A 490,697-nucleotide genomic window follows, 5' to 3' on the forward strand; every position below is an offset into this window, starting at 1 on the left:
CTTCCCTCCACCTGCCCTCACTAGCACAACCCCCTCGTGGTCTCACGGGGACCAGCCATCTCCTTCCTTCCTTTCCTGATCCTAAAACTTAGCAACACCTCAAGGCCCCTCCTTGTGTGCTGGGAGCATGCTCTGCTGCAGCACATTACAGCACCTGCCCAAGACACTGACACTTGGCTGCATTATTTGAGATGGTGTCAGAAGGTAAAAAAAAAAAACAGCTGGATGTGAGTAAAATCTACAAAGAAAAGGTGTGAGAAGAAACCTGCATACTTTTCCCTGATCTATGTGCTCCTGGACATCTTTGTCTCGAGCTGTTTCTTATTGCTTTGATTACTGTCCAGAAAATGCTTCTGTCATGCTGTTTGTGCAGCCAGCTGAGCAGCAGCAGCAGTACCTGTCAGGTCATGGGATCCACTGGGAAAATGCTTTCCCATGTGCAAAAGGGAACAAACAGAAACCTGTGACAAGACTTACTGAAATGGAAATGAGCTGCAGAAGATAACCCAGGAGATGAGGCTAACCTGCACACAAACCTAGAGTTACAAGAGTAGAACATGGACAGGATGACAGCTGCACCATGAGAATGAGCTGTAAGCTGTTGTCCTGCTGTCTTGAGAATGTCCAGGCCAGGGGAGCTGAGGATGTGAGGCTCTCAGGTTGTTGTCCTCTTGGTCAGTGCAGTGAGAGCAGTGTGCAAGAGGAGGCAGTGCTGTGCCTGAAGTGATGTGTACCAAAGGTATGTCCCTGACAATGGATTTCCCAAGGGCTTGGCAAACCCATTGGTCATGTTGCGTGGGGTAAATTTGTGTGGTAAGATGTGACTTCCCCAAAGCATCAACAGGGAAAAAGGAGAGTCAGATATTTCCTGGTTATGAAACAGATGAGGTGGAAATCAAATGTGGTTCTGTGCCATCATGCGTGCAGATACCCTCACCTGGGAGTGCTTATCAGAAGGATGTTGCTTGCTTTTCCTTGTCATGCACAACCTTTGGATTGTATTTTGCCTTTGAATTCAGTGATATAATGTATGAAATGTCTCCCTGGTGCAGTCAGCTTCCCTTGATGTGTCTGAGGATTTCCTGCTGGCTGAGACTGCATTTCCCTGTTTTGTTTGTTCTGTATATGCATGTGCTTTTGCAGTGAAGGGTTATTTCAGGCTGAACAAGACATCATCTCTAGAGGATGGCATTTGTGGCTGTCATTTGTGAAGACTGGTGTGATTGTTCATTGGGGCTCATAACACGCTTTAAAGCCAAGACAGGATAGCATATCAGTTATTGCTTCTCCTGGATATTCTTCTCCCTTTCCCACACTGGTCCCTGCCTCATGTTCACATAAAGTTTGTACAAACTGTATTCCCATCTGCTCATCTTTGTGGACATGGATCTGATTCCTTTCTCATGTTGGGTTACAGCAACTCTCCTCTGAGCCTGTACCCACATCCTACCCTTTCCTTCTCCATAAGCTGGCTGAATAACAGAGGGTTTTGATTTGTTGTCACTCCTATAAATATTTTATAGTTTTGCTTGGAAACAATTCCCTGCAATTTCCAAATGCTTTCAGTGAATCCAAAAGTCCCCGCACAAATATCTCTATGTAGAAGTAATATAATAACATCAAATAAGAGTATATCTGATATTCCCAGATCAGGATATTGCATGATGGATAATTCAGCTTCTCTCTGTACTCTGCAGTTTACAAGTGGTGAGAGCCTGAAGATGTTTACTCTCTCTTAGTTTGTAGCTAATTAACTTAGCTCTGCTTCTCTGCTCCTTCCTTGGGAGCTGCCCTGCAAAGTGCTGAGAAAGCTCATCTGTTCCAGTGGTCCAGACATCCCTGCTGGCAGGACACCCATCTCCCAGCAAAGCTATTCAATCAAAGAAAAATCACCATGCAAAGCAAATGACCTCTGGGTTTCTACTGAGGGATGGATGGAGAAGGTGTTAAAACTGGAGTGCTGTGTTTTGTGAGAGCAAAGCCATATAGGGAGCTAAACAGTACATCCAGAGTTACTTCTCCTTCCACATTTGACCCAAAAAAGCCCAGTGCTGATGTCAGGGTATTAGTTTTGTGCATAGATGCACTATGAGTTTACCATATGAAGTATGAAGCCAATCTCTTGCTCTGTGAATGAAATCATTAAAACAAGGAGGTGAAGGGAGAGCAAAAGTGCATTTCCTGCCAAGATAGCCTTGCCTCTCTTTCAGGCTGTGGCTAATAAGATGCTGCATGACAGGCATATGTTCCCCTGAGGCTGCCTTGGGGGTGATTCCCTACGTGGGCAGGGTGTCCCCAGCTCCCCACTCTGCTCTGGGACAAGGCCTCCTCCAGGGAAATGCCCAAGTCTTGACCCCACTATCCACCCCCCATCCTCCTCACTGTCCCTGCTCCTACTCTCCTGATGTGATCAGAGGGCATTAAGGTATTCCCTTCCCAGTCCCAACAGTGTGCGATATGGGGGATGCTGAAGACTTGCAAGGCTTCAATTAGCTCTATACTGCTGTCCCACAGTATGGCATGGTCTTAATGCACTGTCCCCTTCCTGCACTGACTGCCACCACAGCAGTGCTGCCCTAATGTGATCTGGAGCCCTGGGGTCTGGCTGGCTGGCGTGGGAATTGACTGGTAAGAAAAGGCCACAGTGGGTTTTTCCATTGTCAGCCTAAGTGGAAAATATTCAAATGCAAAGAAAACCCCAAACCACAATGAAGACTGAAAGGAAACAACACAAATAATAGAGTGGTTTTTTTTCTTTTAAGAAGTCAAAAACTGCTCCAGTATAAGAGTGCTGCACTCATATGGACTTATTTTTCCTGTCTAAGCTGGTTACAGCAGCTGTCTTGGACGTGAGTTCTGTTTTCCTGCCTTTTTCTACTAGACCAGGCCGCATCCAAATGCCAATGGCATGCAACAGCTCTCATTTGGTGGGATGGAAAATGACACCATGATTTTGTTTCAGTGGGATCTCAACTTGTGCAGCGGGTAGCTTCCTGGTTGCTTCCCTGTTATGTCTCACTTCCAAGAGACCAGAGAGCACTCAGACAGGAGAGCCAGTGGGAAGCTCCCTGATGGGTACGTGTTTCCTCAACCCAATACTTCAGCCAGGACTGTGGTGACAAGAGATTGTGACCTGTTCAGGGCTTGGCAGAGGACAATTGTGCATCACAGCTGTTACCATTTTGACCTTAGGAGATTGCCTACTGATTCCCTATGATTTGAGATTTTGATCTCTTATTGGTTGAAAATATTTTGTAGGTAGACGGTGCTGTTTTAACAGCTTGTTTGTCTAATTAGACTCAAGTAATATGGCAACAATAGCATCAGCAATCCCAGTTTTTGCTCCAGACCAGAAATGTCAAAACCCCTTGAGGCTCACAGTTCACCAGTTGGCACAGAACAGATGTTGGTGTCTGGACCAATAGGCAGGGGCCACAACTCGTCACAGCAGCAGAGAAGTCCACTTTTTGTGCTGGTTTTCTTCCCATCTTCATCTTTCTGGCCAAGGCATTGACACTGTCAGCTCAGTTTAAGTTCAAACCACCTCCCTGCTTCCTTCCACTGAGGACCAAGTGTGCTACAGGATGCCAAACTGAAAATAATAGCATGAGCCTTTAAAGCAGCCTGGGCAGGAAAAGATGGAGGAGAGGAACTGTGAAGGAGTCTGTCAAAGTGACAGAGACTTCCTGGGTGCCTCCATCTCCTGCAAAGAGCAGGAGTCCAAAAGGAGCAGGAGGAATAAGCAGATGAGCCAGTGAGAACATGGACCCCTGAAATTGAGGGTGGTAAAAGCACAGTGCAAATTAATGGTGTCTTGCTTATCTTCATCCCCCAGTCTCTGTCTCTAACAGGTAGAGGCAACTTGGTATTTTCTTCTCCTGTATCATTAGAGATATTGAAGCCTATGGGTGGCCAATCATTTCCTTCAGTTGTCATTGGGGCTTCTATCTGGGTAACATTTTTCTCGTCAGGTCTGCTCTGTGGACAGTTATCACACAGCTGACACCTGTGTCAGTTATCATCAGTTTCCTCTTCTGTCAGAGAAGTGGCACCGTCACTTGTATGTCAGCTGGGAAGGTGGAGATATAAGGAACAATAGCAGTTTGTTTCTCATCAAGTGTATGAAGTCATGAACTGAAATATGAAAGTTTCTCCCAGGTAGAAACCTTCCTCAGAAAGAGAAATGGTGGCAAATACTGTTGTTCCCAGCCTGGCAAGTCAAACATGTTCAGACTGGGGTGTGATCTGGAAGTGAATGAATGAACAACCGAATGAATGAACACATCAAAGCAGGGTGAGCAATGTACCAAGTTGGCAGGGCATGAACTATGGTTGTAGGGTTCCTGTGTGCTAAATTTCTCAGGTGAAGCTATGAATATGAATGAGTGAACCTCATAGACCTTTCCTTTAATGGAAAAAGCCACGTGTAACCTTGCTGCCAGGAAGGACAGAGTGTCCTGACTGCAATTCTGGTGTCTGCTCTTCTGGTGTGAAGCACAGGCTGCTGGAAAGCTGGCAAAAGCATTCCCACGTGACTTCTCCCTTACTCTCTCTCAAATTCAGGAAGCTTGGAATAAAGATGATAATACGTGCTCTCTGTACTGACAAGGATCAAAGTCTAACGTGTTCCAACAAGCTTCTCTAATCTTCATACATCTGTGGTATCAAAGATGCTTGCCTAAACAAAACTTCTGAACAGTGTGTAGTGCTACCTGAGACCTGATGGGGAAAAGGGAGGAAATGCACCTTATTAATTCTCTTTCTAATTTACATGGCATTTTATGGGCAAGTGGAACTCATTTTCTCCAAAGATATTAGATCTGGGAAATACAGCTGCCAATTTAAGCTGGTAGGAAAACAAAATTGGTGCATTAGAGGCAAGCTAGGGAGGTTTTGATGAAGTGATGTCCTTATCAGATAGGGCAGCAGCCGAGATACATAACTCTACAAACCATGAGTCTGATCTTGTGGGTAGATATTTCCTTTTAAGACACTTTGTAGTTTTAGTTTACTACTCCTTCAAGATAGTATATTGCAGCCCAAAGAGGTAGTTAAAAATCCATGGTATGTCCTAAAGTATGCTGCTTAGAGCTAACTGCCTGCAGTTCTGTCCTTTCCCACCTGTTTTACAAATATCTTGCAAGTTCTGTCATTCGTTAAACGCATTATTTCACCTCTACACCAGTGCAGTGTACTCCTGCTGCAGTGTACCATATACTACATGTATATGTACCCTACATATTCCAAAACAGGGAATCTCTGTGGCCCACATATGATTCTTTTCACTACAGTAAGTGTCAGTGACACGTTGTTTAAGATCTGTCAGCTACACTATATTTAGCTTTTTTTTTTTTAAATCAAGACTTGTCACAGAAGAACAAATTGTGTCATTCACTAGAATAATCTCTCCCACAAGGAGACACTTTGAACAATGGGAATACCATGAGTGCTGTAATTATGTAAATCGCAAACAATCGAATTCCATCACATCGTTAGTTAAAACAATGCATGCTAAATGACAAAGAGTTAGCTATGGGTGCACGTGCTTCAGCATATACTGAAAATATGCTGTCTGGGGTTGTCAGAGGTGTATGCTTCTTGCCTCATGCACTGTTATTTTTTGTTGCTTTGACCCCAGAGTCAGCCCTAAATTAACCCTGCAAGGACTGCCCAGTATGAGGACCAACACAAGCTGTCTGCATGGAGATTTTGTTGCTGCTGGGAATTTGGAGTGAACACTGCAGTGCTATTATTTGGATCCAATTACATAATTTCAGTTGAACTATATTTCAGTTGAATTATTATTTCAAGCTGGAGGAGGTGCTTCAGTATGTGCCATCTCTACTCCTTGACTATGCATTTTAGCATTATGCTAAAAAGTACACTCTTTCAAGGAACTTTCATCCCTGTCAGCCCCAGATGTGTCACCATGCCTCTGTCAGCCATGGGGATCTCCTTAGCCCTCACATACATGTTTGTTTCCCCAAGAAGTCTGATAAATTCTAAGAAGCAAGCAACAGAAGTTCTAGTCTATTTAGAGATGCTAAATTTGATGGTACCCATCTGCTTGCTGGGAAGCAGCAGGTTTTATGGGCTATTTACAGCCTGCGGGGAGGAAAGACTTACTGAGATCTACCCACCTGGGACAGGTGTTATTTTTACCTGAAAATGACAAAACTGTGTCAGGCAGAGTCCCACCAGCAGACCTGGAGGACTCAGTGGTCCTCTTGTCAGGACCAGGGGGTGCAGCAAGCCCCAGTTTTGGAAATAAGCTCAGCAGAAATCCTGATGGAGAGTACTCAGGGGAGATTTCATGCTGCACAACCAGAGCTTTAGGGAGGGCAAGGAACTGGAAAAAGCTTGGCACAGGATTAGGACTCATCTTTTGCAACAAAAAGACTTTATTCAGAGGATTTTCAGTTTGAGTAACTAAGTGAGGTGCAGAAGTGCCTTGCAGGGAGACTTGAGTCAGAGGAGCCTGTCTCTAAAACGCCAAAAATTTCATTAGGTCACATATTGCAGTAAAGTCAATGTGATTTTTCCACTAAATGCCTGTCCATTGCTACGAGTGATTTAAGGAACTGGAAAACCATCATCTTACCTTTCTGCTGGGAGCGATAGGCTCAGATGGGGTAATACTGCACACACTATGCAAGATAGGAAAGCCTCAGCAGGCTGCAGACTGCTTTCCTGCTATCAGCGAGACCACATTTAGAGGCTGAAATTAGAGAAAGAATGTGGATTTGATAGAGTCCTCTCCCAATGGGGAGTAGGAGTTTAGGTTAGGATTAGAGCTTGGTTTAGGGAGTCCACAATGGCCCTACCCCTACAGCTGCAATCAGTGCAGTGGCAGGTGTCGGGCAGAAGCTGGGTTTCCTCAGAAGGGTTAGCATTCAGGCCATGAACAAGGATTTTGAACGTCTGGATCTGATTTCCTGCACAACCATGAACTTCCTAGGAGATGTAGGGTAAATCCTGCAGCTTCCCTGCAGCCTCTTCACCACCAGTGAAACGGTGCTTTTGAACCTTAAAGCAATGTGAGGGCAACTATAAAAAGAGGTCAAAGTGTGGCCATGTACTGCTGTAAGGAAGGGACACAACAATAAACATGATTGAGGGTTCACTAATCATAATTACTTGATTGTGTAGTAGAAAAAAAAAGCGCATTTCAGGAAACACAAAAATACCTAAGGAAAGATAATTCAGATATACGTAATCAAGGACTGGAGAAGGTTGAGATGGAGATTTACAAAGAAGGGTGCTATAGAAAAACAATGGAAATAGGCTGGAATGAAACGGCTATCATCAATGATGCAATACCACTGTGCAGCTTTGTGCTCCCAAAATGCATAAAACTCATGGTAAGGTCATCTTCAAACATCTCTGGACTGTAAAGTAAGCAGTTTCCAGTACAGGGGATGATCAAGTTGTCTCCTAGAACCCCAGGGTACTCTCTGGGATTGCTACCCCCTTAGAGCATCTCTGGGGTTTTAATGCATCCTTCATTCTTATGCGCAAATATGACAGCTGTTTTCAGGCTTTCTTCCTCTCCTTTGTCCATGTGAAATTATCATTCTCCCTGAAGATTTGCATGAGGAAGAAAATGGCAAATTTACGCTTCTTTCATTCTTTTTAGCCTCTACATAAAAATAGCTTCCATCACTGCTGCCATACAGTAAGTGCTTCTCCTTAATGTGCATCTTCAAAGGTGCGTTGGTTCTTTTGGAAAGGAGACAGGGCCACCTTAAATGGGAAAAGCAGCATAGCAATGACCTTCAGATAGAGTAGATTTATTTGCATGAGCATATCATCACAAAAATGTTATACGTAAGATATAAATGCATAAGCATACCACCAGTGGGACAGATTACTTTCTCCACAGTTCTTAAAGCTACTTAAAACACCTCCTGCCTTGAGGAAAACATTTCAAAGCAGGAGGGCAGGTCCTGCCCTCTCTCACAAGACCACTTTGCAATGCCTGTGTTGTTCTGACAAAACAGCAGGTGCCTGCAGTGCAAGTGGGTCCAGTCAGGTCCAGCTGCTGGTAACAGATTGCTCTTACGCAGGCTCAAATGTGGGTCTCCAATGCAGTAATTTATTGCTGCTGTTTATCCTGGGTTGATTTTGAATGAAACCTATCCAGATAAAAAAAACAGAGAAGCTTTGTATTGGGGCCTCTCTACTTCTGTTGTTTAATACCTAACCAGGAAATACACTAGAGCGAGCAGAGCTCAATCCTGCTTTAACTTTGTCTTAAGAAACAAACCTATTAAAGCTATGGCTAGAAAAAACAAAAACAGGGTTTCCCAGTATTCAAGCCTCCTTCTCTCTCTCTCTTGCCATCTGGACAGCATTTACCTCTTCCCTGGTCATGGATATCCTAGTCCAGGGCATTTTTTCTTGTCAGTTCACATATTTTGCATTTGACTCAAAGCTGAGTATGCTCAACATGCTACTGGGTACATTCCCGGATCCCTCTGGTATGAATCCTCTCCTTCTTTACTCAGCATGAGCCCAGAGCAGAACTGTGAGTTTCATACAGCCTAAGGCCCAACAGGGGAATCATCAAGGAAGAGAACATGAGTACCTACAGACTGTTAGTGCTCACTGCTTTAAAATACCATGTTTCAGGAAGGAAGTGTGCTTGGTTGTTTTTTCTTTCCTCATCTAAATACCAGACATGTTTAAAAGTTAATTCCAATGTTTTTATCAGCCCCATCAAAAATATCCTTCACAGTGGACAGAAGGCCACCACCAGCTCATTTGAAGAGCACCTTCTACTCCTCCTTCTGCACTGTCCTCACCAGGTCATCAGGACATCCACAGTGGGGATATAGGGTTTCTTTATTTCACCTCTCAGTGACACTAGAAAGAGGGTGATGATGAAAACACTGAATGAGGAAGGGTAGGTGTCCCCAAAATATCCTAAATAATTCTGTTTGAACATATCAGAATGGATGGAGACTGTCAAAAATTAGTGGAGGAAATGAATATTTGTTCTCCAAGTAGACCCTGCCTGCAGAAGAAAGGCAGACAGGGTGCCTATGATGTGCTAGCCTTGTGCATAAGCTGGCAGCTGGCACCCATCTGCTTGATACCCACTTCCCAACACTTTGGCATTCACCTTTTTCCTCTGATACATCCCAGGGACCCTTTTCTGTTCTCCTGGCACCTCCTGGCATATAGTTAAGTTCACCTCCTTAATAGGATAATTTAGAGAAGATGGTTTCATAAATCCACTGCGTGGGCAAATGAGACCAGTGGAAGCTGAAACCACCACACTGCCTGACTGCACCATGCTGTGCTGCTGCAGCAGGAAATTATAGAGCCCGTCACTTACTCAAATTTTTAAAACCATTAATTTTTTTTTTTTTTTTTTGTATGGATGGGATTTGCATGTGAAATGATACTTATTAGGAAATAATTGCAAGATAAGGCTATCACAGTGTTTCCAGGCAAGGCTGATTTCCATCTGCATCAGGAAGAATGCCTTCCATCTCCTGGAAACACTGCTGACAAAGCTGTGCATTTGCTGCTGGTCACTGAGTCACGGAAGGGTCTGAGCCAGCAGGACCCTTCACTTGCCTTAAAATCATAGAATGACTTAGGTTGAAAGGGACCTCAAAGATCGTCCGGTTCTAACCAGCCCCGGGGTCTGCATCCTATCAGCACACATTTGGAAATGATGGAGAAACAGAGTGAATATAATGTCCTATTCAACAGCACTTTGAGCAGCATTACGGGCAGTGTACAGGCCTCAGGGCAGAGACATGGAGGGGTTGTAGATTCCCCTGCTCTTCTCCTGCAAAAGTGTTCTGTGCCTTTTCAGCAAGGTGCAGTTTAGGTGTAAAATGTTTTGCCTCTCCTGCGGGCAGTAATGAGAGAAGCAAACTGATAGGGAATTTGGCCCAGAGAATTCATTCAGTAATAAATAATGGATCACTTTTCATTTGAAGTAGACACATTACCATGACAATGCAGCAACAGAGAGGGGTGCAGAAGGAGCTTGCCAATGCAGAAATGTTCTGTCTCTCTAGAGCAGAGCAGTGTGGATGTGCAATGAACATGCAGCCACGTAAGAGCCATGGTTACTCAGCACCAGCAGCATTAGCAGTGCCTCCTCTAGGTATCATCCTTCCTTTCCTTACCACCTCCTACAGATGAGCCGCACCTGAGCATGGGGAACTCCTCATGCCTAGCAAGAAGTGCTTATGGGCAGCAGCTAGGAGACAAATGGAATGAGGTCAGAGAGAACTAAGCTGCCCTGTAAGGAGTTGATCAGAGCCTGGAGCTTATGTCCTGATAATGTACTTTGCTGAGGATGAGGAACCATGTGTGACTTTTGCTCATATCTGAGATTTTCCTGTTGGTGGAACTTTGCCAACAGCCTAAGGAAAAGTAAAATGGATAGAGCATCTCTGAGAGAAAAGCAGATCATAACTTGGCACAAAGCTACTTCTGGCAGTGCATAATTGATGTGAAATATATTACAAGAAAAAAAAAAAAAAAATCAGCTTCTTCAGGGCACTACCACTAATGGGGGTTGAACACTTTCTATTTCTGGCTGAATTATTCTGAGTGTGAAGCGTGACGGATTGAATTGCTGCCCAGCATTTTATTAGGTTTACTTACTTAAAGAAAAAAGCATGGGAAGTCAAGACAATGATATCCAAAGTCTTCCTCCCCTCCCCACTGTCACCCTCACCTGACAGTGCAGCAGCATACCATTCATTTCATTAGGGATTCTGCACAACACAGGCAGCAATCAGAAGCAGGGGCCCTCATACATCAGGATGTGCCCCTGCAGTATCCCTGACAGCTGCCCTACTGCTATCCCCAAGGCTGGGGCTTCCCACAGAGATGCTTTCCACGGGAAGCAGTTCCTACCCTGGAGGGGGGTGATGCAGGAGGGTGCAGCCAGGATGCTGATGCTCTGCCTCATTCACTGAAGCCCATGCAGTTACCCTGGGGGGATCAGTCACCTTGAGTGGGAAGGGAGCTCAGACATGGCCACCTTTTCTACTCTTTCTCATCTCTGAGAGTGAATTCAGAGTGAATCCCTGCCAATGGGAAAATGCTCTGCTCTGTTCTCAGCCAGAAAGTCCCCAGGAGCTTTGTATGCATCCTCACAGCCTCACTCTGGAAAAAATTACATCTGTACACAAACCCAGCGCTCCTGAAATGAGTAGATTATTAAAAATATATTTATTACATTGTAATTTAAAAGAGTCCTCAAGCAGCATTATTATTCACCTGTAATATTGCTGTTTGCTCCCCATTGCCCGTAGTGCTCTTTCAGAAGTCTGAAAAGAACATTTTTTTTCCCCATCAATCTTCTCCTCTGGCTTTGCTGAACACTGACGGTTTGTAGCAGTGCTGTTCACGTCCGTGTTAATTTTGAGGAATCTGGCACTGTGACAGGAATGGCACTTGTACAAGTCCTCTGGAGATGCTTTTGCAGAGTTTTGTTCCAGGCTGTCCGTAGGTGAGGTTCCCAGCCTGCACAGAGGGAAAGGCGTTCTCCTGACACAGCCTCACACATTGCCAGCAGGAAGGTCCATGGCAGGCTGCCCGGCCACACTGCAGTCCGCAGCTGAATTGCACAGGATGTGACACGTGGGAGTGAGCTGCCCCACATCGCATCTGTCTCCAGCAGAGATGGGCACAAAGCAGGGCCTGTGCATCCTCGCGACCCGAAGGAGGGGGAAGGGAAATGGAGGGCAAAACTGTGGCCCAAAGGAAAAACTGAGGGCTGTCGCTGCAAATACCAAACTACGCTTGAAATGTTTCATTTCTACTTCAGACTTGCACCCCTGTGCTGATTCCCAATTTTGCGTAGCTAATGAAATTCTGTCTGTAAGCATGAGCTCATTTTGGGAGACAAACGCATTACCAGCATAACCAAGTTTTGTAGAGTTCTCTGGCTTATGGGCTCAGATCTGTCATTTCATTTGGGATTCAAGTGAGTGTGCTTTTGGGTGAAGGATACAAAATAAAACTGGCTTTTTCTTCCAGGCATCCTTCAGATTCTGATCCTGGAACAGAAATCTCAGGTTTCACTCAGCCTCTTCTGTATCAAATGTAAGTAACATTGCCCATCTAATGAATCAGCAAGAGCAAAGATCCTAACTCTGGCTCGCCCCATGCCTGGGATGAATGCTGTAAGCAATGGACTGCTGGATATTTCTCCAGGATTTACAATTCCTGCCTATGGGTCGTGTGTAAGCAGGAGAGGCTGCTGTTATGAGATTTCTTTCTTTCTTTTTTTTTTTTTTTTTTTTTAAGTCTTTAAACCACTCTGTGCTTTATCCTGTGTGAGTTGAATAGATTTCAAAATGACAAAAGTATTTTTTTTGTGCAAAAGCAGGTCTAGTGAGTAAATTAGATTTCTTCACTATTATGTTACAGGAAAACAAAAAAAAAAAAGGAATGAATCAAAGGAAAGGCAAAGTGAGCAGTGATGCTTTTAAAAGAGAAAACAGATCACTTACGTCAGTGACTGGGAAGTTCAGTGACTTTTATTTGCCTGAAGGTTAGGAACCTAACTTCAAGTGCCCATGTTCAAGCATTTTGCCCAGTGTGCTTTGGGAATATTCATGGCTCTTTTGGCTCAGTGTGGTGTCAGAGGACTAAGTTAGGTTGGATAGCACCTCCGGAGATCACCCAGAGCTTAGGTCCAGTTTTTGACCTTTGTCAGCCTAACATCTCTGAAGAGCACAATCTGTTTGGGAACAGAAAGTAATCCTTGACTTTTTTTTCTCTGCTTTAAACTTCCATGGGTTTCTAAACTGAGTGTACTCTCCAGCTAGAAGTATACGAATCCATAAAGGTAGTCTAGCAGACGTATATATCAGTGTATACTTCCCAAATTGATGGAACAGAGTGTCCAAAGAGGTATTTAGGCAACAGGTTGGAACTGGGTTAATTTAATGTTCTTTCCAATCCAAGCCATTCTATGATTCCATGATTCTATGACTTTGGAGCATCCAAGTGTCCTCTGTTAATGAAGAGAAAAATGCAACCACTTCTGAATGTGCAGTTATTGCAATACAGCCTCGTGTGTGAGATTTGGAGAGGCAAATCTGGAATCATTTTTAAAAGATTTTTGGTTTTGCCTTAAAATTACATTTCTATTACACTTTAGTCTACCTATATGGTGTGTGATGTGTCTTGAGGCTTTTTTGCATGCTGCCACAGGTAGGCTTTGGAATGCTTTCCAAGCCTAAAAAATGGCTGAGAGGTTGTGTAGAAGTAGCCAATGATATTTCTGCAGGCAGGATATGCAGTGGATTTTCCTGAGCTATTTGTGAGCCTGGATGATTGCCCTCCTCCCAGAACAGCTGTAATTTCATATGGTGGGAAATATTTCTTAGTAATTTAACTCAGTAAATACAGCTTTTATAATAATTGAAAGCTATGGAGTAGATATCTACCTGAAAATTATGTTCACCGTGGGTCCACCATTATATAGGCCAATTCCTCATTAAAAGAAGGAACTAAAGGAAAGCAAGCATCAGTGGTTGTTGGTGATTGTAAGCAGTCAGAGCATAGTGTAAGAAAGCAATGTTTGTAATTAAGGTATCAGCCCACACAGCTGGGGAAAAACTGCTGCCACTGCAGACAAATAGCATTAGTAAAATCTCATTTCACACAACGCAGAGAAAACTGCTAGAGGTGGAGAAGAAAATACAGTTGAAGCCTATGCTCACTTTGTCCTTTTCAAGCTATCAATAACACAGGTCCTAACTGGGTCAGTGTAACTTACACTGGGTATATTGACCACCTCAGGGAACCAGATTTACCCCTGGCTAAAATTAACAATTTGGATCCACTCGGTTCATGGAGTGAACCTGGCTTTGGAAGTGACCAAGATTTCACACCACATCTCTAAATCCTTCATACGCATCCCTGTATATGCTCATTGCAGTGGATCTGCCTTTCAGAAACTTCAGTGATTCAGTTCTTCCAGTCGTCTTGCAAGACCAAAATACCTTAACCTGTTGGACATGCAGGGGGGAATGCAAAGCCTGTAGTAAATTTAATGGCAGTAAGTGAAAGGCAGCTGTGCCACAGCCTCTGCTTCCTCCGGTCTCCATCCTACAGAAAAGCGTAAGATTGTAATCAATCTTAGAATCATCTCATGAGATGACAGTTTGCTGAGCAGTTCGTTAGTCAGCAGTCCTGAAAATAGCTGTAACAAGCCCTTGGTTAGGACAATGGTGGAAATTAAAACTTGTGGGAACAGTCACCAGTCAGGGAAAATCTGAATTCTTTCAAACCCAGAAAGGCCCAGAGTCTGTTGACAACTTGAAAATGCTTCCATCTGCACCTGAATGTTGGTAGAGATTTTGCAACAGGCTCTGAGGACACGAAGGAAAGAAATCAGAGGCACTGGATTTCAAATACATGTTTGCTGATTGGAAGCTGAAACTGTTGGCCAAGACAGTCTGGTCAGCCTACTTAAGCAGGTGGCCAGGCTGAATTGCCGTGTGCCTTCTGGCTTTAAAATCTTGGAGTCTGTAAATATGGAAGAGAAAATGGTGTATGAATTATTTCAAAAACACATCATAAAATTAATTATCCTTGAAGCAGAGCAATACTCTGCATATCTTATCTGCCACAGTCTAATTAGATTACTCACATAAGAAACTGAGCAGTAAAATGGCACAGGCAAGCAGGGCCTAGCATTTTGCAGAACTGCATTCAGAAGGATGCTAGAGCTAGAGCCAAGCACCCAATTATAATGCTGGTGTAACTTTTGCTGAGTTTAAGAACAGCTCTGGCTCCAAGAAAATCAGGCACATTGGGGTTTGTTTGCACCAAGGTAAGAGACTGCTTTGAGCTCCACTGGTCCATTTTCTGTAACAAGTGCCAGCTGGCTCCAGTCAGATTTCTCTTGTCTGGGATTGGTTGTCTTCTCTGATTACCTTCACACCCTTAGAGAAATCACCCTGGGGAGGTATTTTCTGATTTGTCCCCCAAAGCAACTTCTTATGTTGTAGTTCTCCCTTCACCCCTTGTGCCCCTCTGGTTAGCATGCTCTCCCTCCTCCTTCCTTGCATTCTGTGAACTTGTTACAGCATATTCCTCCCTCTTCTGTTCTCAAAGTCCATTAGTCCAAGTCAAAGTATTATGTTGATTTCCTTCCTCTTTCTTTCGGCTTGCCCACTGTTCTCTGATGTGTTGTTATGAGCTGCTGTGAGGTTTGTTCTCCTTTTAAAACTAAGAAATAATTTTCCTGATGAAAAATGTTTGATTTAAGAGACTTCCAAAATCTAGAGTCAGGCACAACATTTCCTGGGCAAGTTTCAAGGTAAAGATTAGATATTAAATCTTAATCTAAATCTTGACATCTCTAAGATTAGATGAGCAGTTTCTATACTTGCAGAAAAGAACAGTTTCTTGACCAGTAACTGCCTTTTTTATGGCTTTTAATAACCACAGGAGTAGGTTTTCCCAAATGTATAGCCCCAAAACTTGGTACTGAAGAAACCTTCAATTTGCAACAAAATGGATCTTTTTTCTTTCTTCTTCTGCCAATGTTTGTACTCAAAAGCTCTCACACACTGTGGTGATAGGGAGAGGAAAATAACACTAAGAAAACACTGCTCCTTAGTGGTAACATGGGGGAAAAGTGCAGGAAGTCCTTCCTGTCTAACTTCTGCAAATGCAATACATCTAATTATTTTATTCACAATAAATACAGCACTTGCTGAGCATTGAGCCTATCTACAGACTGCAGTGATTGTCCAGCCCTGAGCCCTGCTGAGCTCCCCAGCTGAAGCAAAACCAGTGTTGTGGTCCTCCAGGTCAATGGACTCCTGCCCAGCCACATCTCCAGCACGAGTGGCAGTCAGCCATAAAGACCCCAAAAACCATGCATGTGCAAGGAAGGGGGTGAACCAGGAGCAGCCACTGCTGGCATTTTCTGAAACAGAGCAGGAGGATGATTGCCTGGGTATTTTGGTGCCACCATTCTCCTGGGGCACGTCCCACACTATTCCAAAACCACAAGAACGGGGCACTCTGCCTGCTCACGGCTCATGCTCTGCTCTGCATAGATGAAGTATGCCTTCAGTGCTTCTAAAATCTCCTGGGTCCAAGCCAGACAGTGTCAAGGACTTCCACCATGCAAGATGTAAAAAGCAACACCGAGCCACTCCAATAAATTGCCCCTGAGAGGACACATGCCATAAAACATGGTTAACTTCTTTCTTTTCAAGGAGGTACTGGCTAAAATTTTCATTGGGAAAGCAGCCTCTCAAAGCCCAGCTGGGTGGTTTCCCTTTTCTGCAGATTTCTTTAGCACATGGGGATTTTTTAACCACTATCATCAGTGTTGAGCAAATGACAGATCTGCTGGAGTACTTTGCAGACGGCTTTGATTCACTCAAGTCCTAGCTCTGTTTCCCTGAATCATAGTTGCTGGGGACAGAAAACACCATTTCCTCCATCTGTCAAGCACAGAAATATCCTTTTTCACTCAAGGATGTATTTTTCCAACATTTGATTCCCCTGTTTTAAAAGCCCTAAGTGAGGAGGCTATCCCTGTTCTGCTGTGCTGTGCTACCAGCACTTCAGCCACGTTTGGCTTGGACCAACCCTAAAATTTTGTTCTTGGGAGAAGTTCCTCAGCCACATGTACCCCTTCAGCCAGTGCTGCCCTCACCAGCTGCAGTTCTAGCACCTCTAAGTGGTATCTCATCAATTCTTTTACACCAAGTACAACTTCAATGTATAAAGAGGCCAGTATCCTTCATCTCTTCCTGAAAAATTTTCTTCTCAGTGTCCCATATCTATTCCAAGGAAGATAAGGATTAACAGCCTTATCCTGTAGGTGAGAAAGCTGATGCGTAAGGACAGACAGCAGAATAATTTTTGTGAAACCACACAGCTGTGCCCAAAAGCAGACCAGGAACTGGAGTTCTTTGGCTGTGCTCTGTCCCTCCAGTCCCTTCCCAGTCCTCATGGACCTGTTCATCCCTTGTGCTAGGCCACAGTACTCTTCTGTTAGCTTGGTCTGTGATGAATGGTGCTGATCTCTGGTGCTACCTTTGCCCATGTTACACACAAATTTGTCCCAGTACCAAGACTGCTGTTTGCACAGGCCATTCATTAGGGATAAGTAGAGCAGGGAGCAATGAATGCGACTAATTGCATATAATTATAGATCCCAATTCTCTTCTTATGCTGTATGAGTGTGTCTGTTTATAGGGCAATTACGCAGTAAATAGGATGCAATTAGAGTGATCTATGCTGAAGGGCTGCACTTGTGTCTCTGAGTGCAGAACTGGATGGTCTCCAAATGGGAATGCCATTGCCCTTCACTGGATTTTCTCCAGCATCAAGATCTTGTCATGTTCTTCAGCTTCAGCCTGGACCTTTCAGGGTGATTTTCCCAACTTTTTGTTGTTTTACCACCCCTGCCCAAACAGGTGTATCAGTAAAGCACTGTCTTCACTATCTTTTCTCATCTCTTAGTTTTACTTTTCCTGGTGTTCCTTTTTTTAGGTTTAGTATACATTCTGCTTGGAAACGTGTCATGGCTTGAGGTCAGGGTCCTGCTAATACAGGATTATGATGTAAGCCTACCTAGGTGTTGAGTGACTTCCTGATGCCAGGTGTTCACACTCTTTCCTGTGCAAAATGACTTTGCAGGTCTTGGTGTGGGCAGAAAAATCCATTGCATGTAGCTGCAATTACAGTGGGACTATGAGAAGATTAGAAAATGCTTTGCTCTCCTGTTCCTGCTTGCTAGAATGGAAGAGGTCATCTATTTTTAAAGCACTTGGCAGAGGGTACGTAAACTGGTTGGATCTCCTGAACTTTGCTATGAATGCCAGGTAATAAGCATAGAGCTGGCAGAGAGTACTGGGGAGGAAGCATTCCCTGTGCTGTGTTTTGTCTCTGCTCAGTGGAAAAACAAACCTTCAGTTCCCTTAGTTGTCAATCCAGAACTTTTTACCAGAACTAATATCTGAACTAGTACAGTTGATGGTAGGACAACAGTCTCTGCTAATAATAGCTGTAAAAACATTGCTTCAGGCTTTCTACATCATTTACCTATGGGTTTCTCACATGCTATCTACAGAGGTTACTCAGACAGGCATGATGTTTAATACAACCTTATCTTTGTCTAGGCAAAAATGGAAAACCTGAATTCAGGCTGGACCTTGAATGCATCAGAAAAATTTGTCAAGTGAAGCCAGTGAAGACACCCTGGCTGTGGATGCGGTTGGAGCAGTCTGATGCATTTTTGTTTTCTACTTTGAGGTTTTAATGTACAAATCAGTACCTTCATCTTAATTTCTACCACAGAAGAAAAACTGCTGACAAATGAGTGACATTGAGATTTGGAAAACCACCCAGAAGAGAAAATTTTTAGAGATCAGATTTCAGTATTTCTCTGCCACAGGTCACTTGTTTCACAGAGAGGTTTTGGAATTGTTCAGTGCCTTGTCTGCTTGGCACAGACAGTTATTTCATAGCCCACAGGCGGTGAATCTGGAGGAAGAGTCCCCTGTTCACAAGAACCCTTGAATCCAAAGGAGCCCAGAAGGTTGCTCAAAGGAAAAATCAGAGGCTAAAAGGCCTTTGGGCAGGCCAATTCCTCACCTCCTAGCAATGGTTCTCAGTGAAAGTGGAATTCACACCAACACAGGCCAGAGCATAGGGGAGATGAAGGATTTGCTGCTTTTCATGTGCATTCACACTCATCAGATCAAATGAGTTTTTATTTTCAGGCTCAGCTTCCTGTCCTTAAAAGTTGGACAAAGAAATCCATACAGTCTTGAGCTTCTCACCATGCACAAAAGTTCTTTTTGCAAGCAGCTCTCATGTCTTGTCACTGGAATTGGCAGTGGGGCTGTGCCATGCACACCTCTCCATGTTGAACTTGTGAAGACTTCCATCTTTACATCTCTCCCTTCTGGAACTTGGGAAGAAGAGAAGCCCCCTGGTTGCTTGCCCTGGCAATGCTGTTAGACTGGTCTGCTTTTGCTCTGGTGATAAAATAAAATGAAAATGCTTAGTGGGTCACCCACAGTCACAGGAAAATTCAGGACTGAGAGAAAAGAGTTTTTCTGTGGGATGTGTGAGTAATCTCCATGTCCACTGGAAAAAATACCTGAAAGATGGAGCCCTGTCCAAGCCCACTTAAAACTCAGAGATCAGCTTCTAATTTAGGTCACAGCTGGGGACATCAGCTACTTCACCCCTGGAAACGGGCTGCAATGATGCATAACACCCAGCAGGCAAAAATTCAGCATTTGATCATGTATGTGTAGGAGCTCGAGTTGGACAAGACTAGCACCCATGTACTTCAATTGGCTCGAGCAATTTCACTCAGCTTCTGGGAATGAAAAATAGAGTTTTTCTTTCAGTAGGCTGCAGCTCTGTGTGTAAATAATTGCTTAACAGTAATGTGCCCTGTTTAGGGATGCTTCTCTGCCTCCCCAGTGATTGCTTTCTGATGGAGTAGTAAAAGCCTAGCTTAGATAGGCAGCTGATGTATTAGGAAAATCACAGCAGCCTGAGATACCCTGTAGCCCTGCCACAGAGCCCACAGGGGGGAAGACTTGATTTGCTTACTGTGGGGGAAAAAACAGAACAAAAGGATGTGAAATTAAGAGGGCACTAGGGCATCAGAATGGTACTTCTTGTCAGGCTATCTAGAGATCGAAGTGTTAAAAACAAACTGTAACTCATACTAAACTGCATAGCCTCTGCATTAAACACCCCAAATCTCTTTGACTTCAGAGAGGTCAGAATGTTACTCTTCATATGTCAGCAATGATTTTTTTGGAATTGCTTCAGAACAACTCCTGAAATGAAAGTATTACACAATCAGAGGCTTTACAGTAGCTGTACATACTTGTGCAGAATCCTTCACGGGTTTGTTTCTACCAGATTCACAGCCACGATACAGGCTGCTCCCTACATACCTGTCATTTCTAAGTTGAGGGAATCAAAAGGCACTAGTGACTCTGGGTGCGCTGTAAGCCTGATATTTGAACATTTGAAAACCCTGCACCATTTTGAAACTCTATGAGCTCTGAACAACCTGTGCTGTAGTGACCTTGAGATGTACACGAGCCCAACCTGAGTCAAGTCTGGCACAGCAGATTGTCATCTTAATTGATGACCTTCTCAGCCTGTTCTGTCCTGTTCTGTTCCCCTTTGAGACAGGCTTGTTGATATCTATCCACCTACTCTAGATGGCTCAGCACGTCTGGAAACTGCTACAGCAAAACCTGCCATCTCAATCGGAACTGCCTGACATAAAGGCAGATTACCTGTGAAACTGCTTTTTTGGCAACTAAATGGCAAACCACTTCTTGTCTGACTGAAAGATGACACCTCACTTGTCTTGGGGAAGATTTCTTTCCATTATAAGCTCTCGATAATTCTTCGAAAATTTGCATAGCTGGAGAGGGGAAGAAAGATCATGAAATACTGTCTTAGTCAAGAAACTGAGAAAACCTTATGAAAGAGAACATGAGAGTATTCAAAGAAGGACTTTAATGGGAGGTCCTCTGCAACTTTTGTCAATGTGTGTTCAAGAATAGAGAATGGATTACTGCCACAAGTTATAGCATTTTTTTCCTTGAAGCTCTCTTTACTGGAAGTTTTCTATCCCCAGTTTCATAGAACTTTTTCATCTACAAGGAATTTTTTCAACCATCATAAAGGGACCCTGAAGAAAACACCCTCCTTGTCCCACCTGTTGTGCCCATGCTGTCACAATTTTAGTGTTCCAAGCACCCATCCTCTATTGCAGTGATGCCTTCTCTCTTGCTTCAGAGACAGCAAACCATTATCTGATCAAAACAAATGTCACATCTCATCAAGAAACTGTGAACAGCAACCTAGAAACGAAAGAATTTATTGCTTGTGCCTGGCAGCACTACTTCCAGTCCTGGTGTGTATTTCAACAGTGCCCAGATACGTAAGTGAGCAGGGCAGGCCACAGCAGAGAAGAGCAGTGAAGAGCTGCAGTATCTCTGAGATGACTTTTTCCTCTGAGTGAATTCCCTGCCCTGACTTTCCAGATCACTTTTATTTCCCATGAATATTTGAAGAAAGCACATAAAGAAAAGCATCCATAGAGAAAAATGTCAAGCCTTGATTTGTGCATGGCACATTCTCACAGCTATCCCCAAAAATACGGGAGCGTAAAGGGGACAAAGGCGTGCTGAGGGATGTGGGTATCATGCTTTCCTGGGAAGAAAAACAGTTGTACACCCACATTCCCACAATGCAAGTATTTAAAAGTCATGAGTCAGCACAGTTAGAGGCTGTCTGTGATGAGATTGTCTATGCTGATGTGTTCACAGGGCCCATTTGGTGAGCATTTCAAATAAAGAAAAAATTAATATATGATCTTTGGTGCTTCATAGGTTCAAAAGGAAATAAAATCTTGCCAATAAATGGGTCTTAGAGATGAGCTTGGGTTTTTTGTGCTAAGAGGTCAGAAAAATACATACAAATATCTCAATTTTGGATAAATCTTTCAGTCAGCCAATTAACAGCAGACTGTAGCCTCATATTATAGAGGAAAATGTTTATAAGCACAAGACACAGAAGAATATTGCACAAATCAAATGAGTAGCCTAGCGTGAATGAGGAACAGCAACAAGCATTTTATGTCACCTATGTCACCTTTACTTTGTTAAGCTAAGTGGAATGTAGGTGATGGACAAACACTGGAGGTGAGAGACAGAGATGAGTCAGGACTTTACATGAGAAAAAGGTCAAACAAGCCAGCTTGCTGGCAAGTATCTGTAGACATACTTTTTACATTACTTAGGCTAAGGAAAGACAGGAACGTTTTCAGCTCATCTGAGGTTCAGTATTTTATATTATTGATTAAGATTATAAAAACTGGATCTTGCACCAAGACTGAGTTCCTCTGATATTACACCTGCCTTCCTGAACAGGTCCTCATCTGTAGTAGCTGAACCCTTCCTGAAACCTAACCTCTGATCTAAAAAGTGAGGGAAGGCTTTCTTCTTAGCAAGCAATCCATACTACTCCCCTGAATTTACATTTACTTTTGATTACTTTTACATTTCTTTCTTGTTTTCATTCTATAGCCATACCATCTCCATTTGTGACAATCCCAGCAGACCAGCATATGCTCTGCAGATGTGATACATGGAGTTCATCACTGTCTGCTCCTCCTGGCACAGCCAGATCATCAGGTTATCTTCTACTTGGCTATTTCCATGAAAGTCGGCTCTCTCTGGGACGGCTTATTTCAGCTTCATCAGCTTTCCAGACCACAGCTGGGGGTTAACACACCACTTCCATTGAGTGTCACCTTCTTGGAGGTAGGAGTTTCTAAATCCTGGAGTCTGCGATGAGTGAATCTATGATTGTGAAAATGTGGCTGCCTGTCAGATACGGATAATGAGATATTTATTCCTATGTCTGCATGAAGAATCATAGGAAGCGTGTACATATCCTGCATCTCGTGGGCTAGCTTGTGTTCCTACTCCCTTTAAAATGTTTCTGGTAGCTTCCCATAGGGTGATTCTGTACCCAGAGCAGTTATGTCTGCAGATTAGAGCTAAAAGTTAATTATGCATAATGAAGTTGTTGAAGGGAAGAACTCTGCACTCTGTCCTTTTAGCATTAGGCAATTACCACCCAGCTCATTTCAGAGCCTTATGTTTTTTTCATTTAGCACTGCCTGGCTGATTTCTCCCTGCATGGAGCATCACATACTACCAGCACTCACCTTTAGCTCCTTCTGATACCCACCTTCAATAAATATTTAGATTCTGGGAGAACTTTATACTCTGTGCACTTAATCTTTTAAAATCATGTCGCTGTCAGAATGCCCCTCCCATGAAGTGCTGGTGGCAAAGTGCCTTATCTCCTCTGAAAGCTTTTTTGACTCCCAGCTGTACTCTCTCTTGTGTTTTTAGCCAGGCTTTCAAAATGAAATACAAACAACCAGCTGCTGGATATTTATGTGGAACATTAGCCTTGCAATTAAAGGGAGAGAAAAGAAAGCTCTACTTCGGGGTCCTTCACAGTTTCATTATAGTCTGTTCTGCTCCATTACTGCATTTCTTTGGAAAGTGAACTGCATTAGGGGGCCCAGCTGCAAGCAGATCCCATTGATCACCATCTGCCTAAGGAATTATCCACACTCAGCCGAAAGAATAAAATCACACTGAAGGTTACGAGTGACACCCCAGCCCCATCTTCCCTCTGGTTAAATGAGCATGGTAAAAAGTGGTCCCTGGCTGGAGGTGCAGCACATCAAGTATCTTGCGATAAGTGTATTTGCTGTGGTGCTACAGCAGCAGCTGAGGGATCAGGAGTGAACACGTCTCCAGCAGTGGTGTGTATTCTGATTTCAGAGAGAGCTACTGGGACAGAGAGCCACTGCCTTGCTGTATACCTTATCAGGGAAAGCTGGGCAGGGAAGTGGGTTAGCAGAAAGGCCCAGCCCAGTGCTCTGCGTCTGGCGTGCAGAAGGGATTCTCCCATCTCTCATCAAAGGATGCTTGGGCAGCCCTGTGCCTGGCAGGAGTTCCTGGCACCCAGTAAGTCAGAAATGAAAACAACATGCTTCCTTGGGACAAGAGATCTGAGAGTCTGTTGTCAGTGGAGAAGAGGAGCCAATGCAAAGCTGAGCGTGAAGAGGGAAATGTTTTCCTTGTGACCTTTCAAAGCATTCCATCACCAAAAACCCATCTTGCTCCTGTAGTAGTTTTTATTATTCCCATTTCACAGAGAAGGAAAATCATAGAATCATTAAGATTGGAAAAAGACCTCTAAAATAACCTAGTACAACCATACACCTACTATCAATACTGTCCTCTAAACCCTATCCCTTAGTACCACATGTACACATTTCTTGAATACCTCCAGGGACAATGACTCCACCACCTTCCAGGGCAGCCCATTCCAATGCTTTTCCACTCTTTCTGAGAAGAAAATTTCCTAAAATCCAACCCGAACCTCCCCTTATGCAACTTGAGGCCATTACCTCTTGCCCTATTAAACCGAATGACAAAATGAATGGCATAGAAGCAGGCAGAGTGAAAAAGAAGTTTCCTGGTTTCTATTTCAAGTGCTACTTCTAGCCATTTGTGTGACCTCCAGACTAGACACTTATACTAATCAATAGCACTTCTCTCCAAAATAGAAGCAAAGAAAGAGCTGTACTTGAAGGGAAATTGTGAATATTCCCTTCACTCTGTTTAAAGCATTACTTTTTTAGCTTTGTACAGCTCTGTATATATGAAAATAATTTGATTATTACAAATTCATGCTTTGTAAGCAGAGTTCACCTGGCAAATCAGTGCAGCTGGCAGTCCCTCACCTGCTGTCAGGGGCTGAGATCCTGAATGGGCTGCTATCCGCCTACACCACAACATGGAGGGTGTCAGGATTCCAAGAGCTTTGCTACCTGCCAGGTTTAATTAAAATCAGCTTCCACACATTGTGATGCTTCCATGCCTGTAGTCTACCAGCCACTTAGCTGGGGCACAAGTGCACAGGCTCCAAAGCAGACTTGAGGGAAAAGATGAACAAGTTTTTAGCAAGTGTGTTTTTCAGGGCAGAAATTGTTCGGTTTGGATTCCTTTTGCTTTCTTTCAGAGTCATTATCTCCAATTTGTGTGTGGAAGGCAAGGCTTCTAATTATACACTGCAGCAAGTGCATTTTTTATAAATAGCACCAATTGTTCTGCAGGGACATTTGAATCTGAATCAGCTCCTCTTCATTTTTGCAGTCTCTGTTTCCCATGTGCGAGGATATTTTTTTACTGAGGAAACTCAAGTGGATCATGTGTGTCACAAAGGCTGAGGCACTAGAATTGATTTGGAAGTCTGGAATCTGATGCAGGATATGGTGGTTTCATCTGCTGTGTGAGCAGAGGCCACCTTGCTTCCCTGTCATCCCTGAGTCCCTGGTGCAAAGCTCTCTGGATGAGGGTTATTCTTGCTACGGCAACCAGTCTCACTATACGTGGAAACATCACTGTAATTAGGGGTAGAAGGATAAGAGGTAGAAGGATAAGGGAAAGCAAATCTAGCCAGAACTAATCTGTGAGATATTTCAAGGTTGGATGACAGAAGTTTTCAAACTTATATTTTGTGTTAGCATCCTTCCTGACTGCTATCTTCATCTGTTTTGATCCTCACAGTTTCCTTCCAACTCGGGATATTCTACGATTCTATGTCAGAGGGCACTCCTCTGGGCAGGGTCCATGCCACTTCACTCCAGAAAGTCCCCTGCCATGGCTCTCCAGAGCCTTGTCCTTGCCATAAAGCCAACCCATCCCTGGTGCAGCACAGATATAATTGTATTGGAGGCTGTGTATGTGGCAGTAAATATGTCAAGGAGATGAAATCTCAAGCATGCTCAGGGTGAGTGATTCACAGGCTGCTCAGTTTATACACAGCTCAGCCAGGAGCATGTGTTTAACTGCTTGCTGTACTGTAACACCCAGGGCTTCCTGCATTATCCACTTGCCCCAGCACTAGAGCTGCCACCTTCTCAAAACACTCATCTCATGAAGTGAATTTCCTTTCTATGTTTATCTTTTTATGCAATTAATATTTTCTCAGCCAATCACATATCAGTCTGCCTCCTCAATATCTGAAGCAATTAATGAGCCCCAGCTGGCAGCCATGGCTGAATGAGTCACTCTGCTGGAGGAAAAGATATTGCTGTTGCATATTGTCTCCTGTCATCTGCTGATTAAAGGTACTTGTCTCTTGTTCCCAGGTCAGAGCTGGATCTCCAGACCTGGCTGACCCTATGTCTCTTGATTTGTATGTCACAGGTGTGTTTCAATGTATTACTCTATCCCTCTCTTCTTGTGCCCTGCCACAGCCAGCTTTTCTGAATGAGGTCAAAAAGTCCTTTTTTGAACTGTCTGCAATGATGCCTTGCTATTTTCCCTAGCTGACAGAGGTAACATGTAGGTTTTTATACTGTACGAACAGCTGAAGAGCCTTTCTGCATCAAGCTTTTAAAAAATTAATAAAAAGACATTGAATTTCTTTTGTTGCCATTTACCAGTTGGATCCTACATGAAGTTGCTTTGAATTTCCTTTGATCTTTCTAACTTAAAGAGACAGCTTTGTCATCAGCCTATTGTTTGGTCTTTCTGTTCATTTACTGTCTTTCCAAACAGCAGGAATATGATTTGTAATGGGACATCTGAAGGAACTGAAGGCTTCTGGTTTATCTCAGGAAAAGCAGTTGTGTATATAATTCAGGAGATCTGCAAGAAGCAGACCAGCAAAGTTTAGGCTGGCATCAAGAGCAAGGAGGGCAGACAGCCCAATACATTATGGCTGCTGATGAGTGAGACAGACAGGAGTCCTGGAGGTAAGGATGGAATTAGGAACTTTAAATGACACAAAAGGAGTCTACAGCAGGGAGTGTGCAGCATGGTGAGGGCAGGAGAGGGGACTGAGCACGGCTGGAGAGCTTGTTGGGAAACACTGTGTAGGTGTTAGGAAAGCTGGGAGAAGGAAAGCCATACAAAAGAACAGATTTATTGGATGACAATTTAGCTGGGAAACAGGAATATCCAGACCTAGAGAATTTAACAAGGAAGTAACAAAAATAATCTGAAATCCTGACTGTTTAGATTCCATTCCATACTCAGTTTCATCTGATTTTTCCACCTAAGATTGTAGTGTCACCTCTCCAAAGTAAAAATGGAAGAAGAAATGCACATAAGAAGAGTAAGAAGAGGTAGCAGTGAGCAGGTGTAGTGGAAATGCTAAGTCAGGGCCTGATTGAGCACCTGGTAGGAAGGCAGGGCCAACCCAGGGGAGCTCAGCTGCATGCAATACACCTGAGTGGCTGGAAGGGGTAGAGACAGGATCCACCCCTTCCCAGACTTCATTTAATGGTTGGCAGTGGAGGTGGGATATCTTGCTGAAGGTCCCTGCATAACTGAGGTCTTCTAAGTGTAAGTAGTTGGTTTTTTTTCCCCTTTGTTTCTGTGTTTGTGGCTGCTGCTTTTGGGCTTATTCTCATTTGGTGCAACCCAGGACTTTGCTGCCCTGCTGTTATTGCTGTGCTTTCTATTGCATTATAGCGTTACAGCAAGGGTATCCTCATAGGCTTCTGAGTTAAACCATTACCAGCTGGAGCTTTGATTTCAGTCATGGGAAAATCCAAGTCTACCCAATATTTGTGTTGCTTTTAGTCTGAAGCTGTTAGCCATGCTTTTAGGCAGCAAGTGAAAAAAATTCCTCTGGATAGTTTGTAGATTATTCCACTATATGGAATTAGTGGTGAACCTGGTGATATTATGGTTTCTTTCACTGTGGAAATTCTGCAAGTCATCTCTTTCACTATACAAAGTGGGGCTCATGAGGCCTTGTAGTGCCATTCCCCAGCTGCATTTATGGATGCATTTATGTTGGAGAGACTCACACTATGCGTTAGTTTCCTGCTTTCCTTAGCTTTGAAGAAAATCCAGCAGAATAATACAGACTTCTTCTTCCTATGTGGCCCTTCCAGTTAATGTTTCTTCTGGGAGGGGTGGGTCAGCCCACTGTTATTATTTATTAACATCTTCTTCATGCTAGATCTGCATTTCTGACCTACATTTTGCTTGAGCAAAACCTTTATTGAAGGAGAACTTTGCCTGGAGTAAGGACTTTAAGTTTAGTCTATTAATTATTAATTGCTGTATTTATTTATTAAAAGCCACTGGTGAAATGGGAATATGGGAATATCCTTCCTCATGAACTCATTCTCTCTTCTGGTCTCATCTGGCTTTGCACATGTTCTTCCTCAAAGAAACAAGTCAAGAAATGTGTGCATTTGTGGAAGGAGAGGGTCAGATTTTTTGGCAGGCAGGTCAGGATACAGTCACATTTATTTTCTCACATGCTGCTTTGTAGAACAACAAGTTGGCAGATAAAATGAAATATTAGCTTCATTTCCTGCAGATCTGAGTGGGGAAAAAAACAGTGAGGGATGGAAGAGGGTGAATTTAGAACAACAAAGACCAAAGCTACAGAGGCTCTGCCAAGGAAAACCTTTCATTGCAGTGATTTAATCGTTTGGAAGATGCTGTAGGAGACAGCTTTCCATTGAGTGCTCACTCCTATGTTCATTTGATTATTCAAGGTTTGGAGGACAGCTGTGCCAATCAGTGATATTCTTGGGGCTTACCAGCAGCTGCTGCCTCCAGGGTGCTTTCAGCTTCCTGTTAACCCAGAAGCGTGGGAGGTGAGACCTTGGTGTCCTGATACAGGTCTGTGACACTATGCCTTAACTCAGGGGCAGATAGTTAAAACATGGTTGTTGCATGATGCAGTTCTCATCTTTGAGAATAACAGCACTCTGACTGACTGTTAGGCTGAACGATTTTCAGCCTTTTTTCTTTTTTTCAGTTTGTTTTGCCTCCATGCATCACAGTTTGTGCTTGTGGATATCTAGCTGGTCAATACATGTTGTTTCTTTCTCTGATTGTAGTCTTGAAATTTTTAAACTGGAATAATAGCTACCAGAAAGTAAATACTGTATCTTATGTCTCTGGTAACTTCCAGGTGAATAACTCATCCTTGGTACAGTGGATCTCCAAGAGCTTTTGAATACTTTCACCACATTATGCTTGAAGATAGAACTGCTTGTGTTTGCAAGGTTTTTTCTTGTTTAGTTGCTTTTGCTTCTCTTTTCTCTCTTGGTCCCCAGGGACCAGAAAGAAGACACAAGGCTGTCAATGCATATGAGGTAAGTGCCCTGTTCCCTAGCCTGCCCTTAAGAGAGGCTGATTGCTGGGTTAAGGGCCAGCACCTATTATATTGCAAATGTTGGCAAGAATGGAAAAACTATCTATCTGCCCCAGGGGAAGCCTGCTGTATCGGTGTACAATCTTCCTGTTTTAGGGAGTAAGAATTAAACATCCCTAGTAGGTCCCTTCTGGGCCATTGCCCTGAGAAATGCCTGAGAGAAATTCTAGGTTTTTTTTTGTTGTGTTTATTTTTTTTGATACTTTTTCAATCTTACTGAAATTTGGCTTCCCACTTTATCCCTGTCATTGTATCTCACAGCACTCGCTCAGAGTCCATATGCTGCTTCCTAAATCTTCCTTGACTGTAATTCTCAGCTGGAGTGCTGCTACTGTCAGCCAGAGATTCCTTGGACCTGCTTTCTTCAGCCACCTGGGTAGACAGGTAGCATCACATAACTTAGGCAGAGCCTTGGCTCAGTTTTCCTTTTCTTCCTTTCCTTGGTCCCATGAAAGCAGCCTGTGGACTTCTCTGGGCCTGTAAACCAGAGGCAAAATGCTAAGCCAGCAGATGCTGCTCTGATCCAGTTTTAGCAAAGCTTTTTAAAAAGCTTCTCCAAGCCTCTGTTCCTCGGAGAGCAGAGAACTATAAAGGCCAAAACTTGTTTCCATTTTAATCAGATCATAATTCCAGTAGGTGCCTGTGAAGCAGAAAAGAGCGGCTCTCTTCCTATTTTAGAGAGCTGAATAATTCAGATACCTTCTCTAGGCCTCCTCCTCTCTTCCAAGATAATAATCGTCCCACATTTTAATGCTGCAACAAAACCAGCCACCCAGGACTTCACTGTGCTCACTAGGCTTTGTACTGACAGGAGGAGAAAATGCAGAAAAGAATTTTTTTAAATTTAATTGCTGGAACATGAGTCCTGGGACATCACTGCATGTCTCTGGTTCCCTCAGAGGCTGGGCAGTGCAGGTCCCACATGTATGGCTATGTGCTCACATGGGAGCATGGGGGAGGATGTTTATGCAGCCCAAGACTGGGGACTTGGCCTAAATGGGAGAAATCTTGCTGCAGTTTCCCTGTGGTTTTTGCCATATTGCTTTTTCAGTGATATGGCTGTGACTTGTTCCTCTACATTCCCAGTTCGTGCTGATGGGCATGGTTGGGTTCAGCCAAGCAAGCAGAAGTTCCTGTGCTATCAGATTGTACCATTATATATTAAATAAGAGCAGAACCAGAGTAAATCTGTAGTGGGCATACACACTGCAGTCCTTACCTGACAATGTAAATGTAATGAGGAAAGCCGTCCACAAACAAACCTTCCTTATATATTATGAAAGTTACCATAGTTCTTCAGTATCTAAAAATATTTATCCTTTGAAAAATATCCAAATTGAGGAGAGCTCTGCAGACATACAGTTAGAATAGTGAGTGTACAGACTGTCTGTGAGTGCTCCTGCAAATGAACCCCAAAGGGAAGAAGGAGGAGGGTGTACTGAGAGCTAGAAGGAGCACTGGCAGATCTGTGACTCAGCACTGTTGAGACGGATAATATGATAAAAATGTTCTGAGAACAAAGGAAATCCTGAAATGGTTATGGATTCTTTTATTACATGAAGTTATCTTCCAAAATATCTAATATTCCTCCAGTGGGGGGGGGAAAAGCCAACAGTACCCACTAAATCTCTATCCTCAGTTTTCTTACAGAAACTAGGTGGCATATTAGAATCCTATGAGATTAATGAATGATTCTATGTTATTTTATGTTAACAACCAAAGTTGCTGAATATCATTTTCTAGCATTAAATATTCCTAAGTCAGGACAACCAGGTAATGCACAAGAGGTTTCTAAAAGCTCCCTGAAGATTTCTCCAGAGAGTTAATGCCAATTTTGAATAAAATTTGAGAAAAACGGGCTGTAAACTTTCTGTTAGCACTTGTAAAGCATGAACAGGATGACAAAGACACCTGTCAATCTGCTAATCAAAAACAAATTCTATGCAAAGCAGTGAGTGATACAACACAGGATGTGGTGAGTGCAAAATTAACCAGTGGGAGTTTCAGAATGTGCACTTAGAATAATGCTGATACCAAAACAAGCATCGTCAAGGTGCGGGTGGCAGGGTGTATTTGCGCAGGTGAACTTTGTGACAGTGATAGAGAAAAGGCTGTAGTCAGGAAAACATTACTCTGAGCAGTATACTGTGGGAATACAGGCACAGACAGAGCAACAGCTATGGGCTGCCAAGTGTGGCTAAGGCCAGAGGGAAAATGTGGACTTTGATACACAGATGTGGTCCTGCTGAGCAGGTGCCCTGGCTGGATCATCCTACACACAGCTGTGTAAGATGCTGGCCAGACCTGCACTCAGTGGGCAATACAGACAAATAAAAAGTCAGCAATTTTTCTGCGAGAGCAGGTCTTCAGAAAAGCTCTCCTAGTTTTCTAGATGTACGTGGGTGCTGGATTTTGGTAAGGCAGATCTTACCAAATGCTGTATGACTGAGCAGAGGGAGGGCAGGATGCATCCCAGGAAGGACACGGGTATGGTGAGCGGCTGGGTCTTGTGTTCTCTGTCACCTGTTAGAGCTTGTGCATTGTGTCTCTGGATAATAGGGATTTTGGCACTGAGGTCATGCATAAACATGTGAGAAAGAAGATGACCTTTCCTTTATTTTTCCATGATTCTGGGAGCAGCTTTGGCTAATGGAGGAGGACCTGGGCACTTGAAAAGGCTGCACATAGAGGTACACAAATGCAGTTGTACAGAGGAGAGGAAACCCTAAGTTACTCAGGCACTGGGAATTGTGTGAGGAAGTAATCAGTGAACATTTGTGTGTGGTACTGGCGAAGACATTGCTCTCCTTCGGGTGTTTGAACACCTGCTATTTCTTTCAATACTTGCTCATTTAGAGCTTTTTCCCTTTGCCTGCAGTCTCCCTGCTTCCTCCTGGGCACGAAAGCTGACTTAGCTACTCACTGCATCAGTTTCTCTAGGCAGACAGGTAAACGCAGGCCCCAGGAAAAAGCTATGTCAGATTTGACAGGAAGATTAAATGCAGGCGGTTACCAAACCTAAAGCAGCACTGGTGCCCAACACACGAATCTCAGCAAACACCACAAATCCTTCCCTTTCAGGGGCTGTAGCAGAGCGAAAAATGCTTCCCACTTAGCTGTGATAGCTGATCTGAGTCCCAGGGCACGGCAGCTCAGTAAGCCACACTGCTCCTTATTCTCTTGTCCAATAAACCCGCTGCAGCAGCCGGAGCTCCTGACGGTGCAGTGGGGGCATACTGGGACAGACCCTGCAGTTCCTCCATCAACTCACAACTACAATCAGGCTTGTGATGAGCATGCATGTGAAGGGCTCTAAGAAGGGGAAAACATCACTTGGGGCTTTCATTGTGTTCATTGGTAGCCCTTAGGGTCGGATCATGTCTCCCTTGGGGCTGCAGAGGTCTGATGGTTGCTCAGGAAGTGAGGGCAAAAGGTATCACAACTGTAGTAGGAACACCTGTGAGACTGTGTCACAAGACACACTTACAGGATGTGACATGTTACCACAAATACCAGAAGTGATTTGATATATATCAACAGTAATGGGAAACAAATCACTATTTCCCTGTCTCCTCCAAATGAACCTGTCTCTGTATGTCCTCCTGACCCAAACCGGTATAAATGATACCACAGGGGTAGCATTAGAGCAGCCTGCATCTTGAGCATTTATTTGATTCAGCTCTCCTAGGTGGTCCAGGCATGCAGACACCTGTAGAACCCGGACTTCAAGAAGCAGCTTTGCAAGAAAGTCCTTACAGTAAAATAGTTTCAGGCTTCAGATGAAGATCTCCCCTGCCCCTTGCTGGAGAAACCGTGCAACAGCAGGACTCTGGACAAAGTCTGGTTGTGCAGAAATCAGAATCTTAGAAAGGCTTAGGTTGGAAGGGACCTCAAAGCCCCTCAGAGTTCCAACCCCCTGCTGTGAGCAGGGCTACCACCCACCTGATGAGTCTGCCCAGGGCCCCAGCTGACCTGGCATTGAATGCCTACAGGGATGGGACACCCACAGCTCTATGGGCAGTCCATGCCTCGCCACTCTCTCAGAGAAAAATTTTCGCCTACTCTAAATCTCTCCTCCTTTAGTTTAAAGAACGTCATGGATGGTAAATAATAATAATAGTAATAATAATCATAATACTAAAGCCAAGACCTTGATGGATCAATATCTCCATGTATAAAGGGACCTTCTGAAACTCATTTCCTGAAGTAAAAACTATCAGAGAAAACCATACAATTTAAAATGTAAGCTAGCACAGGCCTGCCCCATTTGGGCACTGCATCTGATGAAACACAATGCAGGTTCTCATATTTTTAAAATGAGAAGGAACACTTCAGAAACCTGTGGTACACAGGAAATCACAGAAAATGTTCATAAGAGTTTTGGCTCTTATTATGATTATGTTGTAATGTGGAAGTACTGTGTGTAAAAACTGAGGGCTCTCTGCGTGGCTGGTGGCTGGTCGTAGTGCTGTGATGTCAGCATGGGCACATCCATGCTGAGCCTGTAGTTCTGTCTGTACGCTCTTCAGGAAGCTTGAAGAAAGCTCAGTTTGCTCTGAAATATCCTAATATCCTTTAATATTCACCTTAAAAAAATTATTTAGCAAACATGATTGTGGCTGCTTGCTATTTAATGTGTTCCTAATGAAGCATAAAGTGAGTGGACTCATCTTTTAACATTTCATTTCCTCTTTCTGCTTTGCCTCTCGGTAGTGATAGTAACCAAGCAGCCCAGAGGGAATTGGTAATGAAATTGCTATAGCAGCCCTAAGCAAAATCATTTTTAATCTCAGTCTGTAAAAACAAATGCCTAATTTTCTGATGTCCTTTGTTTTAATTTTTAATCTTCCAAATTAAGAAATGTGTGTAGCTTCAAATTTCTGACAACTAAAAGGGAGGAAAAGAACTTTACTCTCAAAAGAAATCTCCGTGTTCCATGAGAAACTCTCATATTCTCTAGTTTTATCAAATAATAAAAACAATCAATAAAGAAATACAGAATGAAAAACTGTCTGGAAGCTGTCTGTCAAGCAGGAAACTGGAAAGGAGAAAACATGGTTGAAAACAGTGCTGCGAGCCAGCCAGAAACAAAGGAAATAAACAAGAAGGAAATGCTTAGGAATGGACAGAAATGTTTCTCACAGAGGTTGTTCTAAGCTCTGTATGTGAACCACAAGAGAGGGAGATACTTTTCCAAACCACAACATAACACACTGCAAAGCTTCTTCTGGCAGCACAGCATGACCAAATCTCACCTACAGAATCCGGGTTCTTCACCAGCAACATCCCAGGCATATAGCAATGGAAACTACAAGATGACTACATCTGCCTTTTGCAGAAGCAAAAACCAGGCTGGATGTTTTGATTTTAGATTCTCAAACCAGTCTTCCCAATACAGTTTGAAGTGCACCTTAAAGATGAAGCTCACACTCCAAGAAAAGGAGTGCAAAGAAAACAAGGAAAAATCTTCAAGTGGTTTTTGAAAGTCCTTGCAGTGCAACTCCTAGAGGTCTACAGAAACATGATTTTCAGCTCTGTGGGACATTAATGAAGCTCTTCCTCTTAAACAGGATCTGTTCTGTTAGTGCTCTTGCTTCAGAGAAACTCAGTTTTTGGCTTCAAAACACCATGCATCATAGTCATTCATATTACCGGTATTAATGTACAATTTAGAGACTGTAAGAAGCTCCCAGTGCTGCACCTGCAAATAACAAATAGAAGATGGTTCTTACCCCAAACTCACTGCAGGAGTCCTGGGAGCACGGAGGGATCAGACAAAACGCAGCCAAAAGCTACGCAGGCAGAATGAGCTTTAAATGACGGCATTTTAAGAAGTACAAAAAGGCGGTTGCCTTTTAGTTACTTCTGGCTTGGGAATCTTTAAATATTTTGTGTATCAGCTCGGGCATTCTGCCACCTCCCAGTCAGAGGACAAGAAAGCACTATTTTTAAAATGAAAGCTGAGAAAGCCATGTCATCAGAAGCTTTAAGGAAAATACCAAGTGTCATGCATGCAGGCAAAACCGTAGTTCTGTGCCACTGTTGTTTTTGTGGTTTTCAGATCCAGAATTTAATACAAAATCAAGGCTGTTTTCCCCTTACGTTCTTCAGTGCTATAGATAAGGGCAATGTGTTACCCTTTAAGCAAGAAGCAATTTGGTTATCTTCATTGTGCAATTATCAGCAGCTGAGATCAGCAAAAAATCAGAGGTTTATAATTATATCCAATTTTCTACTCATTACAGACAATAAGATCTGGACAGTCATTTTCCTTTTTGTTTATAATTAGTTTCCACTTACAATTATCTTCAGACTGTAATGCATTAGAACTACGTGAAATAGTTGGAAATTACTTGCTATAAAATTCCTATATTTTTTTTCCTCGAGGACTTCAAACCACACAGAAGGATTTATTTGACATAGACAAATGCTTCCTTTAAATAAAACTTTAATTCAAAGCTAAATTTGATCTACACATCTCCTGTTTGGACGAGAGAATCCTGAGGTTTATAGATCATGTTCTCATGATGTAGTGCTGGTAACATAATACACTTGGGCAGCAGTGAGCAGCAGAAACTCTGTCTGCAAAAGTCTGCTGGAACAATTTGTGTTAGTACTCCGGTCATCCAGTGAATTATTTCCTTTAATAAAGTAGCTCATTAGCGATAACATATAGCTAATAGATCACTGTGGCATAGACTGCCTATAATGTGCTGTCTTAAAACAGTGGAAGTGCAACAGTCTTGCCACATCCCAGTAAAACTTACCAATAAGTGATGTGTGCAGGAGGCACTGGGGTGGCTGCATGTCTGAACCTGTGAGAGCTTCCTGAGCAGTGCTGTCCTCTTCCAATACAGAGCAGAGCTGTCCCTCTCTATTATAAGGAGTGCATAGGGGATGCAGAGAAGTTGATGTGGAACAAAATGTGAGATGTATGGCAAGATTTGGGCTGGAGCAATGACAGCATCTCAAAAATTGTGCCCCTTAGTTAACAAACGTACCAGAAAGGTACTTCCTTTCTTTCTAAAGGTACTTGGTCAACAAAGGACAGATAGAATCCTGGTGATGAACTGCTAATCATCCAAAGGAGAGAATACAGCAATGCATGGCACAGAAGGTGCCATGGAGGTGAAAGCATTCGTAGCTCGCCTCTCAGTGGTGTGTTGGTTCCACAGCAGGAGCAGGGAGCACCACTTGATGTGCAGCTCAAGGGAAGCCAATGCAGATTCTGCACCAAGACATTCCCTGGAGCAGAAATAAACTGTGCATCACCATTACAGAAGCCTAGTAACAAAGCTCCAGTGACATTTTAATTTACCCAGAATAATACGATTTATATTGAAAATGCTCCCATTAGGTGGATGAAGAGCTGGTTTTCTTTCAGCTCTCAAAATGTAACTGCCAGAAGAGAACCTCCAGCAAACAAAGATGGGCTTTCAAAGGAGGGGTATTTGCATCTAACCTATTCAGCATATTAACCAGTGATCAGAAAGTTAAATATAAAATTACTGCTGATAAAATTCACAAGTGACACAGAGATTAGCAAGCTGGGAAGAGGCAGTGTTATGCTATCCGATCTGGGAGTGCTTGATTTAACAAGCATGGGTCCATTCACAAAAAGGGGTCTTGAGGGCATTGCAATGCCAGGGGTGCGGGCAGAGCCCATCCCCACAGAGTAGTGGACCATCCCTTGGGCAACAGGCTCTGAAGAGAATGAAAGGATAGACAGATCATTGGGAGCACGCAGAGTAATGACATAACAAAATGCTAAGCTGATCCTGAAAGCAAAAAATAAATAAGCCATTTGTACCCATATATATTTTGGGCTAGGTGGAACCTAGCTGTACTTTAAAGGGGAAGCTGGAAAACTGACCTATAAACCTGGAAAGCTATAAAGACTACTGAGAATGTCTTTCCAGTGGGAGGCGTAAAGAAATCAACTTACTCACCTACCCAGTAAGAGATTATGTCACCTAGATAGTATCTTCCAAAGAAAAAAAGTATCAAGACTGTACCAAAGTATACTGGAAAGAAAGCATGAAAAGAACCAGTTGCTAGAATGTAGATGCTGTCAAAGCCATACAAAGAATTAACACTGGTGTTCATAATGAGGAGGGGTGATGCAGAAGGAAAGAGAAATTCTTCCTCTCTTGATTTCTTCAGATCAGAACTCGATGCCTTTCCTAAAATTTCTTTTTCAGTTAAACATAAGTTCTTAGGTTCAGACTGGGTAGCTGCTTGTGATATACAAAAGTGCACATTCTTACGGACTGCTGAAATATGTGACAGATGCCCAGAAAAAAACCACCAAGTTTTTATGTGCTTGTGAGCAGACATTTCTCACTCCTCAGTGTTTGGGGTGCTGCAGAGAGAAAACTGCATATAGATTTTGATCATTCATTGAGAATATATCAGCACCAATTCTAAAAAAGGCACTATTTGTATGTACCTCACTTACTCTAAAGGTTCTAAAGGGACTGGCTGTGGGCAGGTCACCTCTTCTCCAGGATTCTGGTTATGGTTCTATTACTTGCTCCTGCTGTGATCCCTGAAGCCCTAAGACTGTGCTGTGAACACGACCCAGTGCTGATCTGAGTAAAAGCAATCTGCATGTACACACCAGTACTGTGCCCCATCCCTGGAGACTTTCAAGGTAAGACTGAATCAAGCCCTGGGCAACCTGATCTAGCTGTGCAAGTCCCTGTTCGTTGCCGGGGAGTTGGACTAGATGACCTTTAAAGGTCCCTTCCAACGCTAAGGATTCTACAATTCTATGATTCTATAGCTAAGCAGCTTTTAATGTGTGTGTTTGCAGCATTTTAACCCCATCCAGCTTGCTGCTCCAGCTCACAGCCTGCAAACAGCTCTGTCAGCATCATGGAGCAGAGCAGGAAGTCCTACAGCCAACACTGCCCATGGTGGGCATGCAGATGCTGAGGCTGATCTCAGGTTGCTGCTGTGTGGGAGAGATCCCGCTCCCCTGCACTCCTTGGACAGCAGGGCCCCACCACCTCAGCCCTGCTGTTGGTGGCACTCACTTGTCGCCTTCCCTTCCGTTATGCAGCCACCAGGTGAGCAGGCTCTGGTAAGCCCTTATGGCAGGCTCACAGATCCTGGCACATCTGCCAAGGACCAGAGAAGAGAAAAAATTGGATAGGTTGCACCCCCCAGCCTGGAATCTTGCCCACAAGCCTCTTGCTTTGCTATTGAACTCAGTGGTGTTCTGTGGCCTTCTTGTGGCCCGTTCATCAGGCTTAACACAGTGACTCCACACACCCTTGGAGAGCACTGCATTGCCAAAGCATCCATACTCTTCTGCCTGTAATGGTGAAAGGCTCGTACACCACGATGAGAAAAAGTACGGGGTTCCCTCAGCCCACAGCATCAGAAGCTCTGACAGCCGCTGGAGCACAGTTGTTGGCAAGCTGGATTGTGTTTCATCCACTTCTGTGCATGGTATTTTTAATGCCACTGGCCAAAAACCCAGTGTTGGTAAAGGACCCCTTTTGTCTCTCTGGGAGAGCATCCAGCAGTTCATGGAGGAACAGATCTGACAGTCTAACACTGGAAAATTGACACCTCATTACCTCATTCCTAACTGGCAGTGCCTTTTTTTAACGTTATTTTCTGTGAGTGCAGCAGCAGCTGGGGGGGAATGGCTGTGCTGGTGGAGTGAGGCTGAACACAAGCAACTGCAGCAAGAAGTGCCAATGCACCTGAAGGAAAAAATAATGCTACGGCTTCTTAACGAGGGAGGGGGTGATTTGCTGAAGAAGGGGTGCCTTTCTGAGCCAAAAGGGTGATACTTTTGTAAAGATACAGCAAGTTCATGCTGCGTTCCTTGTGTGATGAACTCCTCAACAGAAAAGACACAAAACCATCTCTGCTGGGTTTAATTGCCTGACTATTGAACTTATAGGGCATGCATTAAGGCAACAGGTCTCCCTCCCAATTGCCCATGTCTGCAAGGAGACGTAATAGGTGTTATTTATATTGTACTTAAATATTTAATTTTCTTTGTAAATAAAAGCTTCATGCCTCCCTTTGCGCCTGCTCTTACAGCCCCAGACTGCAGCAGCTAGGACAAAACTACTACTTCAAATTAACTTGGCGTTCAACACGCATTTGTATTACTTCCATGATTTTTATTGTGTTTTTAATTATTATTTTTTCTCACAGTTCATTCATCAATCATATTTACAAGCCCATTGTCGGACCGGCTGCCAGTGGAGCGTTCGCACACATTTCAGCACACAGAAACTGCAAACCAGGGCAGCTCTGCTCAGATCTCTAATATTTCTGAGGAGCTGGAAGGTGTTGACAGCTCATGGTACGCCTGTCCCAGGCAAGTGCAAGTGCCTCGACGTCCGTCTATCTGCGGTTACTGCTGAGGGGTACAATTACAGAGCACATTTACCCTCTGCGAAGGAATCCTCCCTGGAGAGGTTAGAAACGGGGAATAAACAGCGCGCTGCAGCTGGGGGTCTGGAAAACGAGCTTCAGAATAATCACCCAAGTGGACTTTTTAAATTGAGCTTCTGCCACCACTGAGCCTCTCGTGACAGCAGCAGGAGCAGCTCAGGGGTGGCAGACATGGGCCTTGGTTTTGCTTTGTGCTTCGTTGTTCCATACCCTCACTTATTTTTTCCTTAAAGCGTGCACCTCAGGATGGAGAACATTAGGAAAGAATGTTACTCCTTGGGATTTCAGAGGAGGGTGTTTCTCAGGGCTGCAGAAGGAAGCAGCTCCGAGCACCCGAGCCGGCACATTGTCAGCGCAGCCCTGCTTGCCTCCAAGCCCATTGTCAACCAAAGGAACTTGAAAATTACGGCCATTTATCTACCCCCTTCTTTACCCCCCACCATGCCTCTTTTGGCAGGGCAGCTAAGCAGTTTGCATTGTTTCAAGCTTAATGCTTGCAGATGGTTTTATTTAGAATTTATTTTATTGGTGAGACATGCTTCCTCTGTTTATTAAATTACGCCTACTTTTTGTCAGTCAGTACGCTGCCCTCGGCCTCATGGCAGAGTTGGGGGCAGAGCTCGGGCCGGGGCTCGTCGTGGCATCGCTGTCTGATGGGCCGCTTCACGGGGCGGTGGGCTGAAAGCGGCGAAGCTCTGCGAGCACAGAACCTCGCGTGAACCTCGCGTACCCCGCGGGACGAGAGACGACACCGGGGCGCGGGGGCACCCACCGCCCGCCGGGTGCCGCTCCGACTCGCGCCGGGGCCGGCGGAGCAGCCCGGGGCTCGGCTCCCCGCGGCTCCCGCAGCCCGGCCCGGCGGCAGGTGCTAGCGGTGGCCGCTGCGGGAGGGCGGCGCGGGGCCAGCGCGGGGCAGCCCCGCCGGGCCGGGCCGAGCCCATGAGCCGCGGGCTCCCCCCGCGCCCTGCCCGGGAGCCGCTTCAGTCCTTTAAAAGCCCCCCCGAGCCCCTGCCCGCCCGGGGCGGCCACAGATCGCCGCCGGTTCCGCGCGGGACTCGCAGGCTCCGGAGCAGGAGGTGGGAACCGGGGGCGGTTTGGATTTCGCTGGTGTTGTTTTTCTGCTTTGTGCGGGTTTTGTGGCGGATTTTTTTTTTCTTTTTTTTTTCTTTTTTTTTCCCCTCCCTCCTCCCGCTTCCCCGCGGGCGCCAGCACCGGGCGGGCAGCTGCAGGAAGGCGGGAGCGCGGCGGCCCCGGGGAGCCCCAGCGGGCCGGGCCGGGCGGGCCGGCGGCGCCTCCCCCCGGTTCGGGGGGTCCCCGGGCTCGGCCCCCGAACGCCCCTCTCTTCCGTTCTCCATGTCATTTCCTGTGCTAATAAGATGGTGGTCACGGCCGGGAGGGAGGGAGCCGCCGCCGCCTCCGCCGAGCCCGGCCCGGCCCCGGGACCCGTCCTCGCCTGCGACTAGCGAGCGGGGCCGGCGGGGCGGCGGGGAGGCAGCGCGCAGCCAGCCGGGCCCCCCGGGCGGAGCGGGTCCCCGGACGCCGAGGCGGGGCCCCCCGCGCCCGCAGCGCCGAGGTGAGTCAGCCCCGCTGGTAGCCAAGGTGGCCACGAAAATGGCTGCGGAGAGCGGGCGGGGGAGGGCGGGGGGGGGGAGGAGGGAGGCGGCGAGGGGGCCGGGCGGCACGAGGGCCCCGCCCGGGGGTCGCGCCGGAGGGCTGCGGGACGGGGGTGCCCGCGGCGCCCCGCGGTCGGGTGGCGCCCCTCTCCCTTTCGCCCTCCCCCGGCGGGAGGCGTCCGGCCCGGCCCCGCCGCTCCCCGCCGCGCCGCTCCCGCCCGCACCGCGGCGGCGGCTGCGCCCGCCCTCCCCCCGCGGCGGGCAGCGGGGCCCGGGAGTGACGGAGCCGGCGGCCAATGGACGGCGGGGGCGGGGCGGCGCGGGGCGCTCCCCGGGGGCGCGGGAGCCGGGGCCCGGCTGGGTCGGGCGGAGCGCCCCGCGGGTGGGGCTGGAACTTCTTCGCGGCCCGGCGCGGGACAGGGGCAGGGCTGGAAGTTTGAGGACCGTTTCCAGCCCCGCTCGTGTACATCGGGCGCGGAAGCGCTGCTTGCGGTCAGTTCCTTGCCGCACGCCCTTGCTGCGTTCAGTGTTTGTGGAAAATCCTTCTGCCCTGCCTTTAATGCTGCGCCTCTTTGCCTGGATCCTGCGCGGTGGGAAGTGGAAAAGTTGTCATTGCGCTGCCCGCCTCTACTAGTGTGTTTAGTCGCATGAAAAACTTCACCTGGTCTGAGCCGTGCCAGTGCTTCAGGCGCTGCTTCCTCTCCTTTTCAGTTGATACGTGTTTTTGGCTTCTCCACAAACACTCCGTAAGCACCCGATGTTTGGAGCCACAAGGAAATCCGTGTCTCCATTCACTGCGTGTCCCAGAGGGGATTCCAGCTCTGCTCCCCCTTGCAGATCCCCAGCTGTGTACACACAGCTTTGCTGGTGCCCGTGGGCAAAGCTGTTGGCTTGGCACTGCTTCCTCTTCCCCACAATTAATGTCTTTCTCTAGCACCAGGAAATGCAGAGCAGGCAAGGCCAGCCTGGGCATTGCTTTCTGTGCTGTAGGTAGCAAGCATAGCTCCGGGTGCTGTGTGCTGAGCAGCCCCTGTGTGCTGCCCCTGGGACTCAGCTCCCAGTGAGGCCACCTGGGCTGGGTTTCAAACCCCTGAATTTCCCCCTGTGCAATGGGAAGTTCTATAAGCAACAAAAGTGGAAAGGGAAATGACTATTTAAGCTTTCTGATGCATTGTGTATAAACCCGACAATAGAAGTGCATTCTTATTGTTAAGTGCAGATTGTAATCGGAGAGGGAAGTACTGGGATGGTGTGTGTCTGCTCCTTGCAGGGAATGCTGCAATCAGAGATACTGCATCAAGGCAGCCCGTCTCGTTGCAGAAGGGCTGTGCTGGCCAAGCAGGCTGGGGCTGGCTGGTCTCAGAGGCAGGGGATTTGAGGTAGCAGCAGGAGATGCTGGAGTTCAGCCTGGCGCACCAAGTGCAAAGCGTAGCACTTTGCTGAGCCAGCTTATGGGGAATTCCTTCTCATTGTGAGCTTTGCCAGTTGCTGGTAGGAATAACTTGCTCTTCAAATGCTTCCTTGGCCACCAGAACGTGCCTCCAGGTTCGTGGCATCAGAACTGCATCTTTGGAGCGGCTGTTGCTGATGTGGTGTTGGCGTTGGTGTGAAAGTTTGCATGAAGAAACTAAACGTTGTTCCAAAGACAAAATGATTGGGGTTTTTGGTTGATGACCAAGTAATAACACTGACATCCAGAGTGAAGAGAGAGCCTACTAGAGTTTGGCCTGGGGATTCAAGGCTGAATAACTGAGAGGCAATGACTTGTTCCCTATGGCATGAGGGCTGGTGGACATTTCTGACGCTTCCTTAGCCTTGAGAATGTGTATCTGTGACCTTCGAACAACAGGTTTTCATAAGAAAGCCAAAATCTGGCATTCTAAGAGATGTGGAGGCAGCTGGCTTCTTTTCAGCCCACGCCTGGGTAGGCTGGACGTGCATCCTTACTGCAGCGTGGAGCTCTCTGAGCATGGGTCCCTCTGGCCCCAGGTCTGCGGTGAGGCAGGGCCACACAGGTGGGAGGCAGCCAGCATGTGCTGAGTGAAGCCTGGGGCTTCTTGAGGAGTCCCTCCTGTCATTTCTCTGACGTGTGCAGTATTTCATGAAGTCAGATGACACATAAGCCTTTGCCATTATGTTTCCTGGTCAGTTCTGTGCTTGTGGGAGGGAAAGCCCACATCCCCAGGAGCTGTTGTTCAAAGGGCTCCTCTGTCCGCAGCACAGGGAGGCAGTGCTTCAACCTTTCATGCCCAGAACAGCTTCTCTGCAGTCAGAAGGTAAAAACATTACACATATAATTTAAGGTTTAAGCTGCAATCTGCAGGAACTGGCACCCTCCAGAGAGGGATCAGTAATGCATACTGCAGAGCAGCATTTCGGCACAGTCCCTCGGTCACAAACAGCCATCAGTAAGGGGCCCATCAGAAGGATATTATAAGCGAAGTCATCCCATTTGAGCACACTGACAGACAGTTTCATTTCTCTGCCCCCTTCCTTCTCTCCTCCGTAGGCTTTGGCTTTTCAGCCAGGGTAGTTTTACACCTATCATTTGCACTGAAAATCTAGTTTGTTAGTAGACAAAGCTCATCACGTCTCATGCATTGGTAGTTGTTTTGTGATTTTTGCATTACCCCTGAGAAATACATTTTAGGAACTTGCATGATAATTAGAGTTACTGGTGAAGGAATTCAGGCTGGTGCAATGTTAGCACAGAGGATCAATTTTAGAAAATACATAGGTGTCTTGGGCTGAGGCTGATGGAGAAAGAGGCACCGAAAATTGGAAATCCTGTCAGAAACCAGGTTCCATGGTGCTGCGGGAAGGGTTCACCAGTGGAGGGACAAAAGTAAGCATCAGTGACAAGGCTGAGCTCCTCTACACTGCCAGCAGCATCCTACCTTGCTCCAGGAGCCCATGTGCATGCAGGTCCCAGGTGAGCCCTGCCCAGCCTTCATGAGTGCGAGTTGGAGTGCTGTGGGCATGTGGTGTGAGCTGGCACCCAGTGACCTCTGTTTTAATATGTATCACGTTGAAGGCCGGTAATTGGAGCTGGCGTTAGTCAGGGACATTGGCTGTTTCCAGCTTGAAATGTTGTCCAGTGCATTCCCTTTCAGTACAATGAAGCTTTATTTTGAAAATGTGTTGTGTAAACTATATATTAATAAGCTGAGTGGATTTAAATGCAGTCCTACAACTAGAAAGCTGAGCAGATGGCTTGTATGTGCCATCATCCCTGAAAAGCATCCTGATTTTGCTTGGGGTTACCTTTTCTTTCCTAGCACAATGATCTTGACACCTTTCATTCAGATAACCCTTGGCATTCCCATATCACTGTACTTTCAGGGTCTATGGTAGTTTTTTGTTCCTGTGTTTTTTCCTTCCAAAACTGCTGGAGAGTACTTTATGTGATCTGCTGTTTTCCTTAAACTGGAGACATGTTGTTTGGGAAGACTAAAGCAGATGTTAAACATGCCACAGTTTGCAGAGTCCAGTCTTTTCATCTATTCAGTGGAAATTAATGAAACCACTTGGAAACCGTCTGAAGGAAAAATATGTACTGATGACAAACCTTTGTGAGTAGTAAAATACATTTGGAGTTGTCATGTACTCGTCTAGGCGTGCAGTGTTTGTTTTTGGGTTTTCTGAGCCCATAACAAAGTCAGTCAGTCAGCTTCTGAAGAATACAAACTTCTTGGTTACTGATTTTTATTATTTTTTTTTTAAATTCCCTTTATTATTGAACAGAAAAGTTTCATATGTACAGCATATGGATAAGTTGCTCTATTCTTCAACAAATATCCTCTAAGCCAAGTAGAGTAGGACTGGGTGATGGGTGCAGCAGAACCTTGCAGAACCTTGCCAGCCGGCACTGCATTGCCATTGCAATGACGGCACCTCCAGAAAGGTGGATCCGCTTACTGCATGCATCTCCTAGATGTGTTGAGAGCTAGCACCAACTAAATCAGAGGTTAACGTGCTCCTCGGATCTGATGGACTTAGCTGTCAGTTCTGTTTCTTTTTAACCAAGTCTCATTCTGCAGTCAGGTGTTGAAATGTTGCCCTTGAGCTCTTGGGATAGTCAATGAATTTTTGTCGTCTCCCTGACTTGCATGCACGAGGTCACTGCAGTGCGCTCCCTTTTCTTCTTGGCCTGCAACTGAATGAGTTCTTGTGTGCTTCCACTAAACCAGCGCTATAGAAATGCCCATAGTGTAAAGGATTAGCTGTTTCTGTGCAACCCAACACCTTTACGTAGAAGATGCACTTGATGAGGGGGTGTTGAAGGGATGGACCAGAGGTGCTTAGTCGCTGCTGGAAAGTTTTTTGCTGCATTAGGATATGTGGGGTCTGAACACCCCTCTCTGTATGGAAGGGAATGTGCGGATCAAGTGATGGTGGTGGTGAATTCAGCACACGGATATCTGATTTCTTGGCAGATCTGACACTGGGAGTATCTGGACTGCTGCCTATACCAAGGAAAGGGGTCGGGGTGACCCATGCTCGGCCAGTGCTCGTCCAAGCCGTGTAATATGAGCCCCTAACCTGCAGACAGATTTACCAGCCCTGAATAATGTCTGTTGTGCTGCAAGATCTTATCTCCCTAATAGCCTGCAAGAGGGTACAAATGAGAAGAAATAAATATGGCTCTTGCTTTTGCTTTCCCTGCCTTTGTAGGACAGTTGATTTGTTCTCATTCTGCCTGCTGTGTTCCTTAGTGCTTTTCAAGTCGGAATTTTAGGAACAGTTGAAAGTATGACTTACTCTTTCTTTCTCATTTTCCACCCACATAACTTGGGGGTATAGGAGGAGGAAGGTAGAACCTATTGGAAGAAAGGAGGCACTTGCTGTGTCCTGTAACTCAGGTGGTTTGAAATTCCTGTGACAAACACAGAGGAGCTATTGTGTAATGTCATTCAACAGAAATGAACAGGCACCAACTGGACAAACGATACCAAGTTTTTTGTGTTGATGTTGCATCTGTACCCATAGATCCCAGCGAATGGCCACTCTCATTGCAGTCAGGACCACTTGCGTGGAGGGGTCAATATGCTCTGCTGCAGAGGCTTTGATACCTGGTTCCTGAAACCTGGAGTTGGAATGCTGGGGAGGGGCCACCTGGAAGCCCTGGGGCCTGATGGAGAGCTGAGGGTGTCTCCCCTGCCTCCCGGGTAATGAACTGAGGGTGTATTTTGTAGGCAATGCCAGCCTCTCAAAAAACCCAGCGTCACGTGGCCGTATCAAGGATGGAATTGTGGTTTGTGCTTTCCTGTGACAAAATTTAGGAGCAATTCTCAAAAATCAGTAATGTGTATAAAGACAGAACTGTTCTTGGTATCGCTTCTGTGTCTGTTGCTGGCTTTGTGCAGGGAAAGGGCACTCTGGTGAAGCGCACTGAACTTTTGGACTTGGGCAGTTTGAATTTCGTGCACTGCTTAGCCATGTGCGTGCAAGCCTTTCTGTGTTGCCCTTCTGTCCCATCCAGCACCATAAAACATTCACCAGTAGGAGAAAAAAGAACAGAGTACCACAGGTAGCAGGGGAAAAATAAACCCTTGAGCTTCTCTAGAAGTGTTGAGTGAAAGTCTGTGTAATTGTAAGGTGCATACGCTCTACAGAGGGGATAATTTAGACACTAAGGAAATACATGTGAGGCTGATTGCTGGCCTGATGCCAGTCACTGAAGGGCACCGGAGGCTGAAATGCCAGGCAGCGCTGGTAGTGCTGGCACTTCAGCCCGTGACGGTTGGGTTGCACGAATTATCTCTCTGCCTTCCAGCTAATTTTATCCTGTTGATTTTTCATGAATCATTTCCCATCTCTGTGGGTTAGAAATTAAAGTGGAAGTATGCTAGCCAGAATAGCCACATCTGCTATTTAGAAAGCAGCGTCTGGGGTTTGCTTCCTGCCCGCCCCCACACCTTCCCTTCCCTTTCCCTTTTTACCTCCACCGATGTTAAATGCACTGAAGCACCAGTGTGGCCGGCCCATGTAGGGCATGGGCTGGCTGGAGCGGCTGGCCTCCAGCGGGGCCCCAGACTGGCAGGGCCTGGCAGAGTGGCTTAGGTTTCCTCTGCGTGCCTTGTGGAATGTTGATAGACCTCTTGTAAGGGTCTGTTCCCCTCCCCGCATAGAGCTGTGGCCTTGCTTCAGACTTTCCTTCTTTCCACCAATGAGAATAGTAGAGCATGTTCCTCTGAAGCAAAGAAAGCATTAGATTAATGAGAGAGTACCTGGAGCTTGTTGATGTTCATTTTTCATCTCTCTTCACATATCACAGGAAGTCCAAGAGGCTGGAAGGGTGGTCTTGGTGGGACCGTCCTGAAAATGGCTGTGCGGATGGGCAAGGAAATGATGGCTTGGATGGCATGGCATCTGGCCTGGGTAAATGTAGAGCGATTAGTGCTTGACACTCATTGTTATGGAAAGTGTCTTATGCTTCTCAAACAGTATTTTGTTCTTTGTGAAGCTTACAGTTGATTTAAAGAAAGTTATGTAGATGTGATATACTTAGATTTAAGACAGTTAAATCAGTGCATGAGAACACAATTAATATCTAATGTTGGAGTAAACCAGTGAAATACAAGTGGCTTAGGAGATAAAGGTAGTGACTGATACGGAGTCTGCATCCAATAGGTAAATTGAAGTGGTGGTATAAACAGTGAGGAGGGTGAAGGATACTCTGAGCTAAAGGACAGTGTTAGCGCACAAATAAATCAGCTGCGTGTGGATTAAGATGAGCGTAGAAAGTGGTTCTTCACCTCTGAAAGATCAAGTCTCTGGCATTGCCGTGTTAGATGAGGGGAGCATTTAATTGAGCTATTTTAAGCTAGAGCTTGATCATTACAGAAGAGTCTTTGCAATATGATATGCAGAGCCTGCATTTTTAAAGAAGTAGGCTTGATGACCCTTCCCTTCAAGTGAGGGCAAGAGAAAAACCAGTTCTGTTTGAACCTATTCTGTGATGTAGAAGAAAGTGTGACTCACCGTTGCTGAAATGTGTTTGGTGATCTGGAACTATTTACGGAAACAGAACAGCTATGCTATTAGTTTTTGTAGGTGGACCTGCTGAGCTAACTCCACTTGTCTGTATGAGAATGGTTTTATGAACTTGGAGGGGGGTGACCTGAACATAATCTGTGAAACTGTCACTTACAAGACCATACGGGTCAGAATGGGCAGGCAGCTCTCTGAGTCTTTCTGTACCAGGTTCTAGTAGAAAAAGACTGCCGTGAGTATGGACATGCTGACAGGGATGTAATAATGAGCGGGGTCAAGGAGAAAGTTTTATGTCTGCAGTCTTCATGTTTATTTCAGATTCAGCCTTACATCAGTGTGGCTTTCTGATGCCAGCATCTTAAAATAATGTAGGGCAAATTGGAACAGTGACGCAGAAGATCAATGTGCTGGAAAGCTGCAAAGGTACTGAATGGAGAGATATCCAGGGCTCAGTTCTGTATGTTTTTGTTCAACACCACTATCTCCATCCAAACATCTTTGAGTAGTGCCTTAAGGAACAACACTTACGACTGTCACTTGATGGAGTTCTTATTCTGCCCTTGGGGAGAAAAATGCTGGTGGAATGGCATCTTGTTTTAGTACTGGATTTTTGTTCCTGTTTAACTTCATGTATGTAGGTGTGTATTTTTGTTGAGGAAGCCAAAGGCAAAGGAGTGCAACTGGCAGTCCTGACCAAAGATGGTGAGGTTTCTTCCAGCCATTAACTCCAAAAGTAATTCTCTCCCTTTGCTTAAAGCAGCCCCTCCTTATTCTGAGTGCTTCAGTCAATTCCACGAGGTTGCAGGGCACTTTAAAATAACTGCTGACTGGTGCCCAAAACTAAAGAGATTCATGCATAACTTGTCAGCAGCAGCAATTAGCAATTGAAATGAAATTCTCTTGGCTTCTCTTCCCCTTCCTTGCTAGACTCGGAGATTTTGTATAGGCTTTATAGGCTAAAGGTAAAGGCATGTGACTTGCAAGGGATCAGTCAGGTTGACCTAATTCTCTCTTCTGCCCCTTAACTACGAATCTGGGAGATCTGTGCTGAGATTCAAATACCAAAAATGAGAAGTTTCCAGTTTAAGAGAATTGAAAACAATGTCTTTTAAAAACCACAAGTCTCTTGCAAATTCTTCCAGTTGCAGTGAGCAGCTGTCTTTGCTCCACAGCACGCTGCAGTGTTTCAGAGGCTTGGTGTGCATGGGAGCTTTACTGTGTCAGCATCGTGTTGTGCAAATATATCCTTACTCAATGCTTAAAGTATAGAAGTTGCACCAAATCATCCAGTTTGCAGAACCTTCTGTTGGTCCATAATGCTTCACACTCTTGGGTCAGCAAAGGGCAAATGCTCTGGGCTGGCTGGAATATAGAATTTGATGTCAAATCCTGTAAATTCAGCACTGTTTTCCACCTTGACTAGAAGTCACCATGATTTCATTAAGACAAACTAGTTTAGACTAATTCAGGGATTAGTTCAGAAGTTCTTTTCTGTCTTCTTCCTCTGAAGTAGGTCTGTCTTGAGGTAGATGGTGACAGGTTTTGATGGTGTGTTTTGTCAATAAACCATGGAAAGACAAGAGTGAGAAAGTGTCTTGCGTCTACTTGAAATGAAAGTAGGAGATAAGGAATTTTCGTGTCCCCTGGCTCCCGGCAGTGGGAATGACACTGGGAAATCAGTGTCACAGCACCCAAATGCTGTTATCTCAGTTGCTGGTCTTGAGCTGGTCATTGAAACTTGACAACTCTCTCCCTGCTGTGAAACAGGTTCAAGTCCTGGTTTTAAACGATGTTCTCAAAACTTCTTCAGAAAACTAATAAAATTGGTGGTGCTTCCATTTATCTTGTCCTGATCTTACTCAGTGTTTTGGCAATTCAAAACTGAAAGAAAATGTCTTATGCTTTACTGAGTTCGTGGCTACTGACTGTAGTGGTATAAGTGACAGCAGTTGAGCCATGTCCTGTTTGCAGGCCACACTGCTCAAATCCAGAGTCACTCGTGCCCTGTAATTTGTACTGGTGAAGTTTGAATTTGTGACTGCCCCAGCTTGCATCCCACCATACAAGGTTGCTTTCAGCCCCGCTTTGCAGCCGTTAGGGAAGAGCCCAGTGCTCATCAGCTGGCCTAGCAGCAGGCAGGGAGCAGGCCACCAGTGTGTAACTACGTTAGGATATGCTGGGGCACTGCTCTGCCATGCCACAGGGCAGCTTGACCCATAGGAGCATCGTCCTTTGGCAGAGGGACGTTAAGCCAAGGCATGGTAGTGCGGGGTCAGGCTCCCTGTGGAGGGTCTTCCTCAGAACAGTTCGCTTCTCACTCAGTGGGGTCTCTTGAGGTGTTGGTTGTGCTGCGGGCTGTGTGGCCAGCTGATGCTTTGTTAAGTGGCCTGTAATGGTTGGCCAAGGACCTTGCTAAGTGTGTACATCTTGAGGAAAACAGTCTCCCCAGGTTGTTGGTAGCTGTTGGGGGCAGCTCAGAGCCCTGAATGCAGTGCTTCATTCCCCGCCTTCGCTCGTCAGTAGCTGAATGTTTTGGATTACTATTTCTGGTAATAATATGCAACTGGAGAAAAAGAGTACGAATTAAAGTCCATCTTAATGCATGGGCCTGCGCTTTAAAATACTATACAAGCTGTGCAAGATCTTAAAAGAAGAGGCAGTGACCTCTAGAAGGCCAGCAGTAAGAAATAGAAGGAATGAGCTGAGTAGTGAGGAGGGGATGGATTCCTATATGGCTATTTCACATGCAAGAATGTCCAAATCTGGGAAACGTGCCAGTAAAATGTAAAATTAAAGCTCTGTTTTGGAGCCTGATCCAGGCAGATAAGAGTCTGTGGCTGTTAACTAATAACTGAAAGAGGGGCATTCTTGAGGACAGGAATTCACAGGTTTGTTCATGCCAGAACCCATTTGGATCTTTTTTTTCTCTCATTTAACATCTCAGATATGCTGGTGTTTTCTGTTTCCTTTATTGCTGGGGAGATGATAATGCCACAGGAGATCTTTAGGTGTGTTGTGTAATAACGTTACAGGTTCTTGCCTACTTTGTAATGAGAATGGAAGAGACTGTGTGGCACTGTCTGTGCCTGTTGGGATTTGCAGCAGCCGTGTTGGTGTCCTGGGTCTCCCAAGGGATGTTGTGCCTCCAACCATGACTGCCTTTCTTGTCCAGAGGAGCTGATGTTGTGTGCAAAGAGTACCTGGATCTTCACAGCATCCCTCTGAGCTAGGGACTGACCTCCCTAACGTGCTGCTGGGAGATTGCAATAGGCTGTGTGCATGCTGGCATCAGGAGGACTGAGTGTCTTGGTGGCCGCAGAGATATGTGTGTCCTGGGAATGCCTTCAGCAGCTAACTAAAGCAGCCAGGCCTACTTATTCTTACATGCTGCTTCTCTGTTATCTGAAGTCTCCGGAGGATCTTCATCTTTAGGTATAAAAACTCAGAGAGCTAAAAAAGCTGCTCAAATAATGAAGTGGAGGAAGAATGTGAAATGTGTGGAGTGTGACTTAGAATCTTGAAGTTGTGGAAAATGGCAAGCATGAAGAAACAGTGGGCAGTAAAATTAAGAGAAATTAACAACAGCTTTATATGCATCCGAAACTAGAAGAGTCCTAAGTGCAGGGTCATCTACAGGCACCTGGATCTGGAGAAGTGGGGAATATTTCTTCCCTCGAGGGCTAGTATTATCATCCAATTAACTCAGCCAGTTACGGCAGCAGTGCAGTGCTCTCTGTTGTAACAGTAGCTTGGGAAATAACTAAACAACAGCTACTAAAGCAGAACATTTTTAAGTTAGCTGTTTTGGCTAGCTTGAATTAAGGGATGTTAAAATGCTGGCTGAGCAGTTCTCTGTGGGCCATAAATACTAAAAACATTTTAAAAAATATGTTCATAATGAGTTAGACTGAAAAAAAATGTTCTGTGCTAGCAGTGAAGTCATAAATAAGTAAGCTAATAACAAGTTTACTCTGGCCAAACTGGGATATTAGGTTACCTTCTATCTGATGTAGGCTTCCTGTTGTTAGGGTGAGGCACCTGTAAAACAATATAATAATGGTAGGGATTTGGTTTGGTTAAAGGGGACATCAATTGTAATGACCTATCTGTACAGATTTTTGGAAAATAGGTATTTTCAAACATAGTGTGATTTTTGGTGACATTGCTGTGGTTTTGCTCAATAAAGGTAAACGTGTTGGTATGCCTTAAGTCTTTAGTGCATGGAAATTGTACCACAGGTTGTTGGAATAAGCAGCTAGGATGATCCAACATGTTACACTGGGTGAGTGAAAACCTGACCAAATGAAAGGTTGCAGGGTGGCAACAGGAAGAGAACCATGTTTGTCTAGATGTATCTCTATCAGTGTCTGCTGGGATTCATTTTTTTGACTCAGTGGTAATCAACAGGTTTATCAGTGTCCTGGAAAAAAGCATAAAGTTAATTTTTATGATCTTTGTGGTCAACACAGAGTCTGGGAGAATCACAAATGATGAAAACAAACAAGCTAACAACAGGCTTGGGATCTTACATTTACTGGGTAAGAAAACAGCAGGCTAAGTGAACCTGTGTTCACTTAGGTACCCAGGAAAGTGGGTAGTAGGGGTGGTCGCCTGGCAGCTTTGCAGGATCAAGGACTCTTAGAGCAGTGAGGTGTTTTGCCAGATATAAAATTCCAGCTGAGGATGGTGGTCAGAAAGTAAATGTGGGATTTGGACACAAAAGTGTAAATCTTGAGCAGGGAGGGTGGTGTCTCAGTGAAAGGCACTGCTTCAGCCTGTGCAGGAACATGGCTGTCAGGAATGTAGCTGATAAGTTGGAGTGAGTTCAGGCAGGACCATGAGAATGAAGGGCTGGGAAGTATGCTGTACAGTGGAATGGGAACCTCCATTTATAAAACCAACACTAGATTTTTAAATTATTTTTTTTTCCCCCTGCTCATCTTGGAGGTATGCTGTAATTGAACCAGGAATTGACTCCAGGAAGTGCCCCAGCCTGTGCTGCACAGGAGGTCAGCCTGCATAGCCCTGGCATGCCTCTTGCTTCATAAAGCAGGAATCCCTCGAGGAAGAGGAAGCCATTGTCTGTTCACAGGGACATATGTCTGCAGCTCTTCCTACTGAAGAGCCTTGGGCTTTGTGGGCATTTAAGTTCCAGATGCCCTGTCCTCCAAGCTTTTATTCCGACAGTATGCTCTGCAGATTGTCTGCACCACGGCCAGCGTCTGCCTCTTCTGTGTCAGCACAGGCCCCACAGCTACCAGCTATGGGGTAGGATCCATTTCTTCTTGTTCTTTAAGCAGCACCCCACACACATACACACAGTTGCTGCTTTTTTCCTCCTGAGCTACTTTTCTGCAGATGTCTCAGGAAGGCTGTTGCTTCTCCTAGAGGAAAGCCAGTAGCCTCTGCCTGTAGCTCCAGTAGAGACAGGACCAAAAAGCTTTATTCTTGCTCTGGAGAATGCAGATGAGGGGCTCACTTTGCTGAAATGCTGAGGCATCCCCACTACTTTTCTTCTGACTGTGTATAGTAATTTGAAAAGAAAATGTAGCTTGTGTTGGACGTCACGTAACATGGACTCTTCTTGAAAGCGTGCATGTTTGCATCTATCTGCTTGCACTTACCTTGAGGCATTGCTTTCAGAGTGCTGTATGAATGTTAACTGGCGCTTCCTTGATACACATGCAATAAAAGTCTTTCAAACTGCAGGCTGGCATGTGAGAAGTTGAGCTGGAAAAATTAATCATTTATTCCCCTAGTACAAAGAAGGGCTGCAAAGGCTGGGAGTAGACTTGCTACTTCTTGTAAACAGCGTGCAAGTGCAGACCGATTTCCATGGTGCTCAGTCCTCCACAAGCGTGTGCAGCATATAAGAGAATTCCTGTCTTCAAGGATTTGTGACCCATAAACACAACTTTTAAAGGTATCCGAAGTGAAGTCATAATGGAGATCGGCTCTTCCACTGGCTTTCTTGAAAGGAGCTGGCAGCTCAGCTGCCGCAGCCTCTCCTTTGGGTGCTGTGCACGTGCAGCAAAAGGGGAAAAGGGGGGTCACAGGCACTTCTGGGGAGCAGCTGCAAAGCTGTTCAGTTTGGTATCAGGCCTCAGAACCACCAGTTTATGTGCTTTGGAGAAGATCTTAAGATGAATGAATGAATGAAGAGACAAGTAGCTCTCACTCAGCCTTATTCCTTGTCTCAAGATGTGATGCTCTGTTTTGTACTAGCCCTGCAAAAAAATCTTAGCTAAACTAATTCTGAATTATTATCATTTTCTGCATCAATATTTTCTCTTCAGCAGCACCCTGTAGCAAGAAGTGTGGGAGGTTAACAGTTTGAAGCTTTCTGCCTTACGTAATTAAGAGGTTCCTGGCTCTTGCAGAGAGCTAAGGGAAAAGCATTTTCACTACAGCAGCCTGTGTTCTACAAGGGTAATGGTGATCACTCAGCTTTATTCATTGCAAGGGATGGGAAGGCTGAGAACATGACCTGTGCCGTCACTTTGGGGTCCTGTGGTAGGCTTCCTGTCTGTCAGAGATGTCCAGAGCACACAGAAGGCTCCATCTTCAGATGTGATAACTTGCTCTGCTCTCAAAAGAGGACTGACATGTGTTAGATTTATAGACAGAGCCTGGTTCACACCGCCATTTGTATTCCTCCTCTTGGCAGTCTGGCTGCAGAGACTTGCTCTGAAATAATCATGCTCAGTATTTCAGTAACACAACCTATCCATAAGTCTTAAATTCCATGTGTAACATTTTCTATAGAGCATACTTTGCATTCCCTGTGCCTCAGGTTCCTCTGCGGTGTTTCACGTTCTTCACCTGACCTGCAAGTGAACTGCTGCTTCCTTCTCACGGCAGGAAGGAGTTCACACCTATGCGTGTGTGAAGATGCCTCGGCATTGTCCTCATGGCTGTTCTTATTGCTGTGGGGAGGCCTGTTGGTTGGATCCTCGTCTGAAGGGGGAAGGTTGTAATTTCCTGGCCACTCACTTTTCTCCTCCCTTCCTTCCTTTTTTTCAGAACATGAGTGAAAACTTGAAGGACTGCTTGAACCAGACCCAGGCTTCCTTAGGAGAGATGGTGACAATAAAAACAGAGGCCTGCTCTCCGCACCAGGACCAGGAGTATGGACAGCCTTGGTAGGCAGCTGAGTTTTAGTCAGATGCACTCTCCCCTCTTCTTCGTTCTTCCCCGTGGGATATACTTGAACCTCACAAAGTTGTTAAAACTCTCACTAGTGAGATCTTCCTTGAGGTGTATGGCAGGAGTGGTCACCCCCTCATGTGCTAGGCACATATCTGCTGCATGGTCTAGTTCATGTCCAGTCTTGTGGTGCTGGCTTGTGTGGAGAGCCATGCCTTGCCTTTGGCCAACATGTTCTGGGGCTTTAGTAGAGCAAAGCAGCCTTTCTGCTGGTGTGAATCTCTTCTGCATATTATCTAATGGGTGAGTTGTCCAGCTGCATGTTATGCATGAAGATGTTCTAGCTGAAGCCACAAACTTCTGTTGGCTTTAGCCATAAGGCATGTCAAGTACTGTCTTTTGGCAGCTTGGGTTACAATTTGAATCATTTCTCTGCTGCAGGTATGAGGACTGAGTTGTTCAGCCCCCATGGCCTCGTTTTCTCTGTTTCTCTGTTTGGTTTCCCGGGTTTTAGTAGGTTAAAGTTGTCTTTCTGTTGTTTTTCTCCCCAGCTCTGGAAGGCCCGATCCACAGTCCATGGATGTGGAGCCCAAGAAACTGAAAGGGAAACGGGATTTGATCATGACCAAGAGTTTCCAGCAAGTGGATTTCTGGTGTAAGTGTACTGTTAGTGAGAAAGCAGTAGTACCTCTGTTTGTATAGAGTTCAGGCTTCCCTAACTGGCAGCTTGTTGTCTTGGGGTAGGAAGCAGGAAAGGAAAAAGCCAGGAACAAATGTGCCCGCTCTCTGAAGAAGACACATTTGATTAGGAATGCCATCTCCTATCTCCAAAACAGGATAAAGGACATAGCATGAGGGTATTTCTCTTCAGGGACATTGGTTTTCCTTCCCCTCTGGTGTGTGATCAGCAAGTCTCCCTGCTCTGACTTTGCAGACAGTGAGTGGGTTTCACTGTACGTGGAGCCATCAGTGGTAAATCGGCATTCGCCATTGGTGCTTGCCTGAGGAGAGAGAGAGACGTTTTTTTGTTAGAGCACGCAGGTTTGGGTTGGACAGGTTTGAGCTGGGGCAGAGCAATTGCGGAGAGGCATGTGATGAAACAAGTGGCAAGTCTATGTGGTGACGGGGATTACAGCTCTCCCTGTCACTGAGGCCTTGGCTGAGCTGGGGATAGAATGGGAAGGTGAGGTGAGCTGACCTCAGCACCACGTGTTGTACGAGCCTGAGTGGGTGTCAGATCTACTCGACCTAACCCCTGCTCCCCTCCCTCCCACAGTCTGCGAGTCCTGCCAGGAGTACTTTGTGGATGAGTGCCCCAACCACGGCCCCCCTGTGTTCGTCTCTGACACGCCAGTGCCTGTTGGCATCCCTGACCGGGCAGCACTGACCATCCCGCCTGGCATAGAGGTGGTGAAAGAGCCCAGTGGGGAGAACGACGTGCGCTGCATGAATGAGGTGATCCCCAAAGGTCATATCTTCGGGCCGTACGAGGGGCAGATCTCTAGCCAGGACAAGTCTGCAGGATTCTTCTCGTGGCTGGTGAGTGAGCTGTCTCCCTATAGAAATGACTTTCCAGCCCAGAACTGGCGCTTAGTGGCTCATGCAGCCTGAGCTTAGCAATCTCTTCCTCCTTCCCTGAAGTTCTTATGCTGACCCATGTGAGTAATAGGCAAAGATCAACCTGCCGTAATGATTATTGACTTCAGCATACAGATAAGCAAAAGGAAGTCAGATGTCATGACACCAGCTATAGAAAGCAGAGCTTGCTTCTTTCCCTCTTGCCATGTTCTTCCATCCCCACTCAGTCTCAAAGCTTCATCCAGTACAACCTCCACTCTGATCATCACTTTGAGAAGAAGGACTGTATCTAGAGATTGCAGAGCACTCCCTCGAGCCTCCAGCATCCCTCCCATTCAGCTTGAGCAAGGCCCAAGGGGCCAGGAAAAAATAGATGCAGCTCTCCCAATCCGTCAGGAACTGATCTAAATGCACCAAATATTGTCTTTTTGATGATACTAGTACTACAGACTTCAGTTAGCCTGTGAGGTTGAGATATCACAGATATCTCTAGGGACAGAGACATCAACAAGTACTAATTATTGTTGGAAATAAGATGTGGGACTTGAATTCTAGGTGGGGAAAAAAATGAGAGCTTCTAGTATGAGATGCTGCTCACACTCTTCTGTCTGTAAAATAAATGCATATGTCAGCTCTGCCCTGTAGGAGAGGTTAATCTTTTGTATCTGGGAACTTACCATTTTGTCAGCTGCATCCATAGTGCCGTGTTACAGATATTTGTAATGGGAAGAAATCTCTTAGTTCAGAGTAGCTTCCATGCAAATATCCAGTGCAGCAGTCTACAGGACTGGGCAAGTTTAGATTCATGGCATTGTTTCATGATCTGAATTGAGGCTGGAAGCGAAGCAGATCTGAAATTTGAAGACTTTTCTCCTGTCAGAACCAGCCAGTTTACATGCTGCATCTATTCTGTTCTGCAGATAGTTGATAAGAACAACCGCTACAAATCCATCGATGGGACAGATGAAACCAAAGCAAACTGGATGAGGTGAGTCCAGTTCTCTTCTGTCTATCCTTCTGGGGCTTTGTGTTCCGGAAAGAGGCCATAAAATACTCCTTGTTTTGTGTGACAGAAAAACAAACTGGAACAACACAGACACTCCCACAGAGATTTTGCTTATGCTCGTTCAGCATTTGCTGTGTTGAGAACCCCTTCCGAGTCAGTTTCAATGACAGGAACTAAAACAAGGATGTGTATAGAGGATGGCTATTTTCTGGAATGAGGACAAATGATAAAGAAAAAGCGTGTTTATCCACCCTTACAAATGCTGGCAGATCTCATTCCTCTTTTTTTTTTTTTCTCCTTACTTTATGTTCAGATATTTGAAAAATGCTTTGCGTAATCCCCAAAGTAATTTATTCTGTTTGGGGTTTTTGTCCTCTCCTATTCGACAGACATTGAAAGAGGTGCTTTTTTTCCCGATCTGAGTTTCACTTGAAAAGTTGTCTGTGGTGACTGTCATTGGTAGTGTCAGCTCTGCTGCGTTATGAGAAACATGGAGTGAGCTGCTGCAGCTCCTAGTGCAGGAATCATGAGTGTGTGCTTGCGCTCCCTCTGCTGGCCCAGGGACTCGAGAAAGCAGGACCCAAATAACAGTATTGAACCAGGAGTGCAGCTGGCTTTGGTTTGTTGACTGAAGCGGTAAGAGAAGACATCTGAAAAACAACGCAGTGCTTCAAATATCTGCATATGTAGGTCACTTCTGCAGCCTCTTGAGTGCTCTGAAGTGTCCTTGTACATGTGGTGAGTCACCGGACTGGGACAACATTGCATACTGTGGCCTGTCCCACATTTGGACCAATCCTGCTTTCAGGCATTGAATTTTGGAGGCAGCTGTTGTCAAGAAGGCATTTTTTTACAAGATGAAGTTTGTGTGGGAGTTAACTGGTTCGTTGGCCCAGATGCCTGAGAATTTCAATTGTCAGTCATTACGGGCACAAAATACAGGTAGATACAAGACCAGTGTAGCTGATGAAAGCTGGTTGCACCAACTCTTGCTCCATTTAAGTTTGTACATTGATAGCAGCTGTTCTAACAGACATGCCTGCGAGGTTTAGCAAATCTAATTTTTATTTAAGTATTCCAGCCATTACAGCAGTTTACTACTGAATAAGAGAAACCCTTAGTCCTATGCTGAGACTGGAGTTGTCACTCCAAAAAGAAGCAGCTGTGTGGGGGACAGTTAGGCAAAGGGAAATGTATCTTGAATTGAAGAATGAACTTCAGAAATCTGTGAGATTTTTCTGCTTTGATTATATCACTTCTTTATGTGGTCTGGATGACAGTGAAACTGGGGGAAAACAGTCTTGGAAAGCAAAAATTGTATAATTAACTGTTATTTCTAGTATCACCAACATCAGTTTGATGTCTGGACTTATATGGGCACTGCTCGTGGTCGCAGCGCCAAAGAACAGAATGTTCTCATTAAAAAATGCATTTGCCATCATCACATCTGAGATGAGTGTGATCTGGGCCATTTTTTACAGCCTTGAAAAGCAAGGAGGTTGAAATTGTGAAAAGAGTAGGGGAGTTAAGGGAGTGTTTGCAGCTCTTCCAGGGAAGTATGTCTCGGAGGCCATGTGCTGGCTATACCAACCTTACTGATCTTACTGGTTTTACTCTTGAAAAATGTTTCTAATAGCAGTATTACTTGGAGTTTGACTGGCAGTACATGTGAAGATACCAGTCCTCAAAACTCATTGCTTTTGTACATTACCAGCTTTCAAATAGAGATGCCCTCCATATCCTGTGCAAAGACGTTACGTGTCAGAGATTACCCACAGAAATCGTACTTGCAGGACGCTGTAGACAGCGCTCTTTTTGTTTTTCAGATGATGCTCTTTGCCATCACTCACAGATGGAGTGCTTTGCAAAGCAGATCTACTCACCCTCTGGGTAGGTGGGTATGGCACGGGAAGGGGAGCTTGGTCTGACTCCTCTCTCTTCTTGTAGATCTGGCTATTGTTTTTGTTGTTTGACTGCCACACCTGAGTCCATTTTCATGTTCCCTCTGAGAACAATTTGTACATCACAGCACTTGCTGTTTTAAGTTTACCCAGGGCAGTGGAAGGAAGGAAGGAGTACAAAGCATAGCGGATGGCGTGGCAATGATTACATCCTCTTGCCCTTTCCCTCTTTAGTCAGTCAAGAGGCTCCTGATGCTGAGAGCATGTTCTCCTAACCTGGCCACTGGCACTAGAATAATTCTTTGTCTAGCATAAAGCATTGCTGTTTTTGTGTACAAAACTCCTTTGGCTTTGAACGGTAGGGATGTGTGTAAACCTCTTCCTCTGTCATTTTGTTTCTGGGGACTCAATGACCAAATACCACAAATCGTGGTGAACAGACAAAATTGTTGCTTTCTTGGACACAAACCACCAGCTGTTGCTCCTGGTTGCTTCTGAGGAAGTTCTGTTACTTGGTTTATGGATATATTACTTAAAAAAAAAAAAAATCTGACCAGAAACTGAAAGACACTAAGAAAGAAAATCCAGGAAACACTCCCGTGTATTTGTATCACTTTGCCCAGACTGAGGTGCAGGATAGGAAGCGTCTGCCGACTGGTAGTGCCTAAACAAATTGTGGGAGTGCTGTTCCTCGTGTGGAGTTTCCAGGCTGATTTTGGTATATATAGTCTCTCCATTCTTACATGTGACTATCTCAGTTCTCAGGTTTCTGGCACAGCTCAAATTCATCCTATCCCTCAGCCCCTGTGAAAAGGTTAGTGCAAAACTTCTTCATCTCTTTGTCCTTTGCCTTCCTCTCGGTCTCCTCCTTCCTCCAAACACAGTGACAAAAAGGCCATACACATTGTTTTGTGTATCTTCCTATATTCTCCTTATAATGGAGACATTTGCATGTTGATCTACATTGAATAATAGAACTTGAAAGGGACCTCTGGAGATTAGCCTGCTCAAAACAGAACTGACTTGGGTCAATAGATTCTTAAGTAATGAACTGCTCTCTTGATTTTACAAGACCTCTTCAAAAATAAATATTTTATATACATATGCATACTTATATATATTAGGATTGCTGGCTGTCTGTGTGTTCGGGAGGAACAAAAGCCACTAGCCTATACATGAGTTATTTTGTTGAGCTTCATATACTGGTCTCTGTTAATTTTCTCTACTTGATAGAAGGTTCTTAGGTGTTAGAGACAGAAAGCTAGGTAGTACCAATGGATCCTGAGGTGCTGCAGGATATAATCACTGTAAATTTCTTTTCCCAGGGCTCTGAAGAGATTACGTGCTTGCTTCTTAGAAGCAAAAAGAAGTAGAGCTATTTAATGTTTTTGTAGAGTGATCAAGTGCCCACTGTTGACGTAGTTTACAACTTCACTTTTGGTCTGTTAGTCGTACAGTCTTGCACTTTCAGATTGACCTGGGCTGAGGTGTAAATTCATAGCCCTACTGCTGGGCCTCCTCTGGAGCCTGGTAAAACTCAGCATCCCCATAGATGCCTGCAGCTAACAGTAACTGCTTCTGGTGATAACTTTCATGCTAGGGGAAGTGCATGAAGGAACAAAGATCACTGAGAGAAAGCAGTAAAACTGTCTGCATTTTGAGGAGGAGGAGGAGGTTAATATTCCCATTAGGAAGGTAACATTAATTGAATTCATGATTAAAAGTGGCCAGAATTTTGTGTGGCTAATTTTCTATTGCAGTACTTGGATAGTCTTAAATAGTTTTGACCAAAGTCCTGCTGGAGCAAATGGGAGGAAGCCCTGAAATCTGAATAGCTGAGTCTATCCCAGGTTGTGCTGAATGTGCTTGATATCTGGGAAGAGCAAAAAGGGATGAAAATTCCCCATTGGTGCAGCTCTTTGGTGGCAACAGCCATGGATTCAGCAGGGTAGAGAGAGCATGGATTTCCTAATCTCATTAGAAGGGTCTGACCAACTCCAGAGTGAATTGTGTTCTGCAGGCTCTTCTCTACCAAGGGACACTTTTCACTTGAGCAGTTTGTCACTGGGGGGTTGTTTCTACTGCATGAAGTGTTAATGGTTCTGTGGGTACTTGCAGAGAGTACAGGTGAAGCCTAGTTTTACTGTTTGTGGCATAAATCGCACACTAAAAATACCTTTGCTCGATATTTCATGTAGTCCTTTACCCTTCTTACAGTATTCAGCTGGAAGAACTCTTTTCTTTTAAAATTTTTGTCTTAAGATCAGTGTACCAAGTGGTTTGCTGGCTTGCTAATGGTTAATTACCATCTACACTAAATGCTTCTTCTGTCCCTAAATAGAAGAAGTTCCACCAAAATGAAGCTCTGTCCTGAGCTTGGGCAGCATTTCGTACTACTGTTTCAGCTTTAACTGAGGTTAACAGCTTCTGAGACTCACCCTAATGGAGGACACAGCAGTGAGACTCATTAAACTGAAGTGTACCAGCATGAAGGAGAAACAAGGATGATGGCTGACAGGAGCTGCTTTGCCTTTCTCTAGTTTTTCTCAGTCTGCACTCCAGAAGTCCGCCTTTCACTTCTGCTGAGCCATGGCAGTGCTGAAAGGCAGGAGGTTCCAGCAGGGCCATCACTAGTGTGGAATGAGTGGGAAAACTGCAGAGGCCTTTGGCTTGTACCAACTTTTCAGAAAGTATTTTGGGGTTGCTAAAGTCTCTCTGTGAGAGAGGACATCCAGCCAGGATTTTAGGATTAAGTGTAATTTCTTGGAAGTCCTGAGCTATCCTAGTGGGAATTTTTTTCCCCAAGATGACAGTGATACTAACGACAGCATCATTGCTTTCATTTAATTTGGGACCATAAAGAGAAAACATATGGGGAAGCTGATAGATATTCTCTCTCATGGTGACGCTTCAGAGCAGTGCTAAGGTTGTTAGGTGTTCAAACTATTAGATGTTTTATTTCTACCATGTTACCTTTTGGTATCTTTTTTAAATGTCAATTTTCTAGGTTTGTAGTAACAACTTTTGGGAGTTATTTATGTTAACACCGAAGTGTTCTACCTCAAATTTGTTGTGTTCTCAACTAGAAGTCCGTGCTGCCACAGATAGCCTTTTAAAACTCTTCCTTTTAAAATTCCAAGAATTGTATCAAGTTAACACTGAAAAAGTTGACCTCACTTAAAAAAAAAAAAAAAAAAAAAAAAGTTTTACTTCCTTTTAACTGTTTGAAGACATGTAAAAGCAGTCCTTTTAAAGCACATTTTGACCTCTTATTTCACTCTGCTGATATTCAGACAAAGGCAGACATTGGGATTTCTCCATGGCCCAGCTTGTCCATGGCTGCCTGATCTCTTCAGAGCTGCATTGCGTACTTATACACAGGTTTTCATTGCCCAAGCAGTGGTTTACTCCTCTGTCCATAATCCCATTTTGTTTATGTATAGAACATAGCATATTCACACAGTCTGTATTTTCCTTCCATAGGGAGTAGATCTGCTCTTCCCCCTTTTCTGTCCCCAATGAAAAGCAATATATAGGACTAAAACTTTGTGTTGGGGTTGTTGTTGTTTGGTTGGTTTTTAAGTTTCCTATGGCTGTGGCTGGAAAAACTAACAGTGCCCAACCCCCCCCTGGCCAAAAAAAAAAAATTGTTTTAAATTGCTCATTCTCAGATTGGCTGCTTTTTCTTCTCAATGCTCTTATGCTACACATTGTTCTCTTAAAGCACCAGAAGTTAGGCACAGGCCTGTCAGCAGCAATGACAGCAAAGCCTGGCCAAGAAAAGCAAGTGGGTGGCCTCATTCCTTTTGAGAACAATAGGAAATGGCAACCATTTCTGTTAAAACAAAAGCTTGCTCTGAAGCAGACAAATGTTGGAAGCTCAATACCCGCTGCTGAAGAAGAAACTTTTCCTTAGGAAGAACAAATGACAGTAATTGCCCATGGTTCTGCTTAAGATCTCTCTATCCTGGAAAAAAAAAAAAAATCCAATTTAGTGTAGCCTCTGCATAAGATTCTGTGAGTTTTAATAGATAGGGTGATGTAAGTTTGCCTTGCATGTTCTGCCAGGCAGAACAGTAAGGTATGTTTCAAACCTTTACATTTCCTCAGGAACCTGTTTTCAAGCAATGTCACCTTAGAAGCTAATTCATGAATTCAATTGAAAGTCTTCTTGCTTTTTTTTTCCCTGTACACAATCTGCAGCAACTTATAATGAGGCAGTACTGAAATCCTCATATGTATGCTTCAGCATCAGGCTAAGTGTAAGATTTTGTTTTAACTGTAAAGCTAGGAAGGCTCTTTCATACTGGTCTCGCTTGGTATTTGTTTTTTGTTGTTTGTTTTTTTTTTTAAGCTTGAAAGTTGCTTCTTAAAAACAAAGTAGCTACCTTTTTGTGGTACAATTGAGAGAAAACTGAGGTTGTTGCAGGTGGGGGGAGCTCAATCCCACCAAATTCCTCTGCCCAAGTGCAACACTGGTCAAGTTGTTGGATGGAGGGGGGTGCTTTGTGCTGATTTCCTTTTACCCAATTGTGCTTTGTGGGATGTTCAACTCAAGGAACATGGCTGAACGAAAGAGGAAGCCCAAGTTTTCCAAGGAAGAACTGGACATTCTGGTCACTGAGGTGACCCGAAATGAAGCCATGCTGTTTGGGAGGCAGACAGTGCGTCTGTCTCATGCTGACAGGGACAAGATCTGGGAAGACATAGCCAGACAGATCACATCAGTCAGCCAGGTCCCCAGATCTGTTAAAGACATTAAACACAGATGGGACGACATGAAGAGAAGGACCAAGGACAAACTGGCATTCATGCAGAGATCCCTTTCTAGCCCCAGCAGCAAGGGGCGGCCCTCAGCCATCGTCCTGACCGCCCATGAGAGAGCTATCGAGTCAACGCTGCATTCATCACACCATGTGCACAGCTTCCGGAGAGCAGATCTGGATGTGGTTGACAGCCTGTCAACAAGCTGTAAGTATCATTGCCTTAACACCTCTTTGTCTTATGCTTGCCTATCTCAGTTTGACACTGGAAGAGCACTGTGTGTTTTGTGAGGTGCTGGGTTGCCCGTCAGTCCAGGTCGTGCTGTAGTGTTTTGTTTCAAGGCAGTCTTGCCTTCTCTGGTGATTATGGGATGATGAGATGGATTGAAAGAAAGTTGAGATCATCTTCTTTATCTGATTATCTAGTCCTTTTCCGTTCTGTCTTCTAAGGGTAGATATTGGATTCCACTTTCTTAACAGGTCATAAGCCTGAACTAATCCTACAAGTCAGAGAACAGCAGTAGTTGAAGAGCAACTGCCTCCAGTCTGTGAAAGAATATTTGTGAAGAATTAGGATTTCTTCATCTTGCAAGTTCCACATTAGAATAGCAATGCTCTCAAGCTGTGAGCCTTTGCCTATCACTAGTGGATCACTGTATGGTAACTATCTTCCAGGAGGGCTCTTTGCTCCTGGGGTTAGCTCACTGATCCTCAACACTTGTGCTATGAAGCTAGGCCAGTAATGATTTCTTACTAGTGGTCTGAAGTCTCAGTGCAAGTGCTGTTGGAAAAAGGAGATGATAATGGCTCCCTTCTCGACTCTTCTTTTAAGAAACTACTGACCCTGCTTTCTAAGTTAATCTTCTTACACTACAACTCTTGGACACCTTCCAGTGCTGAACCACAAGCTGATTTTTGAGTCTTTTCCCAGTTGCATATATGTTTTCCTTGTCTGGAAGTGCAGCTTCTTGGTCTGAGCTTTTTGGGATACCCAAGAGAGAAGGAGGGCATAACTTGCTGGAAGTAAGGAAACTAATACTTTATGGATGGCAGTGTCCTACCTTATTAGATATTAACTTAATCTGACATAACAATGTTAGTAGGAATGCAAGGACAAAAGCTTATATCTGACGTAACAATGTTAATAGGAATGCAAGGACAAAAGTTTATATCTGATGTAACAATGTTAGTAGGAATGCAGGGAGAAAAATCTTTGAAGTAGTGACAAGTGGTACTTGTCTTGGTACTTTATGTTTATCTTGGAAGCTGGTTGCTGTGTTTCGGAGGTAAAATTAATTCACCTTCAGCAAGCAGGGTAGAGTGCAGTTGCAACAAGAGAAATGTAATCTTTTCTTATGCTTGGCATGGTTGCTCACGCGAAGTGGCAAATCGCTAGACATTTATCAGTCTAATAAGAAATTTCCAGTGATGTTTTGCTTTGGTTTTCGTTTTTCATCAAGCACTTTCCTGGTTGCTTCTATGCCTGTCTGTCTGGTTACCTTGTTTGGTGATGGCAAGCCATGCAGTTGCCTTGCAGTACAGAGTTTGTGAGCAGTGAGTTCTACGTCAGTGTCTTACTTGGTGATGAGGATGTAAGAAATAGTATGGGTACAGCGATTCTGCATATGGCACAGAATGTGTCAGGGATGTTTTGGAGCTGGACTAATGGCCAGGAGCCTTTGTCTCTCCAAAATACTGGAGTGTGTTCTAGCGAGTTGTGGTTTTGGGGAAAGTGAGTCATTGCTACTGTCTGAAATTGACTTAGTTCTAGTAATGAGTAACGTTATTTACAGGATACCATGGCAGCTTGGATTCCTTCTCTGTTGGCTGAGTTCGCCTGTTCTTCAGGCCTCTTGTAACTAGGCTTGTCAAACGGCTCTTAACATTGCAGTAAACGCATTCTATGTTACTCACCATGAGCTACAGGCTGTGGGGATGGGGGAAGACTTTTTTCATGTGCTTTGTGACATCTTGAAACAGAAGTCAGAGTTGTGAGGGATTTCACGTTAATGATTCCTGCTTCCTCTTCTGTTTAAGCTGACGAAGATGAGGAGACACCAGGAACTTCTCAGGAACGCCATTCTTCATCGCTGCAGAGGGCCAGTGTAGAAATCAGCCATGTCTCTGGGCCCTCCTTCCTCCACACCTCTTCCTCGTCGGAGCACTCAGAAGCTATCAACCAAAGGCAGGAACTGCACCATCCTTCACCACGCACCTCCTCGTCCTGCAAATCCCCACATCCCCGGACAAGGAGCCCGCCTCTCTCCAGCTTTGATCGCCAGCTTCTTCATTCCCACCTGCAACAAACAGACCTGTTCAGGCAGTTCTGCCAGGAGCTGGTGGCTATTCACAGGGACATGGCAGAAAGCATGCATGTCATTGGTCAGAAGATGACCGACCTCACCAGTCAGGTTGGCCAAATGTGCCAGACCCTTTCGGAAATCCGTGATGGGGTCCAGAGTTTTCATAGGACACAGAGCCCTAGTGTCACATGGGAGCCTCTTCTGCAAGCAGCTTGCTCAAAACCACCCCCTGAGCCCAGTGCAGAGTCTAACCAACTGCCTCCAAAACAGACAGCTCCTGCATGGACTACCAGATCACGAAAGAGAAAACACCATATTTAGTCTGCTTCATATAAAGTAAAGAAGGTTGCCCTATCCAGAGCTGCTGCATGCTCACATGGCCTCTCCATGTATACTAGAACTATATGGGGAAGGTTAACAGCCAGCCCCAGCCCATCTGTCCCTCTGCTAATGTCTAACAAAGCACTGTGAATTACAACAGCTGAATTGTATGGCTGTCCCTCTGCACTGACAAAGAGGAATCTCAGATCTTACAGAGTTTGGGATGTAGGGCATCTTCCTATTCATAGAAACTTAGAAGATTTATCTATTTTCCCTGTGCTTTATATGCTTTGTAAGCTAGGAGATGCAGTAGGAATCATTATCTTGATCTCTTTTTGTGCCTGCAAAGCATTATTTACTGAGACTATGTCCTAGAGAACTCCCTTTGCTATCAACTCACAGATTGACCCTACTACTGCCTTCCCATCATCTTCCTGCAAATTATCATATGCACAGTGCGGAGTCTTAACTAATAGATGCATCCTTTGCAGCTCTAAAGTTTTCTTGCTCATTATTTTTATCTTGTGCTCAGCAATAATGGGCAATTCAGGGCTTACTGTGACTGTTAGGTATAGGTTTGGGAAAAGGTATGTAAAAGTAGAGCATATGCAGAGGGTAAGGAAGCAAGCACAATGCTGCGAGATCTTTCTGCCGTCAGAATGACAGGAGATCCGAGCTCTGTGTGGCATTAGACTGCTGAGAAGGGCTGATCTGGTATGTGCCTGCATGCTGTAGTACCACATGCATTTAAGTAAAAGAGTTTAATCTTTTTCTCCTCCAGTCTATGTGAAATTTCCATCTGCCTTTCACAACTGAAGTTAAAATACAATTATTTCGTAGCGTGATGGTTCTTAAACACAATTATATCATATTATTTTCTTTTGTGTTGTAATCTTCAGTTTTGAACCACCTCTCCTTTTAAAAAATCTAAGAGACTGCATAGAAATAAGGGAAGAGACAGGGCTTCTGCCCTCAAGAACAGTTTGTTTGTGTCACTGTAACTCTGCTTCAGTACAGTTGATTCAGACTTGCTCAGTTTTACTTGGGATGGAATCTGTGCTGTGGTCTCCTATTGTGAAAAGTTTACATCTAAATTCCAAGCTATATAGTTTAAGGTCTTGAACATGTTGGCTTTGTACTGCTTCCTACCCCCGTACATATGCTAGAAAGAACTGTTGAAACATCTTAGTTGCTTTAGTGCTGCATGATGTTTCCATGTACAATCCCAATTCTAGAATTAGGCTTTAATAATGTCGCCTCAGGTGGAGATAATGTATTTGGCAGCTCTTTTTACAGCATGACTGTTCTCTGCTTGATTTGCACATCTACACCTACTGTGCTGCCCCATGTCTGAATATATCTGGGCCATTATCATGTCATTCCCCAGTGGGGGAGAAGAGTCAAGGTGGTACCTACATGCAATTAGCACACCACTCTGGGCTGTCCCACTGTGGGTACAGATGGGTTGCAGAAAACTGTTCAAGTCAGTGTGACTGCCCATCGTTGTTCCACGTGTGAGCTATAGGCTTGACCAAAAAGCTGTATACATTTCAACAGGGACTGAACATAGGCAGCACAGAATAGCAAAAGGATGTCATATGTGTTCTTGGAGAATCTTCTTCATCAGTCTGTTCGGCCTGTCCTTTGAAAGTATAGTGCACTAGCTTCTCTGATGACTGTGTGTCTCCTGTGTCAGACATTCCTGATGTGCTTTTCCTTTTTTTTTTTTTCTTTTTAGTTGTTTTGTAGTTCTAAATCAAGTAATTTATTTTTAATGGTGTGGTAAAAGGCCCTTGTTCAAGGAAGTAGAGCTCTAGCAAAGAAAAAACCCTCCTTTCTTCTCAAGAATGGCCCACTTTGGTTTCATACAGAGGAAGCTCCTTGTAGTGCTGGTGCCAGAGCAGGACACTTACCTTCCTGTGAGGACATCCTTTTACTTTCCTTGTACTGTTTGTATTCTGCAAACATGGTCTCTTGAAGGCAATGTTGGGGAAAATGCTAGAAGTGGATCTAATAATATGAATCACAGAGAACTGAAAAATGGTGATATGTTTTAAAGGCTTTCTGAATCATTACAATGCTGCTGCTATATATCAGAAATAATATTTTATATTTTTATATTTGGTCCCTTCTGATGTTCTCCCATGAATATACTTGATACGATTAGCTCCTTTGATGTTTTCTGAGGGGGGAGAAGTTCCTTCCGTGCAGGAACCCTCAGGTCAGGAGAGAAGGAGGCTCCCTGCAGTGCTGAGCACTTGGGAGAGTTAGAAGTGCTGTTGGCATCATCACTGCCATCAGTTTGCCTGTGCAAATGGCTTTAGAGAGAGAACTTGTTGTCTTGGCACAGGAACTATGGTTGTCAGTACAGCCCCCGGAGGGGGGATTGTAGATTGTTCTCCCCTAGTTTCCTCTATGGACTGTTACAAATAGGCCCAGATCTGGGGATTTCTTGCCTGCCTTATGTAGACCCCTCGGTGGAGTGGCTTTTCTGTACTGGCTTGCAAAGGATACTTACACTTGCACACAGCATGTTAACTGGCTGTTGAAGTAAGTGCTTATGTCAAAGCAAATCTTTCCTCATGTCTTGTCCATGCAAAAAAAATTCTCAAAGTATTTTTGTTAAGATTACAATAAACATATAACACTTTTAACACAGCTGCTGTTGAGTCGTTTGTTTCTCTCAGCAAATTTTGGTTTGAACACACATCAAATTACTCTGGATCGTACCCGTCACAGGTGATGGATTTCCTCAGGAGTGCTCAGCATCAGAGAACCAAGGTGGGCGTGGTGTGGTGGTACTCCTTAGGCCTTAGCGTTTCTGCAGCATCTCCTTCTGCAGAAGTGCTCCCCACCTCCGTTTTGGAAAGGCCTGTGGCCTTTTCCTGGTGGTATTTTGCACTGGCAGGATGACAGCAGAGCATTGCTGGAGCTAGCCAAAGGATGAGCTAGTAGAGAAGGGGAAGGCATACTGCAAATCCTGGGGAGAGGGTTAGAGACCTGAGCTCCCAGCTTTGGGGGTCTCCCTTTGCTCTCACCATCTCTCCTGGCTGCTGAGGTTGGGAAGAAAACGTACCCTGTCAGCTAGAAAACACCTGGATGGGTTTTTTTTTTGAGTGTGCTCACTGGACTAACCCAAATTTTGACAAATCTGTTTCTTGAGAGAGCTGTGGCGTAGGAAAGAGTGATGAGCTAGAGGCTGTGGGAAGAGTGGTGCTGCAGAGTGAGGAACCATGGGGTTGGTCCAAGCCTTGCAGCAGCAAGCAGGAGCTTATAGCTGCTCTCCTTTGGTACTGGAACCGTCACATGGCCTGTCCTGAGCCGCCTGGGCAGAGTCTGTGTTGCTTTTGAGCCTTAAATGAGCTTGGTCTATCCCAGTACTGGGAGGTCTGTGCCTCGGGGCAGACAAAGTGACCTTGGCAGCTCTGGGTGACAGGACCTGCCACAGAAGTGGTCCCATCCCGGCTTCTGCAGGGGCTGAGGTCTCTCATGACACTCTCTTTCTTAGAGGTGCCACGCCTCTCTCGGATGTCAGATGTCTGAACCAAGGTGGCTTCTTGCCTCTGTGCTGTGAATGTTAGGCCAGAGCTCTCTTCAACAGGTAGCTCATGTCCCCGCTGAGCAGGCTCTGGGTTTTGGATGGGCTCCTTCTGTCCAAAAGAATGCTCCCACCTCAAACCCATGGTGTGCGGCAGCACTGTGCAGCATGTTAGCCTGACGAGTGGCATATAGATTTGTCACAATCCTTCCTAACCTGTGTAATTTGTGCCTGTAGGGTTAATGAGTCAGGGCTGGGCAGCGTTGGAGGGAAAGTTGTTCTTTTATGTGGATGATCTCATCCACATTCATGTTACCTCAGGAAAGCATTGCAGATATAAACCTTCCTTTGTCAAAACTAGTTCCTAGCTGCCAACAGCGCTGAAGAAACACAGTAAAGGCCAGATTATTCAGCAACTGTCAGCTAAGGGCTCTCTCCTGGTGAGGTTCCCAAATGCCAGTGGCCATCAGGCAGGAGGTTGGAGCACATGGCTGGGTGATGTGCTGCCAGCAGGCAGGGGGGACTGCAGGGCATGGGCTGCAGAGAGATGAAGAACAGCCGCAAAGTCTCTGTTTAGCTGTCACTAGAAAGCAACCTGGCATTTTGCTGGTACTGAGAGGAGCATCTTTGAGGATGACCTGTGTGGCGGAGCATCAGACTGACTGTGGCACATGGCTGCATCTTGAAGGTGCTGCAGTAGGGCCATCTGAACGCACAGCTTTAGCAGAGTAATGAATAACAGCAGAAGTGTTAGCCTGGCACAGCAGCTGAGCACTGTCACAGGACCTCCTTCCCAGCACACTGCTCCAGTTCCTTCTCAAATGCACAAACTGGTGGTCTAAAGGTTCTTTGGTTTTATGACTTAAAAAAAAAAAAGCATTCATAAAAATCAGTGTTTGACCTATTTTGGCAGTGTCTGAGCTGATTGCTTAAATAACTGCTGAAGATTGCAAACCATCCTGGTAACTAACATAGGAAAAACACAACTGATTGCAGGCACATGCACGGTTGCTTAGCATTAAATCTGGAACTTCTGGAGCCATGGACAGTATGAGACACTGCCAGTGTATTTTCTATATTCTGTGGGAAGTTTGACTGAGTTTGTGACCTTATGTGTGAGTTAGGGTGATCTCATGCACAAGAGCTCGTGCCTTTATCTGTGCATGCTTGTGGCCAGAAAAGGAGAGAGCATTGAGGAAGAAATTGACAGATTCCTTAAGCTAGAGAAATACTCATGAGCTAGAAGGGAATTTTGGGGCAAGAACTAGTAGCAGCATAGTGCTCACCTCCGTTAGTGTCACTGTAGCAGGAAGTGCTAAATAAATGAGGCAAGTGGCATAAGAGAGGAAGCGGTTTTCAGCTGTGAACCAGTGAGATCTGCTCTGAGGTCTTCTAGTCCCTGGCAGTTGTTATCAGCCTGTGCATGGCAGCAGCTGAAGCCATTATTACCAAGCCTTTTCATTTCCTCTAACAAGAAAACAAGGAGTGAAAGGGTGAATAATACGATCCTGCTTGTAGATGTTTGTCTTAACAAGGTGCACAGAAGAAAAGTTGGTTGGAGTGGCGAATTGTGTTTCTGTTGTGCTGAAACTTTGCTGATACAAATCAGGAAAACAAATCCCATGAGCAGAAAGAGATCTTTTTGTCAGCACTGCTGGGAGATCCCACAGTGCAGTGTTGTGTTTCAGGCAGTTAGGATTTCCCCAGACTTGCAGGGCTGAATGTCCTACCTTCCAGTACCGACACTTCCTTCATTTCCTTTTGGACTACCAGTGAATACCCCTGTGCACATTGGATGTGTATCTCTCTCCTGAGTTCTTAGTTTTGCTTGTCCAAGAGGAGGGAAGCAAGGAAATAGGGATTCTTCTAGAAAGGAAGACAATGCATGGGGAAGAGACTGGCAGAAAAATCCTGCCGTATTCAAGATGTCCCTAAGAACAAGGGAGGCCTGGGATGTGAAATGATGGTAGGGAATCCAGAAGTCCTTGCTTCCATCACTAGGCAAAGAAGCTTTGGCCACTGAGAGGCTGTACCTCTATGACTGGCAGAGGTACTCCTTCAGGTTGGATGTATGTTGTTGTAGTCCCTTTCCCAGCAGAAATGGACTCACTGGTTTGGTGTTCCCTGGGTGTCCATGCTCGTTGTCCTGTATCTGGCAATTTGCACACCATTACTTATAACTCCATGCTTTCCAGTCTGGCTGTGTCGATGGCTCTCTCTTCAGGTCATTCTGGTATCATTGTGGTTATCATCCTGGTGCAAGGGGGGCTGTAGGAGAGAAGTTTGTGCTTCATGCCTGCCTTGTCACCCTACCCTCAGGTACGTGATCATATCCCGGGAGGAGAGGGAGCAGAACCTGATGGCCTTCCAGCACAGTGAGAGGATTTACTTCCGTGCCTGTCGTGACATCCGGCCTGGGGAGAAGCTGCGGGTCTGGTACAGTGAGGATTACATGAAGCGGCTGCATAGTATGTCCCAGGAGACCATCAACAGAAATCTCACAACAGGTGAGACCGTCTCTTTCTGCCTTTCCCCGGTCCTGTTGCCCAACACCCTTGTTGGTACCACGTGTAGTGGGTGAAGTAGGTGATGCCCAGGCTGTGCAAGAAGACTTGCATTTCTACAAGCAACTTATGTCTTGGCAAAAGCCTCCAGTTGTGCAGTGAATGGGGGTACAAGAAGAATGATGTTAACACTGTCTTGAAGATCATAAAATAATTATTTGTGTTGTGTGGTGTTGTGTTGTGTGGTGTTGTGTTGTATCGTCCTTGTGCTAGAGCCTGATACAGTGCCCAGAGAGCACAGAGCTCCTCCATCACAAGACTCTGTGACCTGAGAATTGCCAAGCTGGTGGTCCCACAGTCTGGCACTGGATTTTTCTTTGACCATGCTGCTTTCTCTGGCTCTTGTGAGGGAATTCTGGCTGGTTTTGTGTGTATATTTAAGAGAGATTTCCTTGGTATGTTTGTATGTTCATTTTCCTGGCTTAATTTATCTCCTCTTTCTTCAGAAAGATAATGTGGGATCAGCGCGACATCAGCTAGAGACTCCTTAGTCTCACAACCTTAGAGTGCTTGTACGAAATACAGGAGGCTTTGTACTTGTCAGCTTGATTCTTCCCTGGATGAAAATTGTTATCTTAGCAATAGTCATGCTGGAGCAAACCCAGCGGTCCTTTAGGTCAGTGTAATGTGAGCAACACAGGAAGCTTTAGAGGAAGGCAAAAATTCTTAATGCATCTGTTCATCTGTGCAGTGCTGAGACCTGAAGTTAATTAAGGGCATTTCTTTCCAGGCCTAGCCACAGAACAGCAGAGCCTCAGAGGGGCAGCCACACTAAATATAACTTTCTAATCAAGATTCCCATGTATATTATTACACAGCTGCTGTTGCTGCCTTGACTTGGTAAAAGGTGTCTCCTCGTTAAGCATGGGGTGGATGAGTTGTCCTGAAAAAGCTGGTTGTCCTCCATCACCTTGGAGTTCTTATGCACTTTCAGTGTTACATCTTGATGGCTGTTCTTGGGCAATTCCCACATCTGAATTAACACTGGTATGAGTGTGTGTTTTCGTGTTAATGATCTTATAAGTCACTGAGTGGTTAGGTACACATCCCATGCAGATGCTAGCTGTCCAGATGACTTAATACTGTCTGAAAGTACTGCAGAAGACTGACTGCATCCTCAGAGCAGCTGTGTTGCAGCAGTAGTCTAGAGGGACACTGCGGCCAGAAGCAAGCATCCTGCCCTACCACACTTGCCTTTAGTCACAGTTTGTCATGGTGCTGTGGTTTGTGCAAACTGAATTATTAACTCAAAGTGTGCTCAGCTGCTATGAGTATGTAGAGATCTGCCTCTGGGCTCCTGAAGACCCAACATATCCTATCACATGTCACATGCTCAGGTGGAAGCCCAAGTGGCTGATGAGACCTCTTGGAAACCTCTGACATCTTTGTGAGCTTATCTTGCAGCCAGCTGAGCTCTGGGCTGCATTTGCTAAAGTAGCGCAGAGGTGTTCTTTAAAGCAAGCATGACGTGGGGCTGCTGCTAGGCTGGAGAAGCATTGCAGCCACAGACAGGCAGGCACTTGGAGGTGATCAGGGAAGGGCATAAAAATCTGTTTGTCTGCTTTCTGTTTAAAAGACTCTAAATTCCTGCAAGTTAGCCTGTCAAGTGAAGTGGCAAGCTTTACTAACTCAAAAAAAGTAACATGATCCCCAGGTTTTGTTTTTGTTGGTAGCTTCTGAGCCTCCTCATTAATGGAGTTGAGACCTTACAAGGGATTGTTGTGTGATTTTTAGCTTTCCTTTAGAGCCAAATCATTAGGTTGGCTAGGGGAAGAAATCACAGAAAAAGAAAAAGGATCCATTCTCTGAATCCCTTCCAATAGTTGTTACAGTCCATAACAGGGGAAATGTTAGGACAGAGACGCAAAGCTCTGCCCATAGAAAATCTCCACCAGGATGTGCTGCAAACCAGATCTGTTGTTACAAATTCACACAAGTGCCTGGGATTCCCAGCTTGTGTCAAAACCCGGTACAAGACCCCTGCCATCCAGGCCAGCCCTTTTTACAGTGCCTTACTCTAACTGTTTTGAGTCTTGCATCTTTTCTGCATTCTTAGAATTGCTCTTCTTAGAGGGGAGTGATAGCTTTTGCTCCGTAACTCTTATGAAAGCATGAATATTCTTTAAAAGCATACAAAAGCAAAAACAACATAAAGCAGCGTCTTGTTTGGGAAGCCATCAATGCTTGAAGTTATTTACAAGATAGAAGAATGATGGAAATTGAGCCAAACCTATCGTCTTTTGAATTCCCAGGTAAGGAAATATGGCTATTCCCTTTATTTTAAGCAATTAATAATTTGTGTGAGGTTGCTTTTATTATTTTTTTTTAATCACTGAATGGCCATGCTCTTAGAGTTTGCTGGCACAAGCTAGATGCCCCATCCTTGGAAGTCATACACCCATTATAGCTCAGTTGGCAATGTATACCTTGGGATTTAAACGTGCAAGTTATTTTTACTCCTTTGCTTTTGCATTTCTGGAGCAGCCTCCAAACTGAAGGAGAGTAATATGGTTTGCAATCTTTGTGCTGTGGCATGCACTGTGCCGGGGTTCTTGTGAAACAGTCTGAATCTCTTGCTGCACTGCTGTACATTCGATACCTTTTACCAAGTCAAAACAGGCACAGGTCTTCCAGACAGCTGAAATGGCACTGGGCTCTGGGTGATAGGTTCCACTGTGAGTAGTGATTACTGTCTAGGCTCCTTCCAGCACAGATTGGTTGTACCACTAGGTTAAACAAGCTGCCTGTAGTTTCTCTTCTCTTTAAAGTGTGTGGGTCCTACTCTGCTGTGGCTACCCAGGACTGTCTCTGTTTTTGCAGACATGCCCATTAGTAGAGCTCTTCCTCTTGCGAGCCTTGGTTTCCACTGAGTTGTTTCAATTCCCTGGCTTGTAACACAACCTACAGATCTGCAGGGATTCAGTCTACCTTTTTGTTCTTTTTTTTTTCAATTGAGTTTTAGATTGAAAGATGCTGGTCGGTTCCCGGTGATAATCCCCACCCCTCATTTTCCTTTCTAGGAGACAAAAAGTTACAGAAGGAAAAGTCAGAAAAGAATACAGATAATCAAGAGGAGACAAGGGGTCCACTCCACTTTGCCATGTTAAAGCAAGGGAAGAGCCCCTACAAGCGCAGCTATGACGAGGGGGAATCCCACCCCCAAACAAAGAAAAAAAAGATTGACCTCATCTTCAAAGATGTCCTGGAGGCTTCTTTGGAGTCTGCCAAATTTGAAGAGAAACAGTTAGCAACAAGTACACCACTTTCCACAAGAGCAGCGTCTAAATACCAGGCTGAAGAGATCTTTGAGAGGTGTAGCAGTGCCATGCAGCATGGCTCCCTAAACCTCAGCAGAAACCGAAGCGAAGAGGAGTGGAAGGCCCCTCATGGTTCCTCTTTGAGTTCTGCCAAAGAAGTGGGAGTCCTTGAAGACGAGGAAGAAGAACCTCTGTCTCTGAAAGCAGACAGCCCTACCGAGCTGTCACTGGCTTCTGCAGAAGGCAACTCCCATGAAATTCCTACCACCTCTTTCTGCCCCAATTGCATCCGGTTGAAGAAGAAAATCCGAGAGCTACAGGCTGAGTTAGACATGCTGAGATCTGGGAAGTTACCTGAGCCATCGGTGCTACCACCCCAGGTACCTGAGCTCCAAGAGTTCTCAGACCCCACAGGTAAGCCTTGCCAAGTATCAGCCGTCTCCAAACCCTGCCTAAGGAAAGTATTGAGAGGCCTGTGTGTGGTGTCCCCATCTAAAGCATTTTGCTCTGAGTATTCAGGTGAACAAGTGTTTCCATGGAAGGTTCATTGTCAGGTTTTGTGAACGAATGGGCAGCTGACGTTGTGGGCACTGTAGAAGACTGGGAAGTATGGGAAAGACTCTGTATGACAACTTGCTCTATTTGTTGCCGCTGTAATCAATCATGCACTGCCAATAAAGAAGACATTCCATTGCAGACAGTTTGTTTGCTGTATTTTTGATGCATTCTTTTTCAGCGGAATCCCATCTACAGTGTCTTACATGCTACCAGGAAACAGTGCTTGAAAGTCTGTATTGACTCAGTGGTTAACACTGGAATGTATGCTCTTTGTGTATGAAATTATGTCCTGCTGTGTTCCTCATTGGAAGGCACTCTGTTTTCTCCACTGCCTTAACACAAACATGTGTCCCTTTCTGAAGATGTTTCATTTCTTCCAGGAACATGCTGTTGAGCAGCAGGAGCCTTCACCAAAGGAACATTTGGGTCACACCATGCATTGTGCAAATAGTCAGGATGTAATATCATTTCTTTCTGTCTGTTGTGGCATGTTGGAGACTAAGTTTATAAGGAGAAACATCGATTTATGTTTTCTTCAAAGCTGTTATTCAAATTTTAGCCATTGTGATTGTGGGTAGGGTGTGGCCAGCTCGTCAGCCAGCATTCGACCATCACTTGTAGGATGCTTCTCTAACTCATAGTCTTGGTAAATGCCTTATTATACCTTTTCGTTTTTTTTTTCTTCTTCTCTTTTTTTTTTTCCAGCTTCAGAAAGTATCATCTCTGTTCCCACCATCATGGAGGATGATGACCAGGAGGTGGATTCTGCTGATGAATCTGTTTCCAATGAAATGATTGCTGCTACAGACGAGCCTTCCAAGATGTCTTCTGCGACGGGACGGAGGATACGGCGGTTTAAGCAAGAGTGGCTTAAGAAGTTTTGGTTTCTGCGGTACTCCCCAACATTGAATGAAATGTGGTGCCATGTCTGCAGGCAGTACACAGTGCAATCCTCTCGGACTTCAGCTTTCATCATTGGCTCAAAGCAGTTTAAGATACACACAATAAAACTTCATAGCCAGAGCAACCTCCACAAGAAGTGCCTGCAGCTTTACAAGCTCAGAATGCACCCAGAGAAGACAGAAGAGATGTGCCGAAATATGACTTTGCTCTTCAATACAGCCTACCACTTGGCACTGGAGGGCAGGCCCTACTATGACTTTCGGCCTCTGGCAGAACTATTGAGAAAGTGTGAACTCAAGGTGGTGGATCAATACATGAATGAAGGAGATTGCCAAATCTTAATCCACCATATTGCCCGGGCTCTTCGGGAGGATCTTGTCGAACGCATCCGACAGTCTCCCTTCCTCAGCATCATTCTGGATGGGCAGAGTGATGATGTGCTTGCTGACACAGTTGCAGTGTATGTACAGTACACAAGCAGTGATGGGCCTCCAGCAACCGAATTCCTGTCTCTTCAGGAGCTGGGCTTTTCTACAACAGACAGTTACCTCCAAGCATTAGACAGGGCCTTTTCCAGCCTGGGAATTCGACTGCAGGATGAGAAGCCAACTATTGGCTTGGGAGTTGATGGTGCTAATATTACCGCCAGCCTGAGAGCAAACTTGTACATGACAATCAGAAAGACTTTGCCATGGCTTCTCTGCTTGCCTTTTATGGTACACAGACCCCATTTGGAGATTTTGGATGCAATCAGTGGGAAAGAACTGCCATGCCTGGAGGAGCTGGAAAACAATCTGAAGCAGCTGCTCAGTTTCTATCGTTACTCTCCCCGACTCATGTGCGAGTTGAGGGTCACTGCTTCCACCCTGTGTGAGGAGACTGAGTTCTTGGGTGACATTCGAGCAGTGAAGTGGATCATTGGGGAGCAGAATGTGCTCAATGCTCTTATCAAGGATTATCTTGAGGTTGTGGCCCATCTCAAGGATGTCAGTGGCCAGACCCAAAGGGCAGACGCTTCTGCAATTGCCTTGGCCCTCCTGCAGTTCCTGATGGACTACCAGTCAATTAAACTTATCTACTTCCTGCTGGATGTGATTGCCGTACTTTCACGCCTTGCCTACGTCTTCCAAGGGGAGTACCTTCTTGTGTCGCAAGTGGATGATAAAATAGAGGAAGCTATTCAGGAGATAAGTCGGCTAGCAGACTCACCAGGAGAGTACCTGCAGGAATTTGAGGAAAACTTCCGTGAAAGCTTTAATGGCATTGCTGTGAAAAACCTGCGGGTGGCTGAAGCCAAATTCCAGTCAATCAGAGAAAAGATCTGCCAGAAGACCCAGGTGATCCTAGCCCAAAGGTTTGATTCCCGTAGCCGGACTTTTGTGAAAGCCTGTCAGGTATTTGACCTTGCAGCTTGGCCCAGAAGCACTGATGAGCTCATGAGCTATGGGAAGGAGGATATGGTACAAATATTTGAACACCTGGAGACGGTCCCATCATTTTCCAGAGAGGTTTGCAGAGAGGGAATGGACACCCAAGGGAGTTTGCTGATGGAGTGGCGAGAACTCAAGGTGGATTATTATACCAAAAATGGTTTTAAAGACTTACTCAGTCACATTTGTAAATACAAACAGAGATTCCCTCTCTTAAATAAAATAGTTCAGATCCTCAAAGTCCTTCCCACCTCATCGGCCTGCTGTGAGAAGGGGCGCAATGCCCTGCAGAGAGTGCGCAAAAATAACCGCTCTCGGCTCACACTGGAGCAACTCAGTGACCTGCTGACGATTGCTGTCAACGGGCCACCCATTGCCAACTTTGATTGCAAGCGGGCACTAGATAGCTGGTTCGAGGAAAAGTCAGGCAATAGTTACGCACTGTCAGCTGAAATGCTGAGCAGGATGTCATCTCTTGATCAGAAGCCGATGTTGCAGAGTGTGGACCATGGCTCTGAGTTTTACCCCGATATTTAGGAAGGAATGCCTCAGATCAGAAAGCTGTTGAATAATTTTTTTTTAATCTATACTCTAAACTTTGATATATTATATAAAGTATATATATATATATTATATATATTAAGAAAAAACCCACACTGAAAATTTTAAAACTAAGACGATGTGCGTCTGATAGAAGCTAAGCAGAATTTTAAAGATTGAGACAATGTTTAGAAATTTACTGGTATCTCCAACCATGGCAGCTGCAGTGTAGGTGGCAACATTTCATTCTTCAGAAGCATGTGCTGGGGCCATACTCTACATGTTCAAACCTAACAATCTATAAGCTAGATGACGGGTCTTTGTTGGCCTTCTTCTCCCGGCGGTTTCCTTTATATGTGTGTTGTCGGTTTGTTGGGCTGGGTTTTGTGTTGTTGTTATTGTTGTTGTTTTTTTAGTTTCAATCTCTGCCTCTCTTTTCGTAGTTCAGTTCAGTTATTGAGCCATTTGAATCTTTTGTTGACGACTGTCAGATTTCTGATTTTCGACAGAGCATCCTGTGTGTTTATGTTGTCCCTGGATCTTCCAGCTCCACCAGTTCTCTCTGTTGGAGTGGGAGCTTTCTGCACTCGCAGAGATTTCTGGGAGGAAGGAAAGGCTGGGGCCAGGATTTTGTTTCTTCTGATTCAGAAACACATGCCTCCACTAAACTGTGATACCCCTTTCTCAGTTCTCCCTACTGTTGAGCTGTAGAGTAATACTTGGCTTTCAGCTCCTTTTATGATAACTGTAGTACTAGTTTATCATACGTATATTATAACATGATGTCATGTGCAGATTATAAAATAGCAAAATAGAGAAGGCAGGGGGAAATTTTGCATTTATATTTTTATATTGTAGGAAATAAATATATATATATATATATATATATATATATATATACACACACACAACTATTCATTCAAAACCAGGGCTGCTGTGGAAGCTAAACAGCCAATGAGTCAAGAGCCATCTCTGGGCAGAGATTCAAAGGCTTAAAAAAATTATATTCTAATTTACATTATTTATACTATGTCTTTATAATCCTAGATTGTTGTGGGGTTTTTGTGTTGTTTTGTTTTGTTTGGAATAACTGAAAGAAAAACCTGCTGCAGTTTGGTGGCAGGGGCTATCAATGCAAGATTATCTTGGATTATAAACATGTGATGATGTCCTGTAAAGGTTCACGTATTCTCTTGTGACCAAGGTAACATGTTCCACAGCACAGCAGACTGATGACAGCAGGAGGAAGGGATGCTCTACTTCTTCCTGTGAAATATTTCTTCCTTTCTTGAAGGGATGCGGAGTCCAGCCAAAATGTGAATAGAGGACTTGCACCTTCTATCACAGAGGAGATTGTTCTGTGGGCTTGGGGTTCGTCATCATTTTATTCTTTTAAAGTAGATGAGCTCCACGTGTTCACACAATATCACTTCAGGTTAGAAAGGAAAAAAAAAAAAAAAAAGCAAAAAAAAAAAAAAAAAAAGCAAGAAACTAAAAAGGTGCAAAAAACTCCACAGATGCTAGTGCCTTGCCCCGCTGATGTGGCATGGACAGCACCAACCTGACCAGACCATTATGGGAGTGAGAAGCTGTTGTTCAGAAGGTCTCCAAGCTGACAAGTTCTCACTTCCCAGAAGGATGAGCTTTGTGCCAAGCTGTGTTGTTTGGAAACGTGATGGTGGTATCAGCAACACTGAACCTGTCCTTTCTCCTGTTACCCCCTGCCCTTGGTCTTGGTGCTAAGATATCTCTAGAACCATTGCTGCTAGTTGATAGCTTTTCATTTATATAAATATATATATATATATAATATTATTTTATTTTTAAAACTTTTTCATTTGTTTTCAATGGAAATGTAGCATGTTTGAAACCGATCTCTCTCGGAGTCACTTTCACTGCCAGGGTTCACACACTGTCTTCCCCAGGAAAACACGCACTTCTACCTAGATCTCACCTCCCACTAACCCGTTTGCCCTCAGTAGACATGCACAGTGGACACTGGTGTGCAGCAAAGCCACTGCCTACCATATCAGCCCTCAGACTCACGGACACGGCTCAGCTGGCGTTTGTCAGAGCTTTGGAAATGCTTCCCCTCTATCCCTGTGGTGAGGAGAGGTGGAGCCTGCTTAGAGCACTCGCAGGGCAATCCCTTCCATCCTCTGCCCTGGCTTGACTCGGCCCCATTGCAGTTGAAGAGGGCAGAACAGCCCCTGCCAGGCCGGTGGGCTGCAGTCTGTAGCACTTACTCACTTTCCCCCATGCCATACCTCAGATCACATGTGCCGCCCATCTCTGGCTCTGGCTGGGACAGTGGGAGCAAACATGCCAGGGCCCCTGGTTTGCCTCCTGTAGCCTTCAGGCATGTCGCAAGCTAGGCCAGGGCATTAAGCCTAGGTATCAATATGCAACACCAAGTGAGCAAAAAATGGTTTTATTTGCATAAACTGTTTTAATTACATTTTTTTTCCTGCCTTTCCCAATAAATTATGTGATCAAATTGACCCATATATCTAAAGGAGCAAGAGTTAAGCTGGAAACCCTCTGGCACAGTAAGCAAGGCAGCCCTTTATGTGGCCACAGCACAGGGGTCTCTGTGCACAAGATGTCTGTGGCTCTGCCCATTGTGCTGCCTCAAAGCTGTCAGAGCTGTTTCCTTCCAGGGAGCCGGCAGGTCCTCCCATTAGTTACGATTTGAGGAGATGTAAAAAGCAAAAAGTGAGTCCCTGCAGAAAAATTGCTGCTCCACGAGTCCCTGGCCCAGAGATGAGCGGGGTAAACTTAGATGTATAGAGACAGGCAGATGGGGAAAAGTACTCCTGTTCAAGTGTGCACAGATGCATGGGAAACTGGGGCAGCAGGAGTAAAAATAACAAAAAGAGACTTTCTGTAAGCTGCACTGGGTGCTAGGGAGGCTGGCAAGGCAATTTCCCTCCTCCCCTGTTTTTTTAATTTACTTCTTTGCTCAACTCTGTACCTCTTTGTGGGGGAGAAAAGGAAATGATCTGCCTTTCTGTTTGCGGCACTGAAAGCTCCTTGGCACATGGCATTTTTTCACAGAAGCCATCAAATGGCCTGGCCTACGTGAGGGAAGGGACATTGGGCAACAGTGTCCAGGCACCTCAGTAAGCAGGGACAATATCCCAGTGCTTGTGCTGAGCCGCCTGAACTGCCTGTGTGCAGCCTCCACTCTGAGCACCTCTGCTTTTTTGCCACTGGGGAGAAAATGGTGCCCTGCCTTGATTGGCAAGGTTAAAGCCACCAGAGATATGTTGAGAAATGATTCCTGTCATTTGTCACTCCTTCCTGTTGGTTGCTTTGCAATCCCATTCTCATCAGTGACATCTTTCACCCAGGTACTTATTCCCAATAGCAGTGGGTGGCTTTTTCTCCAGGCAGCTGGCTGAAAAAGGGAAAGCATTTGTTTCTTTTGTAATAACTCTGCATGCAATTGTGAGCAGCAGTGTCCATGGGAAGAGCATTTTCCCATGGCTGGACATTGCAGATAGCTGTGAGCAGGAAAGGTCAGTGATCCCTTGCATTGGTTACGGGGGGGGGGGGGGGGGGGGGGGGGGGGGAAATGAGTGCTCGGTGCAGCAGCAATAATGCAAACAACTCCCCATCATCCCCCATCAGAAAATAGACGCAGCCTTTGTACTAGACAAGCACAGGTGCTTTGCAAGCTTTCCCTCCAGGTTTATCCGCCTATCTCAGATCTGTAGCTATTACTCACATGGATAGTCCTGCGGATGGAAACGTGACTGCCGGCACGAGCAAGGCTGCGGGAGGGGGAGAGGAATAACAATGCAAAGCGCCCTCGGCTTTTCGGTGCCCTGCCTGGCCAGCCTTGCCTGAGAGCTGGTTGCCTTTTGGTGCTCGGTGTGCAGCCAGCTCCGGGCTGTGAGGCGGGGAGGGTACCGGGAGGGCAGGGAGAGGCCGACCCAAATGGGAGGTCTCGGTACTTCAGCTTTAATCAGTGCCTTCCTGCTGCTCTGAACAGAGGGGAAGCTGTTTTGTATGTGTCGCTTACAGTTTCATGAGCAGTTGCAGCAGCAGAGAGAAGGTTTTGTTTTTCTCAGATGAGCTCTTTATCTTCTCCTCCCCTCCCCTTCCTAGCTAGGGCATCTGACTGTGAATAATACGCATTTCCGCAGACCCCAGAGCTTTTATTTCTAGCCTTTGGGCTTTTGGGTTGCCAATTTCCCCTACCCACTTTTTGCTCAGGCTCCTTGACTCTTACCGCCTGCTGCAAAGCAGAACCCATGAAGCACATGCAGACGTGTCCTTCTGCAGGGCTCGTCGATGGCTGGAGCAGCCAGTGCCCTCCGGCCACAAGACTGAACTCAACAGGGATAATCCTTATGGAACAAGAGACCAAAGCTCTTCCCATACCAGCAGCAGCACGCGGGAGCCGTGGGATGAGCGGCAGAGGGCAGGGTGCCCACAGGTCTTCTCCACTGGGGCTTCTGCTGACTCTGGCTGTGTCCCCCGTGCTGGTTGAGCTTTTGCTGATAGGAATTCTCAGACATGATTCAGGCTCCATCTATCTCTTTCTCATAGCACAAACTCAACCAGGTGGCCCGCAGGGTCTTCGGTGTCCCCTTTCCTTCTTATCTTATCCGTATTGCTGTTTGTTTGACCGATGGGTAAAACAACCGAAACAGGCTTGCAAATAAGCAGCAACATGCTCTGCTTTTGCAGATTCCCCTCTCAGCCCTGTCGAAAGAGGTCTTAAAAGCAGAGAAATGGTACGTTGCTCCCCCAGCCATTGTATTCAATGCAGTAACGCCTATGCAATTCCTGTCTCCCTTGGAGACATGTATGATGTGTGTGCATGTAAGCTAGTGTATGTATACAGTACATATGCATACCGTCTATATATTGTATATACGCACATCCCAGTACATATACACACCATACAAAAGATAAAATCACATGCTTATATATCTATAAAAAAATCCTATATATTTATATATTTCTATGTTTTCAATAGATATAAAGATATAATATAGAGATGATAGAATCAACCACCCTTGTGTAAGGCTGGCCCTGTGTTCTGGCACAAGGCACGTAACACTGAAGACGTTGGACTTTGGGATGGTTTCAGCCATACACTGAGGCCTACATTTACAGGTATAGCACTCTGCAGAGAGAGGCTTTGCTGTGGTTAGGGCAGTGGGCTCCTTGCTGGCATGTTAACCAAGTGCTCGATAAGGTTTGTCTAACGGGAGTGTCTCAGTGTGGGAACACACTCGAGTATCCTTGTCTTCTGAGTAAGCCTTTGTGAAGTCCAGCATGCTCACGCCTGGACAGACACATATCCCACCCTCATATGCACTTTTCTGTCTCTGCACGGATGTGGTTGGCAGCTGAGCGTACCCATGTTGCAAAGATGTGGCTCTGCTTTTCCCATCTGCCATCGCTAGCACAGCACAGAACAACCGTGTGTTTGTGCCATGTTTCGCATGCGGCTGTTGGTCAGAAACGCAGCGATGGAGCTGGAATAGGGCAAGGAAAGCCAGTGCATTATGCAAGAGGGACGGTCACAGGATAAGAGCTGGCAGGGCGCTGTGCTGAGCCCAAGCAGCCAATGGCAGCCCCTCACTGCTCTCTCCGTTGTCATTTTCACCTTCTGCTGGGAGGAGGGTGGGCGTTATCCTGACCGTTGGTTACACTGGTATCGCACTGTGCGAGCTCCCCCAAACTCCACACCCCCAGGCTTCTCGCCTCCACACAACTGGTAATCCACCTCAGCCGTGTCCCGCCTCAGCCGCGGGCAGCTTCCTCACCAACCTCATGGAAGGTCTCCTCTCCCCAGCCCCCTCCTCCGGATGCCACTGACACTCGTGCAGGCCTGGTGAGCAGATGCACTGCCTCCAGGCCACGGACTCTGATGCACTGCACCTCACGTCAAATAAGCTCGCTGTGCCAGGTAGGGGAACGCGTCTCCTATGCTGTAATGTCCTAGATGCTATGGGAGGGCTGCAGAGCTTTCTGCCGATGTGGGGTCCTCACCCGACGGTTGGCGAGATGTGTTTCTCCTTCTCGCTTCCAGAAAGCAGAAAGTTTTGTCCCACACCTCTCTGTACCCCCACCCAAGCACAGCCCTGCTGAACTGTTTCAAGCTGTCTCTCACTCACTCACCATACACACACACACACAGTCAGAGAAAAATATCTAGAAGTCTATTACTACATATGTATTAATATGTTAATATCACTCTTTTGGAGAACATTAAAATGTTATTACTTTACAGACTATGCTTTATAGTACCTGTGTGAAAGGACCTAGGACACTGGATACGAATAGAGCTATGTTGATATATCATAGTATGTACACGAGAAACTTCCTTTTGTCATATTATCCTTGTAATGTAAAATGATTGTTAATAAAAAAAAAAAAAAAAAAAACATTTAAATTTATCTGGTTGGGTTGCTAATTCTTTATATTATGATTAGAGGTTAACTTAAAGATCTGGATGGTTTAGCAAATTTCCAGTTTATCTTGGAAATGGATACCTGTGGATAACCGGTGTTATGTGATATAGGCAAGTTATTTAGCCTGCTGGCAAACTTTTGATGAAGTCATAGAATCGTAGAAAGGCTTGGGTTGGAGGGGACCTTAAAGATGACCCAGTCCCAAACGCTTCCTGTGGGCTGATTGCCACTCACCACATGAGGCTGCCCTTCCAACCCGGCCTTAAACACCACCCAGGATGGGGCATCCACAGCTCTCTGGCAGCCTGTGCCAGTGCCTCACCACCCTCTGAGTAAAGAATTTCTTCCCAACATCTAACCTAAATCTTCCCTCTTTTAGTTCAAAGCCATTCCCCCTTGTCCTATCACTATCAGTCTGTCTGAAACGTCCATTCCCCTCCTGCTTCTAAGCTCCTTCTAATACTGGATGTCCAAAGTGAGGTCTCCAGCAGCTGTGTATGGTATAAAGGCTTGGTTCTGCTTTGAGGATTTATACTGGTGATTTGCTGTGCCCACTCATGTTTGCTCAGCTCACAACAAATTGGTGCTGGGCAATTTACTGATCCCAAATGAAAGTAAATGCAAATTCTGGCCTTTGAGGAGGTTTGGGCTTAGCGGGCTCACAAGCTGAGGAGAGAGGTGGGCCCTGGGAAAAAGCATGCATTCAGGAGTATAGATGGTTTTAGGAGGACAGTTGTGCATTGGTTTCAGAACTGAATTCCCCACAGTTTTAGCCAAAAATAATGAGAGCCATAGGGACTGGAAGCAAGAGGCAATTTTCAGACTCAGAAATGAAAATAGCCAAAAATTTGTGTAAAAGGTTTTTTTTGTTTTTGTTTTGTTTTGTTTTGTTTTGTTTTGTTTTTATTGACTGCTTTGAAGTCATGGAGCAATCCAAGTATCAGAAATAATGTGCCATTTTCTGGCAGCTTTCACTGCGGTGATTAAAGTCTGTTTCTGTGCAGTAAGTAAACCCAACAAAACCCAGCAGCAGCCATGGCTTAGCTCCAGCTCAGCAGGCACAGGTTTCGCTAGGTGCTCCATAGCCAGTGATGGAAAACTCATCCTTGGGGTTTTGTCTTTGCTCATCAATCGGTAGCACACAAAGCAGGGCAGTGTTTCACTTTCAGCAGGTCAACAGTGTGTGAAGAGTAGGAATAGCAATCAAAATTCATTGCTGATTTGTAATTAGCTTCTTAGAAGTGGTTTTGTGCTGCGGACACTTGACCACTGCTGTTGGCAGTGACTGTCTCCTTGCTGATAGCTTCAAACTGAGGACTTAAAAGCAAGAGTCCTTCACGCAAAGTGCACAATCTGAGTCACTGAGAAAGGGAAGCTTGTACAAATTTATCTGATCTAGGACTAAGTTTGCCCTTCATTTTTAGGACCACTGATTCACATGTCAGTATGAGTGAAAAGGAAATTGAAAAATTCCTCTGTGATGGTTGTCATAGCATTAACGCCTGGCACACTCTTCCCTAGCTCTGCTGGTGTCCTGGACATGCTCCATGGGGATGGCTGTGCTTAGCAGCTGGTACTCAGAACTTAATTTAGCAAAAAAAAAAAACAAAAAACAAAGGTATTGTCCCTTCCTGGAAACGGGAGGTCTGTGGGGAAAATGGGCCATGCTGTAGGTCTGGTCCCATGGCTGCACAGGGCAGAAGGCACAGGGAAACTTTGACGGCTGCGTGCAGAACTGATGCCACACAGATGCAGCCACAACTTATTTACAGGGGCTCTAAAAATATTCAGTAGTCAAAGGCTCCTGCAGAACAGCATCTGCGCTAACTAGGCTTCTCAGCTCTCTGAAGTCCCTCGTTTGAAGTTGTTTTGATCCAAGGGAAAAAACAAGTTTGTTGTCTTTGCTGCTGTCAGCCGTTGCTGTTTCTGGGGGGATGGTATGGGTAAGTAGTGTGGGGGACATGGTGGGCACGGGGGGTGCAGCCCTCTCTGTGGGGCTGTCAGCAGCCTGCAGCCCCCCAGATTCACTTTGTGGCTTCTCATTGTGCTTGTACACTGGCTGGTGAGTGACAGAGTGCCCCCAAACTGTCATTGAGATAAATATCTCCCACTCTTGCCCCCAAAATCTTTTATGTACAGCTTTTGATCTCTCTGCCTTGTTAGGAACCAGTGATGGTATTAGGTCAGCTAAGCAGGAATTTTCTTATAGGTACATGGTTTGCAAAGTATCATCAGAGTTCCCTTGAAAGTACAAAGATCAGCAACAACACTGAATCCAAAGTCACTTCTTAGCTTGTTTTCAGAGATGATGTCAGTGTCTGGGAGGAAGCTGATTGCCAGATCCAGATCCCATTCCCTAAACTCTTTGCAGCTGCAGGAAAGCCTTTATAGCTTTGCTTAGCTACCATCCTGCTGAAAGCCAACAGCTTTCCAGTGTCTGGCCAGAACAGGCCTCCCCTCCTGGCTGCTCCCTTCGCAATGAACACCCAGCCCGAGATGGGACCTCACACAGGACTTGCTGTTGCCTCATCGCAGTGTTTTGCCCCTCAGCTTGTGAGCTGCAGCACAGGGACCTTACCCTGCAGTAAACAAACAGACACAATGTGGACACAGTTTGGAATTATTTACTTGTGGTGATTTACATTTTGTGCTCTAACAGTAGACACAAAGGCTGAATCTCATGCTCTGTGTTAGTGCTTTGGACTGTGCGTACAATATCGTCTCGACAAACAATATCTGCTCTGTGCAATACACACATTTGGACACCGAAAGACTGAGTAAGCAGAAAAGCCTTCTCATGCTGGAAGGCCATGAAATGCTATTTCACTTTGCTACTATTGTGCAGTTTGATATTACCGACAGAAGAAACAATATAAAGTGTCAAGTATTAGTTTTTGCTCATCATGCTTATCATTCAGCAAATGAACCAAATTTATCTTGAGACTTAGATACACTTCAAAATACATAAAAGATGCTGCCAAAGTTCTGCCCTTCAATCCCATCAAACTTCAAAATGACCTCCTAAAGAATCAAAGATACATGGTCCAAGACACCTTGACTCCCAGATTTAACTAAATGTCATTGTGCTTAACTCAAGCCCTGATACTGATATCATTTTTAGACTATTTCCCACCACACTGCTGTTTGTGCATCATGTGCTTGCCAGGGATGAACAGTTGGACTATAATGCATAGTATGCAACTTGCACCCGTCATGTCTTCATGCTGCAGAGGTGGGAAATTACTGCACAATTTGCCTTTTCAGGTGGCCATCACAGGAATCAAGTAAATAACGTGACTGGCAGATTCCTGCACGCCATTTTGGCAGGGATTGTGTGCAGAATCTCAGATTCACAGACATCTGGAAAATGTAGACAAACCTTAGGCTGCATTTGTAAAGCTCAAATTACAAACTTTTCCATTCTGATAAAAAATTATGACAAATCCTTGCGGAGTTCAAAGTGCTTTTGTTCAGAATTTTGAAAGCCCAATAATGCCTGGGAGTTGAGCCTGAAAGTATTCCCAGCCTTATCCCAGACTTGTTGAAGTGAATTTTCCATTAACTTATGATGTATTTCCTCTTTGCGAAGTTCCCATCATCATTCAAGGATACTTGGGACAAGAACTGAGGGAAATACTTTGTCCATTTACAGGACACCAGCTGCAACCACTGCCCCTTGTAACTGGAGAAAGGTCCAAGGATAGTAATAACAATGGGTTGACTGCTGGACTAGATGACCTTAGTGGTCTTTTCCAACCTTAGTGATTCTCTGTTTCAGGGACTATCAATTATCTGTGGTTTTTTAATCTTTCCTACAGTAGCACAAATTCCCTAGGGTTTTTTTGTTGTTGTTTTTTGTTGCTGCTGTTTTATCTCCACAGCTTGTTTGCTTCCAGCCTTAATGTTTCTTCATGTTAATGGGTTAATAGTAGGTAGAAGGATCAGTGCAACCACTGATTTGCCCTTGGGAAATCTACTGACCTGGCTTCTTGGTCAAACACATTGCTTAAGAACATTAATTGTCATAACTTATTGTCACCTGATATAGAATCATAGAATCATTAAGGTTGGGTAAGACCACTAAGATCATTTAGTCCAACCATAAGTGATGACAGTGGGAATTTTCAGATACTTTTTGTTTATACATGTAATGCTACCATTTCCCACAATAGCTCTATAGTTCATTTGCTCAGACCAATTTAGTTCCTACAATCCATGGGGGGCTGGGGCTCAGGGCATGCAAGCACTGCCTGATACAGGCAGTTTCATGGCACAAAGGCAGGGCACTGCACAGGCACAGGAATTTGATGACAAACAGCTCCTATTAACAAAGTTCAAAAGGGCCAGGGTTGGGCGTCCCTGCCCCTCCAGTACCACACGTACGCAACATTCCTTCTGCTCATGAGAGCCAGCACCCTTAACTGCATTGCCTTTCCGTCCCCAGAACGGCTCCTGCCTCGTTAAATCAACACCTGGCAGCCTCTTAAGACTGGGCTGAATGCAAAAAGCATTCTTCCCAGGCTAAAATGCCAGACAATAAAAAAGATCCAGTCAGGAGAGATGCATACATTTGTTTCCCGTTTCAATTGCATACAGCAAAGGAAGGAAGAACACCAATGTTTAACTCTGATGACACCATTTTTTGCCTTAAGACTCTTCTGTGGTTAAGTGCCTACATATATCTTTCTCTGCTATAAAAGAGGACATCATTTTTTTCATAGGAAAATCAGATTTCAAGGGGCTATTTCTTAGGTTCTGTAGGATTGCTATCTAATTACAGGGTGTGCCAAAATCACCAGGGGCAGAGGCAGATAATGCTGTTTACAATCAGTCACCAAGATGTTATAAAAGGTTCATTAAAATAAGCAGGAGGCAGAACTAGAGAAGTCTCTTGGCAGCAAGACAAATATTTGGCCCTTCAGGCTCTTCATTGCCAGCCAAATAGCATCATACCATGAAGTTGTTCTTCTTATCATTATACTAAAAGGAAGGAAGAATTGCATTGATGCCAGGAACTATAGGAAGAACAGGCCAACGTGACAATGAATTTTGCACTTAAATGGAAATGATTATTCCAAACCTATAGGCATATCTACAGACAACAGAACACAGAAACTATTAAGAATTCACTATCAACCATTTTTCTGCTACATTTAGTTTAATCAAGCATCCTACGGCTCTTTCTTAATAAAACAAAAATCCATAGAACAAAACAAGAAGTCAATTTTTTTTTCTAATTAAATCTCCCCTAGCCAGTGGAGCAGTATCAGAGATTAAACTGTTAGGTATAAGATTCGGTGGCTTTTTTTGTTGTTTTTTTGTTTGTTTGTTTGGTCAAAGCTGTTTTTATCTCTTTCTTCAAAGTGACCATGCTACTCGCTGCTACACCACCTACAATGAGAGTAGCAATGTAAAGATAGCATTCTTCACTGCTCATTGACCTTGTTGATCTGTTCAGAGTCACAGCATCTCTGAGAGTGGAAGGGACCTCTGGAGATCATCTTGTCCAGTCCCAGCTCTGTTCAAAATAGCATAAACTACAGCAGATTGTCCAACACCATGTCCAATCAGGTTTTGAGTGTCTCCAAGGACCAACCTCTCTTGGAAACTCAATCCACTGTTTAATAATCTTCATGTGAAAAAAAAAAAAAAAAAAAAAAAAGACAGAGAGATTTCTCTCTCTTTCTCTCTCTCTCTCTCTCTTTCTTTCTTTCTTTCTTTCTTTTTTTCTTTCTTTCTTTCTTTCTTTCAGTATTTTTCTCTCTCACGTTCACTTACAATTACATGTATTGTGATTTGTGCCCATTGCCACTTATGCTGTCACTGTACACTACTGAGAAGAGTCTGTTTTCATCTTCTTTTCTCCTTTTCCAGATCAGGTACTTACACACATTGTTAAGATTCCCCTCAAGCCTTCTCTTCTCCCAGATAGACGATGTCAGGTCTCAGCTTCTTCTCATACAAAAGATGCTTATCTCCTGTAATCATCTTCATGGCCCTTTGCTGCACTTGCTCCATTAAATCGAAATCTTTCTTGCCTTGGAAGCCAAGAGCAGGACACATCACTCTAGATCTGCCCTCACTAGTGCTGAGTAGCATCACCCCCACTGACCTGCTGGCAGTGGTTTTCATAATGCAGCCCAAGGCACTGTTGTACTTCTTTGATGCGAAAGCCCACTGCTGGTTTATGTTTGACTCGGTTTCTATCAGGGCCCCAAGTTCTTTACAAAGCTGCTTTCCAGATGGTTGGCCCCAGCCCTGTGGTTGTTCCTCTTCAGTTGCAAGACTCTACATTTCATTTTATTGAGTATTCTTGTCAGTCCATGTCTCCAGCCTGTTCACATTCGTCTGGAAAGCAGTGCAAGCACTTTGTGTATCAACCACTACCAAGAGGATACTCAGTTTTGTATCCTCTGCAAACTTGCTTAAGGTATACTCTGTCCCGTCATCCAGGCCAATAATGAAGATCTCAAACAGAGATGGCCCAAATACCAGCCACAGTCATTACTAGTTAGTGGCTTCTAGCTGAACTTCTCTCCTCTGTTCACAAACTTCTGTGCCATGTCACTTCAGCCAATTTTCAGAGACTGGTTCTGGTTGTTTCCCCTTTCAGGGTGGTAGGTTGTTTCCTACCACCCTTTACAGGGTGGTAGCCTTCACCTGACAACTAACTAGACTTGTTTGGCTAAATCAGCAAAATGGGATGTATTCTAGATAAAGCCCAGTGTCATATGTTTAATATTTTGAATTAAACAGAGGATCAAACTGACCCTGCAAAAAAATGAAGTTCTCAGAGTTTTTCAGTGCTACAAAACATAGGATTCTGTTTTCAGACTTCTGGATGTCTTGTCCCCGTGCAAGTCCCTCAAAGCTGTGTCTACTACTTGAAATAAAGCAGTATAACAAGCAGTGTGCTTATGAGATCATAACATCATTGCTGGCAATGCCAGCTTTTCAGTCCATCCAGACACTAAAAGAACAGTAAACAGCAACATTTAAGCCACGTCAGATCTTGAAAGTGCACACAAAAAAAAAGCTCTAGAGAGTATGTCTGGTCAGTGAATTCCTTCTGTCTGGAAGTGATGAAATACATGGCTGTTTGGAAGGGTTTTCTTCAAGTAATGCAGGTATGAGTATTGGGTGTGAAAGTTAACTTCAAACCAAAACCATCAATCAAATGTTAATGTATGAAATGATCTCACTTCTTTTGTATAGATGCTGCCTGGAATACAATTACTGTATTTGAAACTTTTTCAGATCAGAAATTCCTAAACAGAAAAGAATGTCAATAAGCAGAAGGATTTGGTCCAAGTTTTTGGAGGTAATGTCAGTAATAACCTGTTGTCCATGTTTAGGGTTTTCATGGGTGATGTAGAAAGATAGAAGAGATAGGTCATTTCTTAAAGGATTCTGAAACTTCCATGCTTTCAACAGTTTTCATGAACCCTAAAGGTAAGGTATCAAACACTCTAATAAACAAAAGTGAAGAAAAATATTTGACTTCTTGTTTGGCAGTGTTTGCTTCAAAGACTACACTGGGTGGTATTATAACTGTCTCTCTTCTTCCTCTATTCCTTCTCTACTTCTAGATATCCATCTAATGCGTGTTCATCTATGTTTCCACCTTGCTTCTCTTTCTCTTCCATACTACTGCTTTGGGTTAGAAGACAGCATTTATTTTTTGATCTTCATTTCTCACAATCTTATAAAGCATTATGAAAAACAGTGACTGGCAAAATGACTGCTGCGTGTTATGGAGCCAGTCCCCACCAGGGAACTTGGGTGAACGTGCCGGATGCCAAGGAGCAGCTCAGATTTCTGTGATCTCTCTGATCCCTTCAGCTTCTCTGCAGAAACTGGGAACTCTAGGAAATGACAGTGGGCAGGCTGACAAAAGTAATTCAAATCACCCTGACAGCCAAACCCTTTATTTGAGAGAACCACTTGATTGGGTGAGTGATTGTCCTCTAAGTACATTTTCCAAACAGTTTCCTTTGGCAATCAGAGCAGGTGGCCTGAGAAGAATGCTGTACTGGGCCACTTGGTGGGATGGGAAAGTGGAAGGTGAAATGCAGCTTATTTCCCCATGCTCAGAGGCTTGGTGGAAATCTGGTTGGCAGTAGTCATAGCGTGCCTACTTGTGGAGCTGATGCCACATGGCAATCTGCCTTCTGGGGTTCCTCAGCATTTCTTCCCAGTGGTTCCTCTCTGTGCCTGTGACGTGCAAACCCAGGCTGCACTTGCCGAGCACTTGGCTTTGCCCAGCACCATCCTGGCTCAGAATTTCCAGCTCCACACTAGAGGCACGTAGCAGCTCGTGAGGCACCTCAAACATGATCATCTCATTCCAGACAGGGTTGATCTTGTGCTTTGCACGTTTGGTCTGCTTCTTCTTCAGCTTCAAGGACTGATGCCTCAGGGTTACCTTGACGGAAACGTCTACAAAGAAATCAGAGAGGCTGTATTAATGAACATTTAATAAAATGAATGCCAGAGAACTTTAACTATTGACAACAAGCTGAGTAAGAGAATATGAGAAACATTGATTTGGGGGTTTTTAGCTTTCCCTTTTTAAAAATTGTTCAAACGTCTTCAGCTTTCTAAGTCAACTGTTTGGGTTTTTTTTTCTAGCAAATACCATATTTACCACTTTCTTTCTATATTTACTTCATAGCAGAAAGAATAATCTCAGTTTTTCTTGCTATTCCACTCACCATTTCCAAGTAGATCTTTCAGCTGTTTGGAATGGAGATTTTTAGCCTTAATAATCACCACGAGCAGGCGGTTTGCAGCTGGCAGATAGCTGATAGAGAGCAGAACTTCCCCATGGCCTGTAGATGGCTCCTGGAAATTGAGATGTATAAAGAGTTAATTTTGTATGCAATCTAGGTCTAACATTAGGAAAACTAAATAACACAAGGAGATGAATTTAAGGTCATAGGCTGATCAAACTGTCTCCCCGTCTCAGTACAGGAGACTTTTCCAGTTAAACTGGATCAGATCAAACCAGGCAGCATAGTCAAGTGACCTTGTTCACTCACAGGGACCAGAACACAATGATTACTCCTTTCTTTTGCTACTGGAAAGCAATTGAGGGAAATTTAGGTTAGACGTTAGGATGAAATTCTTTATTCAAAGTGTGGTGAGGCACTGGTACAGACTGTCCAGTGAAGCTGTGGATGCCCCTTTCCTGGAGATGGATGGGGCCCTGGGCAGCCTAAGCTGGTGGGTGACAGCATTGCCCATGGCAAGGGGTTGGAACTGAGTGGGCTTTGAGGTCCTTTCCAACTGAAGCCTTTCTATGATTCCATGAACTGCATCCTAACAGCTATTTGGAATATTTAATCAGAAGAGAATTTGGGGCTGAACTCTGTGTAAGTATTCCGTCATTTTGTGAGAGACTATCTAGCTGTCCTTGATTTATATCCCCTACTTCCATTACTGCTCTTTTTAATTCACTCATCACTTCTGTGAGGGGTCTCTGACCAGACGTGGTCCCAGGTCTCCACTGCTTAACTGTCAGGCTGGCTGGGAAAGAGTAGGTGATGCCTTGGCTTGTGCCACCCAGCTACCCTGGAGCTAGTATTGAACCTTCTTTGTCAACCTTATCTGGTGGTAGAAAAAACAACAGCCAACCTAAAACCCTCATCAGCTCAGCACAGTGCTCTACTCTTCATCTGTCCTGGCTTCCCTGCAGTCTGTGTACAGCTATCCCTGTTGCCCCAGTGTGATTAACCTCGGGGCAAATGCTCTGAAAAATCAAGCATTCACTTCACCGGGCCATATGTATTTTGGTTTGGGGTTCTTTGATTCCTTTCTTCCCATTAGCAATTGTCCTCATATCCTCCTGACCTTTGTTCCGCTCTCTCACTTGCTCTGTACAAATATCCTTGAAGGCAGAAAAAGAGGAAAATGACCTCTCGTCAGCTGAGCTTGCCTTGGAAAGCAGCACCTCTGCCATGTGAGGAAGGAAAGGAATTGCCCGCCGTGCTTGCAGAGCTGCAAGCCTATGGCGAGAGAGAGAGGGATGTAGTTACTCTCCATAAGTGCAAGATTGTGACAGAAATCTGTTTTAGTGTGAGGTTAATGACCCAGAAGAGACACAGAAGCCAATGTCAATTCAATGGACTCCCTTTGGACTCCTTAGTGTGATCTACAAGCTTTAGGACAGACGGCCTTCCTCTAGGCCATTTCTGTGCTCTCCACTTGCAGTTCTAAGTGAGCCATAAATATTTCAAATTAAGTTTTCACCGGGTTACTTCCAACAGGCAAGGACAAGCCCTCTGTATGCTTCCCGTGAGGTGACTGACTCTCCAGAAAGCACGGCTGTCATCACTGTCTGGTTTGAATGACTTATTTGTCGTGCACAACTCAGGTGGGAGGCCATTAGCAAGGAAGCCTGAAATTCAATCCCAGATCAGTCCGAGTAAATCTTCCTTCATGCACTCAGGTAGCAACAAAGGGCTTGTGTATGTTTCATTTAAATAAATCCTGCCCTAAATGCAAGTACATCTTAAGAAAGAAACACAAAAAGAGGCAGATTTAAATGGCTGTGTGTCCCTGACAAATACAAATATCACTTTAATACAAAACCATAGTTTTGGCAAGCTGTGAACTGCTTTTGTTTACATATCCACCCTGTTTCTCACAAAGTCTCACTCTGTAGCTCTTGGCTAGAAGCTGGTTGCTCTAGCTTCATGCATAGGCAAATGTTGTAAAGGCTGAGAGGCTGGGTGCTGCAGTGGGCTGTAAATGCACATACACCCACGTGCACATGTACTCACTGTGCACACACGACACATGTTGTACTCATGGCTTTTTGGCCTCTAATATGGAGTTATTGACCACCCTGTATCCACATGAAACCAAAACTGTAATGGTTGGTTTCTGCTGGAGATTTGCATGAAGAGTCTGAGCCAAAGGTTCTTTTCCTTCTCCCTCTTTCTGTGCACTGAGGATAAGAGGCATCAGGGGGTCAGTGGCGAGTTACTGTGCAGAGCATCATGAAATCACAAAAGGAAAGGTGCTATGCAAGCAACCACTATCATCACTGTCATTAGCAAAGCAGTGGGAGGGAAGGAAGACAAGATAAGGACATCAGTCTGCAATATCTGTGATTTGCATTGCTCACAGCACTCTGTGAATTCCTGAATACTAATTACATTACCTGGTTAGCTGCAAGCTCCCCTCTGAGCTCTTTCCCTTGTGTGGGAGAATTACCAAGAGGATAGGAATGAAACTTCTGCGGCTCACAGCTTTTCAAGGAAATGTCAGACTTTAAACAAAGCCCACTAACTTTGTTCCTGGATGGATGCTGTCAAAAATATCTGCTCTTTTTTGATCAGCTCTTCCTCACTGCCTCCCGCTCTGGTTCTGAATGAATGATTCAGGATCTGTATATAAGATATCTGTGCAAGGGTTGGCTCTCTCAGGTCCCAGATGACGCAAATTCAGCTTTCACTGCACATCCTCAGCTCAAACTGGGGCAGTACAGTTCAGTTAACCTTGCACTGTCAGCCTGGAGTAGAAATAAGTGCTGTCCTGTTTCTGTGTGAACCAAGAGTACTCAGTATGCCAGCACTCTGCCAGGTGTACATGAGTGTAAACCAACCATTGCTGTGAACTGGTTGCTAATTGAGTATTGTTTATAGAGTGGATATTACAGTAGACTGGGGAGGATGGAGGGCTCTATTTATCATGGTTTAGGGATTTATGTAATTATGACTTACATGAGAATAATTTCTTTTGGACCTCCATTTTTTTTTCAGCAGCAAAGATTGCCAGATCTTCTGCCCTTCTCTCAGCCAGAGGTTTTTCTTTGGTGTAGAGTAGGTTGCTATCAAGTGCCCTACCCACACCCAGCTCTGCAGAGGAGACACAACCTAGCAGCTGAACTTTTGCTACCACAGTCCCTGCATTGTTTACACACAGAAACGCACGTAACTTCCAGACATAGGCTTTCAATTGCAGATATCAGTGTCAGATTATCATGTAATTGAGGGAGGAGGAAAGGGAGTTTTGACACAGCTTAAATTCCAGGAGCTGTAGATGAAGGGGCTGGGCTGATGGGCTTTTGATTGTTTTCTGAAATGGTTAGGTCAATACAGAGTTCTACTACATCACCTTTGTGATCACACATTGCCTTTCCAAACTGGGGTGCAGATGCACGGAGCCACCCACCCATGGATGTGCAGCTGTATTGGAAGAGGGCTTCTCTTGTCCAGACAATAACTAGAGCCTCTGACTAGCGACAAAGACTGAGCCCATACCTTCTCTGGGGTCTTCAGCCTTTCCCACTGGGCCATCCCGAAGTCCTCCATGTTAGCAAGGGTCAGTTTGAGTTCCCCCACAATGCTGTGTCTGGAGAACTTGTCGCAGTTTCTCAAGGTGAGAGTCAGTGTCCCCTCTTGCATCTCCTCCTCAGTTAATGGAAACCTCAGGGCCTCCTCCCAGAGGGTGTGAAGCACCTTCTTCTTCAGCTCTGTCTGGGCTTCAGTCATGCCAGATTTGCTCACCAGTGTGCCCAATACATAGCAATGGCAGCCAGCATCTTGGTCACTACTCATTTTGCCATACATAGCTAGAAAGGAAAGATTGACTGTAAATACCTTTCAAAAAAGGATAGTCCTGAAGAAATCCAAGTAGAGAACCATCAGTAGCAGATTTCCGCCTCTTACCTTCCAGAAGGGCCACACACAGCTCAGCTTTTTGTTGATCATACGTGAGGGAATAGCGCAGTTCAGGGACCTGGTTACAGCTGGCTGCCCGCTCGGGCTTCAAGTGCTCCGTGACACACACATCCTTTACCACACCTGGAACTGAAGTAACCCCATTAGCTAGGAAGTCTTTTCCTTCCAGGATAGACAAATCCACCTTGTCTTAACTCTTCTAAACGGCTTACTATTCTTGCAATTTGTACACAGGAATATCACTTCTGTTCCTTTTCCCCTCATCGTATCTCCTTCTTGCTGCCTTCTCACACACATTCAATTCCTTCTTGGACAAGCTTCCTGCTCCCTCCACCACCACGTGTTCTAAGGTGGTTCACACATTTGCTCTTTCACCTTGTGCCAAAGCCAAGGTGCCTAAACTATTTGCTTGTTACTATATTGTTTTATATACATTTTTTACACGTTTGTGTAAAAAACCCTTGTGATTTTTTTTAAATGAGAATTTGAGTCTGCTTCAGAGTTTCCATGCAACTCTGCATTAATTCAGGCCTCTATAACCTTTTTAAAATTTATTTTAACACTACAGTCTTTGTCATGCAGAAAGCCAATGTGACATCTATTCCCATAGCACTTGACCATATTGAGAATAGTGAGCTTGGGAAGGTGTGAGGCAGTTTCTTCACGTATGATTTTGCAGCTGAGTACACATTCCATACTGAAATAAAGTAAGAAGCAAGACTAAAAGAGAAGCCACATCTTTCTATCATCAAAATCTCTTATCTGCAAGGTCAGTTCTTACTCATATAGAAAATAATAGAGGGATATGCACATTTCCTCCAAAAAATCTCAGCCACAGTTCCAATCAGTTCAGTGTGTCACCAAAAGGAGAATGCAACAAGTCTTGCTTTATTTCAGCAATATGAAATCAGGCGTAGCAGAAAGCAGACTTGTGCCACTAGCAGTGCAGAGGGGCTCTTACACCAACACACTTATGTAGAGCTTTAGCCTACATGCTGCCAACATCTTTTAGGCTCTACACCCTATGACTGTCTTCCTGACATCCAGGGATATGTCTCAGACAGTTTTTTCCTCTAATGCAACTGCTTTCTATGTGTAGCAGAAATGCTAAGTCAGGGCCTGAACCAGTGATTGAGCACCTGGTGGGAAGGCAGGGCCAACCCAGGGGAGCTCAGGTGCATGCAGTGTGCCTGAGTGACTGGAAGGGCTGGAGCCAGGATCCACCCCTTCCCAGACCTCATTTAAGTGTTGGCAGTGGAAGAATGGGTGTCTTCCTGGAGATCCCTGCCTACCTGAGGTCTTCTAAAGGTAAGCAGGCTTTCTTCTTTCATTTCTGTATCTGCAGGTGTTATGTTTGGGTTTGTTCCCTTTTGCTGCAGTCTAAGATTTTGCTATCCTTCTATTGTTGTTGTACTTTTCATCGCAGTATAGCATTACACCGTGGTACTCCTTAGTTTTCTGTGCTTGCAGGTTTTAGGTGGAGGGGCTTTAAGTAATTTACGTGACACCTGTCGTCCCTTAAGGACAAAAATACAGTCAGAGGCAACATAAATAGAAAGAGCTCAAAAAAAAAAGTCATGATAGATGGTGCTGTGTCTCTGGCAAATCATCAGGAAGGCTTCATTAATATGGCAACATAGTAACCATAAGAGTCAATTATGGTGTTAAAATGACAGCTATGGAGGTAAAAATCATTATGGAAGTAACCCAGCTATGCTGCCAGATATATATAATTAATATTACATTTTTCTCTTAGGCTCCAAGAGCCTTATGTTCTAGGCTTTAGCTAGCTACCTTTTAGACTGACTGAAAAACAAGAATGCTGTTTAGCAAAAAAAAAAAAAAAAAAAAAAAAAAAAAGTCTTGAGGTGTCAGCCTTTAGTTTCACTTTACTTTTTTTTCACATTACAACAAACCAAGACCATCTCATGGAACTGGTGGAATAAAGAAGCAGGGAAAATAAAGTAGAAACTTGAACTCATTCCACTGATGTCCCTGATATAGGCTGTTGCTGGACAGCTAGCAGTCTTTCTGGAGGAGCAGTACTGCCTAGTTTTGACCAGGTATTCCACCCATATTGTGGCAACAGCTCTTGGTAGAACTTCACACTGAATACATGCTTTTCAACATAAAACCTGCTTCTCAAGAGCTAGATTCTTCATCAACAAAGTGTTTAGATTAAAAAAAAAAAAATACAACCAATTGCAATTATGGATTTGTGGATTTGTAATCTAAATTTCCTGATGTACTCCTTGATTACTTAATATTAAACACGTGCATTTTAAAAAAGAGTTCACAATAGTCATGATAGGAGAGTGAAAAGCACTCAGTGTCTTCATTTCCATGTTTATTACTTTAACTACCATCACATAATGTTCAAAAGTATTGAAGTTCTACACCCTGGAAAGAAATCTTTAGTCTGATAGTCTGAAGACCAAATGTTCCTACCGTTTTGAGGGAGAATGAACAACTCTTCATTTACTTGTATCTTCATCCTGTTCTCCTCCAAAACAGCGCGTTTTACAGTGGCTGGTTCTTCTGTTGTCTTCAAGGAGTATTGTGTGTAGTTAACAACTTCAGGTGAAGTTACAACAGGTTTGGGGCCATAAATGTTAGGAAACTTCAGGAGAGCTCGAGGCTGGACTGGCTCTGCAGTTTTCTTAACATTGAACTGAAAATTTAAGACAGTATTTATTATTTTTTCTTTTGAATCTCTCTATGTCAAATGAGCTGATACAAAGGGAGATAAGATGGTGTCCCTGGTCATTCTTGCTGCCATTGTTTCTTGAGTTAGAGAAACCACTGCTTTCCTATATGTCAAAAGATTTTCTTGCCAAATCTGTCTATTAGGTGTATGTCTTTTTGATTAAGAGTTTACCATTACCTCTGATTTATACAACATTTCAAGTAGACTTGTAGAAAGCATTAGGAAGGCAAAGGCATGGGACACACATAGCGTGTATAGCAGTCATGTAAAAAGACGAAGGAGAAATGGTTGAGCAGACCAGCCCTGCAACAGCATGCCAAGAATAGTAGAGTCAGTGGTCTATCAGTCTCTGGGATTATCTGTTGTCTCTGAGGACCAGAGTTCTGTCTAATCCTTAGAAACACATTACTCCTTTATTATATGGGGACTGACGTTTTGTTTGAGTTTGTTCTTACGAATTTCTCTGCTGGTTGCTGAACGTGGTATCAACAGAAGAATTTGAAAAATGGTGTAATGCCCTGGCAGGCTGGGCAGAGGTTGACACAGAATTATATTCTCTCCCAACAACGAAAAATATTTTAGTGGAATGTAACAGTCATCTTTTCTTCATATCTCAAGAAAGAATCCCATATGCTCACAACTGAAGTAATTTCTTATTCATTTATATTTGGATTCATCAACAGGAAAGAACAAAAGCTGACTAGGAAATGAGGCTCAGCCTCTCATTAGATTTTGTTGATATTTCCAAAGTATGTAAAAGAAAAAGCGGAAGTAAGACTGCTATTTTGTTTGATTATTGTGCATTGGGATTCTCTCCAACCCCACTGCCTGCCAACCTATTCTATGTTCAGTGTAGAATGAAGGTGAGCCAAAAAGTATTCATAACTGTAATTAAAGTTTTTCATTAGTGTCATTGTTTCCTATTAATAAAGAATGTAGATGATGCCCTGAAGCATTTGTCTGTGTTGGGACTGTGTGGTCCCAGTTTGTGTGTCCTGAGGGAGATTAGCTATTCCTCAATAAGTAGAGCTGAAGAAAGAGTAGTCTTGGTCTCTAGATATCTCTAGTCAATATTCTGTGTTTGGGTATCATAGCACTGCAGTTACGTGGATTTGGCAGTGATAAAGAGCTAATTAGGTCATTCACTCCATCTTATCAAGGCAACTGGTGCACTGATGTTTAGGAAGTCACTATATAACAGCATTTTCTCTTATCTAATTTTAAGGACACTGAAACAGGAGTGAGTTGAAAAAGAACCACATCACTGTGTGCAGATACCCACCCAGCATTCAGCTGAGTTTAGGTATTATGTAAATCATATAGTGCTGGTTTATGATAGTAATGTAGTGAGATCCCTCTGTCAGAGATGTGAGTCTCATCAGTCCTAAAATACATAGGAAGTTTGAAGTAACTTATCAAAGTTTTCCATTCTTCAGATCTAAGACCGATCAACCAAAATATGTTAGAAACTACTAGACAATAGCTTGAAGAAACAGGATATCTTTGTTCTGCAAGGACTTTAAACACTCATACCGCATGTGCAACAGCTACTGCCTGTTCTTTCTCTCTTGACCCCGCTGTATGAGGCTGCTGTTCTAGCCATCACACCACAGCAGCAAGCCTGGGTGCTATGTGCATCTCATGTATGAAGCACTCTGGAATCCTTTGGGATGAAAAATACTGGACTAACTTCAGGTATTGTTAGTACAATCTTCTCCTTCTCTTGCTAAAAGGAAGTCAGGAAATCCATCAGCACACTGCAACTAAGAGCTCCACTGGGTCTAAATATTCTAGTCTGTCTGCTCAGTAGAATTAGAGATAAGAGACATATGTGAGCACAGTGGGACCTGTGCCCACCCCCTCTTCCAACTGCATCTGCCTCTGTTTATTATTTTTGCTGCCAGCTCTGTTCCCAAGTGCTGTCTGTAAGCTTCTTGCAGAGCTGTGCCCTATGGAAGTTCTCTTTGCAGCAGCAGTACCTTAAATACAGAAGAATTCAGATAGTTCTGCATAAAATGTGTGAAAGCAAAGAAACCAAAATAAGCTGGGAGGCTTCAGCTGACCCTTCTTTGTCTGGCAATATTGACATTCAGACAACACACCAGATTGTTGCCACTGCTGGATGTGTTTAGGCATTTTAACCTGCACCCTTTGCTGACATTTTGCACATCTACAGCAGTTATTAATTGTTCTGTGGATGTATCTTTGTGTTTGAACTCTTCCTTCTCAAGTATGCAGGGCATGTCCATGGGGAGCCTCTGTCTATAACAAATACAAGCATCAGTGTCATGGGAGACATGCCAAGTAAATAAAATACAGACTTGCTTCATCTTTCTATTGTCATTTCTGTTTATCAGAATCAGTGGCCCTGACAAGCTTCAGTAATTAAGTATGCCAAACACTGACTAGGATATACAGTGCTTTAATGCAGTTGGAAAAGAGTCCCAACAGGGCAATTCACATAGATGCAGAGGATGTAACTAAGGCACAAGCTCAGAACTCAATTTGAGATTTATTCCTTCAAGGAAAGAAGGCTAATTCCGCTTCAGTGAAAGCACGGGAGAATGCATGTGCCTGGCAACCAAACTGTTTAAATTGGAAAGAATTGTTAAAGATAGAGAATATGCAAACTATGAACATTTTGCTCTTTCTGTCACAGAATGTTCATTTGGCTGCAATAGTTTGTCCAGATTTCTCAAAGAAAAGAAGAAAAGGTCTATAATGCTAAAAACATCATGTCATTTGGATAAGAGTGATACACTGAGGATAGGTTGAATAATTTGATGTATTAATCAAACATTGAATGATGTTGTGGCAAGACCTGATGTAGAAATGTTGTGAGGACTATAACCCATGAAATGCTGGGTACCAGGGTCTTAATTGTATCTGGGGCCATGGTTGGACTTCCTGGTGACTTACTGGTATTTCACTCATGCAAGAAGGATGACACCTTGAAGGACAAGCTCCAGAGTTTATTAATGCTTTCCCAAAATATTTCACGAAAGGCTGTGTAAAATAAAATACCCAATCCAAAAATGAAGTTCAAGTAATGATTTGAGAGGTTTTTGAGATTTAAAAAAAAAAAGGCAACAACAACAGATCTTTTGTACGAAGAGATTAGGAAAAAAATGCTATGCAAAGTGATGACCGTCAAAGATCCACACTTCTCATTCACTTTAACAGCAAATTTCAAAAATCTCAATGTTATTGCACATCCTCTTATACAGAAGTTGTATGGGTTAGACAAGAAAGGAGATTGGTGGAGACTTGACAGACTATCAAAGAAAGCAGATAGCAGCTGAAATTCATCTTAGGAAAATGCAAGCCAATACTAGAAGGTGTTGACCACACTTGTGGAAGAATGGTCAGAATTAGCAGGAATCTCTGGAGAAGTCCTAAGCTTGGTGCAGGTGTTCATTCACTCATAGTCAGTGGAGCCTCCTCCCATCCTCCAGCAACTAGAAGCCATTGTGATGCTATTCTGCATCATATGTTACAATACAACTCATAGATATGGTCATCCTTCCTCAGAATAATCTGTAACAGGAGAATGGGTGAAGCTCTTTACTGAGAGCTGAAGAGCAGTGCCCAGAGAGAGACTGAATATATAATTATACATATTAAGAGAAGTTCAGCCAGGACTCCTGCTACTCTCTTTAGTACAAAAATAATAGGCAGTTCAGATCATTAAAAGGCAAATGAAGACTCTTATACAGTGGATCACCAGCCTTTGGACTCTGTGCCATAACATTTGGCTGGACAGCCAGGTGGAAGTGACGTGGGCTTAGGCACATATAAGCCTCAAGAGCAACAGCCAACAGGTAATACTTCCAGAGACTGATGGGTTGCTATAGCTCATGCTGACGACTGTAATCAACAAAAGAAATCAGTCAAACACTTCCCTTTGGAGAAGAGCTTCCCATTAATAAGTGTACTAGAAGGGTCCTATAATTCCCATTGCGCTCTCTTGCACTGGTGTCAGGAATGAATTAAGGGATATTCTGGTTTCTAAAAAGAAAGAAGACTCATGCAAGGATGCCTGATGTTACCAGTAACAGAGGAATCCACAGCATGCTGCGATTGTTCAGTCATCACAACACAGACTCTCACTAGCATTTTCATTATCGCTTCAGTGCCTGGTTTTAACTTCACAAATATTAATCCTCCCTGCTCCCCCCTGCCCCATTAGAGGGGCAGAGGGAGGAAGAGGGATGATTTTCACAGGAAACCAGCTGTTGAGAGGGAACTATCCTGCAGGAACCATAAGACACTGTGAACAGAGCTAGATAAATAGCTGTTACAGGAGATCCCAGCAGGAGTCTTGTCTTTATAATGCTGTGTGCCACCTGGTAAAGTCCAGTCTCCTGTCCTCAGGAAATGATTTCACAGACAGCTGAGCAGCCTTTTCAGACCTCCTCCCCTATTTTTACCATTAGCAGCCTTTTCTTTGGCAGTGTGGCAGCTGTCTGCTGCTCTGGTAATTCTGTGGGTCGCCCAGCTCTCATCTCTGTTCTCCTCAGTTTTCCTCCCATTAACATGATGTTACATCCTGAACACAGTAAGCAGATAAATAGGCAGCATAAACCACATGCTGAACAGCTTAATAGAAAAGTTGCATTCCCCCCCTCAGCATTTAAAGAAAAATCATAGAGTGAGAGATGGTGTCTTACTTGCTGGGCTGGTTGAAGCACACTGGGCTTAGTATTTTCCGTGTCCTCATCTTGGTCCTTTTCTGAGAGTCCTTTCCCAGGTTGCTTGCATTTGCAGAGGCAGGTGAGACCACAGAGGGCAAGGATGCTAGTTGCAGTCCCTAAGGTAGCCCCAAGGGCAATAATTGGGGCAGACAAAACCATTGTCCTGAGCTGCACAGGAACAAAAAGCAATGAAAACCTGTGACTCCTTTTCCTCCCTGGGAGAGCAGCTGTTTTACATTCACTCCGTTTTCTAGCCTGGCTTCATTCTCCTTGGAAGTCTGAAAACAATTCTTTTGTGCAGCAAAGAAAAGGGACCAATCTAGAGACAGAGATAAATCATCCCACCTTTGCTAGGCAACAAGGTTCCCTTTCTATCCTGATAATGATGTTTCTGCTCCAGGTCAGGTAGAGAAAGTAGTGCTTGTGGTGGCTGTAATATCCATATAGCTGCAAACAGGCAGTTTTCATTGAAGCCTGTTCTCCAGCTCCGCTGGGAAAAGTCTGATGTGTGATAGAGAGGAAAGACGTCAGCAGAAGGGGCTGGGCCTTGTTAGCTAGCTCACAGAAAGAGCATCCAAATATTTGATCAGCTCTCCAGCTGTCTTTCTGAGGGCTAGCCTGCTCATTTGCTCAAGAGGTTGAGGCTTTTCTATTTTAACATAAAGATAGTGGTTGTCAGAAGTGCTGGCCTGAGTCCCCTGGTTATGATATGCATAAGAACACTACAGTCAGAACAAAGCCTGCGTCAGGCAAAACTTCACCTTTCTTCAAAGGGTGGGGAATGGATGTTTGCAAGGGTTAAACACCCACACCTCCCTTTCTTCCCCTCAGAGTGCAGGTCTGCACCTTTCAGAGCTGCTTTCTCCAGCATTAGTGCAGATCAGCATTCCTGTTCAAAAAGACAGCAGAAAATCTTATCAAACAAGGCACACTGATGCATATGCTTTTTCCTCTGGAGAGAATGAGAGAGCAAACAGCATATGCTGAGTATTATTCACACTGCTTACTACACCAGTGTCAGGCAGTGAGCCAATGAGCACAGTGAAAGAATCCACTTGAATAGACCTGAAGGGCCACACAGTTCTCTCAGACTTCCTTTGACTCATTTATTTTTGCCTTCTTTCTCAGAATGCTCAAGTTGGAGGAGAGGAAAATCAATTTCATTTCTCAATGTGTTTCTTGTGGCACAAGTAACTGTTTCCTGGGGCACTTCACAAGGAGTACCCAGTGGCCTGAAGATGGTTGTAATTCTGGGTCAGTATGTAACTGGGCCAGAGTGAAACTAGTAAGCAAGGTGCCAAATGTTCCTTATATGGATCTGGAAAAAGTAGCCAGATCTATTTCTTTTGTCCTTCTATTTTGGAATAAAGCTTCTGTCCGTGGATTGGGAAGAAGAGTAAACTCTATATATACAACTGTTCAGAAAAATATATATATATTTCTGTAGCTCAAGTTTTTACATGTTTTTTTTAACTTTTTTTAGTTCTTTTACTCATTTATCATGACCACTCACCTTTGTTCAATTGCAGATGACATGTTCACCTCCCTCCCACAAAGCTTCCCTCACACATCCAACTCACATTTTAATTGGTAAAGACTTCTCCTTAACACTGCACATTCTATCATCTTGCTGCCTGCTCACTCAACAAGGTTGTCCAGATGCAAGCCTCGACCCCTTCTTTTCAACTCCCTTAGTTCCTTTCAAGAAGAGGATTGTGATCTCTTATCCAGACACAATTCCTTGATATACTTCTGAGCCCATGGAAACAGACTTTTCCAGCTCTACACACAGAAGGAAAATCTAGGGTGTTGTCTTCTGCATATACAAGAACATAAAGGTGACCAAACCAGGCTGGGTCACTGACATATCTCAGTAGTGAGAAGAACACCGCATTCAAACAGTTTAATAAACACTTTCTTCCTGTGGCTCAGGAGCTTTTAGTGCCTTGAACACATCCTCGTGCTTTACTGATCTGATCTTTATATGACTCAGGCAGAATTTTGCAACATTTTCTTACTTAGCAAATACACGCAGGTACTTCATTCATCCCATAGTTGAAGTGGTAACATTGTAATCAGAGTGCCAGGAGGCCTTACCTTGAAGTGGAAGGTAATTTTTGGATATTAGGAAAATTTTCTTCTCAGAAGGAGAGGTGATGTGTTGGAACAGGCTGCCCAGGGAGGTGGTGGAGTTGTCATCCTTGGAGGTGTTCAAGAAACATGTAGATGTGGCACTGAGGGACATGGTCTAAAGCAGTAACAGGCATGGGCTGATCGTTGGACTGGATAATCTTACTGGTCTTTCCAACCTTAATGATTCTATGCTACTATGGTTCTGTGAATTTGCCATGTTGTCAGGGTCTTTCATTCTTTCATCACTGCTGAAAGGAGATAGGAGAGGGGAGAATCTGAAAGAGAACAAAAAGGACAGGATGCAGTGTTTATAATGCCTTTGATTTCCTCCACTGAAGAGGTGCTTTTTAAGGGTGCTAATGGAATCTGAGACAGCTAAACCAGAGGTCCCTGACATTTGGAAATCATAAAGAAAGGAAGAAGACATTGTTAAGAGTAGAACACGCTGACAGAGATCTGGAGCGGAGAAGGCATTCAGCCCATCCATGAGATGCAATTTTCATGTGTTTGCTACAAGCTGTTCTGAGAATTGCATAAAAACTGCTTACAACAGGCTGTGGAAAGAAGGGCAGATAAAAATCTGTCTGCAAAAAGTAGCTTAATAATACATATCTCCAAGATGTTTTCTAGTGGCTCATACATGAAGATTAGGTTTTCATTGCCAGAAATGTCATACACTGTGAAATGTAAAATGTACAGAAGATACTGTATTTTAATAATAACAGCAATGCAGCAACCTTTTGCTGCTATTGCTAGGAAAGCAGAACAACTCCTGCTAAACAGAGGATATTAGCAGTATGTGAGCTTCTACAAGCAGCAGGCTAAAGACTGCAGAATTTTCTGGGTGTACTGATGCATATAACTGGTACAGATACATAATTCAGTTAGCTTTGGCACACCCAGTCACTGCGTCTATCTATAAAGGTTGCTTATTTTCAGCACATCCTGTTCTAAAAAAAAAAGTGGGCCATCAACATATTTCAAAGTCAGGTTTGCACTTGCTACTTGTTTCAATACCAAATAATACAGTCTCTCCTTTTTCTTTAAGGCAGTCATAAGCTAAAGGGAGGCCAGCATAACAACCTTCCTTACTGGACAGTCACATTTCAGTTGTGCAGAATCACATGGATTTGTTGTTTTTTTTTGGTCTGTCATATCTACCTTTGGTAATAGACTTACTAATGTGGAAAGATGAAAGCCTGTATTTGCAAGCTAAACATTACGGGCAGGTTCAGGCCTGAAAACACATTTTACAGTCTTTCTAATTATGTATTTTCTGGTACAGGAATACACATAAGAATGACAAAAGCATATACATGATTATAAGATGAACTCCAGCATATGACACATTTCAACTATTAAGATTTGCTTTGGCTAGATTTATTAATACCGCCAAAGAGATGTAAGACAAGGAAAAAGAAGTTCAAGCCTTGAACAATGGCCAGTTGTCTATCTTTATAGACAAAGAAAAACGTGGCTTTTATTAATAGAGACATCATTCCATTTTACCTCCTTTGGGCACGGAAGGAATGCAGTAGGAGTGGTGGGTCCCACCTTCTACCCTGAGCACTACAGAATTTCCACTCTTCTCTTTGCTAGCAGTTGTTGGAGTCCTGTCAGCTCTGGGATCGTGCTGTGGGATTGATAGTTTTGTTGTTGATTTTTACAACCTCGTATAATTTCCAGAACCAAGTGAGAGGTAAAATGCCTAAGGCCAACATCAGTGCTGCAGATCTGCTCAAGAGTCTGAGTTTCTGTGCTGAAATTACATTAGAAGAAAACACAACTGATTTCCTCCAGCTGAAAATAATGCTCACATCAGAGAGAAAACGAAGCTGAGTGTACCTCATCCACTTCAGTTGTTAAATGCCTCCTTAGCATGATTTTTCAGCTTCTGATACCTTAGATATGAATATTCTGTGATGATAGAATGTAAGATACTGGCCAATCTGTGGTGCATATAGTTTCTCCATTTCTTCTTTGAGATTTTCCACTGATATTTTGGGGTTTTCTGTCCATCAGCTGTGTGAAAGAGGCCTTCTGTGAATGAAGAATTATTAGTACAAATCACATGGAGAATTAGAAGGGCTTTTGTACTGCCTGGAGGTAGTTCATGCCTTACCACAAAAAAGCTTCTTAATGCAATTGCCAACAATTAAAACAAGGAGGTCAACAGTTTGCAGCTTTTATTCTATCAATAGAAGACACAAAATAAACTCCCAGGATCCTTCCCTATCACAAGGGGAAGCCTGCATCTGAATGAAAGATGATTGTTGCAGACATTTTTACCTGAGTCAACCCACTCTGTCAGGGCTGGTATTTGGCAGAAATACTCTGACTGATTCTTACTGAGGCATTTCACCAGGCAAAAGTGTGAGTTAACAGAAAAAATGGGAAAGAGAAATGCTCAAGCCAGTCAGATTAGCCTGAAGGTGTAAGCTCATGTTTTCTCTTGTATTGACTTGTTATGAGAATCTGCGATCCCGTGCTACAGAAATGGGCAGTTTGAATAGGATGATGGTCTAAAATAGCTTACTAGATAATAGCAAGTTGTTTGTGCCATCCAACCTTAGGCACTGTAATTCCCATTTGGTGGCAGAGGACCATATACAACTATGATGCCTTTCTTCAGAAAATGAAGCACAGCAAAAACAAAAGAGAAGGTAAAAGACTTATGCTTAAGATGTCTATATCCCCTCCTCAAGCTTCTGTATGCTGTGGCATCAGGTTATAAGAGCTTTAAGGAAGGGATTTTGTCTTCCTTCGAGTGTAAATACTTCACCAGATGGTGAAATATTATAGACAACTGAAAGAATCTTTTGCAGTCCCATTAGGAAAAAGCAGTTGTCTCAAAATTATTATAAGCAAAAAAAAAAGACATTTGTGAGAAGAATGTGGGCATTGCCTATCCATCACTGTCACTGAAGCAAACCTATACATACAAATCAAGTAAATGAAAGTATTAAGACAAGAACAAAGAATTATTTTCTGAACAGGAGATGCACAGTACTTAGCCTCAGGAAAAGTGAGCTTCAAGCTGTGGTGCTTCAGCTGGTGGAAATGGGTACAGGGTTCTAAGTGGCTTCCATCATCAGTATCCACTGTAAATCTGGCTGTGGTACAGCACTTGTATCCCCTGTGGCATCGTAAGTTTCATATTTGGGAAGCAGAGTTTCAAACCCTGCAATACTGTCTTAATTATAGAACTAAATGATACCAGATAGCCTGGCACATGCTCTCTGTACTCTAAGCTAATGAAACGAGAAAGTTCAAAAACAAAACTGTAGGAGCAAACATCACCAAGTAGCATGATCCATAGGAGATAAAAAGGAGGGACTCTGAGCAGAATTTGGAAGGGCGTGAAATACCCAAGTTTGACAGTGGTGGGACTGCTGTGGAGCAGCACTGCACCCCACTCTGTAGGACAGCACAAACTCACTGGGCAGTATGGAAGGAGATCACGAAAGAGGTATGTGGATGATAGAGGCCTGGAAGGCAGTGAATTAGATTGTGACTCAAGGTCATTGAAAAGGCTAAGGATTTGCTCAGTCAGAATCCATAAATCTTTTATAATAGTGGTCTTCCTCTGTCAAGCAAAGTGTTAATGAGATCTAATGGCCAGAAGCTAGTGGCAGACAAACTCAGGCTAGAAGCATGCTGCAGATTTTTAAAAGTGGGCATAAATTCTGTGAGAAATGTTTCCAAGGGATTGTAGAGGGCTCTCCATGCTGGGCAGTTTTGAAATCAGGGCTGATGGTGTGCAGCTTGCTTTTAAAGGATCTATTTTCATGCAATCAGAAGTTAATGGCCAGCTTGGATGGGGCCTGGGGCAACCTGATCTAGTGCCCAATTTAGTGGTTTGCAGCCCTGCCCACAGCAGGGGGTTGAAACTAGATGATCTTTGAAGTCCCTTCCAACACAGGTTGTTCTATGATTAAACTGAAGAAGATGAGTGGTACATGAGTAGTATAGAGGGTCAGATCAGAGGACCACAGTGAGTCCTTATGGATTACAACTTTAAAATCTGTCCATCTGCTTTATATATCCTGAACAAGAACCTTCCTGTTTACAGCCATCTTATTCCTGCATTAAAATAGACTCAAGCTGGCTGTTGTACCAGCTCCCTGAAAAAATAACTGAAATAATTGTGAGGAACTCTTTATCTTAACTAGGTTATCATTCTGTACTGTGGGAGCAATTCACATTGCTGAGCTGATCAGAGAATAAATTAGAAAATAAAAATGTTTTATATCAAGCATAGAGACCCCTGAAGTCAAGGATGTAGCCAACTCACTGTCATGAAAGCTTCTTAGCTTCTGATGTGTCCAAAGGGCACAAGCCACAAACCAGTGTGGCCTTCTCTGTTGTTCCACACTCAAATAGGGCCACTTGGGATGTTATAAGATTATTAACATGTGAGGCAGATTTAAAAAAAAAATAATGCTTTTTTTTTGCACCAAGGGGCCATATGCAGAGAGAAAGGCAGCTGTACATCAGGAAGTCATGTCACAGCACAAAGCCCAGCACTAAAACAAGGTCTGCACTTCACCAGGTGTACTGCTTTAGCACGAGATCTTAGCATCTTAGTAATGGTGGTCCTGAAAGAAAATGCTATCTCCAGCTTGGATTAAAGCTGTGTGAATAAAAGAAAACCAAATCACTGCCAGTGCAGTTGAAGGGCACAGTTCAAGAAATTGGCACATGCAAGCTTATGTTTGTGCCCTGCTAGCAGCTGAGGTTTAAGCAAATGAGCAAATGTTTTCCTACACAGGGGAGGGTATCCTGCTGAGAACAGACAAACGAGCCAAATATTCAGCTTCTCTGTCAAATTCTTCTAGCTCGCTATTGAAAACCTAGGAGAACAGGAATGCAAGGAACACTTTTGAGCCCGACATTCTCTATTTCATCTAAGAATTGGATCTGTCTGGTTGGAGAAGCAGAGCACATACATCTCCATTGCAAGTGTAAATGTTTATTTCTTTTCTGCTATATAATTTTTAATAATCACAGGAGGTTTGAAAATTCTGAGGTGCCAAAACACTTAAAATATAATTTAGTGTATTTGCAATAAAATGCTGCCTCCTAGAGGCAACAATATTTTTCTTACACTTTCTTGTAAGAGTTGGTTTTTACAGTACAGTTTCAATTTTTACAGTGCCGTTCTGCCGTTCCTGTAAAGAATATTTCAAAGAGAGAAGCATTGGGTTTTCATACTGTTAGCTAAAACGAGGTCTTTAGCCATGTTAAGGTCATGAAGCCATGAAATTCAAGAACAGATGTTGGCTATAAACTGTCAGTTCAATCCGATTCTGTTTCAGGCTTGTCTTTAAATCTTTATGTACAGAATAATACGCTGTTTTATTTTCAAGTGATCTCTGGGTAATTTGCTGATTGAATTTTGTAAGTGAATCAGTGTTACGTACTGAAAGAAGTTGTCTTCCATGTTCCTTTGCGTCTCAGTGAAGAAATTGATAAAGAAAAATAGGATTCCAAATACAAGCTGATCTTACAGTTTATGCAGCTAAAAATATACACAGTCATTATGTACCTCATTCTCTTTTCCAGTATATGCAACTTGATACCTTGTGGTCTGACTTACTGAAGAGCTGAGCATTCACATCTGCAGCAAAACTCCATGGGAGCCATGCCTGAGGTTGCTGATTTTTTTTGGCAGTCTTTACACCTATTCTCAAATCCCTTTACCAAAACAGAAGGCAAGGCTGTTTGTATTTTGCTGTCCACAGGACTATGTTTAGCCTGTGTATCAAAATGCTCAGTTATTTGCCATCACTTGAGTCAGCAGTGCACTGCTCCCTCCCCGTGCCCTGGTTTCAACCCAGACAGTACCAATCACACATTGCTGTTTGGTTGTTGTGAGCAATGGATGCATGGCCAAGCCAAGCCATGCCACTTGGCAGGGCAGAGCTGCTGCCATGATGTTGCAGGCTAGGGAGTGGCTGCAGGATGGGCTGGGCCAGGCCATATGGTGCCCATTGGCAGCAGATTGGACATGCCTGTTCTAGAGATTAAGTTCCAAATTTCCTTGTAAGAATTACAGGGAAGATTCAGGTAGAATTCAGCTTCAAAATGGAGATCAAATATTGTATGTGCTTCCCTGTTCTTCTGTGTTTTTCTACGCACCTGCTCCCATCAGAGAGAGGACAATGAATCTGTGGTCTAATTCTGGGTGGTTATTATAGGAGGAACCACCCACTATACGAATCTATTTTTTTTATATATTTTGTAGGTACCTGAAAAAAAACAGGTTCTATTCTATGAATGTTTATTTGAATCAGTGACTCATGCAAAGTGACAGTTTGGCAGCAACTATTGACCTCTTATTCTATCTTTCCATATTTCCATTTTGGTCAAAATTTCATCTCGTTTCCACTGCCTGTCAGAAAGGCACTGGTAAGAAATCACACTGGACAGTCTGTGAGCCAGTCTCTTCCTGGTCATTCAGTGTACTGGGGTCTATTGCTTTGTATTCCCATCAGCAGAAGCTGCCAGTATATCAGATGTGGTTGTACTTATTTCCAAATTGTAAATCAGCTTGCAGTAATTTTTGTAGTATTCTTAATATCAAGAACACTGTGGGAACTGTTTTCCCTATGACAACGTTGCTTGATCCTGCTTGTTGACATAGAGACAGAAAGAAAACCAGGGAAATATTGCAGATAAGAGACTCTCAGTTTCTAGGTCTGGAGTTCAAAAATGATGTTTCTTTTCAAGTTCACCTTTAGAGATTGTGTGTGACCCACACGTTTTCTTCTGTTTTTGGAACACTTTCTATAACATTTCTGTTATATGAATTTCAGTCAACACTTCAATAAAAATAGTTGGTACACATGATCATGTACCCAGACATTCCAGTCAAGAGGAAACAGACCTTGCCAATGCTTTCTACAAAAATAGCTTTTTCAGAAAACAACCTCCAGCTGTCTGGATAGCTATCTTCTATCAAGATGATTGACAATGAGTTAAGTGTAAAGAGTGGTATGAGTCCATTTTTTTTATTATATCTTTCCTGTTCCACCGCTGGGACCCACCTGATCTCCATGTCTTCCTTTGAAATAGTTGCAAGTGGGAATTATTTGTGTTGTTTGCAGAAATATATGCTGTTTTGAAGTTTTCAAATTGAGATCACAGTGCAGATCTGTCATTGTCCCAGTCAAGTTTGACAGGTAATTGTTAGTCAGAATCAATGTTGTCCTGTGTGAAATAGAGCAATAAGTCTTTCACATTTCACATTCCAACCAGCACCATTATTGACCGCCTTGCGGACAGTTCTAATCCAAATGATCTTGAGATAGCTACCAGCTTCAGGATTTAGCCATTTCCACTGTGGTGGAAAGCACAAGAGCCTGCCTGTGGTTGTCCCAGAAGGCTGTACTTGTTCTGCACACAGTTTTCAATCTCCAGATTAGAAATGGCAGAACCTTCTAAAATGAGGCTGAAAAGTAACATTCAAATTTTAGAGTACGTCTGCCGTAAGTACTCCTTTCAGTTAGCTCTGGGCAATTGTTTCTTACATTTTCCCAGCTGTCCAGATTATCCTTCATAGAAGACTGTTCTTTCAGCAGTGGATTCCCTGACTTGCAGTCCTGTGTCCCTGACTGCCGACTACCCTCTCTGAAAACTCAGTTTTTCAGCTCCAACACTGCAAAGTTGGTCAGAGGCTTCTTGATAGATGAAGCAGGAGGAAATCTGATGGAGATATGGCAAAGAGTAAAACCCCTACTTCTCCACATTCTCTACTCCATTGCTTTGCTTGGTTTGCCATCTAACTCTATCCTTTCTTCTGGACACATTTGTGACACATTCTTACATTGTACAATCTCACACTGACATCGATGTCTTCTCCTCGTAGAGCTCATATGAGTTTAGGTTTAATACAGTCAAACCAAAACTCCTGGTTTTCCCATTCAAGTTTTTCATCATCCAGCTTCTATCACATCATCAGTTTCATACCAAGATCTCTCATCTCTGAAAGATCTCTCCCAACATGCCATATACATGTCATATCAGCAACAGTTTACATCTTCTTGGACAATGCCAGCCTCTTCTTACTGTCCATATAAGACTAACATCTGCAAGGTTCCAATTTCACTATGAACGTTTCATGAGATTCAGATTTAAATTTGGGACTAAAGTTATGTCTTAGGAGTGCAGAACTGATTGTTACAACAAAGCTAAGCTTTTGCCTTTCACCTAAATTGTGGCAAAATATGTGAATTCTGTGTCAAAATTTCTGCTCAAAGTTGAGACACAGTTGGTACCAGACAGTAAGAGGAAAAGGTCAGCACTTGTCTGTAGAACAGGAACAGTTGTGTAATCTTAAACAGTTGCATGGCCAGGTGGGTTGGAGAGACTTCTCCCTACAAATTCTCCCAGTTTGGCTAGCTCTGCACAGATCAAGGCACAGAAAGGACAAAACATATAAACCACACTATGATAAGATTCAGAGGCTACTTCTTTATTTAAAACAGCAGTGTAGATAGTCAAATAGCCCCAAAATCTTGTTAAGCCATGGTGAAATAAATAGTTTTCCTGGATAGTTCAGTTAACTGGGTAAAAAGATTGACTTGATCGTGTGATACACATTTTTTCCTATTTGCATTTTATTTATTTAATTAGTTATTTAGTTACTTCATCACAAAACCAAGCAACATAGCAGTGTGATGTTTCTTCCTCAAACCTCAAGTTATCAGTTTTGCAATGGTTCAAGGGTAGTAAAAGTTCATTTAATAGCAGGCAACAGAAGCTGCCTCTAAGGCCCTCATAAATTCTTGGAACACAGGTTTAAAGTTTATTGTCAACTGATGGTTCCAACGTTAATATTTAATTACTTACTCTTTTAAAAACAAGACAGGGATTGTGAAGGTTGAACTTTAACTTTCCCCAGAGTACATTTCTGGGGATCCAGATAAAGTCAGACACAGAGGAAGTGTTCAAACTCACCTGCCCAGAAGGCATGAGGGAAATGACAAATTGCCCTTCCAGGAGAGGAAGCAAAGCTATAAGTTTACCTGGTGAATGGGCGTGATTCCTGGGGAGGCTCACCTTACAAAAAGAATCTGCATTCAAAAAAGCACAGTAAGACTAAAAATGACATCTAAAGATTACCGCTGAAATATTCAAAAATCCTGGAGAGAGGATAGTCAGGAAGCCAGCAAGTAAAAATTGAGCAAAAGTAATGAGACAGATGGTACAAGCAGTCTTCCTGCTGAGGTAAAAAGCAAAACAAAATAAGTAAGGGAAGTGCAGCTAGTGATGCAGATGATCGTGTATAGGAGCGTATTTGTCCCTGAGTGAGAGATAATGAATAGGGTTACTCATGGATTCAGTCAGACATATCTATGCACTGTAAGGCAGAGATTTTTGCTTTTCACTGATGGCACACTTTGTCTGCTCCCGTGCATTCATCTGAGAAGCAGGCATGAGATGATGTCTCAATTCCAATATTTAAGACATCAAAGAAATGTTTATGATGGTAACTTTTGCAGCAGTTAGTGAGATTGAAAGCTATCAGCTTGTAAGAAAATTTCCTTTTTTAGAGGAGATGAACCTAAGCAAGGAAGCTGGCTGGCGTTGCACAACCCATCATAAGGAGACCCACGCAGGAGTCTTTCCCAGTGAGCAGCTTGGACAGCATGTGTGATGGCAGTGTGTCCCTGCAGAGGGCAGAGACCAAAGATAACCCCAGGCAATGCTCCAACAACTCTCACCTTACCCCATCACAAGGATTCCTTTGCAATCAGCCTGACATTGTTCTGCAGGCTGGAAACATTGTTCTGCAAAACCTTTGATCTGTCCATTCCTCACCTAAGGGCAGCAGACAAATCAGATCTCTTCTCCTGATAAAAGAAAAGAATTTTTTCCCCCCCAAGACAAACAGAAGTTCATTACTAGAGTGGTCCAAATTAAAGTTTCAGTTTCATCACCTCCGTTCCCCTCCCCCACCTTAAATAATCTTTAGATCATACATTAAGTGCTAGTTTAATTGATGAATTATGTTATGCTTGACCTTGAAATGTTATTTTGAAGTGAAAACCAATTTTACTCGTGCATTTATTCTAAAAGTTATGATGCTTTGATTTTTCAATTTGTTTCTTACAGATTTTTTTTCCTAACTGCCTATTTTTCCTTTGTAAAGAGCAATCTACAATCAAAATAGTGTTTTTCTCCATTATTTCTTGTTTTCTGGCTCATTGAATAGAGAACTGGCTAATCAATAGCAAGCAAAAGTTCATCACTTAAGTTCAAGCCTTGCCAGAGGAGCACTGCTAAGGCCAAGACTATGAATGGAGCTGGTCATTAATATTATGGAGGATGTGTAAGTATGTTGCTAAAGAACCTGCAGACAATGCACAAAGAAGAGCTTCTGCAGATAGTGTTAGCAAAGAACATGGAACTCCCTCAGAAACTGGAAGCGTGACAGAAAGTAGAGTAGGAAGTGAGTTGAAGAACTGCAGGTCCTCTCTGATAGTTAGGATCTGAGGAAGGAATATGGAGAGGGACATGAAGGACAGCTATATATTTTGATTCAACAAGTATGTTCTTGGGTGTGGGAAAACAGCTTCTAAGTGTACTTTGCCTTATCTAGAGTTGATTTTTATGACACTTGTCAGTCTTCTTCTGGACAAGGACTTGTTGTCTATGCTGGCTACCTATGAAAGCCTCAGGAACTTCAATACCAGCGAAGTTCTGTACTGGCAGATGTTAACTGAACCAAAATTGCATTACCAAAAGGGTCTAAGCAATTTGGAAGGAATTCAAAGACTATCAAATGTGACTGCAGAACAAGAAGATTTGAAAAAAGGTCAGAAAGTCCTTTAAGTGATCCTAGAAAAACCTTGTGTGAGAACTGATATATGGCTGAAAAGAATCATAGCTGAAAGGTAATAAAGATATCAAAGAAAAGGAAGCTAATTCTGTGTGATGAGTGTTACGATAGCTAGAAGTAGTGAGAAAGAAATTAAAAGGCATGAAGTAGAAGAACTGCACTGGAGCAGTCTTCCTGACCAGAGGATTTGGGTTCAGAACAAATGAACCCACAGCTGAGCTGAAACTGGAATTCCTGCTCTAAAAAATGAGTCAAAATACTGAAATATTCCACAACAGACATTCCTGAAAAATGATATTGAGCTGTTCTGTCTAAAATAGTATATTTTTCTGTTAAGACTTGTCACTAACCCTAAACAGTTACATGCTGTAAACCATAACATTGCTCTAGTGGTTGGTTTTGTTAAAGTCACGTGGTTTAAAATCTTTAAGACTTTCCAGTATTTTACCATGGATTGAGTAAGATAGCTACAATGTGACTTCCATAAGCTTTGAAACCATATATTTTTAAATCGACATAAATCCAACCTATATAAATGCAACAACTTTATTATTTTGTATTTTCCTGCATGTTACTATGTAGCATTTAGTAACTAGCAGTTATACTGCTTAGTAGTTAACAGTTATAGATGACTTATTTCTTTTTTTAACTAGTTCTTGGTGGTTTATATTATTTTCTGGGGGCTGTTTATGATGAAGCATACCACAGAGAATAACAATTGTGTAGGTCGAAAGGATATGTGACTGAGCAAAATCTGAAGGATGTCTACAGAAGAGCTGTAGCTTCTATGCACCTCCTGTTTTGATTTTGGCTAGTTTAGAGTTAACTCTCACATGCAACATAATTTTTTTCATTTCTGTATCTTCAAAGTCTTTTGTTGCTTATGCACACAGATTTCCGCAGGGCTGTATTTGTCCTCAGGAATAAATAACTCCAAGAGTTGTAGTGTTCTCTCAGGAGTAGTGCTCTTTTTTGCTGATGGATGTCTTGCAGATAATGATACTGCTCAAGTAACCCTTGGTATTTTACTGTTGGTTTTGAACACCTGCCGATCATTTTTATCAGGTACAAAGTATCATAGAAACATAGAATGGCTTAGATTGGAGCAAACCTTAAAGGTCATCTAGTCCCAAACCCCCGCTATGGGCAGGGCTGCCACCCACCTGCTCATGCTGCCCAGGGCCCCATCCATCCTGGCTTTGAACGCCTCCAGGGATGGGGCATTCTCAGCTCCCTGGACAGCCTGTACCAGTGCCCCAGCACCCTCTGAATAAAACATTTCCTTCTGACATCTGATCTAATTATCCTCTCTGTTAGTTTAAAGCCATTCCCCCCTTGTCCAGTCCCTACTGTCCACCAGAAATCGGGATATATGAACAGGAGAACTCAAGTCTGAACAAAATTTCCTATATGCAAGGTCTTGCTCCTCTTTGTTAAGTCCTACTTTGGCTCCTAAATGTTCAAAGATTATTTGGCATCTTTTCTGCCAGAAGTACTAGCTTTTCCAGACACAGTAAAACTATGTATTATTTTTTGCAATATCTTGACAGATTAATTTTTTTTTTTGTCTAGTGAAAACATGGATGTTGATAATTCCTTCCCCATGAATTCTACATTTATGAAAACACTGAAATATTGAATCCAAATACATGGACAAATGGAAGCTGGTAGGATCTCCAGGATGGGCAGCAGGCACAGTGTGTCAGTCAGCATTCCCCCTTGTTCTGTTGTGCGTGCTTTGCCAGTTGCAGTATTTACATCCACATTCTTTATGGTAACAGCTATCTCCCTCGTCATCACTGGTGTTAGCATATGGAAAAGGTGGCATGCAGCAATCCACCTTTCAAAGTGCTTGATATGTCAGTGTTAGCACATCCAGCACAGCACGTGCAGTATCCCTCTTGCCAGTTCCATTCTGTCACTCCCTCCTGAGCACAGCACGTGCAGTATCCCTCTTGCCAGTCCCATTCCCTCACTCCCTCCTGAGCACAGGCAGTTAATTAATCAGTCACTTGGGAGGCTGTTGCATTTTCCCAGCAACAAGCTACAAAGATGCTAAGTTTACTGATCTTCCCAAGTTTAACCCCTTGTTTTATTCCCTCAGTATCTCTGATCTCTCCTTTTGTTCTTGTACTGGTTTTCCCTGAGGGTAATCTGACCTTTACTTTTTTACTCTAAATTCTAATGCAAGTTAGCAGATTATACACAAGTCCCATTCTGTGGTGGTTTGGTTTTTTTAATACTTTTTGGCATACTAAGCCATCTGGAATCAAGGACATCCTCTTTGTCTTTGGATTGAGGGAGAAGCCTGGAAAACTACACCAGGATCACAGACCAGATCTGCACCACTTTGCCTCAGCGCAAAGAAGATTTTCATCACTGTCCTGCCCAAATACAAAGAAAGGTATTTAGCATTGCTTAGTGCAAATATTTATGCACAGAGAGAAACACAAAGGCTGCCCATGTCGGCACGATTAGCATGCTGACAGTGCCTACTTAATCTTTGTTCTTTCATGGAGACGAGGGACGTGCGCTGCCCTGCTTCAGGCATCTAGGGCATACTGTACTGCAGCAAGAGAGGCAACAAGCAGTATTCTGCTGTGCTGCCTCCCCATGGGGCAATGATAGTTTATCCCTGGGTTTTGTCAGCTCAGACTCTCCCAAAATAGACGATGGTGTGTGTGACTGTGAACTTTCATCAAGCACCTAATCCCTGACAATGCATTTCAGTTGATGTTTCCATGTGACTCCTACCCTCGACTGGGTTTCATCTTGTGAAAAACAGGTGGAAAGCTCTCTCCCACTGTGCTACTTCTTGGTTCTTTCTTGGTTCATTCACCAACAAGGGTAACTCCTTCTCCATGCATGGAAAATGTACACTGACACAAAACAAGGGTGTATTAGAGAGCAGATAATTGTCCAGGTATAGAACCTTCAGCAAATATTTCACCAAGCTTTGCTGCAATAAAGAGGCCATAGCAAGATACTCCTGTGACAAGAGACCTCCTCCAAGCATTTCTTGCCATTTTGATTCTTGCATGCAGTTCTGGAGAAGTAAACTCAGTAAGCGGTGATCTGTTGATCATTCTATAGGTGGGGGAATGGAAAACACTGCTTATGCCGCTCAGGATATCTGCTCAGGGATGCAGACATGACCTCACTGAATAGTGATTTTTCACATATTCCAAAGTAGCAGAATACTGTCACAGCCTTTGCATGAGATATAGAACAAGTCACCCACCATCTGAAATCCAATCAATACAGTACTCTGAAAAACTTTCCAGGCACAAGGTCTTCTCATGTGGTATCAGTCAAATTGAGTACTTAAGGAAATACCCTCCAGGAAACATAGAAAGTGCATGGTAGCAAAACATGAGGTTGATCCAGGTTCAGAGAGCAGTGTGAATGACAGTGTGGAGACAGGGGATGGCATAGATCACAGGGACAGCAGCCGTGCAGCACTGGGAGATGCCCTGGAGCTAAATAGGTTGTTGAAGCTACAAAAGAAATTTGCTTCCTGCTTGGATCCCCATTGGCTAGGGATGATATTTTGAGCCCTGTCAGGGCAGGCCCTGCTGGTATATCTAGCAGCAGCACTCCTGAACTGATAGAGATTAGGACAAGCACTGAAGATCTGTCAGGACTGGAGAATGGATCTGAAAATGCTCCTAATCTTCATTGCATTTCTGCTTCCCTCTGTACTGGGCTTCCCTATTCAGGTGAGAGAAGATCCAGGCAGCCCTGCTCTTTCCTCTACTTGACTTGCTTTTCCTGGAGTTAAGCTGTGGAAACACATTTTGATAAATTTCTGACAACTAAAATACCAGAAATATAATAAGATATGAAGTTAATCTATTTCTTTTATCCTACTTTTTTTTGATTTGATTTTGATGCTATTGTTGCTGTCCTCATGAGCTAAGGAATATTAACATCTTTTACTTATTGATTTTGCAGGACAACTATGAAAACAGCACAGCAAGTAAGTAGAATTTCTACTGATTTTAAAGACAAGTGTTAATTCCTGGCTTTGTATCAAATAAATTACATAACAGCAATTTGGGATTTTGGTCGTTATCTGATGCAAGTAATGTAGTTTTGGTGATAACTTCAGGTATACAATTTTTACAAGCTTGAAGTGTAACTACAGTCTTTATACTGTCAGGAATTACCAGCCCACTAATCTGCATGTATAAGGGATTTCGTGAGAGTAAGGTTTTCTTTTTGCCTGCTTACTAAGATACATATTTTAAAGAGAGTTATTATTACCAAGTGTATGGCTTCCCAGTGTTTTCATGAAATGAACAAACAAATAACAGCTGAAATAAGGAGAAATTAAGATATGTTTAAAGCAGAGCTTCCACAAGGTAGGAAAAGTTTAGGCTGTCACATCTCAACGGTTCTAGCAGTAGTGTTAGACAGAAGGATCTGTCTGCATGCAGCAGAACAAAAGATATGAAGGAAAATCTATGCTGCTCTTACTTAGTGAGGAACTCACCTAGAGAAAAGGAGGTGAGATCTGTGCTGTGGAGGGAACCACGTGTCCTGCAGGTGCCATTCTGTGCAGTGTAGTAGGTTCTGAAATGAATGACAGGCTGTGTTGTGGTGCTGCTGGTTTTGTGGTTACACATTATCGTACTAATGTGAACTGCTTGGCTGAAACATGGGGCTGGCAAAGAGGCCACAGGAAAGAGGGAAAAAAGACGCAGTGGTGAAAGTATCTGCATGTCATCAGTGATGTGCGTGTTGTGGTAGAAAAAACTGTTACATCGATTTTACTTATAGCAGAGAGAGTTGAAAGTTCTGAGTAAGTGAAGACTCAGAGCTGTGTGTGCCTCCTACTGTGTTCCTCAGCTGCAGAGGATTGAACAGTAACTTCGACTTTATGTGTCAAAACACATAAAAATGGAAAAAGAATCAGAAGGGTATAAAAGATATATAAGTTTAAATTTCATCAATGTGTGGTAAATACAGGTGAACATATAAGACAAATTTGCTGATGAGTGCTGGTGAGCTGTAGAGCACATAAAAGCACCAATTTTCTTTTTCCTGATTTACTTTTGGGCTGAATGCAGATGACTTCCAACAGATGTGCTTTACTTACTTTCTGGATGTGGTTTGTTAGGTTAATTTAGGTGTGAGTTTAAACACTTGAAAATTCAATTTTTATGTTGAATTTTGATATCTTTCCTTTAAACTGAGCACTTGGAAAAGACTTAGCTATTCATTCGCCTCCTTGTCTGCCTTGGTGCAGCAGTTAAAGAAAGGGACATCAGGTGTCAGAGAAAGCTTTGCATTGTACTGTGACAGAAAACAAATAGTACAGAACAGCTTTTGTCAATTTGCAAAATAGAATGGGATCATTGCAGATTTCCAGAAAAAGTCAATGGAAATAAGCCTGTAGGTAGACCTTAATAGCAGCAAGAAACTGTCAGGTGCAGGAGTGATATATAGCGAGAGGCAGACTTGCTTGACATGTTCAAAAGAAGTAAGTGGCTAATGAAAAGTGACCGGTGCTTCTTTTGAGATGTCACTTATGACATGGATGAAAAGGGATGCAAATTTACTGTTCAGCAGATTTGGAGCCAATGGAGAGACATGCTTGCTGGAACTCAAAGTCACAGGGTTACTGGGCCAAGTTTTAATTGACCATTGTTACTACTTTCTGTGCCTTTTGAGACATCTTTCAGTATTTATACTGCAGGGTAAACTTGAACTGTATCATTTCAAAATCCGTATCATATCAGATATTAATTTGATCAGACACATGGTAGAGGCCTTCTGTGTTGTTTCACTTCAGTTTTAGAAAGGTGTTGTGGACTTTATAAGCCTAGGAATCTGAAGCATAATTTCCACCGACTTCGACCACCTAGATCAATGGAAGCTGTGAAAAGGGAAAGGTGCTGCAAGATGTGATGGCTGTATCTTCTGTTGAAAACACATGTCAAAAAGTCAAGCAATACGGATGGGCTTAGAAATATGCAAATTGTTTGCATAACTGTGGGGTTAGGGGGAGATAAAAATAATGGTTTTAAATTTGGACAAAGAAGACTACAATTATTAGCAACATGGAAGAGGTACTAGAAAGATTTGTTGCATATCCATCATACTTAAGAACAGGTCAAGCAAACAGTGGTCAAGAGTAACATAGATAAAACCACTTATGCCTTAGGGAAACTAGACAAACTGGATGACCTTCAGAGAATCTTTCAATTTCTGTACTTTTACGATGCTGTAACATAGAAGTTTCTGCTCAGAAATCTATATATCAGATTTTCCTTTCCGTGTTGGTATCTAGAAACCAATTTTTAGCAGAATTCAAAAGATGCCACACTAAAAAAATATCTTAGAAATAAGGATGGTTCCAAGGTGCTGTCAGATACATCCTGAAGTCAGGATTATTTGTCTAGCACTAAATGATAGCCTTCATTCAATTTCATAATTTTATCCTTTAGCTCTCTGAAACCAGAGAAGACTGCTGGGCTGTTATCCTGCACCTTTTCCAGTTAAATCTGGGGACAAAGCATATTTGTTCCAAATTTCCTCTGTCATTTTTTGCTCTGAAGCTGACAAAATGCTTTGCTGATTTCTTAGATTATAAATAATCATGATTCTGTACTTCTAGGAGTTTTCACAGCTGTTTGTCTAAATCTTGATTTAATTTCTGTGCATATATTTATCAGTTAGTGCAACTAACTTCAAGTCCTTCAAGCAATGGCACCTGCCAAAGGCATTCTAACGGCTGAGGAGCCTATACTATTGAAGTTGCATTCAGAATCTAATTTGTCCCTTGTCTTTTTCTTCCTTTCTTTTAGCAGCAACAGAATCTACTCAGGTAAGGACAGCTAAATCAGCTCCTTTGTTCACTTTGGTATGCAGTATTGGCTTCAAGACTCATCTACTCCATCCATATTGCCATCTGAGCAGGAAAGTCTTCTCAGATAAAAAGTACCAGAGTGCTTGGTTTCCTTTCCTGTCCCATTCATTGCTTCGCAATACCCAAATACAGATACAATCCCAGGAAGACTTTGCCTCTTCTGGAGTCATAGGGAAAACTCAGATCTGCTTTTAATTTCTGCCAGGCAATGGAAGCATGGCAACTTGTTTTGCTACCAACATTACCTCCCCAAGCTAGGCGTCAGTGCACAGTCCCCTATAAGCAGTAGATGCTATGGCCTATCACCACAAATGTGGGATAATATTATGGGGATTTCATCAGAGAATTCACAAATTTTGCACTCTTACTAGCTGGGAGATGAATGAAGCTAGAAGCTCTGAAACATACTACATGCTTTAAAATGCATTTCATGAGTCTCCAGTTTTCTTCATGATATCTATAAATGCCAAAAGAAAAGAAAAGCAAAGAAAAATATCTACCACAACATGGTAGTACTTATCTTACCCATGATACAGTAAATAACTCAAAACTGCAGAGGTGCTTAAAATAGTAGCCCTTCTGTTCCTTTGCATCTTTTTTTTTTTTTTTTTTTTTTTTTAATAATTTATGTTATAATATCAGTTGTGAGATAAAACTAATGTATTGTCCTTGTAGGTTACTACTGAAGAGGACATATACGGTATGTATTATTGCATTGCTATGTAAGTACTTGCTAGAGTATACCAGCTGTTAACTACCCAGTTACTATAGAAAATAGCACATGCTTAACACAAGTTAATCTCAGGGAAGGAATTTTAAATGAATGCACTCACCAGAGTATTGCATGTAAAGCAGAGTCTTTTGATTGCGGTCGGTTTTTTGGCTTAGCTGAAAATCTGTTATTTTTTCTAAAAATGGCTCTGCGCAGATAATAACTAAGTAACTTCTGAAAGTAACAGCAATCACAGAGACCATCTGCCTGTGCTTTTTCTTGATGTCAAGGCTCAAAGAAAGGCACTCAGACTCAGCTGATTTTATTCACTGCAAAGTGCAGAAGTCCCTGATGTTGAGCTTATGAGGGGACAACAGTCTCATGAAATAGGAATTCAGTTCTGATTTCATTGTTTTCAAGGGTTTTTCAAGAAGAGTATACCCAGCAGTAAAGAGCAGGACTACTCTCCATCCATATTTATCCTAGTGTGTTAGTGGGTTGTGTGTGGAAAATGCATGCAGGACAGTTGTGTTTACTGAGTGCCAGGAAGAAGACGTGTAGACAAGAAGAATTGCCAGCTGGCCTCCTATACAGGATAAAACAGGGTTAAGAAGAACCAAAAAATAAGTATTTAAAATACAATGACTAAATAACAAAGGCAGAGAGAAGGATTGAAAGGAAATGGTTCTTGGTACTAGATGAATGCTGAAATAGCCACGGCTGCTGGGAGGTTCACAAGGTTGTGTCACTGAGCAAAGATACACATGATTGAACACCGTGCCAATGCATCAATAGGCTCAGTGAGTTTCAGTATGCCACTGTAATCAGGACCAGAGCAAGAGGAGCTCCTGGAAACTCATTAGGTTAAAAATGAGGATTCAGGTTTTCCTTGAGAATTAGAGAGTGATACTCTGTATTTTCTACACAGATTCTCCATCACCAACAGAGAGAGATTCTGAAGATGAAGTTATTTTTAACAGAATTTTGGAAGTTAACAAAGGTAATGCCGTCAGAGTTCTACTTATACATGGCCTTTCTGCTGATCTGGGGGAGGCAGCAGGGAAGGTACAATGTCTTAGCACAGTAAGTGCAATCATTTTTTCTGTCTTATACATACATAAGAAACCCTCAGAGACTGGCCACAGGGAACACCTTGTCTGTGTGTTCTGCTGAAGGCCTACGGCACCTCAAATGTCTTGTCAATATTGAAGATGATATCAGGTGTGAAGGCAACTGAGCTACACAAGCAGCTTCTTCAGCTTTAGTCCTCAACGTCTTGGTCTTTCTATGGACACAAAATGAGAAACTGGATAATTGGATGCTTTGTTATTTAACTGCCTGAGTGCAAGCGTTACTTGCATTCAGTCATCATATCACTTTGCAGTACAGACTCCTACATAAGCAACAGTCAGTTTCAAGCCCCCTGCCCTAGATATTCTGCACCTTCATTCTTATTATTCACCGCTTTCTATCAGCTTTGCTTTTTCACACTTTCAGGGAGGAGATAATGTCATTCTTGAAACTTTATTCCTGCCTGTAGAAACAGACCTTTCCTACAGTTTTCTACAAATATAATTCCTTTCAGTTTGTCCCTCCCCATCAGGCCTCTTAGCTAAGAACAGTGTAGGGAAGTGGAGAATGTCCATCTAGCTAAACAGTCCACTCACTTCCCATGCTGAACAGGAGCAGATATGAAGGAAAAATATGAAGGAGCACAAGTAGAATAATACTTTTCCAAATATGCCCTAGACAGCTCCCAGCAATCTATGGCTCAGGTATTTCCATCCCTTCTTTTTCACCACAGACAGCTCTCGGTACTTGCAAGAAGGTGACATAGTCCCTCGAAGGAGCCGCAGTGCCATCAACTGTCGCAATTGCTATTGGCCTCAGTCCAGGGATGGGATTGTTCGTATTCCCTATGTCTTGGATCCTACTTATGGTGGGTATAAATTCCCTTCCCTTCCCTTCCCTTCCCTTCCCTTCCCTTCCCTTCCCTTCCCTTCCCTTCCCTTCCCTTCCCTTCCCTTCCCTTCCCTTCCCTTCCCTTCCCTTCCCTTCCCTTCCCTTCCCTTCCCTTCCCTTCGGATTTTATCCAATAAACTTCAGATAGAAACCTACTTCTAGTGGCCACACAGTCAATGAAATCTATTCTAAGGATTTATTTCTGCTATGCAAGTACAGATCAACTGTAAATTACAAAAAATCAACAGATCAAATTTCTTTGAGCAGTTGGCATCCTTAATGTTTTGAGTAGATCTCTTAGAGAAAACATTAATCACATTCTCTAATAGCATCTCCAGAACACCTGCCTTTATAAGATTCGTGATATTTGCAATGCGGTTTGAATGGCCTAGTTTTTATTAGCAAAATATCTTCCTACATCTGCCTCCAAATGAACCATCAGAAGTTGTAGCAACAATTAACTTCTTGGTTTAAATTGTAGCAATAAGAATAAAATGTTCCCACTTGAATCCTTTTTGATCCTCCTGCAAAAGGAGAATCTCATGCCAGGCTAACACCTGAAATGAATTAAATTACTAAGCAAGAAGCAAGAAAGAGCCTAATCTAATGCCTGTGTCCCTCATTTACCCTGTTTTTGTGCACCCATGATATTTTAATGACACTTGTTATTGTTAAGTGACCCCCTCTCCTCTCCCCCCCCCCCCGCCATACTAACCTTTTCTTCTCCAGAGGAAAACCACGTGAAAGGGATTCATGAAGCCATGGCAGAATTTGAAACATTGACTTGTATTAATTTTGTGAAGCGCAAGACAGAACGTGACTACCTCATCATTAGATCTGCTGATGGGTGAGTAGAAAGATAAATGAGCAAGTTATTTCTACAAAGCTTTTTGATTCCTCACTATTCACATCTTGTGTGACCTTGAAGAGGAAGAAGGTGTGAATTTAGACAAGAATCTTTTTTTTTTTTTACAGTTTTTTTTTTTAACAGTGCAAGGTATCCTGCAAGTTCAAGGACACAGCTGTTATATCAGTGACTTAGAAGTGACTGATGATATTAAAAAGAAAGCCTTGAGGTGGAGAGTGTGTCTTATGTTGCATATATATATTACACCACACAGAAAACATCCACTTGAGCAAAGTATGTAACAGGTTATAACAGCAGTCCTTACTTGCACAGACAAGGTCAATTGTGACTTACAAAATAAAAAGTTATCTGAATCAGAGTTGATTGTTAGGGTTAGAATTTGATCCTGTGAGAGAACTGTTCAACATATGCCACCTTTAAAATGATATTCATAGCTTCAGTTCTAATACAGGATTCAATCATTTGGATAAAAATGTTTTTATCTAGGCAGTTAAAATCACTGTGTACAGAAAGCTAGCATGCAGGAGCCTCTTTGCTAATGAAAGTCTTCCAGGAGGCCTTAACGATGACCATAAATAGTTGACATTTTCTACATCATGGCCAGTTTTGCCTTTTTGTAGACACTATCCCAGGGGACAGAATGCAATCCTTCTGCTCCCACATCACATGAGGCAAGGTTCATGTGAAGCAAAGTTCTCCATACTGTCCCTTTGCCTGTCTGACAATAAAAATCCTGTAAGTCTTCTCCTGGTGTTCAATCTCAGATGCTGGTCCAACTATGGAAAAGTAGGAGGTGGACAGACAGTATCTGTGATGAAAGGAGGCTGCATGTGGAAAGGAATTATTCAGCACGAACTGGACCACGCTCTGGGGTTTTTGCATGAACATTCTCGAAGTGACAGGGACAGATATGTAAGAATCATGTGGGAGTACATCAGCCCAGGTAAGTGCTTTTGACTTCCTCTATGTAGGAGTAGATATATCCTGTTCCCAGCTCTTCCTTGTTCCCTAAAGTGAGTGAATAAGAAGCACACACTAATACATTACCTTATATTACAGCTGACAGACCAGACTTCAAGAAATTTGAAAACTCCAACAATCTAGGTCTTCCTTATGACTATTCTTCAGTAATGCACTATGGCCCGTAAGTAGCAATATGATGTTGTTTTTGTTGGAACTCAAATTTTGCATTAGAACGCTTATAGCAGTCTTCCAACCAGTAGAACATTGTGAGTCAATTCAGTTCTTCCATTCCTCAAGGTTAAATCATTATCCTTTAGTTTTCTTTATGGAGTCATTCACAGCCGAGCCTGGGGGAAAAGAAAGCCGTCAGCTTACTGATGGACATCTTAATCAAACCTAATTGGATAGCAGTTTAGAGCCACAGCAACAACCAAGGTAGAAGCATCAGAAGCTCCCTTTGCCATTTGGAAAAAAAAAAAAAGGGTTAGATAGCTAAGACTGCCTGCTAGCCATCAGTCACAGATAGGTGTGTAAGGAAGAACTGATTTTTTCCTCTGATTCATACAATTGCTATTTTCCCTCTAAAGGATATAGGATATTAAATCCTGAAAAATGCTGTTTTATTTGAAGAACAATTTTTTATTATTTATTTATTTTTATTTTTTCCAGACACACATTCACTAATACCACTGGAAAAGCAACAATTGTACCGGTTCCTGATGGATCAGTACATATTGGACAGAGGCTGGGGTTGAGCAATTTGGATGTGGCCAAAATCAATAGGCTTTACAATTGCAGTAAGTTCCTCAAAGCTGTCCTTTCACCTTATGGTACTCAGCTCCTTGGTGGAGGTGTATGAGCAATATGCAGTGGCAGCAGTTTATCATCAAATACTATGAGATTACTCTCTAAATTCATGGTGCCCATATGGTCTCTATGGGAGAGAATGCAAAGGTCAAGCTGGAGAAATGCTGTGATTAGTGAGATACTATTTTCTACCTCAAAAATAAATCAAACACATTCACTGTTACAATGTTGCAGCAATGACTTAACTGCATATCATGCTGTAAGCTTCATGGAGTCATTGGGTTTGTTAGGGCTCGAGGGACAGCTATAAACCCACAAAAAGTCAGACATTACTTTCGGCAAGTGTGGTACTGAGATAAATGCTTCTCCCTCAGGTCGCTGCAGCACTATTATTGATGCAGCGTTTGGATCACTAAAATCTGCCAACTACCCAAGAAACTATTCAGATAACACCAACTGTGTCTGGCTTATCCGAACCCGATCCAGAAAGGTAATCATAAGTTAATAATGGTCTTGGTATATGGCTGAACTTACGTCTTTCTTTGTAAGGCATTTTGCTTTTTTTCTGCATACCAGTTGCCATATAACATTTTTTTTCATAAGAGAGATTTCAAACTAGTCTCTACTTTTCATGTTCTTAAGCCAGGTATGGGAAAAACAACTGCAGAGTTGTGATTTTGGAAAACCTCCATGCATTGGGCTTCAGGTTTGCAAAATCAAGACAAAGCAGTCTGAGCATGGGAGCATTCAGTCACAGGCTCATTAGACTGAATCCTGCATCTTCAGGGGATGAGAGGCAAGTAGGGGCAATCAGTTTCAGTTTGGTTTTGGACACAGCTTGGATTCTGTCTCATTTAGAGGACATTCAAACAAAGAAGTCACATATGTGTGTATGAAAGGCTTGTTTTTGATTGCCTTCCAGATTTCTCTGCACTTTCGTGCCTTTCAGCTGAGGACAACCAGAGGCTGTCAGGGTGATTATGTTAAAGTTTATGATGGATCCAGCAAGTATTCTACAGTTTTAATGGACAAAACCTGTGGATCACGGATACCCACTGACATAGTTTCTTCTGGCAATCTTATGCTCATAGAGTTTGTCACAGATGGTGCTGATACAGCTTCTGGTTTCCAAGCCACCTTTACTTCTGGTAGGTTAGAGAACACGGAAAATGGCAGAGAAAAAACAAACAAACAAGCAAGCAAACAAACAAACAAAAAAAAAAAACACTGTCAAATCAATAGGGGTTCTATCTTCCTCTTTCTTCTCTTTTGGGAAAACAATGAGGAAATGATTTCTACAGGAACAATTATTTCCTTCCTTGCTTTTGACCTTATGGATCAGTACTACACTGATACCATTTATTCACTCAGGAAAATGGGGCCATACTTAGAGCAAATTTTCAGCCAAGTGATTTCCAGATTTCACAATTTGGCTTGTCTTTCAGATACACACTATTCCAAAGTATGCAACAATAAGGACAAGTTCACTTTAAAATTATTTATAGGGTTACTAGCACAGTAGAATGAGAATAAATCATAACATAGAATTTAATTACATTGCTCTTCTGAAAAAGATGCAGGTTTTTTTTGCAGTTCTAAGAGCAAGAAAGATTCATGGTGTACCAAGTCACTCAGCCCTGAAGCAAGAAGAGAGGAAGTATTTCCACAGCCAGGATCCATGGAATTTATCCACCTGAAATACATTCTTTTCAGTCCCATCTAATTAATAACTAGAGCCACAACTATACAATTCAGTTGCCACAGGCTGTCACATTAGTATGTGTCAGCTGGAATAAAGAAATGTCACTGTGCATTTCTATAGCCAACAGCAAACTATACATACAGTAATGCAGCTTGGCTTCATTAGTTGAAAGAAAGCTCAGCAAGCTCATGACCTTGCATTTGTCGTGGGCTAAGAACATCCATACAGAGAAATGCAGTAATTTAGATGTATATCCAAACCTGAACAGCAATATTGCTTGTATGGTATCTATCTCTGACAATTGTAGCTATAGAAGGAAAGAAAAACAAGAAAAATCTCCACACCACTTTTATGTGTCTTAGAGTAGAATAGAATCATAGAATGGCCTGGGTTGAAAAGGACCAGAATGATCATTTAGTTTCAACCCCCCCTGCCATGTGCAGCAGATCATCAGCTACAAAATGATCTGGTTTTGGATAAAATGTGATTTAACTTCTACATAATTCAGAGATTCTACTGTTTGTTCAGAGTGCTCTGAAAGCTAAATATTCTTTCATTTCACTTACAGCAAGGATCCAAAGAAGATTTAACATCTACAACTGATTTAATGGAGAAGAATCTATTCTGTGAATATTGAAATTATGGATTTCCAACTCTGCTCCTATCTTGGCTTGGATCAGTATGCAATTTAATTCTATTAAGAATCAAATTCTTCATCTTCTTGGGAAAGTTTTTCCCCAAGCCATATAAATGTATGAATTCTATACATCCTAGTGTATTATCCCTTTTGTCTGCACAATTAATTTATTACCTCTTTCTATTTAACAATTTAATTAAAACCTTCATAAAAAAAAAAAAAAAAAAAAAACCTGTTTCCATTTCTATTTTCAGATTGTCTCTCAAACCATGCACAATATCAATGTTATCTTATTTCTCAGACACCTTCATTCAGCCAAACTGTTGCACACTCTTAAATGCATCATTGATTTCATCATGAGTTTAGGCATTTGGCTGGAGAGAACATCTTCAACTTTACAAACACACGTTCTGTTCTCCACAATCTTCAGCATTAAAGAAGGTTTTAGTTACTGCCTTTTTTTCCTAGCTTGATATTCAAGCTTCCAAAAATGACACCTCTCTTAAATGATCCTGTTATATCCTTAAATCACAAGAAACATGGACATGACAAAGTTGTTGCCATAAAGGACTGGTACATCCTCTTGTACAGTTCTGCTAGGCAGGGGCCAGCTAAAGGGAGCTTGTTATTCATAACTCAGTTTTTAGTCCACAGACACATTTAAGCTCACAGGACGAGAGGTAGACAAGACAACACTGCCAGAGTTCACACACATCATCTATTCTTCAGCAAATAAATTTGTGAGGCAAGAAACTAAACTTCCCTTTTCTGATTACTCAAGGAAGACAGAGAACTGTAAGATTGGCTGAGCTCCTGGAAAGCTCATTTCTTAGAATTTGCTTGTAATCACACTTTCGAAATGGCATTCACTTGACTGAGAAATGCCTGTCTTTTCCTAGCAGATCTGAAAGCAAAATATACCAATATTTCACTCTCGTGTAATAGACAGACTTAAAATATGGCCAACCCTATTTAATACTTGTAAGTTTAGGTCTGGAAAAAAAAAAAAAAAAAAAAAGGGAAAAAAAAAAAAAGAATTACTTTTCCCTGTTCTTTCTTTGTAACATTGGGAATCTTGGATTTTTTTCTGCAGAAATACATTTCTAGAAGAGAAGGGTGGGAAATCAGTTTGAACCACAGAGTAAAGCTTATACTGCAAATTACTGACTTTTAAAAAAATTTGTTATAGGAAGCACCAAAAAGCCTGAATTTGCAAGAGTTTGCTCAAAGCTTGGTCAGTATAATATTCGATGAGGAATCAACCACTTCTTTAAAACTAGAGAAACATTCATTGCAGTGAACATTGCTTCCTCACCCACAGCTGTGTAAAAGGTTTGAAGACAGTAATTTTGAGTTTGCTTTAGAACAGGTGCTTCTTCAGTTTTGCAGAGATTGCAACACAAGTTCAGCTTCTAGTTGTTCCAGTTATTAGCATTCAAGTGTTGCTATCAACACATCAAATAAAGAGTAGTCCTTCTGAAATACTGTAAAAAATGTGGTTCCAGAGAAAAATACTTAACAGTGATGATCCCTGAGCCCCTGTGAAACAAAATGGAGGAAATGCTGCAAAACCTACAGCTGTGTTAGTGAGAACAAATTGTATTAATTTTTATGTAGATAATGAGGACTACCTATATGAATCTTCTAAGATATGGAATTGTTATGTATGGGAGTGTAGTCTTCTAAAAGTAGAAGTCATTGTCAAAATATTTACATGTTTATATCAATATATTATATGTATACAATATATTTATTCTGATTTTTCTGTATGAGTCTCTATAATGCTTTTTTTTTTTTTTTTTACAGTGGCATATTTATATATAGCTTTACAGACTTTTTTCATGGCTTGAATAGGATCTGGCAACAAACTTCTGAGAACAGAATGCCAGAAAAGAGAACATCTGCTTAAAGAAATCCTAGTACATGAAGGAGTTTGGAGAGTTTCCAAGTAAAAGTGCCCACTTACTCTTTTATTAGCTTTTATGCAAGCTTCATGGAGCAAAATCTCTTTCTCCTGTCGGGAATGACCTCTGCCTTCACTGAGCATGGACATTTATAACTTGTGTTGTGCTATTTACCCCTTCAGATTTAATGGTGGTGGAATTTCAATGGCTTTCAAAGAGGTCTGGCTTGTTTGTAGAGGTATTCAGCACAAGGAAGCAAAAATGTGTTCCTAAGTTTATGGATGCAACAATATACTCCCCAGAGTCCCTCATTTATTTGAGGAATTAAAACTTTTTTGCATTTTGTAGACTGCTGGAAGAGGTTCAGAATATTTGTCTCATACCTAACCCTAATTTGCAGATAGAAACCATCTTGTTCAGAAGAATAATTCCATCAATTACTACATAGCACAAGATGTACTGCATGACTCTCCTGATTTCTAGTTTTGGAGTGCTGATTCAGAGGAAGAAGTTGATGATAGCCACTAATCAAAGCTAATTTGGGCTATATAAGCCTCCACATACACAATACCCAGCAGGGATGGACAATATCTCTTTTAGGACACGAGTTCTCCCAAACTACATCCATAGCAATCCAGCCAGGCCAGTCTTTGCGTAGAGATTCTTAACAGAAATACGAAGATTGGTAGGAATGCTGTAGGGAAGGAAATGTGCACGTGTGAGAAAGCCTGAAAGAAGCAGCAGAACAAGGGTTACAAGAACAGCCTGTATTGATAACAAGGGACACCATTCCCATGACGCTATTCCCATGACATTGCACCCAGGAGGATCATGGAGGAATGCATTGTTTCTGGCATCACCACAGGGCCTGTCCTCAGACAACAGCACAGACTTGCCAGAGAAACATCCCACACCCTTATGCTAGCAGGCTTGCAGCTACTAAATGTACAATTCTTTTTCCTGTTGTCCCAGCAGGAAAAAAGGCAAATCCTTCCAGCAGTTATAAACAACATTATTTGGACAGTATTGAGTCTTCTGTACGGAGGTACAAGGCTGTAACTTCTGTGTTAATTTCAGTGGTCTGAACTCCTCTCCACTAGGGACTATGCAGACATGAGACAACTGTATTCTTACCTTGGAGGTCAGGATCCCCGTACTGGGGTCTTAGTGCACAGTCCTGGGACTCGTCAGGCTGGCTGGGCCATGCAGCAATATGTCACACCACCCATGCTGGCAGGGCTGATGCAGCGTGTTGGCTCCTTCACCTGCATCCTCTACTTCTTTCTGTCCTGGAATTCTTTCCCTATCCCTTTGCACATCCTCATTCCCCTCCCACTTATCTCACAGTCATTCCTAGAATGGCAGAAACAGAGAGGGAAAAGACATATTACCTGCATTTGTATGTTTTATACCTCTTTCTTGAAAGCTGTAAAACTAGTATCAGAAATAATACCCCTTTATTCTTTTTTTTCCCCTCTTGTTAATTATCATGTTTTCTTTGCTTGTACATAGATAAACCCCATAGATTTTATTCTTTTTATTTCTATATCTTTTAATCTTTGATAAATTAAATCTATTTCATTTGATTTAATATATTGCACATTTTATTTTAGTCGTATTTTTCATTGACTCTTGTCTCTGAAGTAAGGAACTTGGTAATTTAGCATCTAGAAATGATGACAGCAAACATTGTTTGACCAAGGAGGGCTCCAACCACAACAATCTACAAATTACAGCTGAAAAGTGTTGCATCAGGATAAATTTCTTATTTATATATAACTGCCTGGAGCAAGCGTGAGAAAAATCATGTGCTGCCCTATATTAACTATTATTGTATTTTAGTACATATTAAATTTACTATTTAATCCACACGCTGCAATTTTACATTATCTTGACTGAACTGCAGCTCAATTTTCAAAAATCAGTCAATCTCAGTGAAATAAAAAATGATGAATATCCCTCTCCTGTAAGCATAAAATGACCATTCTGCACAGAAAGATTGTTTTGGAGAACATTATTTCTTTTTCAATAAATTGAAAACTTGGTTTCTGGCTATTACCAGAACAATGGATACAATTTTAAATCCTTTTTTCTGTCTTTTTGGAGGGTATGCAGATGACAATAAAAGGGAATATGGAGTAATGCAAATATTGAAGATGTTGTCTTGAACTGTAAAACTGTATGAAGTGTTACTTATATAGAGTAACACTATATATAGATAAATATCTATTTTCCTAAAAAGATGCAAATGAATAAACCAGCTACAGACATTCAAATCAATACTCAAATGAGGCATTCACACTGATGACCATTTTTTGCATGTAAAACTGAAGTAAAAACAAGATCCATCCAGCTGTGTTTTAGGATAGACCTAAATATAGTCATCATCTCCTTGTTTCCATCACATCAGACTGATGCTATACTGGATGACACTTGCCCCACAGGTTTCTGCACCATAGAAATGTTCTCCTCCGTAGCCAAATGCTTTTTCCAACTGCAGCACTGCTTGGAAGCAGTTGAGGGCTCCACTTTCCCACTCACACTGTGGTTACAAGATAGCATCCACCTTCAGAGCAACACTTCTTTCACTTCTGACCACTTTCTGATCACCGCAAACTTCACATCAGCCCTCCTTCCCACAGCTGTCCATCAGCAAAGCCGAAACGGGGCGGGAAACAAAACCACATCCTGCAAATCAAAGCAGGTTTTAGCTGCCGTCGTCCCAGTTGGACAGGGAATAAAGGCAGCGCACTGCGCCTCCTCCCGCGCTTTTAATGACGCCCCGAGGATGCCTTGCCGGCTCGCGCCGACCGTTACATTGTCCTCCCTCACAGCGCCGCGTGGGGGCAGGAGGGAGCGCGGCTCTCACAGGGGAAAGGAGCCAGCCAAAGCTTCCAAGTAAAACGTCATTTTAAAAAAATTATTATTATTTTAAAAATTCATTTATTATTCCAGAGCGAACTTTTAAAACCGTTTTGGAAATCCTAGCTGAATAATGCTGGTTACAGCAGTATAGCAATCACGCTCCTCGTGCCCTGCAGGAGCTGTACCGCTCGTGCTTCTCCTCAGATCAGTTCTACTCCGCCCCGCTAAACTTCTTGTTGCTCTTGCTAATTTAGTCAGTAATCACAAAACGGGGGGGACTTCTTCTGGTGGATAATTTATTCAGCCCATTCTTCCTTTCCTCCATTCACAAAGTGTTCAGAAATCTTCCAAATTTAATGCCTGAGTTTGTGAATATTGTCTCTGCATGAATGCTTTATGAACATTTATTGTGTTTATTCATTATTCACATTTTAACATGAATTCAGTGTTGGTTATGTGCCTAAATAGTACAGTTTCTGCACCGTAACTGACTGACTCGTGTAACTCACCCACACATTTTCCATTTGAAATGTGAATAATCACATTCAACCATATATTTTGAGACTATTTAAGCTTTCACATCTAAATTTATTTTTGCAAGCTAACGTAAAGCTTGTTTTTTTATTTTTTTTTAATTTTTTATTTTCTTCTTTTTTTTTTTCTAATAATTCTAATTAATATTAGCAGACATTTTTTCATTGCTTACTCAGCTCTGATAATTGTGTTTTGTTGACCTCTGTTTTCCTTCAGTTTCAACTGAGTGAAGAAGTCTTTTTCTTCATCTTCTAGGCTATTTTTGAAGAGTTTCTGCATGCTGAGAAGTGTTTGTCACAGTACACTGCAGAGAATTCTGTTCATGGAGTGAAGCCTTTTGGGAGGATTCTTTGATGAAAGGTATCTCAAGCTGCAAGATTTTTTTTTTTTCCAAATTCTTTCTAAACAATGGAAAATTCATGTCTCTTAAGTAAAATATACTGCTTAAAATTATGCATTTATATATGTTTGAATAGAAACTATTTTTCAAAGCTAGAGATCAGTGAAAATCAGTTACAGATGCATATATATTATGGGCTTAATAAAATAAGTGAAAAATCAAATTGTGATATTTAGGCAGTGTGAGTAGTGCCTTTTTGTTCCCAAGTTGTAATTTTTGGATATCCTTCACTACTAGGAGTGGTAAGCAAATTCTGTAGAAATGAATAGAAGCTGTATTTTACAAAACAATACATTTTCACAGCTTTTTGATAAGCTTCAGTTAAATTTGCAGATTGCTAATATCTGAAAATACATACATTCTTGATGGTTACAGTTGGGACATAGAATATCACAGAAGGTTTTTCACTGAAGTTATGGCAGATCAATGAATTATGTCAGTGGAATTGCCAGGTCACAGCCTGAACAGTGGTAGAGCATCAGGTGAGCAGGCATGGCTAGCCCAGGGAGTTCAGGTGTAAGCAGTGTTCCCAAATGACTGGAAGGGTGGAGCCTGGATCCACCCCTCACCCTCATTTAAGGGTTAGCAGCAGAGAAAGCAGTGTTTCTCTGAGTCAGTACTACACTTGTCTCAAGCTATTGCTGGTTGTCAAAGGGGGTGAGTCAATTTTTTTTTTCTTTATTATCTGCATTTTTTCCATGAGTGCCTGCATCCCATTTGAAGGCGCTGTATTCACCTTCTATTACCATACAGGAGGGAAAAATGTAGTAACTTCATATGTAACTGAATTCTTTATTGTTGGTTAGCGTTGCTAGTTTAATCTGGCTCTGTGCAATGAAAAAACCTATGTCTTTAGTGTGGGAATGAGGTGTTATCAAGGACTTGCAATCCTAACTCAATTACAATAGCAGAGCACTGGTACAAGTTCTCTAAGAGGTTATGGAGTCTCCTTCGAAGGTGTCCAGAAACTGTCTGGATACAGTTCTGGGTGATAGGCTGTAGGTGATCCTGCTTGAGCAGGAGATTGGACTGTAATGACTTTCTGAGCCAACTATTCTGATTCTGTGGGTGTAGGGGTGGGAACAGCATGGTGAACTATGGAAAGAATCTGTTGGCTGTACTTTAAACAGAAGGTTATTGTTAAATGTAAGTGGGAGAGAATGGAGTTGAGGAGTTGAAAAAAGGCCTAATGTATCTCTGGACACGAAGCGGTGTTCTGGAACTGAAACTGAGGTTTTTTCCTGTCTATGTGATCTGCGATTATTGATTACTACTTATCTGGAACTTTGTCAGACAAAGCATGAGAGTATTATTAGCACTGTATTAGAATAGCCAAATGCTTTTTCTCATCTCTGATCAAAACCACTTCTTTTTCTGATATTCTCAATAGACATGTTCACGAGTATTACCATTTGAGGGGATTATGACATTTTGATGAAAGAACCGTTTGCAAATCTCACATATCTACAAGACAGCAGGGTGTATTGTCTCCACAGAAATGCACAGTTGCGCTTTGTATTGGCTAACTCTTTCATGACTGCGGGAGTGGTTTCTCTCTGTAATGTATTCTGTATGTACAAGAGATGTGTATTCTTTTGTATGTTTAGGAATATGATAGCTTTTTACTGATGAGATCTGCCTCTTCCTTTTTCAAGGACAGAATTATTCATATTGAAAGGGTGTTGTAATATATCAACTTTCTCAAACTTAGGTTAAACTTGAGGTGATGTTATCTGAAATAATTATTTTTTTCTTCTGTCCTGGTCCAAAAACCCAGGCTCTGAGATTATTTCACTCCACAACTCTGAAGAGTAGTAATACCTATCATTCATGTGACTATATCTCAGGTATTTTCTTCTCTGCCAGAGTACTGGCATACTGATGGAACTGCTGAGCTCATTTTAAAATATACAATGCAGAGCTTCAAGTAACAGAAGCAAAGCAGACAATGAAAGGTGTAAGGAGGAACCTAACAGAAAAGTGGAATTAACAAGGTATGGGTGCCGTGCCACTTTCCTCTTCTCATTTATGTTGTGTAACTTTTCTTGTGGTTTTGCATATAGAACACCAATCAATCTGGCAGAGTTGCGTCTTACTGACTGATGCAATATTAAAACAAAGAAAAAAAACAGATCCCGGATAGTCAGTGCTTTACAGATTTTTTAAGAAGATATTTTTTCTCTAGTTTAAACTCCTATTATTTTAACTGAAATACACATAGGTTATTTTACTATGTTTTATTGCTAGCTATTCTTTCTTAGATGACGGTTTGTACAGTTGCTGATGCTTGCTATGATTTGTATAGGATTCATAGGAACTGTACACATGGAACAGAATAATAGATCACCAACTGCTGGCATTGAAATAGAAGCAAAAAAGTTCTGTGTGGCTTATCTTTACAGACTACTCCAATTCATTAACACATCTTAATTCTATTCCCTGGGCCCATTGCATCCTATATACAGCAAAGGCAAAGCCATCTTTGTCCCACCCTCTGGAATTGAACAGCACTACAGAGATCAGTGCTGCATGGAAGGAGAAGTAAAGGCTATATATAGGTGTGACATCAGACATGCACAGATGCAGCACAGAGATACAGTAATGCTAATCAACCAAGTAAAGCAGCTGTACTGGGGACTAGGTGAGTCAGCAAATCTTCTGTGGAGAGAATAGCAGGCACAACAGTTGCTAAGATACCATGATTGCAACACAAAGAAAAAGTAATACAGAATGAATTTCCATATTAATAACTTGCTGCAGCTTGTATATTACAAAGTGGCATGTAGAGAAAAAAATATCATCCTACATATATAGCAAGTTCAGTTATGTGTTGGAGTAGAGTGGGGTCATGAGTGGAAGCTCATCCTGTTGGAGGACTTGAGTAGTAGCGTCCCAGTTAATAAAGAGCTGTTAATATGTTTGTTTTTTGCTATGAATATGGCTGATGGAATTAACTTGAATTCTGCTGAAAAAGTGCAAGTTGTATCAGGTACATTACCAGAATATTAATATCTATTTACTGAAAATTATCTTAAGCTCATTAATTCATGCCCTGCATAAATAATTAAGTTTACTGATGAGATGCTCTTTCTAGCTGACAGGAAAGTGACAAAAACTAATTTTTAGCTGCAGACATTGTCATTTGAAAATAACGTTGTAAATAATGCTACATTGAGACAGTTTGTGATATTATTCAAGCAATTGAAAAGTTGGGAAATTTGCCCAATATCTTCAATCTAGCTTGGAATAGGTTGGCAGTAGTTTTTGTGTAGTTTTCCCAGTTCCAGTGTTCAGACAGATTTAATCTTTCTGTTGATAGCTAGCACAGACTATATGCATGGTAAAAATGTGGTTTGCTTTTTATGAAGAAAATGATTAGTAAGTAATCTGAGATCTTAAAATACAGAGCTCTGATTCTCCAGATGTTTAGATTCTCTGACCTGACTTGCACTGTGCTTCTGTTGATTCTTTTATTAAGAATTACTGCCAAAGAGAACAAGTGTTTTTATCCAAACAGACCACTTAACATTTTGAGTTTTCTAGACTGTTGACTTGGAAAATGGATAATGCTGTAATTGCTTTACAATTCTTAAAGAATATAATGAAAGCCTTAAGCAAATTCTACAGAGTAGAAGTGAGATGCCCCATAGCATCTCTCAAAATTCTTGGAGAGCACTGAATGTATAGAATTGGGCAGAGAGCAGCATGGAATGCAGAAAAGAAAACAGAAAAAAAACAGGGTTATGGGAGAAGGAACATGGATATGGGAACAATCTGAGCATCCTTGGACTAGTAGTGCAGTTATTAATTATGTACAGGGAGTTGCAGATTAGCTATGCTTTGGATTCAGAGACACCACTGCAGGATCCTTGAGGAGCCTGCATAGGCCTTTGGAATTTGCTAGCTTAGATACATTGTGGTGCAAACATAGCTGTGGAATGGCCACGGTCAGCTCAGCAAGTGATGAAAATTTTGTGAAATCATATTTTTGCTGAAGTTCAATCTATAGAAGCTTGCTTGGCTTTGCTGCTGTTCCTTACAGTTACATTCAGCAAAACAAATCTTTTGGTATGCTTTTGGTAATATACTGTAAAGCTACAAAGGTTTGTCAGCCATCCGCTGCTATTAATGCTGTTTATGAAATTAGGCTTTTAGACTTTCTGAGAAGCAAAACCAAATTGAGAAGCAATTACCAAATAAATGAAATTGGAAGGTGAAAATGGCTTTCTAACTTCTCTTTCAGTTCATGCAGAGAGACATTATTTTGCCTGTCCTAAATAGGCAATTATATACTTTTTTGTTAAAGTGATCTCATGCTGAATGCAGGGTACAGTAAGAACCTGTTCTTAAGAACAATCTGTTAGATACAAAAGAAAAGTCAAAACTCTGAAGTCAGTCATTCATCTGCATCTCCAGTGCTATTGTTCAGGCTAGGAGAAGGAGGACTTCAGCAACAAGGACTTCTACATGAAAGAAAGGCAAGAGAAGAGTGTGCTTGCCCTAGCTATTTTACTTCTTAATTTTAAGATGTAGAGGAATGACATCAGAAATATGTACACATCCTGATATTTGAATTAAATATTTTTAAGAAAGAAATCCCTGGAGTATCTCTGACAACAGAACATACAGATCCAGGTAGTCACAAGGTGTGAAGAATCATGACACCTAATCTAGTGTGTCTAGCTCCCAGAGCTACGTTTATATTCCTGAGTTTTTTTTATTAACTGATTAGTCCTAATGGCCTGTGTGTTTGATGGTAGAACAAGTCTTTGTCCTGTAGTGTCCTAAGGATTTACATTTAACACAAAAATTTTACATGTATCATTAGCATTAAATAACCTCATTTACTCCCCTGTTGCTCAGCCCATCTGTCACTCTAGTTTTATCCATTTCTTTTCTTTCCCTCTTCATGTGATCACATCCTTAACTTTTTCCAGCCATGTTCACTTAACCTCTATCTGCACTAAATACTAAACCATCTTTCTGGGACTTTTTCTCTTCCACAACCCAGATTCTAGATAAGAATTACTACTTATTTTAAAGAAAGCACATTTGATAATATTTTTTCTCATAGACTTGCTTACTGCAAGTATTAAACTATTATCAAACTAAGGGCAGGGCTGTTTTTTGATTAAAAAGGCAATCAGAACTCTCTTTATGGAACAGAAGTTAAAGTATATTTTATCAGGTTTTCAAAATTTTATAATAGGCTAATAGTCAATTTTCTAGTCCCAGAAAATAAGCTAACAAGAAGGGCAGTAGTGAAATTGCCATATTTAGACACAGTTTACTTTTGAATAGTTTGTTTCACCTTATTTAGCCTTTTTTGGTCCAAGTGAGAGTGAAAAAGCAATTGTGATGACATGCAGCATACCAGCCCCACTGTGATGCTGGATGGAGAAGTTTCCAGAAAATATTTTCTGTAAGCTTTACCCAATTCAAAAAGATGCTTAGGATAAACCCCTGCAGATGGCAGCAATGCTTTATAGTTCGACACCACAGAGTGTAGTGTAGTATAGTACTTGGTGTAGTTTGAGCCAGAATATCATACTGAAGACTGATTTCCTAAGAAGAACACAGTTAGCATGTTTTATTTTTAGTCAGAGTGCTATCGAGTTTTTTTTTTTAAGATTAAACAGGAAATCTGTAATACTTGTCAATTATCAAAAGGATGTTTTTGTGCTTTATGGAATACCTCTGAGTTCCCAAAGAAAAATCTCCTACCCCTCTGTTTCTGATATTGTAGGTGTGAAGTGTGTGTGTGGCTTTTTTTTTTCCCAAAAACATTTTGCATCATTCAAGTTTGCAGCAGGAATTTGAGCTGGCTGACTTGGACTAGCACAGAATATTAATGTTGTTAATGTTCAGTTTTATTAAGCTAGAAAGAATTTTGGACATTCCTACTTTATTTACTGCATGTACAGCATAAGAGGACAGAAAGGGAGGAACTGCTGAAAGAAATCTGACACTGTAACTGAACTGCTTAGTAAATGGGATATTAGCCTTACATCTGCTTTGGATAACAATTAAAATATACAGCATGTAAAGCTGTGAAGTATATGTCATAGTCTCATTTTGTGTGATAGTCTGGATTGACACCTTGATTTCCTTTTAGGATGCCGAGGAGTGCAAACGGAAAGTAAAATGGTAGAAAGCAAGGAGCCATATTTGACCTCTTAGGAGGATTTTACAACTGGCTGCTAAAGCACAGTTCCCAGCTGAGAGTATAGTACAAGGGCTGATCAGAAAGTATCTCCTCCTGTTTTATGCTGACCCACAACATCAGGGTGGATATTGGTGGTATGGCAGTAGAGTTGAACTTCTCAGACAATCTGCTATGTGTAGTTGCCATGTGACAAATGACAGTAGAGGGGCAGTCTGAAATGGGAGTGCATATGAGGCAAAGTTGTGGAATTTAATTCCTCTGAGGAAAATAGTCATTGACATTCATCAATGCACGATGAACATTTCTGGAGACCAAACAAGACCAAAGTTGATGTGAACAGTGAGGGGATGCATTTCAGCAGGGAGTGACAGCAACAGTGGGCCACCACCACTGGTGTAAATTTTTACAAACTTGGCATGCGTGTTCTAGTTTGTTGCTGGTGAAAAATTCATAGCTAATAGTGGTGACTATATTGAAAGATAAGGATTTGTAGCTGAGAACTTGCTCTATCAAATAGTGTCTTTGTGTCTGCTGTAGTTTTCATGGAAATCAATAGGAGGCATCACTTTTTAGTGATCTATGCACTTTGGTCTTTGCCTGATCATTCAAGTGTGCAGAGATGCGGGTTAGTTCTCCCCCTTTCCATCTCCACTGAATGATCAAAAGAAACCAAAGCACAAGAACAAGGCAATTACAGCTCTAGATCCACACTTCTGGAGACTTTCTCTCTCTCTCTCTTTCTCTCTCTCTCTGTGTGTGTGTGTGCAAGTGTATGTATATAAATATTGTATCTTGCTCACTGTAGCTAATGTGGATTGTTTAGTGAAGGAGACTTTATTGAAGAGGTTCACATAAAATTTTTCTTCCCAAGAACAAGGCTTGAGAATTAGGCTTGCAGAAAACATGGATGTGCAACCTAGAATTGTTTGTCTCTTGTCTCATATCTGAAGAGGGTTTGACTATCCTGAATGCAGGTAATGTTTTTGTTTTCAATGTATAATTGCATTATGAAAGTTACTGGGTTGAAACATTGGACAAACTTGTCTGTTTCCTTGTTAACCCATTGATCTGACTGATACATTCTTACGGTTTTGCACTGGGGGTGCTGAGTTTTTAATGACTCCAGTAAGAAAGGCATTCATACTCTGTAAAGCATCTCTTAAAATGCTATTTATTCATGTTAATGCTAAAAAGAATGAGAAGAAAGTATAGATAACTTTACATAGCTTCAGATGCTGGGAACTCTGAGTTGCACAGCACTGAGCCAACCTTTGCTCAGGGTGTGGCACATTGGGCAGATACCATCCATGGAGAGGTTATCCAGCAATTTCACCACTGAGTTCTCACAGAATTTGCTTAAAATAAAGCAACTTTATTAATCGTTTCCATTATTAAAGAGAAGTTCCAATGGGAAATTGTTGTGTTGCTGCCTTTAAAGGCAAGGGCATGCTGGTGGCGTAGTCTCTGCTGCGAAGTGGGAGCTGTCTTTGGGCTCCTCTGTTACGTTTAGCTGCCTATTTTCCATGAGTCCCAGGAATATGCGCAACACTGTTCTGAAAGCAAATCTGTAAGTGTGGCTTAGCATAGCACAGGTTTGCTACCTATTTGGATTAATTGTGAAGTGTACCTTTAATGTGTGATGATCTGGTTCTGATTGTTACACTTAAGATAATTCAGAGAACAGCTAATTATATACTTCCATACGTCTCTAATAAATCTAATTTTCAAGGAGGAACACACACATTTCTTTTTCATTTGTTAAATAATGTTTTAGAGCAATTATAGTAGTCAGGATTGTGAAGAATTCCTGATTGTACAATGTATATGATATAAGTCTGGACAGAATGTTCAAAATTATAAACAGTTTAAGAAATATTTCAGTATGGATAGATTCTAAAGATGTAGTAGAATTATCTTCATGCTGAACAATAGTAATTAATCTACTCAAGAATATGATGTGGTTCCCTCAAACTAGTACCCAATACAGTTTCATGCAGCTGCTGTAGATATTTCTTCTAATAAATTGTCTGGATTTGCCCTACCTTATTTATATCATTTTTAAATGTGCCTATCTGGAAAGATTTCTCTCCATTTCTTGTTCCTCAATCATATCTAACAATGTAAATGCTGCCAAAGCAGAATATGAAAATATAAAACTTACAGTTCATTTCAGATGTGGGGATAAAAGACTGTATTAAAAACAAACTGGCATAGAAAAGATGACATTTTTCCTCATGTGGAATGCACAAATGCTTTCAGAGGTTCAGGCCTAAGGTGAGTTTTACTGCTCTCAAAATATATTTTGAATTACAATAGCTGCGCTTTTTTTTTCCCATCAAAATTACATGCATACAACAAAACTAACCTTTCAAAATAAAAGAACCATGAAAAAAATGCTCAGAAATTCCAGTTTTGTTTCCTCTCTTTTACCATTATTTTTCTTTAATTCTGAGTTCTTCAACCTTACATTGGTAAATCCTTTGTTCTCTTTTAACCATTCTTAAATATCCCTGTTTCTGACTTCAAAGTTTTGCATTTTTGATAGTTGTACCTACTTGTTTGACCACGTGATTTGATGAAAACTAAGTTGTTCACATTTAACACAGTTCCTTGGCATCTTCCTCCTTGTCAGATGGCAGAGGCTTTTAAGCCTTTTCATTGCCCAGATGCACTAGATAAACCCTTCATGCTGTTTTCCTATTTTGTTTTTTTGTCTTTTCATACAATAATTTTAGTCTGTTGGTCCTTTAAATCTTTCCAATAAACAGAGTGAGGAATTACTGTCCAAGTTTATACTGCTATCTCTCCCCTGTCAGCAACCTATGTTCTTAAATATTCAATTGTTCTAGTATTGTTCAGGCTGGAAAAGAGAATACTCAATGAGCATCCTATCAGCTTGTATAAACTCCTGATGGGAGGGTATAAAAAGGATAAAGCTAGATTCATATTGGTGCCCAGTGGCCAGATAAAGAATTAAAGAGCATAAGCTGAAAGACACTGGACATTGAAGTTGTTGTAGCATCTCCATCCTTGGAAATGTTCAGAACTCAACTAGATACACTCGTGGGCAATCTGGTTCAGCTGACTTCTCTTGTGCATGAGGATTAGACTAAACAATCTCTATAATTCTCTTCCAACTTCAATTTTTCTGTGATTCTGTGGAAAATAATCGTTATTGACCTCTTAAGAAAACAGCAGAGGTTCAGAAGCTTGAAAAAGTATTTGTAGATAGGATGGAAACAAACATAAACAGAATCAACTCTTTCAACAACACCTGTGGTTCATGAGGAGGCTTTATGTCTAGAAGATATATTCTTCTCAATTGTTCTTTTGCCCATTTCTGTACTGCTCACATCTTCAACTGGGAGAAAAAGATTCTGCACAACCTTTTAAATCTTAAAATCTTGAATAGCATGTTTGTTATCACTGTCTGTCAGCTTCAAGTATTCCCGAAACTCTTTCAAATAAACATTCTCAGCTAAACCCTGAGATCTGAACTTCCATTGTCCTACCTGACTTGTGTGTTGTATTGGGATTGCTTTTTGGTCTTTAATTTCAAAACATCACAATTCCAGGTAGACTTTGAACAGTATGATTAAAATAAATTTGTCCTAATAGGATAGGAACAAGAAGAGAAACTTCTGCTACTGAATTGGTAGGCAAGTTCTGAAAGGGAATACATGGAAGGTGGGAGTACAAAGGAAGGGCTTGACTTTGTTGTTCTTTAATGGTGCCAAGGTTATTCTTGAAAACAGTAGAATCATTATTGCTTATTCTTGTACAGTTGTGCATTTCCTGCTTGTTGCCAAAAAGATGTCTTTCAACTTGGGATAATCCTCCATTTATGAGGATTGCTTTGAAAGTAATGCCTTCTATTTTATGATGTTGGCTCACAATGTCAGAGGCAGATGTTGGTGATATGGCAGTAGGGGTTAAGCCTTCTCAACAGTGCTTACATTTTGTTGCTGTATGACAAGTGGCAGCAGGGGGCAGTCTGCCAAAATGGTGTCTGACACTAAAGAGCATATGAAGTGAAGTGTGGAACTGTACTTGTCCATGCAGGGAAATTTTCATCACCAGTGAAAGTGCACAGCTAATGGTGGGGATTGTGTTGAAAAATAGGGATTTGTAACCGAGAATTTGTTCTATCAAATGCATTTTCTGCGTTCTTTGTTATCATTTCTGTGAAATTAAATAGGTGGTGTCACATTTGGAGTGACCTACATAATGTCCAGCATATTGCCCAGGTGTTAGACAATGTGATTTCATACGAGCGGCTTCTGATTGGAAGTAATTTAGCCTCATGCAGGTTTTCTGTGACATTTTTTGTTTAACTGTCCTCTTAAAAGGATTCTGTTATAATTATAGTTTTTGTCATGTTTCAACTGTCTTTCCTATGGTGCATGGTGGGCTTTAGTAACAGTTTTTAGCGAAACAAGTCAGCTATGTTATTCTTGGCTCAGCAAGTAGTTCAGTATGTATTGGTGAAACACTTGTGGCCCTGTTACAAAGATGTTTCAGATCTCAATATCTGAAGGCTGAGAGCAGGAGACAGAGAGAGAACAGACTGTGAAAAGGAAAGAACAAGCTGAGGAAAGGTATTGGCCTTCCCTATCCAACATTCAAAGAGACAGTCACAGAATAACTTGCTTTAAGGCTATTCTGTACAGTAGGAAACCCTGTTGAGAGGAATCACTGAAGATACAAGAATAGTCAGAAGAACATAGACAAAAAAAACTATAAACTCCAAAAGAGAATGCAGTGTCTCTCTCCAGTTTCTGAGGGATGGCCTCCAATGGTTATTTATGAAGACATTCTGTCTTTAGAATTTGTTCACTATGATGTGTAAACTTTAACATAGAAACCAGGGAAAAGTGAGACTTAGTTAATGAACCAGTTCTTCCTTAATTAATGAACATCCTACATTTCCACTGCTTTTTTTGTTCACCATCCATTTTAATTTAAAAATTTTGAGGGAATATTCCATTCTCATAAGTTAAAGGTTGAAGGCATTTCTCTAAGATCTCATTTTTCCTGCTACTATTTTTATTTCAATACTGAGAAATACCAGGTACAAATTTTAGAACATAAAACTCAATCACTGCAGAATTCATTTATATAGATCCACATGTTTCTGGACATAGGTCAAGTAAATTCAAGGACAGATCTCCATAATCAAATAAAGAATTTGATTAGAAATATACTTTGCATTGCATTTATCATCTATATAAATACATTTTGTGAGCAATTCTTGCTTAATTGTGCTACAAAATTTTCAATCATCAATACAATTACTTCTATAGAAATTGTAAATGTGAAGTTTGAATATTCACAGTTGAGGAAGTGATATTCCTCCTTGATAAAGAATGCATTTAACCACAGGTAGTCTTCATGTTGACACATCACTTTGACACAAGAGGTATGGTTGTATCTTCTTTTACAATTGAATTACAAGGGGTGGAAATATAACATTTTTGTGGCAGCATAAAATCTGAAGTTGTTCATTAATGCTTGATCTGTATGAGACTGCCAAGCTATCTAGCAATATAAATTTGATCTTGGTTTGGCCAGAGAACACAATGCTGCTTGTGCCAGCTCTGTATCTTACGATGCCTTTATCTTTTTGTGCTACCTGGCCTGACCTGGCATACACTTACTGGAATAAAGTTGTTCCTATAAATAATAAGACCAAATCTAAACCAGCAGAATAAACTGAAAAAAAACTTAGCTGCAGTGAGACAAGGCAGGAGCCATAAGATCTGTTTACAGCTGAGGTTGTTGCAGCCTGCTTTGTTCAGTGCTAAATTCATCAGTTTACAATTGGATATTAGCATGAAACTGATGCATCTCACTGCAGCAAAGAGACCAAGCACCAGAAGGGGGGAAGAATGAAGTTTCTTCCTATCAGAGGTACAGCCAAGTCTGTTTTGGTGTGAGATTCAGCTTGCCAGGGAGCAGTAGGAGCAGTAAGAACAGTCTGCTCCAGAAGGAAAAGCAAGCCAGAACCTCTCAGTGACTATAAGGGAGGCAGAGCACAGGCTCACCATGCACAATCAAGAAGAGTATAGTATGTGTGGTCAGCTAATAATCCACTAATCGCCAGTCTGTAGTGTCAAGGCAGAAGTCTAAACCACAAGGTACAGCACACCTGCAAAGCTGCTTAGGCAAGGGCCAAGAGTAACTCCAGAGCTTAAATGCAGCTCCGAGGCCAATGGCAGAGTTTGCATGAACAGAAACCTCAGATGAGGTTGAAGACAATCAGAATCTTTGGTGTAATCAGGACTCTGTCAGCATCCTGGTTTCTGTGGATAGGAATTTGGGCATAAAAGCCCCAAAGGAGTATGTTCTAGCTCAATTCCTAATCAAGATAATCAAAGAACAATTAGATATAAGTCTCTCATGGTTCATATCCTTTCAGCATCTTGGATATGCTCACTGTTTTTTTATATATTCCTATTAAAAAATCTGGATATTGTTGCGGTACTGAACTTCACAGAGAAAAAATCAATGCAGTATTTAGAGGATTAAAATATTCAAGCACTTCTTTTACTGCTGGCTGTGGTTTTCACACAAAACTCTCTCAAATCCAGGTTACATCCTATCACAGAAAGAGAGTAACATAGAGAAAAGCTGGAAGCATACACTTCAGTTTTGAAGTGACAGACAGGTTGCTAGTTGCCTGAATTTCACAAAGTTCTCCTTCTGATTTTTTTCAAAAGTTATCTGTTTAATCTAAGAAGAGCACGCATGTGCATATACAACATTGGCTGTACACCAAATATTTACTGATGAAATACTTGGTATGGAGTGAAAAAATCCACTAAACTTATCTATGTAGTCTTAACTTGTTATTCAAAGATAATTTAATGATGGAAAAGAAATTTAGAATACTGTAAATGTCCTTTTTATGTTAGGATTTTAATAACCAAAACTTCTCCTTTGCTAAAATGTTGCAGCCCTTTGAAACTCACTTAATACATGCTGTGTGTTTGTAATCTCAGTGGAATCTGCTGCATCTTGTAGCCAAAACTGTCTTGCTCACTGTTTGGAGCAGCAGTGTGAACACCATTTTTCTTGGAGGTAGCTGCTCTTTAGTAGTGTTAAATGGGATATGCCAAAGCATTAAGATTAAATAGGAAAAAATAACTCCTTTTAAAATTCATCAATTCCCCTTTGGCTATGTGTTAGGGGAGAAGTTAAGATTTAAACACTTCTTTTTTCTTCTATTGCTACTGTTCACACCACTGATCTCATATCTTATTCTGCTAATTTAAGTAGTCCTTCCATATGAGTTGTATACAAGTGTGAAATGTATCAGGTAGCAGAATCTGTAAAACCTAATACTCAGTAGATTTGTACAACTTCAGCCTTTGGAACAATGATTGCCATGCTTTAAAGTATCTAAAAAAGAATGATGTGTGACACTATTTCAACAATTTTCACTTGAGCAATTACCAGCCTGTTTTACTTAATTTAAAACTCTAGATATCATCTATGAACTCATGAATTTATTACACTTTCAACTGGTTTATTTTACCAAGTAAGATGTTTTTGAGCTGAATTTTCTCTTACAGAGTATTTGGAAGATATTATTTATAATACACTAGTTGGCAATCTACCACAAATGAGGCAGGTCTGAGATAATCATGAAATATTACAATGGACTCTAAAAGTTTTAGTGTAAAGATTATCATGACATCACTGTGTTACCAGAAACTTTTTGTGATTAAATTGTATAGGGATTCAGGGCTATGACTGTATCATTGGAAGAAATTGCATGCAACATAACTATCTTAATATCTTCTTCAGTATTTTGCTTCCAAAAGCGGTAACAAAAGTTGCAGGGATATGATGGAGTAGGCATAAGACTGAGGAAGGTGTACTTCTGTTTCTTGGATGTAATAAGTGTCTTATTTGTAAGTCAGTGACCTTATTTCAGCTATTGAGTTTTAGAAAGCAAACTGGCTTTTGACAGCTTTTCTGCATCTGAGTGACCATTCAGAATGTTGGCTGAGAAACCTGAAGTGTCTTTGTCAGCAATGAAATAATCCAGAGCAGCAGTTCCTTGTTCAGCCCTTGTAGGGATCTATGTAGAGCAGACAGAATCCAAAATGCTTTTCTTCGGATTTGGTAGGCAGTTGCATTTTCCTAAAGAGCTAAGAACAATCACAGGAAAAATGTACTATAAACTTGCACACATGTTAACTTCCTCTTTGTTTTTAAATGCTTATATAACAGTTTCTCAAACTTTAAGATCAAAATGACATCATTTAAATGTTGATATGTGTTCCCAAAATTTCTGATCTGAATTGAAATATCAAATGCTAGGGTTCGTAGGATGGATATTGCTCTTGATGTATTTAAGTAGCCCAAGTCAGGTTCTGAATGTGTATTCAGTGGAATGAAGACTTTCAGTCCCGGTCTTCGGAAGCATAACATTTTGGGTGTAAACACGTTGCAGTGTGTTCTCTTTCCAGACCTGCTAATTGGCTCCAAAAACTGCGAATCTCTTGTTACTTATTTTGATGAGTGGTTTATATATACATAAAATACATCTATCTTTCTGACTCTTTAGCATTAATTTTTAAGAAGTCACTTAAAATAACCTTACAGTTTCAATGTCAAGTCCTCATATATTAGAAAACTTGACAGTTCAAGTTGGATATGAAAACTTGATTTATCTTCAGTGCATATACGTTATGATATAGACAATGTATGATGCGATTTATTTTTACAGCACTCTTGCCTCACTTAGCTGATGGAGAGTAACAGTAATAAAAAGAAAAAAAAGACAGGCAAAAGAGCACAATTGTAGAAGGCAAAAAAATGCAAAGGAATATAAGATGAAAAGAGATTTAAAAAAATGTTGAGCCTAAAGATAACATGTTTTTCTTTAATGCTGATTTACAATATGTTCAAGAACTGCTGCAGAGTTTTATTTGTATAAGAAAGTTAGGTTGATTCTTGCTCCTTGATTCTGAGTGAGACTGGAGAACATAATTTACTCTTGTAGGCTTCAACTTCCTTGATGATATCTGGCAATATTAAGGTTACCCTCTGGATTATATCCCTACTTTTGAGAGAGATAAATTCAGAAGAGGTCACTATCAAGAAGTATGTGAACTGTGATCTTCTGATCACTTATGTTAATGGGCTTCTAAAGCTACAAAGGCCTATTATGCTATCTATGTGGAAGAATCATTTCTTCTCTATTAGATGAGAATCCCTCTGCCCACCATTATTATTTTAAATGAGATGATAAATACACTATGTATCTACCCCAATTTTACAGCTGCATGTTGTAGTGTATGACCTTTGTTTGCGAAACTTAATTTTTTGATGTCACCAGTAGAAGTACTTGCAATAAAACATCAAAACACATTTTCTGTAACCTTGTGACAAGGGGCACATGCAGTGTTGTGTGCTTATGATTAAAATGATAGCAAATTGTATTGTCCAACAGGTTAAGCTAGGCAACAGTCCTTTGACCAAAGGAGCAGGACAAGAGAGAAAGAAAGGGAATAAACACTCTATTGAGCTTCATCACTTAATTTTTTTCCATTAATTCTATTCATGATTTTTATTCACTCTCATAAATTTCTTCATCTTCCTTACCCTGTGAATATTTCTTCTCCTCCTTATCTCTTTGCCTTTCATTTTTTTTTAAGTGAAAAAATGCAATATAATTACCTTGATGGTCAATGTTAATTTCTACCCTTCACTTCATTTGTTTTGAGTTAGGAATTATTGAATGACCAAGAATCTGTCTATAGGAGAATATTATTTAAAAAAGAAGGATGAAAAATTCTAGCTGTGACAGGTAAAGGCAACAAAAGTGATTGAAAATGGAAAAGTAAAATATCAGACATTCAAAATTACTTCACAAATTGTGAAATGTCAACTTGTGGTTATGTTAATATCATAGCTATAATTTATTCTAATCAGAAGAGTCACTATAAAGTTAAAGCCTGAACATTTTTTTGTAAAACTAGATTAGAGTGACTGACAGATTTAAAATGTAATTTTTTAATCAGAACCATGTTACAAAGACAAACAGTATTAGTTAAAAAGTTGAAAAACATTTTGGTTTATATTTTGATTAATACGAAAGAAACAATATTGTATATTCATTTTTAACCTAAATATTTGATGTTATTGCAGAGATATAAAGTAAATATTTATGTGAATTACAATTCTTCCAATGCTGAATTCCAGCTTCTTTGCAGCTGTTGATTTCCAGACTTTGTCACATATGCTTTGTAGACCCAGACACCACACAAGTTTTTTTTACAGCACATAAATACTTGATCTCATTAGTAAATTACTATTACATGTATTTTTTCATTTATCTTTTTCTTTTTTATTTAACGCTGAAGTTGTTGGGTACTTTCAGCCTTAAGACATAGTCACAAGCAGTTACAGTACTAGCTTAATTGTTTCTTTCAAACTGTGCATTGGACAAGTCCTATTGTCAGACAGCTGATGCGCTTGAAAACTTGGCAAGATTTTACATAATATTTGTATTGGCACTTGATGGTGAAATGGACCTTTTTCGTAATGATTTTTAGTGTTATGCACAATCTAAGTTTTCTGAAGTCATGTGTGACTCTTAGCAGAACAGAATGTATTTGTATATTTGTACTCTTCTAAAGGTACATCTAATATAGTGGCTTGGTAAGTGTGAACAGGCTCAGTAGCTGCAATTCTTATGCTAGAGTGCTTATGGAAACCTAGGGTTCAGATTGGCTTTATTGCTCAAATACTTACAGGGCAACTTTGTTTGTTTTATAGCCTCTGCTTAGAGGTATGATATCAGAACTAAACTGTTAGTAGCGCTCCAGTCAATTTAGTTAAGATTAAGTTGAGAGTATCTTCAATTTACAGTAGCAGCGATTGCAAATAAGCATTCTGTAAGACATTCTTGTTTTGTTTGTTTGGGTATCTTCCTTTTAATATCTTATAGTTTCTCATTGAGTGATACCTGCTCACACAACCAAAGAAATTTCCTGTTACATTGAAGAAACATAGCTGAACAGATCATGTAGCCTTGAATGAAGGAAGACTGTTCATTTACAAAACAACCAAACATGACAAACTATTAGACAACTTTTTTTTTTACCGAGTTGAAGACATGATAAAAAGAATTAACTTTGTGTTTTTATCTCTCCTTTATATTATGCTTTTTTCTGAGTGTTACTGAAGTGGACAGACATCATTATCTGTTATTGCAACAAGTAAAGGCTTGCTAGTAGATTTTGAGAGGTAAATTCAACAACTTCAGTAGATTAAAGTATGCCATCTATTGACTACCTTCTGCAGCTCCACTGTACTTAAGCATGCTTAGACCTTGAGAAATAGCCTTGAACAGAGATCTGCAAGGATTTGGCATGGTTTATTCTTAAGGAAATTGTTACGTATTTATATTTGATGTCTCCTTGATAAGCTTTAGTGAATAAATGATCTACTTTTACAAATTACCATGTGGTTTGAAAATCTTGAAGAGCACATAAGTAGAACTGTAACATCTTTTTATCTACAGCAGATCTTTGCTTCAAAAAGAAAATCTATAGAAACATTCTCCCTTAAATGTTAACTTGAGACTGTGTTGCTAATGCTGCTATTCTTTAATGTTTCTTGCTTTTGATCTTAGCTATAATGACTGCAGGGAAACCAACAGATGATTAGTCGTGTCCAGTAAGCATTAAGAGCACATTGCTCACAGAGGCTGTGTTCATCCTCTGAATGAAATGGTAGTGATGATCCTTACTGATTATTACTGGATTTCATAGACTACAGAAGATATTTTTAATGGTGAGATTATTCTCAGTAGAAATCTTAGGCAAAATGTTGAGGAGGATTTTAACAGAGAAACAATTGGCTATACTTATTTTGTCATAGGAAGTAAGAAAACTTGCAGTGATGAAAATTGAGCAGAGCAGCACCTTTTCTTGAACTCACTTATTCAAAACAGATCTAAACCTCTGAAACTTGGATGAACTCAAATACTGTAAGTTTTATTTCTCTGGTTAATTCTGTGCTTCCAAAACATGGAGGAACTGAATGTAACAAAATGTCAGTGCGAGGTGAAATCTGATGGTATTTCTGTGTGGACTGTGGGCAGAGGAGACCAAGGCTATTGGAAACTTGGCCTTTAGATGTTGGTGCTACCTTGTTCCCTAGAGTATGGTAAGAATGATTTAAAGTGAAGATTCTGTCCCTTTCTGTAGGAAATATTTCACAATCCAATAAATTTTGCTATTTTTTCTTGATGTTCAACTGAAAATTTCTGTCTTAATCTTTGTTCATTAATTCCAGTTCTTCTTTCTTAGCTTTGTTAAACTCCAAATGTTGTTTTAATTACTTGAATTTTCCTGTGTCAAATACTTGGAAGAAAGAAAAGTAGAGGGATGGAAATGTAAATTAAAAAAAAAAAAAGGAGGAAAACATGGAGAATGTGAAATACACAGAAACATGTTTGTTTGGTCTAGGTTTTCTTTAGAACTTGTTAATTAGGGCAGTATAAAGAATAGTAGAATGAACACCACATCAGTAGAATGTAGAGGAAAATAAGAGGAGTTGAATGTAAGGTGGAAACCAGATGAAGTTAACCTCCTGAGCTCCAGATTGTCTTAAAGGATCACTGCTTAAAGAAAAAAGGAGCTATCATAAAGGTATCAGAGAAACCTTAGCTATGTCACAATTACTTAGTACACCACTGCTTTTTTTTCGTACTTTGTTTTTCATGTGGTAAAATTCACTTAGTTTTCATGGACAGCAAAATTTTGAGTCTCTCTACTCCCTTTCTAACCACCAACTTTTATCTTGCATTCTTTTGAGGAGAGTTTTGCCAATGACTTTCTATTATGCTGTACTGAAATCAAGAGTTTCGGCCTGGCTGCTGTAATCTATAAGGACTGAATGGAAGTCTTCATTTTTCCTTCCCTTTCTGTACCAACACTTTGCAGTTTCTCAGAAAAAGACTTCTCTTCAACCTGGCAACTGCGGAGGAGCCTAAGTATAAACTCAGACAGCAACCACAATTTTAAACATGCTGATGTCCCTTGGATATGTAATAAATTCCAGTGTGCAAGCATGTAAGTAACAGCAGAAATAAGAAAGCAGTATTAGAAGTCTGTTTTGTTTAACTTAGAAGCACTTATTTATCTGGATGGTAGGAAGAGTAATAATTTCCAAGAGCTCAGATATAAAGAGCTATACATAATCCATTCATAAAAGTATGGGAACCTAGACTGTCATCATGTACAATAGTGTGAGTATCTCTATTTAAGGTCCCCATGCATTCAGGACAGACTTCTCTACCTGGAATTTTTCTGGATAAAGTCACAATATTCTGATTTACATGTTTGTCTTTGTGCTTCTCTGATACTGCTGTTATTCTCATCTACACGTTACTACTCAAAGTAATGGCATAGAATCCTTCACGCACTTATCAAATAGGAAGAACAGCGCCCTGTATAAAGCAATCTTCCTCCTCTATTTCATGAAAGAAAGATACATTGCAAAAACACTGTGTTGTGTTGCTTACTAGTATACAATCTGAAATTGTGTTGTCACTTAGTATCTCCTTTCACTGAACATTTCTAGATGGTTGAGATTGAAGTGTTCCAAGTTAATATTTTATTTCAGTTCTAGGGGGCTAGTTCTAATACTTTAATTTCCTATTCACTAGAATCTTCAGATAGGCATACCTCCAGCTGCAACAGTTATGTTTGAAGTTATAAAAGTATATATGATGACACTTTGTCTTAATACATTAACAAATAGATATGTAATTGGTACTTTATCAAACAGACAGCAATGAAATGGCAGTTGTTAGCGATTCTTATCTCCTTTATATAACCCCATTGTTACTCTTTGTGCAAAGCTTTTATTGATGAGAGAATAGTTATGTAATTAGGTGAAACACTGGGGGAGTGTGAGCCAACAAAATACAGAGCATCTCCATCTGTTGGTTCTATAAAATTTGAGTTTGTTATCAAGCAGCAGGTTGTTATTCCCCCATGAGAAGCCTTCATTGTAAAAGAACTCAAAGAACTTTGGAACTGCATGAAACTGTAGCTATTCACTTACCCATATCTAAAGTTAATTGTGTTTGTACAAAATGGGAAAGACTGGTAGGATGGTATCCTTAAATCGTAGTTTACAAAAAAAAGTAGTGTAAATAGTAAACAGGTGAAATCACATGAAAGTGTTTGTTTTGCAGAGACTTTAAAGTCTCTGAGGTTGACCTGCTGAATCTTATGACTTTTTAATCACTTTGACTAGTCATAAGCTCCAAAAACTTTGTTTACACAACATACAGTGCTTTCAACAGAGAGAGTCTCTCTGCTAGAAATAGAGAAGTAAAATCCTTCTGCCAGAAGCAAAGGGCCTTCTAGACATGCTAGAAGACCATAGTGGGATAACAGTTCAGTAAAGACAAATGTAATCTCCTGAATCAATTTTGTTCTTTGAAATAAAAACATATAGATATAATTTGCAAATGGAAATAGACATATGGGACTTAGGCCCACCTGCTGATATTTTTTCTGGTGTATCTGAAAGTGTGATCTGAACTCAGTTGCCAGAGGCCAGGCACAAATGTACTTCATTCATGGACTGATCCCCTTGCTGGCCTGTAGACTTCTTTCCTTGTATTGTGACAGAAGTTAAAGTTCCAGCAGATCAACTTTGCTGTGTTCAGGCACGCTTGGTGTCATGGCAGAAGGATTTCAGGTGGGTGCTGCTCAAACTGGAGGTGTAGTTTCTATGAAAAAGGGAACAAACACAGACAAACACAGAAGCTGAACAAAATGAGCAGGCTGTGTTCCTGAGACAAGACTAAAGAGAGCGCTTTTGTGTGTGGCTTGAAAGAGTTTCAGATTTTGTCATAGAGAATTCTGGTGTATTTGCTGATTTTTATTTTCTGCCATTTACAAGATTTTGTGTATTCTTGCACACAAATTGAATTGCACTGTGACTTGATCACCTTATCCTCTTAGGCCTGCATTCAAAAGGCCAAACTCAGCAAGCTACTTCATCAAAAGTGATAATGACTTATATAAAAATTAAAGGAGGATAGGGCATATAAGTCAACAGCAATAGAAGCTGAAAAGCCTAGAATTGCATACAGTTTGAAAGGTCGTTGCCAATTTAGAGAACCCTTGAAAGAAGGGATGATACTAATCTATTCAATGCATTGTTTTGAATGGCTAAAATATTGTTCATAACTCACAAAAGCATATGAAACTTGCCTTATAAGATTATTCATCTTTGAGTATGAAAGCTTACATTCAGTATTACGCAGATATTTGCCTCAAATTCTTGTTTCTGTTATAATTATTTTCTGCATACATTATAGAAATCTTTTGATATTTTTATTATGTATAAATGAATGCATCATTTGCTTCAAAAGTCATTTAAATTTTTCATGTTGATAAGAAACTGTTAAGGAGGTTGAAAAATACAGACTAATTTTCCATCAAAACATACTGCACTGTAACATCAGAGTTGCAAGGTATTCTATGAAAAGCTATAAACATGCTGTCTGAGGGAGGAATTTAAAGTACACTTTTTTTAAAAAAAAAAAAAAAGAAAGCACAACTTTGAATTGAAGAGGAGAGGAAAAAGGGAAACTTTCAAGAATTTTAATATTTCTGATAGTTTTCATGAAGAAAAGCTGGAAGTAAATAGTAAATGACTCTCAGTATTAGCTTTATTAGAACAAAACAAAAGAATCCATAAAAAGGGATGTGGACTTCATCAGGGACAGATGGATGTATTGCATTTCTTTGAGCTCTGTGCTGTCCAGGGTGTTATGCCCACATGCTGCTCATAGCTTCTAAACTTTTAGGTGCAATTACCACAATAACTCAGTTTATTATTCTTAACATTGTCTGGAAAGTGCATAATTCTTACAACTAGATGTATCAAAACTGAGCTGATTGCCAACTGAGATAATATTTTGAAAAAACAAAGTTTTGATTTGTACAGCAAAAAGGACGTGTTCCTACATCTAATGCCAATTCCTATAATCAGAAAATCATATAAAATAGTACTCCAACTAGAGCTATGGCACAGCTGGCCAAAGAAAGCATGTAATAACTTCATCTGAGTTGGAAGGGATCTTTAAATATCGTCTGGTCATAGGACATCTGTGCTTCCAGATCTGCACTTGTTTGCTGCAGTCCCTCCAGAAATGACCCTACTTTTCTTCTCATTCCTTAAATGATATGATACCTTTCCCAGCCTGGATGCTAGACCACAGACTGAATCCCAGCAGATCTCTATGAAGCAGCCTAGTTCCACTTGACTGTTATTTGTGTACCTTCTGATAACAAAATTTCTTTTGGTTTCCAGACTTTATAGTTGTTTCACCACACCCCGTGCATCCTTCCAAGCTTCTCCCAGAGCAGACTTCCAACTCTTGCTCTTAGCTGTAGTCTCCCACAGTTAGGGCTGTCATGTTATATACTGTCAGACCTGTTTCCCCAATAGCTTTTGTTTCCAGGAGCTCAGTATACCTCTTGCCATCCTTATCTCCACATTATATCTCATTCTGTCTGCTGTCAAAACTGCAACTACTAATTAGAAACTAAATCAGTCCATCAAGTGAACCAGATCTGTGTAATACATGTGCTTTATGGCAGGTTTTATGTTGCTCTTTAGTTCAAATTGCTTTAACAATCTCAACTGGAGGCAACTAAGTATAAACTGTCAACAGATCTGAAGGAACGGCAGGAGGTTCTGTCAAGAAAGCAGTGTTGAGTAGATGAAGCTTTTAGCATCTAAACACAGTTTAGCTGCATTCCAAACAGTGTCTCACTGCAGTCTGATTCTCCTTATGTCCTTGTCAAACACTATTGTTCCGCTTTATTTTGGAAACCTCCTTCTGTTTGTGATCTGTACCCAATCTGCTAAGCCTTTATTTATCCCTGACAAACAGCCTGGATACAACTGCCACCAAAACTCGACTTGGCTAATAACGTGGCATTTATACAGAGTTGTCTGCACCAATAGAGCTGGGATAAAAGTATTGAGTAAAGCCCTTCCAAGATTTGTAGCACGTTGTGAGTTTGGCTGAGTTTCATCTTGAAAATATAAAGAAACCTCATGTTCAACAAATACTGATGTATGAAATTCTCTTTTTTTTTTTTTCAGGACAAGTGGTGACAGAACATAATGTAGCCTTCAGAGTTTAAAGTGTCTGTATTATAATTAATTACTTACTGCAGTGTTCATTTTGCATGAAATTCATGTCTCAGTAATTGAACATATTACTGGGGGAGACAAAGATATAGTTTGCTACTGCTGACCGTACTTGGTTATGTCTAGTCCATAAAACTTTCTTGGAGACAGTTTGGTTTCTTTTGGGCAGAGCTTTTTCTGCCATTTCTGCTTTTCTCAGCATGGTCGCCCAATACTTTGCATCTTGTGTTTTTAATTCAAAGCTCTTTTTCTTGTTCAGTGTTTTTGTTGCCTTTCTGAATAATTTTATTACCAGGGTCCAGAGAAAGATTTCTCCTGGTTACCTGTCTGGGTTTTAATCTGCTTTTTATGTTTGAAGTCCAATCATGTTATAAAATAATTAAAGCATATTCACACTTGCATAGCACTTCTCATCTCTCCTTCTCTCCTTTTTCACGTTAGTAAGTGTTCGCTAGTGTCTTGGTCCAAGGAAAGATGCTATCAATAAAATCTCTGGCAAAAGAGAAGCACTACAAAACTTACTGTTCATCAGGATATAAAGTTATGCTCAATTGTTTACTCTCTCTCTTTTTGATTGTATGAGCATTGAGTTGTATCACAGCTACATGTGTCAGAAAAGGGAATCCTGCCCAGCATGGCAGCTGGCAAACGCTCTCTTCTGTTTGAGAAACAAATCAATTTGTCCAGGTAGTTGGACATAGTGTTTTAACTCCATGGATATTTTATGGAAGGTCAGCACGGTCTCCTCATGTGTATTTTAAAAAGAAGTTACTGAATATATTTTTGAGAGGAAGAGCTCTAGTTACTCTGCAACTGCTATCACAGTAAGACTCAAAGATGGGGAGATAATATATGCTTGACTAAACATTTTGCTGCTCTTGCTGGTGCACTCCAGGACACAAGTTGGAGCAGAGTTCTAGCTACTTGGGAAACTTTAAGGTTAAACAAGGAGATAGCTAGTTAGTTTAGATGCCTCCAAGCATAGATAGCAGCTGTCTGTGGGTGTTTGGGATTGTAGCTTTGGATTTAGGATTCTCACTTCTTTTCAAGTATTGCCTCAGGCATCAAGTCCTCAGTTGGAACTAGCCCCAAACCCCAGCTGGTGCACATCAGTAGAGATCAGTTATACTTAGAAGCACCATAGCACATGATCCTGCTTGCTGCAGGCAGGAATAATTTCATTTGCTGTTCCAACAAGCTGGTCTAGAACAATCAGATGTAGGAGTAATATGACAATACAAATTCACAGAGTGACATTTAGATTTGAAGTTCTTTTGACTAAAGTCAAAATTTGCAAATACATTATGGTTGTTTTATTCATTTGGTTTTTAGGCTTTATCTCATCAGAGTCTGCAAGAACTGTTACAATTTTTGAAGTTAAATTATTTTTCCCAATACCACCTTTCTTGCCGATGCCAGTTCCCATGACTCTGTGTATACGTATATATTCCTGTATTTTTAGGAAATAAGCATAGAAATCATAATGCCAGTGGCATAGCAGCTCTGGAAATGTGTTGGAACTCTCTCTTGGGTTGGCCACCAGGCACTTCTACCAGCAAGTAGGCCTACCAAGAAATTAAAGTGATTTTAATTCTGTTTTATTTATTTAACAATGATCAAGTGATTTCTTTTTTTTATTGGTGGAATCATAGATGTCTTCCAAATTTGGTGATTCTAAGGTCACCCAGTCCAACCATCTACCTATCACCAGTACTTCCCACTGAACCATGTTCCTCAGTACAACATCAAAATGTTTCTTGAACACCTCCAGGGATGGTGACACCTCCCTGGGCAGCTTGTTCCAGCAACTGATTACTCTCTTAGAGAGTATTTCCTAATGTCCAACCTGAATCTCCCCTGTAGCCATTCCCTGTAGTCCTAGTCCTGCTGTTAGTTACACGGGAGAGGAGGCCATCTCTCATGTCACCACAACCTTCCTTCAGGGGGTCGTAGAGAGCAAGAAGTTCACCCCTTAGTCTCCTTTTCTCCAGACTGAACAATCCTGGTTCCCTCAGCTGCTCTTCTTGAGACTTATGCTCCCCCACCAGCTTAATGAATTACCCTTCACCAGCTTTACTGCCCTTCTCTGAATACGATCCAGGCCCTCAATGTCTTGTAGTGAGGGGCCCAAAAGTGAACATGGTATTTGAGATGCAGCCTCAGCAGGGGTGAGTACAGAGGGACAATCACATCCCTGCTCCTAATGGCAATGCTATTCCTGATACAAGCTAGAACGCCTTTGGCCTTCTTGGCCACCTGGGCACACTGCTTGCTCATGTTCAGCCAAGCATTGATCAATACCTCCAGGTCTGTTTTCTTCTACAAGGTGTTCCATCCACCCTCTCAGGGTTAATTCCAAACTTGTTGATTCTTTTTAAAAAATTCTTCTTCTTAAATAGCTGCCCAGGGCAGTATTATTTTCCAAAGCCAAGAAAAAGTTTTAATGATTTACAGGGTGAAAAAAGTATAATGTTCACATATTATGCTATAAATACAAACAAAATCAGACTTTTAGCCAAATGCCATAGTATGCTAGAACTACTTATGCCACATACACGTAATCATTCTTGTTAATGCAAAATGGGACCATTGGTACTGATCATACTTCGTTTGGAAGAGATTAGCAGTTGAATAATGGCGCTCTGTAGAGTACCCAGAGCATGGTTTTAAGATTATTTAATTTTTCTTATCTTTAAATGGCAGTTAAAGTTTATCAGGTGGTTTGTAGTTTTTTTTTTGTAAAAATAAATATAGAAATAAAAAATAAATGCAATTTAAAAAAAATGAAGCTAATTTTCTATTATCAAGTTCACTCCTCAGAACACGTGGTTTATGTGTACAATTAAATATTCTTAATTTATGGTAATTTAATAGTCTGCTGCTAGTAATTAGTGTCTAGGTTAATTATACATGGGCGATGAATGCCACAAGTTCAAATATTTTGTACTAGCTGCTGCAACCTTTAGTCTGGAGGTGCAATAACCACTAGGCTTTTTGAAACTTTTTTTTCCTTGCTAGTTTCCTCTCAGTAAAACTCTTTTTTTTCTGGCTCAGTCTGCTGGTAGCAATTTCTCCTCTCAAGAAGCAGCTCTTCTGAATCTTTATGCTCTAGTTTTTCGGTACTTGTTTCTGACCTTGGATTGTAGTATATAGGTATTTTGTGCCTACTGAAATAGAATAAGGAAGTTGTTGCATCTGAATAATTTGTGCAATATTGGAATAGCAGAAATGAAATGAATGTGCTTAAAGTATGTTGCCGTGTACGTAGAGACCAATGGCAGAATTTACTGCATGAACCATAGCTTAAAAAAATGACAATAAGAGAAAGACATTAGTTCAAACTTCTCATACTTTCTTCATGCTCTGTGAGAATTTCTACAGCTTAGTCCTATTTATCCCAATACCCCTGCACCCTAAGCTGCAGCAAACTCAGCAATGATTCCCAACCCAAATCCTTCACCCCTCCTCCAGAGTGGGATTTCCTGTGAATTTGACTTGAGCCACCTCTATGCCATGATAGTTTTTGCATTTCTGGAGCTATTCCCTTCAGATCACGTACTTGTCTTTTTCAACAGCATTACTTCAGTGGAGTTGCTTTTGTGCCTGCAGCCTGGCCCCACTGCAGCTGTTCCACCTCCAGAAAGTGTACCTTCTTTCCTATGAAAATGAATGTGGTCTCGCTATGATATAGCCATATGGTCCGTGTAAACATTGCCGTGTCATCTCAGAAAATGAGTAGAAGCAGGAAGGATAAAAGCCTCCACACCTCAGCAGCCAGATGATTGCTTCTACTGTGACCACGAGCTAAGCTGCTGCTTTTAACTCCACTTATATTTTGTTCTTTTGTCCCCAGTGGTTCAGGCTGACATCTGTGCTATTCACATGGCTGCAGGAAAGGAGGCAGTTTTCAGAAAAGGTGGGAGGAGTGGAGGAAAAAGAGGAGTTGAAAGCTGATGAATTTTTTCTCTTATTTTTCTGCACTGATAGTTTGAGGAATACTTCTCAGTTTGTTGAGAGAGATTTACTAGGTAACTCATGAGGAGGTAGATTTGATTTTTGTATGCATTATGCATGATGTTGCCAGCAGAGGTAAGAAAGGAATAATGCCATTGAAAAAGGCTCTGCTAAATACACTGTGAATACACTGCTGTGCTTCAGGCTAGCCCTATTAAGAGATAAGATCCAGAAGGATCTTGCTAACTTAGCCTTCCAAAGGATGCTGAAAGGAATGGTTCAGTCTAGATACCTAGGCTGGAAATCACTAGAAAATGAGAGAGAGAAAGTAAACTAAAGAGCTGTTTTGACATAATAAAAAATTGTGAAGGAATTTCCGTGTTTAATTACGCATTTTAAAAGGTGGTTAGGGACCTTCAGATGTTGACATTGGTGCTTATTTTAGAGATAATATAAACGAAAAAATTGTAAGATGATCTAATGAAGTCTAAAAAACTGTGTCAAGTTGCCCTGCGAGGTGTCTGAGATTTGCTTTTCTTGTTATGATTATAAGCTTATGGTTAAAAGCATCCAATCTGAAACAATAGTTCAGAAATACGAATGCACTGATTCTCTATTTATCTCCTTGGAAAGTAATGCTCATTAGATTTTAAACATGAAATTTTAATGGCTAATTATTTGAGAGAAGGAAGGAAAAAGATTCTGGATGTGAACCCCAGACCAGATTGCTGCTGGGAAGAAGGAAAGGGTCAAAAGTAGTGATAGGCAGGGAGAAGAAAAAAGGAAAATATGTAACTGTTGTTGGTTGTGAAGGCCAGATCATTTTCAGCATAATCCTGAGTGCTATAATGTGGCACTTAAGACAGTAGAAAAAGAAATAGAACTACACAGGCATTAGAAATAAATGGTATTACACTGTTCTACATGAAGAAGTGTAATTTACCTTTGGATAGCTTGTTGAAGTCTGCTGCCCTAATTTTACTAGCACCAGCAGAAAATAACTAAAGCATTTGAAATTTGGACTTCTCAGCTGCCTAAGTTTGACGTGGAACATGGGCATCTTCTGCTTTGATTGAAAAGCTGAAGATGCCCATTTGCTGCTCCTTTCCAAGCAGGTTTCCAGTGATGGCAAACACTGAAAGTTTTGACATTTCACTTGCTCTGTAATCATTAATTGCTGCTGGAAATGAGGCTGCAAATTGCCTTCATGACCCAAGCCCTTAATTGTTCAGAAAAATTAGTGTACATGAGAATTGTGCATTGTGAGTACTAGTGCAGATCCTGTTTGTCAGTACTGATAATAACCAAGTGAACTGTTTTACTATTCATTATAATCCATACTAAAAATTTTTTATGTAACGTTTCCTGTGTAGCTGTAAATTAAGTTGGAGAAAGGTTAATGTTAATCCGAGTTCAAGTTTGTTACAGAGTCCCACAAGCTTAATTTGACACAGGTTTGATTAAATTTTCAAATCTTTGTGTAAGATGATCTGTTTCAAGTACTGTGTAAGCAAATGCTTGGTTATTATCCACAACACTTGAGAGAGGCGAGAGCACAAAAAGAAAAATTCTGGTTTTTTTTTTCCAACAACATAACTTATCTTCACATTTGTTGAATTTGTGTTTCAAAAAGAAAAGAAAAACAGCAGCATAACCAATTATTTATCTTTTCATAACCAAAGATAACTGTAAAGGATTTAAATCATGCATCTTCTTTCTCTTTTCAGCGAAACTAGTACCTGGCAATATGCTTTGTGGGATAGTGATATTTCAGAAACATTGTTAATTCCACTATTTTGTCCCCAGCCCCCTTTCTGATGGAGAGAGAAAAGATGAAATTAGTCCTAAAGAAATATATAAGTGTTGGTGTTAGGACCTAGGTGCTGATATGACCATTCTTTAAAAAAAAAAAAATCTAGATTTCATTTACATAGTTCTGTCACAAGCAAGATTGCTTTCTTTTTTTCTTCTAATGCAAAACAGTGCATAAATCTTTATCAGTACTTGGGTAAGAATATCTAAGACAATTTAAGTGAAAGTAGTGTTACAGTACCACAGAAAGTTATCTTCCTGGAAGTTTATAAACAGAATTGGTAGGATGCAAGTCCCCAAGCAAATGAGTGACTTCAAATTTGCATGTTACATCTGTGAGATGAATGGGTGAAACATAAACATCTGTTTATCTGCAGTTAGTTAGATCATCAGTGGTCTAGCTAAAACTCTGCTCTTGTGAGTCTGTCAGCCTTCCTCTTCAGATGTGAAAATGATTAGACTTTTTTAAAGACAGTCATTAAGAAATTAATATGCAGAACTTAGAAAATCTTTTTTTATACTTACCCAATACCTAACCAAAAGAGGAAAGTAAAAAGTAAGTATGACAGCAAGGTGGTTTTTGTGAATAGGAAGTGGAATAAATGGAACAAAGTACAGTCTCTTTGGTCTCAAACCTTCCTGATTACAATATTTCCAGTGAGGAGCAGACCAAATAGTTCTTGATTTTAATGACTCATTGACCTTCTGCCTTCATCTAAACTCCATCAAACTTAGGAATACCTCTGGCTTCTCTTAGTATGCACTAATTTAACTAAAATGATTTATGGAAGTGAAAGTGTAACTGTAACAGAATTTAAAAGGATTTAAAAACACCCTCCAATCAGAATTCATTGTATGAATTTTTCTTCTATCAACAGTTACTGTGCACAGATCAGCCTGCTTAGTTTGCATGTGTGACCAGTGTTCCTGGCTAAAATACTGTATTTACATAGGAACAGGAAATTCAGATGATGCAGCAGAATCAACAGTTTGTTTTCTGCCATGTAGCCCAGTTTGGGTGTGCATGTTGAATTACATATATGTACCCTTATTCTGGTTTGCTGATTATTATGGAAAAGAGAACGGTGAGGTAGGTGTTTCTAGCCTCTTTGTGATGTTACTTCATCTCCTCAGGCTGGTTGTGATCTATAGCTACCTACACAGAAAATATTAATAGACGTTGAAGGTGAGTCAGAACAGACTTCACCTTGGTTTTTAGTGTTGCAGTATGTGTACACTTCCTGCTCATTATTCTCCATTGCCTGTAACTCGTAATAGTGCAAAGTAGCTATAAAGTGCTGCAGAATCAGTGTGGTCTTAATTGACTCCAGTGAATTTAGAAGAGTGGAAAATCTGATATTTTGTCTTCCACCAATATCAGCACAATGAACTTGATTGTACCAATAGAAAGAAAATACATTCTTCCTGCCAACATAATAAAATTCTTCCAGAAATTATTTTCATGAGTGTTTCTACTGGCCTTCTCTTCCAGACAGAACATTCCATGGCACATTCCATCAACTTTAATTCTTCGTGATTTATCTGCAGATATCTTTTCTTGTCAATTATAGGCCTTTCCTCTTGTACTTCTCAAGGCATACTCCAGCTTTTCAGGCTGAACTTTCTGCCGCATTTTCACTCCTCATAGCATCAAGAGTATCAAGCTACAAAAACTTTATCAATTTTGACAACACCTTGATGAAGAGTTGTTTTCTGCCTTTTGTTTTCCAAGCTTAAGGAAGGTTAAACTGGGAAACAGCTACAGTAAGTGAAATATTTTACAAACTATTAACTGTTTTCTAGCATGGTAGGAGGATGTCAGTTGGCTCCACATTGTCCTTATTGTTTTTTTAATTGATCTCAATATACACAGTTACTTACTGAGCGACTGAGAAATATATACTTTACTTATCATTTAGTTCTGTGATTCTTAGCCTCTAAGTAGAGCCATTAGGGCTGCAAAGGCATTTAAGACTTCTGAAACAATGGTATTATCTATTCTGTAAGGAAGTTTAGCTGAGACTGAAGGTTAGGGTCTCTGGCTTGTCAGATCTTTCCTTTTTGAAAAAGTTATAAATTCCATCATCTCCAGCTCATGCCTGTGAGACAGTACATCCCATAACAATCAGCTGTAGGTTTTCCTTTTATTTTAACCTCATCTTACTATAATTGGATCCTGGATCTAATGTGTAGATCTTCTGGTCATTGTTTCTTGTATCAAATTTGTTTATGAAACTTTTTCTGGTAGTAGTCCATGAAAGGCCAGTATTATACAGCAGCTTCCCCTCTATGCTGCCTTACCTGCTCCTATGTCTCAAGGATAACTGTGAAGTGACATGGAAGTAGCATGTGAAGTTGTATCCCACTATTTATCTCTTTCATTCTGAGTTTTTGTCTGAGCAGAGGACTCCAGTGACTGCCGAAGCATGGAACCTCTTTGACCCTAGCAGGAGGCCACAGGGAAAATGTAAAGATTGCATTTCTACATAACGGTAAACAATATATATGTGTACTTAAGCAGGTGAGGGGGAAGTTTTTGTGCAACCATAGGTTAGCTCAGTATCACCTCAATGTTATGCATGAGGATATTTCCTATGAAAGAGGTATCACAGTTGTAGTCCTACTCTCTTCTCGCTCCAGACACTCATCTACAGTTTCAGGTCTGGGCTGAACACCTTCTGGCAATCTGCAAGAAATCAAGCCAAGAGATGTGCTCTTCAACATCTTTATCACAGAATGGCCCAAGTTGGAAAGGACCTCAAAGATCATGAATCTCCAACCCACCTGCCACATGCAGGGCCACCAACTTCTACATTTAATACTAACTAGGTTGCTCAGGGCCCCATCCAATCTGGCCTTGAACACCTCTAGGGATGAGGCATCCACAATCTCTCTGGGCAGCCTGTTCCAACACCTCACCCCCCTCATAGTAAAGGACTTCCCCTTGACATCCAGCCTAAATCTTCCCTCCCTCAACAGCAGGACAAGTTGAAATGATTTTAAGTTATCTATTCTTTCAAAGAGTTGATTCCCCTCCTGTTTGTAGGTTCCCTTTAGGTACTGAAAGACTGCAACTAGGTCACCCTGCAGCCTTCTTTTCTCCAGGCTGAACAAGCCCAGCTTCCTTAGCCTCTCTTTGCAGGGAAGGTGCTCGAGTCCCCCTACAATGACACAGACAGCAAGATCAAGTGTACCTTCAGCAAGCTTGCTGATGACACCAAGTTGAGTAGTGCAGTTGACATAACTGAAGGAAGAGAGAGGAGGGAAAACTGGGAGGTGATCTTATCGCTGTTTTATAAGTATCTGAAGTGCAGGAGTCAAGTGGATGGAGATAGGATCTTTTCAGTGGTGTGTAGAGGCTGAACAGGGGCAATTGGCAAAAACAGCAATGCAGGAAGTTCCATAAAAACATACAAGAAAACTCCTTTACTGTGTGGGTGACAGCTGGAATAAGCTTCTTAGAGAAGTTGGAGTCATCTTCTCTGGAGATATTCAGAACTTAACTGGATGTTGTAGAGAACCTACTTTAGCAAGAGGATTGAAATTATGATTCCCTAAGGTTCCTTCCAGTCCCTACAATTTTGTGAATCTGTGTGAAGAGATGTCATTCAGAAGGACCTGGGCAGGCTTAAAAACCTGGTTCATGTGAGTCTAGTGACATTCAACAAGGTCAACTACAAGGTGTTGAACTTGGTTCAGAGTGATACCAGATATGTACCGGTTGGGAGAAGAACTCAATTGAGAGCAATCCTGCAGAGAAAGATTTAAGCCCTGGTGAAAAAAAAAAAAGCTGGGCATTAGCCAGCAGTGCACAATTTCTGCCCAGGAGGCCCTGTGGGCTGCATCAGAATATGGATGGCTAGTAGGATGAGGGAGGTGACTGTCCCTTTCCTCTCTGCCCTCAAAAGGTCCCCTTTGGAGTACCGCACTCAGGCCTGCGGCCCCCAGCAAAAGAAAAGATGCAGAGCTGTTCCAGAGGGTCCAGAGAAGGGCTATGAAGATGATGAGAAGGATGGAGGACCTGTCTTATGAAGAAGGGCTGGGAGAGCTGGGCTTGTTTAGTCTGGAGAAGAGAAGGCTCTGGGGAGACCTCACAGCAGCCTTCCAGTACTTGAGGGGATCTTTTAAACAGGACGGAGACTTGCATTTTACGCAATCTGATAGTAACAGGACAAGGGGGGAATGACTGTAAATCAGAAGACGGGAGGGTTAGGTTATATGTTAGGAAGAAATTCTTTACTCATAGGGATGTGAGGCACTGGAATGAGTTGGCCAGTGAAGCTTTTGGTGGCCCATTCCAGGAAGCATGAAGGCCAGGTTGGATGGGACTCTGGGCCAGCCTGATCTAGTAGGTGACATCTCTGCTCATGTCAGAGGGTGGAACTAGCTGATCTTTAAGATTCCTTCCAACCTGAGCTGTTCTATGGAGATCTATCACAGCAATATTGAAAAGGAAAGTAAGACCAATGTAGTTCACTACACAGTTCACTGACCTATATTAATACTGTAATGTATATAAACTTGATTTTTACTGGATGCACCATCCAGTAACTACTCTGGCTAAAATTCAAACACAAACCACATGTGTGCAGTTTTGAAGGAAAAAAATCAGTCTCCCTATGAATTCCTGTTGCCACATTCATAAGTGAAGCTGGGACTTCCTCATTTCTATCATACAGAACACTATTGGCTTCCAGAATCATCTGCTTTCTGAAATAACCTTCTAAATGGCTGTGCATTTATGTATGTGAGCTCTTGGAATTTTCTTTTGAGAGCAGTGGGTACTTCTGATATGTTTCCCTGTAGCCTACTGATCTTCAGGAATGTATTTAGACTTTACTAAACTTTATGAGGCATACCAAAAGAAAACAAGTCTCAAATACTCACAGTTTCTCAAATGCTTAAATCAAAGTAATCGGAGTTCATTCTCTCTGCTGCAGTGGTGATTAGTTCCATGTCATATTGCACATCTGATCTACATTTTGGCTTCAACTGCCTTTCTCTAGGTACAGATTTATTCTTTTTAAAATGATAAGAACAAAACAAAGAAGAAAAGCCCCGTAGTTTTATTTACTGTCTTTTCACTTTTGCTTAGTTTAAAAAAAAGAATAATTCTAGAGTATATATAGCATCAGTACATAGTCATTCAAATAGTTTGACCCACTCAGAATGGCACTTTGCATTCTGGAGCAGGAGAGAAGCTATTGGCTGTGTTGGGAATCTATTATTTGCAACCATTGTGATTAGAGCATATGAGAGAGGTGCCTGGTATATGATAAAATTCTGCAACACAGGACTGATTCTGAGAAAGCTGAAAGACTTACAGTATCATGTGCCAAGAGTATAATCTGGTTAGCTTTGAAGCATTGGTTTAGAAAGTTTTAGCTCACACTGGGCTGGTTTAAGATTGTGCTAGCCTGACTTACCTTTTATTTGAAAACAGTTAACCTCTACCAAGAACACTTTTTTTCTAGTGTGATCTGACTGAAAAAAATCAGTCTTGATGGGAAGGATAACTGGAAGAAAATTCAAGTATGTAAAAATACTAAATGAAGTTTTCTTTCAAAAAACCCACTGATTTATTTTCCATATTTTATACTATTTACAATTTTGTTTGAAGGCATGATAGAAAGTACATTCATTTTCATCGTTAGCGATGTGTAAAATTTGCTGCTATCACTCCTATTACTAGACATTTTTATTGTAGAGAACAGAAGGTAATTGGTAACTTAGGCAGGCCACAAATCTTTCCTGGTAGCACTGTATCACTCACAGTACACTTATTGCAAAAATTAGTTAATTCAAGATGAATATTATGTTCCTTGGGTCTTGGCATAAATCTCTCCAAATTTTACATGCATTATTGCCATCAAGTCAAAAGATGAATTTCTGTCAGCCTACTTGACTAAGTGTGCTCCTGATTTAGATGATGATCATTCTAACACCTCTTCTAAAAATGATGTATGTTGCCTATTAAGTCCACCAGAAAGGACTTTAAATGGCCAAATTCAATAATATTGGTCTAAACTGTAACGTCTATTTACCTTCCTAGGATTGTAAATCCTCAACTACGTGGTGTTTCCTACTTTATAATCTTTGCGAATGATAACTAATGAGAGTGTAGTCCTTATGTATTGTTGAGACTCAGAATTATGTCTTTCTGTACATCTGAGATGCTCTTTATTGTTAGTATTAAGGAAATAAGGTTCAAAACTTTTCTAAAAAACACATTTTCTCAATATTATCTGAAAGAGTGCTTCTGGATTTGATATAATGGTTTCCCATTGCAACTTATTGCATTCATAAGCTTATACATAATTCTTGTACTTAAAGAATTGTAAATTCCTATCATTCTTCTTACATATTAGAGCTTGGGGGAGAAGCTAATAACAAATGAATGTTTGTTTCAGACAAAATGTCTTTTTCATTCTCTTCTGCTCTGGGAAAACAGTTTGAGGTATTGATTATAGCACCCCAAAACTTCAGATGGTCTTTGCAGCCCAGAGAAGTTCTGCTCATGGTTTCTGGGGCTCAATGCCTTAATATTGTCTGTTTATGTCTGGGATTTGCAGTAACAAAGATTTTTCCATCCTCTGCTGGCAGCACAATTGAGTCACTTGTAATAGATAGGAGACATTTTGCTTTGAAAGAAGCGTAGACTTAAAGTGAATCTCTCCCTACTGTGGTGGCTCATATTAAGGAATTGTGTGCCTTTGACTTGAGGCTTTGCCTTAACAGCATCCTGTTAAGATATTTTGAATAAACACACCACTAACAGCATCCTCTGGGTATTCATGTCTAGTATCTGTATACAGTTTTCAGTGGGGAAATTTCATCCTGTAGAAGTGACATGGCCAATGCTATTTTCAGCTCAGTTTGAATTATGTCAGGATGCTGAAAAAATGCATTTTCAAGAGAAGTGTTTTGTACTTGTCTTTGTGAAAACAAACCACCACAGCTGGTAAAGTTCAAAATTTACCCTCTTCACTAAGTCATAAAATGTTTTTTGTTTTTTACTACTACAATTTTTCTCTTTTGTTGAATTTGGACTGAGAAAAAGAATAGAGAGCAAGCTACAGATGGGCAGTACCTATAATCTCCTATAATGAACACGTACCCATGTATTTGACTTAAAAGAGATTTCTATCAAGACCAGTTTTGTGCTAGCAGAGGAAGTGAAATCACACACATCATTGTAAAAACTTCCATATAGGAAGATGCACCTATGAACACAAAAGCTGGGGTAAAAATTTCAGCATCCACTGGCAGAATGTATATGCAAAGTAAAAGTGCAGGAAGATTCATGAGACAATTCTTTGCTATTATTTTTTTTTTCAGTAGAAAAAAAAGTGCAAACATGCGAAACTGTTAGGGTTTTATGATGTGGAATACTGGAAACAAATCATAACATAATATAGTACACTGGGAGCTAAAGAGTTAACACTCTACATCCATGGATTGTTGGTAGTTCTGGGTATATCTTTCTCAGAAGAGAATAAGAACTACAAATTTCATTTCCATTTTCCATTTAGAGGGAAAGATTAAACTGACTGGGAGTCAAGAGACTGCTCTTATTTTTCTGCTTGTCTCTGCAGTGTGTGCTCCCTAGCCATCTTGCCTTCAGTGTTAGAGTAAGACCTTCAGTTTTGGACACTCTCTCATTTATTTCATTTATTAGCTTAAATTCCAAATATATTGCATTATGCTGTGCTATTGCACATTCTGCTACAATATTTAGTAAATTAGTATTGCCTCTTAGGTCATTGCTGGTGTTTTGTTTTTAGGCCCACTTCCCTATGTTTTTTCCTATCCCATTCTCTCTCTCCCAGGGTGTGGGTCTATGGGTCCCTCCACCCATGGAACCCACTCATGGAACTGGGCCATGGAATTGGTAAGAAAAACTCATGAAGTATAGCTGGAAAAGGATTGAGTATGTAATTTGGGGGAAAAAAAGCAACGTAAAGAATGGGAATTCAGATTCTTGATAACAACTGTTTTGGAAGTGCTTGATCTCTTCATTAGTATTCCACTAATTCTATTAAAATATGCCATTATTAGACTGTATGATCAAACTGCATGGAGCACTGCATGCTATATTTAAATGTATGAATTATGTGTATGAGAGAATATAAAAAGATGAAAACATACAAGGTTATGAAAATTATTAAATCTAGTGAGAACATTCTATTCATTTAGAGAGCTAACTGTAGCACAGATGAGACAACTAATTGCAAAACCTTGAGCTAACAGGCAAAGAAAAGCTGAAGGCAGAAATCAGCACAGTAAATTATGCTTCTTGTGACAAATGTCACAAGTTGTAGAAGTAAATTGTACTTGGAAAAGCAAGGCAAATGCAGTAACAGTTCATAATAAACTGTGATAATTTATCCCCACAGCATGAGAAAAGAATGACAAGAGTACCACTGCATATATGGATACTCAGAGAAGGAGTGGGTAGTTGCAGACAAATTTGGAGACCGGTGCTCAAGTCAACATGATGCCAGGAAATATTAATGTAGGAGAAACACTGGCAGTGTAAGGTAAGTGACTAAAACTGAAGATTTTGCATACATGAAGGCTTACTATAGTTAGTCAAGGCATCATATAAAGTGATTACATGAGTAAATAGCAAATATTTAAAGATTCAGCTCTTCAGATTACATAGAATAAGATGTATAATTCATTAAGACGTTACATTTTGAAAGACAAAAACCTAGAAAAACTGAAGTAAATATTAAAAATGTGGAAACGTGTCAGAAATCAGGAGGCTTTTTAAAGAGAACAGAATAAAAGAGGAAAAGTCTTGAATTCATTCAAAAAAATTCATGATCTTTGAAAAATAAAAGTCTCTGGAGTTTTCAGGACCAGGATGTGATCATTAGATAAGATACTGAGAAAGATAGACAAAAATCATCAGAGAACCAAAAAGTGAATGGAAGAGTATCAAAACATAGGAAGATTTGAAGACTTGTCACTTGAAAGAATAAAAGTGGAATTCAGCAAAATGTCCATGTTGGTAACACAAGAACAGAACAGGTTCAAAAGAAACCTATTTTCATGTCTGTGAAATAACCTTTGCAGAATGTACTACAATTAAGCAGTGTTTACACATCTCCAGTTTCTATAGAGATTGTATACTTCAAACAATAAAATCATACAATTCAGTGATAATTTATTTGGCAGTGAGGTTAAGCATTCTGCAGTTAAATTTGCATTCACATGTATTACTAATAGTCTGCATTGTCACATTTCCAATCATTTGATGAAAGATGAAGTCTAAGTATTAAGTACGATGTATAATCACAAAGAATTTCCAAGCTGAGGTGGCTGAACTGCAGGACGTATTTCTGCTAAAATGGTCCATGTTGCTAATCTGATTGTTGCCACCATTTAGAAACCCAGAGGTTCATTTAATGCTGTATCCCAAGCATTTTCTGAACTTTGCTTGCTCCTGGACTTTTTTTTTATAGCTTGAGAATTCAAAGTAAATTAAAGTTTATCCTGCTAATATTTGAATCGAATCAATTGCAAGTGGAATTTGAGCAGCTGACCCAAGAAAGACACTCATGAAAGAGTCAAGCTTAGAGAGTGGAAATATGTCGTTGGATGCCAATAATGAACATTTAAAACAGCAATACTTAATATCACAAGAAATTAAGTGGTTGTTTTTCTCTACTTTTTGTCTTTGTATGACAAAAACATCCCTATTTGCTTCTAAGTAATAAGGCTGTTAATCTTAGAAAGTATAGACTGAGAAGCCTCTTAATTCATATAATCTGTATATGCAGAGAAAAATAAACTACTGTCTGATAGGAATATTGTGTGCTAGGTTCAATTTTTGTCATTTAATACAAGCTTTTTAATGTTTTACATCCTTGAGACACAGTTCCATTCTATTAATTCCACTACTCAAAAGATTTGCTAATATCCAGAATAAATTCCAGCTGCTTAATCCCAATTTCATCTTTGTATTCAACCCCATTGCTCTTGACGTCTGCAGCAGTATTTTCAGCTCCTTATTGTAACTTGATTAGATGCTGCTAATACTGAGCACAAAGCCTGCAAGAAATAGCAGCCCCTGTGCTTCTTCAGACATGCACCATGTTTCAGATTCCTCGGGGTAGTGACAGTTGATTGCTATAGCACTCTCAGATGCCTTTCTCTTTGTGCTTTGAGGCTTTCCCTGTTTTGTGTCTGTGGCTCAGTCAAGTGAGAGGAATGCCTTCTCCAACATGCAGAGTTTTCCAGTGGCTCAGATGAAGCTGATGAACAAACATGCACTGCAGGGTAAACTGTGTCTTTGCAAATATATGTCAGGTTTTGTTCACTTTCATGTGCAGAAGCAAAAGATGAAGTGACAGACTGGCTAGATACTCAAAATGTGCTAATTTTCTCTACAGTCTGAATCAGTCAAAGCAGGCAGGAGAAAAACTGCAGTCAGTTGTAACAGAAATACTACAGACCTAAAGCTTGTGGTGTGTTTATTCAAACACCTTCTTTAATGTTGCACAGCATAAAATATATTGAAATTTATGACATGTTTTCTTCCCTAAGGGTCAAAAGTATTTTGTATTCATGAACTATTTCAAAAACTAAAAAACAACCTTTCTGAGGTGAGAAATGAGAGCTGTTTAAGGCAGGTAGCGAAGGAAACTGCTGTATCTAGATAAAATTGAAGGTTTATTCAGTACTTATTAACTTTTATACAGTATTGAATGCGTATTCATGCGCAGTAGAAATCCAACATAACAGAAGGCGCATTTTAGTTTTAAAGAAAATTGTTGATCAAGGCCAAAAAATATTGATTTGGAGATTCCTAGATCATCAATAGACTTGTCAATGGTTTGCAGGCTGGTTTCGCCTGGTTCCGTGACTAACGGGGCAGAGGGATTTCGCAGATCCACACCTCTGGAAAAGGGAAATAGGGGACCCCAAAATAATTAAAAGCAGCGGCAACGATCTGAGGAGAAACAAACAAATTTACTAAGTATGGTATTAGAATGCAAGATAACACAATATAATGCTATATAATTAGAATCAAAGCTAATAAATATAATGAGAGAAAGTGTCCGAAAGGTGGATAGACCTCAATATAACACTGAGGTGAGATGCAGAAGGGAGGAGAGCCTGACAAAGAAGGGCTGTCCGATGACCTACCAAGGCTTGTATCTGTTCCCCCTGAGCAGGAATGATAACAGAACAGCGAACAGTCTTCTGGGGAACATAGCTGTTGTTCTCTTCGGGAACAGGTCCCCAGAACTGGAGCATTAATACTATAACTCCCAGTGCAGCACTACATAATGTTATGATTTTTGGTTATTGGTATTCCACATCATAAAACTATGATAAGACTGTAATGAGTTCTTGGCATCTTGCAAATGCCAGGCTACTTCCCTACCACCAGTTAGAATCAAGATTAGGAATAAATTAATAAATAACAGCAGAAAAAAAAAAAAACCAACCTCAAAGCTGGTTGTCTTTCAACTATCGCAGCTTTCCTGTTCGAATTAGAAAAATGAAAATACAATTTGTTTTACTTGTCCTGGATAGTCGAGCTGTTTACTTTGAATATTTTTCATTAACTTAGTTATTCAGATAGTATAGCGTATCAGAAGTATATCAACATCAATTAACCCTAGAGACATTACTTATTGCCTCTCTGAAGATTAGTAAATATTGTGTCCTGATTTCTAACTTCTTGACCCATTTCTATTCCACTTCCAGCCTCTGTGACCAGTATAGATAGACGAGACATAATAAGGAGTATCTAATGGAAGTTCAGCGAATGTGGTGGCAATAACAGTGCATCAAAGACTGCTTTCTTATGCTGACAGAACAGGAGCAATCAGGTAGGAGAAGCTCTCAAGTTCACCTCTTCTGTGGAAGTATTTTACTAGTTGCTACAAAATGTGTTGAAAACAATTTTTGTGTTTTGGGGAAACTGGATTGTATCTTAAACTTATGTTTGCGGTGATTGATTCCTCTACCTGCTTTAATAAAATGAGCTAGCTCCGCTTCATATTTTGAAGTACATTATCTTGGTTTTTTGTCCTATAGATATGCAGCTAATAAATTGATCATGGGAAGAAGTTTATGCTTGATACTGGAGAGAACTTGTTAGGAGAGAAGAGAGCCTTAATTTGGTCCTAGAGAAGCTTCATTAGTATAAATAGTATACTTGTAGTATAAGTGAAAATTTGACAAAAATTGTTTAAACGATGGATGTGGATTAGACAGTCTATGTTCAATTTGCTAGTGCCTAAAGACTGCTTAATTTCTTTGTAAATGTGGTGGTGTTCACAGTAAAGCTATTGTCCAGCCTCCCCGCCTTTTTTATGTTTGGTATTGTCTTGGCAATTTTAACGAGTAATTTTAGTAACTTTAACATTAATAGCAAATATTTTTGCTATTAATCTAGAGAGCTTTGGCTGAAGGTCTAATACTCCATTATGGGAAAACAAAAACAAAAAAGCTTTAAGAGTTTTCAAAACCCTTTATTTCAGAATCTAGTTGAAATATTTTCATTGTGATGTAGAAGACAGGGCAGCAGTTCTTGGCATGATATAGTCTCAAAACAATGTAGCATGTTATGATGATTAATGGAGTTCTTTTCCAACCTTAGCGATTCCATTCTAAGATAATCTAGTCCACCTAGCACCAATATTTCCCCACTAAACCATGTCCCTTAGTACTACATCTAAACACTTCTTGAACAACTCCAGGGATGGTGACTCAACCATCTCCCTCTAGGCAGCCTATTCCAGCTCCTGACCACGTTTTCAGAGAATAACTTTTTCCTAATGATGACCCTGAATAGCCTATTTAGCACAAGCTATAAAGGCTGAATTTTGATTTACCACAGATTTACCACAATACGACTGGCTGGTACTGCACTGCACAATTGGTCTCAGGATGTTTCATAACCAAATTATAGTAGGCTAACCTTGTTCATTTATGCTACACTGCTACTAGATTTCAACACGTGGCTTTTAGATGCATGCCTTTTTTCCTCCTACTTTCTTTCCTGTTTCCCTACTACGACTCTCATGTGTCCATTCTACTTTTGCTGCTCTGCACATAGTGAATATATTTAATTAAGTTCACTCTGCTCAAAGTACAGGGCTCAGCTAGACTATCGCAGAAGCCTTTTGAAAGGAACAACTGAATGCTGCCATCCTGTATTGTACTCTGCTAGGACACATACATTTATGTATGATGGCTATGATTTTTGTCATAGTTCATTCTTCCTCTTTTAATCTTTCAATATAGACTTCTGATCAGATCCTTCTTCACTCTTACAGTTAGCAATTTATCTACCTTCTTGTGGCATGTGGATTATTGTATACACATGATGGTAGCCTTAATTGTTATCCATGTCTAACCATTTTATAGTTTGAAATCTCTTGTTTTTTGTCTTGGTTGTGCAAGTGTATTCACATATTCACTAAGCCAAATGTACTTTGTATTCAGAAAAATTACATAATACTTATTAGAAAATACATTATTTTAAGCATGAAATGGAAAATGAACAAGTTGCCAATTAACACTAATATATATGAGATCACAAATGCCAGCAAATTGGTTCAAGATGTTGAATTATTAGCAAAGTAATACTTACTGGACAAGAGCTGACTGGAAGAAAATAGTAAGGGACTTGCTGTTAATTGATTTTAGAGAAACTCTTAGTACACTAAATGGAGTTATTCCTCCAAAACCCCATACTGTAAACTGGGCAGGCCTGTTGTATGAATTTTTATGTGTGACTTACGGAAAGTTCAAGTGATCACTGCAGCAGTCATAGTGCCTCTTTTAGCACTTTTATTTGATTTCATCTGCTCTGGTTGTGAAACACTTTGCTTCCAAGGGCAAAAGGATTTGGAACATTATTGAGTGTGAGGTAGGAATAAGAAATGCAAAAGAAAGTTTTGGAAAATTTTGGTTAAGTAATCCCACAACAGGAAATGACAATTATTCCTTAAATCATTAACTCAAATTTCCCCGAAGCATTCAGTTTGCTTAATATACCACCAAATAATCAATTAAAAAAATCAATAATCTATCAAAGTTAACTAAAATAAAAATGAGGGAAATTGTTAGGAACATTATAAAAATCAATCCCTCCTGCATATTTCTTTTTCTGGCTATTCTGTTACATCAATCTTGCATATGCTGTCTAATAACAGGAGTATCATAGGAATAAAAATGGGAAAATTATTTTTAATATCAATTTTTTCTTTTTTTCCAATGAATCATCTAATACTTTCTTAAATAATGTTAATGGTTAGCTGAGATCATTTCTTTGAGGAGTTTACTTCACATCTGGAAACTTTCACTGAAAGGAAGTATCCTTGCAGCATTTAACCTCAGTATTTCTCAAAGTTTTAATGAGAATTTTTAGCAAATACTTTTAATCCAGAGAAAAGCAATCAAATTCTTAGTCTGATTTCACCTTATTTGCTAATTGGACTAAACTTTAAGGAGACTGTTTTCAGTTTTCATGCACTGTTTGTAGTGCATGCATAATTTAGTACTCAATCATAAGTAGTAGAAAGTACATACATTTTATTCAGAATGAAACTGGTTTATCGTATTATCCCTTTAGCATGCACAACTGAATCATTCTGGTCCTGCAAATCTAACTTGCCTTACAAAATTCTGTTTGCAATATTAAAGCAGCACATGGAGTAAATAGTTCAGTTAGTGAAAGATGTTCAAGGTGCAGTCTACAAATGGTCTAACTGTACTCTGTTGGAAGAAAAAGAACAAGGTGAAAACAAAAGCTGCTATTTTTATTGGGCATATTTTAATTTTGTCTGCTGTTCTGCCACATTCTGCCAGCTGCTGAGTTTCTGTTTCAGTCATTGTTGAGATGAATGAAATGATGCTTTTTTAGCTTTTGGTACAAAGAAAATAATTCAAGCAGTGCTTCACATAAATGTTTGTGCAAATCCCAAAATGTCTGATGTACTAAGTAGGAGTCTGGCATAAAAATACACATTTATAATTTTAAACAGACAAACTTAACTCTGCTATGCCCATATAGCTGCCTCAGATAACTCTGTCTAACCAGTAAGTATACGAGTGAATTTGTGATGAACAGTTTAAAAAACCGCTAGAATTTTACTGTTTATTTTCCTGAATCATGTAGTGCAGAATGTCACATGTCATGTGCTGCACAACAAATCCTGGTGATGTAAAGCAAAGAATAAGAAGATATTTGCTACTTTCCAGTGCTATAGTGAGGAGATCTCTGATCTCAACTTTTCTGTAGCTATACGCTCCCGATCTGGTTATATCACATCATTTGACAAAATTGGAATCAGATAGGAGTTTGATAAGGCAAAAATACTGAGACTTGAGCATTGCAAACGATGTATTCACAATGAATTAGTGCACAGGAACTCTGACCTACTTCCATTGTCTTCATTGTGCCACCAATATTTCTGCTTTTTTGTGAAACCTGAAGTGAGTATTGTGTGAACCTGAGAGATATTACAGTACAGGACTAAAATCACATGAATTCCATTTCGAGTTGCTGATCTTAATAAACATTAAATCATGCAGTACTGCTAGTCCTATAGCTGTGATTTTGGTTCTCTGCTTTTTACCATGTAAAAGTATTTTTGACAACCTCTGGAGACAAAATAATAAAAACGAAAATTTGCTTTGGATTAGCAGATGCCCTTTCCTGGGTGAGGCTTTCTCTGTAGGGGCCTTTTGCCATGAATGTGCTTCCCCCTCCTTATGTCTATTGAACATACATTTCTAATCAATTTTTAAAGAACATTATAAATGCATGTGTTGGCAGAACTCTGAGTAGACGTGATAGGAAATGGACCAATGAGTTGTAAAGGACAGGGATGAGAGAGCTTCTGTTACTGATCGTGGCATTTTTATAATAACCATACCTGTCATTAATTTTTCCATGCTAATATTTTTTAATGTGTTTTGATTATTTCTCCAGTGTTTACGCTGCACTCTTGTTAATATTTAGTATGGTGTTACATATGTTCATGATTTCTAAAGCCTTCAGTTACTGTCTTACACACCAGTGCTTTGCAAGCTTATAAACATTTGAAGCCTTAAGTGAAGATTTTTCTGAAATTCAGGTGCTTGCTAGAACTCTTTCTTGATATTTGATGCTGGGTTTTTTGTTTGTTTGTTTTGATATTTCCACTTGGGAATGGACATCAAAAGCATGTCATAAATGTCATTCCGAAGAAAACTGAGGACTTGGGATTCTGCATGGAGTGGAATCCTCAGTCCTTTGACTACAGCAATATTACGTTACCTGTTGCTTATTCCCAGCATGTAGTGTGATATGCTAAACTCGGTGAAATTTATCTATGTGACATCACAGTTTTTGTAATTAATTAAATACAGCAAATTATCTTTACAGCTATATACTGATTATTGCTGGTGACTAGTGACTTTCTGACAAATTGTGCTAGAAATTGGTGGGGAATAACAAATAGCAATTAATCTCTGGTGTCAAGTGATGATGATTCATCTCTGCTGATTGCTGGAGTGCGGTTAGTAATAGCTTGAAACTGACTCGCAAACGAGCATTTTGTGAGAACATTCTGGGAATGTGTTTCAGTGATAGATTGTTGTTGCCATATTCTGGCTGATTACCACTGAGTGCTATTGCACCACTGCCAGGGATTAATAGTGATTGCTGTAGACTTTCGGAGGTAGAGTATAAAAAATACCTGCTAGTAAGCATAAGTAAACAGTTTGGTAGAAAGCCAAACGACAAAAAGACTGCAAAACAACCACGGCCCTTCTGTCTACTACTCTGTGTAGGTTTACACCAAGTGATGTTGATTGTTGATATTAGAAGTCAGGACAGTTGGGAAGGTATTAGCTGCTGGGAAGTGGAAAGGAAACATCCTCTTCTGAAAAAAAAAAAAGCGCATAAATGTTCACTCTAGCTATCATATTTTCTGTTACAGTGAGAGTAGTGTGTTCCTTGTTGCTGAGGGACGCTTTCTGCCTCTTCCCTTTGCCCTTTTCATTGCAGATACACTTTATTTCAGAGTGAAAAATTTCAAATGTCCCTTTGTTAATAAGGAGTCTTATGATGGGTCTGCATGATATAACTTAATCACTAATAAGTAATTAGTAGCATCAAATACTAAGATTTAAGTCATCAGCTGTCTTTCTTTTATTGAGGTGATCCAGCTAGTTTTTGATTTTCAGGAGAAACACAAAATATGTAGGGCCAGATTTAAAGAATTGCGGAACTGACTCTTGGTTGTTCCTACAGTCAGCACTCTTTGAACTCTGCTTTAGTCATGGACAGGTGTTGTAAACTGTCTGGTTGTTAAAGCTTTCTATGCATGATTGTGTCCTTTAATAAAAATCAAAAGCTATGCTCTAGAGGTAGGAATGGGAAGAAAGGGGAGTTCAGGATGGGTAAGTCCCACACCGGTGGCAGTAACTTCCAATGAAAACCTACAAGGGCAGCAATATTAGAAATTTCAGGTGCAAGATCTTAAGAAAAATAACATAAGAGCACAAGGGCTGCCCCAGCAGCCTTAAGTGAAAGGCTTCAGATCTGCGAGTGGCAAGCCTACAGAATTAGAAAGTGACAAACCTTATCATTATAAAAGCTAAGAAATCTGAGACACAGTGAAAAGAAGTAAGTAAAATTTTAAGGCTCATTTTGTGAGTTCTTATTACCTCTTTCTGAGCAGCCAAAAACCACTTGACCGACCAGCATCTGAAGACAAGGTACTGTGGAAAATTTTCTTTGCCCTTGGCTGCTTGAGTACATATTCATAGTTCTTTGAACTGAGATTTGGGGGATTTTTCTTTCTTCCGGCTGTTCTTAACTTGTTTGTCAGCAGGGAAAATGTTTGGAAAGGAATAGGAAGTATATGAGAAATTCATGGGTATTATGCTTGCTCCTTTGTTATAGCACAGGTAGATAACAGCTGAAGTTAAAAATAAACAACAAAGACTCTCTAATACTTGTGCATATCTGACAAGCCATCTTGAGATTAAAGTACTTTTGAACTTGAATGCTGGGATGACTTGGGCTGAAATCCAGGAATAGCTGAAAGTAGGATAACCAGAAAAGATGCACCTTAAGACCCTTTTTAAATGGAACGTAAGATATAAAAGTGTTGAACTCAAAATAGAATTTAGATAAGATTTAGGCATCTAAGTTCAAGAGACTGAATGCCCAGATTCTATGAAACAGTTTGAGTACATGAGAACTTGTTGATTTTTCTATTCTTGTGTTGTTTGGTTATTTTAAAAAAAAAAAAAAAAAAAACCCAAAAAAAAACGGTATGGTGGCTCTGGGTTCCTATGTTAAATATGTAATAGAGAACGTTATCCCGTTGAGCTTCCTTTGGAGGAGAGGGAAGACCTCACAGGGTTGTTAATGCATTACATAGATGAGCGTGATGTGAAAACACACAGAGCAGCAGAATCACAGGATGAGCACTGTAGTTTGTAAGGTTTCAGACACAGAAACAAGGCTCAGATTTTATATTTTCCAGCATGCAATTTGTTGCCCACAGATTAAAAAGGACAGAATGGGGCATGCTGACTTTTATAGGTATCTGGCTTTTTCAGTGATACCATTAGTCTTAAGATCACTAAAATATAGACAGTATCTTTATCGTGTTTTTGTTTTTTGGGGAGTAATGATTACTAATGAGAGATTTAAAAATATTTATTATAAAATTTAGTCTATCTACAGTTGATTCCAGGCAAAATGTGGGAGCTGGAAGATTTTTAGGCAGAAGTTACACTGCTGGGCAGTGATAAGCAGAAGATTAGGAATAATTTAATATTCATTATTTTAATAAGAGCTTGGTACATTTCAACCTTCCTTACCACTGCCAAATGTCTCATTTCATTTTGTCACTTTTGTCTCAACAAACATGTTTTCACACACTGTTTCTTTTACTCAGTCTGAATTGCACATGATTAAAACTAGTGAGGAGAGTTTATGGAATGAAAACACGAATAGGAAAGTAAGTTCCAAGGAGTGTGATGGATAGAGGTTAATAGATAAGTGATTATGGTCCTTTGTAGGATCGTATGGCAGAGGAGTAAAATGATGAAACCCTGTGCAAGACAGGAAATGAAGTAGCTCATTATCAGTCTAGTTTCCCTTCGATATGTTACATTTGGACTGAGAACCAAGCAAGAGTGTCAGTGTTATGTGCTACATCCCCTGTGCTTAAGAAGTTTCAGACCTCTGTTGGATCAAATGTCATCATTGTTCAAGAAATCGTAATTATCTCCCTCCAGAGACCAAATCTCACAAGATTACGGAGTTCCAAACCACTAAAGGGTAGTGTATTTTTCATTTTGAGCCCTCAGCTGCCTGAATACTCAAGCATTTAATTACAATCTAAACTGTTACAAATATCATGAATACTAGTATACTAGTCTCTTACTAGTCACCTCCCTCAGATACTCTCCTCAGTCCCTTTCACAGTTAATTTTAACTATAATTTTGGAGCAAATACAGGCTTTTGTTTCTTTCTCTTATAGTTGTTGATTGCCTTCATTTAAGTTTTCAAGATCCTCTACACACTTATGCTAATAGGAGATAACCAGAGGAATACAGGCAAGACAAATCTTTGCTTTTTTCTCCCCTTCCATCCTTAACAGCAAATCCATTTTAAGTAGACGACTCCTTGTATTGTGTCCTTCAGATAAAGAACTGATGCCATAAATTGTCTCTGATACATAATTAATATTTTAGTTAACGTTTTTTTTCCCTCCTTGCTCTTGCTCCAAATAACTTAATTATTGTTTCATTTTGATCTGTATGAATTTTGTGTTTCACAATGTCTAGAATTTATCATTAGATTATTAAGGTTTTCACCTTTTCTGTTTTCCTGAAAAATCTTGTTTTTTTTTTTTAAGAACTGTTTTGTTCATATTTTCTTTCCTTGTCAGGGAGCATCTTCTGCGATTGAATCCCTTTTCTGATCAATTCAATGCCTATTCCACATCAGCATGATTGAATATTAATTAAGTATATTAAAATACACTGACTAGAGCCTCTAATCAATGCTGCTACTTCTTAATTTTTTTATTTAAGATAGTAAACCCACAGGAAAATAATTCTGAGTGTCTTGATTAATATAAACCAAGTAGGGTAATTTACAAAACAATCTCTGGAGGTACATAAGCAAAATTTATTAATCATAACCACAGCAGACTACAAAACTCAATTACAAATATTTACACTTCTGTCACAGGCACTTATCTGATCCATGCCAAATGCTGACAGATTTTAAAGACAATCACATTAAGTATTAATCAAGCTTGAAGGATGCAGCCAAGAAACAGCATACTAAAGAGATACCCATCTCCAAAGACAACTGCACGCTCTGAATATTCAGCTTCCTATTGCCCTGAAAAATGTTTGAGATCCTTTTCAGTCCCATGCTGTTTCCTTTTTTTTACATTTTTTTTTTCTAATATATTTTCCCAAAGCTTCAAATATCCCACCCTCTGTGCAGTGATTAAATACACAGACCAGGGCTTCTGTCTCAATAGTTTTGCTTCACTTAAGAAGAACACTAGCAGAGTAAACCAGAAGGAAGTGTTTTATTTAAACATTTTTTAGCCACTGTGTACAACACTGATCACATTTCCATTATCCCTTGATACCATGCTTTTTTTTCTTTTTCTTTTTTTCCTTCTTGTGCTTCCATAGCAACTCTTCTCTATTCATGGATTTGTGTGTTCTTTTTTTCCATAACATCTGTTAGACTGGGGGCAACCTTATGTAAGCTGCTATGCAAACTCTTTATATTTCCTGGTCAGCATTTTTCCATGCCTTCCTACATCATCTCCAATGATTTCACTCAAACTCTTGTTGCATCTTAAACGTTGCCTTTTGCCTTGTCTAGTAGTGCTGTTTCCTTAGCAATCAGCAGGTGCTATTTTATTCCATTACCAGCTGTGTTATCTCAATTGCTACATCTGTTTTGCTCTATCAGATTGTTACTGAAGACTGTACTAGTGTCAGCCTTCTGTCATCCTCCCTCGGGCTCTATCTAGGCCTGTATCCAAAAACATTGGTTGCTAACACCCATTCCGACAGATTTTTGGTCTGCCTAGGTATCTTCATGGTTCAGAATGGCTCTCTTGCTTTGCAAAGCCAAAGTCTGAGCACATTGATGTGCCTTGTATACTCTTGTAGCCTTTTCCTTGCAGTGGCTGAATGTTCATTTATTTCCTTTGAAAGACCAAAAAAATTAAAAGCTGTGGCATAAGCCACTAGTTAGGAGTTTGTGTGTCTGTAGGTCAAAGGCATTTTAATCAGGAGACAAAACATATTATAAACCTTCAACAGGGCAAAACTGGAATCCTCTTTTGTGACAAAATACCTTTTCTCAGTCAATGGATGAACAGAAACTTACAGTTTGCAAGGAACGCTTTGTTAGCCAGACTGGGCACAAGATGGGGGGGATTCCTTGTTTTCATCTAACATTAAATACTCTGAAACATCACAGAGTGGACTCAGCTACTCACTAACAGGGCTCCAGACAGACAGAAAAATATACAATATCCAGAGCAGCTTCACCATTTGCAGACCTCTAGAGAAGACCCTGGTTTAACCGTATACATATGCCAATAGCATTTAGTTCTAAATTATACCAAACAGATTAAAAAAAAAAAAAAAAGCAGTAATTCTGGATTGGACTGGAAATCAAGGTGAGTGTGAACAGTATAATATCTCAGTCAGGTTAAGGTGTGGTTAAAGGTATGTTTTTGGGATATTCCAGGGCATCATTCTGGCTCATCTGCCTTTCTAGAAGATGATACTGTTTGAAAAAGCCCACCTTTGCTATGAAAGGTTGGCCCAGCTAACTAACTGAAACGCAGGCAGAAGCTAGGTCAGGTTTTGCGTCTGAGATTACTGTGCCATCCTTGGGTGATTCAGTCTATTCTGATTTGTATTTGTGCTCGTATTCTCTGTCTCGCTTGAACATAAAACTTCCTCTGTGTAAATCCATGCTCCATCTTGCTACTCAGTAAGATGTAGACATTATAAATATTATGGCATAGGAACACTGACGGAGGACCAGACGGGCAGAGAATGGATGTTATTGAACACTGTGGAGAAACAGCTAGACACTGAAAGAAATGATTCGTAGACAAAGACCAGCTCCTGATATTATTTTTTTCTACCTATATGCAAATCTGTCTGTGCAGATCTCCTAATGGTAATGTTAATGTCTGTTCTAAAACATGCAGCTGGTTGATAACGTTCCCAGCTGGGATAAGAGGGGAGCCAAATTAACAAACAGAGCAATCAGGGATTGCCTAAGGAAAAAAAAAAAAAAGTAGATGCAACCCAGTACACTGCAGTGAGGTTTTGAGCACTACAACTCTACTTGCATGCTGATCTGATTGACTTGTACATTGATACATCTGTGGGGGAGCTACTGGGCATATTGTACAGATATGTTGGTGAAACTCTCGTGGAACATATTATCTGAACTGGGACTGTCCAGTGTGGAGCATTTTGAAGGCAGATTGTTCAGATTGCCCTGTAACTGCAGGCTTTTCCAAATCTCAGATTCCCCCAACCCATGCGAGTCTTTATATTTACATATATATTTTTATATGTATATCACTTATATATTATTTTAATTCTGTACTTCATAGAAGACAGGAAGTTGGGAATTATACTACCTGGGAAAGAAGACATAGATAATAATACCTGATTTAAAAATATGCAACACTAGATTGGATGTTAAATGACAGAATTAGAAGCAAGGTGCACTGAATTCCTGCACGAAGTATGTATTATGAGAACATGAAGAGTGCAGTGCTCATTCCAGGTGGGCTATTTTGGGCACACAGTCATTGTAAAGCTGTCCTTCAGTTACATGTGTTACTGCACTGTATGTTTGGTGCAATTTTTCTGTTGGGATGAAGATAGCTCAAGGACAAAATACATCTGATGAGACACTTGTACAACCACTGTTAGTGTTGAACACTTTCCACCATAATGCCTGATTTTAATTAACGATCAGAATTGTTCAGACTGCAAGCTTTTATTTTAATCTCTACCTTATACCCACGCTTGTTTGTTTTATCTAGTTTGAGTGGGGAATGTTGAAACGGATTTTTAAAAGCATGACTTGCTGGTAGGAGCCAGTTTACTTGTGAGAATGGCTATATGAACTTACTGGGGTCTAGTTGTGGTATCAAATGACCTTTTGTAGACTAATGGAAATCTGTTACTTTGCCCAAGTTACAACCTTCGGAAGCCAGGGTGTGCACACAAAAGACAGAAAAGGCTTTAATGTTCCAACTGCAGGGCATGTGCTTTCTTATCACATCATTTTTAATTTGATAAAATGGAACATAATGATGGCACAAGGACTAAATTCACAGGAAACAGCTGTATAAACATGACAATAACATTTTAATTTACAATGTACTTTAGTGTCAAGCTGCTAACTCACCTGTTGGGTTCTGTGCTTGACACAGTATCTTGCATCATGAATGGGAGAAAAAAATCGTTGTTACTCAAACAGATGTGCCAGCTTTTCTTCTTCATGACTTAAAAGTGCACAAGCTTAAGAGTTCTTGGATCTTTCAGATCTCTAATGCAAAAGATCCAGTTTGTTGTCTTAGCTATTCTGGCTTTCAGAAAGAATTGCCCAAATCTCTTTTTTTATGTGCTTTCTCTAGAACTACTTATTCATGCACTGTTGCACTATCCACTTTCCATGATTAATTTATAGAGGATAACAACCTAGTAAATCTGACCCCCAGTGAAATACTTCACACTCAAGCAATGGTCTTTTCAGAAATCCAGAGGCAAAAGGTCTGCTTCTGTGTCTATTAAGAATCCATATTACTTCCTAGATGGATATGATTTTAACACACATTATTCCTGTATTGTAAATCCTGAAAAATCATATTTTTCCTGAAACCAGAGTTGAGTTAAATAGCAGGCTTGTTTTAAAATCACAATGCATTGCTAACATTTTCTAGTGCTTATTGTTATGAAAAAGTAGAAAGACTATATTCAAATAATTGAAAGCCAAGAGGACATTCATTAAAATAGGAGCATGATGCATTGCTGATTTGTTTTAACAGGATTAGATAGCTTGCACATTTTACTTTAGATTTTCCCAAGAGAAAGCATCAAAAGTTAGTCTAAAAATAAATAGATTAAAAACATAATTGAAACATATCTCACTGTATTTCCAGTCATGCATACTCTGTGAGAGAGATTAGCATTTGCTTTAATTGCCACCACTACAGTAATTACACCATCTGACAAGGTCAATTAAAAATAATTTAATAATGCTCTCTAGTATTGAGGTGAGGAAATTGCACATGTGTCAACGTCCTTAACAGATTCACCAGAATCTCAGCCTTTTCAGAAGCTATATCCTGATTACAGCCCCCCTAGAAAATTTAGCAAATTTTAGTGTATCTGATAGGTAAATGAAAACGCAAGAAAAACAGAAGACTGAATCCTTGAACCTCACTTTAGTAACTTCTGAATCCTCTCTTAAATCTAAAATTTTAATCCAATGAGTTTTCTTTATTTTTGCCTAACCCTATGAAACTTTCTTCTCTTTAAAAGCCTTCCCATTAGGTCTGAAAACTCCCTCGGTGCTTGGAACTGTGCTTCCACATGTACTAAGAATTTTTACAGTCTGAGCACCTAGTTTTTGCAAGTCTTGCTGAGATCCAAAAAATGAAACAGAATAAATATATTTGCAGCAGACACAGTGCAACAGATGTGATCTACTCCTTCAGTTTCAGAGATTCTGAAACCCATGACTTCAGAAAGTGTGCTATTTGATGTGCTAAATCTATTTGGGTCTGAAGGCAGGGTGCACTCCTCTTAAATTCATGCCTTTGTGCAGAGCATCATCTTAAGATTATGTGGAGCAGAAGGAGAGCACAAGCAGGTGTATGCCTCAGCACTAGCATTTTTATTCACTTGGATAGCAGTGTGGGGCTCCTACTACCAAACTTGTTTCTGTATTTTCTTATTAGACGGTCACTGCATAAATATGTAAATAGTTCTTAGGCAATAAACTAAAACACTCACATATGTGGAATATATCTCAGATACTGGTTTCAACACTGGATTTCTGACACATTAAGTCTTAAACTCTGTTATGCTGTGACAGCTTTCCAAAGGAAAAGCAATACCACCATTAGTAGCTGAGTCTGCTGAGTAGCTCTTGCATCGAGAGATACGATGTATTCAATTTAAGTTCAGAATTAAGTAAAAAAATAAAATTATAAACATAGCAAATCCTGCTGAGTGACAGTCTATTACTTGAAATGCAGCTGTGATCTCCTTCATTTGATAGATTTTAGAATGTAGCAAGCCATGGTTGCAAAAGACAGTTGCCTTGAGTCTGATTGTATCAATATACAACAGCTGTACTGGGAACAATTCCTGTAGTTAGGCAGAGAAACACCTAGTTTCTTTGTTCTTAATGGCCCATCATTGTGTGTTAGAAAATGAGCTGATCAACTGTATGCACAAATTACAATTTAGCAAGGTTACAGCTGAGCCAGACTGAGGTTGCCAATATCTGTGCCCATCACTACCCGCTCTTCTTGCTCATGGCTATTATTTAGTCAGTTAGTTGCCAACAACCTAGTTTCTTCCCAGCTGAGTTCTGTAGAAATGGCGCAGATTGCCCTATCCACTTATAATCGTAAATGTTTGCCATATCCTCCTTTGTTTTGCCAGAACTAGTTTAGGATGAAACCATCCACGGCATGTCTGAGAAGTCACAGGCATATGGCAGTTTAGGTGCCTCTAGAATTGTGGTGACTGATTAGAAGTTCCTATTACTGGATTTTGAACATAAGTACCTGAAATTAATCATTTAATAGGCTTTCAATGTATGTATGTGTATGTTTGTTTGCTTTTAAATCTAAGCAAATATGAGCTTAATTCCATTTCAACAATAGTGAATTGACTGGACGTGGCATTTGTAGCTTACAGAATAGGTCAAGAAGAATGAAACTTTTATCCACTGAATCTAAAATTCTAAATGCAAAAAAGCAGCATGCACCCTCTAATTGGTAAACATTTCAGCAGGCTCTCTGGTTGCATGAGCTGACAATGCGTGCTTGCAGACCAGAAGGCCAACTGTATCCTGGGTTGCATCAGGAGTAGTACAGTCAGCAGAAAGAAGGAGGTGATTCTACTCTGCTCTTGTGAGACCCCACCTGGAGTATTGCATCCCATTCTGGGGACCCAGTACAAGAAGCACATGAAGCTGTGGAAGTAGGTCCAGAGGAGGGCCACAAAGTTAGATGCTTAGAAAGCACTGCCACTATGGGGACATGCTGAGAGAGTTGGGTCTCTAGTCTGGAGAAGAGAAGGCTCTGGTGAGACCTTATAATGGTCTTCCAGTAAAAGGAACCTACAGGAAAGCTGGGGAGGAAATTTTTAAGAGGGTATGTAGTGGCAAGATGAGGGGAAATGGCTTTAAACTGAAAGAGGGGGATACAGATTAGATATCAAAAAGAATTTACTTTCTGTGAGAGTAATGAAACACTAGAACAGGTTGCCCACTGGGGTGGGGGATGCCCCCTCCCTGGAAGCACTGTAGACCAGGCTGGATGGGGTTCAAGCAATCTGGTCTAGTGGGAGGTGTCCCTGCCTATAGCAGGGAGAGTGGAAATCTTAAATGTCCATTCCAACCCATAACATTCTGTAACACTGTGTGAAGGTACAGGGACATTTGTCATCAGTGCTATGTATTAAAGCATAAATCCTACTGTCTGCATTTCATCTGCTTGTAATTCTAATTCTTGCTTGTCTTGGTCTGTCTTTTTCATCCATATCTTGCTATTCATGTACTGTAACAATGAAGAAGGTACTACTTAAACTTTCTGAAGTATGTCTGTGTCATTGACTTCAGAAAAACGCATTTCTCTTCCTCTCCTTCCCACTAGAGCAAGAACTGCACATAATGTTATTCAATTGAAGGGATGACATTTGCCATTCAATTTCATCTGGTTCATTTGGCTCAAGGGGAGACGTACAATGAAAAGTGATTATCTCAATTACATACCCTGAAAACGAAGGGAAAGTGTGTCTTATTGTGACTGCCTTTCCTCTGTCTCAACTTCTGTTTTCATTCTTAATTCCAATAGTGTTTTCTTAAAATCATTAGCAATATATTCTAATTACCTACTATATTACAAAACATCTACACAAGGGGGGGCTGTTACACCTGAACCAAGGCTTGTTATAGAACTACTCCTGAACAAATATAATAAGTTCCACAAATGAGCAGCAGATGTCAGCTCTCCAATTCTGATTATAAGATGATCCTTAAAATTCTGTGTTGCTTCAGATATTCCCTATGGTTTTGTTTTATTGCTTTCCTGAACCAAACCTTTCATTTTGCTTCCCTGAGTATCATCACGAAGAAAATTCATAATGCTGAGATATCAGCAATGGGTGTTATTTGTTTATAAACAAGAAACAGCTGTTGCAGGAGAAATCTACCAGCAAGTTAGATGTGCATAATGAGCAGAGGGGAAAAAAAAAAAATAGAAGGAAAGGCATATGAGAGGAGAGGCACAAAATGGGGCCAAACGCAACTGTGAATGAAAAGTTTGGGTGCTGTAGAACATTGGCTAACAAATAGGATTTAATTACTTCTCTTTGCTTTAGTTTCTATAAAGTGCTACTAATACCTATTTTTCCTAGAGCCTTTTGGAATCTACTTGTAAATTATTAAGACTTATTTCCACTTTTAAAAATTAAGCCTCAGAATCAGAAACACAGTCAACTAAGAACTCAGAGAAACATAACCAAATAGGAATGCATTTTATCATGTGCACATCAAAGTCTCTGTCTTCCTTTTCCTTTCCTCCCTTTGTGCACATCCCCCATCCCCCTGCTTCCCTCCTCACCCAGAGAGAAGTCACAAGATTTATAATCCTCAGTTCAGGCCTCTATCTCTTTTGGTAACTATCAGCAAGTTCCATAGCTCCAGGAAAAGCATTTGGAATTTCATCTTTTCTGGAAAAAAAAGAAACAAAAACAGAGCAGGTGGGACAAGGATTTCCTCATTATCACAGAATCACAGCATGGCCAGAGTTGGAAGGGACCTCAGGGATCATGAATCTCCAACCCCCCTGCCACATGCATTATGTAGTGAAAAGATCCTTTATGGAAAGAAATGGGAATGCTGTTGTTGGAAGTAGTTAAAGTCAGTCTCATCAAAGTGGTCACATTCTAGTTACACATTTCTAGAGGAAATTTTTGTTTGATCTCAAGTCAGGACTGGATTTGAAAACCTGTAAAAGACAAATTTCCATAATGTCCATCTGGAACTATGACAAGTATCTGTTGTACCACAGAAGTACTGCTCAAGAAGGCAATGAAGCTTACTGAACTATCAATTCTAGCCAGTGCTTAGTGTATTGGCCTTAATAGCTTCAGTAAAAATAAGTATTTTGAGTTATCCTTAGTCCTCAGCAGATAACTTTTTAAAAGAACTTCTCTAAGAACATATATGGAAGTCTTTTGCTGACCTGATATATAGGAATCACACAAAGGCTTGTTTCTATAGGAGACTGTTATTTGTGTATGTTAGAGCTGTGCAATGGAAAAATATTGCTCTACAGAATTCTCTGTGGTACTAAAGAAATCCTCTGCACTTTATTCTGTTTATGGCTAAATCCAGACTAAGTAGAGTTTAGGAAATGATAATTATGTCCCCTTTCAGTTGCTGCCTTTAATTCTTACTTCAATTACAACATCATGGTGGATTCCTGTAGCAGTAACACAGTTCCTGTTAGTAAAAGAATGTAGATCACTAAACAACACTTCACTAGCTGCATGTAAAACATTTTGTGTGCATCAGTTGGGTGTTTGTACAAACAAAAACCTGAAATCTTTATTTTTAGAAGCAAAACTCTTAGATTTCTGTAATCTAGTTCTCAGTAGGGACAGAGATCAGTAGTACTGTTATAAGAAGACCTAGTTCTCACTTCCTCATCTGTTTTGCTCTCTGCAAAGCAACTCTGAAAAGTCCCCTAACCAACCTGCAAAACAGGAAATACACTATGGAATTAATTTGAATTAAGGACTACGATGTGCAACTCATTTCAATCCAGGCAATCAAATTAAAATCAAATTTACAAAGAGCAAAATTAGGCCCCAAGTGTTCTTTGAGTGTTTTTGTAATTAACTCTGTCTTCATTATTTTTTTTATAGCTGCTTCTCTACCTTCAGCTTCTGAGTAGAACTGGAGGCAGAAACAAAAAGAACAGTTGTTCTTACATATGACAATATAATTTACAATATTAAGTGCATGTGATGAGGGGGCATGGACAGACATCTGAGAAGAGGTTTGAATACCACTTTAAAATTTGACATGCTTTTCTCAGTTCAGAATTTTGTAGCCTGTACATAAATCTCACATGAAAGGTTATTTTTCTAGGAATGTTTTTCCTTTAATTTCTGTTTTAAATGGATTTTGACAACTGTGTAATTGCTCTGGGAGAAATACAGGTAGAATTTGAACTCTTAGTTAGCAAGTAACATTGGAAGTTAGATGTTCTTGTATTCTTCAGGTAGTTCTAGCTTTTAGGGCTGCCTGAAAAGAGTACGCCATTGAACTTATTTTTAAAGTTTCCTCTCATTCATGAAGAATTTCAGATTGCTTCGAAGTATAAATTAAAATATTGGGTTAAAATTAAGGAGAACTACTTCAAGTTTACTCCTTCCTCATTTTAATCACAAACTCGAACTCTTATTTCCAGTATAAATTTCTATGCTTCCATCCTTGGAAATGCACAGAAGCCACCTGGACAAGGTCCTGCTCTAGTATCTCCTGCTTTGAGTGTTTAACTTGACTAGCTGACTTCCAGAAGCCCTTTCTAATTATTAGTTATTCAGTGGTTTCTACCAAGACTTAAGGTCCATTCTTGAAATTAGTCTGGAAGTAGCATGTGCTAATATACAGTGAATGTTAATAATGTTATTTATTTAAAACTCTTTCTTCCACTTTTCCTAATTGGAGTGGCTTCTTCATAAGATAATGGGACAGTTTTTCCATGAAAGCAAGAGTGAAATTTGTGGACTTTATCTTGGCACTATGCATTGAAACAACTTCTATTCTGTAATTAATCTGTTAAACCATAGGATGCTGTATCCCACCCCTTTCTCCCCTGGTTCAGTTGCTCAGCATTCTTAAAAGCTGTGTTTCCTAACTGCCCATACTACCTTTGCCTCAGAACAGCTAGGTGGGCACTTGAAAATTGGTAGTATGTGAGCAGAAAGGTGGAAGGTAGAGTCTCAATGTGCCAGGAATGCTTCAAAAATGTATTGACCAAATGCACTAGCTAAGTGCAGGCTTCATGTGTATGGCCAGTACATACCTCTGAGAAATGATCTCATTATGGTCACACTTAGAAACAAGCTAAAATGAGTGATGTCAATGTAACCTAGGTTTGTGAAAGAGACCTGTTACATTTTTTTCAGTCCAAAAATAAAATAGTAAATTGTCCATTCTGTTTCAGCAAAATTATGTTCTGGGCACCAGTATGTGGTGCACAAATACTTAGCTTTATATATAGTCATTGGTTCCACTGGCTGCAATTAGACTAGGCAGATTTAAACTCACCTTAATGTCTTAGTTTGTCAATAGTTCCATCTTTCTTGGTGAGCAGTCCAACAGTATCGAACAGTCTTTGGGATAATAAATTCAGTAAAGGAACAATTTAATACATCACACTGAGATGGTGTCATAGTCTTCATGAATGGTTTTCTAGAAGGTTGTCCTCACTGTTCAGTCTTCAAAGTCATGGGAATTCAGGACATGGAATTTGACTTGCTCAAGATAGAAAATAAGGAGACAATTGCATCTTCTAACATACTTACAAAAATAATGTATGTTCCGGGCTAAGATTAAAATCAGCCTCTGAACCAGTGCATAATATTTATTGACTAAGGAGATAAATGAAAAGGTTAACTTTACTCACTTTCCAGACATAACTTCTTATTTACAAATTATGTTCTAATCAGTGAAATGTTTAAAAAAAAAAAAACAACTTTTAAATAAATATAAGCACTGTATGGTTATTAAAAAATATAGTCTGTTATGATTAACAAATACAGAAAGTAAAAATGTAAAAAAAAAAAAAGCATGATTTAAATTGTAACATTACTGTAGTACGTCTGTAGTATGTGATGTTGCCATCCATCAAAGAATGGGAAGAGAAAGCACAATTGTAAGATATGAGTGCTATTCAGAGAGACACTGTACACACAACAATTTCTAGTGTCCTTACATTAAAATCTTGGCAGCAGGTGTTCATCTCCCTTATTATTGTTGTCCAGGAAATCAGAAAAGTGAGCAGCAGAAGCACCAGACAGCTTTTGCATAGCAGCTAATGAATCCTTTCTATCTAGGTCATAGTATACATAATTATAAACTGGATGTTAATATTTGGTATATAAATACGTAATATTCACTCCATGCAACGATTTCCTCTTTCCTTGAGATAAAATAGAGGAAATACAATGTTTCTGTTTCTCACTGCTGGGAATGTGTGTTAGAAGAAGCACGTTTCATTCTGTTTAGGACTACCTTGAAACCTGAATGTATTTTAATATTGTAGCTTCCAGTAACTCCCCTCTGACATCCCATTGTTAATTGGAGGAAAAAAAAAAAAAATCACAACAGTTAACATTTGAGGTATTCCACATCCCCATAGTAGGAATGAATCTGAATGTAGGGAAGTGTATAAATGTAAAAGCAAAATTCAAGGTAATATTATCGTATACCTTGACAGAGTGTTAATCTGTTCTTATAAACAGGAAACTTCTTGTAACTTCATGGTATCTAAACACATCTAGAATCTGTTGTTTTTTTTTTTTTTCTTTTTTTCCCCTCATACTTTGGAAAGTAATACTTTGATGGATAAACTTTTAAACAAGAGATTTGTAGTTTGTATGCAGTGACTCTGGAGGTGTAAGTGTCTGGGAACACTTTCACCTAATCCAATCATTATAGAACACAGTCAGTTTTCTCCCTAGGATTTAAGCCAAAAATAAAAGTTTGAGTTTTTCGAAAGTCTGTCCGCCTTGTGAGTTTTAAAGTGATACCACGTCTGAAATGTGCTTTATGTTCTACATCTTTGCTTTGCTGGCTTTTTAGACAGCAAACACATACAGCTACTGAAAAATGAGACTAGTCAGGTTATTTCCTTCTTGGTCTACTTTTAAGCAAGTATTGCAGGTTAATGGAATTTTCTTATTTAAAAACTAATTGGTAACATTGTTTCAGGCACTTAGAGTCACAGTGCTTGTTTAAAAACATTCAAACCCTTTTGGTTTCTTCTCCATAGAATAAAGCTATTGTGTGGAAATGAACTTGTGTAGAGGGTTGTCAGTTGCTGTCTAAAGGGTAATTAATGGGAGTCTCCATTGCAGTGTCTCTTGCAACAGCATCGTCAGCTGGATTGGATAAGTCTCCCTGAAATAATATTTAGTATTTTCTTATAATTGGCTGGCAAGTCCTAGATCCATTGAGCTTATAGTTTGTTAGTGTATAAAGCTCTCTGTGAGTCTTACGCACTGATATGGAGTGACTTCATGTACAAAGCAGATTTCCTTTTCACACATACATGGTGACCATTTGTTGAAATGATGACTCAAACTCTACATTACTACTGAAAGCAGTGTTCTGTAAATTAAGTATCAGGGTTGATGGGATTGCATATTTGTCAGTGTTATCTTGGTCCAGTAAATGCAATATTCACTAGCAAGTGTAGTAGTAAAGTCTGTTTTCTACCACTTAGAATCCTTAGAAGAGAGGCCTTTACCTGTGGTTTCTTACCTAACCTCCTTACCCAACCTGTTCTCCCAATGTGTCTGCCCTTAGCACTTGAACAAGTAACCTTTTAATATGACAACATTCATTATTTCACTTGTGGAGTAACAAAATCCTTAATCCTTTCTCTTCTTGTTGGATATTCCCTTTGGCGTCACTGGTAATGATGGCCCCATCCCTGACCTGAACAGCGTAACACACTAATGTATCTTTTTTTGTATCTTTGTGAGTCATTTTAAGAAAGCTTTGTACATCTAACTACTGGATAAATCAATTATGGATGGCCCTGTATGAATTTTTTTCATATTAGAAAGTCAGTTCTAAGAGTGAAGTCCACCTGACCTTCCTTAAAAGGGTTCATTACTATAAAAAACTCAGGTTAGTGCTTTTCAATGGAAAATAGGTTCTGTATGTGAAGTAAAAAGCCTCTTACGTAGTTTCAACCCAGATGGCAGCCTAACTCAGGACAGCAAATTTGTCTTAATAAAACTTTATATGTCCAGTTTGCTTGGATCCAGGCTGTGACCATCAGACATTTTTCCATAATCAGTCACTGATTTTTATTTTAGGTTTAATGTCTTATACTATATCTACTCTGAACATCATGTTTTTTAACCACCAGTAGAAGCAGCAGTTCTGTTACTGACAAGACAGAAACATAAATGGTAATGCAGGGAATAATAACTGACATATCTGACCCTTCCATCTGGAATAATATTACATTTTAAAGTGAAATAAAAGGCAGGATTTCATGGTAGAAAACATTTTGTTGAAGTAAGGAGGCTGTTGGGGGTAGACATCTTCTATACCTTTTATGATTTTTTAAAAATTAAGGTATTACTGAGCAAAGAGTGCTTTGGAGAAGAGTAATATTTCTGTCTCCTAGAAAAATCTTCTACACTGGCCTCATCCAGCCCTTCTCTGATTTTACAGTTGTCCTGATGTGACATCAGTTGTGAATCAATTGCTTTCTATTTATTTTTTTCTTACTCAGTTCATCTTATCTTTTCCTTTATCTTTCTTCTCCTTCTTAGAATATAAAGAAATGCAGCCTTGTTTCTGAATCCTTCTCTCCATTCTAATATATTTGATCTTTTAACAAATCTGTTGTTCAGCTAACTCACAACTTCCTGTATTTCCCCACCAGCTATGACTGAGAGAAATGCAGTTTTTTCATGTGTCCTCTCTGAAGGACTACACAGCTACTACCTGTTTATATCCTGAATATAGGAAAAGGGATGCATAATATTATTTTGCCTTGTAATACATGTATTCATCCAAGAAGAAAAAAAAGAGAATAGAGACTTTGAAGTCTATCCCAGGAGCATAAGAGCTTCTAAGAAGATTGGTTCATAGAATATTTTTTATTAGATATAAGAGCCAGGTAAAATTCCCCCTCTTCAAATGCAAAGATAAACTTTTAATAGAATTTAGGACTATTTTCAGTGTATCAAGAAGAGAGAAAAAAAAAATCATTATTCCAAATGTCCCACTGCCCTTTTTGTGTTCTCAGCATCTCAGTAATCACAGAACTGTTGGAGAATCATCCTAATTTAGGAAAAAATAGTATGGACAATTTTCTATTCCACTATGGGATATAAGTACAATTTCCATGTCTGGTTTCTTGATTGTAACAACCTCCTCCGGCTAAATTGAAGGGTTTCTTGCTGGAGAATTAGAGTTAAAAAGAAAAACCCCTTCTCCTGTGATCACAGAAATCTTTCTTAGGCTATATACAACAGAGAAAAACCTGCTGTAAGGCCAGAGATTGGTGATTAGACTGTGGGAGGACAATTACTTGACAGATGTTTTTCATACAGAAAGTTCAGAATTTATCTAAATCTGTTGCATGTACTACTTCACCTGCAGCTCAAGGATACCAGTCAATACATTAAAGAAAACAAGAAGAGCTGTGATGTGTGCAGTTAATGAGTTTTTCTGCTCTGTTATCTACAGCTGATGGTGTTGAGATAAGGTCAATGCTGTCTCAGCTTTAAGTTAGTGGGAAGTTCTTGGACCTTTTAATATAGCATCAAGATGCTTCACCTGTGCAGATCATTTGTTTGGGTAGTATTTTTGATCAACTTTACATCAGCAGTCCATGGGGTCTGATGTCCTAAAATTTGACTGTGACCAATATGGAGTTATTCAGTTAATGGTACAAGAAATTTAGTAACAAGAACTCAGCTAAAAGGCAATGTAGGCTCCTCAAAGTTTCTTCATTGATCCTATCTTCCTTATCTAGCAGTGAATTGATTTGGAACCTGACACTGTATACTTTCTTTATCTTTTTTATCCTCTTTACTATATATAATATAGTATATATTTTTTATATATATAATATATAAAAATATAAAGGGATTTGATAGGATGCATCTAATGGACAATTACTAAAATTCCATACTTGCTCTAAGGGCGGTGTGTATAGCTACAACAAAAATTGAGTTAAACTACATAAAACTACTTATCCAACTAGACATCTACCTTCAAGCCTTTGAAATGTCAGAGGAAAAAGAAACAAAACAAGAAAAAAAAAAAAAAAAACAATGAACCAAAATAAAAAATCAATCCTAAAAATGTAGATCCAGCACTGAAAAGTTTAGCAGCAGAATCCTATCCCAGGAGATAAAATGTCAACATAGAGAGCACTGATTAGTGCTTTTCCCAGCAAAATTAGCAAACTGTGCTGATTCAGCATTGGCTTCAAATACTGCCTCTGTTTTTATATTCCTCAGAATCAGGGGCATACTGTGTGGCTATGAAGAGACTCTGTTCTTGTTCAGTGAGGCTTAAAAGCAAAGGGAAAACAGTGATAGGTCTGGGATGGCTGCCTATTCTGTCATACATAGAGCAGCAGCCCCTGGGACATACTAGTAAAACTTGGTGCATTTTCTAACATATATAGAAAATCTGATTCTTTTTCCATAGTGACAATGTCAATCCAGTGCAATGCAGTTTTGTATTTAAATTAAGCTCATGTAATTAGAAAAATATATTCATTAAAAAATAAAAAAGCTGATTCCAAAAGATTGTCAGCTTTTCTCTGTTCCTGAGTGAAATTGCTAGTGTGGATTATTTAGTCTACACTTCACAACTTACATACCAAATATGTACTCTGTATGAGTCAAAAAGTAGATGGGCCAGAACTTTGAATACTTGTTATCTAATCAGCAATCACAAAACAAAAACAGCTCAACACTATATCAACACATTTAAATGTAACTAACTATGAACTGGAGTGAAATAATGTGATAACCTTCATCAAGGTGGTGGTAATATGTTCAAATGCTCTAGATGTGTTTAGATATTTCTATGGCTTTTACCAAAGGAACTATGGTAGTATTAATTTATTATGATGTGAGTAAAAGTCACTCAAATTAGATGCCCACTGTATTTCACATGTGGTGTTCAACTGTTCTAATGCACCACTGGGCTGACTGGATTGAAACTAATGATCTCTTTTTAAAACTTACAATTCTGGCACTCAGCTGAAAATACCTTTCAGTAGACTTCTATATTCCTAGCTGTCCACTCTCTCATGTGACTTTCTGTCATTCACTGTCAATCTCTGACTGAAATGTCTTTCTGAGCATCAATGCCACACTGTGCAATAAAAAAAAAAAACAAACACTTTTATATCTGTTTCTGTCTTGGATTTCAAATTAATTGTCTGAACTTTTTTTCCTATTATCAGTGCTGTCTGAAATACAGGATGACAGTGGGCTTTGCTCACGTAAATCTATCATGTTTTAAAAAACAGTGTATGCTTCATAGATTTCCTTTTTACAGAAGTCCTCCTATTTTCTAATTCATTATTTAATGAAATCCTAGATTTCGCCATTCCCTGGCAATTTTATCTTCAGGATATACAGAATTATTCTTCCTATAATTGCCAGAAGTCAACCTCACTACTGCATCCCTAGGTAATTTGACAAGCTCATCACTTATGTCAAGATTCAATCCAGGTCTGGTTTGCATAAAATTGCTGTAGGTTCACAGCATTCCTTTTTTTTCCTTGTCCCCTTCTTCTAAAGTCTGCATTTTCTCTGATGATTCATAGTTGTATAATCTAGCTGTTACTCAGCTGGGCAACACCTGATATTCAAGCTCAGTTCTTACATCTCTCCAGTTAGACTCTTTCACTTGCTTTAAATGAAACAGAGTTTCATTTCTTTCCTAGTACTTTCATTGTGATATTAAAGAGCTTCATGGATGGATATCTTTGCAAAGTTAACTGATGCTTTTGTATAATTGATTTCTGTAATTTAAATTTAATAACATTTTATTTCTTTTAACTATCTGTGGGCAATTTGTAAAATCATGATTTATCTTTCCTTTCTCTTTCATTTCCACAGTGTGATCAATCTACTCCAAGAAGTACTTATACTAAATTAACACACTGCCTCTTTAAACAGATAACTTTCTCTTGTGTGAAATTCTCATCTATTCTGTATGCCCATTGTCAGAGAGCTCAGAATGTTAGACAAAGTGGAGTGCTCCATGTAATGCTGTAGTGCTCCATGCTTTTCATATCATATTACTATGTATTTCTTATTTTAGTTGTTATACCTCGTGCTGGATGCCACCATCTCCAAGTAATTAGTGACTACTTGACATCCAGAACATTTTATCTTTTATTACCTCGTTCCTCTCTGCAGCCGTGTCCAAATCCTTTTACAAGAAAAGATTAAAAAAATATACGCTTTCAGCTATTTGCACATCATTATGCTCTTGTGATTGAAGACTGGATTTGAGCCAGGATTCCAGTAGCAAAGATCAAAAGTTCTTTTCTGACAGTTAGCATGTATTCTCATCCAATCTATTACCCTCTCTAGGTACTTCAGGTTTCAGATACTGGTAGTCCAGTGCTGAGTGACAGCATTTCTAGTTTGTGCAGGTTTAACATGAGATAAAATTTATCTTAGCTTTCTAGGACACTCTTTATGGTGAATATTAGAGAAATGGAAAAAAAAAAATATATATATATAGTGCATTTGATTTCCAGATAATGCTGCTATCAGTCTTTAGTAGGTCTTTGAGCATGAGCAGATTGAAGTACTGGTTGACCATAGCCACAAACAGTTCCAAATATTGTAACACTCCTCATTTTACACATGCAAATTGCCTCAATGATGTTGAAGTCCTAAATTATTTTTCTCACCTTTGAAAAGAAAAAAATAGATGTTAGTAACGATCAGTATTTATGCATGCACTCCAACTGCAGCGGAATATAGAGTACATTGTGTTCTTTTGCAAATCTCTAACTTCAGAGTTAGTGAGATCTCTGTTATTTTGTCCACTGCCCTGCTCAGTCAAGGCATGTTATTAGTGTCTATAATTATCTGGAATTACAGATTAGTGTTGCAGACTCTGATACAAATTAGTCATCCTTATCAAGGTCTAGCATCCTGAGTTGAGTATGAAATAGTAGAACTGTGTAAAATAATGCACATACATACTATTCATTGCATGCTGAATACTCAGCTTATAGTAGTAATGAGATGCTAAGACAACACTTCCCAGCAATGTCCTGGCTCTTTGTCATATGACAGTGTGACAGGCATCTAAACCTTTTACGCAGGAATGTTCACATCAAAATCAGATAACTGAATCTTTTGTAAAACTGCCCTCTAGACAAAAGGCTTTTCAGCTAGAGGGACTCTTCGTGCACAAATAAGGCAAAATGTCATAATGGATAGATTGAACTTGCTACTTGAGGATATTCTACATTTTGTTCCCATTCTCTGGCAAGGTGCTTGGAAATTTCTGAATTGGAATTTTTATTATTCATAGCACTTACTAATATGCCTCAAAAATTTTACGACATTTAGACATCCTTTCAAACGATGCTTTAAGGTCTGAGCAGGTACTGATTAAACCCAGGACTAAGCTTCAAGGTCAAGTCAAAATTTCCATGCACAGCCCAAGTGCTTAATTTACAGGAAAATTCTCCTTTGGTAGTGTTTTCTTCTTTTCCTGAAGTCAAGCTGAACCTGTTGCTTATTGACCTTCAAGGGTTACAGCAAAATCTTTCTTTCTCAGGCCTTTGCCTGAGGGGCAATTCAATGACAGACTGAGTTGTCATTCTGGGAATTTGGCTGGCATTGTGTCAGTTTTGCTTCATGTCAGTTTAGATAACTCTATCTTATCATGTGTCTCTACAATAGGACAGGTATATGATACATATTAAATGAAAACTAAATATGTAAATATATCCTGATAATTCTGGCAGTAAAATTACGTATGTGTCAACTCTAAAGAACTTTCATGTAATTAAGAATAAGTGTATGTATGATGGATTTTTTAACCTTCTACCAAAGTATCACATATTCACAGTTGTATCATTTAGCATAGGTGCATTTTCTTTCTTTATGAATGAAACAATCCTTATATGAGTAGGAGTTGCAGAATATGGATATAAGGATCATCACCTAATATTTCTGGTAACCCAGTTTCTTTCTTTCTTTTTTTTTTTATTGCTAACCACACTCATACTTTTAAGTATGTTATATTGTGATGAGATGCAGCAAGAATCAGGGAACTCTGGGCTCTGAGGTTAGGATTTGTTATTAAAAAATTTTGATAATTAGAAGTAAGTTTGGGAAAAGTATGTTATTTTTCAGTGTTAGATATTACAATGCCCATTTCCTTTAGAGGCTCTACTGCATCCATGCGTTAGATTAAAATATGAAGCTTGTAACAAGAGTAGCCTTTGTAGCAGGGTATATCTGCTGTGAAATGCTTATTAAAGAGACCAAATTTGGCCAAATTATAAAAATTTAAAATCATTTCATAGCTATGATATTCGGCACGCTTGATTCTTCTACAGCTCCTACTGCAGCCCAGACCACATTTATTGCCAAAAAGAAGGAAGGACTATGACTCATTCTGACATGTCTGTTCTAAGACTGAAATGTACATGTAGAAACACGCAGTCACCTTTTGCTTAGATTAAAATACAGTGAAGCACTGAATCTGAGGAAAAAAATCTGCTATTTTTTGATGGGGAGTAGAAGAACCAATGGAGCCAAAGTAGAATAAAACTATTGGAATTTGGCAGATGAAATTGGTGCGTATAGTAGGGAAACTTTCTGCTTAGTGGGGAAGTGGTGTCTCAGCATTCTCAAATGCAAATGTGATAGGGAAAAATATCCAGCTGGCGAAAATGATGCTACATCCCAGCTACAATAGGAAAAAAAATTGAAAATCTCTTCAGTTAGTCTGTACTGAGTAGGCAAAGAAAGTTGAAAAAAGAGTCCAAATGGAGTAACACAGAAAAGATGTATAATGAAGAGTCTGAGTAGAAACACTAAGAGTTTGTGAGTGGGAAGAAGTGGATATATGAGGTAAACCACCTGTGAAAGGAAGAAAGGAAAGAAAATTGCTATGAGAGCAGAATCTAGTCTCTGGGTGAGGATATTGACCAGGAACATGAAGAGTGAAGTTGGGGGAAGCAGGTACAGTTCTGTGAAATATCTGTGAAAACTCTGACAAAAATGAATTTGAGAACCTACAAAGAGGGAAAGAAGCTGCTGCTACTACTTGTTGCACAGGTTCAAGTTTTTGGGATTTGTGTGGTGTCTGACATTTCCAACCCTGTACATGCTAGTTGATGTAATAGGCATCATTTTCTCTTTTTCTGTTTACTTTAAGGATTGAGGACACTGAAGATACATCAGAATTCTTTTTGGTTTTTTTTTCCTTGTACTTTATAATTGTGACTTAGTACACTTCATAAAGGGAAAAAAGTATGTTCTTGTTTTTCTTAGCTATCTAACTTCCTTAAGTTCTCAGTGACAGTTAGATTACTGTATGAATTTTGTTCATATAGTGAACAAATACTCATTAGTTGTTGTTGTTCTGTGTGTTTTACAGGCTTTTTTCCCTGCTGAGAAGCTAGTTAAAACTTTGTTTTTCTCTTGTAATTGTTACAAACATATCTAAATGCATCATAAACAGTAATGCATTTATTTCCATAGGATGAAGAGTTTCATTATTATTTCCAGTTGATTGAGCCTATTCTCATAGATTTAGGCTAAGAGTGCCATGTATTTATAGGCATCCTCTATGATGCATCTGTGCTATTTCATAAGAGCTCTCTGCATTATACAGTTTATTATCTGTTCAAAGCATAATTCAGTTGTGACTAGAAATGCCCATCTATTACACAGAACAGACCTGGAATCTCAAAGCAGGCATCCAGAAAATAAGGCAAAGAATACAGTCAGTGCTCAGCTGTGAAAGGTTCAGTTCAAGTGATACGCCTGATACTGCCCAAGTATTCTAAAGCAGAGAAGGAGGAAGATACTGATTTTCTAGGAAAGTATGCTATTAAGCTAAACTGGGAACAGGTTCTTCTTCTACGATCAGATATCTTTTTTAACTATTTTTTTTCAGTATTTGTCACATTTAGCAAAATGTGACTTTCACTACACTGGATAGTAAGCAAAATAGGAGACTGAAATGTTTAAAATAAAAATGAATTACAGTACTTAATTGTTGGAGAATATCTGCAAGAGATTATAAATATAACTAAGTGCATTATAACCACTGCCCATAATTGCATTCTAAAGTAAAAGGAAACACTGTTAGGTGAGAGAGACACGAAAAATAAGAGCTGTCAATTATGTCAATGACTTGTCAGTTCAATTCTCATTAACTCTACAGAAATGCCATAAGGGCATTATGCTTCCAGAGAATAGCAGAAGTACGTAAATATTTCACATTATATCCTCGGAAAAATGCCTATTCACTCTCCATCCATGTAACTAACATTTAAAAAGCATAAGAAAGAGAAAAAAAACAGCTTAGGGAGGTTGAAAAAATTACGTTATGGGCTACTACCTGTTTTCTTGTTCTGTCTTCCTCCTCTCCCAGTCTTTTTTCTTTCCTTTCTCCTTTTCCTTACTCTCTTTCAAAGGCTTAACACAATATTGCTCAAGATTGAAATGAAAAAGATGTAAGAACTCTCTTTTGTGGCAGAGTTGTGCTCACATTTTTTTTTGTTTGTTTCAAAAAGGAGAACCGCATAGGCTATTATGCATTTTGTATAAATAAAAGTGCGTATATAAAATAATATATACAGAAGTGTACTGTGTATATGTTACACAATAAATTATTGACTTTATAAAGCTACAAAATTATTCTTAATATAGTGGAAATCTTGTCCATCCAATCAAAGAATAACTATTAGTACATTATTACAGGAAAAAAAAAAAAAAGAGCATATTAATATAGTTAAGACTCTTACAGGCATATTTATTATTTTCTGCCCCCTTTTTCTGGCATTATACTCACCCTTCCTCTACTCCTTTGAGTCCTAATATCACTTGTTTCATTTTGGTCTGTAATGCATAATGCAGTCAGTTCCAGTATGTGAAGGTCTACATTGGGAAGCAGATGATGTTCATGCTTATAGTTTCTTCTTCCTCTCTTCAGGACTTGCTAGGGATAATTTTTGGTTGTCAACATACTTTTATGCTTTTAATCTTTCTTTATTGGTCTATAGTTCCACAATATGTGTTAATTTACTATAGACACTGCCATTTGCTTTCTAAATATTTCCTCATTCTCTCTGCCAACTCTCAGACCAATTTTGTCCATCTCCAGGTCTACTTTTCTTTAAGTGAGTACTGATGCTTTGTTTATAGATGTACAGTGTTACTGTTACAGGTAAATCAAGTAAAACAAAGCCTAATAACTTGTAGTCATGTGGACTTGCAAGCAAAGCCTGTAGTATTCTAACACCCGTGGCCTGTTAGCAATAGCTATATTGTAACACAGAGCTACAGGGTAACAGGTAACATTACTGAGGTTGATATTACTGGTCAATACTGGTCAGGTAATTATCACTGAAAAAAGTTGAAGCAAATATATACATTACCAGTAGTGTCCTGGAGGACTGAGATTACCCAGTATCACTTCATTTTTACAATAATACAGGTTTCCACATCCTTAGTTTGTAGTGTTGTCAATAAAGTAAGAAGGATTACACTAAATTTTGGAATAAGAATTGCATTAAGGAATGAGTCATCATCCATCTGCCTTGGCTAAGAGCCAATACCAGATGCCTCAGAGAGAAGCATAAGAAAACCCAAGGTGGGCAATTACAGAATAACTTGCCCATATGGAAGATGTGCTTTTTTCATGACACATGAAGGCTTACAAACATTTTAATGTTTTTTTTTTTTTCTATTGCTGGGTTGATTTTCTTGATACCTGATATTACTATGGATGCCTTCATTATTCATATAAATGTGAAGTCCTCCTTGGAGTCCTGAGTGTTTGATGTCAGAGATTACTCTTGGCTGTGAGTTCTACAGTGTAACTGTACAGTGTGACTAAAAAGTAAAGTCTTTTATTAGGTTTATTTTTGTTTGTCCTTGACACAGTATTTAAGTATCCAGATGAACATTTTTTTTTCCTCCAGCAATGGAAATCTTCACAGTATGAAAAATGGAATGTTCACAGTACTTTATTGATCTTCACTATTCTTTTGTCTCATGCATTGCTGCCCAAATGGCCAGCCCAGTAAAAACAGCGCTGTTCTCTAGGAGACGTTTTCCAGTTAACTGGGGATTTGGAAGAACTTTCTCATCTACTAGAGAGTTAGTGTGGATGCTATAGTATTGTGGATTGTTTTCTTCTCCTGTTATATGGAAACTTAATGATCTAGCACAGACAGCCCATCTTTTCAAGTTGTTACTAAAATTCAAGGAACCATTTTCCCTTATTTCAAAGGTACAGTTCTTGACTTCTACATATTTGAAAGAATGCAGTTCTCTAAGCTGTTTGTGACTACTACTGGAACTCATCTCAGTTAAAGACAGTGATTCTGTAAGCCTCTGTCTTCACATGCTTGTGTATACCATGTTTGCTGACTGATGAGGAAAACTGCTTTAAAGGTAATGTTGAGGAAACTATAAGAGTGACACACCTGAAAATACTTGAGGATTGTTTACATGAGATTTGCCTTATCTTGTAGGCTAAGGACATTCTATTCATTGAATTATATTAATTTGTTAGGACTAAACTACTGTAATGCTGTTGACTTGCAGTTTTGTTATAGCTGAGGTTGTAGAAAATAACCATTTGTTCAGTGCTTTACTATTAAGTTTTCTGGTACTGAGCTAAGCGATACTGATGGCTCACAGGGCTTGGAGTGCTTCACTGCATAGCAGTACTTCTGGTAATAATCTAGATTTTCACCTCCATCCATCAGATAGCACATTTGCCCCTGTGGGACACATTTCCTGTCAGATCCATCATTCAGATGTTGGATCATCACCACATAAATCACCTGAGTAAATCAAATCAAGCCAGAATCAAATTCAGTGTAGCCATTAATGGCAGATATCATATCATAAAATGCATAATATGTCAAAGCTGAAAAAAGATTCTAGCCCATCTGTTTACTAGATGTAATAAATCAAAAGAGATAAAAGAATAAAACATGCATTTCTGCTATCTTTAATGGAGCAAAGGTGACTCAAATATAAGACTAAGGCATAGAAGAATTCCACTTTGCCCTGGTGATCCTTAGCTGCCACACAAAAAACTTCTGGCAGCATCACCAAGTTACAGCAGCCTCAGCATCCTTCAGTCATTGTTTCTGAGTTCATCACTAGCTACTGAGTATTTATTTCTGCTGAACTGCCTCATTTCCTGTTGGCAGGATTGAGTACATGACAACATGTGCTTACAGCACAATGTTGCACTTACAATTTTGCTCACCCAGTTGCCACCACTCTGGAGGTACTTAATCTGTTCATTACTAAAAACATTCCAAATGTACTTTGTCACATTTGGAAGACTCTAGCTAATGTAGAATTTGAGGCAGAAAGTAAGTGGTAGGCAATACTTAGATGTTAAGGATTTTTTGCTTTTTTGCTTGTATAAATATGGTTTGAAATAAATGAACTTCTGGTAACAGACCATTGTATTTTGGAAAATAAGGGAACTATAGCCAAACTCTGACCTGTTACAAGTAGAAACAGACATAGATTCACTTTGTTCCCTGTTATGATTTGAAACAGAGGTATTTTGAAATCTGATACATAAGAATTGAAGAATTGGTGCTTTGGCAACAAGTAATCACGGGACAGTTGTCAGGATATAAGAAAAAGGGTTATAAGAGGAGTGCTAATTGTTTCTACTCCTGGGTAGAATCCTAGGAGTCTCTACTGGGAGAGCACTTCAAAAAACTGACATACTAGAAATACCCAGTAAGGATAGCAGAGAATAAAACTGTAGAAGGATTTTGGAGAGGATAAGTTTAATTTGTTATGTTATTGTGGTTTCTGAACTATTAGTGGTGAGGTCTGCATAAAATGATACAGGATGTTGGATCTTTGCTAGCCTGTTCTATTATGGGTACAATTTGAGAGCAGACGGAGGGATTGGGGTACATGGTTTGCCTGATTATAAATGAGTGGAATGTTAAAATGTATTGACTAATAAAATGTACAGACAGAGTTCAGTTCCTGTGTTCTCAGTGGAGAGAAAATTATAATTTTCCTATTTAATACTATATTTTAGGAACCCTAAAACTCTTTTAATGAGTGATCTTATTTCTGAGAGCCACTGCTGTCTATGACATACAAGTCTGTAGGATTTGGTGTAAAAATACACAACAGATTAAAAAAAAAAAAAAAAAAAAAGAGAAAGGAAGAAGGAACAAAATGCTATCCTACTGTCCCAGTAAAGTCAGCATAAGTGGATGTCAAATAGCTCTGATGATTACTTATCCTGGGGAGCCATTACAGACAGTAGCCAGGATTAGACTCTCAGCTGAGACACTGCTTCTGAGAATCTGAAAATGAGGGATTATTTAGGTGAAAAGATACTGGCTGAAAATGCATGATGAAACATCAGAGTCAGGGTAAAAAGGCCAGGGCTGGAGAGACAGAACCAAATATTTTAAAGGAGAATTATTAAGATAAAAATGACATAGTAAAAAAATAATAAAAAATCTGTATATATATTACTGAAAATATGTGGGACTATCTACTAAAATGGAATGTCTCTCAGAAATCTAATCTATTCTCCTACTCTCTGGTTTTCATTTTGAGGACAGGAGACTGTGTAAATAGGCTTTTAATAGCTGTTAAACTTTATAATTTAAAGGAAAAAAAAAGATATTTCTTTGTTATAAACCAAGCATAAAAGCTGATTTTAACAGCCAGTTTTTCTAGGTGTTTTTATTGTTGTGAATGGAAAGTGAAGTTATGATCACCCTAGTAGATTTAAGGAAGGAATTCTTAAAGTTACTTATGCAACATTAAAAAAAAAAAAAGAATAACAACAACAAAAAGCAACAAACAAATGAAAAACTTCAGTACAATTCTGTATGGGTAAAATGATTATTTTACCTGTCATGGATAAACGAGTAAAGGCAATGTATCTTAAGCAGTGCATAAAATATTCTCGTGATCAAAATGTAAGGTAATGATCCATTTCCCCTGCTGTTGTGACTATCCAAATAGCAAATCCCCTTAATGCATCCATTTCTCCTTCTATTTTTATTACATCATGCTGCCAGATTATGTCAGTAGTATAGTTTTCAGGCTTTGAGAGACTCAGGGCAAGCCTTACTCTACTTCCTTGACAATTACAGTTCTGAGGATTTTCCACCTATTATTTCTCAAGGGACATCTTTTACACTTAGTAGCAGAGTAGTAAAGTCCTTACAGTTTAATTCTTTTCCCACTGCTCAAGTAAATCATATTTCTTGTACTGAACACCATTCCAAATTATTCTTCATGGCATGTATCTACAGTTAAGAGGCTTTAATAGCATCAACTTTTTTTGTTACCTCTTATTATATTCCCTTTCTTTCCTACTATTTCTCACCTGCTTGTGAGTTACTCGGATTCATGGGGAAAAAAAAAAACCAATAAATAATGTCTCATTCTAGTCCAAAGAGCTCCCTTTCCTATAAGGAATTCCTGTAAGTCTGAAATTCTTGATAATGTAATTATGCACATGGAATACCTTGGTGACATTTTTCACTTTGCACACCACTGGTGGCAAACAGAGGCCCTTCTGCTTTGGCACTTCTGGCCCATATGCTTGAAGTTGCATGTAATTCCAATTTACCATTCATGTACATTTTACAGAGAAAACTCTGTACTTTGGAGAGTAGAAAAATGACACTAACACTTTACCAAGAAATATTTGTGTTCTGGATGTTTTCCACCAGGTTTCGTTAAGCCTCATGTTCCACCTCAGTATTTGGTGGGTGTTCTTACTAATTAATTGTATACAGAGCATAGAACAGTGGCTGATGCCTTGTTGCAAATCTAAATATGAGCGTTGGCCACCTGGTCTTCCACACAAATAAATGAATAGAATTAGAAGAATGAATGTTATTTTTTTTTGCTGCTTTTTTGAGTGGGTTTTAGTAGGTTAGAATTAATACTTCTCAACTGATGATCACCAATACTTCATTGCTACAGAATCCTGTTTGTATTGTCCTCAGGAAACATCATCTTCCTTCATTCTGATCTGTTTTGCACTAGTAGCTGAAGAGATCATAACTATCTCAGATTACTGTTTCTCAGTTTGGGTCAATATTTTGAGTCATCCTGTTCTTTATGGAGTGGTATAAAATAAACTAAAAATACATGATCCTGGGTAATACTGAAGAATGTACAGTTTCATTTTCTTTTCCAAGTATTCCTGCATGTCTCAGAAGTGGTCATGAATGTTCATTTCTGCAGTCATTCATGATTATTTCCTTATGGTCATATTGAACAAACATTATTTACATGTATTTGTGCTCTACTGAATACCAACAATGAGTTACGATATGAGCAAATTCTACAAGAGGCCAAAATTTAGTAAATAAAGAGTAGTCATTGTCTCACATAACACATTGGGTATTAGCATGAATATTCATGGAAAAAAAAGATCACTTTAGCTTTGAATATGGTTTGTGGAGGACAGTGTAACATATTCCACAACAAAATAGGATTTTGTGAACTATAAGGTATCTTTATAAGCCATTGAGGAGACAGCAAAGAGCCAATTTCACTGAAGTATGTAGGCTTAATCGTATCTGTAACGTCAATATGAATTGTTAGAGCTATTCTGGCCCTGATGGTAGTACAGAAGTTAGAGGGGAGAATGTGAAAGTAGGAATGTTATATGAATTAAAAGTTGGAAAGATTATAATTCATAGTGAAACAGAAATCCTTCTATGTGAAAATGCTACTCCAGTATAAAAACATCTGCTGGAGTCCTTCATAAAAATATAATTAGCCCATTAAAAACAGGAACAAAATGGTGGTTTGGGATCAGACAAGCTGCTTTCAGAACAGGAATCATAAGCCTTCCAAAGATGGTGGTGGATTTAACAGTCTGTGATAAATTCAGTCAAATTTTCTTCCTCTGTGAATCCTGGAAACAAGAATTGTATTTGGGCACATTTCTGAGAGGTCAATATGCTAAGCTCAATACTTCTGATATTGAGGTCAATACTATTTTATATTTCTTTTTTATAAATGAGGCAAAAGATGCAAAGTAAAGTGACTTGCTCAGGATCCCATAGAAATCAGTGGCAGTGCTGGGAATAGATAATCATGTTGAGAAATCAGCAGTTGATGGCTTTAATGTTTGAGTAAATGTTTGAATACAAAATTATTTGGTAGATACTCGGACTGTGCGCTTAAGAAATAGTCTTCCAGCATTTATTCTTAGAATCATAGAATTTCCCAGGTTGGAAAAGACCTTAAAGATCATCAAGTCCAACTGCAACCAAACCATACTACCCCAACTCTAACAACCTACTGCTAAATCATGTCCCTGAGCACCTCATCCAAACAGATTTTCAGCACATTCAGGGCTAGTGACTCAACCACATCCCTGGGGAGTCTGTTCCAGTGCTTAACAACCATTTCTGTAAAGAAGTATTTCTGATAACCTCCCCTGGCTTAACTTGAGGCCATTCCCCTTATCCAGTCACTGATCACCAGTGAGAAGAGACCAACTCTCACTGCAATCACCTTTCAATATTTGAAAAGAGCAATAAGGTCTCCCCTCAGCCTCCTCTTCCCTGGACTAAACAGCCCAAGTTCCTGTAGTCACCCCTCATAGGACATATTTTCCAAGCCTTTCACAAGCCTTCATTGGACCTGCTGGTGCACCTCAATGTCCTTTCAGTGTTGATTTACCCAAACTGAACACAGTAGTCAAGGTGAGGCCTCACCAGCGCCGAGTACAAGGGCAGGATTACTTCCCTAGTCCCGCTCACCACACCATTCCTGATACAAGGCAGGATGCCATTGGCCTTCCTCACCACTTGGCCACACTGCTGGCTCATATTCATATCATGGTCTCACCTCCTTAAGAAGGGAAGTACTCTGGCCATCTGTGTAACTGGATTATCAAGATATACAACCTGCAGGTTTTTCCTTGGTTCACAGTTGGAAGGAATTTCATGCTGATAGTGAGCAGCTGGGATTTTTTCATCCCCTGAAGAAGAATAAGTTATTGTATTGTCATTGTATGAGCCTTGAGTATTTACCACAGACAATACTGAATTTACTTAGAATTGCACAATCTGTCTCCTCTATAGTGATATGAACAATATGCTAGAAATATTCATTACATGACAGTTCTACAAAAATTCATAAGCATTTTGACTTTATTTTACTTCATAGCTTATAGGATACTCCAGCATTGTCACTAGGCTGTTCTTAAGGAAGGAGATATTTAATCACATCTATATTTTATGCTTTTAACATTAAATGTACATTTTTTTAAATCAAGAAAAAGGAAAAGCACATGATGTGATTCTTCAAACTTTAAATAAATGATTAGAATGAGAAGTGTCAGATTCATAGAAGTGATGAGAAGATGACAATTTTGCAAAATATAGTTTGAAGGCAATGATTGGTAGAAATGTTCCACTCGGAAATGGAGAGCTAGAACAGCAAATGTTTGTGTACTCTTAAAGTAGCAGAGCAGAGAAAAAAAAAAGAAAAAGAATAAAGAAAAAAAAAAAAGAAAAGAAAAAAAAAAAAGAAAAAAGAAAAATGTCTATGTGGATTGTTCTTGTCTTTTTTCCCCCTTGTCTGTCAGGGAGATGCATCTGCAGCATTTTGTGTCTGTTTCTGCCATAGCGTGGTCACAGTCTGACCCACAGTAATGGCAGATGTGATAGAATCTAAGAACTTGGTGTGGAAGGTGCGTGCTATCATGTCTGTGTTTGCTGGTATTGCAGTAAAAGCTTCCTGATATAAATACATAATTGTAGAACCAAAAATTACACATTTGAAATTGTCAAAGTGAACTTTGATCTTATAAAAGAAGAGTTTAGATTTCAGAAGAATTTTATTGCTTGATTTCTTTGGTTTTAAGCTGTATGCTAAACAAATAATTGTGGTTCTGTCCAGTAGAAGGCAATTGTATAAGTATACATCAGACACTTATATATGGGGAAGCAGAGAGGTCAATGGAGTTAGAAACCAAGAGCAGAAGGACATAGAAGAGGAGAACAGAGTAAGGAGAAGCATGTGGTTCAAGCTGATGCATGCTCATAGGGAAACTTATATCAGGGGGTGGAGGGGTTTCTTTCCTCGTGTGTAATCATAGCATAAAGTTGGGACCTAATGATGCTGCCGAATAATTTTTTTTGCCTATTCTCTGATATGTATCATAAGAGGATAACAGAACATAAATTAAGAAAAGTGGAAGACTGCACAAATTATATGAATGCTATTAATTACTGGAAATTTTCAACTTAATTTCTAAGGTGAAAAAAACATTGCACCTACAGTAAATATTTTAATAAAAAATATTATTTAGCCATAAAGACTTGCTGACTGTTAGTTTTGTTGATTTTTGCTCCTACCCTAAAGGAAATAAAATAAGATCCCTATATTTTTCTGGCAAGACTTCATAGTTTACTTTTATTAGTTTGATTGTTGGCTTTGAAAAACACTGTTTATTTTAAAAAAGAAAATGCTTTCTAGCTAAAAAAAGTCAAGGAAGAAAGTTCGTATTTATTTGAAAAATGTATGATTTTTCAGACTATATTTTTAGAAGTATAGAAAAGGCAAGGGTTGCTTTGAAAGTAATTTTGTGATGTTGGCCCCACACTATCAGAGGTGGATGTATAGTGGTGGTGTGGTAGTAGAGGTTAAACCTTTCTGTCAATATTCCATTATATTTTGTTCCTGTGCAGCAGATGGCAGCAGAGGGGCAATCTGACAAAGTGACGTCAGACATAGAAGTGTCTATGAAGCAAAGGTGTGTCATTGAATTCCACCATGTGGAAAAAATTGCACCCATTGACAGTCATTATAACTTGCTGAACAGTTCTGGAGACCAAATAGAGGATGTGAGCACAGTGGGATGGTGGGTGGTGCATTTCAGTAGTGACAAGTGATAGTTCTGCTGGTGCAGATATTTACAAGCGCGACACGCAGGCTCTTGTTCATTGCTGTCAAAAAAGCATAGCTAATGATGGTGACTATGTTAAAAAACAGTGATTTGTCGCTGAGAATTTGTCTCAATCAAATAGCATGGTTTTTCCCCTTGTTATATTTTCCATGGAAATAAACAGGAGGAATTACTTTCAAATCAGCCTACGTAATAGAAACTTAGCGAATAATGACCTAAGATGTGAAGAATTTGCTAATCAACCACAGATTTAACATTTTTAGGGCAAATTGTTACTATTTATTAATTTATTTATTTCAGGTTTTTCATTCCATTAGATAGCTGCCAGACAGAACATACTTTCACATTCAAATACTTCTTGGCAGATCTGATATGTGCCTATGGAATCTGCTAATTTTTAGAGTCAGAGAACCTAACACCTTGACATCATAAGCAATGACTTCATTTTTTACCTCCTAGTATAGATATAAATCTATGTAGTTGGGATTTCCTTCAGTGGCTGTTTTATATGCTTAGTACTATAGTTTTTTAGTAGTACTAAAGAAAATTCAGTAGGTATATGTGTGTGTCATATTGCATTCTGATTTTAATTTTTTAAAAATATTTCTGTATTACATGCTGTACTGTAACACAGAGACATCCACTTCTGTTTTTATTGAGATACCTTAGTTATTGCTGCACATCAAAGCTCAGTAAATTAACACAGAGAGCTCTGTCTCATGTGGTTAGAGTCTAGTCCAGGGCAAATGTGGTAAAAGGAGTCACAATTGAGTGCACTATATCACAGAAGGCAAAAGCTACATGGGATAAACACTGCAGGTATCGGTGGATGTGAAGGTGAGTGGTATTAATAGCAAAAATATTTGCCAGGATGATCGTGGTGATGTTATTACAGGAATAATAATTACTTTCTACTAGAGATACAACAGTAATACTGTTCATGTATGCAGTAAAATAAATTGCACAAGAATGTTATTTGAGAATGGATATGAGTTGAGAAAAAAGGGAGCTTTGAAGGAGATTTTAAATTTAAGTTGTGTTGGTTGAAATGGTGTTAGGTTTGGAGACCTGGACTGTGATTACTACACCAGCATAGTCAAAGCAGTAGTAATTTTGTGGTGGGTGTTAGCAACTGTGCTGGCTGTAGCATTGGTATGTGCAGGATATTATACATGGAAATGCCATGGCTATTTTTCTGTAAGTTTTTGCTGCACTGTCCTCCACCTGCCCGCCACATCACCAGAAGAGATTATACATTTCTCATTAATCACTTTTGCTGTGCACTTGGCTTCTTATCTGTGAGAATAGCTTTCTTATGGGATGCACCAGTTCCTGCTTGCAGGAAGGAGATTTCAAAGTATATTCACTAAATATCTTTCAGATAAGAGAGCAAATTGACAGTCTAAAAATGTAACATTTTTTCTTTGCCACTTGAGGCCTGTAATCTCCATAGCAGAGAAATATTTAAAACATTTTCATAATCAGTGTAATCCTCCTTTTATAGTTTTCTAAGATTCTCATCAAAATACTTCTGCTCCAGGAAAGTATAATTGAAACAACTGCTTTTGTTGCATAGTGTAAGAAATATTTATCTTAAAAATATTCTTGACTAAGATTTTTTGATGAAGGCCAAGATCCTATTGCCTTTTTGTGCATTCTAGAATAGCAAAATAACCATTTCCAGAAAACATGAAATGGCCTTACTAAAATTTTACTTTATGTACATATATCTCAACTTTTCTTGTCAAGTGTTTGTTCGTGAGATTGGACCTCAAGTGAATTAACTGAAAAGACCACCCATCCAACACTAAAATACTCATATTTTAATGACAATAAACTGAAAATATTTTGAAATTATCTTTCTGCCAATTTGTTTAAATTAAGTTAAGTTAAAAAAAATATTGATGCAGAAGCAGGAACTGAAACAACCTTGATCTCCATAGTATTAGTAAAGGAAGAATACCGTAAATTTCTATGGACAATCACAAGCACTGTTGGAGACTTGCAGTAATTTTACCATAAAGCCACAGTTTCTGGAGTCTTGTTACTTCAGTAGTAATGCTAGTCACACATTTTCTAGAAGTATGTTTCGAGCCTTAAAAAGTTTGAAAATTTAGATATTAGAAAGAAAAAAATCAGTATCTTCATTTATTGTGAATTTCAGGACACAAATTGTAGGGCTTAATTAGTAGCATTTCAACGAACTTGAAAACCGTAAAGAATTGTATTTTATTTCAAAAATTTTTCAGACTCCAGATCCAGATATTGCATGTTACAACTTTTGATAGCAAATTTAAGAATAATACCCTACACAGCTTGATTTTGTAAGTATCCTAACAGTATTTGTTGCATAAGTATGAAATTTATGGCTTAGACAAAAAAGTATGAAAAGGCTGTAATGTGAATATGGAAGCCAAGGAAGTGGGCAGGTGGAAAGATTGCTGGGCAAAAGTAGTTTGTTTTGCACAAGAGTAGGGAAAGGCAGGCAAATTGTTCCCCCTCTTGACAGTACATTCTCACCGATAGAGCTATCTCAACAGCTAAACACCAACAAACAAACCAAAACTACTGAACAATAAATTCTGTAGGTACTGTAAAGGACTCAGCCTAATGACCATTGTGCCGGCTGTGTTGGCATAGCTAGGAAGTTATACTTCAAGAAAAACAAACGGAAAGTAAAAAACATTCCTTAAGCTGAACAGAAAACAGAATTTCCCAGAAAACCTTGCTTTTTGACTATCTTTCAGGTCCCATTCTCTATCTTTTATTGTGCTGGCCCCAGCCTGCACAGCAGGGATGGAGAATGAATCTCAGTAGCTGAAAGTTAACAGCCAGAAGTAATTTCAATTGATTTTTCCTTCCCTTTGCAATATTCTACTGTAAGCATTTCCAGGGCACAATACTAATTGTTGCCCTTTTCTTTGGGACCTCTGGATTAAAGGCATAATATAATTGCCATTTCTTCATCATTAATACAACAATATTGTGATGAATTTCGCAGTCAAACAGTCCTTGGCTCTGATTACAGGAGGGAAAAGAGTTATTCCCAAGAGTTTGAAATTGAAATGAGATTCTCTAGCTTCCTCCGAAAGGATGAAATGATACTTTTTGATGGGACAAGAGCAATACATAAAGCTTCTCCAAGTGCACTGCCATTAGACTGGGCAGGACTTCCAGTCTTCCAGTCATTGTGAGGCTTGGAAATAGAGGTAGCAGGTATTAGTAAGTAATTAAAGTAATTAAAAACAGGTATTAGTAAGTAATTCTAAGTTAGACTTCAGGAGTTTTATTTTTGTTAGTGATTCTAGTGTGAATACTTTCTATGTACTATTTTTACAGAAGAGCTCCTAACCATGCATACAAATATTTGGACTGTAGGAAACTCAGGAGAGCTGAGTTCAAATTGCACAGAAATCTCATCTCTCCTTGGGGCACACCAAGGTGATCTGTCTTGCCCAACTCATGCTTTTCATGGAATTAAGGCCAGATGGCTAAGCAGAGGTATTTGTGCAAAGAATTTGCAGCAGTCTCCATCCACACAGCAAGTAGATGAATCCTTGGTGAGCCTTAGGAAAGTTTGCACCTAGACTTTGCCAATGAGAATTACCCTAAAGGCAGCCCAAGGAGTGTACCAGCAAGTGTGTGATGTGGAGCTGGAGTATTCAGCCAATCCTGTCTGGAGTTTAAGACCCCAAAACTGTTTTGTTTCTCCCCACACCTACAGCATAGCTATGAATGGTAGTGGCCAGTTGGTCTTAGTTCAAATAGGAAGTCATACACAGTAGAATTTATTATTCTGTTTATTATTGTCTTTTCCCAGTGCAGGATTATCAGTCTTGCACTTGAGGAAGATGGTTTCTGGACCCTTTATATAAAGTTGCAGTTTTATGGAAAACAGATGCATTGCCTACTCTGCAGAGGTGGCAGGATAATTTGTCAATTAGAATGAAACAGTTATAGAATGACATTTACACTTACATCTGTTCTATTTCTGAAGACTCATTAATTAGATCTGAGTTCATGCATATATCTGCTGAGGCAAAGGATATTAACTATCCCATGTGTAGATGTTGGAATGAGATGAAATGCAGTTTGTATTAGACTGTAATCAATGGGGAATTCTAAATTTTACAGTCAAAACATGACTGAAAAGGGTTTTTTTTTATTTTTAATCTGGTATTTGAAAATGAATTTGGTGCTAGTCTGCCAGCCTTAGATACAAAAGCTCTCTGTTTATCTCCTGAATGGATATACTTGGCTTGACAGCTTGACAGTTTCAGCCCTTGCCAATATGCCTTACTCTCAATGAGAGGAGAAGAGATGACATCTGGTCACTGGGAGGATGAAGGACGTGTTAAAAGCTGTTCTGTCTCTGGTTTCTGGGTTATTTTGTCGAGGTTTGTGTGGTCATATACTGAAGTACACATAATGTGGAAAGAACAGAAAACTCCTTGCATAATGTCATCAACTGTCGTGGGAGTTATCCCTTAAAGCATTTATGCATATGGCCAGCCTACTGCCTGTTTCCAATTGGAAAAAATAGGAACTTTTCTGTGTCACTCCAAAAGCAAAACAGAGTGGGGATTTCTTTAAGCAGGAATGCTCAATCTGCTACTTTCTCTTGCATGAATTTCTCCTGATTTAGAGAGAGGACTGAATAGGGAAATACTTCTTTCTTTACATTTTAGGAAAAAAAAAAAACAAAACCAAAAACCAGCAACTACCATGATGCATTAGATATGAACACTTCGTGTTTTTTAAAAGTTTACATTTCATTTTGCATGTTTTCTATGAATTACTGTTTATTGTCAATTAAGTTAAAATTACACAGCTCTAATTTGTTCAAAGGCAACTAAAGTTAAGACAAATTCAAAGACAGGAGTATAGGAATTGAATGGGTTCCTTAGCAGCCAGACTTTTATGGACTAGTTACTTTATTCCTGATCCTTCAGTTTGACACTAAAAACGACTTTTCTCATCGTTGTTTTAAAGTTGTCTTGTCATGCTTTGTTCCCTGAGTGCCTCACTGTAAGTGACTTTGCCATATTTACCCACATGCTCAAAAGAAATTGTAAAATGTAAAATACGTGGAAGGATTTTCAAAAGCAGCCTTCTGAGTAAACAGCACAGAAAAAAATGGGGCATTTTAAAGAATATTCAAATGTATTCCCAGCAAGACATTAGGAAGTCCAAAAGTAAATAATCAGTTTACATATACTGCTACCACTTTACGTCAGGCACAAGGCAATACTATGAAATTAAAACCAATTCAGGAGCTTTCTACGTCTTTGAATGATTCCCAGTTAGCCACAAAGGTTGAATATCAGAAGAATACCATAAATGCTGGCATTTTTATGCCATATCATGTATGGCATTTTTAACTGGAATAGTGAACAGCTCTTAATTTCTGTGTATTGGTTCTCTGGTACCAAAGAAAAGAAAGTCAGTGTGACCAGTTCTGTTGCTTGAAATCACTCTCTGTAAAGCACTCAGTAGGTTATTAAACTCCTCCTTTACCACCTGTATGATACAGACAGTCATTATCTACCTCTAACTTCATTTGCTGAGGTTGAAATTTGTGGTTCTGAAACTTCAGAAACCATACTAACCCTTCTGAGAACAGGTGCAGGTAAAAGGGCAGTATGTATTAACAAACCTGATGTATTTACACCTGTATATACTGGTTAAATCTGCATGATGTTCATACTCAGCCTTAAAATTTGGTTTGGAAATGTATGATGATAAAAGGGGGGAGTAACTACAGATTTCATTAGAATTACATCTCCTAAAAAGTCTCAGAAGTGCAGGGAGGCCAAGGCACTCTCTTGCCAATTTGTGCCATGATGTCAAGGAGTGTTGCTGTAACTTTGTGGGCTGCTGTAGAGAAAGATAAGACTTTAAAGGATTAAACTTTTATAATCAATATTTCATATCAGTCACACACGTTCTCTTCTCCTCCAGCCTCTGTTTCTGGCCTTCTTTGTTTTCTCCTTTTAATGTCTGTTGGTTTTCTTTTATTTTTTATCATCTGGTAATGTGAGATTTTTTTTGCTTAGTGCTTGAAATACTCCTTCAGGGTAACCTTATGACTTTTCCTGACAAAGAATCTGTGAGACTGACATGCATTCTGGGAAGATGTGCATATCACAGATGAAATTCTTAGGAGGTTATGTAAGAGGGTGTATGAAAACTGGGGCAGGGATGTCAGAGCTCTGCAGTACAATTGAAATGGGAGCCTGGTGTGTAGAAATGTATTTACACAGCACTGCAGCAGAACTTTATGTTGTTATGGAGAAAAATGCATAATTTGGAAAGGGAATATGGAATAATAGCTGCTTTCCTCTAACTCATACCTGCAATCCAGTCTCTCAGTTTACCTTTTTCCAATTCAGTTATGTTCAACAAAATCAAAAATAGCTTTGTCTTTGAAGGTTCTGCCAGATTCTGTCTGTAATGATAACTGATGAATAGATTATTAAAATTTGGTAATTCTCCTACTGTTGACAGTGGTGTAGAATGGTAGCTGATAGAAGAAGGATTTTTCTTCTCCTTTTCACTTCTCTAATCCAGGTAACATTCCCCATTAGGCATAAGAAGCATTTTCTTTCAGATATCAGAGTTCCTCCTCCTGTTTTTTTCCTCATGCTGTGAGGAAAAATTATTGGACAATTTGACTGAGATTAAGAATCCAGAAACAGGTGCTTGTTTTATATCACTTGTTGCAACTACACTGATAAAGGTTTATATCCTTCTTAATTACTTATGTCTTTTTTGTGTGTGTGTTTTGTTGTTGTTGTTGTTTTTAGTAAAACATTCTACAAAATCTTTTGTGTTTAAATAGGCAGCTATATAAATAGTGGAGCATGGTTTAGAAGCTAATCCAGAACAGTTACTGCATGATACACATGTTCCCAGAAAAATGTCCTGGCAAGTTCCTTTACATTACAATTCTTTTCTTACATTCACCTTACAACCCTAATTCTAATATTTGGTGAAAAAGTAGGTATATTTCTATGTATTCCATATATATAGGTCAACTTCTCACATACTTCCATCATTAGCCTAGTTTTTCAGGGATCTCAGATCATCAGCTTTTGGGCTTTTCACTTTATAGTGTAAGAATGACGTCTCGCATGCATCTGAGACTGAAATTTAATTGATTAGAACACTTATTATTTAATATAGCCTGTTTGTGGTATTAGAGTTTTTTCTAGAGCGTTGATATAAATTATGCTATTACTATTCTACCTTTGAATTTTATTTCCTTATCTCATATTCACAATCTATACTATCTTGTCTAAAGGAAGCAAGGGTGCAGTGGCAGACAAAGTGAATGATTTCACACATAACACTGAAATAAATGAATGTAACAGATACAAAAGCACAATAGCTGTTGAACAGAATTTCTGAACTTCCTTTTGTGTACAAACTTAAAATGTCAAGTAAAGAGGATGGTACAAGGAAATGCAAATTACACAAGTCCTGTTCTTAAACCTGTAATAAATAGATTTATTGGTCAGTTTTGTCCTCCTTAGAGGATCAGGGTTGTCTAAAAGCACTATGAGGCAGAATATAGGCTATTATGTTATTACTGCTGTTCAGGAGACACAATTTAAAGTATATGACTAATTAATACTTTGAAGTTTGTTAAAATCTAGAGAAACCATAGCAGATAATTGTTATTAAAGAATGATGAAACATAATGGCATGTTATGAAAACCATCCTTCTTACTGTCAGAGGAAAGACATTAAACTACAAGCTGTAGCAGATCTGGTTTAAGGTATTTGTTTAAGTACCAGTGAATTTAGATCTTTTACTGTGCTTATCTCAAATGCTCATGCCTATCATGAGTACTGTCTTCACTAGGCTTACCTTCCATTCCTACCAAGGACATCAGTGCTAATCAAGGAAGATCATGGAAGAAAGTTGTGTCAGTTGGTACTGCAGCTGCCCTCACTTACAAGTCCTTGCCATTGCTGGCCAAGGTTCTTTCGTGTCTTCCAGCATTTGTCTCCATGCATTCCCTCTTCCAGGACCCTTTTTCCAGCCAGAGACTACTTTCCTCATTCCAGAAATGCTGCTTTTTGGGAACCCAATCTGAACCGCGTAGGCATAGAAGTACAAATATTGTTTTCTTTCCTGTCACTATTAATTTGAGGATTCACAATGTACCACTTCCAGCTGTTATAAAAACATACAACCCTCATGTAACAGTTACATCTACTAGGTTATAGACATCTGCTAGAGAGTTCGAACATTTATTTTTGGCTGCTCACCTTCACGTGCATGCAACAAGTTATCTGTGGCCTGCAAATTACATATTTTTCTCCTACAACATGCACCAACTCATGAAATATTCAGATGGTGCCACTGTATTATAACAGTGTGTGAAGTGTTATTTGTTGCCTGAAATACTAAAAAGTAGATCTAGCCAGTAGTTAAAAGAGTATTAGGATAGAATACTATGCATTGGCCAGGGAAGCTTTAGATATATGTGGATTAAAACTCCTTCCAGGTAGAGTAGAACAGTACTTATAAATTTTCTGGGCAAAAAAGTCCAGGCAGAATATGTTCTGCATCTGATCCTCAGGAAGTTATCACACGGTAAAGTGACAAGTGTAATAGCAGAAGCTAGACATAAATCCTTCCTGATACAATGAAAATGCTCCTTCGGGAGATCATACATAAGGTCAGATCATGCTTTGTTTAGTTATTTCAGCTGAGATGATTGAAATGTAAAGTCTGAAAGGACTGAGTTCAGATAACTGGGAAGATGGATTATGTGCATGAAGGATAAAGATAAAAATATTATTTGGAATGAAAAGATAAGTGTCAAAGACTAAGGTATAAAAATCTTCACTTATATAGATGTATTCTCAACAAAGCAGAAGGTGATTATGATGTACTTTAAGTGGAATTAAGATTAAGTGACTTTTCACAATGTAAAATAAACATCAGTAGAGAATCTTTCTGAGATACAGTGTATTGAAGTAAGGGTGGCAGGCAGTCAAGAAGAAATGACATACTGCCCCAGAAAAGAACAAAGCCAAAATAGTCCTGAATCCACATGACCTGCTTTGCAGAAACTTCCAATATCAAGTGACCTTGAGAACACCAAGTGAGAAATTTTCCCCCTTAAAACTAAACAGGCAAACAAAATCTAAGAGCCCACTGTTTTCATTGTTTTGCTTTCTATTTTTATTTAGATGAGCAAGAACAGATTTCTTTATTTCAGGAGACTTCCTCATTCTTGAATGATACAAAACAGTTTGGTTTATTTTTCCTGCTCTGTTTCCTCTAAAATTAATTGTTTCCCCTAAAATTGTTTCCCCTTTAATGTTTTCCCTTCGTCTTCTATGACTTTGACTCCTCTTACCACTGTTGCCTCCTTCATTCTCTTAATTCCTAATGTACTTTCTTCTGTTTGTGTAGTTATCTTCCTTGTTTTTACAACTGATTTTCTATTCCTTGTTTTTCTCTCATCATACTAATCAACCTTTTAAAATTATTTTATCTTTCTATATCTGTCTAGTTGTTTTGTGGTTTTTCACCCTGTACTTCCCTCTCACTAACCTCTGGTATTCATATCACACATTTTCTCACAAATTCTCATTTTTTGATAGATCACCACTTTCTTCTTTCTTAATCCTATTCTGTCATTTTATTCTTGACTGAGATTCACTTTCAGCTCACTTACCATCATCATAAAGTGATTTGCCCTAGGGCCTGAATTCATAGAAAGTGCTATCCAAGGTAGAAAAATGGTTATTGTAATAGCACTTTCTAGCCCAGCAACTCTTCCTAGTTCTCTAAATTTCGTATGTTAGTGTTTGCAATAAGAATATGGTTCTGCACATTATCCCTGCAGAGCCAACACCACTAACAGTAATAAAATCTTCTTCTACTATGGTAAGTAGTTCTGAAGGTACTTTATTCACACTGATTAGACAAACCTCAGTGTAAGCTCTGACGTGACAGGGTGCTAGTTGTGTTGCTGAATCTGTTTGAAACTGCTCTATTTTGGCCAATTATGCCCTTTATTTGCCAGTAGTAATGGAGGGAATGAAGGAAGGACCTTATTATGACTCTAATTCAGATTGACTTGGTGAAGGAAGCGGATAATTAATCTTCTAGCTGCAGAATGAGTACATCTGGAATCAAAGAGGCATAATAAACATAGAAGTCTACAGTGATGTTTTTACACTTTCGGCACAATGAATAATTTAATTACTACTACACTCTTTCTGTACAGAGTATCTGTTTCTGATTTCTGAAGTGCTGTTGCTGCTGCAGTAGCTGGAATTGAACAGGTTGTTCTATGGGCCATTAGAGGGAGGCTGTGATATTGGGCCTGGGACCTGCTGAGAGAGTGTATCTTTTGAAAAACATACATTAGTAAAATACAGCTAGAAACAGAAAAGCACAAACTAATTTTTGTGGCTCTCCTATCTACCCTCCAGATCATGAAAGAATTTACAAAGTTTGTGATAAAGATGACTAGTAAAATGACAGAACAGTAGAGAAGGTGAAAAACCTCCAATAATTTCTGAGAGGATTACCTCATGCAGGGAAACAAAACTGTTGTGGGATGCATATTTTAAATTAACCCAAAGATGAAAAATTTTAATTTCTTATGAGAACTGCTAATGGATCCCTGCAGAACTGTGTCCTCTTGTGGACCGCTCTGATAGAACACTGCCCTTTTAAATAGTCAATAACACAAACAGAATGTTTTTTATTTTTCCAGAGAAATTCTGTAGCTCCAGTCCCTGGACCCTGTTTGAAAAGGGTCCTATAGGTAAATCACAGCAGATCTGATTCTGGACGATTCAGACTCATTGCTCATGCTTAGTATAACTTTAAATTAACCTGTATATGCATGGCACTGTACATGTACACAAAAGGTCCAAAGTCTCTAGCATGCTTAGATGGCCCAGTAGAAATACCTCAAAACACAGCACAGCATAAACTGAATAACGAGTAGAACAAGTAAATACCTGGCCAGTGGTACTGCCGATGTCTAGTGACAAGTAGTGATTTTATACTTTATGCATGTAGATCTTTTATAGACTACAAGTATATAGAGTTTAGATTTTATGTATATATAAGCTAACAAATGTGTAAAACTTGCTCAACGCTTAGAAGTCAGGAAGTAAAAAAGAAAACCTGGGACAACATTTTACCTCCTAGTTATGAAAATGTTGCAATTCCCACTCCTTTAGAAATGCATGACACATTGGGAATGACATAGCAGTATCATAGATAGAAAAAAAAATCTTGAAATAGCTATAGCTCTCCAAGTATACTTCTGCATTGTAAGAATCAAGTAGTACAAAGTGAATAACTTGTAATATTTCAACATTTCATATTTAGTTTCTGTTCTGCATTGGATTACGCTGAGCTGGATCTGCTGTGATTTTGGAGGTTAATTAAGAATATCTACTATTCATCTACCTTGCCTGATTGAGCAAGATAGATTGTCAGCTGCAAACCTTCAGGTTTGAACTTCCGAAAGAGACTTCATGAATGCCTATTGCTGGCTGCTTTCACAAAATATAGCAAAGTTTTTTAGGAACAGAATAATTTTCTTTTATTAGTTACGATGCCCTCATTACATGTATATCTATTCTTGTTCTGTCTACTTTTTTGAATGTTGTATCTCACTATTTTTGTTTTCAACTGCTTGACTTAGTTTTTATTGCTTAGATTTCAGACATCTCTAAATGTTTTTATAAATTGGCAAAATAAATTATCTTCCTGCCCTGAACTTCATTTCTGAGGACACAAATAACCTTGGCACAAGGTGTTCCAAAGTTTATTGATTACTGTAGCTGTGCCTCAGGCCATCAGCAACTTCAAGCCAATTATTAATGCCCTGCATGTCAACAATTATTGGAAAAGCAATGAATACATTTGCTGTGCTCTCCAAAACAGCAGCTAACTAAATTGCAAAGTCAGGGGAGCAAGTTCTAGGCGGAAAAGTTACCTTTCTGGACCAGGTGAAGGGAGAGGTGTCTCAGACTTTCATCTATAAGGTTAAGCCACAATACAGTTCAGAGTAGCAAGTTGTTTCATGAATCAAAGAGCTAATGGAGGTTTATTTCTTGCATGTATGGCATGTATGCAGTGTTTCTTTAAACACACTACAGTGATATATTCAGTTGTACTCCCTCAACAATTCTATATCCCCTTCCTCTTCACATGGGATAATGGCAGCACGTGCTGTGGATGCATTAGATCCATATGCTATTGGGCTGCTGCTGCAGGAACATGTTTGATTCTCTTTCCCATCTATATTCAGCCATACTCTGGTAAATTTTCTCTGTTTGCTAATTTCATCCCAAAAGACGATATGAGGAAATGAAAAGCTCAATGATCAGTTGAATACACAGAACAGTTATGTGAAGTATAATTTCTTAAGAAGGCAAGTCAAAAGAAAAAAAAATCAGCTTATGTTATTGCTGGAGGCACCTATCTATGGTGCTGTTGAAGTCAGAAATAAAAACAATGAAGTTCCTTGTTTGTAAATGGCAGAAATTGGCAAATGAATATATTGGTGTTTTGAATGAGGAGAAAAACAATCTGCAGATACTTGTTATGGCTCTGCTGTGATATGGGAGCAAAAGCAGCTCTAGAGTACTACTCATTGTGTGCCTGTTCCACACACTGCCTGTTATTTCTCTGCCGGTATTCTTCAGACATTACAGTGCAAACAGCAGTAACAGGCTCTCTAGTTCAGAGGTTGCAATTCCCTGCAAGGTGCTGCTGAAGAGATAAGAGTATTAGTAAAGGGAGTGAAAGTGTGGTGGCAAGACCCCCCCAAGACCTGGTTTCCCTGGAGGACTGCCTGTCTGGATGGCGTGCTTCCACTACTCAAGTTCTTTGAAAGAAAAATGGGGTACATCATTTAGGCGTGGTAGTACTGTCCAAGCAGGTATACATACAAAATCTTTGTTCAGGCTTATAACACTCGAGTAGTGATCAGAGATCATCTTAGGGATGCTCATAGCCACCCAGATCAACTGATTTTGGAGAACAAATGAACAAATGGAGTTTCAGTCAATTTCTTCTTCTTAATTTTAAAAAAAATATTTATTTATTTATTAATGAGTACTGGTAGGTGCTGAGAGATCTCCACTGCTTCTTTAAGGACAACATTTGAAGGCATTGAAATTTAGGTTCTTTGGCTCCCATTTACTCATTTTTTCAATCCAGTCTCTGCCTTTTTTTGAGACCAGTGTTTTTATTGTAATGTGGTGGCAGGAGCTCGTATTAATTAGCTAGAGCTGTATGAAAGTTAGAATATTCTTAGTACTTTCTGATTATGCACTTTGATACAATAAATGTCTGTGTTTAAAGTTCTGCAGTGTGAACCTGCTTTGGAAATCGAGAGGTAGAAGTTGTGGTATTGGAAAGTATGGTCCAGATACCTACTGAAGAAACAATGGATTCATTAAAATGGGAGATCTAAATTATCACTCTGGGAGCATCGTTTGGTCTTTATCACCTGAGAAGGAGTACAGGTGTTTACAGAGGTTGTAGAGGGGAAAAGTAACCTGCCATGTGTATCTGTGGGAAAGTACATGCCATTGTCTTTGATAGTGTGATGTTTTAAACATGAAATTTATTTGTTGTTGCTGTAACTGTAGGGCAAGCAAGAAAGTCCAAGCCACTGCTCGGTGCTTCCTAGCTTTTATACACCACTGTTAATTCCTAGACTAATTTGTGAAAATTCCTGCACTTCCTCTTGTTCCTGGCTTTATACAGATGTGTAAAGCCCACACTCTCTCCTTGTACTCATCTGTGTGATGACCAGTAAAAGTTGCAGCCCCTACTGTCTTTTGGAAAACAGCCTTTTCAGCCTGAATGTGAACAGAGAGGAGAAAGCAAGAAATTGGCTATAGTGTCTATGTTTTCTGTCAAACGTAAATTGAGAAAACAGAAAATTCAGAAATGAAACCATACTACACATGTGCAAGAAACATTGAGACTTTCTGGAAAAAGCAGGTTTGCTATACATGTACCATGTAGCTAGATTCCTTTATTGTCCTGATATCACAGATGGCCAATGTTGTTACATCTTAAAATCATGAGGTTTCTGGGCATCAGTATGTCCTTGTGCAGAGTTTAGACAGTCTCAGGTACAGTGCAGCTGAGCGTGCTCTTTGCCACTCTCAGACATGTAGGAGAAAACTGCAGCACATATAGCTCTTATTTGATGTACTACTTGCCTGCACTAAGACAATTAACTATTATAGGATTGTGAACTGACTTCCCTCTCATTAATTAACAGAAATGTAAATGAAAGACTACATTGCAAGCAAGAGCCTATTCTTAGTCTGTGCTTCAAAAGTATCCCAAGGGTAATAAAATAAAAAGGTCTCAGCAGAGCAGATTCATTCCGAAAGCAATTTGAAGGTATAGAGTGTGAGTGGAGATAAGAGAAACAGAAGTAGCTGCCTTAAGTCATTTTGTTCTCAGGTACAAAATTAAAACTGTGTTCCTGCCTCAAAAAACATTTTCACAGACTGAGGAAGTTTTTAACTATTTGGTTTTAGGAAACCAGTCATTGTTCTCATAGTGCCTATTGAACAGACAGCACGTATCTCTCTTTTTCAATGCTGTATTACATGGGTTTTGGGGGATGAAGTCAATAATTTAAGGAAAATTTTGCCATCACTTTCATTCAGTCTTTTACAGCAGTGTTTGCCACAGCCTTTGTAGAAGTATTTTTTTCCTTTATGATTTTTGTTGAATGTGCATTTTACTAACTGTAGAAGAATTGTCTCATATGCAGACATCTATCCAGAAGGTACAAGAGAAAAATAGTAGACTAGGAGGAAAGAAACGTGTAGTGAGCGGCCTACCAGAGTTTTGGGCCTACATGAAATTGGAGGAGAAGAAAGAATCTTTCCTCATCCTTGACAAACTAGATACTGCATACTCCACTAAATAACAGATCAGGTATTGCACCTCAATGTTTATGGTACATAAAGCATGGCATTTGCTAGGACGGTGAAAACCCTCTGCTAACTACGCTTACAGGGATAGTATGTAGGTACCCTGCCTTATAACACATGTTATTGTTATACTGGATGACAGCAGTATATCCAAAACATTTGTAAGATGGTTTGGGTGGGTACAGAGACTCTACCAGGATGATCTCAGCAGAAATTGTTATCTTATTACATGCAAGGCATTTGGTTTGTCTAAGCCAGTTTTTTCACTAAGGCACCGAGTAAAGATTAATGATGACAGTAGACATATTTTTTCATTTTTACCCTGATCCTGAATAGTGTTGTGCCTAAAAGTTGTGCCTATTTAAGAATTGATATACTATATGTCACTGTTCGATATGTTCACAGCTCTGTTTATTTCTCATTGTTTAAAGCCGATATGCATCTTTCTTAGTTTTCTTTTAATCTTTTAAAAAATTTTTTAAGAGTGCTTTGTCAGACAGTATGTATAAATGCATACACATGGCTCTTTTTCACTGTGTGCAGCCAGCACTTGGCAAATGGTAGCAGAAGGTATGTTGTAGTTGTACTTAATGGAGATTTTCTCACAGGTTGAATGGTGGCAACTTGTGAGTTTCTCAGTAAGAGAAATCATATGATAAAACATTACCTCTAGTTGCAACATAAATAGCATGCTCTATAATTTACTGTGCTGCACAGCGTGCTTTATAATGTAATGTGCATCAAACAGAGAATTTACCTTCATAAACTTATAAACAGTTATTCTCTTGCCTCACCCTTTTCCATAAATTATAGGAAAAAATATATTCAAAGTCCCAAATTACTCCACATCAATTACTATTTAAAAATTCTGATATTTGTATGTTTTCGATCAGAATTCTGAGATCTTTATGCAATAAAACTTGGTTCTTTGAGTTTCATCGGTGTTATTAAATCATACCTCCAGGTTTCTTACAGAAGAAATTTGTGATTGCAAACTTGGAAGAACAGACTTTTAAACTGTGATCCCGATCTATTTCAAAATCTGCCAAGGAGAGAAAGAATAGCTCTAAGAAAGGTAAACTTATTCATGCATCTCATTGTGATGCTAAACCATGAATTAGAATGTGGTGTTCTTAGCTGTCACCTTATTTTATATGAAAACAGCAATTAGATTAGTTCCTTTCCCAAAGATTTCTCACCTTCAGGCTGAACAAATCTGTATCCTTGAGACCATATTCACATACTGTGTGCTCCAATCCCTTGACCAGTTTGTTGGTCTGAACTTTGTCTCTTGTTTATCAGCCTGTACCCAGGGGGCCCAAACCAGACACATTACTGCACTGGAAGCTTCAAAGATGCTGGGTAGAGGTGATTAATCATTTTCAAGCAAGTGTAGGAACAAACCGCTTATACAAAGATACTTAGGGATACCATGTCAGCTCCCAGCAGTCTGCACCCGAGGAATTTTCTTAGATGGAGGGTAAATCCACGTAAATTTTATTAGCCCTTAGTAGAGCTTTCTGCTGTAAGTTTGCCTAAGTCTGCTGTTTGAAACTGCTTATAATTCAGCATTTAAACTATCTTGTATCTGTTGCTCCATGGTTTAATTCTGTATTATAGTGAAAAGTAAATCCTTTTCCTTGACACAATCCGCCACCAGATCATTTCATTTGGCGTCATCTTGTTCTTTTATTGTGAAAAACTGCGATGAGCCATATATCCACTTATTTTCTATAGCATTGTTTTTCACATTCGGGAAAAGAGACTTTTCTAAGAATTCTTGTTCAGTTATTTTTTTTTCATCCCGTATCACTATTCATTCTTTCCATTCCTCACATACTTTCTTGTTCCATTTGTACCATTACTGATTTGGTAGGACAGAAATTACAAATCATTTAGAAATATATCTTTGCATGTGGTCATAAGAAGAGTCTTTCTGTTTTTTCTCTTTTGCTCTTATTTTTATTCCTGAAATTTCCTAATGTTTGTCTTTTCTGCTACTGCTGAGTATGAAGCCAATATTTGCAGTGTACTATTTGCAGGAACACTGATACCTTTCTTACAGTAGGGCAAAATCTAATTCAGAATATACATTGAATATACAGAATATAACTGTATATGTATGATTAATATATTTTTCCCCATGTTTGCCTTACATTTTATTCATTATATTTAATTTAGTCTGTGATTTTGTGGTCCATTCACTCAGTATGGTCATATCTTTCATTCCTTGCACTCAGTTTTGTTTTTAACTAGTTAATCTGACATCAACAAATTTTATCAGTGTGTCATTCAGTCCATTCCCAGATAATTTTCAAACAAGTGAAAACAGATCTCAGTACAGATCCCTAAAGGATCCAAATAAGTTCCTTCCACTGTTTAGAAATGCAAAGAAAATGTAGTTTTTGTATTTTTGACCTGCGGGAATTCATGTAACACGGCAGTCAAACAATCATATGAAGGTTAATTAAGAAACCAGACTTTAAACGCTTATGCATCATTTGAGATTTGCTTGTCCCAAGAACAAGAAAAAAAAAAATAATTCGTCCTTACACTTAAATTGGAAAGAATCACAGATCACACTTTTGCAGATAGACAAAGAAGCCAAAATTCTATGATTTTTTCCACAGTGTTTTATTTGGCTTCATTGATTTTTGACTTCTTAGGGTTTGTTCACTCAGTGCTTCGTATCAGAAATTTAAGGGTATAAATTAATAGAAAGGGTGCTATCTCAATCCCAGTAAAATTTAAATGATTTTGGTCTCTACTAATATGTTTCTTTTGATTTAAAGTTAAAATCATTAGATTTCATTGGGTTTCTAATGACTTTCATTCAAATTCATAAATTCCAGAAAGCTTATTTATAACTCAGCTTCAGGTTTATGTAAAAACATGGGCCAAGGTTTTCTAAAAAATTGCACACAGCAGATAAGAAGACACTGACACTGCAGGTAACTTTCATCTTAAGATAACTTCAGATCTGAGGCAATAAAGATTGTCATGTATTGTGGTGTAATTTGAAGCATATTAAAACAGAAAATGAGATTAATTCTGATTAGTTATCCTTTCTCTACTCAGTGAACTGATCATCTATGTGTCCTTAAGACATCCCATTTGGATCCTCAACCATACTTTCTCAAAGAATGATAAAACACCTTATCATTTTAAAAACATCTGGATTTTTTCCCTTGATAAAAACCTAGCCTTCAAATCCTAGCTTACTGAACTTGTACTGAATGCATTGATGGAATTACTGATTAGAAAGGCTTTGGGGATTGACAGTAAGGATACTGTGATACGGGGGAATGCAAGTTCAGAGTGACAACCAAATTGCTTCCAAGTTTGCTTTGTATTTGCAAGGTAATTCAAGGACTAGTTTAGATTCTCTTTAATCAAGGTAATGAAACTTTAAGTATTGAATAGGATAGAAAATGCATACGTCCAACTTTGTGTTGAGTGAAATGAGTTACATTTTTGAAGCAAGAAAGCACTGTTGTATATAAAATGCTATTTCTGTCATAAAATCATGCTGCTTAATTCCTGAATTGCTCTGAAACTTATGGTTGAACTTAAGAATCTCTCTTGGACATACAATCAAATTCACTTACTGAATACAGATGCCACCTAAACTGAACTGTGTTAGTGTTCAGATAGTTACCATTGAAACAAAACATAAAATTGAGTAAAAAAATTTATGAATTTCACGTATTTCTTGTCCAACTCTGGGTTACTGTATGGAAACTGCTGAGTCCCGGCCTGAACCTCTGATTGATCACCTGAGGCAAGCAATGAGTGAGCCACAGGAGCACAGGTGAAGGCAATTCACCTATGCTGCCGGAAGGGGTGGAGCCTGGCTCCACCTCTCCTAGACCCATTTAAGAGCTGACTACTAGCGGGGAAGGATCTCTTCTGGAGGTCCACTCTGCTGGAGTTTCATAAGCAAGCCCAGGATATGGGTAAGTGTCCTATCTATTCTCTTTTTGTTATTTTATTCTGCTTTGCTTAACTCTCTTGTTTATTTCATAATTATAACATCTTAATATTCATTACTATATACTTGGCAAGCCAGGCAGGCCAAACATACTAAAATATACATTGTTTCCTTTCTTCAGAATTTCTATAAATGGATCAGGGGGGAGAATGCTACCCCCCTAGATAAAATGATTCTAGGGTAGATCCCAGGATCTGTGCAATCTCCCTATTATGAGCTAGCAGTTGCATTGAAAAATGGGGTCCCCTATGTGTTATGGGAAACATCTCCCCGTATTGCGTGGTAGATTACTTTCAGGGACTTAGCAAAGATACATTGATCATGAAAGAAAGACAATCAGCTGCCTTCGCAGTGGCATGGCCACTATTAAGTGCTTTAAATCATGCTGAAATGAGGAATAATAATTTTGTGAATGAAAATGAACTTTTGAAAGATCATATTGAAAAGTTAGAGCAAGAACTTGGCATATTAACAGGGAAGAAACCAATTCTGCATCTTCCAATAGGTCAAGTTTGTAACATTTCAATAAACGATGGCTAGACTCCTTAATCAACAGACTACATTGATCAGGAAAATAAAAAAAAATCTAAGTTAGATCTCGAATCTCCAATTTTGACAGATCCTCTAGAAGTCTGTTCTGTTATAACTCAGAAAACAAAAAAAGTACAGGACAGACTGGCAGGGGTGCCACCTGATCAGTGGCCCCCTGCCCAGACTCATTTGCATGTAACAGCCCGGCCATACACGGCAACAGAATTGATGGATTTAGTACAGCAATTTCAGCAGCAGCCTAGAGGAAGTGTGCCAGCTTGGTTATTAAGACTGTGGGATTCTGGGGTAGAGAGTGTTTTGGTGAATGGCCAAGAAATTGCCAAGTTGGCCACCATGACTATCCATCCTGCTCTCAGGCAGAGGTTATATGTGGGTAATCAATATCTTGATGAAAACCATTCTATAATAGAATGGTTAATGGCCTGCTGTATGGTATGGCTGAATAAATCTGATATACCTCTACATACAGGGATGTGGTCCTCCATGGAGGACCTTCAAAATTATATCCATGAACTAGGCGTAAGGGAAGCAATTTATGAAGACACCTTTGATGGCCCTGATATGGTCAAATTCTCAGCAGGGATGAGAGACTTAATTCTACAGCAAGCTCCCCTTCATCTGTGTGGTACTTTGGTCTCTATATTAAATCCCCTGGTGGCCTCAGAAGCGGTAGTCCAGCAGGCTGCCCAGTCAGTGGCCAACCTAGGAGAAGAGAAACAGAATGCCTGCAGACTAGGCGCGATATTTGGGCATTAGAAGAAGCAGAGGTCCTGCCAGTGACTAAAACCAAAATGCCGGCTACTCAAGCTCCTCAATTGGGACCCATAAGGGTCTCCCGAAAACAAATGTTTAACGATTTAATTCGGGCTGGGGTCCAATTTGTTAAGATTGACCGCCAGCCCAACCATGTCCTTCTCCAGCTTTGGAGACAACTAAAGGACAACCAAAAATTTCAGAATTACTCTAAGAAACCAAGGGTAAGGGTTATAAAGAGAATACCAACAACGACATGGAACGTAGAAGACTTCATTGTTCCTAATAGAAAAAAAAAAGCCACCTCAGGTTCTCAGGCCACGATGCCTGAGCCACCAGAAGCAAGAGAATTGGCCTAGCACAATTCATGGCATGACGAGGAATGCTAGTCCCCCTACGGCCTCCAGACAGGACTGGAGGCTCAATGTAGAATTAATGATTTATTGGTCCTGAAAAAATATTCAGAGAGTTATGGCATTAGTGGACACTGGAGCAGAAACATCAGTTATCTATGGAGATCAGACCAAATTTGATGGAGACAGAGTGGTGATTGGTGGTTTTGGGGTACAGACTATCTCTGTCACCCAAACATGGTTGAAATTGGGGGTTGGGCATCTCCCACCCCAGGAGTATAAGGTGTCTATTGCCACAGTCCAAGAATACATCCTGGGCATAGATATTCTATGGGGTCTGGCTCTCCAGAAAACTGTGGGAGAGTTCAGACTTTGACAGAGATGTATCAGTAAACAGGTGATGCAGGCAATATTAAGAAGCCATGCGAAACATGGGCCTATTTGCCTGCTGAAACCGCACCGGATTACTAATGTAAGGCAGTATAGACTGCCGGGTGGGCAAGATGAAATATCAAGAACAGTGCAGGAATTAAAAAAAAAAAAAGTGGGCATTATAAGACCTGCACACAGCCCATGTAATTCCCCCACATGGCCAGTGCGAAAGTTGGATGGCACGTGGAGAATGACAGTGGATTACAGAGAATTAAATAAGGTCATACTGCCTATATGTGACCGTACACAATATTGCCTCCCTAATGGACACGTTAAGTAGGGAGATTAAAACCTATAATTGTGTCCTAGATTTAGCAAATGCATTCTTCTGTATTCCCAATTGCTGAGGAATCGCAAGATCAGTTTGCATTTATGTGGGGAGGCAGGCAGTGGACCTTTCAGGTCCTGCCACGGGGGTACGTGCATTCACCAATGTATTGTCATAATCTAGTGGCACGTGACCTGGCTGATTGGAGAAAACCTGATGATGTTAACCTACATCATTATATTGATGCTCTCCTGCTGACATCCGACTCACTGGAGGCAGTAGGGCAGGCGGCAGATTCATTAACTGCCTATTAACACCAGACAGGATGGGCTATAAATCCCCAAAAGGTGCAAGGTCTGGGCCTGTCTGTAAAATTCCTGGGGGTGATTTGGTCAGGAAAGACCAAAGTACTACCCAGTGCTGTCATAGATAAGGTTCAGGTGTTCCCAGTTCCTACAACATCGAAGCAGCTGCAAGAGTTTCTAGGTATATTGGGTTACTGGCATTCCTTTATACCTCACCTAGCACAGCTGCCAAGGCTGCTGTACAGACTCACAAAAAGGGGCAGCTTTGGGACACTTTCCAACATGCAAAACTTGCAGTTAAACAAGTCCAGGCATTGGGTATATTTGATCCTACCCTCCCAGCCGAGTTGGATGTTCACATTACTCAAGACAGCTTTGGTTGGGCCTGAGGTAACACCTTGTGTTACAAGACACTGGTAGCTCCAAAACAGACGTGTTCTCTGAGTGGGGTGAAGAATGGAATGAAAAGGCAAAATAAAGTAGCTTAAATTGTCAATTTATTTCTTTCTCTGTGTTCCAGGTAGTTTCTGACTGATATTCAGTATATTCTGTTGCTCATACTGAGTTACGTTTCTAAATGTGTAGGATTTCACATGTTTAATCCTCTGTTTGTCTACTAATTCCTGTGTAAATTGAGATGTGTTGATTCAAGGTTTTCCATCCCAGATCTAATAAGTTTCAAATTGATACTCCTAAGAGTCGTCTTCTGTGTTGCTTGGTTTGTTACATGAACCTGCCAATGGGGCATGGCATTTGTGCTGAAATAAATGAGTATGAGGTTATTGTAACTGGTGCTTTGTGGGCAATTAGTAGTAAAAGCTAATCACAGTGAAATAGGTGGAGTGATAAACAAAACAGTAGCGCTACTACTGGATCTACCAAATGTAAATGAACTCTGATCTGTTTTCAATTAGTGATGTTATTTGAGATTTAATTTTATAGGTATTTCCTAGAGAACAGTTTGCTTCTTAGTTTTATTTAAGGCACAATTCAATAATGAAATCTTTGTATTCATCTTTCTACACAAGAAGATACAATGATAGTAGCACTAATTGCATTCTATAATATTCTCATACATTAATCTCAGAATGGTCTTCAACTTTCCTTTTAAGGATTGAATGCTGATATTGTGCATGTTAGGGGAAATAAAATAGCAGGTTTTTGCCATGCTTGAACTTGGTATGGTTTAGCTGCTAGTCACAGCCTTGTTATGCACATAGTGAAACCATTCTATATATTTATTTAATGCACAGAATGAGGTTTTAGGGCTTAAATGTCACTGTCTTTGGCAAGTCTGTAGCCACCTGCTTAGTGGTAACCCATAGCCACAATGTAAATACAAAGACATGAAAAACACCTGCAAATAATATTTCTCTAATTTGTATTCTTCATCATCCTCTACTCACCATGTCAGCACTCTCTGTCCCCTAAATGCGTAATACTGGAAGCCTGCTGGTTCGAATACCGGAGAAAAATGCAATTAGAAGTTATACCTAAAATTTAATCAATTCAAGTACCCATGTATGATTGATTAATACCCGTTAATCAGTTTTGAGTATGTATCAAAACTGGTATTAGATGCGAGTGTTTCACATTTACAAGCATATTGGCTAAAATCAAGAAATAAGTGGTCTCTTTGGATGACAGTTAACTACATTCTTTGCTGGTAACTGAAACTATATGATGTTTTTCAGTTCCCTTCCTTTTCTTAAAAGCATTCTTTTTTTCCAACCTTGATTTTTACATACTGACATTAGTTTTGTACTCTGCCCCCAGAAAGGCCCTACAGTCCAAGATACAAAGGAATGCAGGGCAGTTCTTGTAGCAGTACTGAATGGCATACAGGAAGCCTAGCTTTTTGCTAAAGAACATATTTATCAAAATGCATTCAAGAAATTGATCATATTAAAATGATTGAAATAATTTTCCCAATCATCTAGTTAATGTTTTGATTCATTTAAACGGAGACATATTTTGTAACAGCCAAAAATCATGGATATTGATAGGTAATGCATTTTTGGGGTGTCTTTGTTGTTTTGTTTTTGTGTCTTTAAAGATATTTTCAGAGTCTTCAAAGAAAAAAGAACAATCTCCAATCTACCCTGCTTCATAGTGTATTCAGTAGTTGTTGCTTTTTGGTTTTCTTCATTAGCAGTAGTTGAATTTAGATTTGTTTCTTCAGTCTTATGGAGGCTTCCAAAAAGCCAGTGAAAGTCAGTAGCCATCTGGAATTCCAATTTTGGCACCAAATGTTTTCTAGTCACATTATAGAACTGAATATTATTCAGTATTTACTTACTGTATATTGAAATTTAAAATAAGTTTGGATATAAAAATCTGATTACAACAAATGAGGATTTTTTTTTTTAAAGTCAGCTCTCAATGGCTTGTGAATATTCCTTGGAACTGTTCTTCCCCATGGTATGCATTTCTTCTGGAAACATGACAGTCTTCAATTGTGTCACTGAGAAAGAAAAAAGAGAGCCTAATTCCCTTGTTTGATTTTAAACATGCTGAAGTTCTACTTGCAGAACTTAAAATATCATTACCAAAGAAAGCTGTCTTTGTTGTTGCCACTATTCTGTGAACATGTCACAGCTTGAAAGCACAGATTGTATACTAAAGTTTCCTTGCAGTTTGAAAGTACAGCCTGCATCTTCTGATGTAAATCTTTCTCGCCTACAAGTAGTTCAGTGCTACCTCTATTAACTACAAAATACAGGCATCGTATTAGTGTAACTTTTATCTTAACTTCCAGTTGCCTCTTAGGAAGTTAGCACTCAGTCTACACAAGCTAATTCCTGATACATACCACTCATTTTTAATGCGTTTTCCACATTTTTTTTTGTTTTTTTTTACAGACTTATAGTTAATTACTTAAAATTAATAATACTTTGGTATTTCTATATGATTATGGGCATCATTTTGTCATTCACTGACGTGGGGGCAAAGAATATAGAGCAGAATTTTGTCTTCAATATATGTTTATATTATTTAAAAATTGAAACATCATTAACGTTTCAATATAGACTGGTCTCATGCAGTGAAACTAGATGCAGTCAAAAAGCTGTATTGAACTTCTACCTAATTAACAAAGCTTAATAATTTCAGTTTTGTGGTTTATCATCATTAATCACTATAGAGCGGATCTTTTTAGGGTCTATACTGCTCAAGAAACAGATGATAGGATGTGGAGCTGTTCACTCTGACACTACTGGATTTTATTTAGTCCAGAGTTTTTCTTACCAAAATCTGTTTGTCTTCTGGTAATTACTAAATTGTTTTGTTTAAAATCCAATGCAAGGTTCATCCAGTCTAGTCTAGCCTGGCTGATCATGTGTAGTTCTGAAGGAAAGGTCTTTTTCCAATGTTTAATGCGCTAGTTGCCACTGTGGCTGATGTAAACAAATACTCTTGCCTTGCTTGTAGGCTCTGGAAACAGATGTGGAGTTGAATGGACTCAGTTAAACGGGAAAGAAAACAGTGGGAAACCCCTAAAGGGTAACCCCAAGATTCAAATGTACACATCCTCTGGATGCCCACTGTAAAAGAGAATCAGTATGTTTTTATCCACTTGCCTTGCAAAATTGTAAGTGATGGCAGTCACACAATCATTGCATGCTAAGAAGCATGCATCTGGGTTCCAGCAACAGGTGGTGATGAACGGCTCTCTATTGGCCTGGCATGTGTAACCCTACTACAAAATAGGCAAAGGGCTGGCTGAGCTGAACTTGTTAAAATAGCCTGATAGAAGCCAAATCCGAGTGAGATACTGAGGTGGCTGTAGAGGAAAGCTGTTTAAAGAGTAGGTAATTGAAGTGCAGTCTCCTTTGGGTATTCATAGTCATACAGCTACACCTTACCCTACAAACAGAATGAACTGTTGCAAAGTGCTCAGCTATTAATGAGATGAGCAGTGCAAAGCAGAGAGACAAAATGCCTGTACAGAACATAAGGTATGGCTCCTTCAGATTCCCCCCAATTAAAGCACTTCCTGGCATGCTGAATCATGTTATTGCACATTTCTCTGTACTGGAACATAAGGACACCTGTTGTTCATGGAAAGACTGTATGTTGCAGCTCTGACAAGAGCTTCTGCAGGGCTTACTGCTGGAAGGTGATCCAGCTGAAATGTGTTGTTTTACTGGTTTCATGATTAAGTCCTGATTCTCACTTGCTGCTTATTTGCCTCACAGAGACTAAAACCCAAACTGAATTTGAAAGGCCTATATTGAAGAATTAATTACAATGTATGCATATCACTGAATGGTTTGTTTTAATAAATTAACATTTTCAGACAGGCGTGTTTCACTAACAAGTTACAAAGCCAACATTATGGCTTTTCTTTTACATTCCTTCTAGAGAGCCATAAAAGATCAACATTTTAAATATTTCTGATGACTGAAGTGTACAACAAAATGTCACTATGTAACGTGTCCATAGTATGGTAGTACAAGTAGAAATGTTTAAAATGGAATTACATGAAGCGAGCCATAGGTTAAATAAACTCTGGCCAATAATTTTCTTGTTCTCTTGATTCCAATCACAAGTAGGTACTAGTTCCAATTGAAATCAAACATTTCTGATGGTACAATGCTGTAGATAATACGTTTGGTTGAGTGCTTGAAAATTTGAAAACTTCTTTCCTTGACTGTTTTCTTCTTGATTTCTATCACGTAAAGCCTCACTGCATGCTTATTTCTTTTCTGTCTCTATCTGGAACCTTGACATCACCCTAGTCATCAGAGCTCTCCATTATCTCATGATGCTCTTACTGATCATTTTATATTGGAATCATCAACATCAGATCAAGGTACAGCTTAATCTTCCTTTCATTCTTGTCTGTAGTCATGGCCAAATCCTGTTGTTTCAGACAGTCGATCTCCAAATGAAAATATTCTTGCCTAACTTACGGCACTGTACATGGAAGACTGATTACTTGGATTGAACTGTGATCTCTTCAGTACTTGCAGTGATCTGCTTATGCCTATCAGTACACCAAATAGTAAATAAACTTGCTGGTGTACACAGTACCACAACTCAGTTTTCATCCTCCTCTATACTTAGATAAATGATTCTGAATGGTACAGTATTACAGGCTGAAATTAAACTGCATGATGATTTGTTGTTGCTTGTTCTAAGAAGACCTCCTTTTTCTGTTTAGAAAACGTTTAATTCTCTTTCACAGAATAGGATGCCACAATGAGGTGATATTCACTCAGATATACTTACTAGTAAGCCTGCAATTTTTTCACAGCATTAAATTTGGCATAAGGAAAAGGTGACAAGACAATGAAATGTTTAGTCAGGAGAAAAACTAACAAAATAAATAAAACTCCAGAAAAATAGAACCAAAATACTCCAGTATTGCCAAAATAATTCTTCAAATTTTTCATTTTGATTAATAAGGAAAACAGGAGCTATTTCTAAAAATGTATTTAGGCAGCTATATGCTAGCTCAAGTTATTGTTTTTAGCTTTGTTTTTGCACTGTTTGCACGCTAGACTTAGGATAAATAGATAATACAGAAAACTTGTGTAAATGGTGGTACTTCTTGTGGTAATGCCCCTGTAGTTCACCTTTGCACGCAAAAGAGCTGAGTTCAGATGTAGTCTTTCTAATTTAAAGGAGGGATGACAGCTGTATCTATGAAATATACTTATTTTCATCTTGTTCAGTTTTTCTGATGGAATAGTATTTGTTTTGAAATAAAATGGAGCACAACTTCAGCCTATTTGCTATATATCCCCAGTATGTACACCGACCATTAATGTTTCAAGCTATTTTCATTCTTACTCACTCTTACAATGAACATGTTGTTATTCAGTGAATAATAATCATTTTTACAACGTTCAGTGGGAAATTCTGAGAACACCTGCAGAATACCCAAGAGTGTCGTGGTCAGGATGCCTCACTGCTAGGTGAGAAGCTGAAACTCTTTCAGCTGTTCTAGACAAGGAGGGAATTAAAGCTAATCTGCTCCAGTGGCTTCAGCCAGATGGGCAGCTAAATACCACACCTCTTTCCCTTTTCAAGGAAATGAGGAAGAAAGTACAAAGAAAAAGGGCACCAGGGTTGAGATAAGCGCAGGTGGATCTCTCACCAGTTACCATGATAAGCAAAACAGACTCAAGTGTAGGAAATTAATGTAATTTATTACCAATTGCTAACAGCCTACTGCAGTGAGAGCTGCAAGCAAAATAAAAACACCTTCCCTCTACCCATTCTCTTCCACTTCTTTCCCCTGAATGAGAGAATGAGTGCTGTGGTCAGTCCATATCATTTCATCTCAGCTCTTCCTTTATGGTCACTCTCTGCCCCAGCTCCAGTGTGCCCCTCCATAGGATGCCATCCTTCAAAAACTTCTCCTATACAGGTCCCTGTGGCAGCAGCTCCCCCAGACCTCCTGCTTCACTGTGGGCTGCCCACCATGAGCTGCTTCTCTGGCCAGTAGCCTGTTTCTGGGAAGGTCCTCCATGAATTGTAACCTCCTTCAGGCCACATCCACTGCTGTATACGGGCTCCTCTATGGGCTGCACACGGAGATCTGCTCCATGTAGTGCGCATGGGCTGCAGGGAGGCCTCTCCTGGGCTCCAGAGAACTGTTGCTCTGCGCCTGGAGCACCTCCTGCCCTTCTACACTGACTTTGATACCTACAGGGCTGTTCCTCTCACATTTTCTTACTTTTCCCTCCCAGCTGCTGTTGCATAGTTTTTTTCTTTCTTTCCTAAATCTGCTCTCCCAGAGGCATAATGAGCATTGCTCATGGCTCAGCTCTGGCCAACAGCTTGTTCCTTTTGGAGCCAGATGGAGCTGGCTCTGAACTCACATGGGGCTGCTTCTGTGCTCTGCTCACAACAGCCACCCTTGCAGCCCCCCCAGCTACCAAAACCTTGGTACATAAAACTAGTACAGTTCCTGTACCAAGGTCCTGTTGACAGTTTGAACTTGTGGGCTATTTATAATAAAGAGCTGGTTCTTCTTGGTTTAATGTGAGCATGTAGGATCTCTAACTTACCTGCTTATTTTTTTAAGATATCCAGAAGGAAAAACAGCCATCTTGGTGTGAATGAAATATTCAGTTCCACTGAAAATAAGCTTTTCTTCAAAAATTCTACTTTCAACTGTACGCAAATCTGTATTTGTTTGAATTCTTCTACTAAATTAATTAGATAAAACCACCAATTACTTAACTTTAAAAAGAAGTACTTAAATTGTACTCGTGAGTGTTTTCATTTTTACATGTAAGGATTTCTTTCTGCCCAGTGCAGGTGCAAATCCTAGAAAAAAGTTTCTTTTTATATTTTTAGATTTTGAAGTGACCATTACTTAAATAATATTATTTTGTTGCAAATAACTTGTTGTACAAAAGCCTCTGATATTCCCTGCTTCTATTGGTGTTTTGTAATACAAAAATTGGTACTTTTGCTTCCCATGCATGGCTACAATAGAGATACAGTTATTGCTTTCACTCCTCAATTCAGTATGCCTTTTGTATATGGTTTGGTGTGTAGCTTAAAGATATATTTATTACTATTAAGTTATTTCAACCTTTTGTGAAAAATTGCTAACAATTTTAAAAAATCAGCTGTTACTGTAACTTACAGAAGGTACTACTGATGTTTGTGCTCTTGCTCTTTTCTGTCGTCTTATGTTTCTAGTACACTTCTCATTTATTGATCTCCTTCACTTGTACAAATTTGGTCAAACCAAAACCAATTTTCTTCCTAATAATGTATCTTAAGTTTGTTACCTGTGTTCTATTGTGGTATCTATCTCTAAATCTAATATTGACCGAATTGCATTACATTGTGAAAGTTGACTTATTTACAGTATACTGCAAAATGTTTTTAAGCCCTGCTAACACCCAAAATGTTCTGCCAGCCTTAGGTTTTACTTCTATTAGATGCTTCTAGCAGGCTGAGATGCAGCCTTCTCTAAGATGAAATATAAAGAATTCCATTATTCAGCTTCTATAATTTGAAAACACTGGTTTCAAAGAACTCTATAATATGTTACTGCCAGCACCACCTAATCACACTTGACATGCTATCAAGAATTCTGGTTCCAGTTTGCTTGCTTCTAATTAGAGAAGAATCTTGGAATAGGCAGGAAACTGAATTATTGCAGACATTAGCAGTACACTCATGTTTAATCAGTTGGCTGTAGCCAGTGTAAACTGTTAGTAATCTATGGCACTGCAAGCTTGCTCTACACCCTATATACCTGCTGACTGGCCATACAGATGTACTGAACCCTACTGCTAGCAGATTGTAGTTTAGAACAGCTTTCTAACTGTTCTGACTTCACTTTTGGGCTGCCTTGGCTGAGTAGTTAGAAACAAATCCTCAAATAAACACAAGGTTGAAGGCATAATGTGTGTGGGGCAACGCGTAGTTTGGTATGGATGGTGCAGAAAGTGGAAGGTAGTCAGAATGACTATTTCACTGTTTCACACAAAATCTGCAAAGTCAAAACCTGACTCTGATCTTTTCTCCTTGTTTCAAGCAACGTCTTTTTTTCTCCATTTCTCACTTTGCTCAAGTACAGAGTGATCTATATTGTATCTGTCCCTCTCCCCCTCACCCCAATCTGCATTAGTTGAAGCTTACCCTTTAGACCTGGCTCTCTTTAATACTTCCATTACAAATTGTAGTTGTGACACAAGCTGTCAGATTAGCTCTCATTCTGCACTTCTGAACAAACTATACCAGCATTAATTCCTATGTGTGTGAAGATGCTGTAAGCATAGAGACAAGAAAATAGTTGGCAGAAAGCTATTCCCTGACTTCACGTGGAAGTCACACAATATAGAGAGATGGTGCTGATAGCACATTAAGGCAACACTTCATTTAATGCATCAGTGCCTCAAATGTACATGACCCATAGCCTTGCCCCCTCAAAGATGTTTTAAGATTTTTAATAGAGTTAACATTCACTATCTGGTACTGCTGCTCTGAAGAAGCAAATTAGTTCCAGGCTGTATTCATCATTCTACTCTTTTAACAGTGTGCTTATGCCTATGTGCTTCACATCTTACATCATCTCAAACAAAGAAGTAGTGTAAGAAACCTCCAGCATCATAGTCTGCTAATACTGACTCATGGAGGATGTGCAAATTGTGTTTCAATTTTGTGCTTCAAAAGTAACTTTTGCAGATCCTGTATGTTCTGGGAAGACTTTCCTCTTGAAGACAAAATCACTAGATTGGGTCAAAAGAAAAGTTCTGCCATATAACGAGCAGTATGTGATTTATGGTGCGTTTTAATTTTTTCTCTTTGTTTCCTGTCTGAACAGCTAGGTCTAGGTTAAGAAACTTTAAGCTTATTCACATGCACCATTTTCATTCTCTAGCAGTACTTTTTTTTAGCAACTGTCCTGTCTAATTTCACCATTTATATGAAACAGCTGTCTTCTCCCCCAGAAAATCCACAAGAGCTTAAAACAGCAGCTTTACATGGGAATAGGGAATAGAAAGGTGGAAATGAAACTGGAAAATCCTGTTGCAGCTTATTACAAGTCCTGACTGCTCCTTACTTCATAGTGAGTTTATCTTAAAGATATCTCTAACGTGTAGGGGAGAGATTTCTATAAAATAAAGAGTGTTTTAAGTATGCTTTCATATAATTCCACTTGTTTTGGATGTCCTAAAATAATTCCTGGTTTTGAATTCTCAGATTTGCCCACACAAAGTGGCCAAATAATGCACTTATATCCCAATCAAAATCTTTTTTCTTCAACTTCTTCAAAGCAAGGCTCAGGAACAGGAGACTACAGGTGGTAGAACCCTTTTTTCTGACATATTGTCTGTAAACTTGAGAACATTATTTGCTTTTCCTTGTTAGGAGGCCCCTCCTCCATACACAAGCCAGTATCTTATTGTACATTTTGCTGGCAGACAAAACTTACTGCATGTGCTGCTCTGAGGCACCTTCCTTGCTTAATGCTTAATAAACCTGAGTGAGCGCTGCGGCCATTTACTGCAGTGGGTTTTAGCACCATGGAATTGGGCATCCTTGAAAGGATGCCCTGGCTAGCAGAATCTGTCGGTGGAAAGAGAGGAACATCCCTAAAGGTGATCAACTGAAAACGGGATGTTTATAGAAAGCACTCTGGGATTGTAATAATGGGGTAGACTGTAAGCACCCTACAGGACTTCACATAATGTTTTCTTCATTTACCAAGCCATTAAACTGGAGCTTATTTTATTTTCATAATTTTTCCATTGGCATCTGAACTTTTTTAGCACTCAGTAAAGACTTCTCTCTAGTCAAAATCTTGTTTTATTATAACATTTTCTACTGAGATTTATGTTCTTGTGTTGCTTAAGATTCACCTTTTAGTGTAGCTATATAAACAAAAAGCTTATTTCTGGGAATCTTATTTTGTTAATTATCAGGCTCTACATGGCAAATAATTTGATTTAGCTTCTACTGTATAGTGTTAGTTATTTATTTTCTTGGCTTATTTCACAATGGGGAGAAGGAACATATAACCCAGAATGCAATTGGGAATCTTTGCATACGAATGGAGCCCATGTCCGTAACAGGAATGTTTCTTTGGACAAAGTAAGGAGCCTCCGTCAAACTGGTCATTTCAATCTGGAGTAAATACTGCTGTTCCAGCCATTTTAAAAATAAACTTTGTGGTCTCTTTTCATATTTCAATTTGTTGTTCTTCTAGCCTATAGAACAATGTATCATATTCTTCTAGAATTATAGATTTTAAAAACTTTGGTAATCCTAGAGTTTTTCTTTCAAATCTGCATTTTGATTGCATGAAGTTCAAAGTCCCTAACTGTCTAAAAGACTGGACTAAATTTTTGGTAATTTAAATAAATTTAAATATGTATTAATTTGCATGCGTTTTTCCTAAGTACATGAAATCATGTTTTTTCTTACAGGCTCTTATGTTTAAGTCCTAGATTCCCGGAGTCCTAAAATCAATAAAACCTAAGGATTTTTATTCTACAAAAATACTTTTTGTTCCTTTTTACTGTAAAGCAAGTACAGTGTTTATTTTCATCAATAGTAAGCACTGTTAATATCTACTGTTGTCACTGAAAAAGTTTTAATGAAAGTAGATATGAGTGGTCCTTCATGGTTCTTCTCATTCTGTGCTCAGCTCTAAGTCAGTCTCTGAAATGAGAGTCTCCTATACTGAAAGTGCACTGATACTTGGGTATTCCTCAGCTTCAGAATACTTCATCTGCTCACTAGAAATATCATTGAATGTTTTTCATTACTTGAGAAAAGTTAGAGGATGCTTTCATAGAATAATACTATTTTATATTAACCATAGGAAATCCTAAAGATAAATTATGTTTCCAAGATAATCAGTAATCAAAAACGAGATTTGACAAGACTGAAGATTTTGCTCACAAAATGGCTCAGATAGAAGCCAGAGAAGAATCTTCTCTCCAGACAGCATGATGCTGGTGGTTGAAGCCTGTTACCTTTTGTTGATCTTGTTATTAAGATTCCAAAACTTAGTTTATAAATAACAAATTTGTTTATTCCTGAAAGAAGTATAACATCACTGTAGAGATTTAGTTGATCTTTTAAAATTTATCTTTTAAATTTATGATGTTCCAGTCTTTGTCAGCTCCATATTACTTGTGGTGGTGGCAGAGAACATACATGTGGCAAACGAAACTTCTGCAATCTGAGTTTAATTTCAATTACAACTTTTAAATTATGGTTATTTACAATTATTTTCTAAAAATTAAATTGAAATTCTAACTATTTGGCAAAATGGATATTCATTTATTAAAAAGGTCAGCCAAATCTCTTGCGTGCAAAAAAATATTAGATTCAAAAGATTCACCTTGCTCTATGACTACTCATTTTATATATACTGTCTGTTATATTGTTGTATGTTACAGTTTCATCCTCCTCAAAAAGTGGTAGCAATAAATATTGTCCCCTTGTGAGAAATTACTTTATTGGCACCTTCAAATTATTGAGATCATGAGTGGAAAATTCTGTAATGCAATACAGTGATGAACAGAAAGTGAAATAATTGACCGGAATGGAGCATTAACCCGAACTGATTTATCATCATAACTCTGACCTGTGTCATAGTGTCCCTGTGGACACCAACAGATTCCAAGGAATAAACTGTACCACAGACAATATTGCAACAGCTGGTAACCACCGAATGTTCTGATGAATGTGCTTTGACAACTTGATTCTAACACCTGTTTTTACAAGCAGCACAATGGCCTACTATAATCCTGATCTTTCCCAGAACACCAGAGAATTATGGTTTCTTCTCTCTCTTCAATATAAAATTTATGGTATGTGCATTTCAGTTTTGTCAAGATATCTAGAAATAGTAGGAAGATGTAGAAAAAAATGTCTCCCATAAAGCATTAGACCACAATCACAGCTGCAGCTCTTCAGTATTTGTTAAATGGCTCTTGAAGTGAAGCTCTTGAAGTGGTGCTAGTATGTGATGAAGTTCTCATCCAGGTTTAGTTATAATACATTATACAAATGGCTAAACTGAATATTTAGAGTGAAGTGATTAATCCAACTCACTGATCAAGTCAGATGCAGGATTCTTGCTAAAACATTTTATTTGTGATTCTTAGTATATATATGTTAGAAATGAGTGCCTACAGCAGATGAGGGAAACGACAGATTGAAACAGTATGCGCAAAGAAGTGGAGTACTTCTCAAACAGTTATACTGATGGCATCTGCACAGGATCCTTTTTTCCATTTTCTTACCTTTGTCTAAATTTGTGTCATGCTATTAACTATAACAAAGTCTTTAGACATCAACATAATTTTATATTTTAGAGGCCTCAGTCATGCAGACAGTCTAGAAATTAAAATACATATTTTAACTTACTTATTTTCCATCAAATGGCTGTGCCTAATCCAAAAAGTTTCAGGTCCAGTTCTCAAAAGTAACAAGTGTCTAGCCCCTGTTGAAATCAGTTACGTGCCTGCAGACCAGATGGAGAATGAGAGCTGCAGATTCTAGAGAACAAGCCATAATAAAATAACAAGACAAACATAAGCATTGGAGAAGCCTTACTTCTTTCATTCTTGTTCCTAATTTTCCTTCAGAATTTATCTTAGCTCATTTAGTGTCACTTTGGCCTTCTGCAGTGGTAACTGCAGTGCTGACTTAAGCTGTCCATGTGTGATATTAAGAGCTAGTCTTCACGGCTTTTTGCTGACTTACACAAACTAGCAAAATTTATAGTAGCAATAGAGTTACTCAGAAAATTAAGTCAGTGAATATTTACTGGAACTGAAATGTTATCTAATAGAGAAAAATAATGCCTTTTGGCTGGTAGTATATCAGAAATGAGCAATCAGCTGATACTGTTTTTTTTGTCATGTGGCTGAGTATTTGTCTTAGAACTGTCAAGTCCCACCCGTAATGGGGGGAAGGAGTGTGGTCCTTTATGAGAACTCCAAGTCATGGCATGGGTTTAATGAATAACAGATCTTTTTTGACAGCACTCTTTTGTCTTATGCATTTGTTACTTGGCATGCAAGGGAAAGTAAAATGTTAATCAATTCCAAATTCCTTCCTCCTCAAAAGAGATTTGCAAACACCTGAAGGAAAAAAAAAATACTTCCAGATAACTCTCAAGGCTTGTTATATTGAAAAGAAATTGGCAGTGTTTGTAATACTAATACACACTGCAAACTGAGAAAATTTCCTGACTCAGCAGTACTATGGATGACTACAAAGTATTGGACAAAAAGGTAAACATAATGCTCTGGATGTAAAGGGGTTCTTCAAAGTATTTTTCCATTGTTGTCCTTGAATGCTTTGGTGTAGATTTTTGAGGGCGAGGGAAGATGGAATGAGGGGAATGCAGAGATCCACACAAGACTGACCATTTGGAAGAACATGTTAAATATTTTTAAGTGAAATTTGCTTTAGATGAGGTTTTTCATCTTTACTTTATATATTTAGCTTGTGCTATGTGCCAGGCTAAAGAAGTAATAGATGAATTAATTCACAGCAATACAGTATATAATTTAATTAGTAGCTAAGTCAAAGCAAGGTTACTGATACAAAAGTTTGTCTCTGCAAGCTGTGAGTTTTTTCAGGGTTTGCATGAATTGCATTTACCAAACAGATGCAATTATGAGCTGTAACTGACCCAATATATGTCACCACTAAAATGCATATCTAGGCATAACAAGTTCAGTTCTAAATTTAAGAAGTTAATGGGCACATATCCATTGACTTAATCAGAAATTGGGCCTGTTCCAAAGACAAAGCAGAATGGAAAAAAAAAAAGTCAAAGAACAAATTTGTCTTCAATGATTGCGTAAAACCCAAGGTGGAACATGCAGACAAGTCACCTTGTGCTTATGTTTTCGATAAAGCAGATAATTTAAAAGGTTGTTTTTTTGGTTTTATTTCCTCTAACAGAAATCTCCCTCAGTATCCCCCTGTCCTGGCCACCTCTTTCCTTTTATTTTCCTCTCTCCCTCTTCTACCTGCTCTTCTATATCCAGAGTAATAGTACTCCATTTTCCAGACTTGCCTTTACACTTACAAAACAGGCTATTGAACCTGAAATAACTGGAAGGAGAAAACCTATTTCTTCAGGCTTTACAGAAAAGACCATTGTCATCTATGCTTAGAAGCTTGTACGTTGTTAGTAACATCTAGTACTTAAGTTAGTAAGTAAGCAGGCATATTAGCACCGGAATGTCTGATCCATGGTCTACCAGAAAAGTGTTTTTTGGCAGCACTAATAAGAAATCTGTTTATCTCCTTCATGTCACTTCTTTCCCCATATGTGTATGAAGAACTTGTCACATATAAAAGAGAAATCGCAGTACTCTGAAAACGACAGTGTTTGTGCAGGAGATGTTGCTCCTAGTGGGAGCAGATGCACTGGTCAGTCCTCCCCTGACACTGGTGGAAGCTGTGCAGTCTGTCTGGTCAGTCTTGTCCACTGCTTTTGTCATTGTTGGCCATTGTTGGCATAATCTTGTTCTGTTTGGGATGTGCTACAGTTCATTTGTCATTTCAGAATTATTTAATGGCAAACAAATTTCAATCCAAACTTTTTGCCATTTATGATGAACGTTGTTTCACAGTCACAATGCGAATATGAAAAAGTATTTTTTCTTTTTTTCACCACCAGCCATAGAAAGCGGACAGCACTGAGCCAAAGAATATATTATTTATTGTATTGACTTGTACTTACCACAAGACTTATTTTTTTAGAAAAGCACATGCTTTTTGTAACAGTAAGGCCTCTGAAATGCAGTAGTTAACTCCAGCACAAAGGAAGTGCTTTCCTGTTCATGGCTTTTGTTTTTTTGTTTATAAAAACTCTGCATGTTACTGACAAGGAATCATTTTCTTGGGCATATAGGTTTGAATATCTCTCTTCATTGCTAAAATCCTACGTTCTTTTCTTAGGAGTAAGAAAAATATTTCCTTTCAGTATTTAAGAAGACTCATTCCAATAATGAATGACATTTTGTCAAAAGGAAACAAAGATAAATTAGAAATAAAGGGAGTGAATTTTTAAGTGGTATAGCAAAAGTCATTCATGTTTTGACTTAGAGGTCTTACATAAATAATGATGAAATGGGATCAATGTCTTAATCATTCATAAGAGGTGATTCATCTCTTTGTGAAGAATGTGTGTTGCCTTTGGAATACTCTGTTAAATACCGGACTTTTCCAAATTAAGACTGGTGGTGTTTTACACAAAAGGTAGCTTTGTCTTAATTCCTAATATACCATGCACTCCTCCTCAGACTGAAATCGTAGCTTTTATTCAGATAAGTACCAAAAGTCAATAATAATGTGTTATTTGTTCTATACAGCGATAATGAAAAAAAATACAATATAAAGAAAGTTTTTAAAAGCAGTTCTTAGAAAATATTTTGCTGTATTAATTTTCAAAACATAGTAAGCAACGTATAAAGTCAATTGAAAGGATTTATTAGGATAATCATGCATATGGAGTAGCATTCAGAATCTTCTGTACTACTGCTATACTTACATTGGGGGCAGTTCTAATGTCATGTTTTTTTCTTTTGTTTATTTAGCTGTTTACTAAACAATGTTCTCTAACTGCTCAGAAACCAAGGATTAGGTATGATTGGCTAGAAACATCACATTGCTCAGATTCTAAGGACTTTGATCTACAAGCAGTCTTAGATCTATGTAAAGCAGATGAATATTAAGTGTCTTAATTTCAATTAAAAGCGGTTAGAATTTGTTTGTAGAGGGAGACAAGTATAAATAATAAAAGCTTTAACACAGTATCAAGAGATATGGTTAAAAGTGAGGCAACAGCCACTTATTTGGCTATAAAAGGATGAGGAGGCTATTTAATCTGCAGAGGCAGGAAGAGTGAAAAAGGAAGATGGAAAGCTGAAGAAGTAGCTGAGAGTGTAACCGTTGAGTAGAATAAGAGAGACAGAGCTTCTTCTAGCTTGTGCTAGAAGAAGGGACAAACTTGGAAGTCGTTCTGTGACATAATGTGATCCAGATGGCGATGCTCATTCATTCTGCATCCAGAGTTACAAGATTTTCTCTCTTTCTTTGAAAATAAACATATGGTATGACAGAAGTATCTCTCCTGGTAACATCAGACCACTGTGTTAGCAGAGGTTTTGATTGAATGAGCAGCAGCACAGTTTGAATAATGTAAGGCACTTATAGCTGGGAATTGGCTTTATGGAGTCTTTGAAAAAGAAACGAGTAGATACAAATAAAAATGCAGTGTACAGATAGAAGTTGTTGGGGTGTTCCGATTGCTAATACTCCTGCAGCTTCTGAAAGCAACACCTGTATCTGTATCTTATAATCTCTGTTGTCCTAACACCTTCAATTTATGGTGCTCATGTTTCAGCTCTAGGACCTAAAGAAGTGGGAGCTTAATGGAGCATCACAGAAGTATACCTGCTACTCTTGTCTAGGAGCACTGTAGATTATTCTTCATATTCACCCTTAGCTTCTTCAGGAAAAGCAGGGTCTCTTGCAGAACTTGCACCTATCTAGAACAGACTCTCAGTTAAATGGATTTTGAACACTGTTGTTCAATGTTATCATCTGCATGATTAGGTGACTTTCAGTTATTTTCATAACAACTTGTGAATGATTGCCAGCTAGGTAAAATCTCTGATTGAAGACATGATGCTGGTTTGAGAATTGACCCAGTAACTGTTTGGAGTTTAAATATATCAATCTGGCCTATAAAACCTGTGTTGACTTTTATCTACTTTTTGGGTACTGATGGCCAATGACATAGGTTATTATATCTTATACAGCTAACTGTTTAACAAGGGGAAGATCTAACTCTAACTTTTGTTCTTTAGGAACTCACACATCCAGGCAGCAAGCACACTAGATCTGCACCAGAGAAAGACTAAATTTAAATATTTCATCTATCCAATAAATAACAGAGAAACTTGATTTTCTAGTACAGAAATGTGAGCCAGACTTTATAGTTAAGTCTGTACTGAGGTTTCCACTTAAACAGGATTCAAATCCCTCTGCTCTATACTTTCAGAAGATCCTCTAAAAATGAGTTAGATCTCCAAATATGGTACAATAACTCTCTAGTAGATATTTGAAATATCTGGGTAGTTTTCTAGTTGAAGAATTTATATAACAATGAAAGATTTTAAATATCATAATAGTACACACCCCAAAGTGTCTTAAATGCTTTTTTATTTGATCTCTGTGTTAACTTTTAAATCAAAAACTATGGTTTAGTCCATTATTTTCCATTTAACTCTTCTGTACTTCAAGAAAAACCTAAAATGATATTGTTTGTGCCAGAAATGTACTACTGCTGCTTCTTTCTATAAACTTGTAATGAGTACACTATGGGGATTTTAATCCCTAGTTCAATACAATTTTCTTCTTTTCAGTGCCCAAAGATAATTTTGAGGAAACAAAGAATTGCCTCATGGTGTTGTTGCAGAAGATTTTGTTAAAAGCACCTATTTTTCCAGCAACATTTAATTATTTAGCAAAATATGTCTTCTGTGGAATGCCCTTTATGTAATGTTAATGACCAGCAGTGAGTGTTCATCCTCTCCGAGGAGCTAAATGTATTTAGCTACTTTAAAGGCATACCAAAAGCTGAGGAAATTCATGAGGAAAAACTTAAAAGAATTAAGTGTGCATAAAACAACTACAAACTGAAGAAGCAGAAGTAGGAAATCTGCCTGTATATACTGGAAGAGCAATATTAAAATGATGAAAAGTATTGCTTAAAAATACGGGAAGAGAAGTATCTATTAAACAAAGAAATGGGAAACTAAGGCTGAAAAGCTAGAATTGTTTGCCAGATAGAAAGACTAATTATAGTGTTATCAACCTCTTAGGGGAAGCATTAGAAAATCCCTTCATTAGAGCTTTTCAAATTTAGGCTTTGGCAAAGCATCAGAGGATGTTCTGCAAAAAACAATTCTTCTCCAGTGAGGTGAATAGGCTGGAGAGAAGCTGATAAAGTGACAGTATTAACATGGTGCACAGATGGATGGGAAATACATAGTAAATGCTGAAATCAAAAGTAGGCAGTTTTGTTTGAAAAGGGCACAGGCAATTACCGGTGCTTGAATTTAGAAAGTCTTGCTGACGTTAAGCACAGTTAAAGAAACTGGAAACTTCTAAACCTTTCCTGTATTACCTCTAGAGCAGCCCATTTTGGTCCACTATGACCAAATGAAATAACACTTCATCTTTCTGAACGGCTACAGACTCTGAAGCATTATAAAGGACAGCACTCCACACCTTAAAAAATTCCATACAATTCAAAATGCTATGTATGCAAAAATTAAGATTCAAAATAGTAGGATGCGATAAGAGCTGCTTGTTCACACAAGTACTTTGTAGAGCACTAGTGGATTTAAAGAGTTAGGGAAATTAACACAGCTGTTGGTCTTCCTGAGTCTCTCTTGTGGCTTTGTTGCAAGTACATTGCCAAAACCATTTTTTCTTACTTTCCTTGTCTTGCCTCTCCCTCTGTTGTTATTGATCTCATTCAAGATTCTGTAGTCACTTGAGGATATCACTTCACATTAAAGACAGAAAATTAAAGTTGCACTGTATTATTCTATTATCCATTCTTTCTTATCTTTATTAATTTTTCTGTCAAATGCAACTTGTCAATTTTTAGCTGCTACAATACATCTCTCATTATGTTTAGTTTTACAATTTTCAAAAAAAACGAGTGTTTTTAATTAGTAGGATAAGAGCCACTTAACTATTTCAGCTAGTCAACTTCTCACATAATCTTGTGTTTGTGTAAAATAGAATAGGAAATACATAAATAAAAATAAGAGTATTATGTACTGTGCAATTTCTCCCTTTGTGTATGTGAAGTTGATCAATACCAATTTTCTGCATGGCTACCGTACTTCAGAATCAATTCCTTGTTATACAGAATGTGAAAAGTTTTAGGCATTCATTGGAAAACTAGAGATGAAAGATTTTGTGCAGGCATTTCAGGAAAAGTACAAAACAAAATGAATGAACCTGGCAAAGAGGGGAGCAACTATTTTATAGTTATTTAAAACACTAACTCATCCCTATAGTATAACTTGACCCCAAACTAAAGTTCAGATATTTATGAGAATGTTGTCAAGACTACAAATGCAGAGGCAAAAATTTCAAATCTCATATCTTAGGAAGGTAGGATAACTTACTATCTACAAATGTTGGAACTATTGCTATGTAAATGATTTACATAATAAAAGACAAAAAATAGTCATTTGTATAATAACAAGATGTAACTAAGCAGTTGAGAATGTGAAACGGATATTTTGTGGGAAAATAAAAGTAAAACCATCTTAAAATAAACCTGGAAAAGCGTAATGCTAAAATCCTCTACTTCAAAAGAATTACTAGCTCATAGTGGTAGTAAAATAAGCATGGGTGGAGTCTGTAAGTCTTAGTTGTTTCCTTTTATTACTCTAACAGTGTTACTCATGGCAATCTCCCATTTTGTAGGAGTACACTTGACTTTAGTGGAGCTATTTGAAAAGGAAAAAGTAAACAAGGAAAAATAAATGTGATAGAGTATCTCTCAGTTCTCAGCCAAGAGACAGAGGCAAGCTTGAATCCCTGCTGTTTAAGTCTCCTTGACTTGTTAGGGTTACTGTTAAAATGATAAGGCTGAATCCATTTTACACATCAGGATGAGCACACCATGGCAGTTGAAGGGCAATAACCCTTTTGCATCTCAGCGATAGATGTTTCTTTGGACTACATCCTGCTCTGCGTCCACCTCACACACAAGCCAAGAGTATCCCAGCGTGCTCTGTGAGACGGTGCAAGTTCTCCTTTGTACTGACTACCTAATCTTAGTGTCTCTTGATGCTACGAGTGCTGTCATTAGTGATACAGGGGACAGATCAGACCATGAATCGGTACCTCATGGATTTACACATTCTGTAACATGATGCCTAACAGGATAGAGGTTAGGAACATAGATGCACAATACAAATATTCCATACATTGAGGAAAGGCAAGTCTGTCCCAGAGGGATGCTGCTCCTTTATTTCCCACTACATATGGGTCAAACTTGATGGTTAAGTTTGATTTTGCAAGTGCTTGTGCCATATATACTGAGCAGATGTCTCCTACCTCAGAAGAAAGTACCCCAGCTCTGGGAATGTTTAGTTCATCTGAGAGAAAATTCTAAACTGAAATTAATATACAGACACATGAATGATCAGGGAATTACCCCATCACAAAACATCTAAAAGTACCCTCTCAGTCCCTGTTCTCACTTGAGAGTGTATAAAGTGTATTTTCAGTTGTTCTGAAATCAGTTCAGCTAATCTGATGCACTCCCACAGAACTAAGCTGCTACTTCTCATCAGTCTAATGCCTCATCTCCTCCTTTTCCCTCTTCTCTTTGAAGCTAGATACTGTGCCCACTGAGGTGCAGTCAGAGACTTCACTTCTGATCTCAGCAAACCTCTGCTATTAGTATTATTTTTATCTCTAAACACCTGCTGCTTTCTAACTCAGGCATTTTTAAGCAGCAGACCATTGGATAAAAGTAAAAAACTAAATACTAGCCTTTTCAAAGAAGCAAGTAGAATTTTTAACTTCAGTAGACATCCATGAATGCATGCATAGCCAGAGACATAGATGTACTCTAATATGGTTGCATTTGCTGATCCAACATATGTTAAATTTCAGTGAAAATTTCAACATATGTTAAATCAGTGATGGTGCTAGAAACCCTATAACAGTGGGGGTTCATTAAATCAACTGCGGAGATACTGTGGGATTATGAGTTCTGAAGACATGTTGCCAGTGCCAAAATCAAACAAAGCACTGTGAAGTGCGGTTAGGAGTCACTTGAGCATACTGACTTTAGAATCTTAAGATGTGATTTTAATCTGCTCTGCAGCTTAGACAGTCACTGCTATCTGGAAAAAAAAAAAAAAAAAAAAAAAAAAAGCAGTGTGAATACTGTCATTCTACATTGGTAGCCTTGGTAGCCTTGTAGCCTTTTATATTCTCTTTGCCTAAATTTTGTAGAAATTGAAATGACTCCTGAGAAATTGTATCAACAGAAAATATAGGCAAATAACATCAATTTAAATGATAAAAAATACAATGAAAAAAAGTAAAGACAACACCAAACCTTGAACCTGAGAAGAGGTGGCTGGAAGGGGAAATCTGCAATTAAAATCAGTTCACAATTTATTAGACTACATGTAGAGTTCTCGCTGCTAGGAAAGGGAAGCAAACTAGAGATCTACCCTTGTTTACTAAGGGCTTTTCTTAACAGTTAACAGTTTCAAAGGTTATTGTAATAGTCTACTTAGTTCATGCAAGAACATGTCACTGGGTAACTGGCATTTTTAGCAAAGAAAAATATTAACTGAAGTTGAAACTTCCTTCTAAAATAGTAGTCATTATGTTCAAAGTCTTCTATGCCTTGTATAGAATTTGGATGTTGAAACAGAATGCTTTTTTTTGGTCAAATTGATACACAAACCCTCCCCCCCCCCCCAAACAGTTTTGCAGTATGCTTGATTCCGCAGCATATGTGTGTTGGACAAGTGAGCCATCAGAGTCATCTTCAGTTTTAATTAAGTTTTTCATTGGCAATTTTAGAAAGTTATAAAGTTGCAGGCATATTTTGTAGGTATGCATGGAAGCTTGGGGTAACTATAACCTGATCAATTCAGCACACTCATAAATCCAATTCTGTCCACTCATCTCACACTCTGGTCTTTTGCCTCATGCAGCTTCTTCAAATAAGTAAACAGTGTAAAGATAAGAGAAAACGCAAAACTTACACTTTAATGATTTTTGTGTGTACTATAAAAGAAATGGAACTGGCAAGGGATTTGTCAGTAAGAAACTTAAGCATCAAAAAGCAAATACATATGGGTATGTAATTACACACGTGTATGTTCTTTTGGGTACTCAGAGGTCACATCTCTCACTGTATAAAATTACTACATGGGCATCTCCAGCACCACTCATGTAGTGAATGAAGACAGATTTCAGTAAAATATTGCATGGACTCTCCCTCCCTACATTTATTAGAGTCAGCCTCAGAAAATAAACCCTGAAATAAATCTTCTCCTCTTTCATTTTTGGAGTGTTTCCAACCTTACTGAAAATGTAAAGCAATCTGCCGTAATTTGGGAAATAGATAAGTATTTCAGAATGATAAAATCCATATGTAAATATGCAAAGCACATACGCAGATGTATATATTTACCTATTTAATCAGAAAAAAAAAAAAAAAAAAAAAAAGCCCAATTAAATGCAGCCAGTGTCTCATTTATTGCTTTTCTGCCAGCAATGAAAAGATTTGGCTCTTGGCCTACTTTGTTCAGTTCTTTTTGCCAGACTCCAGTATATTGTATACCATTCCATCTCTTCTTCCTTTCCTAAAGAATCCCAGAATCTCCTCACGGTAAAGCGATTACAGATAGAAACAGAGTCAATGTGAGATCAAATATTCATATATATGCAGATTTCCTCCCAAAGTTGAGATTCATTTTAAACCCTGGCATTAAAATACAAAGGGAAAAATAACAACAAAAGCAAAAACACCAGTGTGATTGCTGTCCAAATTGATCTATTCTCATACAGTCTTTTCCTCCCCTTGTTCTCATTTGGGCTGACTCCCACCAGGCCCAGTTCTCTCCGATGCTATTGCATACAGAGAGAAATAGGGAGCTGGCACACAGGAGGTCATGCAGAAGGGAAACTTTTCCAGTTACATTTTTTCTTCTGAAGCTACCCAAAGGTGTTTACACATACAGACACATTATATGTGCTAAACTTTGTCTGCCAAAAAGCGTGATTCAGAGATACAGCGTCAATATTATTCACCTCCCCTGTGGCCACCTTCTAAATTTGAAAACTATGAGGCTCACTGAGAAACCATGTCCCTTTTTATCCTTCAGCGGGATTTGAGGTCAAATGCATGCAGACAATAAAATGTGACTGCAGTGTGGAGGACCAAACTAATTATTTGCTCAGAGGAAACAAGTTCTGGACATTCAAACTCTGAGAGTTTCTTATTTCCATTCTCCAGCCACATTTTACTCACACACATTATCATGCCATTTAGTTTAAATATAAGGTTAGAGAAAGCTGCCACAAACCAGTTTAAATCGGGGCTAGACTGCAAACAACTCTGAGAAGATATACAATCACCAGCCACTCAGAAGGAAACTTTGGATGAGACGAAGAGGAGAAATGAAAGAAAATAATTATTTGTTTTGACTCATATGTCTATAATAGGAATTCACACAAGACAGTAAATGGTCAGGAAAAGTTTTGATCATTCATCTTTCATAGCTGTGCTCATAGCTGTGTACAAATTACAATTCTATGCACATGAGAATCCTTTGGGTCAAGAACTTAAGTATGCTGAAATATAGTCCCTTACACTTTACCTTACATGCTGAGCTAGAAGTTAAGTGAAATAAATGAACTACAGAGAAATCATACACGAGCATTTACTGGGTTCTGCTACTTAACAAGGTCTACCTGGTCTCATACTTGCAGGCATATTGCGGAGTACAAATGATATATGCATACTTCTGTCTCAGCTGTTATTCTCAGAAGTAAAATGATATATGGGTCCATTGCCAGAGACTGGCCTTGGGGTTTGGCAATAGCTGCAGAGTGGATGTGGAGCTTGCAACATTGATTATTGGCAAGTCCAATATCTTTTTAGAAAGGAAGAATTATCTGCACATACTTGCTGTGTCAGCATATCTGCACTGCCCTCTATGGTTGTGATGCACAGGCAAGAAGGGTTAAGTGTCCAAGGCTGTCTCACCAGTGTGTTACCACCATGTGTACCCAGTGTTTTCAGAATAAACATAAATGCATAAAGAAGCCTTTAATTTAAATTTAATTTAATTTAATGACTTGTTTAATTATATTACTTGTTAATATATACGCATTGACATACTATATAAAATATCTCTATTATCATCTTTCCAGTCAGCATAATAAAGTGAAGAGATGTTTACTGTTGCATCTCAAGTAATCTAGTGAGTCTGGTATTGAGGCTGTTATCTCAGCTGCTGGTATCTCAGCAGAGTTGTCACAGATAGGGAAAGGAATAACTAGAAAAGCGAATTCTTTTTAACTTCTATTGGAAGTCTTCAGAAATGTCTCAGTAGATATATATGGTATTTGGTATCAGTGAATTGAATGGGCAAAATAAAAGCAAAGAATAAGAAACAGCTGATATCATTTGTCTAGTTGTTCCAAAGGGCTCACTGAGTCAGAACATGTCCATGTTAAAGCAGAGCACCAAGCAGTTGTGGTGATTCAGGACATTAGATACTTCCTTTCTTCATGGTCAACAGAGGTATTCACAAAATTGTAGAAAATTTGTGGAAAAGTTAACTCTGTTCTCTGTAATTCTCTCATGTCACCCTGCAATCACTGTATCTTCTTTCCATCAAATGTTCTTGGAAACAGAAAGGGATGTTTGTTTTCTACCAAACGTAACTTTAATGAAGACAAAAAGGAAGATGAGAGGGGGAAAATATATTTGTATTCTAATGAAGGGTCTTAACTTTTCAAAAAATTTTCCTGCAAATGCACTACTTCCTGCAGGACCTTTGTCATAGCAAGTTTACAGTTTTACCTTAACAAAACTTCCTCCTTACTATGTGAGAAAAGATACACCCCTCCTCATATGGAAATCCCTAAGTAGCGGTGTGCTTTCTCCCTTTCCACCCATGCTTTTCCATAAATCCCACTTAAGTCTCACTGCTGTTCAAATTTTTTGGGACACATGGAACTCCTTGTAATCAAAGAAGGTGTCCCAGACTGCAGTATTGATCTCAATCAATGGATAGCTGTAAATTGAGCATACTGGCTTTCTTGGTTGAGCCATTTGTATCTCCACTGATTCACTATAGCACTTTGAGTAGCACACATAATTTTGACCTTGTCTATTGGAAATCTGAAGTAAGTAGATTTTATAGTGTCTGCTAGAGACTTTGCAATGGAAAACTTTGACCATAATCACACACTACTCCAATAAGTAAGCTCAGAGAAATGTAAGATGAGATAGATTAATAATTACCATAGCTCCTTCATGTCCATTGCATCTGAGCTTTCAGGATTTATCATTTATCAATAGATAAATAAGTTCCCTCACACTACCTAGAAACCTAAATAATAACTTTGGGGTTTGTGTTTAAAAACTGGAATCTTAAGAGTAAAACTAAATTTTCCAGAAGGAAACTAAACCTTTTTTCTTGCTCTCAGCTTACTGTCTTTGTTACTCAAGATTTCCAGAGCTATGTTTTGATCAGAAGTGGAGTGTTCTCAGGCCTTAAAAAGAGTCAAAACTGAATCAATTTCTCTTTGAAGCCCTGCTACAACTTCCACAGAAGCAAGTCCTGGAATGGGCATGATGCACAAAGTTTCTGGGCTTCTCTTTGCTAAGAATGAACAAACAGTTGTTTTCCTGCTATTCCCAAACAGCTCATTGTCTGAAGATAATGGGGAAAAAAATCAGTCTGGAGTGAAATAAAAATAATTTACATTTTCTGAATTCTTTTTTGAGGCTTACTGCTGCTTTGTCAGAACGGAAAATATTTCATCCTTGCTACTCTCCAGAATGACTCTCTCTGGATTTCAAACGCAAGATTTCTTTGTTTATGAAGAATTTGTTTTGATTGGCATGTAAGATTCTCAGAGCATCCAAGGTCTCTGTTAGCTGTGAAAAACCAAAAGAAGCCAAGTGAATCAGCCTATAACCTTAAGCAGCTGTGGGACAGACTTTGAATGAGCAGGGTTCTCTCTTTTTTTTTTCCATCTCTGATTCATTGGAATAACTTTCCAAGCACTGCAATAATAATCTGTGTGAGTTGGGATTTTGGGCTTCTGATAGTTACATGTTATAAGAGGACCCAGATGTATTTTTTGAAGAACAAGAATGATAGAATGTTCTCATTTCAAAGTTGGTGTGTGTGTACTAAATGGAAAACTACCCTTCATTTAGAATCCAGATGGGTTGGTTTTGTTTCTGTTGTTTACCCATATTTTTCACAAATTCCAAAAGCATCTCTGTCTGCCTATCTTGTAGATATTTACATGACCTTAGTGACTTTGAAGCTAACATGCAGACTGCTTAGATTCATCAGCATAAGAGAGCAAGAAAAATGTAGCACAGCTGCGTGGCATAGTGGGTAGCATGTACTGCTCAGAAGCAAGAGAAGGTCAAATTCAAGTTTCTGAGCTGCTATTGAACTTGCATTTGGATTTTTAAACTAGCACTTCTTTGATGTAAAGTTCAGAATCTTCTTTGAGAGCAGAGAGCGGAAAGACATTCTCCTTGAGATGTTTATTAAAGATGTTTCAGAAACAATTTACATGAACTTTGTGACACAGTAATAGACAAAATTAAATGATGTCATTTGTATTTGCTGTTCTAGGAAAATTATTCTTTTTAAATTTATCATTTCTAAGTAGTATATTCCAATATTTGCAATGCTACTTAAAAGTAACAGTAATGTGAAAGCTGAACAAGCTACTTTAATTTTGACTCTTGCAGACTTTTAGTGCCTCAGTATTTATTACCAATATTATCTTAATGTGATAATTAAATAGTTACACAAGGGAATCATACTGTAAAGTCACAGAGAAAATGAAACAATTTTACTGCAAAACTAACATACACCTAAGTTAGTATTTCTAGACTTGTAAAACATAGTGAGATTTTTGTGTGTTCAGAAACTTGGTTTTTCATTTTGTTTCAGAGAAGTTGGTTCATGAGCATCCTTCGGAGGTATTCATTCAGAATTGACTCTAGAGATCATGAGGTCTTAACATCATTGCTTTCCATATCAGCTCAGTTTTCTGGGAGTGCTTTCCTAAACACATGAACAACTGGGCCAAATCCTGTGATTCTAACAGAAGTGTAGTACTCAGAGGTATTTCAGAATAACTCTGGAAAAGCAGGACAACTTTTACATGTCCTAGGAACGCAATATTACTACGTGTAACATTACCAAAAGGAGAGCAGTGGTCATATTGACCACATTTCTTCTATATCACATCCTTCTTTTTCTATTCTCAGTCTATTTATTAGTTTTAGCATCACCTTCTCTGTATAAAAAAGTTCTTAAAAAAAGACTGAATTTGTGCATATGTTTCAACAGCACATCATACATTGTATGAAGATAACAATGCTTACAGTTCCTTAAAATTCACCCTTTAAAATACATTCATCCTCTAAGAACTATCAAATTTAAGTTAGTGTTTTGTAAGGACAGTTTGAAGAAATCAGAGCTTTTGGTCTAAGATGTTATGTTTTCCCCAGATTGTCAAGACAAAGAGATAAAGTTCACAGCTGAATGGAACTGATTTATGTCATAGAAAATCTGAAGTCAAATGTCATTGTCATTCCATATAGATATTCAGAATGTGTGCAGTTTCTCCCAGGCAACCTTTCTCTTTGTCTCAGGACTCTGTCGTATCTTAAATTTCTTAATATAAAAGCAAACAATAAAAGGAAAAAAAATATAGAAACTAGATAAACAACCTTGAAAATTCACATTTACATACTCTTTCTTAGATGAAGACTTAATATGAGTTCACTTAACAATTATTCAGCGAAGACGGATTAAATTTGCAATACTTTGTTGTCAGAGGATGAGCTTTGTCTTAAATTCTATGACAGTCTTTTAATGTAAGAAATTTCACTGCATGTTAAGAAACCCAAAACCAACACTGAAAAAATGGATTAGTGAAACTAACACCTACAATGCCCCAGAATGCTCTTCCTTGGCAGCTGTTACACTTTCAGTGGTCTGGTCTTGCTGTAATCTATGCAGAAGTGTTTCTAGTGGCATAACACTGGGATTGTGGTTATACCAGGGTTAACTTGTGTTCTGTGAACTCCACACACACATCCCCACATGCCTTTACATTGAGGAGACCATCCTCAGCTGTTCTATGTATTTTTCTGTTTGGAAACCAAACAATTTCTATTATTTTTGACTAGTAACAATTCCCTTTGTTTTGCCCTAGTATTCCTCCAGGAATTCATAGACTTTTTCTCCAATACAGCTGAACGTTACTGCATTGTTCATGCCCTGTTGTTTTGGTCAGTAACCTTCTGGATCTCTATGAGTCTATCTGCCCCTGTGGTAGTGACAAATTGCAAGACAAATTGCTGCTACCTGTATGTATGGAGATGTTTTGTGCATAACCAGAAAGCCCAGCACTGAAAAAGTCTATACTGTCTCATTTCAGTCTTGTCTGTAATGGCCAGATTATATCTAATAAAGACATAACAGATGATTTGCTCCTTAAACCAAGTTGGTGAGGAAGTTGGTATACTGGCCATTTGAAATGTCCCTCTGGTTAAGAGTTCTATTTAGTTCTATGCTAAAGATGAAAGAGAAAGGGGGAGAGAAAACGAAAGCAACTCAATGAGAAGAGGGTGCGAGAAAGTTTATCATTCTCCTTTCCTATATTGTCTTCATCTTTGGCATGTAAATTAAACTAGTTGTTGCTAAACACTTTTAAAAGGCTACAGATTGAAAAATATTCAATCTCTCTCCGTCCCAGCTTTATCCTTAATCGTTCAACGCACTGGAAGCAATTTTCTTGAGCAGACTGCAGTTGCAGTTTTTATTTTCACCATGAGATGGCACTGTCAGTTCCTAAATTAGTTTCACTGCGCTGGAGTGATCAGGAGCCATTACTATTGCTGTACTTGTACGAAAATCAGTGGTGTGTGTCAGCACCTACCACACCAAAGATTTGTGTAGCTGCTGGCATCACTAGAGGAGGAAGTGCAGTGTATCTATAGAAAGAGACAAATTTTGTAAACCTTCTCTGAGCAAGTGTCAAGAATAAAAATATGTTCTTCAATGATAAATGTTAAGGTCAAACAAAAAATTTCGGTTCCCAGAGAGACTGCTCCTTTGAAATGATACCAAAGGTGGTATTAGTTTAAAGTACTTAACAATATGCAAAAAACAAAGTGAGAATTTGACATTTTAAAAGGGCAAAGGCAAGGTATTTTTCATGTTCCTCGAAGTGATGGTCCTTATCCTCGGTTACAGCTGAGAAGTGGTCAAGACAACTATGAATAGGGTGTTGATTTTTGAAGGACCCTATTCTGAGTTGATGTCCAAAACAAAATTAGAACCCTGGCACCACCATGTCTTAAATAGATGGTTCTGAGAGAGAGCTCATTGTAGTAATCCTAGGTCATTTAATTGATTTCCCAGCCACATCTCCTATTCTATCTGCCAACTGTAAGACGGTTCAGTATAAGGCCCTAGACAATCACGACATTCTTAAACTCATCCCTTGCTCTGGAGTGTGAATTATTACAGAAAAAAAATGATGTAAACGCAAGTTTATTAAAAGAACACTGTGCTTTCAGACCACTGTGTGGTCTCAGAATAAAGGAAAATAATTTCATGTCCTAGCTACTGCACAAGCTGCTGGAATTTTAATGTTTGAATATCTCCACCTCCTGTGCTATCTGCTCTGACTCATCTTTGCCTCACCCTACGTCAAGGTTACTATTTCCATTTTTCTTCTTTTTTACTTTTCACTTTTTTAGCTTAACATCAGACTCCTTGTTGTACTGCCTTCTGTTTTTCAGCAGAGATATTTATGCTGGTGCGCTTTGTGACAGTGGCACAGGCCAGCTTATTGATCCCAATGAGAACATTCACTTGATTAAGGTCATTCATTTGTTTACATATGGCAGAATTGATGTTTCTCAGCATTTCATTCATTTTGAACACGTGCAGAAAGTTGAACATACACTCTTGTTTGTATCAGTTTCATCAGCTAGGTGATACATTTTCCTCTGTTGCCTCAGTCCCTACACCTGACAGTAGATTCACTTGGGAAAGTTCCTGAGACATGGCTATATTCTGTGATGTGCTGATCTGGAACAGAGGAGTAAGCACAAGATAGACAACAGTATCTACATTCCTGACAACTTACAGAATTAAGATTTATTTCATAGCATCAAGATTTAGGCAAATTAAGAACAAATATGTCTATGTTGCTGTACTCTGACCCATACTCTTTCTTTCATTCTGCCTTGGCTGATTAACCAGTGATAGAGATAATGAAAACAGCACACACACATGTGATTGTTTTTCGGTCCTTCCCTTCCTAATACTCAGATACACAACAACTGACTTGGCCTTCATCTTAGACAACAGGGTAGAAGTCTTTTAGGAAGATGGGTGCAAACACAAGCAGACTGAACATGGCATTGTCCCAGAAGTTCAGTTAGCTTCCTCCCTGCTTTCTAAACCCCAGGTCACCTTCTCCCCAAAGTCAATTTTCTTGCTTTGTACATGAAAGATTCTTCCTTTTCGTATTGCAAATACCAATTAATTTCTGGACACACAGTAACAGGGGTGAAGAAGGCAGTGGAACCTTTTAAAATAGTGATAAAGGAGCAAGCCATTTGCCACTCATGAAAAATTAAGTCTAATCAGAAATAAAACATCATTTCTTACATAGATTTTGATGATTAAATAAACTTGTATCTTGCAAAAGAAGGTTTCAGTACATTTCACAGTGGTACTTTAAGTAGTCAAATAGTACATGTTTTTAGCTTACCCTTATTTAAGTTAACACCTTACTTTGATAAGCTTTCAGGGTTTCCAGAGGAAGATCTGGAATACAATTTCTGCATTTTATCCAAGCTTTTAGGTTTGAAAGTAATTTGTTAAAATACTTGACTGTAGTATTTTGAGTTTCAGAGTACATATTTCCAGATACATTTCAATCTATCACATCATCTCCAATGAGTGTAGTAGAGATTCCTCATTGATGTCATCTTCCAAAAGCCAAATCATATAGATGACAGGTGCACACTAAAAGAATATGTTTATTGTTGTTCTCAAATTTGGACAGATAAATCTAGGAATATGCCAGTTTAAAACACTTTCTTCTCCCTAATGATCTTTTAATATTCATTAGACTTTGTTGTCGGTTTTGAAATACAACCACAAGCTTATTTTCTGAGTCCACTTTTTTGAAGAAGCAGACAAATTCTCCCTCATTACCCCGTAATGGAGCAGTCTGTAAGTTAGTTCTCTTTTCTGGTCTTCTGAAGAAACATTATCACCTTGGAAAATCATTTATTTATTCTATATTGAATTACTTCATCAACAGAATGGAATAGTTCATACTGAAGAGAAGTGCTTGGAAGATACAGGACTCAAATATATTTATAGTGGCAGCATGAGAACGAAGAGGTGGGCAGACCACTCTTCTTTCACTTTTTATTTCAGTGCCTGACAGAAGAGTTCAGAAACACAACTGATCAGAAAATTTTCAGCAGAATTTTATTGGAAATATTTATTGTATATAAAATGTTTCAAATAAAACATTGTGACTTGTGTTTCCAGCATGGAAACACAACCTTGATTCCTAGCAGGCTGCTGACATCCTATTGTACACAATTCATATGCAGCAGGACTCAGCTTGACTTTTGAAGATTTTTGAACATATTTGAATGTTGGAAGAACATTCCAGGACCTGAAGCTCCAAGGCATGCAAACCAGCTGGAAGCAGAGCAGTAAATTATTTCCAAGATACCTAAATGAGAGTATGGATTTTAGAAGATCTGTGGTCCTCCAAGAGGAAGGCAGCAGTCTGATGGTTGCTTTAGAGCTGGAGGAGGGGAGCTCCAGCCAATCATTCTCCTATTAAGGTGGCAAATATAAGACATCTCAAATTGGAAAAAAAAATATTTTTCAGCATTTTTAAAAATGCATCCCCATTCCAAACCCATATCTCTGTATTGTAAGAAGTAAGGAATAAGGAATAAGAAATAAGAAATAAGGAATATTGCTTTCAGTTATACATTAAAAGGGAATTCTGAATCTCTATGGTTCTATTCAGAATTCTTCAATCAAGGTGGGGCACTAAAACCGTAACTAGTCTCAAATAATTTCAAGTTCTTTTATATGATTATTAACTGTTGACATCTTGCAATATGAGTTCATAAATGGACAACAATTGAACAACAATCTTATTTAGTTATGTAATCATCCCCAGTAAGTACTGCAGCACTGCTTTCTTATAAAGTATCAGAGGATTGTCATGACTTTATCCAACAAGCAGCGATATCACCTGAATCACAGAATCATAGGTGTTGAAAGGACCTCAGGAGACCACCTAGTCCAACCCCTCTGCTTCAGCAAATTCCCTGCAGTAGTTTGCACAAGAAAGTGTCCAGGCAGGTTTTGAATATCTCCAGAAAAGGAGACTCCACAACCTCTCTGGGCAGCCTGTCCCAGTGCTCTGTCACCCTCAGAGTAAAGAAGTTCTTCTTCATGTTCATATGGAATGTCATGTGTTCTAGTTTGTGCCCATTGCCCCTTGTCCTGTCACTGGCACCCCTGAAAAGAGCCTGGACTTGCTCTTTTGATGTTTGACTTCACCCATTTGACTTCCACTCTTTAGATATTTCTAAGCATAATTACCCTTAAACATCAGTCTTCTCCAGGGTGAACAGTTCCAGGTCTCTCAGCCTTTTCTGAAGAGATGTGTTCCAGACTCCAAACATCTTTGTCACTCTCTGCTGGACTCTATCCAGTAGTTCCCATCTTTTTTGAACTGGGGAGCTCAGAACCAGACACAGTATAGCACTTTATTTCTCATGTTTTTACGAATGTTTGCCTCCTTGTGCAAGGGTTTGATTGACCTACTCCTCTCAAGTCAATCTCAAAGAGAGAGTTGGATAAGTAGAGTAAAAACCTCTTAGGGCATTAGTAAGCATTAGTTGTTCCTTCAGCATTGTTGTTGAATGTTCATCTGCAGAAATTGACTGGTACAGCACAAAGCTCCTGTAACTGTTTAAATGTATTGCTGCTTGGCTGAGGTCACACTGAAGGTAAGGCAATACATTTCGTTTATCCATATGCAACCACTTCTGCTGATATATTCTGTCTTTGACTTGCTTGCAGTGAACAACCAAGCAGGGCTGAGGAAAACGTACCCATAACAGTTTTCAGTGTGAATCTTAATTTGTACTGATCTAAAAAGAATTTGTTTCAAGCCAGGAACAAGATGTAGAAATGTGATTCTTTACATGGAATGTCTAGGATATTTTTCACTTCTTCTACAGATTAAAGTGTTTGATTCTAAATTTAAATACTTCTGTTTCTTTTTCAAGAATTCTATAACTTCTTTCATATTCTTTCCCCAAACACCCAACATGTAGCCTTTGTACACTACCACAGACTGGTTACAAACTCTCTCTATATCACTTTGTCTAACTGTCTTTGCGAGTCAATACATCCTGTGCAGAATCTGCACTCATGTTAGTGAGCTGAACCATGAGAGCACTGTGAACATTACACTGTGGTGATCCTATGCATCAAATATTGATAAATGGATGTAACTCAGCGTTGCTTGAATTATTCAAAATCAACAGTCCAAAAGAGAGAACTAGGTAAATGAGATCTCTTTCCAAAGGACACTTGAATTTCCTTTATAACTTAGGAAATTAAAGAAATTAGCTTGACACTTAGTAATTCTATCCAAGTCCCATCCTTCTTTTCCTCCAAATTAAGAATTAGGATTCCCACCCATCTTTCCACAGCTGTGTGATACTAGCCTTCTTATTTCAATAACTTCATGATATAATGTGCAGAATAAAATACTGTGTGTATGTATAGCATCAGAGGTTCTCCCAAATCCTTTTAGAGTTTCTGAAACACAGGAATATGTTGTAAAGTAAGTTAAAGAGACAACAAATTTAAATTCTAATTATATAATAAAAGCAAATGTTTTTCTTTAAGTAGTGATTTCAAAAGCCAAAAAAAAAAAAAGATTTCTTTCTTTTATTTGCTTTTTAAAAGTTTACCAAACTGGTTAACTGTAGAAAGCATATTTGTTATGATGCTGAAGCTCAGAAGTTTTAAAATAAATGTTTTGGAAAAACCCCAGATCACGGCATGCCAGGACTAAGGAAGCTGGATTTCCTATAGCTTCATACCCTGCAGTAAATTAAGTTTGAAATTTAAGAGGCTCTGAGCAGCCACTACTGGGAGACTTAATGAAGTTTCTGTCATAGGTGGATTGTCTACTGTCTAATTAGAGGTCACTACATCTTTGCTGTCAGTCATCATACTCTCATGATATTTTTAGGATCCTAATTACCTTTCAGTCATCTAATCTTTTAGAAATCAGCCTGTGGGTTCCAAAGTCATTGAACAAAGGTTCCACACAGCTTGATGGCATGAGCTTTTTTTTTCAGTCAAAAAAGACTGAAAATCATGTCACTGTTTGAGGGAGTGGCACGTTGCCACCATATCCTGTCAGCTCCATTTATGACTAGAACAGAATACCGTCCAGTGACACACTCAACTCAGCCTGGTTGAACAATAGTGAACTGCAGTTGACTATACAGAGGTTAAAAGTTAAGCGTTTTTGTTTTTGTTTTTTGTCTTAGTGAAGAAGCAGGTGCTGCCAGACTCCTTCAGGAAAGGCAAATGGTACAGGTGGTGCCTCAGTAGCAGAGATGAACACATGTGGAACATATTAATTCATCAATAAACAGAAAGTAGAAACAGGTTTTAAAACAAACTTTTATTTGTGCTCAGTGAAATCAAATTTTTAGTTTGGAATAGGAATGTTGCAAAATTCTTCTTCCCCTTTTTTGAGTTCTGGATAAAGGAAGACTACATGAGCATAAAACTGTGAGTTATTTTTTCATTACTTTCTATTATCAAGCTTGTATGATTGGGTAGCAATCCAATATGAAGCATGCAGGCTATGGATAATTCAGAGTGATTCTGTACTGAAAACTGCTTGTTGCCTCTCATGTGGTCCTGTGAATTGCTTAGAAAGAATATATAGTTTCAATCAGAAAACTGCTTTGTAAAATGTTCCCTACTTGGATTATTATCCAATCAGATGTTACAAAATCTAGGATACTCATCAATAAATACATTGTGATTACACTTAATATAGGGCAATTATGCTGTAAGTAAAATGCTTAGATGTTAGCTAAAAATGGCTAAGTTTTTCCCTGTAAAGAAAAGAATTGTGTGTAACCAGTTTAATGGGAGTCTGAATGCTCTTATAGTGTGCTTGCACTGTAGCAATAGTTGAAAGCTCTAATAAAGATTATTGTTCCACTAATAACTGTCAGGCTCCAAAATAAAGGAATGTCTCATGCCTGAAGAGATTGAGGTCTAGCAATGAGATAGGAAAACAGTTTTGACTGCAAAAGAAAGAGAGCTGAGGGGAAGAATTTTCTACAAATTATACAGTGTACAAATTTGTGTTTGGTAACTATTAGCCTTCTAAGAAAAACACAGAATTATGTCTATGACCATCTCCAGCTTAGATGGAGGATGATTGATTGTGTGTGTGTGTGTGCATAAATTTATATTAAATTTATGAATAACAAGTGTTTCTCCAAGAGAAAAGGAGCGTAATTCTCTAGCAAAGACTAACCTTTTTAACTCACTGTTGCTATCTACCCTTTAGATAGGATGATTTAAAAAGAAATAAAACATCCCCAGTAAGTAGTAGTGATGACCCAGATCATTCAGCGTTTTCCCCTACTTACAAACACTGCAGGGCAGAAGATGTTTTTTTAATTCAACAGCAAAATTTCACTATGCCATGTGAATTTAAGGTATGCTTTAATATGAAGAGAAGCTAAGCTAAGGAGGAATATGGTTGAAGGATTTCTTATGATTGTGGCTTTTCTTGCAGCTGCTTTTGATGAACTACCTGACCTTTCCCCAAGCCTACTGTGGTTCTAAGGAAGTCTAGCACAGGCAATAGTAGGCCAAGTCTTTAAAGAAGGGATGACTGTCCTTAGAACTTAGAAATCTAAATACAGTTCAGAAAAATGTATGAAGTACCTGGAAATGTGTGACACGCTCTGATTTTTGAAAAGCTGAAGGAAACAGCCTCGTATGTGTTTTAAATGGATTTCTTTGCACAGTGGTTTTAATGCCACCAATATGGGATTTATTCTGTCCTATTTTTAGAAATCTTTAAAGGTCAGTTTGTGGTAAAGGTGGTTAAGAAATTCAGGGGAAGCACTGGACAGCTATATATCTATCCACAAACTCCACTTGAGTTTGTGAGTGTTGAGTTGATTTATAAATGACACTGTATCCTGGCTTCTCTTTGGACATTTCTCCCTGCTGAACTGTGTGGTGCTAGCTAAAACATGGAGTTTGCTTTCCTGGCCTTGACTAACAAGCTGGCTGCAGCCAAGGAATAGTTAGGATTTTAGGTGGCCTGCTGCCAAGCAAAAACACTGACTGACTTGAGCCAGGGCTGGAACTTTAACAGAAGGGCAACTTCAATAACAGGCATTTAGGTGAAATTAGAAAGTTTGCACAGGTGAATGAAAAAAGTTGTAAAGGAATGGAAGGACTGACTGCTGAATAGAAGCTGAAAGGAGGTTACTGTTGACTATTTTTGTAACTCTGATTATATCTTATGTGGTGATTAAGAGTGAAAAAATGATTTATTTTAGGTGTCTCATTGAGAATATTGTCCAGAATATTCTCAATGTAGCTGCTGCAACATTTTAAATTGTTGAGAAGCTAAGCACCCGGATCTGGAACTTTGGGGAGTGTGAAGTTACTCCTGAATAGACTCTGGAAGAATAGCACTGCTATGTGAACGTGGGCTGTCAGATTGTAGAGTCTTAGTTTTCAGGAAGGGGTACAAATGAGAATAACCGAATCTCAAAAGCCTGATTAGAAGTGCAGAGCCTGTGAGATAGATTTAGAGTCTGGTCATTCCTTGTAGTTCAGGGGCCTGAGATATCCAGAGAACAGAATTTTTTTCTTAAGTCTGATAAGCATCTCGGTAGGGTGCTTGCCAGTATTGTATAAATTGTGTTACTGAGTTTCATTTGTGCAATGTTGTCTCTTAATTTTGCTCTCCGTAAGAAAGGATCTTTTTTTACCCCTAAATAAGCAAATATTCTGTTTCCATGTGCGCAAAGAATGTGTTTTCTTGCAGTTCTGGTAATAAGCTTGCTTAAAAAGTAGCTACCTATGATATCTTTATTGTATATATAAAGGAATGGATTACAGAAGGTACGCCTTGTACAAAGACTGCAGTTACACATACTGTCCCTCTTCTAGACCGAGCAGCCATTTCACTCTGTAGAATAGGGTACTGATGGCAATAAACTGTGATACTGAAGCATTTTCCTTTGTCTATTTACTACTAATTAAATAACTATAGTTACTAAAATTCATAGTTAGTAACATTTGCAGGTTTTTTTTCTTACCTTTCCTGTTCATCTGTAAGTGAAAATAAAAAAAGAGATGAAAATCTGAAGTGTAAGGTTAAGTTCCTGGAATTTATGACCTTGTAAATAACTTTCGGAAGAACCTTCCAAAATAGCCGCTGAGTTGACTTGTTTGCTTTGTTTGCTTCTTTTGTTTGTTTATTCAGTTGTCTGTATTTCTGTCTTATGAATTTATCTGACACACTTATACCTGAAAATCAAAACTGCCAATTTGAAATTTTCTTTATAGATCATGAGCAGTTTGCACATGAAATGTAAAGATTGGTTTTGAATCTATTTGCTTATTACAACATAAGCAGCAGATTAACTGTTGTTGCTGTTATTGGTTCAGTGTGTAAGAATACAATATTCTCATTTTCATGAAAGAAGCACTGGAGGAAAGAGATTGAGCTTTTTCTGTTTCTTTGCCTCTGCTTGATTATTTGGGAAAGCTTTCTCTAAATCTCTGACATTGATGGGAACCATTTGAGAAGTTCCCCTTAGCCAAGCCAAGTCTGGGCTCACAAGCACAATTCCATTATTTCAGCTGGATTTTATTACTGCAAGCAGCTTAACCAGCTGCATAGCAGGAATGTTTAACCAGGAACAAGACAAACTTCCATAAGCTGCTTAATTCTGACTTGGGACTTTTCCTCCAAATCAATTGATATTGAAATAATTACTTCTCAGAATCTGTAGAGGAAAAGAACGTAAAAAGAAAATTAAAATCTAATGAAATGAGTAGAAAGCAGTGTCTGAGTAGATATATCTTAAGCCTTAGTAAATTTTCAAAGGTTATGTTATTCATTTTGTCTCTGGAAATCTTTATGCTTTTCTCCCCTCCTCTTGTACTCTTAACCTTTTCCTGTTACTTAAAAAACTCATGATAAAAATTCTCTCTATATATATTATATAGCTGTATGTAATTTATACATATTTTTTTATTTCATATATATGTACATATACACAAAATTTTTTTAATACATATAAAGAAATCTTGACCTCCCATAGTTAATAGTTTTACTCTGGCAGAGTCAATGTCTTGAACAGGAGAACACTATTGTTGTTCTTCTAAATCCAGGGATCTTTATTTTAGTGTTTGCAACCAAATTTTGTCATATTCAACTGCTCTGCTTCCTCTAATTTGCTCTTTATAAACTATGTAGTACTTTTCTTCACTACTCAACTGCAGGATTGCATTTCAAATGTGGCAAATGAAATAGTTCTTGTTTAGTAGGAGATAATCTATTTTAGTAATTTTATACTAGTTTAAAAGCTAACTTTGATGGAATTATAATGTTGAGGTTTATTGTATTATCAACATTGGGAATTATAATACTCAGGGAGCTGAATTCCTGATATGGCAGGAAGGGGTAAGAAAAAGGCTCTGTTAAGAGTGCTTATTTGTAGTGTGAGTAAAAAAAAAAAAAAAAAAAAAAAAAAAAAAAAAAGTTTTTCTTTGTCTTAGGGATGAGCAGTTTATGTTTAAAGTATTGGTATTTGTTTTGAAGGAAATGGGAGTATGGGAACTTACTTTTGGAGTTTGTTAGGTATCTAGGTTGAAGGCACTTATTGAAACTCAAGTCATGGAAAATAAAGTTCTAAACAGTTTTGGGAGAGGTACACAGAGAGAGGAGGGCTTTATCTTGTGGCCATTGTGTTCAAAAGCATTTTTCTAAAGTGAAACAGTTAATCACTAAATCAACAAAAAGGAGTACTGCATGTGTGTGCTCTCCAAGCTTCTTTTCCTTCTATTGAGGTTTGTGTCTGGTCACCCCCAGTGCATTTCCTTCCCTGAGAATTTGCCACTTCTTTCCTTGAGCCCATGTAAACATTTTTGCATCCAGAGTCAGCCTACTCTGCATCTTTCTTTTTGTTTTGAAGAGGGTTCGCTCTGGCTCTGTTTACTGGTCTTCTTTGGAAAGACCATCTGTCCCTACTCATGCATGCCATGTCAATCATGATTTTGTAGACCTGGCACAATCCCTACAGATCTCTGCCAAAAGCTGATATGTTTTGCCTACCTTTGTTCCTCATCAGGAACTCCGTGCTTTTGATAATCCCTATTGCCCTATTAAGAGGAAAAATCTCCCTACTGTAAGGGTGGTCAACACTGGAACAGGCTTTCTAGATGCCCTATGCTTGACAGTGTTCAAGAGGCATTTGGACAATACCCTTATCAAGTTGTATGAACTTTTGTTTAGCTCTGAAGTTGTCAGGCAGTTGGACTTTATGTTTTTTGAAGATCTCTTCCAATCAAACTATTCCATTCTATTCTGGATGTTTTTGTTTTTCTGATAGCAGATCATTGTCGAGACATTTAGCAATGCACAGTGCTCAAAATATAAGGGATTTATATAGTGACACAATGCTGTGTTCTGCTCTCCATTCTTTCCCTAACTCCACATGCTTGCTTTTTTGTGTATTTGTTTTGGTTCGTTGTTTTTGTTTGTCTTGTTTTTTTTTAAACTGTTATTGAGAACTGACTTTGTGGAACCAACTACTGGTGATGTTCAGCTTGGAGCCATTATTTCTTGTATAAATCTAGGAATTCTTTTTTCCTCATGCTCACTGCTTTATTTCTGCATTGTTTCACCTGCTATTTTATTGAGGAGTCTTGAAAGGTTTCATAGTAGCTTTTCCCAGTCCAGTCTTATCTTTATTCCCTTGAACATACACTGTATCACAGGCAAACATACTTGCCTTACCACATACACCTTTTTCAGCAGTTGAAACCCAGTGGATTTCACAATTCTGTTCCTGGCATTGGAAGCCAGCCCTCCCCTCTTTCACCTTCAATCCTTTAGCCAATTGTTTACCTATTCCTGGAAGTTCTTTCCTAACCCATTGCTGCTTGGCTTTCTTAGAAGCCTTTGGTGTGGGAGTTTGTAAAATAAATAAATTAATTAAATAAATTAAATTTTAAAAAAATTTAATATATAAAATATTTTGTTATTCATACTGGTTTCTTCAAATAATTTGAAGGACAAGACTTCCTTGTGCAGAGTCTATACTGCTATCTGTCTGGTACACAGATGTAAACAATTTGTATTTTTGTAGTTGCCTTCTAATTCTATCTCATGGAAGTTATTTTCTATTTCTTATTTGATTTTCAGCCTCTGACTTGTCATTTACATGAAGTTAAAGAATGTTCATATTTGAATACCATAAATCGTTATACTAAACTGTGTGTTCTTCCACACTCATGTGTTTTTCTGTCACTCATCAATCTAAATTTTCGCTCACAATCTTTGCTTAAAGTGCCAGCATCTCAGACATCTTAAAGCTCAGATGAAGTCTGTCCGTCTTGTGCAGGCTTTTTCCAGATGTGTACCTAAAATTTTTACAAGTCGAAGAAAATAGAATTTGGGAGTTTTGTGCTTGAGGTATCACAATCCATATGAAATAGGCGTGTCCAGGGAAAAGACACAGTTTAATCAGAGACTTTTAGAAGATATGTTTTCTGTAGTGTTAGAAAAAGACAAGCTCTTGACACAGTAGAAAGCATTTGAAATTGAAGTTGCGTTAAATGTTTTGCTGAAGAGTTCTCATACTGCAGAAACATCTTCAATTCTATCATTTGTGTAGGGAGAGCATCAGATTTTTTTTCCTCTAAAATAGGGTTACTGTCTACCAACAAATTATTCCAACTTTTGCTTCTGAATATTCAAAATATTACTGTGCTGAACAGCTGATGGGGTTAGTAACACATTGCAAAAAAAGTCAGTCTCATAGAGTCCTGCTCCCTTCATATAGCTGTTATGAAGAAGCCTGTATAATAGGAAACTTAGATAATATGCAGGGTAACTAAAGCAGTGACTGTGAAGGAGAATGTGGCATGGCATCCCCCTAGGCCATGGAGCGCTCCATTAGCTGCAATAGCTCCTAACTTCTATTTAATGGGCAGCTAGCAGAAAATAAAATTACTTCAGGCAGCTGAGAATCTTATTCTGTATTAGTTATGTTTCCAGTCTGGGGTGAAGAATAGGCTGAACTAACCCTATTCCTACTTGGGGAAGAATGGTTAAGGTGAAACAAAGATGAGGAAAAGGTCTTTTTCACAAGGTTTCTTTTGTAGGTTGGGTGCGTTATTGGGTTAGGGTTTTATTTTGGGCAGGAAGTGTTGCTGATAGTACAAGTAATATGTAGATCACCTGTAGCTGATTCTAGACGCACCATTTTATGCTATCCATGAGTGCCTTATTGATCAAAATGACAATTCCTGGTTTGAGGAACTCAGACTTATAGAAAGTAGAAGGTAACAGAAGATCATTTTGTAAAGGAGCACTTTACACCCTGGAAGCTAGCTGAGTTCACTATAGTGCGCTGATATCTTCTAGGGGAATGAGAACATAGATCATGTATGCAAGAAAATGATGGGATTAACAGGGTAGATCTCAAATGAGGAAATCTGATCATAGCGCCGAGTTTAGTTGGAGGCCTGTAACAAGCAGTGAACATCCAGGGGTGCATCTGGTCTTGTTCAACATCTTCATCAATGACCTGGATGGACGAATACAGTCCACCCTCAGCAAGTTTGCTGATAATACAAAGCTGATTGAGTGGCTGTGCTGCCACAGATTTTGCATGGGAGATGTGATCCTAGATAGACCTCAAAATTTTACTGAATCAATATAAAATCTCTGGAGATATTGTTGATCCAATGATCAATGTCAGGATTGAATCCATAGCAAGCAATTGCAGTGTGCAATTATGTTCTATGTGATGAATTTTCATTCTAAATAGAGTGGATTGAGTGGTTGTGTGCAAAGTTGAAATTCCATTTGCAGATGAGAATTGGAAAAATTCTGAAATGAGAGTTAGTAGAAAATCAAAAACAGGTATTTATATGTTGGGAATGTTGAAAAGAAACAAGTAGCTAACTGCAATTTCAAAGTATTTTAAGGGCCTGTCTATGAGGACATATGGAGGGGAAGATGAGAAGAGCTTTATATCCAAAAGCTATCTGTAGAAAATAACTAGAAGACAAGTGAGATGAAAAATACATACTATGATGAGAAATTTTTTTTTGATTTCTCACTGATTCTCTTCTAAACCATAATTTGTCCATAGGCAATGAATATCTAGCAAATGGCCAACTCTATAGCAATAACAATAACTAGCGCAAATTTTTACTTTTAAACCATTGCCACAACAGCTATAAGGCAGTACTACCTGATTATTTTATTCTTTTGCCTTACCAATTTCCATTTGAATAATTTTCTTTGGTGCATTAATTGCAGTACGTTGTACATCATGCTATTCTTGCAATGCCTAACCTGTTGTTGTAGTTAAAATGTACTTCTGTATGTAGCTGGAATGAGACTGGCTCTCTGTCACACCTTTTGAAATTGGTGGGTTTTCTTATTTGATGGAACTTTGACTATTTTGTTTGGAGAGGACTATTATTACTTTTTTTTTTTTCTTTTTTTCCCAGTACCAAAATAACTTTAGTAGAATTCTGCAACATGATTTCATTTTCTAACTAGTGTTGCCTTCTAATGCTGATCTTAGCATTTAATTATGCCTGCAGAAAAAGATTTTTCCCTTCTGTGTCCTAAACACTGTACAGTGATGTGCTGTATGACCAGTCAGATAAAGGCCAGCTGAGAATTCTTTGAACTGAAACAAAAGGAGCAGACATAGGAAATGATGGTTCAATAAGAAATTAATTTACTGTCTTCTGATAAAGTTTATCTCATTATTTTCCTCCAAGGAAAATACAGAACCCTGATGGCCATGATACTACTCTCTCAGTTTGCTGTGAATGCACAGAACTCAATGCCAGTGAAAACAGTTGTTGTACAAAGATTGGCTGTTGCATATCTCTAATTTTCTGTGAGAATAGGGACACAGCATAGTAGTTCACAGCATCTCACAGAGGGAATTCATGTAAGACATCCTAACTGGAGACAGCACTCCAAATATGGTCTTACCAGTGCTGAGTGGAGGTTGACCTTCATCAACCTGCTGGCAAAGTTATGTTGAATGCAGCCCAGGATACTGTTTCCTCTTCTTGCAGCTGAACAATCTCCTTTCCCATCTTCTAAACAAGGGATGCTTGAATATGAAAGAGAAAATTGCAGTACTATATAGCGCTTGCTCTTATGAAGTAAGAAGAATATTTAAGCTGCTGTGTAATTGCCATGTCAGTAATGCTTAACAAGACATGACTTCTGTAATGTCATATTTCCTATTCTGTGCTGAAATTATTTGCTAAAAGAAAAAAAGAAAATGTGACAAAATATGCTAAAAGGACATTTCTTGCCCCTTATTTTCCATTGTTGTTAGTCCCAAAAGAAAAAAATATCACTGAGAGGGAAGAAATATTGATTATTTTTGTCTAAATGTATATAATTTCAATAAAATAACTTCAACTTCATCAAGGTATTGCTTTTCCAACTGACAGGGAAAACACCAGGCGAGGCCTTCAGCACTGCTTATTAAGAAACCAAGAGCCAGGTCTGTGATTACCAAGACCTTGCTCACTAGTACTAGCTGAGGAGATATGCACTCACTCATCCTCTTAAAAGTGGCAGGCAGCCTCCAATGTCTTTGTTATCTCAGAAGTATACATTCTCCTTGGATTCTTTGTGGGATGCCCCAAAATGAAAAATCATCCTGTTTTCTCTTGTTTCTACCCTACATTAAGACTTAACTTGAGGACAGCAGGGTTCTTGGGCCGCTACTATGCTAATATTATGACTGCTAGTCACAGTGGAGATTCAGAAGGTGGATACCAATGTACAAAATTCAAGTACATAGAAGAAAGAAATATAGTCTGTTACTGAAGTGTAGTGTTTAAGGTTTGAGTGCACGCTTTATTTTTGTTGTTTAAATCATACCAAAGAACAGCTGTCCTGAGGCACAATTTTCTTCTGTGATAGGGCTGCCAACTATTTTACTGTCTGCAGTATGGGATGTGCAGTCTCCTTGTTAGTAATGACAGCACTGTTCTTACTATACGATCATATGGGAAAATTATGCAGGCACAATCTGAAGCAGACAGTATCTTGGTACAATGCTGTACTCTACTTCAGTCTCTTAAGCTCTTCCATATGAAATATTATCACTGTATCAACAAAAACAGCTGAGCAAATTTCTTTAAAATGTTATCCTCTAAAAGAAGCTTGCTGAGGGCAGTTAATAGCCAGGAGACTTTGGCTAGATGGTTTGTTACTTTGAGGCAGCATGCAGTGACTAATCCACTGGGCTTTATGGGTCTATTTAAATTAGATATATGCAGGCAGTGCATTATTTATAACCAAAAGCATGAATAATTCAACATGCCCACTCCTAGCAGGTATCCAGCTTGTGCCAGAAGTCAGCAGTAAATGCTTGCTTTCAGAATTAGGAAGACGCTATCAGATAACAGTTACTTTTGCTTGTATGCTCCACTTTGCTCGTTCTCCTTTGCCTTTTGTATCTTCCTGGCTCGGCGCTGCCTTTTATCTGGGGAAGAAGAACAAATGATGTATTCTCTGCATTATTCTCTTCATCTAGAGATGACATGCTATGTTTAAAACAAATTATGTAAATCCTCTTAGGTTCAAAGCATTAATTTCATTTATGTATCATTGTGGATGAGACAGAGGCATAGTCAAGAGAAAGGCCTTAAAGGCAGCATGGCAAGGGGGCAGCTTGAGCTCTGCTGTGCCCTAAGAATAGATGTGGCGACACAGCCCTGTTGAAAAGTGTGTGTGTGGTAGATTCTGTGTGCCCAAGTATTCTGTCTACATAGCTTAGATGGTATCCAAGCCTGAGGATTTGGACATCTGGTGGGGAAGCAGGCTGTGTGTGCAGTGGATGCCGGCTACTCACTGGCCATTGCCAACAAAATATTCTGGCGTTCAGGCCATTGAGTTGTGTAGGAATGCAAGGTACTTCTCAAAGACTGTTGGCTTAAAGCCAGTTTCACTGGGACACGGAACTTCAATTGCTTCCAACGCAAGTTATTTCTCTGCAGATTTTTTGTTCTTTCAGTCCCATCTTACTGATATCTAAAATCCAGAGCCTGCAAAGAAAGAACTAAAACTGCCTCTGGCTGGCTGTCTTCTCAGTGGTCTGAGCTAGGGTCTTCTAATAAGACCCTTGCTCTTCTCTGAAGCTTGGATACCAGGGGAGTTTTTTTATTATTATTATTTTCCTGTCTTAAGTCCAGTGCAAACAATACAATAGACTAATGTGGTATCACCATTTTGAGTCAGAGCTTCTCTGAGTGGGTTTATCATACCATAACTTGTTTCTACCCAATCCCAAAAGTAACCAGTTAATTGCAATTACAAACGCTATATACCATGAACAAGTTGGGGAAACAATAGCAATTCTTGAATATGTGCCAGATTGTTCCACATAAAAACAAATTCAGCTGAGATCTTCAAGTTTGCTGCAGATGAAAACTTATAAAATCCTTAGTTGACTTAATGAATCATGAAAGAAATGCTGGGGTGTTTTGCTCCCTATCTTGTGTGGCTACAGATAATTCATGGTTTTGTGTCTCAATCTGTACATTTGAATAATAACACCTTCCTAATCAAAGCAGCAATTTTGAGGGGAAAAAATGCACCAGAGATGGTAAGGCTCTTGGGTTTGGATGGCAAGTGGAGCTAACTAAACATGATAGATAGCAGTACTTCTCATGCAATAGCTCCAGTGAGATAATTTCTGTAGCCACTGAAAAGCAGCAATTGGGAAGAACAGTCAATTTACAATAGCACGTGGCAACATTACACAAATTTAGATACAAATTAGAATTAAAAATTCTGCAAAGATACTGCACAGAGTTGGTTAGCCAGATTATCGTAATAGTTCTAGATGGAAAATGGCAGGCGTTCAAGATCTTGAGGTGTGGCATAGTCTTTAGCAACATATGATCTTAGTAAACTGTTTGACTAAGTAGTGCTCTTGTGTATTGCTTCAAGACTGAGGAAAAGTAAAAACATGCTGTGTTCAGTCATTCATATGTCTCCAGTCGTCTCTTGAGTCTCTTGAATTTTTTTTTTTTTTTTTTCTCCTCTTCCCTCCTCCTGGAGATCTCATATCAAAACACTGACCTTAGTTAACACAGCTTAACAGGAGAAATCCATCAGGATCACAGAAGGAGTAGAAAGTCTGTACAGGAAAGAAGGTATTCTCTGGCAAAATGGTGATATCTTTAATGTGAATAAGCAATAGTATCTGTTTCAATTTTAAGTAAAATCCAGATAAACTAGTCTGATTTTTTTTTTTTTTTTTTTTTTTAATGATATGTTTTTCCTGTTTTGGCATCTTAATGACTGCTTATAATTCCCTAGTGCGTATTCAGTCAGTCAATGACAGAATCTTATCACAATGTTCCCATTGTTTGTGTCCATCAGAAGAGACAGCTTCAGGGCTCCAAAACAAGGATTAAGCTCACTGTGACAAGAGACGAAAGTTTTGTGGAATCGTGGTATGATCTCTAGATAAAGCATCTTTCTTAATGATGATGTTGGGCTCAGAAGGGAAAATTCCTTCCAGATACAGCAAATGATCAAAGAATTAATGTCAGCTCAGAATGTGTTACCTGAAGCTGAGGTGGAACACAGGTATAAGATGTGTATGATGGGGATAGAACTGTACAGTGTAACATACCACTTTGGTCACAGAATGACCACAGTTGTTATGCTGTTGGTTCTGTTTTACAATTCTCTAGAGCCTGACAAGGGCAAACAATTAGGAGGAGAAATACTAGTCCATTGATGCCTTACATCTGAAATTTCAAATATTGCCTTTCAGATCTTCAAGTTTTTTGAGAGTAGAGGGAACAAACTTTCATTAGACATTGTTAGAAAGTCATGGTGTCCAATCAGAACAGAAACATCTATATCAGATTCTCTGCCCATACAGAATGGTGCTGACTGATGACCTCTGGAAGTAAAATCTCAAGTAACTCCAAAATTAACTTCCATCTGCTGCTTGATACATTTCAAGGTACTCCTAGAAAACATAAATTACAGGACGTGCCCAAATGATGAAGGAATATGGGGCCTAACATGTTGTCTACTTTGTTGCTATTCTCCATAAACTTTGTATCTGCATTGTAGCTAGTGCATAACATTTCCAGCTCATGGGGAAAGGAGAGAGGGCTTTTCTCAAAGCTGTACTGGCAAGATGCTTACTGTTTGAACTCCTACTTCTTATAGGTGCTTGGGCCCCAGCAGCATGCTCTGATGGATTTGTATGTCAATATTGCCACCATAAATCCAGAATAAAGTTTTGAAAAGAAATTGAGAAGGGAAGAAATAGACAGGAAAGAATATGTGTGCATATTTTGTTTGGCTTAGGTTATGTACATTTAGCATTCTCCAATGACTACAGAATGTAATTAATTTTTAAATAATGGCACATTTATTCTCTTAAAATCCTGCCTGCAAAACTGAGGTAATGCTTCTCTGCTTATCTAGGGAACTAAGGCATGATTTCTTTGGATATGAAGAAGAGCCTGTTTTTTAGCATATATGCAGGGCAGACTTCTCAGAATATGAAGCATCTGAAAGGCACTGCAGGGAGAGGTCTGTATTAATCCCATAAAATTCTGTCCACTCTGCCTGCAATTTCTGCCATGCATAACTGGTTAGGTTACAAGCGGAAGTGAGCAAGTTGGAGGTGTGTATGTCTAAATGCAAATGAAAGACAAGGTTTATTTAGATGACTAAGGATTTCAAATGAATGCATTCCATGCGATGGAGGGAAATAACCACTTGATCTGAAAAAGAGAGAATACCTCAAACTGAAGGAAAAATGGAACAAAACTCTCAAAATGGGTTACTGATAGAAAGGAGTTGCACCCTGTGCAACTTTGACTCTCATCAAGGAAATTGCTATGTGGCTTCCAGTTGGCACAAGCCAATTTTTGTATGTGTCCATTAGTGACCCTTGGCTTGCCACAGGGTTTGTATGTGCTCTACTGATTTCATTGCATATGTTGCTTCCTGCATTTGACATTTCTACCTCAGTGGATAAAGGTCCCCAGTATAAATTTTTAAGTGCTGGGGAGCAAGGTTGTCACAGAGAGTTCCCTATTAGGGTATCAGAAAATATCTGGACTGAAGTGCTTTTGGTTGGGAGCCAGAGGACAGCCAGTGTGAACTTAAGTGATGCGCAGAGAGGCTTCTTCTAACAGTCTGCACCTGGATTGATTAGGAGTTACATTAAAGCTCATTCCCGTCTGATAGGTCGTTATGGGATTAGCTGAGGCAATTCTGTTCAATTTCCAGTGAAGAATCTTCCCCAAGAATTAAAAGCAGGCTCAGTAGATGTTCTGTTGGAAAGCGTTGGAGATAGAACTCCTTCAGCCCTAGATATCCCCCATTAGGCCCACCAAAGCAGTGTAAGAAATCTGCAAGAACAGTTTCTGGCACATCTACCTCTGGGATGAATCAAGGGTTTTGTTTCTCAGGGCTACTAGTTTGGCAACTTTTTACGCAGCACTAAATCTACTGAAGGTTGAAGAAAATTGCTAAGCGTAATATTTGGATTTACAGACTCTTTCTTGTAGGACATGTTCCCTTAGAATATCGTTCACACTAAGAAATAAGTTAAATTTTTCAATCCTGCAGCATGTTGAGCATGATCATGTTGTAAAAGATCTTCCTAAACAGGGTGCAGACCAGAATTATACAGAGCTTCTGCTTAAACTTTCTTTACTTGTTCTTCTGATTTCAGTTCCTCTGCCACTGCTCTCCCAATATATATTTGGTCCTTTCATTCCATGCATTTTTTTTTTTTCACCGAACCACTGCTTTCCACTCATTATTAGACTTAAAAACTGGTCTTTCAAGATGTCTCCATCAAACCAGGGCAATGATTTCCCCAGTCTTTCTTTCATCATCCAAACTTTACCTTCGTGTGTGTGTACATGCATGTGGATCTTTCTACAGAGCAAAGTGATTCAACAAAGCTGCTGGAGCTGCTATCTTTACTGACAAGCAGAACTGGGTTGGATACTGTGGGATGAGAAAGCCAGAGATTTGAGATATTCTATCAAACTGAGACTTTGTCTTGTTTGAAGTTTTTGTGTTGAAAACATAAAGCAAAGTATCAGCTGTTGAAGCCAAATATTTCATTTAAGATCTAACTTCTTCAGTTTCAGAGCAGTCACTCTCTACCAAAGAATGAGAATTCCTCATCCTTGAATATATGAAAACACTGTTTAGATAAATATGAAATTGTTTCAGGATGCAAACTGAATGAGAAAAAAAAGTTAACTCAGCCTTTTCCACAGGGAAAACTCAGTTTTATGGAAATGCTTTCTTGTCAATGTTATCAAATCTTAAGCTGTTACATTTTTCCTTATGGAGCTAGTCTTGGACTGGGATAACCATCTTAGATTGTTATGCCTGGATTACAATTCCATTCTGCATCAACCTTGTGGCTGAAGCATGTTAGATATGTTGAAAGAGCACAGCAAGGTATGAAGCAGAGCTACCTATGCTAGGTAACTATCAGCAGCATAGCTGTGCTAGTCTGTCACTACACTTGCACTGTCAGACTGCTTCCAGTAGAATCACAGAATGGTTTGAGTTGGAAGAGACGTGTAAGATCATCTAGTTCCAACCCTCTGCTACAAGCACGGACACCTCTCTCTAGACAAGGTTGCTCACAGCCCCATCCAGCCTGGTCTTGAATGCCGCCAGGGAGGGGGCATCCACAACCTCTCTGGGCAATCATTTCCAGTGTCTCACCCCCTCAAAGTAAAGAATTTATTCCTAATATCTAGTCTAAGACTACCGTCTTCCCCTCTTCCTGTTGCAACAAGCCCTTATAAAAAAAATTTCCCCAGCTTTCCTGTAGGCCCCCTTCAGGTGCTGGAAGGCCACTGTAGGGATTCCCCCTGGAGCCTTCTCTTCTCCAGGCTGCAGAGCCCCAGCTCTCTCAGCTTATACCTGTAGAGGAGGTGCTGCAGCCCTCTGATCATCTTCATGGCCCTCATCTGGACCCGCTCCAGCAGTTCCATGTCCTTGTGTTGGAAGCCCTCAACACTATCCTAGCTAGGTTCTCACTTCTCCTGGCTTTATTGAGTACTCAGTAGATCCTTCGCACAGTGGAACATAGCTGAATTGTAGAATTGTTTGGTTGCAGGTATGAGGAAAATCTGAACTGAAATTAAATGCAGCTCTGGCTTCTCTTGTTTGAACTGTTATTCTGTTCATCCTACTTTGAATTTCTTGATCTGTGCCAGACAGAACAGAAAATTCTCTTCCATTGTACTGCAAAGTACTTTATGTTCACAATACGATACCAATTACTCTTAGTGAGATAAACATAATTTTAAATGAAGAATTACTGTCTAACTCTGCAGTAAGTGCTGAGGAACCACCACCTAGGAGACAGCAAGGATCAACCAAATCAACAAGGATTGAGTTTATTACTTACAAACAGCTAGTGAGAAATTAGTCTTTTGCTACAGAAGAAGAGTCATATAGAAGTATCTCACCAGGGAATCCTTCAAGAAGCAAAATGCAGCAGAACAGTGGCCACTGCCACATCCAGTAAGGTTTGTCATGTCAGAGTGGACCAGAGGTAGCCTGCAGAGGAATATTTTTCTGCTTTGACTTGGATTTACAGCAGAGTCCTAAAGTGTGGTGATTTCACATATTTATCTAAAACAGACTACAACTAGTAGTAAGTAAGCACTGCACAGTGGGCTCACTGAATGTTTATGAAGACCAAACAGTGGATGTTAGCACAGTGAGGAGATAGGTGGTCTGTTTCAGCAATAGCAAGTGGGTCACCTTTGCTTGTGCAGATTTTTCAGTGCAGTATGCAGGCTCTTGTTCATCACTGGCAAAAATGCATTGCTAATGGTGGTGACTATGTTGAAAAATAGTGTTATTGTGCTTTTTGTGTCTGTTGCAGTTTCCATGGAAAAAAATGGGAGGAATCACCTTCAGAGTGGCCTACATAATTATGATGCCTATTTCTCTGCAGTAAGAGCACTTCCATACTCTGGTGTCTGTGGGTTTGCAGGGATTTTTTCTCTCTATTTTTTTATCTTTCTTTTTAAAATTATGACACCCAGCAACTTCTGGCTGTGCACATTGAGTTGTCTGGCAGAATCTCTGTATTCTGGCATTGTGTTTCTCTACATGAAATAATGTGGGAGGATAAGGCTAAAGGGGAAAAATAATAACTTTAAGACCTTTTGAGAGCTGATGTACAAATTCTAGGACATGTTTTCTAATTCCCTTTCTCTTCAGGCCTTCTGCTTCACCCATGTTCTGTTCTACTGGTATAAAGACACACTGATATAAAATCAAAATGGGCCAAACTGAGGTTCTCCAGCCTGTAAGCCAAGCCTCTTGGCTTAAAGGAATTTTTGATACAGAGAAGTTGGTTCTTGCCCTTAAAGCCCTTGTAATAATCTGAATACCTGCAGCTCACTGATACCTTATACAGCTGTTCCACTGAAGTTAATTTTTTATATATTGGGACAAATAACACAACAGCTTGTGCTCAAAGGGATACCCACAGGATGTTGTACAACGTGCTCAGCATCTTGTAGGTTAGTAAGTGCTGGTTACTGACACTGGATTGAAATGACTGAAGATCGGTGTTGACAGGGTTATTAACTCAGAAACATATAACCTGTCTTTCTCTGGTAGCACACTCTACTTGGACCAAAATCTGCAGAGAAGCAGATGAGGGAGAGGGTAGGGTGAAGCAAGAAGGGGTGTAGACTGGGAAAATAACTGGCTTTTCTCTTTGTTTTGTTTTGTTGTTTCCTGTCCCTTTGCTTGCTTCCCAGGCTTTATTCTTGGTACCAGAGAGAACACACAAAGCTCCATATAAAGGCTTATGTAACAAACATGCTTTCTTTATCACATTCCTTTAATCATTTTAACCTGTGGCTCAGAGTGAGTCAAAGTGATGTTTTGTTGCTATGACCTGTCAATTTTCTCATGGGTTTCTGTACGGATGCTACATATTGTACCTTTGTCCTTCTTCAACTCAAGCCCTGGTAATGGCGATGATAGAAATGCCAGTACTGCCTCAACATGTCACTTCACATTGGTCTTCTGAGACAGGAAGTCCACTTGTTTCTAGAAAGGCAAAATAATTTGTGTCAGTTAGTTAAAATGGCACACTGCTGATTCAGGCATTGAGCTCTAAAGGAGCACTTTGTCCCAGCTCTGTAATGGCCTGTCTCTTGTCATCCCTGGGGGGCAACTGGGATAAGTTCCTGGAGGAAAAGGTCAGAGAAATCAAGAAGATTATTATCATCAGTCTGAATCAAAACTGATGCTGGAAATATATGATCTGAATATAGCTTTCAGTAACTGGAGGGGAAGAAAGCACCTGTCTCAGTATAGAGGTGGATACATATTTTAGGATTATAATGTTACTCAAAGTGTTAAGCTCGGGGTGGACTACAGATTCTGCCTATGTCCATGTCTCTGGAAAAGAAGGACTTAATAGATTGTGCGCTGAAATTGGTCAGAGGTTTCTTAATTCATTTTTAAGACTGAGAGAGGAAAAGTTTACCAAAAATAAAGGAAAGAGAGAAATGCTAAGTGGCCAGTGCAAGAGCTTACAACAAAATAATTTTGAGAGGCAGCCGTTAATACAAGAAAAGGTGATTCAAAGAGGTCAAGCAGAATGAGTTTTTGAAGGATTTTTCTATGATTTTTGGACAGTGGATAGTTTTAAGTGGCTTCTGAAAAAAGTATGTAGGTCAAGATGTGTGGGATGGTGAATCTTGATGCATACTTTATCATAGGACTAAAGGAGTAGGTGCAGAATTTTGTCTGCACTTTAAATCTACTTGGTTATAAGAATTGATCTGGTTGGCCATCAGAAAGCTGAAGAGCTCAGATTAGGAGAAAGTCAAAGGGTAGAGACAGAGTTCATTCCTTCTGGGTCTAAATAACAGCTAAGCTATCCAGGCAAGCGTACTCAATTTTGTACAGAAATTGATCATAGGATTTTATGGAGATTAGGAATATTCACAATAACATTCCTTCTGACCACTTGACATTAAACAAATTTCTCCAGATGAAAACTGCAGCCACAAATTGGATGAAGGACTCAAATATAGCTCTACATCTTACAACCTCCTCTTCCTATTTACTTTAAATCATTGTAAGTCGTAGAATCATAGAATGGCGTGGGTTGAAAAGGACCATAATGATCATCTATTTTCAACCCCCTAAGAAGCTGAAATTAGTCTCACAATTTAGTTTTCTTGCTAACTACCAAATTAAAAAACAAAAACCTTCAATTTTGAGTGCTATTTTTGCTCAATATTTTCTTAAATTTGATATTTTCAAAGCATCTATATGGAACTTCTTAGCAATTGCAGAGAATATAGTTATTGAGTCACACTTCTGACTTTTCTATATAAAACAAAAAATGGAAGGCATGGAGCAGGTTTCTATGTGAATTTATATACCTTTTTTCTTTGATAATCATGAACTATGGCCAGTTAGGAAAATGGGGGCTTTGATAGTGGAATCGGAATTTCATTGCAGAATCTTGCAAAAGCGTAGTGAAACAGAGTAATCAGTTCAGTTAAAAAGCCTGACCTCTTGCTCAAATTTGCAAAACACATCCTGAATAGAATTATTATTTTTTTTATATTTGTAGTTCTGTGCTTTCTATGCCAACACCATTACTTTGGAATTTTACTTATATTTAAGTAAAGTCTGGATATATCTGGGATCAGAAAATCTAAAATGTCATCAGAAAGTATGAGGTTGGGAAAATTTTGCAATGTCTTGACAGAGTTACGTACAAGGACTGCTTGTATGTAAAGTAACGTCTTCTCTTTTATTATGTTGGCCCATGATATCAGATGCAGATGTTGTGGTATGGCAATAGAGGCTGAACTTTCTCGAAAATATTGTTATTATCTGTTTCACAACAACAATATACAGCAAAGGAAGTCTGACAAAATGGTGTCTGACATAGTAGAGTATGGGAAGCAAAGGTGTTGAATTGAACTACTCCATGTGGAAAAAAGTTGCACCCACTGACATTCACTGATGCTTGCTGAATGTTGTTGGAGACCAAACAATGGATGTAAGCACAGGAGGGTAATGGGTGGTGCGTGGTGATTGCTGAGTACCTTAGCAAAACAAGGCTAGTGCTAGGCAGCCTCCCAGGTCCTAGCACTAGCATCCATGTAAAAGAAGACAGAGAGGTCTTCCACATGAATACACTAAACTTGCCAAGAGCTGTTGGAAGTGGCACTGCTGTCTGCCTTCTCTTAATTCAAGAAATACCTATGGGAGGATGTTGTGTGCACTACAGCAGAAAGGAATGTTAAGCTAGGTTTTCTCCCTAGTAATTGCAGTGACTTATTACATTATTCAATCATTTCCTTGAGACAAAGAACCTAATATTGCTTTTAAGAGGGGAGAGGGACACAGAGTGTGTATTAGCTAAACATTCAAAAATGCTCTGATTGAGAGGAGAGAGAGGATCTGATTAAAGTGTGTTTATGGAGGAAGGGGAAAAAGAGCAGAATTGCTTAATTTGCTTTTCAATGTGCTAAACAAGATCTAGTCCTTTAGAATTCCTCAAGGTTGTTTGTAAATTTGTAAAGCTAGAATTATTTTTTAGGAAATGTTGTTTTTTTTCACATGTCCTCAGATTAATCAAATTAGAGTTTAAACTTTTATTTCATGTTCTTTCTATAGATTAACTTTGTTCAAATGCTGCTAGGAATACAAAATCCTCAAATAAATTTAAAAGAAGCAACCAAAAATTTGGGTATATCCTCTATCTGCATTACAAGATTAAGCTGAATTTTAAACATGCTGAAACTTCCACTATTTTATGGAAGAGATCTCCAGTATCTTATGGGGAATTTAACCAGCACTTATAGCAACACAACCTTCATGACAGAGGTTGTGAATCTACAATGTGGGTAGAGGTGGAGTTCTGAGAAGTGCCAGAGTCCATAGTATCCAATGGTGCAAATGAGCATTCAATGCAGTGGATCTATGCTGACTAATGCTTACTGAGGGTTTTGCACTTAAAAAAAAAATAAATAAAAAATCTTTAAAACATATTCAGGATGAGATACTGAGTTCAGTTCTTCTTCAGGTCAAGTAAGAACTACAAAACTAATTTCTTTCTATTTTGTTTTTGCTGCTTAGCCTGACCAGCACATTTAACTAACAAAAGCATCCTAACTTGAACCAAATAAAATTCCTTCAAATCAAAATTATGTTCTACTCTGGGGAGGAATACCAAGATTTTTGTTGTTTTATTATTTATTTATTTATGCTATTGCTTGCATGGGGTGGGGTAGGGATGGGAGGGTGGGCATGAAACTTAGTTTGCACAGTTTTATCATCAGAACATTGTTTAGTAACTGGTATGTCATTTTGCAATCGCTGTGAGAGTTTCATTTTTTTAATGAAAGCCTAATAAGAGCTCTGGTAACATTTCAAACCATTGCATAGAAAGTCAGAATACTAATGGAATCCATGTAAACTAGAAAATTCACTTTGGGGGTCACGTGGGAGGCTTTCTGAGAAAGTGTTCTTGAAGTATCCTCTCAAGATCAAGTCACGTACCCTCAGGGTTAAGAGAAATATTCCATCTGGCTTCAAAGTTGTGAACTTTCTTCCCAAAATAGTTTTATAAACCTGGTCAATTACGTATGCTCAAAAAAAGAAAGATGAGCACCAGTGCCTCACTTATCCTCAACAGCCAGTACCTAGGACTGACATATGGTTGGCAGAAGACCAAAAATAACGTTCTTTCTCCACTTAATTTCATACAGAGGTAGATGTTTGCTCAGTAGATGGTATCCTGTTCAAAAACATCTCATGTTCAAAACACTACATCTCTGCTCTGTTTTGAGTTCACAAGATGCAGCAGGTCAGAAATATTACTCTCCAGTGTGATTGTTGGAAAACTTGTTGGGAAGATCTTGTTTCAATGTTTTATGACAAGTGAAAGAACTTCTATTGGAGATATTTAAACACCACTGAATATCCTGAATCTTAGTACTTTGAGAACATAGGAAGAGAAAACTGGATTCATACCTTTACTGGTATGGGCAGGATTGAATGTTCTGTTGTCAATAATGCAGAAAGAGAATGTTCTATTTCAATACCGAGTTGAAGGTGGGGCACTTTATTTTCTAAGCTGCCTGTGGTGAGATGATACGTTCTGAAAATGCCAAATCTTGCAGGGAAGTGTGACACAATTTGCACTCCTGCCAGTATTGTAGCAGCAAGATGTGAGGCTCTAGTGTTTTGCTGTGTGGCCACTAGCAAAAAGAATGAAATGGGGACATGGAGGATTGGGGAAGGGGGGGTGAGGGGGGGAGGGAAATGAAAATTACAGTGGTATCCAATGTAACAGCTTGCCTCCTTTGCAACCTTAGTACCTTGTGCCTTTCCTATGTGCTCTTCCTTTTCTGGGCATATCTACAAAGGGATGTTTCAGTTGAATTTTAAATAATAGGGCACAGTTCATACTGCAAGCTGCTGCCAGCATGGTGTTTTGTTGGTTGAAAATTGGTGACGTGGTGTGCAACTGACAGACATCAACCATGAATTCCTAATGCTTCTGTTTTTAATCAGAGGGGAGAAAGGGGCCCCAAGTTCCTTCTACTTGTTTTTCACTTGAAATCCAGGAACAATTCCAAAACTAACGTGTATATATGTATACATACATACATGCTGTATTTTTTGTATATATGTATATGAGGGGAGACCTTATTGCTCTCTTCCAATACCTGAAAAGTGCTTACAGCTAGAGAGGGGTTGGTCTCTTCTCACTGGTGACAGGATGAGGGGAAATGGCTTCAAGTTGCACCAGGGTAAGTTTAGGTTGGATATCAGGAAACACTTTACAGAAAGGGCTGTTAAGCACTGGAACAGGCTCCCCAGAGAGGTGGTTGAGTCACCATCTCTGGATGTGTTTAAAAACCGTTTGGATGTGGTGCTCAGGGACATGACTTAGCAGAGGGTTGTTAGGGTAGAATGGTTAGACCATGGTTGGACTCAATGATCTTTAAGGTCTTTTCCAATCTGAGTGATTCTATGAGTCTGTGAATATAACATACTGGCAAATACAGCTTGACTGAATTAACCTAATTGAACTAAACTTATTTCTAAATGGTTATCTACAGTGGGGTTCTAGTATGTTTTAAATGTAAAGCCTTGGGAATTCAGATTAGCTGTCTCTTGAGCGTCCTCACACAGAAGTGGTTTCATTTACAGTGCACATTACGTCTCAGTAAGAAGAGGCATCTTGTTTAAAGTTGGCTCTGAGACAGTTACTCTAATTAATGGTACTGAAAGAGCAAGCAGTGGAGTTCTGGACTCCTGAGCCTTCTGTGCTAATCAGAGGTCCATGTCCTTTCCCAGGCACATCAGTGTTTCACGGATGATATGCTTTGTGGCAAATTTACCAAGACATGTGTCTTTTAAGTCGAAAGCAGATACATCCAGGATTGATGTACTCCACGGGGTTGGTTTCTCAGATAATTTCTGTAGGAGTGCTCTTGCTGAGAGCTGTTGTGGCATGGAGCAAATTTATCAGTTATGGCAGAAATGCATATTGTGTGTCTGGGAGCAAGAACACAGCTGTGTGCATGCAATTTGATTTGAGATTTCATCTAGTTATGATTCAGTTGTGCAACTTAATTACTGCATTCTAAGGTCTTCTGTAATAAATGTGTTTTCTTAACCTACGGTCTCTAAGCTACTAGACTAAGAATTGTGTTATAGCTGAAAAACTATTTGGGAATACTTCAATCATTTTTTGAAGTAAAAACAGAATAGCATAGTAAGAAGGCAATTTGTCCAAAATCAGAAGGGCAGGTCACACGGTCTTAGATTGTCAATGTGTTTTCAGTAAGTTTGTGCCTTTTGGATTAGAATTGGGGTGGGGAAGTTGATTGTTTTATTTTTTGAATGGACTCCAGGTTTTGAGCAGTCTCATCTGAATGTCCACTGTTCCATATTGCAGCTGATTTCAAGCACATGAGGTACATGACAGCTATTAATAAAGAATTCAACATTATCTAAGCATTAAGATAATGCAGGCATCATGATATGGTATTGTCTGTGTCTTTTAAAATTCAAAAAAACTCTGAAAATCAGTCAGTGTGCCCTTGGGATATAATTTCACTTCTCTTGTCTTAAAAAATAGGTTTGAGAAAAGCATTTTAGCATGTAAACATTTTTTTTCTATATAATAATATCCATATTTAATAAGGCTAGGCACAAACTAAATATTTTCGGTTATATGCAGTTTGCCAAACTTGTTAGGAGGCAAATCACTGAGCAGGAAATTTTCATACTTACTTTTTAAAGCCAAGTAATGAAATGTATCTCTGCTCCAAAGCATTATAAAATTCTTTTGTTTTAACAATAAGAAAATGTTAGTGCATTCATTTCCAGTCCACTACGTGGGATAGAGTTGCTTTGCTTGAATACTGAGGCACACCAGTACCTGCATGGTGCATAAACATGTGCCATGTTTAATTGCGTGGGACGCTTATTTTTGCTGAAATTTCTGTGATATTTTCAAAACAAAGTAAGGCAGATTACATTTAATAAAGTCCATAATTACTGAATAGTATCAGGGCTTTGTCTTCTGTATCTCAGGATTTTACATCTGTTTGAGTATTCCTAACTCTAAGCAAATCTGAGAAGTTTTGTTTTCAGTTAACGTGGGGGCATATGGTAACACAGTCCTGTGTGTGCATCTAAAGTAGCTTAAAAATTAAATATCTTGGGGAAGTGACAGATGCTTCAAGCAATGCTGATTTTTCTTCTATGTTTTGCAGCATGCACGGTCAGTGCAAATTTAGGTGTTTTCTTTCCTTGTGTTTCTTTCTTACCTGTCACTACACCATTGTTAAGCAGTTGTGGCAGGTCCTCATTGAATTTAATGGATAATAAATTGCTTTGTGCAGCTCTGTAGGGCATTAGCTTAAAACAAACAAACAAACAAACAAAAAAACCACAAAATCATACATTTTCTGAGTGGCAATTGTTACAGTGATTCTTTCTTTGAAAATTATTTGCACTGTTGGTTTGTCAAATATTTACAGAGGACACCACACAGCATGCTCAGAGAGCTATGGCACTACTAGCATTCTGCAGTTTGCTGGCCATGCAGTGTCCCAGATCTCACAGCTCTCCCAGGGTGAAGGTGGAATTTATTCTGGCCAAAGTTTTCTGCCACCACAAACTAAGCAGGACTTGAGTTGCTGCTCTTTGCCCAGCTGGTGCATTTTGTTCAGGAGCTCTGACTCCAAAAGCAGATTGATAGCAACCAACAAGGAAAACAGATGTTTTCCTTGAGCTATGTGGAAATTTTGCCTGACTTATTGCTGGTGCTGGGAACCAGTGGTGGTTGTGATACAATTTTGTTCTGTGGCATTTAGCATTCTGCAAAGTATTAGGCTGTTCAGAAAAGGAGAAAGATATTTGAAATGCACTGACTTTCACAGCTGCTGGGGTGCAGTAGGAGAAAACCAGAAGCGGGGGAAAACCTGGTACTACTTTCTCTTGATAGAAAGGTGACCAGTACTGTTTACAAAGCTGCACTGACTAGTACTAGAGTAATGGACATACCAAGGAGAAGGAGAACATCATAGCCAGCATGTATTTTTTGGAAGTCAAAGATATTCTAACCATAATTATCTTTCTGTGTCATTCCTCAAGCTAGAAGAAGTGCTTCATGTAGCAGATGTCCCAGTGCTGGACACCATGCAATATAATTACCATCAGGGCTTCGACTGTGGCATGCTGTGTGAACCTAATGGCTAAACACTCAGTTGAGTTATCTCCAGAGCAGCAACTGAGCAAGAGAGCTTGAGGGTCTAATCTGTGGGTTTGTGTGTATAGTGGTACTTGAACGACTGCACCCCTGTTTGGATCTAGTTAATAGTGCATTAGAAACATTGAAAAAGTAAACATTACATTACATAAGCCTTGAGAGCTCAGTATTTGATATAAATGCTTCTTCTAACTAGGATAGCTTCATATATTAGGGAAGCAGATAAATGAAGAATGTGCAGAGACTTCTTCTTTCCCTCTTAAATTATCTGCTCTTCTATTCCCTTATTTATAGCAAATGAAGAAAAACTTAGCATAATCTTTTTTTCATAAGTTGTTATAGTTGTGTGATTTTTACATTCATTTTGCTGTGTTTTAATCAGACATGCTCTATGCATGCAGTAAAAAGACAGATTAAGTATTGGCACTAGGACTTCCAACTGAGCTCTGGAAATACTGTTGTCCAGCTGGCTCTGATTCATTCATTCCTACAAATGCTACACATCTAAAATCTAATTGACTGTGTGTCTAATGCATGTAAGATAGAGTAGGCTTTCCTCCTTTCTTCTTTTTTGTCTGAAATCCAAAACTTGCCTGTACTAGACAAACTGTTTTTTTTTTTCTGTGGTAGAAAAAAAGTCACTGACTAAATAGAAAAGTCACAAAATGGAGAAGACTTTCTAGAGTAGTCCAGGGCCTGCATACTTCATAATTTTGAGAAGTCTAAATCTGACCAGAAAACAAAAAGAATGCATTAATACCTGAAAGATTAAACAACTAAGGATTTAAGGAGTAGACACTTGTACATACTCATTTGTAGGGTACTTCTGATAATTGTTGAAATGATGTTTTGTATTAATTTATACTTGTGACTGGAGGTTTTTGAATTAGCAGTCTAATCTTAGAAATGCAGCAGCTTTAGTTATAAAAGAAACGTGAATGAACAGCAGGCTTTGCATATAGCTGGAAGTTTTATTACTTCTAAAAGATAAATTTTCTTATGCATCTGAACGTGGGAAAAAAAAAGTGGTTTAGTTATGCTGTAAAATGAAATTCATGAAGGAAAACTGAGGTCTTCAATAACTCAAAATTCTTTTTGTTTTAATTAAAATCGGAACATGTCAATGTAAATGACTTCTTATAAATTTTATTTAACTTTTAATATCAGTTTAATTTAGACCTGTTGTTTTGAATTCAAATCAAAATGTTTTACTCTTGAAACATCAACCAGGGTGCTTTAATGTTTTTACTGAGTTTCCAAAATAAAACTTCTTTGAAATAGCTTAAATATAAAAGTTGATGAAAATGTTTTTCATATGAAAAACAAACCAAGCAATCTCTAAACCTGTGATAAACCCTGGAGATATGGCTTAGTCTCATACAGTTGATCTGAATGCTAAGGTCATATCTAAAAATTATAGGGAATAAAAGCATAATGGGGGGAGGGGAAATCCCGATTCAGTAAAATTGTTCTGCAGCGAAAGTAGAAGTTTGACAGTTAAAAAGTAATTCTATAACATGTACAAGTACAGGTTCAAGGTTTTTTGTCATCAAGGTAATGATGAATTTTTGCCTCCTTGCATGTGAGTCCATATGCAAGCTAGCAAAACTCAATTTGATAATGACAGCAGAGTGATTTCCAGGAATGGGAGGCGATGCTTTTCCTGCCCTCTGTACCTTGCCTGCTCCCCTCCTTGTACTTAATATAACTTCATGGTGGTATGGGAAGCATGTAGCAGGCTTCAGGAGATCAAATAAATATGCTGCGCAAGGCCTTATGATGACATTTCATGTTTTCTACATTACAGGTATCACAGAATCATAAACTAATGAACAGAGTGAGCTTCTGGAGATCACCGTTCAACCATCCCGCCTGAAGCAGCATCAGTTAGAGAAGGTTGCCCAGGACTGTATCATTGGATTTTGAATATCCCCAAGAATAAACTCCACAGTCTCTCTGAACTACCTGTCTCATCTCTCATCCTTCCAATCGGTATCACTGAGAAGAGCCTGGCTGCATCATTTTTGCATCTTCCCATCAGGTATATTTATATGTAGTAATAAGATCTCCCTGAGCTCATCTTCCAGCATAACTAGTACCAGCTTTCTCAGCCTCTTTCTGTAACAGATGTGTTTTACTTACAGATTTGAATTTGTTTCGAACCAAAGCTAGAATGAGAAATTGAGGTAGAATATGTTAAAGGAAACCGTTCCCTCTGTGAGGATACGAGCTCAAAAAGCTGCACAGGTACTTTCATAAACACACCTTCAGTGTGAAGCTTATTCTGCAGAAAAAGAACAATAAATGAATTTACAAATTTAATAAGATATGTAGATATATTTCAAATTGTATTTAATAAATTGTTGGTATGATCTGCAGAATTTTGAAACTGAGAGAAAAGCCCCAAAAGAAGAATGGTATGTTTAAATATTACTATGTTGGTGCATTTCTATCTTAAAATCAATACAGACACTCTTGAAGTAATGAAACAGCTCACTTTGATGTTCAAGAATCTGCCTGTGAGGTAGTAGCATACAAATAAATACAAGTGAAAGATAATCTCAGGCTAACAAGAGCCAGACAGGGCAAGAATGGTTTGCAATGCCAGAATATGCCATATATTTGTATCAGAGAAATGTAGCATTGATCTTTGTGTGATACCTTGTGCTGATTCCATTCCACGTGTTGCAGAAGTCTAAATAATTTGTGGGTTCATTAGCTGTCCTTCTCACAAGCTTTCTTTTTTCTTTTGTGTGGGAGTGTGTGCCAATATAAGTCTACTAGCTTAATTTGAGGTGTTTCTGATGTATGAATGAGAACAAGGAAAGATTTTATTCTGATCTAAGGGTATTGATAAAATCATCAAAAATTCTGTAGTAGGAACACATTTCCTCTAATAACCAAATTCAGTCACTGTGCTGTTAAAATTATGATGATTAAATTGTCAATTTAAACTTGCGATTAAGACTGATCACTAATCTCTTATAGTAAAGCTTATCATTAGTAGTACTGCTTTCTTCCATTTGTAAATCCATATCAATCATCAGCTACTAAGAAAGAACATGTTTGAAATAGTCTAAACCTGGACTTAAGTTCAACTAATTCTCTCAGAAGGCAAGGTGCACACAGCACTTGTCGAAGTTGTCAACAGATGATTGTAAGCTTTAGGAGACATCTGTAATCCAACCAGGCCATAATATGCAGCTGGCTCACATCTAACTAATTGCCCAAGCCAAAATATCCATTTTTAACTGTAGGCAATTCACCTTAAACCTGGTTTGGCCAACTTATTTATTTTGGAATTTTCTATATTGAAAAAACTCAACAGTGATATTGATAAATACAAGAGAAGGTAGACTAAAATTACCCTAGGTGAGATTGGATCAAAACCAAAGTTAGCATAGAACAGTGAAAAAATGACAGATCAGGAGCACAGTTATCCTTCGTGATGGCAGCTCTGTCATAGAGTTGCATATACAATCATTAGTTCCAACCACAACACTTCTGACTTCAAGGGTGATGGCTCTAATCTTCTCCTCTTCCCCTGCACTGACTCCTGCTTAATCTTTTTGTTGTTGTTGTTTCTATGTTTGTTTGCTTGTTTATTTTTTTTCTAGTGACTAAGCATCTAATTTGAATCAACTGTGGGAGAAGAGAGGATTGAAGGTAAAGTAGTGCTTTTTATTATTCAGGTTGTCATTAATTGCTGTTTTCAGTTCAGAACATTTTAATGAAATATTCACACAATCAGGCCAGTTGTAATTCAATCAAAAACCCATCCAACTACCCTGAGGAATCCCATCACGACTCCTTATGCAGCAAGAAAAATTTTTAATTAGAATTTTGAAATAAGCTTTCCCCCATTTTTGCCAGGAACAAAATGAGCTGGTGCTTAGTGCCGCCATATGGAGAATTAAAGCCTCTGCAAAAATCAGCATTTAAAGAAACAACTGGAATTTAAGATTGTGATAAATGAGTCTATATTTGCACTTTCTAGTAAGTCTCAGGAAAGAATCTGATTATTTTGCAAACAACCATTTCAGCTGTATCTGTTCATTCTTATACTAAAAAATGATGAATTTGAGTCTTACTCACAGCTATCTTCAAGAACGTAGCTAATTAAAATGAGGTAGAAAGTAATTTGAATGAAAAAAAAAACCAACAATACTATTTAGGCTTTTAAAGTGAGTCATATAGTACTAGCCTGATATTTGAAGAATTTCTGTAAGAAGCCTGCTTCAGATCTAGCAGGGCAACAAGGGCAGTAATAGGGCCAGTTCCCATCATTCAGAATCCACGATTCCTAAATCAGTCACTAATTTCTGGGAAGGGGAATACAATTCAACTCTAAAAAACCAAGGTAGGACAGTAGGGGAAAAATTGCATTTAGGTATTGAAGAGTAGTAAATAATACTTCCTACTCTTTTAGGTGCTGTGACACCTGGAAACTGTCTGAAGGAAAACAATTCTGATACTCGTGCAGCATTTGGTGTCTATTGTAAACATGAATACAGCACAAAGCTTGACCCAATTTGCATGCAGTAGCATCTAGTGACCCACTCCTAAATCACAGCAGTGCAGCTGCCAGGTGCTACATGAGTAATGAGGTGTGTGGGTTTGGGGTGCAGAGGTAGTTTTTAGTTTGATGTTTTGGCTCTTCAGCTTAGATTGCTCCTAGCCTTTTTATATCCATAACTTGTTTTCCTTCTGCTAATCTTTAATTAAATCTTTCTTTAATTTATTCTTTAACTAAAAACTCCTTGCAAACAAAATAGAGAAGAACACAGAAATCTTTCAATCACCTTAAAATACAGTGGCTTAAAGACACTTGCAGACAACTACTCAGCTCACCCGGACATGTTTTCTTTCCTAGCTTTGATACCATGAAGTGCTTTGTGCCTATTCTACCTGCTTATCACTTATTAAAAGCACAATAGGATGCCATTGTGGAGAGTATCCCAGAGCATTTGCTCATGGCTATGCAGTTTGTCAGTGAGATGCAGTAGATAAACCTCACAGTTCTAAGTGCCAGAACAAACAATTGCTCCAGACATTCTAGAAAGACGAGGGAAAGAGAAAATACAGAAACACGTCAAAGAGGAACGAGAAGTACTACCTATCTGAAGTCCTCCATATATCTAGCTCTACGCCATACTGCCTATTAGAGTGGAAGTGAATATACAATTAACTATATCTAGGAGGGAGAAAGAGAGGAGGGATCAGAAAATCCCCTTTAACCTCCCTTTTTCTTTTCCAGATGGTAAACCTGCCTAAAGAAATCTATACAGAACAGATGAAATATTTAACTTATCTGCAGGTGCTCCACTGGCTAGACTTGTACTATTTGCTAATGGTCTGTCTTAACCAGAAATATGCTGATTTCCAGCCACACCTCTAAGACAAAGTGTCTTAATTGTATAAAAATCAAGCTTCCATTTTTAACATTTTACTTCTGCTGCTTGGGATCCTTAGACCTCAACTAGGGTTGAGTCTGACTACATGCTGGGTGAGTCCCAAAATACAGCTAAATCCGGAGGCATTTCTGTAATCTGGTTCAGCATAAGAGCTTGATGGTAAACTGTCCTAGTTTGGTTTGTTCTTTTTCCCCCCATACTTTGTAAGCCATGCTGGTACACATGCTCTCACTCACTTAACAAAAGTTAGCAACAAAGTTTTGTGTTAAAGCATGAATTACAGTCATGAGTCATCTTGCTTCTGCCTTCCTAGTATAGACAGGGAAATGTTGTAAGTGCTGTGTGTTACATAAAATAAGGATTGGCTTTTTTTTTTTTCTGACCAGGGTAAGGATTGTACAGCTTGGTTTTGCACAGAATTATACTGCCTAGAAAGTGTATTTCTTAAAAGGGAAAATTAATGTATTTGTATGGCAGCCAGATGTGTTAACAGAATAAGCTTTCCTTCAGGGCTACTTGAATGAAACGTGAAATTCTGAAGTAAGAAAAGTAAGACAAGTTCTTTGGAGCACGATAACTCAAGAGTTGAGAAAATGAGTTCCTACCATCTTAGTTACTTTCTATTTCACATAAGTTACTGCAAAATGCTTAGCAAATTGGGCTTAAATTGTTCTCCCCACATTTCAACTGTAGTTAAATTATAACATTCTTTATAATACTTTGAACTACTGTTGGTGTCCCAGTTCAGTATGCAGAGAAGACAATCAGGTTGTAATCACTATTATACTCCAAAGGTTGGTTTTAATTAACAAGAGCAAAGTGATTTTAATGAAAAAGGGGAAAGTTTGTTTAAACAAAAGCTATTAATCTAAAAAGGGTTCAGATATTATAATCCCAATAGAGTTCTTAAAAATTTTTAAGGAAATAATGAAGGCAAGAAGAACAAGAGGTTGAGAGTTTAAAGAAATCTTCTATTCAAAGTCAGCACCCAGAAGAAAAAATAAGTTGCAATCTCTGAATTGAAAGTTCTCTACCTGTTCTCACTTGAAACAAGGCCTCCCTTGTAGTTTTGTGTCCCAAAACTTTCAGTTTTCTGCAGGGGCTCAATAGATTACGTAGATTTAATTATCACAGTCTATCATGGTGGTCAGTCCTTGACAATTATAATAGTGATTTTTAGGGATAAAACAATCTCAAGAAACCCTAAGTGGAATGAAATACTTAGACAAAACAATGAAAAACTACATCTAGCAAACTAAATCAAGAGGTTGTCTTTTTTCCATAATCTTCTCTAAAGTCTGTAGTATAAAATGGTAACAAACACAAAATTGCTGTAACTACCATAAGATATTGGATCAATATTTTTTCCATCCTTAGATATCAGTGGCTTTCCATTGTTACAAAAGGAATAGATTAAAAGTTCAGCCTGTAAATGCAGCTACAGTCTATAAGGCTTTTTTCTTCTCTGCAGCGACCTGGATCAGTGTTTATCTTTAGATAATACAATGGAGCAAATGTTTTTGTTTTTTTTATAAGCAGAGAAAATGCAGTTTAGTCTCTATCAGTATACTAATTCTGGATTGGACACTAGTTGTTGTAGCAAAAACAGTTTTTTAGGCTGAATATGAAATGTTTTCTTGTCTGATTAAGAAACTTTTATCTACTTCCTACTTGTCATTTCATACTTGCCTCATTAAATATAAAGCAACAATAGTTATATGCCTAGAGATTATCATGCAGAGTTTCTTTGATAGCTGGGAACAGCAGCATTACAAGCAACTAAAGTGCAAAAGCAAGGCTGTATACCTAGGCCAATGCACATTGTGTGTTCTCTGGAGAAAATGACTTCTCCTTCTACTTCCCATTGCTCAGCTTACCCAGCACGTCTCAAGCCATGTCTAATTACCATTTCTACCTTTTAGTCATACCAAAGAGGCACAATTATATCAGACAAAACACGTATCCTATTTCTGCATTATTGATAGAATATTACTTTACCCCTTCTCTCTGAGCTCTTACCATATCTATTTCTTCACCCACAGCTTTGCATCTGCGTGCACATTTCTAGCTCACTAAAGGGGCTTCTGATGCTTTCTTATGACACTTGCAGAATACATTTATTATTTATGGTTCTATTATTTTCTTGCTACCTTTCCTATGCTTTTTTTTTCCACCTATCACTGGAATGGAAACACCTTAGACATCAAAACTTGGTCTCACCCCTTTCTCTCAGAACCATGCTATTCAAGTGTGACTTGAGTAGATGTAGACAATAGATTTATGAAATAGGAAATGCATATTTTGCACTCACTCTGAAGCATAATGGAAAGTACTTCTTTTTCCGAGTATACTCTACTCTATTAAAATTTTTTCTCTTTGTAAAACCTTAGCTTTCAAATATGCAAGACCAGGACAGCTTTTGTGTTTGGGAAAGTGGACAAAAAACAACACAGTGTAGTGCTTCTTACAGACTTTGTGTTATTTCATTATGATGAATGATATTATGACATCATGACAATACGACATTATGAGTGGAATAAATAGATCAGAGAGGTCAACCTATGTGTGTTGACTGCTCTGAATAACTCTCTGTGTTGCCTGGGTCATCATCACTCCAGATTTGAAGTGGATAGATCTGAGACATCTCACGTAAAAGACAGGCGTATAAAGTTCTCATTGTATTTGAGAAAGGAATGCCTATTAATTACCCTTTTCCTTTAGAATTCTTGAAGTGCTCTCCATATTGTCTTTTAGTAGGTATAGCTGGGAGAGAAGCCAATGAGGAAGACCAAGAAGAAACAGGAATTGAAAACCATTTTATGATTCCAAAAAGCTACTGGCACTGTAAGAATTCTGCTCTGACTTACTACTGGAAGGCTGATCTATAATGCATTTAAAAAGAGAGAGAGAGCACGCTCTATCTTGCCCCTAGGTACACAAAGGATTGAAAGCAAGGATCAAAAATGCAGTATGAAGCTGCATCTTTATATTTAGCTTATGATTTTAGATTCAGCTTTTTTCTGATGAATTTTTGTGAAGTCTTCATTTTGCTTCCAAATAATTATTTCAACAATAGCACTTAATGCCATAAGTACCAAGAGACATTTTGATGTTAGGCAAAATCAGCCTTAATAAATGCTCCTACCTCCAAAGTTACCTTGTGCAATTTCAGTTCCTTAAGCTGAATGTCTGGTCCATGCTAAGCTCTGAAGCATCCCCTGAATCCATGAAGAGAGGTAAACACCTCTACGCACTGGAACACTTGTTTCAGGAGAGGTTGCCATCTAAATCTGTACAGACTCAGACCACTCTGCAAGTGGCATAGCTATGGACTGTAGTCCTAAATGCTTACATGTATTTAAGATGTTATCAAAGAATAAGCAGTTTTAGATATAGAAGTATATCACCTACCCACAATATATAAAGAAAGGGTGGATACTGTTGCTGATTTCTAGAGAAGTTTTAATACAGTCCAACTAGCACATTTGTTATTGAAGTGTTAGAAAGCTTTGTTCCCTGACTACTGACATTTTAGGAAGTTCTGGGTACGTATCCTTCATAGTTCAGGGAGTGTTTTGAAGTGATCTAGCTGATGACAAGTAGTAGTTTCAACACCGGTGAGAAGGCAACTATTTCAGGGATGATAGCTGCTTGACCTCCAGCTGTTGCTGTTCAAGTTATAGCAGTTTTCATCAAGGATGGTATTAGCTGACCTCTAACCTTCTGAAAGGAAATCAAGACAGAGAAAGGAAGATAAGTACACTTGTTTCTTAAATGGATGTATACCACTATCCTGTCTGGATAATATAGTAATATAAGATAGAAAGTAGAGTCCCATGTCTATTTTGGTAGTCCATAGCTAAATCCATAAAGTTTTATTTCAAAACAAAAATAAGGAGAATCAAGAAAAAGAATCTTGTATGTGGCAGGTGCTATAAAACTACATACTGCCTTTTCACTAAAGATGCATAACACCATGCAGGTTTTCTGTGGATATGGAGGAACAAGTCACAGAAAACCTGGAGTGGTGCTGTGCAGACAGCATTAAACACATGATCTGAGATTAGTGGGATTTATTCTTTTTTACTGTGCAGACTACTTAGCTACTATTGATATCTGTACATAATAACAAAAGTTATAGTATTAATTTTATTCTTGAGTTATGAATAGGCTATACAATCACATCAGTTTCATGATTCAAACACCCAAGGAATGATCCCTTGGCTCTCTTCTTCCCAGAGTCCTAAAAGTCTTAATAACAAGTGACAGGAGGCAGGGCCTGCAGAGAAATTTTGTGGACTACAAAACAGAACAATGTCTAAGGCAAATATAAGTGTATTAGAGTTGTTTCCCTAAACCCAGGCATAAATAGGACACACATTTACAATTTTTTTTTTTTTTAAACCTGATAGTGTGCTTTTCTCCTGTCTCTAAACTGGAAGTGGGCCTGGTTGGGTGAGGTTCAGCAAGAATAAACCTGCCCTTATTTTCTAATTTTGTAGGTGCTACATATGAACAAAAATTAAAAGTCACTTCGAGGAACCCAGTTTTTCTGGTTGCCAACAGCATTATCTTATGAACTGATACTTTGACTTATGTTAATATCACTTACAACTAGAATAGCCTAGAACTAATTTTTTTTTTTTTATACACGTTTACAGTTACTGACTCAGTGATGTTGGTTACCACTACTGTAACATGCAATCAGGGCATACCCAAAAAATCAATATATATTTTTTTCTCTTTCTATCAGGCAAGTACAGCAGCATGCAGGAAAAGCTAGGAAAAGCACTGCTGGAACAAAATCCTCTTCCAAAAAAAAAACCAAAAAACCAAAAAACAAAAACACACAACTAAGCAGTTTTTGCCTTAAAATTCATCCTCATGCTCAGATTTTCAGTCCTTTCATATCTAACTAGTGGGATGTTTCTCAGGACTGCTGATCCTCTCCAGCACCATAGCCTAGTAAATTTTGATCTGACATAGAAATCTTAGAAAATAAGATACACCTGTTTGAAAAAGATACCACTGTTAAATAATCTTTAGTTTGGAAGAGATATGGTTTAACTCTGAGTACTACATTCTTGATTTTATCAATCAGATAGAAAAAATACAAAGAGTAAACAAGTATTGTTAAGTGTGACTTCTGGTCTTTGCATGCATACATTTAACAAGTAAACTAAATGGAAACTGAAGAAAAAGAAAGAAGAATAAATTGTTTCTCTATTTATTTTAGAATATAAAAATCAATTTTTTAAAATGTACAGATTTACCCATAGTTCTACAGCAAAACTGAGACAGGGCTCATGTAGAGGATGTTTAAGTGCCTACAGAGTAAAAATCCCACAGACGCATATTGGATATGAATTTTGGATAAGAATACACAATACGTCTCAATTTTCTAACACAATACACTCAGCCTATTCCAACACCTGTCTTCAGGCCCTGTCTCAATTTATTAGCTTTTTCTCATGGCTGAAATGAGCAATTCTTGAGCCAAACAGATGTCTTAAAATTCTAATTATCTTCAAATTTAGGCTAAAGTCTTTATTGAGGTTTCTAATTAAAATCAAAACAGCAAAAGTACAACTAAAACCTGAAGATTTAGGGAAATTGATTCCATTTTTTCAGTTGAAATTTGCTATGACAAGTAATATTTTCAATCTATTTTTTTTTTCCCCTCAGGCACCTGATTTGTTTAATAGACACAAGCAAAATTTGCTAGGCATGCAACAACACACTATTTGGATCTTTCACCACATTAGGAAAATGCACCCACTGCACTATGAGAAAGAGAGTCAATTATGAAAGGAAATTAGAAGCTGACACAAAGGTTAGAGAGTAGGTGAACAAGGGAAGAGAAGTTCTGAAATTACACAGCTATTGCAATTAAGGTCTGATGGTCCTTCTTCTATGGGTCATGGGAGCTGTGGCAGTTTTGATAAATGATTTAACTTTTATAACAGATCTATCTGTCTAGCAATGGCAGAGGAAAGAGTTCTCTTTACAAAATCACAAGAAAGGAGTCAGTTTCTTCTCATTGAATCTGAGTAATTCAACTGCCACTCAGCTTCAAAGTTCTTGTTCCAGGAAGACTTGAAATATGCCATATCACTGGCTAAATCTATGTACTATCACATTTGCCATGAGATTAAAAGTTTCAAATCTCAGCATGAGTGACTCCTCACTTAGGATGCAACAATTATGAAATAATACATCACACAATTTCATCTAGGACAGTTCAATGACAAAAAATATATCAAACCCCACTGAAATTTTAAGCACAAATCATATTCCATACCCCCACATTTCAGTGGTATGCTTTGATTTGATCACAGATTGTTTCACAAAGAACTAATTTTGTTTTGTTTAGGATGGGTAAAGCAATACCAAAAGTGAATACTGTTGTGCTAGTAAACAAAGCACTGAAATGAAACAAACAGATGAGATATCCACTCCAGTTAAAAACATTAGTATCTTTACGCTACTACAGCCCATAGTCTTAATGGGGTTTATATTGCTACTGGAAGAAACTGGTCACTGCTGTGCAAGGGACTATACTTTTCTGAAACAAAGCTGAATGATAGAAATAAGCAGGTGGGGAGAAAGATTACAGTTAACACTGATGGAAAACAAATAAGTAAACAAATCCCACCCCCCCTCCCAAACCTTCTCCTTTCCCTTGTGGCTAAACAGAACAATCTGTACACTTCATAATAGCAGTACTCACTTCTGCAGAATTGATTTTAGACGTTTACCTCCTGAAAGCATTAGACAAACTCTTAACAGAGCAGAATCCAGGTCTGTATTTGGTAAAAGTCCCTTTCCTAGTAAAAAAGGAAAACCTGTCCAGATAAAGCATAAAACAAACTACTAAAAAATAGATCTTGACTAAAATGACAGAGAAGGCATGTCACATGGTTGCATAAGTATATTTGCAAAATAGATGGAAATTTTATCAGAAGGCAGAAAAAAACTTCATTGAACTTCTCCATTCACTGAGAACCTAAATGTAGTGATTTTTCTTTTTAAGAGTCTTTGAAACTTACCATTTGAATTCCAGAATTTGGTTCAAGTCTGTCTGATCCTAAGTAGATGATTGACAGGGTTTTTTTGTATGTTTGCATACAGATAGCATTCTCTACTGAGAAGTATTATACCCGAGCTGATTAAGCTTGAGTGCCTTAATTTATTGAAGTTAAGAGTACTGCTTATTCTCCTCGTACCTTCCAGCATTCTGAGTGAACACTAATAGACACAGGAAGGCAGAGAGAGTACTCATCTTCACAAAGAGCTGCCACCTTAAACACCAATGCACAGAAGAGCTGAAAAACACTTCACAGCTCATTCAAAAGTTCAGCTGTCATGTCCGTGGAGACTTTTCCTGCTTATTCTATCTCCTTGTTGTTTTTCTTCTTTGACAGAGTATACAACGTATCTTAAAGCCTCCTTTTTCTTTCCCCATCAGTCTAGCATGTCTCTCCCTGGAGCTCTTTCTCCCCAGGAAGATGGCAGCAGCTTGCAAAAGCCCTCAAACCACATCAGGGAGATTGGAGATTAAATATACCCCGTGCGTGACAAAATCAGGGGCAGGGGAGGGCATTTGTCAGTAGAGCCTGCAATGTGTCCAAATAAGAGTTCAAATGGGAAAAACGAGAAACAAGCCTTCATATTTTTTCAGATCTGCTGAGACTTCTGGATGTATTATCAACTGTGAACACCTGAGAGTTACAGCAGAGGTGGCATTTGCTGTAAAAGTTAAATTGAGCTTCAGAGGACAGATGAAAATGTTAGCTAAAACAAGTCAAGGTGGGATATTCTTCACAGGACAGCCACACTCCAAAGAAAAGTTAGAGGAGGATTTCAGAACTAGGAAAGGAATAGTTAGAAGGGTAGAAGAAAGGTTGGTTAGAATGGTTAGAAGGTCCTACACTCCAGCTGCAGTCAGATGGCTGTCCCCACTGTAATGGCAAAGCAGGGACAAGAGAGAGGGAGCCACACAGGCACAGTTGGAACTATATCCAACTAAGTCAGAATTCCAGAAAATTCATCCAGTAGTTTTCTTTCAGAGCTTAAGTAGAAGTTGAGTTCCTACACAAAGTCTTGGTCCCATGTTTTACTCCTTATCTTGTCCAAGGCACCTTATTCACACAGCTTGTGAACAAAAAATTAAATGTAGCATTAACCCTACATCAGAAAACTACTGTGTTTCAATAGATAGCAAGTATTTTCTGCAGCTCCCTGACATCTATTTTGATGTCGTTCATTCACTGGTTAAATTCCTAGATCCTCCTATCCCCAACAGTTAACTCCGAGTACTAACATGCAGCCAGAAGGAATGAGTATTTAAATGAAAAGCATGTTATGAGAGGCACATATATGGACACATACAGTGTAAATCATTCTGAGCATTGGACTCCACCACCCTTCTCTCCCCCTTACTTGTGTGGTTAATTAATGCTGAGGTGTGACCATCTTGTATCAAAGCTGGAAGTGCTGATCCTGTGCACTTCGAACTGGCTGAATAATGTCAATTCATTCACTGGGCCAGTACCAGAGTTACTTCTCATCCCCACAGACTACAGACCAGCACAGCTCTGTAACTTCAATTAAGATTTATAGATATTAATGACAACAGGGACAGGACAGGGGGAAAGTATTCAAACTACTATATGGAAGCCTCTTAACCAAGCTTTAAATATACCTGTTCTCACATAAAAGCATTTAATTTACCGAGAAAATGAATCCTTTTATAACTGGCCCTAACTGCTAATTCAACAAATGCAGCTCTTGGGTCCATGGTTACAGCACTGGAAATGAATTTTGCTTTCTAAATTCTGCAGAGGTGGGAAACCTGCTGACGTCTGTTCAAAGCACTTTGCCTCACCAGGACTCAGCCTTCTTTGTTCTGTGACACTGGCTGTCCTCTGATGTCAGAAGGGAGCAGATGGATATTTTTCTCAAAAACTGGAAATTTTAACTCAAGAAAAAACCCATACACTTCATCATGACTGCTGTACAGTAGCAATAAAGTTTTCTGTCTGAAAAGCATTATTTTTTTATTCTCTGGTTAAAACCAAGATCACTGTGCATTCAAGTATTCATAATGTGGGAAAGTAGCATAACAGACAAGTGCAGATGAGACAACTGTAGTATTTGATTAATTCTGTAACTGCAGATGAAGGAAACAATAAAAAGGATTAAATTATTCTCAATGGAGCAGTAGCCGGGAAAAATTAATGAATACTAGGAAACTGTAATCTGTGCATTTTGAACTATTCATAGACATCACAAATTTGTGACACAAGACCTATGGACTTATGCCTACTAAATGTTACAAAATTCATTCTGCATTAAAAACAAGAACATTTCAACAACCCAGACACGTCCAACTAAACACAAGAACCTTGTTCTTGGAACAGACATCTTGCATGTTGTGAAAAGTGCAGGAGAAGATCAAGACACTGCAGTCATTTTTAGGCAAGTCACTCCAAAAATAATGCCTCCTATTTATTTCCAAGGAAACTACAACAGGTACAAAGAGCAAAAAAAAAACAAACAAACAGCGATAGAGCAAATGCTCAGCTACAAGAAGTTATTTTTCAACATAGCTGCCACCATCATTAGCTGTGTATTCTCACCAGCAATGAATGAGAACCTGCATGCTGCACACAAATTAGACAATTCAAAGGGAATAAGATGCACAATGTGGCTCTTTTTAAGTGCATACAACTATTTCCCTGTAGAGGTCAAAAGCTGTAGGTGGCAACATACAAAATGACCACTACTAGAACAAAATATTCAAAAAAAAAAAGCAAACCAAACCAAAAAAAACCAGTAGATTTAAGCTACTACTTGTGAAGCATATCAAAATAGTCATTCCAATAATACTGTTAGAGCAAATCAACGAGACGTTACTTAGGCAAGATTAAAAGAATTCCACATTCTTTCAGTTGGAGCTGCTAATAAGGAACAGCTAAGTGGATTTTGGTTTGTATTGTATTATGAACAGTCGTTCTTCACAATCTCATTTAGCAGGCATCTGAGCTTATAAACAGGAGTGGCTTTATACTGCGTGCCATAGCTATTTCAGTAGAAACTGTATTCAGGTACTTGAGTGATTGCTTGTGGCAGAGCAAGTACAGGTGAACTTCCATTACTGAAAGAATCAGAAAAAGGAACTCTTATTAAAGAGAATGATCATGATATGCAATTATTGACAACATCAACAACAAAAAACAAGGAAAAATCTAGAAACATTTCCAAACAAACCCATACCAGGGAAAACATCACTCACTGCAACATTTCTTGATTTCCAAAAAGCTGGAATTTAAATGGGCAAAACCATCTAACCTGCTCCTTTAGCAAGTCTGGGTCAGTGCTAGCCCTCTAGAGATACTATGTCTGTAAACAGATGCAGTATTGAAGAATCAAAGAAAGAGCAAGGAGTGAGGAGTGAGCAAGACTACAACAAGGGTTAAGAAAAAGAAATATAGAAACAGCACAAATACTTCAGCATTAAAATCTGAAATGGTATAACCCGGAGAAAAGGCTGGACATAACACAGAAAGGAGTGGAAATACTCTTAATGCAACCATAGTGGCTGCTGGCGTCTACTACAGGCATTACACTAGATAAAGATATAAAATTATTAATCAGAGTGAAAACCTGCATAAATTGAAAAAAAGTCCTTTTAGGAGTCCCATTAAACATATTTAAACAGAAATTTAAGGCTAAGTAAAAAAAAAAAAGAGCAAACTCTTACAGAATAAGATGAAGAAAGCCTCCGTGTAGAGGCTCTAAAGAACATGAAATGAACGCTCCTACACAAAGTAATACTAACTGGAGACGAATACTGATCAAGAAATAATAATTAGTCAGTAATGTTATCTGCTATACCCGATCAAGTTTTTGGTTTATCTAGTCCAGTAGTATGTAGTTGAGACACAGAAATGCCAAAGGAAGATAAAATAATTCTGGTCTTAGTAAGCAGCCATAAGGTTACCCATCTCCGACACAAATCTCAGCCTACTTCCTAGAACATAATAATTTTTTGACTCACTGCAGCATCTCACTGGTTGCCAACTACTAATGACAGCAGTAGAAACTTATATAGGAATCAAAGTATTTTGCCTTCACCCCACTCCCAACTACACTTTTATTTTCAGTTAAACCTTAAAACTTTCTTGAACTGAATTCTTTTTTATTTGTTCATACAACAAACAGTAATAGAAGGCTGCAGATCATACTGTTATCAAACACACACAGATCAAAAAAAACATTTCCCTTTATCATCACAATTGTCTATGCTCCATATCTGCATGGCTCTGAAAATATCATCAGCATCCTCCACACAAATCACATAAAGGCAGTACCTGCAGGTGTTCATCCATTTTGACCACAACCTTCATACAACAATAAATAATTTCTCTTCTTGCCCATGAAAATGCCCCAAGTAGCATGCAGGACTAGAAATTCTCTGGTTACACCATTAGCTCTTAGAAGCACAGTATATCAAAATATTTTTTTAATATATAATTTACACATTAACAGAAGATCAGGTAAGATTATTTATGGAATCTAGATAATTTTTCCCCCCGTTTTCATCAGTTTATACAACAATTTCAAACATCTACCCAGTCTCATCAGAATAAACTTTTAATCAAAATTTCCTCAGACAACCAGTATAGAATGTTTTGGCGGAGGGCAAGATGTCTATTCAGGGTTTTTTTTGCTGTTTGTTAGTGGGTTTTTTAAGGATTAAAGCATCTACAAAATGTAAGAGACATTCTTTCATGTCAGTTAGACTTTGATTTTGAGGATAGACTTCTGAGATCTTCCTGCTCTCTGTCCCTTCTTATTCCCCCTATCAAAGTGATAGAGGCCTAACTTTTGTAAATAGAAGCAATAGATATCCTTGTTGTGAACTACTGGACAATTTTGCTGTAATACAAAGTATGAAGTTTTCTTGTTTTCCTTCATAGCCATAGTAGAAGAGAAAATGCAAGTCATCAAGGAGTTGAAGAACTTTATCTGATGAAATTGCAAACCTCTCTTCAAAATCTTAAATCAGCAAAATGAGGAAAGAACAAAGTAAGGAGACAGAGACAGTAATTACCAAAAGAAAAATAATTTAAACAGAACCGAGATTGCTTGAAGCAAACATGAATACATTGGTCACAACAGGTCCATTATGGCAGATTCATTCATTATTAAAGTTAATGAATTCATGTTCTTTTCAGGAGAGCCTGGAAAAAAAGCTCAATGCTGACAGTGAAAAATCTGATATGGGAGCGAATGGATTTGAAGGGATAGGAGCACAGTGAAACTGGTTTATGAGCATGAAGACAGCTATAGCTAAGACCCAGCATCGGGCCTAACTATAACGAGGTCCTTAGTGCCAGGGAAGAACAGTTGGTCCCAGACCCATTTAGCAATTGACATTCATCTGATTCACAATACCCAGCATGACAGAAGTACTTAATTTTCTATAGTGGGCCATTCACCTCACAGGTATTTTAGGTGACTGATTCCTGCACAGAGCATGTGCACAGACTCTGTCCACCAATTCGTTCTGGTGACTTGTGTTGAGACTTCCAGTTGTGTCATATGGCTGCATAAAATTCCTGCCTTAAATGGGAGGAAGAATTAAAATGAATCAATGAATGAATTAGTAAAAAAAATAGGTCATAGGTCACACAGGATTTCCAAAAAGTAGCTTTGCTGAAGATTTTTCCCCCATCTGCTTTCAGTACAGATTTTACTGGGAGCGCATAGAGACACAAAGCATATGCAGGCAGCACATACAGCGCTCATTTCAGGCCTTCTGGAACACGAAGTTAAGAGAAAGTAAAAACAGGAATCCAGAAGTCTTAGTTTACACAGTATCTTGTATTGTCTATGCCTCAGTTCCATCATCAGGAAATTAAAAATCTATGATCTTTTATCAACCTTGCAAAACAGCTAATAAATCCACCAACGATGCCAAGGTGAATACATTCTATGAGGACACAGACGTAGCTTCAGATGGACTTTCCTTATGTGGTGACTATTAGGCTTACTGATCTCAGCACAGGAAGAGGCTACCGCTGGCTTTGTCAGAGCAGATACAGCTAAGAGAAGTAAATCTGAATCAACACAGCTACTTGCTTTCACACACTCGAGTGATATTGGTGTACCACTGGTGTCATTTTTACTAGGCAAAAAGTTTTTCCAGATCTTTTTAAATCTCTGATGTATTAATGGCAGTATGGCGCTGTTTGTTTTTAATTTGGTTTGACTTTTTTTGCTTGCTTTACACAGAAGAAGAATTCAGCACTGAGCAACCAATTTTTTATCTCAGCTAGCTAAAACACCAAAATTACTAATCCCCATGCCTGCTTTAAGGTTTTAGCAAACAAATGTTGGGTGAAGCTAGGAGGAAATTTAAAAAAAAAAAAGAAAAAAAAAGCAACAACAAATCTCACAAATCCTGTTCAGCCAGGTAGATTTAGCTTTAAAGGGTCTGAATCTAGGGCAGTATGCCTTAGTAACAGGTGAAAGCCAAAGAAAGAGTTCAGCTTGAACATTCAAAAAACCAGCAGGAAAAGCAGCCTTATTTTACTTCTAAACTGAGCACATTTCTTTGAGAAACAACAGACATGGAAACTTCAAAGCTTTTCTATTTTATTTTCAGAACACAGCCAAACTTTAAAGTCTCATTCAGAGACAAGAAAGGTACAAAGCAGCGTAGGGTGGCAAATCACACTGTTTTGCCTCCTATATGGCTATTGAGGCTTCTCTGACCATCCCAGTGGCGTCTTGCCTGCAGTTTGCCAAGGGATGTTTTAAGGCAGTCCCACAACAGCCATAGCTGCTTCCATCTCCATTTGCAGCCCCATCTAGAGCATAAAAAGAAGAAAGCTCAATCCTCCTGCAGGGACCCTCCTGCAGAACTTCCTCACTGCTTTGTTGCTTTACATAATCACTCCTTTTAGGAGAGAGCAGTGGAGGATAAAGAAGTGTATAGGAGGAGAGAGGTCCCATAAAACTTCACATACCTTCTCCAGATCTGCACAACTCCTCTTTATCACCATCCAAGACTAGCTATTATTATTAAATATCTTGATTTATGAATAACTTTGCTAAACCCAAACAGACTGCTGTAATCTCCTGTAATCTTTCTCTTCACTTCAGTAGAAGCCACTTCTGCTCTCATCAGCAGAAGATGCAATCCCTGACTTCTGTACAAAAACAGATTCCCTTCATAATTAATATTCAGATAACTCCATTAATTTGATGCAAATGCACTTATTTAACCGCGCACATGATTGGTCCCACTGTATTTATTTCCTCTTCTTGGAAAAATTACCTCTATTCACTGTCTTCAGTACTATCAAGACAGAAAGCTGGCAAGAACAGAGTTTAAGAGCATTTACTGTGAAATTTGGTCCAATTCTTACATATCAATAAGTTCTAGGCTCTCAGAAATGCTTCTATCCTAGAAGCCATCTGCCAGAGGGAACGAGACCTGGAGTCACCTGGTCTTTATATCCTTCTGTCTTGCAGCCATTCTCAAGATAGCACCCATTTATACAGCACACAATAGCAACATCTTGCCTGAGAAATACATAAAAAGACTCCTTAGCTTACTTGCAAATCCTTTTACTTTTCTTTATTTTAATACAGTAATATATTGCCCCAACTCCTTTGATCAGCATCCTAAATCTAGGTGAGATGTTGTGGTGTACCCTGGTAGCCCCAGCCAGCTGTAAACAGCTATGTCCTCTCCCAGATTCTTATGCATTCCTGGATACTCTCTGGGGGGAAGGAGCCGAGTGAGAAAGTCTTGTTAAAGCACTGGTGAGCAATAACTAAAGCACTGGTGTGCAATCAATACTGCTTTGGTCAAAAATCCAAAACAAAGCACCATACTTACTGCTATAAAGAAAATTAGCCCAGTATGGATATCTTGTACCATCATCTCCCTTCAGGAAGTGGAACATGAGGAAAAGTCAGCATAGTTTCAGCTACGATTTAGATAGCCAAGCAGGAAGAAAATTTGCTAGGAAAACATCATGCTTGAACTTGATCATGTATGGACTCCTGCAGAGTGTAAGCACAAGGGGAAGGTGAAGATCTTTTTGACTTATTGCATATTAATTTACCCTAATATAAACAAGGTTGCTTATAAGAGAAGCTCAAGGAAATACACACTGAACAGGATAGGTTCTCCTCTTCTATTGATTATTCTCGACAGCAATGACGCTAGAGCGTCATGGAGAAAAGCTGTGTTCTAACAAGGCACATGGAGGAAAGTGCATGCAGTCCAGCAGATACAGAACAAAAGAGGCCAGAAGACGTGGAAGACATTAAAAAACAATAACTCTAAAGCCAATAAGAAAACAAGGAAAGGTATTCTGTAGGCAACTCACAACAAAAATGCTATTTCTGTGTAACATTCAGTTTGGAAGAATAGAAATTAATCACCCCAATTCCCTTTCTGCAGTTCCTATTTTTCTTGAATTCTAAGTCTCCTGCTTGATCTAATTGAAATTTCAAGCCTGCAAAGACAACTGAATACTACATCCAACAGGTTTTAATGTACATCACTATAAGTATCATAAAATAATACTGATACTTTGCAGGGCCGTAGTACCGCCAAGTCTAAATATCTGCATATGTCAAGACCACTGTAAAGGTGTTGTGCCAGCACTCAAGTATGCATTACCACAAGCTAAAGTAAGAAGATTTACAAAAGTTGAGTTGTGGCACATATGACAGCTAAATAGACTAAATACTGTTTAAATATTCATTATACAAAAGTAAACCAAGCAAGTTGTCATTACAATAATCTCAGAATATAAGACACTCTCCATCTGCATGTGGAAAAGTATAGCAAATTCTCAGAGACATCACACAGGTCTCATCAAAGGCCATACATACAAATTTCTTAATGACACTATAAACTCTCTTTTCACTTGTCTGAATGACAGGTGCTGGAAGCTGCTAGTACACACCTGGCTGGCTACATGACAGCCTGAGGGTGTAGAAAGATTGGTTCCTCAGAATCAGGGAGGTCTGAACATGCCTGTCCCAGCCAAATACATTGCCACAGTGAGGCTTTCTCAAATGCTCCTGAGGGAACATAGTCAAGGCCTGGAAATTCAACAGAAGGTTTTCCCACCCCCTCACACACCTATGAGCATTTTTTCCCACTGGTTTCTTCCATTGCAACGCTCTTTTCCATGATTTCCATATTTATTATTGATAAATTAATTTCATCTCTACATCCTTTCATGGAGAGGTCGCAACTAATAAAATACTTACTGCATTAAAGAGAAAAAAACAGTTAAGATTAGGAAATATTTATGTAACTCAAAAATGTTAGGGTCATTATCAAAATATTCTTATGAAAAACAGAACTAAAATTTATGTGAATTTATATTGTTTATTATACAGAGATACAATCCTAAAGTCTAAACTTTGGGTTCTCATTCCTCTATTTTCTTTTTTGGATAGAAATATCATTCCTCTTCACCTAGCTTTTTATTCCACTAGTTCTAGCTTCTACCCTACAGATTAATTCATTTGTGTTGTGTATGTATTCTTTTTATATGAAGGAACAACAAGATGCAAAGGTAACATCAATCATTTCATACACACTCACTGCTGTCATTTTTGCTCTGGTCTGTTTTTGCAAGGCAGGGAACAAATCAGAAAGAAGGCCGGGAGGGTTTCATCTTCTCTCCTTTTTCATGTTGTACTACATTTGCTATACTCTCATATTATACTTAAACCCTAAAGCCTTTGGGCACTTTACCTGCTTTGCCATGGATCTTCAAGACCCAAAGAATGGTTCTTGAAAAGTCTGAACTATAATCAGGGTTTGAGTTATAAAACACTCTGAGTAAAGATCTGGAAACGTCTGCAAAATGCCATGTAGCACTGTTGGAATAATAAGAAAACCCAATGCTCAGAGGAGGAAAATATAAGCTCTCTCTTTAAATCAGGTGATCTTCCACTCTCAAGGTTAGGTAAGGATACAGGTTTTAAAAAGCCAACAAACAAACAAATCCCAGCAAATGTCACCATGATATTTACTGAAGAGTTGTGTACATATTATTTATTGTGCCAAATGCACTTCCACAGCAGATGCCTTCTATGATCTGTTTACTCAGCCACATTAAAATAAAATAGTTACAGTTTCAACCTTCTAGGCAGCGTTACCATTTACAGGTCTCCATAAGGCCAGTTCATTCCAACACCAGAAGAGCAACTCAGCTTGTTTCTCTATGATGCCCTTCAGCATTAATTCAACTATATGGACACAGTTGTCTGTGACAAAGATAGGAACTAGCACTTGGATGAGACATCCCAACCTACAGCTTCAGGCACAGACCTTTTTATATTGTTTGTCACACTAGAATCTCATATCAGAGCCACTCAGACTAGCTCAGCCTCTGTGATTGCCATCTCTGATACTCATAGGCAACTTAGAGAGTTCAGGTTTTGGTTCAAGCCCCAAAAGTTTTGGTATCCAATGTAGAAGCTTGCCAACATAACCTGAAGCTTCAAAGAAATGTAATTTATCTGACAAAGATATGCCAGACAACTACCAGATTCATTTCAGTGTAAGTGGTACTTGTAGTCTCTAGCCCTAATTAATATGTTCTACATATTCTATTTATATGTTTAGAGCTTAGGACTAAAAATGTTCAGACAGTGTAGCTCTTTGGACAGGGATTTGTGTAAAAAAAAAAAAATATATATATATATATATATATATTTACAGGGCCCTGAAAGATGCTAGTCTTGAGTGACAGAAACATTTTTCAGTAGAAAATCCTATTACTTCAGGGAAATCTTCTGGGGAAACACTTTGAAAGGTACACAGATCTACAACTTTCCTTCAGTAAAGCCTAAACAAAATACCATGATCTGAGCCCAGATGATGCAAAATGAAAGCACTTCAATTTTTTTTTCCAAGTAGATTCAGCTATTAAGTTTTAAACAAGTTCTACATTAATCTATACTTGTTTGAACACATTGCCTCAGTGACAAATGACCTTGGCCATCAGAGTCCTGTTTCTCCTTTGCTGCACAGACACTGTGTGCAGTAGCTGCTATTACCCTTCTCTTCTGAGCAAGGGCAAGATAGAAGGGAGATTCCACTGTCATGAGGCACCTTCTTAAGAGCTGAGCTCTGACTACTGAATACCAAACCTTTGAATTGTGGACTTAAAATATCAAGTTTAAAAAAAGAGTTATATTTTTTAAAAAGTCATAAATTGTATTTACAGTATTTTTAATTTTACTGCCTCCCAGGAAAGCAAGTCAATTTTAAACTAGTTTTATTTAATAACAACAAAGCTACAGGATCTCACTCACCAGAACACATTATTGTTACTTATGCCATTAATACATCACAGCCTCTCAACCTGTAAAGTCTTCCTTCTTCACTGAAATTTAGTTGCCATCTATGTAAACAGAACTAGATTATCCTTGAAAAGAAGATCAGACAGCACCATCAATAACAGGAAGAAGCTCATTTGTTCACTACTTACTAAGGAACTTCAAGACATGCTTCATTCTCAAGATTCTGAACCAGACTGCACACCACTCAATAATCCTTTAATCTGAATAAAAGTCCTCATGGCTGGCAGCATGAAGGCAGGCACTGTTATATCTCTAGAGAGCATGAGTGTACAAGAAAGTTGTTTTGTTGTCTTTACCACAGCAACAGAACTGATTTGATCTACAATTCTGAGAGACAGTGGAGAAGCTGTCATGCCTGGTCTGCTCTCCTTCCTGAGGGTGACCTCCGTGACTTACTGCCAAAGATCAGAGGTTTTTTTGTTTTTTTTTTTGTCTCTTCTCACTCTGTTCTTAACAATAGCAAACCCTGCACCGTACCACGAAGTCCCAATGCAGCAAAGCATAGCATTATCTCACTAACTGTATACAGTACGGGCTCCAAAGATTCTTTCAATCTGATTAGACAGTTTTTTGTTCTTTGCTCTACAAATGCAACCTCTTTATCTTGATATTATTCCCTTTAGACTTCTCCAGCCTGTTAGCTTAAGCCTACAGTTTCCAAAAATACATATATACATATATACATACATATACATACACACACACACACACACACACACACATATATCCTGGCTTCAGATGCTTGAGTCCTCTGTTTAGAGTCCAAACTACATACCTGTGTAACCCTCACATATCAGACTTCTCACTCATACCAGGACTGAGCTGCTGTTGCTGTTGTAGAGGGCAAAAGGAAAGAAGAAGGGAATTAATGTTATTTCTATTGGGAGTTCAGCAGAGTGCTGGAGTTCTGTCTTTTTAAAGTTTTAGTCATTTCTTTTTGTTGTCAATTTTTTGTTTGGTTTTTGTGCTTGTTTTTTTTGGGGGGGGAGGGGTGAGGGGGGAGGAGGAGGAGAGGGGAGGAGATTGTTGAGTTTTGGGGGTTTTTTTTTTTTTTTTTTTTTTTTTTTCCCCTCAGATATGCAGAGGTATTTATTATCAATTAGCAGAGAAGAGACTATCAGGCTGGTTGCAATTTTGAGCCTGCAACTGCAACAAGACAGCTGAAGAACTAGGAAGGGGCAAGCCCTAAAATATAGCTTTGTCTTTTGGATATAAATTACAAGATGAAAGTGTTTGGAGGACATTTAAAGCAGCCAAAGAAATCCTGTAGATCTACTGTTAGCTGTTTTCACAAAACTCAGATTTGAATACTTCTGCTAAGGTTGAACGCATTCCCCTCAGTGTGCCACAGGCCAAGGCTAAGATCAGCCGTACCAAAAGCAGGTTGAGCAGATATGAATACACATGAATACATAAAGATTTGTAACAAGAAGTTTTACTAAAGAAGTCCAGTTCACTCATGCTTTCATAAAGCAGATAACTTGAAAGCATTAGATGATTTTGTCAAAGTGATCCTGACATGGTAGGAATGCTGATGCTCCTCACTCCACTGTTTCCAAATTGGATCAACTATGAATACAACAAAGGCATCCAGAGCTAAGCAAATCTTCATTGGAATTTTCAAGTAGGATCAGGTCTAGCAGATGTAGACACCAAATATGGTCTGAAGCAGCAGTTTCCCAGCAGCAGTTAAGAGAACAATACCAGCACTTGTCACAGAGTAAAATTATTCTTTGTCTGACAAGAGTTCCGACATACCTTCCTTCAGTACTGGGGATATCTTGAAGCTCTTTCTGAACTTCACTGACTTAATTAGTTAATGAAGAATCATTAAGAATTATGATAAATCATTTCTGTTCAGTCACATCAATGACAATAACCAAAGACGGATGAGAGAGAATTAAATGAAGAAGAAAAACGTACCATTTACCTAGCAAGATGAAGGTAATGGTCTGCAAACAAGGTAATGGCCTTAATTGTGCCAGGGGAAATTCAGGTTAGATATTAGGAAAAAAATTATTAGAAGAACTGGTAATGGATCAGAACAGGCTGCCCAGGGAGGTGATGAAGTCTGGAGGTGTCCAAGAAATGTGTGGATGTGGCACTGAGGGACGTGGTCAGTGGGCACGGTGAGGATGGGCTGATGGTTGGAATACATGGTCTTAGTGGTCTTCTCCAACCTGAGTGATTCCATGATTCTAAGTGTTCTACCAACAAGAATTCAGCACTACTGAGCACCAATCTGATCTTCTCGATGAAACACTTGAGTGTTATTCTCAGCCCTTCACTGGGCTATCACTATAACATTTGTGTTTCTGGTAGAAACAGCGATGGCAGAAGCATCGCTGAGAAGTCTTACACATTTATCAGAGAAAATGTTAATCTTTATATTATCTGAATCCAGTCAGGCTTGAAATCTGAGAAAGACCGTGAATGAGGCTGTAAGACAACTTTTAAACTATCCTTCATATTTCCCTATCAACATTTTCAAACTTAAATCTTATTCCTCTTGACACTGATCGTGACATAATAACAAAGCAGTATCTTTCTCTAGCAGCTTACTGCTCTCTCACTAATGAGTCTGACAGCAGCGAGGCTTCTTGTCGGAGTGCCTGACCACATTCGACAACTATCCAGAACCTTGAATTAATAATGGTCTGTTTCACTTAATGAGGTGCAATACAAATTGAACACCACAACATTCAGAAAACATTTTATAGAAGTCCATTTCCTCTGCCACCTTTCAGTACATAATCACTTAGAAGTAGACACTAGAAGGTTTTACCATAGAGCAAAGTATTACAAGAATTCTTGTAAATTCTTGATGAGGAGTTGAGAACCATAGTGCATCTCGTGCATGGCCTGTCAATACATACCCAAAATCTATGTAGGAAATAGCTGACAAAAGGCATTGCTTTCTACATGAAATATTCATTAAAATTACTGAGCTTCCTAGTCAAACATTGGTTTCTATCATAGTAAAATGCTTTTCAAAATATCGGAAGCAGATACTGGATATATCTCATGTGTTTATACTGACCATCTAGTACTCAAAATTTATTTTCAAATAAATGAACTCTATCAAAAAATCTTAAGTATTTTGAAAACAACTGAAATAGATTAAGCTAAAATTCTCTCATATTGATTTCAATACTGATAAGGATGTAGTCAACTTACGTGAAAGATCTCAAAAGAATAAAACCCACATACACACAAACCCCTATAGTGCAAGACATGAGGATGGCAATTCACTAAGCAAGCTATTTTCCTTGAACACTAAAGTGAATTCCCATGGAAGTTACTGTCTGGTAAAATTCATGTCATTGTGCCCAGTTTCTGACCTTCTTTATTCGGAAAAGACATTTAGGCTTTATCTGGGATAATAATGATTTTATCCTGACTGAAAAATCTGCCTCAACCTTTGCAAAAACATTTGCACTACGTACAACTTTTTTATAGGTAAGGTCTAGCTAATTTTAAAATTGTTTGAGACTTCCTGTCACCTGTGATTACCTTATTCCAGCTACTTGGCTTGAAACATTTTTTTCCCCTCTCAAACTGAATTGTTTTGGAAAGTTACAACCACATTGTTTCACCCATTTCTGAAAACAAGACCACTGAAAAAAAGCTGTTCTGTGCTTTTAAAATCCAAGGTGAGATAGGAGTGCAAATTCCTGCTTTTCTCTATCACAGCCAGCAAGACACATGAAGCTGTATTTTTGTTGCACTGAGCACTACTGATAAAGCCTCATCTGGAATATCACCAGCAGTCTGGGGAAGGCACTTCAGGGGTGATAAAATCTAGTCAAAGAATATCCAGTAGAGAGAAATGAAAATGAGAGTTAAAACACATCACTTGCAAAAAAGCAGACTGGACAGATAAGACCCGTACAGCCCTAAAAGACTGGGAAGGGAAGTGAAAATTCTCTAAGAATGTACAAGATAGCCTTTTTTGTTGTTATCAAAAATATGCTCCCAATGTTAACTTAATACTGTTTGTCTTGTCCTATCCATTACTGCAAGAAGAGTGAACAAAACTTGACTTTTTAAAAGAAACAAAAAACAAACAAACAGATTAGATTGCTTATAGTGCTTGGAGGATCTGGAGAACAAATTAGACAAACATTTCCATGGCTGATAAAGGCACAGTCAGTGCTACCACATGGCATAATACAGAACAGATTTTATTTCATCTTCCTCCAACTCTATGATTATTTATCTGCATATTGTTCCCTTAGACTCTAGATGTATCTCTACATAGTTTGTACTTTTGCAAGTCAGACTCTGGGTTTCGTGATTTTCTTGATGCCTAAATGCACGCAGAAAACTAATTACCTCTGAAAAGCATGGTCTAACTAAAAGGCTTTGTATGACACAGAGATCACAGTTGCCACCATCAGATGCCACCAGCTAGGGGGCCGTTACATAGTTTCTAAAGCACTGATGAACATCAACTGCAGAACTCAGAGATTAATTATCACCTAATGGTAATCATACGGGACTTCTAGTTTCAAATATTTCAGACTCCAACAACCAGAGCAACCTAAGGGTTTCCAACATTTGACTCAAGCAATAAGGTTCTAAGTAAGTATCAGGCTTCTATCTAGCACACAGTTATTAATATTATGCTCTCTAGATACAAATGAACACAGATGACCTGAGAAAGCAAAAACAAGAGCACATTTGTAATTCTGCTGTGGTGACACACAGATTTGTATTTGCTTTGTTCCTGTGGAGAGCTGCACAAGGAAGAACATTTGAGAAGATGTCTGCATATGATTAAAGGATAAGGTAAAAGAAAAGAGTGCCCATACTCCTATTATCTGAATGATATTTTCTGAAAGCATTAAAAAGAACTTACTGCAGGATTTGTCCAGGAAATTCAGTGGAATCTCATAGTAATACACAACTAAAACTTCTGTGCATTCCAAAACAAGCAAACAAAACCAAAAAAAAAAAACCAAAAAACAACACCACAAAGCCCACAAAGAATAACATCACTAGAGTTCATGCATTGCTTTGATGATACGTAATCCCCATCTCCTCAGACTGTATTCACTCATTTGTCCCATTAAGTTTACAGTAAGCAATTTGAAAAGATGATCTGAACTGACAGCAACTACATAAATTGATGATGCTGTACGTCAGAGCATAACGCGTACACATCTGAAAGGCATATGCAGAAGACAGAGGCTCCTTTAGCTCAACACTCAATAGTTATACAAATGCCCAGTGGCAGTTCTGTTCTACTTACTGTACTAATAAATAGAAACATTGGGACTGAATGATTACCTGTGGATGCGGAAAAGAAACCGCTGCTTTTGTAAATCATATGGCCCCATTTAACTGCTGAGGCAGTACTGAATGGCTGAAGGATACACTGATATTGACTCTTGCATACTGCTAAATTATTCACACGCCCTCACTGTTCTCCATTTTAGTAGAAATATCTGCATGGCTATACTAATCATCATCATCATCCTACTCTTAGGCACAGCTCCTTTCCCCACATGTCATAATTAAATACAACCAATTTCCTCACACTGGCTTTGCTTCTATCTGAAACATTTGCATATCTAGGCACCCATTAAAAGAAAAAAAAAATCAGAATCTTTTCACTTTCACTTCTGGATACTTTTAGTGGTAACAATGGAATATGGTAGGTCCTGGTGTGATAGTTTATATTTGATAGTATGTGTTATATTTTAAAAAAGGATCAGAATCTACAGAGTGCATCAGTTAAGTTTAAAAATAGTATAAATGAGTGTAAAAATGGAACTGATTCTGTACATATTTTTATGTCAATGATTGCCATAATTTATAATAAAAACAAAAAAATAGTGAAATTAGAATGCAACATGAACATCAGGGAAAACATTGCAAGAACAGCATTCAGTTGTAGAAATACCTCCTGAGAGCTGTACAAAAATTATCCATCTCTTGGCCTTTTTCATAACAGGCTAGATAAGCTCCAGAAGAGCCATTATAGAAGGACAGAGGAATCCTGTATCAGGTCATGGGAATGGGCTGATGTGATCTGGCCACACCAATCTTATCTGTTGTTCATGGAAGCAGTACTACGATGATCCCATAAAGGCAAAGTTACTGATATAAGCATATTGTTGGTACAGCAATTAATGCATAGATAGTCAGCTCTGACATTTCTTCTCATTTAAGTTTCTGACAGGCTGCTTTTCCCTACAACATTTGGCAAATGAACCCATCTTGATCAGAAGGTAATTTACTGCACACTGGATTTCAGCAAATGTGATCACTGAAAATGACAGCTCACATCACAATTTGGGTAAATAATAGAAACAGCAGCATATTTATAATTACGGATGAAAATGACATATCTGATGTAAATATTTGAAAGCAGGTTTTGTTTGTTTGACTTTTAATTGCCAATGGCTGATAAAATGAGGGTCCAACACCCTCAAAAACCACAATGCAGAGATGGACAGCCTCCTAATCCCACAGGCAGCTCACTACTCAGGTACACTGAGTTTTTAAGACACTAAGTAAGAATTCTTCTGCTGAGTCAAACTTAGACTCTACAGTGCAACCCAGCACAGATTTTAATTAGCTCATTTGGGCAGTGCTAGCAATGCACATGTGACAGCATGGACTGCAAATGTAATGTAAGAAGCCGAAAAAATCCTTAGCAAACTAGCCCAGGACAGCTGCAACTGATTTAACACCAGCTTTGCAGCATAAGCATATTTGCAGAAGCCTGGCTTTGGAGATGCAGCAACTGACTAGCTCAGAATCTCAGCCTAGACTGACTTTCAGAGTGCCACATAAAGTAGAAGCCACCAGTGAGCAAGAGATACTTCATAGCTTTGGAGAAAAAAAAAAAGAAAGAAAAAAAAAAAAGGAGTGTCAACAGATGCTTATGTCAATTACTTGTTAGAATACCTCTGAGTCACTTCCCACACACAACCCCCATCTGGTATTTAGGGTATCCCCACTCCTAACACAACCCATTGCAGAGGCCAAGTTAGCACTATGCAAGTGAAAACCATTGCGATGCCAGTAAGTGCACAGCAGTAGCTGATTCGAGCTTATTTGCTGTGAGGAAAAAATAAACTTGCATAAACGTTGCTACAGAGCTTTACACTTCCCAAATATACCAAAGTTTTGAAGATAGAAGCCCTTATAAAATTATGAGTAGACTTTTCAAGCTATGGTTTTCAAATAATGCAACTAACTGGTGCTGTGGCCTCACAATAAATTTACCAGGAGACAAAAATGCTTTTCCTATTGACCCTTTCTAAATCTTTAAAGAAATATCTTTGTCATCTTTTCCAGCTATCTTGAAAAAACTTGTTCCTTTTTTCTATTGCACCATGTAACACAAAACATGTATAACCAAAGGCAAAACGTGTTCAACAAGACCAGAGCAATAGCGGTGCAAGACATACACAAACCCAGAACATGGTCCAGATGCTATTAGTCAGCCTCAAGGTTTGGCATGAACAATCCTGTTTTATATGGATAGCCTAGAATTTAATAAAAGCAAAGCAAGTAGCATTTTTATTTAAATTTCAATTTTCTGGATATCTACAATAAAAAGCAGACACAAAAGCCACTTGAAGACTTCTGTCCACTTGCCCCCGTTAAGACAAGAAAGAAAAATAAACAGTGAAATGACTGAGAAGAATTAAAAAAAATCCTAGAGCATGACATTACCAAAAAAATATCTGTAGACACTGGAGCACTTTGCAGAGAGGACTCCCACTGGTATTACTCAGTTGATGGCAGACAAAATCAATAGATAGTTCTCTAAAAAGCTGAATGTCTGATGGATCTAGCTTACAAGTCAAAAGAACAAGGGCTTTTCTTTAATTGCTATAAAATTAGCCTATGCCTTTTCTATAGAAAAGCCTATAAACAGAACTGTCTTGAGTATTCTTAGCAATTTAACTAACACCAGAGGGGAAAATGAGGTCCAGTTACTTTTGCTACCAGAGTGTGAAGGGCAAAACCAGAATGAAGAGCTAAGGTAAACATTAAACAGGAGCAAATACAAGATTTTTATCAACTTGTTTTATTCATCCAACTATTGCTATCACCCTACATATCCCAAAACGTCTCAGCAGCAGTCTCAGTCACTATAACCACTTACAGCCCTTAAAGCGAAGTGGCAGCCACACTCAATTTTGCCCGTGCCTGAATTTAGCGTTGGGCATAAGGAAAAGAACTGACAGAACCACTATATTAATGAAATAAATTAAAGAAAGGAGGCAGGGGAATAAGAAAGAACAGCAAGTAGAAAACAGACATGAAACTCTGAGCCTTACCTTTTGGAATAATTAAGCAGTATATTTGTTGTTCACACTCAGGCTCCAATAAAGTCAGTATCAAACTTTAGTTGAGCCTAAAGAGAGGCAAGATTTCCGATTCTCTCATAACTTCCTACATGTACCTTTCTTCCTATCAAATATAAACTGCTCCTTCTCTAGAACAGGTTGCCTAGAGAAACTGTGGATTTCCCATCACTGGAGGCACTCAAAGCCAGGATGGATGGGACCCTGGGCAGCCTCATCTGGTTTGGGGCAGCCCTGCCCACGGCAGGGGCTTGGAACTACACGATTTTTAAGGTCCCTTCCAACTCAAGCCATTCTGTGATTCTACATCAAGGACAGATTCAGCTGTCTTTGAAGACAATCCTAAGAATTCAAGGTCAGAACAATACAACACAAGCTAAGAGATGCCCATTCACCGGTAGTCACGCACCAGGTCTTTCAGAAATAAAAATTCAATGACTGCGTGCCATCCTGTAACTCCAAACAGACATCTAAAACAAGCTTACGCATCACAACAACTGTGCAAAACAGCCACAATACATTAGGAAGTTTTTAGTGTTTAAAAGAGAGACAAGAATTCAGAAATAGCACTCCTTCCACTTCAGTACGTTAACATGCAGTTGTCTCAGGAGAGACAGAGTACTTACCTCAAGGCACTCACAGGAGAAAGTAGTTATCTGAAAAACAGGGAAATAGTAAAGAAACATCTTATCTCAAACACTGCCCAGCACTTGGCTAGGTTACAGCTGCTACATAATCAACTTGGAACAGATTAACAGTCCTTTCAAAGTGTTAAATTCAGTATACTAGTATCACTCGTGCTTATCCATTATTTGAAATGAAGGCAGAGAAACACAAATGAGCTCAACATGAGAAGCATGCATAGGCAACATGAGATCTATGTCAGAAGATAGGTTCTTGTTTTCAATTGTTTTATGGATAGTTGGTCACCTGCTGGCAGAACAGGTTTTATTCCTTACACCTGTGGCCTGAGTTTAACACTCCTTCCACCCCCCCACCCTATTCAAGCCAAACAATGTAGCTGTGAGATGGCTGTCTTCACAAGATACGTGCTGCATTATACAGGTTTGGATTTGGTGTTTTTGTTTTGTTTTCCTTTCCTTCCTATTTCTGATGTTGTTCTGAGAGTATTTCTAGATTTGTCTTTCCAGGCCCCATATAGGAGAGTTTCTTGCAATTTAAAAAATTATTACTTCTGTTTTGTAAGTTTTCTTCAATAGCTTTCTTTTATATTATGCTGTTCTACTTTCTAACCAATATTTCTAAGCAGGGCATGAGATGTTTCCTATTTACCTTGAGCAAATGCATATTCTAATTTGAGCTGAAAACATCATTTACCAATGAAAACAGCACCATTAAGTCAGTGTTCTCAGAGGGCACTGGAAAAGATAAATAAAAGAAACTCAAAGAACAGTAAAAGGCACTCTAAAAGCTCAGTAGAATAAAACTGAGATCACACAGTCAGGATTTGTTTTTGGTCCTAAAGCACCAGGAGAATTGCTCAAATGTTTCTGAGGCCTCATAAAACATTAGCTACTTCAGTAAAAGATGTGAAAGCAAGCTAAGATGTTATGAACCAAGTCTCCATGGTTTTGTACTGCTCACAAGGGTGAAGTCCCATACTTGCAGGCAATTAGCAGCAGTTTTATTTCATGTGAATACAGCCAAGGCGAGTGTGTTCAAGGGATGGTACACTGCACCTCTGTATGGTGACCAATTCTCTCCTTTCCCACGTGAAGCTGCATAAAACAGTTGAGATGTACATTCTGATTTTCCTTGGTTTTTATATTCTAGGTAAACATTTACATTTCTGTAAAGAGGCTATAAAAACCTACTGGAGCAGTATAATTACTTTACAAAAACTCTGTGGAAAGGCAGTTGGCTATCACCTGGGAATAAGAAATTTGGTTCTTTATGCCTCAGCATTTGTTTCTAGACCCTGTCGTGTGTTGCCTGGTGGAAGATCTAGGGAATTTTTGCACCACAGACAAATAGCATGAACAGCTCAGAGTTTTCTAACCCAGACAACTGCATAATACTCCCCTCTAAGGCACAGGGCAGACAACTGTCTGCCTTTTCTTTGCACCTCAAGGCAGTGCGAAGGTGGAACATGGTACATTATCACCTCCTTGGTTTTGAAGTAGCCACACTGTCTTCTCAGAGTGGTAAATCTCTATGTACAGTTCTTGCAAGAACTCAGTGGGCCCTACTGCAGTGCCAGAGAGCACAAGGAACTGCTATGGTTCCCAAACAGCTGCCTTCCACAGGTGTAGGAAATTACTAAGACTGTTATACAGCAGCTGCCACTGATTTAGGTCACAGGATTTCTCTCCCACTGTGTGTTATGGTCTGTGAGCCTCACTGAGTCCCAAACTCACTGTAAGATGCAAATCCCTGCTTTTTATCATACTTTGATTCTGAAAGCAGCAGCTGTTCTTTTATTTATAGTTGAGTCCAGGCTTAGAAAGGTCACCCATTTCTTGCCTGTTTGATGTGAAAGCTCTATGCTCCCCATTATGCTGACCTCAGCAGGACTGCAGCTCTTCAGGTGAGGCTCTGTTCAGCTGGGAATCATTTTGCATCTTCTCAGTACAGCTCTCAGGTTTCTTAAAACTGCATCCCATTGCTTATCTTTTCTTCTGTATGTCTGAAAGCATACTTCACACTTCTATATCTCTCACCTAAGAGCTATGAATAAAACAGTTTTATGACCATATGACTTAGTTTCACCTATAACTGAAGTCAAAAGCCTCTAGAGGGAAGCAGTCCAATTAGCAGGTACCTGTTACAGTTTCTGACAGTTAACGGTTTGAGACACTTTTCAGATTTGTCTTAAAAATAGTCATGTGGCAATATCGTCAAGCAGCACCTTACTGTAAAGTTGAAACACAACAATTTTTCAGAATGCTGTCATGTATTCCTCCTTATTGCAGATTTTGTTCCACTAGTAACAGCTCTGAGAATTTCATACAACCTCATGAAGTAGTTAGAACTGTTTGCATTAGAAAGACTTATGGTTTAAATATAAGCTTTCAAGCAGGGCACCCTTCAGTTGATGGGCACTGCAGACTGGCTATTTCTGATGCACTTAATAACAGTGTACCACACCTGTGCTACATTACTGCTGTCCTTACCCCCAGCATCAGGCTCTCAGAAGACACTGTGGTGTGTACACAATGGGATACAAAGCAAAAAGTCATTTCACTGGTCAGAAAAATTCTTACTATTAAGGATTTTTTTTGCATGTAGGAACAGGTGTCCAAGGCTGGCAGCACGGCTCTGAACTAGCTTCTGTAGCACATCCCTTTCCAAATGTTTAAAATCTAAGATCTCTGCAGAAAAACAAAAACAACCACATGTTCTTAGTAATAAGATATGTTGTTAAGACAATCAATAGGACAAGTTTTTTAAAATTAAGAATAGGTTCTGAATCCCCCCTTTCACTTTGATATGAAGAGTATTATGCTGCTACTGAAAGTCATGAGCTTGCCTGGAACCTATGCCAGAGCTACCATCTGGAACAAATGTCATAACCTTCATCAGCCTCAGCCTCTAGGCTTTGTGCGTTAGGGTTTTGTTCATAATGCACCAGATCATGTAAGGTGAAGCCTTTACATTCATTGGTTTAGGTGCACAAACAGCCTGTAAAATGTCCCTGAGAAGCAAAGTAATCCCAGACAGAATTCTTTGCAGCCACGGTCAGCTTTCTTGGTTATCTCTGCGTGGTAGGATTTTGCAGGCAAGAATGTTTCCATGTACTTGCTGGACCCAGGCTCTTTTCTGTCTTCTACTAAATGCTGACTTCTCTGTATACATAGTTTTTCCACAGAAGTCAGTGCTGCCCCTGGCTGACTGCTCTCCAGCACCTATGTCAACTTTCTGACTCCTCATCTGCTGTATCTCTGCACACTGCCAAGAGCTTTGATCACAGTAAACCTCCCTCGTTGCAGTACCATTGCCTACAGTAGGCTGGTTTCATGTAGGAAGTCACATGTTAGTATCTCCATCCTTAGTACCTTACAGCCAGGTAATATTTTTTTTCCCATTGTAAGGGAACTGTTAGGTCACAGCCTAAGCTTATGATGACTGAACATCTGGTGGAGTGGCCAACCCAGGGAGCACAGGTGCAAGCAATTTACCCGTGCTTCCCACATGACCAGAAGGGGTGGACCCTGGGTCCACTCCTTCCCAGCCTCATTTAAGGGCAAGCCACTAAAGGAAGAATGTCTCCTGAATAAAGGTTGCTTCCTGACAAGGAGTGTTCTGTTGCCAGAGATCCTATGACCAGATGGGAGAGTTAACTTTTTCCTATATGCAATTATTGATGTTCCCAATCATACTTTGCCCAGAATCACAAAGAATTCATCAGAAGCAATTTTGCTGCTTCCAAGAACCAATATCTGTATAATGAATGGGAAGAGGCACGAGCTGAAATCTGTAGCATTGGAAACACTGATCTAGGTTTCATAACATGCTACTGCTTGTCCCTAGCCATATACACCAGAGAACTATGTAGTAATCTGATCGCGCTTTTCTGAGTAGTCTTCTGCACACTACAGGTCAACTTCTCCTAGTTTTGAACTTCTACGCAAAAGATCAGGGACACCTCAATGCATGCAATTTATTAAATATAGTCCCATCTTCATCTAACTGAAATGCCCATGAAGAGCAAGCACTGAGCTAATGTCTGATCATCTCACCAGCCACATATGCCCACTACAGTACAGCTGCACAGGTCTCTGGTACCCTGCTGAATAACATCCTTGCTAGCACATCTGTAGGGAATACCTTCCCAATATTTAAAACTATGGTGTAATGGATCCTACCTTTGAAAGGTAAGCACTGGGGAAGTAGATGATCATTTGCAGTCCTTAATAGCCCTGCTTTTTTAGTTATTCTGAGTTCCGAAATACTTATTTACAGCTCAACAATAATTTAAGTAATATGCAGTTGAAAGTAAACTGCTTTGATCATTCTGGGTATGCAACAAAAAACAAAATCCACATAATGCATTTATTTTTGTTTCACTCAGCACAGGTAAAATGTTAAAGTCAAGTATGAACTCTTTGAAAATATTGTTCTTAAAGAATTATACTGTGTATTTATATTTGACTGTGAAAAATGAGACGTTAACACAAGGTTATTTCCTGTCTACTCACAAAATCTCACACTGTAGAAAAACTTAATTCATCTTTGTTCAAGACATCCCCCTCCCTTCTCAGTTATCCTCAGAACTCCTCAGGAGGGAAATAACACTTCAGTTCTGTCTTTTTAATGTTCCTGATTTACATAACTCTAATGATATTTAAGCGCCTTTGGCTGTGCTTTCCTTTCTCTGTTTCTTTACTCCCAAACTCTCAAGGCAGATGAAGTAACAGTTGGCAGCATCCTGCTTGTTGCAGTATTGCCTGTGCTATTCTCTAGTCACGCCATTGTGGCTGCAGCTGGCTGAGTGGCTCTCCACCTCTCATATGAATTCCAATCTTCCTTTGAGAAACTACTTATGACTAAATGTCTTCCCACAAGCAGGGAAAAGAGCTCTTCCTTGGAGTTAAGATATTCCTCCAGGATGAAGGGCTGGAGGAAAGGAGAGAAGTTCAGCAGATCAGGCCAATTCTGATTGAAGACTAACTCCTACCTTGGAATGAGCAGAGATGAATCCTACAAGCCTTTCATCTGCACCATCCACCCTGTATGAGGAAACTTTGACATCACTCTGCCCAACAAGGCCAGGAAAAGATGAAGACAGCAAACTCTGATTAAAAAAAAATAAGAGAATTGAATGGATGGAGAGCAGGACAGACTTGAATATGGGGAATTTCTTATAGAACAGAGACAGGCAGATGCAGAATTGCAGACAGGGCAGAAGAAATCTCAGTAAATACATGTGATCTTCAGCTATGCTACTCTCCCTCACTCACTAAAGATAAGACATGGGGTGGCCACCTACTAATCTTTGATTCAGTTCCTGCCTGGCACACTAGCTTTTTCCATTTTCTTTTTCCTCTGTACACAAAGGAATTTGAAGTACAAGAAACAGAAGTAACTGTTTTTTTTTTCACTGCTTCCCTGATAGTCCATCTGGTGAGGGAAAAAGGAGAAAGAGGAGTGTTCTCTGCCACTCCCAAAGTTGTGTCAGCAATCACGCTTCTGCTTTCTGTCTTTACAAAAAAGCCTGGAGTCCTTACCAGGCACAAAGGCAGAAGACGTGAATGACACCCTCTGCCCCACTGACTGACAGCTTCTGAAGTGGTGGGCACCAAATGAACTACCACAACCAATTTTCAAGCTGTTTATAAAGTGCCGCACAGAACACAAAAAACAGAAGTACCTAGAACTGGTTTTAATCCATGCTTAACCCTTTTCCTTTTGGCTCTGACAGCCACGTGCCAACTTCTGCACTGATGCCTGGCACAGCATTAAGAGCTTTCGCTGTCACTGTGATACAGCACAATTCTCCTTCCCTGACTGAAATCCAAGCAAACAGCTTCTAGGAACATGAGAATTATTGAACTTTTTCTTCGGAGAAAGTGTAAGGAGTTCAAGCTTGCAGTAGATGTTGTTTGGATTTTCTCAAATAGGATAACATCACTAAAATAAAAAAGCCTTCAGAAACAGTTAAATTCACATGATGAACCTCTATCACTGGACACACTGCATACCCCATTTACTGCTCTTAAAAACACTCCCCCCCTTTTTTTGACCCAAAGCATTCACCACAAAGCATTCACCATTTAGCCAAAAACATGCAATGTGCCCTGTGTTAAATTAAAAATAAAAATTCACTGTTCCTTTGCTTTCAAGCAACTCTTGCAAAACACTGTCTTCAAACAGAACAAAAATGCTACCTTGTAATAGAAAGGGGCAATCTTTCATGTAAAGATTAATAAAGATAAAGACTAATATATTCCTTTTATGGGTCACAGTATCACCTTCTAAAAATCTGTGAGGACTGGTCTACTTTGTGTGATTGCATTTAACCAATAAAATTGTTTGAAAGGAACATCCATCTCTCTCAGAAGTTTAACTGGAACACGACCCTGCTGTGTATTCACCACATTGCCTTTTCGGCCATTGTAAATTTATTATTTGGTCTTGAATAGATCGCTGTGGACACACAGGGTGTTTTTCTTTCCATTTTCAAAGAAAGGAATCTGACACCAATGTACAGTTGATACCAATAAAGGCGGAACAATCATGTAATCAACTCCATATTTTGGAGTGTCTTTAAAACCATGACAAAGATTCAGTCAAAGCCATCAAGAATCATACTGTGTGTGTTGTAGAGGAGGGAATCTTCCTTGGGGCACATAAGACAGCTTCCAAAGGATGTATGTATATATTCCAAATTTACTATGGGGCCTGTAAATCTACACACCTCACCAGAAGGTCATTATCTGCTCACCCCCTCTTCCAGTAGATGCAACTGTTTGGTTTCAGGACATTTGTAATGTTGTATATTCCTAGGCCAGTCGAGCTCTGTCATGCCAGTGTTCTGGTTTGGATTTTTTTTACTTGTTTTTGTTTCTTTGTTTTGTTGTTTGTTTGTTTGTTTTCTTTTAAGAGCTATGTCACTCTTAACAGACTGTAGACACACCCTTGGTCATCACAGCTCTATTTAAAATAGAGGCACTTCCTTCATTCCCATCCCATTCACAAAACAATCCCCTTCTTGTAGCAGATGTCAAGGCGTTGTCTGGGCACATGCACTACTAGTACCTGTGGTAAATGCATAAGCAGTTTCATTGCCCAGAAACATAACAAGGTTTAGGCAGAGCTTCCAATAGTTCCCTGAATATAAATATCAAACATTCTTCCACCTCAGCATTCTCACACTCTCTTCTGAGAATTAATACAAGGCAGCTTCACACTTTGCAAGCAATATTGAAGCCTTTCAAAATTATCACACAGCTTTCTCAGTGCACCATGCTGCTAGTACCCAACACCAATCTCATTTTCTACCACGGCTAATTTAGTTCCTAGAGAATGGTTTCCAGCCTAAAAGAAGATTTAAGCACCTATGGATCATAACTGTAGAAAGACAGAGAAAGAGGCTGTACCACTGTAGACAAGAGAGTTCTGCCCTGCCCTAAATGTAATTTCACCTCCTCAAGATGAAAGAGAAATACTCTGCAATTATACAGACTGAGTAGTATATAGCTTCAAGTCCTGCCTGATTACTATTACTAGTTATTATTCCATGAACTGGCTAAATTCCATCATTCCATCACATTCTACTAAAATACCTCTTATTTTTCATTTGAAGAGTTATTTTTTTCTTCATTTCCAACCTGTATTTTTCAAGTAAATGCAGTGAAAAATAGCAGAAATTAATGCCCATCCATAAGGATTGGAAATGAAATGAGTTTAGATAAGAAAATTTTTAAACAACCTGTGAGGTGAATGTTAGCATAGAACTGGAAGATACAAAACAAATACATATATACATATACATATATATATATATATATATATATATATATATATATATATATATATATATAAAATTAACCAACTTCTGGTTTGTATTTAGAGAAAAGAAAATTTAATTCCCTTTATTTCATTTTCAGTGCAGCACTGTAATAATAATCTTCCCTTGTTGCCTTTGTTCCTGGAACTGAAGCATCACAGAAGCCCAGCAGGACAAACTGTTCTTGTGAAAAACTTCTTTTCTCTCATTTCTGACAATCTAAGATGGACAGATTAAGTGTTGATCCTCTGATCTTCTTCTTCCCTGTCTCCATGCATACAGTTCACTCTCTCTAGCTTGCTGACCAGTCTTCAAATATACTGTTTGAATGGCCCCATTCCATTAGGGAACTGACATCTCTCACTTTGGAGTGTTATTAATATCAATCCTTGAGAGCATTTAACCAATGACAACCTCACATTAGCTCACAATGGGATTTAAAGACATTGCAGTTCATTAATTTATGGTTTAATGCTGGCTTTGTCCAATCTATTGTCCTTTCTCATGACAAACAGCAAAACAACAAGTCCGTGTTGTCTATGAGTCTATGAAGTCCACAGAATCCTACACAAAATGTTTGAGTAGGTGCTTCACTTCTTTTATATCAGTGTGATCTATGTACAAAAATTATGTCAATTTTGCAAGTCAGTGGCCAAAGAATAACTGCTGGACTTCTGGTGGGTACTATTTTTGCTTCACTTTTCCTCGTCATTTTTCTTTCTGCATGGGTGGCTTAGATGTTATATTTTCCCCTCCGATGATTTCTCAGTAAAGTATGAGAAGTATAATAGATTTTAGTCAAACTCAATTGAATAAATGTGATATTATTTAAATCTTTCATACGAGGACCTTCCTGAGAAAGAGGACAGGTTAATAGTTAGAACTGATTTAAGAAATGTGCATAGAATGATGTTCAATTCTGTCATAACTCTAGCTCTTTGTAAAATTAGCTTAATGTAATTGGGTATTCATTGCACAAAGAAAACAGAAGGAACAAAAAAATACATCAAAATGCCCTGTTTGGAAATTGGAATAAAATATTTCATATCTTCACTTTCTAGTTCTGAACTTTCCAGCGTGCCTCCTAGCAAGCAGCAAAGCTGCTGTGCAGATGAAGTCCAGGGAGCCTTGGCGGGCACTATGCCTTACAGCACGCCTCAACAGCAAGAAAGCCAACGGCATCCTGATCTGTGCTAACACCAGCACAGATGGCAGATCAAAGGAAGCAATTATATGTCTCTGCTATACATCTACAGTGCTGATTCCAGTTTTGGTTTCTTCCAGTGCAAGAAAGATAAACGTGTTTAGTAAAGGGCTATGGCAATTGCAGCATTTATCCCATGAGGAGAGGCTGAGGGAGCTGGGCTTGTTCAGCCAGAGAAGAGATGGCATCAGCCAGACTTTGCAGCAGCCTGGCTGCACCTGCAGGAGGTTATGGGAAGGACAATCAAATTCTTCTCAGTGCTGCATGGTGCAGTGGGCTGAAGTAAGAGACTCAATATAATGAAAAACCTTTTTTCCAAGAGGTTAGTCAAGCAGCAGAACAGGCTTCCAAGAAAGTCTGTGCTTTCTCCATCTTTTGAGGTTTGAGACTCAGGTTAACATCCTAGCCCAATCTGATAAAATAAAAGCTCAGACCCTGCTCTGAGCTGCGGGTTGGACTAGACGTTCTCTGCTGCCTTGCAATCTGAATTGTTTATGATATTACAGACGTAACTGAGTTCTCTTGCCAAATTCTATTACATATGCTGCACAGATGAAACCCTTAGTAAGCAGGGCCTGGCACTGAGTTTCTCATGAGAATAAGATCAGTAAGATATTACACTTTTCCAAGGTCAAAAAAAGTATGGATCTATCCTTATCTACAGAGTATCTTTTTTTTTCTTAATATTTTTATTTCATTTTGTGTATAATTGTTGTATTTAATCCTTACAGATCAAAACTATCTACTTTTCCCAATTTTGCAGTGTTTGAATTCTGGGGTTAATATTTTTCATATTATGAAAGGTAATGAGGAATGACAGATTTTATTGTACATCCTGACTTTAACTTCATGTCAGCTAAGATATTAGAATGTTAATTACTTATTAGCAATGAGAGCTACAGGCTCACAGACAGCACACAACCACTGAATTAAATGCTTCCTTAAAAGTAGCCGAGAGTTTTGAATTTAATAAAGTTAATAAAGCATAAAATAGCAACAACAAAAACGTTACTTATAAACAGATTTTTAATATATTTTGTATTTAAGTAGGCCCCTAAATTATTATGATGCGAATCACTCTTGCAAAAATTAAGATAACATTTTGATTGGAGGAATGAGTTTACTCAGCAAGATTTAGATGTGAAGAAAACAAACCAGCAGTTACACATCAGTGTAACTCTATACATTCATAAAGTGCCAATTATGCTTAAAACTTACTTCAGTTGCTTGCTCCACAGGAGATCAGTAAAATGCACAGCTAAATGGAAATGCTTTTTCTTAATAAAGGGAAGAGAATTTGTTTGTGGACATTTTGGAGCAATCTCCAAGGACTACCTGTACCTTAGTAAGAATGGACTCTAATACAGGTTTCATTGCCTTTGTTACTGTTTTTCACAGTTTATTTTCCCCTGTTCTGTTTAAAATACATGTGTAATGAATAATTTATAGCATTACACTTTTATCCTTCCAGAAAATGCAAACCATAACTGTATCTAATATCGATGATAAAATGAGTAATCAGATAAACTAAAAAGAGATGTATAGGAGATGCTCACAGAGCTTCACCAAAATTATCATACATCTATCCTTTTATAATCATCTTGTACTGCTCATTGCAGACCACTCCTTTAAAGTCTACTAACATGGCAAAGCTGGGGCTGTAAATGGGAGAGTTTTACAAATTTTTTAAGAAAGATCTGCGGGTACAGAGAAGCCTGAGGAAAGACTACAACTGAAGTACTGAAAGGCTATCTTCCCTTCCCCATAAACACCTATATATATATATTTTTTTCTGTTTTAGTTTCTATGCCTTTTTCTAGGACTGATTTCTATGAGAAAGACATGACCACAAAAAAGCAAGAACAACAAAAATCTTTATGTTCTGTGTCTGCTAGAAGATGCCCAGTGCAGATGCATAGAGAAATCCCAGTCACACAGTAGTCTATAACAACAGCTGCACATTATCACACAGAAACTCAGTATTTACCTCACGTCAGACAACGGAACTATAAACTGTTCTGAAACAGCTCTGGGTCATGTTCAATGTCAAAACTCTGTTTTATAGAAAGAAGGAGAAATAATTAAATGGACACTGGGATATTCCAATCCAAAAATCAACAGATCTAGCCATCTGCATCCATTCTCCTAACTGCTGTAATAGCAAGCAGCAAGGTCTGTGATCTTTCTGAGGGCTTCCCACAAAGGAAAGATCACATTGCCCCTGCCCTCAAGTGCAGTGAATTACAGAACGCACATTCCCTAACTTCTGCTACTTTTCTTGAATTAATGATTAAATGAGAAAAATGGAGTCAGTTATTTATGGCAAGGTAGTGATTTCCAACATTAAGATCATGTTAATAGTGACTTCCTATCCACATGGTAGTCTATGATTTCTTACTCCCCTCTAGGATTGACCATTGGGCTTGGAATGTCCAATGCCACTTTAAGGACTATTAGACTTTTAAAGTCATTTTCACAAAGGAAGTGTTCAGTCTGCCACTGAAAAGACAGCTGGGTACCCCAGCAAAACTTAGAACTGCATGGTCAGATACAGATGAAAATCTTCAAACAGCTGCCTTAAGGAGTACACAAAAGAATGTTTGTTTTACAAGCAATGCTTACTAGGTTTTACAGCACATACACATATCTGGGGGAAAAAGAGAAGTGATCACGAAATCTATTTATTATCATTAAAATTCTTCCTTAAAGTTAACTGTATGAACTGCTAAAAAGATACTATATTCGTCTAAGAAATAAGGCACAAAAAATCTGCAAGCTTCTCTGCTTTACAAAAAGAAAAAGTCACACAAAGCAGGCAAAGGAGATAAAGGGAGATAAAGAAACAGAAGATTTAAAAAAAAAAAAAAAGAAGGGAAAGGAAAGGGACTGGCTGAAAAGGCATTTAAAAGAACAACAACAAAAAAAAAAAAAAACAGTTGTAGCTTGAAAAAAAAAAACAACAACCAACAAACAAACAAGATGTGACTTTTGGAATGAATCTTATCCGTGTTTTTTTTCTCTTAGAGGATGCTGCTGTGGAAGCAGCTCAGTGAGACAGCTCAATGAACAGTTAGGAGCTGCTCTGATTTTCAGGAGTAAGAGTGAATAGAAGCAGGGAGAACCATTCAAGCATTTTGCAAGTCAAGAGCAAAGTCAAAATTTTATTCATATTTGGAGTCCCAAATAGAGCATCTCAAAAATTTCTACTGCAGAGTACTAATCAGTAGAGTTCCCCAGACAATTTTCACTTAAAATTAAGCTACAGCAATTACCATTCTAGTTTCCTCTTATGAGTTAGGACAACAGTTATGCATCCCCATGTTGAATGTGGTTAACTCAATTATTTTTCTATTACCAATGAGAATATCAATTTCATAACCACACAGGAAAAATGAAATTACTTTCAAAAGCCAGTCACTCATTTATACATATGAAAATTAAATTCAAATGTGAAAACATCAAAATAAAAATAAAGAAATCATTTAATATTTCTGCAGCACTGAGCTCTTGTTTGCCTTTTTGTTCTTTAGAACTTTTTTGAATGTCAGACTTTCCCTACTAATTGTTCATTTTTAAATCATGACTTTTGTATAAATTCAAGTATGAAATCCTCATCATTTATTTGGCAATAAAATGACTGGACCATAAGCCTGCATAAGATTTTCTAGATTACTATCTCACATAATATCTCACTCAAATGCAAATGTTTGCTTCTCTTTTCTACATCCGTCCTTACATGACTTAAACATAAAATGAGGTTTTATTTATCTCCTTCAATATATTTAACTGGGATCTTCCAACAAATATTACTGAGGAACTTTAACACAAAGTAACACTCCAATAATCAGTGGAAAAAATAGAGAAAATCCTGATGTATCTTGGAAACATTCATCCTGAAATATTCAGAAATCAGTCTGTAAGTGCTGATGAGGGAGTCCACATACCACTTCATGACAACATTTCAGCAAAAGTATAATTCTTATCTAAAAATCTCATCAAAAGGAAGGAAAACTTCAAAGGAATTTTATTCACCAGTGTGTGTTCAGTTTAAAAATACTTTGACTTCAGTGAATAAAACTGCAGTAACTTTGTTCAGCCACTGGTGGTTTTGTGACTAAAGCAATCAAATTTAGTGTTACTGCTAAAAGGAATGGTGTCTCCTTCACTTTCTGTCATGTGTTCGCTTTTCTCCCACTTGCCAGCACTGATCATCCGAGCCCCTGTAAAATTCTTCAGATATTTTCTGAAGAAGAAATCTGAACCCTTCTATTTTTTTGTCTAACCAGCTTAACTCCTGAAATAGCTCACTGTGGGATAATGAGACACAATAAAGACGTTGAATGTCCCCCAAGAGGCTTGTACGAACTCATATACTTTTACCTCCAATTCATATTTCTCTCAATTTCTTAAAGTGTGAGAAACTTACTTAGTCCATGAGTAAGCTGAATGTAGCAGCTGAAACAATATTATCCTTGTTACAGCAGATCTCAGCAGACTGTGGACTTGCTAAATAATGTTTTTGTTAAGGCTGTGTTTCACATTAAAGTTAATTTCTATTGTAAACATAAAAACTTCAACGAATTGATATAAATTATATTGAAATGTGTAAGTATAATTTATACAGTCAATTCCAACTTACAAAATTGGATTTAAAGTTAGAGACACTTAAAGGGAAAATATATGACTTGTTTGAAGTTCCAGTGATTACTCCTAAATTAAATCTTTCCCCCTAAGTTTTCATTTTGCTGTTCCCCCTTTTAATTTCAGATAATAGTCTTATTCCAAAGGCATCTGATCTGTGCTGCTCCCTAGCTACGCAGGGTAGCCCATTCAAAGTCTCTCTTCCTATCTGTAAGGTGTTCAGTGACCATGCTAAATGTTGCCACATTCAGGGCAAATGCAAGGCCAACAGTCCTCAGCCACAAGAAGAATTCAATACGTAATGGAAATATTGCCCATACAAAAGTCAGAGGACTGTGCCACCTACTGCCAAAGACATCACGGAATGACTGTTTTCAGCTCCAACTGCCCCTCACAGATCTGTGATCTTCCTTCTCTCAGGAATTATGTTACAGGATGTGCAGTTGAAGAAGTGGTCCAGTTTTCTCTAAACACCCTATGAAAACAGGAACAAGTTGCACGCATGATATCTGCTCTTACCCAAAGGATGATAGAGAAGCATCTGTGTCTGACATTCACGTTACCTCCCTTCCTGTGAAGGAATCTTAGTTTTGACTGGAGTTTTAACATTGTGACTAAAGAAGAACAGAATACCACCTGTGAATTTTAGTTCAGGTTGAAGAAACACAAACTGAATGATTAGCCATGTTTTTGGGAAGTCACTATGCTGCAAAAAATAAATCTGAACAAAGTCAAATTGATGTGCAAATCTCACACTAACTTGTCATATAGGGGTCAATTTTACCTTTACAAAAAAGTTTCATTCTCTAAACAAAAGTGTCTGATTTTAGCCACACTAAGGAGTCATTTTATGTTTAGTCAGCTACTTAACAATACAGAAGATTTTTCTCCGTTAAGGCACCTATTCATGAGAAATCTGGTACATAACAAAGACTGAATGAATTTCTCTTTATAGAAGGCTTTAAATTTGACCTTTAATCAGAAGATATAAAAATGTCTTTCAAGAGCAGCTCAGAATTATTATCCGGTGACAACATCTGGAGAAACTAAGGTGAAGACTTGGAAATGATTTTTTGTTATCATGCTTCAAAAAAACAGAAACTAAACAACAATGTCCTGAAATTCAAGTCTTATATCAGGTATTATATCACACGCTTTCCACTTCTCTATGTGATCTACTCCTCCAACCAGAGTAAGGACTGATGTACACAGTCACTTTGCTTTGTTCTAACAGGCTACTATGATTCAACTGAACAACACTGTGTATTTACCCTTATTTTGTTCTCAACATGAGGAAATCTGATTCAGTGTAAGATTCCTTCATTGCTGACTAAACTAAATCAAATTTGCTTTTCACATGCTAAGAGCGCACTCATAAACAGTACTCAAATCAGGCACAATAGTAACTTGCTAAACCACGGTAATTCGGTCATTAGGATAAACCTGCATTTCAACAGGGGAATTCACAGTAATGTCACTTTGCTCAAGACCTAAAAACTTGCCTTGGTAGAAGACTGTTTGATGTAAATCAACTGCTGACATTTATATTAACTCATTGACAGATCACTTTTGATCATTGATCTGCTGTCTTTTCAAAATATGTATAATGAGTACATAATATACAAACATAATATGCCCATCAACATATAAAGGGAACTGGAAGTCTCAGATTTTTTATGCCCTTGTGTCTTGCAGCCTTACAAAATAAGGAGATATTCCTGTAGAGCCTAAATATCAAGGTGGGGGAAACAATGCAAAGATCCAAATCTTCAGAAAATTTATAGAACAAACAAGGCAAGAAAACAGATTTTAGCTCCTTTCTTCCTGCCACCCAAGTCCACTCAATTTTCCCTTCTCGTTACTAATAATACTAAAGGATATTGAGAGAGTAATGTGCTATTTTCTAACTGGTTCATCTCCGAAATAAAAAATACCCATTTATCCATGGTTTCAGGCTGTAGAAGAGCCTCCTCAGACAAGCAGTAAAAATTCTGTTTCTTGAGCTCCAGGCTGGACAAGGAACTACAACTCACACTGTGGGAGCTCCAGAAGATAGACTGAACAGGATGCAGGCCACTGTTCTTTTCTTTATGACGGATGAGTAGGATTGTTTCAATTATATTATGTGTTCCAGGAGCAAACACAAACACAGAACAGATGTCAAAAGAAAACACTTTTCTTTTTGTGCAGAAACAGCAGATGGGAAATAATCACAAAGCCTTCAAGGTAGGGCATTCATTTATTATCAGCTCATACTTCCTTGTCATGCTTACGCTTATATCATATCACCTCATCTAGTGTTTTTCTTACCCTGTAAAGAGTATTTTAATGTGATAATCTTGTAGAGACAAACTGCTCACTGAATAGTTAGTTTCCCATCACTTTAATTAATGGACACCACACTGTCTAGATTCCAAACTGTTACAGTTTCTATTTATTGGGAATCCTTTAACTCTCAGTAAGGAGGAATATTATCTGATACTCTAAAACTGAAGTGGATGATAAGAAGAGCATGATTAATCACAAAGTATTCTGAACAGATAGCTAGACTCTTGGTGACAGGCACATAATCAAAGAAGAAATAAGAATCTGCACCAAATTTTGTGACTAACAAATATACAAGATTCTGGCCACTGCTGCACGGAAAACAAAATGTTGAGAAGGACAAGAGGATAAAAAGTGAAAAAAAATTCTTCCCATGATTTTGCAAATGAAATCTAAACTGAGTAGGAATAAAACTGCAGTCACATTCTCTCTTCAGTCTACGAGAACAGTAGAAACACAGGCTAGTAAATAATAACTGACCAATCCCAAAACTGCTGGTATTCCGTATTCATTCCTTTACAGCCTAGAATATGTCATGCAGTAAGAGTTCAAGAAAAGTTTTACGTTTAGTTGTAAGAAAAGCCAATCTGAGCACAGCAAAGAGGCACTGATTACAGTCAGCCCACGAAAAGAGGTGTGGCAAGGTCTTCTAGCTACGACAAAAAGGACACCTCCCTGTGATAACCTGATGACTCTTCTGTTACCTGTGTCCTTGATTCATTTTCATTAATTAAATAAGATGGCAGATTGTCCTGCTGTCTTCTAGTCTGCCTAGCAGAGAATCATGAGCAAGTATTGTTTCTTTTAACTTGTCAGGGACACTTAAATTTCTAGGAGGAAAAAACTACTGGTATCCTCACCTCCAAAGGCTTCTTTTATAAGAAGTAACATGGTAAAGGATCAAATACCAACATTTCTCTTGAATCACTGAACTCCTGTGCTCCTCATCATCCCTAAAACTCATTATTGCTGCAAGAGAAATACATGTAACCACTAAACTTATCAAAATGTAAGACAGGTATCAAGGAGTTATGGCTACAAGTTATGCTACAGTATGACTTTTTGCACACCTACTGTAATTCAAATATGGTGTATTCCTTTTTTCACTGGCAGATATGCTACCTTACAGTGTAACAAGGGCACAAATATATGTAACTAGTGAAGTAACTAGTATCCTGTAAGTTTGTATCTTAATTAACAGCACACTAACCTTTTCATCTGCTATGGTCTAAGAAGGAGGCACTTGAAAATATTACAGATACTTCCACTATTGAACTAAGAGATCTATACCCACAGGCAAAAATATCTTGAAAATTAAGACAGACTCTCCACTGCTGTAATCCTGGCATAGTCCTTCACACTAGTAGAGTTCATATAACACAGCTGCATTTTTCGGCCACTTTGTCTTCATTTTGCACAGATGTAAATTACTGCAAAGGTGCAGAGCAATGGAGAATCTGTCACTATATAAATATTAATTAGCAAAGAATTACACTGCCCCTTCGTGGTGCTAAGCATTACCATTCCCATTTTCTAAATGGTGCTGCAGTCACTGAACAAGGTTAATTTACTAGTTCATAATGGTATGAGAAAACGACAGAGCCAGAAATAGAATCCAGGCATCTCACAGCTACTTGTTAATACTGAGAGCCACATAGTTCCACTTCCATGCATTTGCATTTTTAGGTTTGCCTTTCTTACTGTGCCTGTTCTCCAAAACAGCTTAAATGACATAATATTGCTTTTTCTTTACCTGGGGAAAATAAGTGAAGATTCCCTGCAGCAAAAAGCTGTCAGTGTCACAGCACAATCAGCCAGAGATGGTTCCCCTGGGACAAGAGGCATGACAGCCAACAAGCAAAATAGCAGCTCTGAGGGCTTTTTGTTGACAGAAGGTTAGTTTTAAAATAACTGTTGTCATGTTAATTGTAATATTTCCACTGACTTTCCAGCTTTAAAAGGCATTAGAACACAGCCTCCACAATCTAATGACTAAGATATGTATTATAAATAGCAGAGAAATCTCAAAAGATTCAAAGGGCTGATGGAGCACACAGAAACCTTGATATTCTGATGAATCTTGGATTTTTACAACTGGCAATGCAAATCAAGCTCTCCCGTTCTCTGGCCAGAAATAGTGGTTTAGTTTTGTGCTGAGAGGTACAATTTCTCTAGCTCTTTCCTGAAACACGTATCAGGACTATCCAGCATTTCACTTTGCAAGCACTCCCCATCATTATCTAAAGAGTATTTGGTCTTGTATTGAATTGAAGGCTACCGATACTTCAGTGGAGACTCTTCAGTGGAGACTCACGTCTCTCTGAGCTGGTGAGAGTGACTTTGATTTAGACAGACCCTTTGTGTACTGCTCTACACCTTTAATAGCTAGGGCTTCCGCACAGCCAAGATGCAACACTATAGAATAAAAAACACTTATGTGCTTGTGTTCTAAATCTCTGCAAAGAGGGTGCAAATGACCATATGGAGAAAACACAGATGCATTATACCAGGAAGCAGTTATAAGCATCCTACATACTAGAAGATACTACACGAGCGCCTGTGACTAATATTTTGAGGACACCACTAGCCTACAGAAAAACATCAGAGCATTCACAGTACCATAATACTCAGGAAGAGTCTGCATTGTCACCTTTCCAAATGCAGAAAACTCTATTGCACAAATATTATTTATTTCAGGGTTGCACAGCCTGACAGCTTTTCCTGGATCACTCATGGGCACAAAGCCTCTAGAATAATTATTAGGATAATTTTCTCTTCTTTTAGTAAAGATATTAAAAATAAATATTGGCTGCAGATCTACTTAATATGAAAAATGGCAGCCCTTTCCTTCAGTCGGAAGCAGAAATAAGCAGATGGTAACCTCAGTATTTATGTCTCATAGCAGGCAAAATTCCCCTTGGCACAGAGGGGTCTGTGACATAGCAAAGAGCACACAGCATTTCATAAACCCAGCGTTGAGCACCACAACAGTGTTCTTCATTCTGTGCTAAGGGGAAATTCATCAGCCTAGGACAGTGATTCTAGATGTTTGTATTTTCCACTCCATCCCGCATCTCACTTCAGTTTGTGAGTGTTGGTATGTCTCATTTTTGCACACAGATAAAACACAATGAGAGCCACAGTAGCAAGAGTGATCAAAGGCTATGAATGATCTACTTTCTACCAGTATTTGACCCAAAAGCAAACTGGAAACTGGATTCTACGTTACAGTCTAATATTACATTCAAGGTGAGAAACATTGCAAACAATGAAAATTAAAGATACAGAAACAATGCAAATAACTGCAACAATGCAATTTTGGAAATGCAGCACCACTTCTCAGAAATGAACTTCCTTGACTGTAATTGCTGTTAATAGAAGCAGTCACCTCTCAACAGAATACATAATTTTACTGCTGAATGAATTGTGACAGGACCTCCTTAACTAGCTACTGACATGCCAAAGAAAGGACTAATAATGCTGTCCTCCCCCTTCCTCATTCTTCAGTTTTGTTTTACACATACCAAATATTCAAATATTATGAGCTTCTTCTCCTGCCTCCCCTAAATGTCATAATATCAGTGATACTATTACAGTGTAAAAATGGTTTTATGCTTCTGAAATGAACTTTTGGCACTGGTGTTACACAACTAGTGTGAATAAACTCAATGAGAGAACACAGAGGAAAGAAAGAGAAATCTTATCAAAACTTATTTCACTCTCAGTCATTCTCTCATAGATTTGACTCATTCATTATTTTAGACTCACTCTTTCATACCCACATAACATTCACAAGCACCAAGTATTCTGGCCACGATGGAAAAAGACAGCAGTTGTGAAGTCCTCATAACATCATCCAACTCCTTCTTAAACAGGAAACCATCGTCTAACGTTTGGATGTGCCTTTTATATCCTTGGATTAAGGCTTGTCAACCTTAAGACTGACAATAATTGGGAAAAACTGCCTCTTCATTTTGTCCCACCTCTCTGAATTGATAAGCAATGCTGATTATTTACTTATTGTTTTTTCTCTCCTTATTTTGGACATTTTATACTTTTAATTCTTTATCTTTGTGGTGTGTTTTCTTTAGAAAATAAAAGCTCTGCAAAAATATACTTAAAGGTGAGGAAGAATCTTTTTTGAAAGGTCCTGTGAAGGGCGCTTTGCAGAGAACAGCAAACAATAAGTACACACTGCTACAGCTCAGGGAGAGCACATGGCTTGAAAGAAGTCAAGGCAGGAAGAATTCTCCCACTGCACTTTCTGATTTGTTAGTAATTAGAGATGGCAGTCTTTATGCCAATCCAGCTCCCAAGCACTAGGACCAAATGTGCTGAATGCTTGTAGTTCTGAGACCACCTGCCAGCAAAAGGATAGAACTCTCACTTGTTGAACAAAACAAGGGCACCAGCTGATAAGATGTGCTGCTGCATAACAAGAAACTATCTCATATTTCCTACAGCCCAAAATACTGTTATGATCTAAAGAACTTCTGTGAGTTTACTGCATGCAGATTTTTTCACTTGTGTGTCATTATGCAAGTCTGTGAATGCTAAGATTGAGTGTGAGAAAACCCAGAGCTGAGCAAAAAGAACTGGGGAAAGCAGGGAAAAATCCATCATAGTCCTAAGTCACAATATAAATACTTCTGTAGTCCCACAGATGGCTGAGAAATCTACCCTCAAGCCACTAGACTCCATTTCCTCTCACAACCCACACATCTTGGCAAATTTTGTGAAGTAGTGGAAGAATTCTGCTGCCCACAATCACTCAGACCCAACTGTGTTCTTTACATCTCTTCCTACTTGCACCATAAATAAAGGAATTGCATGTTTCAAACAAGCTAAGTCATCAAATGCTTTGAAGAGTTGCACACATAAGTAGAAGAGTGGCTAAGAGTAATACAAAAGCCAGGAAAGAAAAATGATGCATTTTCTGTAAAGGCTATTGAAACAAGATGCAGTGCTGGTATCAAGGGAAGCACCAATACAGCAGAAACTGCAGAGCAAAGGTTTCACCATCAAGAAGTTATTGTTAGCTCTACAGTCATGCCAAAACCATCAGCGAGCCACACCAAAGATCAGCCAAGGGTGTCCTCAATAGACAAGACCTGTAAAGATAGTAAATAATCAGAAATTATTGATTTGAAGGAAGCTGATATTGGTTAGAGCTTTGACTTGGATTTGCTTAGACCTTTATCTATAGCAAGATAACCTCAGACACAAAATGGAAGGGACAAGTTTTATATAAATAAATAAAAAAAAAAACCACCAGATTTAGAGTGCAAATAACTTCAAATCAGTTGCATCAAACAGATAGAAAGTAAAACAATCTCATAAATAACTCTGTTCTCTGCCCATTGTGTCCTTGGAGACAGATCATTGCTTGTAGGCATAGCTTTGGATAACTCTGTGGCTTTCTGAACTGCACTGAACTTTGCTAGTCTCCTCTGATCACAAAAAAGTTCATTCTGTTATCTCAGAGATCTGCTGTCTGCTCTGAGCCGTCTCTCAGTCCCTCTAGGCTGCAGCCTCCTATGCTCACATCAAGACTCTCCTACTGTCATACCTTACAGCCCTGGAACCTGCTCCCCAGACAAGGCTCCTTCCTCCCCAAAGATAAATCCACTCCCCTGTTGTCATTTCCAAGAGTTCCTTTTACATCTACTTCCTGAAGGGACACAGCGAGCAACTGAGAAACACTCACCAAAAACAAATACCATCTTTCACATTTGAGAATTTTAATTTGTGTATGCATTGACCTGAGACAAGCTCTGTAGGCAAGAACTGAACTAGATGCAGTAAAAAATTTGCTTCCTCTAAGCCACTTTCTTCAAATCTCCTAGTAAATATAAGAATAAAACAGTTTCTGCAGACCTTATATTCTACAATAGGATGGGTTATTTTTAAAGAAAACAAGTCACATACGCTTTGATGGAAGCAAACTCAGGTGTCCCCATCCATCCCATTCCAAAGGCTAAGTGATATCAGTTACTCGAAAAATATCAGCATATTCAACACTGATCATATGATGGAAAATATGCTATGTTGATAATATAATAAGCATACGACTAGTGGCGCATTGAGAGTGTCCCTAGTTTGAGAATCAAGTGGTCATGCCACATAGCCAAATCTGCACCCAACACTTTAACTGCAGTTGTACTCTGTCATGTCATTCCCCATATGATACGAACAGGAGGAGCATCGGCAGCAAGGTTATTGAAGAACAAGATAACAGGAAATAAATATACTGCCAGCACAAGTAATTTTGACTGTAGTCCAGTGACTCTTGTCTTCTGAGGAGCCGCTGAGAAGCAAAATGGTGGGAGCAAGCCAGGTTAATTGTTCTGGCATGACACATCTGGCCTGCACAATGGAAGATTCTTGCCCTTCGCTACAGTGAGATTGAATGACCTATAATTCTGTATGAATTCCCTATAATGTACTCAATGTCATCTACTCCCCATTAAGTTCTCAATTCAAAGGAGGTACAAAGTAAGGGAATAAGCCCAGTTGCAGCAAATAACAGACAATCTTGAAAAGGAAGGAGGTCCTTCAGATTCAGGGGTCAGATGCTTACTGCCCTAGGAGACCTGTCATGAGCCCCCTGCCCCCAAATACAATGAAAGATACAATCATTTTGGAGGAGCTGGGGTGAGGAAGCCAATTCTTTTTTGAGATGTTTTAGGTGAGGGTATACCTAAATACTCCTTAAGTTAGAAATCTAAAGCTTTAGCACACTCTATTCCAGCCCGTGGACAGCAATGACCTACTTGAGTTTGAATGCTTTCAATATCAGATTGGTATTTATTTTTGGATTGGAGGATTTAAAGGTAAATATTTCTTATTTGTCACTATTTTAAACTGCCATAGAAAACTCAGAGGAGTGTCTTTAACTATACATCTGAGAAGTTTCACCAGCTTTCTCTTCCCAAATATTTCTACTTCAAACTCTGTTCATCTCTATCACCTGATAGTCACTAGATAAATTAGATTGAGGCCTAGATAGCTACTGCTATTCCTCTTAAAGTAACAACCCTATAAACACTCAGATGTAATAGACAGATTTTAGATGCTAGCTTGTCAAAACATTTCCAAGATCAGCTACAAATGACAAGCTTTTAGTTAGGAAAAGTAGGAAGAAAAATCACCTGGAATGCAGGTGCTTCCTCAGACAAACCTTTTCACATAACAGCCATAGAACGATATAGAGCCAGCTTGCATCACAACTGACAACAGATGATTTGGATAGTCTGATAAACTTCGCATGAATCTTTCTTTACAGTCAGCACTAGTCTGTAATTAGGAGAGAAATAAAGGAATTCTTCCATCAACAACAGAGCTAAGAACAGCTGAGCAAATGCAAGACAGAAACAGGGCTGTTCTGAGGGAAAATGTAACATTTTCATAGCATTTTATCTGAGAAACATCTGAAAAGTTGAAAAATAAGCATCGCTGAAAACTGCAAGCTATTTTATCTGTTTTTGAAGTTGGATATATTATGATACCATCAATCACAGCAGAGCAAATGTTTTACTAGTGTACCTTTTCAAACAAGTATGGCTATACTATTTAAGAGCTCAGAAAAAAACAGTGATGCATCAGTTTTGATCATATGATATTTGTCATTTTTTAATTATTTGTAATTTTCCATACTAATCTTTCTAACTCTAGCTAAAGAGCCATGAAGATGAATCCATAACCCTCAACTGCCTCCTCTTTGAGATACATGTAATTTCCCTATCAGGTGACAAATGAGGCAGTTATGTTGACATTACAGCCAGAAGCAGTACAAATGCCCCTGCAGCTAAGACTGCTTTTCACTTGTTGCTCCTTATATTGCACAGGAAGTCCAAGAAATTCTAAGATTCTGTACCTCTGGCAATGAAAAATTACTGACTCATCCAGCAATTTCTTAAATCTCCAGCAAATTCTCAGTTCAGAAATCAGGCAGGTGGCTTGGCTATCCAGTTCTCATTAATCTGCCCTCTGGCATGTGTCAGTGCTCTGAGAGAATTTTGTATTATGCTTTAATAAAGCCTTTCAAGATACATTGAAAGTGTAAGTGATTTTTCACTGAAGGATGTTTGTGTAGTAGTCTCTAGACAGAGGCTAATTATCTTTTCCTTGAATATATTTTAAAGAGTAGCTAGCTTCAATAATACAAGAGCGGCATTTTGACACCACTCAAATTCACATTATCTGGTTTGTTTGATCTTTAGAGGACAGCAAACAACACACACAATCCCTTTTAGAACTTTAAATGAACCAACACATATAAGTTATTTTGCTTGTGTTCATTCACCTACAAATTCCAAAGCAATAAATGAATAAGAAACTAAATTGGATAGAAAAAGAAGTTAGCTCTCTCAATTGAAACTCTGATGAATATATTGAGGATAATGTTATTTTTTCTTACTTCCACAACTGTTTCTGTATTAAACAATTATATCAGCCTCTCAAAATGGTAAAATGTCTCTAAGAAAGAGGAAGATGAGGAGAGGATTCTCCCCATTATGTCCATAGGGATGCATACGCTATTTATAGCACAGCTTAGGACTTCCCTAAACCAAATGTAACATTTATTTCCATCTTCTTTCTATATCATTATCTCAGTCCTGCTCGAAGAAACTTAATGGCACTGTTTAGAAATGTTCCGCTTCCATGATTTTCCTTATTAGAACTGTTGCCCTCTGCAGAATTATTGGTGTGATTCTAATTAGCATGCAGTGCCTTCAATTAGAGAACCCAGAGTTGCCTCGCTTAAAAATATAATCCTGAATTTCATCACTTAAAAGATTAATAAAGCCTTGTTATGTCTTTTCATTCCCAATATAAATTATATTTGATATGGAGAAAGGAGAAGTGTGAAATCACAAAAGCTGTGCCAACTGAAATGTCTATGACACACACAAATGAAGTGCCAGATAAATAGCCTCAACAAATTCCAGTGTTTCAGAGTGGACACTTATTTTACTTCTGCTAGTGCATGAGCAGCTTGCCTTGTAGTAAAGAAAAAGGAGATCAATTTTTAGAGTATGAGAATTACCTGAAGAAAGGAATGATCATTTAGCACTTCTTCCAAGAAGGAACACCAGAAAGAAGGATTCTGAAGATCTGTTTCATTTCCTACTTTGCAATTGTGTTTTCTTTAATGGGCATACTGCAGGACAAAAGTATTCTATCAATTAACTGCAGATCAAAATCAATAAATAAGTGTATTGTGAATTCTATTCTGTTTTGTCTGAAGACTTAGAGGAACTATATATCCACATTTGAGTCCTCGCTGCCTTTCTCTTAAACGTGTTTTGTCATTCCTCATAAATGAACAAAATTAGCACTTCCTCACAGAAGCACATCAGGCCAGACCATGACAGTCAGACTGTTTATCATGTAGAACTGTGTCACTTTAACTTATCACAGCTAAATGAAACAGCACATTATCTACCCATCCCAGTAGCCCTTAAAGATCTTAGGCAAATATAGCCTAGAAATGATGACAACTGATACTTCTGTATTTCCTCTCTGTGTTCCTCATGATCAAACCTTTGAAGAAACTCATTCCTACAATTCTTCTCTTTTTCCGGTGCTAGAGATTTACTATACTGAAAAATCAATACAGTGAATTTTTTTGTTGTTTTGTTTTTTCTCTTAATATATGATTTGAAGACTGATTTAGGAGAACACTTGCTTTTCTAGCTTCACTCCTCTAAGCAGTAGAAATTAGAAGTTTCAAAAGATCACCTCTTTCCAATATCTAGCTCCCTGATACTGTTAGCAAAGGACTTGTATTGTTAAGCTAAAATATTGTTAAGCTAAATATTGTTAAGCTAAAGCTACTAGTTGACAAGCAGGTCTTAACCACCTGTTCATCAGTGAGACTTTCAACTGAGTAATATTCAACCAGTGTTCAACCAACATTTGCTTTGAGGGGGATTAAAAAAGAAATCAACATTATCCAGACAGTGCTTACTCTCAGATCTTCACAAAGTTCACACAGTTTGTTGCGTAGATGGACGTCCATCATCAACTGTTTTACTTTCTCTAGTTCAGACTGCATTATCAGGTACAGGTTCCTTTCCATGCACATCTCATATTAGCAGGTCTGTCTCAGCTCCATCATTTTCATCATTTTAGCTTTCTCTCCTAGACACAAGAGATTCATCCTATCTGAGATTTCTAAAAAAATATGGCCAAGTATTATCTTTTGTTTTCAATCTGACAACATGTGCTGAAAACCTCATAGAAAAAGAACTCTGAAAAAATTACAGTCTTACTGTTAGATATGTTCTTCACCTTTAAAAACTCTCCTATTCATATCTGTTAATTGTTCATTTGATATAAAATGTAACATCAGGCATATATGCGACTAAATCTTCTCTCCCACAGAAAGCACTGAAAGCACCTCAGAATAGCTCCTTTCAGTAAGACTCTGGTAACAGTAGACAGAAGATGTAATTGATCTCTGCCCCATCAATTAATGTCCTATTGGAGAGGTATTCATTATACAGTGCTGTGAACCATATAGAGGTTTGAGAATGACAACAGAATATAAATAAAAAGGTGCAAATTTTTTGTGGTGCACTTTGGGTGGAAATCTTTCACTGTTTCCCTTAAACAACACACTGCACATCTTGTCTGCTGGTACAGAAATTAAGCACATCTAGTCATTTGTAATGACATTTGGAAAGCCATAAAGTGCTTTATCAGAAATTGTAACATATAATAGTGTTTAGGATTGTTTGTTATATGAGAATAAATAAAAGGGAATAAACTGAAATCTTGAGGACAAGATTGTCAGGTACAGATTAAAATCCTGCAGACTTCAGCCAGTATATTTTCATTTAACATTTGTAAGTCTCTGATACCTTCATGTGGACAATGCAAAGAAACACAGAGTCTTGTACTTTATATACTGTATATATATATATATATATATACACACACACATATTTGTTATTTATGTCTGTATTGTGCATGATATTGTTAAGATATATCCTAGTGATTATGCCACGAGGTATAATATTAAATTGATCCTATTAAAATGTTCTTTCTTCAGAATCTGTGGATTCTGTATTAGAATTGGTTGGAGTTCTTCTATTTGCCATTTATTCCTTCTAGAGAAAGTGAGTCCAGGCATTCTTACTATATCTTGCTCCCTACTGTGATAATTACGCTAACTTAATGGTTTTGAACAGTAGAAAAAGAAATTATCCTAAACTGGTTTAATTTAAAATACACAAGTCATTGCAGTATCAGCAGCAGTCTATAAAACCAGTGTCACAGAAGTTACCTAATAGTTGTTTATTTTTAAATAATCTCACTTATTCAATTGTTATGCCCTCTAAGGACAGAGCTCTTGTCAAGCATTTTTGCATAGAATTTATTTACATAGATCCATACCATTTTTAGGGCCATTATTTCCCTCAAAGTTCACAATAGATACTAAAGGCTGAATAAAATAATGTTGTGATGTATTTTCAGGTCAATGTCATAAATGATTTATTATTCACATTTTGGGCTGCGTAACAGAAAAAAATATATATGTATATATATATACATGCATTCTTCAACCTTCACTGCATCTGCATCAAAAACAGAGGCAAATGTAAATTAGCAAAACCATTGTCTCCTACCACACCTGGCTCTTTCTCTGTTTTCTCTGCTTAGATGCCATTAGACATTTCATAGGATTTTTTCATTGTAACTAGTGGATCTTACATGATTGTGTAAGCATAAAATTTGGAATCATAATCACTTATCCACTGCTTTACTTACATTCAATATTCATAAACTCTAATATCGATCCTTGAAGTTGAATATTCAAGTGCTATAAACCAACACTCACACTCATACCTTCTGAGAATTCTACAGTCTTAACATTTGCAGTCTCAGTATCCTACACTTTGAAGCTTTGGATTTTTAGAAAAAAAACTGACTACGCTTCTCCAAAAATTTCTTTGAACACTGATTTTAAAAAATAGCATAGAAGCATTATAGTTTATGTGAATCTGTATATTCTTTCAAGAAATTCATATTATTTTTAATTATTAGCATTTACTATTTATATTTACTAAAAATTTAAGCTTCTGATACTTTATATAATGACTGACTACCTGTAAATTTTCACAGTGATAAATTATCCTAAATCACAGCTTTTCTTTAAATGCTCACTCACTGATATTTCTTTTATCTTTATTCTCAGTATTACTTCTCCATTTCTCCAATTCTTTCTATGAATCCAACAGGTCTCCCTAACTTCGCATCTTCCGCTTCCCACATTTTCCCATTACTCTGTGAAAATATTCTACACAATTCTAATACTGACAAAGAAGCAAATAAGTTATGCAAAATGATATTCTCACCAGATCAGGTCCCCACACGTCTAGTCTATTTTTCTTTTGGAAAGCAGTAAACCTTCCAACTGAGCTGTATTTTTCCTAAAATATTACAGTTATTTTCTTCAAACATTCTCTTCCTTTAGCACTTGTATTTTAAACAGAATAAAATTCTGTTGAATTTATTTTTCTTTCTTTGCTTTATTTTAAATGCTGCATTAAAAATAATACCTTACTGAAAACGTTCCTCATAAAACTTTATTCTTTTCCCTTAGGTAAATATCTCAGCTACTAAACAATATGCAAATCTTAAATAAGAATAGCATGATCATTTAATTACCAACTGTATTGTAATACAGAGATTCAAAGAAATAGAATAAAATTCACATGGGCAACCACAAAGGTAGTATCTGAGAACATGACTCCAGAATCAAAATTATATTTGCTTGAAAGGTTGCCTCATTAGAGAGGAAGATAAGAAAAGGCGTCCCATGATCAGTATGGAAGAATAGAAAGAAGAAATTAAATAGCTTTTTTTCAACCTCTTTCTCCTCTTTTACCCTGTAAGAAGCATCAGGAAAAAAGAAAGGAAGAAAGGAAGAAAGGAAGAAAGGAAGAAAGGAAGAAAGGAAGAAAGGAAGAAAGGAAGAAAGGAAGAAAGGAAGAAAGGAAGAAAGGAAGAAAGGAAGAAAGGAAGAAAGGAAGAAAGGAAGAAAGGAAGAAAGGAAGAAAGGAAGAAAGGAAGAAAGGAAGAAAAAAAAAAAAAAGGTATTACAAATTTATAACATAATGGAAAATGTTAGGCAATCTAAAGAGAGAATTCACTACCAGCACTCCCAGTAACAATGATTCTACATTTCTCACTTTGTTTTTTTCATAACTAAATTAAGTTTTAATCTTCATTTTCACTTTTTGGCTAAAGAGATCTATTCTTCCCTAGTCAAAGTCTTTCAGAGGCCTCCTCAGAATAAATAATTTTTCACAGCACAAATAGATAGAACTCAAGTTTTAGATCTGGTAATTATGTATGCACCTTTTGTAATAAATACACTTTTTGTCATATTAACTGTCAGCAATATTTTCTCTATTTAGAAATTGTTACTTTATACCTAGAAAATGGGGTCTACTTGAGGTTTCTTTTACGAGCTGAACGCTAATCCTAGCATTGATATATTTCTCGTGTGTACATATATAGTTCTCAAAATGCTGACAGCAGGCATCTAGGCATTCTTACAATGTAAGTAAAGAAAAAGCCTGTACTCTATGATGTCCAGAAATGCTCATGGATATCATACAAAGCCTTTCTATATCCCTAAAAAAAATCTTGCAAACACAATTACCGCCTTTTATTAACATTACTTTATAGTTATCCATTGAAAAAAAATCATTCTGCATCTTCTAAACTTTCTGCCAATTGCTCGAGCTCCTATTAGAGGAAAAACAAGCATATCTAAAGAAGCTTTTCAAGTTAAATCCCAAGTCTTATGTGTAAATAAAAATGATGTAAGGCCAAAAATGCATGCTACAGATCTCTTTTTGTGTGTGTGTGATCAGTTGAAGCTTTAGCAGAAAGGAGACAGGAAGAAGATAGTGCTGGAACATTTACTTTGACTAAAGTAGTTGGATGAGTGCATGTGTTAAAATCATTGAAGAAGCAAAATTTGTGAAGCAGAAGGAAAGAAGCAGCTCCATGAGTCTATGTATGGGCTCAAACTTTAGATAATGATTTAAGAGCTTAGGATTTTTGTCTCAGAGAAGCAACAATAAGCTATGTGAAATGTCAGAATTGCTTAAATCACTTCTCTCAGATATATTAAGTTCAGTACACAGAGAAATATAGGGCAATAATGTTGTGGTCAGGAGTATCAGTAAGCACAAAAAACACTGCAGATCCACTGAGTAAGCAAATTGATTAACTGCATTCCTCAGCTTAAATCAGAAACAAACTAAAGTAGAATTAGCTACAGTTCACGTGCGATCAAAACAGACAAGTTATCTAACCCATTTGTCTTTATACAGTTTACTCGATTTCATACTATCTTTCCAGGACCACTGGTAGAGGTTAATTTTCATTATCTGTATATATTTCAGTACTATACCAGGGATTGTATTATACGAGTTTTCATCAGTGACAATTTCTTGTAGGTTGGTTGTCATCAAAAAGAGCTTTAACAGCAAGGTAAATCTTCCACATGATCTTTCTTGAAACAAGAGCAGTTTGCAAGATGCTGCTTTGCTTACAGAGCAGGAACAAGCCACTAACATTGTTCTATACAACTGTCCTGATTATTCAGCAACTTTCCCAGTGTGATTTTGAAGACCTTCAAGATAGTTAAGATCTTTCTTTTGCTTGCAAAGGCAAATTTCAATATATTGGTTAGAGAAGAAAATCTTTTTGCTTTAAAAAAAATGCATCCACTTTTTATCTTCATATTCAAAAGTTTTGAATAGATTGCTTTCTATACTTTGTCTGCAGTTTTGTTTATGAAAAGTCACTATATACAAATAAACATTTCATCCAATTTCCAGTGTATAATCAGTATCAATTATCAGTCTCAATGATTGAAGTAATAACATTTAAAAAAAAAAATTTACTATTACCAGTCAGTTTCACAGAGTAAATTCAACTTCAAGAGAAAAAGCAAATTACCCTGTAAGCAACATAGGAACATTTAAAACTCCTTTTCAAATTATGCTGTTTTCAGTGCCAATAATTCAGTGCCAACAGACTTAGCACATAGATTTCAAGCAACATTTAAAAAAAAAAATAAAGTGTTGCACTGTTGAATTCAGCGTACCATTTTCACTACCAAATCTCTCTAACTGAAACTTAATACATCAGACAGAAAGAAGATATTCATACCTCCAGAACAAAGGAATCATTTGACCCAACTTAACAAGGACACATTGGAAAAACTTGGAATTCTGCATTTCTACTACTAGGTATGAGAAGGGCCACAATATTTAGAGTAGTAGACAGTCCCATTTCTCCACTAGTTTCAAGTCCCTCTAAATAGCAGCCCAAACATCTGTTGTATCAACTCTCCTTCTCAATCTTGTATTATTTGCAAACTTGCAGTAGGTCTACTCTCATTTTATAACCTAAGCCATCAATGAAAATATTAGACAGTATTGATCCTGGTATTGACCCTTGGTAATACCAACTGGTCTCCAGCTGGACTCGATGCTGTTGACAAAATCAGCTAAGGTCAGCAGTTCAGCTAGTTTTCAATCCACAGCTCACTTTTCTAGTCAGCACTTAAGTTATTCTAGATGATGTAACTTGGAGACTACATAAAATCTTACTAAAATCAAGAAAAATAACATCCACTGTTCTCCCATCATCTACCTTCCCGATCATCCTTTCATAGCCTTTCAGTAAGGCTACCAGGTAGTCAAGCATCATATTTACTCCTTTCACGAATCCACACCAACTACCATCAGTCATCTTCTGTCTTTAAATTGTTTAGAAACAGTTTCCCTGATTCTTTGCTCCATGACTTCCCAGGAACTGAGCTGAGGCTGACCAATTTGTAGCTCCTCTTTTTTGCTCTTTCTGATGGTAAGAGTGATATTTGTTTTTTTTCTATCCCTTAATGATCATCTCTAAACCATCCCTAAACAATGACCTTTCAAAAAAAAAAAATTATGAGTGACCTTGCAAAGACATCAGTGAACTTCATCAGTGCTTGCTGATTCAGGTCCACATCAGGACTCATGTATGCCCAGTTCATTCAAATTTTTCCTAGCCTAGTTCTCCCCAACCCAGGGTAAGTCTTCCTTGCTTCAGATTTTCTCACTGGTGTCAGTGGCCAGAGAGATAAATCAGTGTAAGAAAACACAGCCTAAATAGAAATAAAACAAGTATTTACAAGTTAAAAAATAAAGAATGGGTCAGAAATGAGATCTCTTCTGTACTGACAAAGAGGAAAATAGCATTCGCCTCAAGGAGAAGAAAAAAAAGAGAGAGAGAGATTCTTGCCACAGAAATTGATTTTATGTTCTCAGAATAATCAGAATTAATGTACTAATGTTCTTCAATAGCAAGCATGCAAGCAATCAGAACTAGGGAAGGTGAAGCAGACTAAAAATTGTTATTTTACAAGGGATCCACAATCAAGGCATAACAGGTCAAAAAATATGTCACAGTTTGGAAAGGTAGAAAATAAAAAGAAACCATTTCATTCTATAATGTCTTATTCTTTGAAGAATCAGAAGAGAATGGAACACAAACAGAACAGGAAAAAAGTTTCCACTCAATCTAAAAAAAGTATAAATTAAAAAATCTTAATACCTCCCTTAAAAATTGGAGAGCAAACTGTCAAAAATAAGCAGATGGATAACTTTCCATTTTTGGAACAGAACATTCACTTAGGATTCCTTCACAGGACACAGTGTAGTTTGCCAAGTTAATCTGCTGTTCTTCTTTCCAGGAGACAAGAAGCAAATAAAAACCTCCCTTATGGTTACAATACATTAATTAACCTATCACTTTCGGAATATAATAGCTTGCCAGCAAAGGATAAAATTCTGAACTGACTTCAATAGGTCTCCCCATTATAGATGACAGGTATCATTAATGAGTTTTCAAACAGTTTTCATTAGGTCTGATAGCCACTAGGAGCTTAAGCCAGCTTAAGAATAATTTGTTCAAGTGCATTAAAATTATGACTTCATTCTTGGACAGGTATGCTCAGTCCAGGGTTAAGAAGAATGTAGGGTTAGTTGCACTGCAATGACTTTCGCTTTACTATGTTTAGATTGCTGCTGTCATACCAAATCATGTATTAAAACTATCCAAAGTGTGTCTGACGATACTGCACTAAAGTTTAGACAGTGGACCACTGAGATACAGAGGTACATGATGAGGAGGACTTTTCTCATAGCTTTACCATCTTATGGCACTTATGGACTAAGGCACAATTAAAGCAAAACACAATTAATTTATAATTACCCAGCAATAATGATTATGTTTTCTTTTTTCTCTGAACATCTGTCAGGAAATGTTTTCATCTTCACTGAACATTAGTCAAACACCTGTTTCTCTGAGCTGTGAAGCACTGGGGAATCATTTTCCGACTGGGGGTTTAATATGTGCTGAAATGGGAATAAGTATTTGTGATTTTATTAACAAGGAAGAATGTGATAATACAAGAAAAAGCTAACACTTCTTGGAAGCTAATATGTAAACTGCCTTTCAAACTAAATGAGATGAGCCATGTGAAGCCATTTCAAAATAAGTATCAAGGCCCAGTGGCAAGGCAAGGTTTTTGATCTAAAAGAAACTGCACTGTCATCCTATCTTCACATTTCAGTAGTTTAAATGCTTTCTACCTTTTCTTGACTATTATTTGAGATGTGCAATTCAGCCCAGACTTCTAATCCTCAATTTTAATTTTGAAATGCTACCTCACTTTTAAAAGAAAGAGCCAATTATTTTGATTGAAAATAGATACAATGTACATAATTAAACTTACAATATATTAATATTTTTGTTAATTAAAACTTTTAAAACTACTAACATCAATAAATGGTGACATTGTATGATCTCAAACACAGGTTTCTAATGTTTCACATATTTTAAGGCTTGTATTATGTACTGCCTGGCCAGAAGCTGAGAAGGTCCTGCCACTACTCCAACCTAAATGAAGTCATGGCAAAGATCGAGATCACCACCTGATGGCATGTTTTTAGTATCAGTTACATCAATAAATATTAGCCTCTATTCATTCGACATATGATCAGATTAGGCTAATTTCCCAGCAATTATATCAGTATCAATTTCTAGAGATCAATATGGATCCTGAAATTAAAATAATAAAAACCCACAGTACGCATAAATGATAATGCAGTTGAGTAAATGATGCTGGAAAAGTAGTGAATCAATCTGAATACAAAACAGACTGTGATAAACCGAGTAAAGAAATTAACATGCTGTAATAGATGGTTTGTATCCAATTTACTGACAGAAACAGCTCAGTTTATACGGCGTGAAATACATATAACCCCTGTAAGTCACAATATATTTAAGTCAGTTTTATTTGTTATGAATGAAGAGGTTACTTCAGTCACATTTGCACTCAGTCACCACAGCCCTATGCGTACTGCTTAAAGGTAGGGATGGTAAGTGACTGACCCCTTTCTTTGCTTCAGTGAGTCCCTGCCTAATACTTGGTTTTTACTATGACCTCCTAATAATAAATTCAAAACCCAGGCCTGCAATTAAACACAGTTCTACAATTCAGCTAAGAAGCAAAGACACCATATAATCTAAGCCCAGTCTTCCATCATGAGATTAATTCTAGCATCATGCGTGCATACCTACTCATCTAACCATATGAAAAACAAGTTTCATGTATTTCCTCACAAACCACAAGAATATGTGGATCTGTGCTGTATTTGAGATTTTAATTGTACAACAAAGCAAATTGCCAGCCAAATTGTATTCAGCACATCTTCCACAGACTTGCATAGAGAATGAATTCATTTTCACATCCAGGTGGTTGAATTCTTAGAGATAATGGATTGAGCCTCACTAATATGCATTGTTTATCCTGCTGAGACAGAGAGCAAATTCTGTGACTTCACTCAGCGATAAGATTGTGTTGCAGTAATAGCTACAACTAGTATTTAGCTGATACTGACCTCGTCTAGATTCTGCAATAGTGCTAAAATCAACGTAATTAGTCTAAGCAATGACTGAATCTAAATCGTTTATCCAATCCAAAATTTTGGGACCTGTAGTTCAGGTGTCCTTGGCACTTAGTGATAGCATTATTTTTACTTTAACAAAAAGGAAAAAATTTATATTGTTTTCAAGCAAACAATTGAGCAGGGTTCAAGTTTTTACAAGACCAAAACATAAAGCTATAGAGACCTTAGAAACAAAAGGATCAGGACTAATAAGCACCCATCATTTTTGCTGCCATATTGACATTTAGTGTGATCACCATTGTTTGTGAATACTTGGACTTGGATAACAAGGGAAAAAAACCTAAGATAAAAGACTTGAGGTTTCTCATAAAAGCAGTCAGTATCCTCTAACAACATTCCTCAAAATAAAAGGCTTAAAAACAAAAGAGACAGTAAGATGTTTACACATATTCTAGAACTAGCATACATGCACTAAAGTCAGTAATGGCTGAAAAAGATGCAATTATTAATTTGCCAACTATATATTTGAAGAAAAGCACTACTAGTTATTCCACCTCTTAGCCTTTACTGGAAAGGAAAGAACTGACTAGTTTTGTCTGCATGCCCTAAATCCTCAGAGAGAGCAGCTGTAAGAGCTGACTCAGTCCAAAAGTGTAAAAGATAACTAAAACATCCATGACACTGATAACACATTGAAGAGCAGAATATACGTGAAAGACAGCCACTGAGAGAAGAGCAGACACACCACCCTCTTAATATTAAAACCTTAATAATTAAAAAAAAGCACATACCTCTACAGAAGCTTATGGTGTACTGGTACTGCTGCTGTGTACAATCCAGTGGGGCTGGGCATGCATTCCTGTACCTGAAGTCAGAGAATTGAGACCCCTCAGTTCATAAATTCAGAACTGCCATTTACACATAAAGGAAACATAACACTCTCACTTTTCCATTATAGATTTCCTGAGGTATAAGCAAATTTGAAGCTAAGGGAAAAGTTGAAGGAAAGTAGAATATCTATGGGAACATACCAGTTACAAAGGTAAAGCTTTTAGATAGACAATTAACTTTTTCTTCAAGTGGCTATACTTATTCAACTGTCATTTTCTCTTGATCAATAAATGACTGTGGTAAGAAATAAGTCCACGCTAGAAAACATACCCAGAAAAAGAGTCATTCAAAATGGTTTGTACAATGTCTGTGCAGAAGCCTACATTACCTTCTTGTGTGCATCAGTGAGTGAAATTGGTTAAAATACTTGAACGTGCTGTGACTATATTCAGCACTGGTATCTTTGACAGTTCATAACATTGCACTCTGCTGCATACCTGGGATATGTAAGTTTGAACATTTTTGGTGCAAATTATAGAACTCGATAGTCTCTCAAAATAAGCAAATTCTGAATAGCTGAATTCAAAACCAACTAAAGATAATGGCCACTATGACAACTGAGCTGTGTATATTTTCTGTGGTTTTTAGGGTCTTCATTTCCAAGTTAATGGAAAACTTTTAAGGATGAAACACAGCACATGCACAAGTGGGTCAAGACGTCTGATGTGAAAACTTCCAAATAAATATTCTATATATTTCAGTCTTAAAATCATACAAAGAGATTAAGAAAGACAACACAATGCATGAAACACATTGCAAAGTTCAAATTATTTTAGAAATTTTGTGAAAGAGTGTAAAAATGAAGGATACTGCCTTCTAAAGGACAAAAGGCTCTAAGAAATTGCAAGTGCACACACAGCAAATACTGGGAGGATCCCAAATCTTACAAAGAAAACTATAGCTATCATGAGCAGGAATTTAAAAGTTAAAAACATACACTTCTACATATTTAAATTTTCTTTGTAGACTTCTTCCTGGTATTCAAATTGAGCATTTATTGAGCACGGTCTGTCTAGGTGAGAAATGCATACTAAAGGAATTTTACTATGTACAACTGGAAAAGGTTAGAGTGTGAAACTAATACTTTGCCTTCAGTCAAAAAAAAATCACCCTACTTGAAGGATATGTGAAGGAAACTGTAAGCAAATTTGAGCAACCACAGGAACTAAGCATAGCTGTCAACAGATAGTCTAGACTATATTCAGGTTACCAGAATCAAAGACGCTTTAACAATATTTTTGAGAAATCTCAAAAACTAGAGAATTGTAAAGAATGCACACATCAGCACACGTGACTTTGTAATCAAAAAGGCATCCTGAAGAAAACAGATACTAATCAATCTCCTTCCAATGTAGACTGATACTCAATACTACTACTCCTGAAAATAATGAACACTAACTGGTTCAGGCAATTACCATTTATGCCTCCTGGAAAAGGTTGCCACAACTGCAAGCATGCTAGAAATACTTAACTTCAATACTGACATGGTGATCTGAAGATGTATGAATAAATTCCATTGCATTAATATCATTGTATACAGAAAAGCATTTGAAAATTTGGAAAACTCTTTTTTGCTTATGTAGAATACTGCTATGTTATCACACATAACATTTGTTAATTAGTAAATAATTAGTAGGATAATGTTAGGAAATTCTGAAGTGTAAGGACAATTGTTAGGAATTCTGAAAAACTGTTAAGATTAGAGTAGCATAAAACTAACACATCCTCAAATACGCATTAATATGAGAAAACATAGGTACAACACAATGTACAGTTCTGATGCATGCTTTGAAACTTAAATCTTCCCTTGACACCTGTTTTGTAGGGTCTCGAGCAGGGAACTCTCTGAACTTTGTACTGGTGCTCACTGTATATTCTGGGGAGTTCATGCTGCTGCTAGGCAGGACTAAACTATCCTTTGAATCTTTGTGTGATAAAATATGGTTTTATTTATTAGTTTACTATTAAGTCTCTGAGGGTGTGACAGAATAAAAACGTACAGGCCTCAAATAAAAATAATAAGGAAAGCTGTTGCTACTCAGAGTCAATATTCTTTAATAAAAACATCCCAGTTAAAATGGACTAAGATTTTCACAAATAATTCTTTAGCCTTAATGAAGACCAGTATAGTCACACAACTTGCATAACCTGTGACTGAAATTAAAATGATTAATTAACATGACAAACCAATCTATTCCTCATGTGTAAGCAGACATTCCTACTCTTTCCAGATACGTATATCCAAAGCTCTATCATTCATGGTATGTATCACTCTAAAGTAATTATGTGGACCCCTCAAGATGCAAAAATACTATATGCAATGACCAAACATCAAGTTCACTTTTATATTATGATTAAGAATGTCTTGAGACAAAACTTCATACAGTTGCTCTGATATGTAGTCTGTATATCAAATAATCTGTTCATTTAGCAGGTGAAAATTAATGCCAATTCCTCAAAGATAAGAAAGCAACTTGGATGAGGTAACTGAGGTAGGTAACTAAAACTGAGGAGAGCCAGGAAAAATGTAATTCTGTATATTTCTCACTCTGCATTAAGAGCAATCTTCCATGCAGTTCTATTTTTAGGAGTTTAACAGAATTTCTACTTTTTAACGTTTGTATTTGGAAAGGCTTCTCTCCCTCAATAAGCCTTTCTATTATTTACTGTTTAAGAATGATACATTGACTTTTGAGCAGTAACAATTTTTTTCTGCTTCTGAGAGCTTAAAAATAAATTAAATATATAAAAAAAAAGGATATATAAAAGATAGAATTTGATGAAAAAGCAAATCTGTTGATAATATAACTGCATTTAGTTCTGTTCATTCTTTGTACATATAAAAATCTTTTCTTTTTCAGAGAGATCTGAATGAATAGAGTAGCAGAGCATTCTATGTATAAGACACAGAGATGGAGGAAATCAATTGGAAAAAAAGAAATTAAGTTGGCAGCACTGATAGAGAAGTTGTTGGGGAAGAAATTGCATAAATGAAGAAATTAATGACCATTGTTGTGCCTTCTACCAGCAGCATACTTAAAAAATTCATTTACAACCGCCTTTTGAGCACAGGCAACAGTATTGTCACATCCTTCTGCAACTGCAAGATAAACTCCAAAGCAAAGCTGGATAAAAAAGTACAAGGCAAAACAGTGATAATATTGGTAAGAAGTATATAACACAGAATTAGCTCAAACTGCTTTTTGAGGATTCTGTACGTCCACTCTCAAAGGGTCACTGTCCTCTCAGACAGCAGTAACTCCAAATTGTTGGCTATAGATCTTACTACTTGCCACAGAAAGAAAAAGCTACATTGTGATTTTCTAAGATGACAAACTACAAGCACCTCAGAAACAAAACATGAGACAAAATAGCAAGACTTTTTTTTTTTTTTTTTTTTTTTTTTTTTGTCCTAGTGTATGTCTTTCTTTTTCAGAGTAAAAAGGCTTCCAGGGAGACTTTCAAGGGAGATCAACATGAAGTAATATTGCAGTGAAAAGCTAGACTCGTTCACTATATAGAAGAGCAGAGCACATACATTTACAAGATGCACCTAATCAGAAAGGAACAGCATGTTCTGGAACCAATATCTATCCAGCATGATTGAATAATGTCTTAAATTAGTTCTGACAGGGCAGTCCAGAAAGACCAAGACCTCCAGTCAATCTCACGTCAAGCCAACCATTACTTTGGTCACATCCTCCTCATCTTCTGAGGTTTCTAGACTCTTCAAGAGATTTCATCCCTTCCTATTAGATATGTATGTCTGCAAAGGCATATCATTTTTTCCTCCACAGAACATTGCTGCAAAACATCTTGAGACTGAAAAGAGGGAGGAGTAAGCTCTAGCCAGTCCAACAAAGGATGATAAAAGCCCATTATTACATTTGTTCTTACACTGATTGTCCTACCACACAATTTTAAAAGCATAAAAATGAAGGTTATACCTTCATGTTTACTCCCGAAACTCTCACTAACCCAATCAGCAGTGGCATAAGTGAACCTAATTCAGTTCATTCTGAAATACATTTAGCATATGCTTGGTCAGTTGCTAAGATACAAAAGCTGGAATAAGAGTAAACGAAGCATACAGATAATTTCTTAAACCGTGTTGTTTCAGAATCAAACATAGAAATATACTAACAATAACAAATGTCACCAGCATGTCAGAAGGTACTAAGAATACATCCTTAATCTGACGTCTGATATTTGGGCTAGCAGTTTGCTTTGGTTTAAAAATTTCTTTTCATACACATGACAGTAATCAATATAAACACCTAAACAAAATATTAATGTAACAGAAATTGAAGCACTACAAAATCAAATTCAAAAGAAAAAATACAAGTACAAAGGACAAAAAAATTACATATCCATCAATCCTTAAACTATTATGTAAAGATTCATTAATTCTAGTCTTTGCACAATATCTTGTTAAGCTCATGTTGAAAATGGTCAAGTAACTGAATAACTGAAATACAGTAACAAAACTCATTTTCAGAAATGTTAGTGTACAATGCACTCCATCCAAGGCAGGAAGAAATACTGTTTGGCAGTTTAAGCCCATAAATCTGAATTTATTCCTTCAGTACAACAATTTCATTCTCAAGTGAAATCAAATCAAGTTTTAAAGATGTTACAAAGAGACCACAGATTTAAAATTATAAATTCATCACATCATTCTCCAGCACTAAGTTGAAGCAGTGAGACAACAGGTCAGTTTCTCTCCAGCATCTTGGCTGGACATAACAGATGTCAGATTCCTTCCATTTGTGGAGAATTAAGTCCTGGTTTTTGGTCACCTTCCACACCTCCAGGCTGCAAGTTGGGAAAGACTTCAGCAAACACACTTGGCTTCTTTCAGAGACAGATCTTTTGTAGACAGCTGAAATGGACAGTAGTCTCCACATTCAATGCATTCTTGCAGACAAGTATCTAATATTCTTATGGTTCTACTTCTAGTCAAGTAATTGAGAATTGTGCAGCTCTATTATAGAAGAATAAATGACAAAGAAAAAGCAGGAAGCCTAAGACAAAGCTAAAATAAGGGATTTTAAGACTGAAGAAAATGATCTGATTCTTACAGTTCTGTAAAAGACTGCATTCAGATTATGTCCCTTATCATTTGTCTACACTGCAAGTGTTACTGTATTAGAAGTGCTAGACAAATAAAAAAATAAATGGTTCAGGAATGCTATGTGAAGACATCCTTCATATGGTCAAGAAATTTGCCATGGTACGAGTAGCAAGTATTCTCTTCTGATTCAAATGCATTTTGCAAATAAATAAAACCACTAAAACAAAAAAATGGAAGAAATAAAAAACGAAATCTTCACACTTGCTGTCCCCTTGCTTTTCTGGTCAAGTAGCAATCACTAAGCATTAGCAAAAGAATTCAAATACACTAAGCAAAAAGTTTTGATAAAGGTTCATTCAGAACTATAGAGATCAGGCTCGGATGCAAGTAGTCAGCAGGGTTAATGGAAAAGCATAAAGATGTCATAGCCTTCAAGAAATAACAATCTAGAAGGTTCTATTAGAATGCTGACACTGGCAGATGTCTAGAATAATTAGAGGAAATGGGTTAATAGATTTATTCAATAAAACTTAGGATAGTTGGGACTTTATCTCACCATGGTCAATAAAACACTTCATAAATAAAGTAATATTAAAAAATATACATATTTTTCATCTATTAAAAATGTGAAAAATCATGCAAACAGGAAAGTAAAACTTGTATGTGTCAGTAATTATATAACAACGAACTGTCTGGGCCAGCAGTCTCTCTTTAGGAGTCACCCTAAGAGCATGGAGACAATTTTAAGAAACTGTAAAAGATATTTTGGTGCAAATACTTGGCACACCTTTGAATAATCCAAACTTGTTTCAACTGAAGTGGCAACAGGATTCTATCAGCAAGTAAGTTACGTCAAAGGAAATAAACATGCAAAACAAAGGTTCCACTGAACAGCAAACAGCATCAGCAGCATTAGGCACTTGTACAAAGTACCACCAGTAGTAAAGACCTTTTCAATGTAACCACATTGTGGCAGGGATTCTTCCTCTCGTACTGCTGGAAGACCTCTGCCTCATGTACTTTGATTCTGAAATAATCTTGTAAACAATGAATGCAACCAGTAATGCAGGCAGACACTACCAATTCTTTGCAGGCTTGGTAATTTTATACTGCCCTCTTACTTCTCTCTTGTAATGTCATATTTCATACCTTTAGAAATGAACAGAATACTAAGAAGTCTAGCCCAACTTGTTTGTGATTAACTTTTATACATGATTTTTTTTTTTTGCTTCAGCCTTGCTCCATACAAACCTGCAATACATAATGTGGCCCTTGACATAAGTCTGCAGCCTTTGAAAAGAATTCTAGTGTTGGCTTCAGCAAATGGAATTTTAGTGAGTTTTAAATGTAATTTTAATTCAACACAATATGTAAACCAAATAAAACTTAAGTCCTTTAAGAGCGTTCCAGCTGGAATTCATCAAGCAACAAATAAGTAATATAGTAACAACCAGTGACCAGAACATAACCAGCATGATGTTTATAAACAAGACTAAGACTTGTACTAGGCAAAATCAAAAAAAGGGACCGCAAATTACATATTTATGGCAAGGATCTGCTGGCAGAGATCATTAATCTCTGAAAGATTTATATGTATCCTGTGGCTTTATAAAATTGATCCAGCAACTTAGAAGTATAAAATATCTAGTCGTATTAGACTTATTCCCACCTCACAATCTACACAAAGGCTTTTCACCTGGACTCTTCAAACATTTGAGAGATTACATTGCAAAGAATCCTATGAACTGAAAAAATAAAAGTTCAATTCACTGTTTTGAAAAAGATCTAAATTGTAGGTGCTACTCCATTGGCATGAAGGAAAATCATCCTCCCTTTAGCAAGGAGTATTTGTAATGAGAATTTTCTATTTTACATATTATTATGATTTTACCTCAGAAGCTGATACTTACATCTTTTAACTGCAAACTAAAGAAACAAAAACCTATCGTGAAAACAAAACATGTTTCAGTTTTGGAGGAAGCTTTCAGATTACAAATATCTCTCCATAAAAGAAGGATGATCAGTTCTCTTTTCTGAAAAATCAGTAAAGAAGATAAATCTTTTTGATAATCACAAGTTTCCATGAAGTCCAGTGGTAGAGGGGTAGACAAAACATTTCTCTGAAGAAAAATACTTAAAAATTTTGAAATAAAACATCATCCTTCATGAACAAATCCATAATACTCTGCATGTTGGTAGAGGAAATTTGGGAGTTCCATGCAAGTGACTGCGGGCTGGGGTGAAAATAGAGAACAGAATTCAGGTTGGTGTAATTGCAGCAGTGAACTAACTACGATCCCAGGCTACAAGGTGCAACACAGTCATGGAAGACTAGTTAACTCAATGGCAGAATATATTTCTTAGCTCAGCTCGTGAGAATTAGAATATTTTTTATACAGGGAATATATTTACCTAGAAAATAAGTTATTACAAAGAATGTAACAATTATAAATTAACAAAGAAGGAAACAGCATTGTTTCTGGATTGTTTTTTCTTTATGAATACAACACACACTCACACATGTACAAATGCTTCTTAAAGAGAAAAAATTTAATTAAATATCTTGCTTGAGAGACTATAAGGACTTGGTAGTTTGGTATGGGGCAAAAGTCATTGCAGAGCTACAAAGTGAATGAAACAAACAATGTGTGTAAATGCCTGCTTGCAAGCATTCTGGATAGTACCTTAATGAGTTTAAAACTTCCAAAAACTCAGCATTCTTTCAGGTATGTATGACAATTTTTTATTCCTGTTATTTCATTTTTTGGTTAGCTACAATAAAAATTTGGAGGTCTCATCTTCATTTAACCATAGATCCCTCTTGTCTATACTATCTTGATTTCCCTGTAACTGAGAATCACTTTTTACATCCCAAGGTCCCAGGAGTCTAAGACATATCTGAGTCGTAGTCTTTAGGAAAACATCTCTAGAGACAGATACATACAGCAAACAGCCTACTGCTATGATGCTTCCTCTGAGACGCACTGCGCTGTAAGCAATAGAGAATCATATGATCCAATGGAATAAGGTCAGAGCATTTACATTAAAACATGTCTTAATTATTAACAAGAATTCTATAATTTCATATGATTTAACCATCATTTTCATCAAAGACAATAAGAATTATTTATTAGGTACTTGGAAAATGTAAGAACACACAAGCACCTTGCCAATATTTTGTCAACTTTACAGTTAAGTTAAGCAATAGCCAAATTATATGGATATTTACTCCATAGCATCAGTGTTTTCAGTTCTATGGTTATTACATCAGAAGATACATTCCTGTTGATACATTCCTGAACAGATTCCTGTTCATCTTAAACATACTGTTATTTCTCCTTTTTAGTGATATTTTCTATCAACTTACCTGACTACAGAGGATTTATACTATTTCTGTGTCACTCAAAAAATGAGCTTGGAACTATGATGTCTGAAGGTGTAAATAAAGAGCTTCAAAAATAAAACATTTTCAAAATCTAAAATATCAAATAGATAATGTAATACTTGTGTGGAAATAGTTAAAAATTATGTTTCCCCAAAACAAAATGCATTGACTTAATCACTGAGGAAGAAATATTTTTTACTTTGAATATTTTCAAGATGAAAAATAATAATAGTACTAATAGCTTTACACGGACCATAGAAATTTAACAAAAAGTTGTATATTAGCTTTCCTTTGTGCCTCCAAAATATCACAAGTTTGGCTTACACTGGTGGAACATTTGTCAAAATCACTTAGATGATAATCTAACACCAAACAGCTTTCTCAGTTCTTTTAAAAAATGCAGAAATACTAGTTAACTCAAATCAGCTTTAGTCACAAATATTCATCAACTACAGCATTTCTTGCCCACTCTTTTATTCATTTGCCTTTATTCTTCAATTATTCATTTAAAATATTTGGTATCTATTCTATTTTTTACCGAGATCTCCATTTAACACTAGTAGCAGGTAACTTATCTTTTTTCTCCACAGCAGTTTTGATTTTGTTGTTCTTTTTCAAGAGACAATAGCTTTTCACTTGAGGAACCCATAACTGCAAGGGATCTACAGGATCTGCCCTGCAAATAATGCCACAGAGAACTAATTAGTTAATTCCATCATATACCAACCATATTCCACCTAATTCATCACTATTTCAATTAGAAAACTATTGCTAAACTTCACAGCTCCAGGGATTTCCTTCTACTTTACAGTAGAAATTATTCATGATCAAGTGCATCTGTTTGTTCTTGGGTCAAAACTGTCCTTGATCTCTTCATAAATATAATTAAATATCTTTTTAATTTTTAGCTTTTAAAAGCCACATTTACTCATGTGGCATTTTCTCAGTGTCTGAAGAGTAAAAATTTTTTTTACTTCCAGTATTCCAACTTTGACAGCACTAGAACCTGTACTATACTATGCTCAATTGGAAATACTCTCTTAATATCTTGTACATTTATATATACACGCGCATATATAACCCTCAAATCTGTAAATCTGTTTGTAAAATTCTTAAATTCTCTTGTATGTATAGACTAGCAGCAGATCTCAAAACACTAAGAATTACTAACAACTTAATATCATGCATAAAAATGTACCCTTGTGTATATTTTACTGGAACCTACTATTTTCCGGGTAAACTGTCGGTTTTTTTGACTTTTTTTTCTTTTTTTACTATTAATGCAGTGAAAACAGCATATGCTCCTTCTGAAATTACATGTGTGTTGAAGGAATGTAAAAATAAGAGACCTGGAGTATTTTTGCTTCAAATCAACTAGATACAATGCCAGAACTGTAAACAGCTACCTATAATACCCTAAAAAAATACTTTCGAAAGAGAAACACAGAGGGTAAAAAAAAAAATGCTTGAAAGCAGATGTAAGAAAATAAGCCACTGGAGTCATCCTGCTAAAACCCGCTGTCCACAGAACCGAGAACCACTCTGCCACCACCTGTTGTCATTCTAAGTGCATGTACATTTGATGAAACTCCAGTTCTACCACTTTTTCCTTCCTTTTTTTCTGTGGTTGTTTTGTTTTAAATCAAAAGCAATGTCCAAAAACATTCAGCACTGACAAATTTGTTTATGGCATTGTTTTACAAAAGTTCCTAACAGACAGTGACTATTTCAGTGTTGGATGTATCCTTTATTTTATTAATCATGAGAAGTAACCAATGGAACGCTGAAAATAAACTTGTAAAGAAATCTAGTCTGAAATTTGAATCTCTTTGAAGCAAATTCAGTGATCATGGTAACAGTTGAAAACTGACTCTTGCGCATCAGTGAAATAGGCATGGCTCTTTTAAAAATGTCACAAATCTTTCAAATATAGGCACCATGTTTTAAATTTTGCACATACAAAATATGTTCATGTTACTCAAATTACACAATATGGCAGTGTTATAAATCTGAGCATTATTGTCATATAATGGCAGAGAAAAGAGCTGAAAGCTCACATAAGACTACTGACTGGGACAAATCTTGAAGAGACAAAGTATAAAACAACAGTTTTCCTGCTGTATGCGTTTGTGTGTGTGTGCATGTGTGATAGTGCATATAACAAAAAATGTTTAGGAGTGAGTTCAGATAACAGCCCATCCATTTGTTCTCAGTTTCTTTTCCAGTTTCATTACCAAAGGCTTTGATTTTAAATGCATGTTAAAATGCAAATTCAAATCCCATATAAACCATTAGTATGTTGACAGATTTGAGTCAAAGAAGTGAGAATTACTGCCAAATGTCTTCCTGTTATTCTACTTTTCAGCCTCTGGGTATGTAGGGTATTTGACTGTCTCAATTTTCTCCTTAACTTTATAGGACGGGTACAGGCCTGTTTTTCCTAATTTTCTATTGATTCCTTTTGAATAACCATCCCAGTGATTTCCAGCTACTCCAATTATATCTCCAGGTTCCATAGGAATTTCATCAGCAGTTCGTGGATGATGAGCATAAACAGCAATCTGGTTATGTGCATTCTGTCCCCCAAAGTAGTAGATATCATCCAAAGAATGGAAATATGCTGAAGCATCTGGATGCAATGTCTGCATAATTTCATAGGCGACTCGACAAACCTTGGAAATAAAAAAAAAGAGAACTTATAAATACTGTATGCGTGTGCCAAAATATATCACAGTCAGTAAACAAGGGGTAACAACTATATTTTACAAAAGGAAGAAGAAGGAATATTCAGTTTATTTTTTAAGAAGTATTGGAAAACACTATGTACTTGCTAATAAGAAGCACACAGCTCTGAACTGGGATTCTGTATGGACATAGCAAATAACTACTTTCAGTGGTCTACTTTTCAGTAAAAATTGTGAACTCCTAGATGAACACTAGCCAGTCTGTCTTTTAAAATGAATAATTTGCAGCTAATCAAATGTAAAAGCAAATTTGTTTTCTTTTTTGACTAAAGTATATTTTACTTCTTGATGAACTTTTAGTGCTTATATTTTCAAAGTCTACTCTGTAGTAATGATAGTCCGGGATCTTCCTTTCTCCCTTCCTTAAACATGGTGTGATGTTTCCTTTTTTCCAGTCACTGGGGACTTCATGTGACAGCTACAACTTTTTGGATATGATGGAGAGTAGCTTGGCAAATACATCTGGCAGCAGCCTTCAGGACATTGGGATGCATGTCATTGGGCTTCATAGACACACACTCAGTCTCACATGTCAGATGCCTGATTTGGTCACTGTGATCTCTCTGAATTGTAATCTAGATTACTATATCTTTCTCTGATTTTGATTACCATTACTTTAGTAAGAGGTTATTTTATAGTATGTGGTTGTTTTTGAAGTTTTGTTCTCTGCATGTGTGCACCCAGTAATGAGGAAAGACACGATTCTGTGAAAGATTTTAAATCTTTTCAGTATGAGTCATTTTTGTAAATCCTTCAAATCTGACAATACATGCAAAATTCCTGTTCAGTGATTACTTCCTTTATAGCTTTGAACCTAGAAAACTAACCTGTCAACAGCAGCAGGCAAAGAATACACATAAAGAATTACATGTCAGCTAAGTAAGATAGATTCTTATTTTTTCTTCATAGATTTATTTGCTTTGCAAACTATATACTTACAGGTACAATGCAAAATATAGGACTAGTAAACCCTGAAAGAGAGATTATCAGGAAAAATAAGTCTCACAGACAGAGCTACAACTTCATCTAAATGAAGACTGAAGAGACAAAAAAGCTATTTAATGAACAACCTTAATTCTGCATTTGTGTTATGATTTGTTTTACTGCTCTGTGGCTTTTTCACACATTTCAATTAATGTGACACAGAACAAACAGAGTCAAGGTAGATTTTAGCCTTCTCTTGGCAGGCCTAATTTTTAAACAACGAACTTCTACTCGATATTCATTTAGCTTTCATAGTACAAATAAGAACTAATATAAGATATTTCCTAAGAAGTTTGATCCTATTCAAGTATACAGTAATTTTCTAAAAATACCTCTGTTGTGAACACTGATTTTTTTTTCCCTCCTCAAGGAAAAGAAAATGGAAAAAATCCAATATAGAATAGACAGTCCAAAATCACTCGGAAAATAAATTCCCACCCTTACATTCTCTTCACGCAGATTACATACTGGATGGTCATCATTAGCATGGTTTTGCTTACAGTCAAGCCATAGTGTCTGCCAAACTGTTTATTTCATTGATGAAAGGATAGTGACAGTATATCAAATGTTAGAAAAGAATTTTTAATTCCATAACAGTGAAATACTTCTCAACATCAGAAAAACACTGCAATAGATCTTAGAGAAGTACAATATAAGAAAACACTGCAGATATTTGCATTGGTACATGTCCAGCAAAATTGAGGAGTATGAATTATTAAAGCAAAAGAAATCACAAAAAGTAAATGAGGTTGGACTAAATTGCAGTCCCAGCTACTGAAAGTCACAGCTTAATACAAGACTTTCTAGACTTCAACAGAATTTTACACTGCTGAAAACTGCCATCCAGCAAAAATATCTACTGTTAATGCACAGAGATGGAGAATGAGGATAGAGCTCAAGGATACTGTGCTACTCAAATGTACTCTCAAAGGGGGTAAATATCAGATGACCTCCAGAGGTTACCTTCAATCTTTATCACTTTAACTATACTCATTTATTTTAACATATGTTCTTCTTTTGAAACAGCTACAATTCTTCTAAAATATATTCTGTCAAAGCAATTCTAAAACCTAAATTTAAACACTGTTCTTCTACACTTATATCCAGTATGTTTTTCACATAGCTATCTAAATATAATAATAGCAGATTGCATCATAGATTTCTCACTAAGTTGTGTTTTGTTTAAACCAAAAAGCATGTAATACTTCCTTTAGAATGTGAAATTTTTACCACATCTGACATACACAGTCCTAGGTCTTAGCTGATAATCACCTTGTGAAAATAATTCAGGTGAAGAGAGCATTTTTTAGAAGTGGATGGCTTCTCACAGACTTTTCTTACCAGGGATTTTTTACTTTGGAGTTTATTCATATCTTGCCCTGAAGTAGCCAACATTAATAACCTTCTAAATATGCTTTTTAAAAAGTAGTTTTCTTCACATTGTTTGGTGAATAGTGAGAAAAATGCAACCATAAGCAAGACTAAAGGATAAAGTACTTTTCTACATTTTTTTTCTGGTTTTGCTGTCTTCTTGTCGTAATAACGCAATCAGGAATTTTGGCAGTCAATGTGAATGAATCACTCTACTGATCATATATTAATATTATGCTTATTTATTTTTCATTACAGTGCAGAAAACAATTTACATTTGAAGTTAGAGAAAATTTCTTTTTGAAGTAATTTTTTAACTTTCAGTGTTTGTGTCTCCTTCCACATAATAGAACAATTGCATAAGATCACAGTCTGTTACCATCTATAACTGAACGCTTTCCTAAACAGAAAGCATAGTTGACAAATGTAGGTTAAATATGTTCACTGTTTGATTTTGATGATATTTTGCTGTACCCAAATTAGATGGATCACCACATGCAAGAGAAAACAATTTTGTTTTTTTTTTTTTAAATTATTTTTTAAACCTTCCAACAGCTTTTTAAAACTGCTTTTCACGATATATGAAATTAATATATACTATGGGGTAACATATGTAATACAGAAGATAACAGTGACAGTTACATGATTCAGTTTTCCTACAAACTCCACTCATCTTGCTTCAAGTTCAAAAACCAAGAAAAAAATCACAGTGCATAATCATCTGCAACAAGACTTCTCTACAGATTGCAGTGACCAGAATTCACATTTACTACCCTCACCCTGAATCTCTAGAAGCATAACAGTCTCTAATAAGAAATTAAATTTCTCCTTTCCTTGTCACTCCTGCTATTAAGTCAAGCAATATGTTTAAGCTACAGCCGAGGACTTTGAATTACAGAGATGGAAGGATACAAGATAGATATTAACTTTATGCAAAGTTCAGAAGTGTTAAATATTCAAAATTATTTTTACTTACTTGTATGCCTTAATTAAGCTGTGTAGAAACAAATGTACAAGTTATATATTAACTTTACATAAAACTAGAAAACTTCTTTTTCTTAATTCAAATGCCTTAATTAAGCCAATAACTTCAATAGTAATCAACCAGTGCTAAGTCATCTAAATTTTCACATATTATTAAAAAAAAAAATCACAATAGTCTCATGAAATTTTCATGAAAGAGAACTGAGACCAAGATAACAGAAGCAAGAAGAAAAGGAAGATTCAGAACCAGAACATATATTCTAGATTGTATTTATAACACAGTTACCTGGGATGAAAATGTACAGACCAGGAAGTCTGCCTGAGACAAAAAGTGGATATCCAGAATAACACCTCTTAGGGAGTTTTCAGTGTATCGATTATGAAGTCCCGCTGACCAAGATATGGAGTTATCACTGATAAATTCATAATTTGGATACCTATGAAAATATAATACACTGTTAACTGTAGTGTCTGGTTTTGTTAAGAAGCATCATCTTTCCTGTAAGACAAGATAGTTAATGTGAGTCACTCCTTTACACTCCAGAATATTATTACTGCCACCAAGCATGCCCTCAATTTATCAAAATGAACTTAAATAAGAAGAAAACCTAAGATATCACTGTAAAATACCAGGAAGTGAATGTTGTTTTCTGTTAATCCTGCTGATTTTACAAAAAACACGCACATTTTGCTTTCTCTACTACTAAATGGAATATGGAATACAGGACTGTCCTTACTAAATTATGTTTCCATTCATTAAGGTATTTTTTTATTAGATACTGGTTATGATACTGTGCAGGGAAAGTAATCACCTCTAAAGGGCTTTGTTAAATAAATGAATCTGAATTAAAAAGGAAATTGTTTCTCCACAGTTAAGATTGTGTGGAGAACAGATTTCACGATTTACTGTTTAAAAGGAAATGAAGGAAATTTAGAAGTTTGATGTGTAAAGAAAGGTGTATTGACACAAAGAAATTAGTAATTAAGTCCAAAATTTTTATTTGAAATATAGATTTTAAAAATATTAAGTGAAATCAAAAGTTTCTAATATGTAACAATGACTTCGAAAAAAAAAAAACAACACATTTTTGAGAACCTTGAAAAAGAACAGTCTTTCTCAGAATATTTTTACCCCTTACAAGGGAACTGAAATAAATGGCTGAAAGTAGCATGGATTAAGCAAATTTTCAGTCAGTCTCCAACCAAAAATAAGTTTTATATGAAAAATTCTAGATAGATACAACAAAGATGATAATTGCATTGCTGTTACAAAATTTTATTTCAAACCTGAAAAGCAATTTGTGTCACTAACATGCTAACTACAAATCAGCATGTTATGAAGCTATAAAAAGTTATAAACTCATTGCAACTACAAAGCACAAAGCACATATTACATGATGTAGTAAGTTAGCAAATACTACATTTGTAAGAATTAATCAATCTTAAAGGGCTTAATAAAGAAAATCAGAATATAGAGTAGGTTCTAATGCTAGAGTAGCCATAACTTATCTGTAACTAGATCTTTCAAAGCCTGAGAAAATGGTGCTTAACATTTCTTAGAATAAGGAGGTTTACACTCAGAGTTCTTGGAAAGTTTCTGAATTTAACACACACTTATAATCAACATCATAACATACACACTCGACACGTGGTAGCCATACTTATGATAGTATGTTGTACAAATATGCCTAATTTATTCCATTTTTCTCCTAACACTATAGAAAAACTGTTTCCAAAAGTTAAACAGGAAACAATAGGCTTTACCACCTAATGTTAACTAGCCGTTAAATCAGGACATCAATTGCAGGAGTCAATCAAAAAGATTTATTAAAACTTCATCCTCGGCTTAAATAATTTGAACATATTTTTAAAGTAACTTAACAGAATTTCATCTTCCCAAGAGAATCACCTGCTCTAACAGTAAGCCAATGCATCTATGTTAAGTTTCCTTCTGAAACCTTTTCCTAAAGAATCTGTGTTTTTTTACTAGCAAACAGTCAGTCCAGTAACTTGGTAAAAAGAAAAGTGTTGCTTTGGATATTGCTCTTAAAAAAAACTCATCCATTGTTTTGTGCTTCTAACAGCAGCATAAAAAGAAATCCCTCCTATACCACAGACTCCCTGAAATAGGGAATCTGAAAGTAAAAGGGCTTCACAGTAGGTTGCTTTATCATCAGAAACATCAGAGTCTTCAAAACATCTTAAATTTTCATAGAAAGATTTGAATTATGATTAATGTTACCATGAACCTCGGGGTACTGAAAATACTGAAAATTAATTTTATAAACAGCACCTGCTTCTTTAGCTTATTTCAAATTTAAGGTTCAATGCACCCCAAAATTACCTATACATTATCTTACATATACAGTTAGGCAATTTTCCTTCCTCCTTTAATTCAGGAAATGGTATATTCAAGTTGCTTTTAAATCTGGACTCCATTTCCATTTTGTAATGTTGATTCTAAATCATTTAGCCATCAGTTTTCAAGCCATTTCTTGAACACAGTGATACCAGCCTAGTACTGATCTACTCACATACGTAAGTTTTCAAAGTAGTATTTTTTGTACCTCCTGTCCAGTTCCTCATCCTAATTCTACATTCACACTTGGAAAAAGAGAATTCCTTTAAACATCCTAAAATGCGAGTGTAATAGCAGACACGGGCAGCCAGAGCAATGAGTCTTCTAGTCCTGAATCCTATTTCCAATCAGGCTAAAAGCACAGCATAAAGAAAAACAGAGTAACTGGCCAAAGCTTATATCTTCATAAGCTTAGCCACATGTGGCCCGCAGTCTGTCTCCAGCAGGTGAGGTTCAATTCTCCTTCCCACTCACTATATATATAGTGCTATATACTCAATTTAGAGTTATTCTTACCACAATAACTACAAAGAACAAAGAAAATGGAATTTCTAAAGCTCTACAGGTAAACTTTTGCTTCCTCCTATTTGCTTTCCCATCTGTATGTGACAATTAACGTTATACATACATTGTAAACTTTTGTGGATTCTTTTTTTCCTTTTTAAACAGAACTCTGGCAATTCCTATTATAAATATTCATGAGGTAAATGAAAAACAAATAATAAGATGTCAGACTCTTACTGACAGAATCATCTATATACAGTATACATCCCTCAAACAGATTCATATGTAAGCTAGAAAGGTGCTGAATATGGTTCCTTAATACATCACATGCATGTTCAGCTGCAGTATTTTGAACTCTACACACCTTAAAGAAGATGCTGTCAATAATAACATAGACCAGAAATACATACACTAGAAAACCCAGGAGCTTTATTATTGAAAACCATTAGATCAGCTAAAGAACAAGCATTTTACAGCAACCCTATCACTTATCTATGACAAATATCATAACCTCTGCTTACCAGAAATTCTCAAGTACTTTAATTCTGTAATCACTACAGCTAGTCTCTAATAATCTTGTTATACATCATCCTAAATTTGAAAGCATACCTTTTTTTTTTTTAAATGTGACTCCAAAAAAGGGCAAAAACACTCATAAATGCTACAAACTGAGACTGCTATCTCTACTACCTTTGTTACCATACTTGTATTGTGCAGATATCCAACTGCAAGCCAGAAGAGTACTGTTTTCATGGTTATGAAAAATTTGAAATACTTCTCTTGATATAAAGAACATACTTGTGTGTATGTTAGCAGGATTTTCATTATTTAAATTCCAGTATTGTTTGATGGACAATCACTCTCATGTAGAGACAGAATTTCTTCTGCACCCATTATCAAATCCAATGTAAGTTACTCAAATACAATGGGACGGTTGCTTCTATGAAAGCAGTGCGACTAGAACTTTATTTGGTTGGGGATTTTTTTTGTCAAGTGTAAAGTAATTAGTTTTCTTCCCAGAAATAGGGAAAAAAAAAGGTTCATTATTCCCAAAACTTTGACATTGACCTGAGTTCAGATATCCTTTTATGATGCAATACCAAACTGGATCCTGCCTTTATCATTGGTTTCAAATACATTCTACTCCATTGTCAACAGCTGTTGGGTGCAAGCAACATGTAACATACACATTGAATTATCAAAATCTTTTATATTGAATAGAATTGTTTTATTAAGTGTTTTCTGCTTTTATGATTCTTGTTATCAGTAATCCACATCATAACATCATGTAAAGCATTGGGATTTAAAAGAGTTAACGCTCTAGTTCTACGGATTGTCGATGTTTCCAGGTACTTTGTTTTCAGGAGTGAAGAACTACAAATCCCAGAAGATTTCTTCACTGTTCCTTTTCCATTTTCCATTTAGAGGGAAAGATAAAACTGCTCACAAGTCACAAGACAGTCCCTTTTTCCCTTCTTTTACTGCTCATCTCCGTGGTTTGTGCTCCCTAGCTTTCTCACCTTCAGTATTAGAGTAAGGCCTTTGGTTTTGGACACCTTCTCTCACATTTTAATTGATTTATTAGCTTCAATTCCAATTATATTGTATTATATTGCATTATCTCAAATTCCACTATCATAGTTAGTTAATTAGTTTTCTCCCTTAGTTCACTGTTGCTTTGTTTTTAGGTCCATCTCCCTACCTTTTCCCTACTCCCATTCCCCCTGTCTTGGGGCAGGGGTCTGTGGGTCCTTCCACCCCCTTAGTCAGAGAATTGACTCAAACCAGCTGCAAAACTAACATTAAATCAAAATTCTCCTGTAAGGTTTAGTATCTGCAGATTGGGGTGATATGTTTACATTGTCAATGTATCTTACTCACAGAGTTAAACATAGAGTGCTAAGGATTCAAAAGTTGAAAACAGGGAAAAAAAAATGTCTAAGATTGTTAATGAAGTATCAAATTTGTTATTCTACGAACAGTAATCAAAGTCATTTATGACCATGTAATTCATTAAATATTACAACCTAACTTTTGTATTACCTGTATTTTCATTGTTCAGATCTGCACTTTAAATGTTATGCTACCCTTATTGTTTCTGCTACGGTTCTTGTCTGTATGTATACAAAAAAAAAAAGATGGATTAGATTTCCATCATCTGTGGCACTGTACAAGTTTCATTCAGTTTTTTTCCAACCTCCACAACTTACAAACAGCAGCTTTTTACAGATATAAAAGTAAAATAGAAATCGCACAATTGAAATACACAGGTTTGCAAGGCTGCAAATAATTCCTGTTAGAAAATAACAGTTTCCTGTTCCTTGCATATACAAAGAAAATCCAGTATGTTATATATTTTTCCAACCACGCTACCAAGTTCAAAAATTGCCACTCTCATGTTAAGCAAAGCTTTTTAAGACAAGCTTAATAGAAAAATCCACTCTTTTGCTCAAAAGACAAAGTTTTGGAAATAGAAATCAGAGCCTTTTAGTACGCAGACAAATAAATAGCATTAAAAATGACAATATGCTAACTTGCACTACTATACTGAAGCAAATATATTAAAATTCAGTGCACCTGGAGTACTTATCCTAGTTTCCAGTCAAGGCAATAAGCATTTGTGAAATTGTTTATATGCCATAACACCTGAAGGTATGTTATTCGTTCTTATGCATCTGCTTCTTGAATTAAACAGAAATTTCTACCAACTCAGCAAAATGTAGCAAACTATGCAACTTAAGTTTGTTTGTTCAGGAAAACAGAGGCCACATTATGAGTAAATGAATGCATACATGTACTGACAGGCTTGAACAGTTACACTTGCTATAAGAGCTAGGGATATCATACAGCTAGGAAAAGTTCGCTACAGCCATGTAACAGCAACAAAGAGACCAGAAATCCCACATTCATAAGAGACAAACCTTACATTTATTCATGGGTAGAATGAAAAAAAAAAAAAACAAAAAACAAAAACCAACCAAAATGTCTCTTATGGAGTGAATATATATAATTTTTTTCAAAAAAAGTCAGAATTTTTTCAACTAACTTGTAAAAATTTCTCTGGCATCTAGAATCATAGAATCAAGGAATATCCCAAGTTGGACTCAGTGATCTTTAAGGGTCACTTCCAAGTCATGGACCATCTACTCACAAAAACGACATGTGAAATTTTTTAGCATATTAACTAGTTGGCGACTTTATTTCTAAATACTTTCTTTTAATATGCATGATCTATTAGAAGTTTGGTGTTTATATTACTCATATTTTTACTTCTCCTTTAGAGAGTTCGGTTGCTTTTATAAAGTCAAAGATATTGCTAAACTCTTCTAGAATTAAGCTTTAAATCTATGCATACTTGGGGGAAAAAGAAAAAAAAAAGAACATCCAGGAAAAGAATTTCTAAGAGAAAAATCAAAAGCACAGGAAGTTGAAATTCTTTACTGTATAAAAGACCATAAAACAAGACCTGCAGCCACAATAGCCAGAAACTGTAAACAGTAATTAGAAGGAACAAACTGTAATATAATCATAGTTCATCTTACTTGGATTTGGCCTCCTGCAATAACGAAGGGTCATCTGTAGCCAAGTATACTCTCTTTTTATCAACATGCATTCTACGAGCAAGAAGTTCAAACCGCTCTTCAACTTGCACCATATATTCTTCAATGGGATGAAATGCTGCTTCTGTTCCTACTTTGTCTGTCCTCCGAACATGAACACTGGAACAGGACAGAAACGAGGAATTCAGTATATAAACATAACACATACTTAAACAAGTGAAATTTTAACTTTAAATTTCATGCCAATGCTGCAAATTATATCCATACATTAAACAAGGAACGATTAGAAGACACTGATATCCATCACGACATGCTGACTTGAGAAATTATTAACTGCAAGATCTGAAACATATATCAGACTTTTTAACAACATGAAGTTTACTGTCAGCCTCCTCTTGAATGTAATATAGGAAGCCTGCTCTGAAAGTAATGCCTCCTAATTTTATATGTTGCTCCACAATGCCAGAGGCTGGTGGAGCTGGTGCTGGTGGTATGGCAGTAGAGGCTGAACCTTCCTGCCAATATTTCACGACATGTTGTTGCTGTGAAACAGATGGCAGCAGAAGGGCAGTTTGACAAAATGGTGTCTGACATGGAAGTACGTATGAAGCAAATCTGTATTACTGAATTCCTCCACACTGAAAAAATTGCACCCACTAACACTCATTGATGCTGAATGTGTATGGTGACCAAACAGTGAACGCAAACACAGTGAGGTACTGAGTGATGCATTTCAGCACTGGCAACAGTGGCAGTGGGTCAACTCTGCTGGTTTAGATTTTTACGGAAGTAGCATGCAGGTTTTTGCTCATCACTGGTACATAGCTAATGGTGGTGAATATGTTCAAAACTACTGTTTTGTAGCTGAGAATTTGCTCTATCAAACAGAGTTAACATGTCCTTTTTATCTGTTGTAGTTTCCGCGGAAATAAATAGGAGGCATTAATTTTGGAGCAACCTATCTTGTAAAGAACGCAGGGAGCAACTGAAAGAAAAAAAATGAAGAGGTTCAATTAAAACATACTGAGTATTTCTCACCGGCAGAAATTATCAAGCATAGTGCTTGTTTAATACATAAGCAAACAAGCAAAATAGGAATATTTACATCATAGGTATATTGGGACACCACTATAAGACAGGGTTTGAATGAAGGTAGTTAAAATACATCTTCCTCCTACTCTTGAAACCTAACAAGTCTTAAGATCTGCCAGTAGAGAAGTGACCTATCAGGTCAATGGTCAAAAGCCAGTTAAATAAATAATATTTGGACAGAACTACTATATACTAGAAAAAGAAAGATGAAGGATTGAAAAAAAATATATATATATAGTAAAGGAAGCAGCATCAAAAACCGTCACATCACAAGACAGTAAAAACCTTTCTTCCACAAGCTGTTCTTCATTGCACATAGGTACTTTCCTGCTCCCTACAGCTCCCCATACAGTCCTTTCCAATCTATAGATGCTGCTAGCAACAATTAAAGCATCAGCAGAAAAGGCACACACCACACTCAAGTGCAGTCAACAAGAAAATTAGCAGTGGATTGCAGCACATGAAATGTACACTTTTCCCCTCAATGATAAAGCTTATGATCACTTTAAAAGAAGACACAGATAGAAAAGTGTCTGGAATGTAAACCACAAGGCAATTACATGAATGTAATTCAATGTTATATTTCTAGATATCAAAGGACATTTAATTCTTCTATTGAATCTACATCTATTTCCAACAAGAGGACAAGAAGAAAATGAATACTTGTGATCAATTTGTATTATGCACAGCTTACTAATAATGATGACTTAGTCTAAAAAGTACCCCCCCTACTCCCTCAAAATACTTCAGGCTCTTGGAACATCATTATAGAAAAAACTTATGAACAGGAATCATTGTATACATGTATTAATGCACAGACAAATAAAGAAAACTAAATACCCACCCGATCACAGGATGTTTGAAACCGAGTTTCCTGGTAGCTTCCTCTATTTCTTTTTCTAGCCAAGGCTGTGGACGAATCAAGTATTTGACAAACTGTGAGACCCACCATACTGCAGGATCCCCATGTACACGAATTAGCCTATCAGCCAGGTCTTCAGGGACAGCCAAAGGTAAATAAGGTGGCCGTGGGTGTAAGCTGTCAACAATGGGGAGCTCCACCACCTGTACATCCTTATCATTAGCCTCACCTGTATTAAAATACACACCAAGATAAGTCAGATAGTTTACTAATTAATAAGCTTTATCATTGCCTTGTAACAAACATATCTAAGCTAAACAAAAGCTTCAATTTTAAAAACATCACCAAACCCATTCTCTACCTTTACCAGAAGAGAATTTAAAAAAAAAAAACAAAAAACAAAAAAACCCCACAATTTTAGGCTACATTTATTTATAAACTGAAACTATCTATTCTACTAAAACAATGTTGAAGGTCTTTGAATTCTTAGCAGCTGTCAATCAACAAAAGCTAAGAAGTGTTTCTGTTCACATATTCATACCTGTTTTTCTGTTTTAGTAAGACCAGAGCATTATTGTGGAGAGAGCTTTACTTGACTATAACTTGCTATCTAAAAATGCTTAGATTTGGTTGGCTTAAGTCAAAAGTAGAGAAATTGTTTAAGGCCCAAGAAACTGTTAAAAAAATAACTACATAGTCTTACTGTTTTTTTTTTTAATATAATTTTCACTTACCTTCAACTTTCTGAATACATTTTAGTAAATTCCAGCTTTTCTAACATCAATTAGAACCACTAATTTAGGAAACAGAAAATAGCAAATAGAATTTGCTGTTCTACTGACAGAGACAATTCTTGTCTTGAAGAACTTAAGCTATGAAAGTAAGCAGCAAACTAAATAGATCAAGGAAAACAACCAAGTACTACAGATATATGTGATGTACATGTAAGAATTTGTTATTTTTAAATACCAACTAAAGGAGAACATACAGATGTTTTAGACAGAACTTTCACTCAAGACTAGATTACCCTTATATGTGTCTAAATAACTAATCTTTATCCTCTGCCTTGAATTATACATATAAAATTATTAGTGAACTTATATTTTAAAAATTATAGTTCAGTGAATATTTGAAAGATGACACTAACAACAAATGAACAGCTTTGACATTCTTCCCCTCTGGGCAACCCTGCCTTAAAACAACTCATCCATAAAACCATACCTAGAGGCTATAAAGACAATATTCAAATGAAGCTGCAGGAAACTTTGCTTCAGGTTTCCTGTTTCAATTCATGATTCATCCTAATAGTTTGGAGGTCTTATGGGAGAACATACCATTATTTAAGCATGTAAATTGCATTGTCCATCATGTAATGCAGAAATAACTTCTAACTGTATCGTGACCTGTCCTTAATCTGATTCAATGTTTTTCTTCTTCTGTTTATTGTTCCTTTATTTTTATTACTTAAAAAAAAAAAACAAAAAACAAAAAAAAAACATCTCAGTTTATAACCCTTCTTCAATGTATTATTGGAGAATACAGCCAGAATGTCACTAATCAGCAAGTAAAAATGAGAAAGAGGTCTACCCTTTTTTTTAGCATATTGCAGTGATAACATAAAACTGCGACCTGGCAATTCAAAATATTATTGCTCAAAACATCCTTTCAAGATATTTTTAGCTTTGAGTCTTACAAAAGAGATAATGACACATGGGATGGCCATAGTCATCAAAATTCACAGAAGTAGTTAAAAACTGAAATCCAAGGATTTCTACATAACTTAGGAATTACATTGTTAACCCAAAAAATAGTTTTCAAAGTTTATTACTATGAAGTATTTCTACAATATTTAATATAATGAAATGCTGTAACACACCAAACATTTCACAGGATCAAAAGACAGATGCAGTGAAAGGAAGAACTTTTTTTTCCTCTTTCCAGCACTGATGTTAAGTTCCAATTCCAGTGACAAGCTCAAGAGTTCTCTTGAAATACAGTGTAACCATGTGCATGTCAGAAATGAAGGGGAGTATTTCTTGTGACTCTGGGATAAAGGCATCAGGCTTGCACATTTGATCATTCTTGCTGATATATAACCTTAAGCATCATTGAAAATCTATAGACAAGGTGTCTGTCAACAAGAAAAAAGAATGAACACAGGGGAAAGAATAATTTCTGTCAACTCAGGATCTAAAAGCTCTGATTGTTAGCCCAAAGAGTAAACTGTATATAGTCATTAAGGCGTTGGGGTAGTACTGGTCTGAGAATGTCATGCTGTACCACCTGCATTTCTAGAGAAAAAGCTGTATGCTATGAAAACATCTCATTAGTGTCACAGTCTCTTACTGATGGATGTAGCCTATACAATTCTCTGTTGAAAACCTCAACATTTTTCAGATGTCCCAGTGATGTCAAAGCCACTTTTACTGCTGCCAACCACTTCCTTCTTGATATACTGGAAAGAGAGTAAAGAACAATGTTCTGACACTCCCTTACTGAATCTATAGGCCCAACTAATCTTAACAATCAACACTATCAGTTATCTATCCTTAAGCAGAGCTACTGAGCCAAAATTCCTTTTTGGAGTAAGAGTATCATGCCATGTGCTAAACTAGTGCTGATAAATAAAATGGCCATAACCAGAAATGCAGCACAGCATCTCTCTTACTTGTTTCATACTTTTAATTGTTTTTGTCCATACCTTAACCCATTCTCTACCCATTGTTAGAATATCTATTCATCTCCCAGTTACTATGACATATTACAAAACTTGAAATTCTACTACTCTAACATATTTTCAATTTTTTTTTTTTCCATGATGAAGACATACCTCTAAAACTTACCTATTTTTAATATGAAGAGACAGTTGTATTCTTAAAATCAACTTACTCAAACCATTATAAATTACTATTTTAACACTATTTGGAAGGGGAGTCTATAAAATCCAGTTTTAAAAGCTCACAGTTGTTCACATAAAAGTTATCTGTACTGAAAATTAACATAAGAAATTCTTTCTAGTGCTTAGCATAAATTCAGAAGACAATGCTGGTCATCTACACTTACACTACAGCTACTCAATTTGACAAATACACAAAAAAGATTTTAAATATGTAGGAAAAACTACAGAATTATGCTGATGGTTTTTTAGTCTCTTATGATGTTGACTGGAAGAATTTCATTAAAATGAATGCTCTGTTTTCTTTGAGATAAAGCTTTCTGATCCCCCAAACATGAATGCCCATCTGAATATGCGGTTACTTTTTTTTTTTCCTAGCAAAATGGTTCAGTCCAGAATAGGAATGGATCAACGTATGGATCTACAAATAGCAAGGCCTTTAACTTTGCTATTACTTTTACAATTTGAAGTTCATTTCGAGTCAGTTTAGTTTATATTAATATATATATCAATATGGTTTTGTGTATGTGTGTGAATTCCCACTGAATACTATTTTCTTCATATTTACATTATTTTTATACTTCAAACATGCTTTATTATTTTAAAGTTTATCAACAACAGCTTCTACTTACATTTCAATTCCCACAAAAATTGAATTCATATCTGGCTCATAACACAGTGGCAGACTGATGAAGGATTATATTTAAAATCTGGAAATTTTTATTAAGAAAAAAATCTCTGCCAAAGCAGTAGAGTCCTCTTAATAAGAATGTTATTTTCTTCAGTAGAATGAATAAATAAAATTTAAACAACGTTTATACGTACAATTGCAGCCATAGTTACCGTGGTTCACATAATGTTAAAGGAAGAGTTACCAGAATAGTCCTACACGATAGAATTTGTAATAAATAAATAAATAGAAATCGAGTTAAGTGAGTTAATTGTTACCTGACCAGTGTCCAGTGGTTGTACCAGATCTGTCAGTACAGGACTCGCTTACAGGTCTAAATACAGTCTCCCAGCCACCAGTAGCATAGCGCCAATTCTGAGACTCTAAAATGAGCGTTCGCTGAGTGCCATAAGCAATCATGAAGCAGTAGACCACATGATGAAGCTGACAACCGTAGCCACAGCCTTTGTTAATGTTACAGACAAGTTTCTTAGCTTTGCTGCAGTCCTTCGGGTTCTGTAAACATGGATGAAAAAGTAAAGTTGAGGAGCAGACATACACGAAGACATACATACTTTTTTGTGAAAAACTGACAAATGTCATAAATCACACAAGTCATCCTGCTATAATACATCTCATTAAAATGAATGAGCAAGCTTCAGCTCCATGAAAATTTTATGCGAGTTTTTCACAGTGAATGTGAACTGTTATTGAGCATTCTTCACTATCTTAATATACAATAGAATATCTTCAATCAGTTTCTCACTTGTAAATCTGTTGGAAGAAGCTAATACTTGTACTCAGAGTTTACATACAACCAACACGATTCTCTAATATTTGTGCACACCATTCACATATAAGCAACATAATTCTCAGTCTTGGAATGGTCTTTTTAAAGTTCTTTTGGCATTCTTCCAGGTTTTAGTTCTCTTTCAATGCCCACACGTTACATTAAAAAAAAAGAAAATTCTCACTTCACCTGGCTACAGAATAAAACATTTGTTAACGGACTGCTTCCCAGACTAAACACCATATACAGACTACAAAACAGACAGCTGAATAGATTGACAGAAGACAGTACACACTATCAATAAAATAATATACTATACTTCCAAATGTGCATGGGATGTGAATGCTAAGTATATTTAAATATATCAACTGTTAAATATTTTTAGGCATTTGAATGAGATGGAAGAAAAATCTACGTAAGATTTCCTTTCTGTAAAACAGATTTCTGTATATTTGCCCTTAAATTCTCTCAATATACTTCATCATTCCAAAAAAATTTTTTTTTTTCCTATAAAATCTCTAGGACGTAAACTTAGTTTTCAGTTAAACTGTGAGAATATTGATATTTGGAACATGAATAGAAACTTTCTTACACCACACTATCTTTAAATAAAATTTTCTGTAATTCAAGCTTTACAACAAATCAGGTCTTTCCCGCATTCATCCAGTACCTTTTGGAGAACAGCGATCTTAAAGATAACCTGAATAATCCAAGACCTAAAATACTTAGCAAAAAAAATAACTTGGGAATTCAACTGTGTGAAGGAAAACAATTCAGATCTGAAAAACAAACATCACCATCTTACTTCAGGATTTCATTTTTCTCATTTTAAGGGAAAAGCATCTTGAGTGGCCCACTAAGTGGATACAATTGAACTATCATTCAAATAAAGGGAATAGGCTGTTATCTTGCACCTTGTAAGTGTTGGCAGATTCCAGCTCCTTCTTTCCCAGAGAAGTTGTACAGGAAATGCAAATGCCTTTGTATATCTAGGTTACAAGTAAAGTGATAGATCCATGTTTCCTCTACAAGAAATCTATCACCATATATTTTTTTTATTACTTAACAACCTTTGTAATGAAGAACAACAGGCCATTAGGAGAGTTACAGAAGTATGGCTGACATCTTTACTGCAGCTGGGAAATAACGTATTGCATCGCAGCCCCCAAAACTGCTTCAGTACTCACAGAAATAGTAGCGTTTAGTCTTGGATTTAATTAACATTAATTGATTTGCCTGTTTGAAGGAATAACCTTGAATAGCTTCTTTTAAATTACTGACTTCGGCTGTTACTTTCTCTTACTAAAAATAGCTCTCCTGAATTCATTTAAAAATTATTTTATCTAACATATGCTAAACAGGAACTAAAAACCTTTAAATAAAGTTATTTAAAGTTATTTCTAGTATCTGTGATTCACCAGTGAAAGTCTGGCACTACAAATCTTTATAAGAAGATTAATGAAACTGAAGTGAATTCCACACTATCAGGATTGACTACCTCAAATATTTAAGCCTTGTTAAATTCAATCTTAGCTTGGCAAGAGCAGCACAGTACAACTCCTTTAATTTAGCATGTCTTCTTAGAAAGAGACTAGACTGTTGTACCCTACTTGCTTTCTGCATGGTGAGATTTTGTAGACGTTTGTACACCGCATGTCCTTCTCAGTTCTCTTAGACTGAAATCTACATCTATTTAGACTTATTTCTTGGAACTATCCATTCCATATATTTGATCATCCTCTTCAGGTTTTCTAGTCCTATCACATCTCTTCCGACACAAGACTGAAGCTGCACAGAATATCTAAGAGGCAGATATTGCTGAACATGAATTATATTTTCACACAATTATAAATCCAAAATCTTATTACTCAATAGTATTGTCAACTGCATGTGTGTCTGTATGTGTTAATTATTGCCTTCTCTCTTGTACATAACTCAAAATTCAGTGCGGCTGTCTGTAATCTACAGTTTTATTATCCCATAAGAAATAGTGTAATTGGATTATGACTTAACAGCATGAAATGCTTCTGCATGTTTCAGTCTCAGAATTTTCAGTACAGGTTTTGCAGAATACTCGTGGTATTAAGGACAGATATCTGCAGTAATTGATCTAAAATATAACTATTTTTACCTCAAAAATTGAGGAAAAATATAAATTATATAAGAATATAGTAAATGATATAAAAATATAATTAAAACAACAGCAACAAAAGAAGAAAAGGGAAAAAAAAAGCAAGAGAGAAACCTAACTCCTGGAAAGTATTAGTATAAATAGACAGAAAAACATGGAAAAAGTTTTGATGGAAATTATACCTATAGTGGGAAACGGACACCACTGAATGGGTATTTACCTTTCCCCTAAACAAACAGCAATATTTTAAATGGAATCACCAGCAAGAATGGTGAGAACAGAACAGATTGTGTTTCTAGTCACATATGTTCTATGTAAATCAAAAGACTAAATATCTTTAATGGTCTCTAGCACATTAATTCTACAACAAGTTCATTGTTTCTTATTCCTGATGAATGACTGAATAAAATGAATAAAACAAAAACACAGTCCACTAAATTTGTAAATCAGCGAAGGACAATGAAAAACCATAGCTTCTTATTGTAAAATGTGGATCCAAAACTAGAGTTTGCTGTATTTTTACATTCAGATTACTGGCATACAACAGTAGCAGTAAAAAATCAACTAAAATCACAGAATCACAGGGGTTGGAAAGGACCTCAAGATCATGAAGCCCCACTCTCCTGCTAAAGCAGGTTCCCTAGTAGTTACACGGGAAAGCATCCCAGTGGGTTTTGAATACCTTCAGAGAAGGAGACTCCACAACCTCCCTGGGCAGCCTGTTCCAGTGCTCTGTCACTCTTAAAGTAAAAAAAAAAATAATAATAATTTTCCTCCTGTGCAGATGAAACTTTCTGTGTTCAAGTTTGTGCCTGTTGCCCCTTGCTCTGTCACTAAGCCTGGCCCCGTTCACTTGACACTCATCCTTTGGATTTTTATAAGATCCCCTCTCAGTCTTCTCCAGGCTGAACAGTCCAAGGTCTCTTAGCCTTTTCTCACAAGGGAGATGCTCCAGGCTCCAATCATCTTTTTATCGCTTCACTAGACTCTCCCTAGAAGTTCTCTGTCATTATTGAACAGGGAACCTCACAAATGGACACCGTACTCCAGACACGGTCTCACAAGCACCGTGAAGAAGGGAGAAAAACAATCTCCCTCAACCCGCTGGCAACACTCTTTTTAATGCGCCCCAGGATTCCATTGGACTTCTTGTCCACAAGGGCACACTGCTGGCTCACAGTTCAACCTGTTGGCCACCATCAAAATTACTAAAAGTATGATAATTTGAAATACATAGACTACATCTATACTATGAATCCAAATGTACCTAATAGTCTGACTGGTGCAGAATAGATTGTTCTTGATATTAAACTCTCTAAACCTCTTAAAACAGGGTAGACACACAATAGATAAATAAAATTGTATTGTGCTAACTCTCAATCACAGCCAAAGAACTGTTTGGGAGAAAACTACTTAATATGAGTCAAAAGCATGCCAGGAATTGTTCTAATAATTTAATAAGAATATAGAATACTATGTTCCAGTGCCTGGGAACATTCCCTGTCATTGTTTGAGTAAAGTAAAAATAGTCTTAGGACTATTTCCTGGCTCCCATTTTTCACTTCTCTCAGCACTCAAAGAACCCACAGTTTTTTTGATAGCATATTCCCAGAGTCAGCAGGATCAAACAGAAAAAATGTCAGAAATGATGCTTCAATGCCTCATAACCTTCCACTGTTTTCAAGTGGGCAGTTAATCCCCAGAAATATGACAAATTAGCAAAACTGATATTTAACATACCTTCTATTGTAAGAAAACCTACTGTTATTTATACTGTTCAAAACTTAGGGAAATGTACTATCGTCCATTGAATCAAGACAGTTAAAAGCAGAACAGTCAAGCACTCTGCTGCAGGTAACCTCATAAACAATACAATGCTTATTGACTAAGGTGTGGATTTTTACATGTATGTTTTCACTAAATGCTTTATTCCTTAATTTTACAGTCTTCTAGAGGAGAGGCCTCACTCAAATTTCAATGAAAATATCAACTTTGAGAGAATGACACCAAGAAAAGGTCCATCTCATCTTAGTTATCACAAACACACACAATCTTCTATTTCCCTCTCTATATGGTGGTACTTTTAACAGGTCCTTTACATACTGTCTTCCCCTCAGTATAGGAGGGAGAATGGGGGACACAACAGAAATTTCTTTCAGCTGCTAAAAGAAAATTACTACCATGTGTGTCATGTCAAAAAAACAGCCTTATCAGCCCCTAATGTTCATTCCTCTAACTTGCACCTACTCTCCTACAATAAATACCCTTCAGCTTGAGAAAAGCGTCTCAGCATGCAAATAGCGAAGACTCTCAATCCACTATATGTATTTTTTTCTAGAATGTGTATGTATATATATATACACACATATTTATCAGCAGTGATCATATTTTGTAAACTGGTTATTACACTAATATCATACTTTCAGATACTGAATTTACTAGGAAGCCAGTGAAGATGACACAAGACGTCACAATAAACACTCAGATCATTTTCACTTTTGCTTTTAAGAATGGAAAAGATAGAAACAACTCAGTCTCTTATGAAAGTATACCTTCACTAGAAGCCAGAAAAATTGGGCTGCTCTCTACTATTTTCTCTTTAATTCTTTGCTTTATTTTTAAATCTTTCTATTTTGCCCAAATATTAGCTTCTAAAACGTCTGGATTTCTTCATGTCTTAAGTTTTTGCTTTGTTTTCTTTTCTAATCTTACAGAAAAGGAATCAAATCCACTCTTCCATTGCTGTGTAATTAATTCAAAAATCTGGCAAATATGGGGAAAGAAATGAAAAACACAGATGAGCCTACAATTCCCAACGGTAAAAATGGTTCAATAAACAATTAAAGAAACTTTTGTGCAACCACAAAAAAAAACACTGATCCCTCACTGAAGAAAAAGTCCTATAAAATACAATCCCTTATAAGTGCAACAGCAAGCCAGAATCTGAGAGAGAATGTACTTACATACTGTTCAGAGAAGTCACTGCTCAGTGACTTCTCTTTAGATACAAATTTGATCGTCATCATCTCCTTTTAATTCTGTTGATCACTAGTGAGTGGTGGCACTGACTTGTTTACAATTAAATGAGTATACGAGGGTCAAATGATTGAAGTTTAATCAAATGAACTTGACACTGTCTACTATTATAGACAACTAGATGGCATAGCCAAGGTTTGCCAGTATTATGAATTCATAACCAAAAATCTTGACTGCAGCTATATTGTTCAAACAAGCAAGTTGTACATGTGGCCAAAAACATACCTCAGTTAAGCTTAAGGATATGGTCTTTTTCAACAGTTTGCTTTGACAGTTATCTAATCATACTTTCAACATTTCAAGATGAGACTATTAGAATGTAGTATGCCTAAGTCTATTTCTTAATATTCCTCAGAAATGGAAGTTTCTGACATTTTTCTTCTTTAGTAAGAGAATTATCAGGGTTCTAGGTAGCTGATGTAAATGCCAGGAAGCTTTCAAATAAACCTAAGGATGCTGACATTTCCATGAGAAGACTGAAACACTACAAGGTCTGCCAATTAAAGAAAGCCTCACCTTTCCCAGGGCAAGGATTCACAGACACATAGGACTAAAGAAAATGAAAAAATAAATGCATAGAGGGAGAACATTTAGAGTTTTTTTCTTCCCCACACTGATATTTTATTTTGTTTTTATTTCAAACTAGCTTAAATTTATCTACACAAATAGCAACTTATAATAGCCATTTGTTTTTCCTGAGTGGAATAACTGGGAAAAGTTAAATTGTATTAGATTTGAATTATAGAAGCACACAAGTTTATACATGTCAAGACAGTTGTGAAGAGTACAACCCTTTGCACGTATGCAGAGCACACTGAGCCTCTTTGTCGCTGTTATATTAAAATAAATGCATTTATTAAGAACTGGTGTTAACTTTAACGTAGGAAGGGGTAGAAAGAGAAAAAAATAAGTTACACATTAAATCATCAATAATATTGGGAAATTCAAACATCTTAGAATAATTTTTTTCTTTGTATATATACACTGCCCTCCCCCCCCAAATAAACAGTATGACTTTAGCAAACTGACCGTTATAATTGACTATGTTGACTACTGTACGAGAACTGCTGAATCACGGCCTAAAACTTCTGATTGATTTGGTATGATAACCTGCTTAGCCAAACTCTCTTGTTTATTTCATAATTATAACATCTGTATATTAATTGATTGTACAACTACTTTAGTAGTGTTTTTCACCTATCATATATTTTCAGCCTCCAAAGTTAAACAAAATGTAATTTTTGAATTTTTCAAATTGAAAGCAAAAAATATTCTGCTAGTGGGAGATGGCACTGTGAAATCACAAACTTCCTGAAATAGATACATTTTAAAAAGAACAAAAATGAAATACTACTCTTCTAATTGTTTCCTTGCTTTGTCACACTTCTAAAACACGGTATTATATTATATACAGTACTATTGAAGCCCTCGTGTGACAACTTAAAGAATAGACTTCTTTTACACATTCTTTTCAATGGCTTGATGATGAACATCTCTGAAAAGACTGTATTTTGCTTAAACATAAGCTCCTCGTTTTTTTAAGTATTGCTCACACTACAAGGAAGAAGCTAAATGTAGCCTCATTAAATCAAATTTATGATAATACCATTCAAATGAAGCTGCAGTCATCACTATTCACAATCATTCATCTAAATGATTTCCCAAGGAGATGTCCCAAAATAATACAGCTGTCACAGTTAAACATGTCCCAGCAAGAAAGCCATACCATATTATGATTCTTTAGCCAGAAAAAAATTTTACTAGAACGCTCCACATCAAGTTTTTGGTTTATGGAATTAGGGAGATTGTTGATTTTTTTTTTTAATTTTTATATACGTTCATATAATTAGTGGAGGTACATATCTGTAGTTTCAGACCATGGACTGTTTTACATTCCATACTGATGGTCAGCACTACACTCTTCAAAATCCTAAAATACACAGGTATTTTTAAACATAATTACTACAAAACACATTAACTTGTATTCAAAATGCAGCCTTAGACATTTCAGTTTGGGATCATCAATCCCTACACAATAGGCATTTTAACCTTCATACGGACTCAAAAACTTTATGCCCAGCATAGTGCATAGGCATACAGGATAAGAGTTTGCACCCTCAGGTTTGTTTGTTTTTTAAGGCACAGAAATGAGGATAAAAAAAAAAGATAACATATATTTGAATGTTCCATTTTGAAGTCTATAGCTTCTCATAGATCTGATACACTTCTGTGCAGTTACAATTAGAATGTAATCACTAATTTCTTGTTAAACTCTCTTGCTTGAAATACTGCTCTTCCGCATACACAAAATTATTTCTGACATAAGTTTTCTTATTTCTGTTATATGAATTCCATTCATATATGAAGCATTCACTTCAAACTATACTGTAATTATTATTACAAAGATATCGCTAAGTGCTTTATCAAAAGAATTCTTAATGTTTCCCTTGACTTAAGAAGCATACTCTTTTTACCTGTAAGTAAGTTATTCTCCTCTGCACCAGATCTGTTAGATCTTTGGCCTCTTTTTCTCGCCAATCTCCTGCTCCATCTGTTTGACTGAGGTAGTACAAGTCTGTCATTATTGACCTATAAACAACAATAGGAAACAATTGTAATATTACAACACAAGAGTGTTAGATGAAATGAATAAAAAATGAAAGTTACTTCAGTTATTGCCTCAAAAATAGTTTCTTCATCCTTCCCCATAATTCAAACAGCAACCAAGAAAGACTCTGTTCTCCATTTAACATATGTTCCATAACCATAAATAATTATAGTCTTACACAGGAGATGGGCTATAAATGAAAAAACATCCTGAATCATTCTCCTGGATACTAGAGAAGATGCTCCTTGAACATAGTGGGATCTACAGTAAGTAAATACTGTCATGTGACCATAAAACCTAACCTTATGATCTCATGCAAGAGGTATCAGAACACGTCCAGAATCTTTTATGTATACATATATTTACTCCTATAAAACTGTGAAGTAAACCAGGGACCAAAAAATTCACAGGTGTTATAACACAAAAATCATGATACAGTTGTCACAGTTAAACATGTCCCAGCACTTAACCACTTTGAGTTATGGAGACTTCCTTTGATTTTCTTGCTGGGAAACATGCATTCTTTAGTTTACAGCTGCTGTGTTCATTTCAGCATGAGAGACCATCATTTCGGCTGTGATAATACAGACTTAAAAAAAGATATGGACAAATACCCACGACCAGGGTTAGTCTTTGTACCGGGAGCTAATAGTAGGTGGGCCAGTGATCAGTAGGCCCAAGATAGGAAAACACAGACAAAAGATGAATCTGAACAGGATTATTAGAGGATACTGCAGGGGTTAAGACTGCACAAAGATTTCAGATACCGAAGTTGCAGATATTGAGTCACATTTGTTTTTTCATTGTGTTTCTAACTAACAGCATAAATGGGTTGTTGCTATTTTTGCTTTCTAACACAAATTCAAATCTTGGAGCTGCTCTAAAAGTATTTTGCTCCTAGAAAACAGAATGAGTAAAGAATCAAAGAATCTGGATCTATGTTTCATCTGTCACAAAAAAATCAAAAAATAGGTTAAGACATCTTAAAGCTAGACACTTTTCTGAGTCACATGACAAAAGTCACACATCAGCATGTTAGAGACTGTAGTTCAATAAAAACTCAGAGGACAAAAAAATATATGAGTCACCAAATTAGAAGGATGCCAAATACTATTCATCAAAGTTTGGTCAACTACCACAAAAGCCATGATAAGAGAAGAGAAGGAAGAGAAGGAATGAAGTGTGGGTAACAAAACCACTTTGCAAACAACAGAATGCAAACATAGGATATAATCACAACTAGTAGTTTAACCTGTTCTTTTACATCAACTCTATATCAAATAGCCTTTCCATTGTTAAATAAAGCTGATCTCAGAGACTCTCTTCCCTCTAGCAACCATAATAATATACTTGCAACAGACTATATTGTTCCTTCAGTAGAAGTAGTGATGAAATACCGGACTAAGACATCTGCCAAGACCAGCACTCTCAGGGAGAAAATCTTCACAATCCAAGGACACAACTAAGACATAATGATTAAGGCATCAGACAGTAGAAGCGCTATCATGTTAGTAATAGTCCATTTGCATAACAGTATTAAGGTCAACAAGGAACTCCAATACTACTTAACTTGAGTCACAGAAACTGTCTTGAAGTCTATCATCTCTACAAAAGCAAGTCTTCCATATTACACAAGATCTTGTTCATGAGAAAAATTAGCTACTTTTCTTCAACAGCTATCTTGTCATTTCATCATTCCCTACCCCAATGTCAGCTTCCCCCATATCAAAGAAATTAGAAACTGTTGTAAGTACTTAAAATTAACAATATTACTTTTCTCATACTATAATTCAGATTAGAAATGTGCAAGTCTGTATGTATACATAATGCCCATATTTCATATTTAACATATGAAATTTAGTTAAGATACATAGGCAATCATTCTTCATTTCTTCAATCAACAATCTTCAAGGACATTCAGCAACTTCTTAAATTCCAAAACAAATCAACAACTCCACAACATACTTCCAAAGGAGAAAAACACATCAACAACCAAAACACCCCAAATCCTGTGATTCTCAGAGTGAGTGACAGCATTTGATTCGCTCATTCTAGTTATGCTTATTTTCAGGGAAGAGGTCAAGACTGTGTGTAGGGGAAAAAACAGTCTAGGTGACTACTGCATATCTTAAGGGAAAAGAAAACCCCAGAGACAGCAGTGTCTCACAGGCCAAAGGCTGCACATGGGAAGGCTAGAAGTTGTCTTGTAGCTTATTGAGAAAGACTGACATGACAATGAAAGAAGCAGACAGACCTTAAAGGTGAAAGAACAAACATACTATGGACTAGAAGCAACAAAAAAGAGCATCTTGCAACACAAAATCTTTACAGTACCTTAAGTCAATATTGCAAATACAGAGTACACGTTTTCTCTTACACTGTTTCTTTTTGTTTTCATATTTTGAAATACCACACTACACTTTTAAAAACAAAACTAGCCACTAATTTCTCAGTTTTCAATTTTTGCTTAAAAACTTTAGTCTTGTTTCAAGACCTCACCATATAGAATGCCTGCACAGATTTGCTTCTAAGACTCAACAGGCATGACATTTTGCTTTTGAAAAATAATGTAAGACTAATTTTACAATAAATTTAATTTTTTTAGAAGAAGCACAATTGTTATTGATTGTATCTTACAAACTTCTTCCAGTACTACAATGCTTTCAGGCTTCCAAGTTGAGTAGTGCACTTGACACGCAAGGGGGAAGGGATGCTATCCAGAGGAACCTGGACAGGCTTGAGAGGTGGGCCTATGTCAATCTCATGATGCTCACTAAGGCCAAGAGCATGGTCCTACATCTTAGCTGGTGCAGTCTCAAGCACAGATACTGATTGGGCAAGTAATGGTTTGAGAGCAGACCGCAGGAGAAGGATTTGGGAGTGCTGATTGATGGGAGATCCAACATGAGCTGGCAACATGTGCTTGCAGCCCAGAAAGCCAATCATATCATGGGTTGCATCAAGACAAGAGTAACCAACAGGTTGAGGAAGGCTCAATTCTGCCGTTCTACTATGCTCTCATGAGACCCCATCTGGAGTATTGTGTCCAGTTCTGGAGACTCCAACACGAGAAGGACATGGAGTAGTTGGAGCAGTTCCAGAGAAGGTCCACAAAGAGAGGGCTGGAGCACCTCCCCTATAAGGACAGGCTGAGAGAGATTGGGTTCTTCAGCTTGGAGAAGAGGTTTATAGCAGACTTCCAATACCTGAAGGGGGCCTACAGGAAAGCTGGGGAGGAACTTTTTATAAGCACATGTCGTGACAGGATGAAGGGAACTGGAACAGGGTAGATTTAGACTAGATATCAGAAGAAATTATTTACCGTGAGGCTGGTGAGATACTGGAACAGGTTGCCCAGTCAAGTTGCAGATGTCCCATCCCTGGAAGCATTAAAGGCCAGGCTAGATGGGGCTTTGAGCAACCTGGTCAGAGGAAGGTGTCCCTGCCTGTAGCAGGAGATTAGAACCAGGTGATCTTAAAGATCCCTTCCAACCCAAACCATTCTGTGATTCCATAGAAGGATTCATCTAATAAATTTCAGAGGTCTACAATGTACATTTTCAATATTTAGTTTAAGTAGTATGTGCTTCTTCACATCCTTAAGTAAAGACAGACATGAAGACAAGGCTGTCAAACAAAAATACAGGTAACTTGCATGTTGGTTTAATGAACTAGCAGTCATTGGTGTTGGAAAGAAAGGAATAAGAAAACAACTCATGCTGGGAGGCAGGATGTATGGTAACTGTCAAGTCATAGCCTGAACCACTCACTGATTGAGCACCGGGGAAAGGACCCAGTCAGCCCTGGGAGCACAGATGAAAGCAATTCCTGTGTGACCAGAAGGGGTGGAGCCTGGCTGCACCTCTCTTAGACCCCATTTAAGGGCTGACTGCCACTGGGGAAGGATTCATGGTTGAAGATCACTCCCTTGTGGAGTCTTTCCTGCAAGCCCAGATCTTCAGAGATGGATGAGCACCTTTCCTTTCTCTTGTAACACCATTTCATCAGTGCTAGTCCCTTTGCTGTTATGCTCCTCTATCGCGTTTCCACCACGTTAATCTTTCCAACTGTAATGGAGGGACAAAAAAACATTCTGCCATCAAATCACACCACGATTCAAGATTCAGCTGTCGTCACAGCCTAATGTCAGCTAAGGTATACAAACACAGCAGTAGGATATACAGAAGTTATTTAGTCACTGTGACAGATCCCAGTAAGTCTGACATTATACTATTTGCTCCAGTTTTGATACACAGTTTAAAAGGTATGTCAGGAGTCAATGGCTTGAAGTCTAAGAAGCCTAAAAGAAAATAATTCTTGAAGAGAATAAATATTTCTGAGTTAACTACTGAAACAAACTGCCTGGGGAATTGGTTAGCTTATCTGTTTGTTGACTGTTTAACTGAAGATCTGAGTCTTTCAGAAAATTATGTTTTAGCCAAGCACTGCTTTTACTTCAAACATACATTATTGCACTCAGCAGAGAAATAATTGGATGAAACGTAATGATCTATTTTATATAGACAATAACTCCAGATAATTGAATGGTCCCTACTCACTTTAAGCACCATCAATCTGTGACATTTTAGTGTTTGAAAGATTAAATAACAAAATTAAATCAACTGAAGTCTTTGCCCAGACTAATAATCAAAAGCATTTTTTTTAAAACTGTTGGTTTTAAATATTATTTTACATGACTTCCAAAAGTTTCTTACCAGGTTTTCCTTCTACTACAGTAATATTTTCAAAGGCTCATGCTTTACTACTGATGTTCAAACATGCAGGTGTCTCAGCTTTTTGGGGAGAGATACTTGTTTAAGGTAGTATATTTAATTAACTCCAAAATTTTCTTCTGACTGTTTACTAACAAGACAGAAATTGCCACTGTAATCCTGTTGGGAAGATAACATTTTAAATATAATAGGTTTACAGAGGTTTCACTGAATTTGTAACACTTACTGAATTAATTTTGTTGAGAATGAACAAAACTCATAGCAAATTTTAGTATACTACAAATAGTATTTCAACAATATGGAGGCCAGAATATAACAGCAACATAATAATGAAAACTTTATTAAAGGTAACTTCTAATATATTCTCCATTAAGCTTTTAAGGTGGGGGAGAAATGACTTCAGAATGATAATTAATCCTGAAATAATGATCTTACAGAATTTTAAATTAATTACAATTACGTAATGATCCAATGAGCAATGTAATTTATGACACCGTGATTTGGATTTCTGATGAAAATAGCAGTGGTAACATACAGATGTTTCAGTTGAGTAGTGCTTACACGGAGTTATGGACTTTTCTACTTTTTGTGCTACCCTGCCAATGAGAAAGCTGGGGATGCACAAGGAGCTGGGAGGGGACACAGCTAGGACTGCTGACTCAGACTCAAAGACATTCCATATCATATGGAGTTAGCAATAAAAGCTGGGGTGAAGAAGGAGGGAGGATGTTCAGAGTAATGAGGTTTGTCTTTCCAACAAACTGCTACATGTGCCACACCTGATTTTCCTGCAAGTGTCTGAGCATCAGAGAGGAAGCAGTGAATTAATTCCTTGCTTCACTTGCTTGCATACGCAGCTTTTGCTTTACCTAGAAAACTGTCTTCTTTCAAACTACAAGTTCTTATACTTTTATCTTTCCAATTCCCCCCATTCCACCTTTGCAGAGTGAGCAAGGGGCTGTGCAGTGCTGAGATATCTGCCTGCTGGGGTTAAACCAAAACAGCATACATGCATATGCATAGATGCAAGTAAAAAGCAACAACTGGCATCTGAAGCCCAGGTCTTTCAATTAAAAACCAAAGTTAGAGTCACACTGTAAGCTGTAGTAACATAAACTGAATATATAATTTACACCCCCATTAAATAAAATTATAATTTTGTTTTCATGCTTCAGACATGCTATTTTAGCCCAAATAGCAGAAACGTATACAAATAAATTTTTAAGCGGTACATCAATATTTTACTTAAATCAATCCATAGTCCTTCCGCTATACATGCAAAAGCAGATAATACAAATACCTTTCCTGGTGCCCCAAATCAGACAGAAATTCATCTATGCGCCTTTGCAGTTCACTTCCTTCTAAATTTTTTAACTTCTTTAATTCACTCTGGAGGAAAAACCAGAGTTCTTTAGCCCCATTTTCAATCCTTCTCCTCAGTATTTCATGGTCCTTTCCAAGGCCTCCTATTAAAATCAGAGAGAAAAAAAAAAGAAAAAACACATCAGCAATTGTTAAGAAACTAAAACATTTATGACACGGAATAGCAAAAACAATGTTTAGAAGTAAAAGAGAACTTATCTACTAACCATCTCCTGTCTGCTTCTTATAGTTTTCTATCTGTTCTTTGGCCTTTAAAAGTTGTTCCTCTAAAGCATGTACTTTTCCTGCAGCTGGTCCCTGATCAATGGGTCCATCTGGTATCCTAGGACAGACAAAATAAAGAAATATGATTTATAAACAAGTTACATTTGCTAAATTGTGTGTGATAATTCATCTCTCCTCTGACTTTTGTTCCATGTTAGCTTTGTTCTTGGCTTTTATTTTTCTCTTTAACTAGAAGAAATCAAAGATATAAAGATATTAAAAACTCAAAGACATAGAACAATGCATAACACAGCTGCAGCACATAGATTCAACATAGCATTAAGCTAGGCTGTTTACAAGACTTTCCCTCACAGAAGATACCAATCCAAGCTCCTTTGTAGGAAATCAGTATTTGCAGCAGCTTAACTCCTTTTCTGATAGGAAAAAGTGTTTGTTGGACTGAAAGACACACAGGCAAAGGCTAATTCAGGGATGTGCCTTTAAAAGATTCAAGTTCTGACTACATTTTATTTTTTACAAAAAGTACATTCAGCTCTTGAATGCTGGCTGCATATTTCTAGAGAGCCAGGACTCCAGCAAAGCAATTCCACTTTTGAATTAATTGTCTTACATATATAAACATGATTTCAATGTGTTTGTTTTGTTTTTTTTAAGATTCAGCACAAGATCCTAGCTTCTTAAATGCACTATATTGAAAATTTTTCATGACTGCAGTTATCTCAGTGACTGGTGACCTAAAACAACACTAGCAAATGCGACATCCATTTGTGAAATCTTTAGTGTGTAAGCACAAGAGAAATATGGAAATACTGATCCCAAAACCTGTGAGTCACATATCAGCCCTTAGAGTATTATAGAGATTTGCTCATCATCTCAAATTGAATCAACAAATTAACAAACTGAAACTGTTAAAGAATAGAAATTAGATGATATGTGCTTCATGAATAAAAAACTAAGGGAGAGAAAATAAAAACCCTTTTTAACTACGCAGAAATGAAACTTCTGGTGGATCTGAGCATTGCTCCATTTTTTTACAAAACTTTTGTAAAAGATGACCCTGAATAGGAAAAGGAGGAGGAAAATCCCTAAAATAATAAAGAATACAACCTTGGAGAACACAAAGATGATTCGTCATTATCACCAAATAGTATGTGATCATAAAGAGATACTCTTTCCACACATACATACACAGTTTCAAGACAATGAAAGATCTTATGCCAGACCAATGATGCCTCTTGCACAGAGAAAATGGAGGCTAGAAGGATTTATCATTACCCTAGAACTGAAATTACATCTCAGTAGAATCTTTAGAAGGCTGTCATTAACCTCAATGTCTCTCAGATCTGGATAATGAAATAGTAACATAAATTTAGGAGATGATGGAGTCCATTTGCAACTAAACATTGGAAAGGGATAAATACTCAATATGCATATAAGAAAAGTGTATTACATGAAGCACTACATTAAGACCCCCCCCCTTCCTTTTTTTATTTCACCTGAGAGAGGGAAGAAAAAGATAAAAGAAGGCTATGCGGCCTGATTGAAATTTAGTAAAAAATTCTAGTCTTAAACCTCTGTATTAGAAGCAATTTAGGGATAATTAAATTAGTATGAGATATTTTGTCTGCCTATTAAAATTCTTGCCATTCATTCTACCATGGTAAATAGAAAGGAGTGATCAATAACTGCTCATTTGTTTTGTTGTGAGCTGAGGGAGTGAATATAACAAAACCATAGAAAATATTCCAAGCTAAAACATGCACTCACAAAACATCCTCCTCCTGTATAAACAAGCAAAGACCACATATTCGTGAATTTGATTCTCTGACAACTGCGTAGTACAATACTGTACCAACACATGGTATTACGATGCACAAACCAACATTAAAAAAAAACAATATTGAAATGAATTTGAGCTCCTGCAGTAGGTTTTATAACCACAACACTGAAACCTGTTTGTAATCCATCCGTTTTGTGTCAGGAGAACTCACCACAGAATTACTGTAAATTTTCAAGGAAAAATAGAGCAGCTTATTTTGTACAAGTCACATTCCATAGAAGTAGAACTTGTGAGGTAAGGTGTGTGATATAGAATTGTTATCATTGGAAATCTTCAGATAGCCTACAAACCCTCCAAACATAAATTCAGTCTGCTAAGATAGCAATTAAATCCTACAGAAGGATGGATAATATGAATGAAGCACAATAACTGTTAGCACCTCATACAACCAAGACTTTAAACAAGAGAAGTATATGCCATTTAAAACTCAACTTGCTCTGACGTAGTGCAGGGAAAATGTTTACGGTACTTACCCTGCAAGATAAAAAGGATGGAGGTAGGAAGGGATTATCCTAAACTACTACTTTGGATTTTTGAAAATTACACCACTTTAGGATAACAAAGATAACTTCTTTTTCCTTAATCTGTTACTTTGTTAGACTTGGAACTACTGTCTTCCTCTTGTCTTACAATTAAGGAAAAAATTCTCATCAGTAATTAGCACAGCCTTCTTGTTAATGCCTTCTACAAGTACATCCTTGAGTTGAAGATAAGGTAACATTTGAGGGAAAAGTGTTTGCAATCTCTACCTAGTTCACAGTATTTATTCAGATAGTTTCCAGTGCAGACAATCCTATGAATAACGCATACTTACAAATAAGATTTCTCATTGAAAAAAGATATACACAAGTTTCCACATCAAAATGAGCCCTGACAACTGACTTGCTCCTTAAAATTTCAGAAGTGAATTTAAAACAACTTTATCTGAATGATGATCATTCATGTCAACTATAATGAAAATGTCAGTAAGCATCTAGCACTAACCTTCATTTATTGCTATGATAACACTGTAAATTAAGTTATAAATACAAAGTAAATAGATTTATAACCCATTCACACAGTCAGCCATGATAATACATCAAACAGTAGTTTTATTTTAAGCATTTGCCTCAGTACTTACAAGTTGTTATATCCACATGCTGTTTCTTACCAGTTTAACATAAATATCACTCTTTTACATAATGAACTCATAAATATATTACTGTAGAACTAATCTTTCTGATGTTTAAAGGTTATATAAAAAAGCAGTTTCTGCTTCATCCCTTGTTTAATAAATCCAGCTGCGCTCTAAGAAAAAAAAAAGAAGAATTAAGTGTAACCCCCACCAGACATGTCACTGAGGCCATTTTTTAAATTCTTGTAATATGGATGGATGGTAAATTAACCCTCTGTAACCTGAATCTCCAAAAGCAAAAAGCACTCAAAAATGTAATGCAGCAATATTCAATTAGCTGCCAAATTGTTAAAACATTATAAACAAATTTTAACCAGAAAATATAAATATATGCTAATATTTTCCAACTTCCAATGTATTTAGAAGTTTACAATAATTAATCAACAAAAGGAAAACTGTTAGATGTCAAAAGCTCACACAAATAGGCAGCAGCAGCAGATATAGCTGCTTTTAATCAGTTTCAGATCACTTAAAGTCAGTGATCACAATTTGGTTATAAAGAAGGAGTAGTTTACCCCTTTCTGAGGATCACAACTTACTAGGATCTCCTTCAGGAGAGAATCTTCAAGTAGAGATCCTTCAGTGTCAGCTGCCAGTCCTAAAATGAGGTAAGGGAGCTGAATTGTTTGCACTTGTGCTCCCAGGGCTGGTGATGCACCCTCGCCAGGTGCTCCATCACAGATTCAGTCCACGACTTAATGGTTCCCGTGCAAATATTTTCTCATTCTTTCATTTACACCTTTCTGAGCTCTTTGTATAGTATTAGAAGGTTCACAAATAACTTAATCTACATTAGGATAGTCTTTTCTTTATTGATTATTAGTGAGTACAAACAAACAGAAGGAATTTTTTACTTCAAACCACCCTAGTAAATAAAACTGAAAGGAAATACTAAAGGTTATCTCCAGTGAGAAGTCCTAGCCAATTTAAAGCAGCAGTGCTGATTTATACCCACTGAAGATGTGCCCCTTTCCTTAATTCATTATTGAAAAAAAAACCCAATAAAGAGCAGAAATCCGCAGCATATACCTGAATGATTTTCCTCCTCACACCTTGGCCCCGTGAGATCATTTCAACCTTGAATTTGCATCATTTAAATGCACCTAATAGAAAATAATCTTTTTAAATAATATTTTAAAATAATATTTTAAACTGCATCAAAAATATCTTTTGCATCCAATTCCCTTTCAACACTTACTATGTTCTTCAGGCTTTCTGCATCCAGAAACTGCTCAGAAAATAGACAGAAGCATTCTAATAATTAGATTTGCATATGATCAATTGATCCCGGGGTTGGATTCTGTCCAGCCTCAGCTCCAACTGCATTAAAGCACTTATAGTGCTCTTTCAAAATGAAAGTACTATCTCTTTGCTCTGACGCTACACTCAGAAATACAAAAATAATATCTAGAATAACTGGTTCTTAGTTTTATTTGATTACATTTCGCCCTTTTTCACTCCTGCTCCACTTTTTAACACTTGGTCCTATTCAAATAAGAAATAGGTTATTGTATTTATTAAAACAATTGCAGGTTCTACACTATGTAATGTTTAGTAGACTTTGGGGAATAAATACATATTGTTAAATATAAATGAAGTGTGACATATTAGTAATACAAACATAATATGAACACATTTAACAAAATTATCTGTTTCCCCAAAGAGAATTCTGAAAATGATGGTTCCTATAATGTCATGCAAATATGCCAGGAAAGGATGCCACTAACAGCAAAAGACAAAACTGCAAACATCTTCCCAGCAACTTACAAAGGAGTACATGAATATTCCGAACCATTAATACACCTTTATATGAAGTCTAGGGAACAGATGATGGCATACAAACACCTTTTCCAGCTTCCATTTACAAAAATCAGAAATTGTAAAAGTAACTTTAAGCTCCCCTCCTCCTAAAGGCCTTAGGTCACTTATATGCAACAATGACAGCTTTCAGCAATCGTATCAGAAACATACTAGTAAATTCAAACTTCAGACGAAATTGCAATGCAGGCTAACAATGAAAAATTATGCAATATTGTGATTTATTCTACATTGTAGCATGTTTTCCACAAGTAATAACAAAAATTGTAGTGAAGATTTCTCTTCTTGTTGCAAGACCTATGACATCTATAACGTGTTATTGAAAGAGCTCTTTCAATTCTACTGAAAATAGAACAGTAAAATGTAGAAAAAAACTTCATGTTATTTCTATTTTGTACAGATGACATGTAGGCTACTTCTAAAATAAAGCCAGATTTGGTCATACCAACATTGTTTATAAATATGTAAGGATTATGGTAATTCTCCAAAACTCTTTATACAGCGATAATCATGGACATAATTTCTAAAACTCAGGCAATACAAAGCACCTTTAATTTCATTTCTCTTTGGAAATACTAGTATAGATCTGTGCCTATTTACAGCCCACAAGTAAAGTTTTCACATGGGATCATACTGACAAATGAAAAAGCTAGTCATTTCTCACCTAAGGTTTTCCTAATTCACTGTAAAAAGGAAACGATACCTGACGTCATCAGAAGTGCAATATCAAAGTGCACTACATTCATAAAGGAAAACCTTAAATTCAGGCAATTTTCAAAAATACTGGATAGTTCCAAGTCACACTACTGCATGGTCAAGATACTTTTTTTTGTTGTTTTTTAAAGTATCTCACATAAACTCACAAAAAATGTTATAAAAATATGAACCATTCTCAAACAATATGTGAAATAAAATACAGACATAAAAATGATGAGAACATGATGTCCTTTGTGAAATCAAACACAAGTATTTTAGAAAAAAAACAAGGACTTCTCACTGCCCTAAACCCTAATTTTACTTCCCACCCATTCCACACACCCTACAGAGAAGAAAACCAACCATGGGTTAAACATGTTTTTGTGTTTTAAGTATCATAAAGCAAAACAGGGTTAAACAAAGTTTTGTCATTGATATGACAAGTAACAGCTCTCATGTGCTTGGTTTTGCATATGCTTAAGCTGTTCACAGGATCTGTTTTCTTGATTGTGGGGATGGGAGGCTGATACACCAATTGGTAGCAATATAGCATTCAAATCTCAGAGTGGAAAGATCACTTCTTGTTGCCATATACTTGGCTTCATGGACAATTAAATGTAACTAAGCATAATCTGACTTAGTTTCAACCATCCCACATGATTGAGCTCTTTTATCAAGTGAAGATGAAGTCAAAGAAGCCACAGGAACCCACCATGATGAGAAATACTAGGCAATCAAAATGTACTGTTTTTAAACATATTTTACTATATAACTAAGGACTCCAAGCAATAAAAGATCAGATACCAGTTTTCTCTAATTTCAGAACAGAAATTGGTTCGATGACTTCTAGCTACACAGTTCTTGTAATCATATTCTCTTTCTGTTCCTTTCCTCCTTGCCATAGCTATCTGATATTAATGGCAGAGCAGAATACTATGGTAGTTTTTTGCCATTCACAAAGCTGCTTTGCCCACTGAGATAAATTAACTTGAGGCATCTTCTCCACCCACAAATTTTATCTAATTATGTCAAAATATGTTTATTTTGTGAAGTTAATCAAACGTTTATTACTGCAATTTTCCAGCTAGGCACTCCTGTTATGTTTAAATTCCCAATGACTTTTAGTTGGAATTAATATTGAAACGTTAAATTTGTGAGTATACTTAACCCTGTTTCATGACGCAATATATTCCACATCTAGAGCAACAGTAATCTTCTAATTTATTTTCTGAAGTTGAGGTGATTTCGTTTCTTTGATATATGTTTACAGCAGCACTAATCTCTTGAAGGATACATACTGAAACAATTGACTGTTAGCTACCACCTCCTGTTAGGTAATCATGTTACTATAAAACTGTGAACAGGCTATTTTAAAGCCAACAGTTATTTTTACCATCACTTGCTCTATCTGGCCAATACACACTGAAATCCTTTCTCACGTTTGTGATTAATAATGATGAGGGTTGAACAATAAACATCTTTCAAACATATTTGTGAATTTTCTACAAAAACATCGTGGATTTTGTTCAACAAAAATAATGGAAAGCCTTTACACTGTCTTACATCACTTCTCTCAAAGTCTACTGCTTCACCAATCTCAGATTACTTCCTTCAAAAAACTGTGTCTTCCAATCCCAGGTACATGTATGTGTGCTGCTAATCAAATAGGCCTTTAAAGTCATTTTAGATTTTCTTGTGCAGGAATTTCAAATTTTTCTGTAGTTACATAAAATCACAAGGATAAAAGGTCTCAGAAATATCTCAGTAACATATTCATATAAACGCTGAATTGAATCCAGTTATGATCCTAGTTGATCATCCAGTCTAAGTCCAGAAATTTTCAGTTATCTGAAGTACAGAGAAGGAATGTTCTACTCTAACATGCTTAGACTAGAAATAAACTAATTGCTTTATTGATACAAATCAGAGTAAACAATAATCTACATGTTACATAGACACATTTACATTTTGTAAATAAGTCAGGAACTTATTTACAAAAAACCACTGCTGTTGAATTATTTTCTAATTAGCACTTTGACCTTGCAATGGATCTTACATTATTAACCATAGCAAAGTACAGTGTACCTCCTCAATCTCCTAGTGGAATGTTAAGACTGTTTTCAGGCTCCAGATATCCCGCTCATCCAGAAAGAATAAAAAATTCCTGAGACAAAATGTTTGCTGACAAGCTTGAATTAAGTGCTGAAGGCCCTGAATTTATTGCCAGCTATCAAGAGCACTTCTACACATGCCCAGGTGCATGAATGTGATTGTGATGGAAAAGTAAATGAATTCAGATCACTGAATCACTTACACAAGTTTTAAATACCACTCTCCCACTGCCTGAAATCTTGTACTGAGTTCTGCTCCTCTGGTTTTCTACAAAGCCTCCACACTTGTCCCTGCAATTAAGTAAAGCTTTTAAGGTTGTGTGCAGCGATGTTCATGCAACCTAGATGCAACCTGGGTGTGGCATCACATCTACCCTAATAAGTTCTTCCTTTGACAAGTTTTTGGGAAAACAAGACAGAGATATCAGAAGATATACCTATGTCAAGAGCATTCTGTCTGAAAAGGTGAAAGAAAACGTTTTGAACTGTAATAGTTCCAATTCATAATGCAACAAATAATAAGGAAAAGAGAAATGGTCACACAATTCTACAAGTAAAATTACAGGTTTAGCAGCAAAGAAAAGAAAAAGATTAGTGATAAGCAGTTCATCTTCAGCAAGTTCACACATACCTTCAACAAGGTGTACAAATTTTCACAATTTTAAAATGAAAGCTTTCAGTTACTTCACACAAATGCACAAAAGTCACTAGCTTTTCTAATTGGTTTAAACATCACAACAATTGCAGCTGTTTGAAGTTGACAGTGAGGAGTCAGTCACATACAGAACTCTATTATAGTGGCAGCAGCACTCAGACAAATAATAACTTTAAATTAAAGCAAAACAACATGCACAACATTATTTAACTTCTTTAAATGTTTTGGCACATTTTCAGTTAAAGCACTGACTCAAATACTTCCACGTTTTTAAATATGCTAAATTTGAAGTTTAAAACAAACTTTAAATCTGATTTTATTTTATATATATATTTTTTTCTGAATAATTTTATTTTTAGATCCTACCTGAGAGATTCTGCCATCCGCCTTAAGTCTTCATTTTGTTGCTTTAAACGTTCAAGTTTAGCAAGTATCTTGGACAATTCGCGACTAGAATGATCCGGGTGCTCACTGTCTCGTACCAGGTGTCCACCAATATAGAAGAGTAAAGTTCCCCAAGCAAAGAGGATGAGCATAATCCAACGCCAGGAACCAGTCCATGGCCGCATTTTCAGACGCTCAGTTCACTCCAGAACTGCTTCTGTTCATAAAGCAACACACATTTTAAGTCTTTAGCCTGTACAGAAGTGGATAATTTCAGTTCCTCCACTTCACCACATTGTACTGAAGAAAAATTATTCTCAGTGTTTGTCTCACTGCAACTCCTTAGTGAAGATCCTTATGGAGTTGAACATAGAGAGAATTAACATTGTATTGTTCTTGGATTATATTCTGTGGAAAGAATTTTAAAAAATCTGAAATTATAATTCTGATATATAACAATGTCTTATCATTAACATTCAGTAGATGGCCAAAAATGTTACTACTTTCTGACAAGTCAGAAAAGAAAAGCACTTTTAACTTTCCACTGAGTTGAAGAACAAATCACGTAAACAGCGTGCAACTAATTCTGGTTTTTAAATGACCAGAAGAAACATAACTTTCTATAGGAGTACATATATACATATACACACACACACACACACACATACATACACACACACACACACACTCATACGTATATAACACTGCTTTCTATAGTAAAAATATTTACCAGTTCTATCATTTCAGACCTTAAAATAATTTTTTAAAAATTCCATGGTAAACTTAGCAGCCTCGTTTATCACCACCAAAGAGTTTTTACTCAATTATAATTTCACCTTCATTTTTTTTCCAATTTTATGAATTCTTTTTTATATTATCTTATCATAAATAATATCTTATAACTAAACAATCATAGCCATTCTAACAAAATATTTTATTATTGCAAGCACTCTGGCCTAGGGTCAGTTGTATCACAAATTAAGCAATTGCAAGCATGGCAAAGACTGCTAGGAACAGTTTCAAGACACACAATCTATCTTCCTTTCTCGTGGCCTCTGAAATGCCCATTTAAAATTAAAGCCAAAATTCAGACAAACACAGCTTCTCTCTACACTTTTCCACTGCATTTGCTAAAGAAAACAATAAACTCTTAAAAAGAAAGAGAAGGAGAAATTTCAAGCAAGCCTATGTGGCACTATTATACTCACACACTTGAAAATCTAGCTTGAGCTCATAAATTTAATTTTTAAAATGATGTCTCTTCTGTGTTAAAACTACCAAAAACATTTTGACAAGTAATATGAATAAAAGTATGAAATTGCCTAAAAAGTGCCATCTCTCATCTAAAAACACTGCAACCAGTAAAAAAAATGCAAAATCACCTCAACTCATTTTCTACTTGGCAAACTATTATTAAACAACTGAACCAGAAAACTCTAACATTTAATCAACAGACACATCCAAAATGTTCACAAGCATTTCTCCCACCTTTTTATCCTTATCCCATTTATATTCAATTTTCAAAATTACCTTTATTTCCAATTCTCAAATTTGTAAATCTACCAAATTTTCTCTGAGATGCTATCCACACCCACATTTTCCCAAATTATTCTTCTGTGTAATCATTCCTTCACCTTAATTTCTTTTTCCTTCCATTCAGCTTTTTCTGCTGTTTCAATTCCATTTCAAGTTTAGAGAAAAGATTTCCCAATAAGTTTATTCAATCCAAGACATATGCACTGAGCACTTACTTCCAGGTAGGAAAAAACAAAGGTAAAAATTAATTTAAAGTGAAAATTTTCCATGGTTATTTTGTGGGAGAGTTTCTGTTTGTATAAGTTTGAAAGAGATACAAGAATTCCACTTAAGACTAGTAAGATGGCAGCAGGATGGAAATGGAAAAGATCTGTAATACATCTCTCAGGCCCTTCCATCTAAAGCTTTTTTGACAATATGAATTATGATCTGACCTGTTTTCATTGAAAAGGTCAGAATTCCATGTTTTAAGAGCATGTAATCTTCTACAGATCCCTAAGATAGCTTTATACATTATTTTTTTTAAACTTGGTAGAATAAAATAATAATAATAAAGGAATACAGGCCATACTCAGAGCTCAATGAGGACTGTTACTGTAAGTAAAGCAAGCCTAGAGTCAAAACAGCTACCAGCAGGAGCAGTTAAACTATAAAGCCCGTATGGACTGAAGTTAAAGTTCTAAGTGGTAAATGTGTATGCTTGCATTTACATCACAAAAACTTAAAGTGAATGTTAAACTGAAAGTAAAGTATCACCTACAGTAAGCTATTTCTAAGGTTTAACTTAATCATGTAACTTTATTGTAAGAAACCAACATAAAGTGTATCAGCATTTAATGAAACAAAAAAGTTTTGATAAGTATTTGCTATTATAAATCATTAGAAATACACATTCATTAATGCACCAGTTGATAGGAAATGAAAGCTATAAGAAAATAAAGTCACGTTAAAATTTATTTACTGCTAAAAGCACATCATAGAAAAAACCTGTTAGCATCACAAATTTATTTAGACTCCATTAAAGAGAAGATAGAATATTTACCTAAAAATAAGTGTCTGGTTTAATGCCTTAAAAGTCAAATTGTTCATACTACACACGTAAGGCACAATTCATTATAAGCATAGAAAATGTTTTGTGGTCAAACTAAAAGGAAAGGTTTTGCTAAAACCACTACTTCACAGGAGTGAATGCAATGTTTACAAAACAACTAGAGGAAATGGTAAAGAGAATGCAAACTTACTTAAACTCATTTCTGTTAAAAATGAGAGACTGGGATGTATCTCCATAATCACCAGAAGGAAAATATGCATACAAGTCAAAGTACTTTTGTTACAGCAGAAATGATTAATTATGGGTGCATAGTATATCTTTTTTCTTTAATGTTTTGTGGTTATTTACAGATTAAGGAGATACTTAACATAAGAAACTTCCATGATTTAAATAAGGTTTTTGTTAACTTACTACTTGCAACATGCTTTCAATAACAAATTCAGTGAGAGAGTGGAGATTTCCTGCTTGTTTTTGCTTGCTGGCCAGAATTATGGCCCCAGAAAAGCATTGTGTTTTTCTTCGCAATATACAGTTTAAGATATTTTAAACTTGGTTCTAAGCAAGCTTTTGGCTCAACTATCCACTCTATTCAAGTGTACCTTACATAAGCTGAAAAGAAAAAAAAAAAACTATTCATGAAGCAGAATTCTTGCATCATTATAGCTAATACATACACCATTATATTTGATGGCATATACATTATCTACAATTATTTTTCAAAGTATGAAATATGAAACTCACTCCACTGTTAAGGGGTATAACACTGACTTTCTGATCACTAAACGTGAAACACTCAAAAAGCATGATACATTTCTTATACATGCAACTTAGATCGTACTCTCATCATTGTTAATTTCACCTAATACACAATTCCACCAACGAAATTATGTCCTTTGGAAAGCATGCTACTCTAAGTAAAGTACATTGCTCAGCTCTTAGGAAAAAACCTGCAAATTCTAACTCCTGTGTGACAACATGTGATGGCACAGTCTCTGACAAAGGATTGGAAATTAAAGTAATAAGATTAAAATGATGCTAGTTTTTGATGCAAATAAGCAAATAGCAAGTATTATGGGCTTAGAAAAGATTTCTTCAGTCAAAATCTACATCTCAATATGTCATGCAACCATGCCACAAAAGCCTGTTCATTAATTAAGTTTCAAAAAAACAAACAAACAAAACAAAACAAAACAAAAACCCACATCCACAACTGGTTTTCCATAATCCATTCTATACTGGAATACTGGTGCAAAACTCTTACTTCCAACACTTAAAGGCCTTCTTTAATTTTCTAACTAAATTTATACATTGTGAATCTACACTTGTTTTCTTACACGAGTATAAATTCTGGTTAGAGAGCTTAGTCTGCGCTTATTCTGTACCCAAAAGTGCATCTACAGAAAGCAGCCATAATCTTTCTTAGATTTATGTGCTATTTTGAAGAGGACAAGCTTTTCACCACAGGAGATTTACAAATTTTCCACATCTTCCCATTCAGATAAAGTCTTTTCATAATATATGGAATCAGAATTGTATACAACACATAACATACTGCCAGTATCTTGCATGAAACAAATACTTGCATTTCTCTCTTGGACTTCCTCTGTCTGATGCATCCCAGGACTGGATTTGTCTTTTTCATGGCCACTTTACTTTAGCAGTTCTCAATCATGAAAGCTCCAAATCTTTCTGCACATGTACCTCTTCAAATTGATGAGCTCCCATCCTATAAACAGAAGTTCTTATTATTAATCCTTTCCACTTGGTGTAGTTATACTTAAACCTACTCTACCAGTATCACAAGTAAAATAATACTTGCACATTATTCTCATCATCACAACCATTATCTACTTTGTAACCCAGCTTCCATTAGAATCCATTATATTTGGAACAGTCATATCACAACATCATCTTTACCTAGAATAGGTAACAGATGCAGTCCATAAGGAATTGCACAAATATTTGTTCTTCTCGAATCTAATATTCTTCCTTGCAGCATGAGTCAATGTCAAGTCACACTTTCAGCCACTTCCTTTTCTAATGCTTTTTCTAGAATGCAGACATACATTTTGTAGTATTCCATATGTACACTTCATTATTGTGTAAAGTTACTCCTTTTTTTCTTTCTTAATTTCTATTTATATGCATTATAGGAAATAAGCAAACATAATCACAAGTCTTATTTATTCTTACATCCATACCTTCAGCTTTACTACTGCTTCCATAAAAGCCTAATTGTATATCTCTATGGATTTCTCCAAGCAATGTGCAATTTTCCCTTTGTATACTCCCTTATAATTTTGTGTGAGATGAGCAGATTATTATACAATCAGCAGATTATTCTCTAATTAAACATTTTCTTAATGGAATTCACCACCCATTTGAATTTCATTGCAAGTGCAGATTTATTCAGTAATGAAGCCTTCATATACTATAATTTCTGATTTCAGCACAGAAAACTCCCTTGCAGGAGGGAATACCAGCAGCGTGGGATTTTTAAGCAGAAAGTATACATAGGACATTGAACCTGAAACAGTTCAAGAGGAATTTAGAATTAACCAAAGTTAAAACTTTTTAAAGGTAGACAAGACATCAACTAAACATTTCATGTAGGCAGTTACTGATACAATTTTAAGCAAAAAAGAGGATCATATCTTAGAAAGAGAAACGGAGCTTAGTTTCCAAATGCCTCCAAGGTTCTCTCTCAAATGCCTAGATAAAAAGTAACTGGGATTTTTCTTTCAGAGAGAAAAGAGAGTGAATGGTCAGAATGACAGGGTCGTCTAAGAAAATTATATAGGGAGACTCATTTTAATATGCAATGAATAAAGCAGTATTCGGTTTTACAATACCTTTTTAACTACTAAAATAATACATTAACCAGAAATATAGCAAGGTAAAAAAAACTGTTTCTCTTCTATTAACTAACCAAATGCCCTTCTAACATACAGTTATCTTACTAAATGAACAGCACAACTACATAAAAAGAAAGGTTTATTTATTCTTGTTTGATTACTCTATTATCACCATACAAGTCTAGTCTAATATAACCACAGCCAAGGACAAATTATTAAAAATTCAAACATCAAGCATAATCTTTCTCCAGAGTAATAAGTTAATAATCTACTGATAGCTCTTGCAAATTTCAAAAAGTGAGCGTAAATCTGTGTGGAAGTGATACTGTAAAAGAACTGTCTACAAATGTTAGCAAGATACAGTAACTTTATATTAAAAAATAAAGGGTTTCTGATGATAAATTTTTATTACACGTGCAAACAAAGCCATATCATAATCTAAGGCCTAGGAGTTTAACCTAGACAAACTGATCTTATGAGAAGGGGAAAGGAAAACCTACACTTATAAATGTGAAGCACTAAAGGAACAAGCTATCGAAACAGATGATTTAATGAACTAATGGATTCTCTTCCAGTTACTCAATTTAAATTGAAGCATCAAAGACGTTTACCAAAAATAAACGAGTCTACTAGAGTTTAAAAATAACTGAGTTTTGGCCTGCACAAGTAGGTAGGACTTGACAACAACAACAAAAAAAGCACATGCCTTTCTTCACAAAACTTAAAACTTACTATGTTCTTAATAAAACATTGAACTTAATGCCCATAGTTTCATGAAATACTTCTGGGAATCAGTAGAATACCACTAAAGCAAAGAAGACCAGTCTTCTTAGCCTACATAATAGCCACATACCAAAATCTTAGCATGATCAATAGCCACATACCACATCACAGATCTTGAAGAGAGAAAGAAATCAGAACAAGACTGCATGTAATACACTGCTGGTTAGCTTCCTCCAGCAGCTGAGGATTTACATTAACCAGCAGTCCCCGTGTCAGCACAACCAGTCATGATGTGATTCAAAAACAAAAGTTGTGATTAAGCTGCATGCAAGCTACACATTAGCTATCACTTCTCAGAAGCATAGATCCCAAGGCTCTCTAGCATGTCTCAGTTAAAATGTATTCAACAATGCTTACTGAACTTGATAATCTCCCAGACAACCTGTTAGCCACTAGGACCTAACTTTTTATTTTGTTTTCTTCTCCAAATGCCACAAATTTAAAAATAACCTAATGCCCTCCAAATTTTATCTGACATTTTTCCTTATATCAAATTGAACTTCTCACAGTAATTAGGAGCTTTAAGAAAAGAACTGATTTTCCAAAGGTACTTAGAATACAGCAGATAACAACTTTCATACTACATATAGTCCCGTGATCACATTTGTTGTTTTTTTTTTTTTAATAATGGGATGCTTCCCCCCTCCTCCAAGAAGTTACTTTCCTCCATAGTTTTGCATTAGAATCCAGGTTTATAAGAATCATACATGCAAATTCTTCACTTTTGTTTCAGTGCTTTGTTGGGAATGAAGTACAAGCTGCCTCTTCTGCAGTTACATAATAAAAGTTGAAGAAACAGCATGTAAAGCAAACTACTACATATGCAACAGCACTACTTTAAACAAGTCAACAGACTGAAAAGTATCTACAAGTCCTTGGCTAGCACCATATGAAATTTTATGTAAATTATGTAGTACATATAATATATACAATCGTATAGAAACATTAACCTCTTACTGGCATTACAAAAAATGCTGGAAACAAAACTGCAAAAAATTTTTAGCCATAGTTCGGTGATGACAAAGATGCACGTAGAAAAATGAAGGGGAAATAAGCCTGGTAGAAAGGAAAGATAAAAATACAGGTTACAGTAGCAGTTGTGTATTCTGAGATACAATGCCAGGTGGAAACTATTTCTTGAAGATAGGTATGGAGCTCTTCAGCCCACCAACACTGAAGAACTGACTATTAGGAATGGGCATTTGCCAGAGGCAGCAACTGGAGAAAACGGTGAAAGATACAGATGCTGTTGGGGGACAGTGCTGCTAACTGGCACCATAATCGCAATACCTTGCGTGAGGAATAGAGTGGTAGGGGCAGGAACAGACAACCTCTAGCTAGTATATGATCCTTTCGTTCTTGCTGGTGCTGAAGCTCTTCACCAAATCTTCTCTTCCACCAGCTTCTGCACATCACTCCATAACAGCTGCAAATACCAGAAACTAGATCAGAGGTAGGATCTTCCTTCTGCGAATGGCATCAAAGCAACGTGCAATATCTAAAATAAACAAGAAACTTAGCACCAGCCTGTTTACAACTTAGCTGGATGTTTAAAAATCAAGACAAAATAGCAGATAGGTGAGTAAGCTGAGTTTGTAATTGTTATGCAAAAATTCATGACACTCAACAGCCATAAGAAAACTCGAGTTCTATTTGCAACCAGGTGGTTTTGCAAACTCCTGGTATAGGCAAAGCTGTACCGTATTCAGAAGCTGGAAAAGTCACAGAACTGAGCTAAAAGCAAAAAGCATTCCTTGCTACACGTGGGAGAGTTGGAGATTGGGTGATTTGACAACCGAGCAACAGATATGCCAGAATATGATTTCAAGTGGGCCATTAGAGAGAAAATGTCTGAAGTGATCATTATTGAAGTAAAAAGATTCACTTGGAATCACTATCTCATAATTTAAAATGAACTATTTTCTACAATGCATTTACTACAAAAAAAAAGAAAAAGAAAAAGAAAGAAAGAAAAACACTGTGAAAGACTGATTGAAATACTAACTTTGACATATGATAAAAAAGTAGGTAACTTAATTTTAACAGACTGTGCCACATCTGTAGAAATTCCTCTTGGCTCTCCAATTTTCTTTTAGATGCTATTCTGTTTTCATAGATATTTCAGGACACTGAGCTGGCCTGCATTAAAAAAGGGATGGCCAGCAGGGAGAGGGAAGTGATTGTCCCCTCTACTCAGCTCTTGTGAGGCCCCATCTGGAGTACCGCATGTAGGCCTGGGGCCCCCAGTACAGGAATGATGTGGAGCTCTTGGAGCAGATCCAGAAGAGGGCCACTAATATGATAAGAGGGCTGGAGCACCTCTCCTATGAGGAAAGGTTGAGGGGAATGGGAATGAGGCTGTGGATGCCCCATCCGTGGAGGCATTCAAGGCCAGGCTGGATGTGGCTCTGGGCAGCCTGGTCTGGTGGTTGGCGACCCTGCACATAGCAGGGGGGTTGAAACTCGATGATCATTGTGATCCTTTTAAACCCAGTCCATTCTATGATTCTAACTTTACACTCCACAAAATACAGCAGAGACACCTGATTTATAAGCAATGAACTAATTCAAGTATGGCAAGCTATACTTGCCATTTGAATTAGCAGGTTTACATTGCCTCATTTAAACTGCTTTACAGCTTTTGTAGAGCTCTAGGCCACCAAAATTTGACTGCTTACTGTATCTGATCTTGGCTATCACTACGGTAAAAAGCACTGATCTGTGATGTTGGTTTTTTTTAACTCAAAGATGAATAAATTGAAACACTCAAAATTACTTCCCACAGTAGCAAGGCCATGAATAAACCAGACTGTGAAAGCTGCAAGTCAAAATCTCAGACAAAGCTGGCAACAACTTTTCCTTTCAGAATTTACATAACATATTACCAAAGGAGAATGACATATGGCTTTAAAATGTACTGTGTTTAAAGCATTTTCTGAACATATCAGCATTTTGTTTAATTTTATTTAATAAAAGCATCAAGGATTAAGATTACACTGTTGTATGGGAACTGTTTTGATCACAGCCTGAACCTCTGATTGATCACCTGAGGCAAGCAATGAGTCAGCCACGAGAGCATAAGTCTACACTTCTTGTGGATTGGGTGTTTTTTTTTTTTTCCTGCTTGTTTTTGTTATTTATGGTAGCAAGTCACAGTTGTATTTAAGCCAGAAATTGTTTATTCAATTGCTGGCTTATTGGCTTACACCTTTACAGTGACTTCAGGCTACAGTGACTTCAGGTGGAGCCTAGCTCCACCTCTCCTAGATCCCATATAAGTGTTGACTCCCACTGAGGAAAGATCTCTTTCTGGAGATCGCTCCTCATGGAGTTTATTGCGAGCCTACAACATTGTGAGCATTTTTCATTTGCTATTTTTCCACCGCAATAATCCTACTTAGACTAACCTTTGTACACCTATTGATTGTACAACTTGGTCCAGTAAAATATGTCCAAGTACAGACTGATCTACAATGACTGCTCTAAAAGTAATGTCTCCTATTTTATCATGTTGGCCCACAATGTAGGAAGCGGATGCTAGAGATATGGCAGTAGAGGCTGAACGTTCCCACCAGTATTTTATTACATGTTGTTGCCACGTAACAGATGGCAGCAGAGAGGCCACCTGACAAAATGATGCCTGACGTAGACATGCCCATGAAGCAAAGTTGTGTAATTGAATTCCTCCATGCTGAAAAAATGGCACCCATGGACACTCACTGACACTTGCTGAACGTTTATGGAGACCAAACAACAGATGTGAGCACAGTGAGGCAGTGGGTGGTGCATTTTAACACTGATGTGAAAGACAAGCCATGTTCCATACAGATTTTTACAACCCCCCGTTTAAAAGTCAACATAGAAACTTGGAATTAAAACCTAAATGGCAGCAGTAGAAAGTGGAGGAGAGGAGCTTCCCCAAATATCCCAACATTATTTACATAACTCTCTACCTTAGAGTACTCAGAAATGAATTCCGGTTTTTTAAGTTAGTTTTGCTAAAAATCAAAGATTTTACATAGAGAAGTACACTGAGAAGACATTTAAAGTTCTCCAGCCACCAGCTCCAGGTTCAAGGGCCAAGTGACAATAGGAAGAAAGAAAATAAGACAGAAAGGGCCTCATAAACCTGATCTTAGATAATACTGATATTCTCACACAGAAAGTAAATTTTTAATGAAAAAAATCCTAAAGAATACAGGAAGGCAGATTTTAGCTATGAAATGTAATCACCCACATAGATAAACGGATGCTTAACGCTAGTAAAACCCTATGGTATCTTGTCTGAGTCAAAAGACAGGATTTTACGAACCATTTTTATGCATTATGGAACAAAAACACTTGAAGATAGGGCAAAATGATGTTTAAACTGCAACAGCTTAAATACAGTGCCATAGCAGGAAAGCTAAGCAAAGTACTCGTATAAGCAGTTACTACGAAAGACCTGAAATCATTCCCTACACCTATGGTAATGGAATTCAATAACTAACATATAACTTACATGTTATCTTGTCACTTTAGATTCCATAGCATGAGAAGAGACCATCACCATATGTTTTTCAACAAGGCTGCAGAGAGCATAATAACAGATCACTAAATATGACTTCTGCATCAGGTGACATCGGCATCCGTGTACGAGAAAGTCAAAACTGACGTAAGCTTTCTTAAATAAGCAAAGCCAAAAAGACATCATTTGAATATGACAGTCAAGTGAATTTTACTTATTTATTAAATAATTTCAAATTGACATTAAGGACAGTGACACTGAAAAAAGGAGACAAAAAAACATAACCAGCCATACTTGAGAACATTCACACAACATTATGGCGTTCTACTGCTGTAGCAGAATAAGGGTATTTTTTTAGGTCATGATTTTCAGAAACTTATTTTCAAATACTAAATATTAAGGAGAGTATTGATTTTCCTTTAGGGAAAGGAAGTTGTGACCATATATATAAGCTGTAACTGGTTATTTTATATGCCCAACATTTTAAAGTTTTCTTCTTTAAGTTACTCATATTACAAAAAAAAAAAACAACAGTCCTTCATACTTCTATGCAGCCTTACTTATAAGTTGTCTAATACTTATGAACAGACTAAGATTTCTCAAAGAAAAACTTGCAACAACAAAAGGCAAATTAGCTAAGCTGAATTTATCTCACTGTGGTTCACACAGATGGCTCCAGAGAAAAGGAATACTTCTGATCCAGTTCTCATTAACTAAAATACCCTGAGTTGGAGAGCTTTGTTTAATCATTTATTTCGGTCATACGTTAGAACCTAAACTTTTAAAAACATAGATGCAATTGAGTACGCATTTTAAGTATATCAGCCTGCCTTTACTTTCAGAGCAATGACAGGAGACATAGGTCTAAATTAGCACTGGGTGACCAGAAGTTCAGATCCAGTGCATAAAAAAAAAAAAATAAAGAAAGCAGCATACTGATCTGCTTTTTGTGGCTCCATTAATACTTCTCAAACTGCAAGACATTTCTGATGCTAGGAAGAATAACTGTGTGCTTACCACCAGACTTACAAACACCAAAGAATCTATTTCAAATTATTTAATTATTAAAAAAATAATAATAAAAGAAACTCAGTTATAAATAAAAATGCATTGTGAGAGCACAGAAAATACTTTAAAAATATTTGAATATTCATATTACAATACACAAAACTAAATTATTTATGCCATAAACAGCAACAACTGCTACACAAAATGTCTCAGTTCTTTTCCCTAAGGAATGTTCCCTAAGATCGGGAACATTTAAGGCCACTGTTTTGAATTATGCCTTTAATGCAGTGAGTTGAATTGAACTCAAAAATTTCACTTAAAATCTCGCTTTCTCTTGAACCAGAAATGAACTCAAAGCAATTCTTTGACATTTTGCTAAACTTGAACCAACACACATTGAATTAAACTTAAAAATTTGCTGGTTATTTAAGTGCATAAGAACAGTTTCAGTGAAATACAGAAAAGCTCGGGGCAAAAGGGAAGGAAGAACAATTTCTTTTGTACCCAATGAAGGTTTATGTCTATAAAGTGTAAAATAGTTCGGTTGATTTTTTTTGTTGTTTCTGTTTGATACTTTCTGTTGTTGTCATTTTATGTTTTTAAACACTGCGTAAAAATGATGTTGATGTGCTGTACTGAATAGCACATAACCATTTCTTCATGAAATGCTACATTTGTAGGCTTATTTTGTTAAATTCAGATCGTTTCCTTGTTTGTTATTTGTTTCAAATGCATTATCTATCCAAAGGTAGACCTCCTCCCAGATCCCAATCCATGCTCATCACTAACTTTCTTCACTCCCACTCTGCGTAAGAGATGAGCACACGAAAATTGACACTAGGTCACGATTACTTCTGTGTATAATGCAAAAGTTTTCAATACAGTCTATTTAGAAAAACTCCGAGTCTCTGCTTTCCTGATAATTTATTCTTACAATGAATTACACGTGATCCAGCACAGTTCCTTGAAAAACAACCATACATTCCAGTTTTTCCTGTTCCCTTACTGAGTTACAAGTTCACAAGATGTCAGTTTCTCTTATTACAGGACATCTTCATTCTCCCAGCAGTGAGTGTTGAAAAGCCTTGCAAACAACAGAAAACAAAGTATAGTTTATTGATCAGACCACTAGACAAACCAATATAACACACTCGGGCGCATACCCAACAACTCTTTCTCAAAGTTTCTCCAGATTTGCCTGGTACAAAAATGAAACTTAGAGATCTTTTGCCTCCAATGCAACCTTTGGAATTCTTTTAAAATAGGATTCTGTTAAATTTGTCATCTTTTTTTTTTTTTTTTTTCCCCCCCCCTGGTACAGATAGCAATATACTTAATTTTATAAAACAAAATTCTATTAAATAAATATAAACGGTATCCGGTCCTAATAGATTATGACCAATTGAAATAGAGCTACATCCTATGAAAACAGCACTCACATTACCAGTGAATGGTCCTTATATGTTTATCATTCTGATAATTCCAGATGACTTTAAAATGTTCAGGAGATTATTACCAATAATAAAACAAAGTGGGACCAAAAATATCCTTTTTTTTCTGATAATAAACACTAGTTTCCCCTAAACACTTTGAGCTGCCATCAGTTCTATCAAAGCAACCTCAAAAGAATTCTCATAATTGACACTTCTCTTTTTTTAAGATGTAGTTTAGTGATCATCTGGTTCTTAGCTTGTTACAAAATAATTTGCTCACTTAGGAAAAACTTATTTTCAATCTGTTCCTGAATTTTGTATAATAAAATGACAGGGGGAAAAAAAAACACCCAGAAAAAACATTGAAGAATCTAACTGAAAACTGAATGAAATAGTTCAGAGGAAAAAGGGGGTGAGGGAGAAACAGCACAATACTTCATGCCTTCAGGAGTCTTCAGTAATCACATTGAGCAGCTGAAGAAAGATAATCAATTCATAAATACAACACTTTTTTAGATGAGTAGGACAGTTCATTACTCATCACAACTGCCTAAGAATTAGATGAAAAAAAATCAAAAGCATTAAGCAGAATAACAAATTACATTTCAGAAAAAAACGTAGGTGTATACAAAAAGAAAAAAGAATAAAGCATTTGTTTGTACTCTGAATGCTAAAAAGCATAGATTCTAAATGCGAAAACCATTGTATGCTTGTGGGTATATACTCACTTTAAAGGTCACTAAAAAACAGCTGAAATACAAAACACTAATGAAAGTAGCTGGCTGTGACTTGGTGAAAGTCTACAGATTTGAACAAAGCATACCTGCACGGACGTACTAACTTGCAAGAACATTCTGTTCAAATTATCAGTCAGTTAATTCTTCTGATGCTTCTTTATAGCCTATTTTGAGTCTCAGTACATACAGTGCTAGACAAGATCTGTAGTTGTCAAGAAACCATACAGAATCGTATTTGGCATGCATCAGGGAAATATCTCATGCTCTCTGTCATCTACTCCATCTTCAGATGATTTGTATACAACCAGTTACTAAATTATGAAACAGTAAATGTAAAGGAAAGGATGAAATGTAGTCAATGAGCAATCATTCAATATAAGACAAATGGGAAAACAACAACAACAAAAAAACCCACAACATAGGAGTGGAAAACTTGGAGGGATTTACAGAATTCAAGCCTGAAAGATCATTGCTTCAAAAGGCACATATGTGGAAGAAACAAGCAGAGTGAGGCAGTGGGAGCACTTATGTTATTAAGATACTTCCTGAAGCCATTAAAGTGCATAAATTACATTCCAACAATTCTGTGAACAGAGCTTAAATTCCTTCGTACTTAGCATCATTCTCTGCTATGCTCTCTGCTCTAGAAAACCACCAAAATATCAACAAACTCTAGTATTAATTTTGTTGTAAAATGCCCCCAAACTCAAGAGATTATTTTATACTGAGCACATCCTACTGACATACCCTGGGTTGCTGCCACAGCACTGAGCAGCAAAATACTAAAGACCATAAGTTACCAGCTGAAAAACGTTGGAATTGTTTTAACAGTTCTGTGATTCTGTAGTATGTCTGGAATACATGTACATGCTATCACTTTTGACTCAAAGTGTATGCATCAGAACACAAGCCATTTTCAGAAATGGTTTCAAATGTACTGCAAAGTGCTGACATGGAATGAATGTTCAATTTACAATTTGTACAAAATAATTTTAGATGTATCAGTGCTAATTATCTTCCTCCCTCCAACCAAGCTTAATAATTCAGGTTCACATACAAATTATTTCATACTGTAACACAGTTAGAGAAATATCCACAAGGTAATAGCTACAATTACTAATTGAAAAACAGAGGTTCCAAGTACGCATAAGTAACTTTTCTGGAATCCCCTGGGAAAAACAGGTAACAAGCTAAAAGAGCATAAGAAAATAAAGAGTGGTAGATTGGGAAAAAAAACAGAGTGGGACAAAATTAGTGCAAGTATCTAAGATCTGGATGTTAATTGAAAATACAAATAGTTTAGTATAGAGTTTAGTTTAGAAAATATTTTAGAAAAGTACAAAAACCATAAAATATTTTGAGTAAAATAACTTCAGAGCATACTCTAATAGCATTGCTATATTAGAAGAAGTTTTAAGAACAAATCTACTGTTACCAGTGGCAGATTACAGCACACATACACTTGTCCTTGCCCTCGTTCCAGCTCCTGTTCGTAAGGTCTTCCACCAACAGAAAGATGTCCAGTACAGGTGACATTCAAGAGACATCTTTACCATTGCCTAAGATACAATTACTAGCTGGCTTTGCAACGTTCTGAGGGGTACTAATCACAGCAGTAAGGAATTATGAAAACTCAGAGTTCCCATAACTCCATTAATTACTTCTTAGGATGCCCTTCCGAAAATATCTGTGGCTCCTTACACTAGTTTTCACTGCTACCCTTCCAAAGAAACATCACCCTTCTCAGATGAGTATTGTGTACATATAACAAAAGCACACATAATTCTTCCATATTTGCTTGACTTCAGCAACTACCAAATCAAGCTGAAATGAAGACAAGATAATCAAGGAGAAAGGATGCATGATACAGATGGTGCATAAAAATCACCAACTGCTGCAAGCATTCATAGACCAGCTGCACAGTGCTGAGTGGTGCTTTTGGGTCTGTGAGGAAAAAAAAAAAGCTCTGAGTTATAAGATCATTCACTGTTACAGTCATAGGACAATGAGCAATCTCCTCACATCCTTCTAATACAGGAAGCTTACATTCGTGCCAAATATGACTGCCATATAACACCACTGACAGCAGTCAAAATCATTTGGTAACATGGAAAAGTGGAATGATTGCTCTCTGGAAGTTTGCAATCCCAGACTACTATCAGTCACCAGATAATCAATTGGAAATTGGAAATATGAACTAAATAGAAATCACTCCATATAAAGAGATATTAAATGCATTACTTCTTATGTAACATGCAACTGTAATATGCAGGAAAAAAAAAAAAAAAAAACAACATTTTAAGGCAGTGGAAGTTCTAAAATGAGATGGAACAAAAGTGAATAGATATATATTCTAAGCCAATCTTAAATGCAGAAGTAAAAGGAATACATCCTATGGTTAAAAAAAGAAAATTATTAATATTAATTAACGTGGTTGGGCAGGAAGAAGCAAAAAGCAGTCTTAAGAACAGGATTTTCTAAAAACCAATTAGCATTTTTCTTGGAAAAGCATATATTCATTGGCAGAATTACAATGCAAATATTTGGTCACAAGTATTCTACACTTAGTCTGGCAGGGAAAATACTTCTAAAGAGAAAAGAGGAGTGATAAAACTACTGTAAAAGATGATGCAACACGACCCTTTAATACGCATTTGGTTGAAAAGAAGCTTGTAATGCCTCAAGATAAGGACAGATTTCACTGTATTTAATATCCCTGTTACTGTTACACATTATGTTTTACATAGAAGTTGGTGTAAAATGTTACCAGTAAAATGCTGAATTTGGCTAAGAGTGAGACACTTGCTAAGATGTTAGCAAAAAGAAACATGATACTGAGAAGCGTAATGATATGACTGCGGTGTTCTGTAACACATTCATTCCCTCAGCAGTAAAGTAAGATTTCAGTTCCATTTTCAAAGTCAATGACAATCTTCCCTTTTTTTCATTCTCAAGTGGACAGGATTCTATACAGTCCTGTTGCACTGTCACTAATGCATCATGCTGATGAGCCTTTATACATTTAAAACCACATGAGACGCTTAGAAAATTCCTCTCTCAAACTATTTTCTCCTTTTTCCTGATCAAAATCAGTTTTTCAAGCATCTAATACCAAATACCATCTCTAACCTTTAAGAGTTATCTACACTAATATGTTACTACATTTGGGACCGCACATTTGTCTCTATCCAAATGCAAGTTCTTCAAATAAGCCTAACTAACACAGCAATTTAACAATTAGTGATCTATTCCTATTATTACTACTGTTACGTAATTAAACAGAGAATTTTACACATTTATTTTGAGCCATAGATTATTTCAGCCATTATTCAGCCTTAAAGGAACCCTCTTGAGGGTATGAAATTTCCCAGTTGAGCAACACTGTTTTTATTCATTAACCAATTTTAACACAGTTAATATCAATTACAACAAATATCTTTAGGAAAGATCAACCTGATCAAAAAGTTGGTGTGAGCATCATTGGGATAATTTCAAGTGCATCACTCCATAATTGGCAAGGCATTTCATTTTTTCTCAGCCATTTTAGACTTGGGTTTAGTTCAACATTTCTTTAAAAACAGAGCAAGACACCGAAAAAAAGCCACAACTGATGTGCAAAAACAATTAACAGGTTCTGTCAATTTCTGAAGAGTTTCTTAGCTACCATTTAATAACCAAAATGTAAACACACTACAATACTGTAATACATGTAATATGATTACATCATACTATATAAAAAAGAAACTACTGAATGTTTCTATATAAAAGTAACCCTGACATTTATCTACATTTGACAAAAACAATTTTTTTTTTAATCTTCTCCTATTTTTACTTGTAGCTGCCAGCTACCAGAACAGAGTCAAAAAGACCAGATCAAAGGGAGCAGGTTTATGGAACAAAGAATTGGCTACCAAGTAGATCTGAATGTATTATCAGAAAAATTGAATTATCACACTGATGCAGATTTTTGTCTTTATGATCTTCATTTGGGTATTACAGATGCTGCATACATATTTGGGTGCATGAGAGACAATGACATTTGGCTACAACAGGTTAAAATCTTTAAAATAGTCAAATTATAAAAATTATAAAATGTTTCTGATTGAAGAAACGGACATGTAAGTTTTCATTTTATTAACATTCTCAAGCTGCATCTCCCAGTTATTGACATATTACAAGTATAACCTGTAAGAAGTTATTCAGTTATTTAGGTTAATTAAATGCTTTTCAATTCCAAAATAAGAATAAGTTATTATTTCATACATATGTTTATTTCAAGTAGTAAGTTCATATTTGTACACCTCTTGGTTTATTCTTGCCTATTTCCTCTGATCTTACCTCCTTAAATAATTCCTCAATATTTCAGTCTTAGTTTGGTGTAAAAGACCAACTTCAGACATTATAAATGGTATAAGTTATCAATTATACTTGAAATTTGATTTTTCAGGCACTATGAAAATACTTATTTGCAGCCAGATAATATCCATCAGAATAACTTCTCATATTCCCATTCAATGTTTAAGATCCGGAATATTTAAATTTAAATTCAGATCAATTCATGATCTAAAGGTACTTAGACTATTAGAGAAAAATGTTTCATCCAAAAAATAAAAATCCAAAACTCATTGTAATACACAGAAAGATCACATGCTGCTTCTGCAAGCATGAAAGATACTAGACTGAAACTTTAGAAACACACGGGGATGGTTCAGCTTTGATCTTGGTAAGAAGAGCTAAATAAGCAACCTACTGCTTTAGAAAGATCTTTTTCTTTTCCACTGGGGATCACATGTTGATACATTTTGATACATAGAAATAAAAAATATCTATTCAAGATTTCAGGTGCCCATTCAATAAACTGAAAACTCAACACATACAAGCCTTTTTCAGGGAGTATTTATCTTCAAAAGCCTATCATAGACAAAAAAAAAACTTCCAGCATTTCCAATAAAGGATTAAAATGTCTTTCAGAATATGAAAAATTCACCATTCATCTATTTTAATTAATTGCAAAATTGCAATTCATTGATGGAATGGATTAGACTAAGTATGAAACTTGGCTTGAAAATAAAGGAAAAGACCACCAAATATATTCATAGATCTGAGAAGAGTCAAGGGAAAAAAAAAAAAAAAAAAAAAAGGTAGACAGATGAAAAATTAATTTTTTCCCCAGATTTTGACAACAAAGAATAGTTTTGAATGCAATCGTTACATAGTTGACCCAGATACAGGAATTGAACACAATCCCAGACTGAATAAACAAGTAGTAAGGAATAGGTATCAGTTTTCCTCTATTGCTTAGTTGCTTTTCCTCGACCTACCAGCACTACCAAGATGTGAAGCTCAAATAAACTTTCCTCCAGTCTAATCTGCGCCAGTATTTGAGAAATAAATCCAAAACCATCAGCTAAACTGATGCCCCAGACAGGGCAATTTTCAGGCCTGTACAATTCCTCTTAATTGCCTTTGGCAAAAATTGACAGAAAGAGCAAAAAGGAGTTTCACATAGCTCTAAACCTCTGTGTTCCTTTAGTTAGGATAGAAGGACTGATTCTCTAACAGAGGAACAACTGCCACCGCCACTGACAAACCAAGGAAGCGTGAGCACAGTGCAAACTGACTACAGAAACTAAATATAAACAACATCCAGGCTCAAACTAAAAACAAATATAGATCACCCTTTTAACTTCACAGTGCTTTGTAACATCAACTACACAAGCAAGCCAAATGGGTACACAAAAAATATGTAAAAAGACACAGAGCAATTGCTGTATTATGAATTTATAGGGCAGCACATTCAAGGGATCAGCAAACTCTGATATAGATAGTGCAAACCATTTACTGTAAGTTGATACATATTTACATGTGTTTACATATAGGGAAGGAGAAAGTCTACTACAGATGTTGTTGTTGTCTGCTAAGAGATTTTCAAAACTTATTCTCTGTGAATCATTGTTTCTATTCAGTACTGAAAGGTCACTCCCTACTCACAGCAAAGACCAGGAAAAATTTGGCAAGATTACCTAGTTTTAGTCCAACACTGTCACAAAAGCTGTATTCTGTTCTACTCAAAAGTGACATAGGCTATTTCTGGCCTAACAACTTTGACATACCCTTCCACAATTTGCTGGGCAGATCTACTGACTTCCTGCTGCCTAAATGGTCAGGTTATGCTCTCACACTCATTGCTACTACCTGCACATTCTCATTTTTTCCTTTGCATCATTTTAACATTTTCTGAACTCTTACCTGAGCTAATCCAACCCACTAACTCACCTTTTTGCTAGGTTTCTGACATAAATCAATTCACAAACGGTTTCAGCAGAATCAGAAATAGAACAAAGTGAAGCGAGAGCAGTGTTCAGGAAATACAGCCAACATCTTCCAACTGCGGGCTGTTAACAATGGCTAACCCAATTTCAGGAAACCTATCTCCATATTCTTGTTCTGTTTTGGCCACAAGATCCTCAAAACTCTTTTGTTGTTGTTTAGGTATTTTGTTTTTTAAATCATCCATCAAATTCTCAAGAAAACTTCAGGAGTTAATTCCATATAAATAGATCACGATCATTCAGAGTACTTTAGCTCTCTTCAGATAAATTCACAATCATTACTGAAATTGTGTGAACAGTAAAAGCATCTCATCTGCAACAAACTTGCTCTGGGATGGTTGTGAAACTCAGTTTTGAAAGTTCAAGAAGCTGTTGCAGTCTTCTTATCCTTACCATAATTACTAATGTTACTGATCATAAGAGTCTTTCCTATAGTTGCATCAAACAAGAATAATGTCATAATAGGCTTGGGTTCTAAGTTCACACCTGAATTCACATTTCAGTGACGTTCATTTCACTCTATAATCAGTATTTAAAAAGAAGATTTTAAGATATATTTATTATTATTCATTTATTTAAATGCATGTTACAGCTCCTGAATAAACCTTCAAAAGCATATGAACGTGTAATATTACATTTTTAATATCTCACTATTTGAGGAAATATAGCCTTGGATTTAGAATATCCCAAAGTACACAATTATTTCCAGCTGCAATGATGTAGTTGCTCACAGGTCTGACAGAGAAACCTGGGAGAATCAGATGTGTGTATAACTTCTACAGAAGTACTGCTTACCTTTGAGAAATGCAATATCTGCAATTCAGATACAGATGAAAGGACCCAAGAATAGAGACAAAGGACTTTGTACACATGACAGAGGATACACCATGTATCTATACAATAATTTCACTTTTTAGAGGGGATAGGGAAAGAAAAGGAAGGTGAAACAGGTGTTCAACTGACCCAGTTTTGTCAACAATCTGACATTAAAAAAAAAAGCATTCTTCAAACTGAATCCACAAAACATCTAGCAAAGTGCTGTGCTGCAAAGTTTGCCTTCTCCAGCTGACATTGATTTGCCATTAGAAAGGCATTTTTCAGTTGTTATTTAAGAAGCACAGTTCCTCATCTAGTTCCATCACATTAACCATTGTCTTTGTGGCAGCAATATCACAGAAATAAAGAAGTATCTACTTACCAACAATAATTCCTGTTCAAATTAATACTTTCCAGGACTCTTCTTCCTCACTTTCATTTTGAAGCCTAGTTAATTCTCTGAAAATAGAAGAGGAAAAGAAGATTGTTAGTTTTTACCCTTTTTCTTTTTAAATCTTTATATGCGTTTTCATCCTTTATCCACTACATACAGTAAGAGATGCATGTAAACATCCATATTTTTAAAAAGTTGTTCTGTTTTATGATTAGACAACCGACATGTCTCGTAACTCCCATGAAAACAGAAATCAATAGACATGAATAATCTTTTTTGATACTGCAATTTGAAAAAAATAGCAGTGTCTGCTTCACTCCCATCCTCCACCTTTCTCCCCTTCCCCCCCCCCCAAAAAAAAAAAAAAAGTATAGGCTTTCAAGGCAGCTGGGAAACAAACTCAGGATGTGAGGGGAAAAGAAAGCAGCGGAGTAATTCTTTGGATATATATAGCCAGGCCTGGGTGGGGGAGGAAAAGAACTGCAAAAAATTATAGGCCTAGGATTCTAAAACACAGTCTCAGATGCCAAAATAAAATAAACTACTCAAACTAAAATATTTGCTACAAAGGCAAAAATAGGATCTACCTTTAAACAACGTATAAGAAAATTAAACTGGTCTGTTTATATTTTAAGTAACATACATAGCAGACTCTACATACTAAGGAAGCATATTGTCTTCAATAAAATCTTACTTTTGAGTTCTCAAGGCATGGAGTTACTACATCACTTCATAACCATGGTCTCATTACCTCAGAAAAGCTGCATGCTACTGAACTAAGTGTTGCTTGCTGACCGTTGAAGAGAAAAAGCAATCAAAAGCTGCAAATATCAGACTTCAAGATAGTATAAATTGGATATTGAAAAAGTTAATTTGTGAACTTGACTTCAAGGAAAGGGACAAAATTGGGGAAGCTAGCAAAAAGAAAAATAAATAGGAAACTAATTAAAGTAACAACAGTGCCAGGAACAGGAGTGAAGAGAAAATGATAAATGCATTTGCTAACTGTCTTTTACTGCAATGAGAATTCTGCCAAACTAATCTTTTTTTTGCTTAAAAGTCATTAAGTGGCCTTATATTTTGAAAAGTTGAGCAACCATACAGGCAACCCTAAAATAATTTCACAAGTAGTAACATGGAGAATTTTTTTTTTTTTTTTGAGGCCTAATTCTGTACTTTTTTTTTACTCATGTAATAAATTATTTAAAATAAGCTTCATCTATAAGGTCAGAGCCTGTGAACTTCCAAAAATGGAATATCTGGGGTGAGATGGCTTATTTTCATTGCCGTTTGAGATTGATAGTTTCAGTTTACTTCAGCTAGAGCGGCACTCAGTACAGCCATACAGCTTTTCCTTTAATAAGGATCTCAGAAATCCAAACAAAACATGACACTGTTACCATACATAATAGTAAGAACAAAAGGGCTTTTTTTTTGTGGGGGGTTTTTTGGGGGATTGTTTTTTTGGTTGTTGTTGTTTTTTTTTTTTTTAGCTTTCCAGTAAAACCAAGTTATTTTTACTGCATCTCTCATCACAGAATCATAGCTAGAAGGGACCCTTAAAGGTCACCTACTTAAGTTGCCTGCAATGAAGAAGGAGTCATCAAATCAGTTGCACTACCTGCTTAATGAAAATGGAGAGCTGAAACTATCACCTAAAGGTCAGCCAGCAAGCTAAGCAAAACTGAGTATGGAACCCATCTGTACCAAGAGGAAGCCTTATAGTGAAATAATAGAGCACAGCCCACAGTGATGATTAATTCTAATTTCATGAGGCATCATGCTTTATCTTCTTAGAAGTTCATATTTACAATTCCAATAACAGGTAAGCAGTACACTGTGTGAGACATACATATGGAAAAATAGATTGAGGCAGATGGGCTCATAGTAAACATGAACTGACAACATTAACATCTTATGTAATGAAAAGAATTCTTAGTAAATTCACAAGTTGATTTATCTGCAAGCAACTTAATCAAAGGCAGTACCAAAAGGCCAGAGTCACGTGAGGCTGGATCCAAAGTCCAAACAAGTTGTGAATATTGCTAATGGAATTTGAATGGAATTTTAAAAATACACAAAACATGAATGCAAAATAGCAAAAGAAGTGAATTCAAGGATGCCAGCCACACCACAGGTCCCTGCAACTACAGGGTGTTAGATGAAAATATTCACGGCACTTCAGGAATGCAGAGGAGAGAAAAAATTCCAAATATATCAACCCTCCCTTTGCCATATGACTGGGTCAAACATTTAAATTTGATTACAGATATCAGACCCATACTCCAGGCCAGGACTACCTTCCCACTGCAACATGAAGAATCACCTCACTCAAAATCCCATCTTTGGTCAATGACGAATTGCCTCTGCTTTGGAAGAGAAGGAATGAAACAGCAGAACATAAGTTATGCACCACAAGGACAATAAGTAAATAAATAAATAACTATTCCCCCCTGTTCCATGCAGGCTATCAGCGGAAGCCTTGAAGGACAGACTGGGGTAAAAATTGGACTCATTACAACCAACAGCAATCAAGTCTTTTCTCAACTTCCCAAGATTTCCAATATTCCAGAACCAATAAATCTCAAATGCTCATCTATAACTTTTGCCTCTGGGTTTAATCTTGTCATCTAACGTAGCCTCTACGTAATTGTAGAAAAGATCATATGAAACCACTGCTTTTCATTCTCACCATTACTAAGTTTTCAAGACTAAATTTCATCATCTGATTTTCCAGAGTTTTGGAACTCAATTTCTCCCTCAGACATATTTACTTTGTGCTATCTCTCTCTCCCATGCACTCTCCAACACTCAGCAAAGACTATTCTTATTTCTTCCCAGCTTCACTTGCCAAATTCTCTTTCATTCTCTTTTAAGACGTTGAGTTCAACTTAAACATAATCCCAAAAATTATTTTCTTTCCTGGGTCTTTTGAGAGACTCAGTCTTTTCCGAGTGTGAATGATCAGTATTACAAACCATGTCCTAAATGCAAATTAACTAGTGTTTTATTGGCTGGTCCTAACAACCTTTTTTACAAGCTATAAACCACCTGGTGTGTCTTAGAACCATCTGAGAAGAAAACAGATAGGGTTGTGTTATGGCCCAGATCCCTCTGCCTCTGATTAGCAGTCTAGTTATGCCAGGAGTTCTTGTCAGCACTGGAGTATGTAAATCCACTCTATTTTTAATTTTCTTTTATGAAACTTAAACCACTATTTATTGCTCCAAACACATAAACCATCCTCTGCTACTGAGCACTATCATCATTTCTTCCTATTCAGAAGCAAACAGACCAGATTTTTAGCAAAGTCAGTAACTTGCTCATTTCAATGCTGGCTCTATTATTTCAAGTATCTGGCAGGGAAGTGACTAAAATTGCACAGAAAAAATATTACAGGAAAAGAAACAATATATTTCAACAAAGTTATTTTTAAAAAATAAACAAGAAGAAGAGTTAAAATGTTACAATGAACATTTTTTCATACTTAGTAAACAACAAAAAAAAATATTCCTTCTGTAAATCAGGTGAAGCTCCAAAGCATTTTCAAGATTGAAGACAAAAGAAAAAGTTAACCTTATGGGGAAAAGAAGCAGTTATTTATCTTCAATAATGCATTTGATTTCTTAAACCCTGCGTACATCTGTCTGGAATCAGTGTTAAGCTGCTGACACAAAGCAAGTTTCCTCAAACAAATGTATAAAAAAAATACAACCCAGGGGAACAGAGGTAAAAATAATCTTTATATGTATAAAATAATTTTTACGTGCATTAGTCAAAGATTCCTTACCATTGGCAGCTTAGGAAAAGCTATGCCACACTGAGTTCATAATATTCAGGGATGAAAGTCCTAACATCTAACTTGTGCAGCACGGTGCATAAAGGCTCTCAGGATTCAGCCATTACACAGTGACACGCAGAGGATTCTTCCTGTGCTCTCCTTCAAACAAGATTTGACTACTGCAGGTTTGAGGACTTATAGTGGTCCATTTAAATTCTACTTTAATTGAAGAAGATGCAAATTTGAAAGCATTACAGTCCCCTCAAAGTTCTCAAAACAAGCCTAAAAGTACAGGGCTTTACTTGCATTCATTTTTCTATTATCAGGTATCACTTTGCCACTTTGACTTTGGTCTTGTTTTATACCCTGTTATAAAGTCACTTTATGATATCAAAAATTTCACACATACTGGTTTCAGCCTACAGGACTGATAGAGAATGGTATATAATTTATGGATTTCATTAGACACAATTAATGGATTTCTTTCATGAATGTATCTAAAGGCCAATCTAATAAATGTTATTGAACAACATCCCAAATATAAAAACACTTTCAATCTATTAGTCTGTGAAGAGGCAGGTCACCCTAGATGTACTAAACAACAGGACATTGAACTGTTTTCCTAAGCTCTTCCTTCACTCCCTTCTTTCAAGAGGCACTGGCCCAGATATTTGACTCATTTTTCTCTTTTATTTCAAAACCAAATGGCTCTCACTGACATCACAATACTCCCAGAAGGCAGATTTGGGAGTGCCCCCGTCACTGTATTTCTCATTCTACAAAGTTTCATGTGTGCTATAATGAAATTTCTACTACATCATACACTTGCATGTGTGATGTAGATCTGGGGAAATTTGGGGAAAACATGAGCAGCACTGGATTTCTCTTAGCTCCCTCCAAACCTGAGAAACGTATGTTGCAATTCATTTCCCCAGAGTTCCACTTCTTCTCAGCCATGTGAACTGCCATCTGTGCTTCCCAGACTGGCAAGTTAAAAATCTGCTGTCATTTGTATCACCAATGAGCAAATTAATGGCAGAGACTTCCCTCTTTAATAAAATAAGAATGATAAATGGCAATCTAGATATTGATTCCAAAGTGAGGAGCAGGAGCACCTTTAGTTAAAGAACCACAGGGAAGAAAAGATGGCAATCAGTAGACTACCTTCAGAGTTTTCTTATTCTCTGTAAACTAATGACAAAATTATGGAGAATAAAATAAGATGAGCTGGAATGTAAATAAAAATACAACTCAGTTGATGACACATTTAGAGGGATGTTCATGAAGCTAGAAGATACGTTTGGTTTGCAAAGTACAGATGCAAATGGCAAGGCAGGAAATTTTGTCAAAGGATTACACGCTCATTTTGAGATCTAGAGTAACAGAAGCCAAATACCCTGAAAGTATCCACATAACACTAACATGAATATTTTACAGTGAGAGAAAGAAAAGAAAAATTACCAAACAAGAAGATTACAGTGGATGAGGGAGAGAGGTTGTTTGGTTTTGATTCTTTTGCTTTTCTTTTTGACAGCCAGCAGAATCTTTCTAAGGACCAGACTGAGTATTAATGACTCAAAGAATAAGGCTTTCAGAAGCAGATCATGGACATAAGTGAGCACTAACCCTGTTAGTAACTGGGTTGACTGTCGGATTTGTTGAAGTGAACCTGAAAGTATGCACCAATATACCAGTGCCTGAAACTTTGCTACACTGAAATGCAAATCATCATATAAGAACAGGCCCTGAAATGTTTTTAGGAAGGATCAACTTTACCCTCCCAAATAGCCCTTGGGAACAGTGTCAAGGTTACCACACAGCCAGGAAAACTTCCAAACGATATTGAGTGTGCAGCTACCTGCTTTGAAAGCTGAGAGATTAACCAAATGGACAGATTTCATTCCGTGCCAGCTGTTCTCAACCAGACTATGGTTCTATTTATTTGTGCTGATAAGGCCAAAAAGGATTTGAAATCAAACCAACTTAAGAAAACAGAAACTAAGTGCAGATAAATCTGGAGGAGTTACATACATACATACATACACACACACACACACACACAAAGCCCAATAAAACAGAAAAAGTGCTAAAGGGAAAAATAGTAACCATCTTTAGAGATCTAACAAAACAACAACAAAACTGAAGGAAAAAAGAAAAAGCAAATTCAGAAGCAACAAAATTACAGAGAACTCCCCCTAGACAAAGGCTACTGAAAGAAAAGACTGCAAAAAACCATCAGGATAGAGAAATTCTTAAAGGAGAATACAGACAACATGAAGAAGAAATAAAGGCTTGAAATGCTGGCAAAATCCATTCTCTTCAAATAAGGTCAAGAAATTCAGGAAGAAACAAACCCGCGTTTAAAATCGAGAAAGGAAATTATTTGTGCAGTACAGTTTCACAAGTAATTGTTACAGGAACTAGATCAAAATAGAAGGCCTATCCTATAAAAGCAAATGGTTGAAAGATAAAGCTTGACAGCCTCAGCAAGAAAAAAATCTAAGATGAAAATCGGCAAGCTTCAGAGGAAGAAAGACGGTATCATTGATATCACTGAAAACTAACACCGATATTGAAAATGCAACAAAGAGAAAAATGGCAGGAAGCCAAAAAAAGCTTTTTTTCCAAATTTTGTATTTACATAATAAAGATAGGGGTCTTTACTATTAATTATGAGGGACTGTTTAAAACCCCAGGATTTATCTCAGCCTACCAAACTATAGATATAAGGGAGATTGTTTTGTTTTAAGATTAATAGGCACACACCATACTTTCCAGCACAAATACTGGTTATTCCTACAAATACCAAAGTACACTTCCCTAAGGGAAGTCAACACACAAGACCAGTATCAACAGAACTAGGAATCCTTTATGTATTAAAGCAAATCATATAGTAGTAGATTAAAAGAAAAACACATTATACTCAGTGCCTTAGATTGCTTTCCTATTCCTTACTGCCTTCTTTCTTTTTCTTCCTCCTTAAAAAAGTCAGTAATTCAAACCTGCTCACTGTGAGCCCATGGTCTGATAATGCTATGGGAATTATACTAGAACTCATACATAATATCTTTTACTCCAAGTTTTTCAAACAATAACCAAATAAAAACATAGCACTTTGTTCCAAAATACATCAAACGGCTTCAGTGAGTCCGCTTTCATTAAGTAATTAGTCAAATAGCACTGAGATGACACTAACAAGACTGTGGTCACCTTCACTGCTGTGATTCAGAACCATCCCAGCAGCTGTGCAGGTTTCAAAGATGGTAGCAATTTCATATTCCTGCCGCTGCCAATCCATGGGAAGGCTCTGAACAGCTGCCAACAGAATTCAGCATCCAGAAACCTGAGAGAAAAGGAAGAGACACCACTTCTTCCCTCAGGGCTAGAGAGTTGTGGCTTCATGTTTATCAGACATGTGCTAATCAAAGGTAGAGACTCAAAAAAAAAAAAAAAAAAAAAAGGAGGTCAGGAAGACCATCAGAGCTGAGACACCAGCAATTAAGATCAAGAAAGCAGTCAGAGATTTTCAGTGAGATACTGACTTCACCAAAACCTGAATGACGTTGTCAAAAATGGTCTGCTATGTGGCTGATGTTACCTGATCATGAAGGACACTAAAGATTTGTTTTTAATACATTTCTATCAGCACAAATATTACACAAAAGAAAGTATGCTATTTGTATGTTTCAGGACACCAGAAGATACCTTTCAGACTGTTCTTCAATTTTACGTGCCAAATTTTATAGTGCTTAAATGTTAGAGAAAAAACATCTACTAAAAATAAGGCATGTTGCATTTTAGAGAGGTTTCAGGTCTTTCAAGTCTCTCAGTTTTGCATAGTCATTTTGTGACCCATCTTTTCCATACCTGTGCATGCCCATAAACAGACTAAAATAGTGTGATATTAAGAAGAAACTATTACTAAATGTTTGCATGAAGATTCCTTCTGAAGTGGATCTGCTGCTTTCTTATCCTCCTTTTACTACACATTAGGCTATCTTGCATTTGTTCCTTATTATGTTGATGCTTCATTTATGAAGGAAATTTCTAGAAAATTATACATGTCTTTCCTACTCAGTAATAAAAAGAAAATATCACTTTCAAAGCCACATCTTTAGAATCACAGAATCACCAAGGTTGGAAAACACCTCTAAGATCATCCAGTCCAACCATCCACCTACCACCAATAACTCCTGAATGAACCCTGTCCCTTAGAACCACACCTACACGTTCCTTGAACACCTCCAGGCATGGTGCCTCCACCACCTCCCTGGGCAGTCCATTGCACTGCCTGACCACTCTTCCAGAGAAGAAATCTTTCCTAATATGCAACCTGAACCCGCCCTGGTGCAACCTGAGGCCATTCCCTCTAGCCCTATTGCTATTTAGTTTAATCCAGTTCGATTTCATCTTTTTCTCTCTTTCAGCGTGCAATATATGAAAGAAAACAGACTCCCTGCAATGCATTTACTGTGGGTTAAAGGCTGCACAACTGAGTCCTTCGTTTATTTCCAAAGCAAGTATATATATATGTAGTAACTCAGGTTCCTCTATACTATCCAAGGACTGCAGTACCAGCTACTCTGAGTGACCAGTATAAGACCTAAGGACAACCCTGTTTTCATACAGAAAACAACTTCCTAAGTTACATCAGTTACCTGTGTTTTCTTTCATAACAACATGACACAGGTCATCCTTTCCCACAGCAGTGAGGAGGTGCAGACAAACATATAAGGAAGTCAAGGGCTTGGAATTATGAAATTGGACTCTCCACTAAATCTTGATCCCAATATAACAGAAAGGATAAGGCAGTATATACAAAGAAAACAGAGAAGAAAAAGTGAAAAACAAATAAATAAACAAAAAACTTTGAGGCATCATTAAAAAAATAAACACTGAGATGCAAACATAGGTCTGCTGTAAAAGTACAATTTGGGGTAGCTTTCACTATACGTGGTTTTACAGAGATACAACTTGACAACAGGGCTGCCCATCCCTGAACTCATTAAACAGGGTAAAGAAGGACAAACCTGTCCCTAAGCTTTGAAAGCCTCCATTAGGACACTGAAAGTTAAGCTGAAAAAGGGCTAAGCAAAAGACTGTAGAGAAAATGTTGAGGCTCAGATTGCATCTTCAAGAACTGATGACTCCTCCTTCAAAACATCTCCACACAAGACACGCTAACCAGGGAACAGTGGGCAGTGACACATGCAGTGTGTGTAGCTTGGTGAAGACACGAGTGCCACAAAAAAGCACAATTAGAAAAAGAATATCCCACCTTGATTTAGACATGCCATCAGAAACCTTTCACACTGATATGTGCTACTTCATACATCACAAAAAGTGATTTTTTTTTTTTTTAAACACTGCTTTTTCTCAGTTACTGTCACACTGATTTTTGTGTTTTCTTTTATTGGTTTTATTATGTTTACTCATACTAACTGCGTGCATCTGGGACTGTTCACCTTCATAATACAGTAAAGTCTTCATGCAAGCATGTCTAAACACAGCTGAAGAAATTCTCAGATGAGAATTCACAGCTCACAACACATTTTTCTCTGGAATTACATTCAATCTGGTATATAAGTAAAAAAAAAAAAAAAAAAAGTCATATTCTAAAGGGACCACTGAGCTGTGGATACACTTCAACACCAAATGATGGCAGCTAATAAACATCAAGTTGGTACAGTATTTTTCAGCAATATCCAAGAAAAGAGATGTTCAAAAGTCCATTCCATACACTTTCATTTCAAAGCACTTACTATCTTGAAAAGCACAGTTAAAGCTATCATCTTTTTTGATAAGAAATGTCTTAGTCAGATAAAGAAATAATCAATCTACTTAGGGTTGCTTCTGCCAGGAAGTTAAAACATTCAAACAACAATATTTCACATTTGTAAGAGACTTCAGCAGAAAAGCTACTAACAGAGGTTATCAATCTAATGATACTCTGTTAATAACTTTGAGACCTACTTGAATGAGGGAATTGCCACATAGTGACATTAAGCAAGCAAGCAGTTACTTACTGCCTAAGGAGTCCAATCACTGGAATACCCCCCGTATGCCAAAAGCTGCACTGGTTGTGTTTGACTTGCAGGTATCCCTGAATTACCCTCTCAAACTACAACTCAAACTTCTCAGCAGGAAACAATAGCTTTTATGAACTCCCAGGATACACCCTTGCTATCTAAAGCAGTGTGAACATATTGTAACATTTCACATCAGTGTCATGAGAAAATATATTTAAGCTGTGAAGAAGCGTTTCCATATTTACATTGACTATACAAACATCAAGGAAGTCAGAGATGCTCAGAAAAATCTGCACGCACTCTTGAAACACCAGTTTGAGAGCAGGGGGATACAATTCTGCTTCCTCTCTTTCACATTTGTTTTCAGCAATAATGAGGCAGCTGATGGCTTGGTTGACTCTTCTGACGGGACACCAAATGGCATCCCCACCCACTAGCTGAGCTTGTCTAGAAACAAAAAAGTAGGCATAGAACTATACAAAAAATACATATAATTATTCAAAAGCAATCATTTCTTTTCCTAAATAATTTGTAGGAAAAAAAAAAAAAAGAAAACAAATTTGAAGTTCTGCCTGGACATGTTCACCAACTCAGTAAGATGTGGCACACAGGATGAGCTGTAAACCTCTACCACATTGTATCGTTGTATCCCCGCTCAGCTCACCTTCCACAGACTTTCTCTCAGAAGGGGATTCTGCCTGAGAGCACTGGATATTATTTAACCAAGCCTGCCAGGTCAAAGTACTACAGTACTGCAGCAGGGATCCACAAAACTAACAGAATAGTAGGGTCTGTGTTATATGAAAGGACTAATGAAAGATTAGTCAGAAAAAAAAAAGAAAAAGAAAAACCACATATCACATTAACAACAATTACAATATATATAAAATTTTATATATATATATATATAAACTTTTATATATATATAAACTTTTTCAAATGCTGAGCTGACATGTCACCAAAAAAAAAGTCAGAAGGGTATCTTAATGAAAGGTAAAAATCAAAGCATTGAGTTGTCTGCTATCCAGAAGAAACAGTAAATTTAACCACTGTGTGCAAGTTAATTTTAATAATTCAGTGTGAACCACAGGCACTTAACCTGAGCATTCACTTAGAACTCCTTCAAAATACAAACAACTTTCTCAAGTATAAAAAAAATTAAAAAAAAAAAATACAGAAAACACTGCAATTATGTTTTCAGATAAACAAATGGGACACCCTCGTTTCAAATATCAAATTTCCTTATTCTACCTCCCTGAGCAAGGTGACAGCAGCCCTGCAGAAATGCCATACAGCTTCTACCAATTCCCTACTGTTGCAATAGCCATCACTTGTTCTTGGGCAGCTTGCCTGACTACCCGCTAGAGGTCTAACACGGCATAAAAATCCCCTTACAGTAATTCTAGTAGATAACAAAAGCTTAGAAAAATCAACCCATGTTACACAATAATGTATTTATCAAATATTATTTTAACAAGAGAACCATAAATACAAAAAAAAAAAAAAAAGGAATATTTCCCAATAATCATAGCTTTGTAACACATTCAAACCAGCAGCTCAAAGGAGCCCATCTCCACACTATGTACGGTGCAACAGCAGAAACCACCCATCCTCAAGTAAACCAGCATTTACTGTGTGAGTATCCACAATGGCTTAGCAAATACCCAAGAAGCAGCAAAATGTCAACTTAGCACAGCATAACAGGAAAACATACAGATTTTTCAGGTATAGTCCAGATTTTATCATCATAAACAAAGGCGGGGATTTAAAGACAAAGGCTCCAGGCAGTTGCAATGAAAGTTCACATTTTTGGAAGAGGCTGTGTTGCTTCTTGGCCAACAGAAATCTCTTTATAGACATAGAAGTAATTTATGTAACTGAATATTCTGATAATGCAACAAATTCATTTAATCAAAAATAAATAAGTAAAACCACTAATTCTATGAACCAAACAATAAGCAGCACATTGGATGTATTTACTTTATTACATACTTGCTCACAAACACTCCGTAAAAAAAAAAAAAAAAAAAAAAAAAAAACCTTCAATTTTGTTTGAAAACTAATTGTACCCACACAAATCACTTCTATAAAAAAAGTTATGATGGGACTGTGGTAGTTCTAGCCAAATTATGGTGAAGTTCAACATAAGAAATTTACTTAAAAAGATAAACATAAGGAAAAGCGTTGGAATAGAATTCTTACAATTATTTCATAAAACCTTTTGGAAGAGTGATGCTAAGACATAGCAAGCCAGAAAGAGCTTCCATAAGATATTCACAGCAACATTCCCAAGTCTTTTCCTTGCAGAATTAATCATGTCATGGTTATATTTATTGCTATTACTGTCCTGCAAAAGCAACTCTCCAACATTACAAAAAGCATTCCCCTTAGTACTATAAGGTTCCGAAGCAAGCATAACAAAAATCGACTCTTAAGAAGCATTTACATTCAGAATTAATATTGCTACCATAAAGCAGTAACTACGTATTGGGGGGGGGGGGGGAGATGAAAATTGATTGCAACCAATTTAGCAGATAGTCAGAAAATCACCACCTTGAAACGATGCATTATGAGCTGCATAATATGAATTAACATACCTATCACGACAAATGACCCAGAAAGATCACTCATGTTTAAGGCTGCCAGATATTTCCTTATAGAAGACTCATTTTTCATTTTCTTTTAAGTTCCCAAAGGCCTTCCAAGATGACCCTTTCTGTGGATGTATCCATCTTAAAGCTCAGCTCCTTCGGTATTTTCATTTTAAGCAAAACATACATTTTTCACCTTTCCAAAGACAGGGGCAGAAAAACACACTTTCACATTACAAAAGGCTATCTTTTCTTTAGAAAGTTTAATCATTCGCATGCTTTGAGATCCACATGCATCTTCCTAAGAGACAGCAAAAGGTATATCCTGAATCACAAATGATGCTTTTGTCAAGCTGACTGCAACTTTGTTATTCTGTTTTGGTGCGTTACCGCTGAGTCACCTAAACATTCTGCCTGTATTGACTGCATTCCAACAGAAGGCCTCTGGGAGCTGAGCATCTGCAGCGCTAGATGCATAGGAGAATCTATGTTGGAAGGGACCCCCAGATGTTCCTCATCCGACCACCTTCTCAAACTCGTGTCAACTATAAGATCAGACCAAGTTGCTCAGCTTGCTGTGCAGCTGGGTACCGAAAACCTTTTAGACAGAGAGCAATCTGTGAGCAGTCACTTTTGTGAGCAATCACTTCCAGTGTATGACTACGGTCATGCGAAGAAAGTTTTTCCTTATATCCAGTCTGAATCTTGTTTCAACTTACGACCTCCACCCCTTTCACTCCCTCCATATAACTCAGTAAAGAGCACTGCTCCATCTTCTCCCAGATCTCCTCAAAGGTACCAACACATTCACAGAATCACAGAATGGCCAGGGTTGGAAAGGACCTCAAGGATCATGAATCTTCAACCCCCCTGCCACATGCAGGGCCACCAACCTCCTCATTTAATGCTAGACCAGGCTGCCCAGGGCCCCATCCAATCTGGCCTTGAACATTTCCATTGTTGTTGCATCCCCCGAAGCTGCCTCTTCTCCAGCAGAACAAGCCCAGTGTTTCAGCCTCTCCTCATAGTGCGAGTGCTCCAGCCCCTAACCATCCTGACAGCCCTCTCCTGAACTCACTTGAGTTTATCAGCATCTTTCCTGTGTTGAGGGTCTCAAATACAGCACTGCAGAGGTGGTCTGATGAGTTTCAAAGAGAGAGGGATAATCCCTTCCCTCCACCCAATGGCTGTGCTCCTGCTGGATCAGCACACCACTACTGACCCATGATGTTTGCTGCCACAGCTTCCCAGAGGAGCTACTCTGCAGCCCATATCCCTGCAAGGAGCCCTTCCTTCCCAGACACAAGGCTTTGCAATTGGCCCTGTTGAATTTCATAAAGTTTTGGCTGGGCCTTTTCTCCATGATGTGAAAGTCCCCCTGAACGGCAGCCCTGCCTTCATGCTTGTAGACCTCAATTTGGTACCTCCCAAAAATGTAAGAATATTCCATCACCTTCTCAAGGTCTCAGAATCAACCGCCAAAGCATCCCATTTGTTACTGACATCCAGATATGACCCATTAACCACTACTCTGAGTCCAGTCATTGAAGCATTGCTCCTTTGTACATCTCCTTGCTTCCACTGCTTGAATACTCCTTTTTTGCGCAAGAGATCAGACACCAAGATCATCTCCTGATATGTCTGCTCATTTTCCTGAGTATCAAGATGGACCATTGGCATCTGAATTGTTTCTCAGTGATATCCTATGGATCCTGTTCCTTGTAGGCAAGTCTTTTTTTTTTTTTTTTTTTTTTTTAAATAAAGAAGTTATTAGGTAATTAAAATTTTGGACCTCATATCTCAGTGCTAATTTCACAGTAGATCTAAACATTTAAATTTGCAGTCTAAATCAACAGACACCAAGCAACAAATCAAGCAGTGAGAACTTCTGTAGCAAGGCCATTCACAGATCCCTGCTAAGCAACTTACAGAAAAAAGTCAGAAGGAAAAGACAGGCTGTGGTTAGTGGATTACACAGGGAGACAGATCTTTTTTAGAAAGCATTTCAGTGCATGCAGATCATTAAAGCACTGATAATTTTGAAAAATGTCCTAAGAGCCCAAATTGGATTCTCAACGTGAAGGGATACAACACGTTTCTAGAGAACTGTGACTATAGTTCTAAAGAAACATGCAAGGGCTGGAGGCTCATGGCAATGTAACAGGAAAAGAGGAAGATAACGAGGTGCAGTAAGAGCAGCACATAACAAATAGTGAGGCCATACATTCTTTGGTACCAAGAAAAAAAACTACTCCATGTTGCTCACTGAACACAACCAGTGTCATTCTACTCCAAATAATAAAAGACACGTTGTAGGGGAATACACAACAATTAACCACATATTTACAGGCCAAATTACAGTTTGACAAGAATCTCTGGCACTTTGTGATTTATGAAGGCTTGATCTTGCAACTTCAAAGTTCTTTGAAGATGTCTGTTGTTGCACAATAGAAAAACATATGCATGATTTTCCTTAAGAAGCACACATATCACTTCATCTGCAGATTACATTTGGCCTACAAAAGAGATGAGTATTAATGCAATCAGACATAGCATGCATCATCTACATTTGTTTTCCTTACTGTATTGGAAGCATACTCTGTGACCAAAAAGAAAGCTTTACATAAGTCTAGAAGAAAAGAAAGTCCCATTTTACTTTGACACTAGCTCCCCCTCCAGACCGGCCTAACATCAGAGTCATTACTTTTTTTTTTTTTTTTTTTTAATTCTGACTCTGCAATGAAATTTAAATGCTCAAGTCCCAGCTTTCTTTATCCCTTTAAATCTCAATGAACACACTGATCAAAGAATGTAAGCGCAAAAATATCTTCTGTTATTTCTTAGTGTACATAAATTCCAGGGCTGACAAAAAATCATTCGATTCAAAAGAGATGTGACAGATAAAGAGGCAAATCTGTACAGCTACAGAGAGACAGGAGTGGACTGAAAATGCAATTTTTTAGACCAATTCTATGAATGGGTAATATGGTAACTTCGTTATACAATCAACCCTCTGTTTGCAGAGTGTTCATAAACCACAGATGCCAAAACAAAAGGAAGTCACTATGTGGTTTCGTACTACCTTCACTAATTCACTTAAAATATAGATCTGTATTCCAGCAAGAATAACTAATGGTTTTTTTTTTCTTGTTCTAATAGGCATAACATCTTACAACTTGCTCAGCTAACACGTCTTGGTTTGTTTAGAATTTTGCCAGTTATAAAGAAAATGAAAGTTACAACGTGCAGCCAGACCTGCTGCAGTTCTGTGCTACCAAGTGTCCTGGCAGCAGCATCACTCAATTAGTCAATTTGCATGATTTGGTATTCCTAGATGATTCCTACTCTCCCCTCATTACTGAGCTGCTTCCTCAGAAAATATGAATAACTGATTAAACTTTCAACACTGAAAAATGGTTATCTCATTACATTTTGTTGGGAAAATATGCAAACTTTGCAATCTGATGGTTTGCCAGCTTTAGGTACACACATGCACATGAAACACTAACAAGTATCATAAAAGCATGAGACTAAGCATACCTGTAATAACCAGAGAAATGGATACAACTGGAAATACTTAAAGCATAGTCACCAACTGATAAGTCCTAATAACTGGGCTTCTTTAATAATGGAAGGAATTGTAACAGATGCGTCTGTAAAACAGCCGCAAGCAGCAGCATAGCCAACATTGACCATCTATTTGTTTCTGGATCTCAGACTGTTCTGAAGTTTATGAAAACGTACATTGGAGAATAACTTGGAACCAGATTTGACTAATGCTATCATATCCAAAAATGCTTCATGCGTAAGCACTCGTTCTGAAGCATTTACTCCATCAGCTTTCAGTTAACGCCTAGAAACAAAGACATCAAAACACTGCATTTTGGCGTAAAGCGTTGGTGGGTGCTTATTTAATGATGTATACACATAAACACTATTTGTATCACAAAGTCGTGAGCGTTCTGAACACCCGGCTGCTTTCCCCTTCCACACCCACCCGGCGCGTGGACCGCAGCACCTGACATCACATTGCTGAGCGCTACACCGTGCGGGCACCCCGCGCACAAAGGCCAGCACTGCCCCGAGGAACTTAGCATCTTTCAGCGCGTCAGCCGACGGCTGTGCCTTGAGGCTCTTCGGTACGACCTGGAGCACGGCACGACGCAGCAAACAGCGCCGAGCAGCAGCAGCGAGCAGCACCGAGTAACTGACGAGATGCTCAGCCCAACCGGCAGCGCTGGACTCGCTCACCGCTCTGCCCTCTGCAACCACCTATTCTGCCCCCTCCAGTCAGGGGCTTCCGAAAGCAGAGGCTCACAAGCCCGGCCTGCGGAGAACGCCGGGGACACCGAGCACACGCACGTGCGACAGACCCGGGCAGACACCGAGCACAAACTTGAGAGGAAAAAAAGGCCTCATCACCAACGGAGCCCGCGACCGAAGCAAGCGAACGTACCGAAACGCGCTAAAGGTCGCCCGAGGCGGCAGCCGGCGCGGCTCCACACCCCGTGAGAGCGAGCGTTCCCCCCGGCTGCCCGCCGGCCCCGAGTTCCGCCTCCATCTCCCGGCCCAGGGCGGCGCGTCCCCCCGGGCGGCCGCGGTTCCCGGGACGGCGGAACTGCCCGGCGCCCGGCCCCGCCACGGGCAGCCCGCCGCCCCCCGGGCCCGGCCCGGCCCCGCAACCTCCGGCCGTGCCGCCCCAGCCTCCCCACCCCGCTCCCCGCCGGGCGGAGGCGGCTCGGGCCCCGGCGTCGCCCCGCAGGTGAGGAGCGGGCGGGGAGCGGCGCGCGGCGGGGGGCGACCCCCCGCCCCCTCCCCCCTCCCCGGCGGCGGCGGTGGTTGCCGAGCAGCGCCGGAGTCGCGGCGGCGGCGCCAGGCCCCGGGGAAGGGATGGGGAGCGCGGGCTGGAGCAGCCCGCTCCGGGCTCGGCATCCGTTTCCCCGCCGCCGCGGTTCGCGCGCGGCCCCCGCATCCCCTTACCCGAGTGCGACGCCGCCGGCGGGGCCCGCGCTGCCGCGGCCGAGGCTGCGGGGCGCGAGGAGATGCCGAGGCGAGGGGGACGGACGCCCGGCTGCGGGGACGGAAGCGGGAACCCGCCGTCGCGTAGCGGAGCCGCCGGCGGACTGAGACGGCGCGCGAGACGCTGACAGGGCGCGCGCGCCGAGGGCGGGGAGCGCTCGCGCGAGCGGCTGACAACAAGGAGCGCGCGGGGCGTGCGCCGGGCGGCGATCGCGGCGGGAGCAACCGACGGCGCTCGCTCGCTCGCGCGCGCACGCCCCCGCGCGCCCTACTCGGAAGAGCTCCGTCGCGGGCGCGCGCCTGCCGGCGGGAGGCAACCTATGAGAGAGCGAGGCGGCCTCCCGATGCTGCCCGAGCGCTCTCGTCACGCAGCGCTGAGCTCGCGGGGCGCATGCGCCTCTCGGGGGCATCCCTCCCCGAGCCGCCCGCTCCGCGTGTGCCCCCACCTCAAAGGCCGGCCGCGAGCCAACGGCCGGCTCCGCTCCCGCCCCGCCGCGTCCCCCCGGCCGCCGGGCGGAGCTGCGGCTCCCTCCGCTCCCATCGGGCAGCACGCCGGGGCCCGCGGCCCCGCGCCCGCAACAGGCGGATCCCGGCCCGCATGGACTCTCCATCTTGCACGAGGAAGGGCAATGACTGCGGTGTCTGGGGACGGAAAGAAGGCTTGGGGAATCCTGTGCCCCGGCAACCTTCTGGAGAGATCTGGAAAGGCAGAGATAACGAAAATATGTTTTCCTTTGGGTTCTAACTCCTGCCGACTCCAGAGATCAATTTAGAAATGGAAACAGTAAGCGGATTGCCAATGGCTCCCAAGTATTGAGCTGCTGCTGCTAGCCGCTATTAATGGATGGATATAATTACTATCAATTATATTGCCTGCAGGCTTAGCCAACTACTTGGATTCCAAAACCCACGGGGACGAGGGAACGGCTTACACTGGTGGAAGAGTAGAAGAGCTGTTAGGTTTCCCATTTGTGATGTAGAGCCGCCGGTGAACTAGTGCTGAGATGGATAAGGAGAAATTAAGAAAAAATGAGCTGTCATTAACGACCTTAAACTTGCTATCCTAGCAACCTTTTGTACGTGGGGGGGGAAGTGCAACAAATCAGAAACATATTGAAAATCTGAACATCCAGAGCAAGGCCAAGAGCTCATGCAGCGCAGGCAAGGGAAGGAAGCTGCACTGAGATGATCCAGAAAGTAACGCGCAGCTTTCCAAAGGACGCGGCCAACTGCAGATTGCCTGTGCTTGGAGGATCTCAGCTACAGCAAGGTTCTGAAAGGAAATTGTTCAGGAAGACATCTGAAAACTGAAGCTTCCTCTGATTGGTCTTCCCTGTCAGCTGGGAAAATAGAGCTGTACAGACATAAATAAGTCCAGCCAGTAACTCAAAAATGACACGGGTACATTCACCACAAACACTTGTGAGACAGAATGCCGACAAACTGGCAGAAAATCAGGCTGAAATAAATGGACTGTTTCATTACTATGCTTGTGGTGGCTTTGTCTGTACTTACTATGGTGTGAAATTAAATGCATTTCAAATCATTTCTTAATGTAATAATGATACTACTGCTGGTTTATCAGCTTCCAATTCCACAGTATCCTGTGTTATAGGCATATTATCTTCAGCAATTATTTTTATTTGTATTCTAGTTGTAAGCGTGCTACAGCACCTACAGTTATCAGCTCCATTTTGATTGAGGTGGAACTGGTGACCTGAACGGTGCTAAGCCATGGTGTAATGGAAGAAATGAAATGAGTAGAGTCTATAAGACTGCTAACTTTTTGTAAGTGCTCAATGCAACAAGTGCATACGTTTAGAAGTATGTTTCCCAAGCCAGACTAAAAAGTCAGTAGTTGAATTCTTTTAGCCACAAAATATAAATCATTCTTAAGTGTAGAATCTCATCTGTGACTCCAACAAATCCATCATCTGGTGGCACAGGGTCAGAGCCTTACTTTATGGATGCTTTGATAACCTTGATTGTCTTCTAATTCCACACAGAAAGTCCTCCTCTTTATTAAGTTAATCGAAAGTGCTGGTGATGGGCATATTTTAAAATATTCAACTGTATTTTTTCAGATTCTCTGAGTAGTACAAAGCCCCCAGGGACAATGAATACCCATTCCTGAAGACTCTTTTAAGTGCCTTGACTGATGTCAGTCAGTGTCATAAAGACAAAAACTTGTCAGAGCTCCTTTTACTACACAATCTGTCCTTACTCATATCTACCCTTTGCATCGACCATAATTTTTTTATGTGAAATTTTAATGAGAACTGAATGACAATCTTTCCTTAAGCGAATGTCAGTAATGGCTGGATCTGTGATTTTTAAATCTACGCCAAAATCTTCAAGCACTTCAGCAGCACTGGAAGGATTTTATTTCTGCACAGACTTGATGGAGCCATGTGGACATTGTCCACCAAACAGCACTAGAATGCTTAAAGAATGCTTAAAGACTTTTAAAGAATAAGAATTCCTTATTATTCCTTATTATATTCTTGGCCTGGGCAAATCTGGTGATTTGGGTAGTGGTTGTATAGGTACAGGAGTATGGTGCATTTATCTATGCAAAGATATCATTTCTATGGTTAATGAAGGTGTCAATACATAAAAGTCAATAAGCATTGGCTGAGCCATTGCAAGGAGCTAGACAAGGGACATCAAAAGTGCAAATTTAATCTGTTGCTAAACTCAGCAAGTCTAATAAAATCTGTGCATGTGCAGGTAAGGATTTCTATACATCATAGAGCCTGTTCAAATCTAGAGAGACATTTATGATAAGGCTGTCCTCATAATGAAAAAAGAATAAAAATAAAAGAATCAGGTGCTTTAGTCCTGACTGCACAAGCTTAAGCCAAGAATATGAATTCGAGATCAAAAAAAGACTGAAGTGAAATTCAGGAAAAAGTGAAATCAAGAGTAAGTGACAACATATATTTCTGAAGTTTAAAAGTCTTAAGTTTTCTTCACTTATGTTTCCTGCACATTCCAATAAATGTTTCAGTCTTTTTAACTCATGCCTAAATCACACTGAACTGCAAAGATAAAGGACACTGCAGCACACACACATGCAGATTCTCCAACTAACATTGAGATTGTGGCTATTATGACTGCAGCACTAGGGAAGCTATGTGCCATCCAATGGATGTAGGAGACCTGTCTCCAGCTACCTCTTCTGCCATATATAGCATATAAACCACAAGCTGATGCAGCATCCACGCCTCTCTATGTAACCAACTCCGTCAGCATCTCAGAAGTCTCTGATCTCTGTCTAACAGACAACGACTGGTTTAATATTCCTCCATTTTCCTAGTGCCAATACATTCCCTCACCCCCTAAAAAAGCCCAATGGGGAAACTAAACAGAGAAAATTGTAATTAAGAATTAAATTACTAGTTCAGGAAAAGCTGTGAAGGGAAATTCACACTACAACCTGTGGCACTTTCTCATGCTTATGAATAGGAAACAATTACATTAAACAATTCTGTAGTTTTAAGATAGAAGCTTTTAGGTTTTGTTGCCCTGTGTGCATTTCCTAGTGTTTAACCTCGCAGCCTTAATGCATAACCTGTAACTGATACAAACTCAAAACCTGTTGGCATCAAGGCAACAAGGCGGTGATAGCACTTGTACTCAGCAGGTGGAAGCTCAGCACAGTGAACCTAGTTTCACTCTGGTGAGATGTCCTGTTATCTTTCTCAGAAGAAGTAGCACCTTAACATGAAATGTAAAGACATTCTAACTTTGTCTGCCTTAAACACACACAACAAAACACCCAAAGTTCATATTCAGTGCTCAGAAGATACAGGCTTTCTAACTGTGTGAACCGTGTAATGTTAGAAGACTTCTGAAACATTTTAACTAAGACTTACATACACATCAGTGAAAGAATGTCATCAAATCATACACTTTATTTTGAAGGAAATGCCACCAGGCATCAAGTACAGCCAGGCTCTGTAAATGCAGTATGAGGTAATGGTTCTTGCTCTGTGGGGAAAAAAATGTTTTTTTTTTAATTACTGAAAAGCACTGCTGTTGGAAGATATGAGTACTTCAGCATAACATCAGGAAGCAGCCCCAGATCAGCCCAAGACACTTTTCTGTCCCATTTAGCAAAACACTTTCAGTTTCCAGCTTAAAGCAGGTGAAACCATAACAAATATTGCACAAGGAATGTTTATCTGTATTCAAAGCATTTGAATAAAGTGTTTATATAAATCAGTGTAAACTTGTTCTTTCTTGACACTTGCAATGCTTTACTTTGAATTCCAACAAGTTTTGACATGGTATACAACTTTTTTTCTGACTGCACGCTGGTTTTACAGCAAGTAGCACTTAAAGGTCAAAAGGAGTGAAGTACAAACACTATTAAAATGAGCCGGGCAGGTCGCGCAATCACAAAATCACATTGTGGATGCTCAGTGAAGACTGGAGGTGCCTGTGGTTATGTGGAAAATACTGCTGGACAGATTCACCAGCACAGCAGCAGTCTGCGTCACAGTAGAACAGCGAAGGTCAGCTCACAGCATTGAGTCACAAATAATACAGCTATGTGAACATTGTTATTTGTCACCGCAGATGAGCAATTAAACCAGAAAATATTCAGAAGTGTTTTGGGTCATCCAAAACTACGCACACTAAGAGCTGCTACAGGATGAAAGCTCAGCTATGCAACCTGCATGCTGCAGCACCGCAATGTGCACAGTGCCACTTGAAGATTGCCCAACACTTCCCACTTCAAGATCCCATGTCAGTTGCTTATAGCAGAAATATTTGTTTCATAAACTGTCAACCGTTTGGACTGGCATTTTCAAAGCTTTGTGACCCCACCCTTTTTTTTTTAATTACCTTAAATTACCTTTTCAGAGTCAGAATTCCAAATCTCTGAGGATTACTGCAGTGAAAAGAATATAACTTTAGCTTTTCCTCTAAAAATCTACTCACATTTTGTCAGGCTGTTTGTATATGGAGCCCAGGAAGTATATAATTTTAAAAAACAAATTTTTCACAGTAAATACTTAGATGATACTCAAACAAATTGTTTGTTGTGGCATAACTGCCCTACTGGGCAGTTAAGCACCACACAGCTGCTTGCTCACTGACCTCCAGTGGGATGGGGGAAGAAAATTAGAAGAACAAAAGCTGGAAAATCCAAGCTTAAGATAAAGCTTAGAACATACATATATATGAAAGGAAAAGAAAAAAAAAAAAAAAAAGAAGAAGAAAAAAAAAAGAAAGAAAGAAAAACATAACCAAGAAAAACAAGTGATGCAAAGCACTAATCTGTCGATGCCCAACCAGCCCCCAAGCAGTGGCAGCTCTGGCAAACCTTTCCCCCATGCTTTTATTGATGAGCACAGGCTGTCTGGGACAGGCTAGCCCTGAGGCCAGCTTTTCCCTCTGCGTCCCCTCCAAGCTGCCTGCTCACCAGGCCTCTCTGCTGGCTGGCTCGAATGAGAAGCAGAGACCTTGATGTGTGCAAGTACTGCTCAGCAACTACTAAAACATCGCTCGTTATCAACACTGCTTCTGTCACAAATCTAAAGCACAACACCATACTGGCTGCTACAAAGGACACTTATTCTCAAGGATTTCTTGTGCAGCTTTACGATGTAATTGCATGACACTCAAAAGAGTTCTAGTGTCTGTGTTATTTGCAAAGTACATTAAAGTTGTATTAACTCTCTCGTCCGGTCACTATTTTTCTCTATCAAACTATGAACATATACTTGTTCATCAGCAGCACAACACAAAGATTTCCTAGCTTTACTTGGCTCCCGTTTCTGCCTCAGAGGGAAGGAGAAAGTGAAATTTATTTTTGAATACTTACAAATACAACAGTGTTTCTTCTGGGTAGTTTGCTTTTTGTATAGACCTAGAAGAAACAGGAAGCAACTGGACTGTCTGTATTTTTGTCCCTGAGGTACCAAAGGCCGTTCTTTTCCTTTAAGAAGAGCCTGGCCCTTGGGTTTGCCATTCTAGCTAACTTCCAGTAATTTATTCTGGACTTGGCTCTGCATTGGACTGGACATTGTAATTTCTACTTGGCAATTCACTTCCTTGCTCAGACGAAGTTCAGTAAGTTTGTGGAAACTAATCCACCATCTCTTTCAGGATTTTCAATATTGGAGCTTTAACAATAGCACCATCAGATAATTTCTAGTTATTCGTGTCTGTTGGAGAGCCAGGAGTTATCAGAGAGCTCCATCAGTGCGCACAGGGGTGTGGTGGCTCCGTTAGCTTCTTTCCGAACAATGGATTTCCTGTTGAACGTAAACTTACGCTCCAGAACAGCCTGATCTATTTTATAACCTGAAACAGAGAGGGGGAACACCTTATCTGTGGCTTACAAGCAAAATGCTATCACCTACTCAAATAATGACCCCAGCTGTCCTCCCTCTCAGCACTGTCTTTGCAAATGGTTTATGCCCACACTCGCAAAGGAGGAGCAGCTGATGAAAGACCTTCCACAGAAAGATGGTCTGTAGGACAGACCCAGCAGTTCATGTGAAACTCTGCTGAGTTCTGGACATAAATACATCTGTGAACCAAAACCAGTCAGGACAAGCACTCTCAATTGAATTAAACTTCCATTAAGCTTGATTATTTTATTTTGCTTTTGACAAAGGCCTTTGCATTTATTATTACACCAGTGGCTAAAACTGAAATAGTTTTTAAATTTCCCATGGGTAGTTCACTGTTATTTCATCTACCAGTATCTGGCACAAAGGGAAAAACGGTGAGAAAAGCAAGCCAAATCAATTTATCAGTACCGCTAACTTATCAGCCCATTCTCAAATCACGTGTCCCACAGTGTAACTTGAATGACCAGTTTTTCCTTCCATTAGCAAGTACATTAAGGGAAAGGGGTCTCCCTGCCAGCAAGTGTCAGATGCACCAGATACGGTATCCTATCTGGACATTAAAGTTATATGCAGGGCCTCCAGCTGGATTTCAGTCCAGTTTCTAGCAACATCAGCACTAAGCAACGACCGTGGCTAACAAACAAGTATAAAGTACAACTTTTTATCTCCTGAAGTAAAACAATCTTCCCACAATCATAAATAATCTACCAGTAAAGAAATTCAGCCTTGACTCCTAGCAGCAGAAAGTAGAAGAGGCCCTTCTCCTGCAGCCGGCCTTCTCTGCTGCAGCCCTGGTCACAGACAGCACCAGCTCTGTCCTTCCCACTCCCAGCACCAACAGAATTCCAGGTAACTGAGATAAAATGTCCACTTGCAGCTCTGGGAATGGGTCTTGCTGCAGTGACAGGTGCATCCAGGACCTTGCTCTTAGTTAATAAATTCCATTATCACTGGAAAAAAATCCAGCTGGTTCAAAGCACACTAAGGTCTATGCAGAGAAAGAAGGACAGCTGTGAGCACGTTACTCTGACATCTGCAGTGGCTCTAAGCCAGATGTCAAGGCTGTTCAAAGCTGTATTTCTAACCTGCAGCACTCCCACTTGTAGAAGCTGCAGTCATGTGCCACTGCAACCATGGAACTACAAACAAAACATTTGCTAGCAATGGTAAGAACCTTGCTTCCACCCAAGAGGAGTTGTTACATATCTATCAGCTTTTAGAAATGGCTGCTTCTTCAATTTCTCTGAATTCTTTTAATAATCAATTACTTCCAATTAAAAAATAATAATAATAAGATTCACTATCATTAGAAAAGCCAAATTATTCAGAATGTCCTATAATTTGGAAAAAAATTTATGTGGATTAGCTTAAGGGATTGAAACTGACTTTCATCACTAATTTTTCACATTAATCCAAGTGATGACTTCAGAGCATTTCTGACAATCCACTGGGATTTTTTTTTTCAATTTTGACTATCTGTAGCTACTGCTTTTGAAAAGTCTGACAGCTGTTCTTAGACCAAGTATTTAACTTGGTTGTATTTTATTGCTTACCTGGTCTTTCTCTTCTGCCAGGCTTGCTGCAAAGCCCTTTAGCACCACCAAAAGCAGTGTTTAGAACCTGGTTACCATCAAATTCTTCTTATCTAAAGAGGTGGCACAACTTTTTTGCTATTTTTATGTGGGAACCTAGGGAAAATCAGTTTATTAATGTGTGAGATAAGCCACAACAGCATGCAGTTCAGAAGTGAGGATTTCGATCTTTTACAACTCAGAATGGGTGAGCCTCTTCTAATGATCTTCTTCTTTTCCTTTGCAGGCAGTAGATAGACCAAAGAGAGAAACAGATACAATCTGTCTAGTCTTACATTGGCAAACACAAACAAAAATTTATTACCAAACTCCACCTAACTGAATTTACCTTTTTACAGTGTGGGCACAGAGCAGCTGGTAGGTGGCAACGTATTCAACACTACCCTTCATTACGGTTACTACTGCAAAGCACTCGTAGGCATTCCACACGATATATGTTTATATCACATTTAAATGAGACCTGCTATCTGTTTGAGCTGCCTCCAGGGAAGGGTGGAATGCAGCTCAGCTCCTCTATCAGTGGAGACATCAAGGATGAAAAGTTTATATAATCTTTTACAAACATATTTTAAAGCAAATTATTATTTCCTTTTGATGTCTCTACTTCCCGTTGATACTGCTGCCAAGTTCATATGTGACAATGAAAACAGGAGTGCTGTGTGAGAGAACTGGTGAGAGCTGATGTTTGTCAATATAGTTTAACCACTGAGAAGTCAAAAGGGTGTTAACAGCAAATCAGAACAACTGCATTTATATAGCAGGTTTTAATCACTTGATTATTTCTCTACAGTCATTCCATAAAGGATGGGCATGGTTCCAGAAGACTTCAAACCTGTAACGATGACTATAAGCTTTATTTTTTTTATACCTGCATAACACAAAACTATGCACCGGTAAAATAATGTAATTTCATAATTAAATAATAAGTTGTACTGTTACGAAGTACATACACGTATTTATGCATACTAAAAATGTATCAACAATACAGTCAAAAACAAAACAAAGATGTGGAAGCACAAGCAACTGGAGAAATAGCCTCAGAAGCTGACCAGCAGCATGTCTTGGAAAGACAGCGGTGTGCTACTGGTACCAATGGAACCCTCTGTGTCCAGGAAGAGCCACTGCTCCCATCTGAACAAAGGATGCTAACCATTTCCCACCTGCCTTTGGCTTTCCTGAGTCCTGCGTGGCAGCCAGTGGTGCATCCCGCACTCATCATCAACACAACAATCACAACACACAGGAAACCTTTGACCGTTTCATCTCTTGAAAGGGGAAAAGGGGCTGTCACAAACAGACAGTGATTACGCAGTTCTAAGTATTCTCAATTAGAGCATAAACATAAAAAAGAACATTTCAAAACTCTCTTATTACAGCTGCCCATGTTTCAAAATGCCAGCTCACAGGAACGTAACAGCTGAAGGATCACTGCTGGATACTGAAGAGAGACCTTCACACTATTTTGTTACTCAAAACTTAGTCTCTTTAATACAAAAAAATATATATATTTAAATAAATAAAAATAAAGATAAATACATGAAGTGCCTTTAGCTAGGTTTGTGGGATAGTGAAACACAGTCTTATGGCAGGACCAGCTGCCCCCCTCAGCAGGTGAGCCTATCAGGCCCCCCTGCTCTGTAGAGCTGTCCTGACACTTCTTTTCCTGTTCACTCTTCTTATTATGATGTCCAGAATTTTCAATTCTGTTCAAAGTATATGGTAAAATTCACCTTTTTTACTCCGAAGAGCAAGTGCACAAGGCTACACTAAGCGTAGCTCTGCAAGACAACCCCCAATTCCAGTAGGCAGTTGCATAGTTAAGTGATACATCTGAAACATAATAACCTGGCAGGGCAAGTTCAGTGTTAAAATGTATCATAACACAGATGAATACAGCTACTGCAGAGAAACTGGTACCGAGACCACTTGTTTCTCCTACCTGCACTGCTGAAAGTGAAAACTTCGATGAGCTTTATTAATCTCTCCATCCCTCCTTTTCCCACTGCCCTCTGCAGAATGGTGAGATGATAACTGTCTCACAGGAAGTGAGTCAACATTTATGAAAAGCTAACAGGTTACTGTACAGAAACGTGCTTGTTCTGATTCTGCAGCAAGAATATATTTTCATATTTCTCATAGCACAAGATTTGCACAAGCAGGTACTTCAAGAAGAGCCTAAGGAGATTCTGCCACCAGCAGTTAACAAATAACCTGCCTCTACAGCAAACACCTCCCTTTCATCTTCTGCAATTATGGATTTTAATTACTGAAGTATGAGAGTCTATAGCCCTGATCAGCCCTTAATTTCATTGCTTATACAAAATCTGGTTGAAACTGGATGTCTGAATTAACAGAAACTGTAACATACCAGATGGGTCTTAAGTCCGCCATCTTCTGCCCAGAGCTTACCAAGCCAAAAAGAAGCCAAATTTCTCATTCAAAAAGACACAACACTTGACTCCGAAGGCAACCACATATCATAACATTTCCTACTATTTTAGACATTAAATACAGTTTGGCATATGACAGTTTTGAGCTGAGAACTCAGTTACATGAGTTGCTTCCTGCAAAATGTTATCGTGTTCCGAATTTGCAAACAAACTCTTTATCAGGTGACTGCCATGGATGACTCATCAAACCACTGAAAAATAGCACAGGTGTAGATCAGAGTTAATTTTTATATGCTGAAAGTATGCAATAAAACCGTGACCAGCTCTGCAAAGCAAAGTACCACCAACTCCATGCTCCATTTGTTGTTTAGCTAGCTGGTGCCTGCACTGTTGCAACACTGGCTGCAAAACTGTTACTTCCTGGAGCTCCAGCAGGCAGCTCTCAGACAAGAAGGAACAAGTCTTGCCTGGGTGAAATGCTGCCTAGCACTGAAGCAGTTTGCTTGGTTTAGTTTTGCCTTCCTGTGGCTTCCTGGAGGAAGAATTTGCATGTTGCTTTTCAATAGGCAGAAAAAAAGCAGGCTACACCTCCACCTTTTCCTGTCTCTTCCAGACTCCTTGTCTTAACCATTCTGTCAATTTCAGTTTGTTCATTTCACAGTCTTTGTTTCAGTTCCTATTCACTTTGAATGCTACTGAATGCTCCTCCTGAATGCATCCAATGTACAGGACTTATAATTTATAAAGGTTACATGTCCAACCTGGTGACTGCTGTGACTAATTCTCACCAAATCCAACGGGAAACAAGGCCTAAATTCAAAAAGGAAAAAAGACAATCTTACTTTGTGTTAGAAAGCTCTCTTTATCACTTACTTCCCCAGAAAAATTACTTTGTATGTTTTGATTTGCACTATTTTAAAGTAGGCTAAAGAAAGGCGGTAATAATCTATAGTCGCCTATTAAATTTACATCTCTGACAATAAACAGAAATATAAATCCTGGATCACAGCCTCACTTGGTCTGAATGGATCCATCTTCTTTGAAATCAGCACACTCACAGGTTTGTAACTTTTCAGAACCAGAGACATGGGTATAGGGGAATATACAGGAAATAAACCTGTTCGTGTAGTACAAGTTGTAGGACTGACTGCTCAAAAGGGTATTAAATAATTTATATTATCAAAGGGCAAAGGGCTCTAATTTAGCAGTAAGTTTGAAAGGCGACAGAAATGATGTCCATTTGGAGAATGAGCGAAGTTACTTCATACTCTCTAGTCTGGAAAAGAGAAGCAGCTGGCAGAAGTCTGGTTCAAAGCAAACCAGGAAGGTGCTCCTCATGTGATAGGTGGTGGTCCTGTGCAATTCCTTGCTACAGCAATGCTGAAGATTATGAATCCTCCATGGGCTCAAGGAGAAGTCTTCCACGGGTTACTACATACCTCAAAACCACATCCAGCCTATGAACTGCCAGAGCTGCAAACGGTCGGAGTGCACGAACATACTAAGAGGAAGTATCTTAGAAGCTTCCCTCTTGCTTCTTTAGGATCCATAAAAGTTCTTGTGTAAAAGAAAAGCACCTGTAATGCACTACTGAGTGAACAGAGCCTGTGCGTGACCTCCTCCTCTCTGTGCCATGTTACACTTAACCACCTACCCCTGCCCAGACTAGAACACCACATCACAAGCAAATAAACCTGATTTTCAATTTGTTGCTAAATTGCAGGACAGCCCTCACAGCCACGGCATGGCAAAACTTGGAGATGCAAATTTTTCAATCAAATAAAATACCTACAGTAGCCAGTCTGAAATACAAGCAAATAGAAGGAGTCTGGATATCTTCTCAATTTCTATGTAACCCAAAGAGTTTATAATGCTTCACATGGTACATGGAAAACATGACACTTTAGTATTAAAAGGTATCATCATCCAGAGTTGGTTAAATAATTCATGACTGAGTTTGACAATTGCACAAACACTGACAGAACTTCCATGATGGTATGGTAACAAATCATCTTCATGTGCTGCCAGGAGAAAAATTCGAGGAGGGGTAAACAATTATGCTAGTAATATTTTGTTTGTTTGATTGTCTGTTTTTTAAATGTACTTGAATTGATTCTTCAAATTGCTAAAGGAGACAAATGGGTTTGTCCACAAGAGGTAATCAGAGCACAGGGAAGCAGGAGATAAATTCAAAGCATGCTAGCCAGCCTCCAAGAGCTATTTTGGTCTATTTCCACATGGAGGAAAAAACTGGTATCATGGGATCTAATGTCTAACAGCTTAAGCTTAGTTATAAGTAAATGCCAGACTCTGTGAGAAAAGCCATGATCACTCCTTTCCCACTGGTAAAGACTTTATTGCCTAAAAACCATCTTTAATTGCATAAAATCTTTCCATCTTAATGTGCAGTGAAGACTGTATTTGCCTACATGTGGCACTAGGCAAAGTTAATTTTAAGGTGCAAGTCCACACATAAAGAAGCAGCACTTTTCTTTTAAATATATATGCAGCTATTGATAGTAAAGTTCACGGAGCTGTGCTGGGCTTAACTGGAAAGACTTATATGTCTTTGTTTTTCACAGGTGGTTCTTGCAAATACTGCAGTCCGTGAACAAACACAGCAGTTCCCTGGTTAGTAACTGGGGGAAGAAGAATAACGAGAATTTCTAGCCACAGCACCATAGCACCATGCTGGATTTGCATCAATAGGAAGATGTAGAAAGACCTGATCCACAAAGTCATTCTTTGTGGGCAAACTTGCCTCTGCAATGCGGTGAGTTTCAGGAGAGCTGTGTACTCAGGATCTGCTTTCTAACAGTTTTACGGGATTAAGAGTTTCCTTTCAGTTCAATATCACTCTGCATAAAAACACGTGTCACAAACTCCATTTTGTCCCTTGCAGGTATCAGCATAAAACTATCTACTTTCAAAACACAGCTGGATCAGCTCAAAATGGAAATTATACAAGACGTAATAACACCATAGTTTCAGTAGTCTACCTGGTCTCCATACAGTTCTGTGTTCCCGAACAGTCCAGACATAAGCAAGAATAAAGCAAAATGTGAATTAGAATCTTTGTCCTTCTCCCAGTACCAGCCAGCATAGATACCAACCTTATTTATAATGATACAAAAATTAAAGCCACTTCAATCATTGCAGATTTTGTTAGAAACCAGCACTAAGATATAGCTTTATATTGTTTTAGTAGGCTTGGATAACCTCTGTTCTCGCTCAGACTGTCAAGTAAAGCAGAAGCTGACAGGGATGCCATAGCTATAAACCTGAATTTTTATATACTTTTAGCAATTTAGAGTTGTAAATTAGGTGTAGACACTTCATCTTATTATGGCCCCTTGTAGGACAGTGGACCGGAGAACCCTTGCTGTGAAACAAGTGTGAGACATGCAGAGATGAGGGCAAAATACTACAGCTTAAATACTGCTATGTGTCACTGAATTCACCACATTCAACAGCACCATTCATCAACCTGGGTTACCTGCAGTACGCAGTGATAGTAGCAGAGATTACACTTCCCATGATCTCTTAATACACATTAACATAATAGCATGGCAAAGGAGGAATGAAGACATAGCAGGACTCACAACAAAAAAATACAGAGATTGCAATCAAGAGGAGAAAATGATGATTCTGATCACACTTTCAGGTCACAAACAGAAGAGATGAAATGCACGCAAGGCAGAACTTTACTGGAAGGGACAGAGTTGACTGAAGAAGAAAAAAGCCTAGCATAATAACATAAAATTGGGCCCCAGGACTGTGTCAGTTCATGCAGTTGGAAGTCCTGGAAAAGATTCAGTACGTCAAGTTTTTTTGAACGTACACAATGAAACAATGAGCAATTTTGTATAAATAATTTCTGGCTTCCTCTAGCATGCATGTTAATTATTGCAAATGTTTTTAATTAATCATTCAAAATTTTAAATCTGGAAAACATGCCTTATGCAATAATCATGGAGTTCTACAGAAGCTTAAGCTTTCAGCTACTGTACGTTCAACATTAAAAAGGTTGTGTTCCATTTTAATTTACTGTTCAGGGTTTTGCTATAATTTTGTGCAAACAGGCAATGAGGGACCACTAAAACACAACTAGTCCTGCTGGCACGACTCTGCAATGAATTTAACATAAAGGTCTGTTCCTCTAATGCTAATTTAGCGAGGTTATAAGCTGAAAGCAGAAACAGATTTTAATGAGATAATGGCTGAGTTTTAAGCTGCTTTTATTTTCTGCTACTGGAGATCTAGGGGAAAATATTCCACTGAAGCAATCTTGTTTCACTTTAATTCCTGAAGATTTTATTGGATAAAATCTCCCATATTTAAAAAGATATGTGAGCAAATTGGAATCAACAACGTAACTGAAAAAAAGCCAAATAAATCAAGTGAGAGAAGGTTTGGCACTTAACCCATGGGAAATGGAGTTTCAGAAAGGCAGAATTTCAAAGAATAGAGTAAGTTTGCTATAACATGCTTTTGCTAAAACAGGTCAGAGAGAAAGAATGAATATAGTGATAATTTAGGTACAAAGTCAATGCTATGAAGACAATACAAAGCAATTTATACTTTTCTCCCAGTAGTTTATGTCTACAGTACTTGGTAGACTTCATTTGAAATGTTTTATCTGGGAGGTTTTCATTGACAAAATAGGTTGGCCTTTCTTAGACACTACATTTAAATGTGCCCGTAATTGCATTCCCTTTCCTATGAATGTTTCATACAGTTAATGTTTCCTGTAACTGAAGTAGGCATTTCTTAACTACTTGCCTATACAGTCTCTATAAAAATGGTGGCCTGATGAAGTTCTCTAGACTTCACTAGAAGTATATAACCTTTATTCTTAGCCTCAACTGCATCCTGCTTCCATAAGCTATTTAATCACAAATTGGTAATTTCATAATTCCTTACAAGCAACATACAAGAAGCAATTGTAATTCAAAGCAAATACTTTTTGGACCAAAACACTGAAGTTTGATGGCAATTACATAAATGGCAGTACACTACAAGGCAGCTAGCTAATGTAAATTTAATGTATAAATTGCTGTCTCCACAACAGACTTTGACAGATATATTAAACAACATTTTTTGAGAAGCTGTCTTTTTCTAGCCAAAGCATGACTTAATGACTAAAATCCAGGTAACAAAAATGCTATTTCAAACCTCTCCACCTACTGTTCAGAACTAAGGTTATTGTCTGTGTAGTGTGATGGGATCATTTACCTCAGGTATCCAGTTAAGCTGCAATTTCCTCACTCCTGTTTGCCTGATTTCTTTCTGCTCATACTTTAGGTCTGAAACTGGCAGCTCTACCTCCTGTCACTCAGCATCTTCAGTTGGTCATGGAAACAAAGATCTCTGTTGTAGCAATATATCTGCAATACTTCACCAACAGAAAATGGCTAACAAAATTTTCTTTGGAAATTGCTGGGAGCAAAATCAAATTCTCATTTAGTATAGTACTTTAATTTCACTCCTATGCAGGCAGCTTTGTGTGGTCTCTGGGATTTATGAAATTCAGTGATTGAATACTCTGCTAGAGAGATGGCTGTACATGCTCCTGGATTGAAAATGAGAGGCATCCCTCATAATCAGGCCTGGTAAAGAGCACTTTTGTCCTCTGCTGCCTTTCATTATGTCACTCAATAATAAAGACTTCTCTCCTTGACTTCTTGCATCAGTTACATTTTTATTTGGGGATGTAAGAAATCCTCTCTGCAAGTAGGTGATTTACAGTCTTAGCTCTGAAATGCTGATTTTAATTCATTGTTGGTATTTCTGAAATAATTTGGTTGAATGTCTAGGATGAAAGAACAATTTATCCTGCTTTTTTTCATTTCTGTTCTTGTTTTTATTCTAGTACTTCCATGCCAAGTGTTGATAATCTTCTAATCACACAGTCTCAATGTCATTGCCAACTAACCTTTTTTAAAAATATTAGCTAATAATGAAAAGTCATTCAGAGTAAAATAAGCAAAATAAGATTTGTTTGAATGTAAGCCACAGAGCCTTCTCACTGTATAAACTTCAGAGCAGAATTTTACACAGTCTAGAAATGGATATTAATCTCAATCTGTAACCAGAGAAAAATCTCTTCAATGAGTGACATAAATGTGACCATTTATATGAAAATGTATGACAGCTGATAAAAGGGCTGCTGAACTTTCATTGTGGCTATGAATTAATTTTATGAACTTCCATAGAGACTTTATGCTTTCCTCTCCTCTCCTCTCCTCTCCTCTCCTCTCCTCTCCTCTCCTCTCCTCTCCTCTCCTCTCCTCTCCTTTCCTTTTTTTTTTTTTTTTCCCCCTCTAGAAAATACTCTTTAAAAGTCCTGCATTTATAAAGCAACTTTCTGAATTACAAAAGTCCAGATTATAAGGAGAGCATTCAGGAAGCACAGCAGTCACCAGCAGCTACAAAGCTAAAAAGCTGAAATTCAGTAGAAGAATGCTCTGACACAAAACAAGAGAAAAGGAAGCAATACAAAGAGAGAAGACATTGCATAAAGAAGAACATAGAGACATCAAAACTGCTACTTTGAAGAAGATGAAATCAAGATGCAGAAAGAATGGATTTACAAATGGAGGTCAAACCACAAACCTGAGTGACTAAGAATTTGTATGAGACATTTTGATTAAGGAAGTCCACCAAGACAAAAGGAAATTTCAAACAGGGAAGAAAGACAAACCCCGAAGTTAAATAATGAAACAATGGGCAATAGATCACCTGATTGAGTGAAAAATTTGGAGTTCTGTGAGCAACAGTTCCCAATGTCTGGTCTCTTACAGATGTGTCCTGTGATGTGATTTGCTGTTGTTCACAAAAATCTGAACTATGACTAATGTTCCTCCTGGTGTGCAGTATTAATAATAATTAATAATTATGCAGTCACTGGATGCAGCACGTGCTGCAACCTTTCCATCACAAACAGCAAGCACAGATCTTTCTTCTTTACCTAGACATCAGTCTCCATGAAACCTGCAAGAAGTTGGTATTCTTTAAAACCTTCACTCATCACTGAGATTGCAGCTTACCAATGAGTTTGAAAATGGGTCATTAAACATAGATGCTCACATAAACATACACACAGCTGAATCAAATAAGCCTTAAGAAATAAGACAAATTGGGCGGAACAAATTCCAGAGGAGGAAGAGCTGTGGTTATTGAGTGGAAAGGAGATGAATGAGGCAAGACAAAGAGAAAGCCGACTTTGTCGTGGCTTCAGGACAAATACAGAAAGAGGAGATAAGATATACTGGGACAGCATCTAGTGGAAAGATGACAGGGAATAAGGCAGAAGAGAACAATTTATTGAAAAGCTAGAGAGGAATGAATGGACAGGACAATAAAAGGCTGTGGCTTCTAGAGGAATATGAGAAAGATGGGTAAGAGAAAACTGCAACTCCCCCAAAATAGCCATGAGCTCAGAAACTCAAGAGGAGATAACAAGGTAAGAAGAGTATACGCAGTTTCTGCAGCAGTGGGAGATACAGCAGTGCTATATGACTGACGGGACAGAAAGCAGCAGGGCACAGACGGCCAGAGATGTGAATGTGGGGACTGGATAAGCTGACATAAACATGAACCATGCGAAAAAAAGGGAGTACTAGGCATTAGATCACTTCTGCCTTGCAACTGTGTGCCAGGGGATGAGGAGGAAGGCTGGAAGAGGCTGGCAGACCTGCTCAGCTATTCTGGGCTGAGGACACTGCCAAAGGGGCAGGTGGAGCATAACGGGTAAATGCTTTGTTCATGAGAGAAATACTGAATTATGCCCAGTAATTACACGGCCAGAGAACTAAAGATAATTATGTGTCTGCACACCAGTGACTCTGGGAGTATCAATTAATCACTGCACCAGTCCAAGCCGGTTGTGAACTCCCCAGTAAGACCTGGCTCTGTCAGAGCAGGCTGCTACACTGGGATCAGCATCTTAGACAAGCTGTGGGGCAGGAGGCCAGGGTCCTCTGGGCACATGGCCCTGCAGGCCTGGGAGCCAGCTGGCACAGAGGCACAGCAGCTCAAAACAGGGGGTGACCTGGAGGGCAGACCTGTCCTAGCAATGCAGGCCTCAGAAGAGGAGCAGGCACAGAACAAAATTAACATGACTGTAAAAGCCACAGCTGCTGTTCAGGAGGTGGCATCGCTGAGCATGACGAGAACCACACCAATGTCAGCCAGCAGCTGTCAAAGACTGCTGAAACTGCAATCTCCTTCATTGCGGAAATCCCATGTGTTGGTATTTGCAGACTCTCTTTTCAACAGAGATTCAAGCTTACAGAAAACATCAGAAGATGGTGCCTCTCCCAGTCAGAACATAACCAAAAGTTTTCCTGATATTGATAATTCTAAGATTTAGCCAATTTTGCTTGTCACACTAATTTGCTGCTTGCAGGATCATAGCTTTTCCAGTCATGTTGAATTGTTGAAATGTTTTGGTACTTGGCAGTTTATGTATCATCCTCCCACACGTCATTAATTTGACAACGGACATTAAATCTTTCTGCCATGACTGCAGTCTTCTGAAATGAAGTACACACAGAGGGTAAAAGAACCTCTGCCTGACTCCAAGCCACATCAGAAAAAGTGCAGAACAGACACAACTGCAAACCTAGCCAATAAGATACAAATATTCACCACTGGTGTTCAGTAGATGAGTACTTTTTCTTCAGTTCATGATAAGATTTGATAATTTCAACCTACAACTTCCTGTGCCTCTATTCCATCATCTACAAAGGAGGAACAGGCTTCTATGCTCCAAGAGGCAATGCTTCATTAAAAAGCAAACGTTCTGAACATGGAATTAAAAAAATGTCATTTTTCTTCTAAAAGTTTGCTTCAATTAAATTGTCCTCCCTCTCCCTATTTATAGTATCCAATTGCTCTACTTTCTATCCTGACATGTCTCTCTGTCCTGAGGTCACTGGAGTGTCCTGTCCTTGACATAAAGGGAGGTTAGCAACAGTGACGTGACAGGAGGATAAAAAACAGATATGCTTCTGTCAGCCAGTGCTGAAACACAGATGTTGAAAACTGTTTAAGATCATAGAAATTGTTTCTCATGACATACGGGCAGGAGCTCCACTCCATGTTTCTTATCTGAAGGAGGTTAACTGCTCTTAGCACAATCTTTCCTTGCTGTTGTCTTTACGGTGCTCTCAGTATCTTTCTAATATGGACCAAACCTAAAATTCTTATCATGTCACATGTTGCAGTTTAGAAATAAACGTTGCTTTGAGGAGAAAAATGGCCCTCTATTTTTAGAACAGAAGCACAAAACAGAAAATACAGAAAAATATTCAACTCTTCAACTGCGAGTACTACGTAACTATAAGCTTAGTTTTACTAATACCATCACATTTCAGTATCTGTATGATACAACCATTCTCATGCATACGTTCTCTCTGCATTATTTATGTATATGGCACTATACATAGATGAGCTTTGAATAAAGGTACTTACAGCAAGTTCCTTGTATATGACAAAATAGAAATAACGTCCGAGCATACAGTCTCTTGAAAGTGATAAGTGTTCTGAAATTACTGCTTTTGCTTTCTCTCATGGGTCTCATGATTAATTCAAGTAACGGATATGCGGCTCTGAATTTCATACACATAAGAACCAGATGTTTAACACTGAGATTAAAAAAAAAAAAAAAAAAAAGCATTTGTGAGACATTAGCTCAGAGAAATACATAGTGCTGGACGCAGTCTTCACAGCCTCAGTACATATCCTTAGCCTGGATATCTTTCCAAGGATGCTACACCTACAGGTCAGTCCAGCAAGAGAGAGAGATGCAATGGGCATAACAGAACTAATGACAAAGACTTTTCCACTGTAATTGGACAAAATTGTTCCACCTGCCACTGACACTGCTGGTTTTCTTCCTGTTCCCAAGCAGTGTGAATCAATAAATAAATAGGACTGTACCGATCTTTCGTCTGCAAAAAGCACACACAGCTGTGAAGGAAATAGAGGTGGAACAATATAAAAACTTCAGCTAAATACTGCTAGGATTATGGATATTTGGATAAACTGGGTTAAGATTCTTGAAGGAAGTCAAGTAACCACAAGCAAGTCTGCAATATTAATAAGGGAACAGACAATTGTACAAGCCAGTAGCAAAAAAGTAAGTAATTTTGTGCAAATATCATTTAAAAAACAGCATATTGGAAGAGGATGTGATTGCTAAATATACTAGCGGCCCACCTGCTACTGTCTACATTGCTTTTCTCCCTTTTACAAGACAACTTTGAGCACATCTATATAAATAGATTAAACCATAGAGGTTTCTTATCCATAAATAGCACACACATTTCTGCAAAAAGCACCTTGCTTACACTGGTCAGAACAAAAGAAAAGATGTACTGAGTAAGTGGAGAGGGTGACGGCGACAGTTGGTGGTTCCTAAGGCGAAAATCTTTCTTGTAACAATAGCATTGTGACTTACTTTGTCATTACTGTTCACCTACCTTCATCTGCAATGACTAATTATGGAGGTGAAAGATATACCTACAAACCTTGCTGTCTTCTCTCCTTTAACTCTTGGTTAACAAATGTGATATTGATACTACTTCCTGTCTCTTAGTCACTAGAAGATGCACTGGTTAATCACATGCCAAGCCAAATCTACACCCTCAGGTAATCCAACCTCCTGGGAGAAAATGAAGCAGCTGAGAAGGTACTGAGATATTTTCCAGCAGGGAGAAAGAGCCACTACCAGATGTTGACAAAAATCAGTCAGAGAAGAGCAGGTTTTCCTTTTGATCTTGCACATATTTTCTCTATCAGCTATTTCTGCAATTATCCTATTTAGTAGGGTCTGATACCCAGCTCCCACCAATATTCCCTAATCCTTCCCTGGTAGTTGCCACTGCTAGAATAGTGAATCTCTTTAAGGCTAAATTTCTCCTTAGCAATATATTTCTCTTTTTCCCAGAAACATAAGAGGCTTGGAATTTGCATTTCAGCCAGCTGGTGATGAAGGAGGATGTCTTGAAGCAAATGAGCAATAACATTTGCCTCCTACCACAATTTAGGGTAGCTCAGAAATCCATCCACCCTTTCTCCTCCCTACCCTGTTCCATCCTCCTGATCTCCTTCCAACACTGCAGCAAGCTGTGTTGAGAGCCCCAGCAGCGCAGGGCTCTGCAGCTCTTGGCCTGCTGCACTCTGCAGCAGCTGTCGAAAAAGGCTTTGTTTGCCCAACACAGCAGTTGGTTGGCCAGGTTGTGCTCACTCATAAATGGAAATTCACACCTGCCCCACCACACGCCAGCTGTGGGGCTGAGGAAAGCTGGGCAGTGCACTTGTGGTCAGACCTGTAGCAGACGTGGTCTCTCACCACAGCACTGAATGTCAAGGCTTTGGCCATGCGCATCGGATCAGGCAAAGGCACTGGCATTTAATCTGCCTCCTGCAGAAATGTTGTGATTAGCTGCAAATGCGGCACTTTTATTAATGAAAAATGCTTCTTAAACTTTGTGTCTTTGGCATTATGTTGTGCTGGAAAAATATATTATTTTTACAGCTGAATTCTAAAGAAAGTCAGGAAAGTCTCCTGAAGAAGCACAGGTTATTCCTGTAACAACAGAATCTCTACAGAGAGATTCAACAGAAAGTTCTCACTCGTTGGAACAAGTGCTTTCTCTAGATCAAAGTGTTGTCTGTTTTTATTACTACTTTCATTATGATGCAAAGTGAACATATTCTGATCGAGAAAGCAGATAAAATATTTCAACCATTACTAAGTAGTAACCTCAGCTCATTATTTTTGAAATAAATACAGCTCTTTAATCAGATCATTTCACATGGCAGTAATAAGATAAAATGTTCACTGGTAGTTAAAGTTCAGGAAATAACAGAAGTATTTAAATAAAAATGTCCAATGCTAAGTGAAATTCTGAAATTCTGAAATGAACTCATTCAGAAGCAGTTTTCATTTCAATAAATATTCCTGAGGAGACTTTACTGAAATTTTTAGGTTTAAAAAAAAAAGTTCCAAAACATTTCTTTTGCCAAGCCATTTTAATTACACTTTCTTACCAATTCTATACTTCTATATACTTCTTTGGTATTTTGGTATTTTCCTTCTACAGATCCTTATCTGTCACTTCCTGGCTGAAAGTGAAGAAATCCCCATTCATCTTTCTAGTTGTACTGAAATTGGCTGTTCCAAACCAACAGCTTTGGCTCTTGAAAGCAAGTGGTCGGTAGTTCTCTCCCACTAAATTCAAATCCAGAAACTGGGAAGCATCTACAACTCACAGATACATCCCCGAAGATGGTGAACTCCCACCCTTTGTTTCTATAGCATTTCTCCACTCCATATGAAGTATTCCTGCACACTGCATTTAGCATCTCTTTACAGGCGGTTGGCTGTAGTGGTCACTGCCGTTTTGGAGGTGGTGAAGAACTCTCTAGAAGTCTAATAATATTTATGTTCTCTTCTGAAGAAGATTTCCAAATTTGGTATCCTTTGCAGCTAGACTAGAGATGTAGTCTTCATATCATTTCTAAAAAGTGCACGCAAGTTGACCAAACAGCAAACAGTCTACACATCAGGACATGTGGCAAAGTTGTGCACTTGACTAGTATTTGATTAGTATTTAGAACTTACCTGCCTACTTGCATCTATCTTCCTGCCAGGATCTGTGAGAGGCTTTGCATGAATACAGCAGCATTAGATCACCTATTCGAACATCTTTCTCACACATCAAATACATCTTCTTTTTGTTAATTTCTCATTCACCAGGTAATTATTTTCCACAGTATTTCATGTAGAACACGAAGAACAAAGCCTCACATTTAAGACAGGCATTAGTCTTTATATGTCTCATAACTAATAATTTCAGGAAATCAGAATGGAGACTCTCTCCCTGGATCTTCAAAAGCCACCAAAGCCACCTGTACAGGGCCCAGGCACCCTGCTCTAGGTGGCTCTGCTAGAGCAGGAACTTGGACCAGATGGCTCTACAGGTCCCTGCCAACCCCAGCCATGCTGTGATTCTGTGGATCAACAGATTCTGATGGTTTCAGTCTTTGCTATGTATGACCAATAGTAGTGCAACTCCAGACTCTCTCTTCTGGTATTCCAGTTACTGAAGCTGAAACACTGAGTCATACACTTCCTTCCGTCAGCAGTGCCTTTGGTCATCCACAGGGATTCACCCTCATGAGAGTGAGGGGTTGCTTTGTTAACATGACTTTATGCTGTGAAAAGACTCCGTCTTAGGGACTGAGGACCTACCAAAGAATGCCTTCCTTGATTTCCTTAGCCCTGACCCTGATCAAGTCCCAAATACCACAGCACTGCTCTTTGCTTTTGTGCCCTGAAAGGTGGTGGATCGATGTAATTCATGCTGCACAGTCACTTCCCCTCCTGGGTGCGGTTTTACTGCCTTGGCCTTGCCTACAGTTTATGTTGACAGAAGCTGACTTAAACGAGGATTAAATATAGTTGAGCCTCAGCATGACTATTCACACATACCAGGAAGGTGATGAAAAATTAATGAACTTATTTTATTTTTTAATATGTTTAAAAGCTGTCTCCTACTGCTACTCTCATTTTCAGAATTTGACTGAGAGCTGAGAGCTAATCCTCCACTGCTTTGCATTTTTCCAGAGAAAACCACTACCATCACTATAAGGTAGGATTCTGCAACTTCCAGTTTTCAAAAATATAAATACAAAGGCACTGCTGAGAATCAGATCTAAGCTACTAGGCTTTTAACTGAAGTCAAATGAACTCTGCTGATTTACCCAAACCAATTAAGCAGAGTAGGTCTTCACCAGAAGCGTCATTTGTTTTACGTTTCAACTTCCCAAAGAAACCTAACAGTAACTGACTGGCAAGTGCAAAGCTGCATAACAATGCAACTTGCAGTCCTCATTTGAAATCATATTTGGTTAAGAAAAGCAAATTGTTTTTTTTTTTTTTTTTTTTTTTATGAGCCACCCTAACCAGGAACAGAGAATAACAAAGAAGATAATGGATAGATATTGCCACATATCCATTTAGCTGCCACTTCAGGTCAGAATCATGTTTAACTACCACTACAGTGGTTCCTGACTAATACTAAATGTTTTCACCTCAGCCTTCCAGATACTTCTGTTGATCTACCTTAGCTGTGATTAACCAGTTATTTGTTCCAAACTATTACACACCAGTGAAGTCAAGTGCTTTGTTTTCACATACATTTACTTTTTCTGAAGCTTTTTTTTCCTGTCAGTGCTCATAAACTTTACTTAAACAAAGCTTCAACACTACATCATTAACAACAATTCTCAAAAATAATTTTATTGTCTGTAAAAAAGAAAGATCAATAGTTTCTCAAGTAAACAGACGGGCTTAATTATAATACCACGTAGACTTTGGCATTTGGTATTGCTTTTCTTGAGATAAATTTACATGAGAAGTCTTTCAAGAAGGTTTGTTTTGCTGGAAGAGCTAGAACAAAACACATTTAAAATGTCCCAATTTTAAAATAATGAAAGAGGTACAAAGTAAACTCAGCAAGACAGTGAAATCGTTAAAACAGAGGAGGCTCTTAAACAAATGGATAACCGGTAAATGCTGTAAAATGTTTGAGATGCAATCAGCTCCCTGCTTGTAAGAACACTTCACTCTGCTAACACAAGGTTGGCTGATCACCCCTTATCAGAAAAATACAGATTTTTTACAAGCCTGAGTTTATACGCTGCCTCCTTAAATGCAAAGGAGAAATGCTAAAACTCTGTTATGAGGACTGTAGCTAATAATACTTACAGGGGTGCAGCATTACCCAAAAGGAGTTCTTTAGATAATACAAAGTAAGATTTCTCCATTTGGAATAGCACACCTAGGATATGAAGAGTGAAATATCAACAGTTTAACTCTTAAAATACAAATGTGTCATATTCTGGAGAAATTATTTTGGGAAACATTTTCAAATATCGATCAAAATTATCTATAAAAATCCTCTAGCTTATCCTGAAGGAAAAAAAAAACAAAACAACCAAAAGGCAATGTATAGGAGAACATTATAAAAATGACCTTTATTATCTCCATAGTTTGATTTATTAAATCATAGTCATTAAAAATTGGAGATACTGAATAAAAAGGAAATAAGCACAGAAACCATTCTTAAAAGTTGTAAGCAAGAGCTGAACAAAAACCCCACACCAGATGGAGTCACAGTAATGTAATCTTGAGCCCATGAAACATTTAAAAAAGAGCAAACACTTGCTGAATATAGTGGAAAACTAAATGAAATATTTAAGCAGCAATTCACTGTTTATAGTAAAGAATGAAATATTAAGCCATTAATCAGAACCTTTTGGGACTAGGTCCAAGAAGTAGAATTGTCTGGTACAATTCAGAGATTTTAGTATTAACTTTTTGCCCTGCTCTGGTCAAAACAATCCAACAAGACAGAAAGGAAGAAGACTTTCAGAAAGACCCCAGTGGCCGAGAATCAAACACAATAACCTAGAACAAATAAGCAGACAGAATAAGGACAGAAAGGAAAACTTACAATAGCATATTTCAAGAAGCATGTTCAGGACACATGTATCAGATCTGTTGTCAGAAGCAACACTGAGAGGCAATTATAACTGGTTCGTAAAGTGGCAAAATAATTCTCATTACAGTATCTACAAGAGTTATCCTCCAAAATTCTGGCATCCATTAAATATCACTTGGTAATTATAAATCTATTTACCAAATGGTCGCAGAACAAGGAAGTTATTGAATTAAAAGAAAAAAATCAAGCTTTAAATGTATCTTAATCAGAACGAAAATGAAAATATTTTCATATCTTGATTAAAAGAAACTATAGCAAATAGATGATTTCTTACCAGGGAGTAGGAGAAAGGCAAAGGAAGGAGAAAGGAGAAGGTTCAATATAAATTTATACTGTTTGCTTATGTTATTTATAATATTCTCAGACAAGAAACAAAGTACACTTGCTTCATTAGAAAGTATAATGCAAAGGCTGAAGTTTCCACGATCAAGATTGTGTCAAAAATATATGATTCATAGCTGTTTAAAAAAGACAAACTGCATAAAAACTATTAAGTTATTTAGTCTAGATTGTAAATATGAAATAAAAGACTGAGGTGATATCATGCAGATGATAAATATTTGCTCCCAAACTAACCAGCACATGAGGTTTCAGTGCTGCTTAGCTTACAGAATGTGTATTACTCCCTTGTTATCTTAGAAAATACATAATGTCGCCCCAGATGTCTATATGAATTGCAAAACAGTCTGATCTTCCTTCATATTGACAATATGGGAATACTGGATGGTAAAAATATTTTGAAAATCCATCTTGAAAGCAGTTACAAAGATAGAGACAGAACTTGAACAGGACTTATAGACATGTGTATTGGGGTTTGGTCTATCCAGAAGATTTAAGGTAGGCCTAAAAAGCTACTCTTGTTCTTTGTAGGATAAAATGAAAGCAATCTTAAAATCATGGAACCAGGCAATAGTTCCCACTATTTATCACTGATAACAAGAACAAACAAACAAACAAACAAACCCTATTAGTATAGTATTCAATAATGGAAGACAAAATATTCTGTGAGACCAGTGTCAAGCAAACTCATAAAAATGGTCAAAAGTGGTGCAATACCTTGCAAAGACAACAGAGCAGAAATGCTAAGCTTATGAGGCTTTAATATAGACAAAAGAAAGCAAAGAACCTTCCCAGGCAGAAATAAATGAGTTGAGCAGTCCCACTTCTCTAATTTTCTGTACTTACTCTCTTCCAAAGTATTTTCAGCTCCTCCCCACTAGCAAATACTCAGCTCCACAATAAAGGTCTCTTGTCCGTATCGAAACATAGCTTCATTTGTATCATTTGAAAACAGAGCACAGCTACATACAGTACACATTTATTTATTCCTATCATGTAGAAAGTTATGTCAATGGTCTCTGTAACTATAACTGAAATGTTTTATTATTGCAAATGGCTGAAATGTGTATTTTTTAATTTTGAAAATCTCTTTTAATTTGACAACAAAAACATTATTTTCCTGGTTTCTGTTTCATTTCCCCACTCACATGTTTTAATTTTCAAGTACCAACAAATTAGTTAAATCAATAAACATCATGCAGAGATGCAAAGAATAAGTTTAGTGGAGCAGATCCAAATCAGTTCATCACCTTGGCAGTTTAGGTGAATTTAGGTCTCTATCATCACGTGCATGAAACAGTACAGAACCACAACATCATTGTGTATTCTGAGATATGCACTTCCAAAATAGTTTGTACAAGTTGAGTCAGTAAATGGGCTGTTGTTACACAAGAAGTGCAGATATCAGATGAAAATGAGGAAGCAGACTGGTTGGCCAAAAAGCTAGACAGGTACTAGGACTAAGAGAATTCTAATTTCTGTAACTAGAAAGCAGACCTGACAGAAACTCTTGCTATTGAAGTTCTCCTCACCTCAGAGCTAATCTTGCTCAAGTTATTGATTTGTTTGAATAAAGTGGCAGAAGTCTTCACTGGGTTGCAATGGCAGAGCCAAATGTAAGCCAATGTACCAAGGGCAGCCTTTCCACATGTGGATTTGCTTCCCAGAGCCATGAAGAGGAATTAGTACAGGTGAAGCAACTCTGCCCTTCAGCTCCGGCCCGCACAGGCTAAATGTCATCCTATTGCTATGGCTACAAAATCTTTTCATCATTGAAACAAGGAGTTGGTATCCTTTGTATGTTTGGAGTTTAGTTTCTATGCGAGAACGAACCACACAGTATTGATGTAAATATCTCCTACTTCAGCAGTATACAAAACAAGCATCAGTACCAATAGCTTGTGTATGCCTCTTTTCACACTAAAAGAAAACAACAAGAAGAAAAGTAATACAATCTGGGACAGACAACAAAATATTTATCAATTCAAGTTTCTATCTCTTGAAATATTTTATATTTCAAAGCACTGCTGAAGAAGCAGTACTAATGGTAAGGCAAAACATGCACTTCAAATCGATGAATGGTTCCAAATTAAATGAGAAATAGCTTATGTTCTCTGTTGTGCAGAATCTTTATGTTCAGGAGAGGCCAAATGTCCTTGACATTAAGACTCCAGACCATACTTGCTCCCGCTCCCAGCCTCTGCTGAAGAACTGCTGTACCACCTTGAGCAAGCCACTTCCCCTCTTCGTGGCCCCAATTTCTTCTCTGTACTTAAGAGATAATACAACAGTCATATTCAACAAGCTATTGCACAAGTTATTACATTCTGAATTGTACAGCAGAGACTGTCTGTTCAGGTGGAAGTATAAACAGCCTTATGTTTCCTTTGCTGATCTTCATAGAATTCTGTTGCTTTCTGTACCTCTTTATGCTGTGACCATGAACTGCAAGTACTGATAGACAAGGGTGAAAGCTCATCTCTCAGCATTGTCAGCCTGCCTAGTACTAGGCAATATCTACAATCATATGAAACTCTCTACCCCTTTGTTTCTCTCTCCCCCTCTCTCACACATACACAACGCACCACCCACTGCACCCATCTGACAGCCAAACAAGGTCCAAAAAAAGCTTCCAAATTCTTCTAGGATTATCTGAGCAGTATCTTGGAAAAGTTTCATTTCAATGGTTTTATTACAAGCACAAAGATTTATGACTCCATAAAGTGCAAGTTACTCTATGACCTACCAAAAATAAAGAAGGAATCAAAAAGCTTTACAAGCGCACCATCCCACATGCACAGTGCACTCCCCGCTGCAGCACAGAACTGATCTGCTTCAAGCAATGAGATGCACTCTGAAGGCATGACAGTCTCTCATCCATGGGAACCCAACAAGTAAAACAGCTATGGAAAATTACTTCAAGCAGCAGTGTCCTTACCTCCTATGTCATATTACATGGCATTAACACTGTAAACTACACTTCAGCAAATAGCCCTACATTATTAGCTAGAGTGCGTCAGTATCCCTGCTGCTCAATTCTACTGTTTCAGTGGTCAAGGAAGGAATTTAGTGACAATGTCATATTCAGCTCTTGCAGTACAGATTATCCACCAGTATCTTCAAGACAGCAATGTGATTCTATGCACGTGTCCACTGGTCAATGTTTGCTTTCATATGTGCATCATCTCTACAACTGTGTGCAGAAATTTCTTTCTGTCTGGTTTTAGAATCTAGACATAGCACTGCATGGTTTGAGAAGAAGCAGGCCAAGGCAATGGACAGTGATTTTGGAATGACAGTAAGTGAAGCTTGTGATAAATGTATATTTTGGGCAAATTCATTCCATATTCTCAGACTGGTCTCAAAGAATGTCCTCCTTCCCATCTATGAGGTCTTTAATCTGTGTAACTTTTTTTTCATCATTAACACATTTCCTCTTGCAGACACGTTGTGGTATTTTTTATCAGTTGATATCCCCATCAGCCCCTTTGTCCTATAAAGTTTCTATATTAGAGAGAAACTTTATTCTCATTTGGTCACTGTGCACTTGAGTAAGGCAACACCTTCCATCAAAACAGAGAAGAAATTCAGTCACCTTGAATATAGTGTTGTATTAGAGTTTAACATCAACAAGGAAAGCATGAATTCTCATGAATTAAAGGTTTGAGGCACTGGCAGAGGCTACTCAGAGAAACTTTGGATGCTCCATCCCTGAAGGCACTCAAGTCAGGTTGAATGGGGCCCTGGGCATCCTCATCTGGTGAGTGGCAGCCCTGACTGTGGTGGGGAGTTGGAACTGGATGATCTTTAAGGTCCCTTCCAACCAAAGCCATTCTATGATTCTATGTAAGAGTAAGAGGAACAACTTCATCTTTCATGCAGAATCTAGATTTTTAGCAGGAATGGGCTGCTTAGAGTATAACAGTGTACAGTGAATAAAGACCAAAAAACAGCTGCTTGAAGAAAGCACGTGTTCTAACTTTTGCCTCACTTACAAAAAAAAAGTAGTTTTTGCACAGAATAACTATTGTCTAGTATTTCTGCTGTGTATTTCCTTACAGTAGTAATTCTTCAGAAGACTGCCTGGTCAGAGAATCAAAACCTTTGTTGATACATAAGAGTTAAACCAAATTCATACACAGCTTAGAAAGATCTAGAATAATCCCTAATAGAATTAAATGAGCACAGACTTTCCAGCTATTATGCAGGGCAGAGCAAAGAATAGCAAGCCTTCATAGGGCTGCTTCAAGGGAGTTGTTTGACAACAGCCCTCTTACCAGACTGCTATAGACATAATATTAAAGATGAGAGGGAAAAGAGCTCTTCTAACCAATAAACATTTGAAAATTAAAAAAAGACAGCAGTTTATATTCTTTCTCTTCAGTATCTTTCCACTCAGGAGAGGTGAAATGACCTTGGCAATGAGGCTGCAGACCGTACTTGTGAGATCGAGTTTCCATTCCCAGCCACTACTGAAGAATTGCAGGACTTCAGAAGTCTCTGCTATTACACAAAGATTGAATTTCGTTAACAGGAAACAAACAGACCACAGTTCAGAATACTGCAAAGTAGATCAAAAGGTTAGTTCTTCCTTTGAAGGAATAAAAAGGAGCGTTTAATACTTCAGCATACCCACGATGCTGATCGTAACACGGGGTCTGAGCTCGCCAGCAGCGGGCTGAAAGGTGATAGCAGTGGCCGCGCAGCGCTGGGCCCAGGCCCAGCTGGTGACAAACGGGTGATAAAGCACTTGCACTGACAAACAGCAGGACACACAAACACTGGAAGGTTTCATTGCCAGAGCAAAGCATTCTCAAACAGAAATAACAGTCCACAGAAAGTAGCTTTGCTCTGGGGAAAAATGAGGAAAACCCAATGGGTTTGGGTCACAATGCTGCACAATGCTGGC

At 38.6% G+C, this 490,697-nt stretch overlaps 5 protein-coding genes and 4 long non-coding RNA genes across 27 annotated transcripts; 5 read left to right on the forward strand and 4 right to left on the reverse strand.

Annotated features, from left to right (window-relative positions):
- The first annotated feature begins 40,149 nt into the window (after positions 1–40,149).
- Positions 40,150–79,686, forward strand: PRDM11 (PR/SET domain 11). 8 transcript variants are annotated; one of them, XM_090140834.1, is made up of 8 exons: positions 40,150–40,286; positions 54,843–54,961; positions 55,517–55,620; positions 56,242–56,504; positions 57,464–57,531; positions 72,695–72,882; positions 75,960–76,610; positions 77,460–79,680. In XM_090140834.1, exons 2-8 carry the CDS (start codon positions 54,846–54,848, stop codon positions 79,622–79,624), a joined length of 3,555 nt encoding a protein of 1,184 aa, XP_089996960.1. In that variant the 5' UTR covers positions 40,150–40,286; positions 54,843–54,845; the 3' UTR covers positions 79,625–79,680. The 8 variants fall into 8 exon arrangements, with proteins under 8 accessions (XP_089996960.1, XP_031449239.2, XP_031449240.2 ...); XM_031593379.2 differs by lacking the exon at positions 40,150–40,286 and adding an exon at positions 40,479–40,783; XM_031593380.2 differs by lacking the exons at positions 40,150–40,286; positions 75,960–76,610 and adding an exon at positions 40,479–40,783.
- LOC116229138 (uncharacterized) lies at positions 59,380–69,495 on the forward strand. Its single transcript, XM_031593384.2, has 4 exons — positions 59,380–59,439; positions 60,209–60,264; positions 64,009–64,421; positions 66,251–69,495. The coding sequence occupies exons 3-4, from the start codon at positions 64,013–64,015 to the stop codon at positions 66,835–66,837; spliced, it is 996 nt and encodes a 331-aa protein (XP_031449244.1). The 5' UTR covers positions 59,380–59,439; positions 60,209–60,264; positions 64,009–64,012; the 3' UTR covers positions 66,838–69,495.
- Positions 79,687–91,751: 12,065 nt separating the features above from the next.
- SYT13 (synaptotagmin 13) lies at positions 91,752–106,594 on the reverse strand. 2 transcript variants are annotated; one of them, XM_090140846.1, is made up of 6 exons: positions 106,128–106,594; positions 101,199–101,421; positions 98,739–98,873; positions 98,331–98,641; positions 94,776–94,905; positions 91,752–94,500 (listed from the first exon to the last, which is right to left on the reverse strand). In XM_090140846.1, exons 1-6 carry the CDS (start codon positions 106,308–106,310, stop codon positions 94,196–94,198), a joined length of 1,287 nt encoding a protein of 428 aa, XP_089996972.1. In that variant the 5' UTR covers positions 106,311–106,594; the 3' UTR covers positions 91,752–94,195. The 2 variants fall into 2 exon arrangements, with proteins under 2 accessions (XP_089996972.1, XP_031449091.1); XM_031593231.2 differs by having other exon boundaries at positions 98,739–98,879.
- An 11,988-nt stretch (positions 106,595–118,582) lies between these two features.
- Positions 118,583–133,833, forward strand: ASTL (astacin like metalloendopeptidase). Its single transcript, XM_090140847.1, has 13 exons — positions 118,583–122,849; positions 123,085–123,109; positions 125,943–125,962; positions 126,680–126,704; positions 127,645–127,716; positions 128,521–128,655; positions 129,408–129,525; positions 130,311–130,489; positions 130,606–130,690; positions 131,179–131,306; positions 131,691–131,806; positions 132,239–132,464; positions 133,587–133,833. The coding sequence occupies exons 1-13, from the start codon at positions 122,781–122,783 to the stop codon at positions 133,619–133,621; spliced, it is 1,233 nt and encodes a 410-aa protein (XP_089996973.1). The 5' UTR covers positions 118,583–122,780; the 3' UTR covers positions 133,622–133,833.
- Positions 130,693–138,352, reverse strand: LOC149917804 (uncharacterized). 2 transcript variants are annotated; one of them, XR_016466839.1, is made up of 3 exons: positions 137,997–138,352; positions 136,694–136,912; positions 130,693–130,856 (listed from the first exon to the last, which is right to left on the reverse strand). It is a non-coding gene; the product is annotated as an uncharacterized LOC149917804 (long non-coding RNA). The 2 variants fall into 2 exon arrangements; XR_016466840.1 differs by lacking the exon at positions 130,693–130,856 and adding an exon at positions 135,713–136,253.
- An 11-nt stretch (positions 138,353–138,363) lies between these two features.
- Positions 138,364–310,052, forward strand: LOC116229139 (uncharacterized). Of its 4 annotated transcripts, XR_016466836.1 has the most exons (9): positions 138,364–138,457; positions 139,214–139,318; positions 176,895–177,038; positions 180,223–180,347; positions 303,701–303,934; positions 304,038–304,140; positions 305,511–305,559; positions 306,323–306,500; positions 307,151–310,052. It is a non-coding gene; the product is annotated as an uncharacterized LOC116229139 (long non-coding RNA). The 4 variants fall into 4 exon arrangements; XR_016466835.1 differs by having other exon boundaries at positions 306,323–310,052; XR_016466837.1 differs by lacking the exon at positions 304,038–304,140 and having other exon boundaries at positions 306,323–310,052.
- On the reverse strand, positions 279,671–379,387 carry LOC116229141 (uncharacterized). Of its 2 annotated transcripts, XR_016466834.1 has the most exons (14): positions 378,596–379,387; positions 370,478–370,551; positions 360,668–360,840; positions 359,744–359,857; positions 339,693–339,809; positions 337,279–337,386; positions 336,579–336,742; positions 335,348–335,433; positions 334,681–334,710; positions 294,071–294,179; positions 292,574–292,664; positions 286,497–286,569; positions 285,054–285,177; positions 279,671–279,810 (listed from the first exon to the last, which is right to left on the reverse strand). It is a non-coding gene; the product is annotated as an uncharacterized LOC116229141 (long non-coding RNA). The 2 variants fall into 2 exon arrangements; XR_004166956.2 differs by lacking the exons at positions 292,574–292,664; positions 359,744–359,857; positions 360,668–360,840; positions 370,478–370,551; positions 378,596–379,387 and having other exon boundaries at positions 339,693–340,396.
- Positions 379,388–380,762: 1,375 nt separating this feature from the next.
- FUT8 (fucosyltransferase 8) lies at positions 380,763–459,726 on the reverse strand. Of its 6 annotated transcripts, none has more exons than XM_090140845.1 (15): positions 459,480–459,726; positions 442,087–442,163; positions 431,373–431,439; positions 428,162–428,297; positions 425,151–425,282; positions 424,817–424,959; positions 420,629–420,863; positions 411,950–412,065; positions 411,661–411,826; positions 405,494–405,608; positions 397,341–397,578; positions 393,479–393,725; positions 391,525–391,701; positions 385,406–385,556; positions 380,763–381,708 (listed from the first exon to the last, which is right to left on the reverse strand). In XM_090140845.1, the coding sequence occupies exons 7-15, from the start codon at positions 420,829–420,831 to the stop codon at positions 381,391–381,393; spliced, it is 1,731 nt and encodes a 576-aa protein (XP_089996971.1). In that variant the 5' UTR covers positions 420,832–420,863; positions 424,817–424,959; positions 425,151–425,282; positions 428,162–428,297; positions 431,373–431,439; positions 442,087–442,163; positions 459,480–459,726; the 3' UTR covers positions 380,763–381,390. The 6 variants fall into 6 exon arrangements, with proteins under 6 accessions (XP_089996971.1, XP_089996967.1, XP_089996970.1 ...); XM_090140841.1 differs by having other exon boundaries at positions 420,629–421,054; XM_090140844.1 differs by lacking the exon at positions 459,480–459,726 and adding an exon at positions 458,956–459,072 and having other exon boundaries at positions 420,629–421,054.
- Positions 459,727–459,814: 88 nt separating this feature from the next.
- Positions 459,815–461,005, forward strand: LOC149917805 (uncharacterized). Its single transcript, XR_016466841.1, has 2 exons — positions 459,815–460,302; positions 460,398–461,005. It is a non-coding gene; the product is annotated as an uncharacterized LOC149917805 (long non-coding RNA).
- The last annotated feature ends 29,692 nt before the right edge of the window (positions 461,006–490,697 follow it).

This window comes from Phasianus colchicus, chromosome 5, assembly GCF_987193195.1.
Source record: "Phasianus colchicus chromosome 5, bPhaCol1.hap1.1, whole genome shotgun sequence".
Taxonomy (NCBI): domain Eukaryota; kingdom Metazoa; phylum Chordata; class Aves; order Galliformes; family Phasianidae; genus Phasianus; species Phasianus colchicus.

Bases quoted from the DNA above. Each gene is read 5' to 3' on its own strand.
- PRDM11 (XM_090140834.1), top strand. From the start codon at position 54,846: ATGAGTGAAAACTTGAAGGACTGCTTGAACCAGACCCAGGCTTCCTTA. The intron at 55,621-56,241 runs GTAAGTGTACTG...TCCCTCCCACAG, and splicing joins CCAGCAAGTGGATTTCTGGT to TCTGCGAGTCCTGCCAGGAG. The intron at 72,883-75,959 runs GTGAGACCGTCT...TTTCCTTTCTAG, and splicing joins CAACAGAAATCTCACAACAG to GAGACAAAAAGTTACAGAAG.
- LOC116229138 (XM_031593384.2), top strand. From the start codon at position 64,013: ATGGCTGAACGAAAGAGGAAGCCCAAGTTTTCCAAGGAAGAACTGGAC. The intron at 64,422-66,250 runs GTAAGTATCATT...CTTCTGTTTAAG, and splicing joins TGACAGCCTGTCAACAAGCT to CTGACGAAGATGAGGAGACA.
- SYT13 (XM_031593231.2), bottom strand. From the start codon at position 106,310: ATGGTTTTGTCTGCCCCAATTATTGCCCTTGGGGCTACCTTAGGGACT. The intron at 98,642-98,738 runs GTAAGAGGCGGA...TTTCCTTTCTAG, and splicing joins GTGTGTGGCCCTTCTGGAAG to CTATGTATGGCAAAATGAGT. The intron at 94,501-94,775 runs GTGAGTGGAATA...ATTTCTTTGTAG, and splicing joins GAAAGATCTACTTGGAAATG to ACGTTTCCGTCAAGGTAACC.
- ASTL (XM_090140847.1), top strand. From the start codon at position 122,781: ATGGATCTGAAAATGCTCCTAATCTTCATTGCATTTCTGCTTCCCTCT. The intron at 122,850-123,084 runs GTGAGAGAAGAT...TTGATTTTGCAG, and splicing joins TACTGGGCTTCCCTATTCAG to GACAACTATGAAAACAGCAC. The intron at 128,656-129,407 runs GTGGGTATAAAT...TTTCTTCTCCAG, and splicing joins TGTCTTGGATCCTACTTATG to AGGAAAACCACGTGAAAGGG.
- FUT8 (XM_090140843.1), bottom strand. From the start codon at position 420,831: ATGCGGCCATGGACTGGTTCCTGGCGTTGGATTATGCTCATCCTCTTT. The intron at 412,066-420,628 runs GTAGGATCTAAA...TGTCTGTCCTAG, and splicing joins CGGATGGCAGAATCTCTCAG to GATACCAGATGGACCCATTG. The intron at 397,579-405,493 runs GTAAAAAGAGTA...CCATGTTTACAG, and splicing joins GGAGAATAACTTACTTACAG to AACCCGAAGGACTGCAGCAA.